This window comes from Meriones unguiculatus, chromosome 20, assembly GCF_030254825.1.
Source record: "Meriones unguiculatus strain TT.TT164.6M chromosome 20, Bangor_MerUng_6.1, whole genome shotgun sequence".
Taxonomy (NCBI): Eukaryota; Metazoa; Chordata; class Mammalia; order Rodentia; family Muridae; genus Meriones; species Meriones unguiculatus.
In genome coordinates, this window is record NC_083367.1 from 68523212 (window position 1) to 69045014 (window position 521803).

Below are 521803 nucleotides of genomic sequence, written 5' to 3' on the forward strand. Positions count from 1 at the left end.
TGTTTCTCTCTGCCTGCTATCTCACTAAATATACTCCGGTTTCTTTTTATACTCTCAAAAAAATATTAAACTAAACAATTTTAATAATAACTAATTCTCTGTATATTTTATCTCCTTTTAGACCAGCACAGCAACAAGCCTCATTTTACATTGGTATGGATTTTTATAAAAATTCAAAGTTATGTTTTACAATATATATGATTCAACCCTGCTTCAAAATAAATTTTATATAATAATAAAATTTCAAAGTTATAAATGTCTATTCAAATTAAATTTAAAATGTACTTCTAACTGCCTATGTCTTTTTCAATTCCTAAATTGAATAAATAGCATTTATTAATAATGCTGTTTCTTCTGCCACGAGCTGCCTATGATCGAGATTCGCCACTAGGCTTTCTGGTTAATGGGTTTGATATAATAAATTCAAATGTAATTTTAAAACTGCTTTAGACTGTTCTTCTAAATTATTGGTTTTAAAACTCATAACTCAGGGGTTGGTTACTACATATAGGTTTTTACCAATATTCTAAATTAAGATCTATTAATTTTAGAGGCATTTATTTATTTATGTTAAAACTTGGTCATTATGCCATATCTTTATTATCAAAAGGTTAAAATATGTTTGGTCTTATTTTCCAGAAATGGTATATGTATATAAAATACAATTATATAATTATTATATACTATTATTATAGCCTTAGACTTTTATAAGCTATAAACTTTTCATATACTAAATCATACAAAAAACTGTTTTGCTCTCAAGTTAATGGACTATATTTATGACTTTTAAGGCTCCAACTTAACAGGGACAAAACCTAAAGTCCTAATATTTAATGGTTAACAAATGCAAGTTAATAGTCATCTCATAGACTGTCAAGTTCTCTAACATGTTCAAAAATGTACTTATAGTCCTACAGATGCAAACATGGTCTCACTGCCATCTTTTATAAGCAGCTGAGGATAGTCATTGAGTTACCATACAGGAGTTGGTAAAAATAAGAAGAGAAGAACCTTCCCAACAGGCTCATCCAGAGCAAAAACTGTGCTCCAGACCTTGGCTACTGCTTTGAGGCTGTTGGCATTCCCGCACACACACACACACAAAACAAAAACAAAAACAAATAAAAAAACAAGCAAGAGGTCTGCAATGTTCCATCCCACCAGAGAATAGCCTCAACAAGCCACGGCTGCCTGCCCTGCCGGCAGACTGGCCTCTGGAAGTCAAAATGCTTCCAAGCAGGTTTGTCCTCTGTGCCCAGTTGTGGAGGTTCAACCAGGCTCAACCAGGAGCCATAGACACTTCCAGCCTTCCAGCTCTTTGGCCTGGTGGAGGACAAATGGCTCCTTGATTCAGTGATCTCCACCACCCTCTCCCAGCCCAGGGTAACATTGCAGGTCTGTTTTGGCCTCACAATGGGGTCTCACAATCATATTGCCAACTTCTGTCTTGGGAGACTTCAGATGCCTTCTCAGTTCTCTTCATATGCAGGAGACCAGGCCTTAAGCCTCAGTCCTAGAGTTGCTATTGTCAGGCCTAGACACAATATATCTTGTTGCCAGACTCAAGAAACAGGCTTAAATAAAACCTTTTACCATCCCTTTATTTAGCTAAAGGACAATAAATGTTCAAAGCAGTCTTACCTATGTCTCATGGTAAATAACTAGATACAAAGGCTGCCCTCAAAAAATATTGTTTGAGGGTCTAAGAAAGTGTCTTAAGGTTAATAAATGCCAGTTATACATGTTTGAGAGTCTAAAAAAATGTTTTAAGGTTCATAAATGCAAGTTATAAAGGTTGCAAGGTCTAAGGTGATTTAAGGTATCCCAAACAGGTAAAAAGCCTTAACATTTCCTCCCGTTGCTATGCTACTGTTATATTGACTGTCCAGAGCTTTGACCTTTATCAGTAGAGCTCTGATTTATTAATCTAACTTTAATATAAAAACATTGCACTATACAACTCACTATCATGGTTCCAAGCTCAAGATTTTAAATCCCCATAACGTGTCCTTATACTAAAGGTTAAGATCAAGTGAGCTTTTGTCCCTTCTACTTCACCAAAGGCTTCTGCCTTTTCAGAGCTCACCTTAAAGAATGCTTATGCTGTTAACACATATGTGTGTGTCTACTTCCTTTTCTACAAAGTATATTTCAGTGTAGATTACAATTGTGATGCTAACATGTCTAAAGTTTTATCTCCTTCGTAAAACTTAAAATAATTCTTGTAAGCTGCAGAAAATCCACCTGAATCCACCTTTCTGGTCAATTGGGCTCCAGATAAGTACTGCACTTATTGCCTATCTCAGAAGGTGGGATTCCTGCCCTTTCCCTGGTTTTGGGACTTCCCTTTCCTGGCTACTTGATTGCTACTTCTACAGGCAACACTGGCTGGACTGGTGTTTCCCTCATTGGCCAACCACTGGATTGGTGAGTTCACCTCATCTATCAGCATAAAACACCTCTCTTGGTAGGGGAAGCTTGACTGTTCAGCGTCCAGCAACTTCCTACACTCTTTTGAGACAAAGCAGCCCCCCCACCCCCAACCACAGTCTTCACTGGCTACAGTTGACCCTTTTTGCTGACCTCCATTTAGGACTTCCTATTTCCCTTGGGAGAGATGTTTTTTTCCCCTCTACATGCACAGTTCCTCCCTTTCCCCCACCAAGCTCACCTACAAAAAAATCTAGTGCTAGTTAAACTGTGCCTCCTTGGGCAGCTGTACCCTTGGTCTCTGGCCAAAGCTGACGAGCTGTTGGATCAGGTAGGACTATTTCTGCCTTTATATATGTTTCAGTATCCTACCAGACACAGATGTTTTCTATATCTACAACAGCACCAAAGCAGCTACCACAAGTGTTCCAGTCTGACCTCGCAGACTTCCATCAAGCTGGACCTGCACGTTCCCTCCCAGCCATGATGTTCTTACAGACCTGGACAGCATCAAAACAGCCTGTTCTTCCTGGACATGGCCAGCACTTCAGCCTTTTGACCTCCCTACAGCACCCCCAATGTCAGCAGGAAGTAGCCAGAAGAGAATCTATGCCCTTTATTCACTTATTAACAAAAGGCTGGAATGGTGTGCTTCACGATGAGGACAAGCAGCTCCAGGTTCTCCCAGTGTTCCTCAGTCCCTACCTTGCATGGCTGGCAACTCTCTACTGGCAACCCTCTACCCTGAACTTTCCAGGGCAGGGACTTCCCCTCCTTTTGACCATGTAAACTGGCCATGTTATTGCTATTATTTCTTCTCTCTCTCTTAAAGCCTTGGATGACAACCAAGAGCTGCTTCCAATGACCCTAAATTTATATACTTTAATTTACCTTACATGGGAAGCAGCCAAAGTTCCTCATGTTTTAATTATAGAAAAAGGGGGGAATGTTAGTGTTTAGGCACCTGCTTCTGGGTTGCCTAGCAACCTATGATGGTATCATGTGCCACCGGCCAGGTGGCCACACCTGGCAGGCATGGTTACTTTGCTCCTTAAAAGGATCAACCCAGTACTTTGTCTCTCTCTTGGCCTCTCTTGCCTTCTTGCCCTCTTCCCTTTCTCTTAAGGGCACCCCCTTTCTTCCCTTATCATGTCTCCCTCTCTCCCCCACCCCTCTCCATCTCCATCTAATAAAGCTCTTTCATATAAGGTCTGTTGTGCACCTCATCATCATTATTTAATTTGTCCCAACAGTGTTGCCTTTCAGCATGTCACAATTTCCCCGTCAGTTTCATCAGTTACATAACAGGGACAGCATATGAAAGGGATCTTGCTGGTAGCTTTTAGATGGAATGGGAACCAAAAAATGGGAACCTGGTCTGGTCTGGATCAGTCACCTTGACTTACCTTCACAGTGGGGGAGACATTTTTGAGGTAAGTATTTCTAGGCCAGAACATGCGGCCAAGTACTTAGCTATTTATATTAATCTCTCTGACTCTCTCTTAAATGAGTACTTCTCATGACCCTCACAACCACCCCATGCAAATTAAGTGTTAATTGATAATGATCCTACTATGAAGATTCAAACCCAGGCCGAGGCACTCTAATGTCAGTATGCCTACCTCGTAACTTGGTGCCAGGTAAGTGGGGGAGTTCTTGGCATTAGACTCTCTGTGATCTCTACAGATCCCCGAGTCTCTTTCCTTTCATGTGCATCAAAAAATGAACTATTAGCAAGAAACAGAACATTAAAAACAGTAACACAATCTGTTTCCTTTAGTTTATTTTTTATTTGAACATCAAATATGTGGGGAAGATGGTTTACAGGTGCTTGAGCATCCCACTGGATTCTTCACTGTTTCAAGGTGCGAAAGAGGCTTACAGGTGTGTTTCATTAAACAAAGCAAGCTGAGACGAAACAGAATCACATCAATAGTAGAATGCATCAGAAGTATGTAGTAATCCATCAAACACAATTGGGCATCTGTGCCTTTCCTCGGAAAACAAGAGCTCCACACTGAAGAATATGTAGTGCACAAAAAGCATTGTTTGTAAGCTGTGAAAGAACATAAACTGGCATAATGTCACTTATTAATTCAAGTCTCTATGACCAACGACCTCTCTGTGGGGCAAAGGGGTCCATGTCTCAGGCACCTGCTCATGGGACTGTATGTTATTTCCAGGGTGCACAGCTCTGTAAAAAGACACTAAAGATGGGCTTGGAACATGGCAGCATTTACATATTTTAAAAGTTCAGGCACATTTGGATGCTAAAGAAAGAAAAAAGCAAATAGAAATTTTTCTTAAGTCTCTGAAAAACAGTGCAAAATTGAAGTGCCATAATTGAGACAGCAATCACTTAGAAAACAAGTTTAAAGGACTTTAAAAGAGACCACACTTTAATTTACATGGAAAAGATATGAAGCTGGAAATAAAGCATACTCATGCTAATGAAAAGATGGATATTTGGGACCACAGTTAAATTTGTTTGCTCCAGTTGAAAGAGAGTAAATTTTCATGGAGTTAATTTAGGAAGTGTGCAGTGGAAGCTGGATCACCCTCCCAAGACTTGCACCAAAGAGAATCATGGTTGCCTTGTGCTACTGTATGACTCTGTTTGCCTTTAAAAGACTTAGGTTCCCCAAGCAGATATGACTGAGACTATCAGACATTACTATGGTCCTAGCCATCATTCTCAGTATCCACGATACATCTCAGAGTTGCAAAGTATGAATAGGAAGAGATTTGTAACTGACTTCATGCAGGGATACGCGTAACTCTAAACCAATGGCTGGAGTCAACGACCTTTCAACATACTAGACTGCAAAGTGTGGACATCACAATGTGATTAAAAGGAAATTATCAGTAAGTCACTTACTTGTTCAGCCCCCAAAGGCATGAGATATGGTATGGAAAAACATCTGCAATGTTACCAGGGAAATCTATCAAAGATGGCACATCCTTGGAGACTGTATTTTTGTCACCTACATTGATAGGGTTTTCTCTTTGGATGACCAGAATCAAATCAGCAAGATAAGCAATGGCTGAAAGAAACTTAGGCAAACCTCTTGCTGTATTATTCTTTGGATTTCACTGCTGCTGCCACACTCTTCCTCAGCACTCAAGCCACCATTTTGAAAATGGCTACCAATGGAGCTAGGTGTTATTTTGTTACAGTGCAGACAGAAGTGAAATTCTGAAATGTGGGGCACAGTCAAAGTGCCAGAATAATTTCCATACATTTTATTCCCATTTCCCCCTTCCTTTGGATTCCTAGATCTACCTACCTACCCCATCGTGACTCTCTAGGTAGATCATGACATTCAAACTGTAAATTGCCTCCAGGTGAGGGGAAATAATGGGTATGACTCTCTGGCATGCCCCCAGTACCCCAACACAGCAGCAGCTGAAATATATCAGCTGCTCAAAATTGGCACTTCAGATAAGGGTAAAAAAAGATTTTCAAACCTTGTTTGAAATTCTTGGGCTAACACTTCAGCTGTCTGATGTTCTCTGCCCATTTCAAATGTATTATCATAACATGAATACAAACACAGTAGATGGATAATGTAAAACCCTCCACTACAGTATCGTTTGGATTTAGCTGGTATTACATCATCTAAAGTCCTAGAAGTTTTTTTTTTAATTTTTGTTTTTGTAAAAGAAAATCTCAGTATAAACATTAAAAAGAACCCACTGACCCATTAGCTACTGTCCAAAAATATTACTACTGATATTTTGGTAAAAGCAAAATTAGCTGCCCTGAATAATTTTCCTTATCAGGCATAATCTCTGCTACATAAGATTGTCTATCATTCAACACCCAACAATAGGCATATGGATTAGTGCTATTTTGTCTACTGTGGATACAAAAGTTGATATGAAATGTGATCTTCATTTAAATGAAAATCACCAGGCTTTAGGCATTAGTAACGGCATACATGACGGTAGCTTGAAAAGTCTACAAAAAAACTAAATATTTCCCTTGTTTTTTTGCAATGTTAACCCAGTCAAATTAAAATGCAGAACAGAACTATTACATTCAATTGTCTGATAAACAAGCAATTCAATTTCAAAAAAATATATATTATACTATATAAGGTGCTTCTTAAACAAACACAAACAAAAGAATTATATTCTTAAACATATTCTTAAAGCAGATACATAAAAATGTCCCAGAATTTGATGCACAAATATGAAAAAAGAAGAAAAAATATTGGCCCTCCCAGCTTCCCACTTCTTTGGTAGTCACTTAACTGGGAGACCAAAAATTAATTGAACCCTCTATTCCAAATAGGACTGACCAAGAGAAGCCTATCCATTCACCTGGGCTGTTGGCTAACACATCACATCTCAATGGAGTTCAAATTATAGATCATAAAGTCAGGGGGGGAAAGTGAACTTTCATTTTGGTTAAGAAAAGGAAATAATCCTTAGTTGTACTAGAGAGGCCAAGATCCCATTGGCTTTGGGTGGCTGTGGTTAGAGTTAGCCATTCTTTTTGCCCCCTTGGCCAAAAGATGCTCATGAGACATTTCTGATCTCATTCTCTGGCTCATAAAGTATAGGAACATGAGCCACTGGAGCAGGGGAGGAGGAGTTCTCCCCAAGACACACCAGCTGATATTTTTTTGGATGAGTTCTGAGTAGTTAAGGACACTCTAGGAGCACAGGAATCTACGGTTGCCTCTTTCGATCAGGGTCACACCTGAAATGTAAACACAAGCAGACAGCGGATCCCAGGTCAGCCCCACTGTGAATGGTGGAGCCTGAAATGCACCCCTGAGAAGTTGCTGCCTGTGGCCTGCGCATTTCTCCCGGTTTTCCCAGTCTCTCCTGTACTCTCCTTCTTGTTCATGCTCCTGATTCACAGTCATTGTACATTTATTATTTGTCTCCCTTCACTCGAGAATAAAACTAAGCAAAACAAACTGTATCACCAGGGTACAGGCTCATGCAACTGCCCTTAGCTGCTCCACTTGGGAACAATTTGGGGCAGTTCCCATGGGGGAAGAGACAAGGAAGTGTCCTGGGCTGATGAGTGCTGGATTCCGCAGCACAGGTCCCCAAGCCACCTTCACTGCAAGCCCCAGAGGCAGAAGGATATTAGAAGATGAGAATCAAAGAAAATCAACACACCCTACAGCCTTCATGAAGGAGGCTAATTCATATCAGGGTGTGAACTGACATTGACTTGCTGGTTACCGAAAGTCATGGGAAGTGAGAATTATCTAAAACTCATGGCCTGTGTACAGTGCTTGGCAGTTGACACTTTAGAAACCAGAAAGTGCAGTGTATTAAGCTGACATAATCGTGACAAGTAGGGGAATCTTTCCTTCCTGTGTGAATCTTGTATTCCTATAGAGACTCAAGATTTCCCTTTAATAAAGTCACGTGTTGCTATAGGAATACAGTTTGGTGTTATAAAGAACCCATGAGATGGCTTTCGCTGTGGCTTCCATGACGGGAGCCACGTCAAGGCTTACTAATGCTGCTGAGGCTTACTCTTGGAGCCTTTACAAAGTGCTTCTCAGAGATGAAAGGTATACTCTCTAGGCTTGGGTCTCAACAAGTAGCTTCAATGCGGTTATCTCAATTCAGTCATGATGACTATAGGAATCCTCACACTTAGTGATGTAGCAATAGGGGGAAAGAGAGCTGTTGCCGAAATTTAGCCCTGGGATCCCTTTTGGCTGTTCCCAATAGAAGATGTGCCACTAAGAACTGAGCAAGCAAATGAACAGCCACTCATACCAGAAAGCCGCTGATGGTGGGCGCATGCCAGAGTGTGACGCAGGAGACAGAATTCTGCTAAAGTGATACATGACATGGGTAAAATGCTTCAGGGATTCTCAGAACCATGGGGGAGCCAGGGAGCTCTCAGATCGTGTTGGGGAAACTCTCCGCTTCTGGAGGGATGTAGTAGGTCTGTACGGAATGGGCTGAAGTGGGGCTAGTGGTGGTCAGCTGGCTCTGGTTGGGGTCCTCTTGGGGGACTCCCATGCGACTAACTGGCGCATGTAGGCGGTGGGCATCCAGCATCTCCAGCAGCAGGTCGTAGAGGGGCACGACATTCTTGCATTTCATGTTATAGAGATGCTCCATGCCTTTGTCGCTGGAGGAGAAGGGACACAAAGGAGCCAGGTTAGACAGCAGCTGAACCCTAGGATGGCTGAGATTCCTAGGAGGATGAAGTAAGAGAAACTCCAAAGACACTTTCGAGCCATTTTTTTTAATGCCTCTGAGGATTCATCTTAAGATGATCTCTGTAGAGGCTTAGGGACTTCAGAGACCCCAGGGAGGGACTCGTGTCCAAGAGTTTTTATTTCCTCCACCTTATATGGGCACCCTGCCCCCACAATCATACTCTTCCTCCAGCTTCTTTTACTTGGTTTCCTGTGCATTTTCCTGGTTAACACTGAGTGTCAACTTGACAAGCTCTAGATGTCTGTGGATGTCTATGAGGTCGTTCCTAGATTGCATTAGTTAAGATTGGAAGACACATCCTAACTTTGGCTGGGGACACACCTAAGCTTTTCAGTGGCTTCCTGTAACATTCAGGAATTAATATAATGTTAATAAAATCAACTTTCTATCCAGGCTCTCTGAGGACCAAATGACCTGCCTTCACCTCCCTCACATAGAACACCCAGTTTGTCATCCTGCACTGACTCTCTGTCTCTGGTCTTTGAGTTGCTCTTTAATGAACCTAAGACCTGTGGAGACCTAGGGAATCTGAACATGCTGCTCTCTTTTTTCTGGATGCATTTCCACAGAATCTTCAAAGGCCTCTTGTGACCAGAAGACCTTTGTTGTCCCATGGCAATGGTTCAGCCCTTATTGCACAGGCATTTCTTTTCACATGCCCCATCTTCTACCATAGCCCAGAAGAAGCTCACAACAGGAAATGAGGGAGAAAAGGCAAGTGAAGGATGTAGATAAATGCCCTTTCTTTTTTCCTTCCTTCCTTCCTTCCTTCCTTCCTTCCTTTCTTTCTTTCTTTCTTTCTTTCTTTCCTTCCTTCCTTCTTGTTTCCCTTTGCCCACTCAGCCAAGCAGGCTGCAAAGGCAGGTAACCACAACTCTTGGAAAGCTTGATTTTTTTTTTTTAAATGTGCCTGGGTGTGATGGAGCACATCTGTAATCCTTCTGCTCGGAAGTGGGGTGGTATAAGGAATTTTAATTCAAGGCTAGCCTAGGTTATATGGTGTTTTCTAGGCTAATCTCAATGGTAGAATGAGAACTTAACTCAAAACAACCAAAATTAGAATGAAACAAAGTAGATGACAGCAGTGGGCATCATAAACAGGCAGAACAAGCAAATGTCCTAATAACATTTAACCAGTGATGGTACCAAGCCGGCCCCGGTGTGAGCAATGCCACAAAGCCACATGAGACCCATCAGCTAAAATCCAACCTCAGGCACATGTTTAGGTGTTATTTTGTTTGTGTTTTGCCTTTTACTTTTAGGTGCTGTTAAGTGCTCTGGCCCTGCCACTGTCTTTCTCCTACATTTACAGTCTGATGAAATTTGGTATTGAATTATTTAGGTTATAGCCCTAACACATGGTTAGGGCCAAGCTAGCAAAACAAGAATTCTATGATTCGGATTGGCTGCAGGGAACCAATCTGTATAAAAACAGCGTTTTGTACAGGCATATGTGTGTGCATGAACGACACAGAGAGCGTAGAGAGGGACTCAACCTTTGAGTAAAATATTCACCTCTTGCTCATATTTTATGGCTGCAGAGCTCTCTGTCATGCCACACCCTCTGCAATACATTGTTGGTACAGTCAGCCACAGCTGGTATTTATTGCTAATACTGATAAGCCAAGCACATAATGGATTTGTAGAGTCATGGACCCCTATCAACTGAAAACACTCACAGGGGGTCCTGTGGTTTCTATAAATCCCCAATGGTTATAAGTCATCATGTTTTCCTCCCAGGAAAGTCACTCTCTGAGCCAAGTATTCTGGCAGAGGTATGGTCTTCCGAGGTCTTCTCTAGGACACCAGCAGAAGAAAGAAGACTGGACATGTGTCCCCTGGATGTGATCACCTACTTGGGGTCCACTATCTAGAATTTGGGACTTAGCACCTTGAATTGCTTGGATGAGGAAAGATTGCTAGACATGACACAGTCGAAGCATTAAGATGCTTTTTCTTCAGTGGGCTCGCTTTCTTGTGCCTCTGCTGATGCTAGAATATGTCCGACTTAAGCCAGAAGAATGGTGTACCTAAAACAGAGTCGGCTGCCCGGGGCTTGATGCAGGCCTCCTAGCTGTGTCACAGAGGTAGAAGTGGCCTCTAAGGACACCAGCCAGCCTGTAGCCAGCAATGGGAATGCACACACGACTTGAAGAATAGCCACTATGGCATGGCTTCAATTATGAAGGAGTACCAGAAAAATAGCTAAGAAGGGCTGTATCACAAGGAATACCACCAACAAAACAAAGAGTGACATACTTTTGTTGAACAGCAAAAAAACAAAAACAAAAACAAAAACAAAAAACTGGAAAATTTTAAGAGAGATAGCATGATCTCGTTTTTATTTCAAAGTGAGCGCTCTGCTATAAAGGGATGGAATAAAAAAGATTAAATTAAGAAAAATTTTGGGTTGGTGCAGAGATGACTAATGGTGGCTTGACTCAGAGGAAGGGCAAACGAGGTAACAAGAAGGCTTTGGCTGTATCAGTGTTAACTGCATGAGTTTTGTTTTGTTTTGAGTCCAGGACTCTCTCGCTTGGCAGTTCCTGGTATAGGCCAGCAGGAAGTAGTTCCAGAAGCAGAGCAGATGTGCCTGATGCTTTGGGTGATGGCTTATGCTCATTGACACTCTGAGCATTGCATTTGTTTCAGGCCATCAGTACATGCCTTCCTCTCATGCTTGCCCAATGCTCCAGGCCAGTTCTGTGCTCCTTCTTCTGTCCTCCTCTAGCCTCTGAGTTGGACATTTTCCCCAAAGGTACTTTGCCTACTTAGTCAACAGCCTGTCCTGCTTTGGCTGTGACAACAGAGCTGGTTGAGTCAGCATCTTTTAGCTGACTGTGGGACCCAAGGCTGTCTCACCTCATGTGCCGGATGTGGGAAAGAATGAGGAGGAACTGAGCTAGGCGACGATGCTGCTGCTGCAGAGTCAGGCCAGCTTTGGCCATCAGGTGGATCAAAGTGTCTGTGATTTTGTCCAGGACTCGGTGGATGTGGTCCCTCTCTTCCAGAGACTTCAAGGTGCTGGACAGAAAAGTGTACACTCCTGAATACACAGAGAAAAAGAGTGAGAGATTCAAAGAGGACATGGAGACAGAAACATCCCTAGGATTCCCTGATGGGCCAGGGAGCTTCCTCTGACAGCTGTATGACAGTGAGGATGCAGTGGACACATTTGACACTAAGAGATTATGTGGCATTCTTAATGGGTACACATATCTTCCAGCCTCAAGAAGCTATGATGGCCTCTGTGTCTACTACAAGATTCTCTAAAAAGGACTGTGGACCTTGCATAACGGGAACATTGGCCATCCCTTCTTGGGTCGATCTAACATCAACATGAACTGTTCATTCAATGCTGACCACAACCTCAAGGGGAAACCGTTGTTTCTTCTTCGGAGGGACAGGAAGCTGTGCTAGCTACAAAGAACACAAGTGGTATACTGGGTACTTAGCCTGCACCCAGCATGCCAACTCCAAATCTGATAATGATGCGTGGACTGTCCCTCAGGAGGTCCCCTTACAAGCTTCAAAAAGAGTTATGAGTAATTGGCTTAGTGGTTAGAAGGGAATTGCTCAAGGTGGAAGCTATTTTGCTTCTGCTTCTGGTGAGTTTTGGAGTCTACACTTATTTTGGCCTTGACTGAATAGTGTGTGACATGGTTGTGTCCAAGAACTTTGGGAACAGCTGCTTTTCCTGCCAGGCATGTGCTTCCTCTCTTGACCTTGTACCCTCCCTGCAAAAAGCAGCTGGACAGAGGCTGGGCAGAGGTCTTCATGATGTTCTGTTCCTCTGATCAGCACCCAGTTGAGCAATCAGAGCCCTCCTCTATGGACACTAATTTAGGAAAAGAAGCCTAACAGTGCTCTTCTTGCCTGTGAAGACCTGTCAGCAAAACGGACCCAGCAACAACAGACAGAGGAAATGGATACTTACATTGGAGGAAAGTAAAGAAAGATGAAAGAAGTCAGGGAAGGTTGAACAGAGAGAGGAAGGGAGGCAGGAATGAAGAGATAGTGAATGAAGGAGACAAGAGTGGGGAAATAGGCAAAGAAAGGAGAGATGGGAGAAGAAAGCAATGTTAAAAGATGAAATGGGAGAGCCAGATGAGAGAAAAGAGAAGAAAAGAGAAACGAGAAAGAGGAGGATGCAAAGGAGGAGAAGGAGAGATGAGAAGGAGGAGGGAGAGAGCAGAGAGGAGATACATCAGCTTCAAGCACAGCTCCTTCTTCCTCTGTCTATTTCTTTTCATCCTTGCAGCTTTCACAGTGAACCTCCTAACAGGCAAGACTACAGATTTCCCCTTTGCTTAAGATCATGTGAGGTGGGGTCCTAGCACTTGCAGTGGGAAGAGTGATGAGGATCAGAACAAGCTGTGATGTCAGCCTGGGCCCCAGAGCAGGAGAAGTGACAAGGAGGTGAGGAGCGCTGAGAACAAAAGGAACGCATGACGGAGCAGAGCTCTTGGCTCTTCTTTCAACCTTCTTTTCTTCAGCTCAACTTTCTGTCTGTGGTGGAAAGAAACTCTTCTAGGCTGACCCTAACCTTACAGGGCGCACACGATGCTGGATTGCCCTTGGGTTAGGATAACACAGCTGTGTGGTTTCGGTCTGCCTCTGCTCACCCCAGTGGACGGATCATAACCATTTATCTCCCCCTGCTCAGGCACATCGGCACCTTCACGGTAAAGGCTCTGGGGAGACTGGCCCAGAGCTTGGGTGATTGTGGATCTCACAGGGACTCATGAAGCTTCTGGCACTAATCGGTACATTGCTCCACAGCAGATACTGCACAGAATCCCAAGCAGTCAGGGGCTCAAGAAAGAAAGTGTTTGTAAATCATTAGGCAAGAGCCATCCTTTATCTTTTTGATCCACTGTCATCTTAAATGTCCATGTGCTCTTGTTTATCTTGGTGGATTATGTCCCAGCTTGGAACATGCACCTTATTCTCTGGCCACTAAATACTGGACACTTACCTGTAGTTTGAACTGCTCACTATCTACATTTTTTAAAAGATTTACTCATTTATCACATATATATGAGTGTCTGTCTTTATGCACATCAGAAGAAAGAATCAAAAATGGTTGTGAGCCACTATGTGGGTGCTGGGAATTGAACTCAGGACCCCTGGAAGAGCAGCCAATGATCTTACCCCCTGAGCCATTTCTTCAACCCTCACTATCTACATTTTAAAATTAGCCCTCGTTCATTCTTTAAACACACACACACACACACACACACACACACACATTATTCTTTAATCAGAAATTTTTAGGTTACAGAGAAAATATACAGTCCTAAAGAGATACCTTTTTAAAATTGTGAAGGTGACAAGGATTAACCAGGAACAAAAACTGGGGACCTTTTGGAAATCATTTAAATGATGTATAGCCTTGACATGTGTTCACTAACACTTTCATTGTGGGCTGGTCAGGGTAGATTAGAGAGTCCATTGTTTTCTGTAATCTAACACGACTTAGTCCAACTTGGCTGAATTGTTGGTGGCAGCGCTTACATTGCTCCCCAATAGCTGGGTGAGAGAGAGAATTGCATGAACACTCACAAACGGAAGTGATGCTCAGGTCTGTGGTGCGTGTTGGGATATCAAGCCCTTCTGGTGGTGGCCCACTGCTGATTATCTTCAGTGCTGTGGGCCAAGTCCAGAGGCATACAACTCACTACCTCCTTTTCACTTACATTTCAGCTTATTTTACCTCTCTCTAGTGAAGGTCTAATTTAATAAGGTGTGACTGGAGAGTGTTTACAAATCTTTCAACTTACAGAGCTGTCATCTAGATCAAAATGTGGAACGCCTCAGACGCCCAGAAAATTCCCTTCTTGCCTCGTTCCGGGCAAACAAAGCCACTCGCCCTTACCCTGTAAGCACGCCAATAATCAGCAGCGTGCGGGTGTGCGTGAGCATCTCCCGCCACTGTGATGGCCGGAGTCACACTCTCATCATTCTGGGGCTCACCACCAGTTAGCATGGAAAGATCTTCTTCTGAAGCTGCGGGGTCCCTCGCCACTAGAATAAGAAACTAACAACATTCTGCATTTCATCAGGCCCCTCTTCAGCTGCCCCGCCATGCACTATGACATGTGACATTTGAAAGACGCTGTTTCAAAAAGCCACCGACAAACAGTGAGGGTTGACCCCTGAGAGGAGACCATGGTGCATCTCAGAGGCCGCTGGAATTGTGTTCTTATTCATAAGCTCATAAATTTTAAAAAAATCATCATTTGAACCTGTTAAAGTTTTTCTTACTCAAAAAAGAGTATGTTTCATACACATCAATTTTTTTTTAAGATTTATTTATTATTTACACAGTGTTCTGCCTGCGTGTACACATGCTCGCCAGCAGAAGACACCAGATCTCATTATAGATGGTTGTGACCATCACGTGGTTGCTGGGAATTGAACTCAGGACCTTTGGAAGAGCAGTGAGTGCACTTAACCTCTGAGCCATCTCTTCAAACCCCATTTACATCATTTTTGAAGAATAAAAAAACCCTGTCCACGGCCTGAGAAACAGGCATTAGCAGAGCTCTGTAGCCCGTATCCTGTGCTTCCCTGTTAGGTCTTGCTCCTTATTCCCAGGTATTGCTAGTGTTAAAGTTTTACTTTAAATGTTTTTATCACTTCAGCATTACTGTAGTGAATATTCATTAACTACAAAACTGTTAAGATACACACACACATATACACATATATATTTACATGTGTTTTCCTAAAAAGTTTACATTCTATGCTTCCAGAGTGAGATTGTCAACCAGCACGTTTTTAAGATCTGCTTTATAAGGACAGAGAGATCCCTGGCTTAAGCTCTGCCTAATTTCCATGCAGACTGGTGACAAAGAAAGCGAGAGTCCGTCAGAAAGTGAAGCATGTCGGGGCCACGGTTTGGAAGTTGCAGGTGGCAAGGAGGTGAGCTTCGGTGAACTGGGGTTGGTGCCAACCTCTGCTGGGCTCCCCACGGCTCTGTCTCTGGGATGTACCCTCTGTCTCATCACCCATATCACCCTCTCATCTCCTCACCACAGGGTGAGTGTCCTTAGAACGTGTTCAGCCCCCAAAACCGAGTTGGTCCAAGCTGAGTGATGAAATATCAACCCATTTCCTTTTCTGTTGTGACCCAGGGTATTGGTTTCATTCCGCAGTGACCCCTTTCTTGTTCAAGAAAACCTCAGAACCTACCACCTAATAGCGTGGGAGTGCTTGTCAAGGGAGGTAGCCCCCACACATTGCGTTTCTCTCCACTGTGCACAGCGTGACAGAACACACTCATGCTGTGCTTCAGCCGACCTCAGGGCCAACACAGTTTGTGTGTGTGTGTGAGTGTGTGTGTGTGTGTGTGTGTGTGTTTCCCAATGCAAGAAATAGACACGCTACTCTGACTCATCAAGCCAAGTTTTCTGTGGGGGCTGTCAGCTCTGGGTTCTCCCACAAAGCGCATGCTTGTCGGGTTCCTTCATCCATCTACTGAGAACCGACTGTATACATCACTACGTTATCTGACGAGGATTCCAAGTTTTATTTCCTTTGAAGAGTTAATATTTTAGCAAAAGGTTCTGCCCATGGAGAGAGAATGGAGAATATCTCTTTGAGGAAGCCTGTTTTTCTAGTCCTGCTTTGGCACGAGCTCAGCTTATCAGCCCATCCTTGTCAGCATGTGCTTCCTAGCTGTGCCAATAGACTCTGAAGTAAAAATACAGTCCTGCTGAAACGCCAGTAATTGACAACAGCCGCCACCATCCTTTTGGACTTTCCTGGCAAAACACAGTCCCTGTTTGCGGCCTGTTGCCCTCAAGGAGCTGTCTGAGAAACAAAAGCCACCAGATTCCCAGAATGCTTCAGGTGCTCTGGCAACCACTCTTAGTAAGCATGAGCAGAACAAAGCTGCTCTTCCCTGTCTGGGGTGGCTTCGGCCATGTAGACATCACACCACTACTTCCAGAAGCCAGGAGCCAGTGTGTGGAGAGTAGGGGCCTTCAGAGAGACCAAACAGGACAGGCGTCAGCCACTTCAGCCTGCGTCAGATCCCAACAATGGAGGGGGGTGTTTGTCTTGAAGCACAGTTGGCAGGCTTGAACATCTTCTGCTGCCAGGGGGAGAAGATTGTGTAGGAAATGTGGTGTAGGAGTGAATGACAGAGAAACCATAAGGACACCCTCAAGTGTAAAAGGCTGTGTGTGAGAGTGCATGCGTGTGTGTCTGTGTGCATGTGTGTGCATGCGTACGTGTCTGTACATGCACGTGTGTGTGTGTTTGTGTGTGTGTGTGTGAGAGAGAGAGAGAGAGGGGAGAGAGAGACCCTGGGGACTGAACTTTGTACACCGCATGCCAGGCAACACTCTGCTAGTGAACTGCACTGCAGCCCTCTAGCCTCACACTTTTTCTCAAGACAGGACTTCACTGCCCACAGAGCTGCCCAGACCAGCCTCATATTTACTCTGCTGTCTAGGCAGACCTTCACCTTGGCAACCTCCTGATTTCAGCTTCTGAGCAGCCAGGATTATAGGACTACTCTACCAGGGCTGCCTAGACCTTGACATGATCTGGCTGTCTCTCAGGCTCACGTGACCACAGCTATCCCCTTGTTCTACTGCAACACTCTTTCAGGTCCTCTTTTCATTTGTGCCTCACGGGAATACCTTGTCTATTTCCCAGCTTCCCCCCCCCATGCAATCTTCTAGAAGTTAGAGGAAGACAGAGCATGCCCATCCCTGGCTGTACCCAGAAGGAAGCTGAGGCAAGCACTGGACTCCTGTCCTGTCCTGACACTGGCCTCCGTTGGGCTGGCTCATCTCACTGCTGGGGAGGACAGAGCTGAAATGGCGGGCACACCAGCTGCTGGAGAGCAAACTCTTCCAGCAAGGCAATCTTAATTGGGTTTCTTTTCCCCCTTCCAAAAGGAATGATGTAGTAGCTGACCTTGGGAAAGCTCTTCAATCTATAGCAACTTGATTAAAAATAAACAAACAAAAAAAGAGCAGGAATGATTCAAAGGGAAAAGATGGTAAAGAATATTAAGCCCAGACATGTAAGCCACCTGAACCAGGAGACTTACTCAGCTCTGATGGGAAGGAAATCGCAGTGTTCTTGGAAGACTAAGTGATACATCAGCACACGGAGGTTTACTGTAGAAACGTGTCTCACAACCCGTGTCTCCCCTCACACGTGCCTTAGAAGCAAACCATGATGTCATTAGTCCCTGTTGGCTCTCTGCCTGGCCTACCATTGCCATTCTTTCTAGGGGTAGTCCTAGTCCTGATGCAGTCTTTGGTCAGCCTGGTGGTTTCTCTGGCATTGATTATGTGGTTCCCAGTTGGTAGTCCTGTTGGAGGAGGGTTAGGGGGTGTGGTCTTGCTTAAGGAAGTATGTCACTGGGGGTGGACTTTGAGGTTTCTAAAACCATGTGCAAATTCACTCTCTTTGATCCCTGTTTGTGGTTTAAGGTGTGAGTTCTCTCCAGCCACCATGCTTGCCCACCTGCTGTCTCTGTCAGCATGGACCCTCGGCTGGAACCATAACCCTAGAAGCTGCCTTGGTTGCGCTGTTTTATTTCAGCAATAGCAAAGCAAATAATACAGACAGTTGTAGCAGGCAGCAACGTGGCTGCCGCTGTTATTCCAGCAGGAACAGTTACTCTAGATGTCCTCCATAGTGCAGGTCAGACAGTTCCAGGCACTGTTTCCTCCTTGAGCTGTCCATCTCTGAAAGTACTGTTGAAAGGATATACTACAACTACAAATGTGAAGTGAAAAGTTTTGAAAGGACAGCTGGGGCTCACTTGCAGAACACTTGACTACCAAATTTAAGACCTTGAATATGATCCTCAGCTACACACACACACACACACACACACACACACACACACATACACACACACACAGAGCGGTCTTAAATGTCTTGAAAACACATAGCATCAGATGAGTTTATTGGGGAAAAAAGGTCATTAAGAAGTTCCTCACTGGGACAGGGCCTTGTGATGCTCCACCCCTGCCTGAAGAGCTATTGGTGCTTAGCGGCTCCTGAGGATGGCAGGGGTGGCCAGTTCTCTCTAGCCGTGTAGCCATGCGCAAGCTGCCCTTGTCCAGTAACTTCACACCCACGTCCATGTCAACAACACTAACTAAACTCAGGGGGTCATTTAAAAAAGACATTCAAGTAAGAGGAGGACTGTTGGGGGAAAAGAAGGTGTCGAGAGAAAACGGAAGACTGTGATGAGTGATGGGGCTTGAATATGATCAAAATATGTTACACACAGGTGTAAGAGTGTCATAAGTTTAAAATATTTAATTTTTAAAAGGATATTTGATGTTCCCCTTCGCCTGGGGGTGCCACGCAAGGTCTCCAGCCGTGCACTCACTGGACTTGGTTTCAGTGTTATTGAGTGGAGGCTACAGCTGTGGCAGAGCTAGTTGTAAGGACGAATAGAGGCAGGGTTCACTTTTCTAATGACAGAGAAAATTAATGAAAATTTTCTAATGAAAATTAGAGCCAATGATGATAAAACCCCACACACTGATAAAATAGTGTGTTCCTGACTCCTATGCATTCATAAACAACTTTGCAAGGTTAGAAAAAATCCATTCCCTGGACAGTAAACCCTGGAGTTCTTTTGGGATTCTTGTCTTTAAAGCTTCACATTGGCTCAGTCTCCTAAGCTCTCCAGGATCGTGTTACAGCATTTGTTGCTTCTTTTTCCAATCCATCATCTTTTCTCCATTGCTTAGTCAAAGAATCTGCTCTCTTAAGCCTTTTGTAGTTTGGGAGACTGATTGCCTGTACCGTAGTGGGATGTTGGGATGCCTGTGTAACCTGTCTCCTGGCACATGCCTTCATCTTTACAGAAATAGACCCCTTGATAAGTCTCAATTGGGTTGAAAAACTGTTTATTTTTTTACCATCATTTTTTTTCTTAAAACAATCTTGTTTTTCATAATGTATTATTACTGCACTGATTTATTTCCCTCCTTTTATCCTATGAAAATAAACTCTGGTTATATATAAATAGTTTTACAGTGTCCTATTCTGGTTTCCATATCTGTTTCTGATTTGTCATGTCCTGCATTTCTTGGGTAGGAAGCTTCAGGCTGTGTTTATTTCCAAGTATACCTCATGATGACAGCATTTAATCACTTAAAAAACAAACAAACACACAAACAAAAAACTTTTGTCAAGCCTTGTATATTTGCCCTAGAGTCTATAGCGATAGCATTTCATTTTAAATGAGTTCAGTGTAATTTCTCTTCTGTGTAAGTTATGAAAGCACATTGATTTATTTTCAAATCATGACTATCTTGAAATCTCCTGTGAAGTTTTATAAGAGGCAACAGTTGCCCAGGCTCCATTAAAGTCTAACAGTATTGAGCCAAGGGTCGAGTCTGACCGATATGGGTTGACACGGCTGCATTGGTTACTCCTGCACAGCCAGAATGATGACTCACATGACAACTTTTGACCACTGAAAGGCAAAATCTTGACAACAGCGTTCTTCAAAAAGTGTCCTATCATCACACTACAAGTCTAAAGGTGTCTTCTCTATGGAGTTCCTGGGCAAGGCGCGCCCTGCCTCTCCTTTCCCTCTTTCCCAGTCGTGGTTGTTAGAATAGAGCTAAGTCGTAGGAAACAACTCATTTAAATGGCAGAATCTTCATTTTTTCCCTGAGTCCCTGGAAGACCGCGTAACAGAAGACTACGAAACCGAACTCGGCGCTGTTTTCCCCTTTCTCATGCCGCAGCATGATTTCTCTGACTCTAGATGGTGTGGGAGGGTCTCTTCCACAGCCATCAAGCAGCTCCCCAGGAGCTGACCTAACTCCTTCCTAAAGCCCTCCTTCTGCAGAGAGCAGAGTATCCCCCGGCAAAGCGCGCAGCCCCCAGACCTGTTTATCACCTCCCTCAGTGTCACTTGCCAGTTCCACATTGTTGTTCTTTCTGTGTTTCTGATTAGCTTACCAACAGCTGGGCTCGCACACCCCTCTCCTCGCTGGGGTTTGATTAATGACCTCAAGTGGCCCACGTCACTCAGGGAAACGTTCATTTCTGTTTCTTACGAAGAATGAGGCAAGGCGTAGAGATGAAGAGATGCCTAGCCCAGGGAGGATGGTGGTGCTTTCATGCCCTGTTGTGGTGTGGTGTTCCCTTTCCACCTCCATGTTCTCAGCTGCTCTAAACCTTAGCCTTTGGGGTTTGGGAATACGCTTTGCTGTTTAAGAATGATTAATTATTTCCTTGTTTTTAATTGCTGGGTAGTATTCCATTGTGTAAATGCACCACAGTTTCTGTATCCATTCCTCAATTGAAAGACATCTGGGTTGTTTACAGATTCTGGCTATTACGAATAAAGCCGCCGCAAACAGGGTTGGGCAATGTCCTTGTATGCTTGAGCATCTTTTGGATATATGCCTAGGAGTGGTATAGCTGGATCTTGAGGAAGCGTTATTCCTAATTGTCTGAGAAAGCATCAGATTGATTTCCAACGTGGTTGTACAAGTTTACATTTCCACCAGCAGTGGAGGAGGGTTCCCCTTTCTCCACAACCTCTCCAGCATGTGTAGTCACTTGAGATTTTTATCTTAGCCATTCTGAAGAGTATAAGGTGAAATCGCAGGGTTGTCTTGATTTGCATTTCTCTGATAGGTAAGAATGTTGAGCATTTATTTAAGTGTTTCTCTGCCATTCAATATTCCTCTATTGAGAATTCTCTGTTTAGCTCTGTACCCCATTTTTAAATTGGATTACTTGATTTGTTGCTGTTTAACTTCTTGAGTTCTTTATATATTCTGGATATTAGCCCTCTGTCAGATGGTAGGAACTAGAAAAGATCATCCTGAATGAGGTATCCCAGAAGCATTAACACACACATGGTATATACTCACCTATAAGTGAATATTAGACATATGATATAGGATAAACATATTAAAATCTGTACACCTAAAGAAGCTAAGCAAGAAGGAGGATCCTGGATAAGATACTCAAGCCTCATTCAGAAAAGCAAATGGGATAGGCATTGAAAGAGGGAGAAAACAGAGGACAGGAGCCTACTACAGAGGGCCTGTGAAAGACTACCTAGCAGGGTATTAAAGCAGATGCTGAGACTCATAGCCAAATTTTGGGCAGAGTGCAGGGAATCTTATGAAAGAAGGGGGAGACAGAAAGACCTAGAGGGGACAGGAGCTCCACAAGGAGAGCAAGAGAACCAAACAATCTGGGCCCAGGCATCTTTTCAGAGAGTGATACCAAGGCCCATGTGTAGAGATATCCTAGAACCCCTGCACAGATGTAGCCCATGGCAACTTATTCTCCAAATGGGCTCCCTAGTGATGGGAACAGGGACTGTCTCTGACATGAACTCAGTGGCTGGCTCTTTGATCACCTCCCCTTGAGTGGGGGTTGGGGGCAGCCTAACCAGGCTAGAAAGGAAAACAATGCAGACAGTCCTAACCTGATAGGCTAGGGTCAGATGGAAGGGAGGAGGCATGGAAAGAGAAGAGGGAGGGAGAGGGGATTGGGAGGGAATGAGGGAGAGGGATACAGCTGGGATACAAAATGAATAAATTGTAATAACCAAAATAATTAAAAAAAATAAAAAAAATAAATAAATAAATAAATAATTTTTAAAAAAGAATAACTGATTAAATTATTGACCACTGGTGATCAAATAGACCTTCAACTTTAATCAAGCCTTGACCTTTGCAGGGGCAACCACATCATGCTGTAGGGGCTGCTGGCTGCTCAGTACAGAAAAGACACAATCACTTCAGAGTTTTCAAGGGCTATAAGAGTTGTATGCCCACTCAGGTCAGGCTCAGTGAGCTGGTGAGTTCACTGGGAGGAGCTACATCACTAAAAAGGCCAGCATGCAAGGAAGCAGCATCTTCAGAGGCTCCTTCATGACCTGTAGGCAGCTCTGCCTGTCTTTCTCCCTTCAGCAATTTTTTTTATAATTTATAATTTATACTTTTCTTTTTTTTAAGTTTTTTTTTTAAATTTTATTTTTCTTATTAGTTACATTTTGTTAACTCTGTGTCCCAGCTGTATCCCGCTCCCTCATTCCCTCCCCAACCCCACACTACCTCCCTGGTCTCCTCCCTGCCCCTTTCCAAGTCCACTGATAGGGAAGGACCTCCTCCCCCTTCATCTGACCCTGGTTTATCAGTTAGTCCCTACCTGTGGTGACTAGACATTTGTTTTCTTCTCCCCGGGAGCAGCCACGCAATAGCCACAAGCAGTTCTGTCAAGGGGCAGGAGCAACGGGTCGGCGGTTAAGAGAACTGGTGCTCCTGTGAGGATCCACGTTGGATTCCCAGCACCCATGTGTTGGCTCACAACCACCCATAAACTAAATTCCTGGGATCCAAAAAGGCACACATGTGGTGCTTATGCACAATGTAGGCAAAACCCTCATACACATTAAGTATAAAGAAATAAATGTTTTCTATAAAGAAAAGCAATCCTGTAAGTTAGTTCCTTACAGTTTGTTCTGTGAGCACATCACGTTCTCTAGTCTCATTTAATAGAAAGAAAGATTTTAGAATAACTGGACTAATACTGTTTTTCTTCTGTGGCATGATAATAAATATTCATTGGACATGAAAAAAAAGAAGAGTTATATGCCCACTTGGACACTAAGCTGCCATGGGCTACATCTGTGCAGGGGTTCTAAGTTATCTCCATGCCTGGTACTTGGTTGGAGTATGAGTCTCTGGGAAGACCCCTGTGTTCCAATTTTCTGGTTCTGTTGCTCTCCTTGTGGAGACCCTGTCCTCTCCAGATCTTACTATTTCCCACTTCTTTGATCACCTCTTCCTAAGAGGGGAGCAGCCTTACCAGGCCACAGAAGATGACAATCCAGCCCCTCCTGATGTGATCTGATAGACTAAGATCAGAAGGAAGGAGAGGAGGACCTCCCCTATCAGTGTACTTGGGGAAAGGCATGAGTGAAGAAGGGGGAGGGAGGGTAGGACCAGGAGGGAAGGAGGGAAGGGCTTATGGGGGGATACAAAGTGAATAAAGTGTAATTAATAAAATAAAAAATAAATAAAAAAGCATTAACAGTAAAAAAAAAAAAAAAAGAGTTGTATTGTATGCCCAGAAATACAGGGAGAGACACATGAAAGTATTTCATAGTCTCTCAAACATGAACCTGTTTGTGGACTTAATATTATTCTACACATCTGAGTGTTTCGTCCCTACACAGAGTGGCGTCTCTCTGTTATAGTGAGTGTCCTATTCTAGTATAATTCAAAAAGTATTCTGTTTCCTCCTGCTTAAACAAGTCCATTGAAACAGGGATGACGCCGGAAAAGTATTCAGCGTACCGCCCTCTCGTTGACATTTGCTTTATTTTAAGGCCGTAGAAAGAATGATTTACTCAGAATTCTTCTTCTCCTCAAATGCCAGCATTGCTATTCTTTGTAATAGAAGCCACAATTTTGATTCTAGAGACATTTAGTCATCTGCTGTCACACTTACTATTCATTCTGAATACGGACATACTTCATAGCAGCCAGTGCGTCCAAAGAACAAATTGAAGCAGAAAAGGCAAGCCCAGAACATTGAAATGCTTTGTTTGTTATGACTCAAAGACTCGGCATTACCGAGGACATCAAAGAGATCGCTTTATGCCATTCAGGAACTCAATTAACATTTCTGTGCTTAGCCAAAAAAAAAAAAAAAAAAAAAAAAAAAAAAGAGTATTGCTTTGGGAAATGTGTCCACTGATGGGAAACATCCAGCCTTTTCCAGATCAGCAGTTACTTACCTGCAAGGTGAAGAGCAGTCTCTGGACCCGGTTTTCACTTACATGCATACCGTTACGCTACTGCACCCCACATGACACGGGTGGGCAATTTCTTCTGTGTGGAGTCACAGAGGGAGTGAGAACTGAAAAATGCATGCCCCTGCCAGAACCCAACCCGGGAACAGGTGGCCCTGTTCACTTGGGACTCCTCTATCCCCACAGTGAGTTCTTGGCACCAACGGGCATTAAACCCCACAGGTCTGATTCAGACATATCTGTCAATTTGGGGCAATTTTTATTGAAATGTACTAGATGTTCTTGAAGGTAAGGATGTTGCACACCGACACATCCACGCTGACTCAGAAGCTAAATCTCTTAATGACTTCCGATGGAGATACTGACAAGCTCATGGGGTCAGCGCGGGGTAAAGTAGGACATGTGGGCTTTTGCGTTCAAATGGAGTCCTGGAATCGACTATATTTGAAACCCCTGATTTAACCTTTCACAACAGACAAGATCCTGGCTCAAATCTCTCAGTACCAAGTTGCTGTTGGTGTGTATTTGGGGTTTTGCTTCTGCCGGTCACATCTGCAACACTAGGAGACATCCTGGGTTCTGAGTTTTCTGTTCTTCATGCAGTCCCATAGTCCCCTTCTGGGGTCAGAAAGTAGCAGTTTCACACACTCGGGCAGTGGAAGACGCGGTCTGGGCCTGGTGAGACGGTCTGTAACCAAGAGTGTACACGCTTTTGCAGAGGGCCTCCCTTCAGTTCCCGGCATCCCTATCGGCTGACTCAGGCCACCTGTAAGTCCATCTGACTTGCACGTAGCCAATGGAATAGGCTGCAAATGGCCCTCATATCGTCCAAGCATATGTCATAAAAGACCATGCAGCTTTTGCCTTAGTAGCTGCTTTGGGGACCACTTCTGTCACTTGGATCAGGAATGTTTGTCACTGCCTCAGAGGCCCAGTGTGGAACGAACAACCAGCAGTATCCAAGTTGATATCTTGCACCAATGTCCTGGACAACAGCCAGCATTAGTGACTAGTGCGTCAATAAAGAGCCTCAAGGTGATGTCCCTGCACAGCCCTCAGAGTCCCTACTTGAGGCTTCTCACCTGAGGCCCCAGACATTTTGCCGATGTCACAAACCATTCTATCATCGTCCTTCAAAAAGTCATGACCAAACATTTTTTAAGCTGTTATGTTTGGGATTAATTGATTTTGCAAGATCAGCAGCCTCAACACAGATGACCATCCACATCAGACTTCTAAGGAGAAAAATGATCAAGAAAAGGCAGGTTGGAAATTCAGTTCCTGATGGCCTGAACCAAGAGATATGCTATGACGGTCTTGGCTACTTCGTGCTTCACAGTTCAAATTCCACAGCACCCACCATATGGGTGTTTTCGGAGGAGCACAGGTTCGTGTGCTGGCTAGGTGTGCACGTAACGGTGTTTCACAGGATTCCTTCTGACCTCACTAAAGTAGTCTAATTGATAATAAAAGTGTCTAGAAAGATGATAAATAGACAGAAGATAGATAGATAGATAGATAGATAGATAGATAGATAGACAGACAGACAGGCAGACAAAGTTAGCCTCTTGTGAACTCTCATATGTAAACTCTGTTGGGTCATTCTTCTTTGGTTAAGGCAAGAATGGTCGTGGGAGAGCAGCACCCATGCACTCCCACTTTCTTGCTTCCTTGTCTGCTAGTTTCAGGTAACCCCTTCCAGAGAACTAGGCTTCTTCGGAAGGCAGGTTAAATCTACCACTCTCCAAAAACTGAGATGAACTCAGAGAGAGAGAAGAATATCTTTATAAAAGACTCACCCAATTAAGGACTGTTCTCCAAATTATATAAAAAGATGCTCAAACTCAACCATAAAAACCACCTAATTTAAAAATAAATGGGAAATATTAACATGCATTTCACCAAAGCAGAACTACAGATAGCAACTGGGCATGTAAAAAGATGTTTAGCACCATATCAACTTAGGAAATTGTAAGTTAAAACACTAATAAAATATATTTCTTAGAATGACTAACCTTCAGAATAGTGACAATAGAAAATACTGATGATGTAGCCTTGCCAGGCCTCAGAGGAAGAGGATCCAGGCAGTCCTGCCCAAGCTACAGGCAGATGACAGTAGTGGAGAACTATTTTAGTGGACTAGGGAAAGGGGATGAGAGGAAGACGGAGGGAGGGTGGGACTGGGGGAGTTGAGGGAGGTGGATTCAACTGGGATATATATGCATAAATTGTGAAGAAAAAAATAAAAATTTTGAAAAAGAAAATGCTGACAGGATATGGAGCCACAGAAACACACATCCATAGCTGGTGTGGTAAAAATGTTACTGCTACTTTGGAAGGCATTTTGTCAAGTTCTAACAAAACGTAACCAAACACAAGACAACCTAGACCAGACAAAACTGGGGTGACACAACAGAGGAAGAGGAGGAGGATGGAGGGTAAGAAAACCACTCTATAATAAGAAGAAATGCTTGCTAAAGGCCACACAACACAGAGCATCATTGTCCTCCACAGTCTTGGGGTGATGATGGTAACTGAGTCCTGTGGTTGAAAATGCACCCCAATACAAGATGCTGATCATGAGAAAAGACAAAGCGGGGAAGCAGAAGGTATGTGGGGACACTCTTTACATGCTCCTCAATATTTTGTGTGTGTGCGAACCCAATCTGTCCCAAAACATAAAGTGGGACACAGTTGCTATACAAGAGGAAAGTGGGGAGGAAGGTGGCTGGCAGGGCGGAGGAGAAGGAATGGGGAAGCACAGGGAACCCTGAGGATGTCTGAAAACCCCGCGGGGAATCATGTTATTTCACGGCTGCTAAAAGTTACACAAATTTATTCACATATATAAATACATATGACAACTAAACAAACACATTCCATTTAGTTGAAATTATGCAAATTAAGGCGACAATGCTCCATAAGTAAAAAAGCATAGACTAACAAATACACCAGTGTCGGGTATAAGAAAACCTTCTTGTGAGATGTTCAGGGCAGTCCAACAGACCCCCAAACCAATATTGCTGTTGCTTGGGCTTTCTAGGAAAACAGGAGGTATGGCTCTATTGCTGAAGACGCCACATAATTCAGACATGGGATTTGAAGGAATTACTCTGGGTCTGACCAGGAAGCTTCCTCACTGAGGACCAGCTTTCTTAGTTTCAGAAGAAACATGCAAGCCAAGAATGAAGAAAAGCGATCAGCAGTCTTATCCAACACCAAATTTTTACCAATGAACCACAACAACGGCCAGCATGACAAGAGATTCCAAAATTCGTAATAATGGCACTCTTATCCTGGGAGTAACCAACAGTCATTTGGTTGGATTTAAAGCTCACTCAATAGGAGGGAATCCATGACTGGCACTGTAAGTTTAGTCAACTCCCTGTGGCTGGGAGGGGCACGGAACCAAGAGGAGAGCCCACCACTGCAGTTTCCTAAGCCAGTACAACATCTAATTGCATTGTATGTCTAAATACTTGTTCTTAAACTCACAGATAACTGTTGCTTTCACCCCTCATCAAAGCTGCTTTTTAACAGTAGATAGAGATCATGGTAGAAAACCATAACTGGTCAAAATGCAGAGATCGACTGACTAGGGGAGGCGGTGCCTGCTCCCCGTTAATAGGCCTATAGCACAACTCCTGCACTTAAGGCTCGGAAGATTGCAGAAGAATGGGACAAAGACTGTAAGAGCCAGAGATCCAGGGCAGCTGTTGAAAGACAGTTTCTTCTAAATAAAAATAACAAGAGACCACAAAGTGGAAGGAGCATGTTGATCTGGGAAAACTGGGAATGGGGTGGCATTGAATACCATCAAGATGTGTTCTGTGGGATTCTCTGGGAAATAGTACAAGCATTACACACAAAAGTAAAGTCTATTCAACAGTGAAAGTAATTCTGTACCCACGAATGTATGAGTTTGTGTGTATGTTTGTGTGTGTGTGTGTGTGTGCATGTGTGTGCAGGTATATTAGTGTGTGGAAGCTAGAGGTTGACCTCAGGTGTCTTGCTCGATCATTTACAACCTTAAGACAAGAGACTAAGACAGGTTCTTCCACCAAAGCTGCAGCTAGAGTGAATGGCCAGGAATCCCAGAGACACTCTTGTGCCCACTTTCTTTGGGTTGGAACTACGAATGTTTACTATTGCGCCTTCTTTGTGAACACTGGAGAAGAGATTCAAGTCCTAATGCACTTTACCAACTGAACCATTTTTTTCTAGTATCAGTAAGAGCAAAAATTCAAAGACAAAAAATACATGCAAATCACATTTTAATTGTTGGAAAACAAAGCCTGTCAGAGGTTTGAGCACCGGGGCCTATGAAAGCAAGGACCAGGGGGTGTTTCCAGAGAGGTGAATGGTCCATCTTTGACTGAGTCACCCAGTTGGTAACTGCATGGCACAGCCTGAGCTAGACCTGCCTCACTTCCAGCCCATCACTAAAATGCTACACTAGGAATTTTGTAGCTCTGGGGCTTGCAAGAAACTAGAAATGACTGCCAACAGATTCAGCTCCTTGGACATCTGAGATCACTAAAATAATTTTAATAGTAAAAAAAAAATATTACAAGCAATTCTGCTCGTCAAAACAGGCCAGAGGATGGTGTGGCAAAAGGAATTAAAGTGGCTGGACATCTTTTATGAGTCTCTTTTTGTTTTTAAAACAGAGTCTCTAAAGCTCTGTCTGTTGTGAAACTCATTATATAGACCAGGCTGGCCTAGAACTCATAGAGATCCGCCTGCCTCTGGCTCCCAAGTGCTGGGATTAAAAGTATGTGTCATGCCCATCTTCTATCAGTTTCTTTAACTAGAGGTTTTCACCAAAGTGTTAACAATGACTACTTTCATGTGATAGAATCAGGATGACCTGAGAGACTGTCCCACTACTCCAGGAAGAGTTGCTGTACTACTGGAAAAGGGAAGAGGCAGTGTGTGCTGACTATGAACCGTTTTACCCAGGGAAGTCTGATCCTCATGAGTTGTTTTACTAGGTAGCATTTCAGAACCTCGAATTGTGGAACCCAGTGTTTTCAGTTCTTCGGGGCTTGTGCCCCAATAGGCCTCATGTGCTGGGTATAAAGGTATTTTACCCATGCTGTCATTAGTTCCAAATTCTAAGTTGGGTTCACTGAAGCCAGCTTTTGGTAATCTTGATCTGTGCTCTCTCTGAGCTAAAGCAGATGATGAGGGCCAGTTGCCCACAGCACTGAAGGAGGTTTGCTCAGTACTTCTGTAAGTATCATAGTGATAGCTACTGGGCACTTCTGAAAGAGCATCATTTCCATGTGGAGATCCTCGGTGCTGGATATGATCTGTATTCACAGGTACCCTCGTATCTAATACTTTGTGGGACTGAGGGCGATTACATTTTTTGTCACTTTGTACAGATACACCTTTTTCAGTTTTCCGGTTCCTTTTGGTTCTCTGGCTAATTGTCTTATCAACTGGCCAGTCACCAACAAAATTTGATGGCTCCTGCTTTGGGAATTTTTCCAAAGATGATTTGCTTTTTTGTTTTCCAACAGTCTTTTTCTTTTCTGCTGTTCTTTCTTCCAGTACGTCAGGGGGCGAGGGGTTTTCCCGTTCAAGTGTGACTGCACTTGCGAGCTCACGAGCCTCTTGGTGTTTTTTTCTGTATTTTCCAAATTCCAAGTACTGGGTACACATCACTTTTGCCAGCCAGTGAAAAATGAAAACGTTATTAAAACTACAGAAAGTTCCTCTTGTTATTATGTCAACGACTATGTCAACACCTGAATTGTTGACTGAGAAACACACCTGGCGAATGGTCCTTCAGCAAATGCAGAGATGGCTATGGAGATATTATTTATCCATTTTCTTGTAATGTTTCTATTGTCTCTAAGGTGGCTCTTATTTCCAAGACTCTCCAAGCCTGTGGTTCCAGCAGGAAGGGAACCTAACCAGTTTGTCACTGAGAATTTACCCAGTGGTTTTCTTGCTTGGGGAAGACCCTGCTAAGGCACCAATAATCTGAGCCGCATAGCTAAGTACAATAATAGATGAGCTCCACAGCCTACACTGTGTGGTTCCCAGAACACACAGGCTCAGTTAACTTAGCCATTCACATTGCCGTTCCAGCAGGAGCGTCTGTGTTTCACCTGACACGATGAAACACTTTTGACATTCCAGGTGTCATTCATTCCTGTGGTCCATGCTAATTCTAAAGAAAACAGCGACTGTCCTCCCGGCACTAGTGCTTTCAGGGCCACGGCTGCTTCGTCAGGAAATAGCTGAGAGGCAGAATTCGCTTGATCCATAGAGGCTTGCTGGTGTCAGGTACAGCACAGCTTGAACGGCCAAGTCCCACTGCAGCAGTGAAGTGTGCATCCGATTGAAGGTAAAGTCATGTGTCAAACCGCTTCTTCTGAGATCATCAATGCCAGAAAAATGGAACACCCATCCCCCAAAGTCCCAGAACCAAGTGCTAGCAAAGTCATGGAGGAGCCCCATTCTTTACCTCCAAAAGAGCCATTTAAAATGAAGTGATTGAAGTTCTTCAATAACTTGCCTTGCTCTTCGAAAATAATCGCTTAAAAAAAATCAGTGGGAGATTGTAACACGCAAGAGAGCCAGCCCTGTGACCTCACTGAGTGCTTCCAAGGACAGTTCGCGTTCATGGCGCCTGTGCACAATATGAAACCAGCCAGCACCCACATACAACATAAAATCCGATTCTGGTAAAACGTGGCTCCCAAGGGAGGTGTTTATGTGGTACGTGAGCCGAATCCTGGACTGTGGGTGTTCAACAGCACCAGAAGGACGCCATCAGCAACCTAGTTATCCATTCACCTGCCCTGTGGTCCTCGGAGCACAGTGGCTTGTGGATGTGGGAGCACTTTGACGGTGACAGATGCAAGCGTGGTCTGGCGATGCCTGTGGTGCAGGAGTGTGCATGGGCCAGTAGCTCCACACACAGCCACGCTTCTTTCTCACGGCAAACGCGCTTCTACTAAATTATGCAAACTAAAAATTAAAGTTGGGCAGTGCTTCATTAAAAGTGCGAAGTGGGGCTGGAGAGGTGGCTCAGTGGCTAAGAGCTCTTATTGCTCTGCTGAAGGCCCTGAGTTCAATTCCCAGGACCCACATGGCAGCTCACAACTCTCTGAAGCTATCTTGTGTTGTGCAGATGCACACAGGAACAAAAGTACCCATATCCATAAAACATATAAATAAATAAACCCTTAAAAAAGGCAAAATAAGCATCACTGATAAAGTCAAAACATTGCTTTTAATTGTTTAAAAAGTGAACTCACTGACTACATCACCAGCAATTCCGTGTGACTTGAAAGCTGGCCTTGGAAGTTCACACATGCAGAACTGTGATTAACATATGTGAATGTAAACACAGTCCCGCTCTTCATTAGATGCACTTCAGCAATGGGGCGCATTTTACACAGCGGTCCTGGGGGAATGCTCCAAACATTCCTTATCACTCAGTGACATGACCAGTATCTACCCCAGTGCTGCAGCTCGATGCATGAGGCTGATGTTTGTGCTGGTCTCATTTCAGACCCGGGCACAGCCTTCTGCAGAAGAGCGCAGCACGCTCCTCTACACTCACAGTATTATATTCGCTCAGGATGCTGGACACGGAGCTGTCTCTAGCTTAGTGTTCAGCAGAATATTATGTTTATTGTTGGTTTAGGATGTCTCCCTCCTGTTTAAAAAAATAAATAAATGTTGATCTCGCCCTGCGTCGTGCTGGAAGCATCCTGGAACAGCTCACTGCTACCATCTCTTAACTCCATCAGGAATCCACCCCAGGCAATGGGTCTGTAGCTTTCAAGACTGCACAGGAATACTTTATGGTGTGCACACAAGACTGAAATCACCTAAGAAAGTATTTCCTAGATGTACCCTGTCCCTAAGTAACATGACTACTATTTAGAAGAAAAGGATAATCTTATCTGACACCAATTGTTAGTTTCAATTGGCATTATTCTAAGAACTAAACTGCATTAATTGGTTAATTAATTGTACAAGGTAAACAGATTACAATGTCCACTTCATGGACAGGGAAACTGAGCACAAAACAGTTAAGCAACTTGTCTAAAGTTGTGCAGCTAAGAAGTGGAAGGACGGAGCTTTGAACTTGGGCCTGCAGTCCCTGAAGCCCTTTTGTCACACACCTGTGGCCACAGATGGCATTATCAGAAAAAAAAAGCAGAGGATACAATCTCAGTCTCCCAGGGTATCAAGCCATGTACGGCGCCCAAGGGATTAAGCCTTTGAAACAAATTTGCCCTTGTAGTCGGTGTTTCTGAGTTTCTCTCAGCATCTCTTTGCATGATCGGGCTGAGGGCTCGGACCCGTCAGCACACACAGCTCTTTGCAGAGCGGCAGGTTGTGTCCGTGTCAGCTTTGCTCCGTTCATTCTTTCTCTCGCCCAGATAGCAGTTTCCCAGCTGTTTTACTTTGCTTGATTTTGTCTCCAAGTCTCTCTATAAACTACAGAGATACCCAACATAGAAACAGGCTTTTGTCACTGTACAAACATGGCTGGAAGGAGTGGGAGAGATGACTCAGCAGGCGGGAGCAAGCACCGCTTTCCCAGAGGATCTGAGTTTGATCCCCATCCCCCATGTCAGGCAGCCCAGAACCGACTTTAACTCACAGATCCGTGAGATCTTACACCCTCTTCTGTACTCTACAGGCACTACATTTGTATGCATAAACACACACACACACACTCACACACACGCATGCATGCAGGCATACACTCACCCATGGATGCATACACACAGGCCTGCACACACTCACATAATTAAAAATAAAAGTAAAATAAAAAATAGCTGGTTTTAAGGCTTAGAAGTCACCGGATAATCTGCCCAGTCTCTGTAACTTTGGCCCTGCATGGCCTGGGGATGACGCAGTGAGGCTACAGTAGTGTAACAACGCAGCTAGCCTTTTCTCTTATATAATCCTCGTAACTGTCTAGACCCCGAGCCTGAATTCTTCCTAAAACATCCCATAGTACTCCCCTTTCTGCTCGAGTTTACAGATTCTCCCGTGCTCTGCTCCTGACCCCGCTGCTAAGCTGCTCCCGTACTTCAGCGTCCCTGTTTGGCGGCACCGAGAATCCATCCACTCTTTCTGTTGATAAGCCACAAGAGCACGGCTGTGTGAACCACAAAGACAGAAGTTCTGTGCTGGCTCCAGGCATGTGTAATGAAGTTCTTCATGCTGGCAGGACCCGAAGCCGTGCATGACCTCATAGGGCAAGCGACGCAAACCTACATGCATGTGTGCAAGCCCTACATGCATGCTCCGATCCCTGTATCTCCTTCTCACAAAGTCACCAGTATTCAAGTACATGGGTGTCGTCCTAATGACTCATCTAATCCCAGGCACCTAAATTTACTTTCCCCCCTCTTATTGCCTCCTAATGAGGTTAAATTTTACCATGTCAATTCAAAACCCATGCCGTCTGCGTTAGTCTCTGAAGGTTATGGACTCAGATGGACACGACCATCATCAACTCAATTAGATTTGAAAATGTCATGGAAGCATACGCCTAGGTTCGTCTATGAGGATGCTTCCAAAGCTGTTTAGCTGAAGATGGAAGGTGTGCCTGAATCTGAGTAGCAGCACTGTCCAGGCTGAGGCGTGGGGCTGGGTGTGAACCAGGCTGAGGCATGGGACCAGTTTAAAGGGGAAAGCAAGCCGAGCGCCAACATCCATCCACGAGTGTTTCCTAACGTTGGTGGCAGCAGTGTCAGCTGCTTCCCCGAGCCACAGCTGTCGTGTCTTCCCGTCACAGCACACTGCACCCTTGGACAGTGAGCAAACCGAAACGTCCTCCTGCCAGCTGTCTGTCACAGCAATGAGGAAAGCAACTCATTAGTTCCCAGACCTTCTGAGAGCCTGGACCCCCACCGCAGTGTCTGAGCCAGCACTCTCAGACTTGTGCATGGCCTGCTCACAGGAGCGCTCGTCATGTGAATGGACCCTTCTCTATGAAGGGAATTCGCGAGAACCTGCCTTGGCTGTTCTGTCAGGAATTCGTTCTATAATAACAGTTACTATTATTTCTTCTGCTAAGAAGAATTTTAAAATGCCATTTTTAAGAATAAAGACACAAGGAGGGTGCTTGCACTTGGAAGCTGTGGGGGAAACTAGTGTTCACCTGTGTCTACATGTAAGGACAGGACCAGGGCCTGCACTGTCTGTACGGACACTCTTTCGGTGGCCACGAGAGTTCCGAGGCATCGGGCTGGCCAGGTCCTGGTGTGCCCATGAGTGTTACAGATGTAGTTTATCAAGGGTCTCCACCCCTCAAGTAAACTTCCAGACTTTTCTAAAGACAGATCAGTGCACAGGACACTGGCTGGAGAACAATATCACCCAAGAGGCTTAAGGTTGCATCAGCAATTGTCACACTAGAAAGGCTCCAAAAGTTGAGTGGGCCTGCCTGCCTGCAGAATTCAGTCAAAGGGACCAACAATGAACCACTTGCTAATCGTGAAGTGCCTTTCATCTCAGAATAATGACAATAAGCTTACTCTGTGGAGAGGACGCTTGGCATCACAAGAAAGTCAAGAGATAACAGAAGAGAATCTTCTCTGACATGACAACATTGGCATCCCTGAAAATGTGTTCATTTGCTGTTTCCAAGGCCTATTCTTGTCAGAAACTTTCAACTGCAGAGACTTAATGAATCCTTGATGCTTAAAGTCATATGGTTTTAAAAGGTTCTCTTACCTAAACATAGAGGCTCTCTAAGTTATTGTTTTATTTCTAAACTTGAAATTGTAAATGCTCTTGAGCAGTGGTCTAATAATACGGAATACAAATAGTTCAGAACTGAGGGGTGGGGCAGGGTGGGAGAGACATGCTCTGTGCTGAAAACGTGTTATAGTTCATCATGAAATAAGTGTTTCTCTAACAACAATGTGGCCACTCGTGACTGCGGCACAGGCGAACAGGATTTCATCAGCACTGGCCTTGTGTGCTTTCCATCGGGGCACCGTGAAAACAAGACCTGTACATGAACAAAGCAGAACTAGGTAGCAGAAGACAGCCGCCATGCTTTTGAAATGTATGTGTAGCATGCCTGCTCTTCTTCAGCCCTGCCCTGTTTCCCTAGTGAACACCAATATTATATGCTTAGAGACTTTGTCGTGTGGTTTCTAGATTTCTCTTTTTTCTCCCTTGGGTTTTTAGTTGTCTGTGGGTTTTATCTCTTATTCCTTTTTATGATCCCACCCACTGAAAGATAAATGTCATTGGAAATCGAGTTTGGGGTGAATAGGTAACATGGGTGTCAGATTTCTATGCACAAGACATCCCAGGGGCAACCGGAAAGCCAGCTGGTGGTGATGTGCTGAGACTTGTGGGTAGCTGGAACTAGCCTGTGGGCCAGGGTCAGGAGAAGAGGGAGTCAAGAGTGAAATAGTACAGAGAGCTGGAACTGGAGAACTGGAAACTGGAGAATCTACCTGGGCCCGCTGGATTAGTTAACAGAGACAAAAGTGAGAGTGGTTCTCTAAAACACAACATATAGAATTGTAGGTGTGTGTGTGTGTGTGTAAGAAAAAAGATGGCTTCAAATTGATAGGCGGCACTGACAAGGTGAACTGAAAACTAAACTACACACTTGTGAGACAGGATAGATGGATACACACTAGGCTTTGTTATGAACTTCCTGAGGCGTGGGAAACTCTCAGTGACAAAGAAGTATTCTGCACAGGAGTGGATTTGCAACGGGCATGAGGCTAAGAAGAAGGAAAAGCGGTAAATTGTGTGCAGTGATTTCTGCAGAGTTCTGCCACTGTGGTCTGTCAATATAAGGTCAAACCCACCTGATCAACATCATCCTAACCCTGAATTACACCCCACTAAGCAGCACAGTTAACGACTTTCCAGGTAGCTGCTACAGTCCCTTGTCACTATTAGCCTTGAGTCTTCCCACCCCTTGGGAGCCCCGTGGAAGAATTTAAACTAAAACACTATGCTACACGAAGCAGAGATGGCCTTGGCTGAAGCCAAGTTCTCATCTAGGACAATGACACTTTCCTTGCCTGAGACTTCCCGTGCTCTGTCCACTGTCATCGCTATAACCCAGAGTGCTGAGACAGTCCACAGGGAGGCAGGTACTTCAGCGTGGGAGGGAGGACTGGCAAGATGAGGACTGTGCAGCCCATCCCACCGACAATGTCCAGCAAAGCTTCTGGGGTTGAACAAGGCAACATCTGCTGACAATATGCGGCCCCAAGACCATGAGAAACACAGAACGAACAATAAACCACTTAGGGAAGTTGGGAAATACACGTATAAAGAAACAGACAACGATTCTGGTTAAAGAAGGGGAAAAACAACCCACACAAAATCAGAACATTCATTTGGGTGTGCTTGACATGAAGATCTCAGTGAGGCTGCCAAAGTTATAAATTTACTGAAGAAATGAATAAAATTTTTGAGTAAAAAAAAAAAAATGAAATCAACCTGCTCTTGAAATGCTAGATCATGTGTTACTAAGAAGCTGAAGAGTGAAGAGAAGGCAGATTCACTCTGAAGCTGGTCTGCAGGCAGTAGGTATGAATAAATGACCCTGAAGAACTGAGGCCACACTGGACAGGAGCAGGATGTGGCCAGGTCTGACACACGCTTCTCAGCCTCCTCCTGTGGCTGGAATGTCCACCCTTCCCCTCACTTCTGCTCCTCCCTAGGCCCCTGCCCTGAGCTCATCTGCTCACTTCCTGCTTGGCCTTTTCTTGGAGGCTGTCCAGCTGATTCAAAAAGCCTTGAAGCTGGAATTGATTTTGTGTGTTTGTGTGTGCTAAGGCCTGTCTGGATTAACCAAGATCTCCTCTCTCCTTTGATGTGGAATTGGTGCTTGTCCTATGGATGATTCTGAGCTTTGGTAGGCAAGTAAATCCCTCTAGCTCATACAGAAATTGTGTTAAACGTCTTCTAAACAGCTGTGGAGAGATCTTCTATGGCAATTCTGGCGTTTGGAGATCCTCTTGTGGCTTCTAGAAAGACATTCTGAGCAAGCTCTCAGAGAAACTCTTCATTTCTCCTGATTCTGCCTCAAAACAGAGGCCACTGCAAACAAACCTTCTCAGAACTGGGCATCAGAGACTCAGCACAAAATGCAAGCTTCCTCCCAACCCTTAGGTTTAGCCAGAGGCAGGCTTCTTCTAACCAGGTTCCCTAAATGCAAGCCAGTGTGGCTCTGTCAGAGATTCCTGGAGTCACTTAATCGTTCGCCTCATGATAGGTCAGGAGTTATCCTACCTTGAAAGTCGTGAGTTGGTTAAGGTTTTAGAAACATCTGGAACTCCTTCAGTTAGTCGTGTGCTGTGTGTGTGTGTGTGTGTGTGTTGGTGGGGGAGAGGGCTAAGCTTCCTGTGGCAGATTTCTTTTTATTGCACTCTTATTTCTTTTCATTTCCCAGTCCTGGCCCATTGTGTCTCACAGTCACACTGCATGTCTCTCTGCTTTTCCGACCTGTCTTTCGGGAACACAGCTCGCTTCCATGGTGAGGAGTGGTTGTGTGTGTTGGGGCCAGCAGCTTCTGTTTTGTTATGGCTCTCTTCCTTCCTTGATGGCCCCGACAAGCTGCTACCCACTGTCTCACGGTATCTCACTGTATCTCTGCGGTACACAGAGCCCCACCCCTTTCAGAGCGGGCATGAGCACAGAGCTGGAGGGCGGGAGCAGGGTGCGGGCGCTTATACAGTGTCACAAAGAGTCAGGTGGGAACCCAGTTCTGCAGCTGGAAACTGTGTGAGGCTGGGTTGTAAAGCTTCAGAGCCCACACATCTAGAGTCCTGTCTTTAATTTTTGCATAATATTGGAAAATGTATCCACTCTCTCATAAGAACAGAAACAACAAAACAGCAGGAAAAGCTACCTGGATATGTGGGAAACAGTTTGAGTGTCCGCTCAACTGAGTGTGTTCATTTCAGGACTCTGAGTGGTCTTACTTCCTGTCTTGGGCATTCTTTTCTGATTAGAGTGGGAATACAAAACAGAAAAAAAAAAAGTTCGCAGCCCTTGCTGGGCATGCTGTCTGTGATGTTAACAGCCCACGTGCCGGCTGTCCGCACATGCCAGCCCTCCACTGAAGAAGGAGCGGGATCGGGACCTGGCGCCGTGCAGGCGAGTGGCTCCACTCCCAGATCCATCACCCAATAAAGAGCCATTGTGGGCTCTGGACCCTTCAACACGCAGGACAAACGCCTCAAATGAAAACGCACAATGTACGTGAGTGGGACTAGAAACTTGAATGGAACATAATCGCTTCCCAAGTGCCCATTGCCTCGTATTATTTTTTCAGGGAACTTCACTCCATCATTCAGTCCTTGCCTAGTGTAATGGGACCGATTTCCATTTCTCAGTTGCTAAGGGAAGATGATTGCTGTGACGACTATTAAGGAGTATGGGTGTCTAGAGTCGGTGGGGAACCGGAGTGGAAAATTGTCAGGGGGAAGGGGAAGGGTCTAGGGGTTGTGAGGAGACAGACCTTGTAGAAAGAGAATGGATTCTTTCTGTGTACAGTCTTGTCTCTCTGCACTTGAGAAATCTGAGACCAAGCATGATGGGGCGAGGAACCAAACCAGGCCGAGACTGGAGATGGGTGTGATTTCTACCCAAGAGTGACACTGAGACATGACAAAGTGGGGCCTCAGGACAAAAGCCCCAGGCTATGGGCATCGGCTGGGCAGCTGACAGGGATTTTTGAGCTTAGTGTGCTTGAGGCTGCAGATCTAGACAACAGTTAGAGGGGCTGGAGGGGGTGAAGAGTGCAGGCTGAGCCACAGTTCCCATCTGGTGACCTGCGGTGACCCCCTGTGTCTAACAGCCGACCTCACTACACAGGACAAAAAAGAAAAGAAGGAAAGGAAAGGAGAGCAAAGGGGAGGGAAAGAAGGGTTGAGGAAGAAAAGGAAAGGGAGGGAGGGGAGGGAAGAGAAGGGAGGGACTGTGAGCTACTTGGTCTAAATGAAATGCACTTTCAGAAGCCTTGTCCACCACATTCCTTATTCCTTCATTTGAGGACTGTTTTGTTTGCTTTTTCTAAAATAAACTATTTTTTTTATTTTTGTCTATTTTTATCTGTAAGCCAAATATATCTTTTAACTAATCAGTTTTAAACAGATACATGTTCTGTTTTCAATACCTGTCTTTAATATCTTGCTGACATTCTTTTTCTTACCAGTGCCAGGCACTGAACTCAGAGCCCTGAGCCTGGTAAGACAACGCTACAACTGAGCTGCACATCAGGACCCATGTCTTAATTTGAAGGGATTGTCCCTTACCGCAGCTCCGTGTCAATGTGTAGAACTCTCCACAGATACACAAATGAACAAAGAAAAGCAGCCCTAGATTGCAAAAGGATGCAAACACACCAGAAAGGTCAGGAGCCAATGTCAGAAACCATTGTTTCATCCACCACCTTTGATCAGTATGGTTCTGTGTCTAATCAGAGTGATGACAGGTTAGCCGAAATGTGTGTCATTTCTGTCAATGAACATTATACCTCCTATTGAGTAAACTGGATCTAGTTGAAAAAACAAAACTACCAGTAAGTATTTCTCCCAGAACCCGCATTAAGTTCCCTCGGATTGGCAACTCACCCGAGTTAAGCAAAATGATAGATTTGAGGCACACAAACTCTTCGCCCTGCAGGTTCATCATGCGGAACCGGGTCGATGTCGCCAGCAGCATGTCAAAGATCTCCACCATGCCCTCTACGCACTTGCCCTGGTTCCTGAGGAAACACATTTACAAAGCGTTCAGGCACAGAAAAGCTTCCGCGAGGCAGGACGCTCACATTCCTGAAACTCCCCCGGCCTCAAGTCCACAGCTAGCATTAGAACCCGCTTTCCTTCTGTGAGTGTGAGCATGCACTTAAGTTTGAGAGGCGAGACAGAAAAAAGTTTTCAATCAATGAAGCCTTAAAATAATTCCAAGAGTTCTGATGCTCAGTGGCCAAATCTGTGTTGGATGTGGAGTTCTGTGGCTTATGGGTAATCAAGGATACTAAGGCTTGGGTGTGACTATGTATCAGCTGCTATGGGACTGGTACATAGGGATGCAGAAAAATCCTGTGTTCTAAAATGCCTGTGGCTTTCGGTTAATATACAGTGTCTCCTAGTGTGTCTTGTGATACTCTTGACGACCAGGAAAACTCTAGCAGCTATGAACCATGGGGTTGGGCTGGGGTCACTTGGCTTAGTCAGCGGCGTTCAAGTTCACCGTAAGAGAAGTAGGACTTAATCAGGAAGTAAGGATGCATGATTGGAAGACAAACAGACCTTCACGTGGAAGGGCACAGAGTGGTGAGTTGGGCTTGAGAAGGAGACAGGAAATACATTTGGAAGAGTTGGGAACTGTTGGCCAATGGCATGCTCTGTATCACTCAGGGTGAGTCAGGCTTTTATCTGGTACCAAAGAGTAGGCATCAAGAATTTTGCCTCTGTGTTGACAGGCAGTGAGTGAACAAACTCAAAGGGTCATTACATGCACCTGCGTCCTATCTACGGGCAGTTTCCAAAATTAAATGAGAAACTCTAAGTGAAAGAAAATTCATTCCTTCTGAAGCACGGTGTCTCTTCAGAACTGAAAATACAGGAAAGAGTTAAAGTTAGGGATAAATGTTTGCATGTGCAAACATCCATAAGATATAAAAGTATTTGAAACATAAGCATTAACGCATGTGTGAGCACTGGGATTTGTTTCTTCTCAAAGTTCTCCCTCTTGTCAGCACTGAACAAAATGGCCTGTAATCATGTGTCCTTTGATGGGAACACAGTCTGAGAGATGCGTCATTAATTAGGCAATTTTGTCACTGTGTGAACCTAATAGAGTGTACTTAAACTGAGAGAGTCGCTGGGTGATAAACTCTTGGGGAACTATGTTATACACATGGTCCATTGCCAACCAAAACACTGCTAGGCAGAGCATGACGGAAGTCGTGTGGGCTGCCTCTTTCTTCACTGACATTGAGCTTGGCTTCATGCATCATGCTGTTACAACAATTCATCCAGTAATAACACTCCTATCTGTCTCTCATGTTATATACAGGAAGTGTTAAAGCACACTTTTAGAATTGGAATTCCTAGGTGAGAGGACATGCATGTTCTTAATTTTGGTAAACTGCTTAAATATAACATTCAAAAGCTTATACCTATAAATACAAAAATAGATACAAAAAGAACTTGTTTTTCATCCTGAAGTTTACATGTAGGCTTCTCTCATGCTAAAAACGATTTACCCCTTGAAATACACTGAAGCCCCATGTATGTTAACATGAACAATTTCTCTGACCTTTCTACTCTTACCCTTTGTCTGCATTTTCTCTCAAGATTATTGATCATGTTTATATTGATTATTAAGAACTCTTTATATAGTATAGCAATTAGTCTTGTGTTAGAAGTATTTTTCATGGTTTGTAGTGTATTTCTTTCAATTTTGTTCTTGGTAGTTTTTTTCCTACAAAATACTTTAATTTATAGTTCTAGAACAGTACCTTTTGTTTGAGGGGATCTCTCTCCATTCCAGTAGCATTTAAATATTCTCTTATGTTTCCTTCTAGTTGAAGATCCACAGTTTTTTGTTTCAACCGTTGATCTTCTGAGATACACTCACTTTTCTGACAACTCTGTCGAGATATAGCTGCCTACTGTACACTCACCCATTGAACGAACAGAAGTCATTAAATTTCCGTCTACTCACAGAGTTGTGCCACACAGCCTTTGAGACTTTGGTACAACAGGTGAGACAGGATTGAGCATACTGTTTTTCTTCCAGGTAGCAAGTGATTTTTATTACTGTCACTTAGTTATCAAGACATCTTTAATCACACTGGCCTGAAATGTGCAAAGTACTTCTGATTTATTCATTCCTGTCCAGCAAGCTTAAAGTATTTTTTTACATTAAGGAATTTAGAGCCAAACTGGTAAGTGAAACTTCACAGCTCTACCAACCAGAGAAAAGAATATCAACAACACAATTTCTTTTATTTTCCTTTCTTGTTCTATTTAAACACCTCCCACAAAGCTTACCGAGGATCTACTTTGTACCACTCACTGGCTACATTCCAGAGTAAGTTGGACGAGAGAGGCATGGGTTTTGATAACATGTCAAGCATGGAAGTGAAAGAAAAAAGGCAAATACGATGCGATGGATATTCCCTTCGAAGGTATATAGAGCCTCTACCTACAAAAGCAAGTTCCCCAGATACAACCTGGATAGAAAATTCCAGCTTAGTATTCTCAGACTAACTTTATTGAGCTTTCATGTGCAATGGAGTGTCCACACACGAGGGATGGCCTTTGATTATCCTGCAGAGGAATAGAGGGCCGTGTCTTCAAGAGACTGGCTGGCCATTGGAGCTGAGTAGCAGATGTGTCGCGCATTCGCTTTGACTAGAAATCTGGATGGTTAGGAGTTCAGTAGAAGCGGAGAGGGACCTCTGAAAGCTCCTGTTGGATCCTGAGCTTAGCCTGGCGGTCCTGGGGAAAGCTCTCTCGGCCTTGGTGGCAGAGTGCACACCACAGGTAGGTTTTTCTGGTTACCTAAGTTGAATTTTTAAAGTAGTGCATCTTCTTTCTAGTGAAAAGAATAAGCAAGGATGGGGGAAATGTTTGGAGGAGGAAGCTTTAAAAATAACAGCTCACAGCCAAAATAGAGAAATGTTCCTTTCTCAGTACACCGTCTCTGTTTACTTAACAGACTGCACAGCCGCAGGGGAGGGAGCCTGGGTGTGGGAGGGAGCCTGTGTCACCTGCTGTGAGCAAAAGTTCAGCTCAGAAACCGAGAAAGGGAAGGCTTAGCAGCTCTCTCCTCTCAGAAGTCTCCCACATTTCCCCATGAGGAGCTTTTCTTAACTCCTCCAACCCCTTCTCCCTGGCTCTCCTGTCATTCCCAACCGGCAATGATTACCTGGAGATGGCATACAAGGCTTGCTCCTCAGGTCCTGTCAGAGGCTAGCCATCGTGCATTTCTCAGATTCTCAACTAACTTCTCGTGTATATGTGGTGTATGTGTGAGTATGTGTCTGTGTGGGTATGTGGTGTGTGTGTGTGTGATGTGTGTAAGTGTATGTGGTGTGGTGTATGTGTGTGGTGTGTGTAAGTGTGTGGTATATGGTGTGTGTGTGTGTGTGTAAGTGTGTGTGGTGTGTGTGTGATGTGTGTGTGTGTGTAAGTGTGTGTGGTATGTGGTGTGTGTGACGTGTGTAAGTGTGTGTAAGTGTGTGTGGTATGTGGTGTAAGTGTGTGTGTGGTGTGTGTAAGTGTGTGTGGTGTGCATGTGTTATGTGTGATGTGTGTAAGTGTGTGTGGTATGTGGTGTGTGTGACGTGTGTAAGTGTGTGTGGTGTGCATGTGTGGTGTGTGTAAGTGTGTGTGGTATGTGGTGTGTGTGTGTGGTGTGTGTAAGTGTGTGTGGTGTGGTGTGTGACGTGTGTGTGTGTGTGTGTAAGTGTGGTGTGGTGTGGTGTGGTGTGTGACATGTGTAAGTGTGTGTGTGTGTAAGTGTGTGTGGTATGTGGTGTGTGTGTGTGTGTGTGTGTGTGTGTGTGTGTGCTGTGTTTAGGGCACGTGGAGAAAGCACACTGTGAGCACTAACCGCAGAGATATAATCGTAGCATCCTGCCTGCTGTACAAACACACATGCTTCGTGTTTGGGAGTCTCTTTGAGAGCTCAGCGCCATGAAACTGAATTGTCTGCACTGTGCCAGGAGCAGCTTGAAGAAGTCCATGCTAACATCTCATGAGAATGAACTCACTCACCATTTCAATGGCAGCAACTCAGAGTAAACACCAGAGCCTCTACCTCTTGCGAACCAAATAAGGATTATGTACCGCATGGTCCCGTGGATATGCTCAGCCTGTCACAGAGAGTGTGGGCTGAGTCCTGAGGGCTGGATGGCGGCGTGGTACCTATGGGCCCTCCTTGATATTAGTGCTTGGAGATCTACTTAATAAGCTGTGTGTCAACTGGCGTGCCAGCACAAATGTGCGGACACCAAAGGCCGACCTCTGTCACCTGCCTGACAGAAAGGAATCCCTCCCTGTTGGCTGTAGGCCTGGCACAATGCAGTCAGAGATTCTTTTCAAAGTCCTGCCAGGATGTTCCGCACTAACATCAAGGAGAAAATCAGACTAAGACATTTAATTTAGTCTTCAAGGGAACAGATGCACAAAGCAGACCAGAAATGGATGATAACTAAGAAGCTAGAGGTGACATTATTCTAAGGCAAGATGAGGCTAAATCCAGGAAATGCTCCTGAGGCTGAGAAACACATGGAGCATGGGAAAAAATAAAACCAAGTTGTATTTTGAAAGGAAGCACAGCGTCAGCCATAGATCAGAGGAGTAGTTTGGCAGGCAGAGCAGCCTACGACTCCCACTGTGAGACGTGACATCTGCAATGGCCAGCTCCTCCAGCCATCACAACAGCGTGCCTTTCAGCACCTGGGAATCCCCTTGTGGGGAGCCTTTTTCTGCCACTTACTCCCTTCAAATGTGGTTCATTTGCCCTTAAGTCATGGCGGAAAGAGCAGGACTTGAGCTAGAATTGCTCATAGCATGTTCTGGAAGTTTCTCCTCTATAAAATTGAAAGCCTGTTTTTCAGAGCCATAAGCCACTACTTCATCCTTGTGAGAAATGAAGGGCCCTAATGACCCAGGCCGCACTTGTAATATCTTAAGAAAACTCATCCTACATCATGAAGTTCTCTTTGTGTAAACGGAAATTGGCAAATGGAATCTGAGAAGGCCCAGAAAATCACCCATTAAACATTTAATGTAGTTGTCTTGAAACAGAATGCATAACATGGTTAGAAAAAGGGGGTCACAATGAAGAAGTCAATTAAAAGCAACAGAGCTTGGACCAACTGTATTAAAAAAAAACGTGTTTCTGATGCTACTTGATCTTTCCTGAAGCACGTGATCTAAAATGTGCGGATTACATGAATATTCGTAGACTTGAGTGATTTGCATGTATGTAATATGCAAGAAAATACTGAAACTGGCACAGGATAAAATTTTAAAAGGTGGAAAATTTTCAAAGAAAGCGATTTAGATGCTGGAACCCAGCTGCCTGGGTTTGAATTTTGGTGGCACTGCTTACTATACAGCTCAGAAACGATTACTCTGTTTCTCCCTGACTGAACAGAGTCATCCAATGAAAAATATCTAAGCCAAGGCAGAGTCAGAAATAAATTGACGCTTAAAGAATAGGGCCAGAATGATGCCTCCCCTTTAAAGGCCAAGTCACCAGGGAGCAGGTGACGCAGCAAGAGAGGGTCCCGAGACTGCACGGTGAACACTTGCTCTGAGGGCACCTGGGAAGCAGGCGGTACTCCTGAAGAAGTGGTCAGAATGACGGCAGGCACTGGGCCCTGTGCCACCGTTAGGAGGGCAGCGCAAGCATGAGTGCAGAGAGAGCGGAAATGATCTTCAAGCAAGACCCCCGCGGATGAAGGGAAACCAAAGACAAATGAGTAACCACTTTTGTCTTAAAGGAACTGTAAGAGCTGAAATTGAGAAGGACCTTTGAGCCTAAAAGACCTAGTAGGACATCTCGGCTTACAGAGTGTAGTCAGCCCTCCATGCCAAGGGTTCCTTCCTGTGCAGACACAACCAACCCTCCACTGCATTAGCAGCCTGTAATGGAAGCCTCTGTGCTGTCCGGGCCATTTTCCCATAGACAATACAGCACAGTAACTACTTACACAGCATCTGTATCTCTAGACACCACACACACTCTAAAGGTGGGAAACAATGCATGGGGCTGTGGACAGGTCACATGCAAATATCACACTACTGGATACGAGGACCTTGAGCATCTATAGAGTTGGGCATTCTTTAGAGTTTCACAGAGACAACTTTCCCTCATCACGAGGTAAAGGCTGACACACATGTACACTATCATGTCAGTGTCCCTAAGGTGGTTGGCCATAACGTGTCTGATGGAAACTGAATGACTAAGGAGAAAATAACAATATCAGCCGCAAGGCTGCAGAGACAGCCCAGTCAGGGACGTGTAGCCCTGCAACTGCACATCCCAGAACTGTGTGACAAAGAAAGGTGTGGTGGTTCGCTTGTAATCTCAATGCAAGAATGCCCCCCACTGACCGGCCAGCCCAGACTACGTGGCAAGTGTCCGGCCCATGTCAAAATAAGGTGAACAATGTGTCTGATGGATGAGACTTGACTTCTTCCTCTGACACACACACACACACACACACACACACACACACACACACACACACACCAGACTTGTAGGAGGAGGGAAAAACCCTATACACTATCAGTAGAAGTGAAAATCAGTGAAGCTTCTACGGAGTGAAATCTGAAGGTCCCAAAACAAATGGAAAACTGAGTTTCTATATGACCAAGTAGCCTGCCGCCTGGGCTTGTCTCGATTTATGCCGATGTTCCTGCACTCTCTTGTTCTTTTAAACATTGCTCACAGTAGCCAAGAGGAGGAGCATTTGAGTTCCCATCAACCAATGAATGGTTAAAGACAATGTGGTATATATAAATATCCCAAATAATGAAGGAAATGCTGTCATTTTCAACAACACGGATGAACTTGAAGGACATGAGGTTAAGTGAAATAAGGCAGGCTCAGAAAGACCCAGGGCACCAAAGTCCACATACCTGTGCAATCCAGAAGCTGGGGTTGCCCAGGGCTGGAAAGGTGACACTTAGTCAAAGGTTCAGTTAAATGGAAAGCATGTGAGAGCTGTGCTGAGCAGCAGTGCACATACACAGGAAAACTGCCCAGAAAGTAGGTTTCAAGTATTCTCAGCACAAGTGATAATTATGTGAGAGAACGCTTATGTTAATTAGCTTCACTTAGCCACTCTGCAATGTACACATATCTCTAAACTTTATGTTGTAGACCATAGCCACACACAGACATTATGCATGTTTATTAAAAATAAACAATAATAACATAAAATCAGCAATCTAGAAAATTATGTTTTAAAAAAAGATTTTAAGATTCAGCATATGGAACTACCAAGAAGCCATCTGCATGCTGGGACAGCTGTCTTATCAAACAAAATGGACAGCTTGAACTACAAAACAAAGCTTCAGCCTTTTGACATCACCAACCCTCAAGCCTTCACTGCGCATTAGTAGGAAGCACTGTGGCTTCTGGCTGTGGGCCAGCTCAAGCTTCTCACCTCTGCATTTGCTGCAGCCAATAGGGACAACTGAAATAAAGAGCCTGCAATAGGGAATCATGGGATAAGAGGAACTCCAGAGCACTGATAAACTGAAAGAAAATCTGAGCATTTCCCCAAGCAGGGAGGGGCAAAATTAAGGACCAAAGAGCTTTTCAGCCTCTTAGAGTAGAAATCACCCCAAGTCTACCTATAGGATGCCACAGCTTCTGTGGAAGGGAAAGATGAAGCCTGCCCATCAGTTAGACTTCACAGATTCTTGGGAGCAAGAGATCAAACCTGCCCCTCTTCCACTTTTCTAGATAGATATTTTAAAAATTAATTTATTTTTGATTAATTACAGTTTATTCACTTTGTATCACAACTGTAGGCCTCTCCCTCATCCCCTCCCAACCCCATCCTCTCTCCTTCATCCCCTTCCATGCTCCTCTCCCAACCCGCTGATAGGGAAGGTCTTTCTCCCCTTCTATCTGATCCTAGTCCCTCAGGTCTCATCAGGAGTGGCTGCATTGTCTTCCTCTGTGGCCTGGTAAGACTGCACCCTCCTCAAGGGGAGGTGATCAAAGAGCCAGCCACTGAGTCATGTCAGAGACAGTCCCAGTTCACGTTACTAGGAAACCCACTTGGACAATGACCTGCCATGGGCTACATCTGTGCAAGGGTTCTAGGTTATCTCCAAGAATGGTCCGTGGTTGGAGTATCAGTCTCAGAAAAGACCCCTGGGCCCAGATTGTTTGGTTCTGTTGTTTTCCTTGTAGAGCGCCTGTCTAGCTCCCCCTTCTTTCATAAGATTCCCTGCACTCTGCCCAAGGTTTGGCTATGAGTCTCAGCAAATGCTTTGATATCCTGCTGGGTAAAGTCTTTCAGAGGTCCTCTATGGTAGGCTCCTGTCCTGTTCCCTGTTTTCTCCCTCTTCCGATGTCCATTTGCCTTTCTGAGTGAGGATTGATCCTCTTATCCAGGGTCCTTCTTTTTGATTAGCTTCTTTAAGTGTACAGATTTTAATATGATTATCCTATATTATGTGTCTAATATCCATTTATGAGTGAGTATATTGCCATGTGTGTCTTTCTGTTTCTTGGATACCTCACTCAGGATGATCTTTTCTAGATCCCAAACATTTGCATGCAAATTTCATGATTTCCTTGTTTTTAATTGCTGAACAGTATTCCATTGTGTAGATGTACCAATTTCTGTATCCATCCCTCAACTGAGAGACATCTGGGTTGTTTCCAGCTTCTGGCTATTACAAATAAAGCTGCTACAAACATGGCTGAACAAATGTCCTTGTTATATACTTGAGCATCTTTTTGATATATGCTTAGGAATGGTATATCTGGATCTTGAGGTAGCACTATTCCTAATTGTCTAAGAAAGCACTAGACTCATTTCCAAAATGGTTGTACAAGTTTTCATTTCCACCAGCAATGGAGGAGGGTTCATTTTTCTCCACATCCTCTCCAGCATGTGTTGTCACTTGAGTTTTTGATCTTAGCCATTCTGATGGGTGTTAGGTGAAATCTCAGGGTCATTTTGATTTGCATTTTCCTAATAGCTAAGGATGTTGAGCATTTCTTTAAGAGTTTCTCTGCCATTCAATATTCCTCTATTGAGAATTATCTTTTTAGCTCTGTACCCCATTTTTTAAATTGGATTTCTTGATTCTTTGCTGTTTAACTTCTTGAGTTCTTTATATATTCTGGATATTAGCTCTCTGTCAAATATAGGGTTGGTGAAGATCCTTTCCCAATCTGTAGGATGGTGGATCAATGGAATTGAATAGAAGATCCAGAAATAAACCCACACACTTATGGACACCTGATTTTGGCAAAGATGCCAAAAACATACAATGGAAAAAAAGACAGCATCTTCAACAAATGGTGCTGTTCTAACCAGATGTCTACATGTAGAAAAATGCAAATAGAGCCATACTTATCACCCTGCACAAAACTAAAGTCCAAGTGGATCAAAGACCTCAATATAAAACCAGACACAGTAAACCGGTTAGAAGAAAAAGTAGGGACGAGCCTTGAACTCATTGGCACAGGTGACAACTTCCTGAACAGAATACCACCAACACAGGCTCTAAGATCAACAATCAATAAATGGGACCTCATGAAACTGAAAAGCTTCTATAAAGCAAAGGACACCATCATCAAAACAAAACGATAAACATTTTTTGTAGCAGCAGTTTTGCTCTTGCTTCTTCATTGGCCACGAGGTGTGGGGTGAAGCTAGCAAAGCAGAGAGAAAAAGGCTTTGTTGAGACACCTTGACTGTGGATGTGGTCATATCTGGATGTGACCTTGCAGCATTTCAGCATGTCCGCAGGCAAGCTCTGTGTGGAGGATGGATATTTGTTAGCTGAAGAAAATGGTGACACAAGTTATGGCTTGCAAGGTGCTTTTTCTTACTCTCCCAGACTGCTTTATTTGTATTTCTCTATCTCCTTGAGAGGAAAGATGGGAGTCTCATTAGAGTCTGACCAATGCAAACTGAGAAGGAGGTGTTGAAATCACCTCTGTGATGAATACCAACTAAGAAGCAGGCGTGTGGCTGGGCATGGTGGCACACAACTGTAATCCCAGCACTTGGGGAGGCAGAGGCAGGTGGATCACTCTGAGTGTGAGACCAGTCTGGTCTACAAACTAAGTCCAAGACAGCCCAGGTTATGACACAGAGAAACCCTGTCTCAAAGAGAAAGTACGAAAGAAAGAAAAAAAAAGAAAGAAAGAGAAAGATAGATTAAGAAAGAACGAAAGAAAGACATGTTTTCTAAGCTTCTCTCCACCTCATGCCTTAGTCTGGAGCACTTAAGACCACATAGAAGGCAGCAATGGAAAATAGAAGACTCTGAGCATCTCAATTATAAGGTCAAATGCCAAAGAAGATGCTTATATTGAACAATGATCTGGACAAGAAACCATTACTATACTCAAGTAACTGAAATGTTAGGAGTGTTCCTCTTTCTTCCAACTTATTCCAACTCAAAAAAGAAGAATATTTAGAACACAATGATGTATTTATCTCATGGGTACTAATGCCAAAGGGCTGTAGGACCTGTACGTACAAATAGACGCTGTGATGTCCAAGGAGACCTTGGGAAGTGGTGGTTCTGGAGCTCAGAAGAACGTATGCATCTGTAGATAAGCGTTGCACATTTCCAGAATAGCGGAGTACACAGAGAAAACAAGGCATCATCTCAGCGTGATACAGACAAGAGGAAGAGGATCCAGCCAAGAACACATAGGAGTTACAGTCCAGGGGATAGGAAAGAACCAGAGAGGAGGGATATCGTAAGGGAAGAAGGGGTCAGCAGTGGTGACACGTCAGAGGAACCGACAGAGTCAAGTGTGAGACTGTGGGCAGAAGCGACATCCCTGAGGACGGGAAAGAAGAGAAAGCAAACGTCGCACAGGGCAGGAGACAGGTTGTTGAAGTGTGCGCTGAGGTTGAGGCAGACATTCTAAAAGGTGCCATCAAGTGATTGTTGAACTGGTTAAAATAAAAAATAAGCCTGAGAGAACAGAATGGTCAAGATGCATTGTATACAGGCCCAATTTTTTTCAAATAATAAGTTGAAGAAAATTAAAAATTAAGAGAATTAAAAATCTCAGAGATCAAGCAGGGGTAGGGGAGTACACAGTGAGAGATGAGGAGACATTGGGGCTTCCAGCTCTGCAGAGGGCCTCTGTCTCAATACCTGAGGCTTGCAAGGCAGTACTTCCAAAAGCAGGGTAGTTTGGTTTTCTGTTTTTGTTTTAATGAAGCCAGATCCTTGGAGCACTGAGATGAAAGTCCATCATAACAAGACATAGTATCGAACAGCTGCTTCCAAGATGACAAAAAGGGGGGATGACACCGATCATTTGTGTCTGACTATTTGGAGGTTCCCAGCTTTGAGGCTTTTCTTCTAAATACTGAACCAAGTATGGTACGGAAGACACAAGAATGAACAGGACTGATGACCTCTCTGTAAGGGAAGTCTGTCTCCCTGTGCTCAACCTTTAGTCCGCCCACGTGGGAAGCAGCCTTGGGGAAGCTCTGGTCACACACGAGTGCCCTTTAACAAGGGTGCCATCAGGTGTATGCCAAGGAAAACGAGTTACAAACATAACAATAGCTACCAAAGCCCATCAGCCCTCTTAGAGAGGGCACATTTAGATAGAAAATTAAAGGCAAAATGGAATGAAATAAATACAAACAGGAGGCAATTTTGAGAGTATATCCAGAGGATCATCTTCTTGGGGTTATTATGGGAAAATGGAGATAACCATGTCTCATGATTCATTTAGAAGGATTGTGTTTCGAGTGGAAATGATTCTTGGTCCATTACCTTGATAAGAGTTGCTATGAGACAGAGAGGGTCAGGCCCTGCTCCTGGAGGACGGTTAGGGGAGTAAATGCACCGAGTGGTCCAGCGGCAGTTTAGACATGCTGACTCTCCAAACGTCCCTCCAGAGGCAGCGGACCGTGTGGAAAGAGCTGGGAAACAGGGCCACGGGAGTGAACTTCTCTTAGATTATGTCTGCAGTTAGCCTTGTTTCTGCTTGTGTGATATTTAAAATATGAGAGAGGCTCTTATCGATAAAGGCCAACCAACAGAGGGGCTCAGTGAGAATGAGTGAGGTATGTGCAAACGATTCATTTAGTATAACAAAGATCATATTCATGGAAACATTTTAAAAATATTTTGTCTTTCAGAGGCCCTCCGTGGCAGGCTCCTGTCCTGTTCCCTGTTTTCTCCTTCTTCTGATGACCATCCTCTGTGCCTTTCTGAATGGGGATTAAGAGTTTTAGCCAGAGTCCTCTTTCTTGATTAGTTTCTTTAGGTGTCAGATTTTAGTATACTTAGCCTATATTATATGTCTAATATCCATTTATGAGTGAGTATTTACCCTGTGTGTCTTTCTGCTTCTGGGATTCCTCACTCAGGATGATACTCCAACCTAAGACCATTCATAGAGACAACCTAGAACCTCTGTACAGATGGATCCCATGGCAGTTCAGTGTCCTAGTGGGTTCCATAGTTCCATAGTTCCAGGGACTTTCTCGAACATGAACTGATTGGCCTGTTCTTTGATCACCTCCCCCTGAGGGGGGAGCAGCCTTACCAGGCCACAGAGGAAGAGAATGCAGCCACTCCTGATGAGACCTGATAGACTAGGATCAGAAGGAAGGAGAGGGGGACCTCCCTATCAGTGGACTTGGGGAGGGGCATTGTGAAGAAGGGGGAGGAAGGGTGGGATTGGGAGGGGAGGAGATAGGGAGCTGCAGGGGGGATACAAAGTGAATAAAGCGTAATTAATAAAAATTAAAATAAAAATATTAAAAATAATATTTTGTCAGGGAATCTCACTGGTTGTTTTCCATTTACCAGGAAAAAGGTGTTTACCTTTAATACCTGCCTTATGGGAGCATAAACATTGTTGCTAAAGATGTCAGTTATTATAGCCACTCACATACAATTCATTCCCATCTAGTGCCTTCCAGGATGAAGGGCTTCCTACCCCTGCCCACCAATGACATGCTGATGCCAGGCCAAAATCTTCATCTCTTTGCCCTTGTTCTTCACTACTGTCTCCAGCTGTGGACATCAGGGTGTGCCTTCACCAGACCCTGGTCACAGAGGACCAATAATTGATACCTCCATGACTCACGCAGGAGTATTCTCTCTGTGTTTATGTTCACATAAATGGTTGTTGTGGAAATCACACAGGGAATGTTTTATTGACCTACTAAAGGATGCATCTTGATTTAAGCTTTCATTGTTATAAAATGTTCAATTGTCTTTATGAAGCTATCTGTAACACAGAGGAAAAAGCTTCATGGAAGTCTTTGCTATTTACTCTTAATGCACAGGGAACTGATAGTCAAAAGTATTCTTAAGCAGAGAGATATTGTCTAAAAAAAAACCTTCAACATGCATTTTTTTCTTACACTTTCAGGTGATAAAGTGGCAAAAGGGGGGGTCTGGAGTTGGTTATTATAGATGTTTCTATCAGAATGTGTAAAACACACTTCTGTGTTTGAATGGTTTGCCAAAGGGAGATGGGATCCTGCACTTGTATAGAAAATGACCCACTTGAGTTTACTTGTTCAGTTTAGATACTTTGTGAGCTAAAGCAAATGCCTGGATGAAAATCCTCTAATGGTCTGAACATAGCCTAGGATCAGATAGAAGGGGTGGAGGTCGCCCCCTATCAGGGGACTAGGGAAAGGGCATAGGGGAAGAAGAGAGAGGGTGGGTGGGACTGGGAGGAGATGAGAAAGGGGATACAGTAGAGATATGAAGTGAATAAATTGTAATAAATTATTAAATAAATTTAAAAAGAGAAAAATTCTCTAATGGTTGATGAAAAGAAATGTGGTCAGTCTTTAACAATGGATCCATGTGCCATCAAGTAGGAACCATGAGGAAAGCTGCCTTAGTCAGACACCTTTGTTGGATGTTTCAGAATTTTACAGAGTAGGTGTGTTTCTCTCTGCTGTCCTCGGCTAAATGAAGGCAAAGGGAAGAATGAAAGACTGTGGTTGTAAACACATAAGGAGAGTTTCTTGCTTTTGATAAACCAATCATTGCTTTGCAAAAGAATTAATCACTTTATTTGTTCAATAAAGCAATTTTGTTTGAGCACAGTTTTGCATATCTATTATATACGCCAAACTCTGATAGGCCTTAGGAACTTAAGAAAGAAATTTCCTTTAGTCAGCCCTTCATTATTAACTACCAAGTCAAGTTTTTTTCTGTTCTACACTGATTTTTGCCTTCAAGTGACTCACAGGGCAAATGCCTCCTTAAGACTGTACAGCATCAAGGAAATAAACTTCACATTACTGTAACCTAGTCATTCTATAGGTAAAGTCCTCACCCACGGACTCACTACAAAGCCCCACGCTTCTTCTAGATCCTCCTTTGGTCTTTACAGTCAAGTGTGATGAGCAGAGAGCAGACACGTGGCTGTATGAGCAGGATCGTTCCTAATTATTGAGAATGAAGCAAGCCAGTCGGCAGGGGGTGCTGAGCAAGGGTGTCCTTGAAGGGTTGACACCTCATCTGAGGCTCAAGCAATATGTGTTGACATCACCTGGACATATTTTTTTTTCCACTGGGACAAATAAGAACTTTTTATTTTGACGGTTCTTTTCACAGGAGAAAGTGTTCTGGCTTTGAAAGTCAATAGGAAGACTAATAAGGAAGGCCAAACAATGCCAGAAAATATTTTTAAGTAAACTTACAAAGTGTCCACAAACCATCTTCCTCCTAAGCTTCCCAGCCTTCCTACACTAAAGGACCTTTGAATTCTCTGTTCACAATTCAAGCACTCAGCATCTTTCCTCTAGCTTACCACAAGTGTGCACCCCTGTTTCTTTCCTTCTTTCTTTCCTTCCTTTTCTCTTACTGTGAATAGTCTTTGCCTTAAGCTAATCATCAGATGTCTGCTTTTGCTCATTGGTTTCTTTTTTGTTTTGCTTTTCTGAGGCAGGGTCTCAATATGTAGCCCACGTTGGCTCTGAACTTGTGATGCTCCTGATTGGACCTTTTAAGCGCTGAGTTCTATCCAGGATAGCCATGCTAACCTTTTAAGCGCTGAGTTCTATCCAGGATAGCCATGCTATACAATTTCTAAATCATAACTATTTCAGCTCATGTTTCTTAATCTAAGTGTTACCAAAGGAAAACTGTATGTACAAAACAAACGCACTGACTTGAGGAAGACTGAGTCAGTAGTTCCCAGGGAAATAGGAGAAGCAGAGACTCATCTGCCAGTGCCAATGAAAACTTGTTTGTTAATATACTCTTTTTGTATAAAATTACTGATTTGGAGGTGTATTTTTTTTAAATAGCTCTTTTGGGGATACTAAAAATCCAAGGTCTTGTATCAGGCAACAATAGGCAGTCTTGTGTAACCGGCAAGGAGCACAGTGACAGGAGGGAATGGGACTTGGATTATGGCTCTCCTGTCAATACGTGATTGATTTGCATCACCTGGAGCAATTCTAGAATTTCATCCCTCATCTTCAAAGGCAGGGGCTCGGATGAATGAATGACTCTCGACCTATCTTTAGAAGCAAGGTCTTCTTATGTAACATGTAGGACTCCAACTGTGTTGGAAGAACTGAGAAAATGCCTCAGCAACCTATTTTTTTTCTTTTCTCCAAGGCAAGCCCCTCAGCCCCTTCTGGGAAATTCCCACAAAACACAGTGTCAAAGTGCTGGCCTAGATCTTATTCCAGTCCTCAAACGATTTGGTGCTTCTGTAAATACAAAGAGGAAAATCAAAGTCTTCAAACTGGTACTTCCAACAGAGTTGAAGTGCTGCAGAATCACTAGCTTCTTTGGGAAGGTAAATGTATTTACTCCTTAGTTCTTCAGTCACTAAATCTCACCCCTGGTGATCAAACTCCTTAAAATGCTTTTCCTCGAATTTGTGTAGTAAGGAGAGCAGGCGCTGTCTCTGACATGGACTCAGTGGCCTCTTCTTTGATCACCTCCCCCTGGCGATGTCACCTAACTGGACCACAGAGAAAGAGGATCCAGACAGTCCTGATGAGACCAGATAGGCTGGGGTCAGATAGTAGGGGAGGAGGACCTCCCCTACTAGTGGATTAGGGGAGAAGCCTGGGGGCAGGGGCAGAGGGAGGGAGGGTGAGGCCTGGAGGAGATGAGGAAGCCATGATACAAAGTGAACAAATTGTAATAAATAATAATAATAAAGAAAAAATTTTAAAAATTCTTTTTCTCATTTTCTCATTCTTGCAGTGAACCTCAGTGAGGCACCAGAACCAGCCCCAGCGGCAATGATAAAATACGGATGCCGTTCACATCTGCTGAGTTGAAATGAGGTATTAATGAAGATAGTCTAGGCATGAAACAACTACTGAATCCTTACAAACCTCATGAGAAAGGTACTCTTCCTGAGAAAAAAACTGGGGCCCAGGGAGATTAAGCGGCTGCTCAGAGTCTCACTGAGTTGGGGAGTTTGTCAATGAGATTCAGAGTTGTAGCTCCCAAATGCAATCCAGAACCGTCTTCTGTTGCCACCCACAGCTCTTGCTAGGCAGGCTTCCAATGCTCCTGGTCTCTGCTTTCACAGGCGAGCTGCTCCCCAGCCTCCCTTCCCAGTACGCCTGAGCACCGGTGTGGAGAGCCACAGGCCTGCTCACTTTCAAGCTCCTGTGGCAATTGGGCATTGAAGATACCGCACCTGTCTTTTCTGAAGGTTCACAGTCTATTCTGTGGCCCTTCATGTGCCTTCTGAGGTCTGAGCCCTGGGGACTCCCCTCTCTGTTCATCATTAAAGATCCTGCAACTTTTGCATGCCATCTTCTCGGCACTGTCCTACCTGGCTCTCCAGCCGTCACTCTTCACTGCCAGTTCTTTCATGTAAGGCAGGGCCAAACATGCACCACTGACAGTCCATGTACCAACTCAGTCCCTTGTTCGCCAGTTGCCTAGTTTCCTTTACGCATATGGAGTCTTGGGGACACAGAGGCAGCCAGCAGAGCACTTGCCACGGAAGTCTGAGGCTCAGAGTTGGGCTGCCTAGCACCCGGGGACGGTGGTGTACCTGTAATCCCAGCACTTGGGAGGCAGAGACCGGGGAGGGCTGGGACAGGCTGACTAGCTAGACTGATTGAGAAAGTGCAGGTGCCCTATATAAAGTGGGGAGAGACAACAAAAGACAGCTGACACCAACCTTTGCCCTCCACGTGTCCGTGTGTAGTTGTGAACATATATATATATATGCATATGCACCAAACACATGTACACACGCTCTATGTATTATTGCTCACACACACACACACACACACACACACACACTTTCGTGTTCATACCACCATGCCTGCAGAGAATACACTATTCTCGGAAAAGAGTGTGCCATACCTTTCTGTATGCCTAATGCTTAGAAATTAATATTATTAATCAAAAATAACGGGCCCATGAAAGACTTGGTAAGGTAGGAAAGACAGCCTAAGTCACAATCACAGTATATGTTGTCAAATTGTCCCTAATCAGAACCTACCTTTTTCAGAAGAACTCTAAATATTTTCAAGTTTAATTTTATTATTCTAATTTTTTTAACAATTTCACATACATGAACTACATATGTTCTACATACGCTGATCACTGTTTTGTTTGGTTTTGTTGAGACAGGGTTTCTCTGTGTAGCTTTGACTGTCCTGGACTTGCTTTGTAGACCAGGGTGGCCTCGTCACAGAGCTCCACCTGCCTCTGCTTCCCTGACTGCTGGGATTAGAGGCCTGCACCACCACACCCGGCTCTGACCCCTCTTAATTGCCCCAGTTCTACCAGCCCTGTCTACCCTCTTCCCCTGCGACAAATCTCTCTCACACATTCATGTCTATTTGTTTTACTTTGTGACACACCAAAATTAATCAGGGTCATCTGTGTGGCTCTGGCTTTGGGGATAAAATACTGAAATCCCTTGAGCTCAACAATGGATACACAACTAATGTCAACATTTTCCTTCCCCCTCCCAGCATCGAATGAGAACCAGTAGCTCAGTGGTAAAGGACAGAGCCCTGAGGCACTCCTGCCCTTGCCTGATTACTGATGAGGCTGACCTCACATGGGCCCAGTACCACACTGGGTGTGAGCTGATGATTACAGTAGTTGTATTGAGCATAGGGGAGGGCATTTCATAGCTCTCCACTCTTATCTCTGGCTCTAACACACTTTCTGTCCTCTCTTACACTCTGATCCCTGGACCATAGAGGGGATGGTCTAAGCAGCCTGTTTAGGGGTGGGTTCATATCTATCATTTACTTTCTTCTTCTCAGTCCATCTTGAGTTTCTGCATTCACCACCTTTCATTGTAAGAGAAGACTATAGTTTGGGGAACATTTGTATAGCTTGTTACTAAGATGTTTTTAAAACCATACAGTATTTCTATGTGTACATACATTCCTATACTGTATGAAGGAGCTTAAGCATGGTTAGTGGAATATGAAACAAAACTAGGAGAAAGTCACCAAGGTTAAGGGGTAAGGCTCTCCATCAACCATATATCATCAAACACCAAACAGGTTCCCTCTACACCCACCACAGATGCTGCAGTGCAGTTGTGTGCGGTAGGACCTCCAGGAAAGAAATACGAGGTTGTGCAGATGGCCCCTCTGGATAACTGTGCTTCCTCATCATCATTACTATGAAGAGCACCCCTGGCCCTGCTGCTGCTTGTGAAATATTTCCAAAGCTACATCTTCAGAGCCCAGAACTCAGAGAGGTTGCATCATCACCTTCTAGAACAACATGAAAGTGAGTCAGTGCCATTGTTCTAATTTACCTAAAGCTTCTTTGAGAAACAAAAGCAAAGGATCCTACCAGTGATTGGCATGAAGATAAATTGTCCTGGAAACCAAGAGTGAACAAAGCTTGAGCCCATCCCAGGCTTTTAGAAAAGCATTGTTGTTTCATTCCAGGCTCTTAGTCTTCCTGAGGACGGTGGCTGCTCTCTGACCACCCAGACCCTAGTGGAGGGTTAAAATGGATTCTGAAGCAAGGAAAGCAGGGCTCCTCCCACCATGGAGAGCGCCAGTCTGCAGAAAGCTAATGAAACCCTTGAAGCAGCGTCCTTCTCTCCCACCCACACTTTATTGAAATGCTTTTGAGTCTTATTGTGTTGTAATTACATGCTATAGAAAACTCTACAGATATCTACTTCAAGGATTGGGCCCTCGACTCTTACTAAAACATTTCAGTTCCATTTTCCTGGGCATACACTCTCCAAATGCATCCACGAGGGCCCTCCACAAGTATTTCCATTTCACATTTCTGAGAACTCAGAAGTAATGCAGGTTCCTGACTTGGTTGTGGATGGATGGAAGGAAAACGTCCTTAGGAAGCCTCGACGTTGCTGTCGCTTCGTTCCTATATTCTACTGTGATACTTGATCCAAATGTCAAAAGAATTTGATAATAAAAGTATTGAACAGCATAATAAACTAAACACCATTTCTGTAACAGCCTATTTCTTTTTTCGTTTTTTTTTTTTTTGGGGGGGGGAAGTTGTTAAAAGAGATTTACCCTTTCGGTATTTCTGATGGTTAAAACCTTTTGTGCATTGTGTAAGACATAATCTTCTACCTTGAGACAAATGTTCTATAACTTTTTAGCATGTGTTTTGAAGTTTTTCGTTCATCTAGTATTAAATTTTCACATATGGGATGGGATCAGATTTCTTTTTTCCCGTGGAGAGAGATGATCTCCTCAGCACCCTGAGGGCTTCAAGGTGTTTCCCTTCCCTGGGTGTCAGCGTCCGCTGTGACACAGCCCAGCTCCAAGGCTCCCTTCTCTACTTCATTAGTCACTGGGCGCGTTTCTAGGTCAAACCACACTGCCTGACTTATGACTTGGCATTATGATCTCCCCATCTTAGAGTATCTGTGACCAGCCACGCAACCTTCCGAGGGTACACTTAGCTGCACTTGGTCCTTGACCTTTCCATATGAAATTTAAAATGAACATAGAATTAGAATTGTAAGCGCACACATTTATAGCTTAATTTATGATGAATTAATACATTTTCAGTAATGAATATTCCTTGTCATAAACATGCTTTGACCTTCTTTTCAAAGCTTCATGAACTGTCTTTCAAGAAAGGTTTATGATTTTCTTGGTGCAGTTCTTACAATTTCCTTAGTCAATTTATTCCCAAATATATTATAAATTTGTTGCAATTGCCAAGAATATATAATGTTAATTTTTTAGTTGCCAGAAATAGACTTGATTCTAACATTTTGATGAACTAAAACTCTGCTAAAATTTTTTGAGGGAAAAGAGTAGAAAAATAAGCTCATTTTTCTCAAAGAATGCTTTGAACAGAATACATTATCTGTATAACCCTTCATAGTTTTTAAAAATGGAATTTTGGAATTTATGGGGCACAGCTGCTGAAAAATGGAAAATAATTTCATAGGCTTTCTTTCTCATGACTAACAAGCTATAAAAACAGATCAGTGTAGCATACAATCTAAAACGTCTTATTCTGAGTTAGCTGAAACCACAAACGTTTGTAGGAACCACCTATTGTTCCCCAAAGTATACTTCATTTTGCCATTAAAATTCTCCTTTTGGTGGTGGTGGGGCACTTGTTTTGGAAAAAAAAATGATTGGGATAGACAGAAAGAGTAATAAAAAGTGCATATGATCAAAATATACTATATATCAGGCATAGATACATGTGTGTAAATTTTTTAGTTGGCAGAATATATCTGATATATATATGAACTTCTGCCAACCAAAAAATTATATATATATATATATATATATATCTGATATTGGTAAAGAATAAAATTTAAAATCAGAAGTCACGTTTTTAGGTGATTCTGACTCTATCTGGCATCAGACAATGCCACGCTTCTGCTCATTCCAAGCTGCGATCCATGCTGGCCATAAGAACTAAGCGTGGCTCTTGGGATTATAATGGAGGAGAAAGACTCAGCCCATGGATTAAGATAGATAAGATTTAACAGCAAAGGAGTCTGTGGACACTTCTGGATGGAGGGTGTCAGCACAGGAGGAGAAAGAGTGAAAGAGAGGGAAAGGATTTGACAGAAAAATACAGGCTAGAAAAGAATAGTTGTGCAGACTGTTAATTAACTTGTGATCCCGCACGGGTATCAGCTGGCCGATGTCGCAGTGGAACAAACCACACAGTAGGAGCTTTAATGTACTCAGCACTCCGAAGGTCAGCACAGATAATGCCGTAGCTTCGCTGGACTGTTGTCATCAGAAAAATGCTGAGTGATAAGCTACCTTCATTCACTACCATTTAGAATAGGAAAGGAACCGGTTCTAAAGGAAGAATGGCTGCAACCACTTGATAGACCGGGCTACCACCCAGGCCCCTCCTACCATAATTTTTATAAGCTACTCGACATGATATTCATTGAAGCTGTAGGCATGTAAATTTTTTAGGTTTACCTATTTTATTTTATGGGTGTAAATGTCCTGCCTGTTGTATGTATGTGTACCTTATGCCTGTCTGGTGTCAGCAGAAGTCGGAAGAAGTCTTTGATGTCCCTGGAACTAGAATTGCAAATGGTAGTGAGCTGTCACGTAGGTGCTGGGAATTGAACCTGGCTCCTCTGCAAGAGCAACAGGTGCTCTCAAGGGCGGAGCCTTCTCTCCAGCCCCGTTTTAAAAACATTTAGATGCATAACGATAGAAAGAAAGAGGCTGAGGAACCTACTTGCTATTATATGATTATGTACTAGGTAACCTGGTGTAATTCATGAAACCTTACTTTGTATACAAGAATTAAGCAGAGTAATATCTCTAGTAAGAACACCAAGTCAATTACTGATCAATGTGGAGAATATCCTGCTAAGGTACAGAACTGAAGAACTATTTATGACATTCATACATTACACACAAAGCGTATGATAGATTAGAAGTATGGTATTTACATACATATATTTATATAAAATAGCTAGCGATAATCCTTATGTGCAATATATTCAGGATGCTTAAGAACACTTCCAAAACACGCACGCACGCACACACACAAATAGATTGAACAATAAAAAGAAATAATTTGCTTTTGATAGCAAGATTCAAACCATAAAGATGTCAGCATTCCCTAAATAATTTGTTTTTGCTATAATCACAAACATTCTAACCATAAACATTTCTCCATTCACATGGAAAAAGAAACAAAGAATTGCCTGTTGAATTCTGAAAAAAAATCTTAAATGACAGTATTAGAGAAATGGCACAGGCTTATTTAAAACATTGGGGACTTCTACAAATAAAGCCATGTGACACTGGACACTGATTTCTAAATGAACAAATATTGACAGTTGTTTAATTATTGAGAAAAAGACAAGTGTAACGGAAGATTTTATTTCACAAGGAAGTATGTAATTCAAAGCATTTGAGAATACCTTGATTTGTGAATAAGTATTGGGACAACCAGAGAGCTATTTGGGAACATTGTCTTAGTTGGTGTTTCTATTGCTGCAGCGAAGCACCACGACCAAAAAGCAAGTTGAGAAAAAAAAAAAAACAACAAAAAAAAAAAAACGGTTTATTTGGCTTATACTTTTACAGTATAGTTTATCAATAAAGAAAGCTTGCACAGGAACTCAAACATGGCAGGAACCTGGAGGTAAGAGCTGCTGCAGAGGCCATTTAGGGGTGCTGCTTACTTGCCTGCTTCCAGTGCCTTGTTTAGCTTGCTTTCTGACAGAACCCAGGACCATCACTGCAGGGAGGGACCACTCACAATGGGCTGGGCCCTCCCCCATCAACCGCTAAGAAAATGTTCTACGGGCTTGCCTGGAGCCGGGGCTTATGGGTACATTTTCTCCCTGAGGCTCACCTCCTCTTAGATGGCTTTATCTTATGTAAAGTTGTCATAAAACTAGACAGGTCAACATGAAGCTTGATCTTCAGTTCACACTTGGAAAAAATACAGAAAATTTAGTTGTAAAAATCTTCTTGATGCTGCAGCTATGAGAGCTGGAGCTCCTGAATCCTGCCTTGACAAACACCTCGGCTGCTCATGGCTCCTCTATTATCCCCTTGCCTTGAATAGTGTAATTATATTTGATATATTATGCCCTGTTTTTGTCCTACCCTCTACATTTTTCATAAGATGTACATGCTCCCGTTAGGAGTGATTATCTTCTGGGAACAAATCCTTAGACTCTTTTGTGTTCACTCGGGCTCATCTCTCTGGTATCGTTTGCTGCTTGCTTGTTTTCAGATACTCCAGCCTCAAACTCAGGAGTCTGTATGCCTCCTGCTAGGACATTCCCTTGACCTCAGTCAAGATTCTTTTCTATCCCCCCCTCCCGAAAGTCATCCTCTTCATAAACCTTCCCTCAGCCCTTTGGACACCTCTGTCTCCGCTATCTCAACTAGTTGGCACCTTCACTCCACAGTTATATTCGTGAATACACTCAGAATGTGGCCCCTTAAGTCTGGTCTGCCTTCTGACCTCGAAGCCTTTGCTTTTCAACGTGACACACATAATCTACAGGATACTGCCCCACCTTTAAACACATCGTACGTGAAGAGGGAACCCTCTTCCAACTCCCCCAACAATTACTCTTTCTCCTGTCTATCCAGTATACCAACAATATTTCCAAGGCAGGTGTAGTGCTCACTAGTGATCCTAGAATTGTGAGGCCAAGGCAGTGTGGGCGTAAGGTGGAGGTTAACATAGACAACACAGTAAGACCTTGTCAGTAAGAGAGACCTGGAGGGAAGAAGGAAGGGAGAAAGGAACAGACAGAGGGAGAGGAGAGAGACAGGAGAGGGAGGGAGGGTAGAAAAGAAAGGGAAAGAGGGAGGGAAGGAGAGAGGGAGGGAAAGAGAGATGGGAAGGAGAAGGAAAGAGGAAGCAAAGGAAAAGGAAGAGGGAGGGAAAGAAGGAGAAAGGGAAAGAGAGGAAGGAAGGAAGGAAGAAAGGAAGGAAGGAAGGACAGAAGGGAGGAAGGAAGAGAAGAAGGAAGGAAAATAGCATTCCCATGTGCTTAGACCATTGACCTGGAAGTTGTCTTTCTTGCACCAACAATGAACCAAGCTACTTCCAGCCTTTGTATATATAGGCTCTTTAGTTCAGTAGTTAAGCTTGTCTTAACAAGCTGTGGACATTTTCAGTACTGTGTTTATCCAGGGTCCAGAGTGGATGCCTAGTATCCAACAAACAAGAGCACACTGACGATGCAGTTGGAAATCTTCTCTTGTCACAATTTCTGCTTGTCTCTTAGGTGCTATGCCAGCGGTGAGCACGTGCATGAAGGTTCAGAAACGCGTCCACGCTTGTGAAGTAAAATCAAAGGTGACACTGAACATGTAGTTTTAGTATCTTTTGTGTGTTTGAGAAAATGAAGACAACAAAGTAGAATAGTTACTGACTTACTACAACTATCTCAAAAGTGTCAGCAGAAACACTTGATCCTAAGCCATTGTGTCACACTGTCACACTAATATTCTTTTATACACTATATTTCAAAACCATGCAAACCACCTCTGCTACCTTAACAAACTCATCAACAGCCTTTGGCCTCAAAAAGGACAGACACAGAACTATCTTGCATTTAGAGTTGTGTGTATGTGTGCATGTGTGTTGCAGGATACTTTTAGGCAGGATGCATGTACAATGAGCATAGTCATGCTAAACACATGAAGATATCAAGAAGGAACCAGTGTCTCAACACAACTGAAAAAAGGGTTGCTTTCCACTCAGACTCTGTGGCCAGGAGAAAGTGATAAAAGAAGATAAACGTAGAATGGGCACTCTGAGATTTCAGTATCAATTATTTTTAGCACATCATCTGCACACTAGTAAATGTCTGTCTCTAACTCTATCTCCTTTTCTGTACCTTCCAGTATCATGCCAACTCCTATGGCTATATCTATTAGCTACTTGTGTGTTTGTTGCCACAAAATACCAAATAAAATCAACTTAGGGGAAGAAGAATTTATTTTGGCTCGCAGTTTGGGGACGTCATGATGTAAGAAATGTGAGGCAGCGGGATATATTGCATCAGGAAGCAGCAAAGCAAGATGACCAGATGCTGCTGGCTCTCACCTGTTAATCTAGTCCAGGCCCCCATCCCAGGGAAAGGCACCTTTCACGTTTAGGGTGTGCATCTCAATTGTCCTAAGATAGATAATCTCTTACAGGCATGCCTAGAGACTCAGCTTCTAGGTCCTGTCAAGTTCAATCATTATACTAGGCTTTTATGCTCAATGCTGAGCATAAAACCTACTGAGTTGAAATAAATTGAGTTCTAAACATCACAGACTTCAAAGTTGCCTCCTCCCCTTATAGTCATGCTTCGGCAGCTTGGGAGATGAAATGATCCGACTGGGGGTTACCTTAGTGGGAGGTGTTTGGCCTTCCTGGGTCAAACCCTATTATTATGCAGGGGAAAAAGGTGTTCCTTGCCTCACCGACATGGAAAAAAATTGTTATCATAAAATCATATGACAGTGAAATGATTTGCTCATACTTATGCAGGTGGCTATGATTTAAACAATATTAACATATTTTAAAATTAGACAGTGAAAATATTTCAATTTAGCAGATGCTTAATTGTTCAAAATACATGGCAACTAAAAACAAAGCAGCATATAAAAATTCCAGGAAAGCCAAATTAACCTCCTACACAGGATTAAGTCTTTGTTTGGGATTCTGCCCTTCCCGGGAACAACTGCACCTATTGAGTGGGTCCTCACTGCTTATGGCTTAATTCCCTTAAGGACGGAAACACCTGTGGCTTAAAGCATCTATAAGTCAGTGTTGATTGGTTGCTTTTGTTTTTAAGAGAAAAATCTTGGTGTGAGTTTTTTGATGGTTTTTTAACTGTTTCCAATGGAATCTTTGCTTGTACTTTCATGGTGAATGGTCTGAATGAGCAAACAGAATTTTCCTGAGATACTATATTTCAAATCTTTTTGACATGTAAAATAGGTATTTATTAATACCTACATTATTAAGCAGCAAAAGACGGGTGCTGGTGCCCTCTCAGGGAATGGTGACAGCCACACTGAGGGTCAGTCTTCCTAACTCAATTAACTTACTAGATAATCCTTATAGGCATGCCCAGAGAGTCGTCTATTTGGTGGTTCTAAATTTATATCTGTGCATATGTGTGCGTGCTGCATGCAGATACATGCATGTGGGGGAGTCAAAGGTCAATGTTGAGTCTCTTCCTCAGTTACCCTCTACCTTATATTTTTGAGACAGTCTCCACCTGCACCTAGAGCTCACTCACCTGGGTGGGTTGGCTAAGCCATGAGCCAGGGAGATGCCCCGGTCTCCGTCTCCTCAGTGCTAGGATGAGAGGCACACCCTGACACACCCAGGTTTTACGTGGGTGCTAGGGATCTTAAGTCCTCATGTCTATGTAGTCAGCATTTTAGGGATGAAGCCATCTTAATGGCCCTAATTTCTCCTTTCTTTTGGTGCCAATTTTACTATTTATAGCTCTATGGTTTGTCCAGGCATGAAACAAAAGACTGGGAAATAATCAATTATTTCTCCCCATTGAGTGATTAGAGTTCCAAAGGCATAACAAACCAACAGCTCCAGACTAGAGCATAAACCAGCAAAATGCAATCATACCTATATCCTCATGCACTCAAAGAAATATAGCATCAAAGATAAGCCAGAGCCAGACCATGCACAGTTAAAGAGTTGAATAAACTCTTAGTGTCCTTTCTCTTCCCTTTACCATCCAGCTCCACAAAATGGAAAGGAAACAAACTCAGGAGCAGAGTCGGTTTTCTGTGTATTACTAAGTTAACAGATGGTGTTTCCTCATCCATTAACACAGTCACATGTTGTGTAACGATCATCCATCCATTAATACATCAACATGTTGTGTGTAACGATCAACTTGGGGGCGAATGAGGTGGAGCCTGGCAAAGCTGAGGGTACAGGGCCTCTGTTGATACTTCCGGAGAGTAAGACAGAACGCGCCCAGGGATGGAGACCTGGAGCAACTCAAGACTAGCTTTGCTCTTTCCCCACACCTGCCCCCCGACCCCTCGGCCCTGCGAGTCCCACCTCCAACAGCACACAGTTCTCAGGGCACAGTTCTGAGCAGACAGCAGAAAGGGAGGCCCATTTCCCCGGGCCCTAAAAACACATGTGGAAACATCCCATTCTGAATTCATTAACTCATTTCAGAACAATATATCTTTAATTATTTCCAGCAAAAAAAAAAAAAAAAAAAAAGTTCTACAAAGAATTTAATGAAGTTTTACATGGGGTGGGGGAGAGAAGCCAATAAAACCATTGCTGGAAGCATTGCAAAGGGATTTTTGCATATTTTTTATTTCCAATTTTCTGAAATATTCTTTAAAATCTAAAATGAGAATGCTTTTGTTTCTAGCAAATGAGGTGGGATTTTTTTTCCCCATTTGAAATGAATTTATTATCAGAAAACAGTCCTCTCTTTCTTAGAAAAGGCAGAGTGCTCTACCCGGTAGAGCAACCTGTTTTTCTCTTGAGGGAAGGGAACTTGTTCTCATTCCATGCCTACAAGCAAAAGAACTTTTTGTTGTTCAGTGCCATTTCCCGCAGGCAGAGCCTCCTGATGTGGAAGCGATGGAAAGAGCTAGATCAACAACTCTCTGGCCAGAGGCTTGGTAGAATTCTGCTTGTTGAATTAGTCCCTGCTTTTCAGATATATGAATCATTTTTTTCCCCTCTGAGAGTGAATGGGAATCAAAAGAGAGCTTTGGCTTCCTGAGAAATCCACAAATATTTCTTAGAATTTGTGAGCACGGATGGCTCCAGCAAAACAGCCCCTTGGAAATTGGACCATCTCTGGAACAGGCAATTAGCATTTTGTCCTCTCACATTGGATCTGCCTCCCAGAGACATCAAACTTCACTCTGCAAAAGCCAAGAGACCCCACAAGGAGAGATGCGTGAAGAACATGCTTGCCGCTGTGTTCAGCCTGTTTTTCTAGCATGAGCACACAAGTGGGACTAAGTGAAGAGACTCATTCCTAGTGGACCCAGAAGGCATATTCTGTCTGTTTTCTAATGCCAAAACACACCAGTGGATTAGGTGCTAGAATGGAAAATGAGCTCTCTCCATTTCCTGATTACTTTCACAGGCACTCTTATTATCTTTAACTTTTCTTTTATAAAACACACACACACACACACACACACACACACACACAGCCTAGAAAAAATTACTGTTTTTTTTTTCATTTATACTTTGTAATAATCTTTCCTTTTTGGTTGTCACAAGAAGACTTGATGGCATAAATTATGTGGACCTCATTGCTATGGGATCCAGGGAAGGAAGAAACATGGTGGGCAGAAGGAGCCTGGCAAGGATAAAATTGGCTGACAAGTTGGTGACTACCAGGAAAGCTATAACCCAGCAGAATCAAGATATCATGGGTTGTCATCGGGGAGTAAATCAGGCAGCCATTCTCTCTTAAATGGACCCAGGCTAGGAATCATGCCCTCTGCTCATGAATGTGGAATGGCAGCACACAGAGTTTTAGTCTCAAAAACACCAGCTCCTATTTGCCAATACAAACACTTTCATGACTCAAGGAGACAGTAGGCACATTTCTCCTCTGATGGCCTGTTCAGACACAAGTGCTCCAGTTAGCAGGGGAAACCAAAGATAACAGAACATTTGTGCAGTTGATAGTAAGTAACATTCCATCTCTTGCTGGCAGCCAGCCATAGGTTATAGGGATACATAAGCTATCCCCTTTCTTCATTTCTATGCAATTGAAAATGTTGTTTTGGAGGTGACTCCCTTCTCAGAGGCAGCGACCCAAAGCTACAACTGCAATGAAGATGTTTATGTTTGGCCCTACCTCCCAGCTCTCAACCACCCACTGAGCTCTGAAACTGATAGGTATTTATATTTTGTTATTTAAATATTCATTGTCTACATTAAGTTGGAAAGGACAAGGTGACTGATCATAACAAGACACCTCATCTTTCTCATAAAGGTCAGAAGTCTGTAGTGATATTTATAAGCACATTGTCAGCTGACCCTCAGAGCATCTTCCAAAGATGCAGAGTTTCTAAGGAGCTTCTGTTCACAATGCTTTTTCCTATGATGTGACTGTCAGAGTCACCTATAGCTCTCATCTTCAGTCACTGAGAAGGTAATTAAACAATGCTGAAATGAAAGAAGACTGAACAGTATGCCAATGATTAGAAGGATATAGAATTTTTTTGTTCTAGATCATATTTTATATCCTTTACATATTTAAATATACATCTTTGTTTAACCATTTTAATTATTAGTAACCTCTATCTACAATAGAAAATGAGTTTGTCATTTTCTAACTTTGTTCAAAAGTATATCTGAGGTACACTTTTTGTTTGTTTGTTTTGAGACAGTAATTGTATAACATAGGGTGGCCACAAGCTGAATATTCTCCTGTCTCATCCTCCATGGGGCTACAATTACAGAAATGTATTACCAGCACCGTATTTTCTAAGTTTTTGGTACTGTGCTAAGATCTTAAATAATGGGTAGGTTCTTGGAAAAATAAGATTTGTTGCTTATCCCCTTTGGAATTTAAAAGTTGCTTAAGAGGTTTATGAAATATACTAGCAAGCTAAATGTAACCATGAACTGAAAAAATAAAACTCTTTCAAAACAGATGGAACTAATTTCTTTAAAGTCTATAACAGAATAAATGAGTAGCTAGTGAGCAGAAATAAACTACAAGTGACTGAGTTTGGTGACAGTGAAGGCTGAAATACTCATCAACCTGGGGCTTCTTTTCCCTGAGGAAATATTAACAGAACAAGCATGGGCAGGGCCACTTTGTTGAGTATCACATAGGTATTTGTATTTTGGATGTAACTCAAAGGTAGACAAGATTTGGTTCTGGACCACAAGAAGTTTAGGAGCAGGTAGATAAAATGTCACACATTCAACTGGCAGGAAGAGATTCCAGAGGAAGGCAAAACTGATCAGAGAGGACCGAGGCAGGCGGAGGGGAGCCTGCTTTCTGGCTGAAGAGAAGAAAAGTTTAAAGGGAAGTTTTATGGAAAATCAGTATATGAAACGAGCCTTAAAGGGTGGATGGGTCTCTAACCAGAAAGCCTTTTCAGAGCAGTGGAAGAAACAGGGGAGCTGGGCACGCCCATAATTCCCAACCCTTGGGAGGTTGAGGTGGGAGGATCATAAGTTTATGATCTTACGTGATACTGTGAGACTCCATCACACAAACAAATCAAAGCACCAAAGCTAATATTTTAAAACTTGAATTTGACATTTTGTTCCCAAGTAGCAGGTCAATTTCAACTGCCAGATAGCTGCCTGGACAAGGTCACCTAACCCCCAGCCTTCTTCATTTACATCATCTGACCGAGTTTGCAAAATCTGACCTCACCAAGGTTATTAAAGATGTTCCTGACTTACACACACAAGAATCCTATGTAGTACTTTCAAGAGAACTTGAATCAATGGAGACCTTAGTCAGGAGTTGTTAAGATTACAGTGGTACTTTGGGCCATCATCTCTATTGGCAATGACCATGCAAGACTTAAGAATAAAGGAGTTGAAAACAAGAAAGCAAGACCCCATCAGAGAAGCACACAAACAGAGAATGAGACAATGAGGAAGGCTTCAGCCATGGTCTGGAAACAAGCAGATGGTCTGGACTCAGAAACCACTCAGAAAATCTTGACAGGCCACTAGACAATTTGGTAACGGAAGAGGTGGAAGCTATAATTTAGCTATGTAGTGATGTCACTAAGAAGAGAAAAATAAAGAAGCAGAATTGAGAAGAAAGAAGATGCACCCAGTTCTGGGGATGAGTCTCCATGCTGTGTGGGACAATGACATAGTCTTGAGAACTTGATTTTCCAGCAATTTGCCATCCACCTACCCCTGTCAGAGGCAGGAAACATATGAAATGTTTGAGCACACGCAGTCTTGTTATACTCAGGCTGGGGGGCCCCAGAAGTGCTATCGAAATCCTACCATACACAAAACAGGCTTCAAACCCAAGGAAGACTGGCCTTGGATGATAACTCTGCAGAGGCTGATAAATTCTCATTTAGAATGATTTGAAACTCAAACTCTGTAATTTTTTTTGGTAGAGATAAATAAAGATGAAAACTTCAGTTATTCATACTTCTGTGAGAGATGATGGAGAAACTAACCACAACAGAAATACATGGAAAAGAAAGAAAAGTACATGAGAAAACACCAGGAGGCTTCATGTGCTTCATGGGGGTTTTCTTTTGGGGGGAGTGAGAGAAAATGAGAGCCCTTTCATGTTCAAAATTCAGTATTTTATGGCCATTCTCAGCAAGCACATAGGAGATCAGTATAAGAAAGGCGTGCACCAAGCAGAGGTCAATGATGAACATATAAAAGCCTGGGGCACATGCCAGTCTTGATAAACATATACACATACACACAAGAAAAAGGAAAAAAGCAAAAGAAGGAAGAGAGAAAGGGGAAGTCGAGAAGGTTAACGTGGGCAGTGGGTCTTCCATTACAAAGACATCCTCTACACTCTGACATGACTCCAGTGCAGATGGACTTCTAAGGAAAAAGACCAGCGCCTTCTCTTCATATGTGGGGAGAACATTCTTTGAACAGCAAAATCTGCCTCTAGGTAAGTATCATCAAAGTTTCCTAAAAATCAAATTAATATGTAATAAAGCAGAACTCAACTACTTGCACAGTTCTCTCTCACTTAAATTTTGCTCTAACTCTGCTCCAGGAGTCTTGACAGGTGCTCATCTTGACAGTCTTGAAAGGTTCATCTCATCTCCTTTACTGGTAAGATGGCACCAGTGGGTTCCTGCCTCCTTGGAGTACTCTAATGATTACATGATGTAACTGGAAAATCTCTTAGCATAGCAGCTGGTGCCAAGCAGGGGCTCTATTGGGGGAAGCAGCTTCAAAAAAATTTCTAAATCCTATAACTCTCAGAAATGATTGAGGAAAGGAAGTATTGGGGACCACAAATCCAAGGTGACCCAGTGTTAAACAACGTAGAGGAAGACTGAAATTCATCCCTAGAATTACAAGTAACCTTCAGAACCCTCAAGCCAGATTTCCTTATTGCAATGATGAAAAAATTAGAGGAAGAAATTGAAATGTCATTGTGGCTTCGATGTAAAGGTGCCAAAAAATAATAATAATTATTATTATTACTACTAGTAGTAGTAGTAGTAGTAATTTTTTATGTATAACAGAAGATAAAGGTAGAGTTGGAAACTTGCAGTTTGTAGTTATGTATGTGTGTTAAAGACATTGGAGTTAGGGCAAGGAGGTAACAGAGAGATGGCCAGTCTTAGCTTTCCATGAATGTGTCCACTGCACATCTCCTAGAGTCACACATCCATAAAGTAAACATAATTATATGACTCTTTGAGGTTCCAAGGAGCATGGAATAAATGCACTTTGGATATTAACTAGTGGTTATAAAGGATGTTCCTCCGGGTCACAGCCAGGACACTCACCTGTCCAGGAGCAAGTTAGGAGCGAAGAGCAGCTTCCCTGGGTGTTCCATGGAACGCCAGACGAGACCAATCATCAGGATCTCCAGCCAGGCACACTCTAAAAGGTGGACCTGATCATGGAGATTCAAGTCCCCAAAACCTGAAACACAAGAAAGGCCACTGAGTTCCAAGAGAATGTGCTCATTGCCAGTGACAGGAACACGACTTGAACACACATTTGAACTAGCGGCTGTTTTGTTAGTAGACAGAATAAAGAAAAATCACTGATGTGTGTCCTTTCATTCTAATGGCTGAATTTTTAAAACTGTAAACGAACACAGGGTAGATGCCTAAACATCATAAGGAGGAGGAAGATGAGACAAATAGAATTACGCTTTACAGGAAAAGCAAGTATTTTTTTTTTAAATCCAGCTCTGTCAATGAGTTTTCACTTGACTTAAGAGGGTTTTTTTTAATGCCTTAATGTCATATCTGCAAAAATCCACTAACTCATACACCCCACTTAACTGTCTATAAAATTTGTGCTTAGAAAATAAATTCTACATAAGCCCATCTAACAACTTCACATAGCTATTATTATTCATCTTCACTTAGTTGAAAACACTTAAGTGCTGTAAACTTAAACTATTTAACTAAGAAATTGGGACACAGGTAGGACCAAAGTCATTAGTTATTTCTTCATTTTATTACTGAGCCATGACCTTTTTTTTTTCATAAAATGTAAAACGAAGACTAATGAAATAACATACGCAAATAAATCAAGCGGAGGATGACTCAGATGACTAAAAGTAATGTTACAGTTGCTGCTTGGAGAGACCGCTGATGTGTGCCCTTGTTTTTCAGTGGTTGATTAGGAGATTAAAGCATCTTTCTAACTGCTAATGATGGTAGATGCCTAAACATCATGAAGAGGAGGAGGAGGAAGAAAAGGAGGAGGAGGAAAAATGAGATGAATTTGAAAGAACAAGGAAGCGGGACATGAAGGCGAGGAGGAAGTGATTAAATCTCTCACTGGGTTAGAGGCAATGCTGAGTGCTTCCTGTAGCCAGCTCTTTTCATCTTTACTCAACACCTGTAACAGCCAGTTGCTGATGCTCGGAGAGCTTGTGTGTCCTTTAAGGACAGACGTTGGAATAGAAACTTCAGGGCTGGTGCTTTTGACCACGATTAGAAGTTCAAAGCAGGTGACTAAGTAAGTTCCACCACAGAGACGCCAGAGTGATAGAGTGATCGAGTAAGCAGTGTTGGGGGAATTGGCCACTTTCCAAGTCTGTGCCCTGCTCTTCCCAAGGAGGGGTTCCCTTCCCTCTCTATTTCCTTCCCCCTCCCCATCTTTAACTGCTTGTTCTCACTGATGCAAGAGAATGGCCATGGAAGTCCTTCGGTTCTGATGCTGTCTCCTCTGTTTTCCACTGTTCTTATCTTCTATTAGAATCTGTTCTCACTAACTGAGCTGACTTGCTTTTGTCAGCTTGACACAAACCTAGACATATCTTGGAAGAGGGGATCTTAATTGAGAAATACCCCCAGCCAGATTAGTCTCTGGCCATTTTCTTGATTGATAATTGATAGGACCTAGGCCACTAGGAGTGGTGGCATCTCTGGGCTGGCGGTCATGAGTGCTCTAAGAAAATAAACTGAACAAGCCATGAAGAGCAAGCTAGCAAGCAGCACTCCTGCATGGCCTCTGACTCAGTTCCTGCCGCCAGATTCCTGTCTTGCTTGAACTCATGCCCTGACTTCCTTCAGTGATGGAATGTTACTGGGAAGTACAAGATTAAATTTTTTTCTTCCCATGTTGCTTTTGGCCATGGTGTTCACAGCAACAGAAACTCTGACTAAGACATTAACTAAGAAGTGACCTGTAAGTCTATGACTTACCGGATAGATACTTTTCTGGAGCAACTTGGGAGCTGTGTGAACCTTAAGACAATTAGCTTGTGACTTCATATGCAGTCCATGAAGTGCCGTCCTTCACTTAATCCTGACTTACTAAGTGACAATTCACGTAGAGACCTCAGACGCACACAGACCTCCGGGTCATGCCCCCTTGCTTTCTATCCTGTCATTCTCAAACATCATTTCGAATTGGACAGTCACATAGCTTTCTCTCTGCTCTGTTTCTGTGTTTACACACAAAGCCAGTTCCTAATAGTCTCTTAAAGGTGTCTGACTTCTTAATTAAAACTGATCTGTGCTATGTTGTTGAGTATATGAATGGCTGTTCCTCTGTGCATATAGAATGCTATTACAGCACACAGGTAGACTTACCCTGGGCATTTGGAGTGCTTTTATCTTTTGGCTATTACCACTAAATCTGCCACAAGCGGTATTTGAGCAAGTCTTTAGATGAATGGACAAATATTTAAGAGCACCATGGTTGCAAGGGACTGGCAATGGTTTTCCAAAGGGGCGTGCCACTGTCCACCCACCAGCAGCCCCTCAAGCTCCAGCTGCTGTCCTTGCCAGCACCTACCATGCCTTTTCCATTTTGTAATTCTTTTTCCACGTTTACTTATTTATACACACATACACAAGGACACTTATGTCCACATGATTGTACCACAGCACACATATAGAGGTCAAAGGACAGCTTGTCAATTCTCTTCTTCTATCACATGGGTTCTGGGGATTCAGCTTGGGCTGACAAGCTTATCAGTGAGTGCGTGTACATTCTGAGCTACCTCACCAGCCCAGCCATTTTCATTTTAAAGATGCCAGTGGAGGTACAGTCACCACACTGACATTGCTTTCACTGGCAATTCCCCACTGTAAGGTATCTTTCCATTTTCCTTTCAGAGCTTTTTGCCGCTGTTCATCCCAGCCAATTATACCTGCATGTCTGAGTCCCACTAGTTGCATATCTATCTATGTGTTAAAGACACATAGTATATGGTTTTTACCAATCCTATTCTTCTAAAGCACTGATTTATTACACTTTTCACTCCCTCAGTGAGCCATTCCAGGGTCCTCACAATGTGACCTTTGTCAGAATATGTGTCTTTCCATTGGCAAGTGCAGATAGGTATGTTGCAGAGCTAGCAGCCACCAAAAGCCGTGGAAGGGAGGGTCTGCTCTTAAGGGAAGTCCGAGTGGCTAGGCTGATCTGGCTTGAGGCCTGCCTGGAGAAAAGGGGCAGAGACCTCTGGCAAGGGCAGCTGTTTGTCTCAAGAGCACGTGGTCAGAAGGGCCCAGCCTTGCTTGGGAGACCCAAGAATTTGTCACAGTTCTCTTTCTTGATCTCTAATCCCATAAGCCAATCCTGCGCCACAGAGCATGAGTTGGCAGCCCTCAGCAGAGTTCTCATTCCTGAATCCGCTTCTGAATTGTTTAGATAGTTTCGTAACACTAACGCAGGCTCACCTGTAAATTAAATGTACCCTCAGAAATGTCAACATCCAAAAGCAAGGGGTTTGTTGTTGTTGTTGTTGGTTGTTTGTTTCTTGCTTCTTAGGATATTTACTTTTTGGTGTATATAGAAAAATGCCATCGTGTGTTATTGTCACCCATGATTAAACTTAGGATGAATTATTCAAAGATTCACACAGGCTGGGGCTGAACATGTCCCCACACACATTCAGAGCTGCAATGAGCCAATCAGCTTTGGACAACCGAATATCAGTTTTCTGGTGGTAACTTTACCCTTAAACAGGATCATATTTTTAACTCTGACTTCAAAATAATATTACCGTTTAGGCTTGACAGGTACAATAATCTTTGGGGAGTCCAAGAAGTTCTCTAAACCACATGTACCATTTAAATGGGACACTTATTAATATGTCTCTTAGTAATACTTTACAGTCAGAGGCCAGTGGAATTGCTGGGTTTTTCTGGGAAATGTAGGCATCTTGAATTCTGTTTAATTATAGTTTCCAGCTGTGCACATTGCCAGCCGACAAGAGTTATTATACCTGTTGCAAAGTGTTATCTGCAAGTTCCTCAGACCGGGTTGGGAGGGTCATGCCAAGAGACTGTCAATTAACCTTCTCAATGAATGTAGGTATTTTCAAGGGAAGTTATTTTGTGGAGGCTTTCCTTCCTTCCAACATGCTGGTCTTAACATTATGAAGCTATGTATATATGTGTGTGTATGTATGTATGTATATGTATATGTGATTTATGGCCAATGATTTATAGACTTCATATTACAGCTCTTTGCCTGGTCTCCTTAAGAACACAGACACTGTGTCAAGTAGACCTGCGAAGAAGCATTTAAAAAGTAAATCTCTGTCTTCTGAAGGCTTCAAAGCATCATTAGCAGGAAGATGAGTTTCGCAGCTTTTCGGGATGTGAGTAAAAGCAGCCAAAGCAGTTGTTCTCACAGGTATCACAGGAGGGGTTGGATATTCCTCTTTTCCTGAGAAGCCACAGCGCTCGTGACTATGGGGCTGGAGAGTTGGCTCAGAGGCTAAAGCACTTGCCGTGAAAGCATGGATACTGTAGTTCAGATCTCCAAACCCACACAAATGCCAGGTGGATGCGGCAGCCTGCCCAATGGCAGCACATGGGAGGCTGGGGCAGGGGTCTCCTGGGAAAATTAAATTGGTCCCTAGACTAGCTGAACTGGCAAACTCCAAGTTCATGTAAGAGACCCAATATACCTTACACACACACATGCACACACACGCATAAAAATGCTACTCTCCTGCATTAAAATACAGGGTCAGATATAAGGGGCGGAGGGCCTCCCCTATCAGAGACTAGGGAAAGGGCACAGGGGAAGAAGAGGGAGGGAGGGTAGGACTCGGAGGAGAGGAGGGAGGGGGCTATAGCTGGGAACAAAGTGAATAAATTGTAATAAATAAATGAGAGAGAGAGAGAGAGAGATTTTCAGTGCATCCAAACCTCTTCCTTGAGCCTCATAAGACCCGAAGCCCTCTGCTCCACTGTGTGCTGAAATGCATTACTATAGAAATTGCTGTTTGCCTCTGCACAAAAAGAAGTCCTTCAGGCCTTGCTCTCACTTACTGGCGATGGCCAAGTTCTTAGAAACAATGCCCAAATGTTTAAGGAACTTCAGGTAAAATAACTAGTGCGTACTGTAAGATTCTCTACTGTCTTGGAATAAATGATTAAGTTGGAGTGGATTTTCAGGAGAGACATGAGGAAAACTAAGAGACTGTATTTCTTAATTTCGTGGGATACAAACTACAGAGATGCAGAGGAGAACTGAAGCCCTTTGGGCATCCTTTACTTTTCTCATAGCCAGAAGCAACATGAGGAACGATGCTGGCTTAGGTTTTCTGAAGTTGTGATGTACCATGACGGCAGATCAGACGTGTGGTGGCGGGAGTACAGATCGCCCCTCACATTATGGTAGATCAGGAAGCAGAGAGCTCCCGTTGGGGGTGGGATGGGGCTATAGTCCTCATGGTCTGCCCTGAGTGGCCTGCATCAGCCAGCATAGCCCAATCTCAAATGTAATCGTTTGAAGGAATGGAGCGACGATTCAGGCGTTAAGGGCACTAGCTGCTCTTGCAGAGAGCCATAATTAGATACTCAACATCTGTATGAAGCACCTAAAGACTGCTTGCAACTCCAACTCCAGCAACTTCTGACCAGCTCAGGCACCTGCATGCGTGTACATGTGTGTGTGCACACCCACAGAAAGATGTGGACATGAAAACATACACGTAAAATAAATCTTTAAAAAGTTATCATTTGGGTGTGAAATATTCCCCACAGGGTTCTACATTTGAGCAGCTGGTCCCCAGCTCACAGCACTGCTTCGTGAAGCTGTGGAGGCTTTGGGAATGGGACCCACCTAGCAGAACTAGGTTTCTGGAGTCAACTTTGAATGTGATGTCTGCTTCTGGTTCCATCTCTAGCTCTTGCTTCCGGATCAACCAAGATACAGCAAGTGTGTACCAAAGAGCCACTGCCACATGCTAAACTGTTCTGGCCTCTCCAGCTACCACGCCTTCCTTGCCACAGTGAGCTAATAATGTCCCCTGTTCCTAAATAATTCTCTTTTCTTTTAAGTGATTTCTGTCAGGTATCCCGTCCCAATGAGGGAAAGAACTCACCAGCACACACACACAGGGTACAATCTGCAGAGATACAATACAAACCCGATATGAGCAAAAGAGTAGCTATCTACAAACAAGGAGCCAGGTGGTAGGATCCCTCAGCAAATCTACTAGCTTCCTGACCTTCAAACAAATTAATCATGTTCTCGGTGATATAACCATGATGTTCTCTAAAATGTCAGCTATGAAACTGCCTGCTGTACTTCCTCTGCCCTGCAATACTTTTTGATGGAAGAAGAAATGAATAATTCATATATTTTCCTTTTTATGAGAAGAAAGACTTGGTGAAAAAGATAAGAAATCAGAGAAGGCACAGTGGCAGCTACAGGCTGGATGTGACTGGATATTCTAAGAGGAAGCTATGGAACAGAGCCTGTCAGAAGAACCTGAGATCAAATGATAAGGACTCTTCCAGTCAGCTTCATGATTTGAATCTAGAAAACAGTGAATTAATGTCATACCATAGTCTATTGATCTCATGATGTAGTTGAATATAATCTTCCTTTACTTCAAAAATATTCTTGAATGTTCTCTTACACATAATACCATGGTAGCCCATTGGAGCTGTGAATTCCATTGTATAACACTATAAAATGTCTAAGCAATGGTATAAGTATTGAGAACTTGCTCTTTAAGGAATGAGTTTGAGGACTAGAGGAATAGTTCACAGTGCTTGCTGCTCTTGCAGAGGACCAGAGTTCAGTTCCCAGCACCCACACTGAGCAGGACCCTGTAAACTCCAGCTTCATGGCATCCAATGCCTTTTCCAGGATTCCGTGGGCATTGTATTCACATGTATACCCACTCACAGACAGGCACATATCCATGGAACGAAAAAATGAAATAAATCGTTAAAAAGAAATAAACAGGAAGAAATTCATTTTATCATTTAAGTCAATGTTATGCAGAACTTTTATCAAATACCTGCCACCATTAAAGATAAAATGATTGAAACACACAGTCCCTGAATAAGCAATAGACTCATTGGCACTTGTTTATAGATATTTTGAATCACAATGCCAGAGTTCTCAGCTTCGCCACTGCTGTTCTTTCTGCCTTCCCTCCACAATGCTTTCTTTCTTGGAGCCTTGCTAGCCCTTGTCCTCACATGACTAAGCTATCTTGAGTCTTTTCTCAGCATGGGACACTCCCAGGTGCCACCCACCCAAGCCCAGCAGAATGAGAAGGGCAGAAATAATGAAAGGACTGTCAACTGAAGAGTCAAGTAGACCTGTCACTATTCTGCTTAGTCTTGAGATCTCTGAAAACATTTCCCATCCGTAAAACACGCGCAGACTCAAGGTTAAGGTGCTGAGAGCCCTTTCCCACCCTAGAATGCAGACAGACTGACATACCAGTTAGAGTTACTACAGAAGAGAGGGGTTAGCAGATGTTCCATGGTACCAGAGCCGCTACTTTCTCTCCTACCCCATCCTGACAGGCTGTAAACACTAAATGTTCTAAAATATCTTAGACGCATAATCTCTAATTCCATTGGGAATTTATGTTGGCTCTCCTTCATGATGTCATACTTGTTTCTGTTTCTTTTTTCTTTTTATTTATGCATACATGTAAAAAAAAACTAATAAAGTGGATAAAAGACTTCCTGGACATCAAGCAGCTCTTACAAAACAACATATCTAAAGATTTTAAAGCAAAGGGAACAAAAGCATATGGAATATATTTAGCCTAAATAAACAAGTAACATGTGGAAGAAATGAGACAAGAGAGCGTAGTTTGGGTTTATTAAACACAGAGCATTTCATTATGTTAGATGTCCCCAGAACGCGGTTGCCTTCAGCACTCCCGCTCTACAGCAGGGGGCTGTTTCTATGGAGCCTAGCACTCCTGTGCACTGTGCGATACTTTTCACTTGCCTTGGGATGGACAGAAAAAGACTTGCTCCAGGGACCCCTCACCTACAGAAACCTGCAGGCAAGTGCCAAGCAACCAACCAGTGCCAGAGGAGGAGCTGAGTGGACATTCTGCAACCATGCCACAGGACTGGGGAGGTAGTTCCGTGGTGGAGGCTTTGCCCAGCATGCATAAGGCACTGGTTTTGACACCTTCCAACAAAAACGACATCACATGTAGCAAGACTAACAGCCAATTAATTTGCATAAACACAAGAATCCAGGTCAGTTTTCTTACTTCATGTGGGTTCCAGGAACTCAGACTGAGGTCATTGGGTTTGTGTGACAAGTGCCTTTATCTGATGAACTATCTCAGTGACCCTAAAAATTTGTCCTCTGATCTCCATACATGGACTATGGCATGTGGGCACCTGCATATATGCATTATGCATACATACACACACACTCTCACACATCATCATATCATCATCATCATCACCATAACGGCAACAATAACTGTCTGCATCATCATGCCCAGCTTTTTTGTTTGCTTGGTTGTTTGGTTGACTGGTTGACTGGTTTTCTGAGACAAGGTATCTTTGTGCAGCCCTGGCTGTCCTCTGTAGATCAGGCTCCCTCAAACTTAGAGATCCACTGGCCACTGCCTCCCAAGAACTGGGATTAAAGGCCTGTGCCACCATGGTCCGGCCCTCGTGCCCAGATTTTTACTGAAGGTTGGGACTCTAAGCTCAGGTCTTCAGGCTTGCTCAGCAAGAATTTGGCCAGATGAGCCATCTCCTTGCTCCCTAAACTTCCAAATCTTGGTTCTGTTGTTTGAAAATAATATCAGGTATTCATTTATATCACATACTGAAGGCTTTTGTGACATCACTACCAGTTCCTTCAGAATAAGGCAGAACACTGTATCACTTTGAGAAGCATTTGTACACACACATGTTTAGAGATGACTGGTTCCTGGCACATTTAAAATGAACAGATACGGTGCTGCTTATGGCAATTCCACTTGCTCCTAATTTGATCTAAAAAAGAAAGAGAAAATCCAACAGATGTCTAGATTCCCTTTCTGGACTTTGCCTGTGAATGTATACATAAGATATAAATTAAATGCCAAATGTAGGTGTTCTGATGACAAGCTCTTAGCGTATTATCACAGGCTATTTACCCTAAATAAAAATAGGCTCAAATTGGCTTCACTGGGGCTGGGCTTGGGACCTTAATTCAGAATTCTATTCCAGTATCACACCATGCCACATTCCTCATAATGCTCCTTTGAGAAATGATCAGACTTAACTTCTGGAGTGCATTTGGGCCATACTCAAAAGCTTTCAACAGTATCTCCTGCTTCGGACATTATCCTATGTTTGCTGTTTAGTCGCCCCCTCTATCTGTCTGTATCTGTCTCTGTCTCTGTCTCTGTCTCTTTATGTCTCTGTCGCTCTGTGTGTAACATATTGTGATTATATTTTACTTACTCTGCCAATATTTTATCATGTTTACATAGCATCAGATGGGTCATAAAAACAGCACATGGAAATAAATCACCTCTAGTCTAAAATAGCAATTATAGAATTTCTCTGTTTGGAATGAATAAATGAAACTATAATGTAAACAAGCTCCATTACTAACGCTTCCAATTATGAACTGTGACATATGTAAAATAACTGTAATACAATGAGGTAGATTAGTTTTATTTTAAATAGAATTTTCATGTAGCATTTCCCTTAACTGTTATTTATCAGTTAATTTAGCCACATAAATTTTATGGCTAAGGTGTGTCTTTTGTTCTTCAAAGGCTGAGCAGATTTTAATTTTGCTGCCAGCAAAACTAAATTTGAGGAATGGTAGGAATCATCCTTTAAAAATTGCAAGCCCCAGATTTCGTAACAAAATGATAGTGTCATTACATGTTTGGCAAGAGTGGAGATTCTGTGCCACATCCTTCATGTACATTTTCCTTTATGTGGCTAATTCTTTCCAAATTCCACCAGAGTGGAGAGAACTCCTTTCCTAACTGGGCTCCTTTCGGCTAGCCAAAATGTTTCTCAGACTTCACTGTAGACCACATGCAGCCCCACCATCAGGAAAGCTATCAACAGCATCCAAAAGCAGTTACAAGTTCATCTGCTTCCTACAAAAGTGACTGCCTTGTCCCCACTTTTTACACACCTCACTTTGACTATATTATTACATTGCTAAGTGCTTCATAGCACATTACAAAAAGTACATGTAGGAATAAGTCATCCAAATATGCATCAGTGTTTTCACACACATACACAGAGAATTATCATTTTTAAATCTATGTTACACTAAGTTATATAATAAATGGCCAAGAAATAAACAGTTTAACTGGAGAAAAGAATGACCATTACAGCTGTGTCTCCCTTCCTAGAGGAGGAAGGTGAGTCAAGACTTCTAGATCTGAGGATCAGACTTGGGGATCAAAAAAAAAAAAAAAAGTCCCTCTGAAAAAACAAAACAGATGGCAAGAGTACCGTGCCACCAACCCCATCTGTATTACGAGCGGAGCCTTGGTTTATGAAGAGATGGTTGTCATGACAATAAGCATTTGAGGAGAGTTCTGGAGAAGCTGATGAATTTATGAGTGTCTCCTAGCTTCCCAATTTTCCAAACACACTGAAAACCACCCCCCATCCCCAAGTAAACAATTCTATTACTGCTTGAATTGGTTGCAATTATTCTATGGAGATGCTAGGAAATTCTGAATATCTCATGTCACAGTCCTCTTGGGAGGGACAGAACAGTTCTCTATTCTGTTGTACCACAGCTTGAAGATAAACTAGGTTTTTTTTTTAATTTTTATTCAGCACAAGCAATTGTATTAACTACAGCTTAATTCCCCCTCCCTCAATCTCAGAAAGAAATCAATTTCAGCTTAAATGACAAATGGGAGTGAGTGAAAGAAATTGTTTTCCAGTTTTTTGAGAATAGATTGCAAAGTAAAGGACAAAAATATTAATAAACTATAAAGTACCTAAGACTGTCAATTTAAGTGCTTGTCAAATGGACAGGGAGAGCAAACACTACAGAGTGAATTGGAGTTAGCTCACAACTAGCTCAGATTGGATGCACTTGGAAAGACAACAGGCACTTGTCCTGGGAACACACACTTCCCCATCTGTCCTGAAGCAGACCTGCAGCACATCTCAGAGGCCTCTGACATCAGCCTGAGGTCTGCTACCCAGGTGAACTGGCTAAACACTACAAATGCCACCCACACAAGACCTCAAGAGGAAAGTAGGCCTTCTCCTCTTTGGACAGACCCCCCAAAACAAACAAACATCAGTGACTTCCTCCTACTCCCGCTCAGCTCAAGTCTCTCACTGGGACCCAAATTAGTACCAACTTGTAAATTCAGCAAGGCATTTTTTTTTTTAAAAGAGTCAGATTCTTCCATAATTTTACTGCAACTCATGTCACAGTGGGACTTTCCTAGGGTAAAACACAGATGTCTCCGACAGGCTGAGTAGCAAGCGCACAATCATACATCAGTGGAGACTTGAGATGACAAGCCAGAGTCTGAATACCGAGACGTTGCGTCAAGTCCAGGGTCCCACAGGCATATGGTAGTTGAGGAGGGCTTATTGAGCAAAGATTGTTTTGTCCCTTTTAATCATCCCAGCTTCACACTTCTCACCATCCTACATAAATTTCAGCATCGAAATGAACACAAAAGAATGATTTCCACTCCTTTCTCCAGGTACCTGATGTTGCTGATTACTAAATGTGATCACATTATTCCAGAAAGAGGCCATAAAGAGATTACTTTTCTTTTATCCCTTGTTGGTTTCTTTTATGAGCCTGGTTGATCTTGCCACGTCAGTGGGGATTTGGCCAGACCTGAAAAGTCTTTATGTGCTGGTGACCTGGGAAGCAAGATTTCTCCCTAGCTCCGGGCAGCAACCACCTTGGGAGAGATGAGTTCCCAACCACAGTGCTGACTGCCCAGAGACGATAGCAGGACCACAGACATACTCGCTCATAAAGACTGGCAGGTCCTAAGACACTTAGTTGTTTAGTTTCCTAGATCACCATCACAGCATGCTACCAACTGGGTGGCACTAACCTGGATTAAAGAATATCTAGTTCTTGAGGCAGCCAAGCTCTTTGTCCTGAGTGTTTCAGGCCATATATGTGAGATAGTCTGGAATCTGTAGGATTACCAAAGAAGATTAGAGAGAAAGAAAGAAAGAAAGAAAGAGAGAGAGAGAGAGAGAAAGAAAGAAAGAAAGAAAGAAAGAAAGAAAGAAAGAAAGACGAAAAGGAGACCCCATGAAGCCTCAATAATATAAACTGAATGAAAGGGCAAGATTTCTAAATACTTGAGAAGGTAGGGGAAGAGGTCCGAAGTCTTGGTACAAGGATGTGATTGAATGGCATTGAATGGCACTCTTACTCTACATCATGAAAGACCAGAAGCTGACCTACAGGAACACTGCTTTATTCCAGGATAGAACTAATGGGGTGTCACTTTTCTCAGACAATGCCAAAGTAAAGAAAACCATCATTGTTTTCCAGGAAATCCTAATTTTAGTTCATGTTTATGTAAAGGAAAAAAAACGTCTGTGGGCTATCTTCTCAGAATTCTACATGTCTCAATAGGAATTTTGACTTTTCCAACATGACGTAAGATATTATAAAAATGCCAAGTCAGTGATAGAGACAATAAGCAATATTTGGTTTCTGGCTTGTCACTGGTTAGTCACGTGACCTTTGGTGAATTAGTCAGCTGTATACTCTCTGGTTATTAATTTTTATTTTATTTTATTTTTTAGTCAGCAGACAAAACAGTGGGCCTGATTAGGATATTTTAACACTTATATAATTGTGCCTTGTTCAGGTTAACCCACACTCCCCTACCCTGTTCCTCCTTCCCCTCCCCCTCACCTTTTCCTTCCCCCTAATGGTCTCCTTTCTGCCTTCATGGCTAATGGCTCTTTTAGAAATGAAAGTATGAATTGCTTTGGGATTCAGAATATTCCTCTAAACAACGAGAATTACAACACATCTGTAAGGAAACTGTCAAAGTGCCTGGGACAAACTGGTGGCAGATGAGCAAATGGTACTGTCATTGCTGTTCTTCCTCATCCTTCCTCGTGCATCAAATGTCACAAAGGGGTTAGGGCACCTGAGCATATTTTCCCACCTGAGCCCTTTTTCCCTACCCTGCTTTTGCTCCATGATGTCTCTGTCTCTGTCTCCCTCTCACTCACTCTCTCCTATGTGTCTCTGTCTCTCTTTCTCTCCTGCTATGTGTATGCCTCTGTGTGTGTACATGTACCTGTATGGGTGTGCATGAGTGTGGAGGTGAAAAGTCACTGTCATTCGTGATTATCAAGCATTTTCCACCTTCCTTTTGACACAGAAATCCCCCGTTCAGCTTGACCACCTAGCCAGCATACCGTGGGATCTTCCTGTCTCCATCTTCGCCGGCCTGGGATTACACCCGGCTTTTTTTCCCAGCATGGGTTCATGGAATCAAATTCAGGTCTTTGTTTTTGTGTAGCAGCTACCATACCCACTGAACCGTCTCCCCAGGTCCTAAATATGTTTTAAATCAATAAATAGTATTATACTGGAACCAATTTCTTCTTTAGAATTCGTGGGCTCCTAATTAAGGACCCTGATAGGGTAATGACGGAAGTAATTGACTTCTAGGCAATGAGACTGCACCAGAAGGTTCTTAGGTCCTTCTGGAAGAACGGAACATACTTTGTCATCACATATCTTATCTTGGATGTAGACAACAACAACAACAACAAAAAAAAAAACTAAATGAAAATTTCATCTATATCATGTCACAAATGGGGCATATGTTTCTCCATCCTCTGCTGTTCTTGAAATGCCCTCCATAAGATCACTGAAGATCAGAGGGCATATTACATATGCTTGGGAATGTAAAAAAAAAAAAAAAAGAGACCAGAAAAAGGAAGCAAGAAGATGGACTGACAGGACTGCTGCTCAACACGCTCAAAACCTGACCTGTGGGACTCACCCAATGATTCCTTTTATAAGTTATTAAGAGAAACTGAAATTATTAATTTCTTTACATAAATTTTTATGTAGGTAATGTTGAAAATTCATCCATATTTGAAGTTTAAAGGTAAATGCCAATTTTTTTGTTTGTTTTTTCTTTTTTTCTTTTTTAGTTAGGCCAGGATGGTTTGAAACTCTCTATAAAGGCCAGTCTGACCTGGAACTCAGAGATCCACCTGGGTCTGCCTTTGAGTACTGGGATTAAAGGTATGTCCAACTTGTGGCAATTCTTAAACTGAAGAAGTTACTAATTTAATAAATTGGGAAGTGACCTGGAGATTCTCAAAAACATATTTCTTCATATGTAAAAGACAATAAAGAAAGTAAAAACTATGACTAAGAAGTCATACAAATAAATTCTATCTTTGACTTCTAAAATGTATTTTTTAAAAAATGTTTTCATTATTAACTCAAAATTTTTGAGTACTAAAATATAAGTTATTAGTGATATTGACCTTGAAAATGAATGCTCCTCAGCTTGCAAATCTCTCATAAAACTTTCTCCAATAATTGAAGTTTTCTCTAATGCTTGATCCAAGAACTGACCAAGAAACCAAGAGCAAATGACCTTCCCTCAGCCCTTCACTTTGACCCAAAAATCAAGAGAGTGATTGAAATAGATGATGTCACTATAAGATTGTCCACTCAGACATCTCCGTAAAATATCTCTGAATTCTAACACGAAACCATCTTGGATACAGATGAAAGTCATATTTCAGAACTGGAAAGCAATGATAAAACCATCTGTTTCCGTTACTACAGCTGTGAACAGACACCATGACCAAGGCAGCTAGCTTCTAGAAGAAGACATTTAACTGAGGGCTTGGTTCCAGCTTCAGAGGGTTAGGCCATGATCAGCATGGCAGGAAGCATGGTGGCAGGCAGACAGACATGACCCTGGAGTTATAGCTGAGAGCTCACATCCTGATTCTCAGTCAGGAGACAAACTGGGCCTGGAATGAGCTTTGGCAACAACAAGGCTTGTCATCATGACACGGTGGTTTGAATGAAAGTTTCCCCTATAGTCGTGGGAATGTGAAGGCTCGGGTCCCAATTTGTGGCACTGTTTGGGGAGGTTTAGGTGGCATATCGCACCCTTGCCGATGGCCTTACATCACTGGGGGTGGGCTTTGACATTAAAAGCCCCAGGCCACTTCCAGTTTGCTGCTAATACTTCCTGTGCTTGGGGATGGAGAGGTGAGCTCTCAGCTTCCTGCTCTTGCTGCCAGGCCTCTATGGGACTCTTACACCTCTGGAACCATAAACTGCCTCATGCATCATGTTTTGTTACAGCAACAGAAGAGCGACTAATGCACATGCTACAGCCCATTATGACACATAGTTTTTGTTTTGTGAATCTGTTTAAACCAAATGTAAGTTAGTGCTGCAACTGCAGCTTGATTGGCAGAGTTTTGCCTAACATGCGCGAAGCCCTTTGCTTAATTCCCAGCACCACATATACTGATACAATGATGTATGCCAGTAATCCCAGAATCCCAGAGGTAGAGGCAAGGAGATCAGAAGTTCAAGGTCATCCTTAGGTACATAGCAAGCCTGAAACCAGTCAGGATTACTTGAGACCCTATCTAGAAAATAAACAAAATAAATTTAAATGTAAAATGTCTCCAACTTAAAACAAAATAGAGATACTAAGAAATCCAAAAGCGTGTCCAGAATAAGCAAATGAGAAAAATGCCAACAAAAAAAGCAGCATTGCTAGGATGTCTCTCCTCATTTCTGAAAGACTTGGGCACGGGGTTGGGGGTGGGCAGAACATGCCACCAAGTGTTTTTCCCTTCCCTTCCCTGCCGCTTCCTTGAAGCCTTCAGGCTGGCAATAGCCTTCAAGCTCTTCCTTTCCTACCTCACATTCACGTTTTCTTTCTTTCTTTCTTTTTCAAAACGGCCATGATTTAAATTTTGAACTCAGAAAATTTCAGATACCTTTTGCCCTGCTAAAAGCAGTCACTGTCAGGAAAGAGGCAGAAAGTGGAACAAGAGTTTGTTGGAAGAAATACCCTTGGTTCTCATGTCTATTAGCTTCTGGTAATTGTAGCTCCTGGCACTTATTTCTCAGGGTGAGTTTTTCTCCTGACACATTAAAATTAACAGACATAATGGAGTTTACTTGTCCATCTGAAGTTCCTACAGCTGTAACATCAGTCTTCCAGGCACTGTCTCTGCCTCACTTTGCAACACCAAGGATATGATGTTTTATTTTAATCCTTTTATCAATCTAAAAATCAATTCAATGTTCCTGAGATTGCTACACACACACACACATACACACACTTATTCATATTCTTTAACTTGAATACAAAGGTTGTGCTGGACCATTTTCTCATGTCTCACATTTTATTTCTGGAAGGTCTACCACAGAAATCTTCATTTAATTAGTAGTTGATTAGTAAATCACATGTTAATTGAACATATTCAAAAGAATTGTATTGTGGTGAAATTCAGAAGCTTTCATCACAAGGAAATCTTCCACAAGGATTTCCACAAAGATCCTGGGATTCGCAAAGGTAGGGCGGGCCAACCAAAACTATAGCAATCAAATGTTACCCTCAGTGGCTTTCTTTTGAATTGCTTTTTGCTTTGGTATGATTTGGTCAGACCTGGAAAGGCTCCCAAATGGGGAGAGAAAGGTCCTTAGTGCCTCATCTTGTTATCTGAAATAAGAGAGTAACATCTTCAGATGGTCTTAAAACTTTCTGCCCACTGAAGTTGTTTTCTGTTTGTTTGTTTTTGTCCTTAGCTGGCAATGAGAAGACATTACTGTGTTTGAAATGACCCCAAAACAACAGAATTCTTTGCACTCCATCTGGGACACTTCCAGGTTCAAGTAATCAAATCAAAATGACAAAAGTCTTTCTCTGCCCTGCTAGATATTTGTTGAAAGCCCATTATATTCTAGGTACTGTAGTAAGGGCTGGAATTTAGTGTCATTTCATGTGCTTCCTATACTGAGATAGATTTTACAGTTTCACCTGCTATGCATGTGCTTACTGCTCTTGATTGCTTGGACATGAATGATACACAGAGACATGTGACATGACCTCAGCGTCTATCAAAACCTAGCAAGATGAGACTCAGCAGCTGTTCTGGGACAAAGCACAACTGCAAGCTTATAAGTGTGAGAGAGGAGGAGAGCTGTTGTCAAATGGGAGAAGAGCCGACTGCAATTGCAGAAAGACATGAATGATGACAGTGAGGAAGGGGTGGTAATGGTGCATTTTGGGTAAAGAGGAGCAGAAACCACAAAAGCATCTTAGGGATTGGGTAGCAGAGGTATACACCTGGAAAAGGAAATACTAACCTAAGTAGAATCTAGACCAGCTGGGAAGAACCTCCAAGCCTTAATGGGGAGTTTGAAGGTGATTCTATGGTAGCTACTGCAGTGATCTCAGCAGGGGTCATTGAAGTCCTTATCCTTCATAGGCAAGTAAGAGGCTGTTCCTTATACCACAGGGAATGAAGGAAATACACAGTGAATGAAAAGGCACTGATGGTCTTGATAGACAATATCAAAGAAAACTTCAGATTCTGTGTAAAGCAGAGCTGAGTGCCGGAGATCATCGCATCAAGGACTTGTAGCCTTGGCTGCTTTACAGTGGAAACACCTTCGAGAAATACACAACTTCCCCAGGCTTGTTTGAGCAAAGAACATAACGAAAAGAGAGCACTTCCCGACAGAAGTGTCACGATGAGTATGTGAACGTGGGCTGAGTCTGACCATCATTATCAAGGTGGTGAGATGGGTTTGAAATAAATGCATCTGTGCCTCTGTGCTCCTCAACTTACTCTGAAATCTTTGCTACTTGTGTTAACTAAATAACAATAACAATGATAATTCAAAGTTCAAAGATTTGACCCAAACAAGCATAAGTGAAAAGAGAGAAATTATATATAAAATGTATTTAGGATATCTATGAGGAATGAAAATGTTGTTGTAAGATGCAGAACATGAACCTCACATCATAATCTTAACTCAAGATGGCTTTCCAGCCCATATGAGATTTTTTTCCCCAACTATCACTTCATGCCCACACATTTGTCTTGCTTTTTGCCTAATGAGTGCCATATACTTCCTGACATATAAATTGTGGCTGCATTTCTGGATGGATGGATGATGGGATAAAGGATGGATAAAAGGAATGATGGAGGACAGTTAGGTATGGCAGAATCACTTGCTCTCCTAGCTATGGAATTCTGGTGGGCTCAGGATTTTACCCTGGGCTGCCGCTCATGCTTGTAGGCGTGTTTTTGTGCCGAGCTAGAGCCCTGTGGGCTCACTCCAATTCCTGTATCTACTCCACCCAGTCCCCCTGCTCTTGTTTCCTCCAAAGCAGACTCCATATTTGAGTTTGGAAAATGCTCAATGCTTGTGGGGGATACAAGGCATAAAAATATTCTCCCTACCCCTAGGAAAGTACACTATTCAGAGATCATTTATAAAGATTGATTTTTATATCAAGATAAGAAACTTGTCTTGGAAATTAGGGAGATGGAACATTTCAATGACCATTTCTCAAGTGAAAATACCTGAAGAAGGGGGAAAAAGATCAGGTTTATGTAATTTTCTCCTTGCTTATTCTTTTTCTGTTTCAATGATTATCTGATTCTTCGTGGAGTCAAACTGAAATTCTTACTTTTTCATCTTGCTAGACAGCTGCTGGTAAATGGTTAACACGCTGGTAACATAGATAATGTAATGTATTTGTATCTGTTTCCTTCCTGGGAAATTGACAATCATCTGACAGAAAGAGTATAGATAAATTACTTCATACAGAGCACACCAAATGTGACATAATGTTAGCCTAGATCATCTGCTTTCATATCATTCCTTTGTCATATAAAGAAGTGAACCTTGTCTGTAGCAGAATGCCTAGTATTGCTTTGTCATAAAAGGAAACCCATCTTCCTGGGTGTGTTGCTGGATGGTATACTGACATCATTTTATTAACTTCATGGAGCCTAGAAGGAGCCTCTTCTCAGGTTAGTAATCACTCAGGTCAACTGTGCAATATACATCTACATAATGCGTATTGAGAGCAGGTATGTATAAGATGTGTGAGACATACAGTTATATAAGGGTTACTTTATATATGTGTACACACATATATATAATTTCCTTATGAAAAATCAATATTTTAGAATACAGAACAGGTTATCTATCATATAAATTAACCATCTAAGCATATGTTGACTCATTTATGGCATCAAGTTATTTCAATGTACGTCACAAAAAGTTTTTTTTTCTTCATCTTATCTTTAAAACCTGTGAATGGAGACTCCTCTTATAACATTTAGTATTTCAAGTAAAAAACACAGACACCTATGAGTTATATATGTGTAGCCACACAATGCAGCCTGCTTCCTTCCAGGCACTGCAAATACTGAACGGCATACAGTGTGTCAGACACATGTACATGAATCTCAGTGCTCTCTGCTTCCTCGGATTCTAGTCTCCTTTCTAGTCATTTTTCCTTCTCTGGCAGTGGAGTATCTGCCAGAGATACTGGAGTATCAGTTTTACACATGAGTTACAAAAAATTCACATTCCTATAAAAGCATAAAACTTCCCAGTAAAACTGAAGAGACTACTTCTCACAGAAGAATCCAAATACTTCCAGCAACACACAACCTCCCATTATTGCCCGATGAGCCTTCATCTCTCAAGTGACTTCCAAACTCTACATGGTAGTGGCTTTGTTCCCAAGAATATCTCTTAGTGTCCCTGTAACGCGAAAATATATTTCTTTCCCATCTTTAAAACTTTTTCCTGTTACTGCCTACATGCCAGGTATAATGAAAGATAAATGATGGGAAAGCCATGTAAGATGGAGCTGGAGAGATGGCTCAGTGGTTGCATTTGCTGCTCTCAGACAACCTGTGTTTTCCCAGCACTCACATGCCCCCTAACAATCACCCTTAACTATAATTCCAAGATACCTGATACTTTCTTTTGGCCTCTGTGGGCACCAGGCATGCACACGATACACATACATTCATGCAGGCAAAGGCTCACACATATAAATAACAATAAATAAATCCTTAACAGGTTAAAAACCATGTAGAGACAGCCTGTGCTTTGCGCCCCAGGAACCACTCAGCTACCAAGATGTAAACCAAGGGAAATAAACCGGCAACAAAAGAACATGTGTGACACGAATTAGCTTGAACAGTCAGATTGGTGGGACAGAGGTAGATTAGAGGCTACCAGGGAGGGAGGAGGGATAGTTACTGTCTAATGGACTAAGAGTTTCAATTTGAGATGATGAAAAAGTTCTTCAAATGAATGATGTCAGTGTTTATGCAATATTCAAGATGCCAAAGGCTACACCTAAAATGGCTAAAATGGTAAATTTGTGTGCTATGTACATTTTATTCACAATAAAAACACGTTTCAGAGTATAACAGGAAAAATTTAAAAAGTGGAATGTGCTTCCCAACTAGCTGGTGTGAAAACACAACCATAACAGAACAACCAAATTGAGGAATTTGGAGACATTTAGCCTGGTGTTGGTTGGGGACAACCCTGGAGGAAGTGACCTGCTTCCAATAGTGAGGAAACAGAGAATCTGTCCAGGTTTCCAGGGAAAGTAGTTGGTGGGATTAGAGGAGAAGGAGCCGTGGACACTCTCATGAGCGTAGACTGCCTGGAAAGGCAGGAAACTTTCATTTTTACTGGGTAATTCGAGGACCTAAGTGCTGAAAAAAATGGTATGAGAGAGAGTTGAAGAGGTGTGGGGTATTGGATGGACAGTGGCTGCAGTGGAGTCAGAGGAGGATAAGTAAGAATAGAAATGCCACAGAGAAGTCCATTGCCTTGCATAGTAACAAAACCCAAAGACAGGAAGCGAGATGGGTACAAGCTTTTGTTCCTGAGAGCAGATGGTTTCCTGACTGGCTGCTGGCCCTCAAGCCCTCCAACAAGCCGGACTCCTAACCAGGTCAGAGCTGATTGTGTCTCTGAAGCTCTCCTTCAATATAATTTATGATCTTTTCCCTTTCTGTAAAGTCTTAATATTTGACCACCGTCTTCTTGTTCCTAATGATAAACTGTTCTGGGACTTACTTCCCTACTGTATGTATTTCAAGCCCTTCAAGGGCAGAGGACTCAAACTGTTTTCTCTCTTGAAGCATCTTGCAGGTGAAATTAGAAAGTCCTTTTCAATATTTTCAAATAGGAATTCTAAGGAAAAACGAAACATAAAACCCAATTCTGCAGAAGAAATACTCTCTCCTGAGAAATAAGTCATACATAGATAATAAAGTTCAAAGACAATAAATTGTGGTTCAAGATCTAGACCTCAGTCAGCATTATATCTGTTCTAGAAGTTAATTTGTTGTCAGTATAGAATTAATGTGAAATGGCCTTTTTCCTCAACCTTCACCTTGCATTACACTTACTAAATGTGTGGATGAGGAGTGTGTGGTGTGTTTGCCATGAGTAGCTTGAGTGGAGAGTCAATCCTCTCCTACCCACATGAGTTCTGGAGATTAAACCTCGGTTATCGGAATTGGCTAAATGTACCTCTATCTTTTGAGCTATTTCTCTGGCTAAGCGTTTACTTTTTTCCCCAGAGGGAAAAAGAGATAGTTTATTCTGAAGCCAATAAATGAATGGCCATGCCCCTAGAACATAGGTTTTGGTTTCCCCAAAGACTGTGTTCCAATGTGGAAGTAGTTTCATGGAATGTTTATGGTAATAGAAACTAAGGAAGTTATAAATCAAGACATTTTAAAAGTGCACTGGTGGAAACATCAGAGAGATGGCTTGCCTTGTGATGGGGGCATATCAATACATGCATGCAATAACAATTAATAAAAAGGGACACGAATTTGAAAGAGAACAAGGAGGTGCATATTGGAGGGTTTAGAGAGAGAAAAGGGAAGGGAGAAATGGTGTGATTATATTCTGACTTCAAAAAGAAAAGAGGTTAGCGTACTAAATTGGACTCAGAATATTTGGGTTCCTGGTGGAGAATTCTTGTGTGGATTTTTAACAATGAGCTTAATTCTTCTTGCTTGTTTATTCGTAATATACAATACCGCTCCATATGTCTGTTTAAACATAACCTCTGCTGTGGTTTGCATAGTTTGTTCCTGAAGAGAAGGTGCTGAAAACTTAATCCCTAGTGAGACGATATTGAGATGTTACATGACCTTTAAGATGTATGTCCAAATGAGAGAAGGCCTTAAAGGGATTAACATCCTTCTCAAAGGATGATCAATTTGAGGCTCTCACTATAGCATCCTCTCCCATCATGCGGTCTCTTCCTCACATACACACACTTCTTCCTCTGTTATGACCCTACCTGCAATGGTAGAGACATCTAGATGAGCTCTTGCAGATCTAACTCTTTGGTATTTGGCTACTCAGCTTCTAATACTGTGAATTCAATGGATCTGCATATGCCCCTCTTGTAATTACATTCACCATCTGAGAGGGTGTCTCCTGTGGGACTACACTTCTGAGTTTCTCTTGTTCCTGCATCTATGAACCATCATGCCACAAGGTCTTCTCAACTGACTGGGCAGAAAAATGTGTGGGTCAAGGCCAAAGCTACCAAGAAGGATTCAGCATCTAACCTCTTCTTCCTCAAGCTAGATACACAGGGCTTCAAAAGCCAGATACAAGGCTACATAAGACAGTGCCATCCAGAAGGAAGAGGGCTGCTTTCCTGAGACACTATATAGAACAGAGCCACAGCTCTACCAGATACCCAGAAATGAACTATTCTGTGAGAAATTAGTAAACTTCTATCAAAATCAATCATTTAAATTTGAAAGCTTTGCTAGGACGGCCGACATTCTTTTCAAATAAATAATGTGCATTTGTGTTTTCTTTTCCTTTTTCTCTCTGCACAACATACCTACAGATAAATGGATGCACACACTTAGTTCTCCAAAATGATCTTACTTAAAAGGTTGAAATATTGCACTGGTAACAGCTGATCCTGATCTTTAGCACCTCTCAAAAGATCTTCAAACTACAAGCTTCAGTAAGTTTATATTTGGCAAAGGTATAACTATGACTTATTGTTATTCATATTTTTAACTTTGCTAATCAGTCATTCAGATAATACCACATTAATGTCTCAAGATCCTAAGAAGTGTAGTTGTATAGACATACAGGAAGCCTACACAGTATTCCTGAATGTGGAAATGAACACAGCTGGGAAATAAAAGATGCAGGTATAAGAACTTAGTGGATATAGCATAAAATCTTGAACTGGAGTTATTTAAGAACAATTTCCCAACATACAAAAGATATTGGTACTTAGTGTCCTCTGTAGAAAAATTTATCTTCAAATCTGAAAGTCCCAGGAATAACTCTTAAGAGAAATACAAAGTGTAGCTTTGTTCAGTCCAATATACGTGATAAGAACTGTGTCCAAACTGAAATGCCTGTGTACTGATCCTCAACATGACCAATATGGTTTCTGCCATGCAAGAGGAGAGTGTAGGACCACAGAAGAGGGCAGGGAACAGAACACGTGTTTGTTACCCTTCCCTTACCAAACAAACACAAAACATGGAAAATAACTCTAACGGAGACAACACAGCTTCCAAGGGGCAATGCCATAGAACGGGAAAATACATCAAGCTCAACAGAATTAGCAAATCTACGCACAAAACTTTGACTTTAAGCCTTGACAGAAACCAATTAAATGTAAGGAGTAAATAATGGAAGCCGGTATTGTGGCCATCCAATCACATCGCTCGTGTACCGACATTTGAGAGACTCTCTCAATTTCAGAACAACACTCAGAGTGAAGTCTAATCTTGTGTTTATCATTAGATGCTTTTTGCTTCTGTGGAAAGCAACTTAAGCCAGCAATATTTTTACCTATAATGACTTAAAATGGTTTTCAAGTTGGTCACGTTTTAGGCTTAGAGGGAACTACTACTAGAGTATATTTTTCAAGTTCCTTCTAGAGAAAGGTATAAGAAAACAGTGATAATAAAAATGCGTATGCTACGATCACAAATATACTTATTCAACTTTAACTAAGTAACATTGATTTTGGTTTGGGACATGTATTTAAATTATTTTATCCACTAGATGATATTTATAACTGAGACAGGAAATACACTTTTCATATTTGGCTTACTTAATGGGTCTTAAACTGTATGTTCCTGGGATTTAACTGGGCAAGCGCTAGGTAAAGAAGTAATTAAATAAAACATTCATATTTCATTCCCACTTAGAGCTCTTTAACATAATAAAGGGACATGACGCCAAATAGCCAGCAAGGAGGGAAGTGGCTCATTCTTCACAGAGGCTCAGCATGCAGGCACACAGTCTTTTAGGAAGAACCTTTATCACTCACAGCTGCAATCTTGCACAATAATGTTGGTGAAAGTCCTAATCAATGTACCAGACTTGACTGTTCTACAAATGAAAAGAAAAATATGATACACTCCTAAGAACTCATATAAATAGAAATAAACCTTTACAACTATCTTAGGCTTTTAATTTCTTTCATCCCAAACAATGAGCAGAAGAGCTACTATGTTTTCTCTCTATTTGAAGAAAAAAAAAGGTAGACGATAGATGAATAAATGAGATGTTGATATAAATAAATTATAGATAGACAGGTGTGGAGAGGGATATAGATGGAAAGATATATAGATAAATTATAGATAGATAGATGAACAGACAGATGTAGATGGATCTTAATGAAAATCCATAATAACAAGACAACAGGTATTTAAAAGACATTAGTATGCTTTTATTGCTTAGCATACATAGATCAAAACTTAGTAAAATAATAAAAAACATGCAAAAAAGGGACAAATTCTTAAAAATGTTCTCACCTCAGGTATATAACAAACCCAAGAAAGGATTTCAGAGGAAGCAAACTGAAAGTTGCATATAGGCGGATGAGATGGAGCATTTGAAATGAAGCCCAGCCAGTACCTGGAGTTTAAAAGCTCCCATTCAGAGCAGACCCCACTGGACCCAGGCTGAAGGATGAGAAAAGAAAAGAAAGTCTACAAAAAGATGTCAGAGAGCCTCCTGAACACATCTCCCAGGCTAGACCTTCTCGTTCATAGGTGAAAAGGTCAGGGCAGAGGTATTGACAGATAGTTCTGCTCTGTATGAAGGGTAGATACCCCTCCCAAACATTCACACTCCCTGATTGAGCTTCAGGAAAAGTGAAGAAATGGAAAGGGGGGAAAGAAAAAGAAAAGGGAAAAAATGATTTTCATCTTTCATAGCAAAAAGTCAGGACAATCTAGAAAATTAACATGGCTAGTATCTAGACACAGGTAAATAATTGAAAATGATGTAGCTACCAAGAGAACTGTCCTAATGTGATTTCAATTGACAAAGATACTGAAGAGAGTACATTAGGAGACTTTTCCATTAAATATCCAACTACCCTTCAAATGTTTTGGGGTCTTATACACAAATCCCCTTGATTTTCAAAACTATATTTTAAAAGTATTTGTTCTACAAAATGCTGCACATTTCTCCATTTAATCATATTTTATAATTTATAATAAGGTGCACTTTGGTTATTCATTTTTATAACCTCACCAATAGAGATCAATGTTTCTTATAGCAATGTGCCTGGAGAAGAGAACCTGAGATGAATGTAAATAGTTACAGGAGCAGAGGAGACCAGCTAGTGCTCTGCTCCCTTAAACAATGCTATTTTTACAATACATAAAGAGAGAGAGAGAACCAGAGCTTGCGTTGAAGCTTTTATCATCATAGACTTTCGCATTAATTTTATTTTTAAAATAGTGAGTTAAAAACTGTCTTGTAAGACTCCCTGTGCTCTGCCCAAAGTTGGGCTGTGAGTCTCAGCATCTGCTTCAATCCCCTGTTGGGTGAGTCATTTCAGAGGACCTTCTAGAGTAGTTTCCCATCTTGTTTCTTCTCTTTTACTGCTTCTGGTGTCTATCCTGTTTGCCATTCTGAATGAGATTTCAGTATCCTCCCTAGGGTCCTCCTTGTTTAGCTTCTTTAGGGCTGTAGATGGCTGTTACCTCATTCAGGATGATCTCTTCCACCCATTTTTCTGCAAATTTCATGATTTCCTTGTTTTTTAATAGCTGTGTAGTATTCCATTGTGTAGATATGCCACAATTTCTGTATCCATTCCTCAACAGAGGGACATCTAGGTTGTTTCCAGATTCTCACTATTACAAATAAAGCTGCTATGAAAGGAAGGAGTGAGAATAGAGGGAGATGGAGGTGACAGGATACACATAAGGAAACCAACAAAATTAAAAGATCTGAGCCCAGGGGGTCCTGCAAAGAATGATGCACCAATGGAGGACCTTGCATGGAGAGGACCTAGACCCCCTGCTCAGATGTGGCTGATTGGCAGTTCAGTGTCCATGTGGATCTCTGAGTGAGGGGAGCAGGGGCTGCCTCTATCATGAACTCAGTTGCGTGCTCTTTGATCACTTGCTCCTGATGATGCGGCCTTGCCAGGCCACCAAGGAAGAGGATCCAGGCAGTCCTGATGAAACATGACAAGCCATAGGCAGACAGCAATAGTGGAGAACTCCCCCTTTCAGTGCACTAGGGGAAGGGAATGGGGAAAAGAAAGATGAGTGGGACTGGGGCAGTTGAGGGAGGGGGCTTCAATCAGGACATGTAATGAATAAATCGTGAAAAAAATAAACATAAAAAAACTACCTTGTATATAGAGTCTTATCTTACAGGGTTTTGTTTTGTTTCATTTTGTTTTTTTGCCCAAGACTAGGGTGCCACATTTCACCTATTTCCTTCTTGGCCTGTTCCACAGCCAGGAAAGGTACCCATACCCACCCAACTCCACATCAGCAATGATAAAAGCACTCAATTTTCTCATCCCAAAGTAGCACACTAGGAACTTAAGCAATGAAGAATATGACCAAGAAAATTAACTTCTTACATCTCATGCCTGAGAACAAGCAGATCCCCAACTATAGTTACATTCAATCTAGCCTGAAACCTTCTCCTGTTCCTTATAACCCTTCAAAAGATCCACTACCTCCTTCTGTAGGAGATAATCTTTTTCAAAGATAGAGTTCCAAGTATCAGACCCAACAGCACGGCCATCCTACCAGGGAGAACAGTGTCAAGGCAGTCTGTCACCATGAGCAGCATCGTACACGAACCGACACTGAGTGACGTGTTTCCTATATTCCGTACTTTATGTGGTATTATATGCGGTATTCTATTCACATCATATCCCGTATGTGGTGGGAGTTTTCAGGCATCTTAGTGATGAAAAAGCTAAGGACGAATGTGATTGAGCCACTTGGGAAAAACTACACAAGGGAACAGACCTTAAATCAAACTTCATGGACTGTTTCCTTTAAAGTCATCCCAAGGTACCCATGCATGGTGAGCTCCAGTTAAAGAACATTCAGAAGAGAAGGAAAAACCAAGTGCTTTTTAGAAATCATTGGTGATTTCGCCCTGAGCGACTGCTTCATGGAAAGAGGGGCCAAGCAAAGACAGAACATGACTATATTCTGAAAAGAATATAGTGAAAAGAAGCCTCTTCTGAAGAAAATGGGCATCTCCAGATCTGAGACAAAGGAGCAGAATGACAGAATAATACTCACAAATAATAGTTCCCCAGTGCACAAATTGCACAGCCTGGAGGGGTGGGGGTGGGGAGCCCAGGGCTAAGGCTGGGCTGTCCACTGAGACAGAGCGAGCGTATAATGATGGAGGTTAAAATCACCTTGTGTGGGAACTTATGCAGAGGTGCCACAGTTGCTGATTTCAGCCCAGGTTCAAGTGCCAAAACTGATTACCAAGTTTGTTATTTCTAGTATTTTGGCTCTCAAAATGGATCCTGCTTAGGCATGTTATTTCTTCGTACTTGGGTTTGAATGGCTGTCCCAGCTTTCTATAAAATGTCTCTGATTTTTACCTTAACCTTCATTTCTCCAAAAACAAAGGAAATTTTCTGATAAATGGGAAGTAGCCTTAATAAAGACACCCATAAAGGGGGAAAAAATAACGCATGCAGGCTAGATTTTAGGAAACAATATCTGTCATTAGAAAGCTGAAGAGAAGGCTAAAATCACCATCATGGATGACAATAAAAATCTTTGCTGAATAGCTTAAAACCAGGAAGGCAATCGTGCATGGAACAGTCCAGAGACTCTCTCTAACCTCTCTAGGTGTGCCAGTTTACTCTTTTCTGAGATTTTGGTTGTTTGATTTTAAATGTTCTGGCTGGTGTGTTTGTCTAATCTGTGAGGAGAGTTACCTGCAGCAAAGCAATAGACACAGTCTATAGAGCTGAGAAAAGAAAACGTTCAAATCCAGGGACTTCCCGGGGACTCAGGACTGTAAAGTGAGATTGTGAGGGCTCTGTTCTACTTTTTTTTTCTCATGTGTACATGTGGTACATGTGTGAGTGAGTTTGTGTGTGTGTGTGTGTGTGTGTGTGTGTGTGTGTGTGCATAGACCCAAGGATTATAAGAGTCTTCTTAATGGCTTGCCACAAAAAATTCTTTCTAATATTTGAAAATAGAAAAACCATAACCTGAACATAGAATACTGATGGCGATTACTGGAGCTGGGAAGGGGAAAAAGGGATAGTAGATTTAAGAAGTCTAGATTTGATTCATGCATATTGTATTGCTTGATTAAAGTAGAACACTGCATGTCATTAATATGTAAAACTAGTACATGTTAATGGTGTGGGTGTGTTTTGGGTCCACATACCGTGAGCATGTGTGCAGAGGCAAGAATTCTACCGCTATTCAGTTTTTGACAGAGTGTCTCCATGAAACTGGAGCTCAGCAAATGGCTACACTGCCTATCCAACAGCTTCCTAGCATCTGCTCATCCCCAGCTCCAGGACGGTGACCTGGTATCACATACGGCCGCGCTGCACCCTGCTTCTACGCAGACGCTGGAGTTCTGAACTGAGGTCCTCATGAGTGCACAGCCAGCACGGTCTATGCAGCTCGCTCCCATGCGAATCCCTGAGGTGGTTGTTGTACACTGGAAACAAGCCGGCAACACAGTTTGCTCGTAGCTCAAAAAAGAACAAGAAAAGTTTATTCATGAGGAGACTGTGAAGCTGATAAGACAGAAATCTGAGCCACCGGAACAGACAGCATTCTGGTATATTATCTATCTCCACCTCTGAACAAATGGTGCCAGGAAGGAGATTTAGACTCTGAGATTCTTGATCTCAGAGACTGTGTCACAGAAACCCTGGTACCAGCCAGACAATGCACTTAATGTATGCTCAATTAATTGCTCTTAATCAAATGATTCCCTTTAATTGAATCAAGCTATTCAGGCTTTCAAGAGCTTGCACGGTTTCCCTCCCCACTCCGCCTGGTGAACTTCTATTGATCTTTCTTCAAGACCCACATCTTTTGTTTCTTTTCAACTCTCTTCATGCCTCTATTTCAGCACTTGCTAGACTGTCATTCTAGTCCTACAGTATCCAATGGAGTAGCCATTGCCATTGGGCATTTGTCAGTGGTTTTTGTTTTTTTTTCAGCCCTAGATGTTAACTAATCAAAATACACGTTACATACTCTAGTGAAAATTTAACATCCACATTCAGAAAGGAAATTAGTAAAAAGTGCAAACTTGATTTCAAAGACATTACCAAACAAAATCTGAGAAATGGTTGCTATATAATATTTTATATTGATTACATGTTGAAATACAAAGATTTTCTATATTAAACAACAGATAAGATTGCCATTAACTATACTGGGATGATTTTCTACTCCTTTCATAGAGCTACTGGAACATTTAAAGTTACTTGAGGCCTGAATTACTATGGCTCTAGCAGACAAGCACTGTTCTGGCCTCTGTATGAATAGTTTTCAGATGCTGCTCACTAAAGTAAGAACACTACATGTAAAGCCTATCGAAGCAATAAAACAGCCAGTGGTCCTAAGCCGAGTCATGCAATATAGTCAGGAGTATATTTAAAGAGGGATTTGGACCAGTCTCTCAAGTTCGTGAGTCCCATCTCCTCCGCCTTCCTTTTCTTCTTTCTGTCTGTGCATAGTTCATCTGGTTGGGGGTGCTTTAGCACGTTCTTGTCTTTGTCAGCTTTTCATTGCTACCCTCTTACACACAGTAGCGTTCATCATGTGTTTTATTGAATTAAACACAGAGTGAATGAGTAAAGTAAGGTTGTAAAAATACGCTTGTATCCTGTAGAGGAATTTGCATAATCTCAATGTCAAGTTAAACAAAGATAGGGAACAAAAATGGGCCATAATTTGCCTGGGACCACGGCACAACTCCTTATCTTGGCATTTAAAATTGACCTAAGAAACTACTCTGTTTTTAAGAAGAGGGCTCCTGATGAACATGAAGAGTACTAGTCAAAGATTCATGTGTCCAAGAAGACTGACAGCTCAACGGATCGTGTTGAATAAGGTTTAATGTACCAATAGAATAAGGGACATTAAATATTACCTGTTTAAATTTTTATAGTTCAATATTATTAGAGATGCAATGATTTTATGTAGACATATTTAACATATTTCATAAAATTTAATAGATATTGTTCATATATTTCTCAAGTCCATTTTATTGAACTTGGCCTGTCATCAAAAAGGTCTTACATTTAAATATGAAGTTGTTTTTCAAGGACAACTATTTTTCTGGTTCTATTCAAAGAAAGGAAATCAAACACTTTAGTGTATATTTCTCTTCGGTTGAAGGTGTCTGTCATATTGTCTTTTATTGTCACTTATTCTACATAAGATCAAACTCAATTCAATGCCACAAAAACTGGTGAAGTGCTAGCTAGGTAGCACTTACTATGCATGGTAGAGCTTATTAAAAAGTAAATATTAAGACCATAAACAAAGCCAGGCATGCTGGTGGACACCTGTAATCCCAGCACTTGGGGAAGCAGAAGCAAGTGGATCTCCGAGTTCAAGGCCAGCCGGGTCTACAAAGTGAGTTCAGGACAGCCAAGGCTACACAGAGAAACCCTGTCTCAAAGGGAAAAAAACAAAAGACGATAAGCAAGGAAGTTCTCCAGATCCCTGAATGTATCCTGTCTTTTCTCACTTACACTGCGCTAAAGACAAGTCACTGGTATAGGAAAGGCAATGGCGGGGGTGGGGCAGGGGAAAATACAAGTTTATAAGGAGTCAAGCCGAGATGAGATGCTCCCGAGCCTTGAAATGGAGATACAGAAGGAGCAGGAAGAGTGAACCGCTGTCCAACTGAAAATAGAAACTCAGAACACGTTGTCCAGGACGTGAGGAACAAAGCATGGCTTTAGAGTTCATGATCTGGTCATTCTTTCTAATCATTAGAAAATAAAATTAGTCTCCTCCTAAGACACCTGCAGCCATTTGAAAGCTTCACATAAAAGTCTGGCTTGCAGGGCTTATCTAGCTGACCTTTTGGGCAAGATAACCCAGACAGACAGTGCTGTTCAAAGAGCTCCCAGTCACACTTAACTCTCCCAAAGAGTTATTGTTAGGCTACCTAAAAGAAGAGAGATGGTTTAAGACTATTTAAACAAAATACATATTTTAACCCATTTAGGAAAAAATATTGTATTTTCATGTATTGCTCCTCCCCTACACCAAAGTCAAGAAATGGTGCTTGAATTGTTGCCAGCCACCAAAAATTACTCAGAGCCCTGTAGTGACACATGCAAGAGAGAAGACGCTGGGAAATTAATTGCACAGTTTTATTTTGTTTTGTTTTTGTAGAGTCTAGCAACTTCTTTAGCCAGTGTCAGGAGGAGTGTCACAATTCAAGAATGCAAAGGGAAAGATACGAGCTGGAATGCAGCCGGCCATCTGAATTCATTATTTTTTTCCTAGTAAAACTGGCATGCAGCAGGTTCCAAGAAAGCCAATCACTTACCAACATTCTAAGGGTTCTTTCCTTCCGACATAGGCACTCCAAAATGTGACAGCTGAAAATGCATTGTCTGAATCATTCCACTCAGCAAACATGTAATAAAATGTCATATGAAATTTTATGCATAGAACCAGACAGTAATGTTACATGCAACTCATCAATTTGATTACTTCCAAAGTGAAAGAACATGCAAAAGTGGAGCCAACAGTCCATCCTCTCCACACGTCGTGAGCCCAGCTTTTGTCTGCTTTACGTTATGATTTTTTACTTTTTCGGGGAATTTCATACATGAGTACCATATTTACATCATTTCTAACACTCCCTTTCCTACTCTTCCTGTGACTCACCAACTCCCTCTCAAATTAATGACTTCTTCTTTTACAATTATTATTGATACATGTGTGTGTGTGTTTCTCATATGTATGTGATTTTAGGGCTGACCACTTGGGATTGGATGTCTTATCCTGGGGCTCATCCCTGGAGAAACTGATTCTCCCTTTCTCTACAGCCATTGAGCTCTTCATCTAGGGTTGGGGCCTCACCTTAAAAATGAATTTTAAAATCAGCCATTTTTACAGATGAATTTTGGTGATATACCAAACTATTGAATAAACTGCAAAGTGATTTTTTAAGATAAGTACCACTCACAAAATAAAAATTAAAAAGATAAATTACCAAGAATGTTGATGAGACTATTTTTAAACTAAAATTGAAGAAAATTATTTTAAAAGCAGCTTGTATTGCTGAAGGTGAAGACAATGAAATAGACTTTGAATATGGAGTAATTCTTTAAAAATATTAAAATAAAAATATCTGTAGGTACTCTCTTCGGCAGCACATATACTAAAATTGGAATGATACAGAGAAGATTAGCATGGCCCCGGCCCAAGGATGACATGCAAATTCATGAAGTGTTCGCTATTTTTAACTTGAAAGAAAAATTCTCAACTTCATATGGAAAAACAAAAAATCCAGAGTTGTCAATACAATCTTGTACAACAACCGATCATCCGGAGGTATCTCCATCTCTGATCTCAAGCTGTACTATAGAGCAATAGTAATAAAAACTGCACGGTAATAGAAAGAGAATGGTGAATCAATGGAATCGAATTGAACCCAGAAATAAACCCACACACCTGTGACTACTTGATTTTTGACAAAGAAGCCAAAACCATACAATGAAAAAAGATAGCACCTTCAAAAAATAGTGCTGGTCTAACTGGATGTCTACATGTAGAAAAATGCAAATAGATCTATATTTATCACCCTGCACAAAACTAAATTCCAAGTGGATCAAAGACCTCCACATAAAACCAGACACACTAAACCTCTTAGAAGAAAAAGTGGGGAAGAGCCTTGAAATCATTGGCACAGGAGACAACTTCCTAAACTGTACACCAACAGCACAGGCTCTAAGATCAACAATCAATAAATGGAACCTCATGAAACTGAAAAGCTTCTGTAAAGCAAAGGACACTGTTGTCAGAACACAATGACTGCCTATAGAATATATAAAGAACTAAAGAAGTTAAAAAGCAACAAATCAAGTGATCCAATTAAAAGGGGTACAGAGCCAAACGGAGAATTTTCTGTAGAGGACTATACAATGGCAGAGAAACACATAAAGAAATGTTCAGCATCCTCAGTCATCAGGGAAATGCAAAACGACCCTGAGATATCACCTTACACCCATCAGAATGGCTAAGATCAAAAACTCAAGTGACAACACATGCTGGAAAGGATGTGGAGAAAGGGGAACCCTCCTCCACTGCTGGTGGGAATGTAAACTTGTACAATCACTTTGGAAATCAAGCTGGCACTTTCTCAGACAATTAGGAATAGTACTTCCTTAAGATCCAGCTATACCACTCCTAGGCATATATCCAAAATATGCCCAAGTATACAACAAGGACAATTGCTCAACCATGTTCGTAGCAGCTTTATTCATAATAGCCAGAACCTGGAAAGAACCCAGATGTCTCTCAACTGAGGAATAGATACAGAAATTGTGGTACATCTACACAATGGACTACTACTCAGCAATTAAAAACAAGGAAATCATGAAATTTGCAGGTTAATGGTAGTATCTAGAAAAGATCATCCTGAGTGAAGTATCCCAGAAGCAGAAAGACACACATGGTATATGCTCACATTTAAATGGATATTAGATATATAATATAGGACAATCATACTAAAATCTGTACACCTAAAGAAGCTAATCAAGAAGGAGGACCCTGGGTAAGATGATCAATCTTCACTCAGAAAGGTAAATTGGATGAACATTGGAGAAAAGAGAAAACAGGAAACAGGACATGAGCCTACCACAGAGGGTCTCTGAAAGACTACCTAGCATTGTATCAAAGCAGATACTGAGACACATAAACAAACTTTGCAGGGAATCTTAGGAAAGAAAGGGGAGATAGAAAGACTCAGAGAGGACAGGAGCTCCGCAAGGAGAGCAACAGAACCAAAATATATGGGCCCAGGGGTCTTTTCTGAGACTGATAATCCAACCATTCATGGATATAACCTAGAACCCCTGCTCAGATGTAGCCCATGGTAGCTCAGTGTCCAAGTGGGCTCCCTAGTAAGGGGAACAGGGACTGTCTATGACATAAACTCAGTGGCTAGCTCTTTGACTGCCTCTGCCAGAGGCAGAGCTTTGCCAGGCCACAGAGGAGGACAATGCAGCCAGTTCTGATGAGACCAGATAAGCTAGGGTCAGACGGAAGGGGCTTCCCCTATCAGTGGACTTGGAGAGAGGCATAGGAGAAGATGAGGGAGAGAGGGTGGGCTTGGGAGGGGAAGAGGGAGGGGGCTACAGCTGGGATACAAAGTGAATAACCTGTAATTAATATAAAAAATAAAAATTTAATTAAAATATCTGTAGTACCTACAGCAAAATCAAAATATCCCTTATTGAACAATCAATATCAAAAATTATCCTCGTTGAGACCACAACAATCAAATCTCATCAAATTTTAATTCTTTATACAAATATATCAAGAAAGCAAATATATCAAGACTTATTGTCCATTGCCTGGAAAGAACAGGTGAGATTTCTTGCTAAGCTCAAATCAGTTCATCTGATACCCTAACAAGAAGGTAACAGTTGAACACACAGAAGGGATGACAAGAGTCACATGATACTTTGCCTCCTTATTTGTCTCCCAACTTATAAACCATCGCTGTGCTACATTTATTTAGTTCTCTTATTTGAAGCATCCATCGTCTCATGGCTTCACATTGTTTTCATTTACTCAAATATTCTTAATCTCAGTATCCTCCCTCGTAGATCAGACATTCTGGCTAGAATCTTATTTCTTAGGTTTAAAATGTTTCTTCGGTCACACACACACACACACACACACACACACACACACACGCTCTCCTTTCTGTCTGATGACATCATCACATCACTCTAGCTTGACAGATGGCTTTGCCACGTGGAGCTTTCACTTGGAGGGTGTGTCATCTGGCCACATTGGAGTTCTGTGCTGACTTCCTACTGAGGTGTCTCTGCCTTCAAAGGAGGCAGGTCTTTCCTCCAGCCGTATTTAAGGTAAGCTTTTTGCATTTGATGTTCTGCTTACATCATAAATGGGTCTTGATTGTGGAGTTTTGCTTTGTTTCGTTTTTCTATTTATGCTTGCATATCACAAGCTTCTAAATCCAATGTCTGTGTCTTTTAACATTTCTAGGAGATACCTAGCCATTATGTTCTCTGAACATTGTGCATTTCTGTTCTCTGCTCTCTGTCTTATGTAACCCTGGTTAAAATGAGCCACACTTCCATACACTGCATTTCAACTGATCCTCACAGGTATGTGTGTGTGTGTGTGTCTGTGTGTGTGTGTGTGTGTGTGTACATATTCTTCAGTTAAACTATTTTTCTTGTGCTCTATTCCTTCCACTGTTAGCCCATCTGTAATTGTTTTCACTATCACTGATACACTATTTTCTTTTCAAAGATTGTTTTTATTCTGCCTTCTAGTCTGTTCACCCATTTTTTGTCTTTTTCCTCCTTGCTGAGATCTTCAAGTCCCTCCTTAACCCCTTAAACCTATTTCATAGGCATCTGCCATCTTCATTATCAAAATACCACTGGTTGAAGTTCCCAAGTCTGGCTCCACAAGCTTACTTTACTTCTATCTTACTCCTTGTGGTTTGCGCAGGGCAGTGCGTGTTTGTTCTATGGTTTCTGGCTATGACACGTATCCGCTGAAATCTCCTTAGTGAGAAAACCTTGAGAACCAACATGAGATTCCATCCCCCTGTCCTAGCTCTCTCTCTCTCTCTCTCTCTCTCTCTCTGTTACAGAGCCCTCTCATTGTTCTATCCCTGTCCACACTGAAGAACACTGGCTGTGGTTGCTACAGAATGCACCAATAACCTCCATCACTGGAGCAGGCACACGCTAGCTCAGCTTGTGATCCCTATGTGTCAAACACACCTTCTGTTCCTCTATTCTCAACCAAAGTGGCATTGGGCAAGTTTGGTTAGTGCGTTCCTTCCTGCACAGGGTTTCTTTCCTGTTCATTCCACTACCACCCAAAGCCACACACACTCCACACACTCCATGTGTCTCACGGAGCTTCAGACACATGGAAAGCTATTCTCCTGTTCTACATGAGGGTCAGAATGGAATCTTGACACTGTCTGGTCTTATAAACATTAGTAGGCCCTCGTACCTCCCAGGGCTCCTGCTTTCACATTCTTTTGTTCGTTACAGTGGTGTACTCTTTTGCCAGCTCAGTGATGCATTGTTAAAGGCAGTTTTCAACACGTTATCTAGTACTTATGGTTGTTTTTCAGTGGCCTTTCCATGGCACTTAGCATTGGTAATACCAGCAAAGGAAATTGATAATAAACACTTTTAGACTTCAAGAAGCCTCAATTCAAAGATTTTTTTCCATTGTGTTGAATGGTAGATTTAATTCTTGTTACATATATATATCATACACATGTGTGTGTGTAAAAACTTGGAGCAATACATAGCTTTAAAAATATTTTGCCCCCAGGAAACAACCAATTAATGACAAAGATACTACATAAAATGTTAAATATAAGTTGTTATATGAGAATAGATAAAGATGCTTAATTTCAGTTCATGGCTAAAGCATTTTACTTTGGAATTATATTTCCCTTATTATGCATTTTCAGAATATGAAATAAAATTTAAGTGTAAGGGCATTGCTGCTATTAAAGTATTTCTCAATTAACCCAAACCTGGACATCATAAAACACTATAACAAATAATATTATTATAGTATACTACAGCAGTGCAGGTTCCAAGCAATTTGAGCTTGGAAAGCCAAAGAAGTTTTGTAGTTACAGTGTATAAACAAGCATTCATTAACTCAATTCATTGTGAACTGTTTAGGTACAGACCTCCTTTATTCCTCGGCCACCTTCTCTGAGAACAGTCAATGAACCTACTATTGACAGATTTGTTTTATTTCCAATGGATACAGAGAGCAGCTGAAATCACCCCAAGTATCCCTGAAGCTGGAACACCGAGATTTTGATGAAAATAAGCTACAACAATCTTTCTTCCTCCTCATTCCTCCTGGATTTTGTGTTTTTTAACGAAGAAAAAAGTAGAGCTTACTCTATTGAACATAACAAAATTCAGAACTCTAAAACATAAGACAGAAAGGGATCCCTTAGGATTCCTGGAATAATTCAAATAATGCACATAAACACCACCTCTATCCTCAGCAGGGAGTATTTTAATCCACTTGTTCTATGCCGAGGTTGGACTAAGGACACACCCACCAGTGAGTGCACTTTAAGGCCCAGTACCCTGCAAACCTCCGACCCAGCCTCCTCAAAATGTCCAGCTTTTCTCTCTAGTTTAGGTCTACAGAGAGAAGAAGTTACCATGTGTGAGGTCAACTTTTATGCACCAATGTGGCTGGAGTAGAATGTCCAGTTGTTGGTCAATCTCTAATCTTGATGTGTCTGTGAAAGCATTTCTAGAGGTAATTGACATTTCTAAAGGACTGTGAGTAGGACTGAGTTCACTTTACTGGACTGGCGGGATTTGCCCCATCTGCTGAAGGCTTTGAGGGAAGAGACTGGAGGCTCTCTGAGAAAGAGTTCTGCCTTCAGATAGCAATACGAAGTCCGCCTGCTTTGACCTGCCAGCCTGGCCTGCAGATTTCAGATGTGCCATTGCCACGACTGCATGAGACAACCCCTCAGTGAACAAAACACTTTCCACACAAGTTTGAGGACCTACGTTCAAATCCCAAGAACCCAGGTAAAGTTGGACGTGACGCATCAACGCCGGTTTGTCGCCTCAGTGCTCCTGTAGGGAGATGGGACACTGAGACAGGAGAGCCCCTGGAAGCTCACAGGAGGGTCAGCCTCGAGCGTGTGGCAGGAAGCGGAGAAAGACCCTACCTCAGAAGAGAAGGAAGGCAGTCAGGGTTCTCATCTGAGTTCCACATGCACACAGTGACACATGTAAACACACATAAACAAGCACACATCATGTATACACAAAGACTTAAAAATCTTTAATAGATGTCAGATGGATGGATGGATGGAGTGAGACAGACAGACAGACATATACATAAATCCTGTTAGTCTTATTTTTTTTGAAGAACTATGGCTGATGCATCAATCGATTACAATTTTTTAATAAATATGAAAGAGAGCTTAGTATAATATAGAAGAGTAAACACTGGAAAAAAAATAAAGGAAGAATTTCCTGAGTGCAAGATCATGAAGAACTTTGCCTGGGTAAAGAGACACACTCAAGGTTTTTTCTTCTGCTTTCCTTTTCTGCCAAGATGGAGAGGGGTCTCTAACCCTCATGACTGAGCTACCAGAATTTACCAGATGCCATGCTGAGGGGGTGAAGGAAACCGGGAGGTGTTGGTCTTGAAACTACCCGTAAAGTCAATCTCTGACAAGACGTAGTGGCACGAGATCATCGCTGGGCCCTGTAAACAGCTCACCACGCATTCTCTGCAGCTCAGCCTCCCTGCAACCTATCTTATTCCTGCAGTTCCTGAAGTGTCCACTAAGTCCCTCAGGAAAAGTTTCATTCTTGTTTCACAGAGCATTCTCTTTCCCTCTCTTCAGCATGGATGTGCGCGCACGTGTGTGTCTGTGTGTGTGTCTGTGTGTGTGTGTGTGTGTGTGTGTGTGTGTGTGTGTTTGCTGGCTTCACCTTTTCATCGTAGTGAGGTAGCTAGGACAGTCTCAAAGCTAGCTACAGTGGACTGAAAACCTAGAAAAGCAAACACTGTGGGAGCTGAGAGGTGGAATCTTTTAAGTAGCAAAGTAATAAAAAGACTTTGTAGTTTAAAGACTGTCATTTAAAGGTTTACATTTCATGTTCGGAAAAGATTACTCTAGATGCAAACACACACTAATAACCTGTATGGCATGCTCACAGTTCAGAGAACTCAACTGACACAAACTTCCACCCTGACACCCATCTCTCAGGGGAGAGGGGCAGATGCTGGGGCTAATTGCTTCTCGTAAGTAGGAGAGCCAAGGCTGGTGTCAATGTGCTATGTTCTAGGGTAGGACTGGGATATTAATCTAGACTTCTGTGTGAAAGCCTCACACTCACTCCCTCAGTTTAATAACATATTTTCAGTCTGCACAGACGCCCAAGGATCCTGTAATCAGACATCTGTTTCGATATATGGTGACTTATGAGCATAGCCGTCTATTTAAGCCATGACTCAGTTCTGTGAGCTGTAAATGGAAATAATAAGAGCACTTGCTTTGCACATCATACGAAACGTGTAAAGTGCTTCGGAGAAAGTCTGGAACACAGAAAACATGCCGAGTGAGCCACCATTATCTCAATGATTAAATCAGATCGCTCTGTCATCAATTTAGCCATTTCCTGCTCAGGAAGTTTTAGAAAATTAGAGAAAACTCAGATGACGCCTTGGTGGAGGTGTTAATGGACAGAGCACATTTTGTCTTTGTCTTTTAATAAGGAATTGGAAAATTACAGCCCAGGCTGACCCCTTTGTCTTTAAATAACGTTTTATTGGCATATGGCCATGGCCATTTGTTTACCTGTAACTAATTTGCTGCTATAGAGGTAGAATGGATCGTTTGATAAAGACCCAACATGTGCAAAGCCTCTATTTAGTATCTGATCTTTTATAGAACCGCTGCTGACTTCTGCTTTACACAAACTGCTATGTATCTAAAGTGAGGCAAGAGGAATTGATGAGCACAAAGTGTCCAGGATCCATCTGTGACTGGAGACAGCCAAGCGATGTTTGATGGGAGTATATCAGTGTCTATAGCATGTAAAACTCACTATCAACTAGATTCCCTCATTAACCTTGTTAGGAAGCTGTGTTTTAACTTGCAGAAGCCTCTGCAAAGTTATGAAATACGAAGCAATGACTTTTTCAGTGCTTGCTTTTATATATGTTTAATTCATTAGTGTGTGTGTGTGTGTGTGTGTGTGTGTCATGGGATATCATGGAGACTCAGTTCTCTCCTTCCACCTTTATGTGGGTCCAGGATATGGGCCTTTAGTTGCGTGGCTGGTGCAGAAATGCTTCTAACCTCTGAGCCCTCTCATTGGTCCTCTATGCTTGCTTTTAAGCAGCTTATAGGAAGGGGTAACAGTCAACTTGAGGTCTGTGACTAGAGAGAGCTTGTACTGCCATCACAGTTGGCCTCAGGAAAAGTAGCAGCTGCTCAGTGAAAACTGGAGATTTTGGACCCAGCCCAGCATGCCTGAGGCCCCCAACAGCTGACAGCTTTCTTTCTTTACAACCCAGGCTCACTGCCATCTACCTCATCCTCACCCGGCCCGTTCCATTCTATCAATTCCATTCCCTCTGTGGACCCTGTGAGTTGTCCATGAAGATGAGAGTAAACTGAAAATCCACCTGCATTTTGTAGCTTGTTTACAATTCAGGGAAGATTAATAGGCAGATAGAACGCAATGGTTCTGAATGTAGATAGAATGTAACGGTTCTACAGCCTTCTAGTCAGCATCAAGTCAGGATCTCACTGAAGCCTTCTCCCTGCCTCCTCCTCCTGAAATGCAGGCAGGCGTCTAAATCACACAGCAGTGAGGGTTAAGGAGACAATCATGGAGTTGCCATTAACATCTACTTATTCACAGAGTCCGTGGGCCACACTCAGTCAGTTACCAACACCCTACCTCCCCATACTAGAGCTTTCACCAGTCAAAAACAACATTAATGTAGATCTTATCAATGAGTATCAGTTGTCTAGAGTGTACCAGGTACTATCATAGCGCTACATGGGGTTCAAAGGCTACTGATATATTCCTAGAGTCTAAATAAATTAATACACTTAATGATCAACTCGTTCAAGGTGACATACACTGTCTTAGAGGCAGGAATCAAAGATGGGTCCAGATATTTGCAGTGAGACAGGGGTCAGGACTATCACAGACAAAGTACTATTTGCAATTGGCCTTGGATGGTTTGGAAAACAGTGGGACTTCATGGAGAAAGAATATTTGGAAAGGCATATGGAAAAAGAAAATAGACTAAACCTACCTAGAACAGACTAGTCAACAGAAGCTTGTATTGGACCTTGGAGTGAGGAGCCACATAGTGAGAATTTTGGTTTCTCTAAAAACACAGTTGTGTTATGTGAATGTTTTTGTTTTGCTCTCAGATGTGAGATATGAGGCTGCTTCAGACTGACCACAACAGCTAACTATGATTTGTCTTGTGCTCTGGCAGGGGTGTGATTTTGCCAGCTGAAGATTGTTCACGTTTGGAATTTTGGGGACTTCTGAGAGGGTGTAAATGTGAGCACACCAAGAGGTCCTGCAGCCACTGCTGCTGCCACTGCTGCTGCCCCTGCTGCATCTGGTTCCTGCTGCTGCTTTTGCTGGTTGCTAATTGCATTTGCTGCTTGCTGGATTTCTGGTTGCTGGTTGGAGATAATCTGACAACGGAAGATTGGACTTTCCCCAAGGAACTCAATGCCCCTAATCAGTAGGAAGTAGTCTAAAGAGATCTATGCTCCCTCACCCCTCTGTCCTTCTTTCTCTCCTTCTTAGTGTTGGGGGCTTGGAAGGGGGAGGGTTGGTATAGGGAAATAGGATAAAGAATCTGACAAAGTAGCTAAAAGCCTGACTACAGCATGGAAGCGAAGAACAAAGGTAAAAGGACAAGATAGAGGGCTGGGCTATGCTAAAGTACTGAGGATTAGTTCCTCAGTCAGCTGTCCAGGATGTCTCCGTGCTGTTACTAATAAAAGCGTGTGAGTAATTCCTGTTAAAATAGTAATGAAACAACTTCCTGTTATAACATTTCTTTAATTAACCCAGATCTGCTTTCCAGAGTGAGTAAGAGGCCAATTTCCAGTCAACTCTAGGCGCCACCACCAAGCTCACCTCTCTTTCAATTGATTGTGGACCACTGGTGTGCCCTTTGACCTTCCTGCAGAGCACTGTGCTAGGCACAAGGCAATGAGTAAGGAAGTAGAGACACTGTTTATGAAAAGTGTCCAGTGTCGTCACCATCAGAGCCAGGAATAGAAGGCAGACAGGGTGAAGCCAGCACAGTGCTTGGAAAGTCAAGGCAGCAGAGATTGGAAAATATCACCAGAAAAGAGGGGATGCATTGGTAAGACAATGAATAATTTAGCATGAAGGAGGACAATGAGTGTTGTTTCAAGAGGAAAGCCAAGCGGGTGGACTGTCGTGCCTGCACAAAGACAGGCTCGGTGTGTGCAGTGAGAGTTCACTGACTCCCTGAATCCTGGAACAACAGGAGTGTTAATAGCTCGTGAGAAAACAGGTAGAGAAGGTCAAACGATGCTGCCTCAGCTGCTGTCGGTGGGAGGTGTTTGCTGCCAGAAGCAGAGGAAAGGCGTCACGGGGAACACGGCTCCTGCCAGCTCCACATTTTCTCCCGTGGTTGGCGTGGTTGGCTCCTGCTTGGGTCTAACAGGAACACATACACCACCGCTGGCGAAATTGCAGCCACCACTCACCTCACTGCCTGCGCGTGCAGGAACGGCTGGGTAACAAGAGGCTTGAGAAACTCGTGTATTTGTATGTTTCGTGTGTTTGTATGTTTCTTCTCAGCTGCGTGTCCAAAGGTGTCTATGCACAGTCCACTGCAAAGTGTCAGTCTCGCTGTACATCTGAATGGCTTACTTAGCAAGGATCTTGGCTGGGCGTGGTGGCACACATCTTTAACTCCAGCACGCAGGAGGCAGAGACAGGCCAGTGTCTGTAAGTTCAAGCCTCACCAGGCCAACATAGCCAACTCCAGCCCTTCGAAGGCTATGTAGTAAGACCCATGTCATAGTTACTTTTCTATTGCTGTGAGGAGCCACCGTGACAGAGGCAACTTTTAGAAGAGTGTTGGAGCTCACAGTTTCAGAGGGTCAGAGTTTCAGAGGGTAGAGAGAGCATGGTAGCAGGCAGGTAGGCATGGCTGCTGGAGCAAGAGCTGAGAAGGCCCATCTTGAGACATAAGGGCAAGGCATGGAGTGTTAATTGGGAATGCCTTTTGAAACCTCGAAGATCACCTCTGGTGACACACTTCCTAATCATTCCCAAACAGTTCTATCAAGTAGGGACCAAGTATTTAGATGTGTGAGCCTATGAAGACCATTCACATCCAAACCACCATCCTCTGTCTCGTTTTTTATTATCAGGCACGTTGTGCTTTTGCTGTGGCTTGTGGCAAGCCTCTATTAATTAACCTCTGTAAATGTAAAGCCTTTCAAAAGGTAATCCAGAAAGGAATTTTGTTGATGGAAGGAGAAAGACTGTACCACATGTTTTTCTGCCTCTCTGGGCAAGAGGCAGATGGGACGGCCTCCAGAAATTAGAACAAAGGAAACCACAGCCCCCCTGGAGGGGTACCAGGTCCTTCCTAGAAGGCAGGAATTCATAGGAACAAAACACATGGGGTGATCACTGGGACCATTCAGCATAATACCATCTCCTGATGAGATCACCCAATAAACCTAGGCCTTCACACACAGCCAGAGCTCTGTTGGCTAAAACTGGCTGATCATGCAAGGATCTTCTTGCCCAGAAGTTTTGATGCCAGATGGAGACATAGAAACTCCATATCTGTAGTGAAGAGAAAAAGAAACCTCATGCCTATCGAGACAGTTCAGCGTGAGAAACTGAATTCAGAGCTCTAGTGCATAAACACCTGGCACAGCTGTGGACACCCAGCACGTGTGGGGGAGAGACTGATCTTTGGAGCTCCCTGGCTAACCTAGCCAGTCAGTGAGCTCCAGGTCCACCGAGAGACCCTCTATCAAAAATTAATCAGGTAGTTAGTTAAATGGTTGATAAATAAAGTGGAGAGGAACTGAGGGAGGCATCCAACCTTATCCCCTGTCCTGCACACATGTGCACACTCTCTCTCTTTCTCTCTCTCTGTGTGTGTGTGTGTGTGTGTCTGTCTGTCTCTCAGTCTATCTGTTGGTCTCTTTCTCTGTCTTTCCCTGTCTCTGTCTCTTGCTCTGTCTCTCTCTCACACACACGTGTACACACAAAGAAGATCAAGGCAGCTCTACCAGGACCAAGCAGAACGAGTGTCCCTGTTGGCCCTACCACTAGTAAAGAGACTTGCTTGTAAGAGGAAATGCTCCATCCACTGACCTGGACCATATCAGCTCACCCAAAGTGAGGAAAAGCATGGCAAGGGAACAAGATTACACAACCATGGTGCAAGCTTTGATCAGTTGCTGGTGCCAACCTTGACTTTCTAACAAATATGAACAATACAAATAGGCCAGCCATGGACCACTGGACAGGGAAGAAAGCAAGAAAACACAGATGGACAATCACCACAGACAAAGGGAAAGGGAATGGAAGAGTGATTTAGACTTACTGATTTTCATGTGAAGCGCAGGAGAAAACTGTGATGAGAACGGAATGTATGGATTGGATTCTTCCCCCTTTTCAGACTTTGTTCCCCACACACTCTAAATATAGAAAGCAAACCCAGCTTGTCACTGGATGTGCTGCTGATGGCCACACAAACCAAAGCACCCCTTCACCTTTTGAGTCTTTAGAACACAGCAGGTCACAGTGATGCAAACGTTTCATTACAGTCCTCAGATCTTCTGTAGGCCCAGCTACTGTCCCCTCCACAACCAGCCTGTCCTCTACCCCTCACCACCATCCTGGAATTACAGCTCCATTTCTATTGCACTTTGTAGGTGGACAAGGATAGAAGAAGGAAGTGACGTGAGACTTCTAGCATTACAGGGTTTACAAGCCAAGGTTTCAGAGGGGGAAAAAACTGGAATGCAAACAGAAGGCTTTTAAAAACTGAAAGTACAGCTGCCAAAATCAAAAATAAAAATATGCAGACAGAATGAATAACAAAATCAACAGGTCTCAAGATCCAGTATCTTTCATCTCATGTATAAGAGAATCCTAAATATGGTATTAAAGAAAAAAAACAAAATGGGAGATTGATCTCAAAGACATGGAAGACACGTGTGAGCATCCAATGCCTTCAGAAAGAGTGGTCCAGTCGATGGCGATGGCGATGGCGACGGCCCGTCTGCTGTGCCAGCCTGAGAGTGAAGCTCAGCTCCTTCGTATTCACGGACGGTTCAGGAGGGTGCGCAATCTGTGATCCCCAGCATCAGGAGGAAGAGAAGAGGATCCCTGGGGCAAGCTGGATAAGGGTTCAAACGAGAGACTCCCCCAACTGAGAAAGACACCTGATGTCAATCTCAGGCTTCCACAAGTGTGCACATGTATATAAATCCCAAAACGCACACTCCCCCACACGTGTGCGTGTGTCTCACACACATTGCAGGAAAGAATATAAAAAGGAAAGAAAGGAAGGCAGCCGAAGCCAGCTACCGCAGTGTCCTGGAGAGCCTATGTATCTGAGGGCTGATGCAGGAGATTTGTGAGTCTGAAACCAGCCCAGGCGATAGACTGAGACCAAGTCTCAAAGGAAGAGAAAGTTTGTATTAAAGACGTGCAAGCAAAAGAGGACAAGGACAAGAATGGAGAAGAGGAAAGCAAAACAACACTTCACCAAGCTGGATGAAGATGATGAAAGTCTAGCTGAAAATCCCAGCAGGCATTGATTTAAAAACAAAACAAAACAGAACAAAACCGTTATAGAGTTACAAGATTAAACAAAGCAGTAACCAGAACGGAGAGACACGATGGGAGGGTTTCCTTGCTCAGAAGATAAACCACAGTGTCCTGGCTCAGTGAGTGAAGAAATGACTCGACACAGGGATACCTCGTCTGCTGCAGTGGGGGCTAGAATATGGTGTGTGTGTGTGTGTGTGTGTGTGTGTGTGGTGTGTGGTGTGTGGTGTGTGTGTGTGGTGTGTGGTGTGTGGTGTGTGTGTGTGTGTGTGTGTGGTATGTGCGTGTGTGCATGCATGCATGTACAGAATCATAGGACTTTTCGCCTATCCTCTTCTGCTGGTCAACAGGTCGGCCTGTTTTACAACAGTACCATGCTCTTCTGATTACAACAACTTTACAACATAGTTGTAAATTTCCAAATCAAGAAATATATGCCTAGGAGTGGCATAGCTGGATCTTGAATCACTATTCCTAGTTGTCTGAGAAAGTGCCAGATTGATTTCCAAAGCGGTTGTACAAGTTTACATTCCCACCAGCAGTGGAGGAGGGTTCCCCTTTCTCCACAACCTCTCCAGCATGTATTGTCACTTGGGTTTTTGATCTTGGCCATTCTGATGAGTACAAGGTGAAATCTTAGGGTTTTTGATCTGCATCGCCCTGATGGCTAAGGACAATTGAGCATTTCTTAAAGTGCTTCTCTGCCATTTTATATTCCTCTACAGAGAATTCTCTGTTTAGCTCTGTACTCCATTTTTTTTTAATTGGATTACTTGATTTGTTGCTTTTTAACTTCTTTAGTTCTTTATATATTCTGGATATTAGCCCTCTGTCAGACACACACGGTATATACTCACTTATAAGTGTATACTAGACCTATAAAATAGGATAAACATACTAAAATCTGTACACCTAAAGAAGCTAAACAAGAAGGAGGACCCGGGGTAAGAGGATCAATCCTCACTTAGAAAGACAAATGGGATGGACATTGGAAGAAAAAGAAAACAGGAAACAGGACAGGGGGACAGGAGCCTACCATAGAGGGCCCCTGAAAGACTCTACCTAGTAGTATATCAAAGCAGATGCTGAGACTCATAACCAAACTTTGGGCAGAGTGCAGAGAATCATATGAAAGAATGGGGAGTTAGTATGACCTGGAGAGGACAGGAGCTCCACAAGGATAGTAACAGAACCAAAATATCTGGGCCCAGGGGTCTTTTCTGAGACTAATACTACAACCAAGGTCCATTCATGGAGATAACCTAGAATCCCTGCACAGATGTAGCCCATGGCAGCTCAGTACACAAGTGGGTTCCCTAGTAAGGAGGACAGGGACTGTCTCTAACATGAACTCAGTGGCTGGCTCTTTGACCGCCCCCCCCCCAAGGGAGGAGCAGCCTTGCCAGGCTACAGAGGAAGACAATGCAGCCAGTTCCTGATGAGACCTGATAAGCTAGGGTCAGATGGAAGGGGAGGTGGACCTCCCCTATCAGTGGACTTAGAGAGGGGCAGGGAGAAGATGAGGGAGGGATTGGGAGGGAATGAGTGAGGGGACTACAGCTGGGATACAAAGTAAATACACTGTAATTAATATAAATAATAAAAATTTAATTAAAAAAGAAAGAAAGAAAAAAGAGATAGCCCAAGAGCTTAAGGGAATATATACAAACCCCAAACCTAGTGCGAGTTGAGAGCATACATATTATATATTAAACATATTTCACATATGAAGAGCTAAATGCTTAAATATCAAGAAAATGAACAACTGGTTAAACTGGGCAAAGGATATGACTACCTGGACTCTTGCCCTCTGGAGAAACGTGCTCTAAGGCATCTCATCGTTTGAGATCCCAAGCACAGTAGAAAGGGAGTGAAAAACCTGAAAACCAGCCTGCAATCTAAATGGTGGCTTCATTCCAGCCTCCCCTTTATTTCCATCAAACAAGAAGGCAGCTTTTCTGATTGAGAAAAGGCTAGAACATTTAATACCTAGAGAAGCCAACCAATCCTAGACAAAACACTGCCCCTTGTCCCTCAACAACCATGCTTTCCCTTCCCAAACTCATCATTTTCCAGAGGTTATCATTTGTCTCCAGTCTGGGCTCCCTGGTCTGTCTCTTAATTCATCTGCCTGATTTTGCAGAACTGCTGACGTCACCAGACACTCAGGTAGACATGGTGACTGAAGAAGACACTGACACCGTCTGTTCTCAGACATCGGAAAGAGTAGACTGTCTCCAGAGTCACCAGACTCCACTTTAATCCACTCATTCTCCCTGTTCCCTGAAGACCATCTCACCAGGCCAGCCTTTCACACCTTCCTTCCATTCATTCTCAGTGAGAAGCCTTGTCCCTAACATACAAACTGGAGACAATCTGAAGAGAAGACTCATGGAAGCACACTGCCCAGCTGTAGGGACTCTGCCCATACTAACCCTCCTTTCCTAGTGCATGAGAATCCATCTTCGTGACCGTAGCATCTTCCTTCCCCCTCCTTTGGAAGACTTGCTTTTTGTCCATGCCATCTCCCTCCATTTTCTCAAGAACTAATCCCAAAGATGCACCATCCCTCTCCCCTATAAAACCATTCCTGATAAGGTAGGCAATTACCAATCCTCATCATCCTTGACCTCAGCTGCTCACTTTGCTCTCTGTCTCATTTGTCTTTAAAGATGCTGCAGTGAAATGGGCTCTATGTAAATCTCATTTTCCAGACCCGCCTCTCCTCTCTGACTTAGTGTCCCTGTGTCCGAAGTTTCAGTCTTTGGCATCCACTTATTTTTCTCTATACTCACTCCATCGGTCTTATTCATTACCTGTCTCCTGTGCCCTCAGAGCCTTATGTCGGGTGCAGATCCTCTTTCAAACTCCAGTCAGCTCCACCTGAGCGGTCTCAGCACACGTGAAACACTGGGTTGATTTTCCTCCTCAAAGGCTTGTCAATCTGTCAGTAGACTTCCCTGCCTTCACTGTTGATAATGACACTTTAGGAAAGTTCGGGCTCGAATAATCACGGCAACTCCTCCCAGGCACCACACCCAGTCAGTTGGTCAGGGAAGGCCTGTCAGCTCTACCGTAGGACCCATCCAGGAAATGAACATCCCTCCAGTGACCTCTACTGCCCTGGCTGCCGCCGCTGCTCTTGGTCCACTTTGATTCTCTCCTCCACCCAAACAGCCAAATAAAATCTGTCCCTCAGAATAAAAGCTAAAGTAGCAGCTGCCACAGGGGCTCACGTGGCTTCTCATTCCCTCACCTCTCAAAACGTGCTGTCCCCCACTGCTTCCTCTCTTTGATCCAGGCATAACTGCCGGCTTCTGTTTCTAGAACTCCTGTTGCAGTCAGGGCTCTACTTGCTGAGGTCTCTGCCTGGAACACGCTTCCATACACATAGACAATAGCCTCTTCTTCCCCTCTGAGTGCTGCTCAAATGATCTTCAATGAAGATTCTCTAATTTGACCCCTTACACTTACCCCCCCATCATGGCTCTGCCATTCACAGTGTGTGTTTCCCATTGTCCATATTTCTGCCATCTTCCAAAATTAACCAGACTATAGAATTCACCCTTTTCCAGTCTTCCTTATGCACTATAAGCACCATAGTAGTGGGACAAGATGTGTTTCAAGCATTCAGCCGAGGGCATGACCAGAAAAAGTAGCTCAATAGGCAGAGCAATAGATGAATATATAGCTACCATTTCCAGCCACACCAAGGCTCACTAAAGCAAATACTGGGATAGTAATACATAGGTTTGGCTTTTATTTTAGTAATGATTCAGCATTCAACAAATGTTTCATAATCACCTGTTAGGGTCTATGTAGAAGCTTAACACTACTTAAAAGGAATAGAAATTTTTCCATTGTAAAACTTTCATTTTACTAGGTTTCATGGTTTTATAAACATTTAAATACATAATCCACACACATAGGAAGGATGTTATCCAGTGTTTGATATTCATGCAAAGCTGTGGACATCTTCCATGAATATGCACATTCCTGCAAGGCAAGTTCTTCTTCGACGGGTCCAGGGTTAGTAATGGGAATCAAGAAGTCATTACAGAAGGACAAAGGCTGATCCTGGAGTTAAGAAATCTTAGACATTGTCTTTGGTTTTGGTCTCTCAAGGCTCAACCTACTTGGTAAAATCTTTAGTATTTATTTCCTTCCACCAAAATCTAGTCCATGTTTGTCCTTATGTGAGGGGTGCTAATAATGGGGGGTGGAATATGAACCCTGCCAACATTATGTGTGACACTTTGGGATCTCCTAACCATCCTTGGTTCAGGAAGACCCTTTAATCTAGCTTTGCACCTTCTGAGAATGTGGATCTGGAAATTCTTCCAATGCTAGTGGCTAGGAAGGAGCCAGCCACTTAACACAGACTACCATGGGGGGAGGGGGAGGGTTTCTGTGACACAGTGGAACACAGGAACTGAGAAGACTGTGAGACCAAAAAAAAAAAGAAAAAAAAAGAAGAAGAAGAAGGGGAAAGCTACAATTGTTTAACAATACTTTCAAAAGAAAAATTCATGAGAAAATAGGTGTTTGCATCTGTTCACGGATTTTTAAAAGTGTGCATCGCACCAGTGATCCCCAACAATGAAGGGCTTATGTTCCACAGGTGACTGAGCGATGACTCGCTAACCCTGATTGATGGACTATTCAAAGATGAAAGAAACAAGCCAAGTTCCACCGCTCAGAAGGGAAAACGTGAAGAGGAGGCATTTCCTGCTGAGCATTTTAGTCTTTAGATGGCCAGGTCATACATCAGGAAGTATTTTCAGCTACACATTCGGTTCAGTGGTGCCAGTGCTCCTGGCTGTCCCCTCTCATGTCCTCAGTCCTTGGAATGGTAACACCCCTGCAGATGCATTCAATGTCCCTCTATAGCCACACGCTTTCTCTCCCTCCCTCCCTTTCTCTCTCTCTGTCTTTCTCTATCACTCTGTCTCTGTCTCTCCCAGAAAATTTGCCTCTTCCAATGGAAGACTCACTTCCAATTCACCATTTTTGGATCCCCCTAATAGAGCAAAGCAGACATAATGCTAACATGTCATGCCAGGGCATTAATGCTAACATGTCATGCCAGGGCATAAAAAGTGGACCTTCTTAGCACTGGGGCTGTTCTCTACGGCTTACGGCAGTGATGCTTTTCGGTGACAGGAGTGTAAAAACTTTGTTCACCCCTTGCTTTCTGAACACTTTCCCTTGTCAGAGAACTTAGAGTTACATGTGAATGTGTATATTTTGACTCATGACATTCAGGGAATTTTTTAGAAATATACCCATGGTACAATCACACGTGTATACACAAGCCCCAAAAGATGACCCTTCATGCTTTGATGGTCAATTGCAACAGCACACGATACTTTTTGAATGAGAATGTGGAGCAAAATCCTATGATGGCCTTAGGAGTAAATAGTCAGGAAGGAAAATGCCCCCTGATTTTTCAAGGCCTAGCTTATTTGGGAAACTAATTGTCTGTATATTTCTGTTTCTTTATCCATAAAATGGCCATAGGAGTAGCAGGAAACTTCAGGTATGTTGAGAGGAAAGTAAACAGTGTGGTAGACTTTGTCCCCAATATGAACTTACTCTGGACTCTGTGGGTCTGTGTGTGTTCCTGTGTGCGCAGGTAAATGTGCACACTGGTGCACGTGTGTGGCAGGCAGAGGACAACTCAAGTATCATTTCTCTTGAGCCCAGGCCTCTCTCACAGGCCTGGAACTCACCATGTAATCTGGGCCAGCCAGCCAGCCTTCGGAGCCCCAGATCTGCCTGTCCTCACTACCCCGAGCTGGGATTACAAGGCTGCAGAGTTTTGACTTGGGGTTTGAACTCAGATCCTCAAGTTTACATGACAAATGCTGTACAAGCTAAGCTACCAGACCACCCCTGAACCTTAAGTTTTGATTTTTCTAAAGATGATGATCTAACCAAGATATTTTACATTCATTTAAACTGAATTTTCCCTACATTTACTTTTAATTCACATTGAGTTCCTCACTGACTGAGATATCCTATTATGAAATTGTTCCATGAGGTTTACAATAGTAAACATATATCACTATTGTTAAATGAGTTCAGACTCATTAATGTGAATTAAAATATATTTTATGTTCTGTTTGAGCTGCTGTTTTGGGGGCTTATGGTTACATATGTTTTGTTTTAATACTCAGTTGTACTCAGGATTTATTCCTCAATAGATATTTTTCCTTGTGTATATATTCTTTTTCTACCTCATTTGAATATTTGTATGCTTGAATACATTAAGTCAAATATGTTGTATGTATGACTAAATTAAGCTCGTCAGATATGTTCAAGAATTTAAATGTGACCCAAATGTGGTTAACAGTAACTTGGAAATTTGACAGGGGCTGTAAGACTTCAGCAAATGTTTTCTTTTTCATTACTATAATACATTGTCAAAACAAAATGAAAACAAGGAAACAACAGTCAAACTTGGATTAGCTTTGCACAGTGGTAAGGCAGTTATTTTAAAAGCAAAAATAGAATCATGATGTCAGATCACATAATACAAATAAAGAGAAAAATACATGCTGAATTGAACTTTAAGTGTGTTTTTAAAAAAATAGGTATTCTACTTTGACAAAATGTTGGATTATCTTATACATTTAGTGTACATTTTGTTAATGTTCCTTAAAGTTGTTTTCAGGCTGCATTCAATGCACACACTTATAACACCAGTCCTTAATGAGCTGAGGCAGGAGGAGTGAAAGTTCAAGTTGAGCCTGGGCGACATAGCAAGACACTCTCCTTAAGAAGCCGAATGTAAGCTTGGCTCCATGGAGAAAGGCAGTTGCTGCCAAAGGCAGTTGAACACAAGATGGTTTGTGTTCAGTCCCTGGAACTCACATGGCGAAAAGAGAGAACAAACTCCCTCCAAATTGTCCTCTGGCCTCTGCAGACATGCCACGGAGTTCCCCCAGCCACTACCATACACAAGTAAGTAAATAAATAAATACTAAAAGCAAAACAATTTGCATTCAAAATTAATTATAGCAAAAACACAAAACAAAACAGGAATAACTATTATTGGCTGTGTCCCTATACTTCCAGCTCTTGAATAATGGGGCAGGAGGGTCTTGAGTTCAAGAACAGCCATGGCTACATACTGAGCTTAAGCTAGCCTGGGATACAAGATACCCTGTCTCAAAAAGTCAAAATCCAAACAACAACAACAACAACAACAACAACAACACACATACCTATGAGCAATCCCTTTTTTGGCTTATGCTAAGACTTTCCTATAGAAAAATGTTCTAGAATTCAAAGTGTGTCTTTAGTGCTAACCTGCCTCCTAATTATTAACCACCTATGTGGACTCAGCAGCTCATACATGAGGCGAACACAAGCTGAGCTCCATTTGTACGGGTGCCTGTCAGCAGCTGTTTGTACACACACACAATCAGGACGCCCGTCGCTGCGCTCACACAGCCCACGCGTGTCCGGGGTGGTAGGATGGACGCTCCCCAGAGGCAAGGGTGATGCCAGTTTTGTTGTCCGTCTACCCTTCCGCACAGACACCACCTAGTGAGCAGAAGCTTCTCACTAACCCCTGGGAGGGGACTGCACTGCTCTTCACTGGAGGAAACTCCACAGGAGACCTACATACGACGCGACGTATGCCTTTACGTATCACGGGGATCCTTTTCCGCTGTGCTAAAGCATGTCTCACACACACCACTGCTTTAAACACTTGAAAGTGCGCAGTTAGAGGCCTTGACGCTATCCACACTGCCGGGCCACAGCTGCCAACATCCGCCTCCTGAGTGCAGCTTCTTGTTGAAAATGTCTTCTGTGAGACGTTCTTAAGTTCAGTATATGGCAAATATCCCAAATAAACTAGGCTGATACTGACGGTTTAGCCACTGTGACTATCCCTCCAAGTCATGTGACCACATACAGGGCAAAGCCAGTGCAGACTCTGAGGGTGGAGCCATGAGGTTTGCAGGTGTGAACTGGACAGTGATGGCGTACTTGGCTTTACTCACTTACACCCCAGGTGTCTACAGTTTGAAGCCTTGGGAACCAGTTCAGTGAAGCGACCACCTGTTGTTCGAATCCTTGGTGGGTGTTTCAAGAGCTACTCAGGAAAAGCTGATTTATTTCCAGTCCATACCCCAGAATAATGGGCAGAAATAAAGGGGGAAAATCAAATATGACTCAGTGCCATTTGAGGGGAATATTTCTTACAGATGAGGGAAGAGAAACACTGACAGAATCTGCACCAGCCCTGCAGAAAGTATCTCCGCACAGAGGAAGGCTGTGAGTGCATTTTTCTAAATTCAAACCATTTATCTCCTACTTTCAAATGCCCTGAGGAAATGCAGGCAAACATCTTGACCAGGTAAGACAAATGATGTGGCAAAAAGAAATAGACAGCAACAACACTAAATTTCTCAAAAGTGATTTGTCTCATTCAAAACTTTATCCCCCCCCCCATTTATGGATGCAAACGTTCTACAAGAAAGTGTTACTGAGCCGGTGATGTCAGGGAGAAAACAATACATAGGCACAGGTTTCTCCTTAGTCTCCTCCAGAATTTCTTTTCACATTAAGAGCCAGCCCAAGCTACTTCAAGAACAGATGCCTGCCCCACATTACAGCAAGAGAACTGCCACCGTTTTATTAAATTTCTTGTTTATAAAATTATCACCTAGTGAATACATGCACTGCCACTAAAAGAAACTCCACTTCCCTCCAAAGAAAGGTGCTACCACCATTTTATCAAATTTTGCCTTTTTTAAGCAGCCACGCTTCTCTTCTCCTTGCTATTATACTAGGGCTCTGCTGGATACAGCTAAGTGATAAATGCTAGACTAAAATAACAAGGTCCTTTGATTTTTAAAAATTAAATCCCAGGGAGCTTGCCTCAAGAATTATTAAACAGCACTTAGGTTTAACACATGAAACAATCTGCTCTCCAGGGAGGTTTCTAAAAGAAGCAACTGTTCAGGCTTGAGGGGGGGTAGCTCAGCGTGTAACGTGCTTGCTGACAACCCACAGGTCATGAGTTCAATCCCCAGCCCTTACACAGAAAACCAGGCATGGTGATTCATGTCTGTAATTCCAGCACCGGCTTGGTAAGGGTTGGGGAACCAAAGATAGCGCTCACTGGTTAGGCCAAAGCTCTACAGCTGTGAGAGACCCTTAACCAATTAAAGTGGATGGCTCTTGACAGACAGTCTCAGGATGGAGCTCTGGCTTCCACGTGCACATACATGGATGTATATGTGTGCCCTCACATTCACCTCCCTCATACCAGAGTAAGAGATCCTTTGGATGCTGAACAGGGGTTAGAGGCATAGGTCAGTGCTGGACTGTGTGTTTATTGTATGCACGGTCCCAAGTTCAAACCCAAGTGCAAAAACAAACAAAGGCAAAACAGAACAAGTCAGAGTTAAAGACAGTGTGTGGACATTTGGTTGCCCACAGAAGCAAAACTCAAGAATTCCCTGGCATGAGGAAAGCAAAACAGAGTTAGCTGAGGCAGTCACCCTCCTGAAGAAACGGAATTCCCTACCATGCAAGCTTGGACTCTGCTAAGATGAAATATCAACAAGCCCCTGAGCTGTGTCACCTGCTGTCAATCTTCAAATACCATAAGCCAGAAAAAAGAAGATGGAGGAGGAGCAGGAAGAGAAGGAGGAGGAGGAGACGTAGTGTTTACCCTCACACTATCTACCTCTTTACCCTCAGTGTGTCCACAGGGTGGGAGTGGCCCCTTGTTTTCCTAATAACCTTTCAGCTGTGACCATTACACCTTTTGCTGTGGAAAATAAACACGTATCTATGCTCCATATAGTCTACATCTAATGCTCGTCAATTGCTTTCAACCACTTTCTTGAGGCTGTGGATTTATATTTAGTAAGAAAAAAAATTCTTAGTGTGAGTGTTTCTAAGCTAGACAGGTGGAGGGCAGAGTATAGTAACAATTGTGGCCAAAAGAAGCAGTCTAGATTGACTACAGCCTAACATGCCTTCAAAGGAATGCAAACCACAGGAGTGATGTGAAATAAATTTCATGTCTCAGCCAGGTGTGGTGACACAAATCTGCAATCTCAGTACTTGGGGAGGCAGAGGCAGGTAGATCTCTGTGAGTTCAAGGCCAGCCTGGTCTACAACGTGAGTCTAGGACAGCAAAGGTTACACAGAGAAACCCTGTCTCAAAAAACAAACAAAACAAAAATTTTTTTCAAGTCTCTTTAATGAGCTTTTTTGCAGTGTTATGGGTTACGTTGATGGAATTGTATGTTCTTTTAATTCAACTCCAATATGAGATGCCTTCTAGTGAACTCACACATCTTCATATTTTCTAACTTAGCTCTCATGAGGGCCAATACTGATATTCTCTCCTTTCTATAATTCCCCAGTGATTAATCCTTAAAAAGAAAATTTAAAAAAACAAAACTAACCAACATCTGTCACCACTGAGACATAAATTACTTGCACATTAGAGAAATTCAAACCAAATCAGTCAGCCGTGGTGACACTGAAGGCGCACAGCAGCCTCCAGACACTTAATAGGTAACTTCTGGGAGGAAATAGAGCCCAGAGATCCAGGCGTACAAAATGTAAATCCCCAAAACTTAGGCCAGTCACCTCAAAAAGTCACACAGCTTCAAATCCTCTGGGAACTCAGCTGTCTATAAATGGCTAAAAACGTCCATTTGTCAAAAAAGATATTTCAGTCCAAAAGAAAACATTTGCTTTGTCGCAAGAATGCTTATTTTATACAAGTATCTGTTGGCTTTATGTAAATGATAGATACCTTTATGTTATAATTTGACTCACTGGATATCAAAATTTTCGCACAATCATTTAATTTTTTGTCTTATTACACTTTTATTTATTGACTCGTGTGTGCGTGTGCGTGTTTGCATGTGCACACATGTGTGCTGTCACACCATAGCACAAAGGTCAGAGGACACCACCTGCAGGAATCAGTTTTCTTCTTTCACCAGGAGAGCTCTGGAGATCAAACTCAGTCCATAGGCTTAGCAGCAACTTGACCTGCTGAGCCCTCTCACTAGCCAGTTTTACAAAGAGAGTTGGAGGCTTAAACAGATTAAATTCAGAGGGGAGAGACACAGCTTATTTCACTTTAAAGAAGAATTTCAACTAGAGAATTGTCAAAACACAAGACGACAAGTAGTCTAGAGGTCTCCAGGGACTTTGATCTACTGTTCTAGAATCAGGCCAATGCTTCCTCTGATGAAATGGAACACATCACAATGGACCAAGAGGAGCAGGTTGGTTTTATGGGTAGACACAGGCTGAAGAAAGCAAGGAATAAAAACAAAAAAATGGTTTGTTCACTTCAAAGTCAAGGAAACAGAAAAATAGGAAAACACCTGCTTGATTAACATTGGTTGGTTTCCGTTTTGCCTCTCGTAACAACTAGAGGAGGCGACTACCACAGCGGTGGCGTTTTAAGAGAGGGTTTCGTGTAGCCCAGGCTCGCCTCAAACTCTAAGTCCAGGATGACCCAAAGTGACTAATCCTCCTGCCTCCACCTCCCCAAGGCCATGCTTACTGGGCTACACCAACACACCCAGTTTATATTGTGACGAGGAGAGAACGCAGGGCTCCATGCACACTAGTCAGTTATCCCATAAGACGCACTCCAGCCTGGGTCGCAAGCAGAGGGGCTTTGTTCACACGTCAATGAGAAGGAGCCTGTTTGCTTATCATTTCCATCTCTCCTCATTTCACAAAATCCCGGACAACAACTTGATTTTACTTTGTCTTACATAGTGAATGATTCCATCTTAATTTTTGAGTCTGCTGGGACCTATTGAGAGAGCTCGTTTTTTTTTAATGGTTTTCTGTAATATTTCTTTAATGACAAAGGAATTTACCATGAAGGAAATAAAAAGAGCAGCAAAGAGCTATCCTCGTGCTTCAGAACACACTTGACACAGCTGTGCAATGTACATCTGGGCACAGGGAGTTTCTGAAAAGAACTAAAGATTATGATGCTCCTTCAGCGCAAAAAACAAGCAAGGAATTTGAGCAGAGGCAGCAGGATTCAGGTGATTAATAAAAGCAACATCAAATGCATATATTAGGTAGGAAAGAAATGGCAGGTGGAAGGATTAGTCAAAGGATCTTGGGTCCAACAGACAGTGCAGGAATCACAGAAAGGCCTACCCACGGTTAGTCTACAGCATGCCAGCCCTGGGTTGGTAATCCCAAGGTAATCGTTTAGTTCTGCATTTCAATCTTGGGAGAAGGGTACTACTATTTATCTGCAAAGGGATTTTTAAAGTATGATAACAGGGCCCTAATTCCAAGTTTCTATTGACTATTTGTCCACATTAAATTAAGGGCCATCTGGACTTTATAAGGAAAGAGGGTCTTTGTAAGAGTAGTAAAATTAAGATTGTAACACGCTGGGTTGGAGTAAGATTTAAATCCAATATACACAGTGCTCTGTGTTCTGTTTGCTGGCTCCCTTACAGCTATGCTTGACTAACTACAGCCCAGGACCACCTGTGCAGGGAATCGTGCTGCCCACAATCGGTGGGGCCCTCCTAGATGAATGAACAATGATGGTAATTCCCCACAGACATGCCCTTAGGCCAGTCTAATCAGGGTAATCCCTCAAGTGACATTCTCTTCTCCAATAACCCTAGGCTGTGTCCAGCTGACAGCTAAAGCTAACCAGGAGAGCTGATATCTCTGTGAGAGGTAAATTTGGTCACAGAAACTTCGACACTTGAGAGAATTCCTCATGATATCATGGTGGTAGTTAACACTGGAACCGTACAGCATCTCCTGGGACTGCTAGCAGCTACCAGACGCACTGAGGTCAGACGTGGAGCCTTCAAAGGCAGCAAGGCCCTGTTGGGCCTGTGAAGTTGGATGAAGACGTTGAGATTACATGCGTGTCTTCCTATGTCCATCCTGCCTACCTTTCTGTAGGTGGTGGTAGTGGTTTTTGTTTTTGTTTTGAGACAGGATCTTACTCTGTATTCTTCTTATTCTAGACTGCACTGATTATGTGCCCTGGGCCTGCCATCCTTCTGCCCCAGCCTCCTGGATGCTGGAATTACAGGTGTGAAGAATCACATCCAGCTTCCAGCTTCTGTATGCCAATTGCTTCTTCTATGTATTGTTTTATTTTATTCACTTAAAAACAGAGTAGAGGATAAGCCTCTGCAGTAGATCAATTTTCCAAAGTGTGGAAAGCCCCACGTGCAATGCCCAGCAACACCAACAAAAATAAACAAACAAAATAAAACACAAACTTGGCTAATAGACTTTCTAGTCATTTCTTAGGCTGCAACATAAAATACCCCAAACAGCAGCTTTTGAAACAGAAGTATGTTGTCTCAGTTCTAGAGGCAAGGCTTTCTAGTTAGCTTTATTAGTGAGATACAGCTTGGAGGCATCTGAGAAGAAAGGCTCGATTAAGAAATTGCCTAGGTCAGGTTAGTATGTGGCTATGTCTGTCAGGGCTTGTCTGATTAATTGATGTAGGAGGGCCCAGCCCACTGCGGGATGGGGACCATTCCCTGGGCAGGTGGTCCCCAGCGTGTGTGTGTGTGTGTGTGTGTGTGTGTGTGTGTGTGTGTCTGCCCTGACTTCCTTCCATGATGGCCTGACCTGGAAGTGTAAGCCTGATAAATCCTTTCTTCCCCTAAGCTGCTTTTGTCACAGTACTTTATCATGGGAACAGAATACAACTAGAACGCTAGAGATTCAAGATCAAAATGCTGGCAGGACCACACTCGCTGAAGCTTTTAGGTTAGAGTTCATACATGCTTCTTCTAGCTCCCAGTATCCGTTAGTGAACTTTAGTGATCCTTGGCTTATAGCGAGGACATATCAGCTGTCCAGTTCACAAGTTCAATCAAGAAGAAATTTGGGTGTGATGGCTACCTTCCTATCTTCTCCTTATGTCTCTTAGTATCATCTTCACACGTGTGCGCATGCACATGCACACACACAGACACACACACACACACATGTCTAAGTCAGTGCCCAATTGCCCTTTTACAAAGATGCTAGTTGTCTTCTACTGCAGACCATGTGTACGAGCTCATTGGAAGCTCTCAGCTTCTGTTAGACTCTGCAACTAGGTAAGATCAGTCTGAGCTGTGAGGAGCTGGCCCTCACATGTGTGTTTTTGAGACAACACAATTCCTTACACTTTAATAGTAACATCTGTTTATGCACTTAAACTGTTAGTAGATGCCCAGCTTCTTTGGAAATGGCAACACTGTAACCAACAATCCTGGAAATGTGGCCAGGGGACACCCAGAAGCCTCAGCTCTGGCACACAGACATCAGGTTCTAGGGCCACCCAGGCTCCTCGACACTGGAGTAAGCGGCAAAGGATCCCCACAGGATCCTTCTCAGCACTCTCAACACGAGATGAGCACTGCAGAGCGCTGTGCCAGGGGTGAGGTGATCCTGTCCTGATGCTGGGGTCTCCACATAGAACAAACAGCTCCACATTCTAAACAAGTCTTACCCTTAACAATGGCATCTGACATCTCTCCAGGATGTCACCCATCCTTCCATGCCACGCTCTGTTTAACCATTTCATAGTGTGGTAGAACCCCACGACAGCTTGAGGCCAGGGTCTGCCGCTCTGATTTTAACTGGCAACAGACACTGAGGGATGGCAAAGGAACCTCCTGGAATAGAAAGTGCTCCTCACTCTTGATCCTGGGGGGGGAGCCCTCTCCCTTCCCTCTCATCCCTACCTGCCTTCATCTTCAGTCACACTCACTTGAGTACATCTCATCTGTGGAGAGACAATTGACCCCTGGGAGAGTTTTGGGGGCTCATGTCTGTACACTCCTCAACATCCTTTGCCCCTTTCAAAAAGATAGGGTGGACACCGAGTCTCAGTGCGGTAGCTCCCCATAGCTCCCCATAGCTCCCCATAGCTCCGGAGATGTGGTAACAGAAGGTAGTCTCTGAAGAGATAAAAGAAAACCATCACAGCCGTAGAGAGCTGTCCTGGTTAATGGGACAACTGAGTACTCCAAGGGCTCAGATTTTTTTCAGATTGGAAGGTTCCAAAGTCACCTTTTACCTCTTCCTGTGTTTCCAGATTTCTGTGAATGACACTGCTGAGCGTTAGGGCCAGGGGAACTGTTCACTAGAATCCTGGGGAGACGAGAACCAGAAGTCCTGAGCTGTGGGGTGGTCTAGACAACCACACTCGCTGGGAGGTGATGCAGACACTGCTGCACAACTGCACGTGAGGCCTAAAGCAGACGTGCCCTAAACAAGACTTAAACGAAAAGACACCAATCGGCACGCTAACACGGGAAAGGGAAATTTCACTCACAGGGATCCCACCCTAGAGTAAGAACTGGAGGCCATTATGAAATGCTGAGAGCCAAAGAAACAGTCTTCCCCAGGATGGAGCTCCCCAACTGTTTGTCCAGTACCAAGGGCTCAGCCCTGAAGTTATATTTCTATAGGTGACATTATACAGTCTAAACAGGTGGTACTTACATATATAGGAGTAGGTAGAGAGGTAGGTAAATAGATAGATGATAGGTAGATAGATAAGTAGATAGATAGATAGATTGATTGATTGATTGATTGATAAGAGAAATTAAATGGAAAAGGCTATGAATTTGAAAGAGAGAAGAATAGGGTAAAGAGAAGAGTTGAGTGAGGAAAGGGTAGGGAAATAATATAAACATTTACATTGCGAAAACTGTTTGTCAAAAGTCTTCTGCAGAACTGGAAAGGCAGATGTTCTCATTCTTGCCACAGCTGCTCTTCAGACATGTCAAAGGGAAACATTAACCCTGTATAGTCAGCTTTTCCAAGTACCTGGTGAGTTAGAACTGATGGCCATGCTTACGTCTCATTTTTCATATCCCCACTTCTTAATTCCTACACACCAAGTCAGAAAACAGGGACAAATAATGAGACAAAGGAAAATCCAATTTTATTCACCAAAGCTTGAGAACCCTAACAATACTTGGTTGGGGAAATATGAAATAACACAAAGCACTGACTATACTTATTAAAAATCTACTCCTCAGTGTGAAGCGTGTTCCAGCCACTACCCTGGTAGCCACGCTTTCCCCTTCTGACTTCCTTATTCAAATATTGCCTTTATCTCCTTTTGTGTATATTTTTAAATTATTTTTGAGATTATAATACAATTACATCATTGCTCCTCCTGTGCTTGCTCCCTTCAGACCTCCCTATATTCCTCCCTGCTCTCTCTCAAATTCCTTCACACCGCTGATCCCACAGTGCCTTCCTGCTATTGTCCTTCCTAACGATGTTTCTCATTCCCTCTGTGAAATTACTATTATTATTCTCAAATTATCACTTCATAAATGTGACATTGCCTATACCAGCTCTTAAGGGTAAACTATCTCTTTAAATGACAGATGGTATTGAGTATATAAACTTTTTTGAAATACACCTTTTTCTGCAAGCTTCCACAGTCACCTTCAGAGTTCCTCCTGGAGGCTTGTGATCTGCTCTTTTTTTCCCCGTCCCTTTTAAATCAATGGATATTTTCATTTTGTTTCCCCAGACAAATAGGCTTTTGACTTACAATAGCTTCATTTTAATGGCACACAGACACACATGCTCACATTCACACATGCAGCCTTACTTCTTCTTTTTCTAAAGGACCACTCAACAAAATAGAGCGGACCCAAAAAGTTTTGACCCTTTGGATTAACACATAGAAATCTGAAAGTAGGTTTGCTAGATGTTTTATTACCACACGTGTCTAATTCTGAGTTTAACAATGAAACAGCTAAACATGAACACAGTATCTTCCTAACCTTGACTTCTGCTCCATTTTAATCCCAAATTGAGGTTAGTTTGATGAATCTTTTTTCACCATTGAGTCATCTATTTGACTTTATTCAGGCTGAAGCAGGAAGAATCCAAGGCCTGCCTGGGCTACACAGCAAGTCCATGACTTCAAGCAACAACAATAACAACAAAATAGCAATTATAAAATGTTGAGAGGGGACTCTACAAATAAAAAAGAGAATATATGTGCTTGAGCTCAGCATATACTCATAGTTCAGCTCTGGAACTAGTATTGTCAGGATCTCATAGGGGACATGTTTACAGGATAACAAAAACTTAACAGCAACCAATAATTGGCTCTCGGGTTATGACCATTAAATGATTTCAGTTTTCTTTTATCTCCAAGTATAAAAGCAAGGCAAAAGCAGACATAAAGTTCAAGGAAAAAGAAACATAGAGCCCCACATAACTCCAATCCCAAGGAATTTGTATCTACCTCACAAAACAATGCCAAAATATGTAGGCACTCCATAAAACTTTCAGCTCCTTAGGTGACCAAGAATTTTTGCTTGCCCCACAGAATTATCTTCAAAACTTAATGTTTTTCGATCAGTCTTATTTTTTCATATACTCTGATCTCTCCTACCCAAACCACCTAGAAATGTGCCCTGAGGTAAGACTGGCTCATTGAACTGCTGGCTCCCTTCTCAAAGCACAACACATTTACAGGTGAATTTATGCAAACACATGTAACATTCCCCAAGGAGAAACCCACATTAACTCAGACTATGTGAGTGACTCTCTGAAGGCCCAAAACTCCTCATGAATTTTAGTTTTATAACAGAAAGAAAACATATCCCACGTGTCATGGTACATGACTTCAGATCTATTGAAATGTATGGAGAAAAAGCTTTATTTTAAATCCCCCATTGACTTGATCTATAAGCCAGAAAAGTGAGTCCACCCCTCTTTGCCTCAGCAAGGCGTCTCCATATGAAATCCATTAGTTGGATCCTGGGACAGTCTTGTTTCTAGAGTTCTCCTTCTTACACAAGAAGTCAAGAGCTGTAGAAGCAGCACTTGAGAGACAAATCGGAGGAGTGGAGTGTCACTTGTGCTTCTGGATCTTTCTGGAAGATGCTGGGATGCTGCTTGCATTTGTTTTCCTACTGTATTTCCCTTTCTCTGGACATGCAATGCTGAAAGCAAGCTGCATAAATAATTGGCATTCCACAAACACACCCACTTTTAGCCTTTTAGTGTACAACAATATTTCACGAAGAGATTATTTATGGAAAAAAAATTGGTTCTTATAGAAGTGTTTTGAATGATAGTCTTAGAAATAAAAAAAAAAAAGTAGATCCAGAGCATTAAGTACTTTTAATATGTGATGTCTGCATGACAAAACATATGTGCATGTGATATGTAGTGCCCATTCTGGGTCTTTTCAACAAAGAAGACTGGCCAAAGATACTATGTCCAAGGTTTTATTCATCTGGGTGTTTATTTTTAAAGCCTATTTTCTAGGTTTCAAGAATAATATGGTGAGTTAATATTGACAGTTGGCAAATCCTAATGTAGCCTTCTCACTAACCACATAGCACACTACTATTTCTCCCCCTCCCCCTCCCTCACCCCAAGCATCCCAGCCGATTGTTGAGAAATTATTCACTGTTGATGTAGAAGTAGAGGTTCGCATCCTTACCTGGCACTCTCTTTGCCCAGTTGATCATGTGAACCAGCTCCCTGTCTGCAAGGTTGGTCAATAAGCCCATCATCGAAGCTTCACTTAAGGGTCTGGAAGGATCATATTCAGAATAGATTAAGGGCGGCTCAGCGTCCAACAAGGCACTGACCATCTGGTCAGCTGTCAAGGACAAGGCGGGGCTGTTCTTCTTCGTGTGCTTAATCACGAGAGGGCTTGGCCAAAGGTTGGCGGCCCTCATGTCTCCAGAAGGCCCCATCTCATTTCTGCCTTCCAAGTCATCTCTCTGGCGCTTGTGTTTCAGCATTCGCCCTCCTCGTCGGTCTTTCCGTATCCCTAGAAATGCAGGAAGATAAAGAACAAATTTGATTATTTTTATCTCCTGCAAACTTCAATATAAATACTATCTTCAAAGGTCCTTTATCTTATTAAAATAAATACTTAGGGAACATGCAAACTTGCAAGTGTTAAATAACTTTCTCTGCGAGTGAAAAGGGGCACAGCATTGATTTGTGGCATTTGCAGATATTCATGGGATAAATAATGTCAACATGACAAACTGCAAGTCACTTATCTTATCTGATATGAAGAGGTGTGAAAAGGCCTGAAAATTTAACAATGGGATTTTATGAGCCAGTAGCAGTCTCTTACATACTAGTAATTGTGTGTCTCTGTGTACATGTGTTCATGTTTGTAAGGATCCATAAACTGAACAAATACACTCCCCCCCCCAAAAAAAAATAGAGGCAACAAAAGTGCCCATTAACTGTAGAATGAATAAAGAAAACGTGGCACATATGCACCACACAATACTGTTCAGCCATAAAAAGGAGTGATCATCTGTCATTTGCAGCAAACCGGGTGGGGCCGGAAGATGGTATCTGCCGGAAGCTACTCATGTGCAGTGTATGTAGTCAACCCAGACCCTGAGAGCAGGATGGACATTCCAAGAAGCCAGGGAGAGCGACGTGAAAGAAGCAAGGAGTAAGCCTGGCCACACTGCATTTTCAGTCACACAGGAGAAACGAACTCCTGTGTTCTGGTAAATGGTGCAGTGACCAGATAATAACAACCTACTGTGTATTAAAAAGAAGCTAAAACATATTATTCATCGTCCAGAGAAGTGATCAGTTTGTGAGGAAACTGGGATGCTTGCACTGATGTGAACATTACACTATTTGTTGAAAGAGGACATTGTTCTGGTTGTGTGTGGGGGGGGGGTGTTTAGAGGAATGTTAATTCAGAACATAGCTGCTCTGGCAAAGGACTGCACAAAGACCTTCTAGGTCTGTGTGATCCTGAGGGAATGCAGGCATGCCTTTAATCCCAGGAGACAGAAGCAAGCAGATCTGAGTTCAAGGCCAGCCTGGTATAGAACAAGCTTCTTTTTTAATTAATTTATTTTTTATTAATTATAATTTATTCATTTTGTATCCCAGCTGTACCCCCCTCCCTCAGCCCCTCCCAACCCCATCTTCCCTCCCTCTTCTCCTCCCATGCTCCTCCCCCAGTCCACTGATAGGGGAGGTCCTCCACCCCTTCCATCTGACCCTACCCTATCAGGTCTCATCAGGACTGTCCTATGTGGCCTGGTAAAGCTGCTCCCCCTTTGGGGGAGGTGGTCAAGAGCCAGCCCCTGAGTTCATGTCACAGACAGTCCCTGTTTCCCTTACTAGGGTACCCACTTGGACACTGAGCTGCCATGGGCTACATCTGTGCAGGGGTTCTAGGTTATCTCCATGCATGGCCCTTGGTTGGAGTATCAGGCTCAGAAAAGACCCCTGTGCCCAGAAGTTTTGCTTCTGTTGATCTCCTTGTGGAGCTCCTGTCCACTCCAGGTCTTTCTTCTCCCTCTTCTTTCATAAGATTCCTTGCACTCTGCCCAAAGTTTGGCTATGAGTCTCAGACTCTGCTTTATTTTTTTTATTTTATTATTATTTTTTATCAGTTACATTTTATTAACTCTGTATCCCAGCTGTGTCCTGATCCCTCATTCCCTCCCAGTCCCTCCCTCCATCCCTCCCTAATCTCCACCGTGCCCTTTTCCAAGTCCACTGATAGGGGGGACCTCCTCCCCATTCATCTGATCCTATTTTATCAGGTATCTTCAGGACTGGCTGCAAAGCCCTCCTCTGTGGCCTAACAGGACTGCTCCTCCCTTCAGGGGTGGGGAGACCAAAGAGCCAGTCATTGAGTTCCTGTTAGAAATAGTCCTTGTTCCCCTCACTTTGGGAAACCAATTGGTTACTGAGCTACCACAGGCTACATCTGAGTGGAGGTTCTAGGTTATATCCATACATGGTCCTTGGTTGAATGTCAGTCTCAGAAAAGACCCTGTGCCCAGATATATTTGGTCCTTGTGGAGCTCCTATCCTTTCCCCATCAGACTAACTCCCCTTCTTTCTTATGATTCCCTGTACTCTGCCAAAGGTTTGGTCATGAGTCTTTGCTTTGAAAACACTGCTAGTTAGAGTCTTTCAGATGCGCTCAGTAGACTCCTGTCATACGGTCAATGCACATCCCATCTGTCTTTCCAAACGAGGATTGATCATCTTACCCCATGTCCGCTCTATTGATTATCTTTTTTAGGTGTATAGATTTCATTATGTTTATCATATCTTATAGGTCTATATAAGCGAGTATATCCCATGTTTGTCTTTCTCCTTCTGGGATATTTCACTCAGAATGATCTTTTCTAGATCCCACCATTTGTCTGCAAATTTCATTTCTTCCTTTTTGATTGCTGAGTAGTATTCCATTGTGTAAAAATACCACAATTTCTGTACCCATTCCTCCGTTGATGGACATCTGGGTTGTTTCCAGGTTCTGGCTATTACAAATAAAGCTGCTATAAACATGGTTGAGCAAGTTTCCCTTTTGTGTACTTGAACGAACTTTGGGTATATACCTAGCAGTGGTATAGCTGGGTCTTGAGGAAGCACTATTCCTAATTGTCTTAGAAAGCGCCAGATAGCTTTCCAGAGTGGTTGTACCAGTTTACATTCCCACCAGCAGTGGAGGAGGGTTCCCCTTTCTCCACAACCTCTCCAGCATGTGTTATCGCTTGAGTTTTTCATCTTGGCCATTCTGATGGGTGTAAGGTGATATCTCAGGGTTGTTTTGATTTGCATTTCCCTGATGGCTAATGAGGACGAGCATTTCTTTAAGTGTTTTTCTGCCATTCAATATTCCTCTGTCGAGAATTCTCTGTTTAGCTCTGTTCCCCATTTTTTAATTGGATTACTTGGTTTGCTGCTTTTCAGCTTCTTTAGTTCTTTGTATATACTGGATATTAGTCCACTGTCAGATAAAGGGTTAGTGAAGATTCTTTCCCAATCAGTAGGCAGTCGTTTTGTTTTGATGACGGTATCCTTTGCTTTACAGAAACTTTTCAGTTTCATGAGGTCCCATTTATTGATTGTTGCTCTTAGAGCCTGTGCTGTTGGTGTTCTGTTCAGGAAGTTGTCTCCTGTGCCAATGCAGACTCTGCTTTAATACCCTGCTGGGAAGTGTCTTTCAGAGGCCCTCTGTGGTAGGCTCCTGTCCTGTTCCCTGTTTTCTCTCTCTTCCATCCCATTTGCCTTTCTTAGTGAGGATTGATCATCTTACCCAGGGTCCTCTTTCTTGCTTAGTTTCTTTAGTTGTACAGATTTTAGTATGATTATCCTATATTATATGTCTAATATCCACTTATGAGTGAGTATATACCATGTGTGTCTTTTTGTTCCTGTGATACCTCACTCAGGATGATCTTTTCTAAATACCACCATTAACCTGCAAATTTCATGATTTCCTTGTTTTTAATTGCTGAGTACTATTCCATTGTGTAAATGTACCACAATTTCTGCATCCATTCCTCCGTTGAGGGATATCTGGGTTGTTTCCAGATTCTGCCTGTGAATAAAGCTGCTACAAACATGGTTGAACAAATGCCCTTGTTGTATGCTTGAGCATCTTTTGCATATATGCCTAAGAGTGCTATAGCTGGATCTTGAGGAAAGACTATTCCTAATTTTCTGAGAAAGTGCCAGATTGATTTCCAAAGTGGTTATACAAGTTTACATTCTCACCAGCAATGGAGGAGAAGTTAAAAAGCAAGAAATCAAATAATCCAATTAAAAAAATGGCGTACAGAGCTAAACAGAGAATTCTTAATAGGGGAATATCAAATGGCAGATAAACACTTAAAGAAATGCCCAATGTCCTTAGTCATCAGGGAAATGTAAATACAAACGACCCTGAGATTTCACCTTACACTCATCAGAATGGCTAAGATCAAAAACTCAAGTGACAACACATGCTGGAGCCAATGTGGAGACAGAGCAAGTTTCAAGTAAAGAAAAGCTGAGGTCCAGGCATGGTGGTACATGCTGCTGATCCCTGCACTTAGGAGACAGAGGCATATAGATCTCTGCATTCTGTTGGATTTGATTGAAGCAGTGCTGTGGACATGAGTTTGTGGCAATGCAGTTCATGGAATTCAGAGGAAGTTTTTACCAGGAGAGTTTTACAGAGAGAGCTTGAAGAGAGAACAAGGTAGACACAGGTGAAGACAGAATGAGCCAGAAAATGAGAAGGAGCCAGAAGATTAGAACAGATTACTAGAGTTAATTTGAGGCCAAGCAGAGCAATTCAGTCACTCTCAAGAAAGAAGACAGATTCAATCAGTCAGCTAGGAGAGGAGTTTGAGCCAGAACAGCTAAGTTGAACCAGCCAGCAAGAGTTCAGAAAGAACTAGAAAGCGTGAGCTTATGCAGCCGTAAGTCTCAGAGGCTGGAAGAATTCTAGGCCTAGATTAGACTGTACAGAGGCTAGAAGCTTTCAGGACTGTGGCCTAGGTTAGGCAGTAAACCCGGAGATGACAATTACAGCAGGAAAATAAAAGTTACATTTACGTGTGTGTGTGTGTGTTCACAATTTTAACGTACTTACACGACAACTCTGTGTGCGTGTCACGTTCCTGCGCATGCACTGGTGTGTATGTTAGTGTGTACACCTGTGCATACAGAGGCCTGCGGTCACCGTCAAGTGTGCCCAGTCACTCTCTACCTTCCTTTTCTTTTTTTTTTCCTTTTTTTTAATTTCTTTTTTTTTTTTTTAATTTTTTTATCAGTTACATTTTATTAACTCTGTATCCCAGCTGTGTCCTGATCCCTCATTCCCTCCCAGTCCCTCCCTCCCTCCCTCATCTCCACCGTGCCCCTTTCCAAGTCCACTGATAGGGGGGACCTCCTCCCCATTCATCTGATCCTGTTTTATCAGGTATCTTCAGGACTAGCTGCAAAGCCCTCCTCTGTGGCCTAACAGGACTGCTCCTCCCTTCGGGGGTGGAGAGGCCAAAGAGCCAGTCATTGAGTTCCTGTTAGAAATAGTCCCTGTTCCCCTCACTTTGGGAAACCAATTGGTTACTGAGCTACCACAGGCTACATCTGAGTGGAGGTTCTAGGTTATATCCATACATGGTCCTTGGTTGAATGTCAGTCTCAGAAAAGACTTCATTTTCAAGCCCAAGTTTCTCCCTGAACCTGGGGCTTACTGAGTCACCTGACCTGGCAGGCAGCAAACTCCGGGGCCCTCTGTCTCCACCTCCGCAGCACCAGCCCTTTCCCTGCTAACTGAAGTCCCCACAGCCCTTCAGCTAAGTATGGAAGCCTTTAAGATTAATTCATTAAAAAAAACATTTACTAGGAGCTAGAGAGATGGCTCAACTGTTAAAAGCACTGGCTACTCTTACAGATGACTTAAGTTTGGCTCCCAGCACCTACATAGCAGCTCACAAACAATCCTAAATCTAGTTTAGAGGATATGGAACCTTCTTCTGGCCTCTGAAAATACTAGTCACAGATGTGGTGCACATGTGGACAAAACACACACAAACACACACACACACACACACACACACACACACACACAAATTTACTATATAACTTCACCAGCAAACAGACTTCTAGCTGGGGAATGCTACAGGATGCAGATCTACTCATGATGCAATATGGTTCTTGAACCCCGGGTCAGCTCAGTCAAATTCTCACGGCTTTGAAGCTGTTGAATTAGGAACTAGTCCGCAAGTCTCTCATCGTTCTTAGCTTTGCATTTTCCACAGATGCATTTTTCTAAACGTGAAAGTGTTAGTTTTCCAGTCGTCTTCTCCCACTGCTTTGCCCACCTGCGCCTCACTAACTACATCAGAGACCTCGGGGAGCAGGTGTCCAATTCTGCTGTGCATTCTTTGAGCCACTGACTCAGACTCTTACCCCGAAAAAGGCCGTTCTGTCCTGACAAAATGTTATCAGCAAAAATAACAATTTCAAGGGACAAAGACGAACCCAAGCTTCTATATTTCTTGCAAACTTATCTCTCCAAATTTAGATAGTGAGTTAGAGATTAAGGCTTAGACTTCCATGGAAGGAACCGTCATTTTAGTTAAATGCTACTGCAATTATTTTTTGTTTGTTTTAAAACAGGGTCTCCCTACATAGGCCTAACCATTCTGGAACTTGCTGTGTAGACCAGGGTGCCTTTGAACAGCAGAGATCCACCTGCATCTGCTTCCCAACTGCTGGGGTTAAAGGCGTGCGCCACCACGCCTGGCTAATTCAAACATTTTTAACACTGCACACATAAAAAAAAGAACCCCACACAGCAACCGTTTTGTCACTCAGGACAGATATGGGAACTTTCTTCTTTCTTACTCTAATTTGTCAAGAAACCAGAACAAATGTATAACTGGAAATTTTTTAAAAGATATAACATTACTGTTTTCAGGTCTAAACTAATTTATTAACTGACAATGTATAAATGAAAAGAACCATCAATCCTTCCTGCTCAAAAATAAGCAATTACTGCAGGGCCTGGAATAAGCAATGGTAACAATAAAGACTGATGTGTAGTTAGTGTTTTGAAGCATTGTTAATTTGACGTACATGGGTGGTGTTTGCCTGGCACTACTATATGCTTTGTGCCTGCGGACGCCAGAGGAGAATGCTGGATCCTCCAGGAGTTACAGATGGCTGTGAGTTACCGTGCGGGTGATGGGAATCAAACCTGAGTCATCTGAAAGAGCAGTCAGTGTTCCTAACTGCTAATCTGTCTTTCCGGGCCCAAAGCTCGCTCTGATGGCTCACTGAGCACGCGCCATGAGCTGTAAGTACTTTACGCACACTAAATGGGAGGCTGTTTAAGGTTCACCTCCTGTGAGGTGAATCTTGGAAACAACTGGCTGGGACTTATCTGTGATGGCTCTCCTTTGTGTTTACAGATGGCAGCCCGGAGCCCCTGGATGATGACTGTATTCTTGAGCTGCCTCTGAGAGGAAGTTGACTTTGTTCTGCTTTCCAAATAAGCCAATTTTGAAATCCGCTCATTATCATAGGCACAAAGCTAACACATTTGGGGATGTCTAGAAGCCAAGCAGATAAAGGCAGCAGCACACGACTGGCCATCTTACATGGTCACATACTTCAGTGATCTCGTGGTCAAATGTTCCGACATCTCCATTAAGGAAAATCACCATCCTGCTCAACTTTGATCTTCGTGTGAAGCTTCATGCTTATGGTGGGATGCTGCATATGTAAGAAAAACTAGCCTGTTCCCATTGGAATAGCCAGAACACTGAGGAGCTGATTTCAGGTCATGTGACAAACAAGTGAGGAACACGAGGAATCAGCCTAGAGTGATGAAACCAGTGAGAGCAAATGCGGTGCCCTCACATGTGGGTCCTGCGTTGGTTTAAATGGTGACCTAACAGCCCAGGCTAACCTAGAAGAAGCAGAAACCACAGACAATGCAGCAGGAAGACACATTCCACAACAGCAAAACCACTGTAATGGCAGCCACTTCAGAAACTCCATGCTCAGTCACTGATGTTGTAGTCCATTTCCTGTTGCTGTGGTAAACACCATGACCAAGAGCAATTTGGGAAGGAAAGGGTGTATTTGGCTGACAGGTTGCACCCATCGTTGAGTGAAGCAAGGAGAGGAACTCGAGGGGATAATAAGCAGAGAGCATGGAGGGACATGTTGGAGTGCTCTCTCTAGAGCGTGCAGCTCTTTTTCCTACATAGACCGGGCCCACATGCCTAGGGATGGGACCACTGGAATGATCTGGGCCCTCCCTTCTCTATCATTTGTCAAGAAAATACCACACAGATGTGGACAAAGGCCATCCGAGGAAGGCCCTCCTTCAGCTAAGGCTCTCTCTTTCCAGGTGTGTCAAGTTGACCACAGATGAAACAGGCCATAGGGGGGCTGCAGAGTTTGTATGTGCGTGTGTCAAAGCACAGAATTTCCCTTCTTGGGGGATGTTACAAGATGGAATGGTTTCATCCCAGTGGGGTTTGAAACAGTGTGTTGGGCTGCCACCCCACTTGGTCCTTTCAGTGCAATGACTCAGGTGATTGAATCCAAGCCAAAAACGGCCCCAGGTTTGAGAGTGAGGGCTCTGAGAGGCGGCTGGGGACATGAGAAACCTCAGCGTTTGTAAAATCAACATGCAGCCAAACGGAGACAGGAAGAGCTCATAAGCACCTGTAAATATTCTAATTTATTCCAAGGACACAGTGCCGAACAAGTGCCGGAATCCCCACAAGCAAATCAAAACAGAAAATTATGTGCACTGTTCGGCCAGCTTTGTGCAGTAGGATCCCAGAGTGGCCCAACGAGGAAAAGGCTGTTCTCCCCACACACCAGAAGTGTATGCATTAGTACTGATAGTATTATATTACTATTTTATAAAATAAACTCTGACTAGAACTAGGCAAAACTGGAAACAAAGAAGTCCAAGTTCTGTTTCTATGTTTCTATTTCACCAACAAGAAGGGAGCCCTAGAGGTCAACTCCCACGTCCACTGGCTGTGTCTCCATGGCAGACACAGCCAATTGTGACCAATACAGGATGAGGCCCGCAGATAAGCGTAATTCTCGCCCCTCGTCAAAAGTGTTGTGATAGTGTGTCTCCTGCACGACTGACTGCTGAATGATGATGACACAATGAACATGCTCACAGGGAAGGGGCAAGACTCACGGGGTCCCATCCTAGACCAAGAACTGCAGGAAACGAATGACTGCTGAGACAGAAGAATCAGCCCTAGGGATGTGCCCCAATGCCGGGCGGTAAGGCCTGAAATCATGCCAATAAGATCATAGGACTGAAGAGGTTACATATAAATCTTATTGGCGTGTGTGTGTGTGTGTGTGTGTGTGTGTGTGTGTGTGTGTAATAATAACAACAACAACAAAAAAAGAGGCCATGAATTTGAGAGGGAGTATGGGTGGAAAAATGGGAAGGATTGAAGAAAGGGCATTTGCGGGAGGGGGAGGGGAGGAGAGTGAGGAAAAGCAAGGAGGGAAATAATGTAATTATGACTTAATTTTTTTAGAGATTAAGAATAAATGGATAATTAAAATCCAAAGATAAAACTAAAATCTCACATTTCTTCCAGATAGTTTCCAGAATTATTTGCAAGGCAGCAACATAAACATACCTTTCCTTGACTATTTCTTTCTTAATTATCAGAGAAAAAGTCAAAAGACTAAACTACTAATTCATAAAGAAGAGAAAGTATTAACAAAATAATACTAGCCAGGTGCAGTGGCACACGCCTGTAATAGCAGCACGCGGGAAGGCAGAGGCAGGGGCATCTCCTGAGTTTGAGGCCAGCCTGGCTTACACAAGTGCAGGACAGCTAAGGCTACACAGATAACCCTGTCTCAGGAAACAAAAACAAAAACAAAAACACACAATAGTGTAGATAATGCAAATATTAAACTAGGAAGTCTATGACATTCGGGAAGTTATTTGTAACACGGCATGCAGTGCAGTACAAATGAGACATGTGCTGTCCTTTAGTGACGAAAAGGCCATGGGGATGGCGGAGTGGTACATTCAGCAGGGTGACCCCAAAACTGCGACGGGGCACTAAATAACTGCTTGCTGACTGCTACCTCCCAAGTTGTGTCACTGATGAGATCCTGTTTGCACCAAAGCAAAGTTATCCTTTTAACAGTCGTCTAACATGCACTCAAGGCTTTCCTAGCAGAGCTATGCATTTTACAGAGATGGCAAATGCTATTTTTATGTCCCCCGTGCCCTAAATGGGAAATGCATCCAATGTGGACCGATAATATCCTTATCACGTTACTCTGAGGGCATAGAAAAGCCACATATAAAATGTCTAGTAGCTCCCAATGTCCATTTGACACTAATCCATCTGGGGAATATTAATTAAAGGGTATTTTTCTAAAGGCCAATAAAACAGATAACCTGAAAGAGACTGAAAGGCAGAGAAATCATGGCCAGTGACCCTGGAGAAGCTAGGTCTGATGAGTCCTGCCAAGACTACCTGAGAGTCGGGAAGGAAGGCAGAGGTTGCTGACTCCCGAAGAGCCTGAAGCCAGGCCAGCTGCTTAGACAGGGATGCCCTGGCAACAAACAGACGTTTATCCTAATGAGTCAAATGCCTGAGACACGCTGAAAAATGACTTCTGGTTATCTGAGGTGTTTTCGTATTGCTTTGCAATGGGAGGAATAAAACCCAGACCCCTATACAATTAAGGCAAGCATTCTACAGCTGGGCTATATGCCCAGAGCCCCACCCCTCTTCTTAAAGTTTGGGTTTCATTTTAGCTGGTCTTACACTTGATATGTAAGCTGGCCTTGAATTTTCATCTCCCTGTGTGCACCTCCCAAATGCTGGGCTCAGAGGCACACATCTCCATGTCCACCTAGAGTTTAATCATTCATTTTTTTCAGCCTTTAAATTTCTTGATTTGGCCATTGAATCTCAGGAAAAGTTAACATACTCTCTGAATATCCATTAATGATGGAATTTTCTGGATTATTGGTTTCTAATGCAGTCTCTCAAATTTTCTTTTATTGGAATGATCTTTTTTTTTCCTCTTAGTAACCTATGCCTCTACCAAAAAAAAAAAAAAATCAGCAATTTTCCCTAGTTCCATGCAACTACTTTAATGTATTATTATTTCAAACATTTGCATAATTAATTTCCTTTGTCTCTCAGTAACTTCACATTACCCATGAGGTATTAAAAAGCCAAGCAAAGAAATACACTAAAAGCTTTTTAAATTCAGTATGTTGAAAGAAATGGGCATGCTGATTAGGTACAAATTAAATAAAGATAAGAGCCTTATAAAGCTGTTGCAGAAAAGCAGACACACTCAAGATGGACTGTGTGAGCTCGGCCCTCGTGTCACACTGCTGAAGGAAAAGAAAGAGACTTAGCCAGCATCCTTCAAGTCCAAGCACAGCTGAGATTCGAACCCACGTTCACTCAACTCCAGAGCCTGTGCAGCCTAACACAGACAGTGAAACCCCTATAGCAAGACCTGTGGAACTTTCCCCATTCACACCCCTGTGAATATTTTATGCAACCCCATGGTATATAGGTATATAAAATAAGTATACAAATCAAACATAAATTCGTAATGCATCTCAAATAAAACGTATTTAAGATGATTCTTTGCTATCTACAGTTTTGTCAGATCAAAGGGGAAATACAATTCATGAAATAATTACGTGGGTGCGGCTGTTTGTCTAACACAACATATTCCAGAGACAGGAATTTGACACTCACTTGCTGAGAAATGACAGTACGAAATGGTGAGGGTGTTTGTTCTCAGTGACAAACCATTACCTTTTGTCTATGAAGAAAACTTGACCAATGTAGAAGGCATTGCAGTTTATGGCACCATGTGCTCTTGAATCTAAGCAGAGTCATTTCAGGGAGCACTCACTGCCACTGTGAGCCATGGGGACGCGTTAAATACAAGGTGTCACGCTGTGGGCCAGAACCCAGGCTACATGGAATCCCTGTCATGCTGCATGGGCGAGCACTGCCCCAGAAGCCTCAGCTTCATTAAGTATTTGAGTTTGAATTAAGTTTTGGCCACTAAGCATTCAGAAACTTGGTGCTACGAAGTTTTCACAAAGCCTCATGTGTGGTCATGTAGGATCATGACACACAGTTGGATGGTCATGACACACAGTTTAAAGGGCTTTGCCCTACATAACCGTTAAACGATGCTGTTTACACTTTGCAGCACAGATGATTGAACGAAGAGCCACAGCCTCTCCGTGTGCTGCGCTGAGGACCTGTGCAATGCCTGGGTCATTTAAAACTATGTAACACTCCTGCATGTCAGGAGAATCACCTAAGCTGACCAAGCACTTCCTCAAATATTTGGTGATTAACTTTCTTCATTTCTACCCACTGCCGCCACCTGCTATGGTCAATCAGTCTCCCAAAGGATCATGAGTTAAGGGACAAGTGCCAGGCTATGGCACTGTGGTGGTGAAAAGAGTGTTCCCCACAGACTAATGTGTTTGAAGCTTGGCCCACAGAGAGTGGCACTGCTAGGAGGTGTGGCTTTGCTGGAGTAGGAGTGGCCTTGTTGGAGACAGTGTGTCACTGTGGGGGTATGTCCTATGCTCAGGCAAGGCCTAGTATGACACTCAGTGTCCTTCTGCTGCTGAGGATCAAGATGTAGAACTCTCAGCTCCTTCTCTAGTACCATGTCTGCCTGGAGCGTGCTATGACAACAATGGACTAAACCTCTGACACTAAGAGCCAGCCCCAGACCTACCCCAGACCTACCTCTCCCCGAGTGTGGGAACCACGTCACAGCCCCGACCTAACTCTCCCTGTGTGTGCTGAGTTCAGGCGCATAGACTCCAGACACTGGTTCTCTCGGCCTCTTCACACTGTGGCTCATGGCTTGCATGCTGCTCTGTACTCCAACAGCTTCCTGCTTGACCCTCCCACCCTGTCCACCTCACGCCATCTGACCGTCTCCAGTCTAACGCTGCTGCTCATCTTTTACGTGGAACTTGGAATTGTTTTTTAAAAATTTAAATTTTAAGAATTTCAATAATTGTTATAATAATAGGCATTTGCTAATTCTTGGCTTCCTAGCTTCTTAAGCGTCTTCCTATATTGGGTAATTTTCCTAATACATGGGATGGTATGAGGCAAATTTGCCTTTCAGTACAAACTGGATAGCCGCTGCTCTCTATGGCCTTGGAGTCTAGGGTGAAAGCAGGTGTCTTGGGCTCTAACCACAGCCTGCTTCCCTGCTCCTGACTGCCCAGCCGGCTGCGTTGTATCTCTTGTCCTGCCCATTTCCAAAGTCTGGTTCTTCAGTCTGCCCACCTGATCTGTGGCCTACGCGTAACACTTTGGAGGGACAGTTTATAGTGCTTGATCTCATTAATGGTAATAATCCTTACAACAATAGCTGGCTTCTATTGAGCACTGGCTACACGTCTGATGCTCACCAAGCTCTTGGCCTAAGTGGCGAGGCTTAATTTTCAAAGACACGGGTCAGCACTCCAGCATCTCTCCCAATAGTCAAGGAAACTGAGACAGTACCGGGGGAGGGTCCTGGTGGCAGAGCACTTGGCCACCAAAAGTGAGGCCTCGTGTTCAATCCTCACCACCGAAACTATGGAAACAGAGGTAGACGTCTGAGGCTTGAACCTAGCCACATTGACTTCAGGCCCATGCTGTAATCATGTGGCACCCGTCTCAGGAACCATGAGTGCAATTTGTGCAAACCTATGGGGGCTGTTAACCAGGCAAATAAATGGTTTGTGTTCTGTGCTCTGTTTACCAAAGGGCCTGGAATCCCTGGAGGACAGAGCTTCTATTGACCCATCACAGATGCAATCATGATTGTGTAATTATCACACTTACCAGCTGTAACGTTTCTTATTCGTGATTCTAAATTATATAAACCCTGATCTGGAAACATTTAAAAGTGTATCTCCTCATTTCTGCACTAACACTATTATTTACACATTTTACATATTAAAGGACCTTAGGTATTGGGATATTAAATATATTAAGGTGGACTATTTTCCCCCAAATGTAATAGATGGACTAGAATGGGGCTCTCAAAATTAACTCCCCCAATCGTTCTTTCCATGATTTTTCTAAGGTGCCACAGCCGAGGGAGAAATGCTAGAAGAACCTGTGCCTTGAAAAGGGTTCTCCATGTTTTACTAAAGCATGTGCCCAGAAATGATGCACTGTAATTCAGTTTTCATTTTATTCATTCACTCATACAGACACTGCTATGGGTGAAAGGAAAAAGTCCCTCCACTCACATGATTCTTGAATTGTACAAGGAAGACAGACAGGAGACAAACGGATAGTGTCAGGAATTGACAAGTGCCAGGAGGGAAAAAACAGGGAAGGAAAGGATAGGGAAGGTATTTAAAACAGGGAATGTATCTCTGATATTGGGGAACAGAGCAAAGTGAGCAAGGCACTCAGCCGTGAAATAGGAGGAAAGATAAGGGAATCCATTTGCACAGGGCCCAGGAGAGCAGGGTGAAGACTTGCACTGAGTCCCTAGATTAGAGAAGCCACTGTTTGTGAGCTGAGGGGAGACCTGACAGAATTTAGAGTTTTAAAACATTACTCTGTGTCCTCTAGGTGGGCTTTAGAGACAAAGGCAAGAGCACAGGTTAAGGAACCTTCAGATGTCACCACAGTTGACCAGATAACAGATCACAGGTGCGTACACGATGATGCTGGAACCAGGGCTGAGAGTACCTGAGTTGTGCATGCACTGTGTAAAGACACAGAGGCTTGCTGAGGAACTGAATGTGGACTTTAAATACAGGGGAAATTTTTTGGTTTATTCAAAACAGTGTTTCTCTATAGCCGTAGCTGTCCTGGAACTAACTGGCTCTGCAGACCCGAGTGCGGGGGATTTAAGCGGTGTCCACCACCACCCTGCTAGACGGAAATTTTTAAATCGTCCTGGTCGAGGTCCCTGCATTGCTTATGTCTTGACGCTGGGGACAAATACCTAAAAATGGCAGCTGAAGGGATGAAGGCTTTATTTTGCTCACATGTTAAGGGGGCTCAGCCCAGCACGGAAGCTGTGGTTTATGTTTTAATTAACTGGGAAGCTGAAGCGTAGCTTGTTCACATCCTGATAGCTCAGGAAACAGAGAGTAAACCAGAAGTGATGCCAGGCTATAATTCTCAGAGCCTGCCCCTGGTGACCTGTCTGCACAGCCAAGTGTTCAAATACGGATTATAGAGCCCATTTCATGTGCAAAGCTATGCTTGACTGGAAAGAGAGACAACATACAAGAATAGATGAGGAATAGAACAAAATTATAAAAAGCTTTTTTAACAAAAGCAAATGCTAGAAAGGTTTCTTTTAAGATTGCAATGAGCATCTTTTTGCACTTGGAGATAGAACACAGAATTCCCAAGTGCTATTCAAGTATCTAGTGTCCACTACATCTTCAGGCTACAAACAGTGAAAAAGAAAAAAAAAAAAAAAGATGTCTTCAGCAGAAAAAATTCAGTGAGCTGGATGACATGGGCCAATAGCTACAGCCCAAACTGAAATGTAAAGGACCAGAAGAATGAAAAGTTTAAGGTATGACATGGCTCATTGGAATGATGGAAGGACAATGAAGGGCAAAAAACATGTTATAATAATGGCCAAGACCCTTCCATAACATAATTAGTGACAGACACCAAACTATCCATTCGAGAAGCTCAGGAAGAGAACTGCACCTCCAAGGGGTGGAAGGATGAAGAAATCATTTAACAGACTAGCAGGGACAGGTACCACCTGCTACTAGAGAATGGGGGAGGAAACACCAGCAGGAGGCACAACGCGTAAAAGAGTCAAAGAAGTGACCAGTCTGCAATCCCAGGTGTAGGGAACCTTTCGAACATGAAAGAGAAGTAAAAACCAGTCCAGCAAAACCCGAGGGCCACTGTTCCCAGGAAGCTTGTTCTATAGGAAATGTCAAAAAAAGACTTTTCTTTGAAAAAGATTAAAGTGTATTTAAAGGTCAGAGATTTACACCTACATAAACACAGAAGGGTCAGACAGAACAAAGTAGAGATAAATATTTTTAATTTCTGAAAAGGCCTAAAGAAAAAGACAACTCTGTGCTTAAAACAACAGCTTGTATTGGGTGTAATGTACAGCGAATGAAATGATAGACAGTGATGTTCTAGGGACAGGAAGGGAGATTTGTGCATGTGACGCTATGTTGCCCCTATGCTGACTGTAAAGTGGAATGGGGTTACCTTAACACTTACCTCAATTAGCTAACAATGTATAGTATAAACTTCAGCAGAGATATATCGTAAAAACATCTTGTCATATGTTTGATCCTCTAGGAGCCGAAATAGAACAGGATTAGTTAAAATGCTCAAATGAAACCAGAAGAGAACAAAAAGATGCATCTGGTTTATGCCAATAATAACACACAGTGAGTGCTCTCAGTGCGAATAGTCTGAACTGCCAATTAACAGGCAGAGACTGTCAAGACCGAGTTGTGCATTTGCACAAGAAGTTCCTTTAACGATCAAGAATCTGATGCGTTAAAAGTAAAAGGACACAGAGACAACTTCAACAGCAACACAGTTCAAAATATAGCTGTTGCCTCTGTCTTAACTGTGGCCAAAGGGACTGCAGGAGGTGGACATGATGGGAAATTAAGTGTAGACTGAACAACATAAGCACCAATCTGCCCAAATGATGTACAGAGCAACCATGCATGCACCTAAAGACAGGGCTTTAGACCTGAAAGGAAAGATTCAAAGTCATCGGTTTATTGAGAGACTTTTCTTCTCTGTTGATTATTAGTAGTTCAAACAAGCAGAAAATCAATACAGACAGAGTTGGACACGTTATCAGTTAACCAGATCTAATTGCTGTTTCTAAAAATGTCATCAAACAACAGTAAAATACACATTTTCCCCCTTCAGGCTTTTGTGAAATTTACAAGGTAAGCCAGGTTTTGAGTATAAAACATATTTTTCTTCATAGAAACAGAAACCAGAGAGAGCATGCTTTTCACAGCAGAATGGGAATAAGCCAGAAATTGGTAAGGGAAAGATACTTGGGAAATTCCCAAATATTTGGAGATTTAAAAAAAAGCTCTTTTAAAGAAGCTAGAAGGTGATATCTCACGGGGATTTTTAAATATCTTTAACTAAGTGAAAATAAAAATAAAACTTAAAATGCATTAAGGTGAAGAAAAAAGTGCTCTAAAATTTCATAACACTAAATGAATGTATGAAATAAAAGGGAATTACGAAAGACAAAGGGACTGAGAAAGAAATTAGGGAAACTACAATAGCCACTAATAACATAAGATACCTTGGTGTGACTCTAACCAAGCAAGTGAAAGACCTGTTTGAAAAAAAAAAAAAAAAAAAAAAACTTCCAGTCTCTGAAGAAAGAAATTTAAGAAGATATCAGAAGACGGAAAGATCTCCCATGTTCATGGATCGGTAGGATTAACATAGTGAAAATTGCCATCCTACCAAAAGCAATCTACAGATTTAATGCAATTCCCATCAAAAAATCAACACAATTCTTTACAGACCTTGAAAGAATAAGTCTCAACTTCATATGGAAAAATAAAAGGCCCAGAATTGCTAAAATGGTCCTGTACAACAGCAGATCATCGGGACACATCTCCATCCCTGATCTCAAGCTGTACTACAGAGCAATAGTAATAAAAATTGCATGGTACTGGCAGAGGAACAAAACAATGGATCTATGGAATCAAATAAAAGACCCAGAAATAAATCTACACACCTATGGATACTTGATTTTTGACAAAGATGCCAAAACCATACAATGGAAAAAAGACAGTGTCTTCAACAAATTGGATGTCTACAGGTAGAAAATGCAAATAGATCCATATTTATCACCCTGCACAAAACTAAAGTCCAAGTGGATCAAAGATCTCGATATAAAACCAGACACACTAAACCTCTTAGAAGAAAAAGTAGGGAAGAGCCTTGAAATCATTGGCACAGGAGACAACTTCCTGAACGGAACACCAAGAGCGCAGAGAGATCAAAAAATCAATAAATTGGACCTCATGAAACTGAAAAGCTTTTTTAACACAAAGGACACTGTCATCAGAACAAAACGACAGCCTAAAGACTGGGAAAGAATCTTCACCAACCCTATATCTGACAGAGGGCTAAGCTCCAGAATAGATAAAGAACTAAAGAAGTTAAAAAAAAAAAAAAAAGCAAATCAAGTAATCTAATTTAAAAATGAGGTATAGAGCTAAACAGAGAGTTCTCAATAGAGGAATATGGAATTGCAGAGAAACACTTAAAGAAATGCTCACCGTCCTTAGTCATCAGGAAAATCAAATGAAAAAGACCCTGAGATTTCACCTTACACCCATTAGAATGCCTAAGATAAAAAACTTAAGTGACAACACATGCTGGAGAGGTTGTGGAGAAAGGGGAACCCTCCTCCATTGCTGGTGGGAATGTAAACTTGTACAGCCATTTTGGAAATCAATCTGGCACTTTCTCAGACAATTAGGAGCAGTGCCACCTCAAGATCCAACCATACCACTCCTTGGCATATATCCAAAATATGATCAAGTATACAACAAGGACATTTGCTCAACCATGTTTGCAGCAGCTTTATTCGTAATAGCCAGAATCTGGAAACAACCCAGATGTCCCTCAACAGAGAGGCATGGATGCAGAAATTGTGGTGCATTTACACAATGGAATAGTACTCAGCAATTAAAAACAAGGAAATAATGAAATTTGCAGACAAATGGTGGGAACTAGAAAAGATCATCCTGAGTGAGCTGTCCCAGAAGCAGAAAGACATACATGGTATATACTCACTAAGAAGTGAATATTAGACATATACTATAGAATAAACATACTAAAATCTGTATATCTAAAGAAGCTAAGCAAGAAGGAGAAGCCTAGGTAAGATGATCAATCCTCACTCAGAAAGGCAAACAGGACAGACATAGGAAGATGGAGAAAACGAAACAGGACAGGAGCCTACCACGGAGGGCCTCTGAGGGACTATATCCAGCAGAGTATCAAAGTAGATGCTGAAACTCACAACCAAACTTTAGGCAGAATGCATGGAATCTTATGAAAGAAGAGGGTCATAGAGGTGGAGGAGTTCTACAAGGAGAACAACAGAAACAAAAAGTCTGGACACAGGTTTTGATTCTCCAACCAAGGACCATGCATGGAGATAACCTAGAACCCCTGCTCAGATGTACCCCATGGTAGCTCGGTATCCATGTGGGTTCCCTAGTAAGGGGAACAGGGGCTGTCTCTGAGATGAACTCAGTAGCTGGCTCTTTGATCACCTCCCCTTAATGGGGGAGCAGCCTTACCAGGCCACAGAGGAAGACAATGAGCCAGTCCTGATGCGACCTGATAAGGTCAGATGGAAGGGGAGGAGGACCTCTCCTATCAGTGGACTTTTAGAAGGGCATGGGAGGAGATGAGGGAGGGAGCGTGGGATTGGAAGGGAATGAGGGAGGGATCATAGCTGGAATACGAAGTGTATAAACTATAATTAATAAAGAAAAAATCAAAAAGAAAACAGAAGTATAAAAATGAAAAATAAAAAACACACACTTGATCTTATTTTCAGTTATATTAGACATTGTTTCAAAATAAATGACCTCACTTTAACTTGAAAAGAAAAAAGAAAGAAATCTCCGGGGGGGGGGGGGACTTTAAAAGTTTGGGTATCCCAAAGGAAACAGAAAAGAGTAGTAATTGGAGCTGCTTTGGGAAATATGGCTAAGCAGGTCACCGTGCTAGGCGGACGCTGTTGCTCTGTTACATGAACACAGCATTAAAGTGCTTCCTAATCTCAGCCTCACTGGAGATAGTCCCTCCTCACGTAAAAGACAGCTCGCCCAGAGCTGGTCAGCCTGCAGAGAGCACGAGACTGTAAAGTGGACTTAATCACGTGATACCTCTCCCTGCGAGGCTCAGTGGTTTAAGTGGAAGCCGGAAGTGGGGGATGACTCCAAGGAAACTGTTTCCTGGACACGAAAACACAGTCACACCTGTGAGCTCACAGCGATCGTGATGACAAGTGAATAAGTTGTAATAAATAAAAAATTATATTAAAAAATAAATAAACAGTACACAATTGTCTGAAAACAAAACAAAAATTAAAAATAAAAATATATAAAGTGTTTATCTCCCAAATTAAAAATAAAAATAAAAAAGACTTGCACAACCTCAAGCCAGACAAAATCCCAACATGCTAGGTCACCGCACTCCGGGACAGGCCCCATTCCCGTAAGCAGTGGACCAGCACAAACAGCAAGGGGAGAACTCAAAATCGGAGGATAGGCAGGGGAGAGTGGAGCGAGTGTACTGGTAGACTTGGGCACGGATGGACATGCTCAAAATACATTGTATAAAATTCTCAAAGGATTAATAAAGTTATCATTAAGAATGATAAAATTGAAAACAGCAATGCCATAGCAAAAATCAGTTAAATGTAAACTTTTTTCATCAAGATAATATTGATAAACTTCTATTCAGGGTGATTAAGAAAAAGTCATGAATTATCAGTCATAAATATAAAAAGAATCAAAGACCATTAGTGGCCCCATGAACAATAAAAACAAAAAGGTAATAAGGGAATACTGTAACATGAATAATGAATAACTTTCCGGAGGAGTAACTTCCAGGATCCCATGGCTTTACAATGATTTCTACTGTACATTTAAGAAATAACAAAGGCAAATTCTTTATATTTTTTCCATAAAAAGGAAGCCATTAAGTCTCATTACACATACCAGGATAACTAAAATCTAAAACATGGCAACATCATATACCACCAAGGCTGTGAATCTGCAGACATGGTCCTTTCCTGCTGGTGGGAAAGCAAAGGGATGTGGCTGGTTTGAGAGACAAAATGGCAGCTTCTTACAAGGCTAATCTTCACGCAATGTTCCCGTGTGGTGTAAAGGATGTCTCTCTGTATCCTCTCATTGCTTTGAAAACATGGTAATGCAAAAGCCTGCATGAAAATATTCCCAGAAATTTTATTCTTGATTGCCAGAGGCTGGAAACAACTAAGTAGGTATTTTTAAAGGTACGTACTAAAAGAACACTGTATGTAGCTTAACAATAATGAGCTATTGAGCAATAAAAAGCTGAGAACAAAGCAGGTCCATGTGCTGCTGTACAAGCAGCTGGTCTGAAATATCAATATGCTACATGATGGCAGTGCTAGGCTCTCCCACAGTTAACACCAGAAAGATCCAGAGCAGAGGAGGAGGACTTGCCAAGATTCCAAGGGCAGAAAGGGTCTGAACTGGCAAAGGGAACAGAGGAGATTCAGTGGATGAGAGAAAATAATTATTTTTAAACATATAAATAATTAAATAAATTAGATGAGAGAGATAGTAAGTCCATCTGAAATTTTTGTGTAGTTAATCCACTCTTACGGAAATGGAGCATAACTTCATGGTCTTTAAATGTGAACAACCACGTTAACAGTCTTTTAAAGACCAGTATGTAAAAAAGAAAATGCCAACTGAGTGATGAATAAAGCATCATTAGAGCTCAGCCATGTTGGCACAACTCTCTCCATATGATGTAAGAAGAATCATTGTTTAAGGACATCTCTGTTGCCTGATTTTTTATCACTTCCCCCTGGAGGGGCTGCCTTGCCAGGCCACGACGGAAAAGAATGCCTTCAGTTTTGATGAACTTGATGTGCTGGAGTGGGTTGGTGGGGGGGTGTCTCTTTTCTGAGGGAGAGGAGAAGGGGATCTGGGGAAAAGGGAGGGAGGGTGGAACCAAGAGGAGAGGAAGAAGGAGGCTGCAATTGGGATGTAAAGATAATTAATTAATTAATTAATTAATTTAAAAAGTGATAGAAGAAAAAAAGAAGAACCATATTTAACCTCCCGGCATTCCTCCCCAAACACACTAAGCTCGCTCTCATCATATGAAAAACATCACTCGAATCCACATGATGACCAGGCCTATGAACTGCTTGATCCGTACCTAGCTAGTCTGTCCTGGCCGTCAAACACTGACATGTATTAAGAGCTCGTAACGGAAGTACGGTTTCTAACTGTGCTACATGGCATAAGCAGAAACTTGGCACCATAAGTAAATAAAATGTTACAGAATTTGTTCATCTACTGTGAGAGATGTGTCACGCAGCATAAGATGTTAATGGAGGGATATGTGCGGGACATGAGAATCCCGAGTCTCTGGGTTAGTTACAGTTCCCATCGCTGACCAAACACCTGACCGAAAGCAGATTAAAGGAGAAAATCTTTGCCTGCTATATGTGGTGTATGTGTGTGATCGTGCACATGTGAGCTCTCTCTCTGCCTTTGCCTCTATGGGGGGCAGGGGGCACAAAGATAGAGAGAGGCTAAGGTCAACAGCAGTTGTCTTTGTTAGTTACTTCCACCTTATCATTTGAGACAGGGTCTCACTGAACCCAGAGCTTATCAATTGGCTCCAGTGGCTGGCTGGTGAATCCACCTTCTTCGTTCCCTGGACCCAGTGCTGTGATTACACAAGTATCTCACCACCTCCAGCTTTTCATGGCTGCTGGAGATCCAAACTCAAGCGTGAAGACGCTTTTACTGTGGGCACTTTACCAACTGAGACTCACTCGAGGTCTTGAAGGGTTCATCCTGACCCACAGCTCATAAACACACAGTTGAGGGGAGGGCAGAGCAAAGGGGCAGCTTGATGCGCACTGTGGAAGCAGAGAGAGGAGAGTACCCATGCCCACCTGCTCCTCCTTCTCCCCTTTTCACTCAGTCTGGGGCCCGAGCAGGTAGGGTGGCTAACACTGAAGGTGAGTGAGTCTTTCCCTTCACAGCCACACATCCCTGGAAAGGCCTTCCTAGGCACACTGAGAGGTATGCTTCAGCACTGCCCTGGATAGTTCTTAGTGTAATTAAGTTATAATTAAATTAATCACCATGCCATCTTTGCAAAATTTCTGTAAATCCTTAACTAACCCATAATAAATTTCTTAATGTAGTCAAAGGCAGGAGCTTTGCATAATGTTAAAGCTGCTTTCTGCTGCCTCTTCTTGTTCAGAATGACCACTTTCTGCCATTTGTACTGACTAAAGGGCAGCTAAGTCATCCTACTTGACAGCTGAGTCAAAATGTAATTTCATAATAATGATTCCATTTAAAATTGGAAGACTGACATGTTAGTACTGATGGAAAATAAAGCCTTCAAAAAGCCTGTAAATCAAAATGACAACGATTTTATATCTGTTACTAAAAAGCATTCCTCTCCAGCATTCAGACTCAGGGTTAGTAATTGGGCACACAAGCTCAAACCAGGTAGCTTGTCACTGTTTCCTAACGTGTGTGTGTGTGTGTGTGTGTGTCTTTGTGTGTGCATGTGTGTGTGCGTGTGTGTGTGCGTGCACACGCTTGAAGGTGCCTAGGATACTCCATTACATGTTCCTGTTTTACCTACTTAACTCCTACCCAACTGTTGGAATCCTGCCAGATGTCTCTCCCTCCACGACCTCTTCTCAGACTCTTGGGATAATCACTGAACTAACAGTTGTACGCGATGCCTTTCCTGCTTGTCCAAATAAAAACCGAACATCATCTTACAGCTTAATGCCTTTTAATCCAAAGCTAGGGTCTTGTTCAGTGGGGGAAGGGATAACATTTTCTAAACTTAAAAATCTATAAAAATCTAACCCAATCCGGTCCCAGGCCTCACTAAGCATCGTGCGCTGATTATAACCCTGTCCATAGTTAACACTCTCAGAAAGTTCTAGGCCACTCCAAACACCACTGTAATAAGAGTCATTCCCAGAGTGGATGACAGACTATATAATACCCCAATCCCAGCTTATCTGCACTAATTTCCCCCGTGAAAATGAAAAGCAGTACTATTACTGAGTTCCAGGAGCGTCGCTTCCATTTTTCTTCTTTAACACAATTTTAAATCAAAAAACTTCTCCAGTTAAAGAAATAAAATAATCACAACCAATGGTCACAGATTATCCAATTACAGATTTCAGGAGCAGAAACTACTTCTTCCATTTATACCATCGCTTTTGACCTGAATCTATGTTAGACTGCCATGGTAGACATTAGCTCAATACTTAAAACATCACTGGGCATGACTGATGCCCATGATGATCATAATGAAAAGTATAATAATTGCTCTGATATATTAAACGTGTTTGAGGCATTACCAGTTATTATTTTTTTTAGCAGTTCTCAAAGCATGCTGAGGTGGTTCAAAGGAGAAATGTCCCTCACAGTCTCTGGTGTTTGAACCCTGGTCCCCGGCTGGCGGCACTGTCTGGGAAGGTTTAAGAGCTGCAGCCTTTCTGGAGGAGGTTACATACTGCGGAGCGGGCTTTGAGAGCTTAAAGCAGCGGCTCTCAATTTTCCTAACACTTGCAACCCTTTAATACAGTTCCTTATGTTGTGTAGACCCCAAACAGAAGATTATTTTGTTGCTGCTCCATAACTGTAATTTTGCTACCATTGTGAATAGTAATGTAAGTATCTAATATGGGAGATAGCTACTATGTGACCCCTAGGGGTCATGACTCAGGTTGAGAAGACTCTGGCCTACAGTCTTGCACCATTTCTAGTTTGCTCTCCCTGCTTCTTGCTTGCATTTGAACACCTGAACACTCAGCTTCCAACTTTGACCTCCATGTCTGCCTGCTGTAATGCCTCCCCACCATGATGGAATTTTATTCGCTTGCAGCTGTAAGCCCAGGTCAACCCTTCCTTCTATAGTGGACTTTGGCCACAGTGTTTTATCACGGAAACTGAAAAGTAACCACTACCCAACTCTCTCTGAAGAAGCACCTTAGTTCAGAAAAGTGAGGTAGTTACCAAGTGTGACCCTTTGGTACAGCCATGCTGCCTAAATAGTTGTGATCCAAGTTTATGATCTTATCTTTCTGCCCCTTTCCCTATGCCCAAATTTTGTTCTCATTTTCCAAGTTCACAGTTAGTCGGTTAATAGTGAGGGAAGGAAAGTGTGTATGAATGGATAAGATTGGTTCGTTAGTGGATGATAAGACTGATTCAATTTTCTTTCAAATTTAAAAAACTCCAACTCTCCCACCAGGCTACTATTCCAACCACCCATGAACTAAACCTCAGCTGCTCCAAGTGTTTTTATCAATTAACTCTGTCCTCCCCCAGCCAGGAAATCTACCTTGCGGCTTCTCAATAAGCAACATGCTTATACACAATCACAATGTCTCATAGCGTCATCTGCCACAACCCAAATTCAAGTTGACTGGCCTGTTCTCTTAACGCACAGTTGTCTGGGGTGATTGACTGTTGTGATCCCATTGGACTTGGGTTTGCAAGGGCTTGAATGGATAATGGTTCCTCCTGGGAGTATAAGAGACTGGTTCTTCCCTTTCCTCTGGCATAGAGATTCCATCACGCTTGCCCCACTCTTCCGTTTGCAGCAGGAGAACCAGAGTGATGGCATCCCCACCCACCCCCAGCCCAGACTGAGTTCTTCTTATTTAAAGGCCCTCAGCTAGCTTTCTGCTTGTTATGGCAATAGCAACTCGCCAGCAAGAAACAGGAACAGCTACTGTTGTGTGCCCAGAGAACTGTAATTAGCACACTGCCTGGCCGTGCCCACCCCAAACAGGGCATGCTTTACAAATTCACAAGAGCCCAGTGACGCCTAGAGAGAGCCAAGGGGCTAAGGGAAAACACTTGACAGACACCACTGCATGACACCATGGAGACATTTCTTTGCAATTACTGTGTATTTATCATCACAATCAGAAACAAACATGTGTGCGAAGATATAACTTCCCTAATTAATACTTCTACAAGCCAAACACATGCAGAGTATCAACCTCTCTCTTTCAACCAACTCACACTGGACAGGTATAATTTATTTGATAGCATTTACTCCAAACTGAATCCATAGAAAGCATGATACTGTTCCTGCCCCAGCCTGTCACTCTACTTAAAATGTGTCCCTGTGGAAACTGAGAATCTTCAAGATGGACTTGTCATGCAATATTGAACTGTGTCTGCGTTCTCCCAGACAACATGGCAGAAAGCATGGACATGGAAAAATTCATCACAGGTTTCCACATCTTGATTTGTATGCCACAGCCCATTGCGTTACTCCAGCAATGAAAACCAAGCATTAAGGCCTGAGCAAGTAGCCAGTGGAAGACAGGCATGTGTGCTTTCTGTGATATCCATTTCCACTCAAAAGTACAATCTTCACTCTTAAAACTTCCGTGTCTCCTATTTGAATGAAAATTCTTCTAATAAAACTTTGTTTCCAGAGGCAGCTGTGACAGGCTGTTCTATAAGCATCTGATTTATTAATAACAAAATTTATGGGGTGAAGAGAAAAGCAATACATGGTCCTCTTGCCTGGCTTAATTTCCCTGTAATATCTTAGCGACGAGCCTCCTGCTGGCAGGCATTCTGTAGCCAAGAGGATTAAATAAGACTCCCAGGTTCAGCCTATGAAGCTCCCTCTCTCTTCTCCCATTCCTTAACGGTTCTGCGACTCAGACGTGCCATTTCTCCTTCTGTAACTTGGAAGAGAAACAGTTGGTCTCCCCCAGTGCCCATGTGTCTCATTTGCCTCATGCTGGTGAGGGAAGGAGAGCTGGGTACACATAAAGTCCCTGTTGTCTTTAATTTGGTCATGGATGAATGTTCTCAGCCTCAGCTGAGTCACCCACACTCGATCACATTCTCTCAGTCAAGGCGTGCCTGCCCACGGGCCATGCCCACGTGACGGTCCCCACTGGACCACAGCTCCTGCCGGCCCATGATTTCATGCCTATCTAGCTTGTTACTATCTAGCACATTCCTTTCAGTGAACCATCACTTGTGAACGTACCAAAGCACATTCCTTGGTTTGTGTTTCAAACAAATTTGCATACCCTACAGTACTGAAGTAAATGAGCCACTCAATAAACTGTAGTTGAGTGGCAGATTTATTTCTTCCTTATCGTTAGCTGAAATCATTAGAGTTAGCAAAAACAGCTCCTAAAATATTGATCTGATGAATACAAGCAGTGCTGGAGGGTAATGAAGAAGTAGGAACTACTGAGCCGGAGTGATTAGGTAGCGCTGGTATAACTTTAAGGGTCATCGAAAAAATATCTCCTTCTTAACACTGTCATAACAGAAGCAAGACTTTTCAGCACACTTATCACCAAAGGAATAACCTTCTCATTGAAAAGTGTCAATAATGAGAAATGTATTTCTTCTCTCTATACTCAGTACCAAGTTTCGTGCTTCCTAAACACGTGAGCTTTCCTAAATAATGATCCACACATTTCACACTTAACCAAGCCAGTCCCACTCAAAGACTAGCTCTCACCAAGAGCAGGAGCCTGTCCTCGGACCAGCCTCTCCCCCATGGTATTTTCATATTCTTTTTCTCTGGCTCAGCTTCATCCTGAACGATCCCCCATGAAGTCCAAACAAAGTACTGGATGTATCATAGTGCAATTTATTCCTGAATATCAAATATCTCACCCAATCTGATTTGAATTCCATTATTCTTTCTTACAGTTCTTGCACAGTTTTCAGAAAAATGAATGCATCCTGATGGAGGTTGCACATTCGCATCTGTTCACCTCACCAGGTAACAACTGGATTCTTGGCTGACAATTGTCAGTGCAGAACTATATGGAAAATATCTTAAATGAGCTTGTCTAGCAAATACCAAATGATAAGTAACACTGCTGCCAAATAATTACCCTTCGGCAGAAAGATCCTGAGCAAGCTGACATGAGCAACTGCCATACAAAACACAGAAGAGAAGAGGAGGAGGAAGGATGGGGGAGGGTGGGTCGAGGATGGGAGAGGAAGGATAGAGTAGGGAGGAGGGAGGATGAAGGATGGGGAGGGAAGATGGAGGATGGGGGAGGGAGGATGAAGGATGGGGATGGAGGAGGGAGGATGGGGGAGGGAGGATGAAAGATAGGGAGGGAGGAGGGAGAATGGGGAGGGAGGAGGGAGGATGGGGGAGGAAGGATAGAGAATGGAGAAGGGAGGATGAAGGATGGGGAGGGAGGATGGAGGATGGGGGAGGGAGGATGAAGGATGGGGATGGAGAAGGGAGGATGGGGAGGGAGGAGGGAGGATGGGGAGGGAGGATGGAGGATAGAGGATGAAGGAGGGTGCATGGGGAAAAAAGGAGGGTGGGTAGAAGAAGATGGAGGCTGAAGGATGGAGGATGGGGATGAAGAGAGATAAAGAATGAACTTTGGTCAAAATGCAAAGGTCAATCTCCATAACAGTTGGGGGGTGCAGGAAAAATGAAAAATGGCCACAACAGTATTAAATGGTTCAACAGGTAAAGGTGCCTGCCAGCCAACCCAACAACTTGAGCTCATTACTCAGGAACCACAGGGTGGAAAGAGAAAGCCAACCCCTCTAAGTCACACACACACACACACACACACACACACACACCCCAAAAAAAAGAAAAAAAGAAAAAAAAGGAAAAACATGTAATACATTTCCTAATTAAAAAAAATTGGTAAGATGTATTTACAGCTTTAATATATATATATATATATATATATATATATATATATATATATATTTAAGAAGCTGCACAAGGTTTAGAAAAGTTATGAGAGAAGGGTCTCAGCCCAAGCAGGAGGAAAGCATGTCAGAGCAAGTTGCATCATCATTTGATTCTTTAAAGTCCAACACTTTATGAAGATAATTAAGAGGTTTTCCAGTCCTGCACTTATTGCACCCAGGCCTATCTCTGAAAGCCACTCCACTGACCCACATTTAGTACAAACTGGAAGTTGATAAAGAATTAAGAATCATAATAAAGATTTTAGCCCAAATGGCAATGTAGGAGAGCAAGTTTCAATAATCGCCATGACTTCAAAAATACCCTACACTTTGTTCATTCATTGCTCACAAAATTATAGCTAATTAGTTCATGTTCTGAAAGTATTTAAAGGTGTAAGAATTAACAAGTAGATTCCAAACATCTGTGGGAATGGAAGGGCCTCCTCTGGGGACTTCCCTCCTAGAGAGAACACAGGCTCCGTTCATCCTGTCTCAGTGACGCGTGCCCTCAGACATGAGCAACTTTCATCTCTTGGTGCAGAAAAGAGCTTCTGGATACCTTTTCCAGGCTTCTGTATTTTGTGCTCAGTTCTGACATCGTTGTGAAGATGAAGTGTGGACATTTTATTATGAAGACACTAAGGAGACTCCCTGGTCTATGCCTGTTCCCTGCACCTATGCCAGTTTCCACTCATCTTGTATTTATTGCATTTCACATGAGTGTGCCCCATAAACAATCCGAACACGCCCTGGTTGAGCACACGTTCACGGGAGGAACAGCCATCACGCTTTAACTTGTAGCACAGAAACCTTGCAGCAGAAACAGGAACACCTCAGTGCCTGAAACCCCGCTTCAACCAGAAAAAGACCCCTGTGGATCCTGACACCAGAGAAAACAGTCTGGAGGTTCAACTTAAGAAAAAGTAAAAGAAATCTCGCAGGAGCTGGTTAGGTGCTGCAGTGGGCGAAGTTCTAATGATCTGAATTCAAGCCCCACAATCCACACGGTAGAAGAGGAGGACCAGTTCTACCCTCCCTGTGCATGCCACGGCAGTGCTTATGTCCACACGTACCTGTGCACATCTAAACACACACACATGCGTGAAAATGTACACACAAAGTGTTTTTTAAAAAATCCTTTAATTATTCAAAAAAGAGAAAATAAGTCATCCAAGCCAGATGATAGACCTGCTGTATAATTAAATTATATTTTAATCATTTTAAACCCAGGAAGAAGACTTGAGCCTTAGCGAGGTGGAATGCCCACACTAGACTCTATGGAACCTGGTGCTAAATTACAAGCTGGTAGATGGAGCAGCAAATTCAGTGTGCCTTCCTAGTGATACATGTATTAATATTGACTGAAGTAGGTGGTCCATTTTTAAACTGGCCATAAATGGGCTGACATTTATACAACACAGATTTCACTCTAAGGAGGACAGTGAATTAATATGATAGCGTGTTTTTGATGCGGTACAGTATGGGGGTGTTTTTAATGACTCCACTAAAACATCAGGGAGCCTAGCCCCCACTTTAGAAATGAAGGGCTGGATGTCTTGGTGTCATCCTTGTTCAGATCTTGTTCATGGAGACCCGCTGAGGAGACTTCACAAGGTGAACATAGGAGCGGTTTGAGGGAGGGAAAGAGTGGGAGAAAATGATATAAGTATATCTTGAGTTATAAGATATTATAAAATTTGTATTAAAATTAACATTCAGAAAATCATGCCATTTAGAAACTTTGAAGATATTTAGTAATGTGTTATGGGCAGAAACAGAAGAAATAAAGAACCAAATATAGCTTTAAGGGAGAGAGAGAAGAAAAGAGAGAGGGAGGGAGAGAGAATGAAAGACTGGGTGGGGAGGTAACACTGACTCATCCCACGACATACACACTCAAAAACTGGAGTGCAAAACTAACCCCCATGTTTGTGTCATTTCCCTATTCCTGATCTCAATGCCGGCATGGCTTGTTAAATCTCTCACTGTAGCAATATGCCTCGTGGGCCTGAGGTCCCGGAACACGAGATATGCAGATTCTCTCATTAGCTCCTCCTGTTGTCTTCATTACACTACAGCTTCATTGCCTGTTACGCAGTTACCTGAAGATGACAGAAAATCCCTTTGCAATATTCGATGAATTTAGCTATTCGGAAGCTTTTTTAACTCAGACAATTAAGTGGGATGAAAAGTTTGGTTTAATCAATATGTAGATGGATATTTTGATGATGACTTTAAAAAAAAAGCTAAAGTCTCTCTCTCTCTCAGTGAAAAAGTAGACACAAGGACAAAAGATAATCTGAGAAGCTCAAAGAAATTGTGAACCCTGAATTGCAGAGAATAGAGCCAAGTAAAAAGTTCCTAAGACCAGACAGAAGAAAAAGGAGAAAATTGGCAGAAAATGATGAGGGAATTGGACACTGGGATAAAGAAATGACAGTTATTTTTTCCCATGATTTTAAAGTAGAGAAAGAGAACATGGGGCTCCTGAAACTAAAGGTTTATTTTTCTAAAAGAAAGCACATTAAAACCACATACAGCAGAGGAGAAATCTTAAGTTCCAATAAAACGTTCTGAGTGGAAACAAGAAGAATAATAAGGACTTTCTAAAGATGATGCTTTGGGATTAGAAGATTATCGCAAGTCTTCAAATGAATCATTTTTGAAGTTGGAGCTGGTTGTTAAAGGAATTTTCTGGTAATTTGGTAATGCTTATAATTTTTAGCCCAATACATGGTTTTGTTTTTTTTTTAAAAAAGATCTAATGTATGTTATTCTTCTTCACAATATTATATTTAAAAAAAAAAACTGAAATGCCAGACTGGGCAAGATTTGGCCTTCTTTGAAAGGACAAAATTATAATTGAAGACGGGAATCTAAAGGTAGGGGAAAGGTGACCCTGGGAACACAGATCTGGAGGAATTAGCTGTTTCTATTCATCTTTCTAGCTGTTTTAGTGGAATAACTTCCTCAGGTTATCACATATACGCTGTCGGTGAGCGTTCTAACTGAATAAACATTTTGTATCATTTTCTATACACAATGAGCTAATATGTACAGTCATTGAACACAATAGCTGGCTTTACCTGCTGGCGAGGACACTAAAACTGTCATTTTAATAAGTCTTATATCCTGGGCGCCCCTTTCCAAAGCGGGGTGAGGCTTACCAGAGTGAACTTGCTAAAATAACACGTGCGCGTTTATGAGGTTATAATTATAATTACATAGTCATCTGTGGTCGTTTTTAATAGCTCTCGTCAAAGACAAACGAGCGTAATTAGATCCATTAGTGGACCAGTCTGTTCCGACGGCGAGCGGGAAGGGCTCCCGCACCTTCCCTCCTTCCTTGAGCCGCAGGACGCGCTGTATCTGAATGCCCACCACACTGAGCGGGCCCCGAGGAGTAAGTTCTCTCCCCAGGTGGGTGAATGTTCAGTTACTACAGCGACTACTTTTCACCTTTATGTAATAACATGCAGAAAGCGTCGAGGTGGCTCTGCCATGCCTGGGTTCCTCACATCCTAAGGCTCCTCTGACGGTGTCTGTACAGATCCCGGTGTCACCGGGGAGCAGTCACTCCCAGCGTGCTTCCCTTGGGTGCTGTTGGAGACCTTGGAGTTGTTTCCACCAGCTGTCCGCCTCCCCCGCAAACAGTGTAGATTTCAGAAGGGGTGTCCTTTCGGATTAAACTGTTTGTGAATGGCGCGCAGCGCACAAAAATAATACCTTGCGGGCTCCGATGGGGCCGGCGGCACCGTGGCCACAGGCCCGTGGGGTGAAAGCTCGCTGGGCAAGCCGAGCTGAAAATGAGAACAGCCGGCAGCCCTGCAGTTGGGCTCGCCCAGGATGATCACCCCGAAGGCGGAAAAGAAGAAGTCCTCAAGGTGAGCTCCAAAGGTAAACGACAGCCTGTGCCAGTGACCCCCGGGCATGCTCGGCAGCTCGGCAGCGCTGCCCCTCCCCTTCACATCTCCGCCCTGCTGTTTCCCGTGACTGAGTGGGCACCTGCGGCTGCTCGCTACCTGTTAGACCGTGGGTTAGAATAAAGGCAGCTGCCAAATGACACCTGCTGCCGCGTGGGCGGTGCTCAAGGACAACCGTGGGTGCGTGTGACAGTCACCCGGGGAACGAGCGCAATCCTAACGGCTGGAACACCCTCAGTGTGACACGCTGGCGTGAGGAGGGCCCCTGGGGTCGTGCCACGGACTCGGAATCAGAACAATGAGTGAGTCTGCGCAAGCGTGAGAACTGGAGATTGCCGCACTGTCGCACCCACCTCGCAGCCCCGCTGGGGCAGTTGTGCGTGGGTCAGAGCCAGGTGCGGTGCGCCTGCCTGGTTTTGAAACCCAGGGCTGACTCTAAAGGGACCTTAGAGGGAGCTGTGTAGATACCGAGGCATGGAAAGAAAGAGTCTGTCACTGAGCACAACTCAGACAATGCTCGTGGCAAATAAACCAGCCAGTAGAGTTACCGAGCAGTAGAAACGGGTCACATCGTATGGCGCTTTCCCTTTTGCCACAGCGGCTATGGCAAATGCCAAGTCACCTCAGTCAGCCTAGAGAAAGCTTGTTCTGTAAACACCGCTGACCGGAGCTCCAAACTTTCTGATTGTACATTGCTACTAAAAGAAACATATTTACATGAGTACACCCAAGGGGTATGTACATTGTTTTGTTTTTGTTTTCCAGACAGGGTTTCCCTGTGTAGCCCTGGATATCCTGGAACTAAATCTGTAGACCAGGCTAGCCTCAAACTCACAGAGACCTGCCTGCCTCTGCCTCCTGAGTGCTGGGATTAAAGCTGTGTGCCACCACCACCCAGCAGGATATGTACTTCTGAATTATATTAATATCTTGGTACAGTAAATAGGACTTTATTAATATAACTTTTTTAAAAGATATTCTTTTCTTTTCCTCCCACATTTTCTGTTGCCAATCGCCTGTTTCCAATCTGCTTCGAAAATAACTGCTGTACAACTTGAGTGAATGTGTAGATATTAGCCCAATTGTCAGCTACTGCTTAAATAAGGGTTTAATGTCAGTGAATGAGTCTTTGGCAGAAAGACATGTGATGGCATAGTGGAGGTCTCAAACCTTAGACGCTTTTGTCCTTGAGTGTTGTGTCATGACTACTAGGTAAGTTTGTGTCTTACAAATGCTACTTTAAGGGGTCAGTATAAGTCCAGAGACAATGGGGAAGACCCGTAACAGAGTTTTCCTTCTAGTTTGCTGAGATTACCACTTTACTCGACTCTCTGCATGACTTCACCGGCTACGGCAGCAGCCTGTGGATCGACAGCAGCGTCCGGTCCAGCAGCTGCAAGCTACATGTTGCTAATTAACACTGAACATAATTTGAGTTGAATTACAGTGCCGGGGTCTTGGTCACACTAGGCCGGAAGCTGCTTGTATCCACTGGCAACTGAAGCGTCCATAGAACAGAACACTGCTACCGTCTCAGAAAGTTCTACTGGGCACCACTACCCTGGACGCCTTGCATATGCCTCCAGAGCAAGTTCAGAGATGAAAGGGTGCCAGCCACATATTCTCTGTCCAGATGCAGAGCTGTGACCATGGCAATGCTACCTCTTCCCGGTTATTGTTTTCCATATTCATGGATTCCTGTAGCTGGGGTTGTTTGTGACACCTGCTTACCGTCCAGTCCCTTCCTGGCCCTGGGCATATCATCAATCCCAGCTTGTTTACCCGGTGAAGGTTAGGACTGAATGATGCTTACAGAGAGCATAAATCTGCATCCTCACCCCAAGGCCTGAGCAAAGAGCTGTGTAGTTCGACAAAATATCTCTATTATCACCTGCATGTCTCCTGTGTTGCTTTGCAACTCTGGTTGAGTCACACCTGACTTTCTGGTCCTGATCCAAGTGGCAACTGGGATAATGTTCCACGGCATTTAGTTAGCACTTTCTCCATAGTCCCCATCCCCGGATCTCTTGTAGATGGTGGAGCTCCCCTCTTTTACTGACGGATTGCCACTCCTGCCTTATTTGGTCACTAGTATCTCAAAGTCCACTAGTGTTAGAGGCCCTCTCTTCTTTGGCACAGCCACAGGGGGCCTACTTCCTGAAGCAAGCTCAGGTTGTCTCATCTTCACTAGGTTCTGCCCCAAGGAACTTGCTCAAGACTTCCCCTCTTGGCCCCACAACCAGCCTCAAGTTGGAGACTCAATAAGCCCTGACATGATTTACTTATAAATCCGCTGCCGCTGCCTAGCCAAGTATGGGTAGCAGGTATTTCTGGGAGTCTGTGCCAATATGATAGGTTTTTCCATCTAGACTTGGTGCTATGTAATGGGCTAGAACCAGCAGCCTGGTATCACTGGTCCGAAGCTCTCCACAGCTGAGCTAACCATCTCTAAGTTTCAATGGAAGTTTAAGGTCACGGACACTGAGCTGTCTCTTTTTCTGTTTTATTCTCTAAAGATAGGATATATTACCTTGGTTACAGAAGTCGCCCAGATAAACATATTTCAGCTTTGAGGTTTTGGAGAACAGCTTGTACTCAGAGTGGAAGAGGGGTGGGCAATCAGAATGAGCTCCAACATGCCCAATGCAGAATCACCTCAGAAAAAAATCCCAATGATATCCATGAAACACCTTGGTGGGAACACACACTTTAAACAAAAATCATCCAACTCTTGTCACGCACTGCCTTATGAAAATGCATACAAAGGCAAGGATAGAGCATTGTTATTATGCTATAACAATTTTACCTCAGTTGTTTAGAACGGCTTTGTTGTTTATGGAGCCTCTTTGTTCCTCAATTAAAGTCTAATTTGCCTTCAAAAGAAACAGTAAACATTGATGTAGAAATGGGAAAAGTTGGCTGCTATCTCTACAGCTGCATGAGGAAACCCTTGGACTGATTAACAGGAGGCGTCTGTGTTTCAGGTTGAAGCAAAGACAGGGAAGTGCATGGGCTGAGGTGCTGAGGGTCTGAGGGGCTGAGGGGCTGGGGGGCTGGGGGCTGAGGGGCTTCATGCAGTCATTCCTGGTGGGGCTGCCCCCTTCAAGCCAAGCAGATCCAGCAAGCATAACCCTCGCCATGAGCATCTTGTGTCTCCTTCCAAATAGTGATGCTCACCTTGAATGAGTGCATCCAGTGTTAGTTATGAGTTCCTAAATTATCATTAAGGGAGCCATGTACAGTGGCTCACGCTTTGATTCCCAGCATTCAGGAGGCTGAGGCTGGAGGATTCCTGTAAGTTCAAGCTGGCAATCAAGTTGTTACATAATAAGAATAGCTTAAGCTACAGAGTAAGACTCTGTCTTAAAACACTCAATCCTCTCCCTCTCTGCTTTTCTTTCTCCCTTCCTTCTTTCCTTTTCCTTCCTCTCTTCTTTCCCCTCCCCTCCTTTCTATCTCACTCTGTCTCTTTCTGTCTCTGTTTCTCACTTTCTGTCTCTGTCTTTCTTTCTGTCTGTCTGTCTGTCTGTCTGTCTCTGTGTGTGAGTAGAATAAAATAAATAACAGTTGTAAAATATACCAGTTACACACAATAATGAAAATACACACTATTCTTATGGTAGAGTATCTGGTCAGTCCCACTTTTCAAACAATAGTGGAAGTGTTGAGAAACAAAAAGAAATGGCATGAAGGAGAGTTTCTTTTTAGTAATCGTTACATTAGCACACAAAGGAAAACCTTCACTGGGCATTTTCATATGTGCTTGTACTGCCTTGTGCTCACTTTTCCCCCTGGCCCTTCAGCCGCTTCCATCTTTCCCACAGTAGGTGTGCTACTCTGCTTCCCCGTGGCATGGATTCTATTCCATTCTCCATTTTCTGCTCCCCTTAGGCTCTCTCCTTTTCTCATTGTATACCTCTACACATTATATATGTACACACATAAATACATATGTCTGTGTTTGTGCAAACCCTCATGTACACTTTTAATCTGGGGGTTGCACGTAAAAAAAGAACATGCTATTTGTCTGGCTTATTTCATTTAATATAATGGCTTCTAGTTGTACCATTTGCCTGCAAATTATCATGGTTTTCCTTTTCTCGGTGGTTGCATAGTGTATGTGTGTGTGTGTGTGTGTGTGTGCATGTAACACCGATACACAAGTATCTCTAGTCTGCTAACTTACAGTCACCCAAGGCTGTGTTCAGGAGTGGTACAGCTGGGCCATGTAAAGTCCACTTTATTGAGGACTCTGCTTACTGATTTCCATAACCACGCCTCCAGCACTGAACAAGGCCTGCTCTTCCCCACACCCTCATCAGCATCTGCTGTCATTTGTTTTCTCAGTGACAGCCATGCTAGCTGGGGTGGAATAGAATCTCACTCCAGTTTTGGTATTTCCCTGGTGACAATGTTTGTAGAATGTTTTTCAAGTACTTATTAATCACTTGTATTTCATCTACCCCATTCATTGGCCCATCTGAATTTTGATGTTTATGTTTTAAAGTTCTTTACGTGGGATATTAAAATGAAGGATCTGGACTGAAATGGGAAAAATGTCACACTGAACTTATATGTAGATATCATCATTTTTTTCCCTAAATAATCCATAAACATTGCTAAAAACGTGAAACACACATTGTGCTGTGTGTCCTTGTAGGATCATCTGCTCAAACAAGCCTCTGACTTCCGCGCTGTCAGCTTTGCCCAGGGCACACTCCACGTCGGTAAACACACTTCTGCACCACATGCTGTGATGTTCTCAGAGCATTTGTTTATTCTTCTTATCTTCCATGATTCCTGAATTGACCACTATTGGTCAGAGCTTGACAGTGTGTGTGTGTGTGTGTGTGTGTGTGTGTGTGTGTGTGTTTGTGTGTAAACATGTATGCCTTTCAACCCAAAAAGTAAGTCTAGAAGTAAATCCAAAAAGTAATTGCAATGTATACAAAGATTTCAACAAATTAAAGCTATTCAGCAACGTTAAAGGCTATAAAAATTAGAAACTTGATAAATAGTCAATTATTCAGGTAATAAACCATAATATTTCTATGTCAGCATATTTATGTAGGCCTCTTACAATTTCTTTTTGAAGTATAGCCAACTGCATAAAAAAAGTGTTAAATGAATAAGCCATGTAACCCAAATTTACAAAATTTCTGAAAATACATGATACATCTGAAATAATTAGATAACAATTTTCAAAGCCGTTGCTTTAAAACAGAATGAGATGGCTCTGAGTATTCTTAAACCCACAAGACCTTTTGAAGAAACTTGAATTTTTTTTTAATTGAAATTGATTTTTTTAAGGAGTTACAAAATGTTAAGAGGTGGAAAGACAAAATATCAGGAAGATGTCAGTTCCCGTCAACTTCATTTATCAATTTAATGCAGTTTCATTAGTGATTGATTTAAAATTCATTTGAAAGAAAATGTAGCCATAAATAGACAAAACAAATCTGAAGATGAGCAAAGTCCTGCAGAAGGACTGTGAGGGTAAAGTGATGGCAAACGCACTCCACAGCATGGAGTTAGCCAAGGCAGAGACAGAGAAACTGCAAATAAAGCTTCACGCCATTCTCCTTCCTGTTGTCATGCTAGAGTCTTCACACACCAGTGGGAAACAGTGAGTTATTTCCTCAAGTCTCAAAGCCAATTTCGATATGGCTGTCCATATGGAAAAAGACAAAGGTACATCCCTTCCTCACACAACACGCAAGATTCTCTTAGGTGAAGCAAGCAATGAAATCCAGGAAACACCAAGATTTAATACCACCTGGTGGGATCTGGAAAAGATCATCCTGAGTGAGCTATCCCAAAAGCAGAAAGATGCACACAGTATATACTCATTCATATAGACATATAATATAGGATAAACCTACTAAAATTTGTACACCTAAAAAATCTAATCAAGAGGGAGGACTCTTGCTAAGGTGCTCAATCCCTATCCAAAAAGGCAAAGAGGATGGACATCAGAAGAAGGAGAAAAGAGGGAACAAGTCAGGAGCCTAACACAGAGGACCTCTGAAAGGCTCTGCCCTGCAGACTATCAATGCAGATGCTGAGACTTATGGGCAACCTTTGGGCAGAGTGCAGAGAATCTTAGGAAAGAAGTGGGAAACAGTAAGATCTGGAGAGGACAGGAACTCCACAAGGAGAGCAACAGAACCAAAAAATCTGAGCACAGGGGTCTTTCCTGAGACTGATATTCCAACCAAGGACCATGCATGGAGATAACCTAAGACCCCTGCACAGATGTAGCCCATGGCAGTTCAGTATACAAGTGGGTTCCATTGTAGTAGGAACAGGGACTTTCTCTGACATGAACTGATTGGCCTGCTCTTTTAATTACCTCCCCCTGTGGGGGAAGCAGCATTACCAGGCCACAGAAGAAGACAATGCAGCCACTCCTGTTGAGACCTAATTGACTAGGATCAGAAGGAAGGAAAAGAAGACCTCCCCTATCAGTGGACTTGGGGAGGGGCATGCATGTAGAGGGTGGAGGAAAGGAGGGATTGGGAAGGGAAGAGGGAGGGAACCATAGGGGGGGATACAAAGTGAATAAAGTGTAATTAATAAAGAATTTAATAATAATAAAAAAGATATAATACCACCATGACAGAATACAGATAAATAAATGTATGGTTATTTGGCCGGGGGAAGGAACTATGAAACTGATTTCAAAGCACAAACTATGAAGAAAAATTATAATTCCTGAATTTAAAAGTATTTTTTTGTCAGATGATACCAATTAAAAATAGTGAATTAAAAAAAAAACCATTCAGTGAGTTCATTCTAATTGAGCACCAAAAAATTTTGAGTTTAGCTTTTGTTTAGTTTCTTTCTGTCTGAAAGGAGGTCTGTCTGTGTGAACCAGGCTGACCTTAAACTTGCAATGCTCCTGCTTCAGCCTTCCAAGTGCTGAGACTTCATAATCACGTTCTTTACTTTCCTCTTCAGTATTTTAAACTGTTTCTTTCCTAATAAATTAACTTTAACTATTTCTTTAAAACGGGTGTGCCTAATATGATTTTTTCATAACCAGTCATTCATGTTAATAAGACATGCACTTCCAAAACTTCCCAATATATGGCAACCACCAGCATTCTGAAGGGGACTGTAGAGTTGAGAATTTGGCTTTCAACCTCTCTTTCTGCCTCCATCATCTTCATCTGCAGCTTTTGGAAAAGCTCTTAATATCATGATCAAGAAGACAGCAATCTTAGCCTAATGGCTCAATTTTTAAGCATTGATAGTTTATTAATTAATGTGTATCTTTTCAACTCTGTAGTTATTTTTTTTCAAGTGAGTTTATGTGAGTGCATGCAGAGGCATTCAGGTGTGTGTGTGTCTGTGTGTGTGTGTGTGTGTGTGTGTGTGTGTGTGTGTGTATGCGTGCACACTTGCAAAACCAGTCAGAGATGGTTTAGGTTTTACCAAAAAGTTGAAAACCAACTTGGTTTTCGTATCCTAAGACAGTACTCCATTCTGAAAGATAAGGTTCTTTTTGCCTTTTCGCTCTGCTCTGGTTTTCATGGATGCATTTCCACATTTCATTTTGCATTTCCAGAAATCCTATAACACAAAGGTGTTCTCTTTCTTTTAATGGGAAATTAGATTCTCCTAACCTGTGTTTGAGCATTAGGCCCAAAATCCAGTCCTTAATTCTGAGAGTGACTCTTTGCATCACTATGGCTTGTTTTATTTCCTTCTATGACCCTATCACCTGGAGCTTTGATTATTTTTTTCTTTTTTACTGCTAGTTTGAGTAGGTCTACTTGAATTATCTCTTGAGCAGCTCTTTACATAGTCTCAAGCCAACTGAATTCTGTGACAAATACTTGCTACCATACTTAACTGGCTGCTGTGTGTGCTGCCATTTTTAGGTCTAGTATTGTAGGGACCTGCACTGGTCCAGCATTCTTACGAAAGCGGCTCTTCATCCAGACCCTTTCAAGTGGCTTCCATCCCTGGGTAGTAGCTGGGTTTCCTTCAACAAACTGTGCCTTCTCTTACATGAATATTTTATGTAGCCTTGAGTCCTTTGATTTTTTTTATATATTCTTAATAACTGTAAGTCTTGTGTTACTAGGCATTGTACTGCTGTTTTGTGGCCTATTTTGTTTTTTGTTTTTTTAGTTACTTTTTGCCATTTCAGAAACCTCTCTCCCGTCATTGTGTGCATGATGGGGGAAGGAGCTTCAGAGGACAAGAACCAATCCTGACTGTCTTCAGGGGCCTTCCTCCTCTTTCCAGAGATGCAGTCTCTCATCGGGCCAGAGCTGCACAGAGTGGGACAGGCTGCTGACCAGCAAACTTCAGGGATTCCCCTGTCTCTACCTCCCGTCTCTACCTCCTGTCTCGCCATGGTAGGGACTGCCAGCTTGTGCCATCATGCCCAACCCTGTACATGGGTTCTAGGGATCAAAGTCAGGCCCTCGTTCTTAGGAAACAAGCGCTTTACCAGGCAAGCTGTCATCTCTCCAGCCCGCCAACCCTTCTATTTACACTTTAGTCAGAAAAGTCACCTTGTCTTATTGCTCACTCTCCCGTTTCCCAAGTGTGTTCAACCACAAAGTGCAAGCAGATACAGTCAGGCTTTTTTTTTTGGCCCATTATCACTATTAAAATCTCCAAACCAGACTCTCCCTTTGTAAGTAAACAGTGCATCCAAGTGAAACAAATAAATCCCACAGGAGTTTGATTTGCCATTTAATTTGGTGAAGAGCTGGACTGAATAAACAGTGAAGTGTAATCTTAGGTCAGACAGGACAGGTCATTCCTAAATCAATTCTAGCAAACGAAAACGCCTACCACGTTCTTCAGGCTTTCACTAATGTACTAGAACCACATTTAGAAGTGGGCGTGGCAGCACATGTCTGTAATCCCAGAACTCAGGAGGCTGAGGCAAGAATTTCTCATCAGTTTGAGGCCAGCCTAAGCCACATAATTAGACTGTCTCAAAATGAAAACAAAAAACAAACAAACAGAATGAGAAGTGACGCCATATGTGGAGAGAGTACGAGAGAGAGAGGCAAGAGTGTGGATGGTATTTCAGCTGGAGTGGCTGGCTGCTTCCAGGAAGGAACATCTTAACTTCATGGTGAAACTGTTATCCTAACAGAAAACTATTCAGACTCCTCATGCATAGCATAAATTGTAAGTTTTGGATCTGCCTGGAAACAAAATAATAAGCATGAAAATTCATAAGCTGCAGCAAAATAAAAACAAGAATTCAACAGGAAAATTTCACATCCACAACTTCTCCAGCCACTGTCCACAAAGAGTTGACAACAAATTATTCATCCTACCTGTTATTTTGACTATCATTAAAGTAACTCAATGATATGGAAGCCTTACTTTGACTTGATTTGGGAAATTGTTCTTTTTATTTCCTAAAACCTGTTTCTTTTCATTATTCTCTCTCTTTCTCTGTTTGTACACACATACATGTTGTGTATGGAAAGAGGCACTGCACGGTATGTATACACATATGTGTGCAGAGGTGAGAGGGCAGTCTCAGCTAGCTTCCTCCATTACTCTGTACCTTACTGTTAAAACATAGAGTCTCTCTGTGAAGACGAAGAGCAGTAATCCAGCTGTAATGGCTGCGGCAAACCTCAGAGTTTATCTCGTCCACACGCTCAGTGCTGAGGCTGCAGGGGAAAGGGAGGGGAGGGGAGGAAAAACCTTCCATCATGCTTCTGCAATCAGCATAATGGTTATATTTGAGGGAGTCCTCTAGCTACAGACTATGGTAAACTAGCCCTTCCCTCTCTTGCTCTTTATCACTGATACTTACCATCAACAACAAACATTCACCATTAAATGAGTCCCCTCTAGAAATAAAATCCTATTTGTATTTACAGGACATACAACTATACTTTCATAAATACATGTATTTTTTTAAACACTGAGTTGTTAGCTTGGCTTACCTATTTGATGTAGAGAAAGCCATGTCTATATCTCACTCAAGGTTGTGTTCAGTAATGAACCACAAAACCAAGAGGTCAACTTGCGGGACAGTGCAAAGGACCTAGAGCCAAGATGGTTCAGAGCAAAGGGACGGACACACATCCCACCAACTTAGAGCAAAGTCTATGGACAATTAAGTTGGAGTAATTAAAGAAAATGACTAGCCAGATAAAGGACCTCCCAGCCCCAAATCAAACCTGATGTGGGTGAATGCACGCCCCAGTTCAGAGGGCAAGGGAGGTCAAGCAGGGCATGAGCCCAGCACTGTGACACCGTGGCAGGCACGGCTCTGTGTGTCCAGTGGTGCTCAAGTGGTAGGACACAAAACCCAGCACCTGGCTTAGCACAGGGATCTGACAGCACATGCCACTCTCAGATAAAACACATGACAAGAGCATTACAGTGATTCAGAAGGGGAGGAGAGTCAATTCTAGTTCTAAGCCAGCTCTGGGGCGGGAGTCACAAGCAAGAAAGTCTATTCCTTATAATTAAAGTATAATAACTAACTTCCGATTGAAGGTATGTATAAAACAGCAATATATATATATATATATATATATATATATTGTAGCTAATAAATGGATCTGTGCACTATGGCAAAGGCCCTGTTAGGGAAGTAGGAAAATGTGAAAGAGAAAATTCGGTGTGATTCAGAAAGCAGAAAACAATAAAGGCCAGGAACAGAGAAGACTAAACTGTAGATGCCTCAGGAAAATCTGCCTAATTTTATATGCCATTGATTCTCCAGCTGTAACAGAATACAGACTAATTGTTTAGTAATATTTATTTAATTAAGATTATAGTATTCTGTGGTTGCATTTTACTTGGAGAGTAAATTAGGTACAAAAGGTAAAAATTTAAGTGTATTACACATTACTCACCATAACCAACATTTAGAGAGGTCTTGCTAGCTACATAAAATAGTAAAGTCCCTGCATTCTCTGACACAGCCTCCTCAAAGCAGCCGTCACATCACCACATGCAGAGAAATTTTAAACCAGCAACACGGCTGCTCTGGCAAAGGAGCACGTCCAAGCACCGTCTAGCTCTGTGTGATCCAGCTGGAATACAGACCAGCCACACACCTTAGTACCTTCAAGGTAAAATTAGTTTATAGAAGGAAGCAGCTTGTTTGAAAGAGCTGTCTAATTGAGGGGCAGATAAAGTGACAAATCAGAGAAAGATTTGACAGAATGAGTCAGAAACAGACTACACCCAGCTCTCAGGAGGAGAGCTGCTTAACAGCAGTGCTGCAGAGTCAGGCAGTTGTGCTCAGGCAGTTGAGGTCAGTGACTCTGTTAATTGGGAGGCAATGGCAGTTGAGTTTCTTTCTGAGTTTGTGCACTTCAGTACAGCTCAGCAGAGGCAGTTGAAGCCAGAGAATAAAAAGGAGCCAGAAGATTAGAACAGACTGCCAGAGTTAGTTTGAGGTCAAACAGAGCAGTTCAGTGAAAAGCCAAATGGAATCAGACAGCTGGGAGTAGAGTGTAAGCCAGAACAGCTGAGTTGAACCACCCAGCTGGAGTTCAGCAAAGGACTAGAAAGGGTGCTTATTGAGCAGTAAGCCTCTGAGATAATTCTTCTGGGGAATAAAAGTCACTTTTACAATCATATTGTTGTTCATATTTGACAAATGATGAAAGTAAAGTCTGAAGATGTTATGTATCTTGCTCAAGGATATTTCTCTACAAGGTAAAGATAATACACAAATAGTACTTGATGTCCACAAATTTATTTGTAAATATCAAAATACAGTTCATACTTTGACCCCGGAGTACTTTTAAAAGGTATTTGCTATTTCTGTGCAGATATGTTTTCTACAGGACTGGAGTCTACAAAGAAAAGGAAACAGATCTAGGAGGGTAAGACTGAAACCTGACAAGGGCATCTATCCCCAGGAAGATCAGGGAGAAGATGAAACCACAAAGAAAAAGAGCCAGTCAGGGAAGCTCACCGATCCCTGGGGGCAAGGTCAGGACCAGGGGGTGAACTGAGACAGCAGGAGAATTCTAATCCTAGGTTTTTAGAAATGAAGGTCACCTTTTTCACGGTTTCTTCCCACGGTCTGATTGTCCAGACTTTGCAGTTGGAGCACAGCTCTCGCTTCTCATCTCTCCAACACTTTCTTACATAGATGCTCGATGGAGTCAACTATGAGTGATTTCAGAATGAAAAGTTGGACTAGGCATGGCAAATTTTCCAGATCGAGGCAAAGGATGTAGCTCCGTGTTTGAGCCCTTGTTTTGCACATGTGAAGCCCTAGGTTCAATCCCTATTATATACCAAAATCATCTAAGTAAAACTGTCAATGTATAAATATGAAATAAATGTAATTATTAGTCTCATCAATCAATCTTTTAAATGTACATATAAACTAAACGCAATTCTGTATTTTCATTTATCTCATATAAACTGAGCCAAAGGTCGGCTGCCTCCAGGAATCACCATCACAATTGCATTACTTCATAGACCGTGTGCTCTGCCCTTCTTACCTCAGGATCCCGCTTGGGAAAAGCACACCCTTCCATGGTTTCTAATAAACTGGACCTGAATGTTTGAACTGGTTTGTACAGTAGTTATTCAGCAGCTTCTTGACAATCCCTATATTGAACTCGTTTTTTCCTCTTTCCAGATGGCAGAAACTAAAAAATTCCACCAGATCGTGGGACTCAAGTCTTAGTCATAATTACTACATGTGTCATAGAAAATAACTTAATTATCGTCTCAGAGTCTTGTCAAGCTTTTCTTTTGAACTCGTGCTTTTAATGTGGCTAAATAATTTGTGGCAACTTCATGACCATCTGTTCATAGTATTCTCATTGCAGTGACGACAGCACCAGATTCATTTGCAAGACAGTCTCCATTCAGAAGATATCTGTAACCCATATATATTAATCATTCAAGCAAGTATTTTCAGTTGTTATTTGTTATGCTAAATTTAGTTTGAAATATCAGCATGATCATTGCTGAATGTGTTTAGATTTTACATATGTAAAACCTTACATATATATATGAATATACATATTCCCTTTATCTTTGCATTCCAATCTTTCCATTGTCTCTATCTGAGCTTATTCATAAAAATATAAAATTTAAGATTTGAAAGTTGCTGTAAAGACTGAGTCCTGGGGCCTTTGTTTTTCAGAAGCAAATACTCAGTATTAGTATATATTTGTTCATTTCTCCTTGTTATAAGAAATACTTAAGTCTTGGAATCCTAGAAAAATAGGTATGTTTAGTCCACAGTTTTGGAAGCTGAAAGTCAATTAGCTAGCCTCTGGCGATAGTCTTCTGGAAAATGGTTTCCTATCATGAATATGGATAAGAAAAGGGATCACATGGCTATACAGGAAGCCAGAGAGCAAGGAGGGCCCAAATCTTTCTTTTTTAGAAAATGATAATAAAAATAACGAGGATCCCACAAAGCTTTATTAATTCCTTCTGAGGACAGTACTCTACAAGACTTTACTATTCCCCTCTAAGCCATATTTTAGGTTCCCACACAGAAAACCATCTACCAAAACATGATCCTTGAGAGACAAACCGTATCAAATACATAATAGTGAAAAAAACGAAATAATATCCAAAGGTTTCTAGGAAGTGAAGATATAGGCACACATTGGCCATTAGTCAGGTTTGATCTAAAGGAGTAAATGTTCTTTTTTTAAAATTTGTTACAATTTATTCACTTTGCATCCCAGCTGTAGCCCCTCTTTCATCCCCTCCCAATCCCACCCCTCCTCCCTCATCTCCTCCCATGCCCCTCTCCCAGTCCACTGATAGGGGAGGTCCTCATCCCCTTCCATCTGACCCTATCAGGTCTCATCAGGAGTGGCTGCATTGTCTTCCTCTGTGGCCTGGTAAGGCTGCTTCCCCCTCAGGGGGAGGTGATCAAATAGCCAGCCACTGAGTTCATGTCAGAGGCAGTCCCTGTTCCCATTGCTAGAGCACCCACTTGGACACTGAGCTGCCATGGGCTACATCTGAGCAGGGGTTCTAGGTTATCTCCATGAATGTTCCTTGGTTGGAGTTTCAGTCTCAGAAAAGAACCCTGGGTAAATGTTCTTTTTAAATTGTATTAAGTATTTTTAAAATACCTCTCATAATTTCTACATAGCCACACAACAGTAATTCTTCTGTACAACACCAAATTCAGTACCCAATGTTTTTGTTACAAAAGTGGTATAATGTGTCCAAAGGAATTGTTAATAAAGCACAATTTTGGTATGTGGATATTAATAGCTTACTATGCATGCCTCTATCTTTGACAATGATCTAGGTCATGAACAGGTCAGCTAAGCCATTTAGTACAATTAAAGAAAAATCATTGATCCAGGAATGGGGCAATCTGGTTTCTTGCCTGAGCACTTAATTAGCTGTGTGACCTGGGTGAGAACAATGAACTGACAAACAATGAGGTGAACTAGCTTATCCTCACCTTCTTTCCCATTCTAAAAACAATTCATTATCCTAGATACGGCCATTAAAAGAAAAAGAGTAAAAAAAGAAAAAGAAAAAAAAAAGGAAAAGGAGTAGGAAAAAATAATTTCTTGGGGTCTTCAATTTATAGAATTCAAAAATAGCAATTCATTCCTATTATTGTTCCCAAACATTGGCATTTATTAGACTTTGTCCACAGAAAAAAATAATTATATCCTACGAAACAACCCTTAATTTTACAAAGAAAAAAAATGAAAGGAAAAGAGAGAACTTTTCGGAGAATCGTTCTTAGTCTTGAGTCACTGCCAGCATTTCTTCTAACACTCGAGGCAATACATAGCTGATTATTCATGGGACTAGAGGGATGTCTCAGCAGTTAAAGGCACTCACTGGTCTTTCAGAGGGCCCACGTTTGGCTCCCAGAGTTCACATCTAACAGTTCACAGCTGTTTATAAGTCCAGCTTCCAGGGATCACTTGTACCCTGGTCATCCACACTACACATGTGTCATACACATATACTGCAACACATGCACACACATAAGTATAAATAAAATGAGGGAAGAAAAATATATGGCAATTCTTGAAATGTAAATGAAGAGGCTTTTTCTTTCTTTGAATCAAAATAACCTCTTTAAGAAAATTAATAAGTAGAAATTTTTTCATCAATGGTTCAAAGAACCAATTATAACTGCAAGTTTTCATATGCGTTACAGTAATCAGAAAGCAAAAGTTCTATGATGGGTATCAGAAGACAAAAAAGGAAAGATTTAAAACATATCATTAAGGTAAAATATAATCTAATCACAAAAGAAGAGGGCCAAAGAAGCAAAAGTAACAGTGGGTCAACAAAAATCAATTAACAAAATAACATTAATAAGTTCTACTTCTGAGAATGTAAATGGGTAAAACTTTCAGATCAAATGACCTGAGAACAGTCATTTCCTCAGTAGTAGTACAATGGACAACAAAAACAAAGTGCCCAACTGTATGCTACCTGCAAGAGATTCATGGCATCTAGAATACACAGAGGCAGAATGAAGGGTTAACCTTACATGAAAACTGAACCCACAAAAAAGTAAGGGTAGTTACCTCAAATAAGATCAACTTTAGCTGGTTGTGGTGGTGCACACCTGTAGGATTTGCTGAAGAGGCAGAGGCAGGAGGATCACGAATTTGAGGCCAGCCTGGGCCACACAGTTTTAGATAGATAGATAGATAGATAGATAGATAGATAGATAGATAGATAGATAGATATTAAAAAAGATCAACTTCAAGTCAAAACCTGAAATGGAAATTATTTATTATAACAAAAGGTTCAACTCATCAATGTAATATAAAAATTGTAAATAAGTATACAACCAAAAACCAAGAACCTAAATACATAAAACAGCCATTAAGTTGTCTGGAAAAAAAGCACAGCTATATTATAAAAGAAACTTTAATATTCAACTTTGAGCAATAGATATATCATCCAGACAAAAAAGAAAGAAAGAAAGAAAGCTCAAGCTTGTGTTGCATTTTAGCACATATGTACCAAAGAGACGAATATATAATGTTTCTCAACAGCAACAGAATACGTGTTCATCACATGATACGGGATAGACAGATAAAACAAGTTTCAACAAATTTAGCAAGACTGAAATCACGCCAATTATCTTTCTAACCTCAACAGCATAAAAATAATAAGCAGTAACTGTAGGGGTTTTAGAAAATTCACAAAACCATGAAAATTAAACAACGTACTCCTAAATATTCAATGAGTCAGAAATTTAAAGAGGGGAAAAAATAGAAGTCCTTAGATAAAATTATACTAAAATTAATGGATGCAACAAAACCAATTCTGAGGTTTATTTGTAGTAGTATAAATGTCTGTGTTAAAACTAAAAGAGAATAAGAAGAGAGGGCTGAAGGGAGGGAGAGAAAGAAAAGGATGGAAAGAAAAAGAACGTAAGTCAGTTCTTAACAGCCTAAAATTACACCTTAGAAAGCTAAGTAATAAAGATCAAACTAAGCCCCATATTGTAGAAACAATAAAACAATAGACCAGAACAAATACAATAGAGACTAGAAATAAATATTTAAAAATCAATAGAACTAAGAGTTCTATTGTTTTTCTAAGATAAGCAGTCTTGCCTAGATAAGGAAGAAAGGACAGAAAACCCAAATAAATAAAAATTTTAAACAGAAGATGGAAAACTGTAAATAATATTCAGCAATACAAAGAAAACAGGTGATAAGATATCGATAAACTTGAATAATAAGAAGAAATTGACAAATCCTTAAACACAGATAATCACAAAGACTGAATCATAAAAGATGAACCAATGATGAGTCAGAAGAGTGAATCAGTACCAAAGGTTACCCATAAGATATCAGTTCAGGATCCAAGAGGTTCATTAACAAGTCTTCCAAATATTTAAAGAAATAACACTAATTGTCTTCATACTCTTTAAAACTGATAATGTGACATACTACATTGACAGAAATAAATAATAAAGAAAGAGGAAATAATGCATAATCATTTCAATAGGTACAAAAACTGCTTTTAACCAAGCTTAGCTTTCTTTTCTGATAAAAAAAAATCTCAATAAATTTATTAGTGAAAGAATGTACTTCAAAACACTGAAGGCCATATGCCATAAACCCACAACAACTAGATTCAATAGTGAAAAGTTGTATACTCTTTACGTAAGATTAAGAACAAAGCAAGGATGCCAACTCTTGCCATTTTCATTCACCACAGTGCTGGAAGTCCTCACTTGAGCAAATAAGTAAAAAAATAAAAATAAAAATATAAGCACCAGAAGTAAAATTATCTCTATTTATGCTTTACATTGTTTTGAAAACAGAACCCTAAATACTGTACTCAGACAAGTTGGAAAAAAAAATAAGGAAACTGAGTGCACCAGAGAGACTGAGGAAAGATCAAGAATCCACTAAACTTGAGCTGCACAGTTGTCCTAGGCCAGCCTGGTATCCATAGCGAAACCCTGTCTTGATAGACTAAGATCAGAAAGGAGAGGAGAACCTCCCCTATCAGTGGACTTGGGGAGTGGCATGCAAGCAGAGGGAGGAGGGAGGGTGGGATTGGGAGGGGAGGAGGGGGGCTTATGGGGAGATGCAGAATGAATAAAGTGTAATTGATGAAAAATTAAAAAAAATATGCAGCAGATTTTCTATGCAATAATAATGGGATATACAAGAAAACAACTCCATCTAGGATAGCTATAGAAGATAATAGTTTTATCCAAGGAAGCAAAGGAGCCGCACACTGAAAACTAAGTATTAATTAAATTGAGAAAGATACTAGTAAATTGAAAGATATTTAATGTTCACGAATTACAAAAATCCATATTGTTAAAATGTCCAACAATAGTCAAAATGACTTACTTCAATGTAATTTGAATAAAAATTTCAAGAATATTTGTAAAAAAAAAATACAATAATCCTAAAACTCACATGTAAACAAAACTTCCTAAACATCCAAAGCAATCTTGACCTAAAGGAATAAAGCTGGAGCAACACACTGACTTCAAATTATACTTCAAAGACATTATAATCACAAGAGTATGGTAACTGCATATGAACAGACACATTGACCAACCAAACAAATAACTCATAAACAAATCTATATATTTACAGTCGATTGATTTTCATCACAAGGTCAGAGAATAGGAAGTGGAGAAATGGTGGTCTGTTCAATAACTGATGCTGAGGAGAAAGATATCCACATGCAGGAGAATAACAGACTTAACTCACTCCATACATAAAAACGAACTCAACCAGACTAAAGGCTTAGAATCCCTGAAGCTATAAAGCCACTAGAGGCAAGTTTCTCTGGTCTAGACAGTGATTTTTTTTCTTCTTAATATGGTCTTGAAAGCACAGGAAATGAAGATAAAAATAGACTAATGGGATTTCATTTAACTAAAAGGGTTTGGCAGAACAAATGAAAAATCATTAGAATGGGGAGGCAATCATCAGACAGAAGAAAATATCTGTAAGCCATGTGCCTGATAATGGGTTAGGCTCAGAAATACATGAGGAATTCAGATCACTTCCAGCAAGAAAACATCGAACTCTTCAATAACTGATAAGCGAAAACTTATCAAAGTCACTCAAAAGACATGTCTCAAAAGAAAGGATAAAATGCACAACAGTTGACAGAAAAAAAAAACATTTTTTAAATGGTCAAGATTATTCACCATCAAGGAAATACAAATTAAAAACAGAGTGAAATGCCGTCTTAAGCCTACTTCAGTGACTGTTAGCAATGCAGTGAAAAATAACAAATATTACGATGAAAGTAGATAAATCTTATAAAATATGATGCAAATGTAAATTATTACAGCCATTATGGGAAGCAGTATGAGGGATCCCCGAACATTCATACAGAGAGATTGGCCATGTGACCCAGGAACACCACTAATGGATACACATCAAAAGAACAAAAATGAAATATCAAAGAATTATCTGCATTCCTGTGGCCCTTTAAGAACTATTTGTAATAACCAATACATAGACTACACCTGAGTGCATACCACCTGATGAGTAAGAAAAAAAAAGGGATACAGACACTCTAGATGGATGGTACTTGTGATTATTGAAATACAAAAGCCAGACACAAAGAAGACAAATATCATTGTCACATGTAATCTGTAAGCATGGAAGTCACAGGAGGAGAGAGAATACAATGGTACTACAGGGGACAAAGGTAAGCAAGCAGTGTTGGGGAAATAATGGCCCAAGTGTACAAAACAACAGAACAAGTGCAAGAGATTCATTTTGAAAATTGGTGGCAACAGGTAATTAACAACGCATTGAATACTTGAAAATCCCTGAGAACAGAACGTGGGTGCTCTAACTCCAAACTGTGAGGTAATATGTTAATTACCATGGCTTAGCCATTTCACAGATGTGTACTATTTCAAAACATCATGTTGCACACAATAAATATTTATCAATTAAAATTCTTTTGTTGGGCCGGAAGAGAGGCCCATTAGATGTTTTCCACTCAAGCCTGATGACCGGAGTTTGGTCTTTGGAAGGCCTTTTAGAAGGAGATAACCACCTGCCTAAACGTGTCCTCTGTTTGCTCATGTACCATAACATATGTGCTGCACCCCTCTAAACACATATCATCCACCAACACAGACATACACAGAAAAAGACACACACCAATAATAATAGTAAATAAATAAAAGATAAAAAATTAAATTAAAGCAGTTTGTTTTAAAAATTAAATTACTCTTTTAACTTATGACAAGAAAAACCAAAAGTATAAGTATATATTTATATATTGATATATATGTATATACATACACAGTATTTTATATATACTGTGAAGTTTTACCAAAGTATGGAAATAGTTCTGTATTTTGTATTGGCTCTTAGATCTCCATTCAGAACCAGTTGTAACAAACATATATACACACTAAACTCACATCTTAATAAATAGTGAAAACCACCATATCTGAAAATACCTCACATCTATTATTCCTGAGTTTTCTGCCTTATCATGTCTACTCATTAAGCATATAAGACAAAATTGAAAATAAAATACACATGTGCATATTCTGTGCCACAATAAAAGCTGCTGTGCATACTGCACTCTAAATTCTTTGACTGATGTGGCATAGAGGTGAAAACACCCTTCCAACTTTAATATTCAATGATGTTGGCTATTTTACAGTCTAAAATCTTAAAGGGTCAAATTTTTGGCCAATTTTTCAACCATATAAGTCTGAAGCCCCTCTCTCATTCAGCCCATGGACACTTGAATTGATGTGGGCACTGGATGTCATCAGGTGATACAAACAAAGGCTCCCAGCGGGCTTAGAACTTTTCTTGCCCAGGGCCTCTGCCATTATCATTAGAAAACCCCCAACCAAACCACCAGAGGACAGACAAGGTGAGCAAAGGTCTTCCAACAGGCTCTTGTCAAAACAGTCAGCTCACCTCAGACACTAGGGTGCATTCAGGGAATCCCAGCTGACCCTCACGGTATGTGTCAGGTGCCTCCTACTGTGTGCCCCTGATGCCTGAGGTAAGATTCTACTACACAGCAAAACCTGCTGAGTAGACATGCTATCCTAATTAGAAAAACAGGACTCGTGATTCATAATTCATTCATAATTCCGTATTTGTACTGTGGGATGTATTTCTTCTTCCTATTAATTTGTAGATGCAATAACTTTTAATTGGATGCATTTTACACAGACACCAATGTGTTTGAAATTGGTGTCTCCCATATCTGAAACGTATACCCTCAAAGGATAGTGAAAACTAAGTATAATCAAGCCCTTCATATACAAGAATGGGAGACTGCTTTTGCCAAAACCTGCTCTGTCGCCACTTATGTCTGCAGGTGGCCACTGGGCAACTGGGTAAGAGCAGGAATCCCTCCCTTTGTTTTCGTATCTAGTACCTTCACTATATTACAAGTTAGGGGCCTGATTCCTGTCAGACTGTGAGCACAAGCACACTAGTCCTTTAGGGAGCACTCGTTTGAACTAATGGTAAGCCTCCTGCTTCTAGGCTGAAGATGCCGGCTAAGAGAAGCTGAGGCGTCTTCAAGATTTGCAAGGCTAGTCTCATGTGATAGATTGTCAGCTATCACGTGTGCACATGTATACACACACACTCTTGTAGAAGTCAGAGGACAACTTGTGGAAGTTGGTTCTCGCCCTTCAGCATGGAGGTTTCAGGAACTTAAACGAGGTACTCAGTCCTGGCAGCAAGCACTTGCCAAGCTTGACTGTGGTTCTGTTAGACATCACTAAAAAGACATCCAATGTCTCCAGTTGCTGTTCTAAACCTGAAGAAAATGTAAGATTTTCTCTGATTCATTCTTTCTTGAAGTCACCTTGGATTCCAGAAACATTAGAGTCCTGAGATCTATTGAGTCTGCACCCCATACGTAAGATTTGTTACATCATGACAAGAAATGAGGCTGATTCCCTAAGCACAGGCAAACATCACATGATGGTAACTGAATTGTCCCTCGAGCAATGATGACATCCCCTTTAGCACCAGCAAGTCCTCACAAAACCAAGCCTGAGATAATGATCACCTAATCCGTGGCTGACAAGGCTGACTGACCATGCATGCAGCTTGTCACTTGCTCCAGGGCCACCCTGTTTAATCCCAGGCTTGCATCAGCATCCCTGAAGACAGGCGTGAGGAGGCCAGCCTCCCTGTTCTTTCTATGTGTTCGATGCAGTGTTATCTGTACTGTTTTTTTAATATGCATTTTTATCATAGAGTTTAAATTAGGAACTGTGACAATAGCAATAAAGGAAGAAAAAATTAAAAATAAGCAATAACACACAAAATAAATTCAACAGTAAGACTGCATTAAGAAGTATGTGAAGGTGCTAGCTCTCTCTCTCTCTCTCTCTCTCTCTCTCTCTCCTGATTAGATGTTCTCAGGAGTCCCTTCAAGTTCTAAGAAAGCATGAGATGCTGCAATGATGAGAAATGGGGTAAATGACAAAGGCATTGGGGAATAGGCTACCACATTAGTGTTCTTTGAAAACAAGCTTTGCAGTTTCTCGAGTTGACCTGGTAATTGTGGTTTCTACTATGCTTCTAGAATACACAATAGTATATACAACAGAGATACTGTAGGCACGACCATGGTTTGCACAGGACAAAGAGGGACAGAATGAAATCTCATCATTATATTCAGAAAAACAGAAAATGTAAAATGAGTGATTTAGTTAGAAATTTCCCATTTAGTATCTTTTGGATCCATTTGACCACAGATAATTGAACTATGGAAAGCACGACCCAGTGTGGGAAGACAGTGAATGAGTATGGCAAACGAAGCTCCATTCTTTCCAGCGATGGAGTGAGACATCAAATTCGCATAACTTTAACATCAACTCTGTGGTGTGTTGGGGGTGGACTGCTGAGGAACAAAGAAGAGGTGGGACCTGGTAAGAGGACACAGACTCTGTGTGTGTGCACTCTCTGAGTGCAGCAGGAGGCAGGAGAACAAACAGCATGGGTCACTGAATGAGCACAAGCTTCCCTGAGGAGGTGGTGGGAAGCAAAGTGGAGGGAGTAGGAAAGGGAGTGGCAGGAAGGAGAGAGCAGTCAGAAACAGCAGGTGGCCTGGGCCCTGGGGTAACTGTGATAGTGAAAAGGGAAGGTTTTGAGGACAGGTTCTGATTTCTATCTCCCTCCCCAAGCTGTGTCTGTGGGTGGAACACAGTGTGGGGAAGAGGAGAGAATCAGGCAAGCTTACATTGTAAGGAGGGAGAAAGGATGGGCAGACCAAAGGAGAGCAGAAATGTGCCAAGAAGCACTCAGATTCTGGTAAAGCAACTGATCTCCCAAAAGTATGGAGGGAAAGCATAGCGTGAAGAGCGACTCAAGACTCTTGGCCCAAGTGACTTTAAAATGCGGAATTATTAGTAAGATGAGAAGGGTTGCCAATAAAGCTTTGTTCAGGGAAAAAGTTGCAGGTCTGAAGAAATTATGTTTTGTGTAGATAGACGTCCTAGCAATGACATATGGCCACACACTTGTAGAAGCCAGTGACCTGGGAGAGTGTTAAAACACATGAAAATAGAACATAGACAAAAAATAAAATTATAACTTTTTTTAAAAAATGTGCTGCTTTATGTTAAGACTAAGAGACTGGGTGTTCTGCCCCAAATGGATCATCTGCATCAACCCCAACACACCAAGGCTCAGGAAACATCCCAAAAGAGCAGGTGGAAAGAATGTAAGAGACAGATGTGTGGAGGAGGGCTGGGACTTGTTGTCTCCTGGGCATGGCTACTGCAATCAAGATCTCACAGCAGCTGTGGTTACCTGCACAAGACCTGCAGACAGTAAAACCAGCCAAGATGGGGCAGTTATCTCCAAGGCCCACCCCTTCCTGAGGAGACCAGCTACCTTTTCCCAGTAGGGATATGGCCACTGGTAGGTCTCAGTGGCCCACATCTAGTATATATGGTCAAAATTAACTGGAGTTAGTGGGTTGTCAAAAAAAAGAAAAGACATAGTTGTGAAGGCCACACTGGGGAGCTGGCAGGAATAATGGCATAAATATGATCATATTTCACTGTATGTGTAAAATGCTCAACAACAAGAAACATTTTGTAAAAGAAACACATGAAGAAGCAAACTTTGGTCATAATGGTTATGTACTCCAGAAATAGAAATTAAACATTTTTAAAATTTTTCTTGACTCTTTAAATATTGTGGGTTTTGATCATATGCAATCTCTTGAGTAACTAACTATCCTCGTAACCCAGAACACTACAGGTATGAAAACATCATAACAAACATTAAAGAGCAGCCGCTTGAAAGGTCTAATAAAGGTCCACACTCGTGCTTATCCCATGAATAAAATAGAGAAATTCTTTTTAAAAGATGTAAGTATCACTTTAGAACACTCTTGAACTTTGGGCGGCAACATCGTCATCACATACTTGAAGGTTAGCTCTCGGCTTCTGCCGTCTCATATTCCATTGAGAGGTGTGATGAAACCCAACCAGTACAGTCAGTGGATAAGCCTTGTACATCTATTAACATCTATGTGGCAATTTCCTTGTTTGCAAAATGAGAGGTTGGCATCAGTGTGTCTTGGTTCTATTGGGACAAGGAGTCTAATTTCTGACATAGTTAATAGACAAACTTCAAAGCTTGTCATCCTGCAGCTGTACAGAGCATAGACATCAAGAGGATTTTTTTTTTCAATGCAGTTTATTCAGGAACATTGAACAATCCTCGAACCCCGGGGAAAGCCAGCCCACAGCTTAAATAGCCTCTGGGTAGCCAACCCAGGCGTGCCACGGGGGCAATGCAGATAGGTCCACATACATGGAAGCAAGCCAGATCCTCGGCCTTAGCCAAATGTGGAGTTGTTCGTGACAGAGAGCACTCACCATCGGGAAGGTGGAAGGCGGAAACCAGCTCCATCTTTAAGGCATAGCATTCCGCAGCTCTCTACAGTTCCCCCTTTTTGTTTTAGACGCATCAGGCAAGAGTAGAGGTCTGATCTCTGATATTAGAAATAAATTGGGACTTTGTACAGATGTTCATTTAGGTGTCATCCACCCAAAGAGCATCAGACCCGTCTGATACCTTTTTCTCAGAGGCGGGACCTGGGGCATCAACCCGCATGCAATCAGACATGCTCTTCTCTGGGTCCAAAGCGGCTGACCCTGAGTGCAGTGCTTAGCCTCGCATCCTGAGCGTATCATTTTAGCTTTTTATGGTATCCAACCATGCTTGGGGAGAATGTCCTGCTTCAATGGCTGTAAAGGCCTGAATGATCATGGCTGCATCACACTGTTGTGAGACTCTAATCTTGCATATATACCACAGGCAAACCAAGGGGACCAACCACCAGGGCATTAGCCATGAGTCATACTGGGCAGACTGCTCAGACCCTGAATAATCATTTAGCCAATGTAGCTCATGCCTTAGTTGTACATAAAGGAATTAATGCTCAACTAAAAGGAAGCTTGATGGTGTTCAATCAGAGGATTGACCTCTTGCAGGAGCAAATTGATACCCTATGGCAAATCGCTCAACCTGGCTGTCAATGAAAGTATGCTGGACTTTGTGTCACTAGCATACAACATGAGAATTTTTCCTGTGCTGCAAATCTGCCTAAACAATTGTCGAGCTATATTTTAGGTAATTGGACTGGAGAATTCGATACTACGATGGAGCAGCTGAGAGTGGCCATTGTCACAGTAAATTCTACCGGAGTGGACGCAGGACTAGCCACAGGATTATCAACATGGATTGCTGCAGCCATGAATCATCTGAAGGAATGGGCGGGCATGGGAGTGTTAGTAAGAGGATTTTTTTAAGGCATATATATCTATGCCAGGTTTTAACCCTCCAAAGGAAATAACTATATTAATGTGGTAAACATGTATACCTGCCAATATCTCCCTCCAATTTTAAAACAAAATAAAAAGGCATCAAGGAGATGACGAAGTTCTTAGGTAAAAGATTGTTAACATGGAAGAGATGCAATCACTCACACTTGTGTATGACTTTGAATTTGTGAAATATTTTTATACGTTGTGATTTGTGGTCTTTGAGGCAAACCGCTTGAGTAGAGATGGTTTGTGTCATCTTGCACCTGAGATCAGCATGGCTCATAAAAGTGACTTTTACAGAGTCACCTACCGAGTCTGAGCAGGAGCCATGGTTTGAATCAGAGTTTCACATCTGAAGTCCTCCCCTTTCCATTAACCAAGACTGTTAAACACACAGGAAGCAATACATATCCTGGAAATCAAACAGCCTGTGTGATCTGCTGAGTTGGATAGAATCCAGGAGCAGCTCTCAGATGCTCGGACTCCCATTCTGGTGTTCTGTAACGTGAACCACCCATCCTCCAGCGCAGGCACGCTCCAGCATGCCTTCTGAACTTTTATTGCATGCAGGTGTTCTGTTGGTGTTGTGAGGACACGGCTGGAAGACACGAGGGTCTTAGTCATAGTCTCTTTACCCATCATACCTTGCATAAAGGAAGCCCTAAACACATAATTATTTAAATGGAATGAGTCCATTCATTGATTTCTGCAAGAAGTTTTCTTGAACCTCTGCCGTATGGCTTGTTTTAGTGTTAAACAGGGCAAAGAAAGGACTCCAAACAGCCAGCCTGGAATACAGACACTGGTGAACCTCTAATACTAGTGAGTGGATTTCTCAGAAAACTGTGCTGTGTTGTGTAAGAAGGACACAGGGATATAACCCAGCAAGAGGCAGTGGCGAGGGCCTTCCTATAGGACAGATTTAATAGACATCAGCATGTTAGTATTTTGGAACACAACCTGCTCCTGGGTTACCCAGCAACCTATGTCGTCATCGTGTGTTGCTGCCAGGTGGCCACACCTGGAAGGCGTGGTTACTGTGCTCCTTAAAAGGTCAGATACCGACACATGGTCCCTCTCTTACTCTCTTATTTTCTCTCTCTTACTTTCTTTTTTCTCTCTTGGTGCCCCCTTCCCCTTCCCTTTTCTTTCTCTCTCCCCACCATGTCCTGCTTCCCACTCCCTCCTTTCCCTCCTAATAAATCTCTCGCAGAGAATATCGGTTGCCTCCTGCTTCTTTATGATTTTTAACACAGCACCCTAAGACAGAAGGAGAAGAAGGTCATGAAGAAGGAAGAACAGCCAAGACAGAGAACTCTGCCCATGTACTAAGGTGAAAAAGCATCCCAGCTGCACATCCTAAATGTTGCATCTTAGGGAACCCCAGTTCTCAGAGAAAATCTAATCGGGATGGTACCCTTGGGACATCAGGTGCGCTAACAAATGAAAATCATCTGCCCATGTAGCTAACCACACACTCTTATATCGTCAGAATATATCTTTGGTAAGTGTACAGAACCCTACTCTAAAGTCCAATTTGCTTTTTTGCTACTGGGTAGAGATGAACTATCCCAACTAGTTTCTACCCTGGTTAAAAAAGTGGGCTGCTGTGAACTTGTTACAAAGGTTTATTCAATAATAGCTGTTTTTATAACTATGAATTTTGGAGTTAAGTATAACCGTACTTCCAGTTGTAAATTAAGTCTTTATCCAGGGGAATATTAAGACAGTTTGATACATATGGTATCATAAAGTCATGTGTGGTATCCCATATAATAAATGCTATCACCTCACAAAAGGCAGTTTATACAAGTCATTATAAATGACTTTATCAAATATACAAGACTTTATAAAACGAGATGTTCTTCCAGGATATGGTTTTATGATAGAGCATGTCTCAAAGCATATGTATATAAATATGTATATTTATATAAATATGTATATTTATATAAATATGTATATTTATAAAGGGCCAGGAAGACACACATTCTCGGTGTGCATACACAGACCTTGAACAGTTGATGGGGAGCTCTAAAAAGACAATGTTAAATGTTGAACTATATGCCTGCAAAATTCGTATTTTGAAATCTCAGCCCCAAGGACCTTAGAATGTATCTGTCATTGAAAACAGGGCATTTGAAGAGCTAATTAAACTTAAACAAGGTCATAAGGATAAGGTCCTAATCCGGTATAACTGGTGTCCTTACAAAAAGAGGAAGAGAGTGTGTGGGCAGAGGGAAGGTCATGTGAGGACAGGGGGAGGTGACACAGAGCAAGCCAAGGAGAGAGGCACCAGGAGAAACCACGGATGCCAAACAGACCGCAGGCTTCCGCCCTCCAGTACCAGGACAGGACTAATTTCCATTGTTAAGCCACCTGATCTGTGGTGTTTTCTTACCCTCAAAAGCAAAATTCATATATGGAACCTCAAGCATCCAAAACAATATTTGAACGAGGTCCTTTATGGAGATAATTAAGGTTAACTGAAGTTGGGACTAGAGGGATGATGACTCAGAGGTTAAGTGCACTGACTGCTCTTCCAGACTACCCGGATTCCCAGCTCACACATGGAGGCTCACAACATCTGTGATATGATGCCTTCTTCTGCCTGTGGCTACCAGGTACAGAAGTGGTGAACAGACATGCTCAAGCAAAGTACCCACACACATAAAATAAAATTAAAAGATGAAATGAAGTCTACGGGTTAGGTCCCAAACCTGCAGGGACTGTGTCATTCTAAGAAAGGGAAAGATGAATGTATGGGCAAAGCAAATGCTATATGAACATACCTCAGGTCTGGAAGAGCAATCTACATCAGAAACCAAATTTTATGGCCCGTGAACCTTACGCTTTCAGCTTCCAGTAATGTGTGAAAATTAATTTTCTCATTTAAGCCACCTAGCACTTTGTTATAGCAGCCCTAGACTGCAAATGTGGACACACATTTTGCAGTCACAAATGCATATGTACAGGTAAATGATGACACAGACTGGCCCAATACAGGAAAATTATCTGCAATTCTGTTTGAAAACAGAAGCCTAACATCATGTATTTGTAACCTGGAATTTTTGTGAGACACAAAGCAAGGGTTCCATAATTATATTTATGCATCCAGTACATTTTAGGAAGAGGGATCAATGAATGCATGCCATTCCATTTTTCAAAATGCTCTGAATGTATTTAGAGTGATTCTCTCATCTTTCAGAGAGAATGACCCCAGGCTTAAGCCACCTGCATGTAGCATAGAAGAAGCCTGGACTCTCCTGGACTCTTCAGCTGCTTCCTGAACCTTTCTCCACATTCCTGCCACTTATTAAGTTACGTTAGAAGCTTTTTGTGAGTTTAATTAAGCCCAACTAATTTTTCAATGGTACAAAGAAAGATGAATTCCTTAAATATTGAAACCATTTATGATTCAAGGTGTCATTCTCTGAATGTGACTGTTCAGTTCTTCGAATTAATTACCCTTCGAATTAAAGCTGCTTTTTGAGACATATAGTCATATCTCACACAAAGCATAAATTCAATATTTCAACTCTTCGCTCAGAGGCTATTCCAAATGCCGCGTTCTGATCCTCACCCTGCCCATGAAGCGACATCCTTCATGATAAGCCGCGTGATTGTCAACTCTGCCCTCATCTTGATTGCCTTTCCTGGGTTTCCCTCCTCTTCCCTCCTTTGTCCTGGTGTTAATCAGTTAAAACTTCGCTTTCCTCTGTGCTGGGGAGATAGCCACGTGGGCACACAGCTTCTCTGGTAAGCTGAGGACCTGAGTGTGATCCCCAGGACACACGAGGAACGCTGAGGGTGGGTGCAGAGGTCTGTGATCCTGGCGTGGCAGCCAGTCCAGACTGTCATCCTGACAGGTCTAGAATGACCCTGGGACAAATCTCCGAGTACACCTGTGAGTTTCTGCACGGGGCGAACTGAGATGGAGACACACCGTTACTGTGGGAAAACACCATCCCGGGGCTCACATCCCAGACTTCATAAAAGGAAAAACATACGGGCTGACTGCTGAGCGCTCGCCGCTCCCTGCCTCCTGCCTGTGGCTGCGATGCGATGCGGTCAGACACCTCCAGCTTCCCCAGCTTCCGATGCCATGACTCCCCTGTCCTGATAGAATCTACCCTCCAACGGCAATACAAAACTCAGCTCTTTCTCCCTCAAGTTGCTTTTGCCAGGGCGTTTGTCACGGCAATGAGACAAAGTACGTATTGATGGTGCATCCAGTGATGGTGAGAGGGAGACAGGCAGAGACGGGGCTTTACTCCTCAGCTAGCGCAGCTTACTGAAAGCACTTCCAGGCCAGCGAGAGACCCTGTGTTGGGGAGGGAGGGGACAAACGTGATGGTAATGGAAACCATCAAGGTTGTCTCCGGGTTCCACAGGTGTACCTGCCCCGTCCTGTTACACCTAGAGCTCATCTCCAGCTTCATCTGCTTCTAGAAGCTTTTCCTCCGGCTTCTTTTCCCCTCAGTGTCACTGTGGAGCCATCTGAGTGCATCTCGGATTCCACTTCCGTAGCGCAGAACCTGTCTGTCACTACAGCGAAGGCCGCTCTCTATACGAGGCTCCTAAGTAAGATTTCCAACCCAAGGACTCAAGGGAGCCACTCAGATAACCACATCTAGGATTATTTACAATCCCCAAAGAAATTATACTCCGGGTTCCCATGCAAGAAAGCCGAGAGACTGAGGACGGGAGGCGCCGGGAGAGTGTGCCGTGTGCACCCACACACGGCACCACCAAAAAAAGCAATGTGGCGAATCCTGAGCGCCTGGGGATCTGTGGGAGGGCAGCGCCCGGCAACCGCCCCCAGCACCACACCAGACACAGAGGCCACGGAGGGTGCAGCTGAGGCTTCTTCAGAGCCCTTGACTGAAATTCAGATTTCCTAGGTAACATGAATCAACGGACATGGCAGCTGTTTGGCTCTCCCCCGTGGGAGCCTCAGCTGAGGAAGCCTCATCACCTGAGACCATTTTCTAGCATTCGCTGTATCAACAGGAACTGCAACACGTAGCCAGCGTGAGTCACAGAACAGTCCTCTTTCACCACCCACACACCTTTGATTTAAACTGTAATGTTTACCTTAAAGACATGAAACACAAAGTGCTATGTTAGAATTCTTGGTTCTAATTGCTTCTAATTAAAAAGAAAATACTGTGCATCATGAAAACTCTCCCCCCCCCGCCCCAAACGAAGAGTAGACAAAAGTAGAGAGAGGTTTACTAAACCTCCAGTCGATGTGCAGGGGAAAGCCAGGCCTGGGGTTACTGCAGTGGCCACCCACGCATGCGCACTCACCGCCTTTCATCATGCCCACTTCGTAACACTTGCGCAGCCGGCAGGCCTGGCAACTCTTCCTCCTGTTCTTGTCAATGGTGCATTGGTTTGTAGCTGGACACATGTAGTCATTATGTCCTAAAGAAAGCAAGGGAATCAAATTAGTATCATTTCAGGAACCCCAAGATGTCGGATCTGTGTGGGGATCTGCTGAAGGTGTGTTTAGCAGCCAGTGCCTGGCCACGCTGAACTGCCAACCCAATCTCTCCTCCGTCTCCATCTTCTGCATGCAGACAAAACCTCTGTTATCCTTATGCTCTCCTCACATGGCTGCTTTAGGAGTTCTTTGGGTAAACCCTCTCCCCTTACATGACTTTGTTGGACAACATAATGAGGGGTTTGTCTGTGGTGCAGGAGATGGAGGCCCAGGGCGCCCCACGTGTCAGGCAAGCATCTGTCACCGGCTAGCCTCCCCACTCTGCAGGAGGATGTCATGAGGACATAGTCAAAAGTCAGGTGTTATGTCCGTAAGTTTTGTTTTGTTTTATGGTTTGGTTTGGTCTGAGTTTTATGGGATTTCTCAGGTTACTCATGGAAAAAAATGTCAGAACTGTTATAAATCAAACTTTCTAGAAATTTGGAAGAAAATGAGGACCCTTTAATTAGATATTTAGATGAATTGCGGGAAACCTAGATTCATGTCAGTGAAGGCTGGGTGGAAGCTAGCCTGACAGCTAAACGTTGCAGAGTAAGCTGCTGGCCCTTCCCTCAGGCTCGTTGTCCTCCTGTCTAAGCTAGAAAAGATAATGACACGCATACAGGAATTTTATAATTGTTGCACCATTGTTGTATGACTTCAAAAACGAGTCAGTGTACGTGACAGTGCTCCAGACTGGCTGCGTCATCTAGGAATGAATGCCCTTTCTTTCCTCTCTTGTCTGTTGATGCTCTCCATCAAGCGCTTCTCGTTGGCCTTGGGCACGTGCAAGCCCACATCCACACTAACTCCTACTTTACGAAATGTCCTTTTCACCCAACTGGATGCCTCAGAAATGTCCACTCTGGCCTTACCTTTCCTTGGCTCTCCTGAGTGGCTCAACACAAGCCATGGCTTTATAGTTAGTCTCCTCTCACTGGCTGCTCCTGTAGGAAGTCTACGTAATGCCAAACTCTTCACAGGGGAAAGACTTGAATTTGGAATAAGGACTGAGGACCAGGGAATGCTACGTTTTCCATTCTCAAACAAAGCAAAAATATATTCCACATACTAATTTGGATTCCTCCTACAGGCCTCTCACCCCTGTTCACTAAGGGCAAGATGCAAGGTAGTGAAACGTTTGAAGACTGGTCCTTTGCAGCATAAGAAACAGCCCAACTAGAACAGGATGGGGTGGAGATTTGAAGAGAAACACAAGACAACACTTTTAGATGTATTTTGAAGAATCCACCATGTGAAAAGGCCTCAGATCAAACATCCTCTATTTTGATCAGATCAAACGTTCTTCTATTGCATAAGAGACTGTAAAGACAGTAACCAGCACTGAGCTTGAGAGTGGCCAGAGTCCACACACTACCTCAGAAATCCAGGCGCACTGATGGGTTCTCTTTCTTTCTTTCTTTCTTTCTTTCTTTCTTTCTTTCTATACAGAGTATTACTATGTAGCCTAACCTGGCCTTGAACTCACAGAGATCTCAAAGATTTGCCTAGAGTAAAGGCATGTACCACTGTGCCCAAGCACAATGGTTACCTTTTAATTGTCTTTGTTAATAGGGAGAAATTAAGGAAGGCATAGAATGAGAAACAAAGTTGATATGGGCTTAGAGTTAGCAAACTCTAAGCAAATGCTTCAATATCCTGTTACCCTAAGGAAATTTTTAGTGTTTTAGGTCCTGTGATGTTTACACAGAACACATCAATATATTTTAGCTCAAAAAAAAAAGTACATATTAAGCTTCGGTTTAAAAGAAAATATTTACTAACTACTTAAACCAAACACTATGCTGACTCACTTTGTCTCCAAAAGTCAGGTATTCTGAAAGCCAGAAGAAGGGAGGAGTGAAATGGGTCAGAAACCAACTGGCTGCCTTTCCTACTTGGATTGGCTATCCACTGTAGATGTCTATCTTCATGAAACCAGGTGAAATTCTTGAACTAACATTTCCCTATGACACGAAGTGCACGGTATCTGTGTAAATGACACCATTCTTCAGCAAGAATGAGAGCAGAGGCACAATGCAGGACTTTTATGACAACATTCAAATAAGCCGAAATACTTAATCCATAACCTGATTGAAAAACGATTCCAATAAGTAAATGTTTGCTATCTTCAGTCAAGACAAATCCTTCCTAACCAAACACCAGCAATGACTGTTTTTAAGTCTTCAACTGATATGAGATAAAAGGAACAAAGCTGTTTTTCCCTTGATAACTCTGTAAATGCCTCTGTAAAGGCCTTTCATAAGCCCTGTTTGATCTTGTAAAAATAATTTATAAGAGAATTTTACTAAAGTGGATTTAATTTTTAAAAACCAACTCATTTAAATGAGTGAAACATACAGTAATTTTACTACAAAGACAAGAAGCAATGGCCTTGTGATAAGACTAGAAAAATTACAAAAGGATACACCTAAGATATAACAGTCAAGTGGAGGGTTGGAAAACTGAAAGCCGTTTTCTTTCTCACCCAGAATGAAAAGCAAGGCCTGGGAATACCACTCAGTGGCCAAGCAATTACACAGCCTCAACAAGACCTGGGGTTCTCTCATCATCACGCGTGAAAAAGTACACAAGAATCCTTTGGAGGAATATATAGCTTCAATAGCAGAAACGTAGGGACAGGAAGACACCTACAAGCCGAAGCTGCCAGGCAAACCTGGTTCTGAGAAACACCGGGCCCCCATCACACAAGGACTTCTCCTTCTGCTTCATTCCAATTCCTTTCTCTTGACTTTTTCCTTCTCTCATTTATTCTCTCCCATGGTGGCTGTTTTCTTCTTATTATTACCACTTAGAAAGCCCAGATTTGTTTGTTATGAAAATAAATGACGATCCATACCCAGGCACTTAAAAGGAAGATAAACACAGACCTAATTAAAACAAGCAGTATCTGGAGAGAAATCTCATCCTGTGGACTTTTCCCTTTGTCGTCTTTACCCTCAGGACATTTTGGCAGCTAGCTCTGATCAAATCTCCTTCTTGGGGTTTTGTCCCTGTCTGTGCACCCGACATCCATCCACCCAGAAGTGACTTACAGACCTTTCGGAACTGGCATTACCAGTCGAGCTGACTGCTATGGTTTGAATCTCAAGTGTCCCCACCAGCTCGTATTTTGAAGGCGCAGTCTCCAGTTTTCGGCACTATTTTGAAGAGGGGGCCAGGCTGGGGCAAGCAGACTGTTGGGGGAGGACAGGGGAAAGTTATGCTGGAGCCTGGCTCTGTCTCACTTTCTCCTTCTGATCCAGACTCCAGGTGGCAGGCCCTGCCTTGGACTGCCACCCTGCCAATCTCAGAGATCCGCATTCTCTCTCCTCTCAGCTACCCACCCTGAAGCCACACACACACACACACACACACACACACACACACACACACACAGAATCCCTACCTGTGACTGGACCCTCCAGCCATAACCCGCACTGCGCGGTCTCACACACACAGACACCAACAGAGAGATCAAGCCAACTATTCTGATTCTTTTTCAAAGCAAAGCCCGGTATTTAAAGTAAATGCAAACATGCGTGGGAGTGAGCGTGCTGTGGGTTAATTGTGTACGCGTGTGTGCATGCGTGCGTGCGTGCGTGCGTGCGTCAGTGTCTCTGCGGGTGTGCGCGCGTGAGTAAGACAGAGGTAAATCTGGAATGTCTTCCTTCTCTGGTCTTTTACTCCATTACTCACATCATTTATATTAAAATTTTATTTATCCCTGGACACTTTTAATCCACATATGATGTTCACTGATCAATGTGCCTCATCCTCGAACTCACATTGACCCCTCTCATCCTTTTTCCCCTCCGACCAAATCCTTCTTCTTTCCACGTCTTTCTATCTTGTGTCCTTTTACTGTAACTGTCTGCCTCTAACAGGGTCTCCTGCATGCGCATGCGTGGGGGTCAGTTACTTCACCAAGGGCAATCGCAGGGGTTTGGCTCGTGACTGCTACTCACATTTCAAGTGTACCGTGTTCAAGGAGCCGGCTCCTCCGTAACTCTGCCCCCTAACCCAAGCTTACTTTGTGTCCTGTCATCACACTCACCAAACTGGCTTTTTCATTCTTGTCTGAACCCACACGTGGACTCAGGCTTGGCAGCAATGGTCCACACGGGGTCCATCATCCCACCATGCCTACCACATCCTCAGGCACAGAGCAGAGCTCAGTGAGCCAGGATACTGAGGCCCTGGCTGTCCCTCCACCAACCCATCTGTGCAGCCCAAGTCCCAGGAAGAGTCGGGCGGGGCTCCATCACGGAAATCACCACTGTGTCGGTCACTTTTCTGTTGCTGTAATAAAATGCCATGATCAAAAGCAACTTATAAAAGAAAGAGTTTGTTTTGACTTACAATACCAGAGGAGGAGGGAGGAAAGAGAGAGAGAGTCATAAAGGCGGTGGAAACATGGCAGCTGATAGCCGGAGAAAGACACTAAAAAGCGTGTCTTTACCTACAAGCATGAAGGAGAGAAAGCAAGCCGGAAGCAGGGCAAGGCTTCTCCACCAAGACGGCACCACCTCCACAAAGAGTGTCATCAGCTAGCGACCAAGGGTGCAAATACCTGGGCCTGTAGCAGGCATCACTCAAACTACCACCAGTACTCTGAACAAAATAAGCGAGCAACACCTAATACGTGTTAACACAGAAGAGCGCTCAGCTCACTCAGAATACTTTAAGTCATGTAAATCAAAGTGAACTCCCAAGGATAAACGAAATCTAAGGCGTTTAACACACACACATCCAATAAAAGCAAATTGTAGTCAATCTTGCCCAAAACCCTCACTGGAGAAGCCCAACAACACTTTAAAAAAAAATGTTTCTTTTTTGTTATTAGTTTGTACACACACACACACACACACACACACACACACGGGGGGGTGGGGAGAACATGCGGAGGTCAAAGGACAGCTTTCAAGATTTAATTCTGTCCTTCCTTCTTGTTGAGGCAGAAGCTCTCCACTGTGTGCCCTCCAGGCCAGCTGGTTCATGAGCTTCTGGGTAATTATTTTGTCCCTGCCTTGTATCTCTCCATAGAGTGCTGGGCTTTTCTACGCCTGACACCTCATCTGAATTTTTGTGGCCTGTGGGGATTGAACTCGGGTCTTTAGGCTTGAGTAGCAAGTGCTTCTCCTCCCTGAGCTACCTTCTCGGCTCACTAGTTGCGTATCATTGTCATTTATTTCACATCATTTTAATCCCTCATTTTTAAAATTGTTTAATCACTCCTGTAATCCCAACACTCAGGAGGCAGAAGCAGGTAGATCTCTGTGAGCTAGAAACCAGCCTGATCTACAAGGTGAGTCCAGGACAGCCAAGGCTACACAGAGAAACCCTGTCTCAAAAACCCGAGAAACATCAACAAAAACCCTTTTAATTTGTTTATGTGTATGAGTATCTTGCCTACATGTATGTATATCACACACACGTCTGATCCCTGTGGAAGCCACAAGAAGGAGTCATATCTCCTATAACTGGAATTATGGATGTTTGGAAGCCACCATATGGGTGCTGGGAATTGAACCCAGGTCCTCTGGAAGAGTAGTCAGTGCTCTTAACCACTGAGCCATCTCTCCAGCCCCTAACATGATTTAGTTATTCTTATTTTATGTGCATTGGTTTTTTGCCTGCATGTATGTCTGGGTGAGAGAGACAGATCCCCTAGAACTGGAGTTACAGACAGTTGTGAGCTGCCATGTGGGTGCTGGGAATTGAACCTGGGTCCTCTAAGACAGCAGCCAGTGGTCTTAACTGTTGAGCCATATATCTCACTGATCCAATTGCTTGGGTAAAGCCTATCAACTCCAGCTATGTTCACCTTCTCTTTATTAGAGAGCCTTACCAAAATTTTTTCATAAACTTAACAAGAGCTCATCAGAATTTGAAACATTCAGGAGTTGAACCTAAATCATTTAAAATGACAAACAAGAAATGAAACCTGGATTTATTTCTTTAAATCTCAATAAGTATCTGTAGGATGTAAAACACAGCTTTAAATCCTATGAGAATTTACATTAGATTTACATTTAGACCTTGCAGACATTGAAGCAAGAGAAAACCGACATTTGATTCTTAGTAGGGGGTTATGTAGATACCCTGTGACATGACAGTTATATCCCAATAAACCTGACACATGTCAAATGGCACAACTGAAGAGTGTGCTGAGTCCATCAGGCCTTCCAAGCATCCTGCATGTGTAGCACAAGCACTCTGAAGCCCGACATTTACCTGCGGTTTTCACTGCTGTTGCCCAGCTTCACAAACAAAGTCAAACGGCACATTTCTGGCTTGAGATAGAATCAGAATTCCCCACCCAACGTGCGTCTACTGAATACATAAAGCTTTCACATCCTTGTCAACCTTAATAAACCTAGAGCCAAACCATCGTGACTGAGAGGAACCATGAGGTAAGGTATGGAAGACATGGACATGAGAAGTCATACTTTGAGATTGTTTTGAGAAGATCGTAGAAGCCATGGACAGATTTTCAAAGCTCTGCTGTACAAAATGGGCGCCAGGCAGGCAGGAGTAGCAGCATCTTGGAAAGAGCATGCTCTGCTTGCTTGTTCATCTCACTTCCTGCCTGGAGGCCTTTCACAAGCTCCTTCATCACTCTCCCCATGATAACCAACTGCTTCCCTTCTGAAAATGACATGCCCGGTGCTACATAATGCATGGATTGCTTGATTTAATCCTCCATCAACTTTATGAAAAAGGGATTCTATTAATCCAGATTTCACACTTGCAGGATTGTGATAAAGGTTTTAAGGCTGCTCAAAGTCACTCAGCAAAACGTATTTGCTGGGTTTGGAACCAAAATCTCCCTCACGTTAGAGACTGAACTCATCCATCCCTGCAATCTTCATACAAGAAGGTTCAACTTGTCCAACAAGCTCTTCTGGCAATCATAGTAGGATTCTCAGCAACTATCTGACCAAACAGGGTTCTGAGACCAAGGATGCTTATGCACAGGAAAGTAAAACAGGGCATTAACATAGCCAACCTGATGTCATTGCCCTTAATTTGAAAATGTGTAAGATATATCAAAACAAGCTAATACTGGACACTGGGGTTTAAAAACAAAGACTTGCATCAAAGGATGAAAGTCACAGGCCATGTCTCTGGATGATGCTACTATTTACGTAGGTCATAGGTATTACCCTCCTTATACCCTGAAGAAAATGGGGAATTCCTGAGTTTACCCCTACCCAGTAAGTGAAGTGTCATCTTGCTAGTGTCACACATGTCAATCACTAGTACTGAAGGGGGGAAATGCTATGAGAGAAAGCCAGAAAAAAACTGAAAAACAGATTCAGGTAGTGGTATTGGAACCACCAACACAAGAAACGGAAGACTGTCGAGGGATTTAAGAAGATGGAAGAGTTCAGAAGATTTTTAATTGAAAGAGGAAATGTAGGAATGACTGACATAAAAAAATGAAGGATTAGAAGTATTCATAATTATGTATCAAAATAGGCACAAATTGCCTTAAGTAGTAAAGTTCATGAAGGTAAAGAAGATAAGCAAGGCTTAAGCAGATTACCAAATAGCTGGGGCTAGAAGAGGAGGAGAAAGTGAAAGGCTCCTGCTTCAGGATGTCCTGAAGGCTGTGCTCACTGTTAATCAGGAAGAGGATTTGACTCAGAAGGAGGATGGGAAGAGCATGTGTAGTAATTTTTTCAGAGACATACTCACCGAGTGGAGGGAGGGAAGGTTGAGAAATTACCCAGATCAGACTGGGTACAAAGGTAGGAGGTTGTCTGGATTGTTAACTGATACAAGACTGTGGGCAGCATCATTCCCTGGGCTAAGAGTCCTGAGAAAGCTAGCTGAGCATAGGTCTCTAAGCAAGTCAGCAAGCAGCACTCCTCCACAGTTTCTGCTTCAAATTGCTGCTCGAGACCCTGCCAGAACTTCTCTCAGCATTGTAACCGATTAGACAAAATAAATCCTTTCCTGCCCTCTCTTGCTTCTGGTCAGTGTTTTATCATAGCAACAGAGATGAAACTAGAACAATGTCTTAGGCTCAGTCTCCATCACCAAAAATTCCTACATGTCTATGACTGAAGCAGGCGTTCAGACAGATACGTGTATGTCCACACTCAAATCCACATTGCTCATAACGGCCAAACAGCAGAGACAATTCAGAGCCTGCTGATGCAAGTAAACAAACAAAAGGTGGCATATAAATACAACAGAATTGCAGTTTTGCCTTTAAAAAGAATGGCATAACAGTATCTACAACACATGAGTGAACCCGGAAGACACAATGCTAGTGAGATAAGCCAGACACAAAAGGATAAAAATGACTCTGGTACATGAACTGCGGAAAATAGTTGCAGTCACGGAGGTACACAGAGGTGGCAGTGTAGATGCTACCAAGGCCACGGGAAGGCGAGGGAGTGATAGCTTAAAAGTCACAGTTTCAAAATGAGAAACAAAAAACCCTGCTCATGCAACGTAAATGGACCTAATTCCATGGAACTACATATGTTAGATGGTTCAAGCAGTAAATGTTTGTTGTGGGTATTATCTCACTATGGATTTGAAAAGTGAACTTGGAGTCGTCGTAGGTGTCTGCGTGAGAAAGCAGAGAAAGGGATCCACGCTGGGGACTGTGAACTGACCCTGTCCTGATTTGCTCACAGCGGCAGTGGGCAGTCATCTTGTACCACGCGCTTCTCCTAAGCTAGAGAGTGTGCTCAGTGCGCTCAACTCTGTGTCTTGTCTTGATACCACAAACAATGAGCTGGGTTATCCGGGTCCACTGTCAGAACCTGAAACCCCAAGGATCTGATTAGCTTATTCAAGGTCTGTTGGCTGATAGATGGTGGAACATTCATTGAGATATACATCTGTCTCATTCGTGACTCTTTGTTTTAAAGAATCATGCCATGACTGGCTAAAGAAGAAAAAACTCAGAACTAACTGATAACACTTAAATATTAAATTGTGCTTATAGTAGAAATATAACCGTTTAACAAATCACTGTATCTTTGAAAAGCATTTCATAATCAGCAATATAAATCAGCTCCAGATTGATCCCCAGCACTGCCGTTCTCACCAAACATGAAATGCAAACCACATGAAAGATAATACATTTGTCTGTTGATTGGGACAGATTTTTTTTTAATTCTAGAAAATCTCTTCAACATATTCTAAGGATGGAAAGAAAAACTAGAAAGCAAAATTTGAGGGAAATTAAACAAAAACTTTAAACCTTCTGAGAGAAGAACTGCAGCAGTGTGTTTGTAAATAAATTTCCACCCAGATATTAAAATGAATATTTCTGATTCACAGCCAGTGCAATGAGCCAAATCAAATGAAATAAAAATTGGCTGTCTCAGTGAACACATTCCTAAAAGTCCAGTGAGGACAGTCAGTGGGCCCCGATTTGAACTATTTCATAACCACATCTGTATGTAACAGCACACACACACACACACACACACACACACACACACATCGGGATGCATTGCAAATTCTATTTTTACACTAGTCATTTCCAATTAATTTTATCAGAGACAACACCCATCTCCAAATTGCACTTTGCTTTTTTTTTTAAGTAAACCAGAAAGCATTACTAATATCCAATTATATTCCCAAAAGATGTTTTTAAAGAAGGAATTCTAGGAAAGACAACAGCCCTGGAAAAGTTTTCTTTTCTACATAAAAAAGAAAAAAAATGGAAGTCAGAAGGAATTCTCTCTGTCCTCACAAGACCCCAATCTACTGAAAATGTTGACATGATACCTTGTGTCCAGTCTCTACAGTCCATCTGCAAAGCCACAGTTGTTCCAAGCAGCTGGCACAGAACCAAGGCAACAGCTGCAACAAAGGCAAGCATGATGGGACCAGTGACCACCACCTCACCACAGTGCCCCAGAGACGATGAGGCGCTTTCAGCAGTGCCTCGTCTAGCTCCACACACAAGCCAGCGCTGTTAGGCAGCTCAGAATAGGACCTCTTGAAATTGCTCCCCCTTAGCCCTGTGATGTCCAGCACTGGGCTTTGACCATCCTGAGGGTGTGGTACCTTTCCCAAGAACTTTGATTCCAGAAGGTCTGGGGGACTGTGGTGAGCAAAAAGGAAAGAAGGGGGTGGGCCAATAGATAAGAATCAAACAAAGGGGAGGACAGTGTAACAACTGGGGGGATTCTTTCCAAGGCTGGCAGCATTCCTCTAACCCTCTGGTCCTTCTCCTGCATATTCTTTTCTTCCAGAAGATTCTTTAAGCTTTCTTACCACTTCAGCTCCTTTAAGGACCAAACCCTGGTGTCCAGAAGTGGGAGAAAGACTTTCAAAGTGTTCTCATCTTTAGAAGCAAGAAAGAGAAAATGTTCTTGCAATCTGAGAGATGGAATCAAATCCAGAGACCCTGAGCAGGGTTCTGCCAAGTGTCTTGTCCCTCAGAGTCAAGGATAAATTCATGACTCAGCTCAGGGTAATTTTGATACTTTAGGGGGATGGAAACAGTTTTTAACTGAGATCAGATGTGATGCAGAATATGGAGATGTGGAGGTCCTTCAAACTTAAACTGCTGGATTGCTTTTTTTTTTTTTTTTTTTTTTTTAATGAACTCTTGATTCACTAAGCTGTCAATAAGAATCTTGCCTATCTTTGGGAGTTTCTCCCAAGATCTTTTACAGACAAAACTCTGCCTCAACATTCTGATGAAAAGTAAGGATGGAAAAGTCAGGCATTTAAGATTCCGCAAGCAGTGGCTTCCCTAGCATGTCTGTAGCCATAGTCTAATCATTGCTGCTTTTCTTAATTTGACTCATCCCTTTTCATCAAAAAGAAAGAAAATGGTTATTTTGCCATCCTTAGAAATACCAGCTAATCTGCTTTATGAACCCCAACAATTTCTTCTAACCAGTGGGAGTAAATCAATGTTAGTTTTCATGATGGCCATTTTTCTTTCTATGAAAGTTAGCACAATGGCCTAAAGATTTCCCCGTGTTCTTACAAATGACAGGACCTCCTTTTTAATAAATATTTCAATTACATATGTAATTTCTAGAGAGTAAAGAAGAAATAACAGATGTGGTCAGTGAGTACAAAGTTTTTGTTCATCATGTGTCCACTGCATGGTTTCAGGATGCATGAAGGGACATGTGCTGGTTTCATCCACAGTGGCGTGCACAGTGCCATGAATTTCATAGTCCTCAAGCCTGGGGACAACTTCTGTGAGGTGTGTTAGAGATGCCCTGGCACCAGGCAAAGAGCAGAGTGAACACCTGATGGTCATTCAGCCAAAGCTGAATTGTCGTTAAAACGCACCCTCCTGGGCATCCAGACCCCGAAGTCACTGTGTTCACCAATTCAGTGTCCTGATAGCCTCACCTTGGATGATCATCATCCCACCACTGGGAAATTGTTATCCTTTCTCAGAGGTGTTTGGATGCTCCTTCTAGAATCTTCTGCTTCCTGTTGATCTAGAGCAATGGTTCTCAACCTGTAGGCTAGGACCCTTTTGGGTCTTACATACAAGATGCCCTGCATATCAGACATTACACTATGATTCATAACAGTAGCAAATTACAGTTAGGGACTTAATTATATGGTTGGGGGTCACCACAGCATGAGGAACTGTATTAAACGGTGGTTGAGAACCACTGATCTAGAAGCTACTTCTCTTCCCCTCTGGAACTCTCCTCAAGAAAGAAAACGGCCCTACTGTGAGGTCTAAACATGCTATTCAACCTCAGGGTCTTCACCTCATCTGCAGAAGAAACGATGTGAATATGGCAGTCCCTAGGCACAGTGCTAAGCTACAGCCCCTTGGCTTTTTGTATGCTCCCAAGGTTCATGTAATTTGCTGCCTGACTCTATAATGTTCTGGATGGGGTCCTCTCACCTCTTCCACCTCTTCCAGAAAGTTGTAGTTGCTGTGCCAAAGTGCAGGGATACGGGTGTATTTAGGAGCTGTTACAATGTTAGCAGTGATAGACTTGGTCTTGGGTCTCAGGCCGTGTGTAATCCTCAGCAAACACCAAACTAGGTGACTTCTCTGGGCTGTTTGATGTCTCTCCAGTAGTTGGCATATGACCAGGAACGACAGTATATGTAAGCTCTATAGTAGGTATTATTTTATACCATGAACCTCTATAGACCATTAAAAAGAAACGAGAGAAAACTGCTCCAATATAAATGTGTTTTAATGTATGTGTGTATCATATTTGCTAGGTACACTAGAGAGAACTTACGTATTAAGAGAGGTACAATGGGAGTTAGTATGAGACAAAAAAAGAGACTTCGTTCTTCATCAAGTGCCATGTTGTATTGCTTAAACACGGTCCTTCATATTTGTTTGGTGCTTTTTTAATTGAACATCCAAAGATGTTTTGAACATTTCTATTAAAGAGCCTTCCTAAACCTGATGGCCCTCCTGACTTGCAACATCCCTTTTACAAATATCAGCCAAACTAAGTGGTTTCATTATTGGTTCTGCTTCTCCTATACTTTTGTTTCCTATAGGATAAGGGTTAATGGAAGTGCTGATTTACCATAAATCTGTGAGGGGTTAAATGAGATGATACATAACATACAGCCTTGGCAGGACCAGTACTCATAAAATGCTACCCAGTGTTATGATTATTAGCCACTAAATCTCCAGACCAGCACAACTCAAATTTGTCAGGACAGTATTTAAAAGAAAATACCCTCACGTCGGTCTATCATAACCTATCATTGTTTTTAGTAGTGTTTCTACCCTTCATAATTGTCTTCAGACCACATATCTTGTAAGGCTGTATTTGTAAAGTCAAATTTTAATTGTGCAAAACTCTTCATCCTATAAGAAAGAAAGAAAGAAAGAAAGAAAGAAAGAAAGAAAGAAAGAAAGAAAGAAAGAAAGAAAGAAAAGAAGAAAGAGAAATCTAATCTACCACAGCCGGGAGGATGTGACAGATGACTTTAATCCCAGCACTAGGAAGGCAGAGGCCGGTGTATTTCTGAGTTCGAGGCTAGCCTGATCTACAGATCCAGGACAGTCATGGATACGCAGAGAAAGCCTGTCTCAACAACCAAACCATACCAAAACAAAACAAACAAAAAGCAAAAAACAAACAACAAAACAAAAATCTACCACAATCAGCACAAGGCTACTTTCAGAACCGGAAATTCGGCTGATGCCTGACAAAACCGGCAAGATCCATGACAGCCATTGTTCAATATATTCATAGACTATAACCAAACATCCTTTAAGCAGCCAAGGGTTATTGGGTACCTGTGTAGACTGCCTGAAGTGTACAGCAGTCCCCTGTCAGAACAACATAACCTGAACTAACAGCTTTTGTCTAGCCTTAGCGTGAATACAATTGCCTCTCCAAACTCAATTTGAAACCTGAACTGATAAAACTGCTAGGAAAAAAACAAAACACCCATAGGCAGTGCCATCAAGGATACAGGTGTAGGAAGTGGCCTCTCTGAGTAGGGCTCCAGTTGCCCAGGAACTAACACCAACAATTGGAAAATGGGGACATCATAAAACAAAATCTTTGGTACAGCCAAAATTGAATGAAGAGCAAGCTCATGAAGTGGCAGAGAGTTTTTGCCAGCCATATGTCTAACAGAGTATTACTATCCAGAACATATAAAGAACTAAAAAAAAAAGTCAAGAAAACAAATTGCACAATTAAAAATGAGTATGGATCTAAATAGAGAATTCTCAATTAAAAAAAAGTAAAAATGGCCAAGAAATATTTCAAAAGTATTTATTGCCTTAGAAATTAAAGAAATGCAAATTTAAAAAAATTTAAAAATTGACATTTAATCTTATCCCAATCAGAATGGCTAACATTAACAAGACAGCTGATGATGAATGCTAGAGGAGTGGGGGGGGGAAGAGAGTCCTCGTTCACTGTTACAAACTGGGGCAGCCTCTTTGAAACCAGTGTGGGTAATCCTCAAAAAGCTACAAATAAGTCTACCATATGATCTATCATATTACTCTTTGACATATGCCAAAAAACTCAATATCCTACTCCACAGATGCTTGCTCAGCCCTGTTCCTCATCACTCTATTCACAATAACTAGGAAATCAAAACAACTTAAATATTTCCCAGCTGATGAATGGATACTGAAAATGTAGTACAGAAATGGTATATAAAACTATTCCGTTCCAAAGAAAAAAGAAATTTGTAGGTAAATGAGTAGAAATAGAAAATGCACTGAGTGTGTTAGTTGGCACAGACCCCAAAAGACAAACATTTGTTCTCTCTCATCGTCAGTTCCTAGCTCCAAATTTTGAGGTGCCGGCATGTAACCTGCAGTAACCGCAGAAATCAGTTAGGTAGAAAGGTAGCATGGGGGGAGCTAGAGAGGGGGAGAGCAGAACACAGGTGATAGTAACCAGGAAGTTGGAAAAACAGGGAGGGAGGTTGAATTTTGGAAAGAAAGGAAGTCAATACAGAAAGAGGAAGAAGGTGAGGGTAGAGGGATAAATAACATTAAGGATATTGGATAAAGTATCAAGGAATCATACTATTTTATATTTCTTAAAATTAAATATAATACATATAAATGTATGTATATCTATACATGTATGTAATTATATAGCACACACATACACACACACACACACACACACACACACACACACACATATATATATAAGCCCCAGTACCAGACATGAGAAACATCTATTCAAGTTGTTGGTCAGGGAGGTCCAAGTGACTCCTAAAACAGTAACCTATTTCTGTTGCCCTCACAGGCTGCAGGTAAGTCCCTATTGCTAGGACACTGCATGCTTCAGACACAGGACTCAGAAGATCAACCTGGCACTGATTTGAGAGTCTCCTCCCTGAGGACTAGGATTTATAGCGCCAGAAGGTGCCAGCTGCCTGATACCTACGGATCACAATGACCAGCAAGATTTTCCTAAATGTCTGCCTGTGGCAGGACTATCTTGGCAGTAACCAACAGTTATCTCATTGGAATTGAGGTCCACTCGGTGGAATAGAAGTCATGCTTAGTGCTAGAAACCAAGCCGCCTGTCCAGTGCTAGTGAGGTCATAGACCTCAGAGGAAAACCTGCTACCGAGACTTTCTTAGATCAGCACAGCACAGTTCCTTACTAAAGCTTAGCCTTAGATTCACGGATACGTGCGGTTCTGACCCCTCATTAAGGAAACTTCTCTTTGCAGAAGGTGAAGACCATTACAAAAAGCCATATCTAGTGAAAATGCATATACCAACTTATCATGGGGTGCTCACCCTAACTGATACATCTACAATTCCTGTACTTAAGGCTCAGGGAACATCAAGGAAGATACAGCAGAAAGACTGTAAGATCTAGAAGTCCAGAAAGTCTGCTGTAAGACTGTGTCTCCTAGAAATGATAGGGAAGGTACACCCATGACATCTTAATAATACTGAAGAACAATAATATCACGCTAATGGGGAAGAAGAAAATATCATTGGACACACACACACACAAAAGTCTACAGACAACTAATGACTGCTAAGAGAGGGTGAACTAGTCTTTCCCAAAGATAAGGCCATAATGAGCTATCCAATAGCAAATGGTCAACTCTGAAGCCATTTACATACAAGTTACATTAAATGAATCATCAGGTTGTATTTATATATTTATTAATTTATGTGTGTGTATATAACAATAATAAGAAAAAAAGAGAAGTCATCGATTTGAGACATGGAAGGAGTTAAAGAAAAGGGACTTGAAAAGAGTTAGGAAGAAAGGGAAATATAGAAAGGTGCAATTAAACTTTAATTAATTTTTTAATTTTAAAGGAAAGTGAGAGGACAATAGTCACCTGTGGCTCTAAGAACCCCAAAACAACTGAGCCCAGCTACAAGGCAGAGAAAGCCATGGCCACCTGCTTCCTGCCACCTCGTCTCCTCATCGCTGACACATGATCCCAGGGAAGAAAGTATGGAATTTTATTTAGTAGACTATATCTTAAGGCATGTTAAATGTGGTGTAACTAGTTCTTTACTCTCTACTCCCTTTCCACTGCACTGGTCTAGGGCACCTCCAAACTGTTTTGAAGTAGCAATTACAAAGGTTATTGTGGTTTGTTTCCTTTTATAAAAATTTACTAAAATTGTGACGTTTAAGTAGAATGAGAGCACACTGTCTGAAAAAAAAATGCTGTAATGGAGGTAGGAGGGTGGATTCTTAGTTTGTTAGGGAAAACCTGGCAAGCGAACCCTTCTAATTCTATAATATCCAAATTAGACAGTTTCATGATTTAAGGATATTTTAAGTACGAAAAGTTAGAAGGAGCTTACCAAAAAAATCACTCATGATGTTCCCCAAGACCTCCACATCTGCTAGCTATCTGAACAGTCTTGAAGCCACACTCTCTCCCTAGCGAAAAAAATCTTCAAACAAAAACCTTGGGAAATAGGCGGAAATCCAAGCTCTTAAAAGCTCTCATTGGGGATGGCAGTATGGCGCAGCAGTACTTGCAGCCACAGCTAAAGATCTGTGTTCGATCCCCGGGACCCGGCTTCAAAGCAGGAAGCTATTAACAGTGTTCAACTGGGCCAAGTGGGAGCAGAGATGGTGATGGCCCCTTGGGCTGAAATGACCTCTAATCAGCAAGGCTGGGACCTTTATGACGTGAACATCTGTGGAAGTAGAAGTGGAAGAAAACATTAGGTATCACAGACCCCAGAAAGACATGCTAGGGGGAATATGACTGACTCAGCAATGCTCTCAAGGAGCAACTTCGTGTGTGACTCAACCCCTTAAGAGCAGCAAATCAGTCCAAGGAAGTGATCCTGTCCAGAGCGAGGCCAGGGTCCTTCACTAATATTTGCTAGCTTGGAAAAACAAAGTCACAGTCTGTGATACTTGACAGCTGTGGCCAGCCCTGCTTCCTGGCTCATGGCAAATGATGACTGACAGGTGGAAGCAGGAACAGAAGCAGGATGGGATCCCTCCCAGATCCAAGACCCTGACACCCTGGAAACTGAACTCTTCTCTATCCCAAGACTGCCTGAGGATAGTGAGCACACTCAGAGTCTCCCGTGAACACCCATTCCTTTCCCGCTGCCGTCCACCAGCCGTCTCAGGTGAGTTGAAACTAGAACCCCTAATTCATGACATTATCTTCTAAGAATAAGGCAACTGTACTTCCACGGGAAGTTTACATGTAAAATAGTTTTCATACTATAGTTTTATTAATTATATTTTACAAAATATGATCCAGACTACAATGTAAAAATGCTCAAAAAGTGAAGAATGTGTGTACTATTTGTATCCCATAAGTCATGAAAATTACAAGCAGGGAAAGTAACAGAGAAAGTTAAGGCATGTAACTCTCTGTCAGCTCTGCTTAGAGAAATGCTGCTCCCGTCTGATTCGCCAGGTTTAATTGGGAACCAAAACAATGATGATTTTGAAGGATGGAACAAAGCTCTACCACATCCCAGTGAAACAAATCAATCTGACCTGTTCCTTCTTAGTAAGTGATTCAACCTTTAATTCCTACTTGTTTCATTTCAAATACTCTGTTATTTGAATGGCTTCATACTGTGAACTATAAATGAGTGATTTCTGACTCAGTTACCCTTCCAGGCAAAGTCACAAATAAGACACCACCAGACCAAGTGTGACTGGGTCTTACATGTTCTTAAAATACAAAGCTGAACTCCTTGAGGGTAAAACGAAACCACTGAAATCAAGATATCAGTCTTCTTATTTCACAGACAAATTCCTGAAAGCAGACAGAAAGTTGAAGGGGGCAGTGAGGAAACCCAGACACATTTCAGATCTAGTCCCCTTCCTGCCCCAAAGCTCAGTGTTCAAATATATCAGTTAAATTTTGAGTATGTGTTTAATAACGTGAGTGTGCGGGCAGGTGATGGTCAGAGGACAACTTGCAGCGTCGGCTCTTTCCTTCTACCAACCAACTCAGATTGTCAGGTTTGGCCACAAGCTCTTTACTGCTGAGCTGTCCTCCAATGGATCAGTGGTAAACATTTGAAGCATCTGCTCCAGGGTTCTTTTAGGCTTCCTGACTCAATACCCCAGAAATGTCTCTAGTGTCATTGAAACCTGTGTCTACTGGAAAACTGCTGTGACTCCTGTCTCCTAGTCATTGGGTCCCTCCTTCAGAAAAGCCAAGTTTATTTCTGCAAGGAGAAGGTCTGGCAAAACCCCTGCCACCTCCACAACCCATGACCCTTTTCTGGCCTCCCCTGGCCCATCTGGTTTTCTGTACCTCTCACCTTCTGTATCTCATGTTTTTTTTCTCTTTTTCTTCAACATGTTTCAGTGGTGGTAAAGTAAAGCACAAGAGCAAAGAGACTCACTAGAAGAATTTCTATTGTCATCATTATTTTTAAAGAACTCCTTTGAAAATGGCTGAAACTGAAAGACATTTAACAAAGCCTGCATGGCCTAAAAAACTACAATTAACTTAAGTGAAAGAGGCCTAGCACTGTGGGAATCATGTAGAAAATTTAATATCTCTAAAAAGTCGGCCATAAAGACAGTCCCAAAACTTGCATTAATACAAAAGAACACTTCACTTCTACTCTTAAGAAAGAAAAAGGCAGTCCATTTTAAAGCCACATTATCATAAAAGAAGGTGCCTTTCATAGCTCTAGGCACACCGCAGATGGCACCCTAGAGTGGCAGGAGTTCCCATTGCTGTGCTCAGAGCACTGGGAGTTTCAAGTGTAACCCCAGAAGACCAGCTGACGGGGAACTGATCCAAGAGCACCTTAACTTTATTTAGATTTATTTCAAGTAGAGGAAGAAGAGAAAAAAGAAGAAGAAAAAGAGGAGGCTACAAAGTATTGTCATTACACTAACTGATCCATTAACGTCAATACAGATAGCTCTTTGCTTTCCAATTTTTCAGAAACTTCAAGATAACTTTCACACTCTTTTCCAACTGCTTTGAAATAAGAGTTAAATTGTTCCCAAATGAAGACATGGAAATGGGATAAGTTCCAGAGTTTCTTCATAATTTCTTTTCTGATATGTGGAGTCATAGCAAAGGATAAACAATGGAGGTGAGAGTTGTGCATTGTCTTTGGGCCAGTGAGCACATATCTAGTTCATGCACACACATTCTTTCTGGTATGTGCAGACCTCAGGGCAAGCAGGTATGTGACCGAAATCGCAAGGAGAACAATCCAGCTCCCTCCCAGAAAGCTGGCTCTTCCTTCCCAACTGAGGTGCATAGCAAGGGTCCGTGTCATAGTTTGGGTGATTGATTAAAATAACTCACCTGGTTGGCAGCTTTACCCACTGAGATGCCTGGTGGTTTATTAACACAAAGTCCTTCACCTCCTCCACTGTGATTTCTCAGTATCCTAGAGAAATAATAGTCCCCTGGAGCCGCCTACCTAACATCCATTCAGTACAATTCCACATTGACTCACAACTAATGAAATGAGAGTTGCGGGTTAGTGCAAGCTTGTAATCTTACAAACAAAATAAACTTTCAAAGTGAAGAATGAAGCCTTGTGGGCCACAAGGTAAGAGAAGAACACTCAACATCCTGGTGTTAAATCACCTAATCAACTGCAGCACACTTCTGCAATGTGCTTTGTTACATGAGGAAAAGATACTTACTGAGAAGACAACAATGCCAAAAAAAAAAAAAAAAAAAATCGAAGGTTATCCATGATCCTGTAATTCATAGGTAGTTCATAGGTAGTTGTTAGTTACATGTTAAAAGATACATCTCCAAATACCATGCATACTTTAAATACCTAGGTAGGTAAGGTGGAACTATACATAACAAGTATAGGCAGAGATGATAGATAGATAGATAGATAGATAGATAGATACATAGATACATAGATAGATACATAGATACATAGATAGATACATAAATACATACATAGATACATACATACATAGATAAATACATAGATACATAGATAGATATAATGATAGTGGTAGATGATAGATAGACAGAAATAAACAGATAGATAGATAGATAGATAGACAGCTTAGACAGATCAATAGATGATAGATAAAAATGTTCATATATATGAATACATATATGAGCATACCATTATGTGTACTAGTATATACACATACACATAAAAGGGGATGGGTTTATAAAATACTTTAAATAAATCCTCTCTCTTGCATTCTGTTCAGAAAAAGCAGCCACCTATAAAACATTTTATAAGTAACAGCTGTCATGTAGAGCACTTGACATTTTTATGCCTCAGAAAAATGGAGTCCAAATCAAGGCATGTGACTCTCAGATCCTTATTTGATTTGATAAGCAGCTATTGGGCTAAAAGTAGGAAAAAGGAAAAGGGCATTTTGTCCCCAAAGTTGTCTTAGCATATATATCCCTCTTACTGATTTACAGTCAGGATGCACACAGTCAACATGGGAACAGTCAGTCAACACAGGACACAGTCAACACAGGACACAGCCAACACAGGACACAGCCAACACAGGACACAGTCAACACAGGACACAGCCAACACAGGACACAGTCAACACAGGACACAGCCAACACAGGACACAGCCAACACAGGACACAGCCAACACAGGACACAGACAACACAGGACACAGTCAACACAGGACACAGTCAACACAGCCAACAGAGCACACGGTCAACACAGGACACAGTCAACACAGGACACAGCCAACACAGGACACAGCCAGCACAGCCAACAGAGCACACGGTCAACACAGGACACTGTAAACACAAAACACATCAACACAGGAACACAGGACATAGTCAGAGGAGCACAGTGACAGGGTCTAGAGTCACATGCTTCTTCTGTCTCTTGTATGTACATACCAACCTTAAGGAAAGTATTTGAAGGAACATAGGGAAAAAACAGAAATCTTTCAAATGCTCTGTAATATAATTGATAAGAACTTATCACATTTTCTACCTTCTCTGGAACCAGTTATTACTGCCATGATTTTATGAAATAAATAGGGTATTTATCTGCATTTACCATCTTCTGATGGTTCATATTGTAGAAAATCCTAACATCAACTCTTAGGAATAGTGTCTAGAAAACGTTCAAAACACACTGGGGAGGAAGAGATGGCTCCGAGGTGATGAGCATGTGCTGCTCGTGTGGAGAATCCAAGTTCGAGTCCCAGCACCCACAGTTGGTGAATCACAATCATCCCAGCTCTGGGACATCCAAAGCCTTTTTGCGGCCTCTGTGGGCACCTGTGCTCACATGCTCACACCCAGACGCATGCACAGACACTTAACATAAAACAAATAAATCCTTAAAAACCCTTCATAACTATTTTGTAGAATTAAGATTAAGGAAAAATCAAAAATATCATAAACATAAAAATCAGAGACTCTAAACTATAATTTCCTAAATTTGATTCTTTACCTGGAACCAAATGTTTTTTCACCATATTATTATAAAACATAATACTTTTATGTCCATATCTATTACTACAGAGGAAAGAGTATCTTAATATTTTATTAATGTTATTCCCATGTTAAACTTTAAAAAATAAGCTGAAATGGTATATTATACACACAGCCTGGAAAGAAACCCTCAGCCAACTTCTGAATGCATAAGAGACATCTTGCTCATGACAATGGGAGAGGGCTACAGCTAGGATGTGTTAAAGTTCTGTAACAAGTCATTTTTAAAACATGCATTGCTCAAACATAATATCTTATGCTGTATTCCTGCACAGGCCACACAGGTCTGAGCAAACAATGACTGAAACCAAATTCCACGATGTTTACAATGAAAAGATGCCTTTGCCATGCTTTGGATGGATACTAGGTGAGACACTATCTTCTTCATAGTGTTGTGTCGTTTCTTCTAGAGCACTGTACTCACACATAAACTCTGAACTCCTAACCTTTATCTCTTTAAGAGCTTCTTCTACATTCCCAAAGCCTTGGGGAATTTTTTCTGGTGCTGGGTTTAAGTCTTGTGTGATTTATCATCATCTTCCATCAGTGACCAGCTGAATCCTAATTAATCTAATCTAATCCAATTAGATTGCAGATAATGTACCTTTAAATTTCTCTAATGGCTACTATGAAATGACATTCAATAAATATCTGTTGCAGGAAAATATAAATACTTTCACTCAACAAGTGAGTCCTCTCTGGTAAAGAGGGTTTAGGTAACGTGAGCAGGAAGGTACTCATAGGTAGAAATGATGAAAAGGAAGAAAAAGGGAGAGTAGAGAATTGGAACAGAGACAGTGGGGGTGAGGCTGATCTACAGCAGCTCAGAGAGCATAAACATGATGTGTACTGGAATTCAGAAAAAAAAAATTCTCCAGGGTGATTTTATTGCACCACATAGGAACAGCAAAGCATAATCATTTTCAAGTGTATTCCTTTATTGCTACCTCCAAGATGTCAAAGAAACAAATAATTATGAATTCTGATCACCTTATGAACTACAATTTATCTTCCATGGCATATAAGGAGAATATTTTGTGCACCACTTAGTGAAATATCATAAAGAGGTCTAGTCACACAGATTGAATGATTGCATATTTCAACCACACAGATCATATTTATAAATGTAACCCAGTCACTCACCTATACATTGTTAAATAATTGGATTGCATTCCATCTCGTTCGCTCTACCTCTTGTATATGATTAGAAACTACTGAGTGCATCAGATAAAGATAATGTTCATTTGGATAAAATTTAAAATCCATTTCCTCCTTTTCAAAGCAAATACAGAAAATAAGTGCCTATTACAGGGAGAGGTTGTAATTTAATAATTAAATTGTGTTTCCTGTTTCTTATTTCTTAGCCAGTGAAGAATAAAATATTTGTATTTCATCTAAGAAAAGGGGGACATGTGGGAAAAGTTGTCCTTCCCTCTCTGTCTCCCTTTTCTTGAACAATACAGGTCATCTGCTGTGACCAGACCAGAGGTGCTCACTAGCTCATACATACTGCAAGATGAAGATGGAAGAAGAAACAAGTTCAGCAGAGTGGACAGCAGATTTATGAAATAGATTTTTCTAGCGTATGATGATTTTTTTCCACACACACACACACACACACACACACACACACACACACGCACACACACACACACGCACACACACACACACACACACACACAAACTCACGCAAGTAACAATTTAGTCTGAAGGTTTGGTGCTGCACTAGCCCAGGATACGGCCCAGGAGTGATCTCCTGTTTTTCAGAATATCCTTTCCTCTGGATGAATGGGCGTCAGGGAACAGGCCTCTCGTTTTTAAACGATATAAAGGTGCCAACAGTAGTTCTCTACAAAGAAAGAGGAATTTAGGGAGGATTAGGGTTATAGATCATCACCGGAAGGCTCGTAAGGACAATGTAGACAATAATTTTGAGGGCTAGTTAATGCCCTTTGAATAGGTGCCCATTAAAGCCTGTCTATAATTTTGGTGGAAAATCATTGTCACTCATAAATGAGTCTTTCTAATGGATTGTTGATGAGCTTAACCACTATACATGGGCACAAACTACTACTTTAATGGAAATAGTCAATGCCATGACCAGAAGAGAACCACTTAGTAGGGAAATTGGAAATTTAATTTCAATCAGATGAACAAAAAAGTGAAGAAGAATGCTCCAAGTGGTAGCATAAAAAAACACACCAGCGATTAAAACCATTTGGAACCTTTGATTACCCTTCGGAAGCATTTGTTGCCATGGTTTTTAAAGGCCTCTGAAAGGCTCAGCTATATCCACAAAAGCTGCCAAGAAGCAGGGTTCTATGCTGATTTCATATGTCAGAGTCGTTTTATCTTAATTATCTCCAGGATAAAGATTACCTGGCCAAAAGGAAGAAAGAAAGAAAATGGAAAGGAAGCAGTGTCATGAAGCAGCGAGATGACAGGACATCTTCCTCCATCTTTCTCTAGATCTATGTATTGGTGCGTATGGATGTGGGCATGTTTAATGGTGCACTATCACAGTAAAGAGCTACGAACATTTAAAATCAATAGCGCAGCCAAGTGTGTTTCACATACTACCAATCCTCGCCCTTGAGTGATGGAGACAGGAAGGTCAGGAGTTTGAGCTATAATCTGGGCTGTATAAAATGCTGTCTTCAGCATATTACTAAAACAGTCATGACCGTTCTTATACAGAACAAGGTTCTCAGGTCTTGACTTTTATGCTGTTTCTTTGTTACTTTCTAATGAAAATCAAGAGTCAAACACCTAGCGAATTTATCTGTGTATGGGGATAATACCTTTCTTTGAGGAAGGTTCGTTATAAGGTCTTCACTTGAAAGTGATAATAGTTCTTCTGTGTGCAGACATACATTCTTTGCTTTCCATCTACGTAGTCATGTTTCTCAATTGCGCCCTATGCGTCTTGGCACAAGATGAATAACTGAGACAGAATTTTGACAAGTCAAAGGAATAGACAAGCTCTGGGCTTCAAGAGGAGCCAGTGAATTCCCACACTGTAACCCACATCTTAAAACCACCAAGAAGTCTTGGTCCTTTTGTTGGCATCATTAAAATGCTCATGTTGGTTCCTGCACTTCACCGTTTGTAACGTGTTGATACCAGCATATTCTTAAAATTCTAAAGTGTATCACTTTGTCCTGCTAACTAAGTCATGATTTTGCTGTCCAGTGTGTTCTTGTGGACATACTTTCGGTGATGAAGATGATTTCTTTTTCACAATGTTTCAGTAAGATCCAGAAATCTCTTTTAATATGTTATTCTGAGAATCCAAAGGGAAATTTTGGAGTTTCTGCTATGGTTTTGGGTAAGTGTCTCCCAAAGGCATATATGTGAAAGGTTTGGCCTCAAGCCCATAGCACCATTAAGAGGTGTTGGGGCACTTAAGAAATAGAGGTTGGTAGGAAATCTTCCAGTGACTCGGTGTATGCCTTTGAGGGTGGATTAGGGACATGAGACTGTTCTTTCCCTCTCTTTTCGAGGCCATAAGTGGAATGGGCCTCTTCCACTCTGTGTGTTCCCACCATGGTACACCCCAAAGCAAAGGGTCCAACTGCCCTCATACAAAAATCTCTGAAACCGTAAGCCAAGACTTAAACCTCTTTAAGTTCTTTAAGTGTTTCTCTGCCATTCAATACTCCTCTATTGAAAATTCTCTGTTTAGCTCTGTACCCCATTTTTTAATTGGATTACTAAGTTTGTTGGTATTTAACTTCTTAAGTTCTTTATATATTCTGGATATCAGCCCTCTGTCAGATATAGGGTTGGTGAAGATCCTTTCCTAATATGTAGATTGTCATTTTGTTTTGAAGATAGTGTCCTTTGCTTTATACATGCTTTTCAGTTTTATGAGGTCCCCTTTATTGATTGTACATCTTAGAGCCTGTGCTGTTGGTGTTCTGTTCAGGAAGTTGACTCTTGTGCCAAATCAAAATGACCCTGAGATTTCATCTTATACCCATCAGAATGGCTAAGATCAAAAACTCAAGTGACAACACATGCTGGAGAGGATGTGGAGAAAAGGGAACCCTCCTCTATTGCAGGTGGAAATGTAAATTTGTACAACCACTTTGGAAATTAATCTGGCACTTTCTCAGACAATTAGCAATAGTGCTACTGCTACCTCTAGATCCAGCTATACCACTCCTAGGCATATATCCAAAATATGTTCAAGTATACAACAAGGACATTTGTTCAACCATGTTCATAGCAGCTTTATTTGTAACAGCCAGAATCTGGAAACAATCCAGATGTCCCTCAACTGAGGAATGGATACAGAAATTGTGGTACATTTACACAATGGAATAGTACTCAGCAATTAAAAACAAGGAAATCATGAAATTTTCTGGCAAAAAAAAAAATGGTGGGAACTAGAAAAGATCATCCTGAGTGAGGTATCCCAGAAGCAAAAAGACACACATGGTATATACTCACTTATAAGTGGATATTAGACATATAATATAGGATAAACATACTAAAATCTGTACACCTAAAGAAGCTAAGCAAGAAGGAGGGCCCTGGGTAAGATGATCAATCCTCATTCAGAAAGGCAAATGGGATAGACATCGGAAGAGGGAGAAAATAGGGAATAGGACAGGAGCCTAACACAGAGGTCCTCTGAAAGACCCTACCCAGCAAGGTATCAAAGCACATGCTGAGACTCATAGCCAAACTTTGGGCAGAGTAAAGGAAATCTTATCAAAGAAGGAGATAAAAAGGAGGGGACCTGGAGGGGACAGGAGATCCACAAGGAGACCAACAGAACCAAAAAGTCTGGGCACAGTGGTCTTTTCTGAGACTGATACTCCAACCAAGGACCATGCATGGAGATAACCTAGAACCCCTGCTCAAATGTAGCCCAAGGCAGCTCAGTGTCCAAGTGGGTTCCCTAGTAAGGGGAACAGGGGCTGTCTATGACATGAACTCCCTGGCTGGCTCTTTGATCACCTACCCATGAGAGGGAAGCAGCCTTACCAGGCCACAGAGGAAGAAAATGAAGCCAGTCCTGATGAGGCCTGATAGGCTAGGGTCAAATGGAAGGGAAGGAGTACCTCTCCTACCAGTGGACTTAGGAAGGGGCATGGGAGGAGAAGAAGAAGAAAGGCTGGGATTGGGAGGGGGTGAGGGAGGGGACTACAGCTGAGATACAAAGTGAATAAACTGTAATTTATAAATAAATAAAAGCATGAAAACAAAACAAAAACCTCTTTAAGTTCATATATTAATATTTTCTGAGTAATGAGAAGCTGGTTGACAGCTACTTTTGCTTCATTAAAAATGTGCTATCTTCACAATGAAGCCATTCTTTTCATCAAGTTCCTTTAAGCTTAAATGAGGAAATCACTTCCATCTCCAACCCTGGACTAGAGCTGAGTGCCAATTCTGTTCTGTGCCTGCTGAATAACCATCCTCTCTGTAATCAAGCTATCATCTATCTCCAACTCAGCCTGTCTAGAAGTGAACTTCCTTTGTCTCTCAGTTAATTTGATCAGACTCTTAATGCCCCCTGTTCAATCATTTCCCCTTGAATATCACTTATTCTCTTCACTATTATAAAATTCATATTGACTCATTTTAATATATCATTCATTATGCTTTCCATTTTATTCCCCTTTTCCAGTTTTACAAATACCACATATCTTTGAACACTTAAGTGAGTTGACTATCAATGCCTGGTCATCTTGATGCTTTCATTCTCTTCCATCCTCCTCCTCCTCTCCTCTCTCATCACTCTGACAGTTTAAACTTTATCAGAGACTATTGTATCATATCGATACCTTACTGGTGAAACCGATTGCCCTGTGTTACCCAAAACAACACAAATAGATCTCAGCCTCCATTTGAGCTGTCATCTGCTCATTGAGTCACCCTGCAATCCCAAATCTCGAAGTGGTCCCAACCTCTGAGGAGCTCACAGGAAGAATGGGCAGAATTAATGTGTGCAATTGTATGCAGCCACATGACACCGTGTCTTGTGGGGGGTGCCAGGAGATGGAACGCCTCTGCTCTACTGTGTGAAAACATCTTGTGACAGTCATGTTTAACACACTTAAGAATTTTGGCAAATTAAGACTGGACAGGAATTCTGAGCAGTAAACTGATGAAGCTTGTGCTGTGTCAGTCACATACAAGTATACCTAGTGACTTTAGAATACCTCAGAAGGAAAGCTAGACTAAGGCATACGTAGGTAAATCCTCTCGCTGTTGTCTAAGGATTACTCTTTGGGCCATGGAACTCATTAAGGGATTTTCTTTGAAGAGTATTAATAGACAGGCATTGTGCAGGATGGCTCACAGAAAAGAGAAGCAAACCAAACAAACGGTGTAGGAGAGGCAGACAGACTGACATGCTGTGATTATCTTGGGTGAAGGAACAGAATCTAAATAATGGGAAATGGGTGGGTATAAGTTTAAACGATAGACTCAATAGAACTATCCAAGATTTCCGCTAGAAGTATTAGAGATGAGGGTTGCAGAGCACGGCACCAGCTCAAACTCCGATAGTGAAGGAATGGACAGGCCTCATAGCCAGGAACTGCTGGTGGCATAGGGACCAGCAGAGGAGTCACTGAGCAGTCAGAATGAGGCAGGAGTCTGACTTAGGAGACATTAAATATAGGACTAGTTTCCTACACCTGCCATAGCAAAGCACCACAAATGAGTGCCTTAAAATTACGCAAATGCATTGTCTCATGGTGCTACAACATGTAACTGTAAGACAGAGGTGTTGGCAGGGCCACGCAGCTCTGCATGCTCCTGCCTACCTTCTGGTGCTGGCCAACGGTATTTCTCTTCTTTGCTTTCCAGCTATGTCATTCCAATCTCTTTCCACTGTCATACCTGGCTGTCTTCAAAGCCCCCTCTTCCTACAAGGACACCAGGCATGTTAAGTTAAATGCCCTTGTACTACAGAACGACTTCACTGATAAAAATAATTGCCACAACCTTGTTTCCAAATGTATCACATTTTGGGGCACTAGAGGTTAGGGGATCTGCAATGCTTTTGTGGGGACACAGTTTAAATCCATACCAGACGTAAATAAAATCCTTGGAAACTTAGGAGAAGAAGGAAGAAAGGAAAGTTGGAAGCAAAAAGAAGCAGAGGTTGGAATGGGATCCTCTCACAGATCTAAAAGTGAAAAACGAGCCAAAGACAAGAGGCTAAACCCTAAATTCTTCCAAACTGGCTTGTTCAAACTTTCTCAGCTTAGCTTAGTCCACAAATCTACAAATCTTCTCCAAAACCTCCTTTTTAAGTTTTTTAGTTTTTATTTTACATGAATAAATGTTTTGCCCGCACGTAGGTGTGTCCAACATGTCTGTCCACCGTGCCAGCAGAGGACAGAACAGGGCTTCATATCTCCCAGATCTGGCGTGATCGACAGTCGTGAGCCACCATGTCAGTGCTGCGAACTGAAGCTGGGTCCTCTGCAAGACCACAGAGGTCTTAACCACTGGGCCACCTCTCCATCCTCTGTTTCAAAGTTGTTACTGCTCATGAGAAAGCTTTGGTTCTTTCCAAGCCTATCACACAGAACACTTTCCCTGACACCTTCCTTGAGAAGCTAAGCTAAGTGAAATAGCCAGCCTACAACGCCAGCACGCGGATGGCAGAAACAGGGAATCCACAGGGACATGTGGTTGGCGGGACCTGCCAAACCTGACAGTTCCAGGTTCAGGGAGATCCTGCCTCACAGAACAATGTGAAGAGTGATCAGGGAAGAAACCTGATACCTACCTACCTGCCTACACACACACACACACACACACACACACACACACGTGCACACATATGCATGCACACACACACATATACAAAAAAGAGAGCTGGTCAAGAAAACAGCCGGTGGTCCAAGCAAAGAAACTGAGAGACCACATCCACTCAGGTCCTCGAGAAGAAATACTTTGTCATGTTGAGGACAGAAAAAAAAGACCAATGCGGCTGAATTGCAGGGAACAGGGAGACATTAGCAGAAGTTGAAATATGTAAAAGTATTCAAATCACTTAAAGGACTTTTAAAGTTTATTTTTATTTCTCTCTCGTGCTAGTGTGTGTGTGTGTGTGTGTGTGTGTAGTGTGTGTGTGTGTGTGTATGTGTGTGTGTAACATGAATGTAGATATCCACAGAGGCCATATGGGTAGTTGTGAGCTGCCTAATGTGTGTTCTAGGAACCAAACTTGTGTCTCCTGGAAGAGCAGTAAGGACTCCTGATCACTTAGCCATCTCTTCAGGTACAATAAAGAAAGGTTTAATCTAAGGACATTATAAATTTAAACTCAAAACCAAATGTGTCAATTAGCAATCTAAAAGAGCGCTCTTGCTGTGACCTGGCATCCAGACTGTAGAGGACCACGTGTAAAATGTGGAGATCTATCATTTCCCGTGTGCTGACAGGGTTTCAGGCATATGTCTAAAGACACCTCACAAATAAAATAACCCTGCAGAAAAATAGATGCCTCTCCACTTTTACTCCTCTTCCAAACCCTCACACAGATGCACACAACCACCCAGAGATACAGAACTAATGTGAAAAGGAATGTAAACACAGCCCTTCCTAAGTGGACAGCAGTGACTCCCCAAGATTAAAGAAACAGATCTCCACAAGTATGCAGAGCCTACTAAGCGAGCCTGAAGTTTTAAAATTATCCAATTATTTCATTTTACGTGCATTGGCGTTTTGCCTGCATGTGCGTCTACCCCTGTGAGGATGACAGATCTGGAGCCAATTACAGAATGTTACAGACAGCTGTCACACTGCTATGTGGGTGCTGGGAATTGAATCAGAGTCCTTTGGGAGAGCAGCCAATGCTCTTAACCACTGAGGCATCCCTCTAGCCCCAAGCCTAGTGTTCTTTTTTTTTAAGTTTTTTAATCTTTAATTTTTCAAAATTTATTACAGTTAATTCACTTTGTATCCCAGTTGTAGGCCCTTCCCTCGTCCCCTCCCAATCCTGCCCTCCCTCTCTCTTCCCCCCCCCCTCAGTCCACTGATAGGGGAGGTCTTCCTTTCCTTCCATCTAACCCTAAGAAAAGTAAATCTGTTTCCCCACTGCAGCTCTTGCAGGAGCTATCCAGGGTGCTGGATGCTTTCATCCGGAAGCTTTCTAAATCCCAGGCGCATCTCTCTCCGGGTTGCCCTCTTGGATTCAAGGCCCCATAGCATTAACCTTAACCAGACATCATCTTCCAGCCTTCCCCCTCTTGTCCCCGCTTCTCTGTGGGCTAACACAGGCCTTCATCATTTGTGTCTAATTCAATATTGAGCAACTTCTACCCACCACACTCAGAGTACAGTGACTGCATCTTTAATGGTGGACAGACAGACTGTGTCTCCACTGTGCCCTGTAGCCTTCTGAGATTACAATGAAAGAGAAACGGTGAGTTTATATAATCCTTTCTCCTTGCACAAAAATCCAATATACTACCTGATAGCTGAAGCTATATTCTGACAAGGTAACCCTGTCCACAGTCTCTGTGTAAACACATAATTCTAAGCCTGCAAAGATTAATAAATTAACAAAATATTTTGTTTCATTCCTCTGATTTAAATTGGATCCTTTATCCTGCTTTAAAAAAAATACATTCAACTGAGGCCATTACTTAGTATCTTAAGTAATCAAGTTCAAGCACTAAGTGGGGATGGAAATGTGTATGCTTTCAAGTCAAACACTTTGCCTCTTCAGCCAAAACACTTAGAGGGAGAGAATAATTTGATGTATACTCCTTTCTAGCTCTCTTCTTAAGTAACAAGGAAAACAAGCAGAACCTCAGCATCTTCAGGACTTTCCACCCACAAGTCAGACCCTTCACTGTCCTTAAATGTGCTTGAGGGTCACTGTGATTTATAAGCAGCCACCGGAGTTCAGGAAAACTTTTAGTTCCTAGTTACCGAGACTCTGACAGAAAACAGGACTGGAAACCTTTTGCACTTGCCTGCTCTACTCTCTTGCAGAGATGGGAGCCGATGAAGTGGAAACACTGTCACGGTGGGAAGAAAAGAAGTGCTGCTCCTTGACAAAGTCTCCGACCACACGGACAGCTCAGGAGTGCCATTATGTCAAATAACGGCATGTAAACATTGTTAACTCTTATTTGCAAAACTTTTATTGTCTTTCTGGGTGTCAATCATATGTTCAACCAGACGACTAAACATTCTTGCCTCCCTCCGGGTTGCTCTCCTGACTCATTCTTCAGACTTCATTTGAATCAGTAAAGAGTTCTCAGAAAGTCTTGCTCTCTGTTCTGTGGGATCCAGTGATGTCTAGATTCCTATGCTAATCTGCATCCACCTCTACCTTGACATTTGTCACACTGTAATTTAATTGCTGGCTTGTTTATTTATTTCCCACTCTATTCTATAAGCTCAGTGTAAGTAGGAACCAGCTCTTTCCCTGTCTTCAAAGCTACAGGTCTACGGACTGTGCTTTGCCTAAAATAATTATCCAAAACATACATGACCTTAATAAATACAGTGACCACAATCATTCTTAGGTCCCATGCTATCTCTAAAACTCAGACTTGTTTCTAGGTTTCCTTCAGAACTCAGAGCTCAATAGTTATCTTGTCACAGAAACCTTTTATATGTCCATACCACAATGCGTAAGAAGTTTTTGACACCAGGTAAAAATTGCTTTTTCATGTACTACAATTGTACTGAAATTGTATTTAGTCTGTTATAGAAAATGAAGAAAGCATATATATTTTGACTATCAAAAATAATTAAATTTTTAAAAATATATTTGAACTTGAGATAATGCTGTAACATAATGTTATTTATGTAAGCTTCCTTTTCTTCACTGTTTGTGTAGGTGTATTTTTTTTATTTTATTGTTTTCTGCTCTGATGCCTTAAGGCTTAAAGTCAATACTGGATTTTGTGGGATTTTATTTAGCATGCTCCCAATGGCATACAAATGTAACGAAAACAATTTGAAAATAATATTGCTACTGTTTCCTTCAATCGCAACAACTCCAAGTTTATAGCCAGCACTAGTCTGTTCACTCGCTTGCTTTATGTCTGCCCAGGCAGCACTCCATCTGCCCAGCCCAACTCTTACTGTACCAAGAAGGTAAGTTGTCCCCAGTTTTCTACATTTTCTGAGACTGCTAAATGTGTCTCACACATTTCTTACTTCTGCCTCAGAACATCCAGACGAATACAGACTAACTTCCCATAAAGCTAAACTTCAGGTTTAAAAGCCACCTATCTTTATTAAACAAACAAACAAACAAACCTTTCATAACACTTAGATTATAGAGATGCAAATAAAAATTAAATTATGGATCACAATCATATGGCCCATAGGCCAGACCCGGTCAGTTACCTATACTTATAGAGATTTGGGTCACTCCCACTTATTTGCATTTTCTCAGTCATGATTACTCCCACTTATGTTCATATTATCCACATAGCTACTCCTGATTATTCCCGCTTTTCTGCCTGTATTACCAGATCCAGGTGGCTGCAGCAAAGACAGTAGGGCATTCACAGGCTAAAATGATTGCTATTTTGACTCTCTAAATAAAAATCTTTCTGACCACGGCCCTAAATAATGTCAGTTGATGTAAAAGCTCATTATCACTAAATGACTTATCAAATTGCATATTAAGCATACCCATTAATTATATCGTGTGTGTGTGTGTGTGTGTGTGTGTGTGTGTGTGTGTGTGTGTTTATATGGTAGGGGGACATGGGTGCGAAGATCTAAAGTTGACAACATGTATCTTCATCAATCAATTTTCATTACATTTATTTACTGAGGTGGGGTCTTCCACTGAAAGCAGAATTTGTCAGCTTTATTTGGTCTATCTGTCCAGTTTTAGCTGTGTATTGCTAGTCTCTGCCTCCCTAGGTCTGGGATTATAGGTAGAGCCTGTACCTGCCTGGCTTTTACCTGGGTTCTAGGATTCCAGCTGTGTGTCAAAGGCTTATTCACTGAGTAATTTCCCTAGATTCCAAATACCTGTTTTTAAAAGGCTAATTTTCTTCATTGATTTTTTGTTTGTGTAAGCTTATTATTGATGAAAATAATGATAGTTTAGATTTTTATCTTATCAAAGAAAAAAATAAAACCACAAATTAGGATGTTTGTCAAAAGCCCTATAAGGTTTATGTAACTTAAAACCAGATTTAAATTTTATTTTTCTGAATTACAATGGAATCAGCTAATAAAAATTAATAGTCTATGTGTGATACACTCAAAAACAGATATATACACAAAGGGTTACTATAGAGAATATCATTAACTTTTGTAGGAACACAGACAAAAGAATCCACATCTCGCAGCAGAATTCTAAAAGATGTTGAAAGCAATAAGTGTCAAGGAAAATGCTTTTAAAATGGACCACATTGACCTCACAGGCTACTCTATTAAGATATGAACAGCTTTTTAAAATGTTCTTCCATCTGTAGAGGAAAGATAAATAGTGAGTACCATCCCCCGGTCGTTAGCCCATATCAGAGCAGTGAAGAGCCGCAGCCGGAAGTCCCTGAGAATCTCGTCTTGGGTCAGTGTCTATTAATCTAGCAGGCTCTGATTTTCAAGGAGTTCCTTAAGTTCGCATTTCTGTAGAAGGCACCACAGAAGTATCCCTCATGTTTCTACACTGAGTTTTATTTAAGCTCTAAAGGTAAAGGAGTAAGAGGAAAGAAAATAGCCCACTGCTAAGAGAAAAATGTGAATTCTGTACCAAAAGTTCCCTCAGACCTCTGGCCCTGTCGAGAGGGCTTTAGCACATGCCCCTTAGGAGTACGAACGGCTGACACCTCCCACTCTGTCCTGTATAACGTAACACACTGGCATTTCTGAAGTAGTAACAGGATGTAGCTGAGGGCATGTCGGAAGAGCTGCACAGGTCAGCTGGATCCAAAAAGGGGCCGGGGCAGACGGAAGCCTGAGACGGTACAGCAGGTGCCTAATAACCGCATGGTACCAATGCTGTGTCCCTCCCAGAAGTCAGCAGACACTGAGTCTGCTCGTGTTCGCAAAAGGTCATGTCACGCATTGAGCCAAGAAAGATATTTTTAAAAAGAAGAAGAAGAAGAACAATTTGAAACAGAATCAGCCTGGAGCAAAGATCAGAACAGAGTATTTACCTGGACAAGACCAAAGCAGAGAGATGATTCTGTGCAGACAATAACACACCACATCATGTGACTTAGCTGCCGACAGAATAAGAATGTATGCCTGCTGTCCCTGAAGCTAGCCAGAGACGTTTCTCTGAACACCAGAGACACAGCTACACCAGTTCTTCTGGTGAAGTTGCTCAGAGCTGTCTGCGTCTTGCCAGGAGGCAGCAGACCCGGCTTCTCTGGCATGGCCACACCTTCCGGGAATCTCTCCTCCAGGTTTCTACCAAGAACAGAGAGACTGACTCAATATTCATGTTTTATGCAATGAGCTTTGTGCGAAGACTTTGTCCTCCTTTCTTGCTCTCGTCTCTTAGGGTCATAAGCAGAGCGGATATTAGACAGCACACTATTACCTTGAATACTTCTCTTGAAGAAAGCCTTGCAGCCTTCACAGGACCAGACCCCATAATGGTAGCCAGAGGCATAGTCATTGCACACTGCACAGTAGCGGGTCTCCTTGGCAGACTCCACGGTCATGCTTCCCTTCTCACTGTTACTGGACAGTCTCTCTCGGCCACTCTGGCGTCGATTATCCGAATTGGACCTGGGGGGAGGGGGATGGGAGAAAAAGAAGAGTGAATCCATTAACATCTGAGAAGCAAGCCTTGTATTCTCCCCTAAAGAGTGAGAGACTGGGGGGGGGGTGTAGCTGACCCACTTTATTCTGACATTTTGAAATAATGATTGATAATATATGCTGGTCTCCCATTGTCTCTTGCTGACTCCTGTGGCAAAGGGTGCTTGCGTGTTATATTAATCTTGGAGAGAAATTGTTTTATACAAACCTGTTTAAGAAATGGATTGTATGCCCCAGCACAGGTTGCCCATAGAACAACAAAAAGGAGTTAGCAGCTTTCTAACAAACTTCATTTTCTCAGAGATGCACAATTAATTCAGAGCCACGAAAGACCAGTCTCATTCCCATTCTAGACCATAAGAAAGGTTTTTAGGAAATGGAGACAAAGCCTGAAGCAGCTGGACCATTTGGAACACAGATGAAATGATGACCCATGGCAACTGCGCATAGAAAACAGTAACAATTCGAATTCTTGTGAGATTGTTATCAGGTAACCCTGGAGGACCATTTTTACAACTTGACACTACAATTTGAAGATGTAGTGTTTCAATATTCAAACATGTGGCATGTGAAGAGATGGGGAGCACAGATGGATCCCCAATCTACAGCCTTTGTAGAAGGAGAAAGGCCCAAGAATGAAGCTGAAAATGCAAAGTAAGACAGCTGAGCTCGAGGGGAACCAAAAAAATTGGGGAGTAAAAAGCTTTAAGAACACTTTACAGGAGGAGTTTGTTTTCAAAATGTCAAATGGGGTAGAGAAATCCAATAAAAGAACTGCCAGTGTGAATTTGGGCTTGAGCAAAGCATTTTCAGGAGGGGGAGGGCTACTCACCCCTTCCAAAACCCCATAGTCAAAGAGTGGAAAAAGTGAGGAAGTGAGGACATAGAAAGGCCATTGCGTGAACTTACATGAAGACTGGGATAGAAGAAACAAGAAAGTAGCTTTAAAATTCTACAAAGACTCCCAAACAGGTCTTTGGAAGAAAAGAGACTAGCAAGGGAATAGTCTCCTGCAGAGAATGAATACATGAAATCAAGGATGGAAGGTTTATATTTCTCATCTGATCCTGACATTAAGGACATATTCAGACAATATATATATATATATATATATATATGATGTAATATATATATGATATAAGAGAATTATATGTGCATAGCCCAAACCCAACACAGTGGTGCCTGGTATGAAGTTTTCACTCAAAAATATAGAGGTTATTTTTTATTGATTGTTTGAGTGTGTGGTTCATGTATGTGAAGGTACACACGGAGAACAGAAAGCATTGGGATCTCTGGAGGTGGAGCTTCCTGGTGCAAAGCCTGGCTGTCTGGAAGAACAGCCAGTGTCCTTAACCACTGAGCATCCTTGTACTACTCATGTACTTTTGAATGTGTGTCATCCTCTTGAGTATGGGCAATTGTCTTAATTACTTGTCTATTACTGTGAAGGGATACTATAACCTTACAAAAGAAAACATTTATTGGGACTCATGATTGCAGAGCATTAGTATCCATGGTCATCATGGTAGGGAGCATAGCAGCAGGCAGGCAGGCAGGCAGGCAGGCAGGCTTGGTGCTGGAGCAGCAGCTGAGAGCTCATATCTGATCCACAACCAGGAACAGGGGGAAGAGGAAGGGAGGGAGGGAGGCAGAGGCAGACACAGAAGCGGAGAGATAGGCACAGAGAGAGAGAGAGAATACCAACAAGGCCATAAGCTTCCAACAAGCCAGACCTCCTAGTCCTTCCCGAACAGTTCTGTTAGCTGCGGGCTAAGCATTCAAACGTATAAGCCTGTGGAAGCCATTTTCATTTAAACCACCATGTAACCAACCAGAGGCCATCCCCTTAAGGTTAACTGACTCTCCCTCCTCCAGCACTTGTACATTTCCAGTAGCTCCTTAGCTAGAGGTAGCACTTCATGCTCTCCTACCCTCCCATGCTGGAATTTTTGTCTAGATTGAGTTTACGTGTACTGTCACAACTGTTATGAATTCATGTGTGTCACTCATTGCCTTTGGCTCTGACAATCTTTCCAGCCCCTCTTCCAAAATGATCCATGAGCCTTTGGAGAGGGGCTATAATACCAAAGTCTCACATAGGGGTAGGTACTCCACAGTCTCTTATTCTCTGCACACCGACCAGTTCTGTATTAATTGCCAATTACCACAGACAGAAGCTTCTCTGATGAGGGTTGAAATATTTATTAATCTACGGATTTAACAATAAGTCTTGAAGACTGAATTTAATACTCTGTCCCTTTAGCAAAGTATCCCCTATGCCACATAGCCCACAGAGCATGGGTTCTTGGTCTTAGGAATGGTGTCTGGTACGGTTTTCATATTGTACAGTAGGCGTTAAATTCAATGAGAAAGTGGTTTGTTACTCCAAGGACATTTATACCACTACCGCACCATGGAGACATCTTCCCAAGTCTGTAATGATCGTCGCTCTCAAGGTTCACAGCTGGGTAATACCGGTGATTATTTTTCTGATCCAGTCGCTTGCCTAGCAACTTCCAGCACTATGAAAGCTAGCCAGCAGAGATGGAGAATACAGGTCAGTACCAGCCTGCTTCTCCACATTCCATGACTGAAGTATATGGTGTGGTCAGCAATAGAGTTTTAATGTCAAGTTCTAGACATAGAGCAGTAGCTGGTACTGTGTGAGTGTCTGCAATTCCTGATGGCCAACACATCCAAAGCAAGAAGCTGGTTCCTAGCACCTGGCTTTGTAACAGTATATTAAAATGGAAAAACAAACAAACAAACAAACAAAAAAAAACGATGTTCAGAGATGGTTATGGAAGAGATGTTGACAGACATTATAGATTGGAGAGTCCCTATGAGACTTTCAAGGCCAGCTAAGATGTGGAAAGAGCTGCCAGGACTTCATGGTTCAGGGAGCTCCTGCTTCCTGCTTCATAGTCGCACCATGTCCAAATAGCAAAGCCGTGTGAACTTTTACTGGTCCTCCCTCATAGCCCCAGCTTTCCTTTCAGCTCAGATTTCATAACCCTTCCCTGCCCTTCTCCTTCATTAATATTGTATACAATATTTTAATGGTTCATAAACTACATAGGCCATAAAACTCACAAAACGTCAGCTCCTTGGTTTGAGTACATCTGAGTTGGCCAACTTTTTCCACTCTAAATAACTTAGCTTCGAGGTTGGCAGCCTCAGACGGGGTTTCTTTACTTTTTAGTGGTCCTTAGAGAGCCCTGGCTCAGGGCTTCCAGTTCATGTTCATATTGTTCCCCATCCTTTCCATTTCAGCATTACGCCATTGAACTCCCCTATCAGCGCCAGATCTTTTTACTGTTTGTTTACTAATGTCTGGTGCATGGTTCAAGCCAGTAGGAAGCAGCTGTGAATATTTAGGTTTAGAAGCTTGATGCCTTGGGTAATGGGAGTGGATAGCGAGCAAGAGCAAACTGGACAGACTTAGTGTCCTTCTTCAGTACGTTTATTTTAATTGTTAATGGGCGTGCATGCGTATGTGCGCAGCCATGAGGACAGGTGTCTGTGGAGGCCAGAGGCATCAGACTGCCCTAGAGCTGGAGTTCCAGGCATTTGTGAGCACTCCCTGTGGGCGGCAGCTGAGAACCAGACTCCAGTCCTCTGGAAGGGCAGTCCGTGATTCTAACATGGCTTCTTAACTGTTGCACTGCTAGTCCAGTGCCTGACAGGCGGGGGGGGCATTCACTAAAGTCTGCTGAGTGGACAACTGGATGGACAGCAGACGTGGAGAAGAGGTCTAAGGGGTTAAATATTCCCCCAGCCATCTACAGAAAGCACATAGACTTGGCCTGTGAAACAAGGGGGGTTTGGATGAAATTTGTTGTTGCTGCTTTGTTTTGTTTACAAGTAGCTACGAAAGGAACCTAGAGCCTAGAAATGTGTTGGAAATTGAGAAAAACCTTAACATGTCACAACTCTCACAGCAAGTTAAACTGCATCAAGAGTGAACACAGAAATGGAGACCATACGTGGCACCATCTGAAGCTGAAAGGCTTGCAAGTAAGAACAGTGCTGAGGCGTCAACCCACAGCTGGAGAAAACTAACTATGGCAGCGCTGTAGACTGTGGGGGTCATCCCTTGTCAACCTAACGGGGGCGTGAGGGTCAAGGCCATCCCAACCAGGGTTTGGGTTTCATCAAAGCGATTGGTGAACGTGTTCGGGTTCTTCCTAATGGCAACATTCCTTCTAAACCGAAACACTTTCTGCTGGAGGGCAGGGGATTCCTGAGCCGCAGCAGGTAACAAAACATCTTAAGTCAGGGTTGGAAGCCAAACTGTGAAAATTCTTGCGGGTCCCTGTCCAGCAATAAAAAGGAACGACAGTTGTTGAGGTGGACACTGACCAGACAAACTGAGGGAGGAAGGGATGGTCAGAGTGAGGAGCTGCCTGGGAACTGGGGAGAACCCTAGGGCTGCAGCTTTGGGAGTCTCACCCATGTTGGTGTGGGCTTCCTGGCAGCGGAATTGCTTTGGAGCTGCCCAGATCCTTGTTAGTAACCCACTGCCCATACCCCACACGTGCCCATGTGCGCACACGTGAGTGAAGGTGCCTATGGGGGCCAGAGGCAGCAGAGTCCCCTGGAATTGAGGTTACAGATAGCGCAATAAAGAGTATCTCCAATTAAAAAAAAAAAAAAAACTTATCGTTTCACCAAATTAGACACGGATGTAACCATTTCTTTGGTCTGTTAGCGGCTTTTTTTCCTGGGATGAATGTGTTACCTCTCTTCAGGCATTTGTTACGCAATAGTTTATCAACAGGAAGGGCAAAAAAGGAAGGTGGTTTGTGTTCCAGATTGCCAGAAAGGCCCAGATTCAAAAAGCAGCATGAGGGGCAAAGGTGGAGAGACCGGAATTTGCACTGCAGAAGGAAAGGGGGGCATGAAGTAGTAAGCCTTGGTGGAGTCCAGTTCAGGCGGTGACTACGGAGTCATCTGAACCCATTTCAGATACCATCCATCCTGCCTCAGGGGTTCAGACTTCAGTTACCAACAGAATTGAAAATGAAAATGAAAATGAGGAAAAGATGAGAGGTTCATAGAGTACTCCCAAGCCCTAGCCCAACAACACCCACTCTCCACAGACCGAGGTTCCCACCCTCCTGCAGGCAGAGACACCACAGGTCTGGGACAGAGTTTCAAATCCCCCTGGGGAGGTGAAATGATGGATACCCCAGTGAGTCAATACGGATAGAGCTACAAGCTATGATTCTGCAGAAGCTCTTCTGACTGGTCAAAGGCAGCCTAACGATGGGCATCAAGAAAGAGGAAGCAAAGCTCAGGACGAGACTCCGGGGCAGGAGCACCCCTCATTGTGGTACCACTCAGTCACCCAGAAAACAGGAGAGTGGGTTTACAAAAGCAGGCTGTCCAATAGCTGAGAGCCCATCCAGCCTGAGGCTGCACGGAACATGGAAGAACACAGTCCTGCCTCCCATCTCCACCGACATCCATTCACCGTCATCCAGCAGAAAGGAATGCAGAAGAGATTCCAGTCCCAGTGGCAGACAAGACAAAAGACCACAGCTGAGAACCTTACAGGCTGGCTTTGAGCCTGTTCACAGACACCGTGATCTGCATTATCCATGCAGCAAACAGCCTTTGCTGTTCACGTTAAGAGACATGTCTCTGTTGTGATAGCAAACATTCATTTTTTAAATCTGGTCTTTCTCTCGTGTTCTAAATTGTTTATCTCCTACTCAAACTGAATCTTCTGAAAACTTCATTTTTAATGTGTAATAAAAGTTTACAACTTGGTTCCTTTCTCTCTCTCATTCTTTTTCAAAACAAAATCAACAAGCCACAAGCACTTGTTAATGAAAGACTTAAATTTTTAGGGAAAAGAGAGCAAAAAGAGAGGGGGCTGGGAGCTTGACAAGGGGTTGTGCCTTCAACACCTGCATGGTTCAAAGGCCAACTGCACTGCATTTCACTTTCCAGCTGCAATAAAGTACACACAACAAAAGTTACGATGTTAAGCATTTCAAGCGTTAAGTGGTGTAAAATATATTCATGTTGACATACAATCAATCGTTAGAATTTTTTCATCTCGTAAAACTGAACCGCATACATTAAGCAATAACTTTCAACATTCTCCTTCTCAGCCATCCTTTTACCTGCTGGGTTGGTGGGGTCCACAGCTCCAGGCAGCTGTGTCTAATGGAAGCATACAGTATCTCCGTGTATTTTGGTCTGGTATATTGTATGTAGCAAAATGTCCTTCAGATCCATCCATTTGGTAGCATGTGTTAAAATTTTTCTTCTTCTTAGACGCAGGGTCTCACTGTGTAGCTCTGGCTGTCCTGAATAATGAGTTCACTCTGTGGACCAGGAGCTCTCAAACTCACAGGGATCCATCGGCCTCTGCCTCTCATTGCTGAGATTAAAGGCATGTGCCACTACACCCAACTCCCCTTTTTCTTTTATTAGTTGTTGCTGTTGTTTTTGTTTTTGTTGTTTTGTTGTTTTGAGCTAGGGTCTTGGTCTATAACCCAGAATGGCAATAAACTCACTATGGCACACAGGCCCCAAACTCATGAACCTACATCCTCAACCTATAGATTACAGGAGTGCACTGCTGTGCTAGGCTAGAACTTTTTTCCCTTTTCAGACCAAATAATGCCCCAACGCATTATTTACCATACATTGTTTAACCATTCATTTATTGGCTATACACACACACACACACACACACACACACATGCTCAAGCACGCATCATTTTTACCTTTGAGTTATTGTGAACAATGTTGTATAAACACAGCTTTACAAAAATTTCAAGACCCATATTTTTATTCTTTCAGATATTCATAATAAGAATTGCTAGAACATAAGATAATTCCAATTATAAGGTATGTACATGTGAGTGTACATGTTAGTGTATACTCGTGGGTGCAAGTATAAGTAAACACATATGCAAACGCATGTGAGAATCAAAGGTCAGCCTTGGGTGCAGTTCCTCAGGAAACACCAATCTTGCCTATTAAGGCAGAGCCTCAAAAAAGCCCAAGGCCAGACGGTTTCAATGCAGAATTCTACCAGACATTCAGAGAAGAGCTAACACCAATACTCCTCAAACTATTCCACAAAATAGAAACAGAAGGAACATTACCAAACTCATTCTATGAAGCCACAGTCACCTTGGTACCTAGACCTCACAAAGACCCAAAAAAGAAAGAGAATTTCAGGCCAATCTCCCTTATGAACATCGATGCAAAAATACTCAACAGAATACTTGTAAACCAAATCCAAGAACACATCAAAGACATCATCCACTATGACCAAGTAGGCTTCATCCCAGGTATGGAGGGGTGGTTCAATATATGGAAATCTGTCAATGTAATCCATCATAGAAACAAACTGAAAGAAAAAAAACACATGACAGTCTTCTTAGATGCTGAAAAAGCATTTGACACAATCCAACACCCATTCATGTTTAAAGTCCTGGAGAGACCAAGGATCCAAGGCACTTACCTAAACATAGTAAAGACAATATACAGCATGCATATAGCCAACATTAAACTAAACACAGAGAAACTTATATCAATCCCACTGAAATCAGGGACAGCAATAAGACAATTAAAGGAAACCAAAGGGATTCAGTTCAAAAAGGAAGAAGTCAAAGTATCACTATTTGCAGATGATATAATAGTATACATGAGTGACCCCCAAAATTCTACCAGGGAACTCTTATAGCTGATAAACACCTTCAGCAAAGTGGCTGGATACAAAACTAACTCAAAAAAATCAGTAACCCTCTTATATAAAGAAAACAAATGGGCTGAGAAAAAAATTAGGGACACAACACCTTTCACAATAGCCACAGAGGACATAAAGTACCTTGGTATAACTCTAACCAAGCAAGTCAAAGACTTGCATGAAAAAAAAACTTCCACTCCCTGAAAAGAAAAAACAAAAACAGAAGATATCAGAAGATAAAAAGATATCCCATGCTCATGGCTTGGCAGGATTAACATAGCAAAAATTGTCATCTTACCAAAAGCAATCTACAGATTCAATGCAATTCCCATTCCCATCAAATTACCAAGGCAATCTTTTACAGACATTGAAAGAACAATTCTCAACTTCATATGGAATAACAAGAAACCCAGAATGGCTAAAACAATCCTCTACAATAAAAGATCTTCTGCAGGTATCTCCATCCCTGATCTCAAGCTGTACTATAGAGCAACAGTAATAAAACTGCATGGTACTGGCATAGAAAGCGGCTGGTGGATAAATGGAATTGAATGGAAGAACCAGAAATAAACCCACACTCTTATGGACACCTGATTTTTTACAAAGATGCCAAAACCATATAATGGAGAAAAGATAGCATCTTCAACAAATGGTGCTGGTCTAACTGGATGTCTACATGTAGAAAAATAAAAATAGATCCATACTTATCACCCTGCACAAAACTAAAGACCAAGGAGATCGAAGACCTCAATTAAAACCAGACATACTAAACCTGTTATAAAAAAGTCAGAAAGAGCCTTGAACTCATTGGCACAGGAGACAACTTCCTGAACAGAACACCACCAGCACAGGCTCTAAGATCAACAATCAATAAATGGGACCTCACAAAACTTAAAAGCTCCTGTAAAGCAAAGGACACTGTCATCAGAACAATATGACTGCCTACAGACTGGGAAAGGATCTTCACCAACCCTGTATCTGACAGAGGGCTAATATCCAGAATACATAAAGAATTCAAGAAATTAAACAGCAACAAATCAAGTAATCCAATTAAAAATGGGGTACAGAGCTAAACAGAGGAATACTGAATGGCAGAGAAACACTTAAAGAAATGCTCAATGTTCTTAGTCATCAGGGAAATGCAAATAAAAATGACCCTGAGATTTCACCTTACACACATCAGAATGGCTAAGATCAAAAACTCAAGTGACAACACATGCTGGAGAGGATGTGGAGAAAGGGCAACCCTCCTCCATTGTTGGTGGGAATGTAAACTTGTACAGCCACTTTAGAAATCAATCTGGCACTTTCTCAGACAAATAGGAATAGTGCTACCAGCTAGGAATAGTGCTATCTAGCTATGCCACTCCTAGACATAAATACAAAATATGCTCAAGCATAGAACAAGGACATTTGCTCAACCATGTTTGTAGCAGCTTTATTCATAATAGCCAGAATCCGGAAACAACCCAGATGTCCCTCAATGGAGGAACAGATGCAGAAATTGTAGTACATTTACACAATGGAATAGTACTCAGCCATTAAAAACAAGGAAATCATGAAATTTGCAAGCAAATGGTGGGAACTAGAAAAGATCATCCTGAGTGAGGTATCCCAGAAGAAGAAAGACATACATGGTATATACTCACTTATAAGTCGATATTAGACATATAATATAGGATAATCATACTAAAATCTTTACTCCTAAAGATGCTAATCAAGATGGAGAAACCTGGGTAAGATGCCTTTCAGAAAGGCAAATGGGATAGACATCGGAAGCAGGAGAAAACAGGGAACAGGACAGGAAACTTACCCACAGAGGGCCTTTGAAAAACTCTACCCTGCAGGGTACCAAAGCAGATGCTGAGATTCATAGCCAAACTTTGTGTACAGTGCAGGGAATGTTATGAAAGAAGGGGAGATAGAAAGACCTGGAGGGAACAAGGAGCTCCACAAGGAGAGCAACAGAACCAAAAAAAATCTGGACACAGGGGTCTTTTCTGAGACTGATACTCCAGCCAAGAACCATGCATGGAGATAACCTATAACCCCTGCACAGATGTAGCCCATGGCAGCTCAGTGTCCAAGTGGGTTCCCTAGTAATGGGAACAGAGACTGTCTCTGACATGAACTCAGTGGCTGGCTCTTTGATCACCTCCCCCTGAGGAGAGATCAGCCTTACCAGGCCACAGAGGAAGACAAGGCAGCCAGTCCTGATGAGACCTGATAGGCTGGGGTCATAGGGAAGGGAAGGAGGACCTCCCCTATCAGTAGACTGGGGAAGGGTCATGGGAGGAGATGATGGAGAAAGGGTGAGATTGGGAGGGAAAAAGAGAGAGGGCTACAGCTGGGATACAAAGTGAATAAACTGTAATTAATAAATATAAATTAATTACTTAAAAAAAGACAGAGCCTCTCACTGAGACTTGGTACTTGCCCTTTAGGCTAGGCTGGCTGCCAGGCAAGCCCCAGGGATCTACCTGCGGGCACCTTCTCAGCACTGGGCTTACAACACAAGCCACCGTTCTGGGTTTTATGTGGGTGGCGGGTATTGAACTTGTTTAGCAAACCCTATACTTTTTTCCTGGCCCTGTAATTATAATGTATTAAGTACTGGTCATCAGGTTTTCCATAATGGCTACACCACCTTACATTTTCACCAAGCACAACCATCATTTTCCACTTTGTTTTCTCTAGCCAACATTTTGAGTGTAGTTTCTTGTTGCTCCTTTTGTTTGCAGTAATCCTGATGGCTGTGAGGGGAAAACTACAGTATTTTTTAAGGTTTCATTTGGCATGAATTCCTCTCTTGTAGCCATTCCTAATGATCAGAACCTTCAAATAGCTTCTCCTTGTTCCAAACTTCAGAGGTTCGCTTTGACCTCTTCTGCTCTGAGCTGCAGTATTCCTTCAGCTGAATCAATTCCATCTCCCTTGTGGTATCTCAACTCAACTACTGACTCAATAAATATTGAGTTAGTAGATTAATCAGTTAATGACTCAGTGAAGCAATCATTTTCACAATATGAATGGAATATGCAAAATTTGTGTCTAAGGTATCAGTAAAAGATAAAACAAATTTTGAGAACTATAAAAAATATATGCTGTCCACAAAGTGTCCCTTATTAGACTTAACTTTGAGATGACCCTGGATCGCCAAAAGCTCAACTATAAACACAGCTATAAAGGCAGAAGGCATGTTGAAGAAGAGGGAGAACTGTTTACTGTGATAATGCAATGTGTCAACCAAGATGAAGACAGTGCAGATAACATTATTCTAACTGAGCCCATCCTTGTTCTAGAAATATTCTTGAAATGTCATGAACTTTCAGCTAGATCATAGGAAAGGACAGAGGAGAATTTCCCACAGGTCGCACATTTCTATGTCATCTTACAGCAGTATTAGTCAAGTTGCTTGAATATCCCAAGAGCAAAACCAATAAGGCACAATGGTCTACACAGAGCTATGTCCTCGGGAAGCAGAACTTGGCCAGATCATATGCAATTCAAAGCAGCAGAATGTAGGGAGTCCGTATCTGAGACAAGATCTGATCATATGCTGGGTCGTTAAGAGGCATCTATATCGGGAACAAGTATGATCATGATGGTGGGTAGTTAGGGTGAGACTACAGCAGTGGTAAGTCTTTGGAGAAGTCTACACCTTAGATCAAACCTGATCATATCAATGGGTCCCTGGAAAACATGTACACGAGACTTGATCACAACAGTGGGTGTACTGGCTAATTTTATGTCAGCTTGACACAAGCCAGCAGAGTCATTTTGGAAAAGAGAACTTTAATGGAGAAACTGTCCCCACCAGACTGGCCTGTGAGCAAGACTGTGGTGCATTTTCTTGGTGGCTGATCGATGTGAGAGAGTTTGGACCATTGTGAGTGGTGCCACCCTTGGGCTGGTGGTTCTGGGTGCTATAAAAAAAGCAGACTGAGCAAGCCATGAGGAGCATGCCAGTAAGCAAAACTCCATGGCCTCTGCATCATCTCTCACCTCCAGGTTTCTGCCCTGCTTGCGTTCCTGTCCTGTTTTCCCTCCATGATAGATTGCGATATAGAACTGAAAGCTGAAAGAAACTCTTTCTTCCCCCAGGTTATTTATGGCCATGGTGTTTTATCACAGCAATAGAAACAGTAAGGTCACTGGGAGGAGCCCATGTCTGGCTCAGACCTGACCATAATGGTGGATCACTGGAAGTCATCCACATCTTAGATCAGAGTCAGACTATAGAACGTTGACATCAACCTGGGCTTATCTTGGTACTTGATTAGACTCAACCCGACATGGAAACCGTGTGACAGGTCCTATTTCCAATTTCAACTGACTATAATAGGTCCTGAATAAATGCTTAGTAAATATGCCTCCTGTATTTACCCCTTGTCACTTCAAACAGGAATTTCTCTTATTTTCTGTGCTTTCATAGGTTTGTTTCTTTGACAGAACTTTCAACATCCCATCTATTATTTTATCATGTTTTTCCCCTTGAATTATGAACTTCATGTCTCCTAGTACTTTGGGAAAAGGCTAACATAGAGAAACAAGTGTTGAACAAACAAGTGCGTAAATAAGTCACAGATTTGATGTACTTGGTAGGGTTATTAATTATGTTTTTTTTAATCCCATAGTCATCACCGTTATCGAGGAAGATACTGCGGTTAGCTAACTAGCCACGGACCCACAGCTTCTCCTTAGTGTCTGACACACAGTTAGATAACAAAGATTTGCAACCTGAATGCATGCAGAGTCACAGGGAGACGCCTCTCATGCCTTCCCAATCCCATGTCCACTGCACGCCTATATCACACATCTGTCCTGCATGGAATCGCAAGAGTGATGATTCTACCATCTGAAATAGACCCCAACTGAGCTTCATTTCTGTGCCCTCATCATCTACCAAGGACTTCTTAATCTTGGAATAGTGGAGCCCAGGAAATTACTCTTTTTTTACAGGTACAGATTTCTCTTAAAATCTTAATTATTCACCATCTTTCTGAAGTCCATGACCATTCCTCCCCCAAAGACTTCACACTAAAATCCACTGGCCCAAAAAAAATGAGTACAAGCTCTTCAGTATTCAGTCCATTACAGTCTATCACCCACGTGCCTTTCCAGCCCTACTCCTCATGTGGGGCTTACTTTTGTGTCATCACCATTCTTACATCAAGTGAGACTATTGCGGTCTTTGTCCATACTTCTTTCTATATTGACCAAAAGACACATACTCCTGCTTCTGTAAGAGTAGTCATTGGTTTCCAATGTAACTACCCTGGTTGGATAGAACAGCTGATACACAACGATTCTGGAATCTCTGTCGTGTTAGCATAGCTGTATGTTCACTGTTAGTCTCCAGAAAAGAGACATCACCACAGTCATTGTGGTTCCTGGTGTCTGTATGCCACTGATACAGAGCAGGCATTCAACAGATGGTTGTGGAATTAGCAAGTGTTTTATATTGTATGTTTTGCTTTCCCAAATGGATTACAAACTTTCCAAGAATGTAGGTACCATTTTCTATATGTTTTTATCACCTGCCAATTTTTAACACCTTCTGTTGATTTGTTTTAACTGCCAATTTGACACAGCTTAGAATCAACCTGAGAAAATTTTAGTGAGGAATTACCTAGGTCAAGCTGACCTGTGAAGAGATCTGTGAGGGATCTGTTAACTAACATTTTTAACTAAATTATCACTATTGTTAACTAATACATGAGACTCAGCCTGTTAGGGGCAGCACCATTCTCTGGGGAGCAGGGTGGGGGGGTCCTAAACAATGTAAGACAGGAGAATGGCACCTCAGTGCAAGCAAGCACACAGGCAAACAAGGCCAAGTTTATTCTCTCTTTTCTCTCAACTGTAGATGTGATGTGGCTAGCTGCTTGAGTTCCTGCCTTGACTGCCCTGAAATAATGGACCATAACTTGGAATTGTAACCTAAATAAATTCTTTCCTCATCTATGGTGTTTTCGGTCATGGTTTGTCACAGCAACTATCATAGTGTTCTATTGCTGTGAAGAGACAACATGACTTAGGCAGCTCTTATAAAGGAAAGCATTTAACTGAGGTTTAGTCTGTTATCTTCATAGCAGGAAGCAGGGCGGTACACGGGCAGACATAGTAGCTGAGAGTTCTACATCAGGATCCAAAGGTAGCAAGAAGGATAGAAACTCTGGGCTTGCAATGGGCCCATCCCCAGTAACACGCTTCCTCTAACAAGACCACTCCTTCTAATCCTTTTTAAATAGTGCCACTCCCTGGTGACCACGGATTCAAATCTATAAGCCTGTGGAGGCCATTTTTATTCAAACCACCACAGCAACAGAAAAAAAAAAAAAGACACACATATGCATCTCTTTGCAGTAGAAAATAACCAATTAAAAATCTGCTGAATGCAGTAATTCATAAAGATTAAAACAACTTAGCAGAGACACAGTTAAGGCTATCGCTGTCACAGAAGGCTGTGTGAAAGCAATGAGAAACCAAGCATGGGCATTGTTCGTTGCCACCACGTGACTCAATCTGATTGTGGTCTCTCGTGTTCCTCTTTGACTTAAGTATTCATATGGATGGGTACAAAGCAAAAGTGATTTCTGCCAAGGACTTGAAGACACCTTGGGTATATATCTAATCTATGTGCAAGTTTTTTTTTTAAGAGTCTGACATGGTTTGTTGTTGTTTTTCAGATTGATGGAAGTTTATTGAATGCTGAACAAAAACGGACTGGTCATGGCCATAATCTGGACTCAGGAGCCAGACTATGATTCCCGTCTGTTTCTAAGACAGGTTTTTGTTTTTGTTTTTAATATGAAAAACCATAACCAGGTAACCAGGTGTCAGAAGCAAGGGATGGGGTTAGCATTACATCTATTTTATCATTACAGTTTATTCACTTTGTATCCCAGCTGTAGCCCACTCCCTCATCCCCTCCCAATCCCACCCTTCCTCCTTCTTCTCTTCCTATGCCCCTCGCCCAGTCCACTGATAGCACAGGTCCTCCTCCCCCTCCATCTGACCCTAGCCTGTCAGGTCTCATCAAGGCTGACTGCGTGGTCTTCCTCTGTGGCCTGGTACAGCAGCACTCCCCACAGGGGAGGTGATCAAAGAGCCAGCCACTGAGTTCATGTCAGAAACAGCTCCTGTTCCCCTTTCTAGGGCACCCACTTGGACACTGAGCTGCCATGGGCTACATCTTAGCAAGGGGTTTAGGCTATCTCCATGCACGGTCCTTAGTTGGAGTATCAGTCTCAGAAAAGACCCCTTTGCCCAGATATTTTGGTTCTGTTGCTCTCCTTGTGGAGCTCCTGTCCCTTCCAGGTCTTTCTATCTCCCCTTTCTTTGATAAGATTCCCTGCACTCTGCTGAAAGTTGGCTATGAGTCTCAGCATCTGCTTTAATACCCTCCTGGGTAGAGTCTTTCAGAGGCCCTCTGTGGTAGGCTCCTGTCCTATTCTGTTTTCTTCTGCTTCCAATGTCTATCCGATTTGCTTTCTGAGTGAGGATTGAGCAACTGCCCTAGGGTCCTCCTTTTTGTTTAACTTCTTTAGGAATATAGATTTTAGTATGTTTATCCTATATTATATGACTAATATTCACTTATGAGTAAGAATATACACTGTGTGTCTTTCTGCTTCTGGGATACTTCACTCAGGATAATCTTTTCTAGTTCCCACCATTTGCCTGCAAATTTCATGATTTCCTTGTTTTTAATTGCTGAGTAGTATTCCATTGTGTAAATGTACCACAATTTCTGTATCCATTCCTCAACAGAGAGACAGCTGGGTTGTTTCCAGATTCCAGTGATTAAAAATAAAGCTGCTACAAACATGGTTGAACAAATGGAGTCTGACAATTTTTTTGAGACATGGTTTTATGATGTAGTTCTAGGCTAGCCTTCAACATGTGACAATCCTACTGAATATTGGGATTACAGGAATATGCCACCATGCTCTTTTTGTTTTTCATGAAAGTAAATAAATATTATTTAAGAGAATGGATAGGAATGGACTCTATCTAAACTAAAAAAGTCTTGAAAAGAAAATCTTGAACTTTATTTTAGATAAGTTCAAATCAAAAGGGTCCTGAGTCAAGTCCAGAAACCTTCCCGAAGCAGTGATAGTTGTGTTGTGAAATAAGTAAATTATAAATTATTTTCTGGTTGACGAAGTAGGTCCTTTTAGAAATGACTAAAGCTCTTTCCGCTGTTTATCTGGAAAGTTAATATTTAGCCATCTTTTGACTCATATTATTCATTTAATGAATTTAACTTATTTTTTACTTATTGTTTTTAATTAATTTATTTTATTGATTATGGTTTATTCACTCTTTATCCCAGCTATAGTCCCCTCCCTCATTGCCTCCCAACCCTCCTCTCCTTCCCTCATCTCCTCCCTGTCCCTCCTGAAGTCCACTGATAGGGGAGGTCCTCCCCTTTCCTATGTACTTACTGTTTTTTAATTAGTAAATAAAAGCAGGAAAAAAAAACACTCTTCCCTAAAAGGACAAAAGTCTCTTCAAAAAATACTCTTCATGATAAGTCTCTTCAAGGCAATGCCATGAAATTCCCCAGAGAAAAGTTGTACCTGAAATTCCTGCTTTCACCCACAGGTCAACCCACTCCTTAAACTTCTGGTAAACCCAACTGTTCCCTTGTCTAACAGGACAAAGTGAATTGATCCAGTAGGCAAGTAGATTTTCACATTCTACAGTCGGTTGTGGCAATCACTGCTTGAGTTCATATTCCTCTTAGAACTACCAAGATGACAATAGTATTCTAGCCACAATCACTTCTGAAGCAAGCTAACTCAGCCACAGAGACGACACTGTGTGTCAGTCATGCAGTCAGTGAACTTTGGAGTTAAGTACCAAGACAGTGTGAACCCAAGGCCCAGGATCCTCCACAAATCACCATTCCTGAGCTCTCCACCCAAAGGCACTGCAAGCCAAAGGCAAAGATTTCACATCTGGAAACAAGGCCATTGCCTGGGAGCCCATCCATAGACTCATAAATCCCATCAGTAATTGCCTGTAATTATTTGTTGCAAGGCCAATAATACATTTTGAGAAGAAAATGTTAATTTAATTTCCAGAGCAAAGGTTGAAAACTCTATTGAGTTCCATGAAAATGGAGTTAGTAAACTAAGAGGGATTGATGAATGCTTCAGTGTTTCCTTAAATGGGATTTCAGGGTCTATCATTTTGTTTCGGTTTTATTTCATATTTTTGAGAAGAGGTTTTTCAGTGTAACCCTGGATGGTCTGGTATTTAGTATATAGCCAAGGCTTTAAGTCTCTGGCAATCCTCCTGCCTCAGCTTCCTAAGTGTTCAAATAACAATCATGCCACACTACACCCAGTTTGAAAAATAGCTCTCTTAATTCACAAGCAAATAGAAAATGGTGTATCATTAAAGCTCATAGGTAAGAGTTCCAAACTTCTTTATGCACAAGGAACATTAGCATTCTCTGTTCAAAAGCGAGGCTCTTTATGAAATGTCAAGAGGTTTTCCCACTCACTTAAGAAAAATGTCTTCACCCCAAAATACTAGCAAGTGTTGATTTTCCACACTAATGGGAGACAAGAGTAGCCCGGTCTTGAGTCCCTGAAAAATCCCATTTGCTCAGCACCTTTTTATCTTTTGTCACTTACTAATGTGTAACCAAATGACCCAATTTGAGTTTCATCACCTGTCCTTTCTCACTCACACCAATCTGCTACAAGCGCTAATGAATGGCGAGGTCCAGGAGCCCGAGGAGGGGAGAATCAGGGCATGCAGAGGACACAAAAGAGGAAAAGTAATAGAGAGGGAGCTGCAGTTTGACTCCACACCTTCCTTTTCAAAGAGTAAAAAGTCTGATTTCCAGTCTAATTTCCACAGGCAATGTGACATATGTTACAAGAATACACTTACGTACATGCTGAATTATTTTTAAAAAAAAAATTCATTCACCTATTCACAGCACAGAGCGAGGATCTATGTACCAGCCAGGAATGGTCAGGTAGAGAAAGTAAAGGGAAAATGGGGAGGGGGCAGGAAAGGCAGAGAGGGGCCTCTGCCTTGGAGCAAATCACACAATCCAGAAATCCCGGCTCCTGGTAAAGGCAAACCCTCAGAGTCCTCAGGCATCTGAATTCAAACACACAACACTAAGGACCCGAAGCAGCCCCTTCTAAGCACTGGCCTCCCGCCTGCTTCTTCAGGGTGAGCTGTAAATCATCTCATTTATAATCCCATCGCGGAGAGGGAATCAGCATGTCATCACAAAAGTTCACACAAACAGGGCCAGAACTACAAATAGGAATTTTTGCTTACAAAAAATCATTTGGGAACCTGATGTCATTAGAGATTCCACAGCTGCAAGTGTGACAAACCAGGATGGAGCAAAGAGGGCAATGGATTATGATGACAAAGTTCGAGGCTAAGTCAGAACTGTCAAGTTCTAGACAGAAATCTATCCGATAACAGCTGTAGGGCAGAAGCAAACCTCCCTAAACCTGGCTTTAGCTTTAAAATGAGAGGTTACAACTGTGCTTCCTAAACGCCTTCTGGCAGCACATGTGTGTGACCGTGATTCTCTCCCCTGGCTCAGATCAGCAGGAGCAGCTGCAGCCAGCTAGAATCTATCCAATGAGCCCCTTGAGGGTACAGCCCATTTCTCAGAATTCTTTCCTAAGGGTAACAAAGTGCATAAGAGATGCCGGGAGGAGAGGAGAACGCCGGAGCTAAGTCTTCTCGTCACTCCTCCAACAGCAATGGGGCCGGAACCCATGCCAACACAGGTGACTGGCAGGAAGAACCATTCCATTAGCAATGGCTCCAAGGACTGACTCCCACACACATCAGTTTACTAACAGGAGGTGAGAGAAAAGGAAAATAAAACTATAGGGAAGAAGGACATGAAGAATGAGGGAAGGGGATCCAAGTCATGTGTTCAGTAACTTGTTCTAAAAATGCGGAGAGGTAGTTTGGAAAGTACTGGGAAAAGGTTGAGATGTCCTAGAAAACACGTTGGGCCTCCTCAGGTGTGGAGACGATAATTATAATTCCAAATCCCAAACAGGTTACATAACAGCCGCCCCTTCACGGAGGCGTATCCCCCACACCACCCAACTGTTGCTCACTGGTACAGCCATGGAGTGTGCGGTCCGTGCTCCCGCGACTCCAGGTGGCACTATCTGTAAACAGCTCCTGTGACGCTGCAGTGCCTCGCCATGTCTTCCGAGAACTCGCCAGGGCTGTTCTCGTTACTGTCGCGTCAGCAGGGAAACATTATTTCCCCTTTGAGCTTGATTCGGGTAGAGACCTTAGGAAAATCAACGGGGTGTAACCTTGAATGTCTAGTCCTGGCCTCCACATCTGCGAGTACCCTTTGCACCCAGCTACAGGCGTGAGAACGCTTGCTCTGTGATTGTGCTCTGTGATTGTGCCACAGTGAGATGGCTGAGCTGTGCACTGTGGGGGAATCTCATCTTTTTGAGGCACCCTTGATCCACACGTCTCTCCAGAATCCTGTGTGTGCACCAGGCCTCTTTCCATCCAGTCCTGCTGACCTGGACAGTATCGTGGTCCCTGAGCTATAGTTACTGTGGGTTTGCTTTCTCAGCTCTTGTTTTCCTTCAATCCCTATCTCAATCATTGTTGGTAAAGTTCTAGAAGCTAAGACTATTTCAAACCTACCAAACCCTTCTCTTTTTCTTTGCTTCTTCGGGTCATCCTTTCTTCTCATTTTCTCTAGGTTTTCTCTCTGCAGGGCCTAAAGCACTGCCTAGCATGTAGTAACCAGCCCATAAGTGTGATTGGATGCCTGAATGAAGAAACTGAGTCAGCCACCTGTTGAAGCGAGCTGGAAACTTGGCAATATCAACTGGAGAAGTGGGGACACGTCACACAGGCTCTGCGGGTCACTGTAAGTAGGACTGCTGTCGGTGACTTCAACTGCTCTCGACAAGAGCAAGGACCCCATCTGATGCCCAGGGAGCCACCAAACTTAACAAAACAAGGATTTCTGGAGCCTGGAGAGCAAGCTGGACAGAGGACAAGCCTGGCCTGCTCCTTTGGAAACATCTGTGTTGCTGATCTTCAATACAAATCACCCCAGCCTAGCCAGTCTCTATGTCTGAAAACTTCTCATTTCTAGACAGCATCTTCTGCTGAGATTACCTACACAGTGGTGTCAGAAGCAACAGTTTTGGTTTAAGAGTATGGGTCCCTGCCTTCAACTCCATCTTTTCTGTCTGACCTTGCTTGGAGGAAAATTAACACTAATGTTATCTATCCTTATTTCTTTTATACATGACACTCATAGCAAACATTTTATTAGGTCGAAGTCTCTGATTTTCCTAGTAGTTAGTTTCTCCAAGCTATGAAATGTTACAAAGCCAATAAACAAACCCAACAAGAGGTCCTGGATTTCACTATCTTCCCCATGTCCCGTGTTTTCTTCAAATGCAGCTTACACCTGGGGCCAGTTATTCATCTATTATCCGCTGGCCCGGGCTGCTATGAGCTGAGGCCACATGTTTTCTGAGCACCTGGAAACCACAGATGGCACACCTCCAGCCTTGTGACAATGTTATTTCCCAGAAACGTCTTGGAATGTGTTTCTGGGAACCCTTTACCATCCTTGTATCAGAGCGGAATCAAAGGAGCCATCGCAGAGGGCTTAGGAACTCTCACATTCCTTTGCTCTATGTTTTTGTCAAAAGGATTTCAGAGAACCAACATAGGAAACTACACAAGGACAGTTATGGGGTCAGACCATGACCTTGATGTGTCCACAAACTCCATTGGGCCCAGGGGCTCCCCCTAAACTTCCACGCCTGCTTGTACACATGCAGCCTCTCACACAGCAAGCCCCCTCTCAGGCCACAGCCAAGCTCAAGTTCCCTAACTGTAGGTCAACCAACCCAAAGTGCTACAAACAGAACAGACAGGTGAAGGCCAGGGGTGCCGGGGTCATCAATGCCTCATGGAGGAGAATGTGTGTGCTCTCCTCCTATGCCTTTCTTATTTTAGAAAAATTTCAGAGATTTGCTTTCTGGGCCACTATTTTATGAAATCTAATAGTGCTACAAAAATAAGAGAACCACCCTGTGACAACCAAAAAAAAAAAAAAGAGTTGTTTCTTCAGTGCTCAGTGACATTCACAGTGACAGGCTTCTTTATCAATCCCTGTCCCTTGATTTCTTCCATTATATATTGTGACATTTTACTTATCTTTATCACTATTAAAATATATACTCATCAAGACTTATCATTATCTGAAAAGCAACAAAGTCCGTGCTTGGTCTAGATCTATGTTTACTTTCATGGTCAATAATGAAAATATGAGTTGGAAATTCTGTATCAATGTGCCTCAAAAGATGCCCCCCATAGACTCAGGTAGAAGGGGACAGGTGCCATCTGTACAGTGGCTAGAAAGTGCTACCTAACATAAAAGATGCCCTCCCCCTAGGTTTCAAATCCCAAACACAATGGACAGGCAGCTCAAAAAAAAAAAAAAATCTATCAGAGTATACCAATGAAATGCTAAATAAATGCAAGTCAACAGTCAGATTTGAATTTCAGATCTAAAAAGCAAATAATCTTTAAAGAAGCTGTTACATGAGTTTACAAGCTATTTGTTGCCTATCTGAAATTACAACTTGCATTTGATCTGGAAGCCCTAACTATGACACGATTTTGGAAGGCAATGAAGATGGGTGTGTCTGACCACAATCACATACTTGAGCTCCCAACAGTAGGCACTGTTAATGATCACATGCTTACTCATTATTTTCTCCATCAAGAGACAAAATCCCATTTGAGTGATGGGCACACACCCAGAGCAGTGGTCTGTGACATTCAATTAATGTTCACCTGTTTGGTGTCCGTACCTGGGAGGGAGAGTGCTACACTCCAGGATATACCTAGTTTAAGTTACTGTATTAATTATTTTACTGTTGTTTTGGGAAAATGACACATGGTCAAAAGCAATCTATGGAAGAAAGAGTTTATTTTTCACCTGTGTGACAGGGATCCGTGACCACAAGCATCAGGAGTAGCAGCAGGAGCGGGAAGCCACGAGAGCTCACCTTCAGCCATAACACAGAGAAAAAAAATGGCTGTGAACCCTCCAAACCTGCCCCCCTGGTGACATACTTCCTCTTACAAAGCTGAGCCACCTCCCCACACAGGGCTACCAACTGGAAACCGAGTGCGTAAGGATCTGAGTCTTTCGAGGACAGTTTTCACTGAAACCACCACAGTCACCAAAAAGATGCTTCACTAGCGAAACTCTGTGAGGCACACAGGTTTCCATTTTCTTCGTCACTTCCTCTCTATCTGCTTATGTCATCCTTTGCCAGAATCCATCAGAAAACCTTAGTGTAGCAGCTGGAGATAGGGCTCAGCTGGTGGAGGGCTTGCCTAACATACATAAGGTCTGACCCTCAGCACTGCAGAAAATAAGTGTGGTGGCAATGGCCTGTAACCCCAACACAGGGAACGCAGAGGCATGAGAATCAGGAGTTCAAGGTCATGACTAGTTAGATAGCAAGTTCAAAGCTACCCTGGGCTATGTGAGTGAAACCTTTTCAGAAAGAAGGAGGAAAAGAGAAGAGAGAGGAAGGATAAAGATATGACAGAGAGAGAGAGAGAGAGACAGAGACAGAGAGAGGGACAGAGAGAGACAGAGACAGAGACAGAGAGAGATTTTGACTTCAAGATTAATCAGCTTCCATGAAGAAAATTTGACTTGTAAGTTGTCATTGACTGGACATTCTTACACACAGTAGCACTTTTGTCCAAGGAACCTTTAGAGTGCACTGAGGTCATCCACCTCTCAGAATATCACAAGAAGAGGTTTGATTCCCTAGTGGATGCCACATTACTGAAAAGATGGTGACAGCAGTTTTTCAAAACAGAAGAAAATTCTTGTTAATCTACAATTGTTCACCAAAGACAAAGAAAACATGAAAACCAACCTTAGGAAGTCTATATAACGTCTTCTTCCTTCAAATAATCTTGCTTTTACACACAGAAGACATAAAATGCTAATCAGATAATATTTAATCCCTATTTGCTCTCTTTATGGTGTTGTGAACTGTAAAATGATTGCTAATGCCTTTTCAAATACTTCAATTGACAGTTCTAATAATTCCTTAACTTGTTAAAAATGTTAAAGTGAAAAAGTGTTCACTTCTTTAGTTCTACAGCCTATCTTGGTAAACACAAATTTCTACAAAACAAGCTGCCGTGCTGTGTTGCAGTTATAAATCACCAGCCACAATAAATGTGTTACACATTTATCAGGAACACTAATCATGCTAACATGTGTCTCAATTCATCGTTCTCTTATTAAACTTACATTTCATTTTCTGGGACAATATTCAACCACAGAGGATAAAATTTAATAGTAAACAGTACAAAATCAGTGCTAGACTTAGAAATTAGTCTCTGAGAAGACACAATTTTCAACAGAGGTAACTTGGCTTTCTCCAGTTTTGCCATTCCTAAAATGAACTGATGCGGGTTTCCTTTTTGCATTGGTAAGAAAAGAATTAAAATTGCATGCAACTGCTTTCGGATTTTGAAGAGAGTCGGGATGAGGTTCTGGAGATATCTGGTAATCCCTAACCTTTAAGCTTTGGAAACAAAAAAAGAAAACAAGAAAGGGGATCTTCAGTCAAAAGTAAACAAGATATATAGTGACTAGGACTGAGAGAAAACAATCTGAAGTATAGGAGATGAGTCTCCACCACAGAGCTAGAACTGACCTTCAAACAGAGGTTGGCATTTTTCACATGGACCATACACCAATTAAACAGATGAGCAGGCTAGGCAGGTGCAGCGAGGGCACTCACTCTGCCATCATATTAATTTCTTAGCAACCAGAACCAAGCATTCTCTCATTCCACTTTGTTTTGGTTGAGTTTCCACTGCAAATGCCTGGACTACAACAATTAGCTGGACGTGGTGTCCCCTGGGTGATTGGGGGACTAACAGTGCTTCCATGTATTCGAAATGTGATGGAGTGGACAGAGTCAGCCATTGACACGGCCCTGACTCTGTTTTCGCAGCTGGAGAACCTGCGGGAAATCACTGTGCCTCTCTGGACTTTGTTTTCTTCATCCAGAGAATAAAAGCATAAAGAGAAACCATCTCTTTAGGTTAATACGCTGAGAATCTGTAGTCCCTGCTCTAAGAGGCCGAAAGGCTAGAGCAGAGTGTGTCTAGCCTCTCCTATAGACTAAAAACACAGTGGTTTTACCATCTTATAAACACGGACAGAGGGATGAACCAAGTGAACATTGTAATTCTGACCCAATTTCAAAATCTCAGTTTGGGTTCACATGCAAAGAAATTAATAAGGTCACTATCAGCAAACACTGTTAAGATAACATTTAATAGCTCCTTTTGATATTAGAAGGATAAGCATCCCCACACTTAATGGGAAATTGTTTAAACACACTTTTAGGAAGAGTCATAAAAATAGCCATTTCCCATAAAATAGAGAGCAGCAGCCCCAGGACATAGTCAAAGATTAAAGCATTGTCACAACTGAAAAACAATTGAAATAATCTAACAGACCAACAGGCCAGTGACTTGATCCATGGCAGAAGACATCCTGTCATTTTTCCCACAAAGCATTCTGCTTCAATCTTTAGATTTTGAGTCTCTTGTCCTCTGGGTATGGCCCTGTGACCTTCAGCCTCCCCTCTCTGAAGTTTAGTTTCTTCATGCATAAATGAGAATAACAGTAGTACTGGCTATTGGTGCTGAAATTAGGCAAGATTATCTTTGCAAATCTATTAACAAGTACACTGTGCTCAAAATGCCCCAAGCTCACAAGCTCCTGGTATTTTTATTTATCTCTTTGATTCTTAATAATTTACCTTAATTTCTTATAATTACTATTATTACAACTTACTCACTTTGTATCCCGTCTGTAGCCCCCTTCCTCATCTCCTCCCAGCCCCGCCCTCCCTCTCTCTTCCATCCTTCTTCCCTAGTCCATTGATTGGGGAAGTCCTCTTCCCTACTGTGTGACCCTAGCCTATCAGGTCTCATCTGGATCCTTTTCCTCATGGTCTGGCTAGGTCACCACACCAGGGAATAGTAATCAAAGAGCAGGCAACCGAGTTCATGTCAAAGACTGCCCCTGCTCTCCTTACTAAGGAACCCACGTGGAGACTGAACTGCTTATGGGCTACATCTGGACAGGGGGTCTAGGTCCTCTCCATGCATGGTCCTTGGTTGATGCATCAGTCTCTGCAATCCCCCCATGGGCCAGGTTTTTTTGGCTTTTTTTTTTGGTCTCCTTGTGGAGCTCCTGTCCCCTCCACAACCCTCTTCTATCCCCCAACCCTCTTCTTCCATAAGACTGCCTGTGCTCTGCCCAAAGTTTGGCCATGAGTCTCAGCATCTGCTTTGATCCCCTGCTGGGTGGAGTTTTTCAGAGGACATCTGTGGTAGGCTCTTGTCCTGCTCCCTCTCTTCCACCACTTCTGGTGTCTATCCTGTGTTCCCTTCTGAATGAGAATTAGGCATTTTCCCTGAGGTCCTCTTTGTTATTTAGCTTGTTTAAGTCTGTAGATTTTATTATGTTTATGCTATATTATATGGCTAATATCCACTTATAAATGAGTATGCCCCATGAGTGTCTTTCTGCTTCTGGTTTACCTCACCCAGAATGATCTACTTGGCTTTCTGAGCATTTACATTTTCACAGTATGAGGTCTCAAGGATCTTGCCCATTCTTGCATCTCTTTCGTCAGAACTCCCAGGTGGGCATCCCTTGCTCAGTCAGACCCCCTGTGCCCTCTGCCTCAGTGAACTAGGACCAGCTGCTTTGTTAAATTCTTAGTCCACTGTCATTTCTTTGTAGCTGCCGTAGGATCCAGGACTTGATTAAAACTCCAATGGAGCTTGTTGAGTAGACAAATTGGTGAGGTAGTTAACAAAATCTATAAAATTACTGCAATCTATAATACAAACTATTGAACAGATAGAAGACACCAATCTCTTTACAGCCAAAAAAAAAAAAATCTTGGATATCATAACAAAAAGGCCAAAGATGTAAACAACAGATTCTATAAGACACACTAGCTAGAAGGAGTTTGAGCTGGGCCTTGACTCTCCAGCGGCATTGCCCTAACAACGAAGAGGCAAGGTGAACATGGCTCTGCACAAGAGCTTCTTGGCGTAATCTCAGGAGACTTGTTGTATTGAAATGACAAGAGTTTGAATGTCATTCTACTTAGAATGCATAGCCAATGATCATTGTGAAGCTAGAGAGGGATCAGCTCAAATATGCAAACCTGAGTTTAGGTGTTCCGGCAAGCAGCAAGCTAAATGATTGATTATTCAATAAATTCTGAAGTGCAAAGACTCTCCAACAGTAGTAAAGGAGGACCAGCCATAGACAAAGAAAGTGACACAAGAGACATGTGAGAAGAACTGTCATCTCTGTGCTTAAAAGCTTACCATGAACTGATTGGCACTGCCCTTAGGCCCGTCATAGTTGGTCGCTATAAAATCTCAAGGCATTGAATTTTCCAAAAGTTCTGGGGTCTTGGATAAACTCGCTAGCTACCTCCTAGTAACTAGCAAACATGGACTTCTTAGAAAAGGTTGAATTTGATAAACTGGGTGGTGGAGCTAGCTTGATTTTATCAATCATAATTCCTAAGCACCAGAAATAATAACCAGGGAGTCCTAGAATGGAGAGAAGGCACCAGCCCCTTATTGTTTGATGTCTGCATCCTGATAACCAAGAAGTGTATTCATTATCCACCTGTGAGCCCTCTAAGATACAATAACAACCAAATATGAGGATATTCTCGTAAGTGCAGAAGTGGCACAAATGTTATGAAGATAACCAACTGCTTTCTGGTTGTGTGTAAGGCCCACTCCACAAGAGGAAAAACATGCCCATCACAGTAAATCTAGCCAAGAGCTCATGGTCAAGGATGTCATTACGCCTAGGGGTAAACTGACTACCATTATTCTGCCAAATAGACATAGTAGCAAACTGTCCTCATAATTCATATCTTGCTACCCAAAGAGTAGCAGCTGTTAGACCTCATCAGAGACATGTCTTTGTGCAGTAGATAATGCTTAGCACAGAAACACAGCACTTGCCAAAGTACAGAAAATACATGTCTATGGAATGCTCAGCCACAAATTGGTCCCTCTCTCCATGGGTCAGGGACCATCATAGAAGAGGCACCAGAAAGATATGAAGAGCCAGAGGACCAGACCAAAATATGTCTTCAGGATATGACACTCACAGTCATATCCTGCAGTCATGAACTCACAGCAGTTGTGATTACAAGACCTCCATGGATGGAGACAATCAATGTCCCGACAGGGAGGAGGAAAGGGACTCAGAAGGCCCTGCCCTTAACTTTTAACAGCAGGTAAGGTCTGGAAGGAAAGACTTGATTTTTTTAAGGATGTGGCTCCTAGTAGGCAGGTCAACCACATTCCTGTAGAGATACCCACACCCATGGGTAGATGGGCAGAAAAAGAGGACATGAGGTTGGGAGGAGTTACAAGCAGTAGGTGGATCTGACAGAAGTTAGGAAGAAAGAGATGAGGTAAGTATAACCAGGATATACAAATTTCTCTTTTTAAAATATATCTACTGATTTATTTTCCTCCAAAATAATTAAAATATACTCTAAAGAAATATTGTACAGTGAAAAAAGAAATGTGGGCATTGGAGGAAACAATGTGTTTCCTCCAAATGTGTGTTTCCAAGCAAATGTGTGTAGATACATTTCTAAGATTTCAAAGTCTTGCTTCTAGCTACTTATTCCAGACACAATGGCTGAGAAGGAAGCAGGCTTGAAGACCGAGCTTCACAGAAAGAGGCCTTAGCAGAGGGAGTGCAAGGCTGATGTGCCAAGATACAGGCCATAGTGTCCCCTCCACTTTTGACAATTCAGTCATTTAAAACAAAAACAAAAATGAGAAGGGGAGAGACACTAGGACTATCCTTCATTCTGAGCACATTACTAATTTCTCCAATATCTCATGACAGAAGGCCAGAAGTGAGTCCTCCTGTGCGATAAAGACTTAGAAGTGTGGGCGTAGCACGACGCTTGGGAAGGAGGCCAGGACAGGCCACTACCAGGTGCCAGGGAGGGTGGAATGGTTGTGCTTGTGACAGACAACTGAAGGCCAATTGCTTTTCTGGTTTAACTGAGTCAGAATTTTTCCCTTTATTGAAGACAAGTACATAAAAACGTAATTGATAGTGAAAGTGTGAAACCCTAATCACAGCTTCATGGCTTCAGAATGGCCATTCCAACTGTATGGGAGCTCACCGAGATGGGCAAAGTTTAGTTTGGAGTTCCAAATAAAGCAAAACCTGGGAGCCCACCAGGGACCAGGGACTGCCCCACTACCTCCATACCCCCGCGTGTAAAGCTGCACTAGAAAGCCCATGCATGTAAAATGATCAGAGTTGGGGGGAGGGGCCGTAATGTATACATTCAAGAAAACTGCAGAAAGCCCTAAATAGCTGTTTGCTCTTTTCTTCCATTGCCAGTTCAGCTTTAACCTCAGAGCAGTGATTAGAATCTCTGAGATGAAGCCCAGGTCTGAACAATTCATTAATAGCCTAGATGGTTCTGCAACAGATCTCCATGCTCCAAGGCCACAAGCAGTGTAAAGCCACCTCTGCAGATACTTGGACTTGTTCCTTTGCCCCAAGTCACAGAAGGATATCCTTCCCGCCTTGCGTGTGACAGCGTCTGCCATGAGTGGTTCGCCTCAGCCTCTCCCTCCCGTCTGAAGCTTGCTTCACTTTACCAGATTTAATCCCTTGCCTTCCTAATCAACTGAACGATTCTCACTTGTTTGGAGGCTGTAGCATGGTTTGTTCTTTGCCAGCATAGTACCTGGCATATCCTAAGCATTTCAAGAAATACTAGCTTCCTGCTTCCTTCTGGTTGGAAAACTTTAACTTCTCATCACAATAGGGCATTAAAGTTGGTTCCTTGTAGGCAAATTAATCAGAAGGGCAAACACCGTGGACTCAAAGGGAGCCCCTCTTCTCATCGCTGGATAGCTCTCCACTTCCTTCCAAAGAATAAATACTGCTGGGGTTGGTGATTCCAGAATTCAGGAGGTCCATGAACTCAAGGACAGCCTTGGTTATATAGTAAGAGCTTGTTGCAAAAAGAAAAAAGAAAAATGGGGTCTCGGGGGGAGAGAGAGTGAGAAAGGAAGGGGGAAGAAATGAGGAAACAGAAGGCTGGGGCAAAACCACTGGCATGTGACAAGTTCATGTCTTGAGCGTCAGATATCTATGAACTCACTTAATCCTCACATCTCAAATATGTAGTTCCTACTCTGATTGGCATCTTACACGTGAATAGACCTTGGTATGAAATTAAGGGACTTGCCAAAGATACCAGCTAGACAAGAGTCAGGGCAGAAGAGCCACAGGCTGCCTGGTTTCCAAACACGTGTTTTTGTTGTGCCCTTAATTATTCCTGGTAGTTACATTCTATGAAGTGAATGCAGAGTTAATGGGTTCTAAACCCTTCCTCTCTGAGAGGAAAACAGGGTGGGTCCCTGAGAGGCTCAGGTCACAGCTTACCAATCGATCAGCGCGAACCTTACTTTATGTGTTTCTGTTTAAAGCACTTCATTTAACGTAAACTGCTGCTTCATTAACACTGAGCTCACTCAACCACATTACAAGTTAGACCTAAACACAGCTCGCCTCTGGCAGCCTTTCATGCTGAGAAACACCAGCTAGCACTTCAGCACTGTGCCCACGGGGCATCACACACAGTAAAAATCACAAACAAAAGGGATAAAAATGCCAACACTCTGCCACTAACAGACTTCCAAAAAGGACACGTTTATAGTGTGGTGCAATAAGGAAGTAGGACACGTTTGGCCTTAGAAAAGTAGATGCTCATCAGATGGCTTCAAGTTTTTGTCACTCTACACATGCCAGCAAAACACCCAGAAAGCCTCAGCTCTATTGACTCGGGGGCTTCAGGTCAACTTCAGTGAGTTTTCAAGTACTGATACTGTGATGGGTGAGGGCTGTGTGTGGAATGCCCTCTGGATCCCCCCTTGTGTGCTCTTTCTCCAGGGAAGGACAGACGGACAGACAGGCCTTCCACATTCTTCTAAGGACATCGAAGGAGCCCTTCCTGCACGGCCTCTCCCGGCAAGCCCAAGCCGCTGCAGCCCCTGCTGCCCATCCTCCTCACCAACAGCGTCTCAACACACTCGGGTCCACGGCGTCACTGAGAGCGGAGGGGAACTGGGCTTGAATTAGATGCGGTGTCTGTTTGGAACAGTCAGAGCTCAAAGACCTTGCCCAACAGAAACCAGAGGCTCCCCAAGGCCCCACAACCGCTTTCCTATAACTAAGGAAAATACCTTCCGGATGTAACTAATTTTTGTCTTGTATTCAAATTAGGAAATGCACACTCCCGCTCCACACTGAAATATCCTGGCAGAAATACTTTTAAGTCTACTCCTGAAACAAAAATCTGTCTCCATAAAAGACCATTAAAATAAATTATAGTTCTGACAACAAAGCCTTAAGAAAGTGTTTCAGCCTCTCCACAAAGCACTATTTAAATACTTTCATGATATACGTTAAATGAATCATAGGTACACTCTCTAAATGAGTGTTCTTGTGATGGTGTAGGAAATTAGCATGAGCGCCTTGCACAAATGCTCACAGCTCTAGAACTCCGAGGAACAGTGGCCCAAACTGAACCTTCGCTTATTTCTATGCCGCATCTGCTGCCCTCCCCGAGAGAGAAAAACTGAATTTGAAACGTCAGTAAATAAGATTTCTCAGCGGTTATGGGCGGTGCCGGCAGGAACGCAAGAGCGTATTTTACTGTAAACTACAGCCTCCACGCTCTTCCCAGACTGGAACAGGGGAGCCGAACGGAGGATAAATGAACCATTCAAGCCATTGCACTAAGTGGAAATCACTTTCTTATTTTCTTTCAAGTTTCTATCCATAAGGCTGAGGCAGGGGATCCTTTCTGGAACTCTCAGTCCAGCTAACAGCCTTCTGAGTTACGAAGGCATAGCCTCTCACTGTCCGCTCTCCCGTGGCAGGAGTCTCGCGGCCCGTTCCAGATGTCGTTAAAATAATAGATGGATGAGGTCTATAAAGAAATAAGCCAGAAAAGGTAGAAGGGGAAATATGAGCGTAAACAAATTAACTAAAACACAGAAGAAGAAAAAAGAAGAAGAAAAGAAAGTTTGATGGGAAGAAGAGTCAGGATGAGTTTTAAAGGGAGTATGAAGTTTTCATTTATTTGAAGATAAAACAAAAGAAACAAGAAACTGTGAGAATTAATAGAAAATAAAAATGATCACGGGGGAAAGACGAGGGCAATGCATAGACGGCTGTGTCTAACCTACTAATTAAGGTTATTAGTTGTGAGAAACTAAGCAATAACAATTGTCTTTTGCTTCTGTGGTCTTAGGATAAATTAAAAACCTGAAGAGCATCAAGGCACAGCAAGAATGACAAAGCTGCCTGAGGAACGGTGCCGGACCGCCCGGTCCCTGCTGGGACCCCAAAACCTGCTGGCATTTGGGAAGCCGGCAAATGAATAGCGGCTGAGGAGTGTGGGGCCAGAAAGGAACTAAGAGAGACCTGAGCGCGCACGGCTGTGCAGCTTCCAAACTGCGGGAAAGAACTGCAGGCGCCCTCGCCACTCCAGATCAACAAGAAATTGCAGAATTTTAAGGATTCCCGTTACTATACCTATTTCTGAACATTATTTGACAAACTTTGTTTAAATAACAGTTGACAAGCTTTATTATCACTAAGTGAACTTTATCAGTTTTTTCTAATGCCTAAGAACTCCCCAAAGTAGAAAATTACAGGGGGGAAAATGTCTATATTATCTTGTTAAAGATAAATGAGTCCAGTAGGAAAAGGTTTTGGGAGCAAGCTCATAATAACATTGGTCCCTCTATGAATTTCAAGGGATGTGGACCCCCACATTTGTTCATGGCTTGAGTCAGTTTGACATCTCCACATAGCAGTCACGTGTGCTTAGTCGAATTACAATGCTAATTTGATCAATAATACAACTGGAATTTTCTGATCCTTAAACTATAGCCAAATAACACGAATCAAGTGTGTTAGAAGGCTTTGGTGTCCACATAGAAGAAACATCCCCGTGCTGCACAGTATCCAGAAAGCAAGCAGTCGGTACCCAGACAGAGCCCTGCACTCTGTTACTGTCACCATCGTTATCATCATTGTCTTCATCCGTCACCAGCATTATCCTCACCACCATCTTCCACACTATCGCCGCAGGCCACCACCTCACCATCCTTTCGCTTATTAATGGCCACCACAACCTTACTGTTTAAACCAACTTACTTGAAATTACTTCATTAAACTACATAAAACTCTGTTAGTTGGGGACTGAGCAAGCATCTTTCTAATATCAGATTTTAATGAGATACAGCTAAGTATATATCATCGTAAACACTACTGATTAAGACAAATGTATTTTTGGAATTCCTAATGATATTCTTCAGGCACAGAACACAGCAAGTATTCTTTTTTTCCCCCATCCTGAGACCAAGTATATCATAAAGGTGACTCCCTCAGCTCTGGACCACTTGAACACTCAGGAGTAATATGGCAGGATGAAGAGGAAACTCTTCAAAAAGCAAAACTACCCATCAGTTCACTGCAAGAGCCGAGCCCGTAAAATAAAACTCGTTGGTGACTTTGATGCACCGCCGCCTCCCCTTGGTGAAACTCTAGATGCTTTCACTCTGTTGGGCGTGCGCACAGACAGCTGTACTTTTTGGATGTATGTAGACTCTCTCTGGGGGTATGCATTTTGGTATTTCCCTTTGCTGAATAAGAGAACTAAAACTCAACACTAAAATGAAGTTTTTTCTCCCCATTCGCAGTCTCCTGGAGTGGGGCCCAGCGGCCTCCAAATACTGTCCTTTCAACCTGGACCTCCTAGAATTACACCATAAATGATGCTGACACCACCGGGAAGGCAGAGGAGGGTTCATCTTGTGTATTGTATGGAGTTGCTAAAAACATGCTCCAACTGTGAATTTCCTCCTGTAAACTTTTCACATGACCACTTGGACTCGGGATGTCCTAAGACAGTACCTAGAACACGCATGTTCTTTGCAATAACTGACTGCAAACAATCCTCAAGAAGTAATAAATATTTTACCTACACTTAGCCTGCAGGAGAAAAGATTTCATGTTGCCATCATTCTCTATCTGTAATGAAATTCCTGGCCACTCGGATCTGTCTCTTCCTCTTGCTTCATGGCCATACGGACAGATATTCAAATGTGGGAAAAGTAATTTAAACAGTGTGTAACACTTGCCTAGCTCACTCACTGCCTTCACCTGAACCTTTTCATGTAGAGAAGCCCTCTGTTTTGGCCATCCTGGGAAAGCTGACATCCTGCCTGCTGTCTGCTGCCCCTGCCTTCTGTGTTTTAAAGTATGTGAAACCAAAATACTGAACCCAAATTTTCTCAGATCACAAATTTCACAGCATATATATGTATGTGTGTGTATGTATACATATATTCATAAAAGTAAGTAGCAAACAACTGTGCACTGGGATCCAGAGCATGAGACATGCCTGGAGTACGCGGCCATCACCCCTTAGAGCTCTCCTCACAGCGGGCACAAGCCAAACAGCCTGCTTAAAGAGAAAAAGGGGCTCAGAGAGGCGATCCCATTTACATACAAGCACACCCTCCTTCCCCAGCAACGTGTGGCTCTTTGCACCATTCTTAGAACAATTTGACACGTAGTCAGCAATTTAAGTGATTAAAATGTGTAAGAGAGTGGCCAGCTCATTGACCTGAACATCCGTTCCTTAGCTCTCTCCCTGTTTCCTCAGAGCTGAGAGGCAGTCTCCAGTAGCCACCAAAACATGCTCGTTCTCCAGACTCTACAGGCATCAGGATCCAGATTATCAGGGTATTAGCTGGTGTGGAAGTTTTGGACATGTGTTCGTTAAGTCTTTGTTTTGTTTGAGAAGTAGGCAATGTGCTGCCCTTAGAAATGCTAATTAAACTAAAATTAAAATGTTCAGGCAGCATTAAATACCTATGTTGAATTTTTTTAAACATGGTGAAGATGAGTGTTTCATCTTTAACTCTCTTTGAAACCCTCAGAGTTGTCTGAAGAATTCTGGGCAAAATGGCTTCCATGAAATTTTCGGTAAGGTACAACTTACAAAACCACAGCTTGTTTGTTACAAAGGTGTCACGTCTCTGTAACAAGCTGCTTCAGCAGGTGACAGTGTTTCTCATTTTAGTACACGCCCCAAGCGATCTTACCTGCTACTTCTCTTCATATCTAAATATGGCTATGTATTCCTGCCAGTGGGAAAAGCAGCCACAGCATATAGGTGCTGAATAATTCAACCCTCTCCCTGACCATCCCTGTGGCCCACTGGGACGTGCAGGGGGAAAGAAGTCACAAAACAGCCCCATTCCACCATCAGAAAGAATAAAGTTTAGTCTGACTGGGCCACAGACACCAAGTCAAAAAATAAGATAAAGATGGACAAATTAGCTTTGGGGTTTGTACAAATAAAACCTCAGCCACCTGCATAAGCAGTTTGTTTTCTCCTACCTATATTTTACGTCTTCCAAACTTCTTTGACTCTGACCCAATAGTATTTGCCAGTCTAGCATTCACATACTCAGAAAGTTGAAACCCACCCCTGACTGTGCTATAAGACAAACTCTTTTATGTTTGTTCCATTTTTAAAATTTAGATCTGGCCAAGTGACTTCATCATCTCCTGTAGCATAAGAAGCAAATTTTTAAAACACAACTTTCAGACCCCAGATTTTTGAGGAGTACTAAGGAAAAGTAAAGCTTTTTTTTTTTTTAAAGAGCCTGTTCAATTGTTTATTTTTGTTTTTTAATCCAGAGTTATTCAAAAAGAAAAAAGAAAAAGAAAGGGGGGGGAACTATCATATTCATTTGAAACTTGCATAGACACTTCTCTTTCTCCCTAAGCAACAAGAGGCAGAATTCAAGCAAAACAGCAAAGGCGTTATAGAAAATAAGCCAAAAAATAAAATCACTCTAAAACTAAATTTCCACCCAGAATTTTACCTGTGCAATATTTTTTATTTTTATTTTTATGTTAAGAGTCCTGTGTCATTTTGTATTTTTGTAAGTCTCTTAGTGTCCTTTGGAGTAAAAGTTTAAGATGGGGTATGTTATGGTGAGATTCTTTGCCACAGAGAAGATGAGCAGTGTTGGATAAAATGGGAGCTCTCTTTATTTTGCCATGCTCACTTTGTAATTATTAGCAAGGCAGTAAATAACCGCCAAGGAGCAGCCTCATTAGTCGCCATTGAAATTCAGTGGCGTTAATTTGCAATAAAAGAACTGAAAATTAAATTGAAAAGAAAATACTTTCGGAAGTCCATCATAAGGTTACGGAATTCACAATCTACTAATACCGTCCTTAACAGCAAAGAATTTCAAAGATGAATTAGATTTAATCGCCATATTTTGCACCTCCAGCTTGGGAAAAAAAAAAGTCGAAAGAATAAATTATTCTCCTTGTCCATCTTAACCCTAAATTAAAGCAAGTGAGATTGATTTGAACCCAATAATTTTTAAAAAGTTTTGTTCACTGCTTATCCTGAATGTGGAAACTCCACTCATCTGTCCGACGCTTGAGTAGGCTAAAGGTGAGCTGGGATCCACCCAGAGTTCACCCTTCAGAATCCTCTGGGCCAAGTCTACACCTTGGTGCTGTTTCCTCTGCTAGAAATGCATCTGGAAATGATACACTGAGCCTATACACACACGAGAGAGAAAGAGAGAAGGGAGAGACAGAGAGCGTGTAATGCAAAAGGTCTGAACAGCAGCAGGAACCAATAGCCAGAGCCAAGGTCCAGAGCGCTAGTTCTGATCCCGCGGCCTGCGGGCACCCGAGACTGTCCCTGGCATGTGTACTACCGTCGCCTGGGCGACGCCGACCACCCGCCTCAGCCTTCTGCAGGCCCTGGGGGAAACAAGCGGAAATGGGAGGAAAGGGACATCTCAAAAGACGTCTCTCTTAGGAGAAACTAAAACTGAAGACACAAAACAATTGTCACTTTGGTCACGAAGAGTCCCTGTGTCCTGGATTCCCCTGTGTCCTGGACTGCCCTGGCTTCTTGCACAGAGCCCACGGGACAGGACATAGCTAGCCCGGGTGCCTTTCCAGAGCATTCTCTGCCTGCTGGGCCAGGCATGAAACTTTGCTGCAGGGGGATTACTGTCCTCGTGTTTGGATGCGGTGCGTTCTAAACGCAAGGGACACCTATAAATTCCCAGTTGTCAGAAGTCATATGCCAGTGATCTGCTCGAACTCCAGCTCAGCCAGAAATCAAAACTTGTTCAGACCCATTCACCTCCCCTACGAGCTCTTCGGAGCAACCTGGCCGCAATCTAGAAACCTGGAATGGGAAGGAGGGAAAGAAACCCACAGGCACCTCTCCCTAAAATCTCACCGTCTCCAGAATGCCTCGTGTGTTTCCAGTACAAAAGTCTAGGTGAAAGAACATGGAGCCGGACACACTGAAACATGGTTTTGTTTTTGTTTTTGTTTTTGTTTTTTAAATAGACTAACAACTCTCCCCTGAGCTCCATTGGGCCTGAACACCTCCAGCTTTACATACTAAAGGGGGAATTCCTTGCCAGTGGCACAAACCACCTGGGCCACCTGGGGGTTCAGTCGCTTTGGAGGTTCTCCCCATCTGTAACTTTTTTGGACCGGTTTCCAGGGCTTGTTGGAGTTGGGAAACACGGGGCCCTTTGGGCCTGCCCCTCCCACGGACAGCGGCGGGTAGAGATCCCCCCGGCTGTCGCTGCTGTTGTTTATCACCTGCCGATGGAGAGGCGGCGCGGCGCGCAGAGAATCCCTCCTGACTTCCCAGGGTGGGAGGGGGCGAGCCGCGGCGCGACGTGGCCCCTCGCGCGCTCCCTCCCCGGGCAGGCCTGGCGCGGCGGCCACCCCGACGGGCGCGTGTACCTGTAGAAGGCGGGAGGGCCGGCGTCGCGCACGGCGTAGGCGCTCGGCTCGTTCTCCAGGTAGTAGGGCACCTGCTGGCCCTGCGGGTGCAGGAAGGGCGACAGCTGCGGCGGCGGGTGCAGCAGCATCAGCGGGCTGGGCGACACGCTGTTGAGCTGGGGGAAGGCCCCCAGGCTGCTGGCGCCGAAGGCGGCCGCCTCGGACCCGGGGCCGTAGGCGATGCTCGGCTGGCCGTAGACCGGCGCCGCGGCGGCGGCGGCGTTGAACTCGTAGGCGGCGCCCTCGGGGTAGTTGAACACCGCGGGCTTGCTGCTGTCCACATACACCTCGCCCAGAGCCCTTTCCATGGGCATCTTGAGCTGCGGGCGGTTGAGCGGCTCCAGCTCGTTTCCTTGGATCTGGTGCAGCAAGGCCATGCCCGAGGCTTTGGTGTGGAGGGTCATGGTCATGGTCGGCGGCGACCGGCGGGGTGCGGGCTGCTTCCCCGCGAACGCGGAGAGCTCAGCAGCAGACGGGCCACCTGGAAAGAGAGCAGAGCCCGCGGTGAGAGGCGGCGCGGCGCGTCCCCTCGGCGCGAGTGCTGGCCCTGGCCCTGCCCCTCTCCCGGGGCAGAGCGATCCTCCAGCGCCCAGGTGGCCCAACTCCAGCGAACGCACCCAGCTACTCCCGGGTTCTCCAACTTCACACACTGGTCTCCCCTGCTCCTAGACGCCGCCAACCTGCTGGAAGCCGCTGACGCGGGGGCTGCAGCTGCCAGGCACTGCTGGAAACATCACGCTGCGCGCGCCCAAAGGACCGCTTGCCTCCCTGAACTTAACTTTCCTGGTCTGCTGGATTGGGCTGCAGGGGGTGAGGGGCAGCGGGAGGATCTCCAGCAGCCGCGCCCCCAACCCCCACCCCCAAGAAATCTAGGCTTTCAACAAATGCAGACTAAGCCACAGGCCTTTTTCCCCCGATGTGTTGCCTATGCGTCCGTGCCAGGCTCCAATCTGTCTCTGTTTGTCTCTCTTTCTGTTTGATTCAGTCTTCTTGTTGGCTGGAAGTACGCAGCGCGTGCATAGAATGACCCTGGGCGGACCGTAACTGAATCTGTAACGGAGATATGGCAAAGAGGATGGGGTGTGCGGTTGTGTATGCGGCCAGCCACAGACAGCTATATTTAGCATCAGCGGACACAGAGAGGAGGCATCTAGGGCCAGGAGAGCAGAGACGGAGCATGTATAGAGAGATCTGCCCTTGGAGTCAAGAGAAAACTGCCGGCCTTCAGCTTCCTCATCTGAAAAAAAAGAAAGAAAAAAAGAAAGAAACTAACCGCTCCGCCAGGGGTCCCTTCCAGCGCAGCCTGGCAGATTCGCCCAGCCTGGCGTTTCTGTTTTTGTTGGACCCCAGTACCAAATTTGCTTCCGTTAGAAATTCTCATGCGGATATGATTCAGAAAAACCTTCGGCTAGGCACGCTTGGGTGTCCCTGCCTTCCACAGGTTATGCAACCAAAAACTTGAGGAAACTGAGAATGGAAGGAGGCATTTTCTCATCACGTCTCACCTGGGGTCCCTCACTAAAGCTCTGGCAATCAGGTAACCTCGGCTGTCTAACCAGAAACTTTTGAAAGGCTCTCTGCCTTGCAGCTCTTGAATTCTACAAACGGACCCTCTGCATTCACTTGGGGAAGACACGGAATCTGATATTCGAATGACAAAGAGGTTTTAAAAAAAAAGTTGTTTTTTTTTTTAAATTCAGTATTGAATTAAATTCTGATTGCACACACAGAGACATACACCTGTTATTGTAACAAAACATATAAGCTCGGATCCTTTCTACTTTTTTAATAAACTGCCTTTGCTCCAACCTGATATCCCCTAAAATAAGCATTAACATTTGACTTTAACTGCTATCCTACCCCCAAAGAGTACCTGACACAGGCGAATGCCAAGCTTGTTGTTTCAAATAGCAACACTTTAAAAAATATTTTTATTGAGTACACTGTTTATCTAATTCTTGGAAAAACAGATCATGTTGGTTAAAGCACAGCCATGCTTGCTTAAATCTAAAGACAAAGTTGAGTTTAGCATCCGCGAGTATAGAGGACAACACAGAAAGGGTTAAAAACACATTAGGTGAATCGCAGATATTTCTCTTTATGGCCAGCAACCACTGCTTTCTAGAGCAATCTTTTCACAGATGATTTAGTTTCCACAAATCACACTTTCAATTTTCAAATGCCTTTTTAAAACACATGCAAAAGCAAGTGCTTCATGAGGCTCTTTAAAAATCTGAGCCTGCCAAATTATATATAAATGGCACAAAGAATCCTACAAGTCCAGAGAGGGAAAAAAAGAGGAGAGGAGCTGCACAGATTCCCCCCACCCAACCCCCCATAGAAAATAGCACAGCCTCCTCTCCGGCTAGGATACAGACACTGGGCAGAAAGGTAAGTTGCTTTCTCCAAATGCTCAAGCTAGAGAGAGAGAGGGAGAAATCCAAAAACGATCCTACCCTGCCGATTCAAGAGCGTCTTTCCAGAAACGTTCCATGGGCTTGTAGAAGTCAGGGGCCGAGACGGTAAGAGGGAAGGAAGGAATGTGCTCAAATGATGGAGTGTCGCCCTCCGCGTGTGAGCGCGGCAGAGCGTGTGTGGATGTGTTTGTAGGTGGGGTGGCAGCCGGTAGGCAGGGCACTTGGCAGCCCCTCCCGGCAGACGCGGCGGCTGGGTTTCTGCACAATGCTGGATGAATGGCAGGGGGAGTTGGGGAGGCTTGCTGTCTGCTAGGGCCGGCGGCAGGAGCAGAGCTGGAAGCAGCGTTCCCAGAAGAAAGTCCAGTCCCTTTGCTTCCTACCTGTGGAGCCAGAAGTGTCCTGTGCTTTCTGCCACGGACAGGGAAATGGGGACAACTGTGAATCGCAGGTTCACAACTAAACTAGAAAGGTGGAGATCAAGTTCACAAACTATCCCAGAAGAAGGTTCTTCCAGAACAATATAATTTAACAAGAAAAGCCTGCTGGGTCAAATGCCCTAGCCCAGCTTCCCCTCTGAACAAGTCTCTTGATGGTCATGCTACCAGTGGCATAAGGAAGTCAGACCTCGCAATAAATATTTTGGCGTTCCAGGGCTATGTTTCCTGAAACTCCCCACCACATTAACAAAACGCACGAGCCTCTCACCAATAGCTCACTGCTGTCTATATTCACATCAAAAAAATATTATTTTAATCTCAGCGTTAGCGTAAAATAGCTTTGCTTTGAAGGGATCGCAAGTTCACGGCTGTGCTGGTGCTGGTTGAAGGCAGTGCTCCTGCTTCCAGTGGTGCTCACGGGGAGCACCTGGTTCTCCGCTCTGCTCTCCCCCACAGGACAACAGAAAAGTGACAGGGGAGCCTGACTGTGCCCTCACCCTGGGCCCCAGGACACAGGAGGCCTAGCAAAGCCTTCATTGCCAGACATTAGTCACCACCTTAGCTTCTAAGACTCCAGCTACAATGCCAGGAGTGGCCAGCCTCCAGCCCTAGGACCCCAGGCAGTTACCAAGAGATTTATGAGTGGCACTTGAGCCAGCACAAAGAAAAAAATAGAAAATACTAATGATATCATGCTGCAACTATATGTTTTTGTGCTTGGAAAGACTCAGGGTCATAATATCAGAACGTAGACAATTTCCTCAACAATCTGCAATGACAGTAAATATAACATATAAATAAATATTGGGCGTTGTAGTATGATTAATAAGGCATTCGCCTGGCGTGTAGAAACCCAGGGGGTTGAATGCTAGCACAGCACAGACAAACAAGCAGGTACTGAAAAGAGACTGTTAACCCTTTGTTGATGATAGCGTTGAATGCTGTTGGCAGCAGGTGCTTCCTGTAGGTCAACCATGAACAACCCATTCAACAAGCCAGTGCAACAAAACTGAGAGAGAGAGAGAGAGAGAGAGAGAGAGAGAGAGAGGAAGAAGAAGAAGAAGAAGAAGAAGAAGAAGAAGAAGAAGAAGAAGAAGAAGAAGATAAGAGAGTCAACAACATTGGATTAAAAAGATAAAAAGAGAGACTGGGAATCTGTGTGGGAAGGGTAAAATGTGGGCTATCTCAGGGACTTTGGCTGGAGTGAAGCTTACAATCCATTAGCTTGAGATATCTCAAGAAAGACATTTCCAGGAATGGCTTGGAGACTCCTCTCGGTAAACTTTGTCTCCCAAGGACAGGGGTTTTGGAGGGAAGCATGGCATACCACGCTGGTTTTTGCCTGGTGCTCTAGCCACCAATTTTCTGTTGGGCTCTCTCCTCTAACTCCTCTCTCTTGACTGCCTCACTGAGCATACTGTGCTGCCTGCCGTGTGACTGTGGCGTGCCCAGGTGAGGAAGAGAAGGTGAGCTTCCCAGGTTTCCCTGCCCAGTGCAGCCAGAGAACACAGCAATGGTTTACTGCTCAGAGCTGGCTGGCACAAGCACCCATCTTTATTCTCTCCCCACCTCAACACAGCGCTCCCTTCTCTCTGGACTCACCACCACTGTCCCTCCGTTGCCCACATTTTAATGTCACCATTTTCTCTAGGGCCTGACACTCTTTTGCTTTCCATAGCTAGCCAAGGAGCAATTTCTGAACCAGTGGTTTTGCAATGCCATCCTGCCCTCCCTTCCCATTGCATTCTCCTACCCCTTCCCAGCTGCTCCCTGGCTCCTTCTGTCCCTTCCTTCCCCCACTGCTTCTCAGATGCTAGTGCCAGTTTCTGTTCCTGGCTTTTCATTGCTGCAGTCTCTACTTCATCGTTATCCCAAATCCCAGCTTTCTAAGTGCAGAGGCCTTCCTCTCTCCTTGACCTGTCCTTTCTAGTCTATCAGTTCCAACAGGTAGCCTGTGCCTCAGCCAAATGAAAACTTGTTCCAGAGACCCCAAAGCTTTCCTTTCCTTTTTTTTTTTTTTTTTTTTTTTTTTTCTGCTTAGAATATTCACTTTCCTGGCTTGGCAGAAAACACTTCTGCCTTCTCGAGGTTTGGCCCAGGCACTCACTGGCACAGCCTCGTGGTCATCTTCCACACTCTCTCTCCTCTGAACCCCAGTTGTAGTTCTCAGCCATTTGACACTTTCCTCCCTGAACTGAAGCTATTTTTACCACCTCACCCCAGTGAGGAACAACATAAGGTCCAACTCTGAGAACTTGAATGGTCTTGTCTGGACATTGTTCAGTCACCAAATATGGACTACTTTCCTGTCTAGATTCTTCAAAGGACAAAAGAACATCCCATCTTCCTGAATGACTCTTTCTGAAAACTAACTTTCCACGTGACCATGACCATCCAGCACTTTCAAAACTTATCTTCCTATCTTCACAGCAACGGAGGCCATAAAATCAGCCTTCAAATCTGTCTACTCTCGAGGTAGGAGCCGGCAATACCAGGCAGCATGATTCATCAGAGAGCTTTCCACTTTAGTTTTCTACCAGACAGAACTAGGACCAGGCAGAGCTTCCTCTCCAGCACCACTGACGGCGTTTTATGTTTGCGAAAGTATTATCTGTACAGAAACATAAAAGAAAACAATGGGAATGTTGCCGCATGCTGGTTTATACTCCTAACATGCTCCCTGCACTGAGATGGGGAAAGTTTAACTCTGTCCAGTTTGAACATTACCTGATTATAAATAATGTGGGTACACATATGTGTGTACATGCATGTGTGTGTATGCCTATGTGTGTATGTGTGTGAATATGTGTACATGTTTGTGTGCATATGCCTGTGTGTGTGTGTTCTCCTTCCCTGTTTTCCTTTCTTTCCTCTCTTTTCTTCTTTGCTTCTAGCTTTCTAAGACAAACTCTCAGCCTGAGGCCCAGGCTGTTCTGGAACTCAGTGTGGATCCCAGGGTGGCTCTGAGCTCATGGTGAGCCTCCTGACTCAGCCTCTGAAGAATAAGTGAATATGCTAGCTAAGACCTTGCCCTTGAGTCCTGATTTAAACTATTTTCCTCTACAGCAGAAACATAATGTGCTCCCCACTCTGCATTTTAAAGATAGTTTGGGCATTGATTTTTTTTTATTGGCTTTTAAAGTTGAACCGTAGAGTTTTGCTTTTTTGAAGCAAAATTCATTATGCAACATAATACACATATGTTTAGAGCCTGACAAACATGGATAGATTTGACCATTAACAATCCCGTCAAAGTAAAAACTATTTGACTGTTTAAATCAACCCAAAAAGTTCCTCAATGTCCTTTCTAATAAATCCCCCACCTTTACAGGCTGAGTTGTTACCAGACAGTTTTTTGGGGGGTTTTTTGTTTTGTTTTTGTTTTTTTTTTTTTTGTTTCTCTTCCCGGCCCAGGGAACCACAAGTTGCAACACATATAACCTACTTCCAAATAACGGCATGCTCATCAAGGTCCTGGGCTTCCAGCATCAGCTCCCCTGGCATGGAGGTATAAAGCTGTCACTTCCTCAGTCAGCACCTACTGCCTGGGGAGATCCCCTGGGAGCCCCAGAATTTTACTAACATTCTCTCATGCATAGACCTTTTAAGAATAGTAGACTTTTAACATGTTGAAATGTTAAGCTTGAAAGCCTGCAATGGGAAGCCTAATCATTTCGCCCTACTGTCAGTACAAAAAAAGAATATTTGTAAACCAATAACTCATCCAAAGTCCTCTGGAAACCCTGTGACCTCAGGTCTGCTCTCCGTGTTCCTGATGATGACCTGAAGACAGTTCCAGTTCTTGGTTGCCGGATACAGTGGCTGGTCTCTGTTACAGATCAATGAATGATTCAAAGGGAATGAATGCTCGGCTTAATGGCATTAAGTCACTTTCATCTTATCGTTCCTTGGAAATCTTATTTTTTCAAATAAGTTTCTATACCCTCTGTCGCATGTGGCAGAAGGTAACTGAGAAAGGGTTTTGATGGTTAAGTGCCGTGAGTGACACACGCAGTGCAGCCATCCCAGCTGTTGCTGGGACACACAGTGTCCCTTTCCTTCCTCATCCTCTGTCTACTTGAGGAACCACATTTTCAGCTTACGGGTACTATTCCGCTGTGCAGAACAACGGACAGTGGCTAAACACACTTACACACAGATTGGTTCATCTAGTGTTAGCATAGATGGATGGACAGACATGCACACACACACACACACACACACACACACACACACACACACACACTGCAGAGAATTGTCTCCAGTTTCAGAGCCAAGCCCACGAAATGATAGAGAGAGAAGCCAGAGGGTAGCAGAGTGTTTGAGCTTTGAGCCTTTGCCTAAGCTTTTCCTTGTACTTAGTCACATGCCAGGGCTGACTCCACTCTCCCTGAGCCTCCAGGACCCTCAGGCTAGCAGCTGTCCCCCCTCCTGCCACCTGAGTGGCTGTCATGCTGTGCTGAGTCCACCGTCTATAATCATGCCAATGAATGACTCATTCGTTCAGCTCACCGAAACAGTATCGATTACTGTATTTACAGAGAGCAACTCTGAGCTCCCAGGTGCTTCATCAGCACAGTCTGCCATCACAAAATGTCACCGGCAGGGGACACAAACAGCAGGTTATTTCCGCTCTTTTGCTTACGGAAACTGAAAGATCCTCTGCCTAACAGGCAGGGAGCTGATTCCTCAGTGTGCCTGGGTCTTCACAGGGTGAAGGCAGGAGGAGAAAGAGACGGCTCTCCCTCTTGATAAGTTAATAAGACAGATGGCGTCACTCACTCAACTTTAACAGCCTCCTAAGATTTTTATACAGAGATACTCCCATGAGGAGAGTACAAATTCAAAATACAAGTTTTAGGGGAGGCACGGTTTAGTCAGCGTGAGTACCCCAAAGCAAACCCAGCAAAAGCTTCTGCCTTCCAACCTTACAAAAGCTTAAGGGTTTTTTTTCTATCGTTTTCTTCCAGTAGTTTTGTTTTTCTGCATATTTCTCTTTTTCTCTTTTGTACATGTTATTTGGAATGTATGCTCAAGTGTGAACGAGGTACAGGTGAGCAGAGGCAGTCTTTGCGAATCTTTCTCAATCACTCCCTACCTTAGTTTTTGAGACAGAGTCTCTTACTGAACCTAGAACTTCCAATTAGACAAGCTAGCTGGCCACCAAGCGCCAGGGATTCTCCTCCCTTGCAGCCTCCCTGAGGCACGTAACTTTTACTTTGGTTAGGGATCAAACCTCAAGCATGCATGGAAAGGTCTGTACTGACTGTGCCGTCTCTTAAGGCCTCCCTTATGCTTGCCTATCTTAATTTCCCTTTGCACCAAAGCCTTCCTGAGAGTGCTCCTTGTGCTAAGAGTTTGGTGTTACCATATAGGCAGCCTGACTCTAGTTTGCTCAGCAACCTGTGACGTCATCGCCTGTCACCACCACCAGGGGCTCTGCAGTCAGCGCCTGAACCTTCCTCTCCTCTCCAGTCTCCTTCCCCTGGATCACCACAGCAACTCCCACAAGTTAAACTTCATGTGCACCTTGAAGACCTCAGAGTAGGAAATCGCCATCCAAGATCTCCATTCTAGAGAAAGGTCCTACCCAGATTGCACACTTTTGCCCACACGGTTACTCCGTATATAAATGTTTAGTGAGCACCTGCTGTATAGTCTCCATTAATGTTCAACTTCTTCATAATTAATTTAACCTTTTCTCAGACCTGCTCTTCATCTCTGTGCCTTATCTTGGTAGATGGCGCGTCATACCCATCACTGCACAGCCCCAAAGAACTCTGCCCTCTATAGCCTGATTCTTTTCCTTGGACTCATATTGGACTTACCACAAATCTATTTTACTGCTAGCTCCTTGATATCTTCTGAGTCTGCCGTCGATTCTCACACTCACTGTGATTTCCAGGCCACGCTCTTTTCTTCCAGGTCACCAGCTCCACCCCTTTGCTTGCATCTGTACAGCCCCAACTGCACTGGATAAAGAGCAGTCTACCTCACAAGCAAAGAAACTTGAATTGCCATCCTTGATTCTCAGAAGCCACTTCCCACATCCCCTCTCCCACAGGCCTTGCATTCCTGCACACAGATAATTTCCATATTGTGCAAATACTTCTTCTGGACTTTGTCTTGATAAGAGCATTCCCATAGGCAGATTGCTCTATCTTAAGACAAGCAAAAGTCTTTCCACCTTGCTTTACACTCTGTCTCCAAGTACTCTTCCTTGAGACAATACAATTTCCTCTTGGACGCTTTTACAAAAATGCCCATATCTCCCTGGTCTGTCCCTGCTGCTTTCAGAGAACACCATATACCAATGTCGTAAACAAACAATAAAAATTAACTTGTTTGTGATTCTGGAGGCTGGACCTCCATGATGGAAAGGCTGCATCTGGGTAGGACTATGACGAAGAAGTTTGTGTGTGTGAAACAGAGAAGAACCAAGCTAACCTGTTTTTTTTCTGGAACTGGTTTCCACAAGAATGGCCTTGGTCATCTCTTGAAGTTCTGCGCCTCTTAAGGTAGTTGCCGTGGCTGATAAATTCCAACATTAGTTCTGGAGATGGCATTCAAACCATCGTACTCATCACCCCTCCTGTCCCAGCCCTGGTGACTCTAGTGGATTCCCTGTTTGTTGTTCTCTGCCCCTCCCATAGCCCATGAATGCAGAGCTGGCTCGTGTGTATTTTCCAAAGTCTCAGTGCATAATTGCCTGATGTAGAGTTGACCCCCAACAAATACCATATGAATGCTATCTATAGAAAGCTGGCCCAACTCCTTTGCCTTGCTAACTGGTATCCCTAATGGCTCCTGGAAGAAGTGATCACCTCTATTAAAACTTAGATCCAGAGTTAGCAGGACATTTTGGAAGCAGAGTCACATTTTTTAGAACAATTCATGCTTGCCATTAAAAAAAAAATGTTACAACTGATTGCATGTCTGCAGATCTCATCTAGACTTCTGGACACGCTTACAAAGTTCTGAGGACCATAAAGGCGTGGGCAAAGCACTGGGTGTAATTAATGTTCTCCAAAGCTCTGAGCTCAGGGTGTGTCTATCTTTCTTGCCCATCCTCAGGCCTGTGGGTACCACACCCTCCTTTCAGTAGGGCCCATGAGCAACACATTTGATCAAGGCATCATCTTGGTGGCTCCGTGTGCTTTTCTTAGAGGCTTATAAATCCACATCTCCTTCGATATCTCAGTAGTCTTTCAGAGGTGTCTGTGGTAGGCTCGAAGCAGGGGCTGAGTCTCATAGCCAAACTTTGGGCAGAGTGCATGGAATCTTATGAAAGAAGGGGGAAATAGAAAGACCTAGAGGGGACAGGAGCTCCACAAGGAGATCAACAGATCCAAAAATACTGACCTCTGGGGACCCTGCAGAGATTGATACCTCAACCAAGGACAATACATGGAGAGGACTTAAACCACCAGCTCAGATGTAGCCCAGAGACTCAGTGTCCAAGTGAGTTCCCTATTAAGGGGATCAGGAGCTTTCTCTGGCATAAATTCAGTGACGGGCTCTCTGATCACCTCTCCCTGGGGATGCAGCCTTGCCAGGCCACAGAGGAAGACAATGCTACCAGTCCTGATGAGAACTGATAGGTTAGGGTCAAATAGAAGGGAAGGAGGACCTCCCTTACCAGTGGACTAGAGGAGGGACATAGGAGGAGAAGAAGGAAGGAAGGTGGGATTGGGAAGAGGTAAGGGAGGGGGCCACAGCCAGGATACAAATTGAATAAATTGCAATAAATGATAATAATTAAAAAAGGAAAAAATCCACATCTCTTTGAAAAACACAAGGAGACTGCATTCCTACATTTCCAAATAACTGGTAGACAGATGAGGACTGGGTTTAAGAACACCATGTTTTCCACAAACACCAGAGCAACTTGTGTTCAGGGATATGACTTCCCTTAATAGAACATGAAGAAATGAGTAATCCACCTTCCAGCCATTGCTCCCCAGAAGACAGTTCATTTAGGTCTCTCTCTCTCTCTTTTTAATCTCCATGTAATTTGAAATGAACTTTCTTGCTACTGAACACATTTAAATCCTTCCTGAGCTGCTAAATTGTACAAACTTGCAAATGTAACACCTTTAACCAAAAAAAAAAAAAAAAAAAAAAAAAAAAAAAAAAAAAAAAAACAAAAAACCAACAACAACAAATCTAATTACTTGACTTGATGTGATAGTTTTTCCATTTCCAAGGGAATCAAGTCTGAGACGCTCAGGCCCCTGTCTAAGTTGCTACCACAGTGATTAAGGAGTCTTTAGCAAAGAGCTGTAATTCCTGAAAATCATTAGCCTCTTAACGGAATGGGAAAGCTGCTTGCAAAGAATACAGACGCACAAAGGTTCATGAGAACTCAATGGCAGACTACCAGTAAACAACAAAACAAAGATATTTTATTGACACCTGCCAGTAGCTTTGGGGGCCAAAACTCTAAATGAAAGAAAAAAATCTCCACAAATATTTATACAAATTCTCCCAAATAACTGCATTGTACAAATTGTACAATCCCCTCCCCCTCTTTTTATATTCTGTCCTTCTCAGTTTCCTGTTCCTACCACAGGTCATCTCCTTTTATCATGTGGCCAAGCCCATCTGTTTCCTTAGGTCTTTCCAGGCAAGCCATGTCCACCCTAGGCATCATGGGACATCCCATCAGCCCCAGATTCTCACCAGATTGTGAGCCAAAGAATGTTCAAGGTGAGCTGGGGTACTCTGTGAGCTGGAGTCCTCAATGCCCCTCCCTAGCCCCCTTTCCACAGGTTCAGCTGATAGTACCCCTCCTTAAACAAAGCCTTCTTGGCCTTTACTTTCCGTCTAGAGGCAACATCCAACTCCAGCCATTGATCCTATGCCATCATCACTCCAGTTTGCTCAAGCCCCATTCAGCTAGCACTATCGGGGTGCTTTCCCAGCTGAACCAACTTTCAGCCCACCTTCCATGCAGGAGTTTTCTTATAAAGAGAGCTGTTAGTAAGTGAAGACAGTTCTAGCTTACAGAACTGCCAAAGTATTGGACAGAAAGCATAGTTCTTGAGGGAAGAACATATCCCTCCTCGTTCTCTCTCAAGACATAAAATATCACAATGAGATTAAGCTGTTAACCCCTCCCTTTCAGCAAGGCTTGGGTAAGCAGAAAACTTGTAAGAGCCAGAATCCAGGGAAGGGGGCTTGAAGTGCTGTATTCTGAACACAACATGGCCATTGCACTCATGAACTCAGTACAGCCATGGTCACCTTCACAAGGCCAAGCCAGCAAGATCAGCCAGCGTTCAGCCAGGCAGCACTAATTAGGCTCAGAGGGTACCCCAGTTATAATAGCCCCCAAGAAAAGAAACTTAGCTGATGCGCAAGACAAGCACCATGGAATAGTAATGATAAATACAATTAAAGAGTTTAAAGAGGATATAAAAAGACACCTGAGTGAAGACACCCCCCCCCTGCAAAAAAATTACAGCTGAGTGGAAATAATAAAATCAAGTCAGGATAAGAAAAGAGAATTTAGCAATGAAATAGAACCTCTGGGGGAAAAAAAGCCAAAAACAAATATAACTGGAAATGAAAAATTCAGAATATCAAACAAAAAGCTCAAAGGAAAGTCTGTCTCACTGACAAATTGATCAAATGAAAGAGAGAATAGCATGTCTCAAAGACAAGGTGCAGAAAATAGACCACACACACCCATACACACACCCCACCACCAACAACAGCTTTTAGGGAGGTAATGTGTTAGAGTATGTCCAGAGGAAGAGGAAGATAGTAACTGAGGTGAATATGAACAAAATATGTGGTGTTTTTATAAATAAACGATATTCTAAAAAGAGGAGGAGGCAGCAGCCATGTTAAACCATTCTAGGGTTGTCCAAGACAACTGTTCTTTCTTCTTCAGTAAGGATGTGCCCTGTGTATATTCCTGGGATAGTCCTTATTCATGTGCTAGTAATGAATAGCATGTTAGGAAGAAGCATGACCACCACCTGTGGCTGTACTAGAAAGTAACTCACATTAGATTGGAGAGAGTAACGATCCGACCAAAGGAAAATGGAAGGTGTGCATGCTCCAACCATTGTAAGTACTCACTGGCTGTGGGCTACGTAGGCCGAAACATGAGAAGTATCAAGGTTCTCTTTAAACCCTGTGGAGAAGCCCCAAAGTTTATGTCCGACGGAACCACCTCCGCTTGTTTCTCTTACACAGGAGATCTTTGACTTCAGATTCAGCTTTCTCAAAATGGACATACGACTGACTAAATTAAATACATTTCTTGCTCAGTGAGCCTGGACATGCTGTTTCTTGTACATAAAGGTGAATTCACTCCAGCTAGTGTTTCTCAACCTGCTGCAACTCACCTTCACTCAATTCTAGACTTGTCACTCTGCCCATCACTGCCACCGGCCATTAGTCATCAGACAATTTTGGGTAGTCAACAATACTTGGGTTCCGTTATCTTCTTTGAAATTTTGTTGAAGGGGAGCTTGCTCCAAAACTTCCTCAAGCCTTCTACCTGGCTGCCTTATAGATCTTGCTGCGAGGTTTTGCTTTCATTCCAATCTGGAGGTGGGGAGGAAGAAAGTTGGCCGAAGCCACCAGATTGCATTAACTTCTCTGTGAGCAGGTAACGATGAAGGCTGTTTCTTTTCCCTGCTAACTACTGCAGTGTGAATGAGACCATCCCATTGGAGAACTGTTTTATCTTTCAACTATGTTTGACCACATTTATATTTAGAATATAAATAGTACCATAGGCCTATAGAAAGTGTCACTATTAGGAGGTGTGGCCTTGTTGGAGGAAGTGTGTCACTGTAGAGGTATTCTTCTAGGCCTAGTGGCTCACTCTCGCTTCCTGCTGCCTGCCAGTCTAGATATAGAACTCTCGGCAACTTCTCCAGCACCATGTCCGCCTGCATGCTGCCATGCTTCCTGCCATGATGATAACAGACTGAACCTCTGGAACTGTAAGCCAGTCCAAATAAATGTTTCCCTTTATAAAGTTGCTGTGGGAACATTTGCACAATGGAATACTACTCGGCAATTAAAAACAAGGAAATCGTGAAACTTGCAGGCAAATGGTGGGATCTAGAAAAGATCATCCTGAGTGAGGTATCCCAGAAGCAGAAAGACACACAGGGTATATACTTATTTATAAGTGGTTACTAGACATATAATATAGGACAATCATACTAAAATCTGTACAGCTAAGGAAACTAATCAAGAAGAACTCTGGCTAACATGCTCAATCCCCATTCAGAAAGGCAAGGAGGATGGACATCAGAAGAGGGAGAGAAAACAGTGTACAAGTCAGGAGCCTGCCACAGAGGGCCTCTGAAAGTCTCTTCCCAGGAGGGAATCAATACATATGCTGAGACTCATAGCCAAACTTTGGGCAGAGTGCAGGGAATCTTATGAAAGAAGGGGAAGATACAAAGACCTGGAGTGGACAGGAGCTCAACAAGGACAGCAACAGAACCAAAAAAATCTGGGCACAAGGGTCTTTTGTGAGACCAGTACTCCAACCAAGGACCATTCATGGAGATAACCTAGAACCTCTGTGCAGATTTAGCCCATGGCATCTGAGTGTACAATATGGTCCCCAGTAATAGGAACAGGGACTGTCTCTGACATGAACTCATGGGCTGACCCTTTGATCACCTCCACCTGAGGGGGGTGCAACCTTCCCAGGCTACAGAGGAAGACAATGAAGCCAGTCCTGATGAGAACTGATAGACTAGGGTCAGATGGGCAAGGAGGAGGACCTTCCTTATCATTGGACTCGGGGAGGGGCATAGGAGAAGAGGAGGGGAGGAGGGTGGGATTGGGAGGGGATGGTGGAAGAGGCTACAACTGGGATACAAAATGAATAAACTGTAATTAATAAAAATAAAATAAAATAATTTCTAAAAAGAGTTGCTGTGGTCATGGTGTCTCTTCACAGCAATAGAAACCCACATTAAGACAACCACAAAACATGTTTTCTAGAGTTGATTTTCTAGAGTAGAGAGAATACATTCTTGTCATTGTTAACAAGGCCAAAAACTTGTGGCTAGGTATGTCATAGTCCCTAGAGGAGAACCTAATTCTATTGCTTTGTTAAATGGACATAGCGTGAAAATGACTTGTTGCTATACTCAAAGGTAAGGGCATCTCTCAAACTCAGTCAGAGAAACTTCTTTTTGTGGTATATGACAATTAACAAACACCTGCAACTAGTCAGTGCCCACAGAGTAAGAGGCTGTGGAGTCCTTAGCCTTATATAGGACTTACATATCACAGTGCTCCCCAAAAGGCCAAGGATCTTAGCAGAAGGGGGAGGAGGAGGGTAAGATTCTAAGAACCAGAGGAAATGGATAATATCAAGGAAACAGAGTTTCATTGACACGACAGGGCAGTTGCACAAATGAACCCACGGCAATTGTGACAACATGCACAAGCCCTGGGCAAGCCCTAGCCAAACTCCCAGACTGTAGCTGAGGGAGGAGGTGGGCACAAAATCCCACCACCAGCTGCTAACTGCTAGGAGAAGACTCAGCTTTCTTTAGCTACATGACCCTTGGAAGGTTAGCCTCCCTCCCAAGAGTAGTTCAATAACACAAATAGACATGATGGGGGAAAGGTGAGGAAAAGAAAACTCCAGGTTGGGTGGGTTAAGGAGGTGAGAGTGGAGAGAGTAGATGCAGGAGCAGTCAAACGATGAACTTGATCAAAATGCACTGTAGGAAGTTCTCTAAGAAATAATTTAAATATTTTTGAAGTTTTAGATGTGATAAGTATCTATTGTTCAAAACTTGCTTGTGACACTTTCAGAAGGACTGTTTACTTAACACAATGTCCTTCTGATACAGTGCAAACCAGGACGATTTCCTGGGGATGAAAGAGCACTGCGCACAGGGCTGTATCAACGTGAAAGGCAGAGGCCACTCACTACCCTGTGTGGCTACAGAAATGGATGGTTGCAGTGTCACTTCTTACTATTAAACAGTGTTTGCAGAGCCATGGAAAACTACCTCCCATCATTCCCGCAGGGTATCTTACAACAAGAGTAAATGCCTATCACACGATTTTAAACCTCTGCAACTAACTGAGAGATCGTGGACAAAACCATCGCCGACACGTTGAGAAAAAAGGACTGTGGCTGGCACAGAGAGAAAGGAAACATTTTGAAGGGGCCTGTCAGTTTTAGAGTGAGATGCTTTTCTATACCGCTGAGGCTCTTGGAACACGAATGACGAAAGTATCTAACATCACTTAGACTTCCTTTATGCGCAGAATTATCGCAGAAGGAAATCCACACTTCACCCAGTTTTTCATAAGAATATCCATTAGTCGTTCCATTCATATAATCAATAAACAACTACATCTGAAGGATATGGAAACACACTGAAGACAAAAAGAGAAAAACAGCAGTCTTGACCTTTGTTTAGTAGAAAGATCACATTATTTGTGGCTGATTTCCATCTCTTCAAGAGAGCCCTGATAGTTTTTTTCGTATCAAGACAAAACCCAACTATCGTGAATTCGTGGATTTTTTTAATCCATATCAAGACGTGAAGGAGGGTTTATACGATGACTATTCTCCACAGTTGCATACAACCTACCCCAGATTTCTAGGAGTCAATAAAGAGGAAATTATTAACAATAAAATCATACTCACCTAGTATTTTTAAACACTTTTTCATCTTGCAAGTATATGGTTCTAAAAACCAACCAAGTAAATTTAATTTTTCTACAGAAAAGTAGAAAAATTCCTGCTATGCACAGGCCTTTTGTCTTTGAATTACATGTGTTTCATATTGAATTCCTCACTAGATTTTGAGGTCCCTCGTGGCCAGTACCATATCAACTGTCACAGATTCAGTAGCCAGCAAATATGGTGGAAGCAAACAAACAAGTGAATACAATAACCAAATTTGCTGTTTGGCTTCATGTAGGGTGTTTTAAAATGTTGTGCCTGTTGCTTGGGATCACAAAGCAATTCTCAAGTGTTTGCTGCTGTCTGCAATATAGAATGCCGTGGACTTGCCAGGAACTACAGGGCAAGGTGACAAGAAATAAGCAACAGATGTCATAGCATGTGTCCCCAGCCCTGCCCACACTCAGGAGCCAACAGGGCTTTCTGAAGGTCGCCCTGGGTCTCCTCTGCAGCATTTGAGATAAGAGCAGTTGTGGGAAATAGTAAGAGCTGGAGAGGACAGGGTCTCCACAAGGAGAGCAATAGAACAAGAAAATTTGAACACAAGGAACTTCCCAGAGACTCATACTCCAACCAAGGACTATTCATGGAACCCCTGCACAGATGTAGCCCATGGCAGTTCAGTGTCCAAGTAGGTTACATAGTAATAGGAAGAGGGACTGCCTCTGACATAATCTGATTGGCCTGCTCTTTGATCACCTCCCCCTGAGGGGGGAGCAGCCTTACCAGGCCACAGTAGAGGACAATGCAGCCACATTTGATGAGAACTAATAGACTAAGATCAGAAGGAAGGAGAGGAGGACCTCCCCTATCAGTGGACTTGGGGAGTGGCATGCATGCAGGAGGGAGGGTGGGATCGGCAGGGGAGGAGGGAGGGGCTTTGGGGGGATACAAAATGAATAAAGTGTGATTAATAAAAAATTAAAAAAAACAAAAGAGCAGCACACAGCATTGAAAGTGCATCTTAATGGCCTAAAGAATTCCATAACAATGTGGTCCAACGAGTAGCCTCACCACACAGCTGAGGAAGCCAAGTCATGGATCAAGAAAACTAACCAAGGGCCCCTAAAGCCCTACGCCTAGGATGACCGGTTCTCTCTGTCTCTGTACCTGGTCAGGTTCAACTCTGCTCAGCCACCAACTCTTCAAGATCCTTCATAGTATTTACTGCTTGGATTTGATGCCCTGGGGGTAATGTGAAATCCAACTTTCTATACAATCTTTTCTCAGGTCCTGAAAGTTCCGTTTTAGAAAGATCCATCAAATGCAATCACAAAACTCCTTAAAGCTGGAGACTAAGGCCAGAATTCCATCCAGATCTGCGCAGCTCAGACTGTTCTGTGTTAGGAAGACCTGCTTTCAGTTTAGTCTTTCCTTAACTGCGTTAAGTGATTTGATTGTCGCTATCTATTACAGAGGCTGAGCCACGAGTATTAGATCAAAGGGAATTTATATGCATATGTAACAATGGAGTCATTTATTCCTACGGCTGCACTTAGATTTCTCATCAGTAGATGGCATATTCAAAGTGAAGTTGAAGAACACTGTTGGATCTTTAAAAGAAAACAGTGGTGGTGATGGTGTCTCTTGTACATCATCTGCCATCATGGAAGCATCAGAAACTGGGAAATTAGAGGATTTTTTTAAGAACTTGCTTCTAACAAATCCCTTCCACTCTAGATGGAAGAAGTGGACCAAACCTGCCTCACCAAAGCCCAGAAATAGAGGCTTGATTCAAGCCCCAGATGAAGAATTCACAGACATCAGGTACATGACTCACTTACAGATCTTAAGGATGAAGGAATCCTGGTCCCTATTCTGAGGGCAAGAGAGAAGAGATCAAACCAGGACTGGACACTTCTTGAAGTGTGTGGAGGCCAAGGACAGACCTGTTACAGAGGGTGTGCAAAGCAGAATGAGCGTGCATTTAAGAGGAGAGTATCTGGAGGAAGAAGGAGAGAGGGAGGGAGGGAGGGAGGGAGGGAGAGAGGGAGGGAGGGAGGGGCTGTGATTAGGATGTAAAGTGAACTGATTAATTTAGAAAGGAGAAGAGTACCTGATAGAATTCAGAGGTGAGGCGATAAATCAGAAGCTGCCCCTTCCCGGTGTGACAAGTGGATAGAGAGGGTGACCCTAAGACAGAATTCAACTCTATGATGAAGAATGGAGGAGAATCGGAAATCACCGTGTGGACGTTGAGAGGACTCAAAGTGTGGAGAAATGGAAGTGTCATCCAACGAAGAGAAGCAAGCACCCGGGGCTGCTGCAGCTGCGGAGCTCCTTGGCAGGGGGAAGCAGCAGACGCCTCAGCCGCTCAGGCTCCCAGCCAGCAGGCTGCCTCGAGTCTCCGAAAACTCTCTGGACTCGGGGACTTTTGAACAGCATTGGAACTGTGAAGGCTTCAGGGAATCTTGAACTTGGACGGAACAGATTTTTCGCGGCGGGATGGCCATGAGCCTATGGCAGCCAGGGGCTGTTGCGGTTTCCATGTGAACTGTCGCCCACAGGCTCACGTGTTTGAACATCTGGTCCCCAGCTGGCGGTGTCGTTTGGGAAGGCTGTGGAGCATCTGGGACATGGGGACTAGCTGGCAGTTGTGGGGCGGCGGGAGTAGGGGCAGGGGAGAGTAACCCTGGTTCAGCCCCAGCTATCGCTTGCCACACCCCTTCCACCATACTGGGCTGCATCTCCTGAGTCGGTTTTGTTAGGTAAAAATCAGGGTCGCTGCACTTTGGATACACCCCCAAAAGGCTGCTGGAAGAAAACAACAGCTACTCTGGTGGTTACCAGAGCTGACTTCTAGAGTCTAGGCAAAGGGCGCGGCTGGAGGGGCCCAGTGCCAGGGCCCGGGGCTGGAGTACAAGAGAGCATGTCCAGAAAACCTCTGAACCAGCCCTTGGAAAGAGGACAGCTTCTAACATGTGCTAAGGATTCAGAAAACACGAGGCCAGCTCGCACCAGTGTTCCCCGGTCCCTGTCTCTGCTCCTGGCCCACGTGTGCCAACCCTGCAGGGACCGTGAGTACCAATATGCAGACGCACAAAGATAACTAAAGGGGATGGAGGAAACCAACTTCCCCAACCACACTGCAGGGAGTAAGCAAGCTTGTCTGGGCTTAGTCCTGGACAGCGACCTATAGAGACATTAAACGAAACCCACACTTTGATATCTGCAGCGGGCTGGCTATATTAATTAGTGACTAGCTGGCCTCTTGAAGTGACCAGGAATTCTTGAAGTTGCTTTACATTAACTTTATGGAAGGAAATGACCCTGTGAAACAAGAGCAGAGGCGATACAGGAATATTCTGCGTTTATACTTCACAGTGCCCATCCTCCAGCGAAAGGATCAGACGAATAGTCTTTCAGGGATTTACTTTTCTCTCTAACTAAACAAGTAGACCTCATGGCTGAGAGATTAGACTACCGTTCTCAACCTGCAGGTTGGGACCCCTTTGGGGTCACATGTGAGATATCCTGCATATCAGATATTTGTGTTATGCTTCATGGAGCAGCGGCAAAATTATAGTTATAAAGTGGAAGCAAAATAATTTTGTGGTTAGGGATCACCATAACATGAGAAACTGTATATTTATTAAAGGGTCACAGCTTTAGGAAGGCTGAGGGTCACCGGTTTAGACTAACCACGGTGGTTTGCTAGGCAGAGGATTTCAGCACATTGCCTATGGCAATTATTTCAATGGCCGACTCGATACCAACCAGAAAAATGATGTGGTAATAATTCTTCACATGTAAAACTACAGAATTTTAAGATTACATAATTTTTAAAATTTTAAAATACTCCGGAGGTTCATTTATTTTGTATGAACCCAAATGTCTCCTGCAGCAGCATTTGTGTGTATAACTGGTTGTCTGTTGACGTTTAAAAACACTAAACTGGGAGAAAACGATCCTGTTCTTTCCTCGCTGCTCTCTAAGCCAAGTGCAGTGGGATGGGATGGAGAAAGAATGTATTCAGTTAGGAGAAGCTCAGACTGCCCCTGGATCAACCACTCTTTGGGAAACGAGGCCCCCAGCTCTGCAGCTCACCTGAGCCCCAACTTGGAACGAGAAGGGAAATCTCATACTGGGGGGTCCGGAGAGGGGCTCAGCCTTTGCAAAGCTGCAGCTATGGCCTAGAGCACTGTGGCTTTCATGTTAAAAATGTAGCAAGGTGAGAAGCATAGTGAGCACCTGTGACAAGTCTCCAGAGGCCACCAGAGCTGAGGTGACAGTGAAGGCCATGTGGCAGATCCCATCTGAACTCATATGAGGGGCAAGGAAGGCTCTTAAGAGTTTGATGTGCTCCTAGCTACGGGACACAAATGGAGGCATAAGCTGCCTCTTCCACAGAAAACACGTACGTGTTTGTCACCCAATAGCAACGTCTTAAATCATCCCTCCGAAGAAATCTCTTCACTCAAGTGTGTCATCAAAATATATTTTAGAATTAGTTATTCATTTCCCCCTCTCTGGACCAATGGGGAAACTGAGGCTCTAATGGGTTCAGTGCCTTTCCCAGAGTGACGACCCGAGTTACAGTCATATCGCATGAACACGGCTGGGTTCATGTTCGGTGTGATCCCCGGCTGTGCTTCCTCCTCACACGCAGCACCTTCTCACGGCTTTCCTCTCGAGATTGCGCCTTCCCCACCAGGCTGCAGCCCACAGAGCCTTTGGGGGAAGTGATGGCACGAACAGGCTGACAGGCTGCATTAGTCACTGTCCTGCTGCTAGGAAGAGACAGCACGACCGCAACAACTCCCATAAAAGGAAGCATTTAACTGGGGTTTACTCACAGTTCCTGTCCATCATCATCGCAGCAGGGAGCATGGCCCTGGAGCAGTGGCTGATATCTACATCCTGTTCCACAAGCAGAGAGAGATTCTGGGCCTGCCATGGACCTTTGAAACCTCAAACTCACTTCCAGTGGCTTGCTTCCTCCAACAAGGCCACACCTCCTAATCCTTCCAATCCTTTCATATAGCGCCACTGTCTGGTGATTAAAATCGCCACACAGGCCTTCCCAGAATTAGCTGTGGAAGGAAACTAGCATATACATAGTCATCGGCTCTCCCACTAGTTCCCTGGGACAAAGGCACCAAGACTGTCTGACTACTGTAGGAATGATGTCAGGCCTTGGTATAACTGATCCCTCCTCTTTGTTGTCAAGCATTAAAATGTTTCCACTCAAACATCACCTGCCTGGGACACTCTGCCTGTGTGCCCACCCTTCCTTTCACCCCAGGCTCCTTCTCACTGCTGCATTCCTGGGTCTGGATTGGAACACCTTTTTATCTTGGTCACTATGGTAGCCAGACTCGTCTACGAAGAGTAAAGCATAAAATTATGATCCAAATAAGCACAGAGAGCAGTGTGCACTAATGCCTACCAGACTCTGAAACTGGACCATTTCGGCTTCATTTACCCCAGAGGTACGTCCCCAAGAAGGCTCTTCCTCTATGCTTCCTGCTTGGTACAGGCCAGTGGCATAAAACAAGTTGCCTGCCTATCTCCAGTCCACCAAATAGCTGCATCTAAAAGGAAAAGTAGATGCTCTAGGGCAGCTAGTGACCCTCTGGAGTCTTGCTAGTATGGCAGGAAGCCTTCTCCCAGCACCAACCACCAACAGTCCCCACGCAACAGTGTTTTTTGTTTTTTGTTTTTTTGTTGATTTTTTTTTTTGTTTGGAGAGCAGATATGATGGGAAACTGAGCAGAAGTAGCTCTGTGAGTCACAGTGAATGTGCTTGCACAGGGTGACACTCAGGCCAGCTGCGGCTGGTGGCATATGAAGGCTGTGTCCTGGGGTAAAGGAATCAGTCTGTGGTGTAGCAAATTCACCTAAACAAACCCACGTCAGAAATTTCTAGAATCATAATAAATATAGCTTGTTTCAGCGATGGGCATGGGGTATTTGAAAAAACAAAAGATGATTTTCATATTGACTTTCATTTGCACTTAACCATATTGGTTGTCAGTGAGCACTGGCTTCATGTCATCAGAGCTGAACTGTCCATCCACTCCCTGTGTTTAAATGATTAGATTTCCAGGAAAGAGGCATAACTCCAGGGTAACTTGATTTCCATACGACAAGGAATGATGAGATGGTGGTCTAAAAGAATAGCCTGGAGAGAGCAATTCACAATAAGCAGACGCTTACTTCCTTACAATTATGGAGGCAGAGAAATCCACAGCAAGGCAGCAAGGATTCTTCCTGTACCTCCCAGGGAAGAGGGGTTCATAGTGCCTTTTCCCCTCACGCCGTCCTGCCCAGGATGCCTGCTGTCATGCCCGGCCTCCCAATGCTGTTACACCCTCCGACTTTACGAGGACAAATCTCAGCAGGAACTCTGGAGGAGACATTCAAACCAGAGCCATGGACTTGTCCACAAGGATGGAGCAGTATGAAAGCATACAATGAAAGTGCAGCTGCAGGTGGGAGTGTGGCCCGCATCCGTGCACACATGGGCCGCACTAACTGGACTCATGGGTTATTTAAATTTATTCAGGATGTAAAGTGAGGAGGGGGATGTGTTGGAAGGTATCTGTGAGGAGCTAACGTGTGAATTTGGGAATGAATAAGATTGCAATTCATCGTATACACTATGAAATGCTCAAGGAGTAAATAAAAAACTGGACTTGAGATCTTACTAAATTAATCATATATATGATATATATATACACCAAAATAACAGAGATGCTTGTTAGAGCCTCCCCCACTAAACCCTTGAAAATAAATGCCAAACAACAAGAAAATACGTTAACAGAGAAACAATTAATGAGAATCATTAGATATGACACTGAGCCATAGCAACATTTCCAAAAGGACTTGTTACAAAGGGGATTATCATCTGATGTAGACATATATATCTCCACACTGCTGACTCCCTCTTATCCTCTAACATTTTCTATAGCCCCACACAAACAGAACCTAGCTTCATAAATTTAAAAAAAAAAAAACATGTATTTTCCTTTGAAAATATCCCCAGTTTAAAAGATGGAGAGAAAGCGATGTTTAACTCCAAGAGGCTGTGACAAGAGGTTGCCAGTCCTACAGTGAAAGGAAAGTTCCTTCTTTATGTACTCCATCTCTCTGTTTTCTTCTTCTTTATTTTTTGTTTAACATCAACAGGGTCTTACTATCTAGCCCTGGCTGTTCTGGAATGGACTGTGTAAACCAGGCTGGCCTCGAACTCACAGAGCTCCGCCTGCCTCTGCCTCCCAAGTGCTGGGAGTACTCCCAAGTACAGTGTGCTTCACCGTGCCTGGCTCCATCTTTACAGTTTTTGTTACTACTTCCTCGGTACTATTAACACAGTCATTTTACAGAAAAGCAGAGCAGAAAATAATATAAAAGCTCTGAGGCTCCAACTGAAACCTTCGTTTGAAAAAGCTAGCCTCGCTGGAACTTATCTTGGGCACAACCACTCTTCTGTAAACAAATATTTGTCACTGTTTATCAAGAGCGTCTTCTACCCCTATTTGATTAAAAAAAAAAAATTCTGGCCTACCTGGGGTACATTTGAAATGTGTAGCAGTTAGCAAAGGTGTAACAAAATGGATGAAGAGATAAAGGAAAGTACAGACACAAGGAAAAGAGGGGAGAATTGGGTAAAAACCATCAGAACCTCAAGGCTTGGTCTCAGTTTATGTCTTTAAGTACCTGTGTAAATTTTGATAACATTGACTAAATCAGCCATTCTCAAGTCTCTGCTTCTCATATACAATATTAAAGGGTTTTATTAAAATAAACTTCAAGGTCACTTCACTTATAAAATTCTATTTTAAAAGAAACAAAAAAAATATGAACTTAAAAGAAAAATTAAAACTTAGTTTCATCAGCATTTGTGTTCTACATAAAAGAACCAAAATCTAACCATTTCAAAACAATTTCTATTTAATAGCTTCACCACATTTTTATTAAAAAAGAAAAACTAGATTTTAAAAAAAGAAATAAGTTCTAGCTGGAAATTCCTACAACATTCAAATTATTTAGACAAATACTGAAAGCACTTTTTTAACTATGAAGAGCAAGCATGTCATAGCGTTTATTCCAAATGTTCAGTTGGGATGTGTTCAACGGACAGAGCTTCAAAAACCAATGACTTTAAACGTAAGCCTCGAATTCTGCCCTTAGAATGTTTGAAAGCCTAGTGGTTTCCAAGCCTGTCTATGCCTTGGGATCAGGACCAGAGGTTTTAAATTATATGGATGCCTAGGCTCCATCCCATACCAATAAAATCGGAGCCTAGGGAAAGTCAGCCACAGGTATTTTTAAAACTCCTCTGAGCAATCCCAAAATTCTGCCAGTAAAGGGCCTAGAGGTTAAGACGGCTCAGCTGTCAAGAGCATCAGCTGCTGTTGAAAAAAACTGTAGTTCCCAGCACCCACATCAGGAGGCTCACAACCACCTGTAACTCTAGCTGCAAGGGATCCAGTGCTTCGGTTGTGGACTTCCTGGTTCTCCACAATCAATCCCCTGTACACATAACAACCACAGTCACCCCTTCCCTCTGACTTCATCATTGTGAGCTCTTCTTCCACTGTGATTTCTGCCCTACCCCACCCCAATAGTCACAGCCTTCTGGGTTTCCTGGTCCTCTCACTCCCACATTCAAGCCTTTCTAGCCACAAGCCCTTGCTCTTTTGAGCATCAGTATTCAATGTATGTGTCCAGGAAAATTGTCAGGTCACCCCTTCTTTCCAGTTTCCATAGCCATAATCCTAACCAAGACTCTCATTTTGGAACTTGTAAAAGAAGAAGGGGGGATGGCAAAGCCTCCCAGCTGGCCAGGCATTCCCCTGGGTTTCTCATGCTTCAGAGCTCGCCTCCACAGAGATCTGGATTAACCTTTCTCAGTAACCACTTACGCCCAAACACCACTTTGGATTTTATGAATGTTGCATAAGACCTAAATACCCACCAACTACAACACAACCTCTTTTCCCCTGTATGAAAAAGCCAGTCTTCCAGACACCATATTTTATCTGTGCTTCGATGTTCACGAAAACTCCTCACTACTATGGCCAGACAATCCTGTCTGGTCCCAGCGACAAGAGGGCAGCTGCTGCGCTAGCGTCTCTCCACATAACACACCTCAGGCACCATTGCTGCTGTCTCCATCCTTTCCGCCCAGGGCCTGTTTGTCTCACTCCAGTCGGGGGGCTGCTGCTTGCTGGTGCAGCCTGTTCCAGCGCAGGCACTATCTCCCAGCCTATAGTCGGTTCCTCCATTGTGTAGTCAGCACATGTGACGGGGGCTTCCAGCCTCCGCTGTCTAACCCCTTCTTGCCTTGAGCTTCTCTTCTCCAATCTCCCCAGCCTCCCCAGTCCTGACCCTTCCCATTGGCGATCAAAATGGCCCAGCCACCCTGTCTCTCCTCTGGAATTTAAAGTGTTCTCACACCCGCTCATATTTAACTGGCTTCCCGACCACACCACTACCTTATCCAGACCACACAAATCCAGGATGTCTTCCTACCATGCCAGACCTCTCTAGGCTGGTCCTCCTGGGAAGTCGTCTGAGTCCTGGCACAATCGGGCCTTTAGTGCCATCTCAGTCCGTCACTTTGTTCTCTGGCCACTGCTCTAGGAAGTGACCTTTCCCTTGTTAGTACCAACGCCCCTCAGCTCGCCACGCACTTACATCTCAACAAACCCACCACAAGCTGACTGTATCTGTTCCAGCTGGAATTTAAAATGTCCTCCGTGAAAACATATTTTATTTCCTGCGTTTCAGGACATTTTAGAACGTGGGACCCAATAGAAGTTGGTGGCTCAAGGTGGGCCAGCAGGCGTAACCTTCCCCCAGCCTGTTGTCGTTCTTTTCAAGTCACAAGCCCCTGCCACGAGCTCCCGCTGCCATGATGCTCTTCCCAAGTGAAACTTTGACTGACACACTGAGCCAAAATAAATATTTCTTCTGTTTCGCTTGTAGGAAGCATTCTACCACAGAGGAGTGAAAGATAATAAAATTTCCTCCCTGGAAAATGTCCAGCACACACCTGACCTAGTCAACATGCTAGCTCAGCAGCATGGCACACTGTGGGGCCATGGCTGCTGGGAGGAACTGCGTTTGCTGCCTCGAACCAGCACTGAGAGACAGGATCATTCATTCTGTGCACCGGTGGCACAGGACAAGATCAACATTCTAAGTTGGAAGGAAGGCTTCTCCTCTGTGGGACGAACGTTAGTTCTGCCACTGGAGAGCAGAAACAGCAGAGGCTGCATCAAAAGAACGAGTCAAGCCGTCTGCATCTCTTCTATTGTCCGTCAATGTGCCCTCCATTTCCTGGTGCACAGCTCTTCCCTGAGATAGACCCTTCCTTTAGCAGCCGCCTTTCGTCTCCCCATCTCCCACCTCCACCCTTTACCTTCTCTGAAACTGTAGCCCTTACTCCCCTCTGTTAGTTTCTGTTGTGAACTGTGATAGATGCTCACGGAAACAGCTTGCGAGAGGAATGTCACCTCGGCTCACGTTCTCCAGGGGATTTCAGGCCCTGGTAGAGTCATGGTAGAGAGTAGTCCCCGGCAATAATGGAGGCAGCTCATGATGTGGTGGACCGGAAGCAGAAATCAAGACTGCATCCCCTGGTCAGACTAGAACCTTCAAAGTTAGCTCTAATGGCCCTCAGATGGCGCCACCCCCTAAAGGTTGCACAGCATCCCAAAGCAGCACCAGCAGCTGAGGAAAAAAACATTTAAAACACGGCACCGTGAGGGACATTTACGCTCTAAAGCACAGCAACCACTGGCGTCTGTGGTTACCGGGACAGTTGTCAATGGTGACTCTATCTGGCCTCACACTTAATCAGCTACTTCTATTAATACAGCAGTGAAGATCTAGCAAGATCTGGCTCCTTCAGTTTTACCTGTAAATGTTCCACTGCCTAGAGGATGCTCCTAAATACAGAGTGTCTGACTCACGCCTAAGCAACGTGCTCATCAAAGCCTTCTGCAGATGCAAGCTGGTTCACACAAGCAGTCCCACCACAGAACCCCAGAACTGTGGTACCTTCACTTTTAGATAGTACATAGGCCTTATACAGACTGACTGGCCATCCAGGACCAGTGAGTCTCCAGTGAGCCAGAAACCCTTCTTGTTCTTGGCTTATGATGCCTTGGCTGGGGACAGAAAAGTTCAAACAACGTGACTTCAAACAAAATGTCAGTTATTCATTGCCACAAAACAAGCACTTATCCCTCACCTACCACCAACTCCATTGTGTTCTGAGACACCATACGTCCCCAAATGGCACCATTTCAAAGCATGCTTTTGGCAGCAAATCGATAAGGAAAATGAGGCATACTCTCTACTACTGTATGAGTAAATCATGTCAGCTAGTGAAATGTTGCCTCCAAATTTATTGCAGCCCAAGTCAAACCAAGAAGGCTGTTCCTGAAGGCTTCCTTCTCCTGCATGACAACAAAGGCCATTACACTATTCCTGTTTGGTCAGCTTTTTTCAAACTCTCCAGGTATTTATTATATATATCTACTTCACACAAAACATGTCCCAACTCACCCACCAATCCTGCTAAAAGCAAGCAAACAAAATCCTCTTGATGCAAATATTTTCACCCTAAACATTAATTTCCAACTAGAACTTCCATGGCCTTGTCACCAGTCAATGGAAGACATGAGACAGACATGACTTTTTAAAGATAATCAGGTTTTGTCTAGATGTTCTGCCCATGGTTCTACGAGAACCCACGTTCTCCATTCCCATACCCCCATAAATAAGCAGAAGGGGAAAGATCCTTCGGCACATAGAGATACACAGAGTGAGGAAAGAACCCCAGGTCCCTGAGTCATTGCTTCACTTGCCAAGAAGGCTATCCAGCTCCACCCGAGGCCCTTCTTTCAACTGGGTCAAGCGTAAAGGCCTCCTGTTCCCTCCACAAAGCTGCCTTCAGGCTTACAGTTGTGCAAAGATATTCTTCCTCGGCAGACTTTGTGTTTCTAGGAAAGGATGTATAAGGCTTGCTCTGAAGCCCTGCAACAAACGAGACAGCGGTTTGTTTCCTGCACAGGCTGCATCAAAGGCCCAAAAATGTGTTTTCTCACAGTCATTGAAGCTGCTGCCTCATGCCAAGGCGTTAGCATGGCTGGTTCTCTCCAGGGCTGGGATGAAGCGTCTACTCCACGGCTTTGTCCCGACCCTGTGCTGGCAGTCCTCCTGTGGCGTAAGTGCCTTGGTTATGAAAACATGACTTTGCACCCTGCCTTCTTCCTCCCATGGCTTGTTTCCTGTGCATGCCAGTGTCTTAGGATTCCCCTTGGAGTTGACTTAGGCCAGCCCTTAATCCCCCACTTTATCCCCAAATGTGTAAAGATTTCCTCTTCCCCCTCATACTGGTTTTATTAACATACACTTTTATACATTATTAGCTACACTGTGACATTTTCAAACAAGAGTTAATGTGTTTTGTCACATTAACCCCCCCCACCCATCCCTCCTTTTGCCTCCCTCCATGTCCTACTTTAATCCCTTCCCTCTTCCCAACTAGAACACTTTTCATGGGTTGTTTCATTTTCTTCTTCTTCTTTTTCTTTTTCTTTTCCTGGTGCCAGTGAGTTTCATTAGGCTTCCTTACAAGAACATGGATGGAGAGTCAGTCACAGGCGGCTACAACACTGAAGAACCAACCTCCCACCACACCACAGTAAACATTAACTGCCCATAGATCTTCAGGGAGGTGTGAAGCAACCCCCTTTCACCCCAGAGTCCTTATCTCTACATCAGGTCACATCCTGAGATCCTGGGATATTCAGAGCTTTCATAACTCCATCTACAATGGAAATATTCTAAGATCCTGAAGGAAAGGAATGGTGGGTTGAGAAAGAGTTAAAGGAGAGGGATGAATATGATCAAAACATATTGTATAAAACTCTCAAAGAACTAATAAAAGATAAAGTAAATTTCAAGATGCAGCCGATTTAGAACACGGTGAGATGGCAATGAGGATTGTTTCAGCAGCCAACTGAAAAGAATACGCCTGGAACAAAATGACTGAAACGTGTCTATTTACAGCCACCAAGGTCTTTTCTCCTCAGAGCCTCCCTGCTGAGCAGTCTTTTAGCATTTGCAAACATGTATTAAGGTGGAACATCTGGGAAGATTTTCCAGTTTGATAATTGACTTGTTAATCCTGGCTTTCCCATGCAACAGAAGCCTCTTCTGACTTGTCTGCTGGCAAGTAGCATCATGGGACAATCATTATTATTGTCTCTTTTGTCTTTCTGTACCAAATTGCCCCCTAACAATGCCCTCTATTATAAGTCTACCTAACCTAAATAATGTTTTTTTTTAATTTTTATAATGATTTTTGATAGTAGCTGAAGAATCTGTCATTTATATTTTCTTTAGAAAACAAAACAAAATCAAAAACCAAAATCAAAAGAGGATCTGAGTGTACTCCCCCTCCTTTTGAGCACATACCTATGGCCAAACAAATTAAATCCACCTTTTGTAATATGTTGCAAAAGTCATTATAAGGATTATTGAAGGAAAAAAAAAAACAACCTTTCTCCTTACTGTTTTGTGGTGTACTCAGAATAATTCGGAGCGGTTCCAGTTGGGACTCATGATGGAAGGGTTACTCCATGACATCTGGGGTGCCATGTCATGGTGCCCAGGACAACTGAGACCCCTTCTGGCACCTCATGCCTGCTGTCCCAAGCATCTCTTCCTGCTTCAATTTGGTAAATCAGTGTTTATGAAGGCATGGCTTCCATTGTGCTTGCCTGTTAAACACCCACAGTCCTCTATTCGCCATTAAGACTGGCGTGCAACATTTGTTGCTAACAAAACCAACCTGAGGAATTTAGGCGGAAGGTGGGAAGGTTGGGTTGTTCATTTCACTAGAAACGTTGCAAAGCAACCTCCTGAGAAACACAGGGGAGTTTTTGATTTAGCAAAAGAAAATAATAGCCAAGCTGCATATCGACAGATTAATTATTTAAACGTTTTCCACTCAAGTAATTTCTTACGCCCTGTAGTTATTTGTCAGATGATTTTTTTAATTACAAAATAACACTCACTCGTTTTAAAACTTTAGACAATACAAAGGGGTATAAAATATAATTTATACAAGTGCAAACCTCAGCTGATTTTTGCTAAGCTAACTCCACAGGGGTAATCACTATTCTCCAGAGAGTATGGCAACATATATATTTAAATATGACAACCACCTCTCCTTCTTCAATGAGAAGGCTCTGTTTGACACCTGCACTATACGTTTCTTTAGTGACTCCCTGAGATGCTTAGAACTTGCTTCCTGCCATTCCATGGTATTCTGAAAAGAGTACAATGGGTTTGGCTTAGTTTGGTTTGATTTGGTTGTTTTGTTTGTTGGCTTGGAGTTTTGGGTTTGGTTTTGTTTTCTTGGTGGGTGATAAAGGAGAAAGTATAACTGGAAGCCTGGACTCACGCCTGCAGTGAGACATACCTGGGCGTCTGGCACTAGCCTCCATTTTCAACAGGTTGTCCTGGGTAAAGTGGAAACTTTAGAACAAAGCTGACTGAACAGTATTTTCTGTGCCTTGGAAAACGGTGGGGGCTTTCATTATGTCCAAGTGCCCAATTTTTCTACTAAGAGAGGATAAACGCTTTCAATTACGTGAATGCCCATCAGGAGGGCATGGATACAATTCTATAGCTCTTGAGCACACAAAGTGTGTCCCGGGATGGAAGGCGGGACAAAGAAAAACGCCCGGCCTTGCAAGAAAGTGCAGGGCGAGGGTTGCTATCTACGAAGTGCTGCAAAAGTGCATTAACCGAAAATTTTAAGCAAATAAGTTGTACACTATTTCTCAGTGATTTTCCATACTTCCATGGACAGCTCTAGTGAATTCATACATATATTGGTACTCTAACTGGCTGAGGGTTTTCCTTATGTTTTTTGCTGGGTTTATTTTTCTCTTCCCTCCCTTTCTTTTTTCTCTTCTTCAAACTTTTTTTTCTTTCCACTCTGGATATGCACTTTTTTTTTTTGCCTCAAACTAACCATCTCCAAGTACAATTTGTGATGAAGACAGACTACTGCCCATCATCATCATCTGTCCATAATCTATTACAGAAGAATCTTTGAAAACCACCAGACTCCAATAGAGCTAATGATAACAAAGTTAAACATGATCATTTATGCGAAGGTGAGTTATGTCAAAGATGCTTTTGCTTAAGAATCTCAACATTGGAGGCTGGTGAGATGATTCAATAGATAAAGTGCTTCTCACATGAACCTAGTACCTCTATCTTTTGCCTCAATAACATTATTTTTCTTTAGTTTTATATTTAGTGATAGTTATATTAAATTACTAGTTACAATATCAATTGTGTGCAATAACCAGAGTGTTGTTTAAAAAACAGTTGAATTTATACCTGGCTTTATTCATAATAACCATAATTTTAATTATGTACAATAAAAATTTCAAGAGTGCTTTACCATAATTTAATAAATATTTATAATACAATTTCTCCAATGAAATAGTTTTTAATTTCATTAACATTCTAAATTTAGCTGTGAGAAATATGACAAGTATTGCATGATATCATCATATTTATAAATGAGAAATTAAAAGTACAGTCATTTCCACAAGACTGCACACACACACACACAAAAAAAAAACTTATCTAAGCTCATCACAGATGCAAAGACTTTCTTAACTCACTTACCACGCTTCTGCCTGGCTCTAGAGAACATAACCTGAGTTCTCCTCAGAAACAGTATTTCAAAGTCCTCTCTAAGAAATAGCCTTCCATCGCACCACAATCTCTGGTCCCTGTTAAAAGGACCCCCCAATCTTCTTTTTTCGGAAGCACACTGACTGACAGGATGTGGTCATAGAAATGCAGTTTCTGCTTGGACCTCTTCACAGGAATATGTTATAGCAACCCAAAGTTGGTACCACCAGGGCTGAAAAAGCTTCAGAAAAGGACTCTGATATCTCTAGACCGTTATTTGGTGCAGGGGTGAGCACTTGGCTTCAGAAGAGTCCATTGGACTGAATAGGACTACTAACAGTCCAGGCTTTTAGCAATTCAGTCATGTCCTCTCATTAATGTGAACCAAAAACATTTTTTAGAGACTGGTGGGGGCATCTTATGGCAATGCAGTGGCCCCACCTAGGGTACAATAGATACATGGAAAACAGCGGAGTAGAACATTGAAAGGAACCCAGATCTTTGATAGCATGAAGTCAATGTTTCAGTCAGCCGAGATTCGAGCCCGCCCCACCCCACATCTGGAACTTCTGCTTTGTGAACTGAATTTCTAAGAGATAAAAACAATTTAGCTTTTTTGTGTATGTGCTAAAAATGCATTCTAACTGATCGTTTTCTTACAACCAGTGGGCTATTGAGAAAAAGGGCTGATCTAGGCTTTCAGAAGAACACTGAGAATACTAACCAGGCTTTAATATTACCGAGAGGAAGAATTCCCCATCTGCTGATAAACTTAACCTTAAGCTTCTGTATGCTGAGAGACTCCTCCTGTGAAAGCCATGGGGTGCATTTCTTCGGTTTTCTTATTCTGCAAATGTTCCTCAGCTGGACTGGCACATAAGAAGGCTATGTAAACTGAGTAGTAAATCATAGGTTCTCTGAGAACCGGGACTATATCATGAAACCGCAACTTCAAAAACATAAGCTCCCTCTGCTACCTTTCATATTTAGGCAGAATTGGGCTGCGATACATAGAGCTGGAGTCTTTGTGTTTAAAACAGTGTGGATGGCATGTGTGTGTCACTACAACCTGGTGAGGACATCATGCGTGTGTCACCACAACCTGGTGAGGACACCTGGAAATAAGACTGAGCAAAACCACACAGGCAAGTGTCTGTCTCCTATCTGTCATCTACTGATCAGGCGCACGTTTCTAGACACAGGAATCTTGACGCTGGACAGCTACCACTGGTAACACATCCTCTGAAAGTAAAATGCATGCGAGTCTTTATGGAAGAAGCGAGCAGCTCACCTATTTTTTTTTAAATGAAGAAAATGCAAAGTTCTATCTTTTTTTTTTTTCAATGCAGTTTATTCAGGAACATTGAACAATCCTCGGACCCCGGGGAAAGCCAGCCCACAGCTTAAATAGCCTCTGGGTAGCCAACCCAGGCGTGCCACGGGGGCAATGCAGATAGGTCCACATACATGGAAGCAAGCCAGATCCTCAGCCTTAGCCAAATGTGGAGTTGTTCATGACAGAGAGCACTCACCATCGGGAAGGTGGAAGGCGGAAACCAGCTCCATCTTTAAGGCATAGCATTCCGCAGCTCTCTACAGTTCCCCCTTTTTGTTTTAGACGCATCAGGCAAGAGTAGAGGTCTGATCTCTGAGCCAAGTTCTATCTTAAATAATGAATGAATAAATGAGTTCTAACACAAGATTTAATAGTAAGCTATTATGTGTACATTATATGTAATTGTTCTGAATTAATGCTGAGCAGGTACACTTAAAAAAGAATGTATAAGATGATCGAAGGGCAAGAAACATAGTTCAACAACAAGAAACCCAGAATCACTAAAACAATCCTCTACAGTAAAAGATCTTCTGGATGTATCTCCATCCCTGATCTCAAGCTGTACTATAGAGCAACAATACTAAACACTGCATGGTACTGGCATAGAAACAGACTGGTGGATCAATGGAATCGAATAGAAGACCCTGACATAAATCCACACACTTATGGACACCTGATTTTTGACAAAGATGCCAAAACCATACCATGGAGAAAAAGATAGCATCTTCAACAAATGGTGCTGGTCTAACTGGATGTCTACATGTAGAAAAATAAAAATAGATCCATACTTATCACCCTGCACAAAACTAAAGTCCAAGTGGATCAAAGACCTCAACATGAAACCAGACACATTAAATCGGTTAGAAGAAAAAGTGGGGAAGACCCTAGAACTCATTGGTACAGGAGACAACTTCCTGAACAGAACACCAACAGCACAGGCTCTAAGAGCAACAGTCAATAAATGGGACCTCATGAAACCGAAAAGCTTCTGTAAAGCAAAGGACACTGTCGTCAGAACAAAACGACAGCCTACAGATTGGGAAAGGATCTTCACCAACGCTATATCTGACAGAGGACTAATATCCAGTATATATAAAGAACTAAATAAGTTAAACAGCAATAAATCAAATAATCCAATTAAAAAATGGAGTACAGAGCTAAACAGAGAATCCTCAATAGAGGAATATCGAATGGCAGAGAAACACTTAAAGAAATGCTCAACCTCATTAGCCATTAGGGAAATGCAAATCAAAACGACCCTGAGATTTCACCTTACACCCATCAGAATGGCTAAGATCAAAAACTCAAGAGACAACACATGCTGGAGAGGTTGTGGAGAAAGGGGAACCCGCCTCCACTGCTGGTGGGAATGTAAACTTGTACAACCACTCTGGAAAGCAATCTGGCGCTTTCTCAGACAACTAGGAATAGCATTTCCTCAAGATCCAGCTATACCACTCCTAGGCATATACCCAAAAGAGTCTCAAGTACACAATAAGGACATTTGCTTAACCATGTTTGTAGCAGCTTTATTTGTAATAGCCAGAAGCTGGAAACAGCCCAGATGCTCCTCAGTGGAGGAATGGACACAAAAATTGTGGTATATCTACACAATGGAATATTACTCAGCAATAAAAAAAAAAAAACAAGGAAATCATGAAATTTGCAGGTAAATGGTGGGATCTGGAAAAGATCATCCTGAGTGAGCTATCTCAGAAGCAGAAAGATGCACACAGTATATACTCACTCATATAGACATATAATATAGGATAAACCTACTAAAATCTGTACACCTAAAGAAACTAATCAAGAGGGGGGACTCTTGCTAAAATGCTCAATTCCTATCCAGAAAGGCAAAGAGGCTGGACATCAGAAGAAGGAGAAAAGAGGGAGGAGCCTGACACAGAGGGCCTCTGAAAGGCTCTGCCCTGCAGACTATCAGTGCAGATGCTGAGACTTATGGGCAACCTTTGGGCAGAGTGCAGGGAATCTTAGGAAAGAAGTGGGAAACAGTAAGATCTGGAGAGGACAGGAACTCCACAAGGAGAGCAACAGAACCAAAAAATCTGAGCACAGGGTCTTTCCTGAGACTGATACTCCAACCAAGGACCATGCATGGAGATAACCTAAGACCCCTGCACAGATGTAGCCCATGGCAGTTCAGTATCTACGTGGGTTCCATTGTAATAGGAACAGGGACTGTCTCTGACATGAACTGATTGGCCTGCTCTTTAATTACCTCCCCCTGAGGGGGAAGCAGCCTTACCAGGCCACAGAAGAAGACACTGCAGCCACTCCTGATGAGTCCTAATTGACTAGGATCAGAAGAAAGGAAAAGAAGACCTCCCCTATCAGTGGACTTAGGGAGGGGCATGCATGCAGAGGAAGGGAGGGATTGGGAAGGGAGGAGGGAGGGAACCACAGGGGAGATAAAAAGTGAATAAAGTGTAATTAATAAATAATAAGGGGGAAAAAAGAAACATAGTTTAGGGATGACAGTGTGACTGCTTGTGAGTAAAGACAGCCTCAGCCAAGTCTGATGACCCACGTTCAGTTTCTCCCCAACCCACACGGTGGAAGGAGAGAACCAGCCCTTGCAAGCTGCCTTCCGACCTCTACAGGAACACCATGCCATACATGTGCACACAGAAAAGCCGTACATTAAAGTGTGATAGTTTTGAAAACATGATAAATTGCATGTTGTGTTTAAAACGACAGAAACCACCCCGCATGGACAAACCAGATAGAGTCCACACTGAAAGTCTTCAACAGGCAGCTGTCCAGGGGACAGGGTTTTGCGTGGGTTTAATTTTTTCTTCATTCCTGCTTACAACTAAATTTTTTTTTATTTATAACAAATAGGCTAGGGATGAGCAGCCTCAACTGGATTTTATTTGTAGCACCTTCTAATGTATTGAGGTCCTTTGGGAGTTTTTCTTCTACTTTTTATGATGCTTGATGTCTAAGAAAAATGACAGTTCTATGCCATCAATTAGAACAGATGTGAAAACAGTGGCAACAGTTTTCCTAAATATATGTCAAATTATAGTTTAAAAGTTATAGAAATATTTACTCAACTTCATCTTCTCCCTTTACCATATTACTAGCATGTGTTGGGAGAGAATGTGTGACTTGGAGTCAAGACTGGCTGTATTAAAGATCTGAGTTAAGTTTAGTATGGAGCTAATATTTTTCTGAGATAAGCTGGACCCCTAATTTGTGACGCTCCTACCTCTGATTTTTGAATGCTAGTTTAAAAGGTGTGAACTGCCACACACCTCTAACTTTACAGTTCTAACAGTAGATACAAAGCTTGAATAGTCGTTCCTTTAATAAAGATGAATATTCCTCAGATTATCAAAGACTATCAGTTATAGCCTAATGGCTCTTTTCTGAAATATTTGGGATCAGAAAGATTTGGGATTTTCTTTTTAATATTTTATAAAACTTTTCTCTACATAACGGGATGTCTTGAGAATAGGCCTTCAAGTCCCAACATGAATTCCATTGGTATTTCATACATACCTTACACACATAACCTGAAGCAGAATTTATGCAATGTTCTTCGTGTGTGTGTGCTTGGCTGCAGCCCAGCACAGGAGGCTGGTATGGAATTTTCCACACCCAGTTACACTGATGGTCAAAAATTTCAGATTTTCAAGCCTCAATAGATCTTTGTTACTAAGTGAATTTAATGAGATATTTTTTTCTACTGTAGTTCCAGAAAGGATGCCTTTAAAAAAAAGAAATGCCTTGGAAAAGCAGACCTCCCAGTCCAGATTTCCCAGTGGGGTTTTGACAAACCCAGTGACGGTGCTGGCCTTTGAGTTTATCTAAATCCAGAAGATGGTGAGGGGCTGATGCTCCAGGATATATGGGCTCTTCCCACACTACTGAAGCCTCCATACACCGAAGTGAGGTTAGCTCCTGCCACAAAACAAGCCAAAGCATGAAGCACCGTGTCCTTCCATGTGGTCCAGCAACCCCTAGATTCCTTCTGATGCTGTCCAGAACACCAACAATGAATGCAATTAGTACTAAAACTCTTGGAGAAAGAGACACCATAAGCACACGAAAGTTCCCATCAACCTATTTATTTCCAAAGGTCAAGCTTAGTTATTTTTAATGCCATACTTGAAGGAAGAAAACAAAACAAAGTGTCCCAACATGCGTTTTACCTAGACTCCTCTAACAGGACATATCATCTATCCTTTCTGCTGAGATATTTGAACACAAGCTGAACATAACAGTACAGAAAACCAAGGTCGTTTTTTTCTCACCTAAGCACAGTGCCCTCGCTAAATCAAGAAGTTCACCTAGCTACACTTCTTTTTCATATCTACAGATTGTATCCAAAATTCTCCAGTCCCTTATGAAGACCTGTTTTCTGATGGAACATCCAATCCATTTGGCCAGCATGTCTCTCTTTTCCCTTGATCTGGAATAGTCCAGGATCTGGACAGTTTTGAAAAGTATTACGATTTTCCTGTAACATGTTTACAGGAAAAGCTCAAGTTTCCTACAACTTGAGATTCCCCAAAGTCTCAAGTTACAGACTTAGGAAGGCACCACAGAAGGCATGCTGTTTGTTCTGTGTGCATCACAGTAGGAAAGAGAAGCGTGTTCTGTTGAACTGTTTCTCTGTGCTTGGATGAGGCAGTATCCCTCAGATGTCTCCCTCCTGTCTCTGAGAGTTTTGGTGATACTTCCTTTCAATCAGTTTGCCTTCGCTAACTCCAGAATCTGCAGATGATTCTTCCCTCAAACATGTCTTTCTCCCAGCAGCTTTGCCTTTTCCTGGATAAATAGTTGGAATATAGTTTCCAATCCTCTCAAGTCTAGGGGCAAAGATACGCTTAGTTAGCCCACTGAATTATGACTGTAAGTAGCATGCCTCAAAAGTATCCTGCCATCCCAGAACGGCATTGCTCGTCATTTGATTGGCTGCGTAAGATCCAGAAGAGGCCTCAGAAGAAAGATTTAGTGCAACCACCACACTTTCAGGACTACATAGTTCAGGGACTCTAATAAACTTTGGATTAAGAAAATCCGTCTTACATCTGTACAAAGTCCCAATTTATTTCTAATATCAGAGATCAGACCTCTACTCTTGCCTGATGCGTCTAAAACAAAAAGGGGGAACTGTAGAGAGCTGCGGAATGCTATGCCTTAAAGATGGAGCTGGTTTCCGCCTTCCACCTTCCCGATGGTGAGTGCTCTCTGTCACGAACAATTCCACATTTAGCTAAGGCTGAGGATCTGGCTTGCTTCCATGTATGTGGACCTATCTGCATTGCCCACGTGGCACGCCTGGGTTGGCTACCCAGAGGCTATTTAAGCTGTGGGCTGGCTTTCCCCGGGGTTCGAGGATTGTTCAATGTTCCTGAATAAACTGCATTGAAAAAAAAAAAAAAAAGAAAATCCGTCTTTATTTTCATTGATGTTTAACTGGAATTTGGCGTCGCTCTCATCAGTGGGCATAGGCAGCAGCTCCAACGATAGTGAGCAGGAGCTGCTTCTGGGTCGTTTGCCTTTCAGATCACGTGTACTTGATGATGCTTCATATTTGCTTGCCACTAATTTGAAATTGACATTAAATTTGAGTTATGTTATTGTATCTTCAGTTAGAGACATCATTCTAGGATGATGATCTCAAGCTTCCTTCCCATGACTGCCCAAATAGTACAAGACATGAAATGGGTCCAGAGGGAGGGTGTGGTCCTGAGTCACCCAGTATCAAGAGTCACTCGGGAAAGCAGGTGGAAATATTTGCACTAGAATTTGTGCGTTCTTTGTTCTGCAGTAGTCCAGATGAAATGGAGAAGGCAGAGTTGTAAAGCTGAGGACTGTATGTATGGGAAGGTGAATGTGATTATTGGGAATGAAGAGGAAAAAGTGAAAACGACGTAAATTTTGAGGGATTGCTACATTTTGGAGATGAAAACAAATGCTAAGAAGGCAGATAGAAGAATGGCCCGACTAAAATGAATTGCAAATGATTATGGAAATGTGGCAGTGTATTTTCTGTTCTCTATGCCTACATATATGGGAATCGCCACTGAAAGCAGGAAGCCAAAAGATCGGTAGCTTCTCTCTTAGTGCAGTTTCTTCATTTCAGAAAATGCTCTGTGGCTTACCAAAAGTACTATAAGCAAATATATGACGAAGGACTGAGACCCACTGACATGTGCAAGCTTGGGTGGTCGGCTCGCCCGCTCCCGTCTTTTCTCTCTGCTCTAAGCCATTAACAACCCACCTCACATGTTCAAGTTCAAAAGAATTAAGGAATATATTAAGAAAACAGTGATTTTTTTTCTTGAGTCAAAAGCGTAGCACTTTAAAGTCATTATACCAGGTACAGTACAATGTTGGCATGCAGCTGAACTGAGACAAATTATGATTAAAATTCAAATAGAGCATTGAGGTTACACTGGGGAAACAGAATGAGTAAAATTACAGAAAAGAGAGCCTCTAATTTTAAACTGTCAGTCAAAAAGAGCCAAGCCGTCAGCCCCTGTTTGCTAGGTTCCAAGCAGGACTCATGTGCTAGGCACGGATGTGTGCCAATCTTGGAAACCCAACTGAAACTCTCCATCTCTTTCCTGGGTGCCTCATTTCTTACATAACGTTCTCTTACCTTACTGCCAACATGATGTGAAAGAGAGGGAGCGGCTATTTCTAGATGTAAAGACATGAATTTTTAAAATATTAACCTTAGCTATGCTATATTAGGCCCCCTTAACTCCCGATGTATAGATGTCAATAGCAGGATCTGCGGGAACTCTTAAAAACCCGATTACAAAGTTCGGTGGAAAGTGAAAACAAGGGTTAATGTTGTCGTTGCATGGAGACAGAAGGTGCCCCTTGTCCACTCTGGTGGCGCCGGTGGGGGTGGGCAATCACAGACCCCTGACGTCTGTTCTGCTCACTCCACACTGAGGTGAGCGCCTCTCCAGAGAGGAGGCAGACGTCGCCTCCGGAACCAAAGGCAGAAAGACACTACAACTGAAAATACGCTGGCCTATGCTTCCAGTGAAGTTTCTAGAGAATTGCAATTCTTTCTATGAAAACTGCGGGAATCTAAGGGAAAGGTAGTCGTAACTCCAAGAAGAAAGTGCTGCCACCTACAGGGAGGACAGCAAACTAACGTCTGCAGGAAGGTGGGGGCGGGGAGAGCAGGAGGAGGAAGGGGCAGGCCGCGCCCTCAAACTTCAAAGCCCTGTCCTCGCTGTCCAGTTCCGCCAACCACCTGTGGCCAGCAAGTGCTTGAAATACGGGTTGTCCGGCCACGTCTTCGTTATTCTTAGCCTAACAGTTTAGTTGGTTAGACCACTCTTCAATCCAATGATAATGCTGCTATAGAAATTTTATTTGAAAGTGAATCAAAACCATAATCAAGAGAGTGTGTGGACCTGCTCTGTGCAGAGACTATTTTCCTGTGATAGAATAAGTAAATAAATAAATAATTTTTTATTTTTATTTATTTATATTTTTTTAGCTTGGAATTGCCGGTCAGTAATTAAAGGACACCGATTACCGCTTTGGAGCTCTGTCCGTGCAGTCGGAGCAGTGTTACCGTGAAATCTACGGCAACCATATCTCAGTTTTCAAAGCAGAAAACTGCTTATCAATAATAGCAGAATTTGTAAGATTTTACCCAATTTTGTATTTGCTAATTGCCATGAGGCCTAAAGCAAATATTTCAGATATAAGTACCACGTGTTCAGATACCCATATATTCATTCAGACATGTATGTACATATATCAGACATGTATGTACATATTCCAGACACATGTGTGTATATACACACACATACATGAAGAGACACTGTTGTGCTCTTGTTTCTATTTAACACTAATTACAAGGCTTAGAATTTTTGGACAGGCCCTTTCCTTCTGAGGGAGCATGTGAATAAGCCTCTGCAGGTTTCCATACACACCGCTTCTGCTTTTTAAGTTGATTTAGGATTTCAGGCTGCTGTGGGAGTCAATCGCTTAGAAACTGAAATATGCTTCTAGTAGTTCAATACCTTTTCAAATGTCCGGACTTTCAAAATCTCTGATCAAGTCCAGACATTTCTAATAAGCATTTTGTTTTTGAGTTGGGATGCTCTGTAGCTGAAAAGCATGCATGGAATTACAGACAGTATAAAGAAAAAAAAAAGTTATGCATCTCAATAATTTTGTGGTGATTACATGTTAAATTTTTGATGTTTTAACAGTATCTTGTCAAGTAAAATATATTATTAAGGTTCATTTTATTAGTTTCTCTCTTTTTCTCTTTTCACTTTTTAAATCATAGTTGCCCACACATTCTAAAAAGCACGTGGCTGGCATTTCTTTTGCACTGTGCTATGCTAATTGATTAGTGTCAGAGAGAGAGGTAGGTTTGTCGTGTTAACAGTCACCCGAAGATCTGTGGTTACAAGTGGCCTTTTGCTCTCAAAATGAATCTTGCCTTTATTTTATTTTATTTTATTTTATTTAGGGGGCAGAGCCTCACTGTATAATACAGTCAAGGTTGAAACTCATTGTCCACCTTCCTTTATCCTCTGGGTGCTAGAATGATAAATATTGCCACTACACCCTGGAAAATTAATTTTTTGTTTTAAGAGAGAATTTCATATAGCCCAGGCTGGCTTCAAATTCAGTATGTAGTTGAAGCTGACCTTGAACTTTTGATCCTCCTAACTCCACCCCCAAATACTGAGATTTCAAGTTTGTGCCACCATTTCCTAGAAAGAAGATTAATTTTTTAAAATATGTAGCAAACAATAAGGTTTGAATAGGTTAATATAACACAATTTTTAGAGGAAATAACCTAATTCCATCTTCAATGATTATCACTGTGACTAATGAATATCTTTAAATGGTAGGAAATGTAATTTTAATGAATCTAATCACATGATCATCTCTATCAGAGTTAATGAACTGCTGACACCTTTTTATAGAAATTTGATTAAAGTTGTTTCCTGTTCCATTTCTTCCATAAACTTCCAACATTGCCACTCCAGATGGACAACTTCTATAGATCATAGATACATAAATATATCAATTAGTAAATTGATAGACAGATAAATGATAGACACATAGATAGCTGTAGATGGATGGAAGGATAGATGGGCAGACAATAGATAGATAGATAGATAGATAGATAGATAGATAGATAGATAGATAGATAGAAATCATCTCTCTCTCAGGAGCCCAGCGTATGTTCTCTCCTGGGACCTTTCCTGGTCCCCAGTGTCTGAAGTTCTCTTCCACAGTATGCACATATCTGTCACCAACTACGTCTTCTTCCAGTCTACAAATGCCATGTCTCCCCTTTCTTCCTTCTCATATCCCATTGTTAACACGCCCAGCTGTTACCCAACAAGAAAATAAAACCAGGCAGCCAGGCTCTCACTTCAGCTGGTGGATCCCCACCTAAAGATAGGGTATCTAACCACCCTGGTTACCCAAGACAGCCTTGGGATGAGGACTGAACGTCTTACCTTTCAGGAACCTCCTCAGCCCTACACACAGCAAGAGTGTCGGGAACCCTTCCTCCCTTCCTCAGTCCTGAACACAGAGAAGGACCTTGGAAAGCCAAGCGAAGCAGGAAAGCAAATCGAGAGGGTGTTGGCACTCCATGAACGGACAGAGCAGTCTGTGAGCTGTCCTGCTGTTCACAGCCTCTATCCTTTCACCCTCTGCCCTTCATTCACTTGCCCAAATTCCAGTCGCATTCCAGACACAGGTGTCTCTCCAAGCCCACACTTGTTCCCCAAGGTTAAGCTAAATTGTACTTAGCACGGTATATTTACTCTTCTATCTGATCCCCAAGCCCCCCACCAACTGTGCACACCTTGAAGTCTGGCTATTCTTTTGGACTTTTTGCTGCAAATTTGCTGAATTTTTGAATGAATGAAGGTTGTGTGTCTTAAAAAGCACCAAGTTCTTGTTAGCCTCCTTGGCTTGGCTTTTGATGCAAAAAACAACAACCTACCATCAAGACAGTATGTCTTCACATTTTGCAGCATCAGGGAACCTTGCTCTAGTCCAAACCTTTCTAAAGCTGTGGATAACACTTCAGTCAGTCAGTAATTCCAAACTCATGCCTATCAGCGCATAGAGACACCTGTGACATAAACACTCAATAAGCAACAGAAACAATAATGACCAAACAAAGCAAAACAAAGCACTCTCGCTTTCATTTTGTAAGTGGGTGGTAGTTTCTACCTGAGTTATCGCCCAGGAACCCATGTGGAAGGAGAGAACCAGCTCTGCAAACTTGTCCTCTACCCACCACACACGCATGACAGCACGTGCATGGGTCCACACACACACACACGTTCACACACAGGAAAATAAACATTTTAAAGACACAATGCTGACATATCAGCTGGGCCATTCTGTCTTGTGCAATAGAAATCACGGGAATACTTTGTGTTTGGTTTTCTAGACCACATAAGAATATTTTGGTGAGTTGGTCATTAATATTGTTATGGCGGCTGCTGTAGCTCCCAGGTTTATGGTAATTTTCATTTTAACTTGCTCTGATGACAAGAACACTCACTGGAGATTAGAAGAAGCAGCTTTAAACAATTAACCCTGCCAGAAAATCAGTGTGGGAACTTGAGTGAGTCAGAGTCCCTCTCCACCCCACTTTCTTCTGGAGGATAAATGATTGGGCAAGGTGTTCTCCAGTGTCCCCTGGAGCTCAGACATGCTACAATTTTCTGATTCTAAATGTGTCATTACCATTGCTTCTCTTGAATCACGATGGAATGAATTATAAAGGACAAATCGGTGGATGGCTGTTACATAGATGCACAAAAAGGAACAGAGGGAAGGCATATTTTAAGTAGCCCTGGTCGAGAGAGGCTCTGTCAGGAATGGGTAATAATAAACCAATGTGCATTTTAGCATGTTTGCAGGCTAGGAAAACCAAAGAAGCCAGCCTGTGACTAACAAAATTACACACAAATCTCTATTACATTTCTAAAATGCATTTGTCTCTAACAGACGAGAAATAGTCAAGACATAAAATGACAATGAGTTTGAATGCTACTATCATGCAATACTCTGAGGGATTCACAAGAAGGCAGAGAACTTGACAGTTCTGAGGTTGCCGGTAAGCGATGTAAATGTTTGTAGACAACCCTACATGAGGATGCAGCCAGGGGCAAGTGCTGGCCTGCACGGCGCCCTCGAAACGACCTCTGTGTCTAAAAGCACTCTTCAATGTTCCTCAAGGTCAGCCCTTTCCTTATTACGGGACATGGGTGATGTCATTCCTGGCATGCCAAGTGTTCTGGAAAGCTACCTGCCACCCCAGTTTTCCTACTCCACACCCCGAGGCACCCCTGGTGCAGCACATGTTCCCAGAATCAAGAGCTTCAGCCCACTTAGCCTAGCTCTAGCTGGATATGAGGAAACACTTCTGTGAAAACACAAACAAGCAAGGGGCCACATGAGACAGCGAATCTGGGCAGAACAGCAACTGAGGCTCGGGGATGATAAGCATGTATGCGCTGGCTCCAGCACAGAGCAGCCATTGGAGCAGTGACTCTGAGGTCAGGGCCTGAGGACTGAAGCCAGCACCAGCCCAGCCTGCTTTAACATTTCCTCCAGATTCACGGGGTCTTGCTTTGGACCCTTTGAAACCCAAGAAAGGAAGATGAGAAGAAAAGTAAGAGACAAGAGATGGAAACTTTTTAATATGTGCTTTAAAACCCTCTTTATAGAGATGAGTAATAAAACGATTGAGGCCAGCAAACACAGTCAACCTTTCCACATTTTCTCTAAACAGTTATAAAACAGAGAGTCTTGTAAGGTCAGAGTTAAAGAAATACAGTCGTGTTTTGTAATTTTAAATGGAACGATAAAATAGCCTCAGTACTAGTGAAAGGTGTGTTCAGGCTTACCAGCTTGACTGAGAAGGAGTGATGGAGCCCACTCCAGCAAGCAAGAAGAGGTGAACTCAACCTGGATGCTAAGTAAGGCTTCTGCAAGCCACGAACTCCCCCTCACCTACACACATGCATACACACCACACACACACAGACACACTTTCCTTCTCCTCAAATCCAATAATAAATTGTGACATTTAACTTATGCCAAGAAAATGTCACTTATTGTTCTCAAAAAAGAAAAACAAAAAAGGAAACAAATTAAATGCCTACTATGTGCCAGCATCTGTAGGCTAGAAGGTACAAAAATATAAATGGCAAATAAATAAATAAATGGAACAGAGTGAAAAATAAAGTGAGTATGGGATACAGAGGAAGTTTCTACTTGAGGTAAAATGACCAAGCTCGTTACCTTATGGGGAGAGAGGAACCAGGGGTGTGTTTGAGAAGACAGCAAATGAAAAAGTTCTGGATCAGAGGTGCATCCATCACATCCAACCAGCAGCCAAAGAGACCAGCACCCTGAAGCAGAGAGAGCACAAATGAGTAAGAAGTCCAGGGGAAGCCAGCTGTGCTGCCACACAACTGCGTGTGGAAGACCAAGGCAGGAAGGTCACACGTTTGAAGCTAGCCTGAGCAGTGGAGCAAGACTGTCAGAGGAAGAACAGAAGAAAGGAAGAGGAAGGAATGAAGGAAGGAGAAAGAGAGCTAAGGGATGGAGAGGGAGAGAGAGAAGAAAGATGAAGAAGGCAAAGGAGGAGGAAGAAGAAGAAGGAAGGAGGAGGGGATAAAGAGAAAGGGGGAAGAGGAAGAAGAAAGGAAGGAAGTTGGAAGAAAAGGAAATGAAGTAGCTCAAGGCATGGGGATGGGCTGGTGGCGGTTTGCTTTGTGTGAGCTCAGAAGTAACCGGGGGATTCTGAGTAGTCCTTACACCCCTGATTCTATTTTCACATGATATAACTGACTGCTTTCCCACAGGAAGGAAAGGAAAAAGGAGTCCTTTCCAAGGTGAAACAATGCTCCGCTCCAGGCAGCAACCAGTGAAAGCTAGAATAAGGCTGGGGGAGGGGTGCCAGCTGTGGACTCCATTCTAGATACATTCTTATCAAACCAGCAGAGTTCTCTGCTGTCTGGGTGAGCCACGTGGATTGGAGGAGCTGAGGATTTTCCCCACAAGTTTGGCTGGCCCCAGAAGGAAGGACCACCTACAAATCAAAGTGAGATCCAGTGTGTGAAGAGGGTTTTCAAGAGAGCCTGGGGACTTGTTTTAGACACATAATGTGTAAGAAGACTTTAGAAGACCAGAGACAGATGCCAAGGGGGCAGTTGGATGGGGAGGGCTAACATTCAAGAGGAAAGTGAGCCGTGGGTGTTACTTAAAGCCCTGATACCAGGTGTGAATGACACGGAGAGAAGAGACAGGACTGGGCCCCAGAGAGACCAATTCTGAGAGGCTCCAGCTTTGGAGACTCAGAAGGTGCAACCAAGAAGAAAGAAAGAAAAAAAAAGAAAGAGAGAAAGAGAGAGAGAAAGAAAGAAAGAAAGAAAGAAAGAAAGAAAGAAAGAAAGAGAAGAGGAGGAGGAAGGAGGGAGGGAAGGAAGGAAGGAAGGAAGGAAGGAAGGAAGGAAGGAAGGAAGGAAAGAAGGAAGAAAGGAAGGAGGAAAGAGAGAGAGAAGAGAGAGAAGAGAGAGAAAAAGGTCTTACAATGGCAAGAGTGACCCACTACGGATAATTCAGATGAAGATAGGGACTATGTCAAACTTAGCACCTGTCGCAAGTGGCATCAGTGAAAACCCACTGCCCTCATGACTACTAGCTTTCATGAAAGAAATCAAACAGGTTTGAGCTAAATAGCCAGAAATTATGGGGAAACATTATCATCTTTAATTATCTTTGTCTCATAAATCTTATCCCACAGGCCAAAAGCTAGATAAAAACATCATTCTCTTTTGAACGCTTACAAAAAAAAAAAAAAATGATGGCTGGACAGATAGGTATTTTTATATTCTCTCCAATGACTGGCTTAATATCAAACCTCTTAGCTAACAGCAGGAAGTTTTAGCATACTAGGAACAGCTATATTTCATTTTCTAGACTGCAAGTTACAGGTGGCCTTTTTCTTTATTAACAATTAAACTTAAGTTTCCCTTCCAGATCATAACTCTAAGGCACACATTTATTTCCATAGACTTTTTTGATGTTAAATTTTGTTCTCGAATTGCTTGCAAGTCCCTGAAGATCCTCAATGACTATGTGAATGTTTCCAATTCCCCAGCCCTGACGGTCCCACATCTGTGTTCTGCGCTGTCCTAAACAAGTTGGTCTAGGTTAGAACATTTCATTCATTCCACAAAGCAGATCTATGTCATGGAGGGAGCATAATGAATTCTGAGAGCATGCTGGGAAGAAGGAAGGCAGGCAGGTGCAGACACTAGTAAGAGGAGGAAAGAGAAGTCTCGTGAAACTTTCATCTCACCATGTTTAGTCAACCAGCACCACTGGCAATATCTATGCGCCCAAAATGGCAGGAATTGACCCACCAGAAACCAGAAAAAGAACCAGTTTGGGGACGAACTTGCAATTTGCACACTTTCCCCAAATTGTTTTATATATAAAAGAATTGTCTGGTTCTCGTCCGTTAGCAGGACAAAGCAATGTGGTTTGGCTCCCTTTGGTGGGAGGTCAAGATCTGAGAGTCGCAGCATGTCAGCAGGTGAGGAGGCCATACCGTGACCATGACACAGTAGACCAAGCACACAGAAAAAAATTAAAACCGTAATATCTTGTGAGGGTGAATCCCAGACTGTGATGAGCAAATAAAGCGTACGGAAGGTTCTACACTGAAGCTGATTGATTACTCAGTGGTTTTGGCTTTTTAAAAGAATTCTGACCAAAAATAAAGTAGAGGCGCTCCAGTTGCAGAAAGATGAACTCCATTCTTAAAACCTAGTAATTCCAGTAAATGTTGTCACAGCACATACTATTCTGGTGTTTTGTTTTGTTTTGTTTTGTTTTGTTTTGTTTTGAAGTCCTTAAAACAGAAAGCAGAAGGGAGCTGGAGAAATGGTACAGAGGTTAAGAGTGGTTCTGCTCTATCCCAGAAGCAGAAAGACACACTGGGTATATACTCACTCATAAGTGGATACTAGACATATAATATAGACATACTAAAATATGTACACCTAAGGAAGCTAATCAGGAAGGAGGACTCTGGCTAAGATGCTCAATCCCCATTCAGAAAGGCAAAGAGGATGGACATCAGAGGAGGGAGAAAACAAGGAACAGGACAAGAGCCTGCCACAGAGGGCCTCTGTAAGGCTCTACCCTGCAGGGTATTGAGGCAGATGCTGAGACTCATAGCCAAACTTTGGGCAGAGTGCAGGGAATCTTATGAAAGAAGGGGAGATTGTAAGACCTGGAGAGGACAGGAGCTCCACAAGGACAGCAATAGATCCAAAAAGTCTGGGCCCAGGGGTCTTTTCTGAAACTGATACTCCAACCAAGGACCACTCATGGAGATAACCTAGAACCCCTGCACTGAGGTAGTCCATGGCAGTTCAGTATCCAAGTGGCCTCCATAGTAATGGGGACAGGAGCCATCTCTGACATGAACTGATGGCCTACTCTTTGATCACTTCCCCCTGAGGGGGGAGCAGCCTTACCAGGTCACCGAAGAAGACAGTGCAGCCACTCCTGATGAGACCTGATAGACTAGGGTCAGAGGAAAGGGGAGGAGGACCTCCCTTTTCAGTGGACTGGGAAAGGGACACAGGTGGGCAAGAGGGAGGGAGGGATTGGGAGGGAGGAGGAAGGGAGGTACAGGGGGGGATACAAAGTGAATAAACTGTAATTAATAAAAATAAAAATAATTAAAAAGAGAGAGAGAGAGAGGTTCTGCTCTTGGAGCAGTCCCAGGTTCCACTCCCAGAACCCTCATGGAATTTCACAACCACTGAAACTTCAGCTCCAGGGAATCCAATGTCCTCTTCAGATCCCTCTGGACTCCTGCATGAGCAAGGTGCACATACATACATGCATACATGCACTCACACATATATACACATAAAATAAACAACTATCTTCTTAAAAGACATAAAAGTACAGGAAAGCCATCATGCTAACAACCCAAACACTCAAAAACATCTTTGTGACTGTAAATGAAGGGGGTGAGGGGTTAATGTTTGAAATGTTTAAAAGGAGAAAAACACTGAAAACATTTTTTTAAAATATTATGTTGACAATAACATGTTTTTAGTGAGAAAGGGGAGGTGAGCACTGGACATGTGTGGAGACGGAAAAGGACAACTTTATGGGGTCATTTTTCCCGCCCCTCCCCCCGTTTCTAGTCATCTGTCTCCTGGCTTAGACTGCCAGTGCCTTTCTCTGCTGAGCTGTCTTGCCAGCCTGACTGCAGCATATGATAGTATGTCACAGTTCCTTCCATGTACTGGTCTGACGGCTTGAAAAGGAAGTTGAAAAGAATGCTGTTTGCTACATATTTGCAGCTCGGAGGTGCCATTTTTATCCTCCCTGTGACAAGCTGGCAGCAAACCCCATACATGTTGGGAGCCTGGGGCAGTGTTATAATTTCTGAGGAGAGAACTATAATGTCAATATGATCATAGTCAGAATCGGGAAGTCAACTAAGAGAACACAGTGGTTCCAAATTCTGCCGCTGGCAGGACTCTCTCTGAGCACGCCCCCACGTTCTCAGTCAGTATCAGTAATCAGTTCGGGAATGCTCCCGCGCGGCCTTTGCTAGGTGTTCCTTATCACCCCAGAGAATCGGGAAGATTGTGTTGTTGTTGTTATTTAAGGTAAAAATAGATTACAGTTGAAATATCAGTCTCAAAAGAGGCAGAGCTCGGAGCGGCAGCAGGTGCTGGCTCTCGCTGCTACCTGGAGCGCCTGCTCTCAGCAAACCTGGTTGCCGCTGAAAGCCCCTGTTGCCACGCGGCTGCTCAGAAGGGAAGGCGGGTGCTGTTGGCTGTCTCCTACCAGAGCCACATCTACAAAATTTGCCAACCAAAACAGAGAGCCGACACCAACCGCTTCCACATATCGGGACAAAAGTCTTAAAGACGTCCCTGGAAGAGAATGAGGACCTGGGAAATGCGTGATGAATCCTTCAAGCTGACCGACTTGGGTGAAGTAGCAGGCGCTGCTGCTTGGAGGCCCGGACGGCGAAGAGCTGGTTACAAACTGAAATGCCATTGCTCCACTTTTGGTTCCCTTCTCGCGACAGTTTTGAAAAATACCGCGGATAAGTTCTATCTGTAGTTCGTGTCAGCAGTTGTGTTTACGGAGGATATTTGCTGTGAGAATGCTGAGATTTTCCCTTAAATTGCATCACATTTTATCAGTTAAGTCTATTAACTCTGTTTGGGTTGTTTTAGTGTTCCAAAATTTACAGCTTCATTCACACATTCTGCCTTTTAAAAGATAGAGTTGAATGATACTTCAGCAATGATCTTATGCAACATTCAAGGTCTGACAGTACTTTTCCAGAAACTTCATTGGTCTCGTTCCTGTCCCAAGATTCTTAGCTACTTGTCTTAGGCATGTTGTGTGATGCCAAACTATTAGGAAAAAAGTTTCTGAGAATAAGCAAAGAGGAAAACAATTAAAACTGGTATCGCTAAAATGATCCTATTTTTCCCCCAAACAGTAAGTTTTTCACTTTCTCAGAATTAGGGACCAGATATATGCAAATGAGCATATGCTCTCTCCACAGCTGTGAAAGATCATAGTCCCAAGGAACCCCAACAGCTAGCCTTTCTCTAAAGCAATCTACACCACATATTTTAGGAATGTTTGTCTAGAGTCAGGTGGACAAACGAAGTTGAGCTACAACTTGAGCCCATTCTTGCTGATGAGCATACCTCCTTAAATACCCAAACCGTCTCCAGATGCCAGTCTGAGTGTTTCGGTACCTGTACTGAGCGCAGCTAAGCCTCAGTTCTCCGGGGCTCTGTTTTCCCTGCAGTTCACATAATAGCAGTTTCTCAGGTTTTGTTTTCTGTTTTTGTTATTGTATTTTTCCCCTTGGGTTGGTTTTCCAGGCTTCTCCTCAAATCAACCTTCAGCTCCCAGAACAAACGCATACAGGGGCAGCATGAATGCCTTTGTTTCCCATTGAGAAAGTGTGTTGTTTTTGTTTTCTTTCTTTCTTTCTTTTTAATCACAGTCACAAAATTAGGACTGATTTCCAGAACAAAGCCAACCTGATTGGCGCAGACTTCTCAAAATCTTGTCTTTTGGGAAATTACACATTTAGAGCAAAACAAAATCTGCCTGAAAAAGGTCTTATTTTAGGGCCAGCATTAGAAGAGGCCTCAACTTCAAGAAAATCAAAGGATTGTTTCTCACCTTGGTGCCAAACCACTTTCAAAGCCTAGAAAAAAATTACACCTAGTCATTTAAAATTGTCATTGAAAAGCTGGGAAATTATTTAACTCCAAGATGTCGTTCTGATTGTTCTGAAAGAAAGCTACGTGTGTTCCTTTAAAATCCCTAGAGAAGGGCTGGCAAGATGGTGCAGCAGGTAGAGACGCTTGCTGCCAGCCAGACCACCAGAGTTGAATCCCCAGAACCCTACCATCATTGTCCTGCTAAACAGACACAGTGTTAAACCAGCTCCTAATGACTTGTCAGCCCTCGCTAGAGAAGCTTCTATTCACAGTAGATACAGTTAACACAGACCAGGCAAGATGCAGAGACCGGGAGACTCTGGAATGTCCAACCTTAAATGGGACATCTCTCTTACACCCTGTCCACCCAAGCCTCATTGGGGAGGGAGGGATGACGACAAGGAAACAGTGGCTTTTCCAGACACAGCAGCACAGTTGCACATACAAATTCACAGTGGTGTTTCTGTACACACAAGACCTACACAGACTGGAGCCAAAGCCCCAGCATGGGTGGAGGAAGCGAGCACAAAGTCCGTCCCCTGGCTGAGAGCTGCTGCGAGGTGGTCAGTTTTCTTTAGGAGCAGGGCCCCCAGCAGGTCAACCACCAAGGGGGCCAGCTAACGGTCTATAAGCAGCAGAGAATGGGCTTGATGATTTAAAGAGAGAGAGAACACTAAGTTGTGTGGGTAGAGAAGGGAGTGTAGATTTGGGAGAAGATGAGGGATGGGAGGTGAATATGACCAAAACATTGTACAAAAGTCTCAAAGAACTAATAAGAAAAGGAAAAATGGAGCAGATGCTCATACATCAGACTTACTTTAATAAAAGCAGAGGGTGGTGTGTGCTATAGCATAAAGGGACCCGGAAAACATTGCGGTGAGGAAAACTCGTCAGTTAAACGGCCTTGTAGTTTATTGTTCCATTTCACAGAAAAGTACAAATCATGACTCCACAGAAACAAAACAAGGTCTGGAATGCTCTAAATTAGAGCCCTGTAATGGCTGCCCAGCTCTGTACACTTTACACACTCCATGGGGGAGTTTTAACTTATGGGAAATGTGTCTTCACAAAACTGAAGTATTACGCCGCCATGACTGTGCACACTCATCCTGAGAAAACACAAAGATGTGAAGAGCAAGTGAGGCCAGGTGAATAAAAAGAAAAAGAACAACAATGGTTTCCTTTTAAATTCACAAGTACCTACCACCAGGAATGCAATGGTGGTCTGAGCACAATCTGAGACAACCGAAGAATGTATTCAGGGCTTGCCTCACTCCCACAACTCACTTGCCTACTCACTCATTAAAAACCCTTGCTGCCACCTACAACTTATCCATGCTGTGCCCGTGTGCACACGAGCTCTCCTGGGCTTCCCCGGGCACTCCCATCTAAGAACAGAGAGAAGGTAAACCCTAAAGAAGCTAAACAAGAAGGAGGTCCCAGAGTAAGATGATCAATCCTCACTTAGAAAGACAAATGGGATGGACAGTAGGAGAAAACAAGAAACAGGACAGGAGCCTACCATAGAGGGCCTCTGAAAGACTCTATCTAACAGTGTATCAAAGCAGATGCTGAAACTCATAACCAAACCTTGGGCAGAGTGCAGGGAATCTTATGAAAGAAGGGGGAGTTCTCTCCTGGAGAGAACAGGAGCTCCACAAGGACCAAATATATCTGGGCACAGGGGTCTTTTCTGAAACTGATTCTCCAACCAAGGACCATGCATGGATATAACCTAGAACCCCTGCTTAGACGGAGCCCATTGCAGCTCAGCATCCAAGTGGGATTCCCTAGTAAGGGGAACAGGGACTGTCTCTAACATGAACTCCATGGCGGGCTCGTTGACCTCCCCCCCACACACACACACAGCCTGAGGGAGGAGCAGCCTTACCAGGCCACAGAGGAGGACATTGCAGCCAGTCCTGATGAGACCTGATAAGCTAGGGTCAGATGGAAGGGGAAGAGGACCTCCCCTCTCAGTGAACTTAGAGAGGGGCAGGGAGGAGATGAGGGAGAGAGGGTGGAATTAGGAATGAATGAAGGAGGGGCTACAGCTGGGATACAAAGTAAATCAACTGTAATTAATATTTTTAAAAGTTCATGAATCTTAAAAAAAAAAGAGAGAGTGAGCATGTAAATAATAGAGATATATAAAAATAGTATGACTAACCTAAGAGGTCATGGCTTGTACTAGGAAATCAATGGCAAAGTCTCTCTTTAGCTCCTCCTCGGTATTCAGCCTTGTTGTGGCAAGATATATATATACATAAACAATTATGTATATGTATATGTATGTTGTGGCAAGTTATATATTTGCACATATATGTGTGTCTATACTAAATTTAAAAGAATATATATGTACATATATAAATTTAGTACTGAGTGCCAATACTAAATTAGCATTGAATGGATCTGGAATGAATTAAGTGACTTCCCTCTGGGTGGGTCTGTAAAAACTTTCCATGAAGAGATAAGTGAGGGGAGAAGCCCCTCCTCAGAGTGGCCACGATCTAAAGAGACTGAGGAAAAGGCGGGGGTGCTTTTGCCTGTCTCCTTTGCTCCTTGCTGAGGAGTAAAGTGCCGCTCCTGCAGCCACGGCCACTGCCATGCTCTGCTGGCTCTTGAAGCCAGCTTCTTCATCCTTCCAACAAAAACTGAATATCAGCCATTTTGCAGGAATCCTGCAGGCCTTCAGCACCAAATTTGGTACTGCTGAGGCATCCAGCTTTGTGAACCGGGCAGTTACTGGGTCGCCAGCCTCTCCGGAATGTGCAGACATCCACTGATAGACTAGCCAGCCACGACTCCACGAGCCAGTCGAGCAAATCTCTTTCCATGATGTACATTCATTCCCTCTGGGCTCTGCTCCTCTAACTGACTAACCCCGGCCACACAGCATCCAGTATGAGCTGTGATAAGGCCTCTGAGGCGACGAGGATCTTGTCAGGTGCTACCCAGCCAGGAAGAACAGCGCCAAGAAACTGGCACCAAGCACTTTGAGCCCAGAGTCTAGACTTCATGCTCTTAAGCCTAATCTCCCCGCTCTTATGTAAGTCCCAGTTTTTAAAATTCAAATGGGAATTACAACACATATTTTTAAGATTTGTGTGTATGTGTGGTGTGTGTGTGTGTGTGTGTGTGTGTGTGTGTGTGTGTATGGTTCAGAAGGTGTCAGATCCCTGAAGCTAGAGTTACAGGTGGTAGTGAGCTATCCAGTGTGGGTGCTGGGAACCAAACTTGGCTCCTTGGGAAGAGCAGAATGTGTTCGCAATCATCTATCCATTTCTTCCTTATACTTCAGTCCAAGTAACGCGAAGGTCATCTGGCCACCGAGTGTGTCCCTGTCCTCACTGCAGACTTAGGAACCGACTCAGGAAGAATGGCCTGCGTTCTGTATGCACACCCGTTTCTTCACCGCATCAGATACAATCTCAGTCACACAGCATTGAGGTGGCTCGCAGAGGGGTCTGTACCCTGGATTTTGATATAAAATAACCCCGAGGAATTAAACACTGACTTTTGCACTAAAATATATAAACTCCTACAAATACAAAATAAAGATGAACCTTTAGAGAAAATCATTGAAACCCAGTGCGGGAACAATTATTGTCACAGGAACAATTTAATCATTCCCATAATTAGTTTTCAAATACATGAGTCTATGAGGGAGTTTTTCCCATTCAAACCATCACAAGATCTTTCACTGAACCTGGAGTGCCCCGGTTTGGTAAGACTGGCTGCCCATGGCACCCCTAAGAATCCAACTGTCTCTGTCACCCAAGCACTGGGTTCACAGACTGGCACCACCATGGACGCCTGGCTTTTCACGTGGGTGCTGGAGTGGCATGCTCAGGCCCCCATGCTTTCATGGTGAGCACTTTACTGACAGGACCATCTCCCCAGAACCCTAAGCACAATTTAATCAGCGTCTTCTCTTTGTCCTCTGTTCCCAGCCAGTGAGGTCTGAAGACAGAAACTGCTTCTTTGAACCTGTGACATCTAGCGCACTCGTTCATTCACTGGTTGACTCTGTACTACTGAACACTCCTATAAGCAGGGCTCTTCTAGGAGTGGCTACCACCAGTGAGCAAAGCACACATTTACTCAGTGAGTGACTGGGTAACCTCGTCATGATTTTAATACGCTGAATTCAATGCAGACACTGACTGCTGCTTAAGCCTCATCGTTATCACCCCCATCTTACAAAGGGGAAACTGAGGCAGAAAGAGGCTGGGCAACTTTTTGAAGACCACACAGTTAAGAAATGGAAGGAACAGGACACGAACATGAAATGGTGCTCTTGAAATGGTGCTCATGCCCAGCACGCTGTAACTGCTTATCACAGGCTCTCTGCTAAGGTTAACCCATATAGAGAACCCCTGCCTATTATCAAAAGGAAGACAGGAGTGATGGCAGAGATGAGCATGAGGCAATCCTGCGTTCTCTTTGTAGGCATGAGGGCTCGTAGAGCCATGGGGAAGCCAACATAGAAGTCACTCGGGAGATGGCTCAGCCCATAAAAGGCGTGCTGCACTGCCATGAGCTTGGATCTGCAGCGTCCACATGGAAACCAGAGGTGGCTTCCTACACTGTCACCCCAGCCCCAGGGAGGCAGAAACAGAGGGCCCTGGGAACTCACCGGCCTGCTAAGCTAGCTGGGTTGGTAGTGATTGTCTCATGCAGTAAGAAACCTTGCCCCCAAAATAATAAGGTGGAGGTTTCTAAAGAAAGACACCTGATGGCAACTTCCGGCCTGCACATATACACACTACACACACATAAACATATACACACACACAATAAAAATGTTTTCACATGGAAGTCAGTGTTGGTGGCACACACCTATGATCTCTTCACTTGGAAAATGGAAGCAGAAGGGCTCTGGAATTTAGAGCCAGCCTCAGTTACATGTCAGATTTGTGGGACCCTTTGGCATAATAATAAAAACACTATTTTCTCATATAATAATAATAATAACACCCTGCTGTTATTATTATTGTATATAATTATTATTATTTACAATTAATATTATTGTATATAATACAGGTATATTGTATATACTTGTATGAGGTCACAGGTGCTAAGAGAGCTATAGAACAAAATGACAAATGCTATGCCAAAAAGGTATGCAGAGGAATGCAGAAGAGACTTGGGTAGCCCTAGCTTTAAATGAGAAGGCTTTAGGGTGAGAAATTTCTAAGCCTTGTGAAAGAGGGTGAGGAGAAAAGGAGGAAGAGGCAAGAAGCAGGAGAAGGACCAGACAGAGAAGTAGGTGGCAAGAATTAGGGTGTGAGGAGGCAGAGGTTGAGAACGGGCCTTGCTGTGGACCACTGGGAACGTGCCAAGACTGAGGACAGGGGTCAGAAGCAGAGCCAGCCCTCCCTGCCCCTCACCCCAGAGGACCGGCTGGCTGGGAGGTTGACTTGGCCAGCAGCTGCAGTCCTATCTCTGCTGACAGCTGCCACGGGGATGCCACAGGTGGCCGCAGAAAGTAGTGCTGCCTCTCGAGCATGGGTGGTCTTTGAACAGGGCAATAGCCTTGACATTACTTTTATTAAAAGCCTGGAGTTCAAGGAGATTAGGACAAATGCAAAAAAAAGAAAAAAAAAGTATCTGTCTAAGTAGAAATACTATATTTTCTGTGAATTAAGCAGAAAATTGGGCATTGTGTTAGAAAAAACATGTCAGAAACAAGTCCTCATTGTTTGCTTAGTTTTTAAAAATTATAAAAAAAAATACTGCCCAAAAATAACTACAGACGGGCTGAGCAGACACCTCCACCTGAAAATACGTTGCTCACTCAGCATAAAGTCCTGAGTTCCGAGGCACTTCCTAACAGGTGCCTCTCAGCGTGCCTCCGAACCGAGGGGCAGGGAGACAGCCTGCTTCCCAGAGCTCGCTGGCTGGCCAGAATGGCCAACCGCTGAGATCCGGCCTCGGTGGGAAACCTTGTCCCAAACAGAAGGTGGAGGAAGTGACCAACACCAGCCTGGTCTCCTTGTGTAAACACACACACACACATGCACACACACTCATGCACACAAATACACACTCATATACACATGCACACACATATACAGGTACAATCACACACTCATACACACTCTCACATACACACAAACACACACACTCATACATACACACACACACACACATACACACAAAAAAAAATTTAATAGCTAAAGAGTTGCTGGAGGGATGGCTCAATGGTTCGGAGTACATTCTGTCTTTGCAGAGGGACCTGAACTTAGTTTCAGCACCCTTGCTGAGTGATTCACAATCTCTTAACTCCTGCTCCAGGGTACCTGACAACTTCTGGCCCCTGTAGGCACTCTCTCTCTCTCTCTCTCTCTCTCTTTCACAAAAACACACACACAACTAAACACAGACATATATACACACATGTAACTTAAATGAAAATGAATAAATAAACCTTTCAAATTAACAAATGATGCTTCAAAAACTGTGAAAGAATGTTCCCCGAGAACAGAAGAGAACTCAAGGCAGGAAGATGGCTGCCGTGAGAACCTCTGGAAGATGAGAAGCAGCTTCTTCCCTGAGGGACATCATGGGGGACTCATGGCCCAGGGTGCTGCTCAAACACACACCACAGCCTGAGAGGAAGAAAATGGACTGATCCTCAGAGAGCATTGTTCCCCCAGGGACCAGGGAGCTCTGGTGGCATTTTCACCATGAATCTAAAGTGATTGGTTCATTCTCCAGTGGCAGAAGAGGAAACGTAACATCCAAACATCCAGCCTGTAGGGTTGTGACAGAGACCAGATACACAATGTTAAAAAAAAAAAAAAAAAAGGCGAAAACTGAAGACACAGATTTGCAAGACAGATTCACAGAATGAGCCCGGCATGTGAAGAACGGGGGCAAAAAGACAGACGTAAACAATTTGCCTTAATCTATGGCATGGCTATATTTTGCGAATGGCGATTTCTAGTGTTTGATGTTACAGTCTGAAAGGGCATCTGTGCCCTTTGAGAGTGAAGGAGAGTGGACTAGGGGAGAGCAAATCCTTGACTTCCATTACATGGTGCACACTGAAGAGATTGCAGTCATGACTCTGTAAGGCAACCTTAGATAGACGGCAATACACATTCGAAATTAGACGTAGAATCTCTTCATGTTGATGGGAGGGAGGGAGGGGAGAAGAGAGGGAGGAAGGGAGGGAAAGAGAAAGGAAAGGAGTGGGGAGGAAGGGAGAAAGGGAGAGAGGAACAAAACATACCGGGAGCTAGTAAAATCCGCCTAGGAAGGAGCCCACAGCAGATCTTCACACCGTTAACTAGGGCTTCGAGAATAATCCGACTGGCCACAACAGCGAACACAAGGTGCCATGACATCACTGACGCCATGCTATTGTTGGCATTTCTGTGGAAAAGACAGTGCTGCATGCTCCCTCCCTCAGCTCATTTGGTCCTCGCAGCTCTGTGAGATGGGTGCCTGCATTACCGTCTCTCAGTGTCAACTCTAGTTCAAACATTAGAAGTCATTTTACCGTCTTTACATTGGGGCAGCTTCCTAAGTGTACACAATATATTGTGAGCATTCGACCCATTACCCTCCCTTGCGTCCTCCCACTCCTGCTGACCCCTTCTTCTTCCCCTGTCCCCTGCTTACTCTCATGCTGTTGGCTTGTATTTTTGTTTGGTTTGTGGACAGATCGTATCCGGAGGTCAGCGACGCACCGGCCCATCCTCGGGTTCCGACCATCTTTCCACCCCCTCTTCCACGATGTGCTCTGAGCCTTGGAGGGGGAGGGGCGGTCGTCCTGTTTATGGTGGCACACTCGACAGTCAGCTCTTCTCAGCAACCTATGGAGGTATTTGCGGCTCATCTCCTATCTCTCAAGCCAGTCAAATTCTGCTCAGTAAAGCCCTTTCTCATGGTCACAAACACCCCGTTGCCTTCAGAGACTAGAAAAGACCTGCTGGGTACTCACTGTACAGCTCATTTTTTAAGTCAGTAGGAACAGAGGTAAACAAAGTTTTCACAAGTCCTTCTTTGCTGAACGTTTAGCCACCAACAACGCACAAATCAATATAAAGCCAATCAGCCACTTCATTCTAATCAACTCCAATTCACAAACCACCTACTTGGACCACAGGCATTGAACTGCAGCTCACATCTATTAGAAATTAGTTCATAAGTAAAGCATATGTAAAATGGAACCTATTCATAGCAAACAAATCTCCCAACCACAAGCCTTCATAGCCTCATACTTTTTAAGACATCCTTCTAGAATATGTGAAATAGAATATTAACCTTTTAAATTATGACCAAAAGGTTACATTTAGAATAACTTATGCTCACATCCAATAGGATGTGCTATTCTCAAAGAAAAACAAACAAAAACCTAGGAAACATGAGCTGGCACGATGGCTCAGTGGGCAAAGGGCCACTGAGCTGGCAAAGGCCAGCAAGCCTGGTGACCTCAGCTAAATTCCTGGAATCCACACGGTAGAAGGAGACACTGGATCCTTCAGGTTGTCCTCCATATGTGTGCCGAGGTATGCACGCCCAACTCACACTTCAACACTCAAAATAAATAAACACATGTAAGAAAGTAGTCCCTGATCATGAAGAAAAATCATTACAAACTAAACAAAAAAGACAGATTTGATTACATAAAGCTTATCTGTATCCACAAGAAAACAGAGGACAATGAAAAACAATAAGGGGACAACAATGAAATGTGAAAAGAAATTTGCCTCATTTAACTCAAGTGGCTTTGTAATTTTTACAGCAAAAAAATGCTAATCATCATGAATAACAACAACAACAAAAATTAACTAAAACTGCTATGCAAAATATATATATATGTATGTATCAACGAATACTAGTAGGCAGTTCTAAGGAAGGAAATGCCCAGAGCTAATAAACGTGTGAGCATCTGCAGTAGCCTCTCCTTTTTAATACACTTCTATGCCTATATTTAAAATAATAAGATAGTTCTTCTTGTGCAAGCAATCACCCAGATATCGTGGTAAGGAGGGAGCCCGAGGGTAAAACAAGGCATGGTTTGCTTCAGTTTGTGTATTGAAAGAACTGAGAATTGCCCACAGGTAAAATATTTATATCACACCTTCGCCCCAAGGCTCAAGAAAGGCTGTAAGAGCCAGAGCCTGGGGAAGACAAAGTAGAGAGGTGAGGGGAGGTCTGGGAAAAGTTGGGTTAATAGGGCCAAAATACATGACAATAAATCCTCAAAAAATTAGTAAAAAACCATTTTCTTAAAATGCTGAAAATAAGTGAGCATGAATGCCCAGCCATAGACAAGACATTTCTATGATACACGCATGCAAGGCCCAGGGACACTGCAGAAGAGGATGTGGGGAAACTAAGAGCCAGAGGATGAAGGGAGTCTGTGAATCCTTCCCATGATGCTGCGCACACGTAGACTCACAGGAGCTGTGGCTGCCTGTGCACCATCAAGCCAGTGAACACTCCAGTGGGGGGAAGGGCTGCTGATGCCCCACCCTCAGCTGAGGCTGTTGACAGCTGATGGCTCTCTGTGGAGGATGGCTACTGTTAAGCTGCCCTTGTCCCAAGAGAGGACCGGCACCTTGGGTAAATCAGCTTCGCTAGTTGGACTCGGTTGGTTATTTAAATAATAATAATAATAATAATAATAGCCTAGAGGAAGATGTTGGATGGGAGTGTAAGAGAATAGATATAATCACAATGCATTACATACATGTATAAAGATTTCAAAAATTAAAAAAAAAAACTATTTGTCATGTGCATGCACCTGTATACATGTCTTTGATTGCGTGTCTATATGACTTACCTGTGGAAGCTACCCAAGAAAATGCCAGCAGCAGCTGCCTCTGCATTTGTTCTTTTCACATTTTAACTTATGTACCTAGGTCTATTCAAGAAATAATTAAGTTTTGAGCTTGTAAATAAAAGAAATTGCACATTGAAATGTTTCTGGCTTTTTGTTTTGATTTGTTTTTGGTTTTTGTAAATGGGGAAGAATAATGACCCCAGGGGATGCAGTATCCAAGAAAGTGGGCACCTTTGTTAAGTGCAGTTGTTAAAGAAATTTGAGACAGCCTTTCTGGAGGGCAGTTGACAAGATCAAAAAAGAGACCTAAAACGAGCATCTCTTTGGCCTAACCTCCATCATGCAGACAGGGTTCTAAAAATCTACTGTAAGGAAAGAGCCATGTATACGCCTAAAAACAATACGCAGTCACGTCCTGCAGATTAGCCAATACCACGTGCATCTTTTAATCAGAATTTGATTATGGAAATGGCATCCTTCCATACAATGGAACATCGTGCTGATGAGATAGGGGTGAAGATGGGCTTTGGGCTTAAAAAGCACCAAGGGAAAAATGGATGCTACCAAATAGTCTGTGCAGAGAAACGACTGGTCTCTTTAACATTTGCACACACAGGAAAACTTGGAAAGCACATACAGTGAAGCGTCAAACGTGGCCTTTTAACAAACAGCTCTGAATGATAGGAAAAATGGAAAAGTGGGCTGGAGAGATGGCTCCAAGGTTAAGAGCACCGGCTGTTCTTCCAAATGTCCTGAGTTCAAGTCCCAGAAAACACACGTTGGCTCATAACCATCTATAAAGAGATCTGGTGCCCTCTTCTGGCCTGCAGGCACAAATGTAGGCAGAATACTGTATAAATAATAAATAAATCTTTAAAAAGAAAAGTGGGAAAGTTACTTCCTCTCGTTTTTTGTTTTTTTATTTTTTGTTGTTTTTTTTTTTAATTAAACAAGTAGAGTGTAATTTGAGATGAATGGAGCCAGAATCCAGATAGCCAGGAACCAAATGCTTCTGCTGCTACCTGCCACAGTGGGATGTGACACAGCCTGTCCTGGCTCTACCACTGTCCCTCTTTCCTACCCATAAGAAAGGGACACTGACTGTTCCTACCCTAGAATGTTAGAGTAAGTTCAGTGACATCACAGAGACACAGCCCTTAGAATGGGTCCCAAGACATAGGATTGCTGTTGCTGTTTCTTTTAGAATTTGAGGGGAAATGTTTTAAAAGTTACAGTTTATTGTATCTATTCCATAATCTCAACTTTTACTTGACTGCATGTTACTAAGAGAAAAACAGTTGGGTGTGAGCAATAGATCAGTGGTGACAAGCACTTGCTGCTCTTGCAGAGGACCTGGGTTTGGTTCCCAGCACCCACATAGGTGACTCACAAATACTTGTAACTCCAGTTCCCACAGTCCAATCCTCAGTCCCCAAAGGAGAGTCACACACGTGGCAGGTAAACACACACAACTGTATCATTTTTTTAGAATTTAGAAAAGCAAATATATAAGATTTAGATGATGGATGGAGGGGGTGGAAACACATAGCAGACAGAGACCATTAAAGAAAGCTAAAACTGAGCCAGGCAGTGGTAGCACAGGCCTGTAAACCCAGCACTCAGGAGGCAGAGGCAGGAAGATCTCTGTGAGTTCAAAACCAGCCTGGTCTACAGAGCAACTTCCAGGACAGCCAAAGCTATACAGAGAAACCCTGTCTAGAAAAACAAAAACAAAAAAACAAAAGGGGGGGCTCTCAGTAGGTGGCCCAGGGTGGATATACTGTTCAAAATGAGTACATTATTATAGTAAGGATAACCACGCATCTGGCTTCCTGCTTCCTGTCCATAAACTCCTACAATCCCAATTACAAAAGAAAGGAAGGAAGGAAGGAGGGAAGGAAGCAAACAAGAAGGCCAAAACTGGTCAAAATGTAGAAAATGGGGTGCCTACACCTGATTGATACATCTCCAACAACCCACACACCTAAGGTTCAGGAACTATGATGGGGGGGGCAGGAGCCAAAGGACCAGGATGCCTGCTGCGAGGCTGCACTGTCTGTATGTGACAGCAGAGCTGCGCCGTGAAGTCTCAGTAACATGGTTGCCTAACGCCGTGAAGGAGCTCCCACACGGCAGAACGGCAGACACACTAGTCCCTGCTGAGACAGAGGGAGATCAGTCTTCCCTGAGGATGAGGACCCTAGCTGGAGGCTAATACAAAATGATCAGCCCTGAAAGCATATACACCATCACACCAAACAGACTCAGCGAACTCTTATTGTAGATTCATTTATTTAGTACACATCATATCCAAATGATAACGTCAAAAAAAGAATAAGAAGCCATGAATTTGAGAGGAAAGAAATCACAAGACAGTCTGGAAGGAGGGGGAAATGACGTAAATGCCTGTATACGTTTATAAAAATCATTTCATGAAAAATGTGCATAATTAGTAGGTTCTTATAATGTGATGGGCTACAAGTAATTTAATCCTCTATTGCAAATGGCTTCACGTAAAATCAGCCAAACAAACAAAAGCCTAGAAAAAAACAGTAAAGGACCTCACCTCCCCACAGAGAAGAGACTTTGAATCTTACCTTCCAGGAGGAAGACACTCTCTCTAGACATCTGATTTCAAATTCAAAAATTAAGGCACATTCTTCTACTAAATCGGAGGGAAAACAGGTACTACCAAAAAAAAATCTCTAGAGATGTTCTGTGGTTGACAAGAAGAAAACTTTTACCAAGCTGTGGGAGACTGGCAGTCAGGCCCATCCCACTTACATGAGAGATCTGTTGCTAGGATTCCAATGCCTCAAAAACCTGCAGGACAACAGGCAACTGATGAGACGGGCTTGGCAAGAGAGAAGCACAGACCCGGAGGACCACAACAGTGCATTATGCTAAGAAACCTGGTCCAGAACTGTGAAAAAAATAACCTGTTGGTGTTAGATTTGTTCCTATTAGCCATCATCGAGCCCCAATAACAAAGTCGTGAAGACAGACTCGTGTTCTGATGAAAAAATAGCCAAAAGGAATATGCTCTGTCTGTTCACAGTTGGGTATTGAATGTTTTATTCTAATTTTTTGTTAAATAGCAACCCATTAGGACCCAGATTATCTTTCATTTGATATGATTTGATTGTTTGGAATTTGTCTTTACCAATATACAGGGGAAAGCAAGCTGCCAAAATAATAATAATAATGTGGTTAGCGACCTTTAACCTTCCCACTGGGTGGCAGTGGTCCTCTTACCATGCAAGGCAGGGGCAAAGAGGTGGGTCCCCACCCATTGTAGTAGTACGTAGAGTCTTGTCAGGTAGGAAATAGCCAGGTCCTCTGAAAGCTATCATAAATTAGTCTTGGTAGAACAGCTGAGCTGGCACAGTGGCAGATCCCCCAAAGGCAGCTTAAGAAAATACCTTGCTGTGACCCTCAGCTCACAGCTGCCTGTTGGCTTGGGCTCATGGCAAAGGTGATGGAATTTGCAAATTGGATTGTGCACATTCCTCCCTCTGCACCTTTTTCACTGAGGAATCCTTACAAGCCACTGGCTATCCTAGGACACCCAGGGAGAAGCCTCATTATTCAGACACCGTTTTATCTTTCTTAAGGTAGCCCTGGTGAAGGACAGGAGTGTCATGGACCTTCCCTTAAGAGACAGAGAGCTGCATCCTGAGACCCAGAAAGACGCACATCATATGTACTCATTTATACATGGATTTAAGCCATATAGTACAGTATAACCATACTACAATTCACAGACCCAGCGAAGCTAAGTAACAAGGAGGACCTAAGGGAGGATGATTGACTCTCACTCAGAAGGAGGAGTAGAATAGACAGAGGAAGTGGTTGAAAGAAAACAGGATAGGAGAGGGAGTACTGAGAGAAATGAGGGTAGGGATCAGATGTGAGGAGAGAGAGAGGAGAACGGAGGGCTTCCAGAGAGAAGAGAAACAGAGGATGGGGGCATCTCGAGACAAGCTGGAGATCTACAACAGGGTGGGCTCCTGGGAGGACATGGGGGTGACTCTGGCTGGGACTCCTAATATCAGAGGTCATAGAGAGTGAGGAGGCCACCCTTTAACCAGACAGGACTCCTAGTGGAGGGAAGGGAACACCAACCCACCCATAAAAACTTTGATCCAAAATTTGCCCTGCCTACAAGATGTGCAGGTAGAAAGATAGAGCAGAGATGGAAAGAATGTCCAGCCAATGCCTGGCCCTCCCTGAGACCCATGGGAGAGAGACAGCCCCTGACACTAAGGGCACTCTCCATGCCTGCAAGGAGCCTAGCAAAGCTGTCCTCGAGAGGCTCTACCCAGCAGCAGATCAATAGTCTCTGCAGATGCTGAGGCTCAAAGCCAAACAATGGGCAGAGCTCAAGGAGTCTTCCGGAAGAGTGGGGGCAGGGAGGACAGAAGGACCCACAGAGGACAGGAGCTCCACAAGAAGACCAACAGAGCCAACTAACCTGGGCCCAAGGGGTCCTTGTGAAGGCTAAAGCACCGTCCAAGGACCATGCCTGAACTGGACCTAGGCATCCTACATACTACTTGGTCTTCATGTGGGTACCCTAATAGGAAGGCTGTGTCTGCCAAGGACTCTGCTGCGTGCTTCTCAATCACTTCCCCCTGGCTGGGCTGCTTTTCCAGGCCACTGTGGAAGAGAATGAATTCATTCCTGATTGGACTGGCGTGCTGGGGTGGGCTGGTGGGGGATCCCTTTTTCTGAAGGGGAAGGGAAGGGAGGGAGGAGGCAGAGAGAGGGAGGATGGAGTTAGGAGCAGAGGAGGGAGGGAGCTATGATTGGAATTTAAAGTAAATGAATGAATAAATAAATAGATTAAATAAAAAGAGAGAGGGAGAGAGAGATCTGAACCTGAAGTGAGGACCCAAGAGTCCAGCAGGAAAAAAGAGGAATCCTAATACTTAAAATACAGAATTCATCATATCATCATCCGTCTGTTTTCTCTCCTTATTTTCTTTTAATGCTTAGGATAAAATCCAAGGCCTTGCTCAAACTAGGTGAGTGCTTTACTACTGAGCTACATCCCTGGTTCTCAGTTCATTTTTTTTTTCTGTTAATAAACTGAGCGTGTAGTTTACGGTGCTAAAGGGGAAGGATTCAGAGACCAAAAGCCGAGGACTCAGTGTCCCATTCTACCAATGCTTATGAAAGATCTTTGGAGCTATAACACGGGAACAATATCAATCTAATAAGAATGTGGTGAAAATCATATCTAATATGTGAGCTGCGCTTGCCACATGTATGTGCTACCATGTAGAGGGTGGTGATGATGACGACAACCCGATTAAGGGTTTCAGGCCCCACCCATACGTAGTCTCATTTCATAGAGATTGTACATGCTTGTCCCTCACAACAGTAACCATCAGTTGAGCAGAGAGTGGCGCTGGCCACAGTGTGCTGGCTGATAACATGGAGCTCGAGGTTCTACTGCCTAAAGTCAAGTCCCAGCTTCCCTCCTTCCTGACTGGGGTTTTCAGGGGTCTGGAAAATGAAAATTCCAGGATGAAGAAAGCAGAAGATACTAGCAGTGGGGTGGGATGGGGATGGGTTGGATGGGGGATGGGGGATGGGACAAGGTGTGTGGCCCAGCCACCTTAAGAGAAGTGTTGGCTAAGATTAAGACTCCCAAAGCCAAAACCTTCAGTTCACCTCCTGTTCAGAAGACAGCCATCCTCTCAGTTCAATCCCCTTCATGGGTCACCATGACAGCAGCCTCAACAGCTGGACAGAACCCTCTGCTCCGAAGTACATCCCGGGGGCCTCTGGGAGCACCCAGGAGGCTTTCAGTTTTCCTTTTTGTGACTGATTGTCACTTCACTTTGCACATGCGTGTGACTGCAGGTGCCGGTGGAGGCCAGAAACACAGGTTTGCGGGTAGAAACTGCCTAACGTGGGTGCTGAGAACGAATCATCAGTCCTTTACAAGAGCGGGCTGTTCTCTTCATCACTGGCCTAGCTCTTCAGACCCAAATCTTCATTAAAATGCAATAGGCGAACTGATAAACCTATGAAAAGGAATTATTCTAAAAACAGTAAAGTATGAGCTACATACATATAAACATGTGGACACACACGCACACGACACACGCACACGACACACACACACACGACACACACACACACACGACACACACACACACGCACACGACACACACACACGCACACGACACACACACACACACGACACACACGCACACGACACACACACACGACACACACACACACGACACACACACGCACGCACACGACACACACACACGACACACACACACACACGACACACACACACGCACACACACGACACACACGCACACGACACACACATACACGCACACAACACACACACACACACGACACACACACACACACACGACACACACACACACGACACACACACACACACACACGCACACGACACACACACACACACGCACACGACACACACACACGACACACACACACACACACACACACACACGTCAAGGGAACCCTGTTTACCGAAACACAAATCCCGAAAGAAAAGAACTTCTTTCTGTTTTTAATAACAGACACAGTATTTCTTGCTCATAAACAGAATAACTCTAATTAGCAAATAAAGCTAAGTCTGTAGTTCTCTGGTATCACACAGGGGAGGTTACAAAATCACTTTCCATTTTTCTGACAAAGTGGATTCCAGGCAGTATGTGAAACAGGCTGTTACTTGCTTTCTTATTTCAGTTAAATGACTCATACATTTTTTTCGATGTAAATTGACTGCCTGATGAGACTGATACCCTGTGAACTCAGTTGACTATTTATAGTGGTAATTTTGTAACTGAAATCAAACCGTTATCCTAGAAACTGAGAGAAGCCTGTCTTTCTAAAACTCTGTCAGAAGACAGCAACTCTAACGGAAGACCCTTACCTTTGCAGGGTTTACTTCTCAAAAAAAAAAAAAAATTGTAGGAAGACTTCCAGGGTAAACCAGGTGTTTAATGAAGGTGATGGGAGGAGCGGCCTAACCAGGGTGATCCCAGCCCTTCCTGACTTAACACACAATGCCACACACCCAGTGTGCTCTTGCCTTCTGCTCTACAGAGCACCCATTTCAGGGTGGCTGGTGAGCACTCTGTGTGATTAAGGGGATAATGGTGTTTCCACCTGCTCTGGAAACCTGACACACTCTCCCAAGATGGGAGTGAGCACAGATTAACCTCTTACTTGTACTTGATTCACACAGTGACAACGCAAACACCTTATTTTGCTTCCTCACCAGAAGGGAAGGAACATGACAATCCCGAAGGCTGTTAGCCACCATAACTGCAACTCAAATCTCACCATGATCTCATGGCTGTTCTTCCATGTACAGGAAAATCTTTAATCTGTCATTCATCCCGGGAAGCCATGGCTGAGGCACTAGTCTAGTGTAATCTTTCTGAGGATGCAGAGGAGTGGTATTCAAGTAGGGAAGTCGCCTGGCCTAAAGCAGAGGGCTGCAGCACCTCCTCTAACCTCCGGGCAACTCTGTGGCCTCTAGACAGCCGCTCCATTACCATGCTGCTCTGGCTGCCCAGCCAGCCAGCCGAGGCCAATCCTTTGTAAATCTGATAACAAAACAAAGCGAAAGAAACCTCCGTATCCACATTTCTGCGCACTAATCGGGTTTCCTCGAGCAAAACACACAGGAGTGTGGTTCTCACCCTTGGGTGACAAGGACAATTCCAGAGAAAAGAGACAAGTAAAATGTCTTCATTATGATAAATTTTATACAAAGACCCTGCTAACTGCAGCTTGGCTAGACAGAGAAAATTGGACCTATTCAATTTAATGACCTATTAAAACTTGTCTGAGAGTGCTCGAAGCTGGCAACCTCAGCACATCGGAGGATCAAGCCCAGCGAGCGCAGTTCCTCATAGCGATGTCAGGACATTCAGCGTGAGGCGCTGCTTCCTCATTTCCTACTGGACTAAGCTCAGCCACAAGCTGGAAGGAATCTGCTGTTAAAAATCCAGACTGACCTGCTGGCATTTCCCACATCAAAGCCAACATTAGATCAGAAGATGAGAAAAATGGCAAAACGGGGCAAGTGAAGTCACATGGGACAAGTGAGGGTAGGGTTTGGTGTTGGCCATTGGCTAGCTGGATCTGGAAAGAGTAGAGCTCTGGAGGGCTGGGGGAGGGGTATAGACCAACTGTGAGGGAGGATGAGCTGGAACAGAGCTCATGAGACCAAAGAATGAGGCAACAGGCAAAGGCAGGGAGTTACGGAGAGTAGTGGGCAAGTGGGATTCAAGGTGACAATGGGAAATCAGGCAGAAGGCAGAAACAGAACAAGATGCTGGCCAGCATCAGGGTCTAAGGACACGGAAGGAGACCTAGGTATCTGGCCCTAGAAGGAAGAAGGTCCCTGATTCTTCGAGCCTCAGACACTCAGAACTGGTTTGCCTAATAGGAACAGAACCCTAGAAACCAGACCCAAAGCAGAGGCAGAGACTTACAGCAGGAACCAAGAAGAAATGGGTTACCGGACCCCAGGCACAAAGCCAAGTAGGGGCTATAGCTAGACGGATGCAATGCCATCACAGGAGGAATGACTTCTAGCTCTCGGTATTCTCTGACTAGAAACAGACCTTTGCCATCTCTGACCTCACCACTAAGAATGCTATAATCTTGGGCTGAAGAGATGGCTCAGTGGTTAAGAGCACTGTCTGCTCTTCCAGAGGTCCTGAGTTCAATTCCCAGCAACCACATGGTGGCTTACAACCATCTATACCCTCAACTGCTCTCTTCTAGCATGCAGGTGCACATGCAGATAGAGCACTAATATAAATGCATAAAATACATAAATAAATAAAATCTTAAAAAAAAAAAAAGAATGGGTAAATTATTTCACCTCTCTCAGCCTCAGTCTCCTGACTGCAACTAGGCTCCTGGGACCTATTTCCTACCCTGGCTGAGAGACTTAAACGGGATAGTATGTCGAGCATGTGGTAGAGCACAACGTGTATCAGTCTCTTTCCTTTGCCCTCCACTCCGCCCAGTGCATCTGCCCATACTCTGAGTTTCTTGAGTGTTTCGGGGCATTATTTATTGGCCCTATGTCCCCCATCCAGTTCTGGCCAGTGCCAGGGACACACAGGCCTGACTGCTCGGTGACAAGTGAATTGACAGTGAACAATAGCTTTGTTTAGTTTGTGCAGGCTCTTGTAACAAAGTGCCATCAACCTGCTACTTATAAACACAAATACATTTCCTACAGCTCTAGAGACGGGCCAGTAGGTCCAGACAGAGTGCAGACAGCGTGGGTTTTCTGGTTCTCTTCTGGTTCGTAGATGGGGTCCTCTCGTTGTGCCTTCACCTACTGCTGTCCCCACCAACCGAGCACTATTCCTGCTCACAGGGGCTTTGCCCTCTCACCCCATCGCTTCTCCAAACCTCATCTTCCCATGCCAGCTCTTCCGGGCCAGGATTTGCATATGTAAATTTGAGGACGGATGGAAACATTCCATCCTTTGTGAACGAACAGCAAAAGCATCCTCCAGCTACTGCAGGAGACAACATAGCCAAGTGCACTGACCTTTAGTCTCAGCTTGTCCGGGAAGCAGCTTGTGTTTTAGAACTTGGTATGCTCGTCTAACTTCGTTATGGTTTGGTAGAACTTGAGAAGGTATGTGCTTTCACTATCTTTCTCTAAGCAGTTTTCAGGAGGATCAGATTCCCCTGGGTGCCTCTCAGGGGAGGCTAGAGAGTTGAGGGAACCTTACCAGGAATTCACATGAAACCTGGAAGTCGTCTTTACGTTCCCTGTGATGGTGTTTGGTGGTGATGACACACATCTGCCAAAACATCGTGAGATATATATATATATATATATATATATATATATATATATATATGTTTGTACAGTTTACTGTATATCAATTAGGCCTTGATAAAGCTATTAAAAGTGTAAATGCTGAAGGCCATTGAAAAGTTAAGATATCAAAGATGATTTTTTAAAAAACTGTTCAAGGTTTTGAATCAAGGCAAAACACCAAACAACTCAGTGTTCTCTACTAATGAAAACTTTTATGATGAATAAATTTAGTTTTTTTTCAATATCCAGTGAGCTTTCTCTTGTATCCGTTAATAACAAAAGCACCAGCACAAGTTTCCATTTTCTATGAGAGATCTGTGTACTTCAATGCGCTGAATCATATAATTTTGGCGTAAACCTACGAGGTAGATATAGCATCATCCTCAACTATAACAGAACACTGTGCTGGCTTGCTATTTTTATTATCATTATTATTGTTTATTTTGTGTTGTCTTGTCAGTATTATCAAATACCTGAGAGAAAATTAAAAGGCAAAATATTTATTTTGGCTCATGATTCCAGAGGTTTTACTTCATGGTTACTTGACCCTGTGAATTTTAGGCTTGTGGCAAGGCAAGAATCATCACAGAGGATGGGTGTGAAAGATGTTCACCACTCGGGAGCCAGGAAACAGAGAAATAGCTAGAAGGGACCAGGACAAAAGAACACCCTTCCAAGACACTAATGACATACTTCCTCCAAAAAGGCCCCACTTTCCTCAATATCTACCAATCATCTATGAGGATTTTGAATCATAACGCATTATTTAGGACAGAGCTCTGATCCAGATCTGAGCTGTTTGGGAAACACACACACAGATAAGCCCAGAGATACACACACTGTTCTAGGCTTCTAGATGTTTTTTTCTCAAGTCAATTAACTTGACAATCAAAACAAAACACCACAGACTCTTCGAGAGAAAGTCACACTCCGAGCAAGAAGAAGATGTCTCTGAAGTGAGTGGGTCCGAATCTGGAAGCCAAGCTTTTAGTAACAGGCTATTCTGTCTTCCCTCACTGGAGAGCACCCTTGGTCCAGTGGAGAGGGCTCCACTCCCCTGCTGGGCAGTCTCACTGCAGGTTCTCTGCTTTCCCTGCCACAGCTGCCATCTTGGCCTGTTTTCCTGAGTCAGATTTGCTAACTTTTTCCCTGACAAAAACTAATACATCACACGCAAATTGGATTCAGGCTGGAGATGAAAAAATGTATTTGAAAATCAGTTACTGTAATTCATCATACTTAATAAGGTATAATATTCATAGGATCAGCTCAGTAGGGACATTAAAATGATACATTTATATTAAAATGAATAATAATATGTTAAATAATTGATTTTGTATTAAATCATTATTTTTAAAAAGTCTTAACCAACTAGTTAGAGTGAACTCCCATAGTCTGATTAAAAGTAACTAGAAAAGTCTAAAGAGCTGGGCATGATAGCACACATGTGTAATCTCAGAATTTGGAAGGTGGAGGCAAGAAAATCACATTCAAGACCATCCTTGACTACATAGAAGTTTGAGGGCAGCTTAGCCTTCGTGAGACCCTGTGTGGTGGCATACAAAGCCACCCAGAATTTGGCAGGCAAAGGCAGCGGCAGCCATCTCTCTGTGGTCCAAGGCTAGTCTGGTGTACATAGTAAACTTCAGGCCAGCCAAGATTGCACACTCAGACTCTCTTGTAAAACAAACAAATGAAAAAAATGTTTTTAATTCTACAAGTAGTTGTTTGCAGGATAAGATGGCAGATTAGGAGCTTCTCCTATTTGATGTCAGTAAGAGGAGTCATGTAACAAAGAAGAGACTCCTCTCCAAAGAGGAAGCGTGGGCATGCATCTGAAGTCACAGAAGGCACAGTAGGATAGAGAAGAAGTGACAAGCAAAGAGAAGCAGGCAGAGCCAGGCACAGCCATACAAGCCTGTAATCCCAGCACACTGGGAGGCAGAGGCAGGCAGATCTCTGAGTTTGAGGCCAGACTCTACAGATTGAGTCCAGGACAGTCAAGGCTACACAGAGAAACCCTATCCTACAAAACAACAAAAGGAGCATGCAGAACACAGCTGGAGCCTTGGTTCACCATGACAGCACAGAGAACACAGAAGAAGCCTCATCAATGAGGGCAGTCAGGCAGCCTGGCGAAAAGTGGCCAGTACTCTTACCCACTTCACAAACTTGCAGTTTTCATGAACCTCAAATCCAGCAGGAAATTTTGGTGAGACAATAATACACGTGATAATAATAAACTAAAAAAAAAGGGGGGGGGTGTTTTCAGATAAATAACCTAATGATGCATTTCAAGTTCTTAGAAAAATAAGAACAAGCCAAACCCAAAACCAGTTGATAGAAAAGAATAACAAAGGCAACAGCTAGGAAAAGGAAATATCCTAAATGACCATCAACTGATAAATGGATAAAATGTGACACTTATACACTAAGGAATACTATTCAGCTATGAAGAAAATTGAAATCATGAACTTTGAAAGATCATGACTGGAACTAGAAAAGATCATTTTGCATGAGACAGCCCAAACGCAGAAAGCCAAAGTTCAAATATTCTATTTCATCAGAGGTTCCTTTCCAAATACTTAGTTATTAGTATATATTCTGTAACAAATATGGAAACCAAGAAAGTAAAAAGGGACCATTGCTTAGGTGTGAGGGTGTGGAGCAATAAAGGATGTATGAAAATGTATAATGTGTCATAGTATTGACTATCTACCTAAAAAAACACCTATTAAATCTATACTATATGTAAGTCTATATATTTGGGCTGACAATGCTCCATCTAAAAGCCAAAAATAAAAACCCCAACATCAGGCATGAGAATGCTTCTTTTGAGTTGTGGTCAAGGTTGTTCAAGAGACCCCCAAAACATTATGGATGATTGGTACTGCCCGGGGTTCCCCGGCAACACCAAAAGTGGAAGGTAAGTTCCCACTGATGCAGACACCCCATACTTCAGTCACAGGGTCCAGACTCCCCTGAGCTGAAATGTACCTGACAGCCTCCATCCTGAGGACTAGCTATCATGTTACCAAAAGGTGCCATGCAAGGTCCCCAAAGAGGAAAGCAACCAACAGCCCTACCTAGCTGTAGTCCATATGAACCACAGCAATGACCAGAACGGCACAAAGATCCTAAAGGTGCAGTAATGGCCTTGTCTGTCAGAGCAAGCTTCCTTCTTCTGTGTCCTTTAGAAGGCTGCTAGCAGACGGTGTGTGATTCAGATTCAAGGTGGATCTTCTCACCTCAAAAAGGGTCAACAGTGGATCGTTCCACTTCAAATGATTTAATTAAGAAAAAACTCTCAAAGGTGTACCTAGCTGCTTGGGTTTTATTTCATTCCAGATGTAGTCCAGTTGACAACCAAGAAAAGCAATCACAAATATCATTTTTTACTACATTCTGAATAATTGTTGGAGCTGAAGAGATGGCTCAGTAGTTAAGAGTACTGGCTAATCTTCCAGAGGTCCTGAGTTCAGTTCCCAGGAACCACATGACAGCTCACAACCATCTACAAGGGGATCCAATGTCCTCTTCTGGGATACAGACATACAAACAGAGCACTTATCTACATTAAATAAATAAATATTTGTTCATATGGTCCTCACCTCTTATCAAGGAAACATCCCTTTGCAACAGATGGAGACATTACAGAAAGCCACAACCAATCAAAATGCAAAGTTGTGGCCCCAGAATCAATAGATATATCTACAAAACAACTGTAGCACCTAAGGCTCAGGGAACATTGCAGAAGAAGGGACAGAAAGATCATAAAACCCCCAAAATCAGGGAGTTTGCTGTGAGATTGTCTACTAGAAATTCTTGCAGTTTCAGTTCTGCTCTCGTGACTTCCTGTCTTTCCCATCTGCCCAAATTCACTCATTCAACAAGAGTCTCAAGAGTCTCAGCTGTTTTTCCGCTTGTTTGTTCATTTGTTTGTTTGTTTATGTTTGGGGGTGTTGTTTCAGTTTGGTTTGGGGTTTTTGTTGTTGTGTTGTCATTTGTTTATTTGTTTGACTTTGTCCTTATTTTTATAAATTAACCCTTATGTGACTCAGTTTAAATTCACTTCTCTTGCCTTGAATTCTGTAGTAATGTTTGGCTTCTAATTAGTCTTAACCTTTGTCAACTTACAGATCATTTGTATTAAATACTTGCTACCTTGTTAGTTCACTTGTCACACCTTATCTATTCTCTGAGAATATTCCCTGTAAGGGGACAAGATTCAGAATATAGATCTTTCAGAATATAGATCTTTGAGTTCTGCAGAATTCCTTTTCTTTAGCCAAAATAATAATAACAATAATCAGTTTACATCTGCAAACAGAACTTGGGAGTGCTGAGGCGGTGTGTTGCCACAGCAGTAGCATAAGGATGTGCCTGTTCCCAAGCCAAGTGCGAGCACAGACCAAGATCTTAGCGATGTATGTGGCTTTTTCTTATTAATTAGAAGAGCCTGTGGCAAACAATGGTCTTGGGGTTTTACAGCTCCCAAGCATCAGAGACCCATAAACTCTCTCCTCCAAAATCAAAGAATTTAGCTTTAAACAAATAAACTAAACCAAACAAAGAGACTTGAGATTCTTTTAAGTGAGTTTTATGTTCTTGGAGTTTTACAATACTAGTGGGACACAATTAACTTACCACCCCTACACAACTTCAGAACATTCCAACTGTGGTTCAGCAAACACGAAAGCTAAGCTTCGATCAACAGAACCGGCTAAGAGTAGACCAGCCACCCAGGCGGAGAGAGATAGATTTAATGGGTTGTCATGGGAAAGTCTACAATTCCTTAATCAGAGACCAGAGGTGGGAAACTTTCTAAAGGTCTATAGTAGAAAACCTTTCATGGGATCACACTCAAAATAAAAGGTTTTGACTACTCCAAATTTGAAATATGACACAAAATACACAGGTTGGCAGTGAGTGCGTTCCTTAATTTTCATTTGTTGACAGTCTGGGATAAAGTACTTGACATTCAGAAACCTAGCTCTTCAGATAACCAAGTAGTGGCGTGTTTATTTCCTAGGCTTTCTGAGCTTCCTAGGAGATGAGTCGTGAAATCAGAGCCACACGTTGGCATCAGGCATTCACCGTGATAACTATGGCTTCTGTCTGAAAATGAGTCACAGCAGGATCCAAGGAAAGTGCTAAGCTCCACAGGCTGATTTTGATGCCTTTCTGTCTTCTGTGTGGCCTTGGCCAAGAACACATGCAACTATTCCTGCTGGCAAACAGTCCGCGAAGAAAGACACAAAATGTTTGTCATCCTACAGAACTCTACAGTTTCTCCAACAGAAGTGGATGATGGGGACGGGACGGTGCCTGTCTTTCACGTTGCCAACATCACATGGCGAGTCATGGTTGCCCAGTCACATGTCTGCGCAGCGCTAGGGTGAAGAGGTAGGAGCCTCCTTCAATGTGGGTCTCAGAAGGTCCTTCTTTCTCAGTGACTACTGTGCTCAAGAGTGCTCCTCCAAAGTCCTGCCTGGGTGATTAGCACAAGCCTCACGCTGTCAAGCCTTGAGACAGGAGACGCTGGGCAGGATGACACCGACATTATTTCATCATTTACCATGTCTAATTTCTGGAAGGCACCTACCGCTCTGTGCTAAGCTGAAGATTGTCTGGGAGACAGACAGGTACCTCATCTGTTAGAAGTACAATTACACTTGACTAATTCACATGCCTGACAACCCACTCCAAAGACAGATGGAAATAACAATAAACAAGACCTCCTTGGCATGTATACTGGACTCCTTGAGAACATAGCTCTGACTGTATTTCCATGTGCGTACGGGAGGAGAGGGAGGGTGGGCGGGACTGGGAGGAGATGAGGGAGGAGCTGCAACAGGGATACAAAGTGAATAAATTGTAATAAATAAATATATAAATTAAATTTTAAAAACCCGCATCTGACTTGTGTTATTTTGGTCTTGGTAGCCTGTTGGGTCTGACCAAGGTCTGCTTACATAGTCCCAACCCCTCCATGGAATCCTACACTCCAGCCTTTATGAATCACTGTCAAGTGCCAAATGTGCCAAATCCTATCCTGTTACCTGAACACATTTCTTGTTGCCTCCTCCTGTAACACTTACCTCCAGTACAGTGCCCTGGCCCTCCCCATAAGTATCTGCCCCCCCTTTACCATCTACCTCCTGGAAGGGCTCTCTTCTCCCCCTGGAAGGGGCTCTGGAGCAGAGCTAAGCTCTTGTTACTTTGTTTCAAAGCACATAATTGATGCCACAAATGTGGTGCTTATTTCAGTCTTATCCATTGTTTATTAGTGCCTTTCACTGTAACATGATCCCATTTAAATAGTGTGTGATGAGAGAGAGTCCTGCACACATGTGCTCGTATGTTTGTTTATATGTTATCTTCATATTACCAGCACCCAACACAATGTATGACAACTGGCAATGGTTCAATTAAATAAATACTTTTATTTAAAATGATATGAAATTCAAAAAAATTAAAAAAAACTATGTGCCACTGAAAACACATAGGTCCTTACTAACCTGTCAGATTACCTAAAATTAAAATCAATGTCCTTTTCCAAAATACTGTCATGTCCAAGAATTCTATCTTTGTTTTATTTGCCCAATGATGCCTCTTTACATAACACTTTCCCAAGTATTTCCCAAAGACTAGTTAAAAGCTATTATACTAACTTTTTTAGAGTTTGCATGATTTAAAAAAAAAAAATACCTTGGGAAAAAAATTTAAAGTGGGTTTCCTTCCTATAAACCTCCCCGGAGCCTTCGTATGCTAGTCAGCATTGTAACTCTTTTAAGGAGAAATATGGTGTTTCCAACGCTATTTAAAATGATATGTTAGCCACTTTAATATGATATGTGAACAAACTCAATTGTTAGAGTTCTAAAGAAAACAACAGCGACTTTCAATTCTATTTCAAGTTATGAAATCTGGAACTAGTGGTTGGTTTGTTTAAGCCAAAAACTTAATTTCAATCTGGAGTCATACCTAGTTTTTTACAACCAAACTAAAACTTACTACATGAGAAATCAATGCAACAAACTAATAAAATTCACAAACTCAAATCACAAACATATAAAGTTAATCACTATGGTAAGAGACAGACAAAGAGCGCCTGGGACCCTCACGTCAGAAAAAAAAAAAAAATCTTGCCTTCAGAGGACAGAGAAGTGTCTGAACACTTCCACTCCAAGAAATTTTGAGAATATTTCTAGACTTACATAAACAAGCCGCTTGGATTGGCACTTAGGCGGAGTTAGTTTTGGAAAAATGCTACTATCTAAAACACATTTTGTAAATGGGGCAGAGCTAAGTTTACTGAAGATACTTTGTGTAAGTATGAGCAGGAAGGCTACTATAAAGAGAGGTGCAGAAGAGGAGGAGAGCATGGGCAGGGCTTCTCAAAAGAAAAGGTCAGGAGTCAAATCAATACAATAAAACAAGTCACACAGTATATGGGATTTGGGGTGTTGGAAGCTTTATCTTTAAGCGATGAGTAAGGAACACAAATGAGATCTCAGGGTTCTTCCTGGGGTGGAGGGGAGCACCTAACAGGGTTACAACAGATTAGGTCAAGTCCAGCCACAGGAATTCAGGAAAGTGCGCGTGCATGTTGGAGGGGAACGGGTTTTTTGTTTTGTTTTTTTTTTTGTTTTTTTTTTTTTGTTTTGTTTTGTTTTGTGGCCTCTTAGTCCCATTGATAAAGTAACTTAAGAAATGGATTCAGAAGGAAACTTGAAGAGATTGTTATTAGAGTCTGATATTGAAAAAACAATAGGGCGGGCAAGCTGATGGAGTTGGAGGCGGGTAGTCTTCAGAGAAGTGGTGAGAAGAACTGCAGCATCAGGGAAAGCGTGCTCGGGCTGTGGGCTACCATCCTGGGAGGCGATGGAGAGGGAGGAAAGGAAGCTGTGTGTTTTCAGTTAGGACTCAGAAGAGCAGCAGGCCCAACAGTGAAGATCTGCAAGCATTTCCCAAGATTCACACCGCTTTCCAGAGATAAATCTCTCAACTGCAACAATACTCAACCAGGGCAAGAACCAAGCACGGAAGGGAAAGCGAGGATGTTGAAGTGCACTCGTCAGCCCCATGCGTGATCCTGAACCCCAGAGTGAATCTTTCTGAACCTCATAGTCCTTTAAAAAAAATGAAGTCAACACAAGCAGGTTGCACAGTACACATGCCATGAGGGACGTAAACCACTCAGAATATTGCCAGGAATGTGACGGGAGGAAGATACAGGGCAAGAAGAGGATATTAGCAACATCCATTACCTAGTACCCGTGTGCTGACCTATAATAAGTAAATAAACGCCAACAGATTGCCCAAATCCTAACATTTTGAAACCTTCTGCCTTTTTGCTATCATCAGCCACTGAGGTGTGACCTTGCATTCTCTCCGAACGCTGTCTAATCGTGTAACTCACAGAGTCTTGTTCCTAAACAGTCCTGGGTTCAGAGTTGAGCACTTCTCTCCCTTTAACCAGTAAAGAGAAACGTATAAACTTGGAAGTAACTTAAACCCCTTCCTATCTCAGTAGCGCTGGGAAAAACTTGATGAAAATTTCTGTGGCTCTTTTGTTATTCTTTCTCTGTTGGTGAGTGAAAGGAGAGATATTTATGAACAAAATTTTCCTAGACTTCGTGGGGCTCTCTGCTTGCCAATCATGTTTTCACATGAACGCGATTACATAGAAGATATAATAAAAACATAATAAAGCTGTCATTTACACTTATCCAAAATATTACTCTTTCATTAGTCTTTTAAAAAAAATAGCTTTTCCCACTCCTTAGCCTTTCCAACTTTTTCTCCCAGACTGGGCTCCAAGCACATTCCCCTCCTGTGATTCTCCCGTCTTACCCAAATGCCCCTGCCTGTGTCTTCCTCTGCCTGGAAATCCCTTCTGCCTCGGTCCCTCCTTCTTGTCTTCCTTCACAGGCAAGCTTACCTCGACCCCCTTGTCGCCCCTTCCCTCCACACCACACAAGAAGGGGGTGGGGAAGAGGGGGTTTCTGCCTAACTGACCAGCTTCTGCCCCCCTCCATCAGCTGTGAAAGGCACTGCGCGCCACCATCACCTCCATAAGACCTGTGTCTGCTTGTGCTGCTCACTGAAGAAGCTCAGCTGCCAGAACACTTCTTAGGTGCAGAGGGAGCTTCCATTTTGTACTAATAAAAGAAGACCATCAATTGCTTCTTATCTAGGACTGGAGATGAAGTGGACCTTGGTGAACGGGGAGTGACAAGGGTGGGAATGAGGAAAACAGAGAGAAGGAGGTGCTTTTCTTCTCTCCCTTTTCATGGCCGATTCAGGATGTTTCTCTGATCCTAAACCTTGCAAAGAAAAGAAAAGCTGCCATAAGAAAGGAGAGAAAACAAGAGAAAAAAAAAGAGAGGAAAACTCTTCAATGGCACATATCTGACTTAAGGGAGAATAAAGTTTTAACCTTCCAGCAGGGCCTTTCACATGCCGAGCGCCTCCTTTCTCTCCTGGTGAAAATGAAACTAACTGAAATACACTTGTCAGCCCCAATAAAAACCGCACGATTTAGACAGACGTGACTAATTGTCAGCAGGCAACCAGGGCTTTCTGGGGCACCATAACCTGTGTCTCAGCCATACGTGTAGTAAAACCACCTCATCGTCTCTGCTTCCAGCCCTTCGGCAGAGACAGAGGCAATCTTTCCCGCAGCTCTTGCATAATTTTTCTCACTAATTGTATTCTTAGTAGGTTAAAAAGACAGGAATTTCATCCATGCTTTCAGAACGAGAAGCCCAAGGCTTCAATCTTCTTCCAAAAGGAATCCATCGTCAACTAACCCACAGAAGTCCTCAAGGGCTTCTTAAGTTGGTTTCTGAGCTAGCTACTCAGCTGCTAAGACACTATGAGGTGGATCTTGATCAGAACAGAACACACCATCTCTCATTCTTCTTATCAATAGGCAAATCTCATGCTCTATCTCCAGGCAAAATTTGCTGGAGAGAACTGGCTTCCTCCGAATCATGAAGGAGAAAGAATATGTTTCTTGTATAACCTCAACAATATATTTTCATTAAATTTTATTTTCCCATCTCTTCTTGCCAAAAAGAAAAAAAAGAAAAAAAAAGTAGAGCTTGGATTTGTTTTCCAAATGCACAGTTTACAATGTTCTGTTATGTTTTATGACACTCATCTATCAGTTCATTCACTTACTCAAGTTCACTGAGTGCTTTTAAATGCCAACTTGATAGTTAAGAGGGAAAATCAGAAGGAAATGATGCCATGAGGTGTATACCCATTTTGCTGGATAGTTTTGGGTCAACTTGACATAGCTAAAGTCATCCGAGAGGAGGGACCCTCAACTGGGAAACTGCCTCCCTAGCATCAGGTTATGGCCAAGCCTATAGGACATTTTCTTAATTGATTGGTGGGGGAAGGTCCAGCTCTTGTGAGTGGTGCCATCCCTGGGTTGATGGTCCTGGGTTCTTTAAGAAAGCAAGCTGAGGAAGGCAGTTGGAGCAAGCCAGTAAGCAGCACTCCTTTATGGTCGCTGCATCAGCTCCTGCTTCCAGGTTCCTGCCATGTTGAAGTTCCTGCTCTAACTTCTTTTAGTGATGGACAGTGATTTGGGGATGTAGGCCAAGCAAACCCTTTTCTCCCCCAAGTTGCTTTGGTCATGGTGCCTCATCACAGCAATGAGAACCCCGAGCAGAACACCCAACATCATGGACTCCTCCCCACTCTCGACACCTGCTTTTCTTGAGAGCCACTGGCACAGATATTTTGTAATGTCTTAGCTATTTTTCTGTTGCTGTGACAAAACTACAAAAGCAGCTAAGGGAGAGTGATTTGTTCTGGCTCAAGGGTACAAACCATCATGATGAAGAAAAAACAGTAACAGGAGCTTAAACAGCTGGTCACATTACATTCACAATATGTCAAAGAAATATTTGCATGCTTGTGTTTACTGAGTCATTTTCACAACAGCCAAAACATGGATTCAGTCTTTTTAAAGGTCTCCCAATAAATGAATATATAGAGGATTTTTCATTTGTGCATCCAACAGAATCGTGTCCAGCCTTAAAGAAAGCAATAGTGCCATTTGTAAAGATGAAGATAAACCTAGCTGTCGAAGTGAACTAGGCTAAACATAGACACATCTGTATGATCTCACTCAAATAGGAAATCTAAAAATGATGACCTCCTAGATCTAGAGAATAAATCATCAGTGATTGTCAGCAGGTGAGGAAGTGGGAGGGGGAGAATGTATAGAGGATGCTGATAAGAGATTCAAAATTTCATTTAAGGAAAACAAAGTCAGAAGACCCATATCACAGAAGAATGACTGTAATTAATAGCACTGTTCTTGGATGAAGGAGATGGATCAGCAGTTAAGAGCTGAATTCCCTTCCAGAGAATCTGAATTCAGAGCACAGTATCTATGTAGGACAGCTCACAACCGTCTGTAATTCCAGCTCCAGGGGATCTGCTGCCCCTTTCTGGCCTCCGTGGAATGCTGTACTCATGTGTATATGCCCACACAGAGACACAGACACACAGAGACTCTCTTTCTCTCTCTATGTCTCTCTCTCCCATACACACACCTGCATAATTAAAATCTTAAATAAAACATATCAAGTGATTACTATAAGAAGTTGCCTAGTTTGTTATCTTGTATCCTTGTATGTTCAGCAAACAAACTAAACAATAACAACACTATTATATATTCACAGAAAGTACTATGGAGCACAAGCTTGTGTTCTCATCACAAAACTGAAAACTTTGTGAGACGACGCATATGTTACTTAGCTGTTATCATCTCTTGGTGTATGTATATTTTAAGACATTATAAAGAGAAGGGGGAATATGACATAAGCGCAATACACATGTATGAAATTTTTTAGTAAATTTAATAAATAAAAGTAAGAGACAATTTAAGAAAGACATAATGCTTCATTGATAAATATAAGTTTGTCTGATAGTTTGAATATGTATATGCAAATGACATTCATAAATCAGTAAGAAAATGCAACCATACTAGAGAGAAAAGGTAAAGGATGCACAGAAGTAACTACAGTAACAGAAAGCAGATGAACACAAGTGTGTGAAGAGAGCCAGCTCCATTAGTAAAAAAAAGAAATATAAAATGCTCTTAAAACACCCACTAGACTATCAAAAAAAATTAGAAGGTGAAAAATGCTATGGATTTGGGTTTTGTAGGTGAGGAAAGTGCTAGTGGAAATGTAAAGAAACTGATACTATCAAACATTCCTAGTGGGTTTACTACAACATTTTTAGAAAATAAAATGGAAAAAAAAATATTAAATTTTGAAAATGCACACACACATGGGCTGGAGAGATGGCTCAGCAGTTAAGAGCACTGCCTGCTCTCCTAAAGGACCTGGGTTCAATTCCCAGTACCCACTGACAGCCCAATTCCAAGGGACCTGACACCTTTACACTAATGAACATAAAATAAAATTTAAAAAAATTAAAAAAAAAATAAAAAAACAGAAAATGCACACACAGTTTGAATCAGCAGTCCTACACCTGGGAAATTATCATGCAACTAAACCCACCAACAGCTAAGAATAAGTGTCTGAGGAAATTTGCAGTGGTCACATTATTTTTAAAAGAGAAAGGAAAACTCCAAGACCAAGCAAACTGCCTTCTGAACATTTGTCTTTGCACTCATAGTTAAGTGCTGCTCACATCCTTAGCTGGAGAAGTTTCTTTTGCAGTGGGCAGCAATCGGGGCAGAGACTCATAACTGGCTGAGGGGCTAAAAATAAATAATTGTGGGTGCTCAGACTTAGTGGGACAGGCTCGGAGAACCTGGGCTACGTGCAAAAGCTGAAGCAAGGAGAGGATTGCTGTGAAGTGTGGTCTTAGGACATGGCTTAGCCACCGAGCTCATGACTTCACAGCAGTTATGGTCACCTGCACAAGACCTGCGCAAGATGGAGCCCCTCAGTATCCCAGCCTGGGCGGAGGAGGTCCTGAGTTCCATTCCCAGCAACCATATGGGAGCTCACAGCCATCTATAGTGAGATCTGGTGCCCTCTTCTGGCGTGCAGGTGTACATGCAGACAGAACATTGTATACATAATAAATAAGTCTTTTAAAAAAAAAAAGGAAAAAAAAACAAAAGAAGAAAAAAAGAAAACATGTAGACAGTCAAGTTTGTCAAAATACATAAGCAACTAAACAAAATCTATGGGAAGGTAAGTTTACAAAATCCAACATAATCTCAAATGGGCAAAATATGACCCTGTGTCCGCATGTCACAGATATATGTTATATATCTATATGCTTTTATGTCGTATATAAAAATTGCAATTATGTTGTATCTTGGATTTTCATTAACTTATTTTATTAACACTGTCTAAATGAGAGCATTGTCGTGTTATTCAGTATCCACATGTAAATGTATACCTATATATACATATTATGAAGAGAGGGCTAAAATAAAACACACTGAAGTGTGAGTGATTATCTGTGAGATAGACGCGTTTTATTCCCCTTTCTAAACTGGTTCACAGAGCAAGTGTCCTACAGGAGGAGAGGCACAATGGTCATTTCTAAACGGGAGTCTGAGAAAGGCAGTGATTTCCTTGGAAAATGAAAACTGGTCAGAGGAGCCACCTTCCCACTGGGCTCCTTCCCCGAGAGAACAGCGCTGGGCCTCTGGGTCACCTGTGTCTCACAGGGCGGAAGCCCATCGCTCCCCCACCCTGCCATGGCCTGGCAGAGCACAGCCCAGAGCATTGCATTTGGAGACCGAACCTTGGGGCAGTTCTCTGAGAAGCCGCACACGCAGCCTTGCTGTGATCTAAAACCAACAACGCTTTTTCTCATCATTTCTCAGATTTCCTGCAGTGTGACTGAGGGCTCGGACCTGGAGGCTCCGCCGCCTCCTTCTCGCGGCCCCTCCTGGGTGGGAAGGGCTCTCGCTGAAGCACAGACAGGGCAGCGTGTGGGAAGGCAAACACGCCTGCGGAAGGGACCCTGCCTGCTCTTGGGACAGCCTGTAAACTCTGGCTCTCGTCCCAGCAAACCTACCGGGGAGGACATGACGCCAGCTCGGTAAACAGCGGCTAGGCGAGGCTGGCATCTTCCTCCCACACCCTCCCACTCTTCCCTCAGAAGGTCCTTGCTTCTTAGTTGACTCAATAAATAGACAAATAAATAAGTAAACAAACAAGATGAAGAGCACCGGACACGTGGGCCCATTTCTTCAAGCCCCGTGGACAATCTCCCTGTCGCTGAAGCGATTTGAAGGAGTGTGTTCTGCATGTGTGAACGGAGCACGTCAGAACACTATTCTGCAGAAACCTGAAACTCTCCAGTGCCAGCAAAATGCCGTTTACACTTGGATGGGCAGGAACGCATTGTGGCTTAAATGAGGAAGATGGCAATGACGGAAAGCCGGAGGAGGACGACAAAAGAGACTGTGTCTACTCAACAGCGCCCCTCACTGGACGTCCGGCTTTCTCATGGCATCCGAGGTTGCAGGTGACTAAGATCTCCATTTGTACACACAGGACTCCAGACTGGACAGAACGTTCTAGTCTGTCTTATGTATAACTACATGTCAATAACTACAGGTCAATAATGAGAGTAAAAATCCAGTATGCTTGACTGTGTGGGGCTGGTGCCGAGGCCAGAAAAAAAATGACATAAACTAAAGTCAATCTTGGGCTCAATCAACCGTCATCAATGTGCTCTTTGGTTTCCTGCTTGTGATAAATTAACAAAAGAAGTCTCCTGCTCTTGTCCCCAGACGTAAAGGCAGGAATAGCAGGGAAAGGGCTGGAGTACATTGTCTGGGTTATAATTCACTCAGAGACAAGATTAGAGCCTGGAAAAAAATCACAGCAAATAGCTACCAGGAAGACTAGAAATAAACTAAGTAATTTGTCCCAAACAGAGAATGGAGAGACGTGATGGTGGCTTGCTTATTAGTGAAAAGGGACACGCGCTGTTATACTGCAGCCATTTCTTGATTATTTGTGTGCGATTTTCTAATTTTGTGGATTACCTTTCCCTCTGTAGCCTTTGTATGTCTGACTCATCTCCATCTTTTATTCCTGTGTTTCCAGAACTCCCCAAATAACATGTTCCAGAAGCCCGCCTTCACTAGCAAAGCAAAACTGAGGTATGACTAGGCTTTACTAGCCAAAGGCACCCTTTGCTTCTTAGGTTTGAGACTAAATTCTGTGACATATTTTTGCCAATATGAGAGAAACTGACACCGAATTGAGTTTAATGAATGAAGATACTGGCCAATGGTCTTTTGCTAAGTAAAATTGGTAGATAATAGATAGATGTAGATAGATGATAGGCAGTAGATAGAAGATAGAAAAATGGATAAATGATATAGACGGATAATAGAAACATACATGGTAGATAAATAGGCAGATGGATGGTTAGGTGATTGATAAATGATAGATAGATAGATGATAGATAAATAAATAGACATATGATTGACAAATGATAGATAGCTACATAATACATAGATGATAGATGATTGCTAAATGATTGGTAGTAGATAAATAGATAGACAGACAGATAGACAGATATAGATAGAGAGGGCATGCCAACTCTCTCAGGGATCTTCTATAGATAAGATACTGTACCCAGGATGATGAACAGGGCTAAAGCCTCATGAGGAAAGGCTCAGTCCCCAAGCCCAGGTGGACAAGCTCTAAGCCAGGAGAGCAGAAATCACATAGCTCCACCTGACACCAGATAGACAGGAATGCTAATCCTGGCTTCTCCTTTCAGATGATTATAAGGTCTTCCAAGGACAAGATCCTTCCTTTCCTCAGTGTTCATATTTCTTCCTGGCAACTAAGATGTTTGCCTGTACTCAGAACCCCAAATCCTAATTTCCTTACAATGACTAGGATCGTGGGGGATCTTCCCGAGTTCAAGTCTTGTCATGTACTTCACAAGAGGAGTTAGGAAGGAAACTATGTGACCTCTCTGAAGGGTGGTTTACAATGCTAGCAAGGGAGCACCTGCCACTTATCTTAGAGCCATGCAAATGGCTGAATGAGCTGCTCTCTGTAAAGCACAGTGCACTAGACAATGCTGTGGTGGATGAATACTATTATAGTCTGGATGTGAAGTACCCCTGCAGGGCTCATGGGTTGTAGGCTTGGTCCCATCTGTGGCAATAGTTAGAGGCGGCTTTGCCTTCATTGATGAACGAATCCGCTGCGAAAGGCACATTTTAGTGGTTGTTGGGATGTGATAGAATTAGGAGGTGGAGCCCCTTTGGAGGGAGGTGGATGTATGGCTTGGAAGGATGAACTTTGTCCCCAGTATTTTCCTGCATCTCTTCCCCTGCTTCCTCCGTGCCACAAGCTGAGCATTTTTGCTGCATTCCACCTCCTGTTCCCTTATGCTATGCCTCACCACCTGCCTCCAGAGATGGGGCTGAAGATTCAAGTGTCTGAAGCTGTGAGCCAAAATGGGGCTTCCCCGCTTTAGAACACTTCTCTTGCTCCCCTTCTTTAATTCTCTTGGGTAGTTGTCACTGAAATGAAAGGCTGGCAGTGATGTTAGCCACTTGACAACTCAGCTAAGCTAGGAATGAGAAAAGCAGGCTGAAAAAGAAACAGGACTTTAAAGAACTGTCTTTTATGTTCACCAACCCTACAGACGATAGAGGTTTAATGTTCAGACTATATAAAGAAGTCAAGAAATTAGACACCAACAAACCAAATAATTCAATTAAAAAATGGTGTACAAAGCTAAGCAGAGAATTCCCAGCAGAGAATATCGAATGGCAGAGAAACACTTTTTAAAAAGTGCTCAACACCCTTAGTCATCAGGGAAATGAAAATCAAAACAACCCTGAGATTTCACCTTACACCCATCAGAATGGCTAAGATCAAAAACACAGGTAACAACACATGCTGGAGAGGTTGTGGAGAAAGGGGAACCCTCCTCCACTGCTAGTGGGAATGTAAACTTGTACAACGACTTTGGAAATCAATCTGGAGCTTTCTCAGAAAATTGGGAATAGCACTACCTCAAGATCCAGCTATACCACTCCTGGGCATATACCCAAAATATGCCCCACAATTCAATAAGGACATTTGCTCAACTATGTTTAAACAACCTAGATGTCCCTCAATGGAGGAATGGATACAGAAATTGTGGTACATCTACATAATGGAATACTACTCATCTGTTTAAAAAAAAAAAAAGGAAATCATGAAATTTGCAGGCAAATGGATGGAACTAGAAAAGATCATCCTGAGTGAGGTAACCCAGAAACAAAAAGACAGGAATGGTATACACTCACTTAAATGTGGATATTAGCCATATAAAATAGGACAGCCATCTACAGACCTAAAGAAACTAAAACTAAGGAGGACCCTAAAAAGGATCCTTAAATCTCATTCAGCATGGCAAACAGGATAGACACCAGAAGCAGTGGAAGAGAGGGAACAGGATGGCAGTCTACTCTAGAGGGTCCTCTGAAAGGATCCAACCAACAGGGTATCAAAGCAGATGCTGAGACTCATGGCCAAACTTCAGGCAGAGGGCAGGGAGTCTTATGGAAGAAGAGAGGGATGGGCATAGAGGGACATGGAGGGGACAGGATCCCCACAAGGAGACCAACAAAGCTAAAGAATGTGAGCCCAGAGAATTCTGCAGAGACTGATGCACCAACTGAGGACCACGCATGGAGAGGACCTAGAACCCCTGCTCAGATGTGGCTGATTGGCAGCTCAGTCGCTGTGTGGATCTCTGAGCGAGGGGAGCAGGGGCTGCCTCTGTAATGCACTCAGTTGCCTGCTCTTTCTTCACTTGCCTCTGGTGATGTGGCCTTGCCAGGCCACAGAGGAAGAGGATCCAGGCAGTCCTGATGAAACGTGACAAGCTATGGGCAGATGGCAATGGTGGAGAACTCCCTCTTTCGGTTCCTTCCTTTCCACAGAGTGTTCATATTTCTTCCTGCCAATTAAGATGTTTGCCTGCACTCAGAACCCCAAACCCTAATTTCCTTACAATGACTAGGATCCTGGGGGGATAGGGAAGAGGAGGGAGGGAGGGTGGGACTGGGGGAGTTGAGGGAGGGGCTTCAATCGGAATATATAATGAATAAACTGTGAAGAAATAATTAAAATTTTAAAAAGAACTGTCTTCTACCTATAGAAAATTGGCTTTAAAGAAGGAGTGGGAGGAGGCAGTCCCGGTGTCAGCTCTACACGGACCTACTGACAGGCACTCCGTGTGCTATTTTTCAGCCCTTTAGCATTCCTGGTTAAGAACCGAACTTAATATTAACAGACCTAAATAAACTTGAGAATGAGGGGTAGAGGCTCTGGGTCATTTTTTAGCCAGAGCAAACATAGGGAAGGGTGATTCTGGTCTCAGAACTAAAGTGATACAGTTACTTAGGCAGTTGAGTTCAATGGTATCCCAAGTCCTGATGGGGTTTCCCCCCAGACTTCTGTCAAAATCCTAGCAACAGCACCACTTTCTGGGGTTAATCGACTCTGAATACAGACCCTCAAGAAGAAAAACGTGTAAGACAACTCAGTGGCTGGCACGCTCATAGGAGCACACACGTACGGGGCTGGGAAAATGGCTCCATGGGTAAAGTCCTTGTCCACCAGCATGAGGACATAAGTTACAGTCTCCAACACCTGCAGAAGCTGTATGCAGAGGGATGTGTCTGCAATTCCAGCACCAAGAGGCAGAGCTGACCTGATCCCCGGAGCCCATTGGCCAGTCCAAGTTTGGCCAGCTCTCTTCACCAATGTTCAGTGGGAGACTTCATCTCAAAACGTAAGGTGGAGAGAAGTAGAGGAAGCCCCTGACATTGACCTTTGACCTATGGCCTTGACGTGCATATGCATGGGTACTAGCACACAGGCGTGTCCATATACCACAGAGAGGGAGATGGGGGTGAGGACACAGAAAAAAGGGAGAGAGAGAAGGGAGAAAGAAAGAGGAGAGAGAGAGGTGGAGTGTACTGGAAAGAGTATGGCTTCCTATCTCCCAGGATAACACATGCCCATCAAGATGAAGGACATATTTATTTGCCAAACCCTCCTCTTTCCGGTAATCATCTTTTCCCTTGCTCTCCAAAAGAGGAATCAAACGAGCTGCCTGCGCTGAGCTGGCAAATAGCTACAGGCGCTGTCTTCCTGGAAATTTGAACAGGCAGCCATCTCCACAGCACCAGAGAGATAATCCTGAGAGCGCATTCACAGCTGCTCAGTCTCCTAATGGGGAGATTACAACCATAACTGTTTAAATTAATAAGCCAGAGGAGCCGGGAGGAGGGGCGCTCTGAAAAGCATGGAGTCAGCCATGTTCTCTGCAGGTAGAGGCTGAAAAGGTCCCTTGTGCCTGAGGACAGTTGATCATCTCCACCTTCTGAAGACTTGCCCGACCAGTCCCACAGCACTTCTGAGGGTGACTAAGCCCCGACCTGGCAAAATTATTTAACATTTTGATTAGTCACTGAGTAAAGGCTTTGCTAGAACCCTTCATTTCCTACACAGTTGGACAGACTCGGTCTCCACAGAACGTTTCCTGAAGTGCTTCCCCTGAACTGCCCAGTTCCACAAGTAGGAAGCCAGCCTGCTGAGCGAAGCCTGCCAGTCTGGCTCTCAGTGAGATCTGGTTTAGTTCACTGGCAGCGCAGATTGGCAGGCAGGCCAAGGTCTATGCCCCAGCCCTCCCTCACAGTTCAGGCAGGTTATATAAAAATAAACTTACATACTATTCCATCGACTCAGATTTCCTGTGCTTTTAAACGCTTTGAAGGTTAACATGATATTTGCAAAGCAGAGGGGCTTTTAGTATTTTTTATCTCATGCCTGCTACTGGATTTGAAAGCTGCAAATAAACACAGCTGGCCAAGGCGACACTGCTGACTTTGTTGTAATATGGGAGTGGCTTTCCAAGAGGTTTGTGGACTGGCTCAAAAATGTCCTTCGGAGGAAGTGAGAAATGGATTTGGAAGTCAGTAAGACATTTTCAGTTTTAATTTTTAATTTAAAAAAAATGTTGTGACTGGTGTGCACAATACATGAGAAATGGCTGCTTGTCTGGTCACAGGGCATACACTCTCTTGTACAGTTTCCACGTCTCACTTTAATAATTAAGCTCAGTGGAGAGGGTTCTTAGTTATTGAGAGGCTATTATTAGGCAGCAACTGGAAATGAGCAAGTCTGTCCCCCACTTTGGGGTTAAATATAAATTTGCCTGTCACTTCCTATCAGTGACATTCAACCAGCAATAGAAAAAGAGGGTAGTAACATCAAAGAAGGAAATGCTTTCCTTGCTAGCAGCAAGGGGAACAAAGAGAAAGGAAGGGGTGGAAAACAGGAAGTGAGCAGGAGAGGAAGAAGAAATAAGGGGAAGAGGAGAGGTAGGAGGAAAAGGGAAGGAAAGAGAGTAAAGGAGAGAAGAAAGGAGGGGGAGGGAGAGGAGAAGAAGAAAGAGAAAGGGAGGTGAAAGGAAGGGCAGAAAGGGGATGGGGAGTGGAGAAAAGGGAATGGAGGAGGGAAAAGAGAGGAGGGGAGGGGAAAAGGAAAGGAAAGGAGGGGAGGTGAGAGGAGAACAAAAGAGAAGAAAAGGAAAGAAGACTCAGCAACACAGTGTCAGTAGGGTGTGATTAAATCAGATTGTATACTTAAATTCAACTAAAGAAACATTTGTAGAATGCTCATCGGGCAGAAGGCATTGAAAACTCATTCTCCAAACTCATGTCCAAATTGGGCTTTATGTATAAAGGGAAAAGGCAAGAAACAAAAAGGAGAAAATAGCATGACCACACCTGTCTCAGGGTAGTTGCGCTGAGATCAGTGTGGGCACCCTTTCCAATGCTAAAGCACAGACAACACTGTGGCATGCCTGTGCCTTTATCTCTCTGGGTGTCTTCTTCCTTTTTCCTCTTACCAGGGAGGAAGAAGGGCTGTGAGTCATTTCAAATGACTTCCTTTGTGAACCTGCTTTCGGTCCCCTATATAAATGAAATAAGGTCGTTAAAAACTAATTCGTTCTTGGTGTTCTGCATATCACTTCCCATCCAATTCCTTGACTATATCCATTCACACAGTTAACTCCATCAAATTCCTTGACTACACTCATTCACAAAGCTAACTCACATCCAACTCCTTGACTACATTCATTCATAAAGTTAGGTAAAAGGCTAAATTGATCTCTCAGTGACTTATAAGTGTAGGGTCCTGAGTTCTATTCCCCAGAAGCCATGTAAAACAGGCCAGGTGTAGTGGTGCAAGTTTTGTGATCACAGAACTGGAGAGATGGAAACAGTCACACACACACAAACACACACAAGTAGTGGGCTGGAGGAAATGGCTCAGTGGAGAAAGTTTGTGACACAGAGTTCATATCCCTGCATACACGCATGAGCCCACACACACAGGTGAGGGGTCAGGCATACACAAACACATGTGAAAACAAAAGCCAAGCAAGGCGTGAGCTCTTTGCCAGTGACATAATGAGCACACTGGTTCATCCTTGCCCAGGCCAGGTCCCAGGCCAGACTCCTGGGCTGACTGGTATTTTTGCCACTAGAACACTCAGCCCTAGAATGCCCCTCTTCCAGATGTGTTTATGAGTTGGCAAAGATGTGGCAGTATGGTGGAAAATGTGCTCACGGGGCAGAATAAAGGAGCGCCCCGGCAATGCCACCCAATACACCACGCCGGCTCACCACCTACAAAACTTCCTTCTCTTGCATGTAAAATTGTCCTTGCACTGCTGCTTTATTACAGGGATGTCAACAGACTTTTAGGAGGACTTCAGAAATACTTCACGAACCACTTTTCAGTAAAATCCTTACTGGTTAAGTAAGTCACTTAGCACACTATCCGCCCATCTATATAATCCCAGGTCGGTGCATCAGGGTCGAAGGGCTGGGACGCCATCGGCACTTCCAATTTTAAAGCATTTTAATCTTATTTTTGACAGCTCTATACATGTATACAACGTGTCATGGTCATAACCATGGATCATTTCAAACATCACCCTGAGCTTGGGGGGGGGGGGTGCCAAGTTCTTGTTTTTAAAGTGCCATATCGTGGTGAAAATGTACAAGATACATCAGAGTGGAAATTTTTTGCTGAACTTTCTAATGTTTGTTCATCTAAAATGTTGGGATATCTTTATTGCTGAATTACAAGAAACAGTGGGTTTTACTTATAAACTTTTTCCCCTCAAATGAGAAGAGAACCAGCGGAATGTGGCGGTGGGGCACGCGTTAATCACTTTAAGCACTGGGGAGGCAGAAAGAGGCGGATCTCTGTGAGTTTGAGGCCAGCCTGGTCTACAGAGTTCCAAAACTGCCAAGGCTATACAGAGAGACCCTGTCTCAAACAACAGAGAGAGAGAAACAGAGACAGAGACACAGAGAGAGAACAGTGGAAAGTCTGATAGTAAATGAGTCCACACTGACAGGTTTACATAGAACAAAGGATTGATGGGTATGTTTTGGGGTTGGGAAATAACTGCTCAGATTAAATTGTTTGTGGTTCCTGTCTCAAACAGGAGGGAAACAAACACCATGCTGACTCTGCCACTGTGTGTGTGGGTGTGCCTGTGCATGTGTGCGTGTGTGTAACTGAAGTAATTCAAACTCTATTCCGTAGGCTTGTGTGCTTCTTTCTTGCGTTCTGTTAACAGACATAGAAGCCTGATGAACCCCGTGTTAGAAAGCAGTATTTCACAGGGAAACAGACACTGTGGAGGGGAGAAGAGCCAATTGAAAACAATACTCAACTAAGTTTTAAAAGAAACCTTCCCCCATGTTAACTCAGATTGTGTGGGCCTCCTCCACCATTTCTGCCCACACATCTACGAGAGTGAAATCCACTGCCTGGAGATACTCAGAATTAAACACAATCACAGATAAGACTGATACAGAGAACATTTGCACAAGCATGCAACCACCTTAGTAATGAGCTTTGTCTTTCCACCCTAGTGTTTTAGACTGGTTCTAAAGAACTACATGGAGCAAAATGTTGACTGCTGTTCAGCAAAGCTGGACTGTGGACATTGACCAAGCTGTCTGGCATTCAACCCTCACTCTTCAGCCTATTTCAGTCCTCGCCTTTTCTCTCACAGCGACTTTCTGGTTCTGCATTATCTGGTTTGGCCATCTCTACCGCCTACTTCAGATAACTACCCAGCCCTCCACTTGGCTTGTTACTGGGTAGGCTTGACCTAAGAGAATGGGTGGGGAAAGAGCCAGAATTTTCCTTTGATGTCTTGGAACTCAAGACTCCATTATATAATCTACCATAAATCCTACAGTCAGGACTGACACCAGCTTCCAAAGTTACCAGAATATGACACTCCAACATGATTCATTGTGGATTCTGATGTCTCTTAATTAATATGAAATCAGGACTTCAGCTTGCCAGCGATAAGAGACTTCTCTGATTTGCCTCCTTCATAGTTTTAAGGATTTCCTTGATTAATTTTCTTCTCCTGCAATCTAAGCCTCACATGCCAAATGTTCTGACTGGCTCTTTGCCTCTAAGGTTTGAGCTCACAGATGTTTTCTTGTGGCCACAGAAAATACCTCTCCTCTGAGAACAGGTTTGATAAATAAAAAAATAAAAACTGGCAATAAATTTTGAACTGAGGAACTGGCTGGAGAAGTCAAGTGCAGCCTCTTAGCCACACTCATGAGCAGACAAGCCCACCTGGCATCCTCATGTCTCAAATATAAACGGTAGTGGATGCTAGGGTGCCCCGCCAACAAAGGAAGGCCTTGCACAGCCCCCAGCCTTCTGTGTAGCAACATGAACCCCTCTCCTTGCTCAACATATGACCAAGCCTTCCCATAGAGAAAATTGGCACGTTTAAAAGTCCCTTCTGCTCTGAGCTCTGAGGGAGGAGTGAGATGGACAGAGTCCAGATGGTGAGATCGAAGGAGGCTGAGGGCCTGTCTCATCTGAGCAGAGATAATTTGTGAACTGTCCTCAGTGATTAATACACAACACTTGAGTCCGGCTTATGCAACACGAGTGCTACAGTAAGCCGACTTTGGGTTTCTGGGTTTTTCCTTTCCTAGAAAACATTTTTCTATGAATCTCTCTCTCTTCTTTCTTTTTGTTATTGTTGCAAACGAGGTCTGAAGTAGCTCTTCGCTGGGTTTATGAAGTTCACATGGTCTCCAGGGAAAGACACCAAAGCAGTGTGAGCGGCTTCCCCTGGCGGAAGGCCACGGCGTCACCCTCTACCTCTGCTTCTCTGCTTGGGAAACACAGGAAAGCCAGGCAGCAGCTACCATGTGACACTCTCAACAAGTCTCAGCAGCCCTCGAGACTCACTGCAACTGATCACCCAACACGCGCAGTGTTTTCTCCCAGTCCCTGTCCCTAGTAGACACTGGCCTCGTTTTCTCCCATAACTGTCGCCCTGACCTTTCACAACACCCTACTCCTTTAAAGGACAACAGGGAAGGAGAAAACACCATCTCTTTCCACCGCTCCGCTTTGGCTCTTCAGTCACTGGACTCAGCTCCAAACCCCCAGGGTCTGAAGCATTCTGGCAGTGGCAAGAGGTGTGATAGGCTCCCTTCCCAAAGAGAGCTCCAAGGACACAGCCATCTTCTACCCCCAGGCAGCCTCTGTGGGTTTCATTGTGCTTATGCGAATGTCCTGAGTTAGAGGTACAAATGCAAGTTGCTGACGACAGGGGCTCCAGAAGCATAACTTGGTACCAGCACTGGGATCACACTCCTTGTGCCGTCTTCACCCATTGAGTAGGGAATTAGGCCTCAAGTAAAGAGATGTGCAAGCGCCCAATGTACAGGACACGTTTGACAAGCATGTATAAGCTAGAATAAAGGGACCCATCTCCATCTCCTACGAATAGGAGCCATTTTCCTGTGAAGCTGTATCTTATCCAAATAAAATTATTTTTGTCATAAAAATATCCCAGGGAAAAAGCATTTTGCACATATGATGTGTCCTGTTTAGTGCCTACTGATCCCTGAATGTAGCCTTCTAGCAGCTCTTTGGCAGTTAGTTGCCAGACCCATCTTGAAATTATGAAGATAACAAAATCCCCAGTGTCTTCCACTAGTCAGCCTCCTGTCTCAGCCTCCTGAGGAGCTGGGACTAAAGGCTTGAGCCATCGGGCTCATTATAGTAATGTCTTTTGACACCCATCCCACTCCTTTCTCTACTAGCCATTTTGAAACAAAGTCCTTTCGCCTCCACAAATAATCATAATTCAAAAAGTGAGTCCTTAAAAGATTTGTTAAATTGGCCAATTGAAGTTGTTCTCTTTAAATTAACAGTTCACCTCTCTTGAGATATTCCAATCATCTCCAAATTGATGTGCACAGTCTCCAACTAAAAACTTCAATCTACGCAGTATTTCTGGAGATAAGGCCTCATTTCATTCCAACCTCACACAAAAATCGCCAATGCCTACACTATGAAGTCAAGGTCCTCAAATGGCATTTAACTTCATAGCCCTAAATTCTCTGCTAACACTTACCTGCATACTTTTTACTTATCTTCCTGTCAGACCAGCTCCTGGTGCCCCAAGATGATTGTCCCATATCTTGGGTTAGAGTCTTCCACCCCCTAACATCTTCCCAGGCAACATTCCCCATCCTTCTGGGTCAAGACCAAGTGTCACTTCTGGTCCCAAAAGCCCCCATGTGGATTGGAAGCGACTTCTCTGTGTGCTTCCACATGATGGTGTCTGACCTTACCAAAGCACATGTTACTTTCTACTCTATTAATTAATTCCGTAATGTCAGAGCTATGCTGTGGCAATCATACATCGTAGTGTGTGCCTAACTTTCCATACCTCATTAAAAACAATGACCTCATTAAAAAGAATGCACTGTGTTCAGTCAAACATAGCAACTGCATGTCTAACAAGGATGGATGGCAGGCTTCTCCCAGGGTACCACGGTGCAAAACCCTGAGCAGAACTCCGCTGTTGGCACCTGGGTTCCTTCCAGTAGGGTCTATAGTGGACTCTTTGGAGCAGGATTTAATGAGTCACAGTAGAGCTCTACAATTATTGCTGATTCCTGAACAAAATTAAGAATTTAATAAGTAAGTCAAATTGAACTACATTCTATTCTGAATAAACTTGGTGCCAAATATCTCTGCAGAGAGACCTAAAATTTCTTGTGGAGGGCTAGAGAGATGGCGCAGGGGTTAAGAGCACTGGCTGCTCTTCCAAAGGTCTTGAGTTCAATTCCCAGCAGCCATATCATGGCTCACAACCATCTATAGTGAGATCTGGTGCCCTCTGCTGGTGTGCAGGTGTACATGTAGACAGAACACGATACATAATAAATAAATCAATCTTGAAATAATTTTTTTCTTGTGGATTACCTAAGAGTCTTTGCCAAAGTTCTCAAAGTAAATATCCCAGCAAGACTGCTTCATTGCACAGCAGAGGGAGAGAAGGTCTGAAGCATGCAGGTCCCCATGTGCAGAAGCCCCAGGGTGGTTCTACAGAAGCAAACGAGGCAGGAGATCCACCTAGAGAGCGCAAGCTGATAGCGCTTGACAAGCAAATGGTTCACCCAGAACCAAGAAATAGGCAATCTTAAAAAAAAAAAAAAAGTGGACTGTCACCGCTCTAGAGAAGGAAGCAGTCAGGGCACCAACCACTTAGCAAGCCGACTAACCTTGCCCAACTTGAGGTCCCCAGAACTGTCATGTCCTTTCCTCCCACCTCATCTCCTTGCGATGAGCAGGGAGCCTGGGCCTGATTCATCCCCAGCCTCCGCAGGGAAACCGCCCCCTCAGATTGAGAGTTGGTAACTTTAAGCAGGAGGCTAAACCTGGGTTATACTGCTGAAGCCTGGAGTTGAGGAAAAAAGTGACAGCTGTACAACCGACAAGACACCTTCTGGGTTTCGCACTAGAAAAGGTGGGGCTTGGCCTAGCCTCCAGTCATCTCACCCCAGAGAACATCTCCCAAGTCACACTGGCTCCCCAGGGAGAAGGGGACGGACATCTTCCAAAATCTCCCTGTCACCTCCTTCTCACATTTGAACTTTATCACACGCCCAGAGACTGTCTCCATTCACACTTTCATCTACACAAACGAGCGCGCACACGCACACACACACACACACACACACACACACACACACACAGCTCTTCAGAAGTGCAGGTCAAACCACTCTGCACACTACTTTCTGGCACCACACTCACTGGACCGCACAACCTCCCTCTCTTCACTTGCAAGATTTCACGATGTAACTAAGTAGTTTGTGCACGTCCCACAACAGTTTGCACTCATGAGGGTAAAATGTCATCATAGATTTTGCAGCTAGAGAGATCCTGGGCTCGGGGAGGGTACACTCCTTCTCCAGGACAAGGTTTACAGAGGCAAAATGCTTCAGAAACCAGCATCCTCTACCAAATAAGGACTATACCATAGACTCGGGAATGAGATGGACTTTGTCTCCTGCGACTCTCCTGTCACCTTTAAAGCCACGTGGGACATACCATCTACTTGTGCAAAGCCTTCATTTCCTCCTTTATTTGATGGGAACAGTATTATTGCCAATGAGCTGGGATGGTGTGAAGGTTAAAGGTGCCAATATCCACTAAAATTGAAAAGTATTGCACATCTGGGCACCGAGGGGTCAAAGACGTTAAGCAAAACAAGAGCTCCCCGAACATCAAGCACTCATGTAATCCTGTTACTATTACAGCTTCCTGAACACTGAACAAAGGAGGCACCAGTACTGGAGAGCCTGTCTTAGGCCTTTGGTCTGAAACCCAGCATACACGCAGTGTGTGTGGACTAAGAGATTGACGCCGGGGAGTAGCCCAGGATCTCTCGCGTGCTAACTGATGCTCTACTGTGCCACTCCCTTGTCCGTCCTTTGAATGATCTTCCGATTTGAAGACAAACACAAAGCATTCGTTACATGATTTTTGTTTGCTTGTTTGTTTGCTTTTGTTTTGTTTTGTTTTTGAGACAGGGTTTCTCTGTGTAGCCCTGGCTGTCCTGGAACTCTCTTTGTAGACCAGGTTGCCCTCGAACTTACAGAGATCTGCCTGTTACATGGCTTTAAAATGCTTGTCTCAGCCAGACCTTTCCATCACAGACAAGTGTGACCCTGCTCAGATATAATGAAGAGGGGTGATGGTGAAAGGAAGAGGTGGACGTTACTGGTCTCCAGCCTTCTCTTCCAACATGGGTCACAGAGTGGGAATGTTTTCAGTGGGTGTAATGCCCAGCAAGCAAGAATGACTCCCTAAAGTTTTCAGAACAAAGTCAGATATACACTTAGATGGACATCAATTTCCTCTACCTCGGATGCTGCCCTTAGGTTCTAAACATTTTTTCAAATGACATTTATTGAGCACCAGACTTAGAATGAAAAGACTTCTCCATTTGGGTTTCTTTCTCTTTGTTCTTCAGGTGAGGGTGCTTGAATGTCATGGGAAAATATTAAGTAGCCTAGGCTGACCTTGAACTCATAACCTTCCTGTCTGGGATTATAAGCATTATACTGAGTTCCTAAACCTAGACAGCTGCAAGTAGTTAAATGAGTGCTTTAAGTTCCTTTAGCCCATGGAGTCATAGCTTGTAGCAACTCTTACTACTCTCTTTTTGCAGATAGAGATTAGAGGGTAAAAGTGAGAAACTTTTCCTGAATGGTACAACTAGAAAGCAGTAGGAGTTAAGGCATGGGACTGATGACTTTTTGTGGATTTCTGAGCCCTCACCAAAAAGTTAGCTGAGGTGGAAAGCCTGGGCAGGGGAATATGCTTTATTTCTAGGGATGAGCTCAACCCCCTTGGATCTATAAAGGTCAAAGGCTTTCAGAGGCATATGTGTATATAGAAAGAGTCATAGAATTCACCTGTGCATGCCGTTTTCCAGGATGACCCAGAAAAGGACTACCAGGACATCACTTAAGAGGCAAAATCGCCATTATCGTCACCGTCTTTAGCAAAAGCTACTTGGAAAGTTCTTACCTTCAAGAAGAGCATTTGGGGGCCCAGTGAGACGGCTCACTGGTAAAGCACTTGCTGTGCAAGCCTGGAGACCTGGGTTCAATTCCCAGAACCAGTGTAAAGATGGAGGGCGAGAAGTCACAACAATGTCCTCTGACCTCCACATTCTCAGTATGGAACCCACACACGCTCACACACACACATGCTCACACACACATACAGAATAAATAACTAGTGAGTACATAGATAAATTCTTCGTTAGTCCCTTAGCAGGGGTCTCATGGGTGCTGTCCCTTTCTCAGTAAACAACCGCCCGTCGGCCCAGGCAGACGTGGGCAGACAAGACCACACCGCCTATGCCTGTTGGCAGAGGCATGGTTTTCTTCTCCAGACCATTCACTCTCCTGTCCTTTTCCTTTACAGCCTCCTCCCTGTACGTACAGATCAAACTAAAGCTCAGCTGTGGCCCATCTCAAGCAGGCATTCTGACCAACTGGATCAAAACTACAGAGACACGCTCAGACACGGCAGATCTGGATGAGTACCATGTAAGAAGGCTCAGCAGGTACCTGGTGGAATGTCTCCACAGCTCAGGAGCGTGCATGCTTGGGGAAGAAGGAAGGTGGACTGGTCTGAGTTCTGCACTGAGTGACAGGCAGAAATCACTGAAGGAAAAGGCAGTTGCCTGACTTATTGCAGCATACTTGTCTGGTGTTTTATTTTCTTCCTTTACTGTCATGAGTAACAAAACTGAATGACTACCTCCAAGTGTCGAAAGAACACATGCCACCCTTAATGTAACCCTGGGATTCAGATTCAACATTTTGCAGTGTTTCCTGTATGCCCTGTCTCTCACAACTATGTCAGTTTTATTTCTAATTTCAGTGACAAAAAGTCACCAATATTGGGCGTAGATGTGGGCCCAACCTCTACAATCTTACATCGGTGCAAGGCCTAGTGTGGGCCTTCTCCGGATATTATCAAAACAAGAGCAAACACTCGCCTCCTTTTTCTTTCTTTATTTTTTGAGAAACAAGAAAGAATTTTAATGAATAAAAATAGGTGCTGAACCCAGGATCAGAGGTTCCCTCCCTACTGATTTTTTTAAGTAAGTTCAAATGCTTTTAATTGGTTCTCCAACGTCCACACATCCTGCACGTATTATTGTTTCAAATTCAAAACCAAATACGTTTCCCAGTAGCCTTGTGGGTGGAGGTGCCCATAAATCTATTAGATTTGGCCCAAGAGGCTAATTTTAAAATATCTGGCACCCGTGAGCGGCACTTCATGCCACGATCATCATCTTCATTAAGGCCAACCCTTAGATTAAGTTAAAAAAAATTTAATGAATTTTAGCCATCTAGGATTTTCTGGGCGAGTCAGAGAGAACAAACACTGGCAATTTCTTGATCTAGCGGGAGACTTTCCACTACAGGAAACGGGTGGCTTTCCTGTGGCTAAAATGAAAGTATCCTTTTCTGCCTTTTGTAACTACCACGTCACCAACGAGGGGCACACTGTGTGTGACAAAAAAAAAAAAAAAAAAAAAAAAGCAGTCACCCAAACCCACAGGGCACAGAACTTGCCTACAGTCCAGGGGCAACTTCAAAACGAGATGCATTACTAGACTGAACAGCTTTTCAGAAAACCCATCTGCCTCCGGGGAAGATATAAGTGGCTCATTGCAGTCACTTAGATCAGGCTCACGGAGACCACGGCACCGAAGAGTAAGAAACTGAGGTCGTGCTGAGGCAAGTAGGAAGTTAAGTCCAAGCAGGAACTTTGCAGAGTCGCGCACGTTTCAGCCACACAGAATCCCCACGGTTAGACCTGGGACCAATAAACAGACCGCGTGATGGGGGCAGGCAGGCAGCCTGTCAGTGCTGAGGAAAGATAACTGTGTCGACCTCTGACTCAGCTGAACGTGGCCTCCAGAGTGAATTTCCACGGGACCAAGGTCAGGTTTAACATGCTAACGTCATGATAACGTTTGCCAGAAACTTTGTTGAAAAAAAAAATTATATATATCCCTGAAGCGATGAGAGGAGAGAAAATGGACATATTCTCAGAGGAGAGGTGAGCTCTGAGACTCCAGGCTGATTGCACACAGTAGCACATTATAGCCGGGGGCGGGGGTAGCGGGGGATGTAAAGAAATGGAGAAGAAACAAAGTACCTGCTTGAGAAGAATGTCGCCCAAAGACTGCCGTCTTGCGCTAGAGCATGGCACAGGAGGGGGCATTGGCCTCTCCTGGCGGCACAGGGCTGCTGAGCGTGGAGCCTTGTGTTTTCAGTTTGGGTAGGATCCGCTCCGAGGCTGCCGTGACCATGAAATTAGGAAACGCGGAGAGCCTGCAGCAAAGAGCTAGCACCACCGCTTGACCAGGATTGGAAACTGTCCGGGTCGCGGCGGAGCCCTCCTCTCGCCACCCAGCTCTCGCCGCCTTTGCCTGCAGCCAGATGTTTGCAGAGGACAAGCCTCCGGTGGAGCTAGCCGAGACTTTTTTTTTTTAAGGCCATCCAACCCCATTTTCTCTTTGCTTGCAATAAAGCTCAAAGTCTAGACGGGCATGCTGACTTGGAAAAATAAAATAAGAAGGCGCCCTTTTCGCGCATAAACTTTCCTCAGCCAGAGTGAGGCCCTGCTGAGGTGTTTCTTAGGTGAAACTTTCCCTTTCACTCCGCGGCGGCTGGCAGCCCTATCACTGATTAATGAGGGTCCTCATTTTGGAAACCTGCTGGGCTTAGCCCGCACAGACTTTGAAAGCCTGCAGGTACATGAGCCTTCTGTAAATAAACTGTTTGGCATTTCCTGCAGCGATTTACAAGTGTACGGAGCTTGCGGATATTCTGTTGGCGTTGGAACTTTAATCTTGCTTGTTTTGTTTTAGTGAGACAAGGTCTCCCTCTGTAGTTCAGACTGGCCTTAAACGCTCAGCTACCTTCCTGCCTCAGCCTCCCAAGTGCTAAAAGTACAGGTACAAGGGAATGTGACAGGCTTTTTAAAAACTTATGTTTGTTTTCTTTTTCTTTTTTTTTTTTCAATTCAGAGACAAACGCGCTGAAGTAAAAATATGAGATTAAAAATATTTTAAATTTCTTTTCCTTTTTAGTACTAGGAACCCAAAACTTTGATGTGCTAAGCAAACACCCCTAATTTTTTTAAACCATTTGAAATTTTAATAATTTCTAAAAATCTGTTGTGTTTTATGTAACATGTGCTTTAAACGATGGATTGTTGTTTTATTAGCTTTTTATTCTGCTCTATAAGTCTGAGAAGGAACACTTTTCTGGGAGTAAGAATGGCAGTAAGGGGAGGCAGAGGCAAGTGGATCGCTTTGAGTTCGAGGCCAACCTGGTCTACACAGCAAGTCCAGGACAGCCAAGGCTACATGGAGAAACCCTGTCTCAAAAAAAAAAAAAAAAAGGCAGCAGGCAAAACAGCAGAAGAGACCTTCTGACCACTTCCTCAATCCTTCTACAGGGACACTGTACATGCTGGGTAAGAAAAGCCTCTCAGAACTGACAGAGAGGAAAAAAGAATCTAAATGTCTCATAACAGATGTGCTACACATTTTTATAATAAATTACCTTAACTGTCTTCATTTTTCTATACACTAGTGAGTTTGGCCCTAAAATAACTCAAATACACAAACGTGTCTGAATTTAACTCCCCAGACTACATGGAGTACAGTACATGTTTTGTTTTAATCTAACAAGCATTAAACTCAGTAGGACTCATTTATAGGAGGAATTATCACAAAGCCTAAGCACGGCAGAAATGGCCTTAGCTTTGTTTTTATCGTGATTTCTGGTGAAAGGTACATGATTCAATAAAATGTTTTGAATAGTTCAAACACTTTAAAAGCCAAGTGCTTTTCCCCCAAAATTAACTGAATCACTCCTTTATGTGATTTGCCAGGATGGATGAATCACACTTTCAAATAGCATTTAGCTACCTGTTAGAATCAGTTGTGCGCATCAATACAGAGAAGAAAATTACTAGGGCAGGAATTCTCAAAACAGAATACCCATTGAATTCAGAAGCAAGTGTAGATTATTTCCTCTGTGTGGAGGAGATGTATGTGAGGGCACAGGGACACAGACGTGTGTGGGTGCACACCTGTGGCCAAAGCAGGTCACTGGTGTCTTCCTCTGTTGCGTGCGCTCCACATGATCTCCTGGAGACAGATCTCTCACCGACTTGGAAGCTCCCAAGGCTGGGTGGCCAGAGGTGGAGGCGACAGACAGACAGACGTGCTGAAATTACAGGGACATGCAGTCGGGCCCAGCTGCTTACGTGGAGATTCAAGCTCAGGTCCTCGGGCTTGCAGAGCAAGCAATCTCATCCACTGAGCGGTCTCCCCAGTCCTGTCCTTTTCTCTAAAAGTTACACATTCGCGATATAAAAACATATGGCTGGTGTTAAGGGTCACTTATAGTGCCCCCTTTGCATTCAGGACTATGCTCCCTTATGTGGGAAAGAATGAAAATAACAGCAATGTCCTCCGGATGAATGCAGATGTCCAGTGTGTTGGGTACAGGGCTCTCGGGACTTTCTGCAGCCCACGGAGGCAGGCGCTACTGAGGGAGCCGTGGATGCTGGACTCACCCTGGTTAGAGCCAGTATTCAAATTCAGGGTCCATATCAGGCCTCCATGACAAAGTGCTCTGCCGCGACTACTGAGCCAACTCAAGAACCACCCACGGGCAACAGGCATGGCTGTGTCATCAGAAGACGCAGAAGACTCAAGAGTAAGATCAGCTCCATCAGGCTGGCGTGCCACCTCAGAACCGTTCTGCAGTTCAGCCTTCCACAGTTCACTACAGACAAAAATGTCTGCCAGGCCCAGGAGTCTTCTCTGAGGCTGACACTCCAAACAAGGACCATGCATGGACATAACCTACATCCCCCCTGCTCAGATGTAGCCCATGGCAGCTCAGTGTCCAAGAGGGTTCCCTAGTAATAGGAACAGGAACTGTCTTTGACATGAACTCATGGACTGGCTCTTTGGTCACCTCCACCTCAGGGGGGATCAGCCACAGAGGAAGACAAAGAAGCCAGTCCCGATGAGACCTGATAGACTAGGGTCAAGATGGAAGGGGAAGAGGACCGACCTCCCCTATCAGTGGACTGGGGGAGGAGCATAGGAGAAGAAGAGGGAGGGAAGGTAGGATTGGGAGGGGGTGGAGGAGGGGCTACAGTTGGGATACAAATTGAATAAACTGTAATTAATAAAAATAAAATTAAAATTAAAAATATATCTGCCAGGACCAAAACATTGTTTTAAAATATTTTGTGTTTTTCATGGGGCAAAAACTCTCTTTTGAGTGAAAAAAAGTCTAATTAAACTGTATTCAACAGTATTAGACTGACTTGATAATGAACAACAAATAAGAAAAGAACTCTGTAACTGTAGAAGCAGAATAGGGCATAATTAAAACAAATATAGGACAAATTAAGTCTCTTCAATACCATGCAAAGAGAAGCTGCGTGTCTTCCTGATTTTTCCACATACATGCTTCCACATGAAAACTAATACCTAAGCTTTCATCAGAAGCATGCCATCCATTACATCCTTATTAAAAATGAGAGAAGGCCAGGTACACCCCCTCTTCATGTCATACACTTTATTAAGAAACACCCAATAATGAAATTGTAGAAATTTTTCTAGGTTACAACCTTGGTTTTTTGATACATTCTACTATTTCAAAGGTAGCCACTAACAGCCCAGTTTCCACAGCAAAAGAAAGCAGAAAATTGGTGTAGTCTGTCTGGGTCATTCAAGTAAAAATCTTGCTGTGATACGGGTGATTCAGGCTAAAAGAAAAGAAAAATCAGTTTTTTATTTGGAGTGTGTGCTTTTGTCCAAAACCCCAGATGATAGCAGATTCTGGGACTCAAATATATAGGTAATTGCCCCAATTCTCCATTTGTCCTTATTAACAAAGATGCTTCCACCGAGCGCTACTCAAAAACTCTCAATTCCACCACACTGGAAAAGTAGCCCTGAATTTCTGGTTCTTCTCGTGAAGGGAAATTCAAATTGAGATCTCCCGCCTGGGCATAGCAAGGAGTACCTGACCAGCCATTTTGCTAAAGAAATTGCCCTGCCCATAGTCCCTGTTGCCTGGACAACCAAGTGAAGTCCCGATAGCTCCCATCTCCCACCTCTAATTGCTAATAGGCCACCATTAGTCACCTAGGGGTACAGGGGAAAGCGGCCCACCTCTAGCCTGGCCAGTGATGGTGCACGGAATCTAAGATACCAGAATTGATCATGAGGACTGTGATTTGAATGTAAAACCTTCCCTCCCAAGCTCGTGTGTGGTCTACAGCCACTGGCACTAGTTAGGGAGGTTGTATACCGTTTAAAGGTAGGGTGCAGTTGGGGAAAGCAGGTGGCTGGAATACAGGCCTGTGGGTTGGAGCTGAGTCCCAATTTGGGCCTGAGTTTTGCTTCTTGAACTCCAGTGTGTGAGTAATTCTAGCCTCATGGTCCTGTGGCCATGAACTGCACCAACCCTTTCTCCTCTGGATGGATTGGACCTATTCAAGCCATAAGCCAACACCAGTCTTTTCTACCTTCCCTCGTGTATTCTGTCTCAGCAACAAGAAAATTAACTAATATAATGGTTAACTACACAAGGCTCAAGGGGATATGAATTTTCACGCTTCAACAGGGTGGTGGGACATCTTGGAATAGAGAAGACAACACAGGAAGCAAAGACTCCTGGTAAGTGGAGTTATCCATGGCAGAGGTTAGTGGGCGTGGGGCCCTGGACCCACAACTGCATCACTGCACTTGACACACTCACAAAGGTCTCAAGTTCTTCAGGAACTGTTAGCAGCAGGAGGCGAGGGTTGTCCTCTCCCTGGATCTCAGGTGCTGAGCATAAAAGCCACAAAACCCAGAAGTTGTGCTTTCAGTGTTCCAGGACGAGGTGGGGCTGGCAACAGAGCTATGGAACGGCCAACATCCAAGGCGGCTGTCTGCCGTCCTCCCGAAACATTAAAGCTCTAACTTTATCTAAGGATAAAGACATGCTCTCTTTCAGGTGGGAGTGGGAGCTGTCTTCCTTCAGAAAATAGCTTGAAAAGACTTTGGGAAAGATCAGATTCAACCTTACACCATCCGCAGAAAAGACTGTGAACACAGAGGACAAACACGTATCAAGCAACAAACTCCCCATACCAGGAAATTATTGTGGAAAGTTTTCTGTTAGGGTAAATGGGCTTTCATGGTTATAGAATCACATATAGGATGATTTACAATAAAAAAAAAAAAAACCACTGTACGCTCTGTGCAAAAATAGCCCTAGGGGCCCAGAGAGATGGCTCCTGTTGGCCTGAGTTAAATCCCCAGGTCCCACACAGGTGGACGGAGCAAACAAACTCCCGTGAATAGTTCTCTGACGCACACAGTAAATGAATAAATGCAATTAAAGTTTTTCTTAAATAGTGCTCAGACCTCCTCTGACCTTCCCAAACCCTCCCTCTCTAAGCTCCACCCTCTCTGCTTCCAGTTACACAAACACAGGCATCATCACAGGCCTCTCTGTGGAAGGCAAGGTCACAACTACGAGTCAGAGGACGGTGACTCGAAGCCTGGTGCTGTAGATCTGGCCAAGGGCCCGTGGCTGGAAGTGCACGCGCCCCAGAGCTGCACATGCTAACAGTGTGCCTCTTCTGGGACGTAGCACCACTTTCTAAATTACTGTCTTCCTATGGATTAGTGCGGCTCAGTCCTCAGTAGAGAAATCTCTGTGTGTGGTGCCTGGCAGATAACAGAAACTCACAACTGATCCAGCAGCGAGTATGTGCCGCTGGGATACTCAACGGACAGACAGCTCTATCGCACTGTCTTCCCTGAGCTTAGGGACCATCACAGAGGACAGGGGCCGATTCCAAGAGCCGAGGTCCAGGAGACTAGAACTAAACAGTGTCTTCTGAGCACAACAGGACAACTGGGCTCCTGAGCTCATGGCACCTGGCGTTGCCTACACAAGATCAAGGCAGGCACTATTCTGGAGTGGGAAGGGATTCATGAGGCTTCCACCGGTAGCTGAAGAGCTATAGGACAACTGACAGCTTCTGGGTCAGATCTCTTTAAGGGTGGGGCTCCTACTAGGTGGGCCACACTCCAGTGGATGGCCCCATATCAAGAACTATGTGAACCACACACGTGCAGTCAATGGGTTATTAAAATTTTATAGGACACAGAGTGGGTGGACTAGGACCAGGAGATGGGGAGTGGAAAGAGTTAAGGAAATATGAAAAAAAATAATTGTAAAAACTTCCCAAAGAATTAATAAAATTATTTGTTAAGGAGGAGGAGGAAGAGAAGAAGAAACCAGAGAAGGTAGCTCTTCCAGCAGTTTTTTTTTTTTTTTTTTCAGCAACTACTACGTTTACTTCTGGTGAGAAAAAAAAATGTTACCAATTTCACCCATGGATAAGGTGCTATGCTCATGAAGAAATGATTCTTAAATGCAGCACAGATTTTCTAAATAGAGCTAAATTCAACTGATCGAATGCCAGATCTCAGTCAAAATGGGTGCTGTTTTCCAGGAAAAAATCTATCTGTGCACCATCAAGAGCTAAGAAAAGCCTTGCTCCTACTTACAATAGGAGTTAGGGGTTGGATGGGAAACGACTGAAGCATATACTCCGCTGGAAGTGTCCGGCACCCAGGGCTTAGCAGCAGGAGAGTCCCATCCACCTTAGTGACTTTGCCTGGCATCAGTGTAGACACCCTTGACCTAGCAGCGCGGGCGACTCCTGGAGCTGGGGGTGGCCGCACAGGCAAGTGCTTGCCGCGTAGGTGTGAGGACCCAAGTTCACATCCTTAACTCCCACATAAAGAGTCAGGCAGGACAGCATGCCTGCGATCCCAGCCCTGGGGAGGCAGCCCCACAGGTCACTGCGGCCTGCCCGCAGCCATGCTGGATCACTGACCTCCAGGTTCGCAGACAGACCCCGTGGTGTTGAGTGAAGCTCATATGTTTGGATGCTTAATTCCTAGTTGGTGGAACTGTTTGAGAAGGATTAGGAGGTATGGCCCTGACAGGGGTGTATCCTTATTGGAGGAGGTGTGTCACTGGGGAGGAGCTTTGAGGATTTTTGAAAACTCCACCCCAGGCCCAGTTTCTGGCTCTCTGCCTCAAGCCTGTGGATCAGGTGTGAACTCTCAGCCACTGCTCCAGCACCAGGCCTGCCAGCCCACTGCCATGCTCCCCACCATGATGGCCATGGGCTCACCTTGTAAGCAAAGCCCCAATTAAATGTTTTCTTTTAGAAGTTGCCTTGGTCACGGTGTCTCTTCTCAGCAATAGGAAGGTAACTGGGACGAAAATAAGATAGAGATCAGTCACCTGGCACACACACATTCACACAAACACATACACAACAAATACACACACAAAAAAAAATTAGAAAGTTACACCAGAGCTAGCACATAACATCTAAATTTCACAGTAATAAGTAAAACTGGGAAACAAAGAACAAGGATTTAGATGACTAAATAATCTAAGTGGGGAATGTGCATAAAATGTTTGATAATAAGGGTCCAGCTTTGTGTATGAATGGGTTCAACATCATCTTCCAATCACTCTATCTGATTACTCATGTTGACAGCTCTGCTTTATAAACCTGCTCTGCTCTGTACCCCACTGCTGTGCTCTCTCTGCCCTCCAAGACAAACACTGACATGGTAGTTCCAGGGCAGTTGGAACCCCTAAAATCATACCTGGACTTTGGGTATGTATTTTTCTGCAGGAAGAGTCTTGAAACCTCATCAGATCTTTACTGAAGACTACAGAAAATTAAGAACAAAATAAACAAGCCTGTCATTTAAATTAAAATGTTATCATGTGTGTTGTTTCTTCACAATTAAAACAGACAAACAAAACAAAACAAAAACCTCATGAGTCCTGAAGTTCAGGATGAGCACCACATGTGGATCCAATTTGTCCCTCTCTATCACACCAGAAAAAAAATCACATCTGAGGAAATAAAGACGTGGTTGTAGGCCTTGGGCATGGAGCGACGCCAGCCTCTTCTTGGAAAAATCAATGGTGTTATCTGCTTTTCTCACATATGAACACAAAGGAAGTAAAATGAAGATGAAGGCATTAACAGACTGATAAACAGGCTAGAGAAAGGGCTACCTGGGTGTGAAAAGATAGTCAGTGGGATGTCCGATGCACACACAAGGACACAGGCCTGAAATCTGTATTATAGTTTCCCTAGGGAGTGCCAGGTGGGTGAGGGATGTATCTGTGAGGGATTGTGACTTCAGACTTTGCCCTTTCCGTGCCTTCTGCAAGGCCCTCTCCTGGGGAGACATCACTTAAGCAACAGATTCCAGGCTTCAAACTAAAGCCGCTGGACTAATCACAGCAGAAGCCTGGCTTCCCCGCATTGAGATTATCAATTAGTGTCCTGGTATAATCCATACTCTAGGTGGACACAAAATGAAAGCCTGGCTAGGGTCCCACTGTGGGTCACCACCCAACAGAGTGGCCAGTCCCTCAGGAACATGGGAGTGGAGAAAGCAGCCTGGCCTTGAGTGTGTGTGAACTATTTACTCAGGGAAAAGTAAAAGAGAGAAAAAAGAAAAGGGACAGAAAAGGCATGCATTTGCACTAGCAGGGAAAGGGTTAGGTTATGTAACACTGCAGGCGAGGAGAATAAAGCCTATTTTTTTCTCTTTTTCCTGGAGAAAGGTATTGTGAAATAGTCCAGGAACAGCTTCCAGATTCAGTCCTGGGTGCTTCTCCAGCCTTCTGTCTGACAAGGTCAACAGTCAGAGCCCTGAGAATGGCCTTGGCGACCTAGCCGGCCGCACTCATCAGAAGCACTGGGGTGGGGCTCTGCCCAGGTCCTCTTAGTTGTTTTGAAGCCACTTCTGTCTGCTAGTGCCCAGGCCTTCATGCTGCCTTCCACACTCAGCACAACTGTAGAAAGAATCATTATTTTAGGGTCTACAAACACACCAGCAAGCCAGAAGTAGGAACAAGAGTAAAATTGTGATGTCCACACAGGACAAGGACAGAGGGGTTATCACCCTAGGATCTAAGTAGTGAGTGAGGACTGGTGCTGATTATGTTTAAGGGGAAATGAGAAGTTTAGGTCCAGACCAAGAGGAGGGAGCAAAAGAGATGGGTCCCTGACTACTGTGAGGAAAGTGACCTGAAGCCACCCAGGCAATCAGCAGGGGAGCAAGCAGGTGAGACTGTAAGAGGATAGCTGCATCCCCCACACTTGAGAGGATGAGGTAGGAGGATTGCCATGGAGGTAAGGCTAACCTGGGCTTCAGCGTGAGACCCTGTCTCAGACCAAAACACACAAACAAACAAACAAACAAACAAAATGAAAAACCTAAGAGCATCTAGCTCTCCCATACGTGGGGCGACCAGGATTCAAGGCAAGACCCAGCCACAATGGAGCACAGTTCATCTTTTCAACCAAAAAGCACTTATTGCACACCTGCAATGTTCCAGGCACCATGTTGTGTGCATGAAAACAAATGAAGAGCCAACCTTGTGGGGTTTAGATTCCAGTAGAGCAAGGGTAACACACATTGTTAGGGATTTAAAGCTTATATCCCCCCCCAAAAAAAATTACATGCATGCTGAAATCTCCAAACTCTCAATAGAGGGTACTGACAAAAGGCTGGGTCAAGAGGTGGAGATCTCCTGAAGGATTGGTGTCTTTGTGAAAAAGGGTTATTGGGGTTCCTCTGGTATGTAAAAACACAGCAAGATGATTTCCAGGAACCCAGAAAGGAGTCGCCATGAGAACCAGACCATGCTAGTAAATGGGTGGGCCTTCCAGCTTCCAGAACTATGAAAGACAGATTTCCACCTTTTAAAGCACCTAGATTAGGACATTGGTTACAGCATCCCAAGCTGATTACTATAATAGCCAATCCATAAGACAGACATGGCCAAATGGTGACGGTGATGAGGTGAAAGGAAGCATGGGATGGAGACAGGAGGGATGGAAGGAGTAAATATGAGACACTGGTGACTGGAGCAGGCAGCATTGTGGGTGAGGAGCAAGTAGCCATCTGGGAGGAGGATGGTTTTGGGTGTAATGACCCAGAGTAGGAGCAAGTGTGAAGACCACAGAGTCCCAGCAGGAACCAAGAGGAGGTTGGTGTCACTGCACTGTCCTAGCAAAGGGAAGACGAGGACAGCTGTAGAAGAGAAGCAGGGACATCAGGTCACATGAGGACTCTCAGGCCATCCTAAGCAGAATGAGTGATTTTTGTCCTGAGTCCCTGAGAACCAACAGAAGCTTGTGAGCAGGAGTGATCTGCCCTGTGTTTGAAAGCACACCATACTTGATTAAGACAGACTGGGTGGGAGGGAGCATGGGAAAGGGCGAGAGCAAATGAGGACGCTGCAGTAACTCGGGTATCTCATGTCATTCAGGCAGCAACCATGGTGGCCTCAACTATTTCTCATAGTTCTAGAGGCTGGAGGTCCCAGGCCAAGATGCCAACATCTTGTTGAGGTTAAGAGTCTCCATCTTTCTGCTGTAGTGTCGGTTATCAGGGAGCATGGATAGGAAGCTGACTAGGAGCCAAGAGTTCTAGTCTCTTCTTATGAGCACACCATCATATTCCTCTCCTTCTAAAGGTGCCACAATCAGAAGTTGTAATTTTCAACATGTGAATTTAAGAAGGCCCCTAGCATTTGGACACAGGACCAGACAGGAGCTTAGAGAAGAGGAGGGGTGGTAAGTGGTGGCCACTTCTTACATACTCTATACATTTGAAAGACAGAGCCAACATGGCTTCTGACAGACTGGATGCCCAATAAGAAGGAAAGAGGCCAGGGTGATGCCAATGATCTGACCTCCAGAAACCATGACATGTACCAGACACCAACAGAGACAGGAAAATACCCAAAATAAACAGGCTTAAAGGAAAAGAAGTTTCCAGAATTTAGTTGTAGACCTGCCAAATTTGAAGAACCAATTAGACAACCAAATGGAGATAAATCGTTAATTACCAACTAGTGGAAAGAATTGGGGCAAACAAAACTTTGGGGTTCATAGGTACGCAGATGGTGACTCCCACCTGGAGGCACAGGACTATCACATCCTTACCACTTGTCTGGCCCTGACTACCCCCAGCCTCCTCGACCTGAGGCTGTGTCCCCATCACTGGCCTATGCCTGGGTTTGCTCTCAATGCCTCTCTCATCTTTTTTACCCGCAACACATTTACTTTTCCTGAGTCCCATTCTCTCAGGTGCTAACAGCTCTATACTAAATTCATGACAATAGCAGGCAAGCAGGTGCAAGTTACATTAGCAAAGCCTATCTGTCCACCCACTTCTTTCCAAGCCTGCACGAGTGAGTTCTTTTCATGTTGGCTGGTTGTGACTGCACACGCTGGTGTGTACACCAAATAGGTTGATGCAGTGGGGTCACGAGTTCAATAAGGACCATGTCAAAAGAAAGAAGCAGGTCATACCCGGGATACATATTTGTATCCCTCTAAATCACATGCGAGAGGACAACTCAGAGGCTGAAAGCTATGCCGTCTGGATAATATACACATGTGCCCTCCCTACTCAAAAATCGCCTCCTCACAAGTGGCTCGGCACCTTTGAACAACCTCTACTCCAGGTTTAGTAAAGGCAGTCGTAGGCCCATCTTCTGCAGCTTCCCTGAGCATCTTCACACTACCTTGAAGGATCCAGAAACCCAACTGAAGAAAGACGTTATTTGCTTGTTTGTGTATGTGTTGTTTTATGTGTGAGTATTGGCCCGTATGCACATATGTACACATGTTCACCATGTATGTGCCTGGTCCTGGTAGAGGCTGAAAAGATAACCTAGAACTAGTTACAGGCAGTTGTGAGCCGCCACGTGGGTGCTGGGAACCCAGGTCCTCTGCAAGACCACCAGGCGCTCTTAACCAACCAAGCCATTTCTCCAGCCCCTAAAGGCTTCAATTTTTAAAGACGGTGGGAGTCAGGTAGCATGAAAGCAATGCCAGAAGACATGGCCCAGAAAACTGTATAAAATCCACTGATGGCAGTTGGCCCAAACAGCTGTGTGGAAGTAGGCTGAGTATCTTTTTGTGTTACTGTCTTAAAATATCCTAGCTAAAGCCACTGGATGAAGGAATGATATATTTAGGCTCAGTTCAAATGGTGATGCCACAGCGGAGGGGAAGTTGTCATGAAGCAAAACAATATAGAAGTCCCGGCAGTGGGGGCTGGAAGCAGTGGATCATATTTCATCTGCAGCAAGCAGGAAAGGGCCTATGAGTGCTCAGGCTCAGACAGTCTCCTCTTTTTTGTCCAGTCCTGGACCCAAGCTCGAGGAATGGGGCCTCTCTCCCTCAGTGTGGCTCTTCTCGCCCTAGTCTAATCAGGATGAGCCTGCACAGACATGTTCGGAAGGTAACCAATGGAAATAAATCCCCCACAGGTGTGCCTGGAAGCTTGCCTCCTAAGCGATTCCAGATCACTTGGCTAGACTCCTTCCCCAGAGCCACACAGAAAATGCCGGTTTCTGATGGTTCTCAAGTCTGCCTGTAGCCTTAAAGAGACGTCAAAATGTCTATACCTCATCCACACTCTCAGACATTCAGGTCTCTGGGAAGGGACAAGGTATTAATGTTTTTAAATCTCCGTGTGGTTCTAACACGCAGGGAGAGGTGAAGGTAGTTAGACTGAACTCTTCTTTTTTAATTTTGTATTAGCGTTTACTTCATGTGTGCGGCTGTCTTGCCTACATGCATGCCTGTACACTGCGTGGATGTACGGTGCCTAAGGCGGCCAGAAGGGGGCGTCAATCCCCTGGAATCAGAGTTACAGATAGTGGTGAGCAGCCATGCAGGTGCTGGGAATCAAACTCAGGCTCTCCGAAAAAGCAGCAATGCTCCCAACAACTGAGCCATCTCTCCAGCCCCAGGTTCACCCTTCCTAGCATTGCTAAAAACCTGTTCCGTTGAGCCCCATCAAAACAGACCGTGACGTCACTGGATCCTCATGTGGCCGTTTCTACACACCTACTTCCTGCTCCTTTGATTCCTTTTTTTTTTTTTTTTTTATGTTTTTAACCTGTTCAATAGCACAGCTAGAGAGAATGTGTGAATTTTCATTAGTCAAACACGACTAAGTCCTAAGAATCAGTTCAGGCACCTGAGAAAGTAAGCTGAGGCAACACAATATTCCTAATCCATCCCCAGCCCTCCTCGCCCTGAAAACTGAGTTGCAGAAATTACACCAGTTTCTCAGCAGGAGTCTATTATCGACAATGTGGATAAAGAGGTAAACAAACAAACTCATGTTCATTTCAAGCCACTGAGAAACACAGGCCAAAAGGGAAAAAAACAATCAACCTTTGCCAAGTCAAAAAGAACAGAACCAGCGGGGGACTGGAGTTTCAGACTCAGCTTTTGAAGGGTATTTCAAACAATAGACGGCAAACGCTGCTCAATCGTGCCAACGGCTTACAAACAAAACAGCAGAACAATGAACGCAGAGCAGTGGCCAGCTAGAGAGATCCCCGCAGAAACTCCACACACCCTGGACTAATTCCGTGTTCTCTTGGCCGGTAACATGCGCTCCTGCCCGCACCCACGCCAGGAGCCTCCCCAACCGGGAAACCACTCATGTGTCCTGACTATTTGTCATTCTTACACAGGAAACAGTCTTGAAGCCTTGCCAGAACGCAGTGTAATTCCCACTGTCCAGAAAGGGAAATCAAGGCAGGAAGAGGTTAATTGCCCTGTTAAGAAAGTGGTAGCTGAACTGTCTGGGACTCCAGGAAGACGAGCTGGGCTCCTGGGATCATGGAAACCAAACCTATTTTTCCCAGGCGAAGCGGTGGTCACGGTTGGGTGTTCTGTAGGCCAACTCGGACACTTGCTCGTTTGCAGAACTCTTTCCTGCACTGTCTTTGCTTTTCTTCCTTCATACTCTGCGCCAACTTCCAGGTTGTCTATAAAATGCAAAAATGGTTATAATTAGCTCCAGGGAACTGTCCAAAAACCTCTTTCTTCTCCTAGGATTTGGGCAAGTCCACGTGCCTTGAGGTAAGGCAGCATCTGCTAGAATCTGGGGTGTGCTTCCTGCGGTCTCCCTGGTAAGGCAGATTGACACGAGTGGGGAGGGGAAGGCGAGGTGGGGTGCAAACGGGGGCTCTCCAGAATGCCTTCCCATGAGGGGTGCTAAATTCAACGTGTGAGGGTGCCAAGTCAGGAGGCTGCCGGTGTGTTGGCTCGGCTAATTAGCGCGGTTTGAAAATAATTACGATAAGACCACACGTGGCGCGCACCATGTTGCAAGCAGTCGGAGCTCAAAACTGCATGTCTTGAGCGCGTGTGAAAAATGATCTAGAAGACGGACTACACCACCAGGCCCTCCGGGATCCTGATTGTGTCAGTGTTTGATAACGGGAACAAGAGCCTCCTGGTGGTCGGGCTTTCCCAGCCTCAGGTCATGTGCAGCCACTGCCTGTGGAAGATCCAGCGGGACTGAAGAGGGACCTGACCCAGTGGAGACAAAAGGAGCTTTAGTGAAGCAGGCGGGCTCTCCCCTGCTTTTCCTGCCTCTGCTTTCAGCACCGTGTTCTTAGAGTCGCACACACATCTGTGGGCCATGTACTCCGCGCTGCTTCAACTCCCACTCCCGGTACATTCGGACCTCCGCGGCGTTTCTCCTTCTTCACCCACTTCTCAGCTAGAACTGAAGCCCCACTCCTCCTCCTAAGTCACTGTCCCTTCACCTGGGACTCCAAGGACAGACGCCTTTCCATTCCCTAGACCGCAGTTGGCTCTCTGCTGCCCCCACCTGGTCCATATAAGAATCTTCCTGTGGAAATCTGACAAAGCTTCCCCCCCCCCCTTTTTTTCTTTTTTTAGTTATATTTTTATTAATTACAGTTTATTCACTTTCTTCCCACCTGTAGCTCCCTCCCTCTTCTCCACCAGTGCCCCTTCCCCAGTCCACTGATAGGGGAGGTCCTCCTCCCCTTCCATCTGACCCTAGTCTATCAGTTCTCATCAGGAGGCTGCATTGTCTTCCTTTGTGGCCTGGTAAGCTGCTCCCCCACTCAGGGGGAGGTGATCCAAGAGCAGGCCAATCAGTTCATGTCCGAGACAGTCTCTGTTCCCATTAGTAGGGCACCCACTTGGACACTAAGCTGCCTTGGGCTACATCTCTGCAGGGGTTATAGGTTATCTCCATGCATGGTCCTTGGTTGGAGTATCAGTCTCAGAAAAGATCCCTGTGTCCAGATTTTTTGGTTCTGTTGCTCTCCTTGTGGAGCTCCTGTCCTCTCCAGGTCTTACTATCTCCTCCTTCTTTCATAATATTCCCTGCACTCTGCCCAAAGTTTGGCTGAGCCTCAGCATCTGCTTTGATACCCTACAGGGTAGGGTCTTTCAGAGGCCCTCTGTGGTAGGCTCCTGTCCTGTTCCATGTTTTCTCCCTCTTCTGTGATCCATCTTCTTTGTCTTTATGAATGAGGATTGAGGATCTTAGCCAGAGTCCTTCTTCTTGATTAGCTTCTTTAGATGTACAGATTTTAGTATTTTATCCTATATTGTCTAATATTCACTTATGAGTGAGTATATACCCTGTGTGTCTTTCTGATTCTGGGATACCTCACTCAGGATGATCTTTGGCAAAGCTCCCCCTTTAAATCTATTGTCTGAGTCCTGATGAGATCTGATAGGCTAAGGTCAGATGAAAGGGGAGGAAGATCTCCCCTATCAGTGGACTGGGGAAGGGGCATGGGAAGAGATGAGGAAGGGAGGGCAGAATTGGGAGGGGACTACAGAGGGGGCTACAGCTGGGATACAAAGTGAATAAATTGTAATTAAAAAAATGTTAAAGAAAAAAATCTAGTGTCTGGATTCCTGAAGGCAATTTGGATTTTGCTGATTGACTTTCACTATAACCCGACTTAATTTGTGGGTCCCAGATTATTCTTAATGTATAATGGCAAAATTATACTACAAAGAAATGAGCTGTGTCAGGTAGCACCTTGGTTGTTTTAATGGTGGTGGTGGTGGTGGTGGTTTGATTTTTTTTGTTTTCATAAGTGGAAAATGGTGGTGGTATACTTAGAAAAAATTTTAAAACCCTAAAATTTGAAAAAAAATAATTTTTCAAATCATTAGGAAAACATAAGTTAAGCTACTTATTTCAGAGTCATAATAATGACATTTTCCTCTCATTCTACTTCAAATACCCTGTGGTGGTAATAAGAGAGTTTAGGGAAAGATGACAAGGGAGAAGGAGGAACAGGAATCATCTGGAACTCCCCAGACACTTAGAAAACTTCTTAGAATACATCTCAGCAGCTTAGCCACAGCCCTAACCACATAACAGCTTGTCTTAGTTACTGTTCTATCACCATGACCAAGGCAAATTATAGAAGAAAGCGTTTAATGAGGGCTGGCTTACAGTTCCAGAGGGTTAGCGATTATCCTTGTGGTGGGGAGCACGGCAGCAGGCAGGCGGGCATGGCGCTGGAGCGGCAGCTGGGAGCTTGTATTTTATCTGAAGGACAGAAGCAACAAGGGCAGAACTGGGCCTGGTTTGGGCTTTTGACCCTTCAGAAGTCACCCTCCCCGCAGTGGCACACTTCCTCCAACAAAGCCTTGCCTCCCAATCCTTCCTGAACAGTCCACCAGCTAGGAGCATACAGGCCACGCTGGTTCAAACCACCACACTCCACTCCCCCATAGGCTTGCAGCCACATCAGAATGAAAAAGAAAAGCATTCAGTCCAGCTTTAAAAGCCGCCATAGCCTTTCAAAGTCTCAACACTGCTCAAAAGACTTTTGACTTTTGACTTCTGTGACCCAAGGCAATCTCTTAACTGTAAATATCTGTAAAATCAAAAGAAAAATTACACTCTTCCACCATACAATGGTACCGAATATACCTTGCTATGTCATAGGGGAGAAGAGGGAGCGTGGTGAAGAAATACTAGAAATACCAAAGAAATACTACTAGAAATACTAGAAATACCAAAGTGTGACTGAAACCCAGCAGGGAAACTCCAGACCCTGCAGCTCAGTGTCTGGAGTCAAAGGCTCTTCGGATCTCCCATTCTTCCAGCTTTCTTGACGGTAACACGCTCCTCTCTTGTGGTTCATGCCCTGCCTGTGGCAGACCTTGGCAGGTGTCCCCAGGCTCCCAACATCTTGGAATCTCCAACCCAATCCAGACTTTACCTTCACAACTTCAGGAAATGCCTTCTCTAGGCCTCCATGCAGAAATTCCACGTTCTTGGCCTCGGCAGCTTTCCTTAACTAAGGAGGAAGGCTCCACAGCCTGTTACTCCTGTATCTTTCTTGATAAAGCCAGAACTGACAAGTTTTTCTGCTTACTTGAGAGGGAATCTGGCCCTCTTCCTCAATCACATTTGCATACACTTTGACTTACATAGATGAATTTTAATTCCGAACATGGCTGTTCTGGCAAGAGATCACATCCTCTAGGTCTGTGTGATCCAGCTGGAACATAAACGCACCTTTAATCCAGGAGACAGAGTCGAGCAGATCTGAGTTCAAGGCCAGCCTGGTATAGAGCAAGTGTCAGGTAAAGAGAAGCTTATGTCCAAGTGTGTTGCTACATGCGTTTAATCCTCACCAACAGGTTAAGTTAATTTATAGAAGGAAGCAACCATGTTTGAAAGTGATCTCAAACTGAGTGGCAGAAACAGGAGAAAAAAACTCCTTTTACAGACTTATTGATGGTTTCCTTTGCTACAAGTTTTAAATTATCTGGGTGGATAAGAGATACTGCTCCCTTATTTTAGTTTCCCTCAAGCCTTTCCATAAACTTCTCATCTCTTCGAGCACAAAGTTTCACTCCAACATTAAGTTTCCATGCTTCTCCTTTTCTGCTCAAACTGTGTGTCTTATATTTCTTTTTGCCTTTCTTTCTCTTTTTCCTTATAGTTACGCACAAGAGTGACCACTCATGACTACACGATGCAGTCAATGCTAAACTGTTAGAGATGTTCTCTGTGGTTGATATTAGTCCAAAGCTCTTCAGTTTAGCCTCTGGCAGATGTTTTGAATAGGGACAGAAAGCAGCCAGTTTTTGCCAAAATATCACAAGACTCGTTTCTAATACTCTGCTCCTCTGAAACCTCTTGAGATGGGCCTCCACAGTAGACATTGCTCTCGAGTTTCTACCGCGATGACACATTAAGGCCCACTTACAGCATTTAACCGCTTTCCTGGTCCAGAGTCCACATTCTACCAATAAGCAGCATGATCAGGCCTGTCACAGCTATATGCCATTCCCTGGCACCAGCTTCTGTCTTAGTCACTGTTCCACTGCCATGACCAGATGCTAAACCAGGGCAACTTATAAAAGAAAGTATTGAATTGGGAGCTTGCTTACACTTTCAAAGGATTATTCCATGATCCTCATGGTAGGAAGCCTGGTGACAGGTGGGCATGGCCTGGAACAGTAGTTGGACACTACATTTTACCCACAAGATGGTGGCAGAAAGACAGCAAGACTGGGCCTGTCTTGGGCTTTTGAAACCTCAAAGCCTACCCCTACTGACAGACCTCCTCCAACAAGGCCACACCTCCTAATCCTTCTTAAACAATCCACCAACTGGGAACCAGATATTCAAATGTATGAGCCTGCAAGAGCCATTCTCCTTCAAACCACTACTTCATTCTACCTGAAACAGTCGCCAGAACCTAAATGTCTGACCCATTCAGCTCTCCTTCACAGGCCCTGGTGGAATCACGTCACCAATAACACCCCAGTTTGTACATGTTAAATGAATCAATGTAACAAAGAACACTTTATAAGTCATTCAATGCATTCTAAGTAGCTGCTATTGGGAATAGACAGATAATTAACATCCTTTTGTTGTAATAGGCAGATACTCAATAGTGTGTGTGTGTGTGTGTGTGTGTGTGTGTGTGTGTGTGCGCATGTGTGACCTTTGTAATCAAGAAAACTAAAAGCAATATTCCAATTATCTTGAAGACAATCTGAAAAAGTGGCTCCGGACCAAAACCTAAGGACACGAAAAAATTGACTCCAATTCTGCTTTAAGATATATAAAAACAGGAACTGGAGAGATGACTCCATGCCTAAAATACACACACATATATATATGTATATTTATTTGTATATATATAATTTAGCTTCTAGCAGCTGTTTTGAACAAGGGAAGAAAGCAGCCACAATTTTTGCCAAAATATCACAAGAATCATTTCTAATATTCTTCTACTTTGAAACCTCTTTTTAAATTTACTTTTTATTAGTTTATTCACTTTGTATCACAGCTGTAGCCCCCTCCCTCATCCCCTCCTAATTTCACCCTCCCTCCCTCATCTCCTCCCATGCCCCTCTCCAAGTCTACTGAGAGGGGAGGTCCTCCTCCCCTTCCCTCTGACCCTAGCCTATCAGGTCTCATCAGGAACTGGCTGCATTGTCTTCCTCTGTGGCCTGGTAAGGCTTCTCCCCCCTCAGGGAGGAGGTGATCAGAGAGCCAGCCACTGAGTTTATGTCAGAGACAGTCCCTGTTCCTATTACTAGGGCACCCACTTGGAGACTGAGCTGGGCTACATCTATAATATAAGATAATCATACTAAAATCTGTACACCTAAAGAAGATAAGCAAGAAGGAGGGCCCTGGGTAAGATGATCAATCCTCACTCAGAAAGGCAAACAGACACATTGGAAAAGAGAGAAAACAGGTAACAGGACAGGAGCCTACCACAGAGGGCCTCTGAAAGACTCTATCCAGCAGAGTATTAAAGCAGATGCTGAGACTCACAGCCAAACTTTGGACAGAGCTCAGGGAATCTTAGGAAAGAATGGGGAGACAGTAAGACCTGGAGGGGACAGGAGCTCCACAAGGAGAACAACAGAACCAAAAAAATCTGGGCCCAGGAGTCTTTTCTGAGACGGGTACTCCAACCAAGGACCATTCACGGAGATAACCTGAAACCCCTTGATATATGTGTATATATACATATACATATATCAGTTGAAGAAAACCAAAAAAGAATAAAAACAAATTTAAAGAAATTGGAATGAGAAGTTGAAAGAAAGATAACAAAAACTAGAAAGGAAAAGTAAATTTGAGCACTTCTGTGAAATGAATGATAGGGAATAAAGAATTAAAATGTACAAAATTAGGAATAAAAAATAAGAGTTTAAAAGAATTATATAGGTAGACCTGGGTCCATGGCAGAGGAGGAGAGACCAGCCTGGCAAGCCTCCCTAGAAAAAAATAAATTACTAAAATTGACCTAAGAAATTATGAAAAAAGTTGAGTAGATGAATCATCATAGCGAGCAGGGAAGGCTATTGAAGAAGTGTCCTTGAGGAGGAGCCAAGTCCTGTCTCACACAGAGGGAAGACAGTGGCAAAGGCCTTTCTTCCCCTCAGACCCCAGAGTGGAACTGCAGCTCTGACCTCCCCTCTCCCCCTCCCCTCTCCCCTCTCCCCTACCTGAAAGCAGGTTTCCTGACAACCTGGCCCAGCTGGGCATTATGGGAACCGTGAAGACCCTCGACCCAGAGCTAGCACCAGTACAGAGTCAGGCCTTGGACTGCTTCCTAACATTCCCACTGGGTGCAGTTGAACCACTCTGCCTGGATTTCCCAGCTGGGAGAACCAAGAGCAGCCTGGGGGCAGGGGTTCCTCTGGGTAAGTAAAGTAAACGGGAAATGCTTGCAAAGACTTAAACACCACGCTGAGGTGATGGCGAGGGCTTAGACAGTAGAACCAGGGGTGGGGCTGCAGCTAGCCCTAGGAAGTACACCTGAGGAAAACAGCAAGAAGCACCCAGAGAGAGAGTGTCAGCTTCCAGGTTACACGGCCATACTAAGAAAATCTCTTCTCCAACTCTGTAAAAAGCCCCAGCCCTTTTCACTATGCCAGTTCCTCTTGGAACTAACATCTCACTGAGAGCCATTCTATGCCTCAGTTTCACCCTTGTACTCCTTTACACTGGTGACAAAGAGGAATTGACTCACAACATTTGGAATATACATGCAGACACATACACACAGACAGACAGACATACTGAACTAATGTAAATTAAGGAGATTTAAAACAGCTGGGTCAGAACAGAAACCACCTGTCTCATCCCATAGTCTTTGTCTCGGCCACCTTTTCACAATCTTTCTTCCACAATCAAGCCTCACCATCCCTCCAGGGTGACTTATCTTTTGATGCCCTTAGCCTTTTGCCCAAAAATGTGTTTACTGGCTTTGCCTTCCGGACAAACATACACATGCAACAGTGTGCGCATGCAGACAAACACCTCACTCCTTTTAGATCAGACTTCCCCATAACTGAAGAAACAGGCTTATTTCTGAAGCTATCCTAAATAAGCTTGCCTTGGCTTCTTGGAGAAGATCTGTGGGCAAGTTTTTCCTGCTGTGGGCTGTCTTACGCCCCTGCTCTCTCTCAGGTACCTTTGCCCTCTCTCGGGCGCCCTTCAGGGTGCTCTGTGAACAGTACCGCAGGAAAGCGCGGTTTGACTCTCAAGGTCTTTGGTGTGTTTAGGGTAGCATTGTTGTGTTCTGCAGTCTCAGATGACCGGAGTGAGACCATGTCTGGATATATCAACTAGACGTCTCCCTCTCAGTACAGACGGGAGGGCCCCGCATTCCAGGGAACAGTTAGTATCAGGGCGACTGTGACTACGGGGCCACCACGATGAAAAAGGCCCTACCGTCCTTCACAAAGCTGACTTGCCGGTGGGAAAGGAGGCTAAGAAACAACTGTGATGAAATTTCCACATTATGATGTATAAGGAGTGGCTTCCCAGGGGATGGAGAGACAGCTCAGCCATTTAGAACCCCAGTTGTTCTTGCAGAGCCCAGACTTGAGTCCCAGCACCCGCATGGTGGTTCACAACCAGCTGTGACTCATAAAACTCCAGTTCTAGGCCAGCCACATGTTATGCATACAGGCAAAACACACATAAAATGAAATAAATAAATCTCGTGGACCTCCCTCTCCCCAAATAACCACAGGAAAACACAATGCCCCTTGGGGCAGTAGCAGATGTCATGCATAAGTGATCAGCAAAAATGAGTCAGCAAAAAACATAGGCGGAAGAGAGCCTCACTAGGCCTGGGACAGGGAGCAAGGCCACGTGCCCATCTGCCTCACTTTTTGTACACATGCCTTAGCTCTCAAAACGTGAGGGAGGCTGAAGACTCCAACTCTCTCTGCAGTTACACTTCCGGCTCACCTTGATTCCTGACAGCATTTCAACTCTTCTTCCCTATTTCACATCTCTTCCTTTCCTGGCTTCCCTGTCCCATACCCTGTCCATCGACCATCAACACCCTCACTCACCTGGTCTCCCCACCCTGTCTCCTTCTAGTCCCTCCCACTCTCAACTTCCCAGACAGCCTCTACCTACCCGGATGGGCAAGTAACAGTTGGGTCCTTTCACCTTTCTGATTTGAAGTATAGCAGGGTAGTGGGAACTGGGCTTCCAGCTCTGCTGTGCACTCATTCAGTTTACAAACAACTGGGCCGGCCGTGTGTCTCCTGGAGGAAGGGGAGGCCTAGGCAGGGTAGGTGGGAGTTAGCAGCCAGGTGAGGTCTGCTTCTCGGTGGAAGCACCCCAGCTTCAGAAAAAAACAAAACAAAACAAAACAGGGGCTCTCAAGGGGCTATATTTACCCGAGGACCACACTGGTCCCTGAAGGTCAGTGCAGGCCACTAGAGGAGACAAGCACCCGAAGGCTGTGGAGGCCTGCAAGCTCAGAAAACAGAATGTGCAGGTTTCCCCACAGTCGGGATGCTTTTTTTTTTTTTTTTTTGAGACAGGGGTCTCTGTGCAGTCTCGGCTGTCCTGGACTAGTTGGGGTTCTTAACCGTGAAACACTCTTTAAACCTTAAACTTTAAAGGTCTGATTGATTGTGAGAGCGGCTCAAGAGCTCATCTCTCTCCTTTCTCTCCAGCCTTGTAGCTTCATTTTCTCAATTCTGACGGTGGGGAAGGAAGCCAATGTCTGTTATCCTCTCTAAAAGATACACCCAAATCTAAGATTTGAATTTTCTTTCAGTGAGGCTTTTCTTCCGTGCTCCAACCTCAAATCAATTTCAGAATGCCAGTTGCTTATAGCAGATACATTTCAACCATTTTCTTTTAAGAGCCCAGAAAAAAAGGCGGTTAAAATTAGCCAATTTCTTCTGGTCATTCTCATTGTGCTAATGGAGTTCTTCTTCCCAATAATTCCTTAGTCTTTCAATGTAATTCTTTATACCATGGCAAGTAAAATGTAATTTTTAAATGATATAAGGAAGTTTGAAGGAAATAACTGTCCAAGAGATTGAGGCAAAATGAAATGAAATACAATACTTAAAGTGATTTGAGAGGTAGAATAGCACAAAATTCTTGTGTCTGTCTCTGGGGTAATAATTTGAGATAATGTCTTATATCCCTAAAAGAGAATATGGATAAAGAATGAAATCAACTCTTTCTATGCCGTTGCACTTCAGGAAAGTGTGGCAAAGCATCATGTGTTAGTGGCCTTGGGGCGATTTAGACCCCCCCCCTTTTTTAAGGATTTGAAACTTTTTAAAGTCTTGGCTCGGGAAAAGGGAGGGAAGATGCGAGTAGGAGCGGGCAGCAGGGGCTCTTGGCGCAGGGCGCTCCCAGCCTCCCGCCTCCCGTGCCTTCAGATCCTTGACCCATCGGCAAGAACAATGGGGGTGGGGAGCCTCCTTCACAATCTACCAAATTAACGTTGATTCTGCCTTGATTAGATACCATCGACATTTGCGCCCACCAACCTTAGCATCAGGAAAGGGAGCGGGCGCAGAGGGAGACCAGTCTAGAGCGAAGGCTGTGTGTCCACAGAGGCTTTCGCTGGCTCGGGTCTGGCCCCTCACAGTTCTGGGATCCTGGGCTTCTGACTGCAGAGATCAGAATGCTGTAGTATCTCTTTAAAATGGACTATCTGAAGCCAGTTTAATGACGAAATTAACCATGATTTACAGCTTGTGACAGACATTTCTAAAAAAACAAACCACTTAAAAATTCAGCTGGATGAAGTTTAGGTCCAGGTCCGGTTCCCTGTGACCTCGCTCTTTCTCTGATCCTTGCCACCCTCTTTTCTTGTTTAATGGAGGAGGCTCCAGGCCAGGAAAAACAGAGCAGCCTGTAGCAGGAAAGTGCATGAGCTTGAGACAGCTGTGAGCAAAAAAACATAAATTGTAAGCCAATGCCCCACAGATACGCAAATGGAGTCCGAAGCGTTCACAAAATGATTTGACTATCACACCTGGTATTTCAGTCAAATTAATAATAATAATAATACTAATAAATGTATTTTCTCTGGGAGGGTGATCTGGCACATTTCCTACCCACTTAATAGTCAGAGGCAGTAATTTGGAAAGTACTTATTGTGTAAAACCCAAACTTGTCATACTGATGAAAAAATAACGTATTGTCCCTCTTCTTCAAAGACCATTTCAAGACTCTTTGGGGCCCTTCTCTCCTGTTGCCTTCCCAGTCTAGAAAATGGAAGAGCTTGGGGATTTTCTTTTCTTTTTCTTTTTTTTTTTTTTTTAAGGATCAAAAGCAGAAAACAACAGCCACTTGGCTTCTTTCCTAATGTTCATGGCAGATCACAGTCTAGTGCAACAGGGAGGAGATAAAACACTGAGCTTGGGAATGGGAAATTTAGTTTATTGGTGTTTAAACTCTAAGAGGAGAGTATCCTTTGGGTTAAATTTTTTTGGTCAGGCAGGTGCTGCGTGTATCGGCTTGTCCGGTGTCCAGTCAGCGACCTTTATCAGATGGGCCTCACTGCAGCACCAAGATTTTGGCAGGTCATTCTATCAGAAATAAATCTGGGCTTGAGAACTTTCTTTCCCAAATGCAAACTTGTCTTTCCGTGTTATCTGAGGCATCATCCTCATCCTAACCAGTGTGATTTTACTGGTTACGTCTCCCGTGGTCATTTTTCTGTAAGCTAATGAGTATGTTGTTACAAATAATAACTTAAAAATTATGTCAGTATCAGAATTACTTCAGATCTGTTGTTTAAGTTACTTGAAAACGTGGTGTGTTTGGTTGTGGGGTTTTTGTTTTTGTTTTGTTTTCTTGTTGCTATGATAAACTAACTGGATAACTTAGGAGAAGAAAGCTTTGGCTCACGCTCTGAAGGGATAAAGTCCATCACAGCGAGGAACACATGGCAGTGGGCAGCAGGGTACCACAGTGGCGGGTGCTCTGGTTCTCGGCCTCCTTACATACCAGGAAGCAGGAGCAGCGCTCCGGCAGGAAGCAGGGCGAGTCTATAAAACCTTTAGGTCCGCCTCCAGGGACCTACTCTCTCCAAAAAGGCCACATCCTAAAAGCTAAAGACCAGGAATTCAAACACACGGGAGCATTTCACATCCAAAGCATGACACGGGGATGCCTTGCTTATTAGCAGGTCCATTCTCCTGTGTCCACGTCCACCTGATAGAAATGTGGATTTTCAGCAAGGGTTTCTCTACAGAGCCTATATTTTCTGACTTCTGTCTCACACTTCCTTGAGCCACCATCAGCATGTGATGTGACTGGTACAACAAAGGGTTAATTCAGAGGGTGGGGCAGCTGTTGAAGCACATCCAATAACCCTCATGGAATGGAATCCCTCAAATACAGGGTCCTAGACAAAAGGAAGCAAAACACTCCCTGAAAAAAAAAAAAAAAAAAAAAAAAGATCCTATATCAAACAGAGCTGAAATGAAAATTCTGTGATGGTCGTTTTCTTTCAGATTCACCCCATTATTTACTGTCAGTTGCCCACAGTCCTGTTTCTGAGTTTTCTGTGACAAAGAGGAGGGTTTGTTTTAACCTCAGCCTTAAGCACTGCGATGAAAACTTGAATTCTGTCTTGTTCTCTAACTGGTCTATGACTGGTAAATAAGGCTTCTCTGTCTCTCTGTCTCTCTCTGTCTCTGTCTCTGTCTCTGTCTCTCTGTCTCTCTCTCTCTCTCTCTCTCTCCAGCAGCTTTGCCATCTCTCTAGAGATGAAGTCTTGCTTCAGTGAGCACTCCTAGCCTAGCACAGTTCTGAGAATGCATTGAGAACTCCAGTGGGATATGAACAGAACAGAGCAAGAGGACAGACGTCAGCCCCATGTCAAGGGCTGCTTAAGGATCCAAACAAACCGCACACATGGGAATGTCACAAGGAATGAGGTGCTCCCCATCTCTTGGCATGAATAACTGTGCCACCATGAACCTCAGCCAAGTGGACAGCCATCACCCATGTGGTCAGAACCATAGATAAAAATAATCCTTTATAACCTTTTAAAAAGCTGAACCAAGGGGCTGGAGAGATGGCTCAGCTGTTAAGAAACTCCTTACACAATCATAAATTCTGGAATTCGGATCCCAGCACCTACATAACAAGTGAGGCATTCTGAAAAGACCTTAACTCCAGCTTCCAGGAACCAAACACCCTCTGCTTGCCTACACCTGTCCACACTCAGGCACACCTCCACACATATGTGTGCATGCTCTTCATATGTGTGCATGCTGCCATGCAGGCATGCACACACACACACACACACAGAGAGAGAGAGAGAGATAATGGGTAGGTAGACAAATAGAGACAGATAGAGAGATAAATAGAATAGTCAAAACTTTAGAATTTTGAAAAAAAAGGAATCGGTTCTTCTAACAAAATGGAATTTGATCAATTCAAGTTGAGTTCTTATTAAATGCATTGAAAAACACTGGTGTCTACAGAAGGATTTTGAAATAAAAGTGACGAGTAGGTAAGCACACTTGGGTTTTTTGTGGTTTTTGTTTTTTGTTTTTTAATGCTCAACCTACTCAAACTCCATAGGTGATTAATTATTAATTAATTTCTAAACCACTGTCTTCCAGCACAACTTCAGACTCCTTGTACCAGGCGTTGAGTAAAATCCTCTACATTTGTTACCACATGGAGCTGAATAATCACCACAGGGGAAACGGAGCCCTAGCAGGTGGGAAGTGCTGGTGAGCATGCGCTGAGGGATGGGCCCGCTCTCGCTCTCTGGTTAGCAGAGTGGAGCGCTGGGGCCTCTGTGGCTTCTTAAGAAGCATGGGGACCCATGCTTAACCCTAATTCTTAACCCTAACCTGGGGCCCGGCCATTCCTCCAAGACTTCTGAGTCACAGTCCAGGCATGCATTCCGTTACATTGAATAAATAACGACTTAATTTATTAGCCGCACAAAAATTTAACGGGAGTTTTTTAGAGAAGCTTGGGAACTCTCCACATTTTTTTTTCCTAATAAACAAAATTCCTCATTTTCTAAATACAGGCTAGAGAACTTTGAAACTATCCTCTGCAGCGGGTTTTGAACAGAACCTGTGACTCTCTCTCCATCTCTGGCATCTCACAGCCCTTTACTGGGCTGTATCTTAAAGGGCTGTATCTCCCATGACTGGTGTGCTTCCGCGCTCAACTCAGCGAATATAGATTTGCAGGCGAGGAGTGAGGAGGTGGGAAGCTAGGCAGCTTAGCAGCGAAAAAGCAGAGTTCAAGCCTGCCTGAGACTCAGGCAAGCCTGCAGTTGACCAGAGCTAGAATCACTTAGGAGACAAACTTCTCCAGAAAGACAAGATGGCAGAGCCGGACTCTGAGTGCCTGGAGCTCAGTGTCTGCTTGGCCACCAAGCCACAGCACGGCTGGCTCCTCTAGACTTCTCTGGCCATTCTGAAGATGATTCCAAACTCCAGAGACGCTCTGATCTTCAGCGGAGCCAAACAAAGGCCGGAGAAAACAAGGGAAGACCCGACCCTGACTATGGGTAGTCCCATTCCTTTTTGATGTCCTAGACTGGATCAAAAAGAAGGGAGTCCAATGAACAGGGAGCACCGCTGTCATCTCTGCCTCCTGACTTTCCTTGTAAGGTGAACAGCCCTTGTCACCACGCTGGACCATACCCCCAAACCATAAACCAAAACAAATCATTTCTTCATTATGTTGCTTTTATTAGACACTTTGTTACAATGAGACAAAAACTCACACAGCTGCACAAAAAAAGAAAAAAAAATGCGTACTGACAGCAAAGGAGGAAGTGGTGAGACCCGCTTTTGTGAGAACTGTCCTGCGTCTGTGCGCCTAAGCCCTCATTGTCCTCTCCAGTGTTGAGATAACCCCTCACTAGCACCTGGGGAGCCACGACCTCCGGTCACCCCAGCTGCTTTGGCCCCTTCTGTACCATTCCATCCAAAAGACTGGTGGGGATCAGATTCCAGCTAGACAGAAGGTAGGTGGTAGGGAAGACATATGTCCCGCCCCCCAGGGCCACAGGCCAGCATGGTTCTTCAGTTCACACCTGCCTGTAACATTAGACAGCTGACTATGCTTGAAAACTATATTTTGAGTCATTTTGTAGTCTTGGGCTCTGTGGTGGTTTGAATAGGTGTGGCCCGCATCCTCTCATGTATGTGGACGCTTGGCCCATAGGGAATAGCACTATTAGGAGGTGTGGCCTTGTTGGAGTAGGTGTGGCCCTACTGGAGAAAGTGTGTGTCTGTGCAGGTAGGTTTGGAGGTCTACTATTGCTCAAGCTATGTCCAGCGTGGCACACAGTCTACTCCACTACCTGTGGATCAAGATGCAAAACTGCCGGCTCCTCCAGCACAGCGTCTGCCATGTTTTCCACCATGATGGTAATGGATCAAACCTCTGAAACTCTAAGTCAGCCCCAGTTAAATGTTTGTCTCTATACGACCATGCCTTGGTCATGGTTTTTCTTCACAGCAATACTACCCTAAGACAGGGACTGAAATAAGAGCTATTCCCATGGGACACAGCTAAGCACTTGGGGAATCTTGATAATTAAAGGAAAACATTCTTCCCACTGGAAATGGTCCTCACCAGGATACCCTCCTGGAAGAAGAGAATGCAGGCTGGATTTTCCCCTCCACTCACCTTATCTGGGCATTCTGCTGTAAAGTTTCCCACTTTCCACATGTACTCACCCACACCCCCAAAAAAGGTAGATGATCAACAGAAAACAAACTCAATGGCATCTTTGGAGGCCCCTTGTCTCATAATGTCATATCAGGTCTTTTTTAAATATTGTCTTTTTATATTTTTATTTATTTTTTAATTTTTTCTCCTTTTAATCCTACAGTTCCTTTGCATACATATGACAGCCTCCAGTTTCATGTTTTCATGGGATTCCTGAGTGTGCAAACAAATGTGTCACTGTGTCTGTTTCTCCTGCCTTCTCTTGGGTTCTCTTCCTTCTGTTTGCTTTGCCCGATTCTGGGGTGTTTGTTTTAGCTGATTTTGTTGTATCTTATTTATTTCATTATTATCCCTTAGAAGCCTGTTGATTTTTAGTTAGAGACAGAAAGGGGGTGAACCCAGGTGGGGAAGAACTGGGAGGAGTAGAGGGGAACCATATTCAGGATATATTTTATACGAAAAAAAATCTATTTTACAATAAAGTAAAAATAGTAGAAATGCAGAAGAAAGCAGGAGGGGGAGGGTGCAAGTAGGTGGGGTGGGGGAGCACTTGGGACAGAGGGCAGGGGTGTGGGGCTCGCAAATTACCACAGTGCTCGGCTGCAAATCCCAGTTAGGAAGCCCACTGGGGTCTACATACACTCTTGAAAACATTGTCCTAGTTTCCTTTCCACTGCTGTGATAAAACACTCTTACCAAGAGCAGCCTAGGGGAGGAAAGGATTTCGTTTCATCTTCCACCTCCAGGTCACAGTCAGGGAGAGGTCGGGAAAAAACCCAAGCAGAAACTGGAAGCGGAAAGCATGAAGCCGCACTGCTTTCCGACTCGCTCGCAGACCCACGCTTCTCCAGCGCTCATACACAGCAAAGGACCACCTGTGCAGGAAAGGGTGCTGCCACAATGGCTTCCCTCAGGCAGCAGTGCGGGTCTTCCTACTCAAACGTCAGATTAAGAAAATTCTTCATATGCAGACTCAGCAGCTCTGGCTTTAGTTAATTCCAGATGCCATCAAGTTTTTAATCAGTATTAGCCACCACATAGTTCATAACGCCTCTCTTATAAGATGGTTGTAAAACTTGAATAAAATATCATACGTATCATTTAGCATAGTTCCTAATACATTACATGAACAATACTAAATAGTGGTTATTATTCCAAATGAACTTGTAAAATCTTTGCAAAGGGTAAGCAAACATACACGCTTATTCATTTGGTTTTAATTGTGCCAGTTATTAAACTATTGGGTTTTGTCTTTAAATACTCATTTCTAGATTTGGCTTCAAAACATAGGCTGAACTTTGGCCAAATATGTTTTAATATGATTCACTTGTAGAGGTTAGAAGATGGGCAGGAAAGACATTTGCCCTGTTTCCCTATCAAGATCTAGTCAGCAGATGTTACCTCAGCTGGACAACAGATTTTCCTTTCAAGGCCTTGCTCACAGAGTTTTAGAGATAAGCATGAATGCCAGTGTATGCTTGAGCCAAGAGAAACTCAATAGGGAAAGTGCTAGACCCTTGAAACACTGCACAACCCAGTGAGGGAAGATTTTCCTGGGCCAAGCATCAAGTATGTAAGATCATTACCCATTTTCCCAGTAAATACAACACACCCATGCCTGGGCATCAATCTGTAAGACATGAATTCTACCACGTGTGATTTTTAACTTGATTACATTTATTTATAGCAACTATAATAATAGATTGTCTAAGGTAGACCTAATGAAGTAGAAGGACCCAAGGGAACAGGAGCCCAATAAGAGCACCAACAGATCCACCTAATCTGGGCCCAGGGGGGCTTATGGAGCACCAGGGACCATGGACTCGACCTAGGCCCTTACACACGTAGATGATGGGTAGCTTGGGCAACATGTGGGTCCCCTAGAAAGAAGAGAGGACACGGTCTCTGACATGGACTCCGTTGCCTGCTTTTCAATCACTTCTCCCTGGCAGAGCTGCCTTGCCAGGCCACAGGGGAAGAAGATGCACTGAGTCCTGATGCAACTGGGTATCCTGGTCTGAGTTGGTAGCAAGGAGGCACCCCTATCTGAGGAGTAGGGGAGGCAGGGTGAGGGAAGTGGGAGGGAGGATGGGAATGGGAGGAGAGGAGGAAGGGCATACAATCGGGATGTAAAGTGAATAAAGGAACTGGTTAATTAAAAAATAAATAAGTAAATACATAAAAAGAAAAGCTAATGTCATTTAAGGGCCAGAGAGATGGCTTAGCGATTAGGGGCACGCGTTGCTCTCCTAGAGGATGAGAGTTTCCAGCACTCCTGTCGGGAGGATCACAGTAACTCCAGTCCCAGGGGCCCAACCCCCTGCTCTGGCCTCTGTGGACACCTGTAATCACGTAGCATGCACACAGCGAGATGTAACACATCATTAAAACACATTTTTAATGATGTAACACATCATTAAAAAGGAAACAGAACCTGTATTTAGAAAGGTGATCCTAAAACACTGAGAAAGGGAAGCTTACAAACATCTTAAATCTTGTCTTGGGCAGGTAATGAACAGCTCAGTGGTAGAATGCTTGCCCAGCATATGTAAGACCCAAGATTTGTTCCCCAGAACTGTAAGGGACGGGGGATCTAACCTACCACGGGACATGTGAACAAAAGTCTAGCAAAAGATTTATAAAATATAAAATACTAAAGCATAACAAACATTATTTTAGGTCTAACTGATTGTTTATCAAAAAATTGTAAATTATCAAGACTGTATGCAGCCAATTTAAAATTATTATTGATGGTATGAGAAACAGCAACACACCAATGGCTAGAGAAGCAGAAGTTCCTGTTTTCTTGTTTGTTTGTTTGTTTTCAAGACAGGGTTTCTCTGTGTAGCCTTGGGGGTCCTGGAACTCACTCTTAGACCCAGCTGGCCTACTCAGAGATCCACCTGCCCCTGCCTCCCAAGTGCAGGGATTAAAGGCGTGCATCACCACTACCCAGATTTTCCTTTATTGTTTTGGCTTAGTTTTGTTTTTTTTGAAAAGTGGAAGTTCTTATAAGCTTCTGGATCACAAATTTGGCTGGATCTCAAGTCTTAAACCAGCCAAGAAATCATCTGTAAGGGAATGAAGAGATACCTCAGTGGTTAAGAGCAATTGTTGCTATTGCAGAGGACCTGAGTATGGTTCCCAGCATCCACGTGCTGGTCTGCAATCATCCTTAACTCCAGTTCCGGGGAATCTGCTGACCTCTGCAAATATCAGGCATGCATAAGGTGCACATACATACAAGGAGGTAAAACACTTATAAACATAAAATAAATAAATCCTAAATAAATTTAAGGAATTACAAATAAAATAGAGCTTTCCTATCTTCTCTACAATTCAGAATACTAAGTTAAAATCTAGCTCATTCATTAAAACTAAAGAATATGAATAATTCAGATGTCTGCATATCAAGAATCAGTAGCATGCAAGAGAGATCTATGAGAATGCAGTGTTATAGATTCAGAAACTTAATAAGACAGATGCAATTATAATCCCAAACATAGGTCTCTAAATTGAGACCTTTTAAAAGAGCAATCATATAAATTAGCCTGTCTCTACATGAAGAGAAGCAGGAAAAAGAGAGCCCCACTGGAAGTTATCTGAGTAATAGTCCATCAATGCAAATTGCAAGCTTTCCAGAAGCCCAGCATATTTAATAGCCTGGCATATGATACAGACTGTGTTTTGATTCAGTAGAGAAAAACAATTCAAACATTGTTTTGAAGAAATATATTTGAAAAATGAAATGTGTTGAAACAATAAAATCAAATCTGCACATAATAAGAACTCAAGTCAATTTCAACAAAAACATAAAGTAGTACAAAAATTAAACATAACATTAAACAAGAATAATTTTTTTGTTTTGTTTTGTTTTGTTTTGTTTTGTTTTTAATGCAGTTTATTCAGGAACATTGAACAATCCTCGGACCCCGGGGAAAGCCAGCCCACAGCTTAAATAGCCTCTGGGTAGCCAACCCAGGTGTGCCACGGGGGCAATGCAGATAGGTCCACATACATGGAAGCAAGCCAGATCCTCGGCCTTAGCCAAATGTGGAGTTGTTCCTGACAGAGAGCACTCACCATCGGGAAGGTGGAAGGCGGAAACCAGCTCCATCTTTAAGGCGCGGCATTACGCAGCTCTCTACAGTTCCCCCTTTTTGTTTTAGACGCATCAGGCAAGAGTAGAGGTCTGATCTCTGATATTAGAAATAAATTGGGACTTTGTACAGATGTTCATTTAGGTGTCATCCACCCAAAGAGCATCAGACCCGTCCGATACCTTTTTCTCAGAGGTGGGACCTGGGGCATCAACCCGCATGCAATCAGACATGCTCTTCTCTGGGTCCAAAGCGGCTGACCCTGAGTGCAGTGCTTAGCCTCGCATCCTGAGCGTATCATTTTAGCTTTTTATGGTATCCAACCATGCTTGGGGAGAATGTCCTGCTTCAATGGCTGTAAAGGCCTGAATGATCATGGCTGCATCACACTGTTGTGAGCCTCTAATCTTGCATATATACCACAGGCAAACCAAGGAGACCAACACCAGAAGGCCTGCTAACACTCCCATGCCCGCCCATTCCTTCAGACCAGGGCATTAGCCATGAGTCATACTGGGCAGACTGCTCAGACCCTGAATAATCATTTAGCCAATGTAGCTCATGCCTTAGTTGTACATAAAGGAATTAATGCTCAACTAAAAGGAAGCTTGATGGTGTTCAATCAGAGGATTGACCTCTTGCAGGAGCAAATTGATACCCTACGGCAAATCGCTCAACCTGGCTGTCAATGAAAGTATGCTGGACTTTGTGTCACTAGCATACAACATGAGAATTTTTCCTGTGCTGCAAATCTGTCTAAACAATTGTCGAGCTATATTTTAGGTAATTGGACTGGAGAATTCGATACTACGATGGAGCAGCTGAGAGTGGCCATTGTCACAGTAAATTCTACCGGAGTGGACGCAGGACTAGCCACAGGATTATCAACATGGATTGCTGCAGCCAAGAATAATTTTTGCAAGCAGAATCTGTATAGAAAAATGTTGATATATAGAAGCTGCTATTGCATCTATTTGTCAGACTTCAGAATTCATGTATGAGTCCTTTAATGAGCTCTCAGACCCATTAATTTCTATATGGAAAGAAAGAAGGGAGGAATGGAATGGAGGGAGGGAGGGAGGGAGAGAGAATAGGGAGGAAAGGAGAGAGGGAAGTAAAGGAAATGATAGAGGGAAGGATGGAGTAAGGGAAAAGGGAAAATCTGATTTTCAATTTTATCTTTCCCCATACCAGAAAAGCTGGCTAAACATTAGACAACAAAATAGGAAAAATCTCTGCCATATATGGAGCAGACTAATGTCTTAATGTAACTGAGTAACTCAAGAGGCTGAGGAAGATGAACAGTTCAAGACAAGGTCACTGGAGAAATAGTTTAACATGCTGCTCTTGCAGAGGACCTGACTTAGCATCCAGCACCCAGCTCCTCCAGCTCCAGCTCCCAGGAACTGCCGCCACCTTCCGGATTCTGCAGCACCTGCACTTGTGTACCTACACACACAGACATATACATAATTTAAAAATTAAAGTAAGTCTTCAAAGTAAGGCTCAAGATTAAGCTAGTCTACAAAACAAGATGCTCTCTCAGAAACAAACAAAAATTGATTCAAAAACAGTCAGTGAAGATGAGCACAGAAAAAGCTGAGGCAGAAGGATTCTCATGTGTTGAGGGCAGCATGGGCTGTTGAATAAGAAAAACACAGAAGGAAACATGAAAGAAAGAAAGAAAGAAAGAAAGAAAGAAAGAAAGAAAGAAAGAAAGAAAGAAAGAGAAGGAAGAAAGAAAGAAAGAAAGAAAGAGAAGGAAGAGGAAGAGAGAAAAATGAAAGAAAAATGAGAAATGAGAGAGGGAAAGAGAAAGAGCAATAGGAAGAAGAAGAGAGAATGAAAGAAGGCCGACAGGGAGAGAACAACAAAGACTTAAATACAAAAACAAACTATAAAGCTCTTAGAAGAAAGCAGAGGTATATCCTCATAACCTTGGAGTAAACAATGATTCTCAAATATCACATACACACACACAAACTAATTTTAGTTTCGACTTCACCAAAACTAAAACTTGTGACTTCACAAGATGCTATGGAGAAATAACAGACAATACCTGGAATGGAGGGAAACTCTTGCCAGGCACAGGTCTGTATGTAGTGGAACTCCCTCGAGACATCCTTCTATCTGATCACTATGAACCGAACTGTGTCCCTCGGTTACCTGGAGGTTGTAGCCCCAAATCGAGGTGATAAAGTCATGAGGAAGTTGTAGGCATAAGGTCATGGTGTAATTCAAACACTGGTGTCTGTACACTCCCCACACCCATACCTGCTTGCAGTCCTTGTTCTGAGAATCTCCTGTCTCAGTGCTGTGTAAACACTGCTCCCCAATTGTCCCGTGACATGCCAATAAGGCAGTTTACAGCCAATCGCTGATCAGGGGAGAAAATAAACAAATATAAAAGAGTCTCAATTATTTGTGTGATAGTCCGGTTAAGAGAGAAACTGAGAGACAAACACAGCTTTATTAAAAATACCTGTAACAGCGAGTGTTTAAGGTTAAAACAGCTCGTAAAGGGGAGACTTCAGTTAGACAGGGCTCATGTTTTTAGAAGAAGGGCATCAGAGACAGTCCTCACCCTCACTCTCGCCCCCTGAGCATCAGGAAGTCACGAGAAGACAAAGCAGAGAGTCCTGTCCTACAAGCTGAGGACTAAGACCTCACCAGAATCCAGGCCTGCTTGGATAGCCACTCTCTCGGGCTGTGAGAAAATAAGATTCTGTTCAGTTTACCCCGCCTGTGGTATTCTGTTATGGTACATGCAATGATAAAGAGCAATCTTCAGAAAGATAGCATAAAGCGCAGTGCAGTGCCATTTATGTTCAAACAGACCCCCAAAATCCTTTATCTATATCTATCTATCTATCTGTCTGTCTGTCTGTCTGTCTATCTATCTATCTAATATCTATCTATCTATCTAATATCTATCTATCCATCCATCTATCTATCTATCTACCTATCTATCTATCTATCTATCTATCTGTCTGTCTGTCTGTCTGTCTATCTATCTATCTATCTACCTATCTATCTATCTATCTATCTGTCTGTCTATCTATCTATCTACCTATCTATCTATCTATATATCTGTCTGTCTATCTGTATCACAAGTTTTGTAAAACTGATAGTGGTATTTGGATGCAATAAAGATGGTGAAGGGAATGTTAGCTTTACTCAATTTGTTTTGGTTAAACTCTCAGAGAGAATCTCTTCACATAGTGTTTATTAAATATATTTTAATTCAAGTTGTCCATATTCTTCTCTTTTTTCTCTTAATGAGCTATTGGGTCATACTTGTGGTTTTATGAACACTAGGCATGCACTATCTATGCAATATCTAAGAACACCTTGAAGGATCGAGGTTGCAAATGGAAGTTTTGATAATACCAAACACAAGAACACAGGATTAAGAGTCCACAGAATGGCTAGTCCCAGGAAACTTGACAATGGGTAAGAGAGATCTTGCTCGGGGTAGATGGGTAGATGGGTAAGGTAGACAGACAGACTGACTGACGGAAACATGGATGGGTATATGGATAAACAGAAGAGGAAAGGGGACCTAGATAGATGAGCACACGACAGTCCTTGTCTCTATGTGCTAAATGTGCATCACACGACAGTTTATAACTCATTGCCAATGGGACCCACCCTACACATCAGATAAGGAAATTTGCTGTGTTTTTATAGCAGGTTTATAAAGGCCTTTGGCAGCCCATGAGCTGTGCGAACTGCACTTCACTCCAAACATGGCTGATGTTTCTGCCCTTGAGGCTCACACTCAAGCCCAACATTCTGCAGAAACCAAGCCTCGCACAGAAGGACTTATTTTCTATTAATGTTTTGGGTTGCTGTGCAATGTGGTGTGTTTCCCGTGCACATCACGGCATTTGTGGCTCTTCTCCCCCACTACCCTCACCTGCTCCCTCTGGCTGGCGCCTTTTCTTCACCGAGATGTCCCCACTCTCTTATCACATTATCGATTATGTTCCCTTTTTCTGTTTTCCTCTCTCACTATCCGCTTTTATAGATGCACAAGTATGCACATACAATTCAGGCTAGTTTCCAAATATAAAAGAAAACATGATGCTTGTCTTCCTGTCTGACTTATTTCACTTAACATGATGACTCCCGCTGCACCCCTTTTCTTGAAGACACCCTGATTCTCTTTTCCTTTAGGACTGCTGTGGACATCTAGGCTGGCTCCACTTTCTCAACACTGGGAATAATTGAGCAAGAGTCTTCTCACACAGGCCTTCTGCCAGCTCTTCACTTAAGCCGCTCGTTTGCAGATGCTGACATGATTTGTTTATACGTCCATCTGCCTCTAGAGTTCTCCAGTGAGGTCCTTTAACTGTGGGCTGCAACACAATCCTCAAGAGTTCGTGCTTAGATTTCTTCTGAAAGCACCAATAACTCACATGATTAGTATCTGTCTCTTCAGCAGGCTCTTCCACATCAGATCACGGAGCAAACTGTGGCCAGGATTTAGCAATAATGAAAGCAACGATGTTTTCTTACTGTTGGTAGTTTTATGACTATAGCCAGAGTCACGGGTGATGTGAATGCCAGAAGCTGGTGACTCAGTTTCCTCAGGTGTCTTGCTTAGTTAGTTTCTGTACGGACAAGGGGATCACCTCTGAAGATGACTGCCTGGAACTAAAGCCAGTGCCACAGTCTTTGTCCTGTACTCAGCCCTGCCAGAGCATGGCCATCTATACCTACTTCACAAAAAGAAATCTGTTCACGCGTCCTTGGTAGAGACAGAAAACATCGTAGAAGCCACGTTCTCCCGGATGCCCTGTGCCAAGTCGAGGCTTGCTCTTACGTGCTATCAACATTAACCTGTTTCTAACTGGAACTCTGAATTCTAGGAGTTAGTCTGTCTCCTTGGGGGACAGCTGGCATTGGCTCCTGCAAACCCAGTTTTGCTGTTCGTGGAGCAGGTCGAGTTCATTAATATTACAAACACCGGGTGGACCCTCCCAGGAACTGTGCACCCATGTTCTTATTCATCCTTCTGAATACCCATGGGACAGGCATTACCTGTGGTCCAATTAATAACTCCAAATTAGATCACATGGATTTCAAAGCCAAGCTCCTGACTGCTATATGATACATCCCCAGATGTTAGTTTCACAGATGTTTATCAATAAAATGTGGGGTTTTATGTTTTTTTTTTTTTTTTCTGGCAAGTCCAAAACATGGAAACTTTAGAATATTTTAAAATTATTAAGCATCATATTTATTTAGCTTCCTGTGTCAGCTGGTTTCACAAGTTCAAATAACCACAGACAGAAAACACTCAGGCAGTTATCCATGGAAACAGGAGCTGCCCTGGAGGCCCCGGGTAATAAGGATGGAAATGAAGTGCCATGATGCCCTCACATCACCTCTCCCCTCAAGTAACGCCAGACACTGCTGCTTATAAGAAAGATGTGATTTTTGAGCAGTCCTGAGTGGGGAGTGTGAGTCTGGATATCCTTGTGCCAAACGACCACAGACAGGACTTGGGCTGGCATGCTTTCCATGAACTCTTCTTGGAGACCCCAAGACTCAGTGTAAGCCATTGCCTCCTGCTCACATAAATGTCACTCCGATTGTCCTCCTCTTGATGCCACGGGCCTTGGGTGGAGCAGGAACACTTTTATACCCACTAGACATCCTGAGAGAAGACTAGACAGCAGCTCTTTCAGGTGGGCTAATGGTGCTCATTGTGTCTGTCTTCTGGCTCTCGAGTGAACACACCAAGAGCCAACCAGTGGTGGTGCGAAAGAAAGATGAGCATGGAGAGATCTTAGGAGAGGAAGACGATCGTGAATTTAGACGTTGCGCTGCTGCTGAGACCATCAAATTTATTTCCTGGCTCTGTGTGTGTGTGTGTGTGTGTGTGTGTGTGTGTGTGTGTGTAGCCTATGCGTTTCTTCACACTGCTCATGCTGGGTCGGTGTGTGGTCTTGACACAGCAGCAGCTCCCACACGAAATGACCATTCTGTATGGCCGCCTGTGGGAAATGCTGCAGCATTTGTCTTTGTAGGGACAACACTTTGCACAGTAGAATTTCACCACCACAGAGACTGCAGCTGCTCAAACCTAGGACACTTAGGAAATCACTCTTCTCGTGAGGACACTCCATAATTTTTTCTTTGTTTCTGTGGATCTTACACACAGCTAAAAACTTAGCAAATACTTAATAATGCTTTGTTTTTAAGTGTACCTGACAAGAGAGCTTGTCTTAGTGTTGCTAGATAATGAATCAGTGAATTAGAAATTAAGACCAAACTAGTGAATACTTTGGTTATGTTGATTAATCCTTTAGGAACAAACTCTATAAAATATTCATATTACAAAGAAGTAGTCAAGTCTCACTGAAAATCAACGCATAACAAAGAACACTTTTTAAAGATAAATAACTTTTTCAGTCCCATGTTTCAGTTTTAGAAATAAAATACTCGAACAATTGCATTTTGAAGGCAGGCAAACCTGTAGTCCTAGCGCTCAGAGGTGGAGGCAAGAGAAGCCCATGTTCAAGGCCAGCCTGGGCCACATGAAGAGCTCAGGGTCACACTGGTTTCCAGAGCCGCTGCGCTGGTTTGCCCTCCTATGAGCTCAGGGTTCCCCGTCCTGCGTTCTCGTTTCATCGATCTTTTCCATTCTGATGAGGGCGAGATGAAATCTCAGAGCAGCTTTAATTCGCCTTTCCCTGAAGGATAAGGATGTTGAACATTTTTAAAGTGTTTCCTGGTTATTTGTGTTTCAGATTTTGAGAATTTTTTTGTTTACTTCTCTAGTCCATTTTTAATTTGGGTTATTTATTTTCTTGATGTTCAGGGGTTTTGTTTTGTTTTGGTTTTTTTTTTCTGTTTTGTTTTCTTAGTTCTTTATATATTCTAGATACTAATCCTTTATCAGATACAGAATTGGCAAAGAATTGTTACCCATTCTGTAGGCTGCCACTTTGCTCAAATGATGTCATTTGCTTAGAAGGGGAAGTGGACACAAAGTCCTACCTCTAACATAAAAGCTATTTGCAGTTCCTTGCGGGGAAAGGGAAAAATAAGTTCTTCAGTGAAGTGTTGCCTGATATACAACCACACAGCAGTGCAGGCGCAAGCTTAGAACAGTTCACCAACAGCAACAGACTCCATGGGTGTGTGTGTGTGTGTGTGTGTGTGTGTGTGTGTTGTTTTGTTTTTTGGGTGCGGGGAGGTTCTTTTTGTTTTGTTCTAGTAATTATTTTTTTGTCTTATTGGTCTTTTGTTTATTTTTGTGTCTGTTTTTCATTTTCTTTTTCTTTTGGGAAAAGAAGGGAGGGTCTGGGTGAAGTTGGGGGAGAGTGAAAATATGGTACCGTAAGGAAACATTTTTTGAGAAAAGCCAGGCTGAGCTCCGTAACAATACCGTGCCTGGGATGGACCAGGGTGGAGCCGTGGCTGTGAAACAGCACTTGCTCAGCCAGGGGGGGCGTTGAGCTTGGGGAGGCTGCGCTTGTACCACCGCACACTGCTCTTTCCGGGTAGTGCTCCCAAATAGTGCAGTTTAACGACTGTTCGCATGATGTCACATCTTACAGGCAACACAGAGGTGACTCAACATGCCAGCTATGGGGGGCGTGTGGAGCTTTATGTGCAAACATTACAGCGTGCTCTATGGAGGACTTGAGAATCTACAGCTTTCCAAGAACCAGTCCCCTGCAGATAGCAAGAGACAAGCATGTTTATGTACTTGGTGAAGAAACACTTTTAAGGGTCCACCACGCCTCATCCTCTGTGCGGCAAACACGCACAAGTCAGGAAGACACTGTCTCAGGTGCTCACAGCCTGATGAGGGGGACAAACACAAATGACCTCAGTACATCCTAAGACGGCAAACTGGGCAGGGACCAACAAGCCGCCTTCCCTGCAGACTGCCTCTCCTCAAATTGCCCAGATTAAGCTATTAGATTAATAGATTAATCTAGTTTAATTAATTAATCTATTAATATAATGGGGTTTTTTGTAAATTTCACAGATACATTTTCTTTTCTTTCTTTGTTGTTGTTTTTTGTTTGTTTTGTTTTTTGGTTTTTCGAGATCAGGTTTTTCTGTGTAGCCATGGCTCTCCTATAACTCTCTCTGTAGACCAGGCTAGCCTTGAATTCACAAAGATCCATCTGCCTCTTCCTCTTCCTCTTCCTCTTCCTCTGCCTCTGCCTCTGCCTCTGCCTCTGCCTCTGCCTCTGCCTCTGCCTCTGCCTCTGCCTCTGCCTCTGCCTCTGCCTCTGCCTCTGCCTCTGCCTCTGCCTCTGCCTCTGCCTCTGCCTCAAAGGTGCTGTGATTAAAGGCATGAACCACCACTCCCAGCCTCATGGCTACCTTGTTTTATATGTATGTGGCATGTGTGTTCTTGTGCATGCAAGTGTTCGTGTGTGTGTGTGTGTGTGTGTGTGTGTGTGTGTGTGTGTGTGTAAGCACACATGTAGAGGCCAAGGACTGGCTTTGTAAGACCTGGGGTCTCACAGCTCAGGAGTTCAATCGCACCCTTCCCAGAAACTCCCCCAGACCAAGACTCGTTGTAAAAGCAAGAGGTTTATTAACCATTGTACAACGGGGTCACTCCTGCCGGTCAGCAAAGAGTGGCACCGGGAGACAAAGGCCTTTAGGTTTTTAAAAGAAAAATTGCGGGAAATTTGAAGTTGCAGTTTTGGCAACTTAGGATTGGATGAGGAAGCTATAAAGTAAGATAATTGGTTAGTCTTAGGTGCTCAAGCTTGGCCAGTCCTGTCAAGTGTGGATGCAGCTGCAATTTAAGGTGGGGGTGGTTAGCTCATCCTTGAAGATTAGGGGCTACAGACTTTTGGCTGGAGGTCAAAAGCTACTCAGAAGAAGTCTAGGTTCGTTGCTAAGAAACGCTATCTCAAGGACAAGGGTCTGGTCCTTCTTTTGCTGAGTGAAGGTCATTGCTTGCTTGCCCTTTTTTTATATCTGTCCTCACGGATAGGGTCACATTCCTTCACTCTCTGGAAAGGTACTAAGAGGCTTTAGCTTAACCTGGACCTAAAACTCAAAACTATAGGCTTTAGAAGACATATAGGTTACAAAGTTAGTCTAATCCTTTCAGCTTCTTGTCTCCTTTTCTGTGGCTCTCATCTCATTTTTTTGAGACAGGGTGTCTCACTGAAGTTAGAGTTCTGGGTTTCTTCTAGACTGTCTGTCCAGCAAGCTGGAGGGATTCTTTTGTCTCTCTTCCCTCCCTAAGCGCAGAGTTTACAGGCATGAAATAGCCATGTCTAGCTACATTGATAAGCAGGAAGTGAACTCAGGCACTTATTCTTGCACAAGCAATGTGCCCACTGAGCCATCTCTCCAGGCCCCTCACGGGCATATTTTGAACTCAGAAAGAAGCTTCATCATTATCTCTCCCTCACGTAAAATTGTCATTTTGTGAAAGACTCAACATCTTAACAGTATTTCTCCAAACTTGACCATGATAGTTCATATGTTCCTACTTAACCTTTTCAAAATCATTCTTTTTTTTTTTTTTTTTTCAATGCAGTTTATTCAGGAACATTGAACAATCCTCGGACCCCGGGGAAAGCCAGCCCACAGCTTGAATAGCCTCTGGGTAGCCAACCCAGGCGTGCCACGGGGGCAATGCAGATAGGTCCACATACATGGAAGCAAGCCAGATCCTCGGCCTTAGCCAAATGTGGAGTTGTTCCTGACAGAGAGCACTCACCATCGGGAAGGTGGAGGGCGGAAACCAGCTCCATCTTTAAGGCATAGCATTCTGCAGCTCTCTACAGTTCCCCCTTTTTGTTTTAGACGCATCAGGCAAGAGTAGAGGTCTGATCTCTGATATTAGAAATAAATTGGGACTTTGTACAGATGTTCATTTAGGTGTCATCCACCCAAAGAGCATCAGACCCGTCCGATACCTTTTTCTCAGAGGCGGGACCTGGGGCATCAACCCACATGCAATCAGACATGCTCTTCTCTGGGTCCAAAGCAGCTGACCCTGAGTGCAGTGCTTAGCCTCGCATCCTGAGCGTATCATTTTAGCTTTTTATGGTATCCAACCATGCTTGGGGAGAATGCCTTGCTTCAATTGGAACTACAGCCACCATTGTTACTACCATCTCATTGACGGCTGTTGGAGCTACCACCGGGGCATTAGCCATGAGTCATACTGGGCAGACTGCTCAGACCCTGAATAATCATTTAGCCAATGTAGCTCATGCCTTAGTTGTACATAAAGGAATTAATGCTCAACTAAAAGGAAGCTTGATGGTGTTCAATCAGAGGATTGACCTCTTGCAGGAGCAAATTGATACCCTATGGCAAATCGCTCAACCTGGCTGTCAATGAAAGTATGCTGGACTTTGTGTCACTAGCATACAACATGAGAATTTTTCCTGCGCTGCAAATCTGTCTAAACAATTGTCGAGCTATCAAAATCATTCTTATTTAGACAAAGCAAAGATTAACTTTAGTCTTTAACCATTATTACCTTTATGAAACTATTCTAGGAGAAAGTATTTACAAAATGTATATATAACTGTTAATGAACCATTATCCAAAGTATGCAGTCTTAAAAGTCAACAATAGGAAGGCAAACAAGCCAATTTTTTAAATGAGCCAAAGATTCAAGCAGACACCTCACTGAAGAAGACACACACTGAGGGCAAAAAAGAGTGTGGAAAGATGTCCATCGCCACATGACCACAGAATTGCAAATTAGAACAACAGTGAGATGTCATGGAACGGCCAAACTTAAAGTAAAACATCATGTCAAGAGTTTGGAATACGAGCTTTTCATCACACCAGTGAGAATTGCCTTATTGCTTCCTTACAAATATAAGCCACAGCATTCAGTGGGCAGGCTCTTTGCTATTTACCCATACAAGCTAAAACTGTCATCTACACAGAAACAAACTACTTAGAACAGCTTTGTCCTTTGTTGTCATGCGTGGGATACAACAAAGGTGTCTTTGGGTAGATCAATGGGTGTATTCAGCCAATGGGAGAGTAGTCAGTCCATGAGAGAAGATGGAATGACAAAGAGAAATCTTTTAGAAGAAGCATTCTGAAGACTACACGCTGTAGGAATCCAACTAGTACTATTCAGCAAAGGCACAACTGTGGAGACAATAAAAGGAGCTGAGGGGAGAGAAGGATGAAGAGCTGGAACATGTGATTTTAGGACTTAAACGACTACTGTAATTGTTCTTTGCTGTCATAACGGGAATGCAACAAAGATGCTTTGACAGAGTGATGTATCAATATACATGCATTAGGTATAATGCCATATTCAGGGGCAGGTTTGACCTGAGAAGACTATGCACGTGCCAGTGGGATGGAGTATGTTATAGTACAAAGGTCTCCTTCAGGCTCACATGCTTGAATGTCTGGCCCATGCCTGCTGGCATTGTTTGGGGAGGTCATGACCCTTTAGGAACTGACAGAGAGGATCATTGTGAGAAGAACTTCAAAGGTTGTGTCCTGACCCTATTTATAGTCCCATCTTTGTGTCCTGATCTACCAAGGCATGAACAGCTCCTGCCAAACACTGCCCCTGCCAGGAACTTCGAGACACCTTCCCATCATAATGACTAAAACTGTGAGACAAAACAAATTGTTTTCTCTTAAGTCACTTCTATTAGGTATTTTGTCACAGCAGTGGAAAGTAGGCTTTCAGAGACCGGGAAAGTCTGCACAGTAGGCTTTCAGAGACCGGGAAAGTCTGCACAGTAGGCTTACAGAGACTGGGAAAGTCTGCACAGTAGGCTTACAGAGACCGTGAAAGTCTCTGCACAGGTCACCTGGTGTTTCTTTTAGCAACTCGAAAACTACTCCAAAAGAAAAAGTGTATTTCTTTAAACCTAAACAGACTTTTGTTTGCATTCCTGTCCTCCCTGGCACGAATTACGTGTATTTTCCCATGAATATTTATGATCCTTTCTAATGCTCCACCTTCATTTAAATATAACAAACAAAGGGCCACTCAGGAAAGAGAAACTGAGTCAGAGGACACCGTGGTGCCAGTATATGTAACAAAAAGTATGTCACATGTCCTACAGCAGATCTTCTCTGTGGCCATAAAGCAAAAGGGCCACATCTGTTCAAACACAATTGTATCCCAGAATCCCTAGCCAACTGCTCTCAGTTCTCTTAAAATAACCCAGAGCTCTACCCTACTTGTTTTACCAACCACACATTTTAGAAAAACACCAACAGGGTGCAATTGACAACTGACATTTTCCAAATGAAACACTGGTTCTAAAAATATAAATTCTCCTGTTTTTCTACTATAAACACTGGTTTGCTGGTGTTTAGAGTAACATGGGTGCACTTCTTATGGGAGGTGGTTGGTGTTCCTGTGTTTGGTGTTTTGTTTTGTTTTTCTTTTTTCTACAGGCCAACAGCCATAGTGCTGGCTTTCTCTCCAGGAAATCACCCAGGTGCCTTCTGATAGATTTCAAAAGAAGACTTAGGCTCTTTGAAATCTTTTTCCCACCATCCCCTCCCCATCTCCACCATTACCATTATTGGGCTCTTTGAAATCTCTTCCTCACCATCCCCCCCCCATTTCCACCATTCCCACCCTCTAATGGCCCATTTGCACCAGGGACAGAGCAGCATGCTCACTTTGATTAGCATGGTTCTTCCACAAGGTGAGGCCCTACCATGTTATGAAGTTGCAGAGAAGGGTTTAGTCAACAGTTGCTGCACAGAAAACCACCCTCAATCAGGGGCTTAACACCATAACAACTTGTTACCTTTCATGAGTCTGTGGGTTAATTTGGCAGTTCTAGTCAGAATGCCCTTGGGGTTGCATTTGGCTGGAAACTGGACTCATGATTGAATTCAACTGTAATATTGGCATGGCTGGGCCTCGCTGTGCAAATGATCTTAGGGTGCTTTTCAAATAAAGACTAGCTTACCTTGCTTTTCTTGTAAGACATCTAGGTTCAAAGAGGGTGAGATCCAATATACAACTGATAACCAAGTCTCTGCTTGCAGTATACTTGCCAGTGTCCCATGGCCTAAAGCAAGTCATGTGACCAAAACTTAGTGTGCGTTAGAAAGAATTACACTGGGCATCAATTACCAGGAAGGCCCTGTAGACCATGCGTATCGTATGTTTGTAGCGTTTCCTCCTAATTGGAACACTCCCTCCTGGAGATAAGTTTCTCAAGGCTCAGGAAATAAAGAACAAACCTTAACAAGACTCAGGAAGTTCCTAAAGTTTACAAGCCCCAAGGCTCTATAAATAGTAACAGCTGCAATGGAAAAGAGACTCTGACAAGTGAGATCCTGTGAGAGATACAGAGAGCTCCAGAGAGTTATCATGCATGCTAGGGTGGGCTTTTCCATGACACAGCTGGCTTTGCACACCCCATGCTCCTGCAAGCAGCACCTCACCCATACTCCTTTAGCACGTATAGCTCATTAATACTCACAATATTTAACAAATCCACAGATCACTAAGCTAGACTTGTGTGGAATCCTTTCTTTGGTTTGTCGTCAGTGCCCTGTGTAATGTGAGTAGAATTCCATTCCTATCTCCCCCCCCAAAAAATCATACAACTATCTACCTAATAGACCACCCCAAAGAGCAGAAAAGTCAATGTGCGGTAATTTCGTCTAGAAGTGAGGTCATTAAATACAAACTAGGATGAGTGTGCAGCTGGCTGACCTAAAAAATAATACCTAACAAATCTTTGACAGTAACGATATGCCAGGCCCGAAAAATATCTGTCATTTCACTTAACACCCAACTGTGATTGTCTCCGTTGTCAGTTAGACTGGACTTTAGAATCACCAAGGAAGCACACCCGTAAGGCTATCTCTAAAGGTGTTTCCAAAAAGGCTTAATGAAAGGGAGAAAACTCGTCCTGTGTGTGGGTGGTCTACAGTCCATAGTCCATGGGCTATTTTCCCAGACTGAATAAAAGGAGAAAACTGAGTACCAGGATTCATCCTTCTCTCCCTCCTGAATGTGCTGTGGCTGCCTGTTTCGTCATTCTGTCACCACAGCTTCCCTTCTGTGATGAACGGTATCCTTACGCTGTGAGCCTCCTTAAATTGCTTCTTATCACAGCAATGAGGGATATATATCATTTCTTTTTTCTTTTCTTTTTTTTTTTCTTTTTTTCATTTCTAACTTCATCTTATAGGCGAGAGGACCAGTGCACAGAGATTAGGAAGCAGCAAAAGGTAAGTGCCGGTTCAAGTCCTGTGGCTTTGACTGCAAAATCTGCTCTGCACGTGTGTCTGTCCTCAGACCCCCAAACAATGTCCCCACTTGTCGTGGCTATAAATTGCCTTCCCAAAAGTGTTGTGTACGGAAGACTTGGTCCCCAGGAAAGGCAGTTTGCATAGGAGGCTTTGGGGAAGTGGCGGGACCACATGACCTCCGCCAACGGGTTAACTCATGGAATGGAGTCAAAACTGGGAGAAAGTATTGGGAGGTTGTAAAGCTGAGGGGAGTGAGACCAGTTGAAGGAAGCGGGACTTTGAAGGGTTCCCTCTGCTCCCGGTCCACCACGGGGGGGAACAAGTTTCTTTCTCTAAGGCCCTCTGCTATGACTTTCTGCCTCTCTGTGTCCCAGGAACAGTAAATCCAGTTGACAATAGGCCAGAACCTCTGAAGCCATGAGCCACATAAAGGGTTCCTCCTCTAAGTTGATTCTATCCAGGACTTTGTCACAATGATGGCAAACCTAAAATCCCACTGCAGTGATGAACTGTGGCTTTCAAAACTAGTTTTCAACGTCTCATTGAAGCCAATTGGCCTGGTACCCAATGCAGGGGTACAGAAAAAGCTCCTAGAGACCCAGGATTCTCTGCCAGGTAGATAGCTTTCTTTTTTTGAGTCACTGTGACCTATTCCAGACTCAGTAAACCTACCAAACACACACACACACACACACACACACACACACACACAAGAATGCACACTCACACATACTGAGAAGGGAGGACCTTCCAAAAACATGGTACAATACAGAAAGGTGAAAGCTCCAGGGTGAGATCATCCAGTGTGGGACCAGCACCAGCCACTTCGCCCATCGTAGATTCTTTTTTCGCCATTAAAGCAAGGCTGATCAGAATGTCAGCCAACTGCCCAACAGCTTAGGAGAAGATTAATTTTGACAAAGCTTACAAAATGCTCAATGTACACTTATAAATAAACAGTAATACTCTTTCGTATAATTGTGATTTAGTCATTTTCAGAACTTATGTGGAATCTGCCTTTTCCTTGCTAATTATCTGAGGCACATACATGATTTTATCACCCCTGAAGGTCATCATTGCCACTTTCTAAGGACTCTTCAACAGGACTGTTGTGGACAACTTAGTAACTTGTATGTAAGAAAGAATCTAAAAATTATTTCTAAATACATTTCTTGGCCTAGGCTAACACAAAAGCTTGACTCTCAAAAGTATGTAGCAATGTCCTCCAAAGTTGTAAATTATAGATTGTGTTAATGTTGATCTGAGCTCAACCCCTGGTAAGAGGGTAAGAGGAACAAATTACAAGGGCGAGGAACCCCACTGACCTATGCTCTTGTACTTTGATTAGTGTTGTGCATTTTTACCAGAGGAAGAAAAATGTAAGGATAAATATTGAGTTAAGAGAATCGCAAATACTTGGCAGAATTGTTCACATACTGTACAGATACAGCCTTCTTCACATCATTACAACCATCCAGAACTGAAATACCATGCATGTGACTGGCCATTGAGCTACATTACACAGTGGAAGTGTTTCAGGGACTCGTTACGACCTCAGTCAACTCAGACAACCACAACTAAGTAGAGGCAGGATAGAGTGGATGACTTAAACAACACCAGTTCATTTCCCACTGCTGTGGAGGCTGGGAGTCTAATGATAGAATGACAGCTTGGTCTGGCTCCAGCAAGGGCTTTCTTCTATGCCACTTCACTATGCCATCATATGGTAGGCAGAGAACAAGCCACAGCCACAGCAGCAGCTGTTTATGCTACTGATTGATGATGATGATGGTGACGATGGTGATGATGACAATGCAATGATGATGATGGTGATGATGACAATGCAATGATGATGACAATAATGAAGATTCTCCTTCTCAGGACACTAATCCCATCGTGGGGCCTCTACCCTCACACCCTCATCTAGAGATAGAGTTCACAAAGACTCCATCAGCAAATACCATCACAGGAGAGCTTAGGACTTCAACACGTGAATTTTCAGGAGATACTGACATTCAGCTCATAATGCATGCAAATTCCTCTAGATGCTTTAAGCATTGTCACAAGCAAAAGAAACTCCTGAAAAATGTAAGGCTAAACTAATGCATACAAATTATCTTTTCAGTTCTCCAATGCACTTAAGATGTCAAGGTCCTAGAAAGAACAAAATAAGGCTTGGGAAGCAGAGCAAAAGAGGAGCTTGAGTGTCCATTAGAATATTTTTCCCCAGAACATAAAAATTACAGCCTTGCTAATCAATTCTGTTTTGAGATTTTTTTTCACTTATATTCACAAAGCGTGAGCCAGCTAGAACTGGTATAAACCTACATTTGACTACTTTCTACTTTAATGACCTTGGATGAGTCTCTGTTAATCACTTTACCCCGTTTAACCCGTTTGCAAACATGAGGCTCATAATCCCACCTCTAAAACTCTTGGTGAACATTTTATGGTGAGCGAGTGTAGAAATGCTGTTTGGGATTAAATAGCCATCTGTTGACTATTTATTTGCTCTGTCTCTTTGATTGGCTTTTCTTTCCTACAACAAACTACCTCCAAAGCCATGGCATATTAGGAAATCATTTTTTGAAAGCCTTTATCACTGACAAATAAGAGCTTTTATCTAAAAGCTCTACATTAAAGGATTAAGATATTTTGCAAACCTCAACAATAAAATTAACAATTACTTCCAAACATGGGGTAGGAGGCCAGCCAGACATTTCCCATTCATTATACACTGCCACACTCTAGGAATTAATTGTTAGGTTTTATATCTACGTTAAAATCAGAGTCTCAATGAAAGCCAAGCTTTTTCTTAGGTGTCCAGAAGGTAACACACAATGCAGTTGGCATCAAGACCACGATGTGGGCTTGATCCGCTCTCTACTAAACACTGCACGTTGCAGTTGGCCTTTTCCTCTCTTCGCCTACCAGGCAATGCCAGGAGGGTCCTTGCAGCACAAAGCTGCCTTGGTGCTCTTGCTGTTTACAGATGAAAAAGTGCTGCTCTGGGGATAAACCACCTCCTGCTCCTCAAGCCATCTTACAGCGCTGGATCCCTCCGCGAATGACCCGAATCCTCTCTGTTAATTCATGAATGTAAGAAGGAGCAGCATAGAATTGGGGGTGTTGTGATTGGAAAATCAACATCCATTTCTCTCCTCTTACCATGAAGTGTTTTTCCCAAACATTAAAAGGTCATGAAATTGCTGGCTTTCCCCAGGGTCAGATGATTGTTCAAGGTTCCTGAATAAACTGCATTGAAAAAAAAAAAAAAAAAGGTCATGAAATAATGAGTCAAAACAGCTATTGTTAATGGAACAGAGCCCCATGGGGTAACACAGCACAGCACAGCAGACCACGGCACAAATTCCTGTGGATCTTTTACTTCACACAGACATGGATGTGACTGTGTGGTCCTGTGAGGGACAAGAGAGTGTGTGGAAAGGCTGGAGGAATGACCTTGTAGTGTGCCTTCCAGCCCTCTGGCCCTGACAGGTAGAATACTCTATTTCCTGGTATGCTCTACAGTAGATTCCAGATGCCACTTGAGTTGAGCCGGTCAGATGCCCAAGTGTGAGATCTGGATGTTGGCAGTGGTCACAAGGCCACTGCCACAGCTACTGCTATTGGACACTCGGTAGGTAGGCACACTCGGTTCTCTGTGGCATCACTAGCAGAGAGCACAGCACGCGGTCAGTAGGTTTGTGGTCCCTGAGAGGACAGGAACTCAGCGGGTACTTCCTGGTCCAGAGACCTGCAGGTGCAGTGGGGGTGTCTGGGGTTGGAAACAAGAAGGAAGACTCTGGAAACAGTGGCTCCAAACCACGTGTCATGCGACTCTGTATCACTGGCTTCCTGCTTGTTCTCATGCTGCTGTGTGCACTTAGGAATGTCCACAGAAAGCTCAATCATGCTTCTGTCCCTTCAGCCCTCAGAGGCTCCTGTGACTTCCCCTATGACAGACCTCTTCTTTCCTGTTCTAATATAAGTAACACCTGTGAACTGTTAAAACCACCGAACATTCAAAATGAGGCTGCTGGGTGGTGGTGGTGGTGGTGGTGGTGGTGGTGGTATAGGCCTTTAATCCCAGCACTTGGAAGGCAACGGTGGCAGGCAGATCTCTGTGAGTTTGAGGTCAGCCTAATCTACAGGGCAGCCAAGGGGAGACAGCCTCAAAAAAAGCAAAACACACACACACAAATATATGTGTGTGTGTGTATATATATATATATATATATATATATATATATATATACTAACAAAATAAATGAGGTTATTTTCTGGTTCTCAACCTTATACTAGGACTTAGTTAAGAGTCCTCATGAAGACTTGTGAAAGAAGCAAAAAATATCACTTCTCACTAATATTTCTATTTTGCTGTTTAGGGGTTTTGGTAGACCCTGTAGTACTGAGTGATGGAGGAACAGTGGTTAGATGATTGATAAAACTACATCACGGAAGACAGCGAGGCAGTTTAGTGTCTTCAGGCCTAGATCCATAGAGGATGTGTGAATTTGTCTTGAATCAAGTTTGCTGGAAAGACTGTAAAGCAGTGGGTTGGTCAATGGCCTACAGAGAAGCCAAACTTGTGAGAAAGTAAAAGGCTGGCTAGGGTGTGGCAGCACTGTGTTACCGTCCAGTCCTGCTTCTGCTGCTGTGACAAGGAACTTCAGGGAGGAAGGGTTTATTTAGCTTACAGTTCTGGTTGCACTCGTTGCTTTGGAGGAGTCAGGATGGGTGGAGTTCAAAGCAGTTCGCATCGTATCCACAGAGGAAATAAAGCAGGTAGGCCTGCCTGCTGTCTGGCCTGCTGGCTCCTCTCACAGTGCAGGCCACCCTTCGCAGGGAATGGTGCCGCCCCCAGGGGGCTGGGTCTTCCCACAGCAGTTAGCAGTCCAAGCAGTCCTCCACCGGATCATCCGACCTAGATAATTCCTCCATTGCGACTGCCTTCCAGGCTAATCCTACGTTGTGTCATGTTGACAACTAGCGCTAACCGTCACACGATCTTCTGAGAAAGGAAGGGTGAGAGGCTGAGAGGACCTTCCAGGGCATCACTGAGGGACAAATGCCAAGTCTGTGTGTCCTTGCATCAACCACTCACTATATGAGAGTTTTCCTAGTAAAATGTCTGTGAGAGAAGGGCAAGATTTAAGTCCTGGAAAGGGACTTGGATAAGGGCTGTCAGGAGGCAGCAGCCCTGGCCAGATCCAGAGCCAGCACCTCGCAGGCAGGGTGTGTGACTCAGAAGTACAAACCCTGGCCTAGCTCACTGACAATCTGGCTTCTTACCTGTGGAGCCATCACTTTAATATTTAATTTTATCTTTGTATAAAATTCTTCCTGAATTTACTTGTCCATATTTTCCATTTAGACAGGCATCTGTCTTTTTATTCTTTCTTTGTTCTTCTTTCATACAATACACCTCGACCACAGCCTCCTCTCCCTCCACTCCTCCCAGCTCCCCACACTCCTTCTTCCCCAGAGCCACTGCTCTGAAGGCCTATTTCCTAAGCTACACAGGGGGCATCTGGCCCTTACCCTTCTGCCTAGGGGAAAGTCTCTGGACCACGGGCAGACACTTTCAAGGATCTCAAATACACAGAAGGAAAGGGAGAGCGGGCTGTGTGGGAAAGGGGAAAACTGCTTTCGGAGGGGAATGACTGAATATGTCCAAATATGGTGGAAATGAGCTATGAATGGAGATGTGGACAGAAACATCCCAAAGAGAAACAAGGAGCTGGGGGGCATGGGTTTCTAAAACTGTGAGTGCCCAGGCAGGAAGCAGAATTAAGCTAAACTAGGGAGAGGGAAAAATATGTGTGTACGTGTACACATAAAAGTTGTTATTAGGATGTGCTAGCCAGAGTGTTTCCTGTAATGGCTTCTATTTTCTAAGCGAAATCAGAGGATATTATCCCCTGAGAAGGAAGAAGGAAGAGATGGGATAAAGGCAGTGAGGAAACGAATATTTTCAAGAGTTGTTTCAGAAAATGGCAGTGAGATCCAACTGGGAAAACGGTATAGGATGACCAGTTGGCACAGAGGGCTCTGAGGAGATCAAGGTTGTGGATTTGGGATGCCACTTAACTGTGATTTTATGTTATTTTCTCCAGCCTCATTCAGTGGGGCAGATAAATCAGCAGAAACAGTGGTTGCTGGTATTAATTCAAAGTTGAGGACAGAAGAGCAAGGAAATAAGAAGTCAAAGGTATTAGGAGGAGAGTGACTGGAGAAATGAACCATAAGGTCTAGGCTGGCTCCAGGTGGAGTAAAGATTGACAGGGCAAGAAGGAGAAAAAGGAGTGTCAGGGAGACTCAGGTACAAGGAGCAGCTGTTAGAGAGAATGAGGTAAAGGGGGAAGAAGATCACACTGATTTTAATGTTCCGATCAGTGCAGACTGCACGGATATAAATTCTTGAATTTCTGACCCTCCACTGGAGTATGGCCAACCTACCAGGGACCACACTCAGAAAACCTGACTCTCCCTCTCCCAGCTGTCCATAGCTGGGGGATAGCTGTCCATAGCTCCTTGGCAAGGAAAGAGACAGCATGTTCCACTCCCTCTTTGCATCTCGGGTTTCGTCCATCCTGGGCTTGTGCAGGCTTTTGTGCATGCTGTATCAATTTCTGTGAATTCATACGTGCACATGATCTGTTATGTGTGGAAAACAGTTTCCTTGTAGTCATCCGCTGCCTCTAGCTCTGAGAATCTATCCACACTCTCTTCCACAATGATCCCTGAGCCTTGGGAGAAGGAACTGTGATACTGACGTACAGTTTAGGGCTGAGCACTCCACAGCCTCTCATTCTCTGCGCTGGAACTATGTTGGTGTCTCTCTCTTATTCTTTCTTAATCTCCATCTACTGTAAAAGGAAACTTCCCTGGTAAGGGTTGAGGGATGCACCAGTCTATAATGATAATCATGTTCATTTATCAGTGTAATAGCAGCTTCTCCACTAGGAAGCAGGCCATAGCCCCTGACGTCAGTGCCACATACAGTTTCCATCTTTCGGAGTGACCCTAAATCCAATCAGAACACGCTTGGCTACTTCTATGACCTTCGTGCCGCTGCTGCACCACTAGACATGCTTTGACGGGCTCGTCCTTACTGTCGTTACGGGGCCCACAGTTGTATAACATGAATTACTTTCCTCCTCTGGGAGTATGCGTAGCAGCTTCCAGCACTATGAGCTAGCCAGTGGGGATGAAGCTTCCAGATGAAGACCTGTTTGATCTCTCCATGGCCTGTAACTCAAGTATGAGGTATCTTCAGCAATAGGATCTTACCATCAGGATCTGGTGAGTAGCCAAGAGCATTGGTGGCGCCCTGTCATGTTTGGGGGTCCCATCAGGCCTCACTGGCCAACAACTCCAGAAGAGGTGACCCACCCTGGCACTGTGACTTTTATTTGTTAGTCTCTGATATCTAGTTGAAACATTGTTGACCCATTATAAGGTACCTCCATTAAACGCCACTACACAAACTGAAAGAAGACTTCCCAGTTAAAAATTAGTCACCATAAAATGTTACCCCAATAAAACTTAGCTGCCTCTTCTGCATGCTGTTTTGACATCATCTCACAGATGTCCTCAACAGCCCTTCAGCCCCCTCACCTCCTTATCTAGATCACTGGCCATTCCTCTGCAGAAGACCAGAAGAATAGAGTGTGAATTTAGATGGAACAAAGCTTAGAAGGTTTTTTTCTGAGATATTTTCTGAAAATATTTAGATGCCTCGGTGACCAAAACAATAACCCCAATAGCAATTCCCCTCGAGTGTATTTGTTAGATGAGTTAGTATTAAATATTTAGGACCTTATCTAAAAATCACATTCATCTAATGCATTTTATTGGACGATATAAAATACACATGAATATTATATAAAAACAAAGCTTAGCACAGAAATGTGAAGCCAGCCTGCCAATCCTGGAACCTGTGCACAAAGGAAAGGCCAGCAACCAACTGGCGTTTTGACATGAAAGAAATGGCTTTACCAATACATTTTCCATTTGTCCAGGAAACAAACAATTACCGTATACACGAACTGTCTACAGGCACAGAATTTGTTTACACTTATCCCAGATTCTTTGCACTGAAAGCCCCTGGGGAATAGTCAAACATTCTGAATATCAGTAAGTGTATCAAGAACTGTGATTTATATACACTGAGCCATACATTTGGATAAACAAAGGGTAACTTCACATGATAAAGTACAGTTGTAACCACTGTGGGTTTTTAGTCTCTTATATAAACCCTGACAGGTAACTAATGACCAATTAAAGGAAAAATAAGAAATCAGACATCACTCTAGATCGATGACAGTCTAGCAGAGGAGGTAAAGCTAACCTGGCAGGGCTGCAGGAGGCCTGGCTGGTTGGATAGTTGGTCCGCTGGTTGTTTGGTTTGAAACAGTTTCAATATGTAGCCCAGGCTGGCCTGAAACTCACTATGTGGCCCAGAGCGGCTTCAACCTTCGAGCAACCCTCTTGGCTCTGAGAACTGAGATTCCAAGAGTGTGCCACCAGGCCTAAAGGAAGCAGTGTATCTTTAAAATATATTGGGTGGGCCATTCACTCTGCTTTTGAAAGAATATTTTCGTGCTTTTTTTTTTTTTAAACCATTCAAATCAGTATCTAATCTTATTTGCAGCCTAACTGATGGCTAGGTCTGCACGCTCTCCTGTTGTCTTGACTCAGCTTGTGCCTTGTTTGTGGCTGTGGCTTAACAGTTGGTTGTACATTTCTCATCTTCTCTTCAGTGTTGTGAGGCACTGGGATTGTTGGTTTATTTATGGGCTTGTTTGTTTAATAAGACACATAAAAGTACAAGCTGTGGCTAGATAGATGACTCCATGCAAGCCTGACAACCTCAGTTGAAATCCCAGCTGGATCACTCAAAGGCTGAGTATGACTGAGCAAATGGTTGTAGCCCCTCCTGCAGAGACAGGAGGATGGCAGAGCGTGGTTGCTGCCAGCCTAGCTCCAGGCTTGTTGAGAGACTCTACCTCAAGGAAATAAAGTGGAAAATCATAGAGAACATACCTGATGTCCTTGTCTGACCTTCTCATGCGTACACAAAGGCACAAGAATTTGCATAGACTTGTGCACACCTCTCTCTAGCTATAGCTCTAGCTAAAGCTCTCTCACACACATACACACAAAAATCAGGGACAATTTAGAAATGTTTATTTTTTTAAATTTATATATTCATTTTACATCCTGATTGTAGCCCCCTCCCTCCTCTCCTCCCAGTCCCACCCTCCCACCTTCTTCCTTCTATTACCCTCCCCCCTCCTCAGAAAAAGGGAAGCCCCCCAACCCACCCCAGCACATCAAGTCACATCAGGACTGAGCTCGTCCTCATCCACTGAGGCCAGGCAAGGCAGCCCCATTAGAAGGAAGTGATTGAAACGCAGACAACAGAGTCCATGTCATAGACAGCACCTGCTCAACTTACTAGGGAACCCACATGAAGAATAAGCTGCCCATTAGTCACATATGTGTAGGGGGCCTAGGTCCAGTCCATTTATGGTCCTTGGTTTGTGCTTCCATCTCTGGGAGGCCCCACAGGTCTAATTGGGTTGACTCTGTTGGCCTTCTTGTCCCCTCCAGGGCCTTCTATACTGTATTTCATATATGTAAAATCAGATAAACTGTCCAACAGAAAATGCTCTCAGTGGTGCTAAGAATATAGTTTTCTGAAACATATTTGTCCAACAGAAATTTTGAAAGAAGGGAGAGACTACTCTGTAATAAACTCAGGCATGAAAAGTGCTGTTAAGCGTATTTGGTGTGCTGCGAATAAAATTGAAGAGGATTTATTCACCTGTCAGACTGGGCTCATACAAGACACTTTAAATGTAAAGAACTGAAGTTAGCCCTGTCCAAACTTTCAAAGCCAGCACTTAGAGTGACCTGGGAGTGTTAGTAAAAGCAGGCACGTTTTTATCATCTCAGACCTGTCAGAGCTTTCAACTAAGTCACTTTTTAAACTCTGTCACCTTTAGACTTGTCCTGACTGGACTGCAGGCTAGCCTTCCTTCCTTTTTGCCAGGGAATCCTCGTAGCCTCAAAACTGCGGAGAATCTGAGGCTGAGCTCTAAGAAGCACAGCCTCTGCCTCGTACATCCTGGCTCCCACACTAACCATGTAGAACACGTGTTAGCACAACTGTCTCTGGGCCCTGGAAAGCGTGTAAATAAATGTGCTCAGACTTCACCATGTTACCCTGATCTCATGGCTACACTTTGTCTGCATGGATTGGAATGTCACCCAGAAATCTATAAACAGGCACAATTATTATGTGTCAGATTTTATGTACATGGAGAGAGAGAAGGTTTTCTGTGGGCTGGACAGATGGCTCAGTGGTTAACAGCACTTGCTGCTCTTGCAGAGGACCGAGTTCAGCTCCCAGCACCCAACAAGTCTCACATCAAGTGCTTTACACTGCCTGTAACTCCAGTTCCAAGGGCCCTGACTACCTCTTGTGGGCTTTGTTGGCACCTGCGCACACACAAACACACAAATGTAACTTTAAATAACATTTTTCAGAAAACTTCTTCACATGATTATCTTGAGCTTTAAAGTTGCCAGTAACGTTCCAGCTTGGCCGTTCTGCACTGTGTGCTCATCGGTGCCAATGCAGGCATGACCCAGGGGATTCCCGTGGGTCTCGATGTGCTAACTAACCAAGTACAGATAGTTTTAGTGCTTAGTATTCCTCTGGGACTGGCACCTTTTTTACATTGATTTCTTTTGTGGGTAAGAGAGTGAGTGTGTGTATGTGTGTGTGAGAGAGGAACAGTGTGTGTATGTATGTGTGTGTGTACACTTAGGTAACAGCCTGCGTAGTAGGCAGAGGGCAGCTTGCAGAAGTCAGCTCTCTCCTTCTGCCATGGAAGTCCCAGGAACTGAACTCGGGTTGTCAGGCTTGGTAGCAAGCGCCTTTACCTGCTGAGCCATCTCTCCGGCCTTTGCCATGGCCCTTAAGGAAACCTTCTTTGCCCGTGATCTACTCTCACTAAGTCATCATAATATTATAACAGTCACACTCCAGTCAGATTTCAAAAATACTAGGAATCTGTAAACTACCCAACTTGAGGATTATACCCTGTCTCTCGGTTCCTCCCTCAGTGCAGAAGTTCTGGATGGCACTGTGAGCCTTGCTCAGCACTCACATCTGTGAGGCAGGCACAGGGAACAAAGTGATGGTGGTGGATCAGTCTTTCTAGACATTTGATGATGTCACAGTCAGGAATCACGAGAGAGGTCGTGTTCAAGCCCAGCAAACTGGAAACCGCCTCCCGGAAGTCCACCAGCTGCAACAGCAAGCAGACACACGTTAGCTGGAAAAGAAAATACACCACTGTTGCCGCTCAAAGCAACAACAAGAGCAAAGAGGAAAACCCCAATCTGCATGAGGGAGGCAGATTACTCAGTCTAGCCTGGGTGACTAGGCCTGCCTGCTAAGTAACTTCCATAAATCCTTGCAGGTTCCCCAAGCTTCAGCAATTTCATAATCTCCTCTGAGTCAAGAACCCTCGGAAATCATCCATCAGACCTGACCTCACTAAGTCTGTCCTGAAATCCTCGACAAGTGAAATGACAGCTGGAGACATGCTCTGGGGCTGAAAGGGTGCTCTACAAATGTTGGTGTGAGCCTGTCAATGAGTGATAACCATTTCTGTGTGGGGCTATCAAAAGACAGAACGAGTTGATGAAAACAAGGCGGGCTTCTCCATCCTTCCTAAACCACCCTGCAAGGACTGCTGCTTCAATGTACAGTGCCATCACCGGCTGATCTGAGACTGTTGGATGCCCATCAAGAAGTGGGGATGTAGAAGCCAGGGACAGTGGTTAGAATGGGGCTGTGTCACTTCACGTTCTCTGAAGGTGGTTTCTGTGGCCCTAGGCTAACACAGGAAAAACAAACTTCACTAAAGACCTTCCAATGCAGAAAAGACGGGATCCAGTCTGCAGGTGGAGTGCCATCAGAACACCAGCCAAGCATGCCAGGCTCATACTCATGTATCCCCACCTTCCTTACCATCAACGGTCCAGCATGGGAGATTTGCATATCCCACACCCAGAGTGAACACTGAAACCTCCTCCTCGGTGGGATGGCTCCACCGGCTCTGTGAGTTAGTTGGGCTTGAATGAGATCATGGGAGTAGAGTCTCCCTATCACTGAGTCCCAGAGCTTTTGCCATTTGAGGATTCCAGAAGATACCCTTTATAAACCTGAGACCCCATCTGCTGACACCTTGACTCTCCAGCCTGTAGATCTAAGGGAAGTAACTGCCCTTCTATGAGCTGCCCCGATTCCCACACTTCCTTAAGGCACCTCTATAGAATAAGGTACCAGCCTCATCTTCCCTCAGACTTTCCCGCCCTCTTGAATCCGGCCAACACTCACAATTCCTGGGATGTTTTCTTCCTGAGAACCACTTGCTCTTAGAATTTGGCTCTTCCCAGCTCTGCCTGACACATGAGCCAAAGCAGAGTGGGGAAAAAAAATCCTAAAACCAGAGTCCATTCTCTGCCCTTTTCAGCTTCAGAAAGTGACACGCTACGGCAGAAGAGGTCAGACTGCCCGGGACAGAGTTCTTTATGTTTGACCTGATGTGCTCAGGAGATAAAACTCTCCTCCCCGCAACCAGCCAGTCAACTCGGACTTCCTTTATGGCTTACATCTGCGCTTGGTCAACCATGAAGTCTGGGTGCCACTGCGTGAGATTGGAGGCTGTTTCCTGCAGCCGATCTCTGTGGGAGATAAAGCTTCTCTCTGGCTTCCAAGCCCTGCTTAACATTAAATGCGATGAGGCAATCTCCAGAGGCAATTATCAAACACAGTTTAAAACATCTCATCACCACCAGAAGCTGGGCCCACACTGGCTTTCTATTGCCTTGATAAGAACATTAATTTTTTTTCTTTCTTATAATCTATGCCGTGGAAGTATGAACAGCTGTCCTTGGCTGAGAGACTCATGATGATTATTGGCGTGTCAAAAAGTCCTGAGGAAAATTCCACATACCTGCTGTTCCCTCCGCTCGGCTTCATCCAGAGACTTCCTCATGGTATTCAGTTCGAAGACTGCCACCTCGATCATGGCCCTGGCCCTTTCCTTGTATGCCTTAGCCTCCTCCTCAGTATTATCCAGCTCTGACTTGACCGACATAAGCTTTTTCTCCACTTGCTCCTTCATTTTCTCCAACTCGTCTCGGGATTTGTTTAAGTCTTCAATGGCTTTGGTCTGCTCCAAAGTTTTAATCTACGAAGTCAAGAGACTGGCGGTCATTTCCCTTGTACTTCCTTAGGAGAACTGTGTACAGAGAGCTGGGAAGTCAGTGAGACTCACTTAACTTTTTTGTGAATAAAAAATTACTTCAGCCTGTAATCCCAGCATTCTGAGAAGCCACGGCAGGCAGATCTCTGTGAGTTTGAGGCCAGCCTGGTCTACAAAGCAAGTCCAGGACAGCCAAGACTACACAGAGAAACCCTGTCTCAAAAAAAAAAAAAAAAAAAAAAAAGATGTATTTCATACCAGGCAGCTACAAATGCCTTGCAAGACAGCGTAAGCTAGATGAGCATGACTTCAGTCATCATGGCTTATAAATGATATAGTACAGTTCTTCTTTGGGAAGTCAAGCCAATAAAATTGCAGACAGCATGGCTCTGGAGTGAGGTCGCTAAGCTAGAGCCCGTGAGCAAGCTGGACGCCGCCTGCTACCCACTGTGCCCCTGTGCCCTGCAGATAAACAACAGCAGTGGCAGAATGCCAGGTCTTCTAATGGTGTCACACGGGAGCCTCTCAGCAAGTCTCCCTCATTGCTGTGAGGGGGCTCTCCATCAATGGTCACTCAAGAGAATCTCTAGACACGAGCTTGAGGCAATGAAAAATGTCACCACAGCCTATGCTGACAAAGGGTAAACATGGTCCCAGCTGGAGACACAGCCCAGGACCTTAAAGCCCTGACAGAGCTCCTGGCATAACAAGTGTGTTGTCCCTCTGAGTTTATTTAAGATCACACCATAGCTGCTTACAAAAGAACTGAAGCAAACAACTGCTGTGTCCAGCACAGATCAGGGACAGACCTGACCTGACGGGGCAAGTGAGGGAATGAAGACAGACAGACAGGCAGACAAGCTGGGATCAGGTGGTCTATTCTATCTGCTGGAGAAACCACGGTTCCCCAGAAGCTAAGCATTCTCATTCTATAGAATGAACAGAGAAGCAGGCCTAGTGCAAACAGCTGGACAAGAAAGTGGGTTATTTCATACAGCTAAATAGGCAGGCGGGAGTATGGTATACAAGTGGATCAAAGAGACAGGTTTGGCTAATCTTGGTAGGAGCGGTCTCTGTTGAAGAGCTGTTCAGGCTGTAAAAATCAAGAGAAAGAGCTGTGGTGGGCATTTTCCACACACAGCCAACAGCCACACTCGGACCAAAGGGAGGCTTTGCCATTCTTCCATGGCTCCGAAACTCTGGAGTCTGCAGACGTGAACCACAATATGGGTGGACTACAAGCATCTTGAGCGAAGTAAGCTAGACACAGAGGAATTTTGACAACATTCTACCCACCTGAGAAACATGGAACATGCTAACTCATATGACCCGGGGCTGGAGAAAGGACAAAATGGGAGTCATCGTGTGGCAGGCACAGACTTTCAGTTTGGGGCAATGAAAAAGTGCTAGGAATGAGTGGCAGTGAAGCTTTTACAGCCTCTGGATTCACTCAGCGCTGTGGTACACACCCAGGAACAGCTAGGAGTTTATGACATGTTCTTTCATGGCAACAGTAAGGAATCTGAAATAGTTTTGTAACTGCAAATGGTTTTAAATGACCATTAAAAATAAACACAAGCCAGGCATGGCGGCTGTGATGGCTGGTGGGTTGACTTGACACGACAGAGAGTCACCTAGGAAAAGAATTTCAATGGAGAATTACCTAAAATCAGATTCCCTGTGAGCACATGTACACAAGAATATCTCGACTGCCTTAACTGAGGCGGAAAGGCCCAGCATGGGAGGTACTGTGATCTAGGCATTAACTGAGGCGGAAAGGCCCAACCCAGCATGGGAGGTACTGTGATCTAGGCATTAACTGAGGCGGAAAGGCCCAGCCCAGCATGGGAGGTACTGTGATCTAGGTATTAACTGAGGCGGAAAGGCCCAGCCCAGCATGGGAGGTACTGTGATCTAGGCATTAACTGAGGCGGAAAGGCCCAGCATGGGAGGTACTGTGATCTAGGCATTAACTGAGGCGGAAAGGCCCGGCCCAGCATGGGAGGTACTGTGATCTAGGCAGAGCAATAGAGCTGAACATGAGCAAGCAAGTAAGTAAACATGCATTCATTCCTCTCTGCTGTTGACGGCAGCTATGATAGAACTAGATGCTTCAAACTCAGGCCGCAGTGACATCACTGCAATGATGGACTGTAACTTGGAATTGTGGGTTAAATTTAACCCTTTATCCTCTAAATTGCTTTTAGTTGGGATATTTTATCACAGCAACAAATATGAAATCAGGACAGTGATGCATACTTTTAATCCCAGCATTTGAGAAGTGGACACGGTAAGATAAGGAATTCAGGGCCAGCCTTGTCCACACAGTGAGTTCAGGTCAGTCTGGACTGCAAAAGAGCTTAGCTCAAAAAGAAATCCAAGTAAATAAATACAAACAAGCTACAAGACGATAACTACTACAGCGGTTACAAAAAAATAAGATGATTACAAAAGTTAGCAGAAAATTAGAGAGTCGAAACACTCACATACTGCTGGATGGAATACAAGATGGTTCAACTAATACAGAGGGCAGTTTGAAATGCTGAGTATCTGACCCATCAAGAGAAGTAAAACCACACAAGAAGCTGTACACAGAGTTCATAGAAGCACTGCTCATAGTGGCAACCCAATGTCCACCCAAATGTCCATCAACTGAATTTTGGGGAAAACATAGTGTAGCCACTCAAAGAGCAATAAACAAGAATGAAGTGCTACGACCTACTATAGCATGAATGAACACTAAAAACATCGTACCAAAAGAATGAAGCCAATTGCCCGAAAACCATATAAGTATCTTCTTATGAAAGGAAAAGGTAAGATGTGAGGCTAGTGGGAAGAAAGAATGGGGCATTATAACTTAAAGTTATGGATGCGGAGTTTCTTTGAGTATGCTAAAAATATTTTGAAATCAGGTACGGTCTGGATAAGCCTGTAAATATAATTACAGAAAACACAGAAATGCATATTCTGAGACAGTGGCAGTGTTTTGGAAGGTCCTAGACATTAAGTGATGCAGGAAACTGGTTGGTGTGCTTTTCAAAGTTAAGCATCTTCCTCAGCTCCCTCTTCAGTGTCTGCTCTGTGTCCACCGTGAGGTGAAGAAGCTCCTCAGCAAGTCTTTCCCAAGCTCCCAGCAGCACAGGGTTCTACAGACGCACACAGAGCGAACTAACTGCCAACTAAACCTCTGAAGCCATGAGCAAAGGCTTCTCCCCTTCAAGCTGCTTCCATCAGGTGTTCTAGCTCAGAGACGAGGAAGCTGATACCTGGGGTGAAGAGGTGACTGTCAGGAAGGACTAAATTGATCTGCAGATCAGAATGCTGACTGAAAGTGAAGAGAGACATTAATAAATTTGGACCACGGGTGGAGGCTGCAGTCAGGGGATGGCGTATTCTTGGGTGCTAGCTTTAGGACGCGTCTTCACTGTGACTGGGCGGCTGGTGGGTGGCATGAGGTGGCCTGACCTAAGGTCCTCCGTATCTCATCAGAAAACAAGAGGAAGGCTAGAAACTATTCTAAGACGTGATCTGGAGGAAACATGATGATTTGAGGTACGCATGAAAGTCTAGCATGACAGTCAGACTAACCCTGCTGTCTAGATCACGGGAGTCTGCACCAAGTGCCTGCTGCTTCACTCATAAAGTCAAAACCAGTGCCGCAGCCTTCCAAAAGCCAACTGCTTTTGCTGTGGTCTGGATGCCTGTGCCCGCCAAACTTCCTATACCTTCACCCCCAAGGCGATACCGTGATAGAGTGGGGCCTTTAAGAGGTAAACAGGCTGCGGTTCAAGAGAAATAGATACCTGGGGTGGTTTCAATAAGGGTGGCCCCATGGGCTCATATATTTCAATGCTTCGTCACCACGGCATGAAAGTCTTAGATAGGATTGGAAGGATTAGGAGGTGTGGCCTTGTCGAGGAGTATCCCTAAAGGTAAGCTCTGAGGTTTCAAAAGCTCAATCAGGTCCAGATTCTCTCTCTCTCTCTCTCTCTCTCTCTCTCTCTCTCTCTCTCTCTCTGGATGCGTATGTAAAGATCTCAGAAACTGCTCCCACAGCAGTCTGCCGCCATGCTCCCCACCATGATGATAGTGACAATGTCTCTGAAACTGTAAGCAAGCCCCCGATTAAATGCTTTGCTTTTTCAGAATCGCCTTGTCACAGTGCCTTTTCACCTCAGTAGAACAGTAACGAAGATGCCCTCATAGCAAACAGAAACAAGGCACTGTGTGCCCTGATCAACAGGTGGAGCTTTCCTGACCCATGACACCAGGTGAGGACACAGCCAAGAGGAGTCTTCTATGAAGCAGGAAGCAAGATTGCGCAGACATCAGATCTGCTGGCACCTTGACCTTGGGCCTCCCAGTCTCTAGGACTCTGAGACCCACATTTCTATTGTTTATAAGCCACCCAGTTTGTGCATACTGTTATGACAATCAAAGTCTGGTATTTTTCTGGAGAGCGAGAGGCCAATGACAGGCATGCTTGACCTCAGAGCCACTGAACCAGTTCTGTGGGGTGAGACCAACTGTCTCGGGGCTCCGAGCGCAGCTGTGAACCAGTCTGGACGTCACAAGAACACTGTCTGCGGCTCTTGGAATATTCTGAAAATAAAATACCAGCCACTAGGGTGAGGGCAGCACAGAAAATGGGATGAGGGGAACAGCGGCGCAGGTATTAAGACGGGAACGCACAGATCTGCAGGACTGTGGTGAGGACTCATGGCTCCCACATTGTCAGAGTCACGTTCAGAAACTGATCTCTGGTCAAATTCAGTGTGTCTCGATGGTAAATCCTGACTCCACTGTAGAGAGAATGTCTTCATTCTTAAAAAAAAAAGAAAGAAAGAAACTTGGGGAATTCCTGAGGTGTGGCCCATTAAAGTTACAAAAAGCCCCCCCCCTTCAGCTTTCCATTCAGATTGAGAAAACATGCTAAAATGTCTACCAGAGGTGACGGGTCACAGCTTAGAGACTAGAAGTGAGGGGTAGACAGTCCTGAGGAGAAGAAAGAGGAGCAGACTCTGAATAACCACAGGCTTTATCAAACCAGAGATGCCATGTCCCTGCAGAGCTTAGGGGACAGCCAGAGAGTGAAGAAATGACAGACACATGGGCCAGTGTGTACATGGAGCAGTCTGGACTCTCAAATGGAGAAGCCGCAGCACCCGGAAGCTCAGCATGATTATTACATAGAGTTGAAGAGAGAGGTGAGGCTGTTTCTTACAGCTGAACGTGGGCCTGGGCTGTCACAATCAGATAAACAAGGTGTGATTATTACACACCACTGAGTAAGGAGGCAGATGCAGAGGTAACCTCAGCAGGAGCGGGCTCTGTAGGGGACCAGTCTTCAGACATAAACATCCAGGGAGAGAAAGCTACCGTGAACATCTTCTGTGCTGTCCAAACGTTTGCACTCTGACCACAGAAAGGCTCTCCCATCTTTCCCAGCTTCACCGGGGAAGGCTTTACCACTGCCGTGGGCGGAGGCTTTAGGGTCCTTAAGATGGCTGTGTTCATGTCAACCACACATATTCACTCAGGACGGCACTGGTTCCCTACGCTGAGGCCTGTTTGGATTCTTGTCAGGAGACAGGAGGCAAGGAAGGAAGTGCCAAGTAGAGACACCAGGACAGAGCTGGAGGCCAGCAGGAATGGGGGGAGAATCCAAAGTCAATCCAAGCAGATTCCTGGGAGTGGGGCAGAATGATGTTGGGTTTCCTAATCCCCCTGAGGGAACTTCTCAGACCAGCCCAGGGGTCAGCAAGCAAGCAAATGGCCTCTAATTTTCCTCGAGCTGGACAGAACTGGCCATTAACAAGACTGATGTACCATGGAGAGTCCAGCCAGGCCAGGAAAGGTTCCCGGGGTGCCGCCCAGGGTAAACGCTCTGTGCCATCACTGTGCAATCCTGGGGGCAATGCTCTCTCATACAGAAGGCTCAAAGGCCTGGAGGGAAGAGGTGATTAAATCTGAAGGCTTAAGCGCTGGCTGACCCTAGCTGGGATCCAAGTCTCCAGCTGCAGTTGTTAAAGAGTGCACTAAAAACCCGACAGGTGGCAAACAGAGCGCGTGGGTCTCTGCATGAAATGGAGCAGCCAGCCTCAACTTTCCCACAGTGGCAGCCCTTTCATACAGTGCCTCACGTGCGATGGCCCCAACCAGAACATTATTTCTGCTGCTACTTCCTGACTGGAACTTTGCTACTGTTACAAATCCTAGTATAAATATCTGTGTTTCCCTATGGTGTTAGGGGACAAGGTTTGCCCCTGCCTGGGGGTCCTGACCCACCGGTTGAGAACCACTGTTCTGGAGTCTTACTGGCCAGAACACTGTGTTCACAGGAAGATGTTCAGCTCTGAGGTCCCTCCTTGTCCCCTGCAGCCCCACATTCTGGGAGCTGGCAGCACAGTGACCCTCACCCCAAGAAGCAAGCACTCTACCTTCCCAGCCCTGTGCACTGTGCACAGTGAAAAAAGCAAGCCAGGAGGCCTGGGCCACTACAGAACAGCGCTGACCTCAGGGAAGAGGGGCAAGGGCTATGCCCCACCTCCCTGAGGATGGAGCGTGCTGGGAGCAGCTTCCGTGGGGGAATATAGAGGAAGTCAGAAAGAGAAAAAACAGCTTTGCCTGTGGCTGAAGGCTACTGTCTGCTCTAGTGTTTTCTTGGGAGACCACAGAGAAGACCCTCTCCCCTGGGGTTTTAGAGCTGACTTGGAGCCAAAGCTCCTACCAGGGTTGGGCCACATGCTACAGCCTGACAGCTAGAGCTCTCCACCAGCTAGCTAATCTTTCTTTCTTTCTCACTAGCCAGAATTAAGACCTATTCCACAGGCTGACCTCTTTCAAACAAAGTCAAGAGACTCAGTTCTGGCCAGTGGAGACAATGAGCTGCTGAATCATTCCCAGAAAGTAGGCAGCAGGGTGTCTATCAGGACTTCCTCCCGGCTGGTCCCGAGAATGAGGCTGGAACCCCCAAGAGTTGAGTAAGGCTAAGAGTTAGCTCTGGGGAAGAAAGAGGATGAAAGCATTGGCTAGGCTGCTCAAGTTGAAATCAGAATACGACAGGCTTCTGATGACCATCAAACGGTGTTTCTAAATTTGGCATGTCTACTCCCTTACACACATATAAACATATAAACACACACACACACACACACACACAGTGCTGAGGATTTTCCCTGAGGGCCAAGCACACTACCACCGAGTTACCCTCCCTGATTCCTGGTTCTTTTCCGTGAAAAAGTAACGTCCTTCCTGTGAGAGCTACCAACATTATGGGGAGTGTCTATACCTTCCACAGAACTCCATATCCCTTTGCTGGGGCAGGGAGTGTCTGGCCAGGGAGGAGTTACACAAAACCTCTCCCACCTCCTCTAGAATTCTGCCACAAGACTTCCGTGCCTGCATTTGTTTATAAGGTGATATTTGTGTCCGATGGTAACACTACATTAATAATACCAGGCCAGTGAGAAAAGAACAAAGGTAGGGTCTATGCATAAATCATACGCCCATGCAAACTGAATCATACGCCCATGCAAACTGAAGGCCAAATTATATCACCGTGTATACACTAGGGTTTCACACTAGGAAAATGAAACGTGGTAGAACATACTCCATCATGTAGGGAAAAGCCACAGGCAGGACAAACTCGGAAATGGCACCACACATTCTTGTTTATGGTGATCTTAGTGAAATTACGTCATCAGTCTTAATATCATTAATTTTCTAGTATGAGTTTTAATCTTTTGATTTCTAAATTGATTTTGGTTTTGTAATGGTAAAAATGTAATGCAATTAACAAATCTATGTAGTCTTAAGTGTCTTAAGTAAGAAATATCATAAATTATTCTAAATTTAACACAAGAAGGAAAATCTATACAAAAATAGCTTGGTCTTTCAAAAATATTTCTATAATACTTAGGATTGTATGCCAAGATAATTTTTAATATTATTTTTGAAGATAATTTTTATATATAATATTTCATTTTTATTAATTACAGTTTATTTCCTTTGTATCTCCTCTGTAGCTCCCTCCCTCTTTCCCTTCCAATCCCATCCTCCGTCCCTCTTCTCCACCCATGGCTCTCCCCCAGTACACTGATAGGGGAGTCCTCCTCCCCCTCCATCTGATCCTAGTCTGTTAGGTCTCATCAGGAGTGGCTGCATTGCCTTCCTCTGTGGCCTGCTAAGGCTGCTCCCCCATCAGGGGTAGGTGAACAAAGAGCAGGCCAATCAATTCATGTCAGAGACAGTCCCTGTTCCCATTACTAGGGAACCCACTTGAACACTGAGCTGCCATGAACTATGAAGATAATTTTTGAAGAGTTCGTCTGGAAAGGGTTTTGTTTCTTCTTGGTCTAGAACTCAAGGGAACTCTTAATACATGGGTCTTACAAGGCAATATTAAGATCACCTGGAGCCATGGTTTTCAGACTTTAGTTTTCAACAGACACGGGAATATACATGAAAGTTGGAACACAAATGTTCATAGCAGCTGTATTTGTAACAGCCCTGAAGTAACACCTGGAATGGCCATTAGACGCCAAGTGGACAAGCAGAAGGTAGTCCATCCATGTAATGGACGATTATTCACCCATCAAAAGGAATTACAGTGGTTAGTGTTACATGTCAACTTAATTTGGACACAATGTCTAGATATTTGGTAAATGGTGTTTAGATGTCTCCTGGAGGGGGTTTGCAGGTGAGATTGAAAATAGGTCATTTTCGTTTGTCTGTCTGTTTTTGTTTCAGTTTGCAGAGAAAGACTCCCACTACGAAGTCCAGGATGTCCCCAAATGCATAATCTGCACCCCCAGGCCTCTGAGACACTACAATTATAATTGAGACTCCAAACCTACTTCAGAGCATATTGTGTTAGCTAATGTGGGTAGATGTCTTCCAACCAAATAATGTCCCAAGTACAGGCTAAATAAATAAACAAAGGAATGAATGAATGAATGAATGAATGAATGAGATAAACCTCCCCTGAACAAGAGGAAATGGCTAGGCAAAAATCCACAACTAAAGTATGCCAGTCATGAACTACAATAGTACCTGTCTATCTCCCCTGATGTGGACTTTTTTTCTACAGTATGTTTTTGTACTGGCCAGTTTTACGTCAACTTGACACAAGCTAGGGTCATCAGAGAGGATGACGCTTCAATTAAGAAACACTTTCACAAGATTGGCTGTAGGCAAGCCTGTGGAGCATTCTCTTGATTGGTGATTGATGGAAGAGGACCCAGAACACTTTGGGTGGTACCATCCCGGGGCTGGTGGTCCTGGGTACCATAAGAAAACAGGCAGAGCAAACCAGGAGGACCAAGCCAGGAAGCAGCAGCCCTCCTGGCCTCTGCATCAGCTCCTGCCTCCAGCTTCCTGTCCTGACCTCCTTTGATGATAATTATACACCAAAGAAAGCCTTTCCTCCCCAACTTGCTTCTGGTCATCCTGTTTCATTAGAGAAATAGTAACCCAAACTAAGACAGCACTCTAATTCCCAGTAAATAGAGTTTCTAATTTCTTGTTTCCTCCTAAAGAAATTCCTGTCTAACAAAGACTTCTGTTACTGGCCTGCAGGAAATGAAGATATTCTAAAGAGAGATACTTGTGTCTCTTGATCTGACTATCAGACTGCCGGAAAAATGGACCCCAAAGAAATACGAATTCCCCCAGGAATTTCATACAGAGAGAAGGAAAAGGCCCCAGATACTTGTCAGACCACTTCCAGGATGAGACTTTTACACACTGAGCCATCTCTACAGCCCCACCATTTTTTTTCTGTTTTATCTGAGGTGGGGCCTCATGTAATCCCAGCTGGCTTTGAACTATAACCAAGAGTGGCTTTGGACTCCTGATCTGCCTGCTTTTACCTCTCAAGTGCTGGGATCGTGGGCACGCACAGCCACGCCGGTCGATTATGTACACTTTGATGTGCATGGACAGAAAGTCACAGAGAAGGAGCCACACACTTGCCTTGAGGTCACTGGTGTCCGCCAGTTTGGCTTTGAGCTCAGCGTTGTGCTCCCGACAAGCACTCAGCTCCTTCTGCATCCTCTCCACTTTCTTTTCCAGCTTCCTGACGGCGAGATGGGCTTCATCCTTTTCCACCGCCAAAGCTGAGCGTGCCTGTTTCTCCTGCTGCAGCTGGGCAATTTTCTGCCGAAGGAGGTTCATGTGTACTTCTTTGCTCTCCAGTCTTTCTTTCTGAGTCTTTAGCTGGTTTGATACAAGCAGATTTTTTTAAAAAAAAAATAATAATTGAACAGTCAGTAAATATAAATGAATTACTCAGATAATGTCGATTTTTATCTGTACTTCAATGAGACTCATTTGCAAAGCATCAAAAAAAGGTCACTCGGTTCCTTTCCCTGATTGAATTTTTTTATTCGTATTTTTTCCAAGAATTAATTCTGTAGCTACAAAGTATGGGACAAAAGAGCCCCAGAAAATGTGAAAAGAAGTCAGTTCTCCACAGCTGCTTCATCCAATATTCTGTGCCTCATAATAAAAATGTAAAATTACTTTTAAGATGAATAAAATAGGCTTATCAAGAACAGAATAAGTAGAATATAATAAGACACAGACAAAATCCTCTCCAAGACTCAGTGGCCGTGATCCCTGTACCAATGTTTTCTAAAACCCACATCATAGTGAAAACCTGCCCTAGATAATCTGAGCCCTCTTAGAACTTGGCTGAGTAGCTCCCGGGATGAAGGTTGAGATAGTCTTACAGAAGGAGACTTCTTAGGAAGCTTTGTTTGCAAACTTCCACTCTCATAGACAGACCTCCTGAGGATTTCACTTCTTTGAACCCTTTGTGTCATGCCCAGGCCCATGAGCGCCTCCAACCAAGCAGGGAGGAAGGTCTTGCTGATCAAGTTGATGAAGGGAATTAGAGTGGTTTGCAGAAAATGGCTACTTGGGGAAAGAGTCGCCTGGGCCCTGCCTATCACTTGGCTGGGCAGATACGAAATCCAGGCAGCTCCGTCATTCGTCGAAAACATTGAGGATAGGAGCTCCACAAGGACCAAATATATCTGGGCACAGGGTCTTTTCTGAGACTGACATTCAACCAAGGACCATGTATGGATATAACCTAGAACCTCCACTCAGATGTAGCCTGTGGTAGCTCAGTAACCAATTGATTTCCCAAAGTGAGAGGAATAAGGACTATTTTTAACAGGAACTCAATGACTGGCTCTTTGGCCTCCCCACCCCCGAAGGGTGGAGCAGTCCTGTTAGGCCACAGAGGAGGGCTTTGCAGCCAGTCCTGAAGATACCTGATAAAACAGGATCAGATGAATGGGGAGGACGTCCCCCCCTATCAGTGGACTTGGAAAGGGGCACGGTGGAGATGAGGGAGGGAGGGAGGGACTGGGAGGGAATGAGGGATCGGGACACGGCTGGGATACAGAGTTAATAAAATGTAACTGATAAAAAAATAAAATTAAAAAAAAATAAAAATAAAAAAATTTAAAAAAAAATTTAAAAAAAAACACTGGGCGGGGCTATTGAGAAGAACTGTCGAGTTATCCCCTAAGTGTTACAAGGTGAAAGGACTCAGCGAAAACTACTTTGCTTTTCTTGCCTATCTATGACAGGCAAGAAGTCCTGTCCACATCTGGGCCATGCCTTAAAAAACACCTTTCTGACATTTCTATAGCCAACTTCCTTTTAACATTTTTGAATAACAGTCTTAATTATGCTTTGAAATTTTCACGTATGTATACAGTAATTCCGATCTTAATGAAACTGCAGTCTGCCCACCACACTGACCTCTCTCCTACTCACCCTCTCCTTCAGTGGAGGACCATTGATCTAACTCAGCCTGCCCCCAACTCCCCTTTTGAACCACTTTTTGTCCAATAGCTCTCTGATGCAAATGTCTACTGATAAATTCTGTGCTCTGGTAGTTTTAATGGTGATGTAATCCTTAAGAATGGATAGCCTTGGGTATTAAGATAGAAAATCAATTCTCTGAGAAGAAGTGAAGACAGAATTGTGGCTCAATTCGACATACCTGATGGTAATCAGGTTTTCTGTTTTCTCTTTAAAAAAAAAAAAAAAGATTCCTCCAGACACAGTGAACTGGGGCAGAGATTAAGTGAGAACAAAGTTTATTCTGTGAGACAGGAGTTCGAATTTTCCACTTTCCTGCGATGCCTATGTCACTCCTGTCTTATGAAGAAGCAGAGCAGTGTGTGATTGGCCTCACGGCCTGGCCTCGGACCCAGCTGTGACCTGTACAACCTCTACACTGAGTGTTTCTCCAAGAAGTACTACAAGGACACACCGTCTCCCTCCTTCTCCCTCTGAGGCTGATAACTGTGTAACTCGTAATTATGCTTCGTCCCCTCTATCTGTTCACTCATTCCTTTGCTCCAAACCATTTCTAACTCTGCCTTCAACTGGATGCAAAGCGAGCCCTTCCCCCGTGTCCTCTAGCTCAAAAGAACTAGTACACGCAGAATTGCTCGTTGCTCCCGGCTTCCCTCCTCGCTCAGAGGAGCAGAAACCATGGGGCTCAGTGACTGTGTCTGCAAGTCTCTGTTGCAACCCGGTTTGACCACGAGAATTGTGGCCATGGTACAAACATAACGTCAGCTAGCATCTTCCAGAATCCTCTTTACAAGACATCACCTGCATCTTCGGCTCCCCTTCTCTTCCCCTCCCCCAACCTTCTGCATGAACCGCAGACAAATGGTTCTTGTTACTATTTTGGACCATGGAAATAAACACTACCACAGGGGTGGGCAACTCAGAGGCCGAGGGGGCCTGGTGATAGGTCCACCTCAGCCTGTGGACCGGAGACTCAGCTTCTAAAGACAGATTCTTATCACACACTTCCTCAACACACCGCTGCACACGGCGGCGGGAGGAGGCCATTTTAACACTTGGGCTCTCCAGAAGTTTCTTTGCTCAGTCCTATACAGTGCGGTGCTGCTGACCTTTCTCTGTAAGTTGCGAGCAATGGTCTTGTTTTCAATGACAGCACTGGATTCGAGGTGGACCAACTGCTCTATGCGAGCTAAAAGTACGTCCAGACGCATGTCAAAGCCAAGTTCAGCAACCACGTGGCCCAATTTCATTTTCTCTGAAAGCTGGTCCAGAAACTTCAGATACTAAACCCAGAAACAAAAATGAAAATAAGGCATGGGAATTAATATGTGGCCTCACTAAATTCTTCTCGTTCTCACAAGCTTAAAGCTGCTTCTCTTTAAGGCTATCCCAGGGCCTGGATTTTGACCCCAAGATTTGGTAGTGAATGTTTGAACCACTTACCAATCTCTGCCATCTTCCTGTCCAAACACCCTGGGCTTTCCTGGCCTATAACTTTGATGTCAGCTTAATATCAAACACACTTCTTGGCCCTGCCGTATGGCAAATGAGCTAATTATGCCCCTAATTCTCCCCTGGTCTCTCTTTGCATCTCTTGGCAAAAGTCCACAGCAACCTTGTCCCTCCCAGGCTGTCCCAGCATTTAACAATCACTCCAAAACCAAAGCCCAACATACAAACACAAAAGCTGAACAACAGTTAACTTTGTTCATTAAAATGCTTTAAGGGGGTTGGAGAGACTGCTCGGTTGGTAAGGGGTTTGCAGTGCAAAGCATGAGGATCTGAGTGTGAACCCCAAAACACACATTTAAAACATCCAGACACTGAATGTGTTTGAAATTCCAGCATGGGGAGGCAGAGACAGCTGTATGTCTTGGGGCTCACTGGCCAGCCAGTGTAGCCAAATTAGTAAGCTTTGTGTTTCTTGAGAGGCCCTATCTCAAAAATAAGGCCAAGAGCAACTGAGAAAGGCACACGTTTCAACCTTTGGCCTACGCACAAACACTGGCGCACCCACACGCAGGGACAGAGAGCTGCAGGAAATGCTCTGTAAAGTAGCCACTAAAACACAGTTGGGTGAGCAACACTCTAAAGCAGGACTGGATAAAAGAAGTCATAATGTGCATTCTTTTAAATAGGCGACTTACTGTTCTGTGTGGTTTTGCCCTCATGTATGTATGTATGTACACCACATGTGTGCAGTGCCTGAGGTGGCGCAGAGAGCGCCAGATCCACTACAGCTTGAGCGACAGACATTGGTGAGCCGCCATGCGGGTGGGAGCTGACCAGGCCCTCTACGGAGCAGTGAGAGCTGTGAACCCTTGAACCTCCCTAGCCCCCACAGTTCATACTTTAACAGACTAAACTTCCACAAAGCTTAACAGCTTTCCTTCACTTGGCTGCTATTGCTTATCTGAGCATGCTCAGACACAGAAATGCTCAGCAAGGGCTGGATGACTGCATCGATCCATTAATGAACTTGCTCTACAGTAACTGCAGGATTTACAGTCTATCTCTGATACCTCCTTCTCACTTCAGTAACTTCTCAGCATCCAGCACTCTCAGGCAATTAGATGTTGAAATGAGTATAATTTCCTGCCATTTAAGTGTATCAGCTTAAAGCCTAGAACTATCTATATTTTAGTCACCAGGACGAAATTATCTGTAAGTGTGTATTTTTTCAATTTTATTAAGTAGCATACAGATAAATAGAATTTAATCATCTGTATAAGCTACAGTAACTACCAATAGCATCATTTACTATGCTTTGACACCACAGACAACTATGTTGTCACACTGTCAGCTCTTCTTGCCCTAGCCACTCTGCCTTTGGGATTTTATTCTATTTCTAATCTGCGCTTGAGCAGAACCTCGCTGCCACTGACTATATTTTAAGTGGAGAAAGAAGACTTATGCCCATAGATTAGCAGGATTGATATAGTAAAAGTGGCCATCCTACCAAAAGAGTCAATACAATCCCCATCGGAATTCCAACACAGTTCCTCACAGAAACTGAAAGGATAGTTTTCAATATGGAAACATGCGCGCGCACACACACACACACACACACAGAAGATAGCTAAAAACAATCTGGATAACTAAAGAGCTTCTGGAGGTATCACCATCCTGATCTCAGAGCCGTGGGAATAAAAACCGCATGGTACTGGCACAGAAACAGAATGCTGACCAATGGAGTTAAATTGAAGACCCAGAAATGAGTCCATATACCTACGGACACCTGACTTTTAACAAAGAAGCCGCAAATATACACTGGGTAAAAGACAGCATCTATAACAAATGACGCTGATCCACCCACATGGATGCATGTAGAATAATGCAAATAAACCCATACTTATCACCTGCACAAAACTCTACTCCTCAAGGACCTCAATATAACACCAGGTACCCTGAACCCGATAAGAAAGTGGAGAATTGTATTGAACTCATCAGCACAGGAGGACTTTCTGAACAGACCACTGATAGCACAGGCACTAAGAACAATTGATAAATGAGACCTCATGAAACTGAAAAGCTTGTGAACAGCATTAAGACAAATTGGCAGCCCATTGGATGGGAAAAGATCTTTACCAATTATATATCTGATAAAGGCTTATTACATAAAATTTAAAAGTCTCTTCCTACTTCTTTGTGTAGCCTAATTACTCTGCAGGCCACCTCTCCAACATGCAAAAAGGGATTCAGTTGGGACCAAACCAAGGCCCCACGGAGTAAGTGCCTCTTTCAAGGACTTTAACAGGCCCATGGAATCACAGTGGAGGGGCTGGAGGAATGGCTCAGCAGGTGGGAGTAGGCACTGCTCATGCAGAGGACCCAAGTTTGTTTCCCAGCACCCATCAAGTGACTCACACCTACTCTAACTCCAGCTCCAGGGTGATCAAATGCCCTCTGCTGGCCTCTTCTGGCACCTACACTCATCTTTATAATTAAAAGCAAAACAAATATATATATGTTAAGATTACAGTTGATGGAAGCCTTTTTATTTCTTTTTTCTAATTTTTTTGGGGGGTGAGGTAGGCTATCACACCAGGATGGTTTTGAACTCACTCTATAGCCCAGGCTAGTCTCAATCCACACTGCTAGCTTAAAAATCTTTAACTATAAAAATGAAGGGTTACCGTGTGTCTTAGTCATTGAATCATGGGTTAGCATGAGCCAGAGAACACATACTCTGCTCTGCATTGTAGCAGCCTAGATTATATTTAGCACTTAATCTCTGTGCAACTTCACTCTCAATGTTACACGAACTTGCCCTCAGTACTTACCTCTGTGGGAAACTCACTGTGGGCATAATTAGCTTATGTGATTTGCTTTCATAACTAAGAATCACTTCGGCATGATCTCAGTTAAGACTAACAATACATTTCCATGAAGAGAAGAGAAGAGAAATCAACCTACACAAAGATGTGGCCTAGTGGTTCACGCCTGTAAGTCCAGCACCTAGGAGGGAGAGAAGAGAACTGGCCCACGTTCAGGGCTAGCCTGTACTAAAGTGTGAGTTCCAGGGCCAGCCTGAGATATCAAGTTCGGGACCAATGTAAGCTACAGAGTGAGGCCCTTTCCTTGTCAGAAGAAGAGGAGAGGAGAAGGAGGATGTGGAGGAGGAGGAAGAGAGAAGATCATGTCCCCACATATGGAGAAAGCAGCTGTCACTCCTGGCTCCAGGCTCCTGCCACACTCCGCACCAGCTCCAGGACAACACTGGGTGTAACAGTCAAGCCCCAGTCTGCCTGCCGCCTGTGGACTGGCTTCACAGACACCTCTTAGGCATCTCTGCATATCTGACCCTCACTGTAGCCATGCACATCCTCAATTTATTTTTTTTCTCTTTTTGTTTTTGTTTGCTTGTTGTTCTTGTTGTTGTTTTATGACAGAGTTTCTTTGTGTAACCCTCGCTGTCCTGGAACTCACTTTGTAATCCAGGCTGGCCCTGAACTCAGAGATTCACCTGCGTCTGCATGCTGAGTGCTGGGATTAAAGGCATGTACAGCCACTGCTGGGCTCCCCAATTTTTTCTAAATACAGAAGAATGAAAAGGACTGAGCCCCAGCCTCCAGAGTATACTTTTCTTAACCAAAGACTATCTTTCATGACAAATTTTGTCCCTATATTCTTGATCCTATGTGCCTCCTTGTCTGTCCTTGCCCTCTTTCCCGTGGACTCTCCCAGCTCACAGGCTCTCATGTCTCCACCATTAACAACAAAACCTTTCTCTGACGCTGCTTTCCACATTCTTCTCATGACTCTGTACCCCTCTCCTATTCATACTCAGCACAAAGCAAGAGAGCTCACGCACCCAGCATTCCTTGAAATTACCCTCAAGTCGTGAGGCCCTGCCCACGCTCAGGTGAACCATTCTCTTCACGCTGCTTGTCTCCCTCTAGCCTATTGGTACTATTCCTTCTGAGTAGGCACCGTCCTGCCGTGACAGCTCAGCGTCACCCTGGCACGTGTTGTTCAACATGGGATCTGGGTTCCAGAACCTGCAGGACTGCTGCTGCGTGAACATCACAGACTGTTCCAACACCACCCAATGGGTTGATCCATTTCAGCTTCTGAGGTGCTGAGGGTGTGACCTCGGGCTTTGTGCACAGCAAGCATATGCTCTGCCTCTGTGCAACATGATCATACAGGACCGCTGCCATACGTGCAGTCCACTGACAGAAAGAGCACTGAGCAGCAAATGACGGCACTGGGACATTCACCGCCATTAATTATACTTTATAGTCCATAGAAGAAAAAGAACCTTTAGATCTAGAAGACCCTCACACCTGCCATCTTTATCACAGCCCCAGTAAGAAGGCCACAGTCCACCATGGTGACCCCCTCTGCGTGCCGTGAATACAACATCTACAAGGCTTCACGCCTTTGTTTGAAATGTTTCTCCCCTATGGCAGCTGCCTCTTCCCCCACTAGAGTCCTACACTGAACTATCTCCTCTCTTGTAAAATCTTCTCGTTATCCAGAAATACATGGTGACTGCAATATTTAAATATTAAACACGGAGCGTTTAATAATAAAAACTATGCATCACTCATACTTCAGCTACTCCAAATCTTCCGCTACTTCAGATGGACATACAATAAATGCATACTAGGTTTAAACTGGATTGACAGTCAAGGAAAGCCTAAACAACAGACGAGACATATTATTCCTTGGGATTGGCTTGTAACTCAAGACATGATCAATCTAAACACTGCCAAGTTTATAACCTTCTCGGGTACAGTTTAGCCCATGGCAGATGCTTGCACCGTGAGCATGCCAGCCCATTATTACTTTTTGCTTCTCAAGACTCAAGTTGTCTCTTGAGATGTCTCCCGAGAGCAGCTCTCCCTCCAGGTGACTCAGCTGGTGCTGAAGGGTCTCCAGCTTCTCTTCCGCCTCGTGAGCCCTCTGTCGGGCTTTCTGGTGAACCTCGGATTCTTTTCCCAACTGCTCGACAAGCTCTGAGACCCGGACTTCAAGCTGGGAGACCATCTGGAAACAGAGGCAGGGAGAGAGGCTGAGCCTTGTCTGGGTGCAGCAAAGTGTTCAGATCTCTCACTCCGTCCAAGGAGCACAACCACTTCGACACCCACTTCTGGATCTTTCATAAAAATGATGTTTAAAATGGGTCATTGGTAGCTGTGTTCTCCTCTGTTTGAAATAAATGTTTCTATAATGCTTTCAACAAGTTTGGTCAATAAATATTTATAGATAACATTTACTTACCTCCGAAATTGTTAACTTAGAGATTTCAAAGCTAAGCTGGAAGAGAAAAGGTCCAAACAAAAAGTAATTTCAACAATATCACTTCCCCAGAGAGGTCCTTTCACTACACACAGCTGATTACAGATTACATAGTGAATTTATCATGAGAAGTAGCCTGGGGGTTACTGGAAATTCTGCTTCAGTCAGACCTTTTTCTTTTATTTAGTCTTCTAACGAATATTGGTTACTCATGTCCTGGACTTCAGTAGGATAATTATATACTAATATTATCATGTTAGTATCTGAAAGGTCAAATTCTTTTTAGTATGGTGACACCAAAAATTTTTCCCAGTATTTACATCCTTCCCAGTAATTCCTCTCCCTTGTCCTGATCATCCTGTCCCCAAAACAAGAGCAGAGGCTTAATCACGACTTAAAGTGCACTTTCAGACCACCCACATTGATTTTTCTTAACTCAGTTTTTAGAAAATGCTGAGCACAATAAAACTGGGATAAAACATTGGCAAATAAATATGTTTTTGTTTTGGTTTTGTAGGCAAAAAGGAAAAGAGTAATAGATGTTTACATAGCACTACAGTGCTGTTCTTCAGTGTTAATCGCCTTAGCTGTTTTTAGCTCTCTTACAGTCTAAATTAAATACAGAAAACAAGCTTTGTTTTTTCCTAGTCGTTTGTACAGACATGCTTAACACAAGACACTGAAAATGCCATCAAATTTTTGAAACACTATTTTATATGACTCACCCTCAAACCGTCAATGAATGACCAATAAGCATAAATTAGAAAAGAAAGTCCACATTTACATCGATTTTCATTCACCCCTATGTAATATAATACAATAAACACATATTGTAAAATATTCATTAAGAGCCAAAAATATAAACTGGCAAAAAAATCTTCCATGATTCTCCAGAGACCATAATTATTTGTTTGTTTAAAACAATGTATTAGGGTTTTTTTTTTACTTTTTATTTTTATTTTTTTTTCTGTTTTAATTTTTTAAATTTCAGTCATTGTTAAATCCTAAGAAGGTGGGGACTGAAAAGGAAGAGGTGGAGAAAGGAACAGAATAAAAGATACAGGCTGGAAATTATTCTATAGAATTTACAGGGATCAATGAAAAGATGATAAAGTATTCTGCTGTTTGAAGAGCTGCTGCTTTCTAATTAGCACTGTCTATTTAGAGACAGTGTAATAGAAGTCCAGCCAGTGTCCAGCATCCGTTCACGACAGTGCACCTGCGAAGACGCTGGAGACAAACAGTGCTCGTATAACCCTCATGAATAAAATAATGTACTAGTGTTATACTGTTACGATATAGTTAAAACTGTGTCGTGTATACAACTTTCTGGTTAAGCATCATTTTATGTCATTCAAAATTAGTAGCTTTTCAATGGTGGTATCCATCATGAGAGGCCAGAGAGGTGACTCTGGTTAAGAGCACTTGTTCTTGTAGAGGACAAGGGCTCGATTCTCAGAACCAAATGATAGTTTACTACTGTATGTGACCCCAGTCCCAGGACCCAGTGACCTCTTGTGACCTGTAAGGTAATATACATACATATAGGCAAGACACTCATACGTTAAAATAATAAATAAAATTTAAAAGATTTTCAAAAAATTCCATATAAGTCAGTTGTGCAGCATATGCCTAGCCTGTATGAGATTGGCTTCAATCTCTAAAACAATTCACCATTAAAAACAAACAAAACATTCTCTGTGCTAGAAGATAGAAGCAAGACTGTTGGAAGTTCCAGGCCAGCCTGTTCTACATGAGCCCATGTCTCAATGTTCCCACTCCCAGCCCAAGAATTCCTATACGAGAAAAGAAAATGTTTCTTCTGGTGCTTAACACTGTCTAAACAAACACCAAATGGCAAACAGGTAGTGGATCCTGGTCAGTGGAGAATGCCAGAGGCTAGCCAATTACTTATTCCGGAGTGGACTGGACTGACACCCAAAAGAGGTTAGATAAATCTCGTTCTATGCTTTTATGGCTTTCTGAGTACCAAGTCTATAATACAATTTCTTCTATACGTCAGCAGGTGTATCACATTAGGTAAGTTACTCAGAGCCTAGGAACTGTTTTTCCCAGAGAAATAGTTATTATAACCACAGAGCAGAAGATCCTGACAGGCCTCAATTCATACTGTCGGCTCTTAGAACCACTACCAGTAGATGCACTTGGAGTTCAGTATGGTGTGTCCATGTCTGTCATCCGTACTTCCACTCCAAGTATGGATTCAACCAATCACTCCTTCCTTAGAGAGTGCTTTTAAACCTTCAGGAGTTTCCCTCTGTTGACAAGATGTGGTGGCCCACACCTAGCACTTGGGAGATGAGGCAGAGAGCTGATGCCCTTCCCAATCTACCCCATCAGAAAGCTGAGCTTCCAAAGCCTGGCTAGCTGTCAGGGTGCATGTACTCACACACACACTCATACACATGCACGCGCACGCGCGCACACACACACACACACACACACACACACACGCACACACGCACGCACAAAGAGTTTTGTTTGGTTTTTTTTTTTTTCAAAACTAAATTTACATAAACTTATTCAAAGAAATTAACACTGCCAGCTGACTCCACTCTCCAGCACTGGGTATCCCCCCAAACTGTAAACCTGCTGTTCTTCACACCAACAGGTCTAAAGAAGCAACGGACTTCTCCTTCTTCCCTTCCTCCTTAGTGATGTTCCACGAGATCCTCTGCTAAGGATGTAGGGGCCTGGGGATGGAGGCACCTCAGAAAAGATGTGCCTCAATCTGCTTAATTAAAGAGACACTCCGGCAAACTATCCTCCGAAGAGAAACAACAGAGATTTGGGAAGTAAAGCCATAATGCCCTCAGAGTTAACTCCCCTCCCAATGACAAGGAGTTGTTAATCTCCCTAGAAAGAACTTTGAAACTCTACCAAACAACACAAGAGCTCTGTGGCCAGAAAAAAAGCCTCTGGGGTCACTGAAGACCTGGTACCTTTTGGACAGAAACAACTTTTTCCTCTTATTCGAGTAATACCTTTCGGTTTTCAAAGTACATAAAGTAGGTTATCACGTAGAAAGGCTTACTATCAGCCACACTCCCCTTCCTTCATGTAAGTAAGTGTGGCCAACCATGTTGACGAGCTAACCCATGACCTCCCTCTTTGTTCAAGCCCACTGTATGGGCTAACATGGTACCAGGAAAAAAAAAAGTAGCTTAGTTTAACTCAGGACCTTGGAATTTAGAAACAAGCTCTTTACAGAGACAACCATGTTACAATTGGGATGGGATCTGGTTAATTTGCCCAGTGTCTTTATAAAAGAGAGAAAATTTAATGCAAAAACAGACACGCATAAAAGGAAGATACAGTGGAAACACAGGGAAAGCCCGTGCATTGGCCAGGGAGGGCCTGGGGCCAACAGGAGCCAGGGGAGCTATACAAACACAGGAACCGACCCAAACTACACCTTGACTACAGAATCCTAACTGCCAGACCCGTCCACTGGGTAGTTCTGTTGGCCACACCTGCTAGCGGCACACTGCTAACACAGCGCCAGGAATCAAAAACAACTACGGAGGATGAAGACGACACAGCTGCTCCCGGGAGTGAGCGTGCAAGGTAATCGTGGATGGTGGCATGTCAGTGGAAGTCTGCTGGGACTTCTCAGAAATGTCTGCTCTACCGAGGGGCAGGAAAGGATGTGGGCCATGAGCTTGGAAGGTGGGGGTGCAGTGCCTGCAGAGCCTCTCGACTGGGGGAGGTTCCAGTACAGGCGGGCACACAGACTGTCTCACCAAGGTGAAGGGGCTGATGTGACTCTGTTTAGTTCAGGAAATGAGGAGAAATTGATGAGGTCACATCATCTCTATACATGACCAGTTCTCAGCCAGATTACTAAGTTAGGAAACACCTCAAACTGTGGAAATTTTTGCCTCAAAGTTCTTAAGTAAAATCTAAATACGTTGCATGTTTTGGGCCTCATGTAAGAAGTCTTTGTTCTTAAACATCAGTTACCTGTCCTGAAATTCAAGGCTCAATGGCAACTAAAGAGTCACTTTGGGTTTCTGAGAACTGAGCAGTATAACCTTCCTCTGAAGCAGAGGGGTTCAGTCAGAGATGATTTTGCCCTTGACAGAAAGACATTAGGCTATGTCTAGAGACCAGTGGTTGTCTGAAATTGGGGCTGAGCTCCCACTGAGAGTTCACAGAAACCAGTCAGAGATGTTACTGACACCCTGCAACTCTCAGGACACTGTCACCATGTGACACACAAAGGCACGTGCACACGTACATACATACATGCGTGCAAACACACATGCATATATAAAAACACATATACATACACACAAGCACATACATACATACATACATACATATACACACAGACAGACACAGATACTTATTATCCCACAGACGGGGTGTGATGGTACACACCTGTAATCCCAACACCCAGGAGGCCAAGGCAAGAAGATCATGAGTTTAAGAACAGTCTGGCTGCAGAGGAAGATCCTCTCTTAAAAAAAAAAAAAAGAATGAGACAATCTAGTGTAAATATCAGCAGAACCACCTGTGGCTGAGAATCCCTGCTCTAAGATATGGTACAGCCTTTTAAAGAGAAAATTAAATTTTGCCAGAAGCAGAAATTCAAGGAAGAAGTAGAGGCGACTTACTGAAGCTGTGGGGCGGTCTCCTCACTCACTAAGGGCTGTACATCTAGGAAAGGAGTGAGCATAGCCAAGGAGTAGACGAGAGAAGCAAGGTTCTGCAGGTAAGCGGGCACACAGGCGACGGCGTGCCAGGCCTTCACACGGATGACTCAACAGCTGGCTGCCTGTAGCCATGGCAGCTGGCAGGGAGAAGCAGCTCCTCAACAAACAGACTCATCAATTTGTAAAGCACCCATTCTTCGGAAACATTTCTAAGACAATACACAAAATCCTATTTTCTCCTGATTTTACTTGAAGATGAGTCACAGACACCAGCTAGATGCTTGATTTGGGGCTTTTAAATGGCAAGTGCAGCTATTGAGAAAAATTACAGGGTAGGGGAGGCCGAGAAAGACACTAAAAAGACTGAATCATTCTCATTTGTACGGGGAGTGGGGTAGGCAGAGCCGGCTTAACCAATTTACGCCACTTAACTCTAGGAAATAAACACACACATCATGCTGGCAACTGTATGCCTTGTTTCACATGCTGGAGTTAGAAGAGAGAGGGGAAGCTAAGATTTACAGAATGAAAGGCAACGAAGTGAGTGGGGGGGACGCTGGCTATTACTGCACACATATCGCCCCTCAAAAGTACTTCCTGGGGTTCTTCCCACTTCTGTAAATGATTTCTTGCCTCAGCTGAGTTCCTATATGTAAACTGAGTCACAGAAACAAAACAGACTCAGTCAGTAAATCACTTGCATTGCAAGGACTGAGACCTGAATTCAGTCACCAGAACCCAATAAAAGCAAAGCATGGGGAGGCAGAGACAGGCAGATCCCTGAGGCCCAGCGACCAGGCAGCCTAGCCTACTAGTGATTTTCAGGCCAGTGAGAAATCCTGTCTCAAAAAGAGAAGAAAAAAAAAAAAAATGGATGGTACCTGAGGGACACACACACCCCATTCACTCACTTTCAAAAAAATAAAAAAATTTAAATTATTGTGTCTATTTAAGGTATGTAAAGATTTCTAAGATCCACATTTAGGAAATGTCTTAGAACAGACTACTGAACATGCCATCTCCTCTATGACCCTTTTTACTGCAACACAGATGGACCTAGGGAACACTGAGCTAAGTGAAAGAACTCTGACACAGAAAGAAAGATATTGCATATCTATATGCAGAGGCTTTAAAGGGGGAAGAAACGTCAAATATAGAGCAGTAGATGATAAAACCATAGTTACCAGGGACAGAAGGACAGAGGGTAGGGAGAACACAAAAGGCAGTGACCTGAGGGTGAGTAGCACTGGAAGATGGAAAGCACACTCGTCTCCTGAGCAAGTCTAACATCAAAAGAACTAGCCGAGGTGGGATTCCACAGGCTCTCATAATTCCATCTACTTTCAAAGCTCGGTACCTAGGACGCATGTCGTGATCTGGTGTCGAGGATACCTACAGCAGTCAGGGCTGACGTCGACTCCAATAGCTAGAGCTGTGTAAATGACAGTTGTTGACAGTGTGAATGGTGACAAAATTAAAGACAGAGCTACAGGACACCTGAATGGTCCCTCTCATTATTTATTAAGTAGGCCTCCTCCCAGACTCCCCTGGACTTGAGCACAGCATGCAGAGGACAGAAAGAAGGATGGAGGAGGTAGAGACCTAGCAGCAGCAGCAAACGATGGTTGTTTTGATGTGCCAGCTGGTGTGTTAGGGTACACAACAATTGCTCCACCGGGCGCCTCTAGTAAACAATAACCTTGTGAAGCAAACACTGTTCACTCATTTCCTAGCAAGACTTGGCCTGACCTGACCTGCCAGGACAGCAAACCCTCAGCAGAAATGACTCAGGCTGTTTATAGTCTCCACTCATCGGTCTGCAGTGGCTGGAGCACAGGGACTGTGGCTGGTAATGGGGTACACTCTAGACCCCCTTGTGGAGAACACTGTGCGCCTGGTATATTGCTTTGTTGTACATTTACTTTACAAGCCCATGAATCCTAAATTCAGAAGCAGAGTGTGGTGGAAAAAGCCTGAAATCCTAGCACTCAGGAGGCCTTACAAAGCAAGAGGATTCCTGTGAGCTGGAAGCCAGCCTGAGCTACCTCAAAAACACCACTCACTCCCCAAAAAAGAAAAGGCACCATGAACCTGAAGAATTTTGCAGTTTTGACCAAGGACCGTGAACTTGCACTAGTTGCTAATAAGATGAGAAAGTAAAACCTAAGAAACCGGGATGGTAGCTCAGTGATACAACTTCCTTCCACGTGTGAGAATCTGGGCTGCATTATCAACATTACAAAAAAGAAATCAATGGGGACGGGGAGATGGCCCCACAGTTAAAAGTGCTCCCTGTGTAAGCAAGAGGGTCAGGCCTGGTACTCCAGAATCGACCCTGAATGTCAGTGCCTGCGGCCTGTGTCTCCCCTGTCATCCTGACCTTGAAAGGCACAGCAAGAAACTCTCCCGAGAAAGCTGACCACACTGCCAAGCTCTGGGGCTGACTGACAGGGCCTGCCTCAAAGGTAGACGCCTGGTATCTACCTTCAGACTCCACAGGCCCATGCACCTGCATGCTCCCACACACATGCAGACACATGAAGGCAGGGGAAAGGAGGAGAAAAAAAAAATGAAAAAAGTCATTGAAAAGAATCTCAGAAACCATGAACTCAGGGTTTTGCCGGAGCTCATGCCACCATGAGCAAATGCATATGAGAGACAGGGCTCAGCGTGGACAGCGCCAACTCCATGAATGACTCGGGCCTTCCTGTGCAGCCGGAAGCGGAGCAAACGTGCTCCATTATATAGTAACTAATTCCGAGGCAAGGCTACTGGGTGTGCTGAGCGAACGCTGAGGAAGCTGGAAGTGGCAAGGACCTACTCACCCTCTTCTGGCTCTCTTCCTGGATGCCGAGCTCACGAACCCTCGCCAATAAGGCATCCTCTGTGGGCTCGGGTATGTCGAATCTGCCGCTAAGAAGCGCTGCGAGTTTCTCCCGGAAGCAGGAGTTCTGGCTCTGCGAGGCCGCGGCGGCCTCCCGGCTGGCCTTCACGCTCAGGTCCAGCTGCTGGCAGCTCTTCCTCAGCTGGCTGAGCTCCTGCTTTGAAGCATCCCAGGCCCGCTGCACGGCAAGCAGCCGTTCTTGGAAGAGCTTAGCTTTTCTCTCTAGAGCTGTTCTCTCCTCCACAGCGCTGAGCACGTCCTGCAAGATTACAGAATGAGGACAGTCATGTGCACCTGCGCTTCATAAGGTATCACTTGCCTCGCTTACCGGCGACTCAGCGACCGTAGGGCTGGATGTGCGTTATAGTTTTAGTCAAAGATTCTCCATTGTTTCATAAACTTATTAAATAAAGTTGTTTGGGCTGAAGAGATAGTCTAGTGGTTAAGAGCACTAGCTGCTCCTCCCAGTTTAGTTCCCAGCACCCACACGGCGGCTCATAACCACCTAAAACTCCAGTTCCAAGGGATCTGACACCCTCTTCCGACCTCCTCAGGCATGTGGTTTACATTCATGCATGTAAGCTAAACACTCACATACACATAAAAATAAATACATCTTCACATTAAAAAAAAAAAAAAGTGAGAGACCTTGAGAGACCTAGGGTGTGACGAAGTTGGTAGTGTTTGTCTAGCATGCCCAATGTCTTAGGATCTATTCCCGACATCACAGAAACCCAGGAGCAGGGGTGAACAACTGGGAACCCAACACGGAGGAGATGGGCACAGGAGATTGGAAATTCAAAGTCATCATCAAATTCAAAGTCATCACAGCAAGTTTGAGGCTAGCCTGGCCTACAAAGGACACTGTCTCAAAAAAAAAAAAAAAAAAAAAAAAAAAAAAAAAAAAAAAAGTTATTTGAATAAAGCTGCTGCTTTAATCCTGTTTAAAAGAAAAAAGAAAAGAAAAAAATAGCCAGGTGGTGGTGTTACCCTTAGTCTCAGCACTTGGGAGGCAGAGGCAGGTGGATCTTGTGAGGTCAAGGCCAGCCAGAGCTACGCAGGGAAACCCTGTCTCAAAGGAAAAGAAAAAGAAAGTGGACTGGCTGTTCCTTAGAGGGGTCACTCCACGGAGGAGCACTGGATCTTTCTTCCAGTCCGTTGACTAACTTTTCTCTCAGAAAGAGAAAACGAGGCCTAAGAGAGCCTGAAGAAGGGAGAGTGAGAGAAAAGCTCTGTGGTGGGGAAGACAGTTGAAAGAGGGAGATAGGAGCCACACTAGAAGAATAATCTTTAACAATGCCATATGTATCCATAGACTGAGAGTAAAGTGCAGGCCATAGAGATGTGGGCCTACTTCTTCAATTAACCAAACACACAAATTCACATCAAATAAATCAAGCAAGTGGTTAGGCCGCCTTACGATAGATAGTCTTGCTGCTTAGTCAACTAAAGGATGTGGATTTTCCTTTTTATTTAAAACAGAATGTTAGGGAGCAAAGGGCACTAAAAAGCAACAACAGCCTTGAGCACAGACTCACCCAAGGGGGCCAGAAACATTTCTGACTGTTAAAATACAATCATCCTGCTTACATTAGAAATGGTCTTTAATCTCCACCAACATCTAGGAGACAGGGAAGGGGTGAGCTGAAAGGCTACTTTCTCCTTCATAGAGAAATGTAACATCTTCCCTTTTCTTATGGGGAGTACAAAACAAATAAATAAATAGAAAATAAACAAGGAAGTCTCTGTCATCAGTTGGAAAGAAAAGCCACCCAAAGGCAAGTAATCAGGAAAGCCTGCTCCTTGAAGGATAATAATGCATCATGGAGATTATTTTGTAAAATGCTTTGCTTTTTAGGGTTTTGGTTTTCCCTTCCTTTTTTCAAGAAAACCCACTGCTAATTAAAACATGAGCCTTTACACAGAGCCCAAGGGTCCTTTGTCAAAGATACCATATTTTCAGCATTTACAGATTTCTCTTCAAATAGGAACATGCTATCTGCCCACTTGCTCAGTTTTGGTAACCAGGATCAGTGTTGGTGATAATCAGCTGGACCTGTGGTTTTACTTAGGAAATTGATGTCCTACATTCAGCATTACAAGAATAAATGCTAACCCCAGTGACTTCAGAGTTCCAAGGCCACATAGAATATTCCATATTAGCTTGTGTATGGAAAGAATCCCCCTCATGCAAAAGCAGGAATCTCTCCCTGTCAATACTGATATTTGAATGCAACTTTTCACAGAAAGCCTTTAAGATACATTTAAAAAAAAATATCTATCAGAGCAGGATGGCTCAGAGGTTAAAGGCATTTGCCACGAAGTCCAAAGGCCTGATTTCAATCCCCAAAACCTGATGGTAGAAGGAGACAACAAACTCTGCCAGAAGTTGTCCTTCGACCTCCATACATGGACATAACATGTTAGCAACACACACAGAGATAGATGATAGACAGACAGACAGATGGATGGATGATAGACAGACAGGCAGACATATAGATAGAACACAATCTTAAAAAATTAAATCTATGAGATGCTAGAGTATGTTGGACTTGCTGACTACCTGAAGTAGATTAATCAAATGTCACCTAACACCAAAAGAGCAGTAAAAATAATTAAAATGTTTCAGCTTTGAAAAATGTTTCTGCCCTACTATCACACTACCAACAGTCTAACCTCCTGTGAATTGCAACCTCTCTGGAGGTCAAATGACCCTTTCACAGGGTCACATATCAGAGATTTATGTACGATTCATAACAGCAGCAAAATTACTGTTAGGAAGTAACAACAAAAGCAATTTTATGGTTGGGCGCCACCACAACAGAAGGAACTGTATTAAAGGGACTCAGCGTTAGGAGGGCCTCTTTTTAAATCGAAGTACGCATCACAGCATCTAATTAAATCACAAAAGTACTTTGTTGGTTTTTTTGTTTGTTTGTTTGTCTGTTTGTTTGTTTTTTCTGGAAATGTCCAGCCCAAGTGAACTCTAAGCTGCTGCTCTATGAAGCAAATAAGCGGAGCCAGCGTCCGACCTCAGGGACAGCCCTCCCCAGCACTCTGGTTAATCACGCTGGGACTCAGGGGCACTGCTGTGCTGGAAATAGATGTCCTCCGGACTGCAAACGCAATTACCTGCACAGGAGCAAGCTACCGAGCTGGAGTCTCACCACATGGCTACCTCAAGGATACACAAGCATGAGACATAAGGTGACATGAGGGTGGCCAGCCAGGACCTGGTGACTGCTGTCAGACCATGCTGACACAAAGCAGAAACAAACAGCTCCTTTCCCAGAAAACTCAGCGCTGACCTCCACTGAGGACACATCTGCAAATACAGGGCGAGCCCTAAGCAGACAGTAATGCAAAACATTTTGTAATAAGTAACAAATGTTGCTGGCTGTGGCACTATGATTTTAATCCCAGCATTTGGGTGGCAGAGGCAGGTAGATCTCTATGAGTTCAAGGCCAGCCTGGCCTACTATAGTAAGCTCCAGGATAGGCAGGGATACATAAAGAGACCTTATCTCAACTATATCAAAATAATAATAATGACAATAATAATAACAATGCTAATAAGTCATCAAATGAATAATAATGATTTCACTATTACATTGAACAAAAATGCTATAAATAATATAAAGTGTTCAGGCAGATCCCTAGAGCTGGTGGGGCAGCCAGTCTGGCCTAACCACTGAGCTTCAGGTTCAATAAGAGGTCCTGTCTCAAAAACTCAGGGTAGTGAGCAGTAGAGGAAAAGACACCCCATCAAACACACACACACACACACACACACACACACACATTCACACAGTCACACATGGCATACATGCACAATTGATTCCTAACTATAATACGTATTTATATATGACTAAGATGAAATCACTTCTTAAAATACAACAATTAGATACAGAAATTATGGTACACAATGGAATACTACTCAGCTCTTATGGTAAACAATGGAAGATTGTATGGTACACAGTGGAATACTACTCGGCTATTAAAAACAAGGAAATCATGAAATTTGCAGGCAAATGGTGGGAACTAGAAAAGATCATCCTGGGTGAGTTAACCCAGAAACAGAAAGACATGCATGTTGTATGCTCACATATAAGCAGATATTAGCCATATAATATAGGACAGCCATCTACAGACCTAAAGAAGCTAAACCCTAAGGAGGACCCTAGGAAGGATGCTTAAACCTCATTCAGAATGGCAAGCAGGATAGACACCAGAATAGGTGGAAGAGAGGGAATAGGATGGGAGTATACTATAGAGGGTCCTCTGAAAGGATCCACCCAACAGGGGATCAAAGCAGATGCTGAGACTCATGGCCAAACTTGGGCAAAATGGAGGGAGTCATTATGGAAGAAGAGGGACATAGAGATGACAGGAGCCCCACAAGGAGAACAACAAAGCTAAAGGATCTGAGCCAAGGGAGTCCTGCAGAAACTGAGGCACCAACCAAGGACCATGCATGGAGAGGACCTAGACCCCCTGCTCAGATGTGGCTGATTGGCAGCTCAGTCTCCATGTGGATCTCTGAGTGAGGGGAGCAGGGGCTGCCTCTGTCATGAACTCAGTTGTCTACTCTTTGATCACTCACCCCTGGTGATGTAACCTTGCCAGGCCACAGAGGAAGAAGATCCAGGCAGTCCTGATGAGACTTAACAAGCTATGGGCAGATGGCAATGGTGGAGAACTCCCCCTTTCAGTGGACTAGAGGACGGGGCTAGGGAGGAAGAGAAAGGAAGGATGGGACTGGGGGGAGTTGAGAGAGGGGGCTTCAATAGGGATATATAATGAAATAATTGTAAAAAAATTCATTTAAAATAAATAAATAAATTCAACAATTAGTTCTTGTCAAGGTGGGAATATCTGGATGAAGCTTAATTCTCCCAAATAAACCAATTTATGAATTTAAAAAGTCAGTTGTTTAATTCTGGCCTCTGCAGCTAAGATTAATAAATAAACTCCACAATTTCCCCCCACTGAGCAGCCCTCCCTTGTGTTTGAATAGGGACAATTTGGGCATAAATTTTTGATATAATACTTAACAAAATATAATGAGCAAATGTCTTTTAAAACTACAGTTATAGTCCCAAAAATATAACTATAACCTAAATTAGAAAGTATGTAAATGGCAAATATTCCAAAGTATATAATTAAAATACAGATATATGTCTCTGGGTGACATTGCCCCTCACGGACTGGGTAGAGCTGTCTGCCAAAACAGGACCGGTGATACATTTTGAAAGCATAGTTAGTTGGGGTTTTGTTGGTTTTTTTTTGTTTTTTTAGATACAAATAACAAATAAGTATCTTGAGCTTGAAGAAATCACCTTAAAATCTCTTAGAAGCCAGGCTTGAGGGTGTACGCCTATAATCCTGCTTTCAACCTCTATAAGGAGGATTTCCTCCTGTAAATGGCTTTTTTTTTTTTCTTGTTTTGTTTTGCTGAGACACAATATTCCAGGGTAGCTCTGGCTAGCCTAGAACCTGCAATGTGGACCAGGCTGGCCTTTAACTTATGGCGATCCTCCTGTCCCTCCCTCTTAAGAGCTAGGATTACAGAAGAGCATGGCACCACTGCCAACTTCTGAAAATGTCTTCAAATCCAAGTACAACCCTCCTGTAAGTCCAACCAAGACAACCTCACTTAGCAAAGTGGAGCAGAAACTTCACGGCTGACACAAGCACCGCTCCTTGTCGATGTACTTGTAGCCAATTCTTTTTTTTTTTTTTAACAAAAGGTGTTCTATTTCAACTTTTGCTCAGATATTGTGGCTACAACCAAGCTCTTCTTTATTATCTCCTTGTCCATACTCTGAAGTAGGATGGGTACAGACTGTGGGGTTCTTTCTCCCACGCTTATTCTCTCTACAGTGATTAAGGTTTAATTTTACGGCTGTGGTTTCTAACCCTTGAAACTTGGATTTGTGCTTTATGCATGGCTAGTTAATTGCTCTACTATCTTACTTTTCTGTTTATAAAGGTACTGGTCTGGAGTTGACTCCGAAGGACGTCATAGAGTGCGTACATGGAAAGAATGGCGAAATAGTTGTGATCTTAGGGGGAGCTCTTCCCTTCCCTGCAGCCTCCAAGCTCCGAGGGCTGCCATGTAGACAAGGCGGGGAGGTTGCTTTGTTTCACTCTAACAAATGCTCAGCGATGCGGAAGCTGCAGTTCAACCTTTCAGATGAGCCGACCTTTTCCCCTTCAGAGCTGTCCGAGGGCCACTGTGTATGTTGAAAAGGACAATCGGCTGAAGTTTGAAAGTCTCATTATTAGCAAAGGCAGTGCTGGCCGACCGCGGCTTTATCTGCCCCGGAAGCCACCGTGTTCCTGGGCTCAGCTATACAACTGCAAACACTGCTCTGAGCTGGTCACTCTGTGCCTGGAGGAGGACCATGGCCAGCTCCCACTGGACCTTTTCAGCAGGATACGATGGGTTCTATCAGGGCTAAGATTAGACACACAAAGAAAATATTGTATCCTGTGATCTTTAAATGCTGTTCTGATTTGAAATTTTTAGAAGGACCCTACAGATAAACCATCTAATAAAATTTAATAAAAAAATCATAATGTAAACCTTGACAATGTCAATATGGCAATATAAGTAATATAATATAAATATAAATAATATAAAGAGAGAAAGGACCCAAAGGAAAGAGGATTAAATTCTTGTCGTTTCACAGCAGAGAGTAGTTAACAACCCTCTGCTCGTTCCACACCTCATCCTTGGCTCCAGTTGTGTTTTGGACTCCCAGAAACAGCTGTAACTTTGACGTCACGAGTGTCATATTCATGTCTTCTTTCATTCTAATTCCTCATCCGGAGAGTAGAACTCTCTCAGACTTTCAAACAACCATCAGAGGGTCCAAGTAAAGAGTGTTGGGAAGACTCTTGAGTTGCTTAGCCAAAGAAATTGGCTTAGAAATGGCTTCAAAATGTTTACAGGACGGCGTTGATAAGCGGATTTCTGCTGGACATGGTAGCACAGGCCCGAAATACTAACCATTTAGAAAGCTGAGAAGGGTCAAGGCTTGTCTGGGCTATCGAACGCATTCATGCTCATCCTGGGCAATTTAGCAAGACCTAGTCTCCAAGAATTTTTTCCTAAATAAAGAAAATGTGTCTGACAGTCATGTGCCTTGCATGATTGAGGGAGGGGAGAGAAGGGGAGGGGAGGGTAAAGGAGGAAGAAAAGAGATCTCAGTTTACTCTGTGAAGTAAGACACTACCAGGGTGAGGGCATAAATTGTAGAAATCCTGCTCTCAAGTTCCTCTGATTGGGAAACTGCTCCAACTGGAACTGCCGAAACAGCAGTGACTGTCTACCTCTGGGGGAGCTCAAGAAAGGGCTAGACACCAGGTAGTAAGGGAAATTTTTAGAGATACGTCTTTACAGTACTTGCCTAGTATACACAAGGCCATGGGGTCAATCCCCAGCACTGCCAAATTAGTAAACTGGAGTAATAAAACATGACAGGCACCGTACATGCCTTTCGTCCCAGGGCTCGGGAGGCAGAGGAAGTTGATCTCTGTGAGTCTGAGTCTACTCTGGTCTACATAGTTCCAGATTAGCCAGGGCAACACAGGGAGACCCTGTCTCAAAATAAATTAAGTAAAGATAACCCATATTTCTTATGAGCACTGGGATCTGGATAGAAAATTACCTGAAGGTTTCTTCCAACATGGTATGTGATTTTAGACTGCTGTAGTTTCCTCGGTCATCTGTGGCTCATCCTATTTCACTTCCAGGAACTATCTTGCAGACCGATTCCCTTCAAATAATCTCATATTTATTTTAACTCTAGGTAAAAGTGAGTCACTAGGAGACAGAATTAAAAGTAAATTGTGTGCCGGACCCACACAGAGCACTGCATGGTTGTAGGTGGGCTTTCTCTAGCTGTGGCTTCCACGTACATGGGCCCAACCAATCGCAGGCCAAAAAGATGCAGGAAGGAAGCTAGGTGCAAGCCTTTTCCTTGCAAATTCTTGCTAAGTGACAGTCTGGTGCGGTTTCGATTCTATTAAATCCCAGGAGTAACTGAGAGATAGCCTAACATCTATGACAAGATATGGATACTATAGTGTTTTACAAAATGACTTGAACATCACAGATTTTGCTCTCTGTGGGGCATCCTGGATCGTATCCCTCATAGCTATGGAGAGATTATTACTATAACTTAATACTAGAAATACTTATACAGGCTTCAATCCTTTTCCCATTTCACAAAGAATTTTAAAAGAAATCAGAGGTTCAAAAGGAAAATCTGCAAGCCTGGGACTGAATAGCCAAATGATGGTGAAGCTAGGATCCTAGGCGTCTAAGCCAGAGCCGCTGTCTTTGGTTCTTTTACCGTTTCATGGTTAAATCAATAAATACACACATAAATACCCTGACAAAAGCAACTTAAGGGAAGAAGGGTTTGTTTGTTTGTTTGTTTCCACTCAGCATGTAAGGGTGTTGTCTTAGCTAGGGTTTCTATTGCTGTGAAGAGACACCATGACCACAGCAACTCTTATAAAGGAAAACATTAACTTGGGGCTGGGTTACAGTTCAGGGGTTCAGTCCATTATCATCACGGCGGGAAGCACGGTAGCATGCAGTAGACACGCTGCTAGAGAAGGAGCCCAGACTTCCATCTGGATCCAAAGGCAGCAGGAGTGTGTGAGCCGCACTGGGCGGAGCTTAAACATAGGCGACCTCAAAGCCCACCCTGACAATGACGCACTTCCTCCAGCAAGGCCACACCTACTCCAAAGAGGCCACACCTCCTAACGGTGCTACTCCTTATGGGAGGATCCATTTTCTTTCAGTCCGCTGCAGTCCCTAGATTGAATTCTAATCAAGAAAACCTGAACACTGTTAAAAAGGCTATTCAGAGTCAGTGTGTGCATTTAACTTCTGACTTTAACTTCTAGACTCTAGGAAAAGTGTGTGTGGCTTGTGTGGGCAAAGTGACTACTTTTAACAAAGTTAGATTTTCTTTTTTAAGGTAACAAAGATAAAAGGCACCAAGCTTTGACAGTTACTAAAACACACTGCAATATTGTGCTATAGTCCAAGGGGGTCCACATGCTTAACAGGCATGGGACCTTCAGGTCACCTGATGCCCGATGTCTGGGGCCCCGGCGGGCAGACCCCTCCCCACCACCACATGACACACCTGAGGACATCTTATTTCAGCTCCCAGAACCCAAACAAACAGAACAACGGCTAAAGATTTCCAAATAACATATTCACTGCATATTATAAAACACCTGAGGTTCGTTTTGTTCTGTTTTGGTGGCTGTCACAGTCTTCCCATGTGGCCAGCCCCGACTGCAGTGTGTAGACTGGCTGGCCTCTAATTCAGAGGTCCTGCAGACTCTGCCTCCTGACTGCCGGGATTAAAGGTGTGTGCCACCGCACTTGGCCTTAAATACCGTCTTCAAGCAAAGCTATAAAGCCAACGTCTGTAGACACAGCACACCCAGCAGGGTGTCTGCTTTGGCCTCTTCCATACATCTGGACTTTAATAACGAAGTTTCCTACTTCACTAACAGGCTTTGGAAAGCAGTCTGAAGGCTCTTTCTGTGGCCATTAACGTGTCAGTAAAAGCACTTGACAATATTTTTTGAGGGTAAATCATCAGCGTAATAGTTCTATGAATGAGCATTTTATTAAAGACCTCGGGTTTTTATAGTCCAATTTTTTATTTTACAATTTTTATGATGTTGGCAGGAACCTGGGGCCAAAATGGATGAGTTTCCAGAGTCAGTCCCAAGTAAAGATACTTACATAAGGAATTGAAAAAAAAAAAAGGAGAAGAAAAAGAAGAAAGAAAAGGAATTGTTTTTTTTTTTTTTAAATTCCTGTTTCATGTAGTATTACAATATGCTTTCTCACACACTTTTCAAACGTTAGCATTCGCTAAGGAAATTGCACGGCTGTTTATTATCCTTCTTCCACCAATGAGTAACCCTGTGGACGCACTGCTGCTCTGTGCCTGTCATGCGGTGGGTGACCGTGAGAGGCAGAGCACGGGGTAACTCGGGTTCAGGTCCCAGGCCTGCCACACGGGAGCTGCGTGGACTTAAACAAATCACACCGAACGCTGTTGCTGTGACGACAGAGGCTATAGGAAGTGAACGCGCCTACAGGATGCAGCCAGTCTCTAAGCACCACCCCGTGATCCCCTTGACAAGCAGAACCTAAACAAGTCCCTCTAGGGACTTGAGTGGTCTGGGCTGGGATCCTGAAAACTGCAAGCGGGCCCCAGGGTGTTGCCTTTGTCCTGAAAATAGCTCAGTATTAAAGCGTCACGCTGCAGGGACACAGGCCCATATGCCTCTTTAGAGGCAAAAGTTCAGAGAATTTGGAATGCCAAGAAAATAAATTGACTCTTAGACAACACAGCCATAAAAATTAACATGTAAGAATGATAAAGAAATTGTTTCTAATAGAATTACAGCAGTTGAAGCACGAGGGCATCCATAGCTTTATTCTGGATTATGATCCTTCAAGAAAAACAGAGAGCAAAAGAGAGAGGGAGGGAGGGAAGAGGATAGGGAGAGAACTGGCAGGTGGAATTAGAAGTGTGTACATTGTCACTTTGCCCGCTCTAAAGTGGTAGTTAATCCAGACAAGACTTGATGGATGCTAACGTCCTGAAGATTAAAGGTAAAAGAACATTTTATGGTAGACCTCATGCCCAACATGCATAAGGCCCTAGGTTCAATTCCCAGTACGACAAGCAAAAAAGAAAGAAACGACCTCATAATTGTTACCCAACATGGAAAAAAAAGGTATGATTACACTAAAGAGACCAGAGCCAGCTATAATGGCATACGACTATAATCTCAGCTGATGTAGGAGGCGTGCTCCGCATTTGAGGCCACACAGCAAATGCTAGGCCGATATCTAACAGTCAATCAATCTAGCTAGCTAGCTAGCTACCTCTCTATGTACTTATCTCTCTATCCATCCATCTCTCCATCTATCTCTCTCCCTCTGTGCCTCCACCCTCCTCTCCCTCTGCCAAATGAGGCACATGGAAAAGGTGACATTTACAAGCCAGGAAGAGGACCTCAGCAGCCGTGCCAGCACCTGACCTTGTACTCCCAGGTGACTATTGTTTAAGCCATCCACTCTGGGCTTTTTAATTTCTTCTATTTCGGTGCTGCTGAGGATCAAACCCCAGGCCTTTCACATGCTAGGCTCGCAGGCCCTTAGTGTGCAGGACCCCCAGACAAGCCTGCACCATTTCGCTGTGGCAGCACAAGCTGTCCCAGGCAGGGTGCTGATAACAACTGATATCCTCTGCTTTTTCCCAGCGCCAAAGTAAGGGGCACGGGGGTAGGGGATAGGGGATGGGGCAGCCAACAGCAAGAGGATGGGCTCATGCAGAAAACTAAAAATACTTGGAAATTATCATCCTTCCTATGGACCACTGTCAGGCCCAGTGATGTCACTGCGATAAGGAAGGCGTGGGGAAGATGCCTTCTTCTCACACCAACTCCACTTTCATTCAGTGGAAGACAGGACTTCTTCCGTCACGGAGCTTCTCTGGGACACCCAGCCACTACCTAAGTAGAAGGTTCCAGTCTGTGACTAGAGCCACAGCCCTCTCCCCAGCTGGCTGCACCATCCAACTTTAGCTTTTGGAAGAGAATGGTTATTATTAATCCAATAATGAGTTTCTTTGTCAAACAATTTAACATATAATTAAAGGTTTATACAATGTTAACCATATGGTGTTTATCCTCATACTCAAACATGTTCTAGTTAGTTGGAAAGATCAGCCTATTCATTGTATAAATAAAAGTTTATAATTAAGAGTCATTTCCTTTGGCTGACACCTCTCAGAATTACCGCAGCCACACACTTGGATCCCTCAAGTCTTCTAGGATTTTGCTTTATGTGACAGATGACATATGATAAATCACATAGGCTTCCTGTGGTCGAAAGACGTGCCCCCATAGGCTCGCGCATTTGAACGCTTGGTCCCCAGCTGGTGCGTGGCGAGGTTGTGAACCTCCAGGAGGCGCTTCCTCCTGGAGGAAGGAAGTCCCTGGGGTGAGATTTCAGGTTTCATAGCTGACCCTCAGTGTTTCCTCTCTCTGCTTCCTGTGTGGGTGAAACACAATCAGTCTTCTTTCTGACCTCTAACTCCTGCTATCACACTTTCTCTCTTGCATCGTGGACTGTATCCCACCTGGTACTATAAGCCAAAATAAGCCCTTTCTCCCCAAAATTACTTTTTGTTAGGGTGTTCTACATAGCAGCAGAAAAGCAACTGATAAATTCTTCATAATGGCCCTATTGATAAATCATTTTATTAAAAATAAACATATGTGTAATACATAGAAGGCATATGTATATTATATAAATAATATATATTATATATATTTTATATATATATATACATAAAATAGTTCCAGAAGGATCTATATTTTTTAAATGTGTTTTTTTTAAAAGCAAGGATTGCTCAGATTGCTTCTACATAAACATGAGGATTTACATTTGGATTCCAACATCTGTGCAAAAAGCCAAATGGGGATGGGAGAGTGGGAGAGAGAGAAAGAAGGAGGGGAAGAGAAAAGAACAAGGAGAGAGGAAGATAGAGACAGAGAGACAGAGAGAATACCACTATAATCCCAGGGGTAAAGACAGGACTCTGAACGCCTTCTGGCCACACAGTTTGGCCAGTGAGTGAGATCCTGGATCAGTGGAAAATCTTGTCTCAAAAAATGAGGTGGAGAGAAATAAAAAACAAAACAAAACAACAACAACAAAACCCTACCCATTGTCAACCTCTGACCTTCACCTATGTACATGTGCACACACACATACTCACACATGCACTCGCACACATAATTAAATAAAAAAGAGAAATTATTAGAAGTTTTTCCAGAGGAGAAGCGGGTAGCTAGGGAGACGAAGGAGCAGGAGGAATTGTCATTTAATATTTTTTGTACACTTAGAATTTTTTATCTTTTAAACTTTATTACCTATTTATTCAAAATCTAATAGCTGAATATGAAAAATATTCTTATTAGCTAATTAAAGTAAGCCATCCTAGCTACAAAACCTTTTAAGTTTTTTGTATTTCTCTTTTGCAATTAGAAATATAACTCTAGCCAGATGGTGGTGGTACACGCCTTTAATCCCAGGCAGAGGCAAGTTTGTGAGTTTGAGGCCAGCCTGGTCTACAGAGTGAGTTCCAGGACAGCCAGGCTACACAGAGAAACCATGTTTCTAAAAACAAGACAACAACAACAACAACAAAAAGAAACATATATAATTATGTGTAAAAAGCGTAGATCAAGTAGCACGTGTCCCACAGTGCCCCACCCCCTCCGCCGAGAGCAGCCTTTGACACTGCAGCCCATAATCCCAGAGGGCTCACGGACACCTGCCCTTCCGTTTCTGTGAACACGGCACAGAGAAACCCTCCACACTCGGTACCTGATTCAGCTGCTCTCTCTCCTTGGCCAAGGAGGCAGCTCTTTCCTGCTCCCTGCTGACTTCGGCCGCCAGCCTCACGATGGTTTCTCTGTTAGCTTTTGCCTCCATCTCATGGACATTTATTGTCTCTTCAAGACTAATGACTTGTGCTTTCAGAGATGTGTTTTCCTCGCACAGCTCTCTAAACTGAAGAGAAAGAAATTACAGCTGTGCTAAAAAGAAAAAAAAATAGACAGTTCTGTCCACTTTCTCCAAGCAATTCACAGTCTATAAGCCTGATGAGGTTGTAATCTTACTAAACAATAAAAACAACAGATAAAACAACCGCATTTTCAAAGGCAGCCTCGAAAGGCCATTATTTGCAGATCTGGCATCAGATTAAAATTATTCAAAGGAGGCCACAAGGCAAGGATGGTGGAAAGTGCAGAAACTACGTGAGCGCTGACTGCAGTGCACTAGAGATGCGATGGCATGCTGAGGGCAGAGGCCACTGACCAAGATTGCTGTCCTCAGCCCACAGCCAACTGTATCTACTGTGTGCAAGGTACTGACATGGGGGCCACTGCAGAGATAACAGAACACTTGCTTTTAGAATATCTTTCTAAAAGTAATTGCAAGCATGCTACAGAGCATGATAAAAATGGTTTTCACGGACGTTAGCATTCAGAGAATTTTGCTTTCCATGATGTGTACTGGAAAATGTTCACAGAAAGCATTTGCAAAACTTACAGACCGTATAGCTAAGCCCACTCCACAGGGCCATGACAATGCCTGTAACAGGACTTGAACCCCCAGACAGCATGGTCAGCATCTGTGTTTTGACTACCTGTGGAAGTGGGGCATCTCTTGGGCCCTGTTCTTGGTACAATTTCACAACTCTGTTTCACATCTGTTCCTTGGTGTTAAACACTTCCTCACATCCCCACACTCACATCCCAGATCCCCCTGAGTCCCTTCCTCTGGGGTAGACCCCTTTCATCGGTCTTTCTAAACCAACCCCAACTCTGGCATCCCTCATTCCCTGTCCCTGCACCACAAGGGGATTTTCTTCACAGAACCTTTCACCACATAGGATGACATTACAGTTATCACCTCTGCACCATTTTGACCCCACAACCATGAAAGCTCCCAAGGGTGTAGAATTAGTCTTATATCATACATTGCCACATCTCCAGAACAACGCCCAGCATGTAACATACACTCATTAAATATTGGTGAGATGGATGCATGAATATCCAAGAAAATATTAAGAATGCTTCCGGACTAGGTATAGTGACACATGTCTTAAATCCAAGAACTCAAGAGGCAGAAACAAGAATGTCTCTTTGAGTTTCAAGGCCATCTTGTCTATACAGAGTGCTCCAGGCCAGCCAGGGCGACATAGTGAGACCCTATAAGGAACATGGGAAAGACTGGAGAAATGCATCAGTAGTTAAAAGTATATTCAGACCTTCCAGAGGACCCAAGTTCATTTCCCAGAGCCCACATCAAGCAGTTCACAGCTGCCTGTAACTCCAGCTCCAGGAAATCTGACAGCTTCTTCTGGCCTCTGAGGACATGTGTGCATACCCCACACACAGACACACACACACATACGCATAACTAAAACTAAACTTTTTAAAGAATTCTTGCTTTTGGAGGAAAGATTGTAGAAACCAGAGGGGTCAAGGATACAAAAAAAAAAAAGAAAAAAAAAAGAAAAAGAAAGAAAGAAAGAAAGAAAGAAAGAAAGAAAGAAAGAAAGAAAGAAAACTACAGAATCAACTAATTTGGGCCCATACAGGCTTGTAGAGACTGAACTGCCAACCAGGGAGCCTGCACAGGACTGACCTAAGCTTTTTGCACGTGTCACGGGTGTGTAGCTTGGTCTTCAAGTGGGACACCTAACAGTGGAAGCAGGGGCTGTCTCTGACTCTGTTGCCTGCCTTCGGATCCCTTTCCTCCCACTGGACTACCTCAACAGGAGAGGAGGTGCCTTGTCTTACTGAAGCTTGAAATGCCAGGGTTGGCTCATATCCACTGGAGGCCTGCCCTTTTCTGGGGAGAAATGGAGGAGAAGTAGATGGGGTGGGAAGCAAGGACTGGGAGGAGAAGAGGGAGGGAAAACTGTGGCTGGAAGATAAAGTAAATTAATTAATTTTTAGAAATACTCCCCCCCCCCTTTTTTTAAATCATGTGCATACTCAAGCATGTGAAAGTAAATGAAGGGCTTTGCTGTTCTGGATTTTCTTCCACTTCTCACGAACACTTAATAGGTAGAAGATTTCCCATCTGACAGTGATATTTTTAAGGAAGAGTTATCAGGCTGGGGTGCTCCATGGTTTAAAACACAGGTCAGGTCCCCTCACTTTCACAGTCGGTAAGGCCTATAGATCCAAAGGGAAACGCTACTGAACAGACAGCACAGGGCTGGAGAGATGGATCCGTGGCTAAGGGTGTGTGTGGACCTATCTTACAGGGGTGTCAGCTCACAACCACCGTGACTCCATCTCAAAGGCCTCCAGGACACCTACACTCACAAGCGTATGTGTGTGCACACACAGAGGCATGTACACACACACACACACAAGGACACACAAGGACAACAAGAATAAAATAAATGTTTTGAGAAAGAAAAATATGACTCATTATATATGTCCTTGCTGTGAGGGTAATTCGGAGCCTCCATAGGGCCACTGAGAAGGAGGAGAAAACAAGGAAATAAGGACACATGACTTCCTTATGACTTCTGTGGGACACAAAGGACAAGACAGAGTGACCAAGATTAGGACTGGCTAGAGTGAATACTCGCATTGCCTTGGGAAGGCAGGTGGGGTGTGTTCAGCTCTGGGAGCAGCACAGCAGCAGGACTGTGGCCCCGAGTGGAAGATCCAGGAGGTGGCTGAGGAGCGGGCTCTGCTTCTATCTGCATGTAAGAGTGGCCATACCATCTGCACAAGCTGGTTTAACTTTTGGAACAGATGGGCTTTCCTGGTAGATAGGGGCCAGAGCATTGGGAACAGAGAAAATCAAAGGGCGTGACTAACAAGGTCCCCCAACACGCACTCGGGTTGTCGCCAGTGGAGGCAAAGGATTCCCAAAGGTGGAGTTTCTAGGTTCCCTTTTGCTCTGCCTACCACGTGGCTTGAGACACATCTGAGTCGCCAAACCACATCGAAAAGTGGCGCTGTGCAAGCAAGCTCCTGTCCTATGTCAACCAGGAGGGCTGAGCAGGAACGGTCATTACCCACGAGGGTACCTGGCACTCTAGTCCTCACTCCACACGGTGGACTCTTGCTAAATCAAAGTGAATGATCGTGCGGAGATGGTGCTGCTAGGACCTGACCGGTGGGTAACTCAGAGGTGGCTTTTAAGAATGGCTGTGACTGTCCTATATTGTATGTCTGTTATCCACCTGTAAGTGGGTATATACCATGTGTGTCTTTCTGCTTCGGGATACCTCACTCAGGATGATCTTTTCTAGATCCCACCATTTGCCTGGAAATTTCATGATTTCCTTGTTTTTAATTGCTGAGTAATATTCCACTGTGTAAAAGTACCACAATTTCTGTATCCATTCCTCTGTTGATGGACATCTGGGCTGTTTCCAGCTTCTGGCTATTATGAATAAAGCTTCTACAAACATGGTCGAGCAATTGTCCTTGTTGTATACTTGAGCATATTTTGGATATATGCCTAGGAGTGGTATAGCTGGGTCTTGAGGTAGCACTATTCCTAATTGTCTGAGAAAGCGCCAGATTGATTTCCAAAGTGGTTGTACAAGTTTATATTTCCACCAGCAATGGAGGAGGGTTCCCCTTTCTCCACATCTTCTCCAGCATGTGTTGTCACTTGAGTTTTTGATTGTAGCCATTTTGATGGGTGTAAAGTGAAATCTCAGGGTTGTTTTGACTTGCATTTCCTTGATGACTAAGGATGTTGAGCATTTCTTTAAGTGTTTCTCTGCTATTCAATATTCCTCTACAGAGAATTCTCTATTTAGCTTTGTAAATCTGTACACCTAAAGAAGCTAATCAAGAAGGGGAACCCTAGGTAAGATGATCAATCCTCATTCAGAAAGGCAAATGGTATGGACATAACAAGAGAGAAAAAACAGGGAACAGGACAGGAGCCTATGACAGAGGGTCTCTAAAAGACTCTACCCAGTAGTGTATGAAAGCAGAGGCTGAGACTCATAACCAAACTTTGGGAAGAGTGCAGGGAATCTTATGAAAGAAGGGGGAGATAGAAAGACCTGGAGGGGACAGGAGCTCCACAAGGAAAGCAACAGAACCAAAAAATCTGGACACAGGGGTCTTTTCTGAGACTGACAGTTCAATCATTCATGGAGATAACCTAGACCCCTTGCTTAGATGTAGCCCATGGCAGCTCAGTCTCTAAGTGTGTTTCCTAGTGATGGGAACAGGGACTGTCTCTGACATGAACTCAGTGGCTGGCTCCTTGATCACTTCCCCCTGAAGGGGGAGACAGACTTACCAGGCCACAAAGGAAGACATTGCAGCCAGTCCTGATGAGACCTGACAGGCTAGGGTCAGAGAGAAGGGGCAGAGGACCTTCCCTATCAGTGGACTGGGGAGGGGAATGGAGAAGAAAAAGGAGGGAGCCAAGTAGCATTGGAATCATCAATTTCCACCTTTAATAGCAATCTGCCAGTGGGACTTCATTGGTCCTGATTCGAGACTTAAGAGTATGTTACAACTAAGCCCAGCTTTTTACTCACTAAGTATTCCCAAATGACACATTTTTTGGCAGAGTTGGGAGGAGTATTTTTGTAAGTACACTACAAGGGGGCAGTAGCCTGGACAGGAATGAAAGTGCATCCCATAGCCTTCATCTCCACTTCATGTCACATGTGTCCTCCAGCGCTGATCTCATCTTAAGAGGACACAAGGTGTGATGGCAGCACGGGGGAAGATAGAAAGGATGAGGATAATCAACAAAAACATTTTATTAAAAAATGCATAATGGAATCTAATGCTATGTATGTAAACTTTAAACTATTAATGAAAATCAAAAGATTAATTGTTTTATATATGTAACTTTGTGTATGTGTTTGTAATTAAAAAAGTTCATGCACAAACACGTCATTGAGATGAACAATTAATCATGTTTGAATACCTGACTGTATTTTTAGACAACACAATCCCTGTTAGGCACTAACTGATCTACATAATGCTAGTGAAGGGCCTAGAATTGAAGCTCATAGAGGTGCTGTGGTCTATCCTGGTCTACATCGATACTTAATGCTACCTTCAGGCCACTGTGCTGGTCTCCTGCCACCCCTGGACTCAACCACAGCACTTCCCATCACACGCCAGGATGACCCCGTGTTTGCAGTGCCCCAGACCTGCGTTCGCATACCTTTAAAATTAAATCTTTATCCGATGTCTCCTCATGCTTCGTGTCTAGACTCAAGAATTCACAAAGCTGAGTCCAAATTTCCTCATGTTTCCGGAGATTCTCCAAGCCTTGTTTCTTAGACTCTTCATTTTCCTTTGAACAGTTTCTACCAGCCAAATAACAGATAAATCAAGGTTTAGCGCCATAGCAGATAACACCATCAAAACAAGTCAGAACCAAAGCTCTCCACGGGCAATAATGATCACTTTCAACACGTCATAGTGTCCCTGTGCAAATGGTTGGCAATGCAGCCCTGCCAGGAAATGAGAGGTCTTGAAGGTGTCTGAATACCTACACTCTTCAGAAGGTAAAAATCTTCGTAGTCTTGGGCCTAGTCACAGGCCTCCTGTTTTAAAAAAACAAAACAAAACAAAACTCATCTGCAGACATAAAGGCAAGCACTTAGTTCACACATAGACCCTCTGAAATGTGTGTGGTCACAATCCACAAGCCCCAAGACCTCTACTGGGGCCTCCAAGGGGAGGAGGAGGGCACTGTATGGCTTCTAGCAGGCCAAGTTTCAGTATAGATCCTAGTTCATGGCCGAGTATAACTGACAGACACACACACACACATAAACACATACATACTACATACATACATACATGCATATAAAGATAATGGGGATACTCCACCTGTGGAGAGAAAAACATTCAAGGACCAGCAAAAAGCAATATAAGCAGTCACACAGAGAGACTCTTCAGCAATGTATGGAAACTGACAAGTCAAGATGTCAGATATTTGGTCTCCAAAGGTTGGTGGAAATAGCACGGTGCATTTCCAACACTTTACATGTTCAGAAAGATATCATCATCAAAAAAGAAAAAAACAGACATACTTTTAAGGCCAATTAGAATCATCTCAGTAATTTGGTATAATTCTTCAGTATTCTAGACAATAAGCATGATTATTGCTTTCTTTTTCCCATGTTAAGTGTTTACTGCAAAAATTTTTACTCTATTCAGAGATTAACAAAGCATGTAATTGCATGTACTCAAAAGCATGTCATATTTCCATTTATAAATGACTAGAGTTACTCTATCTATCTATAGTTTCTGCACATGCGAAAAGCACAATGCATGCCCATGGCTCTGACAGACCTGCCCACGTGACCCCACACATTAACCACAAGATTTCAACATCACGGCTCTAGGGCAAAGGTCCCTAAGCTCTGTCCACAGCTATTTGCTTCCCAACTGACCCAACAAAGCTCCAAAGGAAAAATCAGATAACTGTAAAAATATGAAAGCCAGCAGATGTCCTGTCCAGACTACTTCACAGTAAACTCGTTAATGACACTAATCTAAGTATTTGCAGGATCAGCCAGGGAACTGGGATGAGGAAGTCAGCTTTCTACCATTTATTTGTTTGTAGTCTAGTGCAGGAACACTTGCCTACATGGAGGCACATGTACCAAGCATGTGCTTGGCGCTCATGGATGCCAGATGAGGGCATTGGAGTTACAGACAGACAATTGTGAGCTGCCATTTGGATGCTGGGAACCAAACCCGCTTCCCTGTAAGAGTTAGAAGTGCTCGTAACTGCTGGGCCATCTCTCCAGCTCCCAATTAAGCTATTTCAGAAATGGAGTGTAACATGCTATTAAGAAGGCATATTGGATGACTCCGTAAAGCAGCAACAATGTATTAGATAGTAAAAGCAGCATGTTACACAGTGCTATTTGGGAAAAATCATCTGAAAGCTTATTCAAAAAATGTGTATTATTAAGATTTTCTATAGGCCAGGTGATGGGAGTGCACGCCTTTAATCCCAGCACAATGCTGGGAGGCAGAGGCAGGCAAATTTCTGTGAGTTCAAAGCCAGCCTGGTCTATGGAGCAAGTTCCAGGACAGCCAAGGCTACACAGAGAAAGCCTGTCTCAAAAAAACAAAACATATATATGTGTGTGTGTGTGTGTGTGTGTGTGCGTGTGGTTTTTATAAACAAACATTTTGAAGAACTTTTAATTCCTTCTTGAGGCTTTTCATATTGTGAAGGTGTTTTTGCCGTAAGTTTATGACATTTGCATTATGCATTAATCCAGTAGACAATGAATTAACTGTGCACTGGACCCTATCAAGAGTGCAAAAGATAAGGAAGTAAACAAAACTGATGAAAACCCTTGCCGTGAAGCAAGAGCACTAGCTGGACAGACAGACTGCTCAGAACAGTGCTCCACATGAAATACACAGCATTGCTGTGTGAAGACTGCAGGAAGGTGATCAAACAGAGCAAAAGGAGTACGTTTTCAAAAAACCGTTTTCAGCAAAAGCCGTGACGCTCCCGGAAGGACTCCATAGGTCTTTCTGGCTGACGGCCTCCGTCAGACATAGCCACGTGTTGCCTTAAAGACAGCAGGATGAGTGAGCAGTTGCAGGGGCCCTGAGGTAGGAAGATGCGTTGGGGACCTCAGGGCTCAGCTTCAGGCATATGAACTTTGAAATGTCTGCGGCCTCTCTGCAAGGGTGCCCAGGGTCGTGTGCCTCGTGCTGTGATGGAGATTCAGCTGGTGCAAAGCTGTGGTCTCACCAGCATTTGGATCATACTTGAAAGGCAGGAGATTGTGTCGCATGGGAACAGGTAGAAAATCAGTGATGGAGCCATGAGACGCCCCAATATTTGGAAGCCAAGAAGAAAAGACAAAAAGAGAAAAGTAGGAAGTAAGCTAGTTGGGTTTAATGTCTGGAAGCCGAGAGAAGAGAGTGGGCCACAGATCAGCTATAACGGAAGCTGTGGAGACCAGCCGGCCCTGGGCCCTTGCAACTAACCTTTCCAAGCAACTTCAGTGGAGCGTATAAAAGAGATAAACTGGAGACGTGGGCTCGTAAAAATATTTAAGAACCCCTGCAAGTGGTTCCCAGTTTTGTTTTAATAGTGACTGAAAAACCTGAGTTTCATGAGTTCTCTGTATAAAATGCCAGTAAAATCTGATGAGGATACTTCGGAGTATCCTGGCTTCCTTGTGTTTTTCAGACAGCCCCTGAGTACACTTCTTCTGTAGGCTTCCCTGTCACTCCAAACTTGAGCCTCTACTTAAGGGAACTCTCACAACTACACATGCAGTACACTTTCACAGCCACCGCCAAAGGTTCTAAACCCGCATGGACAATGCTGTGCTTACTGAAATACTTAATGGCACCTGAGCTCAAGCAAAGTCTCCAAGACTGCAAAGACTCCAAATAACAATAATGTAAAACAGTCAAAGTTGCCTCAAGACATAGGCTGGATCCGAAGCTGCTACAGCCAGTATCAACCCGGAAAACGATCCCAACTTTCTTACTGTAATTTCTCCTCCAGTTCTAGAACCTTCTTCATGAGTTCCTGGTTCTCCTTCCTCACGGCGTGCGCAGAGCTCTCTGCTCTGATCTTATAAGCAGAAAACGTTGCTGATTCTTCTTGCAGCTCTTGCACTCTGCCCCTCAGAGAGGTGAGGAGAGACGACTTTCTGGCACTGTTTTCTTTATAGCTCTCCATCTCGGCCTTCAGCTCCTGACAGCAGACTTCTTTAGAAAGCACCTTAGAGCGGAGTTCTCGAAGCTAATGGGCAGAGAGGTTGGGGGCGGCGGGGATGGTGGGGAAGGAAGCAGAAGGATTTAACATTGTGCCATTAGAAGGACCTTTTTATTCATGACCTAGTCCAGTTTCATTTTCTCTTTCTTGAATTTGGATGTACATTACCAAGTTGGAAATTATGCCTGAACAATTTCCTGACTAATAATCATAGTCTTTTTCAAAAATGAGTTGGAGGTTCGGTGACTTGGGTGACAGCCTTGTGGAAGAGTAATTGTATAGTGTGTGGGAGACCTTAAATTCAATGCCGGGCACACAGACCATTAAAAAAAAAAAAAAAAAAAAGAGCAACACCTTAAGTTGATTTTAGTCTTTATCCCACTTGGGAAACATTTGTGGTCAATATTACAAAAAGCAATAAAATATTTTACAGTGGGAACCCATTTACTCTATCAGTAATGCTGCATTTAGTACTCATTTACAATGATTTGGAGACTCTCCAAGTCAGTGTTTGTGATTTCATGGCCACAAATGTTTCTCAAGCAAATCCAGATGTTCAGGATATCACTGTGTTTCTCCCATTTGCCTTCCAGACCATAATTATAGGTGGTAAAGAAAAAAATAAGATTCAGATTCCTGGGGGAAATATGGCAGCAAGGGAAAATTATGCAACTTTTGGAGTTCTGTGGGTTTGGAAACATCAGAATGCTGGAGGATGTCTGCATCCTCCTGACTGGGGATGCTGGGTTTCTTCTGTGTGGCCATCTTCACACATACGTGATTCTTTGGAACTGGGAGTGTGCATGAATGAAGAATCACACACACGTTACCAGTTCACCTCTCATCCCTCCGTGGCACTGCTGGTCACCTCACAGGCCAGTCTAGACCCCTCACAGCCACTGCACTGAGGGCTGAGTAAGTCCAGAGAGACTCCAAAATTGCACAACGCTACTGGGCCTTGGAATTTGCCCAGCCAATCAGAGCTCCTACGTGAAGAAAATTCAGAAATCCCTCTTACAAGCTCTGGAACACGCACAATCCATTCTAAGGGGAGACTTTCCGGTCACATGGACTTTCTCTGAGACGTAAGGACAGGCATAACTGGAGGTGCTAAGCACACAGGAGAGTGAGCCTAAACCGGTCGGTGGGTTGGAATCCCTTTCTCACTATCCTGTTTCACTCTATAAAAAGCTAAGAAAAAGATGCACTTCTGAGTGATGAATGTGTACGGCATCTCACCTCAGACTGAGCGCATTCAAATTTGACCAAAGTTGCTGCAAGTTCACTTTGGACATTTTCTGCCACATTCCGGTAGTGGTTCAGCTGTTCCTGGGTAGCTCGGACTTCTGGGGGATGATCGGCCGTCTCCTGGTAGAGTTTCCCCAAAAGACAAAATATTAAAGGGGGTGTTAAACAGTCTGCCATCAGAGGCTGGACAAAGATGTCTCGGATGGGAGTTTGCTTTGTATGCACGTGTGTGCGCACACACCTACACACACCAGACAATCTCTACCATAGAGTGATAAGGCATTTAAAAATTGTTCTTTGGAACTGGGCATCATGGTCCTAATCTAATCCTAGAACTCAAAAAGCTGAAGCAGGAGGATCAAGAGTTTGAGGCCAACCTGTACAACACAGCAAAATCCTATATCTTACAAAACAAATAAACCTTATAATGTTATATGAGAAAAATAAGGAGGCTTGCCCACGCTCGGTGGTAGAGCCCATGCGTGATGCCCTGGATTGGATCTCCAATAACAGAAAATAAAGAAAGGAGAAAAGGAAGGAAGGAGCGAAGGAAGGGGAAAGGTGAGGACATCAGGCATGGTAGCACTTGCAAGTTAGAAACAACTGGGATCAGGAATTCAACATTAACAATGACCACTTAGCAATTTCAAAGCCAGCCTGGGCTACATAAATCTGTCTCAAAAGGCACAAAACAGAACAACCGAAAGAAAAAGAAGAAAGCAAGCAAGAAAGAATTGGGTTCTGCTACCTGAGAGATTTTTTTTTTTCCTAGCTGGGAAGATGGCTCAGTGGATAAAGCCATGTAATTGTGAGGACTTGAGTTCAAGTCCCCAAGGACCCACATAAATTTCAGAAGCCTGTCTGTCCCCACCACTCTACAGTGAGATGGGTAGCAGCAACAGATGAGCCCCAGACGCCCACAGGCCAGCCAGCCTGAGGTGCACAGCCGCGAACGACGAAGGGATCCCGTCTCAAATAGCTGGAAGGTGAGGACCCACATTCCAGGTTTTCCTGTGACCTCCACAGGAGAACCATGGCAGGAGCACCCGGGACACTCGCCATGAGTGAACACATGCCCCATTCACTCATGTACACAAAAAGATCCATTAAAACAGTATCTTTAAGTTTCCCTCTAACTAACTCAAATACTGCCCAGAGGAAAAAGAATCAGAGAAGAATCGTGTAAAAGGTTCTTTTTAGCTGGTAAATCCTGTGGAACAGCCTTCACTGTTCTTCCAGATATGGTGATGCTGGGCTTCTCTCAGATCTCATTTCTTCCCAGAGAGATCATATGACTTGAGTGTGAAAGGTTCCCTCCTTCCTCATGACTCATTTTGCCATTTTTCTCAATATTTCAATCCTTCTTATGTCGTGAAAGCGACTTCCATGAATGGAGGAGGGGAGAGGTGGGATGGCCTGCACTCCCAAAACCTCTGGGCCCTTCCAGACGGTAACAGTTTTAGGTTCCACTGACGCGAAAGTAAGGCTCTCTGCCAGGCTGCCTCATCCCAGTTCCCCTTCTGTTTTTGTTTGTTGTGGGTTAGGTTTGGTTTTGCCTTGTGTGTTTAAGAGTTCTGCCTGTCGTGGATCTCTGTGCCCCACCTGCCCGAAAAGGCCACAACTGCACGTCAGGTCCCTACAACTCGAGCTGCAGATGGCTGTGAGCTGCCGTGTGGACGCTGGTAACCAAACCCAGGTCCTCTGGAAGAGCAGCGAGCACTCCCGGCCACTGAGCTCCCTCTCCAGCCCCTCAGCCCAGTTTTGCAACACAAGCCACACATCTTGACCTTTTAAAGTAAAAGTCTCCAAGCTTTACAGTTTGAAAACTGACTTTAATGTTTAAAAAAGAAAAACACAGGCGTAGGCCAGGTGTGGTGACAGATCATTGCGAGTTCGAGGCCAGCCTGATCTACACAGTGAGTCCAGGATAGCCAGGGCTACACAGAGAAACCTTGTCTCGAAAAAAAAAAAAAAGTTCTTGTCTATAAAGCATTTAACCCATCTGTACACAATTCACTTCTTTTAAATATAAGGCTGTGTAAATTTTGTTTTTAAACTGTACAGTGTCTTTTTTGCTTTTTGTTTGTTTGTTTCTTTCTTTCTTTTTTCTTTAGCTAACACACTGCCGAATGTGTCTTTCTATAGCCCTGTCCTGGTGGTATTTTCAGAGACCACTGACCTTGCCTGGTACAGTCTGGGGGTTGTAAATTGGCACGGAGAGCTTTTGTTTGTTTTGGTTTTCTTTCTTTTTTTTTTTTTTAGTGGTTTTTTTTTTTCATCTTCAGTTGTCTGTGATGCATTTTATATACAAATAATTGCTGTTCTGATAATTGAATACCACTCTGTAATTGCAAAACAACAACAACAACAAAAAATGGGTTGTTTTGTTGACATCCTGAATGCTTCTAAGTAAATACAATTTTTTATGAAAGAAAGAAAAGAAGGAGGGAAGCAAAAGAAAAGAAAGAAAATGAAGGGAAAGAAAAGAAAAAAGAAAAGAAAAGAAAACCATGAGCCCAGAAAACACACTGCGCAGCAGCCTGGCAAGGCAGATCCCAGTCCGCCCCTCTGTCCTCTTTCTGCTCCTCATGCCTAGGTGGGCATCCGGTAAGGATGGTTGTTAGTTTGGACATTGTGATGGTTAATAATATTACCTTAATGGTGTGTGTGTGTGTGCACGCGCGCGTGTGTGTGCGTGTATAGAAGAGGGTATAAAGATCCTCTGAGCTACAGATGGTGGCGAGCCCCCTGAGGTAGGAATTGAACTCGCTGGAAGAGCAGTGTATGCTCTTAAACCACTGAGACATGTCTCCAGCCTTCACAGGATTTGACATAACCAGAGAAACAAACCCCGGGAGTGTCTGTGTGGGGTGTCTAGAGGGGGCTGGTTGACAAGCTTAGCTAAAAATCACGTGCTCCGCTTTGCCTGCAAAGAGCACAGGACAAGGAAATGGCTGTGGGTGGCACAGACCGGAACTCGGGTGAGAGCTGACATGGATGGTAAGTGCTACCGTCCCATGAGCTGGGGTTCCCAGACTTAATAAAAACAAGACGAATCGCTCTCAGCTTCCTGATTAGGGGTACGATGTGACCGGCCGCCCCATGCACTTGGCACCATGCCACCCTGGTCATGATAAACTGTCAGACTCCAAGCCAGGGTGAGCTCTTCCCTCCTCATGTTGCTTTTGTCAGGCATTCTACGATAGCAACAGGGAAATAGCTAAAACAGGCATACGTCTATGCCCACCTCTGGGAATTCTCTCGGCCCTGTGGTCTTTGTGAAAGACATGCGTGAAAACCACTTCTTTGGGGCGGGGGGGGGATGTGAAAGAGGTCACAGAAGGGAGAAGTTCATGGAATGTTCCAGTGGCCTCGGAGGACACATCAGCAAAACCACTAATGACTGCCAGAGACTCTCAGCCGCCAACTGCTGGTGCTTGATAGGCTCGTGAGGGCCAAAGTCGTCCCACAGCCTTGAACTGGAGGACAAGCGTTGCAGTCCGTAAGATCCCAAACCGAGCCTCTGGGACACTTAGTGACACAACCAAGTTGGCTACATCCTCCTGAGGAGAGAGTGGGACAGGCTGAAGGGGAGTTCTCAGGGCAGGGTCACATCCTGCCAGCCTCATTCAGGACTCAGAAGGGCCCCACCGACCCAGACCACCGCGGCTGCACTTCCCACAGAAGGCCACGAGAGGCGGGAGGTTTCAGCCTTAGTCGACACGGCCTGCCACCTAATAAAAATTCCATTAGAAAGATAAGTTCTCCAAGTGGCTCTGATTTCTTTCAGGAACAGAGCACACTTCGTTTAGGAAGTGCTGTAATTCTCTGTCTCGTTGTTTTATATCACCTTCTAATAAAAATGCAATGGGCCCACTGAATATATAATATTAAGAATCATATGAAGCAGTTCAGAAACAGTCCTTCATCTTAGCAGGTCCTGGTCTAAGGCAGAGCAGTAGCAAAAGCATTAATATCTCCAAGTGTTCGTGAGTGGACAAGAGCATATTTTAGTTAAAACAGGGCTATGCATGCAAAGCGCTCTGTATACAGAACTTGTCGAGCATGTGCAAGGCCTTGGGGTACAGTATCCTGTACCCCAGAACAAACAGTCTGACCCAGAAGTTCAACTATCCAGCTATTCCCCCTTGACAACTATCCACACATGGGCACAGACGACTCATGCATAAAGATAATTATTATTCTGTGATTTATAATAACAACAAAAGAGGGAGGGAGGGGTTATTAAAGCAATGTAAACTCCTGTTCACATGACAACTATTAAACAAAGGCCTTTCCAGCCAGGCCTGGGGGTACATGCCTGTAATCCCAGCACTTGGGGAGGAAGAGGAAGGTGGATCCCTGAGAGTTCAAGGCCAGTCTGGTCTAAAAAGTGAGTCCAGCACACCCACGGCTACACAGAGAAACCCTGTTTCCTGCTCGCTCTTCAAGCAGTTCCCCTGGCAGGACAGCCTAGCCGGGCCACAGAGGAAGAGGATGCAGGCAGTCCTGATGAGACTTGATAGTCTGGGGTCAGGTGGGAGGAAGGCTTCCCCTCTCTGATGACTAGGGGAAAGGAGGAAGATGGAGGGAGGGTGGGACCCGGAGGAGATGAGGGAGAGGGTTACAATTAGGATGTAAAGTGAATAAATTATGAAAAATAAAAATAAAATAAAAAATAAAAATAAAACAAAGGCCTTTCCAAACTGTAGAACCCTACAAAATGGGAAGCAGGAGACAGATCTGTATGATGGAGCACTATCTTATCTCCAAGAAACATCACAGAACAAAACCAAGAAACTACAGAGCCATAATTTGATGCTTGTGTTCATAAACCAAAAGGAAAAGGGAAAATACCACCATATGTATTTCCTATAAAGACGCCTAAGACAAAGCCAAGACAGGTTAACAGAACACATGGACCTGACCATACCACTGACCCCCAGGAGGGCACCAGCACTGAGCACGGGTGAGAGTACAGTGGTTTAGTTTCATATCGTCCATATAATTAAATCAAAGTTTTAAAATGCTGGAAGTAAATACTGTGATTCTTTTCATCACAAAGCTCAACTTTTGTCTCTTCTGTATTATAATTTCCCATGTTTTCCTGGTCCTTCACAAGGACTGTGTGTTACTTTCATCAACAGAATTCATGTCCTCTGTTAAGCTTTTTTTTTTCTTTTATCGAACATAGGTTTTTTTTCCCCCTCATATAATATATCCTAATTACAGTTTTGTTCCTTCTACTCCTCCCTGGATCCATTCCCTTTCTGTCTCTCATTAGAAAACAAACAGCTTCTAAAAATAATAATAATAAAAAATAACAAAATAAAATATAATAAGATAAAAACTAACACATTGGGTTTGGACAAGACAAACAGAAGGGAAAGAGCCCAAGCGAAGGCACAAGAATCACAGACTCCCTTGTTCACACACTCTGGAATCCCATAAAAACACTAGACTGGAAGCCGTAATATATGCACAGAGGAGCTGTCGCTGGCCTGCGCAGTCCTGTGCATGCTGCCTCTGTGTCTGAGCGTTCTTAGGAGCTTTGATCATGTGGACGTGGAGGGCCTTGCTTTCCTGGGACAAACACAGCTAAAGCTCACTAGGCCTGCTATGCCGTCTTTCCACATAGACCATGATGGCAAAGAAATGCCTATGACAGCGCAGACTGGAGCAAAGTGAAAGGTGCCATTTCATGAGGTTTCTCTTAGTCAAGCTTTCCTGTCATCTTCTTTTTTTAATCCCTCAACTTTACCTGTAAGTATTAAACAAGCTTCACTTTATTTTTTTAAACTCTATCCACAGTGGCAAAATTAAAGGCCCATCCATTTGTCTTCCCATGAGGATAATCAAAGCCATTAGGTACCACCCAGCTAGCCCAGGAAGCAATTTTAAATTAATTTTACAGAGCCAACTACATACAATTTGATTCTGCTACTGATACTATTATGATAATGAATGAAATTGCCTTGTGGGTGGCTCATAGTCTTAAAAAAAAAAAAAAAAAGATGATTTCAAAGTTCGGTCCGTAAAGCAAAGACAAGCTCCCTCCTAATTTAGTACACAATGTGCCTAATCATCTGACCTGTGGCCATGTCTTGGGCCAGTCTTGCTACTACAGTGCCTAGCTATCTTATCATCCCGGGGGAAAGAAACAGAGAAAAGAAGAAGAAAATCACTGCCAGTGTGGAACACACAAAAGCTCTTAAGTTCTTTCCATTCTCATCTCCAGGCCCCACAATGAACCTCCCCTTTGCTCCAGCACTGTAACATTCAACTGAATTATCACAAATTCTTCCGTTATAGAATGCTCTCTCTCTCTCTCTCTCTCTCTCTCTCTCTCTCTCTCTCTCTCTCCTTCTCTCCCTCCCTTTTCCCCTCCCTTCCTTCTTCATCCCTTCTCCCTCCCTCTCTTGCTCTCTTCCTTGCTCTTTCTCTCTCTTATAGTTTGTTTCTTCTTTCCCCCTCTCACTCCCTCCCTTCTCCCTCCCTCTCACTCTCCCTCTCCTTTACATTTTCTTTTTTCTCCCCTGTCTCTCTCACACAGGTTCTCAGGGCTGCCCAGTGAACTGTCCCTTCTTAGACCCTCTCCCTGCTGCCCTCCTTCTCCTGATCAAATAGTTCCTTCCTGAGTTCACAGTGCATGGATTGTCTTGAAAAACATCTTTTCCACCCAATCATGCCTCTAACCCACACTTGTCCACCTTTTTGATGTTGCAAAGTGACAGTGACCTAAAAGGTGTCCGGCCACAGTCCTAACTATCCTGAGGTGAGTGACCCATTGGCTACAGGCTGGACACTGCTGTTCTGGTCAAATTTTGATAATTTGTCAGAACTTTCCTGAGCCTCCCGCTTTTTCCCTGTGCCTGCCCTTGGTCTCTGGGGCCCATTCATGCCAACGTGGGCAGTGTGGTGCGTATAGGACCTACGAAAGCAGTCCAAGTGTCTGCACTTTAGCAGGTGTAGGCAAATTTCAGAAGCTGTTTCCCCATGAAGCCAAGGACCTCGAATAAAGCTGACCATCCCATTTTACACTACTGTGCCCTGAGCTTCGTTATTGTGTACATAAAAGCCCTCCTCATTCAATATGCCTACTGAGAAGAATACGTTATTCTAGAACTGTCTTCACAGTATTGCTCCACTGAAGATTTCTGCCATGAGCCACAGTTACACACACATAGCTGCCAACCCCTTTTGCTATTTGGTTTAGGAATGATTCCTGAAGTGTCCAATAACACACCACTGTTATCCACGGATCCGGGAACTCTGCCCATTCACTCTTTACAATGAGCCTATGAGTAGGGGCTGTCCTTAAAACACCACTTAAAGCAAATAGTAGGGAGATGAGGAGAAGGGGGGAGGGAGAGGGAGAGAGAGAAGAAAAACCACAGATCTACAGTAACGATTGCTTTTCTGTACCGTATAATTAAATGAGTTCATAGTACACTTTGTGAATGAGTGTCTGAAATGCGGCCGTCACTCTGGTGCGCACTCACTGACACGGTCCTCCCAGACCTACGAAAGGTTTATCGTAATGTTTATTACAGCAGCGCAGAGCGCACTGTTGTACAGCTATCAGATGGGAACGTAGACAGCAGTTAAAAAACAAACCGTAACGACAGTCTGTAAAAATCTGTCCTCATGCCCACAGTTAAGCATAATGTTCACCTCATGAAGGAAACTTCTCTTGCAACAGACAGAGACCACTACAGAAAACCACAACCAATCACAGTGCAGAGGTGAAAAGCCCAGTCCCTAGGGATACAGCTCCAGAACACTCCTAAGGCTCAGGGAACATTGCAGAAGAGGGAACGGAAAGAGTGCAAGAGCCAGAGGGACTTTGCTGTGAGGCTGTTTCTCCTAGTCACATCAGAGGCTACACCTGTGAAGTCTGACCAACATGACCACCCAAATTTAAGCTGAATGGAGGACACTATTGAAAATGCCAAACTGCTCTGGGAAGAGCCCAGGAGGCGTCAATCTTACACAAAGAACCGTAGGCAACTGAGGGAAGCTGGGAGCAGGAGAGGTGGCCCTCCCCGGAAAGAGCATGCCAATGTATTGTCAATGCCAAATGGCCAGCCCTGAAAACACACAGAAAAGTAACATTATACAGACTGAACAGGTTGTATTTAGGAGTGTGTGTGTGTGTGTGTGTGCGTGTGTATGCATGCAATAACAGTTAGTGAAAAAAAAAAAGAGGGCATAGATTTGAAGAAGAGTGTAGAGAGGGATATAGGAGGAAGAAATGTTGTAATTATATTATAATCTCAAAAATAAAATTTAAAAAAGAGCCAAACTAAATTCATGTGGCAAATATAAGGAGATCTCAAACGCCTACTGTTTTAAAGAAGGTGAATTAGGGAACAAGGCTAACAGTGCCACACCATTTATGCCTTTGTGATTTATTTGGTTTTTTATTCTATGTATATAGATATTTTGCCTGCATGTATGTCTGTGTACCATGTGTGGCCTCTGGAGTCCAAAAGAGAATATTAGATCCCCTGGAACTGGAGTTACAAATGGTTGTGGGCTCCATGTGGGCGCTGGGAATCCAGCCCAGCATTGCTAGAAGGGCAGCCAGTACTCTTAACAGCTGAGCTATGTCTCCAGAATCCATTCTTTAGTTTTAAAAGAACATGCTAAACAAAATAATAACTTTCCTCTAGGTACAAATGTGCATGCAAAGTATTTTTAGTTGTCTGAAAGACACCCACCAGGAAAAAAAAAATCTATATATTAAGCTGGAGAACGGAGGGAGAAGGCCAAGAGGAGAAATGATTTTCAAAGAGAACAGCAGCAACTGGTCATGTCCAAGATCCCTCAAGGAAAGCAAATAGCTTTTATCACTGTCTGTGACAACACAGCATGCTGCCCATAACATGTACACTCTTCATACCCTTACAGATCTGTCACAGGTAAATTCAAATATTTTTAAGGTGATGAAATTTCGTACTAAACATCTTAAGAAAGAGATAGCTGAAGGCACGCTGAGGAGCTTAAATTACAGACCAGGCGCTCAGCTGTCATGTACCAACATGCAGAGAGTCCAGACTTCAGACGCTGCATGTTTTGTGATCTCGCTTGTTTTTCCTGTCTGTGTGCACATGCGTATGCATGTGTGTGTGTGCTCTTGCATACACAGGTACACATGTTTGTATGTACATGTGTGTGAACACGTCTGCACATGTGGAGGGCAGAGGACAACTTTAGGTGCCATTAGTCACTCAATGTCTACCTTCATCTCTGCATACATATGTGATTGTGTGTGTGTGTGTGTGTACATATGCACGCAGGTACTCATAGAGGCCAGCGGTCTATGTCACGTGTCTTCCTTAATCACTCTCCACCATAGTTTTGGGACTGGTCTCTCACTGAACCAGAAACTCATCAGTTAGGCTAGGCTGTCTGGCCAGGGACCTCTAGAGTTCTCCCTGCCTCTGGATCCCCAGCCAGTGCTGGGTTACAAACTCAAAAGGCAGTGCCTGGCTTTTTTTTTTTTTTTTTTTTTTTTTTTTTTAATGGGTGCTGGGATCCAGACTCGGCTCTTCATTTTCACGCAGCTAGCATTTCCCGTACAGCTCCTCTTCCCAGTCTCCCAGGTGTTGGGTTGGGTTTTAGAGTTTTCTTGACATGTTGTCTCATGTAGCCCAGCTTCAACGCCACCACGTGGCAAAAAACTGACCTTCAACTCTGGGTCCTCCTCCTCCCTTCCTCCATCTCCCAAGTGCCAGGATTCCAGGTGTGAGATACCCTATTGGTTTCCTTGGCTGCAGAGGCAACAAGAAACCTTGAACCTGAACCCGAGTGTGCATGAAGACAAAGCAGAGGGAAGTGGTGGAGTTCTTGGAATGCATTTGTTTGGACTCTTAGGCAGGACGCTCACAGCTGAGAGATGAAACATAAAAACTGTGGGAGCCAAAATGTGAGTGTCCTAGAGGCTTAAAGCAGTAATTCAATGCTTTTTTTTTCCTAGCTGCAAAAAGCCTTTAGTGAACAAAGGACAAACCAACGAAAGAAAGAAAAACTCCCTAAATAACATCTGCATTGAACTAAAAACCCCTGTTTTCTCTTCCAAATAAGCACTTAGCACTGGTCAAAGAAACCACCTCAAGACATTGTTGCTTCATGTTTTACAGTGCTGTTTCTTCCACCAGGAGAAATCTGTGGCCTCCGGGACACGTCATCTCCTGATGGCAGCAAAGCCTCCTCAGAGAGCCATTCCGGACACAGGAGAGTGTGGAACCTTAGGAACATGTAAGCAAACAACCGAATAAGTTTAAACCTTCCTATAAGAATCTATGTAAATCTGGGGTCTATAAGATTTCTGTAAATCTGGGGTCTGGGTTCCACAGAGCAGCTCACATTCTCCATTCCACAGAGCATTCCCCGCACAGGCTGATCCTGCCCCCATCAACCAGCATATCCACAAAATGCCCCACAAGCTTGCCCAGAGACTAACCTAACCAGATAACTCTCCACGCGCAAAGTGACAGACACTGACATCCTACAAAACCCTCCCAGGCAGACAAGCCAAGGGATAGGCTCCCCGAGCTGTATGAGACCGAGCTCGTTGAACCAGAATCCACAGGCCCCTCGCGTCTGCTCCTGAACTCAATGTCTGGTGCCACCTTCGCTCTACCATGGAGGGAGGGCATGGTGGAGAACAGCTCCTGTCACCACATCCAGGAAGCAGAACAACAGATGCCTATCCTGGAAGGCTTTCTCTTTGTTCATTTCTAGTCTATAAAGACCCCGATCCCTGTAGGATGGAACCACCGTCACTCAAAGCAGGTTTTCTCCCCCTTAGTTGGCCCCTCTGAAAGGCCTTCATAGACTCACTGAGATGGGTGACTTGGTAATCACATGGGCATCTCACAGTCCCCTCAAGTTGATAGTCAAGATAAACCGTCAGGAGTTCAAATCCACCCCTTGTCAAATAGACAGCCAAAATGCATCTCCCTGAACCACAGAACTACCAGGACCCACAAAGGGCCGGTGCTCATCTTCTGCTGCAAAATGTGTTTATTCCATCTCCAAGGGTCCTGTAGTCCTCATGGTCCCAAAAGGCTACATGATATTCCACCATAAAGGATGTATCCTCATTTACCCTTAGGAATAATTCCTGAAAAATAAGCGGCTGCACCAAAAGTAGGAAGCATTTTAAGAATCCGGATTCTGTCTCACATAAAAGCAGCACCAGCCTAACACGTCACCAATAAATTGCTATTGATCACATGAATAGTCACTATTTAATCAGCAACTTTTCATCATTTCTGTAGACCTTTAAAAGGGTCATTTTCCAGGGCCAGGGAAAGGTCTCAGTGGATAAAAAAAGATTGCTGCACAAGCCTGTGGTGCTGAGTTCAAATCTCCAGAATGCACATAAACTGCATACAGTAAGTGGCAGGTGTCTGTAATCCCAGCATTCCTGTCGGAAAATGGGAGGCAGAAAAGGAAACTCCCTGAACCCCACAGCCAGCTAGCTTAGTTTACACAACTACAAACAACTAGAGACCCTCTGTCAAAGTGTAAAAGAAAGACCAATGCCCAAGATTGTCCTCTGCCTTCCACACACATGAACATGCACACACACACATACACAAACACATGATGCATCAGACACACAAATCTTTTAAAAAGATGTCTATATTCAAGTATTTGTTCCTCGGAGAACAATAGTGAAGTCAGTGACCCCTCTTCAGGGACTGGCTTACATAAAAACCCAAGGGTTCACTGCACTAACTCTGCCTGACTCAGCCCTTACAGACGTCTCACAAGACACGGCAGCTTGGTCTTGACGAGGGGCCCACAGGAAGTGCACCGTGGAGCCTGACTTCAGGCACACAAGCCCATCCAATCCCTGAACCCATGTTTCTACCCTGGGATCTACAAATAATTTTGCATGTATCCTGTAAATGTGTTTATATAAAGTGAACTGCTGTGTATATTTGATAAGTCACCAAAACACACAAAAATATAAATCAAGATAATATTTTTTTTAATTTTTTTTTCTTCTTAAACCTTCCATGATGGTCTTCTGTACCCTTCTGTACCCAAATCCCCTGTGGAGAATCCAACCTTGGCTCACACAATATTTTCTTTGTTTGTTTGTTTGTTTGTTTACATCATCTAGTAAACTCCACAAAGGAAGTACAACTAGTCTTTATAGCAACCAAGTGTTAAACCTTGAAACCAAGCCCAGACTAAGCATAACTCAACAGAGCATTTATTTAATCCTGGAGTGACCCTGTAATGCAATGTTATTCACATTGCGTAATAACAATTCTGCATTGTGGAATCAAGGCTCTAAGAGGACAAGATACCAGCCAGCTCCTTCCTCCCTCAACTCTAACTCCCCGTGCTCATTCTGCTCCGTCCATCATGGCCCTTCAGCCATTAAGTCAGCTTCCTCTGACCCTTTGGTATAAATTAAGGTCTTATATTAATCCCTCACGTGCTACCAACTTTCATGCTGTGTCATATGGCTATTAATTATCTGGATGGGAATTTATTTTTGGTTGTGAGCTGAGCCTTTAACAGCTGAGCCATCTCTCCAGCCCCTGACTGAGCATTTATACAATATCCATTTCCCCTGACAGGCGATCAGGCAGGAGAGTGTCCATTTTGTTCACCACTATTTTTCCAGTGACTAGCTATCAGCAAATGTGTGTGAAATGAATGAACGAACGAATGAATGAATGAATGAATGAGTGAGTGAATGAATGGTCCACCCAGGTTGCAAACCAAGACTGTTTGACTCCAAGGCCAGTGTTCGTAATAATTATATTACTATCCTATAACTGTCTTTCTCAAAGTTTAAAATAATTTCTTCTCATAAACTGAATTTTGATTACTCCTACTTGCTAGTCTGGCTGTTACAGTAACAGCTTGCATCCCGTGTATAATGTTAAGGTCAAGCAATCAATTTAACTTTAACCTATACATCTCTTTCCAGTTACTGTCTAAAAGATTAGTTCTTTTTTCTGTAAGTTCAGAAGGATACCACTTGGACCTAGTCTATTTAAAAGTATACTGAACAGAATACAAAGTTCTAGAAAGCTAAGAAAAACTCAGTCCATATTAATAAGATAATTTCTCAATGTGGACTCAAAGTAAGTCACTAGAAAATTAACTGACTTCAGGGCCTATTTTCAGCACCTAGAGGTGTTGTTTGCATTTAAATTGGATCTCTCTGTAGGAGACACTAGGTGTCTCTGTCAAGGCTGAAAATGATGGCATACTGGGAATGGTGCCACATAAATGGAAGGAGGCAGCAGAGAGCCCCGCTGACAAGCAGCTACGTGGAAACTGTACCCTGCCTTTCCATCTTCCCAAGGGAAACTAAAAGAGTGAGTTAGATAAGACTCATGGGACCACTGAATGGGAGTGAGGACCAGGTTGCAGGCTGAACCCTGAAAAGCCAGGGCAGGGCCAAGAACTCAACCCACTAGGGCCAAAAGGAAAGAGTTGGGATCATGAAGTCATGAAGAATATTAGCCTGCTGCTGGTCCCCTAATCCTCAGCCCCATGCCAACATATCCGTGATCATTTTCTGCATCAAAAATTAGTCTAGTGGAGAAAGAAAAAACAATAGGATGAGTTTCCTTGCACAGGGAAAGAGGTATATTTCTACTCCAGCTAATGTCTTCTGATAAAAGTAATGACCCAAAGTTTCATTTTCTCCACCTAAATGGCATCATCTACAACGTATACCCACTCAATTTATCCTCCCTGTACTTTAGCTCCTGCCACAGGCTTGTCCATCATCTGGTTACCTGCTAAAGAAAATTAGGTGGACAAAAATGGTGAGAGCAGCCATTGCTCGCAGTCCTACAAGTTAAAGCACCAGGAATTTATTCCTCTAAGGAAATAACTTCTCTGAGAGCCAATTCAATATATATTTTTCAATGAAAGGATATGAGGAGAAGCAATCATGTGAGGAATTATTCTACAGCTAAAGACACTGTCCATAGTGTTGCTGAAAGCCTTCGCCCTGAATCGGATCTGCTGGGTGTTAAGACCCCAAGTACACGAGTGAGGATTCTAGCTTCTGCAAAGGCTGTCTGTCAGTCATCCCAGACCTCCTATACCCCGAAACAACTTCAACAAAAGACGTTTATTCACAGCTCAGAAGGCCAGGAAGCCCGAGACCAAGGCTGTTCTTGGTGAGAGCACTCTCCCTGGTTTTCACAGGACCCCGGCCCCTGTTCACCTACCGGCACACTCCAGGCTACAGAAGTCCCATGTCGATGGGTTTGCTCCGTCATGGTTATCCTTCTGGATCCTTACATGAATTAGTGCGCTGTCACTCGCCACGCTTGCCACCTCTCTTGTAATACTTCACTTAGTACTAATTATCCTTTACTTAACTGAACTATAAACACAACTGCCAAAAACAGTGGTTTCTACTCTGTAAGCTCATCAGCTTACTGGCACATATTACTGATGGTTTTGTTTTGTTTTGTTGGGTTTTCCGCTTTTTCTTTTCTTCAATATGAAGAGAACTTGTAAGGTTAATCCAATGAACTCAAGAATATTTTAGCCTCAGTCAGCAATTACCAGAACATTTGGCCGAACTTGATTTATCTTTCTGTATGAATTGTGATTCTAACTGATGAATGCTTCTGAGCCATTTGCCCACACAGTGGCCCATTTCCCCCAAGTCCTTCCACATACATTTCCCGAGAACAAGAACATTCCTCATCATGTAACTCTTGAGGTCAAGACATTTAACAAGGCTGCAGAATGAGTTGCCAGTTGTCCTAGGAACATTCCCTTGGAGCAACAGTGGCCTGTGGCTGTCAGGTAGCTGGTCCTCGACTTTGTCTTTCCTATCAGTGATGGGGTAAACTGCCTGGACTGAGAACCCAGCACCTCTGTGGAACTGTCGCTGACAGCCGTTGCACACCCACACACTGGTAAACATCAAACCACTCTTGCTTTTATGACTGATAATCAACAACTCTCGCCCTTGAAACGGGTGCTGAGGTTGCAATATGCTGACCTTCTGGTGCCAAAAGCCACATTCTGAAAAGAATGTGTTGTTTGTTTTTGTTTGCACTTTTAAAGGGAGTTTTTTTTGTTTTCTTTTCAGACCGTCTCACAGAGAAGCCCCAGCTGGCTTCATAGCATAGCAGTCCTCCTGCTTCAGCTTCCCAAGTTGTATTTCTGGCTAGAAATTCAGAATGTCTGGCCCAAGCTACTTTTGAATAAATATATCTCTCTCTTTCCCATCAACAGGCCTGCTGTTTCCAGGAATCTTCCTTCTGCATTTCCCAAGACTCTTTGCCCCCTGGAGCTGCTCCCTTTATCCTCGCCACATACCCCATGAGTCCACCTCCAGCCGAGGACCCCGTCTGACTGTCTTCCCAAAGTCTTGATCACTCTATGAAATGATGCTCTCTATTGCTTAGTTTTTAATGATCCTGTTTCTCTACCTCAAATGCAACTTGTGAGCAAGGGGGCTTTAGACAGACCTTACAGTCGCAGCAAGGACGGACGCTGTGTCTTTGGTGTGTAACAGTGAGCCTGAGACACTGCCCTGTGACCACTATTTGAACAACTCGGGAGAAGAGCCCTAATGGTTCCCATGTCCTTCTAAGTTCTCACTTTCCCTAATCCAGACATTTGGCTTCAACATCAAGACTTCCTCACAGAAATCCTACTATCTGTGCCTTTGACCCCAAACCAAAGAGTTGTAGAAAGACCCTAATTACCCATGGCTCTTAAAACTCTTGCCCTTGGCACTGACTCTGAGGTTATAACATGTTGACCTTCATCTGCCAAAAGCCACATTTCTAAAAATGAATATCCATGGGGGAGCTTTGGGAAGAAAAATATAAAGCAAAATTCAACAAGAAGGAAATCATTTGGGTTATTCAGAAATATAATTCAGATATTTATTTTATGAAACTAATACCCTCCCTACTGCCCTAAAGAGATATTTATTTGGATATCTATTCATTCAGTTTGATAATTTTATAAGTGACCTTTAGTTACTCAAGAAGCATATACATTGCTACCAAAGCAGCAGCCACCAGCGGTAACAGAAAGAGTGAGATGCCCTAATCCACTTCAGCAATGCCTTTGAACTTCCCTGTCCTGAGATCAAAGCAACCAGCACACGAGTTTCAATGGGGAAAATAAACTACAGGCAAAACAAAGAAATAACAAAACTTTGAGCAAAAGAACATGACATAAATAATCCCTCGTGTGGCCAGGGTACTCCCTTGTGCAATTAAAAAAAAAAAAAAAAAAAAAACTAAGTTGTCCTTGGACATGGGAACAAAAATCCTTATAAATTCATCAGTTTAATTCAAGTACAAACCAAAAAGCCTTCACTACTGTTGGATTTATTCATTGTATATCTCAGTTTTAGCCCCTGCCCTCAACTCTTCCCAGTCCCACTCTTCCTCCCTCTTTCCCCTTTCCCCTTCTCCTAGTCCACTGAAAGGGGGAGTTCCCCTCCTCTGCCATCTGCCCATAGCCTATCAAGTCTAAGGCAGTATCTTTGATTCTCTCTTTGGTGTTCAAAAGTCCTCTCTGTTCTTTGAAGGTGTTATTCCACACTACATTCTGCAGCCAGGTGGTCAGGGAATGGGTGCCAAGAACAGATGAAAGCTACAATGAAAATCTCAAAGCCAAAGGTGTAGATGAATAAACCTACCGTCATTTATTCACTTATCTTTTAGGTATTTTAGTCTGGAATGACTTAAAATGAATAAAAAGTTGCAAAACCTGAACAAAAACTTTCTGATTAAAGATACATTCCCAGCCTCCTCCACAAACAACTTGTCAACTGAAGCATATGTCTATCAGAACTAAGAACTTAGACTGTTACAATATTACTGCTCCGTAGACCTGTTCCAGTTTCACCGGTTTTTTTGCAGTACCGTTTCTTTTCTGACCAGGAGCCAACACAGGCCTCCACATTACATTTGGTTTTCGAGCTCCCTGAGTCTTCCCCTAGGGCCTTTAACACTTTGAAAGGACCCTGGCCAGGATTTTGTAAAATTCCTTTGAAGGTGAGTTATCCAACGTTCTCAAATGATTTGATAGTTTTTCTTTGTTCATAATAGTATATAGATCTCATCTCTTTCATTCCCTACTAATAAAGTAGGCTTGGGTCTAATTATTTCATAGACACACACACACACACTAGGGGGAAAAACATCTTGATAACATTATCTCTCATAGGGGTTGCAAAGTAGCAATAAAACTTTATTTAAAGTGAAGCAATAATACAAATCAGAAAGGAGTACACTGAAGAGTGACAGCAATCCACATGGATAAAGATACTCAGAGCCTCAGATTGTTATTTGGGGCACTTTGTTTGTTTGTTTGTTTGTTGAGAACTTTATGTATGTTCATGAAGGATTTTCATCCAAGCTGTCTTCTTTTCCCTCCCTCCAATTCCTGTCCTAGCTTCTTACCGCTTTATACATTTTTATGCTCACAATAACTTAACTAACGTTGAATTTTAGCCTTTTCACACCTCTCCTACTAAACTTTTGACTAGTTGATCTACCAGACCCTAAGTGAGGTATGCAGAAAGTTTCCTAGGGCCAAGCAGATGCCTCAGGGGGTTAAGGTAGTTCTGGAGAGGCCAGATGACCTGATTTCAATCCCTGATAGCCCAGGGTAAAAGGAGAGAACTGATCTGACAAGTTTTCCTCTGGCTTCCATGAACATTGCATAGACACACACACACACACTAAATAAATGTTTAATTTCAAAAGAAAGGAAATGTGCTACTTTATATATGAATTTTTCTGTTCCCCCTAACTGAGCTTACCTCTACCAGGTTTTCTGCATGTGTCTGGGGCCTGTATTACTTCCTGTGCACACATCAGAACTGTGACAATTTTCTGATGGGTGAAATGTTTTTTATCATTTTAGGACATAATTTTTTTTTTAAGACAGGATTTCTCTGCATAGCTTTGGCTATACTAGAACTTGCTCTGTAGACCAGGCTGGCTCATACTCACAGAGCTCCATCTGCCTCTGCCTCTTGAGTGCTATAATTAAAGGTGTGCAGTGTACCATCACCTCTAGTGATGTCCTTTTGCCTTAACATATTCTGTGTCACAGTAACACAGCAGTAACTGGCTTTGTTTGGATCCTTCTGTGCCCGGGTCCTCTGTATCAGCAACCAGAGCTCTTAAACACTGAAAGCTGGCATTGGTTTATGGGCCAGACAAGAATAATCGCAGCACTCAAGAGGCAGAGGCAGGAGGATCTCTTGAGATCAAGACCAGCCTGGTCTATAGAGTGATTTCTAGGACAGCCAGGACTACACAGAGAAACCCTGTCTTGAAAAACCAAACCAAAACAGCAACAAAAAACAAAACACAAAAACACTATGCGCTAAATTTCTTACAAAAATGTATTTGGAGGCAGGATCTGTAATTTACTATGAATGGGCTCACTAAAAATAAACAAATAATAATCACAGACTTTCTATAGGATCCAACCATCTTAATTCACTGAGAACTGAGACTACATTAGAATAAAATACAATACCAAATACGAAATTGTCAGGAAAAAAAAAAAAAAACAACAAACTAGATTTATATGAATACCACGGTATTGGTTTCCCACAAATATGTGAAGAATCAGAGAAACCTAAAAGTGGGGGATAGTCAAGTGTGGGGAATAACTGAACTCTGAGAGCATGTTGAAAAGTCCACCCACGTTGTTTTTGTTTGTTTGGTTGGCTGGCTCGTTGGGTGGTTTGGGTTTTGTTTGTTTGGTTTTTGGTTTTTGAATACAGGGTTTCTTTGTACAGCCTTGGTTGTCCAGGATTTGCTTTATAGACCAGGCTGGCCTTGAACTCACAGCCTCCCTGCCAACCCATGTTTCATATCTAATTTTGCTCAGAGGATATATATGGTGGGTATGCCCTCAGGGCCCTTCCCAGGTCAGAGATTTATTCTAAACTCAGTCCACGCCCACGCTCAGGCAAGCTCGCACCCCTGGCACGCGCGGGATCCCTGAAGGTGGTTCCAGGCAGGCCCGGATCTTTCCCACCTCTGTGTGGTAGAGCGACACCTGTACAAGTGCTCAGTGCCACGCTGGGTAACGAGTAAATAGACCCAGCCACCCCTGGCTTCCGGTGGGGACCTGCACGCAGTGAGGCAATCCCTTTCTTCCCCAGGGATCGGGTGGAGGAGGAACCGCAGGAAAAGGCCACTCTGCGGCATTCAGCCACTTTCAGCGGTCAGGGAGGCCTCGTGGCACCACCCCAAGTCCTGCCGTTTCTGCCCGCTGCCCCTGTGGGCGCCGAGCTGCTCCACCCCGCCCAGGACACTGCACACACCAGGCGCCCGCGCCCCTCCCAGGAAGCAGCTGCGGGGACTCTACCTCTGGCGAGGAGGCGTCGCGGGGGCGCTCGGGCCTGAGGGACCCCGAGGAACTGCTGTGGCTCATGCTGTCCGGGGCCGGGGATGTTGCTGGGACCCAGGAAGCCGGAGCACTGCGGTGCGCGCAGCCCGGGACGCGGAGCATCTCCTGGGGCAACAAGTAAACAGAGGTGGAGGCGGCGCCTGCTGTCTGTGCTAGCCAGTGGCCAAGCCGCCCGCACCTCAGAGGCCCGCCGGCCACAGGCAGCTCTCCCGCAGGGAGACTTAGGGACAGAGGCGGCTCTTAAGGGAGCAGAGGGCACATTATCTCCGTGAGTGCAATTCCAGGTGTTAGGCGGTAATGGAGACTGAACCCAGGACCTCATGCGTGTTAGGCAACACTCAAAACAACCGAGACACATGCCCAACCAACCTTCTTGGCTGGTTTTTGTTTGTTGCTGTTGTTTTGGGGTTTTGGGTTTGGGTTGGTTGGGTTGGGTTGGGTTGGTTGGGTTGGTTAGGTTGGGTTGGTTGGGTTGGGTTGGGTTGGTTGGGTTGATTAGGTTGGGTTGGGTTGATTAGGTTGGGTTGGGTTGATTAGGTTGGGTTGGGTTGGGTTGGTTGGGTTGGTTGGGTGGGTTGGGTTGGTTGGTTGGTTGGGTGGGTTGGGTTGGGTTGGGTGAGTTGGGTTGGGTTGGGTGGGTTGGGTTGGGTTGTTTGTTTGTTTGTTTGTTTGTTTTTGCACGAGAGCCGTGCACTCACTTTGTACCTGGCTCTGCAAAGACCAGCAAAAGTCCTTTCATCTGGTCTTCTCAACAACCCTGCCCAGAAACACAGACGTAGCACCGCTGCCCTGGTAACCTCGTGGCTTCGTGGCTTCCTGCGACACACTCCCAGGTGGCCTTTCAGCAACAACTCCACGTGTGAACACCCCCACGCCCCTGAAAATAATCCGCTTTCCAAATAAGCAAACCATCACAGCAGGATGAAATACAAGCCGAGGACAGGTAGCAGCCAAAAGGAAGTGTGAAGACGTCCCAGGCCAGAACACCAAGCGGGCCCCATGCCACATGGCTTCAAAGCCCGGGGGACACTGGTGCTGCTGGCAACTCAGGAAATTAGGGCGGAGACAGCTTTTCTTAGCTTCCATCCAGGCGTTCTAGATGCATCTGTTGCCGTGTCTCAGGGGTTTGTGGCCTTGACAGTGGTTATTGTTTTAGCTTTTTGAGGTTTTGTGCAAGTGTACATTGTATGCTAAGCACAGTTCCTCTCCTCGTGCGCCCGCCACTACCTCCGTGAGCCTCCTTTGTCCACGACAGTTTTCTTCTGTTTCCATGTCACACGTACACATGATTTACTTACATATACGTATAAAATCTAGACACTACAAAATGAGAGAAAATTTGTCCTTCTGAGACTGGCTAAATTCACTTGGTGTAATCATCTTCAGCTGCATCCATTTCCCTGCATTTTTCTTTATGGCTGAGAAAAAACATCGCATTGGGTCTATGCATCACACATTCTTTGCCCGGCCCCTCTGGTGTTGGCTGCCTCGGTTGGGTCCATGATTTCACGCTGTGGATAGGACTGTTACCCCCCTACACTACCTTAATTGGCACGTTAGAACCGTGCATATTTATGGGGTACCGCGCAGGGCTTGGCAGTGCTGGGTAGTGTCGCAGCAATACCCCACCTAAGTTCACATCAGTGCTGTCACTTGAAGGGACATTAATTTTCAGATATCAGCAGAAACTGTGCTTTCCGGGATCTCCTACCTACAGTGGAGTTCATAGAACACGTATCTCCCAGCTCATTTTTCTCATCACAGTAGGATCACTGCGGGGCTGTTTAATTCAGTGAACCAACTCTGCCCGAGGGACTTCAAAGCAGAGGAAAACTGGAGGTGTCTGGATGAACCAGCCTGGGAAAAGCTCCTTCTGCAATAACTCTCTATCCTGTTTTATTGCTGCAGAATTCCATTTGTCAAAGTCTCTTTCTGGTCACTTTGATGACCTCAGATTTTTTTTTTTTTTTCCATGAAAACAGATCTCAGCTTTCACAGTTCTCAAGACCCATCGTGAGAAGATTTGGCTCCGTGTGAAGGCACGTGTACTCCTACAGTAAGGATGTGGGAAAGCATTGCTTTGGTCTTTTTGGGGTGTTGAGATGTGAGCCCCACGACTCTTGATGGCCATATCTGAAGCTAGGATGGAATGCTGTCTAGGAAGCCGGGCAGGTGGACTCAGAGGCAGGGCAAGGGCTACATTGTAGAGTGCTGGCCCTTTGATGTTCAGCATTTTGAGCTTGACTCTGGAGCAGTCCATTATGGTGATAGTTTTAGCAAAAGAGAGAAGTGAATGAATAAAGCCTGCTCCCAGCCAGGCATCTCCCAGAGTCCCACGGGTGGAGGCAACCTTATCAGGTGAGTGATACACCATGGTCCATAATAACTTGTTTGTTTACAATGACAATGGAGACATGATACCATCTGTGCGAACTAGTACACATCATATAATTATTTTTATAGAAGAGAAATGCTCCTAATTAGGGCTCAGGCTGGATTTGAACTGTGTGGTACAAGAGTTATAAAGCTGGCAAACTTGGGAAGAGCAACTTCGTGAATGCTGGACTTCAAGAAGGCAGCAGAACAGCACTGGGCTGGATGGAGGAGGATTGGAGGTATCAAGGAGGCCCAGGGAGGAGACTGCCACAGGGAAGGAGAGGAGTGAGACTCAGTGGAGGGTAGGGGAGTGGTGAGGAGAGGAGACAGTTGTGTGCAGTCACCTACATGCTAGTTCACTGGGCACAGCAGTCACAGTGGGACCTAAGCAGACAAGCGGCAGACAGTGCAGAGGGAAAGGGGGGAGTTCTGTTAGGGACAGGCTTAGCCTGAGGTGTGGAGGGGAGAGGACAAGCAGATGAGGCGTGGAATGGAAAGTCTCGGGAACATCCCGCTTAAAGCAGAAAATCCAGTTCCTTCTCCTACAGGGTCAACCTGTCTTGAAATAACCTGGATAAACCTGGGATGTCCCCATCCATGTTATGGAAGCGTGCCGTCTGAGACAAGATTTTCTTTTTATGAGCCCAGAAGTAGCTTCTGTGGAGGGAGAAGAAAAGCTGTGTCAGCTCTGACATAGTTTCTCATGTACTAAATCATGACTTTATTTGTATGTTTTATAAATGCACATGCTTCGCATAAAAATAAAATCTACAGGGGGCCTGGAGAGATGGCTCAGTGGTTAAGAGCTCTAGCTGCTCTTCCAGAGGACCTGGGTTCTTTTCCCAGCATTCACATGGTAGCTTACTCCAGTCTGTAGCTCCAGTCCCAGGGGATCTGGTGTCCTGTGTGTGTGCAGTCAAACGCATGTCAAATGCCCATACACATAAAATAGAATGAAAACAAGTTTTGAAGAAGGTTTTTTGTTTTTTGTTTTTTTACTGTGGTAACTTTGGGGCCGTGGTGTAGGGCTTGGAGGATATAGACTGGGCCCAGAAAGAGAAGCTGTGGCGTGCAGCGTTGGCATGTGGCAGGCAGCAGTTTGGAGAGAGCCAAGAGATGGACGGTGTGGTGGTTTGTAGCAGACAGACAGAGAAAAACTTTTCAGGGTGCAGAAGAGTGGAGGAGACGGCTGGCTGTGTTTGCTGGAGATTGGTATAGAGCCTTAAAAGAACCCCTTGACCCTAAGCAGCCAGGAGGAGTAAAGGGATCTGGGCCCTCTCTCCCTACTAACCTGCTCTCTTCTACATCCAGTAGGGGTGTTGGGGCCCACACACCCCACAGAAACTACAGTTTGGAAAATGAGCATCACCCTTGTCTGCTATTTCTTTTATCATAATAGGCAGCTGGCAGTGAAACGCTTTATCAGTGCCTCTTTCAGTGATCACCACACACGCTCGTTTCATTTAGGTTGAAGGTCCACTCTTTTTTCTCATGTATGCGCATACATGTTTAATAACAGAAATAAGTGTGATTCTTTTGTGATTTTACTGTAGGAGAGGTTGGGAGAACCACTGAGAGCTTGCTTTGTGGAAAAGCGCCAACTCAAACACCTCTTTCATTGTTAAGGTAATTTAGAGTTGCTACCTTAAGAGGCAAAAACCTCAGGATTCATGGGGTGTGTTCAGAGTAGAGGCACTGAGAACCCACGCCACTCTGGAGTCTGACCCCCCAAGACCCCCGCGGTGGAAGGAGAGAACAGGCTCCGACAAGTTGTCTTCTGACTTCCACATACGCACCATAGCATTGTCATCACTTCTCTATGATAAATAAATAATAAATAAATATGAAAAATTATCGGAAGATGATTTTGGGTATTTGCAGGATTTCTTATGAATTCTAAATTTTAGGCCAAAGGGTTGGAGAGAAGTCTTAGTGGTTAAGGGAGCTTGCTGCTCTTTCAGATGTGTTGGGGTCAGTTCCCAGCATCCATGACGTGACTCACACTTCTAACACCAGTTCCAGGGCATCTGATAGTCTCTTCTGACCACCATGGACATCACACATGCTTGGTATCCATACATACATTCAGGCACACACACATACACAAACATTAAAGAACATTTTAAAACAATAAATGTTAAGTAGGTCAAATGTTGCTTTAAAATACAGTAAGTTCTAGATGTGTTTGCACTGAATTGTTTTTGGTGTGGCTGAAAACAAAATTAAGGATGGAAAGATGGTTCATCAGGTAAAAGCATTTGCCATGTAAGCCTGAGGGTCGGATCTTCAATACCCATGAAGAAGCTGGACACAGCGGCACACGTCTGTAATAACTTAGGGCTTCTGCAACAAGATGGGAGGTGGAGACAGGAGGATTCCTCAGAAGCTTCTGGAATAGCTAGCCTGGAGTTTGCAACCTACCAACAAACGAGGAGGGGGACCATTCCTCAAACAAGGCAGGACACATACATGGATATAAACACATACACACACTCATGTACATGAACAAAAATAAAATAAAGTTTTAAAAAATTAAATTAACGCCATGGCAAAAGATTTAGAAAAACATCCCAGAGATTATAAAAGTTTTTGAAATGAGTAAAGAGCTTGCTTTTCAAGCTTTGAGGACTTGGGTTTGAGGCCCAGCAGCCACATCAGACAGATACGAGTACAGTGGTGTGTACTGGATTGTAACCCGGCTCGGGGAGGCCGGCATAGGCAGATCCCTGGCACTCACTGGGGTCCGGCCAGTATAGCCTGGTTGGTAAGCTCTAGGTCAATGAAAAATAAAGATATTGGCAGTTGTCTTCTGGCCCACATATACCTAAACACACCCATACACATGGGCACAAGCCTACACACAGAACTGTTTGTAGGTTGGATTTGGCCATAGGCCATGCTTCTAACGATAACCGCTGCTCTAGGGGCAGAGGGCAAGTCTCTGCAAACACTATGGCCAGCAAAGTATCAATCCAGGGAGACAAGTCACTGGTGCTGGTTTGAACAGTGAGAGTCTGACTCCAAGTTCATTTTAGGCATATTTAAGCAGAGCACAGGCGGGGGGGGGGGGGCTTCCTGACGATAACTAACTCAATCCTACGTGCACAACTCGGCTTAAGACGTGACCACTGGAAACTCCTGTAAAGCGCAAGTGACGTCATCCATAAAGACAGGTTCTATAGATTGACTGAGGAAACGGGCTGGAGATAAACAAGCTCATGACGAGGACCCAGGGGGCTGGTGTGGCCTGGCCACAAAGGTCACAGGATATTAGTCACATCCACTCCCAGCTTTCTGGAAGGAAAACAGATTATACCTCTCTCCCTTTGAAGAGACAACCCTGAGTGTCCAACATTCCTGGCTTCCTTAGTGCCTGTCAGCGCACAAGGACATACACGCCTCCTGCAGTCTGGAACACAATGTGAGATACAGATACGTTTTCTCTTACAGTAACCCTCCCGCTTCAATGCAGGAACCACAAGGGTGGGTGGTCGCAGCCAGCTTTACATTTCCACCCAGGGTCAACTGAAGGTAGATCGTGTGGTAATCACTGCGTGAGACGTGTTCAAACGCAAAAATATCTCTAGGTGAGAAGGGAACGTCTAGCATTTGGGAAAACACTGTAGAGGGAGTAGCAGGTTTTCCTAGAAGCTCTGAGGGAACACTTGAGGTTTATGGTCATGGTTTTAAAATAAAACCAGTGATCTCTATTGTATGATTTTTTTTTTCTCCTCTATTCCAATTGTTTGAGAAAATGGAACACGTTTACCTTCACCCGAGGTCAAGGTTATACCAGGTCAGCAAGATGGAGAGAAGAACAAGGAACTTACTTTATTTGCAAGGGAGTCGCCATAAAAATGGATATGGAACAGAGGTGGGATAGTAAAGGAAGTAAAGGTGGAAGAAAATGACAGCATGTGAGAGTTAAAAGAGTAATAATGAAAGGATAGGATGAAAGAGTGAAAGGTACGAGGAGGTCGAAACCCAGCAGCAATGGGCAATTCTGGTAAATAATAGAGGACAGTAGGTGCTGGTCAGAGTGGGATGCTCGGGGCCAGAGATGGCCCAGTTCCTGGACTAGGCTGTAACCATGGAAACGGGTAGCTCAGTTGAAAAATGGGAGTCATTGCTGCCAAAGAAGGTAATCAAAGAACTGAATGGCCAAGATGCTGGACAGGTCACCCAGCTGGATGTTGATGTCACCAAGGATGAGGCTAGAGAAAGACAGCCAGGAGCAAAAGTTCTCAGTAAATGTCACTGAGAAATCAGGACTGGTCTACGGAGTTGGCAGATTTTTCCCAGACAAAAGCCCGGCTCTTCTTCCTTACGGCTAAAGACGATAGATGGCTCAAAGAAAATGACGAAGAATGAAGCATCCTCTCGGCTTCACTAAGTTGGCAATCAGCAATTAACCCTTCACTGAAGACAGATCATAAATGACATCTGGCTCTTTCCTCACATACATGAAAAATACCCATAAGGTCAGGATATCTTATCATTTAAAAATATTTAGAGAGTCCTTAAATTTATTCCTGAACTTGGAGGCCCTCAGATCACTAGAGGGCGCAGACTGTCTGGGTTCAAATTCTGATATTGCTAGTTCCTAGTGTTGGGATCTTGGGCAGATTCCTTAATCTCTCAAGCCTGTTTTGTTATCTGTGATCTGTGATCTGTTATTTGTTATCTGTTATCTGTGATGACCATCTGGGAGGTTGGTATAAGGACGATACTGTTTAACACGTGCAAGGTGCCAAGCCTGAAGAATACGGGACAAGGTTGGTGACTGACAGCTGTTGGCATTATTGTCCTGGGGCACAGAGTAAGGACTCCTCCCAATAAGGACAGGAAAAGCAGAGCAAATTCTACCAGAACAACAACTTTGGAAGATTGTAGGCTTAAATTATTTTAACTAAATGCACAAAAATAAAATTTTAAAGCCTTTGCTTTGTGAAAACAAGATTTTCAGGAAGGAATTGAGAACACCTCACTTCTAAGAGCAGCTGCCAAGCTGGTCATAGGTACACATGCATGTAACATGAAGACAGATGCATGTAACAGCATGTGGGAAATGGACTCATGCAGATCAAGGCCACCCGTGGCTACTTAGGGAATCTAGGGCTAGCCTCAGCTACATGAGGCCATGCCTCACAACAATGTGAGAGTTAACAGTTAAAAGTATTTGCTGCTGTGGAAACCTGCTGACCCACGTTCAGGCCCCAGAATTACGCAAAAATCTGGACGAGGCAGCAAGTAACGTGGATCTATAATCCCAATACCCCTGCTGGTAGATGCGAGGCACACCTGGGAGAGGCCTCTGGAGCTTGCTGGCCGGCTAGCCTGTAGTACCCCGAGGAACAGGGGGCATGCACCCACATTAACACATACATACATACACACACACCAAGGAAATAAGGGTTTTACATCTTTCTAATTTTTTAAATTAAAAATATAACCCCCTCTCCCCTCAGGGCTCTGAGGGCTCTCCCCTGCCGTCCTCACCTGGGACAGCAGGCCCACCCTTAAAGTCTGGAGGTGGAGAAACCCATAAAAATAAATAAATACAAACCTCTAGGCTTCCTCCTCTCAAACCACAGAGATATGCAGAATGCCTTTTAAAACCATATGCTTTCCTGAGCCAAAAGAAAATCTGACCTAATTAACTATCTCATCGTGTTTAAAGAGAGAATGAGGTCAGCATGGGACAAGTGGCCCCACAATGAAAGCTGGGGACAGGAGGCAGGGAAGGCCATGGACCCCAATCGCTAATGCTTTGTCCCTTTGGTAGTTTGTCATTCACAGCGATAGGTAGGCATTTGTTTTGGATGGCCCAGGCTCTGCCCCCAGCACAGCACCAAGCAGAGCCTGTGGAGCTGGAGGGCTGCAAGAGTGTCACTCTCAGCTCTGAACGACTGTGCTCGGGCGCACACTGCACACAGCGCCACTCTCAGTTTTGCTCTGAGAAGCTTCTCTTTTGGTGCTCAGTAGTTAAAACAGAACCTCAGTCAACCGCTGAGGGCTGAGGGCTCCGCTCTAAACTGGACCCATGTTGCACTTCCTCCTTGCGTCTCAGGGAGCATCTGGAAGAGGACAGAGAGAATCAGACAAGGAGAGCCAGATGATGAGCGGAGTGAAGCGAAATACTGTCATCTGGGCATGACGTGGTGATTGCACTCATAAACTCCCTGTGGCTGTTATCTTCGTCAGACCTGCCTTAGACCCATCTTGTCAGTGTCCAGCAAGGATAGGAGAGGGGCTTCCCAGGCCTCACCTCTAGGTGAGGCGCTGCTGGCTCTTAAAGCTGCTGAGAGATGAAAGGGCCATTTTTCCTCAGGGGTGAGCTGCTGTTAAGATGCCCATGATCCAGTCAATACCACCACACCCTGCCCATGCTAGCATCCTTAATTAAACTCAGCAGATCATAAAAATAACACACGTACACACACAAACATGCATCCAGACCTATGAAAACAGGAGGGAGACATGCTGGGAAGAATAAGGGAGCCAGAGGAATGAGAGGGATAAAAGAAGGGATGGGGCGGGCAGAGTGCCAGGTGACGGTGGCACACCTTTACCCCCAGCCCCCAGGAGGTGGAGGAAGGCTGAGCTCTGTTTGAGGACAGCATGCTCTACAGAGAAAGTGTCAGGACAACCGGGGCTACACAGAGAAACCCTGTCTCAAAAAAAAAAACAAAAAAAAAACAAAAAAAAAAAAAACAAAGAAAGAAGGAAGGAAGGAGAAAGAGGTTATGTAGGGTACAAGGGAGTTTATCTCAGGAGGCTGATATAGACAGACATCGGGGGAAAGCCTAGTGGGGAGGGAGATGGGACAGAGAATGCAAAGAGGAAGAGAGAGGAGAGTGAGCTGGCTCCCTGCTGCCTTTATCTGGTGGTTGGCAGGTGATGACACCCAGGTCACCACACCTCTTTACCCACCACCCAGGACTTCTCTTGCCACCAAAGAGGCAGAGTTAGAAGTTCCTCAAGACGTGAAGACAGCTGACACGTTGATCAGAAAGCCAATGAGTTAAAAGGAACGTGGAAGCATTTAACACCGCCCTCTTGGAGTCAGACTATTGGGAAACAGTGAGATTTAGAAAGGAAAAATCATAATACCTTATTGCAAAGTTGCTGAAGCATACTTCAAAGGAATTAAGTGATTTAAAAATACGATCAAGGAAGTTTTTTTTTTGTTTGTTTGTTTTTTAAGCAAAGACATTTTTTAAAAAATTGAGTACAGACGTTCACAAATGCAGAGAGAGCACAGCTCAGGTAAGCTGGACCTAGCTGCTCACACAGGCAAGGTGAGCTTCGAGAAGTAAGAGGTAATGGTTAGGATTCTTTGAGAGGCACAGGTGGATTGAGGCCAACCCAGCACAAATCAGGGTGTGATAAATTGTGCAAGCGCATTGGGATGCCCAGGTCAAGAGACAAACCAGCCAATGGTGGTATTTCTCAGACTTTCCAAGGTATTTTCAGAGTCTGGAAAATTGTTGCCTCTGGTGAATTCAGTTTCCAACATAATTTCTGTGTGGCAATTTAGCCCTGTTGGTAAAACCACTGACTCGAAAAAGATTTTTGCTCTTTTTGCCCATTCTGTGGCCATTTTGATTTTTATGTTACCAGTAATAGTTTGATGACAGGTTAGAAAATGACTTCCTAGGAAAGTGGATATTATACTCAAGCTTGTCAAAGACAGACAGAAAGAAGTGCTTCCCTCACTTCTATACTGGAGCTGCAGGACAGCCATTTGGACCTCCCATGAGCACACAAACCTCTGACTCAGTCCTTAGGTACCTAAGTGTTCACTCTCAGCCACAAAACAGGAAAAGCAGCTTAACTTACCCCAAGGCAAACGCATAAATTAGGCCCCAGGTTTATAGTTTCATTCTGACCACAGACATAACATGGATAATTGGTTTGCTAGTCACAAAATGCAGTTAGATGTGACGTTGAAATCTGACCTTAGGGATGACTTTGAAATCTGACCTTAAGGATGTGGGCAAAAGTGACTTCCAAGCTGAGCCCAGAAAAACATTGCCTGTGGTTGTGGCTACCCCTCATTCCTAGTCTTCTTCACAGCTCTCGATTCCTCCAGAGCCTCCAGCCTGACGTCACAAGATAGACACTTGTACACACATATCCCAGACAGTGGATGTTGTAAGAATATTTCTATTCTATCAAGCTGCTGAGCTGTGGCTGTTACAGCAGCTAGCACAGTCTTCGCTATAAGGTGTAGAGTCATTTAAAACGAAGAAAATGGGGGCACGTGAGACGGCTCAGTAAAGGTGCAAGCTGCTAAGTGTGAGGACACGAGCTCATTCCCAGAATTCAAATGGTAAAAGGAGAAAAATGACGCCCACAGTTTGTCCTCTGACCTCCACATTCATTGCATAGCAAATGTGCACACACCCACTCACACGAAAGGTTACTCAAAAGGGGGAGAAAAAGGAAAGAGGAAGGAAGAAAGGGAGGAAAGAAGGAAGGAAAAAGGAAGGAAAGGGAAAAAGAAAAGCAATAAAATATCTACTAGGGGTTGGCGAAACGGCCCAATGGTTAAGAACTCTGGCTGCAGTTGGGCAGAGGTGGGGCACACCTTTAATCCCAGCACCTGGGAGGCAGAGACAGGTGGATCCCTGAGTTCAAGGCCATGTGGTGTGCAGAGTGAGTTCCAGGACAGCTAGGGCTGCCTGGAGAGAAACCTGTCTCTAAAAACAAACAACAACAAGAAGAAGGCGCCCTGGAGGCTGCGGTGGACCTGGAGGCGCCCTGGAGGCTGCGGTGGACCTGGAGGCGCCCTGGAGGCTGCTGCGGTGGACCTGGAGGCGCCCTGGAGGCTGCGGTGGACCTGGAGGCGCCCTGGAGGCTGCGGTGGACCTGGAGGCGCCCTGGAGGCTGCGGTGGACCTGGAGGCGCCCTGGAGGCTGCTGCGGTGGACCTGGAGGCGCCCTGGAGGCTGCGGTGGACCTGGAGGCGCCCTGGAGGCTGCGGTGGACCTGGGTTCTGTTCGTAGCAAGCACATGGCAGCTCGTGACTCTGTCTCCAGTTCCAGGGTGCCTGACCCTTCTTCCGGCCTCTGCAGGCCCTGCGCATACATGCTACAGATACCTGCAGGAAAGGTCTCGTGTGCATAAAATAATACAGTTTTTAAAAAGAAGTACCGCGTTCCCCGTCACCTGCAGGTGAATTTTCTGAGGCTGAAGATGCATTTGTCAACTGAGTGTGAAAGCATTAGCGTCTGCCTTAACCCTTTTAAGGAAGGAAGTAACCGTGAATTAGGTCCATTATCACATAGTACTAGAACTGTTTCATTAATGGTTATTATTGATTTAGCATTGTACCTAATTTATCAACTAAATTTTATCACAGGTAGGTATGTAATGTAGTGCATTTAGAATGGGTTCCTAGTGGTGGTGGTGGCACATGCCCTTAATCCCAGCACTATGGAGACAGAGGCAGGTGGGTCTCTGTAAATTAAAGGTCAGTCTGGCCCACAGAGGGAGTTCCAGGACAGCCAGGACTACACCGAGAAACCCTGTCTGTCTAGAATGGATTCCAAACATCCTGTTTCCAGAAATGTTTTAGAGTCCCAGTGGGACTGTTTCATGTTACCAAGAAAATTGAGGTTCCCTTTGAAAGGGCTCTTAGACTCATTAAAAAAAAAAAATTAAGAACAGATTCAGAAGAAAGCTTAAGAAAATTTTTATTACAGTTTAAAAGAAAATCCCAGGGCAGGCAAGCTATAAATCTTAGCAACTACCTCAAAGAGGAAGATGGAAAAGAAGAGAGAAAATCATGCTGCTTAGTTAAGTTGACATGTTCAGCAATGGAGGCAAGCCACATGGCAAGAAGAGTGGGGCAACAGGCTTTAGGCAAAGCATGAGGAACTCCAAAGTGTTGAATAAAGCATGGTTAGAAAAGAGAAAGAAGAAAGGGAAAAGCTACGCTTTCCGGACTCATTCAGAAAAGTGGGCTGGCTTAGGAAGCTGAATAGTTATGGTTTCATAAGGCATCACGCAGGAGTCATGAATTCTGAGAAGGAAAAGTACATTATCTCAATAAAGGCATATATATTCCTCCCATCTTTTTAGCATGGTGATAGATGAACCCAGCTTCCTAAGGGTGATCTCTTGGCCAGAAGATTGACCAGCCCACCTGGATTAATTCTTTTTATTGATATTAAGTTAATTATTTACTTTACATCCCAATTGCTGCTTCCTTTCTCTCCTCCCAGTCCCTTCATCTCACCTTACCTTCCCAACCCAACCAACCCTCCTCCCCTTCTCCTCAGAAAATGGAAAGTCCCCCATGGCTATCAACCAGCCTTGACAATCAACTTGCAGTGAGATTAGGAAAATCTTCTATTGAGGCTAGACAAGGGAGCCTAGTTACAGGAAACAGATCCAAAGGCAGGGGGCTGAAGGGGGGAAGGGATGGGGATGGGAACCAGCAGGATGAGGCTGGGAGAGGACAGAGAGAGAGAGTACTGAGAGAGAGAACTGGATGGGAGGAGCATCTTAGAATGGCAGAAGCCTAGGACAATAGTAACTCCAGGAATCTATGAGGGTGACCCTAGCTGAGATTCCTAGCAATGGGGGATATGGAGCCTGCACCAGCCATTTCCTGAAATCAGGCAAGACTTCTAATGAAAGGATTGGGACACCAACCCACTCAGGAAACACACCCACAACTTGTCCTCCCTACAAGGTGTGCAGGGGTAAAAGATGGAGCAGAATTTGAAGGAAAAGCCAAGCAATGAGTGACCCAGCTTGAGACCCATGTCATGAGAGCGAGCCCACCCCTGACACTGCCAATGATATTCTTCCATACTTGCAGACAGGAGCCTAGCATAACTGTCATCACAAAGGCTTCACCCAGCAACTGATGGAAACTGAGGCAGAGACGCACAGCCAAACAGTAACTGTAACAGGGAAACCTGTGGAAGAGAGGAAGGATTAAAGGAAACAGAGGCGTCATGGACACCACAAGAAAACCTACAGAATCAACTAACCTAGGCCCATAGGGGCTCACAGAGACTGAACTGCCAACCAGCGTGTGTGCATGGGACAGCCTCGGTCCTCTGCACATCTGTGCAGCAGTTGTGTGGCTGGGTCTTCATGTGGGGCTCCTCAAGCAGAAGCAGGGGCTGTCCCTGGACTCATTCTTAAGGGAGAAGGCGACGGCATGTCTCCACCTAGGGGGAGAGTCCATTCTTTTGGCGGGGGAGGGGGGTCTTGGAGGGTATGTTCCCTGGTTCAACTTCCTTGAGGAAATGTTACATACTTTTAGTGTAAATTTGATTTCCTTGCTAAAAGCCAAAACAAACATTTCAATAATGAGTATAATGAAGATTCTAAGTAGAGGGACACACATAAATTACCAATTACCGTGTTGCCGTCTGCCCAGTTTGCTACGAACCAGAGTAAGGTGTGCCTGTGGTTCACGGGTAAAGTGAACCACACCAACCATTGGATCAATCTCACAGGGGTTTTTATGATGAAAAATGATGCAGAATTTCTTCCATTAAATGCCGACTTCCAAGCAAAATGGATAAATAGCACTGTCCTGTTTGGTGCATGACAAAAATCAATCAATCAATCATCACCACAACCACACAGAAGCAACTGGACACTAAAATTACAGGCAGAGCTAAAAGTGAGTTTAGTATTTATGTACAAAGGACAGTAAGTCCGAACAGAATGCGAGACTGTGTAATCTATCCGAAAGGGCATTGTTAACTAGCAGTGGGTGGGGCTTCAGTCTCTGCCCAAGTTCTCAGCCCACACCCATCTTGAGAATGATCAAATTTATTTTCCAAGCCAAGATTCTGCCTGAGAATCAAAGGAAAGAAACAGACCAGAGTCTCCTTCACATTTAATTTTAAATAATTTATCCATAATGTTGTTAAAGACAAGGCCAGAATTGGGATCATTTATTTATATGGGCAAAATTTTAGATTTCACAGAGAGAGCAGAACAGACTTGGTCAGCATCCCTTTGCTTAGAGGAGTGAGCCAGATCATGTTTTTCGAATCACTTCCATGTGTCCATCCCTCCCAGTCATTTCCTTCTTCTTACCCACTGGCATCCAGCTGCATGTGGCCTAAAACACGACACTTGTCTTTTCACGGTGGGAGTCGCCCATGGTGGAGCTCTCTGCACTGAAGCTCCTAGAGAGGGATTTTCATCCCACGTGGTGCTCGGCTCATTGTAAAAAAGTCATGGATTCGGACGTGCTGCGTGATGCTGATGGGCCATGACCAAGAAGCAGCCTCTGCCTGTCCACCATTGATCTTGACTGTGGAACTCGTGAGGCTGATGTGTTAAAAACTCACAGGACAGCTTACATTCAGAGCTCTGCCTCGCGGTGCCATCCTGTCTACCTACTCATTTAAAATAGTCTCTCGGCTACAGATTATGATAGATGAGGTAACTTACAAAGATAAACGGAGTTTTGGATTCTAGCAGGTTGACGTTTAAATCTTGATTCGCTGACTCTGGATAACCTGTGCCAGGCACTTGAAATCCTGCGGACTGGTGCTCAGCATCCCAGCCCTTGGACGCTGTGCCTGGAGGATGGTCACAAGTCTGATGTCCACCCAGGCTATACAATGTGTCCCAGGCCATCCTGAGCTGCAGTGGAAGACCTGGCCTCAAGGCAACAACTCTCTTGCCACCTGGTGCCGGTGTATGCAAAATGCAGTTTGCCAGAGCTATCTGGAGTAGCGTGTTCTGCCACATGCTGAGTGAGGGGTTTACTATCACGCCTGGAGTGGGGTATTTCACATCCAGTGCCCACACGGATTAGAATGCGCTTTTGTGGCTACGGTGAGGGAAGTCAGAAGATACATGAAGTACACGCTTGTGAATTTTGGCTCGGGCTCCAAATATTCTAAATAGAAAACTCATTCCATTTGGGTGTTTTCCATTCTTTTTTGTTTTTCTTGTTCCTTTAATTTTTTTTATTTTTTACTCATTTATTTCATTTGTGAGACAGTGCCTCATCTCCCCAGGCTGGCTTGGAACTCACTATGTAGCCCAGACTAGTCAAAAACTGCCCTTTTGAAAAAGCAGGAATTATAGAGACACACCCCGATTTGTTTTTCCTTTGTTGTTTTTTTGTTTTGTTTTGTTTTGTTTTTTTTTTGTTTTTTAGGCAAGATCTTGCTGTATGGTCCAGACCGATCTTGAACTCCTGCTCAGCCTCCCAAATGATGAAGTTGAAGCAATGCACCACCATTCCTGGCTTTGTCAGTTAAAAACAAACAAACAAAACCCCTTAGACAGGTTTAGTGGCACATACCCATAATCCCAGCGCCTGGGAGACAGACAGGAGCGTTGCTGCCATCCTGAGCTACACAGAGAGTTCCAGGCCATTCAAGGCTACACGGAAAAACCCTGTGTCCAAAAAAGAAAGAAAGAAAGAAAGAAAGAAAGAAAGAAAGAAAGAAAGAAAGAAAGAAAGAAAGAAAGAAAGAAGAAAGAAGACTATATTTATACATCATACATAAGAATCTTTTATTTGTTTTAAGGATTCATTTGAGGGCACTGAGGAAAGCATTTATACTAAGTGAGATTCAAGACAGGAAGAAAAAGTGCTGTCTCCATGCCTGGAAGGAGGAGGGTCAGGGATGTGGTACAATGTCACAGTATGCGCCCTGTAAGAGCAGAAGGTTCTAACCCAAGCACCGAAACAAATAAATAAACAAACTTTTTAAAAAGCCAGCTGTTTCTTTCAACAACTTCATGAAAAGGGAAAAAAGGAAGTGGGGAGAAAAAAAAGGGAAAATTAAACTGAATACTTTCAGTTGTTTGTGTAGAGCAGTTAGGACTCCTCCAAGCAAAATGTGTAAAAGCTTTCAATCAACTGAAGAACGGCCCCACGGCCCGGCATGGTGGCCCTCGCCTGTAACCCCAGCACTCAGGGAAGCAGAGACAGGAGGATCTCTGTGAGTTTGAGGCCAGCCTGGTCTACAAAGTGAGTCCAGGTCAGGGCTCCACAGAGAGACACTGACTCGGGGGTACGTGCTGGGGGCGGGGGAGGAACGGCCCTGTGGTTCTGATGGACCGTTGTGAGGAGTCAGCGCTGAAGGCTCTAACGGTGACAGGGGCACTGCTAACGCTGAGAGCTGTGGCTTACACTCAGAGGGGAAGGAAATACAACGTCTTGATTAGATAGCTTTAGTAACCCCACCCCATCCCCCTTGTATGCTCCCTACTGACCCTCTTGAACACCAATGTAGGAGTCCCTGAGTCCCAATTTATGTCTTTGTTTTGTTTTGTTTCTTTGAGACAGGGTTTCCCTGTGTAGCCTTGGCTGTCCTGAAACTCCCTATGTAGACCAGGCTGGCCTTGAACTGAGATCCACCTCCCTCTGTCTCTGGAATGCTAGGGCTGAAGTCAGGTACCACCACTGCCCAGCTCAATCTGTGTCTTTTTAAATGAAGGTAGACCAAAGTCCACTCCATTTTGTGTGTGTGTGTGTGTGTGTGTGTGTATGTGTGTGTGTGTGTTTAATCACTTGTTACATCATAATTAATAAATTAGGGGCAATTTACAGTATTCTTCCTCTCCTTGAGTTTGCTATGTGTAACACTCAAGCAAAGGCGGGTGGGGGGGGGATGAGAAGCTTCTTTTTCACAGAAAGCTTTTCTACAATGTGTCTTTTCCTTTTTTTGCACCATTCTCCTTTTTTTCCTCTTCCTTAATTTTATTTTCCAGTTTGCCTAACGACAAATCATTGTAACATGTTGTTGCAAGAAATCTATTGCAGGAATCAAGCTCCAAAATGGACAAGGACTTGCACCTCCAAATTGTACTTGAGTTGATCATCATGGCAGAGGCCTAGCTCCACTATAGTCATTTTCAAGTCGAAAGCACAAGAATTCTTGCAGTCAAAATGAAAATCCCAGCTTTTCTCGATGAAATCTCTGTGTGCAGCCTGGCCACTCACTCAGCTGTGCTAAGGGATCTCCCCCTTGTGCCTAAATTTTGTATTGAATTTCAGCAGAGCTAAAAGCACCAGGGACACAGGCTGTGGCTGTCTCAGGAAATGTGCAAGTTCTTTAGCCAACCTGTCAGAAGTATCTGCGGTGTGAACTAGTTTCCTTGTTCAGCTCTTAAAAAATCTAAACACCAGACTGAGATAACATCCAAGAAACTGAGCAAGGAAATGTGATGCATCAAAGAGCAAATGCAGAAAGAAGAGAGTAAAATGAATGGTAGTCTCTGATGTGACTCCCCAGTGTAGGCTGAGGGTCCCTAGCCACAGAGTTCCCTGT

The 521803-nt window shown here is 43.5% G+C and overlaps 2 protein-coding genes, 1 long non-coding RNA gene and 2 other non-coding genes across 8 annotated transcripts; 2 read left to right on the plus strand and 3 right to left on the minus strand.

Moving 5' to 3' along the window:
- Positions 1 to 4200: 4200 nt before the first annotated feature.
- Esr1 (estrogen receptor 1) lies at positions 4201 to 374908 on the minus strand. Of its 2 annotated transcripts, none has more exons than XM_060373532.1 (9): positions 374563 to 374908; positions 271864 to 272383; positions 234885 to 235075; positions 199830 to 199946; positions 136935 to 137270; positions 72567 to 72705; positions 40033 to 40166; positions 11500 to 11683; positions 4201 to 8545 (listed from the first exon to the last, which is right to left on the minus strand). In XM_060373532.1, exons 2-9 carry the CDS (start codon positions 272310 to 272312, stop codon positions 8311 to 8313), a joined length of 1785 nt encoding a protein of 594 aa, XP_060229515.1. In that variant the 5' UTR covers positions 272313 to 272383; positions 374563 to 374908; the 3' UTR covers positions 4201 to 8310. The 2 variants fall into 2 exon arrangements, with proteins under 2 accessions (XP_060229515.1, XP_060229516.1); XM_060373533.1 differs by lacking the exon at positions 374563 to 374908 and adding an exon at positions 274359 to 274499.
- Positions 105190 to 105296, plus strand: LOC132649629 (U6 spliceosomal RNA). Its single transcript, XR_009588113.1, has one exon. It is a non-coding gene; the product is annotated as a U6 spliceosomal RNA (small nuclear RNA).
- LOC132649614 (small nucleolar RNA SNORD88) lies at positions 209998 to 210088 on the plus strand. The gene has a single exon (XR_009588104.1). It is a non-coding gene; the product is annotated as a small nucleolar RNA SNORD88 (small nucleolar RNA).
- Positions 374909 to 378008: 3100 nt separating the features above from the next.
- LOC132649549 (uncharacterized) lies at positions 378009 to 398306 on the minus strand. Of its 2 annotated transcripts, XR_009588049.1 has the most exons (6): positions 398179 to 398306; positions 390830 to 390925; positions 388223 to 388358; positions 382136 to 382201; positions 381649 to 381730; positions 378009 to 378207 (listed from the first exon to the last, which is right to left on the minus strand). It is a non-coding gene; the product is annotated as an uncharacterized LOC132649549 (long non-coding RNA). The 2 variants fall into 2 exon arrangements; XR_009588048.1 differs by lacking the exon at positions 382136 to 382201.
- A 32549-nt stretch (positions 398307 to 430855) lies between these two features.
- On the minus strand, positions 430856 to 504443 carry Ccdc170 (coiled-coil domain containing 170). 2 transcript variants are annotated; one of them, XM_021644475.2, is made up of 11 exons: positions 504109 to 504440; positions 484729 to 484857; positions 483260 to 483516; positions 479941 to 480085; positions 474580 to 474765; positions 461065 to 461382; positions 453108 to 453308; positions 447923 to 448096; positions 444948 to 445190; positions 434721 to 434957; positions 430856 to 433004 (listed from the first exon to the last, which is right to left on the minus strand). In XM_021644475.2, exons 1-11 carry the CDS (start codon positions 504250 to 504252, stop codon positions 432816 to 432818), a joined length of 2223 nt encoding a protein of 740 aa, XP_021500150.2. In that variant the 5' UTR covers positions 504253 to 504440; the 3' UTR covers positions 430856 to 432815. The 2 variants fall into 2 exon arrangements, with proteins under 2 accessions (XP_021500150.2, XP_060229186.1); XM_060373203.1 differs by lacking the exon at positions 447923 to 448096 and having other exon boundaries at positions 504109 to 504443.
- Between the last annotated feature and the right edge of the window lie 17360 nt (positions 504444 to 521803).

Coding starts and splice junctions, on each gene's coding strand:
- Ccdc170 (XM_021644475.2), bottom strand. CDS start 504,252: ATGCTCCGCGTCCCGGGCTGCGCGCACCGCAGTGCTCCGGCTTCCTGG. Junction 484,858..504,108: donor GCGACGCCTCCTCGCCAGAG/GTAGAGTCCCCG, acceptor AAACTCTACCAG/GAGACGGCCGATCATCCCCC. Junction 453,309..461,064: donor AGGAAGAGAGCCAGAAGAGG/GTGAGTAGGTCC, acceptor CTCTGTTTCCAG/ATGGTCTCCCAGCTTGAAGT.
- Esr1 (XM_060373532.1), bottom strand. CDS start 272,312: ATGACCATGACCCTCCACACCAAAGCCTCGGGCATGGCCTTGCTGCAC. Junction 11,684..40,032: donor TATCATTTTGCTTAACTCGG/GTGAGTTGCCAA, acceptor CTGTGTATTCAG/GAGTGTACACTTTTCTGTCC. Junction 8,546..11,499: donor TCCCACATCCGGCACATGAG/GTGAGACAGCCT, acceptor CTTCTCCTCCAG/CGACAAAGGCATGGAGCATC.